The sequence below is a fragment of the Podarcis erhardii genome (genome assembly GCF_964252035.2).
Source record: "Podarcis erhardii genome assembly, chromosome: 2".
Lineage (NCBI taxonomy): Eukaryota > Metazoa > Chordata > Lepidosauria > Squamata > Lacertidae > Podarcis > Podarcis erhardii.
The window spans coordinates 74,884,371-75,461,086 of NC_138498.1; the positions used below are offsets into that span (position 1 = coordinate 74,884,371).

The following is a 576,716-nucleotide window of genomic DNA, read 5'->3' on the forward strand; positions in this document are numbered from 1 at the left end:
CGAGCTGGGGAGGAGGGAGAGAAGCAGAGCTGGGTTGGGTGCTTTAAAACAACCCCGTGCTCTCTGTCCCTGCCTGCATTTTTTTGCTTTCCGATTTTGGATTAGCCACTGTAGAGGCTGTGTGTGTGTGTGTGTGCGCTTGAGCTACTGTTCTCCTCCTCCTGCTTCCCGTTCACTCTCCAGCGCCCCTGCGACTTTAGGATTGATACTCTTTGTGTGTGTGAGGGATCGTTGTCCTTCTCTTGCTTCCCGTTCACTCCCCCAGTGCCCCAGCGACTTCCAGCGCCCCTGCGACTTTAGCATGGATCCACATGGATCCTCAGGATTTTTGCGTTGGGCAACCCCAAAATCACCGTCAGATCACATGTCTGTGGCCACAGCATGAACCACAAAAATCATACATCCACTGTTTCGTTTAGAATATTTTTTTCTTGTTTTCCTCCTCTAAAAACTACGTGCGTGTTACGGTCAGGTGCGTGTTATAGAGCGAAAAATACGGTAATTTTACTCTGTCCAGAGACAGGTGGGCTCTGCTCACCCACACACAAAACTGCTAGTTTGTGAAAGCCTAACCCAGGGGTCAGCAAACTTTTTCAGCAGGGGGCCTGTCCACTGTCCCTCAGACTTTGTGGAGGGCTGGACTATATATATATATATTTTTTGGGGGGAATAATGAATTCCTATGCCCCACAAATAACATTTAGGAGGCAATTGGGGTGGATTAGTTTGCCTACCCATGGCCTAACCCAATACAGAAATAAGCATACTTGCAGCACAAAAGCAGCCAATTCACCCTGATTAGGCTCTCACAGCTGAAGCTCCAGGAGCAGAATGGAGCAAAAGGTTTGTGAAGCTGCTAGTGTTGGGCAACTGATCTCCCTCAAAGCAGCATGCTGTCTAATCCGCTTTCACTCAGGCAACCCTTATCACAACTTCAAGGACCTTTGCAAATGCATCTCTCTCCCACTGCCTCCCCTGCTGGAGAGAAAACATGCTTAAGTGCCATTATTCATAACAAAAGAACTAATTAGCACTCAATATTCTAAATGTGAACTTTACACAAGTCATGCAATGCCAAAATCTGAAATTAGACAAAATTCTTAGCTAGAAGCCCGGAAGCTTCTGGGAGCAGAATGAAAGAACAAGAAAACACACACCCTTTGCAAATGTAAGTTGCTAGGTTTAGGCTGGAATTGTATTTCCAGGGAGGGGTGTGGGGGTGAGTGGGGATGTAACTCAGGTGGGCTTCCTTCTGAGCAAACATGCATTGGACTGCACTGTCAATCTCTGATTAAAAAGCTGTGGGCAGATCTTGCTACCTAATATCCTGAGAGAGTTGTTTCCAGTCCAAATGGACAGTAGTCGACTATATAATCTGACTCCTGGTTTCCTGAATGAAGGCCAGAGTAAAATATTCAAATAATGGCCTTAAGCTACCAAATATTTCTGAAGATCTGGGTCTGGCTAGTATCAGCCTGGGAATGTCATATACTTTCCAGATTCTTCAAGAAAAAGGTAGAACACAATTGTTTTAAAGGGGCCTCCAGACCACAACAGATGATTGCTCTTTTATTTCAGAAACCACAGCCCCCTTGCTTCTGAAAACCTCATCCACAATTCCTGTGGGGAAAATAGCGAAACTATAATTAAAAGATGGCCATTACCATTTTACAAACACAAAATATGGCTTTAATAAACAGGTTATAGAATATTAGGAGCCTTCATCAGGTATCTGTGAGTTTCCTGCTATAGTCTTCTTGAGCGGAATAATGCAGATGCTGTTCTTGGCCTCTTTGATCCTCCACCAGCGACCCAATCTGCAATAAAACCCAGGTGAAATAAATTTATCTGCTACTAATACACTCCTTTTTGGTGCTGTGATAAAGTATATCTGAATTTAAACAATCAAGTAAACATTACACAACCCCTATATGGTGCAAGAAGCCATCATCAGTAAAAGAAAGAGACAGAGGCATATATTTATCACTCCTGGCCTTAAAAACAGAGGAACTTAGATTTAACTAAAGTTTACTCTAAAACACTAAGAATTGCAAAGACACTAAGAGACTTCTCCCATGAGAGTGCTAAGCAGGGCATATTTTTTCATGGAAAATGGAACAAATCTCTTTAAGGGCACAGAAGTGCTAAAATGTTATGACCGTTAAATTTTCAGGAGTACTACCAAACTCCATGAGAGATTTAAGAATTCTGCAAGGCAGTTGTAATCTCATCTTGAAACTGAGATCCTCAAGATAGTTTGTAGTAGGGACACACTGTGACAGTTTAAAGCTATTTACATCTATTTTAAAGATGGAGAATGCAATTCAGAATCATGCACACATTGTAACAAAACAGGAAAGGAGTACGGGATACCTGTGTTCTTGTCCAATTCCAGCAACTAGGAAGTTTCCAGAATTCGAGAACTTCAAGCTATTAACAAAGCCAACCTGAGGAGAAACATACCCAGAGATATAAACTTCTGATTCCAGGCTACATAAATCTTATTTGCTAATATAAGAAAATGACATGATTGGTCTAGAAGCCTCCCTTTGATATGCTGACATGGCAGACAGTTTCCATTTCACCTCCATCCAAAGTGTGCAAATGAGCCACCAGCACACCAGAATTATGGAAAGTCTGAGATGTTTTGAAAGTGCTCTGTATATTCCAAGCTGGCATAGGGTCTTGATCATTATATTACAGTCCTACTGCCATTTTATTTTATTTTTCACTCATGCTTTCCAGGACGTCCCAACCTTCTTGCCCCCTTTTTGTAGTTTAAGCCAGTATTTTACTATTCCTTATGGCCAACCTAAAAGTTTTCCGTAAAGAAGAAAACATGGCAACTGCTTCAAAGGATTCCTTAACTCTTTTAGCAGCTCTCCTTCTGAAGCCTCTGTGCCAGAACACTATCAGAAGAAAGGGAATACTGTTTTGGAAACTTTAAAGAGGTCATTCTGCTATACATAGTGCAGTTTGGAGCTGCTGGAAACTTAAAGTGGGCGGGTTTTCTATATCAAAGTAAGCTCACATGACTACTCAGCAGGATATACTGCTGAACACAATGGTTAGTTTATCTACCACTCAACTGCCCCCAATTAATAAGCATTTATTAACTTACAGCCTTCAAAGTGTTTAATACACATGATCTCGATCATCCCTGCAGCAACAGGGCCTGGGACATTAGAATAGTTATCTGCATATTGCAAGGGGAAGAGCTAAGAGAAAGGCTGAACCCATGATCAGAATTCACGGTCAAGGTGAGCTCTGTGCAAAGAAGTCCCCTGGTTCATTTTCAGCCTATCAACAACACTGTGTGCTGTGATTTACAATGGAACGCTACTGATGAAAAGAACACCATCCTCCTCCATGCCTCCAATTTCCTCACCAGGGGAATCTCAAAGAGTGGCTCCAGCCTCCGGAATCCCTCTCCACACTTCCACAACTTCACACTGGCACTGTGCGAACCTGCCAAGAACAAAAGCGTGTCAGGGTTTGTTGTCACATTCATACCTCTTGTTGCGTTTGCTTCATATGTTTTTTCAGGTTGCGTCCTGGAAAGGGTTACTTCTGGGTTTCGCCACTCGCACAGGTGCAGGCGCACAAAACGACGTCACACGCATGCACAGGCGCAGCGAATCGCGACCCATGCACATGCGCAGACGTGGGTTGCGTTCTGCTCATGTTGCAAACGGGACTCCGGAACGGATCCCGTTCACAACCAGAGGTACCACTGTATGGCTTTATTCAATGTTCCAAATATAGGCAGGCTTCCAAATGAGCAGACTGTACAAGTGCAACCAAAAATCTACTCAGCATTGAATCCCACTGAGTTCAATAAGCCCTGCTTCTAAGTACAGAAATGCAGCCTAAAATACACAGCTAGCTTTTACTACAGCAGGCCTTAAAAAAAAAAAATCACCTCCCTTCTTTTAGCTACAGCACAATAGGAAAAGCAAGGCAAGGGTTTCAAATGCTGTGTTCACACATCATTTTAAACCACCAGTCTTCCACTGGTGGGTGACGACACATTAGTGGGTCTCTGCCTGAAGCAATGTGGATCACAACAGGAGCCCTAACACCATACAAGTATATGGTAAAAGATTAAGAAATTGGTGCTCACATGTTTGGGTTAAAAGTGGTCCTGCGTCTGAAACAATTGAAGATATCTGCTTTAAAGGATATCTTGGTTTCAAGATGGATGCACAGCATGGTGATTCATGGAATAAAATTTGCAGGCAATTTACTCCTTCTCCACCAGCCTGGGTTCAGATATAACTGTAAACCAAACCATGGCTTAGCTCCCAGAAACACAGCAAGAGCGAGGCAGAAACAAAGCGCCTTCCATTTTAACACTGCGCACCAGCATACTGCACCTTCACCTTTAAGGCACAGTGAAGCTTAACTATGGTTTACAGTAATGTGCAAATGAGACCAAAGTATGAAGTACCTGTGGCTACGAGGTCACTGTTCAGCAAAGCAGCAACCGAAGAGATCCAGTATGGTTGTTCCAGGCCCTCTGTGCCATGGAGACTGTGGGCTTTCTTCACTGTGGTTAGCGGTTTCTTTTTTGAGAGACCCCAGAGGCATACTGACCTTCAGGAAATATCAAACAATTATATGACATATGTGCAAGAAGAGGCTATGGGGTGAAAGTGCTAGTTCAGCAATGTTAAGGCTTGAGGAAGTACTCACCCATCATCTGCACCAGACACCATATGCTCCTCATTGATCAGCTGAATACAGTCAATGGAGCCCCTAATTCAAAAGAGGAGGCCATTAATCTTTTTAAGACAGCATGCTGCAGTATTTATAAAACCACCTTTTAGGACCAAGCCCTCTCAAGATGTGTGTCCACAGCCATCTTTTATACATAATGAATGAATGAATACCAGCAAGGAACAACAACCATTAACCCACAGATCCTATTTCTTTAAAAAATGAAAGTGTTGAACAGCGTTGCAGATTCAACAGCCCAATGAAAAGCCTTAGCATGAGAATGCCACAACATACAGATCTGCTTTGAGGACCCACTTAAAGGTCTGCATTGATAGAGACCAATAACTGCCATTTCTACAGGTGTGGGGTCACTGTCAAGAAGGGGGTGGGGATGGTTGTTTTGATGCAGGAAAGAATCTCTGCTATCTTCCCCTGGATTAGCAGTTTCATGTATGTTGGGTGCCTCAAACAATGTCCATATTTAAAACCTTCGCCTCCACAGCCCCCTTTTTAAATAGTCCTGCATTTAGGCCCCTAACCACTGTGAAGGAACCAGCGCATACAACATGGTTTTCCAGCCTTTAGCGTTCCTGTCCTATTTTTATATACATTAGGAACTGGGGAAGGACCATAGCTCAGTGGAATAGCTGCTTTGCATGCAGAAGGTCCCACACTCAATGCCTAGCATCTCTAGGAAGGGTTGGGCTAAGTATCCCATCTGAAATCCAGGAGAACTGCTGTCAGCTAGTATCGACACTGACCGATAGTCTGACTCAGTGTAGGTCAGCTTACAGCAAAAATCACAGGGTGCCTTGCTGGATGTGTGACATGCTGCATGTAGCCCACCAACCTGTCTCCCCCCCCCCCAATTCTATGTAAGTACTTACTGGTGCCCATAAAACACCAGCTGGGCTTCCTCAGGGATCTTCCAGATTCTGACAGTGCCGTCCCTCCCTCCTGACGTCACACAGCACTCCCGACTCAAGCTGTCCAGTCCTGTGATCATGTCTTGATGACCAAACCTGGGAGAAAAGCAGGTGTGGGAATAGCAAAATAGATGAGATTCAGCTGTGGAGTGTGCATTTATTTCTGTAATCCCATCCATTTATTTCTGTAATCCCATAAGCACATTAAAAAGAAGGGGGGAAAGGCAAGCTCCTTACAGAGTTTCCACGTAAGCATTTTCAGCCACGTTCCACACTTTGACTGAACGGTCATGCGAGGCGCTGTACAGCTGGTGGGTCTCCTTCCGGAAAGACAGGCCCTGCATTTGGAGAACAGGGAGAGTAAGGAGAAGGGGGACAGTGGTGGAGAGGCAGCAAGATTGGCAGGGATTTTTATTTTATTTATCTGGTCTAGTCAAAATCATTGCAAAAGAAATATATATATATATAATACATAAAAACATGAAAAAATGAAAATAGGCAGGGATTTGATTGGTGTTCACAATCATGGCAGAGTTGAATCTCACTGCCAGACCTAATTTGCCTCCTCTCCAGAGCAGATTTCAAAGCTATGGAACAAGCAACTGGCACAAACTACAGGTGGGGACAAGAGCTTAAACTCAAGTGACATGGCACTTGACCCAAAAAATAAAGGAGGGCCGAGACATATTTTCTGCTACACAATGTAGGACACCACCTATTTTGCAACATGCCCTCAGACAAAAAGTCCCAAATTCCTTTTAAAAGGCACATCATTGCATTTATCTATAAAGGTAAAGGGACCCCTGACTATTAGGTCCAGTCGTGGCCGACTTGGGGTTGCGGCGCTCATCTCGCTTTATAGGCCGAGGGAGCCGGCGTACAGCATGACTAAGCTGCTTCTGGCGAACCAGAGCAGTGCACGGAAACGCCGTTTACCTTCCTGACAGAGTGGTACCTATTAATCTACTTGCACTTTGACATGCTTTCAAACTGCTAGGTTGGCAGGAGCAGGGACCGAGCAACGGAGGCTCACCCCTTCGCAGGGATTCGAACCGCCGACCTTTTGATCGGCAAGTCCTAGGCTCTGTGGTTTAACCCACAGCGCCACCCGCGTCCCGCATTTATCTATATCTAACAGTAATTTCTTTGAATTTAAAATATTTCCCCCCACCTTTCCTATAAGATATAGCTGAACACAGCTCACATTTTAAAAAAGAAATCCAGAAAGCCCACACCCAAATCCTGTGCTTGCCTAAGCTACACCATCACTACAACCAAGGCAATGAACTTACTTACCGATACGGCATCACGGTGACCTGTGAACTTATACAGGTGGCTGCAGGTTGCAGCTTCCCAGATCAAAATAAGTTTGTTCCTATCTCCTGTTGCCTGAGAGAGAAAAGGCAAGGCAAGATGCTTATCAGTACCCACAAGTCTTCAGCAACATTGTACATGTTTACTGGTATCAGCAGTAGTAAGACAACCACTCAGTCGACGACAATTCATGCTGGCTGCTGGATCGGCTCCCTCCCCTTTACTGTACTTAGTTTTTTAGATCAAGCTTCTAGAGAGGCCCAGGGCACACTAAAATCCAAGCCAATAGCTTCTCCACTTGGTGTTAAGTGCTCTGCATGCAAAAGGTCCCGAGTTCAGTCCCTGGGATCTCCAAATAGAGCTGGGAAAGACTTGCAGCCCAAAGTCCAGAGCGACACTGCCCATCAGTGTAGATATTCCTGAGCTGGATGGATCAAGGGTCTGGCTTGGTATAAGGCAGGCTTTTACCACCCTATTAGCAGCTGACAACAGAAGTACCTAACTTTATCCATTCCTGTGAAAGGACAGGTATACAGTGCAGGAATGTCTGAGAACCACATGTGCACCCACATGCGGCCATGTCCAATAACACAAGAGTTTGATTAGCAACCACCTGCCAAAGGGACATCATGCTAGCCAAAAGCCCACCCAAGCGGATTAAGAGGAGCAATAAGGACAACTGGAGGAGGGGTTGTCTGGCTTTCCCTCTTCAAAGCGAAATCTGAGCTGCAAAGATTGAGAACTCAAATAGTCCTCCGTCTCTTGGGAGAAAAGTGTCAGTTTCTCTTACCAGGTATTTGCCATCTGATGAAATAGCCATGGAGAGGATGTGTGCTGTGTGGCCAACATGACTGTCCTTTGTCCCCTTCTTTCCTCTGTGGATCACATGCACCTTTTTCCCACTCTCCACATCCCCTAAGATACAACAACAGCTAAAATGAGTTGGACAAGAAGGCTAATACCACACAGTCATTTTCAAGGAGTTGAGTTACTGCAGTAGAATCCATGGTTGAGGTGGCAAAAACATGGCAGATTTCCTTTTGAAATAAGGTGCCTTCTTACAATAGTTAAAGAGAAATTAGCAGAGATCACACAGAGAGGAGAGGGTGAAATTTAAAACAACAGCACAGGGTTGTATACTGCTAAGTTCAACTCAACACTCAGTCTTAACACTATGCCATTTTGTATAGAATAAGACTCACATTTGATGATTGAACAGTCTTTGGCTGCAGAGAAGATGTATTTATCATCTGGTGTGATGACCAAACAGGTGATGGGGAGCTGGTGACCTCGCAGTACCCTGATTTCAGATGCGTCTGGAGGCTGCAACTGTTCAAAGAGTATCAGTAAGAGCAATATTTGAGGCTGCATCACAAACAATTTCATGCCCGGTGATAAAACTTTAACTGCTTTGCAGTATACAAAGGAAGCATTCCATTCCACTGACTCTGCAAACTGAGGCCCTTTATGTCTCCTATTTCCATACTAGATAAACAGAAGTAGCACTAAATGCTCTTATCCAATACCAAGCCAGATTTGTTAAATAAAACTGGAGCATTGAGCCACCAAAATAACCAACTTCTTTGAAAACTAACTTGAAACAATCAGAATTTGGAAACTGCACAGTTTCTGGCAGAACTATTCCATGAACATTACAATGGCCAAGGAGAAGAGAACAAATTTCATTTAAAAGCGGATGACTAAATATCCAAGTAATCTCAAGTAGCAGAAGAAAGAGTACCATGTGTAATCTGGTAAATTAATATGCCACCTCTCCTTCAAGTAACAAAGCTATAGCTGCTCTGAAATCCTGCAGGAAAAAAGGCTCAAGGGATGCTGTATCTACTTACGATTTTGGCAATTTGTCGCTGCAATTTTCCTTTCTGTTCGAGCTATGGGAAAAGAGTAAAATAAAATTGGATGGAATAGAATCCTCTCTCCCGCTTCCCAAAACCCAAGTAGTTTTAACAACGTGCAAGCAACACTGCTCAAAATTAACAGAACTGATAGGTCTTATCTTTAATTTTAAAAAATCTTATGTTTCCAGCTCTCATGAGTGTGTAGATAAGTATTAGAGGACTGTAGTTACAAATATGCTTTAAGACAGGGGTGGGAAACTGTATGTGTACGTGTTTACACACACACACACACACACACACACACACACACACACACCCCATCAACAACAACAGCCCTTGCTGTCAGTTTCCACTTGCTGTTTGAAAGGCAAGCATGGGTAGGCAGAGATGGACTGCTGATTTTCCTCCTTACCAACCAGCTTCTTGCTACTATGTGGAAGAGGGCATGTTGAAGGTGCCAAGCCCCCAGTCAGCAGCTACAACGTGGAAGGAATTTTTCTTTTACTCTCTAATGAAAATACCCCATTAAAGCTTATTCATTAGCTGAGAAAATCTGCCTCTCCTCTGCCCTTCTGAAGCCCAGCACCTTTTTACCAAGTACAGTATCCTACTCACCACATCTTCCTTCAGCCGGCCAGCAACCAGGTCCTTCTCAAAGGCCTCTTCTTCAGCTTTTTCCTCTTCTGCTCAGGGCAAAACATACAAACAGGCCATAAGACCCAAGGCTTCAAAGAGTGAATGTCATTGAACACGTGAATGTCTTGATGTACATGTGTGTTTCTGTTCCTCCCTGATTCACCCATGAAAACTATGGGAAAGAATTGCCGTGGCTGGAAAACCATGCTAAATTTCATCACATAGTGTGAAGTGGGTAAATTACAACACAAACTATTTTTTTTTTGGAAGCAATTAGCATGGAAATCAGCATGAAACTTCCACTACATTCTGTTAGATTTCCAGATCACGTAACACACAGCAATTACGAAGTAAAGAAACGTTGGGAAAATGTAATAAAGTGCTGCCTGAATACAACCCACAACTCCTACCATCACCAGCCATTGACTAAACTAGTTGGGGATGACAGGAGTTCAGTACAGCAACCCAAGGTTTGAAGAATACTGTCCTAGAACAGCCATTCGTCAAGGTACTAGGGGTCAATTTGTACATATCCCACAAATGCATGGCTGCCACTTGAAATTGCTGGGCGTACCAGTCCCCTGGCAAAAGCTGGCTTATCAGATAAAGTGGCTGTGGCAAAGAGAATCAGAGTTGTTTGTTTGCATAACCACAGGAATCGACCCCAAACACAGGCCATTCCAGACACTTTGAGGAGAACAAGTACCCCAAACCAATCTCCCTTCCCAACACACTTTTTAAAAAATTGCTTCTCTTAAGCAGATTCTAAAAGTCAAAGTTGAGATATGTCAGCAACCTAAGCTATACTGTCTCAGTAAATTTCTGCAATCATTTCCTCTACATCAATTTTTTTTAAAAAAAGACCATGAGCTTCTCATAGGAGCTTTCACCCTTCATTTCAGATTCTCTTACTTTTTAAAACCATCTTGGCTGATATTTTATAATACTTCACAGAGTTTGCAGTCATGTTATATCACAACATATCCAACATCTCACCTTGCTGTCGAAGCTGCTCCAGATATAACTTTGCTAATCTTAGTTTCTTTTCTTGTGCTGTCTCCTCAATTTCATCTGCTGCTTCATTGTTCTTTTTCCTTGCTGGGCTACAGGTGGGAAAGATACAACCCATAAGGCTTTCTCTCTTACAATCATCCATTAGCTAGAAATAACATTCTCACAATCTCAGAGGAGACTTCAGTTCTCCCAGAGTGTCCCCTAAGAAAGGGTCAAGAAAGGGTTGTGTTCCAAGAATCCCTGCAAGCTGCACTGCAAAGTATTACACAAATGTCTAGACCTATGCAAGAACATAACAGCCTGCTTTGCAGCAAGGAGAACACAATTTTCTCACCCAACTCTCTTATTATCTTACCCCCCTTAGGGAGAGGATTCATACCAAGTCTGGTCCTTTGAATTCATTTTTCTGAGAACATGCATCTTTATTCAAGATCATGCATCTTTCCTTCTAAGCTACAGAGGGAGACCAATGCATATCCTTACGTGTCTGGTTCAGAATCACTGGAAATCTCCTCATTCAGCTTAGAGCCAGCTTTCTGCCACGCTTTCTCATCTGCAGCAGGGAGCTAGGAAGTAAAGCAATCATTTCAGAAAACAATTGCAAGTCTATTAAGATGAAGCACTGCTATACAGTATTGAGGAACAGGAGTTTTAAGTGGTAAATATGGCCAATGACTAGTAACTAGAGAACTGACTAATTGTGCAACCAAAACCCATTCTACATGCAAAATTCTCTCTCTGGATTCTCATAACTACCAAAGTACGGGCATGAAGTACAAAGCTAATGGCAAGTTCTCAAAAGACAGAATCATGACCCCTACTGCTTATTTAACAAACAATTTAAGCCTGCGAGGCACCCTCGAGTACCGCTTAAGGCCGCTAGCGAAAAGAGCAACATGCTCGACTGAAACCAGTGGACTTCCTCGCGAGTAAACTTGCTAAGGCTCACTGCACAGTTGCCGGTGCTCATCCCACCCTATTCCTTACTGTTTTGGAAACGAGCACGTGGCGCTACCCCCACCACCCTCCTCACCCTCAGTCTCTGCCCCCGTGAGAATAACTTGCTTAGGGCAGTGGAGGGGGGGGGCCTTAAACGAGCCCGACGGCAGAAAGGGGAGAGCGGGTCGCCAAGTAATTCAGCCACGCGGCGCCCCGGGGTGGGGGGCTCGGCCGCTCTCCCCTCCCCCCCCCCCACTTACCGCACTCCCCACTGACCTTGCGCTTCTTGCGCGCTGCGCCCCCCGCCGTTGAGCCCGAAGCGGAAGCTCCGCGCTGCCTCTGCTGCTTTCTCTTCATCCCCGCCGCCGCCATGCTGCTCCCGGAGCTGCTGCTTCACCGCAGCGCACTTCCTGCACGCGGCTCGCCGAGCCAACCCCCTCGGCGCTTTCCTATTGGGCGGAAACGCCTCCGGCCTTTCTCATTGGCTGAGATTCCTCCCGAGGAAGGAAGGAAGGCGGAGACGGGTGGGTTGGCAGCGTCACGCCTCCTTCCGCCGGGTTCGTTTTCATTGGTCCGTAAAGTCAGCTACCTGCCTTCTTTAATGGTCCGCTAAGCCGCTCGTCTTGCTGTGGAAGCGGGGGACTGGGCAAGCGCGATGCGCTGCCTTTAGGTGAGGAACGCACAGCTTCTGCATTGAGCTTCGCGCACCATTTGGGGGCGGGCTTGGAGCGGCAGCAGCGGGGGAGCAATTCCCGCGGGGACCGGTGCGCTTGCAACTTTGCATGCCCGGACTTTGGGGAGGCTTATGGCAGAAGGAGACGGACGAGGGGTGCGAAGGCGGCGGCGCTGGGAGGCACAAGAGGCCAGCTGGCGGAGTGCGTGGGGACGTGGCTTAGCCCTTGGAATGCGCAGGGCGGGTGAACCACAGAGCTATGCAAAGCCGGGGGAGCGAAGAGACCGCAGATTGCCCGTGCAGCCTGCTAGTTTGCACGGGATGACATGAATCAAGAGTTTCCCCTTCTGGGTGCCCTTGTTTTCAGGGACACGCACAACCCTCACTAATCCCTGGTGCTCTTATCTCTGTTCATTCATGCATGGGAGATAGGGGGGGGTGTTAATTCAATAAAAAACATTATTTTAATTTAGTGCCCAAACAAGTGAGTGGATGCAGAAGTTGCTTGCTCTCTTCTGCGCCCCTTTTGCCGGCCGGCCTGGTCCGGCTGTTCTAGCACGCGTTGATGGACAGCTCGGCGTGCAGCCGGGCTCTGCTGCTCAGCCCCTTCCTTGCCTCTGCGCTGGGCTGGCTCCTTCCCCGGGAGGCGTGTTGTTGCAGCCACTGATCGAAGGCTGAGGTCACTAGGGGGGAGGAGGGGACGGCAAGCGAGGAAGAGGGAAAGCCCAAGCGGCAGATCTCGCCCTCCGACTTGCCCAAACTTGCCCTGCCACTTTGCCTGGCTTCTTTCTGCTGGCGCTCCGCGTCTAGGAGGACCACCGGGCTACGAAGAGCCGGTGCACCACCCACCCACAACGCGGTGAGTTTTGCTACTCTGGGCAGGCGGGAGGTGGGGTGGGGTTTGAGAAGTAAATAAATAGCTGGGTGGCGGCGACTGGCCCTTTATCTTATTTGTCTCTGGTTCGTTCCCAAAGCGACAGTCGGGGAACGTGGACAGAATCCGTAGCTGTCTATACCGGATCTGATTTCTTCGAATTGGAGAGAGGTACTGGAGACGTCCCCAAACAACGTAGAGCCTCTGTATCTTGATAACGGGGTACTGCGGATTCCTTTTAATCCGGGCTGGAACCTCCGCTGTAGTTGCGCCCTCGCTGGCGCTGATCCTAAGCGAGTACTTGACAGGACTGTGCGCTTTTTGCTTTGACCCTCCTCCGCAAGTTAATGGGTCGCTACCCACTTTTTAAAGGGGCAAATCCCCACATAGCATCCTTTGAGTGTAAACACCTATCTGGTAAATTGGGGGAAGTGCTGATTCTTGCCACCTTCGTCTTCAGGAAGAAGGGCAGGAGAGAAATACAGTAAATAAATTATTCCCCCTTCCTCCCCACACACATTATGTTCCACATTATTAATACAGATGTACAGTATTGGTGGGCCAGCAAAAATTCTTGCATGGCTTGAAACCTTTGGCAAAATCATTTGCAAGTCTTCCAAAAGTTGTGCAGTTCGGAGACAACCTGTGAAAGCAGCCAGTGGGCTGCCCATCTGTAGTATGATGCCAATATGGGATCTTAATTGCCCCACCCCATCCCCCCCAAAAGACCATTTGCGCTTTTCATTTGTGCATCAAGAGCGCATACTTTCCATCATCAGAGTATGTATGCTATACATTTTGCATACAGCAGGCTATGGATGATTGCTTACATAACTCAGAAGGTTTTTTCTCTCTGGTAAGATTTGATTTTTTTTGTTTTGTTTTTTAAATCTTTGCTTTGTGTGGTTTGGCTTGCTTGTTTGTGTATGCTATTATTCAGCAAGCCCCTTTCTGGACCAGAACTGTGTTGAGCTTGCTGTATGCTGTCAGCTGAGTGGGGTACCCCAGCCAGATGGGCGGGGTATAAATAGTAAAAATTATTATTATTGTGTAGACTGGTTTTACGGAGTCGGGAGGTGCAGATAACAAAACAACCCTGTTATGAGGCAGCTATTTCTCTCAATTTTAAGATGTTAAACAATACTAAAGAACAGGATTTTCTACTAGATTTCCACTAAATCCCTCAGTTCAAGGTGCAAACCTCTTCTTAATCCAAGCAGGAGGAGGAGGATACTAGCATGAAGGCAAAGGAAGTTGCTTCTGCCTCTTCATTAATATAGGTAGCAAAGCATAGAGGCAAGTCCAGTGATCCTGAAAGATAAGAACATTTGCATAATATTGATCTGTCTACTTCTGTTATTTGGTATCTATATCATCATTAGCCACTAATTCATAGATGCTCCATAGACCACCTGACTGAAGCCCATGGACCATAGTTTGGGAATTCCTCACTCGGTCCCTGCGCATGCTTTCTTGATGCCATCTGATCCCGTCCACCATCTCACCTGCTATTCTCTCTCACCTCCACCAGATAATCAGTCTGTTTCTCGGACTCCTTCCTCTGCTGTGTTCAAGCATTATCTCACCTGTTCTCAAACAGCATCTGTTGGTTCACCTTTCCTCTCCAAGTCTTACCTTCTGGCTATAATGCTTGCAAAATCCTTTATATTGTATGCAAGTATACTGTTTCTAAGGCCTAGAAAAGACAGTTTCCTCTTGTGCAATAAAGCTGTGACTTGTTAGTGAAAGCTGTGCACTGTTATTGAAATAGCATTAACATAACCGTGCACTTTCAGTTGTGACTCATTAGGAAAATATTCTGCTGCCATTGACTGCCAGTCAGCTTTCTGCAAGTTAAAAGTTGGCTCCTTGCCTGTTCCTGGCATTGGATTAGCAAATCAGAATTTAAAACGCTTGGAGTAGCTAACAAACCTACAGGTGATGGGAAGCATAATAAGGTCCAGCCAAAGATTCCAGATTTCCCAAGGCTGATTTGTTAACAGATTGATACAGTTAAAAACCTAAAAGGAAGATCTGCTGTCAAAGGAATAAAGGTCTGAACTAACAGGGTGATTAGGGTGATTAGGAAGGAGAGGGCTTGGGGCTGAGTCAGCTATGAAACTGGCATTTGGCTCTGATAGTTGTTGTATGGCTGTTTGCCTAGGGTGTGGGCCTGTGGGCCTAGGACTAAAGACAACATGTTCATCTCTGTGGCACAATGGGTCAGTGCACCTGGCTGTTAACCCAAAGGTTTGCACTTCCCTCCACAGGGTTAGATTAGAGTGCTGCTGCTGTTTCATACATAATCAAATTGCATGTTGAGCTTGTACATTTACATAATATTCTATGGCTGTGCACACACCATACATTTGAAGCGCGCGCACACCTCACACAGAGAATCCTGGGAACTGTAGTTTATCCCTCACAGAGCTACAATACTCAGAGCTATGGTTCCGAGGATATTTTAGGGGAAGGTATGTGCTTTAAATAGGGACGCGGGTGGCGCTGTGGGTAAAACCTCAGCACCTAGGACTTGCCGATCACATGGTCGGCAGTTCGAATCCCCGCGGCTGGGTGCGCTCCCGTCGTTCCGTCCCAGCGCCTGCCAACCTAGCAGTTCGAAAGCACCCCCGGGTGCAAGTAGATAAATAGGGACCGCTTACTAGCGGGAAGGTAAACGGCGTTCCGTGTGCTGCGCTGGCTCGCCAGATGCAGCTTGTCACGCTGGCCACGTGACCCAGAAGTGTCTGCGGACAGCGCTGGCTCCCGGCCTATAGAGTGAGATGAGCGCACAACCCTAGAGTCTGGCAAGACTGGCCCGTACGGGCAGGGGTACCTTTACCTTTACCTTTATGTGCTTTAAATATGCTTTACCCGTATGGTATGTACACAACCTATATCAGGGGTCAGCAAACTTTTTCAGTCCACTGTCCCTCAGACCTTGTGGGGTGCCAGACTATATTTTTTTGGGGGGGGGGTGAATGAATTCCTATGCCCCACAAATAACCCAAAGATGCATTTTAAATAAAAGAGCACATTCTACTCATGTAAAAACATGCTGATTCCCAGACCGTCCACGGGCCAGATTTAGAAAGCAGTTGGGCTGGATCTGGCCCCCAGGCCTTAGTTTGCCTACCATGGCCTATATCTATATGCAGCCTTTGCTAGATCTGAGCAGAGTGCACAGCCACACTCAGAATTCTCATATGTGGGAATGTCATCCAAATCTGGCAGGAAAGAAAAGCAGAAGTCTTTGGAGCTACATTATGCTAGCAGGAGCACTCCTTGGGGTCTTGGCTGTTGTAATACCAAGCAGTGTGCTGTTGCCGCTAAGTCAGTCTTTCGGAAAGTCTGTGTTTTGCCAGAGTTTTATTGAAGAGCCTGATCAGTCGGCAGAAAGGAACTACTCCAGTATTCCTTTATAAAATGTATTTAATGGTAATGCTTGAAGTAGACAAGTCCTCTCCCTGTTCTCACTTAAACGAAATCACAGAGAAGGTCAGTGTGGGTCATTTAGGGACTGGTACTTCTAGTGACCTCCTGAGTCAAGAATTAACTTGCCTCCCTTTTTTGCAGTTGAATAAGAGCAGCAGCCTGACTCCTTTGGGAAACAGGGTAAGACTCTGGAGGGAACGATGCCGCCAAAGCGCAAGGCCCCTGCCCAAACCAGGGCAGCAGTCAAGGGCAAGAAAGTGAAACAGGAGCCGGAGCTAAAGGTTGAACCTGAAGAAGACAGTTTCCGCTCCACTGTGGAGGCACTGAAGGCAGCTCCCAAAGAGAAGCTCAAGGCCAAAATTGATTCTGCCTGTCAGCTGAGCGACGTTGATAGCGCCAAGGTGAGAGCAAAGCTCTGGCTGAAGTGTTCCCTGTGTCCAGTATCCATTAGGGGGTGGGGAAGGGGTCATTCCCACTTTCACCTGGCCCTGCAATGGGATAGTGTAGCATAATGGGAGTCCTCCTGTCTCTTGTGGGCACCTGTGAGATAAGATGGCGCCCGGCACGCTTCCCCTGTGCCGATGGGCGCCTGTGCCGATAGAAAAAGCTTGAGCTCTCTTACCAAAGTCCTTAGCAGAGTCCTTAGCAGAGTTTTGCAGCGGCAGAAAGTGTTGCCTTGTGTGTGGATAATAAATCAGACTGTACGCAGGCTTCTTGCTAATCTCCAACAGCCTTTTAATGAGAAGAAAAACATCATAAATCAGCCCGGCGAGAGAACGGACATCCTTTCGTCTCTCAGCCAAAAACGAAAGGAAAACTCACACACAAAGAAAGATTCCCATATGTGAACATAACCACGCCTCAGAATGTGAGACGGCACACAGAACTGTTTAACCCTGTAAGTTCTGATTCTCCTCACAGCACCTGTAGTGGGGCAGTGAAGGTCAAAGTACACACTGAATCTTGAGGCTTCTTTCTTTTCCTTTAGCAGGGCAGCCAGGGCTGCATGTCCCAAGTCAGGCATAGGCAAACTCGGCCCTCCAGATGTTTTGGGACTACAATTCCCATCATCCCTGACCACTGGTCCTGCTAGCTAGGGGTCATGGGAGTTGTAGGCCAAAAACATCTGGAGGGCCAAGTTTGCCTATGCCTGTCCCAAGTAGAGGAGGGGGGAAATTAATGGAACCAAAAATTGTTGTTGTCTCCCCCGTCCCGCCAGAGCCTTAATAGGATTGGGCAGTGTTCTGTCCTTCAGGACTCCTTCTGTCCATTTGTCTTCTGCATAGATCTTTTAGCAAAAACTACTAATCAAGGTGAGGATCCCATTGGGAGAGTCCAGCCAGACTAAGAATTTATCCTCTTGGATTCTGGCCTAGACTTTATTATAGCACTTGGTATTTGTTAGTTCTTGCAATACTCTTTAAGTGCTGGGCTCTGATTGTACTCCCGTTTTGCCAGGTGTCAATCACAGGCTGGAATTTAGCCACACAGAGGTTGCTGTGGGTGTCTTAGGGGCGTTCATGTTGCCTGTTACGATTTTAGATTCACGAGGACTACGACTGCATGCTGAACCAGACCAACATTGGCCACAATAACAACAAGTTCTACATCATCCAACTCATAGAACAGAATGGGAAGTACAGCTGTTGGAACCGCTGGGGCCGTGTGGTGAGTAGCTTGCCCTCAAGATGGCCCCTGCACTTGTTCTTTTCTCAAAAATCTGTGTGGGTGGGGGTCTCTAAGACTGACACAATTATATACAGCTGTGGATAGTGATGCCTAGCGCTGGAATAAAGGGGGAGAGATAGCCCAGACCTTAGTCAATTTAAAAGAAAGCTTTAACTCTTCCAGCAATGTTTCCTGAATGACAGTTTGCAGAGCCATAACACATCCAGACCCTGTGCTTGCTATTAGTGTTCCTAGCCATATTTATTGCTTAATATTCCCCAGGTTGGTTAAAAGATGCGAGGTGGTGGGCCTAGCATTAAGAAAGTCTGGAAAATACCATTCCTCATTGACCATTGAAACACGGGAGAGAGTGAGTCAGAGAAAGTCGAATAGCAGGAGTTGGAACTAAGGAAAGGAATAGGAATAGTTTCACATACGTGACACCTAAGTGTTGGGGCCTCTGGGCACCATTTAAGTGGTACAAGATTCCCTGGCGTTAAGTGGCTACGAAGCTGAGATCATCCAGTTCTTATGCTGAAGCAAGCAGGCTGACTACTGCTGCTGCCATAAAACTGTTTACAAGGTTGTAAACACCTTTAGCCTGGTAATGTGGATTCTCGCTTTGCTTAGCCTAGAGCTGTTGGTATATCAGGCGCAGTGTTTCAGCGGACTTGCTACAGATAATGGTTTCACAAAATAATTGTCTTGGAGCAGTGTGTTACCACTTCAGGGTAATAGGTAGGCTGGCCACAGTGTGCAGCAATCTTGGTCTATGGCTTCTGGGCATTTGCGATTGGGGGGTGGAAATAAGCCTTTTCCCAATAGTAATAAAGTCCTGTGTTTCAGACCTTTGGTCTAATCCAGGTACGCTCTTCTAAAGTGAATCCCTTGAGCCTGGAGTTGCCAAACAGGGTGCCCTCCAGATGCTGTTAAGACTACAACTCCCATCAGCCCCAGCAAGTGTGGCCCAAAGGTCAGAGATCATGGAAGCTGTAGCATAGGAGCATCTTGAGGACACCATGCTTTGGGCTAATGGCACTGCCACACATTTCTCCCTTTTATTTGCCCTGCTTTCTTAATATTGCAAAGCATTTTAAATTAACAAGGCAAAACACCATGGGCGCAGCCAGATTTATGTTTCGGGGGGCAGAATTGAGCTACCTGTGATGCGATTGGTCAGTTAAGTATTTTTATTTACTTACTTGATTTGAGGGGCAGCTGTCCCCTGGCTATGCCCTTGTGGAACACAGAACAGCAACAGTCACTAGATGTCAGAGGTGACCTGCAAGCCTGACTAGGCCCAGGGGGGTGTTTTAACCCAAACTGTGAAGAGGCAAAAGCGTTATTGCGAAGGAACGACTGGGAGCTTATGCACACTTCCCATTCAGAGCTCGCTTGTGCAGCTCCGGGTGCTCTCGGCTCAAATAAGCTTGTCGGCACTCAGAGCCATCCCCCTGAAGTCTGTTTTGCAAACTGTTTGTTTTTAATCTAGTAAGAGGCCAGTGACCTTGGAGAATCAACGCGAGGCAATTGTTGTTTGCTTCTTCCAGACATGTGTTGCAATGGCAAAATTGCACAAGTTCATTCTTCAGTTATCTATTAAAATTAGACATGAGCTTGCAGTAAAGTAATCAATACAGAGAACATTGAGACAATGTGCTCTTGAGAAAGAAATGTTTACATCTTATGTTGATCAGGTTGTTGTTGTTGTTAAATTGCAACGTAATTCAGCAGTTGAAATTTCCTAACAGCCGTGGGCGCAATCCCACGCATGTCTTTTCAGAAGTCCCTTTGGATCAAGTGGGTCTTTAGTGGGTGTCTGACTGCAGCCTTAATTAATTTTCTCAGTAGAACTCCTAGGACATGTCCCGGTTCCCCAAGCTGCAATTTTGTAACCAGGGCAATAGTGTTTGTTGAAGCTATAGGCAGAGATGGGAGACCCCAGAGTGTCCAGGTTTGCTAAACTGCAGCTCCTGTCATCCCTGACAACCTATTGGGAGTTGGGATCCAGCATTTTCTGCTGTGGGGGGGGGGGGATCTCTTTTAAAGAACATTGGGTGGTATTCTACTAAGAGAGACTCAGAGTTGATCCCTTGAAATTAATGAACGTGACTAAGTTAGGACCATTAATTTCAAGACGTCTCCTCTGAGTAAAACTTTCAGCTGTGTGTCCAGCTTAAAGCAGCCTTTTATTGTAACCTGTGAGGCAGACATAAATGCAAGCTGAATAAGTTTGTCTTGACCTGATGTGCCCCCTTGGGTGAAACCCTCTTTATGTCAGGCCTTTAGACCCAAGTTTTATTTGCCTACCTGACTGTTGAGGGTGTGGGTGGCTAGGATTGTTCTCTCCCAGTTGTCTTTTCCTCCTCCAAGGCTCAAGTTTCAAAAGGTTTTTATTCCTGGAATTAGGTTGTCATAACTTGGCAGGGACTCTGTGCTTGAGAACCTGGAGTTGGAGCTGTACTGAGTCATCCATCAGAATAGGCTCTTTGCCACCACCCTTTTGCTAATTTTCACCACATGTCGTCCTCCCCTCTTGCTTTGCTTGCATACCAAATACACTCTACAGTGACTGCCACATAAGAGACACACTCCCCCCCCCGCCCCCCCGCCATCCTTGGCTTTTAGGCGGAAACACAAAACATACTTCTCTGGAGACCAAGGTAAGGAGCTGAAGTTATTAGTTAGCTTTCTCTTATTCCAGAGGCTAATGGCTCTGATAGGCCCATTGCAGTTCTTCAGAGAACGCAAATACATGTCTGTGTATTCCAGAGTGGTCCCTCTATGCTCTAGCTGGGGTGGTGGGGAAGGAAAAAGATGTTAGGTAAAATCGCTATAAGTTGATGCTAGGAAGAAATCTCTTTTTTTTTTTTAAATAATTTTTATTAATTTTCATAAAACAAAAAACACAAAATTAAACAAACAAACAAACAATACATGACTTCCCCATGCCTCCCCTTCACTGCACCCCTGTGTCCAAAATTTTTAGCAATCCTTCATTCCTTTTCAAAATTTGATTTCCTTCATGATTTTCTTAACTTAAATATTTCCAACTATAATTCTCTATTTCTTAACCCTTGACATTTTGTCAGTCCAAAATTTTGCAACAATTTTTAAGATATAATTTAAATTTTTTCCAGTCCTCTTCCACTGTCTCCTTCCTCTGATCACGGATTCTGCCGGTCATCTCTGCCAGTCCCATGAATTCAGTCACCTTCGTCTGCCATTCTTCCAGAGTAGGTAGTTCTTGCATCTTCCAATACTTTGCTAGAAGTATTCTTGCTGCTGTAGTTGCATACATAAAAAAGATCTTATCTTTTTTTGGTACCAATTGGCCGACCATACCCAAGAGAAAAGCCTCCGGTTTTTTTACAAATGTCCACTTAAGGACTTTCTTAATTTCATTATAGATCATTTCCCAGTAGGCTTTAACCCTTGGGCAGGTCCACCAAAGATGATAGAAAGTTCCTTCACATTCATTACATTTCCAACATTTGTTACTGGGCAAATGATATATCTTTGCAAGCTTGACTGGAGTCATGTACCATCTATAGATCATTTTCATTATGTTTTCTTTCAAGGCACTACATGCCGTAAATTTAAGTCCTGTGGTCCATAACTGTTCCCAGTCAGCAAACATAATATCATGACCTAAGTCTTGTGCCCATTTGATCATAGCTGATTTAACTGTTTCATCCTGTGTATTCCATTTCAGCAACAAGTTATACATTTTAGACAAATTCTTAGTATTGGTCTCTAACAGTTCTGTTTCCAATTTTGACCTCTCTTTCTGGAATCCTAATTTCTTGTCCTGTTTAAAAGTCTCATTTATCTGATAGTAATGTAACCAGTCTCGAACTTTGGATTTTAATTTCTCAAAGCTCTGTAATTTAACTTTTTCACCATCATATTCTATAATTTCACTATATTTTGGCCAATTAGAGTCCATGTTAAGTTTTTTTACCGCTCTAGCTTCCATTGGTGACAACCATCTGGGTGTTTTATTTTCCAACAAATCCTTATATCGATTCCAAACATTATATAAAGCTTTCCTGACAATATGATTTTTAAAGCCTTTATAGATCTTTACCTTGTCATACCATAAATATGCATGCCAGCCAAAATTGTTATCATACCCTTCCAAGTCTAAAATATCTGTGTCTTCAAGAAGTAGCCATTGCTTCAACCAGCAAAAAGCTGCTGCTTCATAATAAAGTCTTAAGTCCGGCAGCGCAAAACCCCCCCTTTCTTTTGCGTCAGTTAAAATCTTAAATTTTATTCTGGGTTTTTTGCCCTGCCAGACAAATTTAGATATGTCTTTCTGCCACTTCTTGAAACAATCCATCTTGTCTATAATTTGCAATGTCTGGAACAGAAACTGCTAGGAAGAAATCTCATGGCTGCTGTCAAGGAGCATCCAAGCCAAAAGAAACCCTTTCTGAATTAATTCGGCATAAATAGAGATGGCAAACAGAAACTAACAATAGCTTTAACTTTCCGTACTCGCTGTAGCTGACATTATAGTAGCATGGCTGCAACCTTCTCCATGAGGAGCAGATGAACAAACCAGCTAACCTAGCCGCTCCTGTGGTTTTAGCAGTTGCCGATAAGAGCAATTAGATGCATTTTCCCCCCATGCTATTTTTATAGTCTATCTACGTAAGGCTTATACAAACTGCTTCCCTACTTTAGCTTAAGACCAATAAAGGAATTCCTTTTGCTCCATCCTAATTCATTGGCAGTGCCCCAGTCAATCTCAGTGCTTTCAGCTCAGCTTCTTTTGTCCCTGAATTCTGGATTCTCTGCAACTGTGACTTTTTCTGTTTCCTAGCTCTCCCATCTCTCTCTGATTGTTTGCCAGCATCATTTATATGTATGATTCATCATTCCAGCCTCCTAGTTAATCAGAAGGACAGTAGAAGCCAACTCCAGACACAGGCACACTGTAAATTTAGGTTTGCGCAATGAAAGTGGATTCAAGTGCTCAGGTGCAACAAAACCACTTTTTAAACAACATAAATACAGATATAGTTATATAGATGTCTTTTGCAGTTAGGAAAGTGGCAGGGAAATGCACTATAAAGTGTTGGATAAAAACAGATGGACAGGCAGGCATATGACTTCCCTGCAAACAGATAAGGATGGATGCTCATTGTCATATAATCTTCCTGCAAACAAATCAGAAGGATTTGTTTGCAAGCAAATTGAGATGAATGCTCAATAAACAGGTTGTCTGGAGGAGTCCACAGTTTTGCTAAGTTACTCCCCCCCCACACACACACACTCACACATGGACATGGTAACTAAGCTTCATTCCACCCCCAGGTTAGTTTCCTGTGCTGACCTGTTGCACCTTCTACGACCTTTTGAGTCCCCTGGCCAGAACTGCCTCCATAAACAGATGACAAAGGTAAAGGTAAAGGGACCCCTGACCATTAGGTCCAGTCGTGACCGACTCTGGGGTTGTGGCGCTCATCTCGCTTTATTGGCCGAGGGAGCCGGCGTACAGCTTCTGGGTAATGTGGCCAGCATGACTAAGCTGCTTCTGGCGAACCAGAGCAGCGCACGGAAATGCCGTTTAGGAGCTCATCCCGTCACAGGGATTCGAACCGCTGAACTTCTGATCGGCAAGTCCTAGGCTCTGTGGTTTAACCCACAGCGCCACCTGCGTCCCTTGTAAACAGATGACAAGCATTCTATAAAAACTAATACAAAATTTCCTTTACAGTAGGGAAAAAATGTGTATAAAATATTTAAAGAGGAACAATATGTACAGCTGTTTACATACCCATGCTAAAAACTTGAAAGCCAAGCTGATTAGAGGACCTGGTGCAAGAAGAATATATGTCTCTAGGAGGTGCATCCCAAACCTTGCAGAACAGTGCAAATCAGTAGGATCATTTTATCGTCATATGCCTTTGCTTTTGTTGGAGAGAGATTCCAATATTTAGGAACAGATGCTGATCTCAGAAAATTCCAGGCAAAATGAGAAAGGGAGAAGGAGTGGGGAGAGAAAAAAGAAATACAGAATTAGGCACATGTTATTAGCTACTTCACTAAAACTTTTATGAGAATCTTGAGGTGCTGTAAGAAATAGAGGTAACAGGAAAAATAGAGAATGATTTTATCTACTCTGCAAGTCTCTTGCAGTGCACCAGGGTAATCATAAACAATGTCTACTCAGGAGTAAGTCCCAATGAGTTCAATAGGGCTTGCACCTAGGTAAGTGGCTAGAAGATGGCCGCCTGAAATGCTAAAATGGCTCTTGGGCAGTATTTTTCTCTTTTTCTTTTTGTAAAAGCATCTCTGAGACACCCAGGTGATAAATCTGTGTGCCTCCAGACTCCAGCTGCTAATGACCTAAATTGAGTTTCCACTCTGGAGGCACTTTATATTTATTACAATTCATCGTTGCTCAGACATCAAGAGAAGCCACTCCTGGATTATTTTCACCTTTCTAAAATATGCTGCACTTACAGAAGGTGGGGGAGGGGGGGAGGATTAAACACCCTAAGACTGGGAGCAAAGAATGCAAATGGGACTAAGTGGGCAAGGAAATCTACCTCCACTTCAAAGTGGAGATTAAGGACTTCAGGGAACCGTTGTGTACAACAGAGAAGCCTGCACCAGAGACTCATTGTGTGTTCAGTTGGCAGGCTATCTGTTTCCTCTGGGAAGGGCTGAAGCTTGGTGGAAGAACATGTATCAAAGGCTGGGTTGGTGGATTGTGCTTTCCACAAAGAGGTTGTGGTCCCTTCAGAACCTACATATTCCAGCAGACAAGATGTCCTTCTAAAGTGTACAATTGCATGCAAGGACATGTCCCCCTCTATAGGTTACCCTACTTTGTGGAAGGTATGAGTGTTCCTGCCTGTGAGGATGGCCGTGTCCTTGACCATCCTTCCCTGCCCTTCTTTCATTGCAAGACTAAGAAAGGAAGCACAAGATACGTGGGAGAAGATGCAGAAGTTTCCGTCTCTTGCTAATGTGTGTTCCCTTTCCTCTCGTTGCTTGCAGGGAGAAGTCGGGCAGTCAAAACTCAACACCTTTCCATCCTTGGAGGCGGCCAAGAAGGATTTTGAGAAGAAATTTCGGGATAAGACCAAAAACAGCTGGGGTGACCGGGAGAACTTTGTGGCTCATGATGGCAAGTACACCTTGATTGAGGTGCAACATGCAGATGATGAAGAGGAGCAGGAAGTGACCGTGAAGGTACTGAGCCAAGGAATACACTGGGAGCAGACTGGCACACTGGGGAGAGGCATAAGTCAGTGCAAAACAGCAGAAACAAACAAAGCCTAATTGCAAACAGTCTAGACTAATACATTTAAAATTAGGTTAGTTGATTTGTTGGCTGTGCAATCCGACTTGCAAATGAGTCCTATTGAATTGAATGCAACTACTCTGTAAGCAAAGGGACGCAGGTGGCGCTGTGGGTTAAAGCCTCAGCGCCTAGGACTTGCTGATCGAGGGACTTCCGGTGGAGCGCGGAACCGACCGCAGGCGAGGGTTCTTTCTGCGGAGGAAACCCTAGCTGTTTCGCCTAAAATAGGAGGTTTTTAGGGCGCCAAAACCTCCCGTTCAAACCTCTGGTGGGTGTCCAGAGGTCCAGGTGCTCGGCAGTGCCAAGCAGCCGTTCGTCCGGTCGTCAGGTAACCTTTGGAAAAAGGTGAAGAGTGCGACGGAACGAGCGGTAGGCAGTTGAGCGGCCATTACAGCGGCGATTTCAACGGCGACTCAGCGAAGCCCCGAGCCTGCGAGGGATAGCGCTCCGCTCTCGATACAAAGAAACTCGGACTCGTAAAATAGATATTTATATTAATAACGAGTGGGTCAACAAGGAAGTTTCCGAGTGACAGGAGGGAAATTCGAGTTCGGCGGTGGTTTTGACTTCATTTAAAAAGACGCAGCGCGGCGAGCAGAGCCTAAAGAGAAAGTAAGTTGCCGCTAGCGGCTACTGTTTCCGTCTCCCTCAGGACTTATAAGTTAAAAGTTTAAAAAGAAACCCTTTCATTCTAAAGGAAAGGGGGGAGTTAAGAGGGAGCAGAGAAGAGGCGTGATAGAGGGGAACCCAGTCTCTAGAGTAGAGGAGACCCCGGAAAATTTAGAGAAGATCGACGTTTAGAACTCTGTGGAAAAGTTAAACAGTGAGAAGACTCTCCGACGCCATATTAATTGCGGAGGAAAGGAAGGCAGAAAAGGAACGGAGCGGCGGACGCCATATTTAAGTGGCTTAAAAAAAAGGAAAACGTCTAACTTTGGGGGTATAAAACATCATAAAATAACCCCTAGCGTTGGGGGGCTACCTCACCCTACTACCGTATGTTTGCTGTGTGGCCATTCTTCTCCCACTTTTTTTTTTTTCTCTTTTCTTTTTTTTTTTTTTGGAAAGCTAAATAAGAAACCCTCTCGGGGGCGAAAACAGACCATCTATTACGAAGATAGGTGTTTAACACTGCACTGCCTTATTTGATAACTGAGGAAATTTCTAGCTGAGTCTCTCCTGGACTTTCTTTTTCTTTTTTTTCTTTTTTTTTTTTGGACTACCGGTAAAGCGACAGCTTTGCAGAAATCCCACTTTACTTGCTGGATTAATATCTCTGAATACGAATTTTATTAGTAAAGAATAGGTAATTTGAAAACAGTTAATATATTAAAATTGATATCTAAATTTGGACTATATATGAAGCTTTAAGTACTGCTGTCATATTGCTCTTTATCATCATTATTGGGACTGGCACGGACTCATAAATTCATAAAGAAGGTCCACGGTTATTAAGACCCCGGTTGGATTAGCCCGAATAGGGGCAAGAAGATCCTGGTTGGATTAGCCCGAATAGGGGCAAGAAGACTACAAATTGACTATCTTTGAGAATCAGTGACCATACAACTTGCCTTAACATTGGGGGGGGGGGGGCTAGAGACAACAGACCAAATATTATAAATAGAGGGGAACTGGAGGCACTACCCCGTGCTTTTTTTTCGATTTGGCTGTCTTTTTGACTTTTACTACTAGTAGTTATGTTTTTCTATTATTGGTATATGATGGCAGGTGTTTGAGACTCGATATATGCTCATTGGAGGTCAAATATAGTATTTGTAATAAGTAAGGATAAGAATATTAGACAGGTATAGTTTAGAGGAATATTTGTTATTCAGAGACCAGTGATAATGTCATACAATCAAAAAAAAGGGACGGAGGGGGGAACCCCAACAGATAGGAGAGCATCAAAACAAGAAACGGAATTTAGAACAGAAATATTGAGGATGTTTGCAGAAATAAAGCAAAGTGAGAAAAATTTAGAGACAAAACTAGAACAGGTAGACAACAAAATTGGAAAAATGGACAAGAAAATCGAGGAGACAGTAAGCGAGCTTAAAGGACAGATTAAAGAAGTTGCGAAAAGAGTAGACGAGGGATTTAAAAAGACTAAACAGGAAATGAAAGAGATGAAAAGAGAAGAAGAAAAAATGAAAAATGAAATAGCAGATTTAAGTAAAACACAGGAAGAATTAAAAGACTCTATTGCGATGAATGAATTAAAACAAAGAGAAGTGAACTTAAGATTTAGACAGATCCCGGAACTACAAAATGAAAATATAAAGGAAAGATTAATAAAAGAGATAGCACAATGGATGGAGTTAGAGGAAGAGGAGGTGGCAAAGACAATACAAAATGCCTACAGGATGAAAATTAAGTCAAGTAAAGTAAAGAGATTTCCTGGGGATTGCCTAATCACATTCAAAGATAGGGAGATGAGAAATTTGATCCTACAGAGGAACAGAGAGAAGAGACTGTACATTGACGGGAACTACGTAATTATTTTCAAAGATATACCTATAAGACTCTTGAAACGGAGAGAATCTTATAAACCACTGGTGCAACTCCTTAAAAAAAACAGGATAGACTTCCGCTGGGAATTTCCGGAGGGCGTCTCTTTTTTCTATAAAGGAGTCAAAAGAAGATTAACAAGCCCAGAGGAAATAGGAAAGTTTACCAGAAGATATAAAGAACTTCAACAAGGAGAGGAGGAACTGAAAGGAGCTGAAGGTGGAACAAGACAGAGGGAGGACTCAGAGCTGGGAGAAGAGGAAGAACAGATTAGAAGAAAGTTGGAGGAAGACGAAGAAGAGGAAGAAGAAGAAGAAACAGAAAGGTTTTAGCGAAAAACTTAAACTTAAACCCAAATCTAATTAGTGGTTAACTCTTTAAAAAAAAAAAAAAAATGACACTAAAATTATGGAGTTGGAACATCAATGGGATGAACGATAAGAAGAAACGGAATGGTATCGAGCATATATTAAAAAAGAAAAATCTAGATGTCATATGCCTTCAAGAGACACATGTGGCTAAGAAACACAGGAAAATTTTGATCAATAGGAGGCTAGGGAATGAATTTATCTCCTCAGATAAAGAGAAAAAAAGGGGAGTAGTTCTCTATATTAAAAATAAAATCGAAGCTCACCAACTATTTAAGGATGAGGAAGGGAGAATAATTGCGGTGCGCATTCGCTGGCAAGGTGAGACAATGATAATAGTAGGGATTTATGCACCTAACGGAAATAAGACACAATTTTTTAGCTCATTGGAAGAAAAGTTATTTGAATATGCGGACCAGAAAATTATTATAATGGGAGACATGAATGATGTGACCTCTATTGAAATGGACAGATTAAGAAAATCAAAGAATAATGAAGGAAAACTTCCCAAGACCTTTTTTACGTTGATTAAAAACTACAACTTAATAGATATATGGAGGTTGAAACACCCCCTAGAGAAACAATTCACTTATCATTCGGAACCGAATCAGTCGTTTTCAAGACTTGACCAAATATGGATATCGAGTGAGCTGACACCAAGAATAAAGAAAATTGAAATTCAGGCCAAAGTTATATCAGACCATAACCCAATAGAAATGGAGATGAAGGGAGTAGAAGAACGGACTTTTAGATGGAGACTAAATGATAATCTATGGGATGATCAAAAATTTACTGAAAGAATGCGGAAGAAATTAGCGGAATACTTTTTGGATAACTTAGATAAAGGGGTGAAAACAAGTACGGTGTGGGATGCAAGTAAAGCTGTAATGAGGGGCCTCTTCATCCAACAAAACGCACTGAAAAACAAGATTAAGGAAAAGAGGTCAAAAGAGATTTTGGGACAGATTATGGACTATGAACAAAAACTGATTAAAAAACCAAACAACGAAAAGATAGTGCAGGAAATAAAATCCCTTCAAACGCAATTCGCCATGATAATTAATAAGGAGGTTGAGTGGAATATCAAAAGACTAAGACAAAAAAACTTTGAATATGCAAATAAGTCAGGAAAATGGCTTGCGTGGCAAGTCAAAAAAAGGAAAGAGCAAAATACAATTAGTAAAATAATAATAAATGGAAAAGAAACAACTGATTCGAAAGAAATTAGAAAAGGATTTCAGGATTTCTATGAGCAACTGTATAGGTACAAGGAAAGGAACAATAAGAGAAAAATAGAAAGATACCTAAAAGAAAAGATAGTGAAGAAGATGTCATCAAATCAAAGAGAACAGCTAAATGTCCCAATTTGTAGAGAAGAGGTAGAAGAAGTGATAAAAGAATTAAAAAGAGGAAAGGCCCCGGGCCCAGATGGGTTTACTTCAAGTTACTATAAAGAAATGAAAGACACGCTAATGACGCCGCTAACTGATGTAATGAACAACATCTTGACAGGAAAAGACATCCCTGGCTCCTGGAAAGAGGCCCTTATCACAATCATCCCAAAACAAGACTCGGACCTAACTCAAATCAAGAACTATAGACCCATCTCCCTATTAAATACGGACTATAAAATATTCGCTGGAGTTTTGGCTAAAAGATTAAAAAAGATACTAATAAAGCTGATACATGAAGACCAAGCGGGCTTTCTTCCTGGAAGGTTTATAAGAAACAATACGAGAAATATAGTTAACATCATTGAATACCTTTCTGATAGATGTGATAAACCAGCAAGTTTAATTTTCTTAGACGCGGAGAAAGCCTTCGATAATGTAATTTGGGAATTTATGTTAAAGAATTTGGAAGCTATGGAGGTGGGACAAAAGTTCTTAAATGGGATAAAGGCAATTTATACAGAGCAGAAGGCGAGATTGATAATTAATAATGTGATTACTGAGGATATAAAAATATGTAAAGGAACGAGGCAGGGCTGCCCGCTCTCGCCTCTGCTCTTCATAACGGTTTTGGAGGTGTTACTGAATGCAATCAGACAAAACAAACAAATTAAAGGGGTAACTTTAGGCCTTAATGAGTATAAGGTTAAAGCCTATGCAGATGATGTGGTCTTAACGGTGGAAGAACCTATAGAAAGTATAAGGGCGTTTCTGGATGAGGTTGAACAATTTGGGAATCTTGCAGGTTTCAAATTGAATAAGAGTAAGACCAAGATGATTATTAAAAATATGGAGCAAGATGAGGTTACAAGACTGCAACAACAAACCGAAATTGAGGTTGTCAGAAAGATAAAATATTTAGGTATCTGGATTACCAACAAAAACATCGACCTATACCAAAACAACTATGTACCGGTGTGGAATAAAATTAAAAAAGATCTGACGCTCTGGACCAGGATGAAACTATCATTCTGGGGAAGAATCTCCATGGTGAAGATGATGCTGCTACCCAGGTTGTTGTTCCTGTTCCAAACACTGCCCATTTTAAAAGGAACAAAGGACTTCAAAGAATGGCAAAAAGCGATTTCCAGATATGTCTGGGAGGGGAAGAAACCAAGAATTAAATTTAAGTTGTTAACAGACGCAATAGAAAGAGGGGGCTTCGCCTTACCAGACATGAGACTTTATTACGAAGCAGCATGTCTGTGTTGGTTAAAAGATTGGGTAAAGTTAGAGAACAAAGAGTTATTAGATCTGGAGGGGTACAACAACAGGTTTGGGTGGCACGCGTATTTATGGAAGGATAAAAAGAGAGTGCATAGGGGATTCGGTAGCCACATTTTTAAAGGACCGTTAATAGAGGTTTGGGACAGATATAAAAATATATTAGAACCAAGAACACCACACTGGTTGTCCCCACAGGAGATGATAGGTGTAAAGAAAGTTAACATGAAGGAAAAATGGGGAAAGTATGAAGATATGGTTCTTTATGAAGGAGGGAAGTGGAAAGTTAAACCATACGACCAGGTCAAAATGCTCACACAAGGTTGGCTGCATTATTTCCAGATAAATGAGCTGTTTAAAACAGAGGTGAAGGAAAGAGGATACGTAGAAAAAGAATCAACATTCCAAAAAGAGATAATAAATAGTGATTACAAAAACCTTTCCAAAATGTATAAATTACTGCTGGAGTGGAATACGAAGGATGAGGAAGTGAAGTCAGTGATGGTACAATGGGCAAGGGATTTAAGGTATAACATTCAAATGGAAGATTGGGAAAAGCTGTGGAGAGTGAATATAAAGTTTACAGCCTGTACATTACTAAAAGAAAATGTAATGAAGATGCAATACAGGTGGTATATGACTCCTGTAAAATTAGCTAAGATGTATAAGATAGACAATAAGTGTTGGAAGTGTAAACTTATGGAGGGGACGTTTTATCATCAATGGTGGGAGTGCAAGAAAGTTAAAAGCTTCTGGGAGGATGTATATAATGAATTGAAAAAGATGCTAGGTTACACTTTTGTTAAAAAGCCAGAAGCTTTTCTACTATGTATTATGGGAAAGGACATCAGGAGAAAGGATTGTAAACTATTCCAGTACGCGGTTACAGCAGCCAGAATTGTGATAGCTCAGAGGTGGAAGCAGGAAGAAATGCCAACAGTTGCAGAGTGGAGAGCAAAATTGACAGAGTATGCTGAGTTGGATAAATTGACAGGGAAATTAAGATACCTAAAAGATCAAAAGTTTATTGAAGATTGGGGGAAATTTGTGGGTTATCTGGAGAATAAATGTTTTCTAAACACAACGCTAGTGGGTTTTAAAGAGGCACTGTAAAGAATTAACAAGTATTGTTCAAATCGAAATAATGTATAAAGGGAGATATGTATGGCAATATGTAAGGATGGAATGTGTTTCAAAGACTCAAATTCGAAGGAATGTCAACGTCGCTGAAGGAAGTCAAAAATGAATGGAAAGTTCTGTATTTCGGATATATTGTATTTAGAATGAAATTAATAAAAAAATTTAAAATGCAAAAAAAAAAAAAAAAAAGGACTTGCTGATCGAAAGGTCGGCGGTTCGAATCCCTTTGGCGGGGTGCGCTCCCGCTGCTCGGTCCCAGCGCCTGCCAACCTAGCAGTTCGAAAGCACCCCCGGGTGCAAGTAGATAAATAGGGACCGCTTACCAGCGGGAAGGTAAACGGCGTTTCCGTGTGCGGCTCTGGCTCGCCAGATGCAGCTTTGTCACGCTGGCCACGTGACCCGGAAGTGTCTCCGGACAGCGCTGGCCCCTGGCCTCTTGAGTGAGATGGGCGCACGACCCCAGAGTCTGTCAAGACTGGCCCGTACGGGCAGGGGTACCTTTACCTTTACCTTTACTCTGTAAGCATACCTAAGATTGCACGGTAAATCACTATGGTAAAATAAGTAACAGATTAATCAAACTAAAAAATAGTGGTCCACTGCTTCTTTATCAGTCGTCCCAATACTTTGGCACACAGTGTCCAGAACACACTAAGCCCAGGAGTGGGTTTACTTCTTATTCATTACTGTCCATTTTGGTTGTTTCAGAACATATGGTGCTGTGGACTTTTTGAAATGAAAGCACAAAGTTCAGGGAAGAGACCTGGGATAGCTCAGTTGGTAGAGAATGAGGCTGTTCATCTCAGGGTTGTGGGTTCAAGACCCAGGTTGGGCAAAAGATTCCTGCATTGCAGGGGTTGGACTAGATGACCCTCGTGGTCCCTTCCAACTCTACAATTCTTCTTTGGATGTGTCTGGGAGAATCTGGTCCCTGTCCTTTCATACCCATACACACACCATAGCTTTGGCCCAAGGACCAGTGGGAGGCCTCATTTGGAGAGCCAGATGGTTGATCCTTGAGCATTATAGCATCAGGCACCTCTTGTGGGCCAACCAGTGACTGAAGGAGTTCAGCATAGCATTAAGCACCTCTGCTTGCCTGGTTGAATTATCTGCCCTTTCCTCTCTCTCACCCACTGTTCCAGGGGTTCCCCTGATGCCCACCAGACCCAGGGGTGCCGGGGGAGGGAAGGAGGGGGTAAGCCCCATTGCGCTAGCGAAAGTACTTGGGTGGGCTTCAACTGGCGGGACTACTTTTCTGAATCTGGCGCTGAGAGTGCCAGATGAGTTCTGCTGGTGTGCCTGCACAGCCCCAACCAAGTTGCCATTCTGTCTCTGCCCCACACCATTAGTAAGAGGCAACAATGCTGTCAGTAGCCGGGCAGAGCACCATCACCTGGTTAAGGCTCCTGGTTGAGGCTATGTGCGATCTTCGATCACCAATCCAATCCTCACAAAGTTATCCTAGCAGCCTAATCACAGTCTATCTCCTGGTTATCAGTGATTTAGAGGACTCCTGCAGGTTTTCAAGGTCTGTGTGAGTTAGAAAACATGAATAATCTCTTGTAGTGAGTGAACTGCGTCAGGGTTGGTGAAGTTAATGGAAGTCAGTTAGCATTTCCATGTGCAGGTCCATTTGCTCAAGGGTGCTTGCTTAAGTCCTGTTATTTTGAAAGGTGTTCACTGCCAGGTAAAAGCTTGTGTGTCCTACTGTGAATCTAAGGGTGAAGTCCAGCCCCACTAGAAGAAGCTGAATTGCGTGTATATCCAGACCCAGGTTGGTTCTTTGCTGTTTCCAAGGTGGACAGTGTAGATGGAGTGAAGCTATCCAAGCAAAGGATACGGCCCTGCACCTTGGACAAGCCTACACAGGAGCTGGTCTCCCTCATCTTCAGCAACGACATGTTTAAGGATGCCATGCAGACCATGAATTTAGGTAAAGGGTCAAGGGATCTTTTGGTGGTGGGTTGGGTTGTTGTTGTTTGCTTTGCAGCAGGTGGGAGAAGCACCCAATGGCTTCAAGTTACAAGAAAAGAGAGTCCGACTAAACATTCGAAAAACTTTCTGACTAAGAACTGTTTGGCAGCAGAATAGACTCCCATGAGAGGCGGTGGACTCTCCTTCCTTGGAGGTTTTTCAGCAGAGGTTGGATGGCCACTTGTCATGGATGCTTTAGCTGAGATTCCTGCATTGCAGGGTCTAGATGACCCTGGAGTCTCTCCCAACTCTATGATATCTCCATCTTGCCTGCTCTTGGCATCAAACATACATTATCTGTTTATTGTGGTTTGCTGTCCATTTGGCTAATAGAGAAAGCTGGTATATATAGTTGTAACAACATCAAGCTAAACCAATTAGTGAGAGAAAACTCGGTTATGGGGAGGAGGGAGAGGGAGAGAAGCTCAGGCCACCTGTACTGGTGAGATTTGATTCTTTGGTCCTTGGTCACAAATGAAGACCAACCTGGGAAGAGCAGAAAGTGGTTCAGTCATAGAGTGAAAAGGGGCATGAATTGAACTAAGTAGTGGCGTTCTGATCTGGGTGGTTTCAGCTACTGATTTGTAGGGTTCTTGGAAGTCCACAGAGTTGTTACACTGATCTCTGCCAAACTTCCTCATGTCACCCTTTTTAATCCCCTTTCCCAGATGTGAAGAAGATGCCCCTGGGGAAACTGAGCAAGCAGCAAATTGCCAAAGGCTTTGAAGCTCTGGAGGCCATTGAGACAGCACTGCAGAAGCAGCCGCCTTCTCAGAAGCAGCTGGAGGAACTCTCCTCTCGCTTCTACACCATCATCCCCCACAACTTTGGCCGAGCTCGGCCTCCACCCATCAGCACTCAGGAGGTTGTCCAAGCCAAAAAGGACATGCTGCTGGTAAGGAGCTCCAAGAACTGGGCCAATCCCTGTGCCATTAGAGCAAGAGACATCTCTGTGCTGTGGAAGGCTCTGTCAAGAGTCTTGCATGCTCAGACTGCGAGACCAAGGTCTTGCCTATGCAGCAATGAAGTATCCTCACTGACACAAAAATTCTGTACTGCTATGCTTCCTTACCTGCTCTGACAGCCACAGGTTCTGTCTGGGGCCCAAAGCTGCTCAATGACCCTGTCAAACGAGAAAAATGGTGTGTGGGTAATTGGCCAGAAATGTGTTTTAAATGTTTGAGAGGGAACTCCAGTGGCCATAGGTTCTGCTCACTCGGTCCCATGCTGTGTCTACTGCACAGTCTTTTTTTACCTGTGCTAAAAGATAGCAGAATAAGTATTTTAATATTAAACATAATAATGGAAGCCTTTATAGCAGTTCAATTTGCAGTGTTTAGTAAAGGTAAAAAGGTAAAGGACCCCTGTTGCTCTGTCCCAGCTACTGCAGTGTTTAGTACTATAGGAATGAGAGCTGAAACCACTACAAAAAGAAAGGAACATAGGAATCTGCCTTATACTGAGTCACACCATGAATCCATCCAGCAGCTGAGTACTGCTGACCCTGAATAACTGCAGCTCCCCAGGGTTTCAGATGGGAACATTCCCAACCCTACCTGGAGATCAAACCAGGGACCGTCTGCATGGAAAGCAGATGTTCTACCATTAAGCCATAGCCTTGCCTGCAAACAATGGAAACACAGTAGCTGCCTTATGCGAAGTTAGACCTTTTGTCCATGTAGCTCCATGTTGTCTACACTGATTGGCAGCAGCTCCCTGTGATGGACCATCTGCATGCAGCTGTTCTGCCAACAAGCTGCAGCCTTTCGAAACTGAAGGGTATAATCTTGAGAACTAACAAAACAAAAAGGCCAATAACTTTGGTCCAGTTATGATTTTGCACTATAAGCCCTCAGTACCCAAAATGGCTGCTTAGTGGGTGCAGCCTTCAGGGTTAATAATCGCTTCCACTCTTGAGGTCAAGAGTCTCTCTTTCTTCATTTCATTTCATTCGTTACATTTCTATGTGGCTTTTCACTCGCACAATTGACGAAGCAGCTCGCAAACAATAAACAGCAATAACATAATAGAACATCGCAATTAAAACATAACTCATATAAAATAATTAACAAATCATCATTAAAGCAATTAGAAATCATCTGTAAAACAACCACCTTCTATAAAACACTATTAACAAAGCAGCTCAAACATAGCCAAGCAGCACAACCACAAGTCATATTATAAGATTCACAAAGCACTACAGCGTTCATAATCTACAAAACAATATTAACATTAGCAAACTAACAACCAAAAACAAAGAAACACTATTGAATTCATTCTCTCTCTCTCTCTCTCTCTCACACACACACACACACACACACACACACACCACCCCCAGTAGCAATATTGAAAACATATGAAAAACCGTAACCTTCCCCCCCTTTTGATTTCAAGCTAGAGCACCAATGAGATTTCCCTAGCTGAAATGGGCTACCAATAGAACAGTCCTAGATATGTTTACTTGGAAGTGAGGCTCACATAGGATGGCAGTGTAAGTGTCAAATGGTTCCTCCCACCACCAGTGTTTGTGAAGATTGGTTCCCTTTCCTGATAGGTCCTGGCAGATATTGAACTTGCCCAGAGTATGCAGGCCCAGAAGAAGAAGGAAGAGGAAGAAGAGGAGGAAATGAAGGTGGAAGAGGTCCCACACCCAGTGGACAAGGACTATGGGCTCTTAAAGTGCGAACTCACCCTGGTAGACCCATCATCGGAGGATTATAAGGTAGGGTGACCCTACAGGAAGCTTCCCAGTCTGGTTGCTGTGGTACTGTGCTATGCATGCCCCTGTGTTGGAAGCACGGGACCTCTGAAAAGTGGGGGCAGCATGCAGGGGGGAAATGTTGATTCTCTGCACTTTCCATTTTCCTCTGTCTGCCTCAGTGCTTTAATGATCACTTTCTTCCTCTGCTTCTCTCCTGCTCCCTGCAATTAGCTGATTGTAAACTATGTAGAGAAGACAGGCTGCACTTATCGGAAGCTTCAAGTCCTGAACATCTGGAAGGTGAACAGAGAGGGCGAGGTAAGGTCTACTGGCAGGGCCCCTTCCCTTCTGTTAACTGACTATGTGTACTTCTGCCAGTTGCCTGAAATTGTCTCTGTCTTTGAGCAAAACCACCCAGAGCATCTCACTTTGCAGCTGCCTCTGGCACCAGGCAGAATAGACCTAGGCGCATAGCAACAAGGAAAGGCCCTGAATGGCAGTTCCTGGCTTATTCTCCTTTGGTTCCAGCAGTGCCAGGGTCCCTTGTGGAACATAGGAAGCTGCCTGAAATGGAGCCCTTTGAGCTCAGAATTCCAGCACTGGCTGGCAGTGTCTCTCCTGGGTTTTAGGCAGGGGTCTCTGTGGGACCTTTTACATGCAAAGCATGGGCTCTCCTACTGAGCCTCAGCCCTTCCCCCATTGTGCTGGTTGGCAGCCCTTGGCATCCGTCACTCTGTATAGCAGCAGGGCCCATAATGAACCTAGCAGATGCTTTTGTGTAAAGAGCTACAACCCTCTGTTACTGGCTAGGTATCACAGCACTGCGGGTGCCAGCCAGAGCAGACCGATGCTGTCTAGAGAACTTGCATGTTGTGGGGCAGTGCCCAAATGTTGTCAGTGGTTCTGGAGGTGCTCTTGAGTTGAGAAACGGCAGCTTTGGATTCCCAAGACCCAGAGTGGCTACACGGTGGCAGAAGAAACCAGAGACCCTCTAGTCAAGCTACAACCCCAAAGGAGGACTCTTTGCCTCTTAACACAGGATTGTCACTGTAGATCAGGGATGGGGAAACTCAGGTCAGGGGGAAGCGGGGGGAAGGGGCTCTCCATGCCTCACTATCTGACCCCAGTTTATACGAGTGAAAATACAACCAACAACCGAAAGAGAAACGTCTTCCCACTTCCTTTTTCTGTAAAGGTGTCTCTGCTGGTAGGCAGTAGGTTGGTGTTGGGAGGGAGTGGGGAAGAGGACACATTCTCACCAGTTCATGCTCCATAGGTGCCCTGCGACACGTGGCTGACTAGTCACAGTTCAGTTTTGCAGTGTGTACAAGCCATGCTCGGTGCTCCCAACAGAAGGCTTATCTTGCTGCCCATAAGCATAAAATTGCACCCTTCACATGGAGGGAGAGCTCTGCTTGCTGAACTTCTTTTTCGATCCCCACCCCATTCTGCTAACAGGGCAACCGTTTCAAGGCTCACAGCCACCTGGAGAACAGGAGACTGCTTTGGCACGGCACCAACGTGGCTGTCATTGCAGCCATCCTGAAGAGTGGTCTACGCATCATGCCGCACTCCGGTGGGCGTGTGGGCAAGGGCCTTTACTTTGCATCGGAGAACAGTAAATCGGCAGGATACGGTGAGGCAACCAACACTCGGTGCTCCCTTTGGGCTGCAAGGGCTGCTGCCCCTCTTGTTCTTTCCACCATTTTCTCAGTGGTTTGCCGCCTTTCTCTGCTGCTGCTGCTGCTGCTGCTGCTGCTGCTGCTGCTGCTTCTCTGGTCTTAATAGTGGCAGGGCAGAAGGCAGGTCCATACAGATACCCCTGGTCCATGTCGACATGCTTTTAAAAGCTGCCACTGCTACTTTTCGCGTATATAGATATAGATATGAGAAAGGGAGGTAAAACTGAAAAGTGTGCATTTATATGCCTGTATTTAACTATTTCCATTAAGTGATCCTGGCTGTGTCCCTTCTGGCGCTTTCCACAAGCACTTAGGTCTTTTGTAACCTTGTAAACTAGAAACGAACCTTAGAGGCTTCTAGCGCCAATTGGGTGAAAATCTGTTCCAGATTGGAGAATGTACACCATGGTGGTCTTTGGCTTTGCTCTAGTGGAAAGCACATCCTCTTCCAGAAGCAGGGCATCCCATTTTTTTGCCAATCCATACTAATTGGATAAGACCACCCCAGCCCACTGGAAAAAGTGCTTTTGACAGTTATGGGACAGTCCAGAACAGTATGGGATGTGGCACAGCAGGCTGCTAGCAACTTTTATCCTGCTGAAGATCTAAAACGTGTGCATGTCTGATTGGACCAATACAGAGTATTGGGGCACTAGCCATTCCTTCCTCACAGAAGTTGGAAGTTGGAGACGTCCAAATTAGCAGCCCCAGTTTGAAAGAGCAACTTCTTTGCTTTCATCCTATTCCATTCAGGAGGATGAAACCTGTGGTTGCATTTTTGAAGAGGATATTGGCAATGCCATCTGAAAACAATACTATCCATGATGGGATCTGTCTGTCCTGTTCAGCAGAGATTATTATTATTTTTTGAAAGCTGGAATATGTTTGTGATATAATCATCCTCCTACTTTACTAATCCTACTGGATTTGTGTGCCTATGTGAAGCAGAGCACAGGGAAGGATACGGTACGGTGTATGTGACTCGAACAGGGGACCTGCTGTCCATCACTTTAACCACTGGGACCTCTTTTTCCTTATTCCCCCCCCCCCTCAGTTGGCACCACCTCCAATAGGGTGGGGATTATGTTCCTGAACGAGGTGGCCCTTGGCAAAGAGCATCACATCACCCAGGATGACTGTTCACTCCGCAAGCCCCCAGACGGTTATGACAGTGTCGTGGCCCGCGGCGTGACTGAGCCAGGTAAGCCTGAAGGTTGGAAAGAAACAGTTGTGATGTTTTGCAGCCTGTTAAATCATATGCTAACCTCCCTCTCGCTTTCTTTGTTTCTGGCTTGCTGTGCTATCCCCAGACCCTGCGCAGGATAAAGAGATAATCCTGGATGGGAAAAAAGTGCTGGTATCCCAAGGAAAGCCTGTTCCTATGGCTAAGTACAAGAGCTCCTGCTTCTCCCAGAGCGAGTACCTGATCTACCAGGAGAGTCAGTGCCGCATTCGCTACCTTATTCAGCTCCGCTTCTGAGGTGTTTCTTGAGCGGCTCGCCTGCTAGGCCCAGCCTATGCAGCAAGGAGGTCCTCGTCTGCCTAGCACTGAACAGGAACGTGCCTGTGATATGGCAGTCCACAGTCGGACTGCCTTGGTGTAGCCAGCCATGTTTGTCAGCTCTTAGTGGTTCACTCATGAATTCTGGGGTCCCAGCTGGGCTGAGGAAAGCAGAACCACTCTCCAAGTTCGTTTTAGGACTGTGTTAGGCTCCGTAATACAGATGAAAGTCTGACAAGGTGAAGACAACCAAATGCTGACAAGTGGCACCTCCTCCTTTCAGAGCACTTTAAGGCTTGTAAATAAAAGAATGTATGTTAAGCCCACCTAATGTCTTTCCTTCCCTGTTACTGTCTACCTGGGCACATAGCTAATATCCACGTATATGGCCCACCCACTGTAGAAGTCAAGTTACACAGGGAGGCTAAATGAAGAAAAGGAATCTCTGAAGGCTGTGACCGGGTTCAAACGTGGCATGCTCAGACACGAACGCAGTTACACACCACTGCACTAAGCATCCTAAACCAGGCATGGCTAAACTTGGCCCTCCAGCTGTTTTTGGGACTACAGTTCCCATCCTCCCTGACAACTGGTCCTGTTAGCTAGGGATGATGGAAGTTGTAGTCCCAAAACAGCTGGAGGGCCAAGTTTGGCCATGCCTGTGACCTAAACCCACTGTAGTCACATCTTCCACTAAGTAATCCAGCAGAATTTGTATGATATGCCTCTGAGTCATACTGAAACGTTGTATTCCTTTGTGCATTCCCTGAGGTAAATGGGTTGTCGCACATCTGGCAAAGTGCAAATGGGTGGGAGGAATATGGGGTGGGTTTTTTTGTTGTTTCCTCCATGTGGTCAAGGAACTGCTACTGCATTTACTTTATTTATAATATTTCAACCCACCTGTCGTCGCAATGCAATGCTGCACTGAGAAGCAATAGTGAAAAATGTGAACAGGAAAATTAAAGGAGAGGATAAAACCCACCACAGGAGCAGCAACAACAATAATCGTCAAAATCCAGCCAGGCAATCAATCCCCTGTAAAAGGCCTGTTCGAATGTCACTGTGCACAAGGGCAATAAAAGAGAATGTTTGCACCAGAGACTCTGCAGCCACTGTACAATTTGTCCTTGGGCAAACTTATGGAAGATCTTCTCCAGCTTGAATTTCTCTGTTGATTGAACTAAGGTGTGGTTTACTTATTTTTTATTAGCCTCATACGTGGCATTGCTTGAGAATTCTAAGAAACAAACAAAAAAATCAGTTCACACATTCATCTTGGTCCAAAATTGTGTCCAATGGTATCTTTTTCTTACTTTGGGATTTTTTTAAAAAAATTAAATGCAATAAATTAAAAAGTGAGCTTTTTGAAATAAAAACAGAGGGTATAGGGTATCATATGTTAATTGTTAACAATTACAGTTTTTAAGCTACTGTATTTTGTATAAATGAGATCTAAATTTCATTTTTCTTGTCCATGAAGTTAAAAAATTGTTGAGGCAATATAGGAACCTCTCATTCTTTATTCCATTCATTTCTTAATATCAAATTGACTTATTTATAATAAATATCTATAAAAAGTAATACTAGTTTATTTAGTGTTAAATAACTTAACTAATTCTAGTATTTCGGGTGTCTCAGAAGCTGAAAATGCTGCTGGTCTGTCAGGGAACTGCCATCGGAAAGACAGGAGGTGGAGGGGCTCTCAGAAGTCAGGAGAGACTCAGCAGCGGAGGAAGGCACCAGCAGGGGGAGAATGGGAGATCAGAGAGAGAGGGAGGCAAAGGAATGGCTCAGGGAGTCTTCTAGCGATAACAGCGGAGAAGTCTCAGGACCTCCCATAGGTACACCCACTCCTCGCCGGAAACTGTCGCGCCGTGAATCCAGACGACGCGTTTCCGTCAAGGAGCTTTTATGCTGGAGTAAATTCCGTAAACGCCCACTGTCGGATTCTGCCAGCGATTGACGGAGCCATGCTTAAGGGCTCCGCTAAAGACAGAGCTTTGCTAAACTGAGCAAACTCTGAGGGACTAAGCTTTTACGCACAAGCAGCTCATCATCCCATCACAGCAATCCGACAGTCTCTGAAAGCAGCTTGTGCAAGGAGAGGCATCATGAGTAACCCAGCCGGAGCCGGAGAAGCAGGAGGAGCTGGAGCGGGTCCAAGCCTGGAAGAAAGGTACAGGATGTTGGAGGTCCAGCTAGCGCTGCAAACGGCTAGGCTCGAGGAGAGGAGGGCTCAGGATGCAGAAAAGGGAAAAGCCACCCCACTCTCAAGGAAGGTGCCAGGATTGGTGCAGAAGTTTGGGGGTGATCCCAGGAACTATCAAGCCTTTAGGACAGAGATGCAATATGCCCTCAATCTGCAGTTTGATGACTTTCCTGATGAGGAATCGAGGGTAGCGTTTGTGATTGGCCATCTCGAAGGGGGGGCGAAAGACTGGGTGAGACCCCTGATGGCAGCTAATAATGACGCCCTAAAGGACACAAGGAAGTTTTTTCGCGCCATGGATCTGATGTTTTCCAGCGAGATTGAGCAGGGAGTGGTGCGCAGACAGTTAATGGGGTGTAAACAAGGGAGCCGATCTGTCCATGAGTACTGGACTGAGTTCACCATGCTGATCCATAAATTGGGTTGGGATTTGTCGGCGGAACCGATACAAATGCTGTTCGAAGAAGGACTATCTTCGGCAGTGAAGGACGAACTTTCCCGGGCGCCCAGGGCGGAGTCTATGGACCAGCTGACTAAATCCGCGCTGGCCATAGGAGCACGCCAGGAGGCGAGAGCCTTGGAGAAGCGGGAAGGGAAGGGGGAACGTTGGAGGGATTTCCGCATTCCAGAGATTCCTGAGCAGCATTCCCCGCCAGCAGAGCCGATGGAAATTGGAACAGTGCGCGTGCGCGTGCAGTTTCAAACCCCAGTGAAGGGCGGAAGAAGGAGGGAAAGAGCGCCAAGAAATGTTTTCTCTGCCAACAGCCAGGTCACTTTGCCAGAGTCTGTCCGCAAAGAAAGGAATGGCAAGGGATGGCGGGAGCTGTTGGGGGGGGGAGGAGGAGGGAGCTAAGGAGCAAGTAAAAGCCAACGCCTGGCTGCCACCATCGGGGCACAGCAGCCAGGCCAAGGAGCAGTGAATGTGCCCACGCCGGAACCCCCAAGACCAGCGCTTGTAATAGAGGTGTCGCTAGAGCTGCCAAACGGGCACCAACTAAAGATTAAGGCGCTATTGGACTCAGGCAGCTCCTGTAATTTTATGAGTAAGGAGTTTGCAGCCGAACACCAGATACAGACTATCCCTTTAAGTAACCCTTTGCAGGTGACCACGATTGATGGGAGGGCGCTGTTGGGAGGAGAAGTAAACCAGCAGACTGTCCCAATGATAATGAGGGTGGCAAGGCACACAGAACTGATAGCGTTTAATGTGGCCACCTTGGGAGGAGCGCCCATTATTTTGGGGATGAGCTGGCTAGCGCTGCATGATCCGCTAGTGGGATGGCACCAGAGAGTAGTCTCATTTGGGTCAGTGCATTGCCTGGCACACTGCGAGGAAAGGGAAGCCCAAGTAGGAACCCAGGCCACGCTAGCAGGGGTGGAAATAACAGACAAAGGGAAAGTACCACGACAATACGCCGACCTGGTTAACGTCTTCAGCGAAAGGGAAGCAGATAAACTGCCCCCGCACAGACCCTTTGACTGTCAAATCAACTTACTCCCAGGAGCACAATTGCCAGTGGGCAAGCTGTATGCAATGTCAGACAGAGAGATGCAGGAGTTAAGGGAGTTCATTGACAAGAATCTCAAGCGAGGTTTCATCAGAGAGTCACGAGCGGTGGGGGGCAGCCCAGTGTTCTTTGTGGACAAAAAAAATACTAATAAACCCAGATTGGTCATGGACTTCAGGGCCCTAAATGCGGTGTCAGAACCAGTGACTTTCCCCATGCCCAGAATCGATGACATTCTGACCCGGGTGAGGAAAGGGAAAATTTTTACCAAGCTGGACCTAAGGGGGGCGTATAACCTGATACGTATGAGAAAGGGAGACGAGTGGAAAACCACTATGTTCACCCCCTTGGGGGCCTTTGAGTACCTCGTTATGCCCTTCGGTCTACAGGCAGGCTCGGCCTGTTTTCAATCGTTCATGAATCACGTCCTGGGACCATTGCTTTACAAGAACTGCGTAGCGTTCTTAGATGACGTCCTGGTGTACTCAGAGAATGAGGAGCAGCATGTGCGAGATGTAAGAGAGGTACTGAGCAGACTGCAAGAAAACCAGCTGTGGGTGAAACTGGAGAAGTGTCACTTTCATACCAGAGAGGTGGAATTCCTGGGGTACCGGTTGTCAGACAAGGGATTGGCCATGGATCCTAGCAAGGTTCAAGCGGTACTGGAATGGAAGACACCGAAAACTAAGAGGGACGTGCAAAGGTTCCTGGGTTTCGGAAACTTCTATCGGAAGTTCATCAAGAACTTTGCCCACTTAACGGCACCCATCACTGATTGTCTCAGCAGCAAGAAGAAATTTGTCTGGACAGAAGAAGCGCAGCGAGCGTTCGAAAGATTAAAGAAGGCGTTTGCGTCGGAAGAACAACTTTTGCACGTGGATCTACAGCAACCAATGAGAGTGGAGACTGACGCTTCAGACAGAGCGGTGGGGGCCGTACTTCTACAGCCGGGAAAAGATACGTCGGAATGGAGACCGTGTGCCTTCTTCTCGCGGAAGTTGAACAAATCCGAAAGGAACTACACCGTATACGACCGAGAACTACTCGCCATTCATGAAGCGTTCCGGAGATGGCGACACTTGCTGATTGGAGCGCAGCACAAGGTCCAAGTGCGGACCGACCACAAAAATCTAGAATACTGGAGAACTGCCCGAGTACTGAACCAGAGACAAGTGAGATGGGCCCAGGAGTTCTCCAAATTCCATTTTGAAATCCGTTACGTACCAGGACCAGAGAACGTCAGGGCGGACGCTCTCTCCCGAAAACCTGAGTATTTAGAGGGGGAGGGAGCGCCTGAGGAAAGGCATATCATCCCCGAGGACCACTGGGTGTGTGGGGCGGCATTGGTGGGGCAAAGAGAACTGGTAGAGGGTACCGAGAACAATGAATATGCCCAAGAGAAACTCAGAGAACTCAGGGGGACAGGGGAGAACACAGGGGGGGTTTGAGGAAAAGAACGGAGCATTGTATTACAAAGGGGCACTGTACATACCCGATGAGGAACTGAGGGGCAGAGTGCTCAAGCAGTTACATGACAGCGGGGCACTTCGGGCAGCACAAAACCATGTGGTTGGTTACCAGGGAGTTTTGGTGGCCCAAGGTGAGGGAAGACGTACGGGAATATGTTAGGGGGTGCGACAGGTGCCAGCGAGCGAAAGGGGAGAGGCTGGCACCAGCGGGGCTATTGGAACCCTTACCCACACCAGAAAGGCCATGGGAGGCGGTATCCATAGATTTTATGACGGATCTGCCAAAATCCAAAGGGAAAACAGCTGTCATGGTGGTGGTAGACCTATTAACTAAGATGTGCCATTTCATAGCCTGTTCACACGCAGTCACAGCGGAAGAAACCACCAAGTTGTTTGTAAAGCATATTTTCAGGTTGCATGGCGCCCCCTTGAGGGTGGTCTCAGACAGAGGGAAACAATTTACTTCCAGGTTCTGGAGGAAGCTAATGAGCTTACTGCACGTAGAAGTCAATTTTTCAACTGCCCGGCACCCAGAAACAAATGGGCAGGCGGAAAGGGCAAACGGGATTTTACAACAATACCTGAGGTGTTATGTAAATGACAGAGAAAATGATTGGGTAGATAAGTTGGCCCTGGCAGAATTTGCCTACAAGAACGCGGAGAACGTGTCCACAGGGATGAGTCCCTTCCTGGCAAATTATGGGTGTCATCCCAGGGCATTTCCAGGAGAAGGAGGGGAGAGGTGGAGTGTCCCGGCGGCGGAACACTTTGTTGAAGAGATGGAAGCGATCCACCGGCAACTCCAACTCAACTTAGAGAGAGCCAAGAAAGAATACAAGAAGCAAGCAGACAGAAGCAGAAGGGAAGGTGAAACCATAAGGGTGGGGAACCGGGTGTGGCTATCCACCCAAGGACTGCCGTTCAAGGGAGGGTGTAAGAAATTGAGACCCAAACGGCTGGGACCCTTTGAGGTCATACAACAGGTCAACCCGGTAGCATTCAAACTCAGATTGCCCAACCACATGAAACTGCATCCAGTATTTCACAGGTCCTTACTGTCACCGTACCGAGAGGGGCGAGAGTGGAGAGAACGTGAGAGGGAGGTTACTCAAACACCAGTCATAGAAGAAAGGGAACGCAACATGCATGTGGCAGAAATCATTGATTCCAGGTGGAAAGGGAATCAAGTAGAGTATTTGGTAGAATGGGAAGGGGAAGCAGAGTCAGAAAACACATGGGTACCGGCAGAGGAGGTCAATGACGAGGTTTTAATAGAAACGTTTCATCAACGGTTCCCGAGGAAACCTCAGCCTGTGGCACGGTTCAGGAGGGAACACTTCGGCACCACCGATGAGGAGGGGGAGTTTGAAGGGTTCCCAGAGTGAGGGGTGGAGGAGGGAGTAGACTCCGACGAGGAAGAGGAATCAGGAAGAAGAGACGGGAGGCAGTGGCGAGAAGTGTTTGAATCCTCTGATGATGAGGAGTGTTCCTTCCAGGGTTTTCCATCCTCACCGCCAGTAGGGGAGGAGGCGGGAGGGGGTGAAGGGGGCCCTGGAGGGGAGGTGGATGTCAGGGAACTGCCATCGGAAAGACAGGAGGTGGAGGGGCTCTCAGAAGTCAGGAGAGACTCAGCAGCGGAGGAAGGCACCAGCAGGGGGAGAATGGGAGATCAGAGAGAGAGGGAGGCAAAGGAATGGCTCAGGGAGTCTTCTAGCGATAACAGCGGAGAAGTTTCAGGACCTCCCATAGGTACACCCACTCCTCGCCGGAAACTGTCGCGCCGTGAATCCAGACGACGCGTTTCCGTCAAGGAGCTTTTATGCTGGAGTAAATTCCGTAAACGCCCACTGTCGGATTCTGCCAGCGATTGACGGAGCCATGCTTAAGGGCTCCGCTAAAGACAGAGCTTTGCTAAACTGAGCAAACTCTGAGGGACTAAGCTTTTACGCACAAGCAGCTCATCATCCCATCACATGGTCCAAAGAAAGGTGTTAACAAATGTAGCAGTAGATGTTGCCATTGGGTTACATCCAATAGCTGATGTTTATTTCATAACATGGCATATGTTAAAAATTCATCTTCATTATCTATCAGTTGATCCAAAGTCAATATGCCCGCTTCAATCCAATTGTATCTGAACACAGATGAAAACCTGCTCTTTGATCTTGGGAACCATCATGAAAAATTTGGTTACAGGATTGTAAGAGGTGTGCCAATGTATACTGAACCAACAGCTTTCCATAATAAATAGTTGTACAGTGGTACCTCGGTTTAAGAACTTAATTCATTCTGGAGGTCTGTTCTTAACCTGAAGCACCACTTTAGCTAATGGGGCCTCCCACTGCCGATGAGCTGCCGCTGCACGATTTCTGTTCTCATTCTGAAGGAAAGTTCTTAACCAGAGGTAATATTTCTGGGTTAGCGGAGTCTGTAACCTGAAGCGTATGTAACCCGAGGTACCACTGTATTTCTATTCTTGGAGGATATGGGCATACGTGCACAAATGGGCTTAGGTGTCACACAGTCCTTAAATATTTTGTCTGCACAAAATGGTACGCACAACAGGCATGCTAGTTTAGAAGGCATACCTGAACACTTTGGAGAAAGAGCTTGAACTTTCCTGGCAATCTCTTCTGATTTGGGAGAATTGCTATCGTATTCCTGCATACACTTTTCTCAGGGAGGAAAAAACACAGTATTAGAACGGAATGCCACCATGAGGCTTTTTCTAGTAACTGTCTTATGCAGGGGAAATGGATACATGTGTGTTTTCCAAGGATGGCCATAAACTCCTGGCCTTAGATTGAGGAGAGGAATTTGTGCCCCTCCAATCATTCCTGACCATTGACCATACTGACCGGGGCTGATGGAAGTTGGAGTCTGGCCACATCTGAAATGTCACAGGTTCCTCGTCTTTGCCTTTTGATGGAATGATAGGAAAAGTATATGGCTTACTCTGAGCTCGGACAAGTTAAGCAAGTTGTCAGGGATTCTTTAGCTGTGACTCCTGCATTTCAGGGGGTTGGGCTAGATGACCCTCTGGGTCCCTTCCAACTCTACAATTGTAGAAGCTGGTGTAAGCCAAGAAGAGGCTCACTGTACGCTTCTCCCAATTCTGCCTTTTTTAAAATAAAAAGGATGGATGGGTTTTATTTTTGCAAATGTCTGGGAGTCATAATCTCTCCTTATCTAATTATATATTTGTAGCTTCCATCACCATAGCATCACCGAGCCTCTCATGTATTTACAGAGGGAAATAACAATTATGGCTCTGTCTTTTTTACCCTCTGCATGCTCGAAGCCTGAAGCAGGAAATGCTAGATTACGTTCTAGGGCTGCTTTCAATTTGTGTGAGTGAGTTTGTCCAAGATTGCCGAATGAAATCTCAGGCTGCATTCCCATCATGCATTTAAAGCACTCTTGATACCACCTTAAGCAGTCGTGGCTTCCCCCAAAAGAATCCTGAGGGCTGCAGTTTCTTAAGGGTGTTGATAGTTGTTAGGAGAGCCCTAGTCCCTTCGAGAGTGTTTAACAATCCCTCTTCACAGGGAACTCTGGAAATTGCAGCTCTGTGAGGCAAATAAGGTTTCCTAACAGCTCTTGGTACCCTTAATGAACTACAGATGCCAGGTTTCTTTAGGGGGCGCCATGACTGTTTAAAGTGGTGTCATCGTGCTTTGAATGTATCATGTGAAAGTGGCCTCAGTCTTTAAGCTGGGCTCTTAACTTTGGTTCACAAAGTCTAGTCAAAGCTCATTGTAAGGAGCAGTCGGTGAACCTCTGAATCTGCCCCATTAGGAGTCAGTCCATTGGTCCATATAACTCAGTATTGTCTTTGATTTGGCAGCTGCTCTATAAGGTTTCGGTCAAAATTATTTCCAAGCATCAGTCAGCTGGGAACATTTTTATCTGGAGCTGCTAAAGGACTAAATCAGGCACCTTGTGCCATACCCCACAAGTGTCCTGGCAAAACTGGGACATCCTGTTTCTTCCCACGAGAGTACATCAGTTTTGGGTGTCGGGATAATGTGTGATTTGCCCCCACCCAAGTGCTTTTTCTTTTTTCTTTTTTCTTGAATACATTTTTATTAATTTTAACATACAAATTATAAAACGTACCACACAAATTATTACAAATACACTTTTTTTGAACTTCCATCAGCACCTCCGATGATCTTCCGTCTTAACCTCTTTTTATGCATTACTTAATTTTATATTGTCTTTACCTGTCTTAACTTACCATCTCCCCTTTTCCATTTTTACAATATTTCCAACAATACTCCTCACAGAACTTCTTGCAAGCCTACAAACGTCGTCTGATCATCACAAATACTTTTCATATAGTTCGTAAATTTACTCCAGTCTTCGGTAAATTTCTAGTCCCGTTGGTTTCGAATCCTTCCTGTTAATTTGTCCCCCAAGTGCTTTTTCAGGGCTGCAATCCCTCATGATGCCCCCAAACACATGTTTTTGGGTGCCGTGAGAGCACACCCCTGAAAAAACCTGTGTCTTTTGGACTCTGTGATCTTGCACAGGAGTACACATGGGAAGGCGTTTATCCCAGTTCATCTACATTTTGTGTCTTTATCTGTTCTTTTTGATGAGGCAGCCATTTTGTTTTCTGCCACACACTTCATGGGAGCCATTTTGCCCACAGCACATCCTTGAAAATCTATTGACCTAAAGATACTGCACATTGACCCAAAGATACTGGCAACCTCTGCTTTGAAAACTAATGGTTGTAGTCAATGTTAAGTCCTACTCAGAGCTGACATGACTAACTTGGGGCATTGAATTTCAATGGGCCTACTGACTAAAGCCTAGTTGAATGCAGCCCTCGGCTTGCCTTAAAACTCCCAGCTAGGCCTCCTCCTATGCCTTCAAGAACCAGGCAGCATGCAGAAATTAGCCACTGAGTGCAGGGCATGGGAACCCACACGATCCCCTGCTGCTGCCACCCAATGAACCAGCTGTGGCAGGCAGAGAAGAAGAGGCCACAGAAGTTGTATCTTTAAGAGCACAGGCCTTAGCATATTAAACAGCATGCTAAACTGAAAGGGGTTTGGGTTTTTTTTTACTTGAATATGCACCATAGCTGGATCTGTAGAAATGAAGGATTGCAGTCATAATCCATTGTAATTATATAACCAAGGAGAACAAAACTCAGGATGATGCCTTGACATGAGCTAAGCAGGTGACTCCAGTCATATGTCAGGAGTGCTCTGATGGTGTTTCCTGCTTGGCAGGGGGTTAGACTCGATGGCCCTTGTGGTCTCTTCCAACTCTATGATTCTATGACTTCCCTGAATGCTGCAGTAGCTCTGTCCTTCGTTAGTTTAGAAGGCATTAGTTTGACCAGGCATAGATGTCTCAGAAGTCAGAGCTAAAATGACAGCGGCACTTCACTGAGTGTGCGTTCTACAATCCACATCAATACCATGACATAACAAAGCTGCCCTTTGTCCCTTTGCAACAACAAGTAGTGTCTGACAACAGCAAGTAGTCACTTGCCATTAATTGTTCTGTTCCCTCAGAAACATGTCATCACTGATCAGTCAAAGCAACATTAGTGTACCAGAACAAAACCACAGCACTCCATTAGGTCAATCTGATATATGCACCTGTCTTCTGTTACCCAATAAAATTAGGATGCACAGTTCCCAGGATAGACTGAAGGGCCGAGAGATTAAACTACCTAATTGCAAACAACAATTTTAAGGCAAACATGCTCTAGGAATCAAAGTTTGGGCATCAAACAAGCAGTTCTGTGTTTATATTCTAAAGCCTCACATTCACTGTGCAAAGCAATAACAATGCCCTTCAATGGTCCTTCAATGGTTTTTTCAGAATTTTAAAATGCTTTGCAACAAGAGACATGAGAGTAGATCCTCCAGGAAGAGCACACACAGTATGCTGTGGCCCCTAGAGACTAGTTTAGCTTTAGTGACAGCCCACTTCAGCAAATATATGCAGTAGATTAAGAAGGGGCGTATGCATATAGTTGAGGCTCAATGGGAGAGAATAAAAGATAACTGGAAAGCAAGGAACACTTGCCTATGGTAATATGAATACAATACACAGGATAAAACTGTTGCAGGACCATCAAACAACCTTTGGCACCTTCCTATTTGCCCAGGCATTTTAGATCAGCCTTCCAGGTGTTCTGGATTAGCAATCCCATCAGCTCTAACCAATGTGGCCAATATTCTGGACTGATGGGTGTGGTGGTCCAAAACATCAGGAGGATACCAAATTATGGGAGGCCAGTTTATATAATTTTGGGGATTTGTGTACAATTATGCTCTTTAGTTTTAGGTGCAAAGAGCTGCCTGTGAGGCTTTGTTCAAACAATGTATGTCAGCAGTTCTCATCACTAGCATCCATCTATCTCGGGAGACAATGGAGGAGATGAAGGTAACCAGTTGTACTGATGCAGGCATAGCATGACAGTTCTTCTCTCTGCACTCCTCCCAGCAGTAATTTCTCCTCTGGTCATTGCTGTGGGTACATGACCCATCTGTCTGTCTCCAGGCACTGTGGCCTTCTCCCAGGGATTCCCAAATGGTGGGGCTGATGTTGCCAGCCTTTGTGTCTCATTTGCAGGCATCTTTGTAATACAAAATTGGTCTGCCAATGGGCCTGATGCCTGAAGCAGTGCAGAGCACGGCCTTGGGGATCCTGCCATCTTCCATTCTGTGGACATGACCAAATTGATTTTATATTTATATTTACGTTTAACCACATAATAAAGTTCTGAGTGGTTTGCAATATTGATAAAAAATTAAAATCCAGCTGTCGGGCATAAAATGTATCTCTCCTACAGTGGCAACTGCTTCAGCAAAACAGCAAACAAAATCATAGGTTGACCTGACTTTCTCCTTTCTTCTTCTAAGTACCTTATTTTTCCTTTTGTCGGTGGTAATAGCTACTGTAGGTTGCCAACATCTGCGGAATAACAGTAGCAATTTGAACTTTGGGTTGCATCAATGCTTCCTGCAAGAGCTGGGAGATGAGTGATGGCTCCTGTTTCCTTGGAACATTGAAGCAGTGCTGCTTCAGAGACAGCCTGACATTTTACAGGCCCATTATGACAGCCATTGTTGTTGCTCTGCCAAGTTCTATAATTCATATATATTTAGAAGGGATCTATAAACACTCTGGTCCAATCTGCTCCCTGGATACCTTGTACCTAAAATCACCCAGGGCAGATGTTTGTCTGGATTTTTCTGTGGTACTGTACCCATGTCAGAGGATGAAAACCAGTATGCAGTTGTACAATGAGCATGTTCTAAAGTTATTGACACCTTTGACTGCACTTTTCTAATACACAGACCACTTTACTGAACTTAATTGTAACCATCCTCAGAGCAACTCTATGCAGACCATTGATTAATATTTCTGTTTTACTATTAGGGCATAGTCAGCATGTGCAACAGAAAGAAAGAGGCAGCTACCCAGGCAGGACAGAGCTGATCAGGCTTTAATTCATCTCTCCTAATTCCAATGCCCCAAATTATCTACTAAGTCTTGACACTTGGAAATAAGACTGGCCCATCCCACAGGGCTGTAGTAGATGTGTTGTTTTATATTCTGTAAATTGTCACATACGTCAATATCTTCCTATGGAAATAAAATTGTAGTGCTGTCATCATGCTGCAGATCACATAGCTGCCTATTGGTGGCCACACCAACTGCAGCATGACAAATGGCAGGTAGGTGAGGAAGGAAGCAGTGTGAGTGGCAGACTGCCTATGTGAACGGTTTAACAGCTTGAACACGCCTACAGCAAGGTTTAATGGAGGCAGGGAGGCACTCCACACACCAATTCTCTGTGAAGCAGCTCCCCCTCTTTTAAAAGGGCACTTGGGGTGAGCTGTGAAGGGAGGGGTAGATGTAAAGGTAAGAGGCTTTGGTCATGGTGATTGGCAAAGCGGTAAGTAGGGTTGGTTTATTATTCCCTATCAAACAACAATGTAGGTGAAGCTGTGTGAGGATGTGGATGGCACTGTGGTCTAAACCACTGAGCCTCTTGGGCTTGCCGATCGGAAGGTCAGCGGTTCAAATCCGTTGCTCTGTCTCAGCTCCTGCCAATCTAGAATTTTGAAAGCATGCCAGTGAAAGCAGATGAATAGGTACCGCTGCGGGGGGAAGGTAAACGGTGTTTCCGTGCGCTCTGGCTTCCATCACAGTGTCCCATTGCGCCAGAAGCGGTTTAGTCCTGCTGGCCACATGACCCGGAAAGCTGTCTGTGGACAAACACTGTCTCCCTTGGCCTGAAAGCGAGATGAGCACCCCATAGTCGCCTTTGACTAGACTTAACCGTTCAGGAGTCCTTTACCTTTTTAATTATTTTTTAGGTGAAGCAGTATATAAACTACTAAGTATTATTAGGCAAGTATGAAGAGCTATTGGCTGTGGGTTGCCTGTTCATGTGAGCTACAGGCCTCCCTTTCTTCTCAGGGCATGCAAGCCTCTCTTTCTTCACTGGTTCTTATCAGTGCTGTTAGGAAGGAAGCAAGGCAGGGACTGCTACCTGCTTTCTTTGAATCTTCTTTACTGAGGGCTTTGCAAACATTTAATTAATTGGACAAACAGAAAGGTCTGAGGAAGCACTTTCTTACATGCAAATCAGTGATAATGGAAAACAAAAGGAAGTGAGCCACTGTAGACCAGTGACAGTTCTTATCTCTGACCCTTCTGATAGAGAAATTGGAAGCTTTAAAAATTAACCAGTGTTCAATCAATACATGAGCAAGAATATTGCTAGCGTTTGTTACAAATGCATGCTTTTAAAGTTTGTTTATTGGTTGGAGTTTTTAACCCCGGAACTGGAACGAACAATTGATGTCACTGAGCTGAGCTCTAAGTATAGAAATATTCTGTTTGTAACTATCTACCTGTCGATAGAAATTTCAGGTGAGTGGTCCCAGCCATGTGTCAAAGCTGGCTAGTAGCCTTAAACACTTAACAACTCAACAATTAACGATTCATTTAAAAGATCTCAAACTTAAGTGAGCATAAAGTATACTAATAGGCCAATTAACAGCTTCCAATACTATCATATCCCAAAGTAGCTCAGAAGCAAATGACAGTACTACCTAGCCATCCTCCACACCATTTATGAGCTCCCGTTGCTCTGTCCCAGCTCCTGCCAACCTAGCAGTTCGAAAGCACACCAGTGCAAGTAGATAAATAAGTAAATGGCGTTTCTGTGTGCTCTGGCTTCTGTCACCGTATTCCGTTGCGCCAGTAGTGATTTAGTCATGCTGGCTACATGACCCGGAAAGCTGTCTGTGGACAAGCACTGGGTCCCTCAGCCTGAAAGCAAGATGAGCGCCACAACCCCATAGTCGCCTTTGACTGGAGTTAACAGTCCAGGGGTCCTTTACCTTTACCTTTAACATAGTACCTAAAGGCCAGAAAGCCCTCTCACAGTTTCTGATATGAAACCATTGTGAGGTGTGTGTTTTTATTACAATCAAGCAGCGTATAAATTTTATGAAATAAAATTCATTTTCATTTCTCACCTCTTTTAAAAGGGCTGATCACTGATGAAGAGTAAATGCTTCCCCCTCAAACTTGGAGCCAGTAGTGCCCATCAAAATCTGTTCATGAGCTGTGTACTATTTACCCTGAAGGAGAGGCAACAAGTATAGCCCCAGATACAAAAGAAAGTGTTCTTGTTGGGGTGTTATTAGATACTAGGAGGGGGTATTGGATATTATTCTGATTTCCTCATGTGTGTGAGTTCAGCAGAGTGCCATCCCTTTTGCAGCTTAAAAGGGAAACTTAGATTGGCTAGTTTTAGCCTTTTAGTTTAAGTAACCCAGGATGCTTTAAGGTAGACGGGATTTCCCTTTTCTCCCCCATAAATCAATAATCACACAAACAAGGATGTAAAAGGTAAAAATAACATTTGGACACTCAGAATACTTCTTGAAGAGCAACAGATACAGAAGTTTATTCAGGCAGGCTTAAAATGGTAATTCGGTTACAATGACATGCAGGCATCTCCCCCCACCCCTTACACACGTGTGACCCTGTATACACGGGGCGCCAGGAAATCATTAAATAATTAAATTCAAACCCAGAAATGGCGAGCGAGAGCTGGAAAGTTCTTGTGGCTTGGGAGGAGACCTTCCCCGGAGCCCAAAGAAGATGTCATTGAGGGCGTAGGAAGCCCGGAAGAGACTTCGAGCACAGTGGGGCTTTGTTTAGGCTGCTCAGCCTCCCCGCCTAACAGCTGATGTTTGGGGTAGCAAAGTAGAAGTCGCCGTTTCCCCACACGTCCTCCAGACTCCTGCCAGCCCCAGAGCTTCAATTCAAGTTGTGGTCCTTTTTGCTACAGTATTTTTGGTGTGGAATGGAGAGAGAGCATATGAGAAGGCATTTAAAGGGTGCTTAGAGGGTGCTGCCCACTATACGCAATTTCACTTATGTCTGGGGGGCCCCAGAATGTAACCCCTGCTCAAGTGGGGACCTGCACTTAAGTAGCTTTAAAATGGAGTCTGAACTCAGACTGCAGGTGTTCTCACATTGCTGGCGTGTGAGAGTGGAAAAAGCTGAAAGAGGGGCAAGGAGGAGGATATATAGCTACGCCCTCTTCCTGTCAGGGCACAGTGGGCGTGTGTCTCAGAGTTCTCTCTAGCAAATTTACAGGAAAAACTCTGTGACCTTTAGCTCCTAACATGTGCCTGTCTAGGAAAACAAGAATAGCTGTTTTGACTGTACTTAAATATCCCTGAGTTCTGGCCCCAGGTAGCCTGGTTAGGTGACAGCAATGGCTGTACATCACTTGAAAACATCACTGGATGATTCTCAGATGAATGCAGAAGCTGTTTGCAGGAATCTGAAGTGTTACGGAAATTCTCTCTTTAGTGACTGAGCTGTGATGATGGTTTGTGTTTTTGCAGCTGTTGTGAGGGGAAGATCCATGTATGGACTCTTCTCAAACTCCTTGTCCCTATGGCCTTTGCTGTCCCTCTAACTGATCAGGGGGATCTAGTGAAGGGGTGTGCCAGGGATTCCTTACTCTTGCAAATAGAGCTCCACACTTCCACCACCACAAGGGAGACAGTAAAACATCTCCCTGGTTTTTTTTGACGACAATCCCCTCATGACAGCTGGCTATTAATCTATGAGCCAATCATGAGAATAATGTTGTCACATAGATCAAATGAAACAAAGAGCCATTGCTCATTTGCTATGGTAATTCATGGAAATATACGCACATTTAACATTTGCCTGTCACCGGCTCTGAGTCCGAGATAAAATATACATGACAAGCTATACATATTGTAAAATTGGCAAGTATTATTTTAAGTAGGCTGGGAGAAATTAGGGGTGCTTGAGGATTTTGACTTCTATGAATTTTGAAGTGAAGTCCACTTGGACTAATGTGTGGATCAAAACCTAATTAACGTTCAGGCTTCACCATTCTCAGAATTTTGCAATACAGCTCTCTACTGAAAAGTAGAGGAACAGTGGAAGGAGTTGGGTATGTTTAGCCTGGTAAAGAGGACACTGAGAAGAGATATGAATGCCACCTTCAAATATCTAAAGGGCTTTCACATGGAAGATGGTGCAGGCTTGTATTCTCCTGCTCCAGAGACTAGGAACCGAACCAATAGATTCAAATCACAAGAAAGGCGATTACGACTAAACACCAGGAAGAGCTTTCCGACAGTAAGAGCTGTTTGACAGTGGTATGGACTCCCTTGGAAGGTGGTGGACTCTCCTTCCTTGGAGCTTTTAAAGCAGAGGTTGGATGGTCATCTGTTTGGGATGCTTTGAGATTTCTGCATTGCAGAGTGTTGGACTAGAATCAGGGGCCAGCAACCTTTTTCAGCCGTGGGTCGGTCAACCGTCTCTCAGACCTTGTGGGGGGGCCGGACTATATTTTGGGGGGAAATATGAATGAATTCCTATGCCCCACAAATAACCCAGAGATGCATTTTAAATAAAAGCACACATTCTACTCATGTAAAAATGCTCTGATTCCCGGACTGTCCGCGGGCCGGATTGAGAAGGTGATTGGGACAGATCCGGCCCCTGGGCCCTAGTTTGCCTGCCCATGGACTAGATAGCCCACTCTACAGTTATATGATTCTATGATTCAAAAAACATAATGAAACACATAAAAAACGGTATTTTAGGATAAAATACATTTATGAATGCTTACATACATTGAGATAAAGTGCAATCATAAATCTGTATTTTGTGATGAAATTCATGTAGAAGTACTTAAATATGAATTTCCTGGCATGTTTTAATTTTTTAAAAAAAATCATATTAATGTGGAAATGGGACAGGATGAATGAACATGTGCAAAATCTACATCAACTGGAAAGAGACTGCTTCATCTTTTCCTAGTAAAAAAACCCCTGCGCTTGGTAACACAGGCCTCAGTGAACTAGCAGGAAGCTGTCTTTGCTCTGCTTTCACTGCAGGGGGAAAAAACCATACACACCTCTGCATCATGCTTCTCTTTTTACCCCTTAGGTACGGCTTGTACAATCTGAATGGAATGGCCTGGCCCAATTATCCACCTTGCAGAGCTGAAAATTCCAGAGGTTCAGCAGCCTCAGAACACCCATTTCCTACAACAGGGTGTCCTGGGTCACTCAAGCCTATGTATCTCTGTGGGGGGAGGTGCTTAGGACCCAGTAGAATTCTTTCTGAATGACAGACAGTGCTTTAAAAGGCCAGGCAAAGCCCAGATGTGACAGCCTGTGCCATCCACAGCGAAACAGCAGTCACTACTGCAGCAGCAGCAGCAGCAGCAGCAGCCTCCCAGCCCCATTCCAGGTGCGGAGAATTCAACAGCAGCAACCCCTTCCTAGGGATTTTGTGCATCTCCTCTTCCTAGTCTTGGGCTACCTCCAGGGTGCAATAATTGCCTTGCTTAAGCTGTCTTCTCCCTGCAGCAGGAAAGGACTTTGATTCCACAAACAAAGCAGATCATTGTAAACAGGACAATAGTCCTTGTTCCCCCCGTTCATGGAGCTGGTACGAAAGCCAGCGGAGCATCACCGGTTTGCTGTCTAGGAAAATGGACATCACAGCAGAGCATGGAAAACTGATAAGCCTGTCAGCTCCAGAGAAGGAGGGGTGAGATCTGAAGCCGCTACTCCTGCCCTTGCTGGGAAGTTATGAAGAACTCACTGCTCTGGAGGAGACAGAAGTCAGAGATGCTGCTGGCCAGTGAAGGACCATCAGCCTCACTCGACTTAGGTGAGTGACTTCTTTGTGGGTCCTTCTGGGGAGGTTGTAGGTCTGAGACAGCATTGGGGCAAAGGCACATATCTCATCTGGTAAGGAGAAGTGCAATGGCAGATCATCTGCTCTGCATGCAGAAGGTCACCTGTTCATTTCCCAATATGCCTTAAACCCTGGAGAGCTGCTGTCAGTTAGTGCAGGCAAAATTGAGCCAGTTGGACCAGAGGTCTGACTCAGTTTATGGCAGTTTCCTATGTTCCTCAGCAATACAAGCCCCTTCCACTGAACGGGCTCCCTGGACCTTTTGAGGGAAATAGCTTCCTTCATCTTGTCCAGTTTCGTATCTGCAATGAATTGGGTGTGACATTCCAGAAGAGGCAGGGAAATCTAGAAATACCCTGGTACTAAGGCACAAGCAAAGCCTTTGCTTGAAATGCTAGGTCAAAATTGGCTCACCTGCATTCAAGGAGAGAGAGTAGAAACTGAAATGAGTGCAAAGAAGAGCGAAGAAAAAGGAAGGTTGTGATAGAAAAGCTGCTCAAGGGGAGAAATGGAAAGAACTGCCTTACCTTGGTGAAAAGAAGTTTGCAGTCTAAAATGACAATTCAGTAGTTGATACAGCAGCAAGGAATAAAGGGTATAAATGATATATACTTGTATAAGCCCTATAAACTGCCAAGTGGTAATAAAAGGAAGGTTTCTGATAGAAGCACCTTCCTGCTTTCAAAACTGGTGAAATCAATTATGGAGGTGATTTTTCAAGTTAGTTTGTTGGCTTGCTTCAGATTTTTTTTTATTTATACCCTCCCCACACACACTTTCCTACATCCTTTCTGCAAAGCAGTTTCATCCCCCTTCCTTGCAACCTGTTTTACAATTTATTTTATTGTAGGTCACTATTTGCACTTGCTTGATCTTTGTGGATCACCCCATTGTCTTATCTTACAGACACCATGTGGGAGGTTGCTTCAGAGGCTTCCAGATTATAATGCAATATATGCAGACAATGAGGAGGACTCTGAGGATAGCCACCAAGAGTCTCCAAAGCAGTTGTTTTTCAGCTTAAATGTTGGAGCCTGCCCTCTTGAAGATTCAGTACCATTCCATTCCTCTACCCATCCAGTCCCCACAACAGCCAGTAACTATTCTGTCGTTACTGAACGTAGCACTCATTGGGTTGTTTTTGGGGTTCCCATCGTTAGAGTGTTTGCCCTAAAAATGTTTTTGTACTTTTGTTAGCCTTGGGCCCTCTCAAGCCTCTTGGTGCTTCCCTCTTGTGTGTGTAGACGGTGCCATTTTGGCAACACAAGCAGCAGCGCTCAGAGCCTGAACATCAGAAATGGAGGGAACAGTTTTAAAATCAAACCTGAACATTGATCCCATTTCAGCTTATGTGGGCATGCCAAAGAACGCTCTAACACTTCAGCATTTGCCTCTTAAACATTTGAGTGAGAGCACTATCTGAAAGTGCACCGAGAACTGCTGGTGGTCCCAAGCCACAGTTTAACCAACCCTGCTCTAAGGCCCCCTTCACACCTGCAGCTTAAGAACCACCCCCACATGATGCACTCTGGTGTCTTAGGAGAGCATGTTATGGGAATAATGCAAGTACATGGGTTGGGGCAATTGGGTGAGTCCCTCAATGTGTTTGCATTATTCACACATCTCCCCCTGCCCCACTGCAGTTTGGGATTGCTTCATGCAGAAGTGGCTTCCAAACTGCTGGACTTGTAGCATTGTAAGAGACCCCAAAGGCCATCTAGTAAAGGGGTTTAAAGCATCAGAGACAAGTACACATGGAATGAGATACTGGAAGAATAGCCCTCGACCACCAGCTCCAAACACTTTTTCTGCTAGAGTCATTCACTTGACGGATGCTGTGGAGGTGGCCCTCAACAGAAGAGGAACAACTCACATCCGAGTGTCTCATCAGCACTGAAATTTATACCACAGGAGAATATAGTCCTCAATAAACTTATCCCAAAGGCAGTATTCTGTGGGACAGATTGCGGAGTTTGGGACTTGCCTTACCAATGAAAAAATGTGAGACACTTGCTTCAGGCCGTACAAATTCAAACAATTGCCTTCTGACCTCCATCATTCTGTACTGTTAGAAAGAGAAGGGTTGATCACAGCAACCAATGTGCTTTATATTGAAGACATCTGCCTGAATGATTTGGTATAGGAGCTGTGTCCTTTCTGCAAGGGTGAATGTTGAGGGATGGCAGGCCTTGCAAGCCGCTCTCCTTTAGGGAGGGGGAAACTGCCCCTGCAACATCTGAGATGGTCTCAAGCCAATCCTGTCTCACAGATCACACTCTCCCGCTCTGTGTGCTCTGTGCCAGGCACTGGCTGCTCTTGTGTTGTCACAGGATCATCAAGGGCCAGAGGCAGATTTACAAGTATGTGCAGAATTAGGGCCTAGTATGGCTGAGTACCCCCCAAAGTTACTAGTATACCTTGTTAACTGAGAGGGTACCTTTGAAATTTGACTTTGCTGAATTCCATACCCTCTGATGAAAATAGGGGCATCCTATTCCATTATTATTATTATTATTATTATTATTATCATCATCATCATCATCCCACCCATTTGACTGGGTTGCCCCAGCTACTCTGGGAAGCTACCAACATATATAAAAATATAATAAAACTTTAAACATTAAGAAACTTTCCTATACAGGGCTTCCTTCTAAAGATGTCTTCTAAATGTTGTATACAGTAGTTACTTATCCTCTTGGCTCAGGGGTTGCCTAACTCCATACCCTCCAACATTTCTTCAATGAAAATAGGGATGTCCTAAGGAAAAGCAAGACATTCTGGGATCAAATCAGAAACAGGGACGGCTTCTGTAAATCCAGGACTGTCCCTGGAAAATAGGGACACTTGGAGGGTCTGGAATTCCAGACTTTTAGTTGTGTTATTTCCACTTTTCATTTCTCCTACTTCTTGTTTCAAGCCAGGAAGCACTGGTCCATTAGGGCAACCAGCGTTGAGTCCTACCAAGCAAAATGTCAAGCAATTTTTTTAAGAACCCCCACCCCACCCGCCCATCTCAAAGCCACAGCCTTTCCTATCCCATACATCCTTCCATCATAATCTAAAGAGGTTCGGGGAGAAATTTCCATCAATCTCCCATTCTCTGACCGACCAGTTACCTCCCTCCCAGCTTTGGGTTGAGCCAAGCATTTGTCACCACCACAATTTAGTTTGTTTGTTAACTAGGAGTTTGTCCAAGGCTGATTCTGAGCAAAGGAGCAAGATGATGATGACAGCAGCATGGCTACAAAAGCAGAAGCAGAAGCTGCTGGCCTGCCTTGCAGAGAAGTTGCTGGGATGGTCTTGTCGCTGGGGTAAAGCCCAATATACCTAGAGCCCTCTCCAGCAAGTGTTGAGTTGCCCAGGCAACTCAATCTAAAGAGGAATCTTCTGCCACTGTTATTACTAGGCAGGGGAGAGAACTGTTTTGCTGGATCAGCAGACTATGCACCATTTCACACTAACCTTGCCTGTCTGGGAGAGAGGAAGAACAGTGTTTGGTCTCCTCCGGGCTCTGTGCATGTATGTGTGCGCATGGATAGACTGTGGCACTGGGCATGCCTGTGTATGAAAAAATACAGTTCTAGGTGTACCAGAATACATACAGGTCAGTGGAGGGGGGAGGATGCATGTCACTTACAGTGTGCCTCTGTGTACATGTTGTTAAAGACTGTGCTGTGGCTATGTTTTTGTAAGATAAGAGTATGGTGGCCAGGAGAGTGTTAATGAAGCTAGAAGATGCCTTACTAGACCCAGCAAAATTGCTAGGTGCAGTTGTATTTTTAGGAAGATTGGCTGAGTCCTCTCAAAAGCTTGCCTTCTGAATGGCTGGAAAGATCTGAAGGGGGTGTGAATATGACACTATTGATTGATATGAAATTGGCCATGTATTCAGGCAACATGGTCCTGTTTAATCCAAACGTGTCTATTAGTTCTTTTCAAGACAAGGGAAATCCCAGGTTGACTTTTAAGTACTAATATTTTTGGTTAAGAACAGCAGTGGAGCTAGGGAGGGATCCTCCCCAGCCCACCCACCACCCAGTGTGATTTTCCCCAGTCAAAATCCCTCCTCTCCAATAGAAAGAAGCATATGGTGTGTGACTCCACAATTTTTAATTGAATGCAAACGTTCAGGACAAATTCATGAAGGATAAGGTTATAGAGGGCTGCATTCTGCATCTGCTGTTGGAGAGTGTATGCCTCTGAATACCAATTGCTAGGGATCACAAGTGTAGAGAATGCTGTTGGACTGAGATCCTGCTTGTGAGCTCCTCATAGGCATCTGATTGGTCACTGTGATAATGATAAATCCTGAACTAGATGGACCTTTGGCCTGGCTAAGCAGAGCTCCTCATACAGTATGTCCTTAGGTGGAGCCCAAATCAAGAACTGGGGCCTGAACAAAATGTCATCATCGCTTATTAAGCCTCGGGCCATCCCAAACCATGTTTCCATGCCACAGGGAAGATGTTCCTTAGAAGTGTCCTAGCAACATTTCTGTCTTAATGTTTTGCCATCCTTTCAGGCATGGTGTCCCATGGTGTCCCATTACTTTGCACTGGGGGCAAAGAAAGAGCCTGCATTAGTATAGCCCTGTACCACAAAATAATCTTTGGGTCATCCTGTATCAATCATATGACCATAGCTCTGGGAGACTCATCTCCACACAAACAGAGGGTGAGAGAAATCGATAGGGCCATCTGTAAAGGCAGTGGTGAGCTTTGGGCTCTCAAATTTCAGTGGTGCCCTGTGCAGTGCTGAAATTTGGTGCTCTCCTGCCTCTCGTGCTCCATTTTACAGCATTGTTTCAGTGCTCCATTTTACAGCATTGTTTCAGCACTCCCTGCAGCACGGCGCCCATTACAACTGCACTGATGGCTCTACCCTAAATCCACATCTGCTAACGGCTAAAGCTTTCATTGTTATTGTTTACTACAGCAGACTTGACAGCTAATTTATACGTTACCAGAACAGTTGGAGGTTCCTTCCTCACGGGTGGAATTATCCATGCTGCTCTGGTAATGTGGGTCAGGTGAATAATGATACAGTTCTTTCCTCTACCAGCATTGATCTGCTCCTGGGGTTGACAATGCTGGCTTGGAAAGAAAGCATGTCATTTCCACAAACTGTCCTTGCTTCCTTCTTCCAGATGATTCGAGAGTGGCATGGAATTCAACATGCAGAAGCAGGGCTGGCCTGACACATTGTGCCGCCTGAAAAACCTCAAGATGGTGCCCCCTCACATTCCATATACAAAAGCAAACCAGGCTGGTGATTGAATTTGACTTTAGCACTGGTAATGGGACAGTGTCTTCCACTGCACCTGAGGGCAGCAGAATAGTTTAGGGGTGCAGGATATGTGTCACACACCACTCTCTCCTCCAAGCTCTGCCACCTGAGGCGACTGCCTCACTCTGCTTAATGGTAGGGCTGGACTTGTGTGGAAGGCGCTCCCATGCTCCCCTAGAACTGGCCTAATCATGAATGCTAACATTGTGTTTAGCCCTCAGTTTGGATTTCAAACATGGTACCTCATCACAGGGCGGTGGGGGAGGGGACTGAATAAGAGAATATCTGTAAAAGTATTACACCCTCCCCAAAAAATGATGGAAACAATAGAAGGGAGCACCAATGGCAGGGAGATTGACCTGACTTTCAGAGGTTTAGCTTGGCATCAGCCAAGTAGTCTAGCATAAATGAGGTTAAACTATAAAATCATTGCAAGCCTCTTCCTTAATGAGGTAGACACTGCAACTTTCAATATGTTGTTTCTTATGCTAGTTTGATAGGGGTTTTTGTGTGTGTGTGTGTGTGTTTTGTTGTTGTTGTTGTTTTGCTGACTTTACTGGATTAAAGTGTGGTCACTTCCAGGATTAGCTATCTAGAGGTGGGAATGAAGCCTCTCTCATTTTATTTCTTATTGATGGTGGATAGTGTGGGGTGCCTGGTGAATACCCCTACTGGAGACTGAAAAGGGAATATACAAGGATGAAGTCTAAAGCTTGTTTCTAAAAAAACTACTAGAATGAGGTATACATACAGAGAGAGAGACATACACACTATTCAGAGTAACAACACTGACAGTTTTGATTGAAAAAGATTCTAGGTTGAGATAAGCCATCCTCAACATTCTTAAGAGGGCGCGCGCACACACAGACTGCTTATTCTACCAGAAAGTGCCAGAGTCCAGGAAGATAGAGCTCATAGCAACCAGTGAGGAACTTATTCCACCTACTAAGATGATGTCACTGTGTACAGAAGAACCACCACTGCCTGTTCCCAAGAATGACCCTTGGGAGCATTTCCTTTCTTTCCTGAGGGGGAAATCAGCCCAGGGTGATTTAATACCTCCCGGATCAATTTCTGCTCCTGTGTAAGCAGTGATTTCATAATGCAGGCTTGTTAGGTTTCATTTTCTTTGCCCTGCATATAAAGGGGCTGGTCTTGCCCCTGTGGAAGTCAATGGCAAACTCTTCCTGACGTCACATTCTCAGAATAAGGGGCTCTTGACTGGACCAAAATGTGATGGGGTAGGAATTTTTTATTGGCTCTGTTAGATTAGCTGCAGGATCCAGCAGTTATCTGTATTCAGTTGAGGAAAGTTTTCCCAGGTTGCCATGGCTCTTTAGGTTATTGGGATCTCACCTGAGGAGATTCCATCCTCCACTTCAAAAATCTGCTAGCCTGTTAATCTGAAATTTGATTTCTGGATACACTCTTGGGTTTTGTTGGGTTTTGTCAACTGCAATAAGAAAATTGCTCAAGTAAACAGAATTAGAATTATATTGAGGCTGTGGCCTTGTCATGACCCTTCCTGTGCCAGTCCAGATAAATGTTTGCAGGAAAAAAGTTAGAAGCTAGCTCAACCACATGAATACCACCTTGCATCTTATTTACTGATGCCCCTCAAAGCCTTAACCTAGAGTTCATCGGAGAATGTGGTTATAATTGTGCTGCCATATTTTGAAAGTACCACACATACCAACCAGAGCAAGAACTTCCTGATGGTGCAAACTGTTCAGCCGTGAAACAGACAGTCTCAGAAGATAGTGGGCTCTCCTTTATTAGAGGTTTGTAAGCTGAGGCCACATACGTTGCAGGAGGGGACTTCCTACTTTGGCAGAAGGTTGAAGTAGGCAGTAGTGTCCCATGAGCTGGGGTAAGGTGAAACCTCAGAGCTGCACTCCTGACATCAGCATCACTGCCACTCAGAGGCATAGCATGGGCGGGGCTGGGGGAGCTGCTGCCCTGGGCATATTTTTTTCAGGGGGCACAAGCAGGTGCTCCCATGACAGGCCCCCTTATCAAGGCCAGAGCTGCAGGGAAGGAAGCCACAACCGAGCTGGGGCTTCAGGGCAGGGGTGGTGGCAGCACCTTTTGCTCATGGCCAATGAAGGGACACCCATTGGACCAGCCAAGAGGGGGAGGGGGGAGGGTGTTACTGCCGCTGCCCCATCATGCTTCTCCTCTCCTCTGTTTGGCTCCTCATGTGATGTCCCAGCACTGACATGCCAGAGCTCCACTCTTGGATCAGGCCTGGCCCAGGGCAGGAGAGGAGAGGCAGCTGCAGCATCACTATGTTTTTCCTCTGCTGGGCTCCAGTGTGTGAGGGAGCTGCACTGCAGCCCAGCACCACCAGATTGTCCAGTCCACCAGCAAACTATGCTACACCACTGAGGAGCAACTGCAGTCACCTCAATTACCTTTTAACAGGATGGATAAAGTCACAGTTGATTATTATAGCAATGAGCACCCCAGAGCTCCAATAATGGGAGGGGGAGTTAGGGGGCCCTTAACAACATCTGCATGCCCAACACCACCTACACAAAATTATGCCCCCTATAGTCTTCCAAAACAGCAACTGATGGGGTTTCCCCCTCTGACCTCCTAGTATTTAAACCACTGGAACGCCCTCACCTAGTTCACTGTGTGTCCTACTGATTGTGTCTCATCCCTACCCCATTATAGTCAATGTGTTCATTCTGTGTTCCAGTATTGCATGTGCAATGGTTGGTTCCTTCAAGCTACTTTGTCTCCCATTCGATTCTGGCAGCACATTCTGTTCCAGTCATTCCTATGTCACCAAGATTTGTTGTTCTTCACAGGGATCAAGAACTACCAGGAAGGAAGATGGTGGCAGTGACATATACTCTGAACATCCACAGGTACTTCTTGCTGCTAAGACACAGGTCACTTTGAACTAGACCATGGGGACAATGGTAAACAAAACTAGGATCAACTCTACCCAGGGTTTCGATGCCTTCTCTTCACTTGGAGTGTCCCAGTTTCAGGAGGCCATTGGCATTTTCTTCATGGTCATGCTGAGTGTCATTGCTTTGGTTGCCAACACAGCAGTCATGGTAGTCATCCTCAAGACGCCTTTGCTGAGAAAGTTCATCTTTGTCTGCCACCTCTGCCTAGTAGATCTGCTGTCTGCCATTTTTGTCATGCCGCTGGGGATCATATCCAGCTCCACCTGCTTCAACAGGGTATTGTACAGCATCGCCGAATGCCAGACTCTGATCTTCCTGAATGTTTGTTTCATCAGTGCCTCCATCTTCACCATCTCAGTCATCAGCATCGAGCGCTACTACTACATTGTCCACCCCATGAGGTATGAAGTCAAGATGACCACCGGGCTCGCAGTTACCGTTGTGGCTTTCATCTGGGTTAAGTCCATCCTCGTAGCTGCTTTGGCACTCGTGGGTTGGCCCCAAGTCGATGGGGCCAGCAGTGCCAGCAAGTGTACTGTGTACTGGAGCCCAGGTGCCCACAAGAAGATCTTTGTGATCATCTTCAGCACTCTCTGCTTCATAGTGCCCACCTTAATCATCTTTGCTGTCTATGGCAGCATCTACAAAGTGGCCCGGATCGCATCCTTGCAGCATGCTCCTGTCCCATCCTGGACTGCCACACCCAGACCAAGATCAGACTCCATTCACAGCCAAGTCACTATAATCACAACCAGGAATGCACCTCCCAGGCTGTCACCAGAACGCTTGTTTGGTGGGAATAAAGCTGCCCTCACCTTGGTCCTGATTGTAGGTCAGTTCCTCTGCTGCTGGCTTCCATTCTTCTCCTTCCACCTCCACTGCTCCATCAACTCTGTCTTGACCATCCCCAGTTATGGTGAGATTATTGTGACCTGGCTTGCCTATTCCTCCTTTGCTATCAACCCTTTTTTCTATGGGCTGCTGAACCGTCAAATCAGGGAAGAGCTGTCCAAGCTGGGGCGACACTGCCTCAGCAAGCCCCTAAGCCAAGAGCTGTGCATCTCCAGTCCAGAAGGGTCCATCCACGAGAATTTCCTCCAGTTCCTGCAGAGGACCAGTTGCACAACAGAGACCCGTTCTACGTATGTGAATTCCAGCCCTAGGAACACTTTGGACCAGACTACAATGGGGTTCCGGATCCCAGGACAGATCCCAGAAGAAACCAACTGACGAAACACCAGTGCTTTCAAGTCACTTCAGCCATCTCTTTCCACCTACCTTTTAAGTTAAGAGGGGAAGAACAGAAGGTTCAGTGTGCTGAAAGACCTGACCAAGCCTCCTTTAGGGAGGAATCTGAAATTGAACAATTGATTTTCTCTCTGAGAATAAATGTGATTAAACGGGTTGTTTGCTCATGGTTGCAACTGGTGGGATCAGAGCCAGGTGTACCATTAGGCTACTGTTGGCATCCACCTGGGGGAAGGGGGGGCACTGTGAAGGAGAGCACTCTCAACTATATTTGCAGACAGTAAGAGATAATATTGGAAGTGGAGGCCTTTCCACACTACCCATCTCCCAAAGTGCTTGTTGGTATAAGTGTTAAAATACTGGCTGGGCCAATAGTGCTATTTCTCCCCAACCACTGGGAAAGGGCAGGTTAAGTTTTGTCATGGATAGATAGTGAAGGCCGTGGTAATTTATTTATTTTTTAAAATGTGAGCTCCAGTGCTAGAGAGCATTCCTGCACAACTCCAAAAGTAATTGGAAATGGTGGGGTGCTTTTAAACCCTCCAAAATGGCATGGATAGGGAAGGAGGGATGTGGCATTTATCCTACACCACTGATACTAGAGCAGTTTGTTTGCGCTATGGCTGATGGGAGTTGTAGCCCTTATCAGCTGGAGTTAAGGAGAGCTGTAACAACCATGATCTGCACTGGATTCATAACTACAATGCTTTGGTTGAGGAGAAGAAACAGCATTTCTCCAACAATTCAGCGCTGTGGCATGGAAGCAGGGAACACAACTGCTAGGTGGGGAAATGTTCACTGCATCACACTCAACAAATGGACAACCACTGCATATGCCCTAGGCAAGAATAACTCTGGAATTCTGGGCACGGTAGTTTGTTAATAGTTACTGGGAATTGTAACTGTGTGAATCATGAACTACAGTGCCCAGAATTCTTGGGGGGGGGGAGGAATGAATGTGCTTTGAATGTGATTCAAAGGTATAGTGTATGTGCAGCTGTAGATACAGGGGGCAGAATCCATTGCATTTGCAAACAGATGCTTGAAAGGTTTGTGCATTAAGATGGCTCTTAGGACGGTTTTCTGCTGTTTTGCCATAAAATTATTCAAACTCAGATAATATAATCCAAGCCTTCAAAGCCACTTGCCCCGACTTTGTTTTGTGGCATAGGCAGAATGCGCCACTTGCCAATTAATCTTGGTCTTCCTAAAAAAAATGGCAGGGGGGTTGAGAAAAGTCTGTAGACCCTTCATTTCTTGTTTGTATTGAAGAGTAGGACAGCTATCAATCCCCCGGGGAAATTTAGAAAGTGAAGCTCTGTGAGGGAAATAGGGCCTCCCAAGAATTACCAGCATCCTTAGCAAACCACAACTCCCAGGATCCTTTGAGGGGAGCCATGATTGTTAGTGCTTTAAATGTATGATGTGAATGTGACTGCCCATAGTGTAGCAACACCAAGTACAGATTTTTCTCTGCTTTAGGGTTAGGCATTTTCAAAAAGAGGCACCTACCAGTGTTCTTAGTGTTGAGTGAGTGATTGGTGCTCACAGAATTTCTCTGTTTCCATGCTCTTTGTGAATAATCCTGGGTTTGTCAGAGATAGGACCATTAAGGAAAGAAAGGGAGGCGAACCTACACTGTAGGCCTTGTTCTCCCAATGAGGCCAAGTGAGAGTCAATTCATTCCAGCTGAGCAGAGCCATTGGTTCTGTGTAGCTGAATCCCTTGGTGACCTTGAAGAAAGTTCCACTGAAGCAAACACTTAAAGCAGGGGTGGACGAGGCAGCTCACAGCAGCCGGCTGAGTGAGACAGCGTAGTACCTGCCTGCCTAAAGGCACTTCTAGCAAGCCAGCCTTAATCTAAAGTGAAAGTCGCCTCTTGATTGGCTCCATGTGACAAATTCGGTCTGTCACAGTAAGATGCCAAAGAGTTGTTTGTGTCAGGGCATGACTTAGTCCTTAACTCATCAGTAGAGAGGCACTCCATTTGTTCCAGGGGCATGCTCATCGGGTGCTGTTTATATAAATCACAGGAGACGGAGGTGGTGGTGGTGATGTGGCTTAGCTGGCTTGGGCTGACTTTCTCACCAGCAGTGAGTTTTGGGTTATGTATCAAGGCTACAAACTTAGGCGCACAACCTCTCTCAGAGGAAGCCTCAGGTAGGACATGCTTTTGAGGAAACTTGCACAGGACTGGGCTTGTAGGCTGATGGTTCTGGTACAAGGATTATGAATATGACATGCCTTCAACCTCCCACAGGGTTCTGTCTTGGGCCCAGCCTTATTCAACATCTTTATCAACGACTTGGATGATGGACTCAAGGGCATCCTGATCAAATTTGCAGATGACACCAAACTGGGAGGGGTGGCTAACACCCCAGAGGACAGGATCACACTTCAAAACGACCTTGACAGATTAGAGAACTGGGCCAAAACAAACAAGATGAATTTTAACAGGGAGAAATGTAAAGTATTGCACTTGGGCAAAAAAAATGAGAGGCACAAATACAAGATGGGTGACACCTGGCTTGAGAGCAGTAAATGTGAAAAGGATCTAGGAGTCTTGGTTGACCGCAAACTTGACATGAGCCAACAGTGTGACGCGGCAGCTAAAAAAGCCAATGCAATTCTGGGCTGCATCAATAGGAGTATAGCATCTAGATCAAGGGAAGTAATAGTGCCACTGTATTCTGCTCTGGTCAGGCCTCACCTGGAGTACTGTGTCCAGCTCTGGGCACCACAGTTCAAGAAGGACATTGACAAACTGGAACGTGTCCAGAGGAGGGCAACCAAAATGGTCAAAGGCCTGGAAACGATGCCTTATGAGGAACGGCTAAGGGAGCTGGGCATGTTTAGCCTGGAGAAGAGGAGGTTAAGGGGTGATATGATAGCCATGTTCAAATATATAAAAGGATATCACATAGAGGAGGGAGAAAGGTTGTTTTCTGCTGCTCCAGAGAAGCGGACACGGAGCAATGGATCCAAACTACAAGAAAAAAGATTCCACCTAAACATTAGGAAGAACTTCCTGACCGTAAGAGCTGTTCGACAGTGGAATTTGCTGCCAAGGAGTGTGGTGGAGTCTTCTTCTTTGGAGGTCTTTAAGCAGAGGCTTGACAACCATATGTCAGGAGTGCTCTGATGGTGTTTCCTGCTTGGCAGGGGGTTGGACTCGATGGCCCTTGTGGTCTCTTCCAACTCTATGATTCTATGATTCCCAACAGAGGAAGCATTTGTGGAAGGAAGGAAGGAAAAATCCTAATGATGCTGAACCTGTGGCCCTCCAGGCACTGTTGACTCTATAGCAGCCATCATTGCTGACCATTGGCCATGCTGGCTGAGCTTCTGGGAGCTGGAGTTCAACAACAAATGAAGGGTCATAGGGTCCCCATCCCTGCCATAGTTACTATCCACACTTATATTAACTAACTTTTGTTCTTGGAAGCAAAACTTCAGGTTATTTCTGGTTTTGCATCTTATGTTCGATTAAGGAGTCCAGTTGCCTTTGATCCAACAAGGGAGCTCTATGTGCCAAAGCAGGCATCTGAACATGATGCAGATGCAGATCAGAAATGCATATAAATGTACACCGCCATCCACATCATGGTGCTCATCCATATCCCACCAGCCTGTTTCAGTGCATGCATCCCCACCAAGGACCACCAGCAGTTGTGAGCTACGTTGCCTGAGCCTGGAGCTGGATGCATGCCAATGCTCCTGCTTGATGGTTCCACCTGGTAGCTGATTATTTCTAAAGGGAGATGGCAGAATTAAATCTGGGATCGTATGCATGCAAGGCAAGTACCCATGAGCTGTGGTTGTTTCCTTTCTGAGTTCTTGGAGCCCTGCTTCAGTTTCAGCTGCAGGGTGGGGAAAACAGTCATCCATGGCTGGAGAGACAGGGCTGAGAATTTGAGAAAGGATCTCCACAAGCTCTCAGGAGACTAGAAAGGGGTGTGAGTGGGCATACTAATAATAGTGAAAGAAGGTAGCCTACTTAGATACTTCAGCATTAGAACACACTTGATTTTTCTCCCGTCTCCCGCCGAGTCGAGGGAAGATGGGCAGCTAGAAAACAGGCTCAACTTTCCCTTGCAAGACTGCTTTGGGCCCATCTCATGCTGAAGTCCCTTCTCCCAGGGGATGAAAAAGAGCCAGTGTGGTGTAGTGGTTAGGAGCGGTAGACTCGTAATCTGGTGAACCGGGTTCGTATCTCCGCTCCTCCACATGCAGCTACTGGGTGACCTTCGGCTAGTCACACTTCTCTGAAGTCTCTCAGCCCCACTCACCTCACAGAGTGTTTGTTGTGGGGGAGGAAGGGAAAGGAGAATGTTAGCCACTTTGAGACTCCTTAGGGTAGTGATAAAGCGGGATATCAAATCCAAACTCCTCCTCTTCTTTCCACCACATGCAACATTCATAACTATGGGGGGGGAGCTAGCAGGCCCCTTAATTAGGTCCACAAACTCCTCCCCATTTCAGTCAAAGAATGCCCCCAAACCCATATAGAAACACTTGCTAATGGGGGCAACTCCCTGTAAATTCAAACATGGCATGTAGAAGAAGTCTATGTAGGGGAAATGGTTGAAGATGCTGTGACTTTGCTCAGGGGTGGACTATGTTACTACACTGCAGTGCACCAAATGACCAACCCACCTCACTTTGCTTCCTTATGGAGATTTTCTCTGAATGTTGGTTTTTTAAAAATGGAAATCTGATTTCTGTAATTTGTTGGATCCAGCAAGCAAAAAAATAAATAATTCCAAAACAAAACTCCAAAACTTGTTGTAAAAACAAATAAAGCATTAAATGGCTGCTGGTGGGTGATTTTTCAATGACACTTTACCTCACTCTCTTGTCTTACTTACATGATTTGGGGACATGTACCCAAATGGAAAGCCCTCTCTGGCACAGTTGAATCACTGTAACTCCAATGCTTCCATTAGTATTTGATTAAGGAGAGATTAGGCTAACAAAGCATGGCTTATCTTTGGACAGCTAAATCTGTCCAAAGTCAGATCTGTGCGGTGACTGAAAAAAAATATAAAGCAAGCTATAGTAGTTTATGGTTCTTTCATTTAAAGCAGGCATGGGGCCCTCCAGATGTTGCTGGATTACAATTCCCATCAGTCCCGAGCATTGGTCATGCTGGCTGGGGATGATGGGAGACAGAGTCCAACAACATGGGGTGGCCCCAGGACTTCCACTCCTGTTTTAAAGCTCCTTCACTGGGAATTACACAGCCTCCCAGCCAGAGAGAGAAAGAGGACGATCCAGTGAGTGACAGCTAGCAGAAACTCCCAGCAGAATATCAGAGCACGCAAAGTTCTCCTATGTGTGAACTGCCAGAGCCCCATTGCAAAGAACATGTTGTCATCCTTGTCAAAATGCTGTCTCATTTTATGAGTACCCAAACAAAATATGTATTTGTGGAAACAGTAAAGCTAGATTAAAAGTAGGGTCAGGAAGGGAGAATATGGAACAGAATTTTGATGAGGGTGTCATGTGGACACTGAGAAAAAATTGCCCACCTGAGGTGCACTAACAAAGGCTTCCTGATACAACCAGGAGCCTTTTAACAATATTCCCTTCATTTTCCACCTAACAGTCACCTTTGAATCAGAAAGTGTGCATTGTGTTATAATTGCAGCACTTTGTTTGTAGAGATACAATTTCACCCATCAAGCTAATTCCAAAAGCCCTTTACAAGGTTGCACTGATTATAGTAAGCCCCATATTCATAACCTTGGTCCTGTTTTGACACATGCCCAAGAAAGGGGTTGTCTATTTATCCACTACTAGCAGCCTACGTAGCAAGATGCTTAATAATACAACAGCTGGAGAGAACATGGCCTTCAGAGGTGCCCTCTCACTTTATTATATCATTTCTTGAGCCACACAATTTACTTGTCTATCAGTTCTATGGAGCAATATCTTGTAAAATTCTCATGCCAAAGTTTTTGTGGCTTTTTTAAAAACTGCAATAGCCTACTGTCTTTTAGGAGTCCTGAAAGATAACTTTGGCCAGTTGATTGTCCCAGTACAGACTACATATTGTATGGAAGTAAGTCGTACTAATTTCAGATCCATTCAGATCCTGAGTGGATAAACTATTCACATGGGGATGCATAGCAGCAAGTCCCAGACTTGTACCTACCCTTCTCAAATGACGTTGAACGTTCTCTTGACTGGGTGTGTATGTGCATGCAATCTGCCGGCCCATTTTTGTTGTGGATATGCATATGGAGAGGGAGAATCGTGCATGAACATATCTGATTGCGTTCCATGTTCCAAATGCATAGGTAGGAGATGAGCTCAAGGCTTATATCTGCTGCCTCCTGCTTTGCTTTCACAGAATGTGCTTTAGGTTTAGGGGTGTGAGGAAGATAAAAGGCAGTGGTTCTTCAGATCCATGTCATCTTGCAGATCCTGTCCCCTTGTCACCCCGGATAACTCTAGAGGAATGCAATGATGCCACATACCCTTTGACCACTTTACTCCTTCCTATGATGTGCCGCCATTTGGAGATGTCGTGCTGGAGGAAGCAAGATGTTTTCCCCTTCGCCTTTGACCCTGGAAATAACTGAAGCTACATTCTCGGTTCCTTGCCGCTCAAAGGGCTTCAGCCAGTGCTAGTGGTCTGATCAAAGAGGTGCCTGGCTTTCATTGTCTCAGCCTCTGCTGGCACATTTATTAAAGCAGAAAGGCAGTGCACGCGAATAAAAGCTGGGTAGATGAGCACGTCCTAAGGCAAACATTGCAGAAGGCCTCTGAGTTAATAATATACAGCGTTGCAGGAAGGATTCAATTTTCCATAGCACAGTTGCAATTCAACAGCTCTGCCCTCTTCTCACCTGGGAGAGATGTGGCTGAGCAAGCAGCATTTGGAGGACAAAAGCACATCCGCAATATCTCAGGGCCAGCTCCCCACATCACTTTTTTATACAAGCAGGCCCACCTGAGGACACAGGCGTTTTTGTCATGTTGGAAGTTTTTCTAGTTTGGAAGACCAGAAGTATAATATTGTGAGAGTCTTCTGGGCTATTTTTGGGACAGAGGGGACAACAACACCCCTGAGCAGCCATTCCCATTTATTATTATTCTTTCCGCAGTAGCTACATTGTACAGCTCATCCCTGTTACTATGACCGGCTATTAGCAATGAATGGTACAGCTATGGCACAGGGATCACAGTGGTTATTGAAAGCATTCCACAGCATGTTAATGGCAGCGAACATCTATACTGGCAGAACAGCTCCATTACTACAGATATTATTTCTCTTGTAGTTTGGTTCTTGCTGCATGATGTTGAATTTCATGTGCATGGTGCTTTCTGCTCAGTGGGGAAGTCTAGTCTGTGTGAGTACCACCCCCCACCCCCAGGATTTCCCTCAAGCAGAACCCACAATCAATGCATCTGCCCGGAAAGTACATCAACGAATTTGCGAAATACTTTGCAATCTTGCTTTTTTCTTTCTACCTCTACCCCGGTCCTGTATCCTTCCTTCTCATTCTATCTGCTTGTATGTTCATTTAAATTATTTTTAGCCCCACTTTTCATTGTTCAACAACCACAGAGAGAGGAAAAACATTAAAATAGAAAACAAATTTAGTTTAGATTTAACTTAAAAAACAAAATCAGACAGTATATCAACACCACCAGCCAGGTAATGACAAAACTTTGGCAAATGCTAGGGTGAATAGCCATACATTATTTCTTATTGCTGAAATGACTCCCTCAAAGTTGGTGCCATTCACACTTGAGAGGGGAGGGCATTCTAGACATAGGACTCAGCTACATTAGTAAAGAAAAAGCATTTTATATGTGTTATAACCCTGTGACATCAGATGGCGCTGTGGAGTTTCATCTTTCGCCAATGTGATTCCTGACTTTGCGGTTTACAACGCGTTTTCCTGAAACGCGTTTTTGATGTGTCTAGATCCAGCCTTAGTGTACTTTTGCATGCCATTCTTTCCCTGATCTGATTATTCCTGTGTCTGTTTCAGTAGCCTGTTGATCACTATTTGTTTAGTTGTTTTTAGTTGTTTTATTAGTGATAACTTTTAGTTTGCGTTATGAGTGTAGTTACTAGGATAGACCATTCGGCAGCTGCATTCTAGTTTGAAAGGAATAAGCATTTCCTGATTATTTCCTCAAATACTGCACACACCTACAGTGAGTGGATAGTGGCAGGAAAAGATATAGAATGAAGCAGGAATAGCTAACCTGTGGGCCCTCTAGGTATTGCTGGACTCCAGCCCCCATCATCCATGCTGGTTGGGTGGTCTGAAAGGAGTTACAAACCAGCATGATCTGCCGGGCTGCAGGTTCCCCATCACATTTCTCAGCCATCTCTACTCACCACTGACCTAGCAGAAAGGAAGGCCCTGGAATTTATATCCAGGCAAGTACCAAACAGTTCCAGCAGGGGATGGTTGCCTTCTTCTGGCAATAGGCAGTTTTTGCAAGCTCTGATCCACCCATGAAAATGCAGTATTCCTCTATAGCAGCGTGCAACACTATCATTTCGCTCTGTCGGTTACACATGTCTGCAGCTGGCCCCATGAGCCCAACATGCTGGCAAGTAAACACCCCTTCTGCGGTTGCTGTGGCAACGGAGAGCATAAGGCAAGGGAGGGTTCCCATGTCTCTCATCCACATAGCAACAGGCTGCCCTCACTGAAGATGGCCTGGCTTAGGGCGCACTAGACACTGGCCTCGATGCCAAATGCTCTCCTAATAAGGCAGCTGCCATTCCTCCCTTTTGCCACCTCTCCTCTCCTCCTGCTCCCACATTTCCTTTGGCACATCCATCATGGGCAAGTTATTGAGACGGTCTAAGACAGGTGGCGTGGTGCTGAAATGAGAGGAAGGTGGCACTGGCGTACGTTGGCAGAGGCTCCATAGGCAGCCTTAAGAACATGGCAGCAACCTTCGAAGTGGTGGCCCCGCTCCCGCACCACTACAGAACTGTTTCAAGGGGCCAGTGCAGCTTTGTGGACAGAATGTCAGACTGAGAAGACGAGGCTCAAATCCCCATTCAGCTGCTGATGTCGCTGGGTCACTCTGGGGCAGTCCACTGCCTAACTTAGTCTGTGGATCCTAAACCTACTAAACAAGGGAGGAAATCCCATTGAACACAGTGGGACTCGCATCCAAGGGAACACATGGAGGATTGTAGTGAGAATAACATGCGGGAACCTCCCTGCATGCACCCACAAGGTTCTTTGAGGGAGGGAGGCAGGGAGTGATAGTAATATAATAAATAACCAGGCCCTGTTCTTTAACCGTGGCATACTGGGGTTTGTGTCTATAGAGTCCTGATACGTGGATGATCCTGCTATGCTTGATCCAGCACCATTTGTTCACAGTCGTAATGGTGAGAGCCAGTGGAAGTTTGTCCATTAGGGCGAATGGGACACCTCCCCACCAACACATCAGCCTGCTTTCAACCAGCCCCAGCTGTCTGCCTTCTTAGAACCAGGCTGTGAACACACCACACATTTAAAGCACACGACTTTCCCCAAAAGAATCCTAGGAAGCATGGTTTGCCACTCTCAAGAGCTACAGTCCCCAGCACCCTCAACCAACTACAGTTCCCAGGATACTCTGGGGGAAGTCATGCACTTTAAATGTATGATGTGCGCACAGTGTTAGGTCTCAGCGTTGCCCTTGTAGAATCCAGAAAGGAGGAGGAGGAAGACAAAATGTGAACTGGCCGACTATGGGCTCATTCAGACTTCTGTTTGTGCTGCAATTTCTAGGCACAGGTTTGGGACTTCCAGGCATGGGGCTGAAGAGGATTCTTTTTGTCCCACTGCTTTCCCTGGGAAAACCCGCAATTCACCGCTAAATCGTTGCAAATGTCAATCCACAGAAAATTGTTGGGAAATGTCCACTGGGTGGTAATTATTCCAAATCAATTAAAAAGTAGGAATCTGAATCATACTCCACAGTTGCTTCCCCCCTTCCCCAAATAAGGATTCTGACTTCTCCACAACAAACAAATTCGGTAAGTGAAGTTTTCTTCAGCATTCAGTGTTAAGAGCAGAACAAGTTTCACCTGCCCCTTTTCCCCTTGCTGTCTTGCATCTGGTTGAAAGGCCAGGTGCCCAGCCACCAGGTGGGATGGTATCTGAAGAAGTGTGCATGCACACGAAAGCTCATACCAAGAACTGACTTAGTTGGTCTTTAAGGTGCTACTGGAAGGAATTTGTTTTGTTTTGACAGGTGGGATGGGTTAGGCAAAACACTGAATAAGCCTTTTCTTTCCCTTTTTATTCAGTCATATAAATAGCCAGAGGGGTGCGTGTGCCTAATTCAAATGTATACAAAACCCTAATCACATTACCCTCTGAGTTGACAAAGTTTGCATTTTTATTAAATCAATCATAAGTTACAAAGGAGGAAAAAATATAGAATTATATGTACAGCATTTTCAAAAACAAGCCAAAGAGGATCATGGGATAAGAGGTGGGACATTCCTTGGAGCAGCCAAAAATAAAAAGGGTTAAAAAGAGATAGAAGCTTTTTTTTTTTTTTTGCCAGCGAGTGATGCAGGGAAGTGAGAGAGATTGGGACCAGCCAGGGAACAAGGCGAAATGGACAACTGGTTAGATTGGTTTGTAGGAATAGGAAATTTTGGCTCCATTCCCCTGTGTTTTTGTGGAATCCAAATACTGGGATGCCTCAGTGCTGAATTACACAACCTGAGAATTTGACGCATTCGATGAGCATTCCCCAGCTTGGTTGCCTCTGGCCAGAACTCCTGTCAGCCCCAGCCATGATGGGAACTGTAGTTCAAAGCACCCGGAGGGCACCAGCTTGAGGAAAGGCTGCAATAAATACATGAATCTGCTGAAACTATTTAATCAGAAGTGATCAGTGCCTAAACAGGTGTAGGTAGTCTACTCTATGCTACCAAATCAATGTATAACTGAGGGCAAATCTGAGATCCTGTTGCTTCTTAGATTGTAAAGGTACTACTACACCAAATCAACCTCAATTGTCTCCTTTTTGCAGCCTGTTTGGCTTCTTCTTTTTTCCCCCCCGACAGCTTTGATTCAGTAAACCAGTCCCAACATAATCAGGGTTGAGTGCAGCCTGTGATTCCTGAAGGAGCACGGAGAAAGCATTGGCTATGCTGCAAAGATGTGCTTCTCAGTGACTGAGATGAGCCCCCTGCACAAGATTCCCAGGCAGTGGGGTTTGGGTGAGGCTTCTGTGCCTTTGTCCCTGCCATGTTTAGCAAATCCAGTATTATTTATCTACTCATTCATACCATTTATACCCTGCCCTTCCTCCCAAAGGAGGATTTATTTTATTGCCAAATAGCAAACAATATTATACAAAAATAGGAGAAGTATATGCACATTTGTATGATTTATGCTGGTCATAGAAAAGAGCTTTCCAGAATTTGCATCGACCGCATGCAGAATTTCAATGTTTTGTTTTTGGTATGCATTTACTCCAAACAGGCTTGTGACTACTAACCTTTGCTTATCATGAGCCAACTAGTTCATGGCTACAAGCAGGGCCAGAGCCAAGTTGAGTTTTTGCTGTGTTCGTTTCATCCGTTTTCTCCAGGTCTGTTCAACAATCACCTTCCGCTTAATGCCTTATAAAGTGTTGACAGTGAATTGTGCCGTCTTTTGACTGCAGCAATACAACCTGTCAATTAGCCAACAATCTGACCCACTTTGGTGAAGCCACACCAATTTGCAAACCAACTAAGAAATTAGCCATGGAATCCTTGGCTATATGGTACATTTAATCCATGGGGATAATTTTTTGGGGTGAGGTTTGGATGAAATATATGCTGTTGTGATGGCCGTCTGTTTAGGACACAAGTGTAAATGCCAGACATACATGTTGGTAACTTTAACCAGAAATCACCAAGATGGGCATCTGCTTCAACCTGAGGTCTCAGGGCGCCACCTCTTGATTCTCATGGGCATGTTCTGACTAAACAAGTGCCTTTACAATACTGATAACAAAGAGAACAAAATGTGGCAGAATTTACTAAGGCTGCAGTCCTATATTCACTAATGAGTGACGGAAGGGGTAGGGGCTTATTTCTGGAGCAAACTTGCTTAGGATTGCACTGCAAGAGATGAGAGCAAAATTAGAAAGCACTTATTGGAGATGTCATCCCATGACAGCAAGAGATAAACCCAAAGATGAGGGGCATGGCAAGATATCGCACATCCTGCCAGAAATATATGAGGACGGATTTCTGCCATAAAGTTAAATGAGGGGAGATGTCACCCATATACAATAAGGTGACCAGCTGGGATTGCCAGTGCTGGAAGCTCTTACCTTGTAACAGATAGGGAATATTTATAAAGAACTGCTCTGTTTCTCAGTGAGGAAAGACAACTATATGCCTCTGGTCTTCCCATGGGCATCTGAGTTGGCCAATGGGTGAACATAATGTTGGGGTGGATGGGGCTCCAGTCTGATCCAGCAAATTCTTGCATATGCTGTGCCAGTTCATGCTAAATATTAGAGGGATGTCTGGTGAAAACTAATTCCCTTCAACCACTTGTAGGAGGTCAGGGGCCAAGCTGAAGAAGAAGAAGAAGAAGAAGAAGAAGAAGAAGAAGAAGAAGAGGAGGAGGAGGAGTTTGGATTTGATATCCCGCCTTTCACTCCCTTTAAGGAGTCTCAAAGCGGCTAACATTCTCCTTTCCCTTCCTCCCCCACAACAAACACTCTGTGAGGTGAGTGGGGCTGAGAGACTTCAAAGAAGTGTGACTAGCCCAAGGTCACCCAGCAGCTGCATGTGGAGGAGCGGAGACGCGAACCCGGTTCCTCAGATTACGAGACTACCGCTCTTAACCACTACACCACACTGGCTCTCACAGTCATGAAAACCCCATCCTGTATTCTAATCCAGCTAAAATGGAACTCATAGCCAGCTTCATATATTAGGAGAGAAGTGCTAGACAAAAAAACCAAAAAAAACACTGAAGAATTTCCTTTTTGGTACATTCTGTGATTTCTAAGACATGCACAGCTTCCAGTTCTACAGAAATCAGAACCCTTTTCCAGTTCTGCTCTTGGAAATGCAACCCACGAGAGATAGTAGCATAGCATGTTCTCTGTTAGGATCACCAAAGGTCTAACAAGCTCTAGCCAGTGCCACAGTCGAGATGGGACCTTTCCCAAGACCTCCAGCTCTATCAATACAGTACAAAGAATTTGAGTGGGGTTCCAATTGTCTTTAAGTAACATATTTTCCTTAAAAAAAGAAAACATGTCAAGAAACCAGATGGAGAGAGAACCTCTTCATCTTCATTGCTGAAAGCAATCAGGAAGGTTTATGGAAGGTAAAGGATAATAACACTTTATAGCAGAGATTTGTTCCACGGAAGCAAAACTATGAGGCTTAATTGCTCTTACCCATGATAGACATATCTTTAGCCAGGATAGGGTGGGAGCTCTGCAGAAGCACCACTTCCCTGACTGTCTCATGGCCAGCACTGCTTTCAAGAGCTGTCTCGGTTATCCTCTCCCACATACACTTCCTTTCCTGCACATTTGGCTCCCCCCCCTCACCTCTTTCCCCAGGTAGTCTCGCTTTGGAGCGGCCCGACGCTGATGCCATCTAACAAAGCGTGTGAGGGTCCTCCTAAGGTTTCCCCTCCCTGCCCCACCTTCCTGTTTCAGTATGGGGAGAACTTCTGCCTCTCAGCCTTCTTGCTGGCATTGGCTGTCGAGATCTTGGTCGTGTAGGTGGCAAGGCTGCCATTGTGACCCGTGGCTGAGGAAGGCAGCGTCAAGAAGGGGACAGGTTTCAGGCCAATGAAGTTGGAGAGGGAGATGGCATAGGGGGCACCAAGCAAGGCTGGGGGAGGCGCGGCCACTGCTGTCAGCGTTGGGGCTGGCGAAGGGGTGAGGGGCTGGGAGAAAGTCATGCCGAGGTCAACGGGGGGCGTCTGGGAGGTAGATTTGGCCGTCTCTAAACTGAAGAACAAGAAGGGAGAAAGAATGAGACTCGTGCGTGCATGCACAATTTACACATACAAATGCAGCATGTGAGGACATATACTTGGACGTATATGTGCTGTTATATGCATGTACAAGCTTGCACATGGAAAAATATGCATAGGTGTGGGCAGATATGTGCAGTTTGTATAATACATACATACAAGTATGGATATGCACACGCACACACGCGCACACACAGGTAAGTGTTTGAGCTGACATGTGCAAAGGAATAGGTACACACAAAGAATGGAGCTAGTGAACAAGGTACTCTACATCGCTTTTGCTTCGAGATAATGTCTTCTCCAGAGTCCTCTCCCTCTGGGACTACATTCTTGTGGAGAACCTCCAGTATGACACACAGGGCTTGTTTAGAACTCAGAAGTGGCTATGTTAGGGATGATATACTTTGTCGTGGTCCCTATTTAAACAATCATGGAATTGCAAAGCATTCCAGCCACATATCCTTCTTGGCTTTGACAGACCACTGTGTTTTTCTGGGGAAATGAGAACCTCTCCCACGTGAGATGCACGGCACTGTTTATCTATTAACTTGTCCCAGGAGGAAAGGAATGGAGATGGGGGGCTGTTAATTCTCCTTCAACACGCAAATACAACAAAAGTTGAAATGAGTTCTGGGGTCATCACCGCAGGGAAAACTGATTACGAAAACGCTTACATGCATCCGTCAATGACGGGCTCCACGCCTTGAAAACTTACACCCTGTAGTGGTGGTGATCCCTAAACTGTGAATGGCTATTTCCTGCTCTAAATCTCGAAGCATCCCAAATGCCAGGTCACAACAGCGACCAATGACAAATGTTGCTCTGTTTAAATGAGGTTATCTTTTGGACAGGACGGGAGAATTCCCTGCTGTGACACAGCAGTTCTTCCTGCACAGAACTAAGGTCACATCCACACTTGACATTTAAAGCACTCTTATGTTACTTTTAAGCATCATGGCTTCCCCCGAAGAATTCTGGGAACAGTAGTTTGTTAAGGGTGCCGGGAGTTGTTAGGAGACTCTTAACATACCACTGTTCCCAGGATTCTTTGGGGGAAGCCATGATGCTTAAAGTGGTATAAGAATGCTTTGCAGCTGCAAAGGGAACATTGATGCCCAACATATTGTTGGCAAGGATACTAGAAATCACGGTGGCTCCTGAGAAACTCAAGGCCTGGTTACTCTCATGTGTGTCAGAGACAGGCAGGCATTAGTGTGAAAGACAGACAACAAAGCAATGAGAACACTTCGTGGTGCTATGCTTAGCACTCCTGTCTCTTGAGCAGAGGGCTGAGTGTTTGCAAACCGGCAAATTCAGCCATGACAGCAAGGCACTGTCGCTTGCTCTCCGCAAAGCTGTCCATCTAAGAGGTCACAGGCTTGGGCACAGCAGGAAGAAGCTGCAACGAGACGGCTGCGCAAGTGCTGCGTTACTCCCCACTTGACCTGCCCAGCAGTCCTAATGGCTCTTACCAGGCTGTGATGAGGTACTGAGCCAAAGTGATGCTGACTGGGGTGCCGGTGATGGTCACGTGACGCTCAGCAGAGCCCTCGGTCTGGTTCCCAATCTTGATGTGTGCTCCGGACATCTGCCGGATCTCGCTGATCTTGCTGCCCTGGCGGCCAATGATGCAGCCAATGAGCTAGGAGGGGAAAGGAAGGATCAGTCTTTGGAGTGGAACTGCGCTGGAAACCTCATCGCCTAAGAACTGGACAGGACTGGACAAAGTGAACAGAGAGCGTTTACTCATTTTTAGGCAACTCTTGAGTGAGGGAAGGAGTGAACCTTCCCAAGCCTGACCTATAGTACACAATGGTCTGCTTGATTTATTGTTGTTCAGTATCAGATGAGTCTGAGCCAGAACCCATCAAGGCTTCAGGCTTATCTACACTTTACCTTTCCAAGCCTGAGATTTAGCCATTTTTATTCACTCTCAAGGGAGTGGAAAACACGAACTGAGCCATGTAGTTCAGGGTTCCTACCACACTGTGGCAGGAACTGGCCTATTTAAAAAATAAAACAGTCCAGATAGTTTCATGAGGCTTGTTCCATAAACAAAAACTTCAGAAAGAGCTACTTTCCCCCCACGCAGGGTCAGGGGGCAGAAGTAAAGGTCAGCGTTGCCGTCCTGCCCACTCGTTTCCTGCCTTCTGAGATGCTACAACGGCCTGCTGTGTGCCCAGCAACACATGCTGACATCTGCAGAGCAGGCCTGGTATACTGGCAGCTGGGCTGGCAAGTGGGTGGGCACAAGAAATGCTGTGACATTCCTCTCTTATCATATTCACCCCTTCTGGGCTTCAGCTTCCACAGAAACACACAGAGAGAGCGAAGGACAGCTCACATGGGAGTGATGGCGAAGAAGTTGGAGGAAAACCTTTCCCACGGCTGATGCTCCTCTCTCTCAGAGGACTGTTTATTGCTGCCCCTTCTTTTCCCACCATTTATCTCTGGGCCATGATAAGCTTCACCTGCTTAATGTCTCTCCATGCCAGGCTGCTGTTAAAGCACAGGAGCATAAACATGTCTGTGTACATACTAATAATCTTGGGAACTGTACTTGGGAATCGTAGCTCTGATAGTTCCCGGGATTCTCTTGGGGAAGACTTTTCCTTTAATGTGTTTTGAAGGTACAATGGCATTTGTGTGGAGGAGAGAAGGCTTGTGAGGGATGAACTTGAGATAGTAGCCCTTGATTCTGGAGTTTGTGTGAGAGTGAGGATAGATAAAACAACCGGGGACTTTGCTGAATTTATCTTCCTTTCAAGGACCATGGCTGAGCGGCAGATCACATGCTTTGATGAAACACTGAACTTTTGCAAGCTAGGTAACAGTACTGGCAGGAGGGTTCACAGTTTGCTAGGAACCTGTACTCCAAGAGTGTTCCTAAATAGTCTCTCACCAAATGAGGAAGCTTCATGGAGGGTGCCCTGATGCAAAAGTCAAAAGTTGTACAGTGGTACCTCGGGTTAAGAACTTAATTTGTTCTGGAGGTCCCATTCTTAACCTGAAACTGTTCTTAACCTGAAGCACCACTTTAGCTAATGGGGCCTCCCACTGCCGCCACTGCGTGATTTCTGTTCTCATCCTGAAGCAAAGTTCTTAATCTGAGGTAATATTTCTGGGTTAGCGGAGTCTGTAACCTGAAGCGTCTGTAACCCGAGGTACCACTGTAGTTTGCATGACAAGCTACACCTGGTGAAATTTCCTCTTCTACACAACAGTTGAAGCTGCAAGAGCCCTGTCCCCTTTTCCAACCTAGTTTTGACTGAGAAAGAAGCCAAAGGACTCTGCAGCAAAATACTTTGGGCTGTTCTACTTTTGTTTGAATGGAATCACTCTCTGAAGATCTCCATAAAGAGGGGAATGGGTTTGGCTCTGATTATAACCTTTTGGGGCCCATGCAAACCGGGGAAACTATAATGGGCACAACGCACACAACTCAACACACACCACAACCTATTCCCTTTGGCTGCGATACAAAGCTTCTTTCAAGCACCAAGTGGAATGGGGAGGACCCTATGAGCACCAAGGAAGACCTCTGTGGACACGTGTGTGAGCTTACTAAATGTACACCATACATTCAAAGCACACGACTATCCCCAAAATATATTTGGGAACTGTAGTTCGTAGAGGCAAACTTACATCGTTAGGAACCAGGAACTCCTGAGAGCTATTCTGAGCGTTCGTGTCCAGGGCTGAAAAGGGAGAAAAGAAGCACAACGTTACTGGGGCTGTTCTGTCCTGGCTCTTTCTTGCCTTCCTAAAAGGAGGAGCGCTAGGATGACCACATCACAAGGCTACAGAAGAAGTGAAACCCAAAGAATCCTTTCCAGGCACCGCACGGTGCAAAGAGCAGGAGGCACGCAAACAGGACTGGACCGTTTCCCAGCTACTGCAAAGCCATCAGAAGCTCCAAGAAGAGGCTTTTGTTTTATGCCACTTTGCTTGGGTCACATTACACTGGACTAATTTTAGACTGAGGGAGACTGCCCTGCCCTCCTCCTGTCTGATGCAGACTCCCATTGGTTAATGCTGTTCTTTTAACGTAATAAGAAAAAATCCTAGGTGGAAAATCCTTGGATTACTTTTCATAATGAATTTTTAAAAATCCTGTTGACAATTATGGTGGGGTGAGAGAGAGAGAGAGAGAGAGAATATCTACATCTTTCCCCTGGCAATCTTAAGTACATATGCGTGAATCCACATTCCCTTATACGAAAAAATACACTTGCCTTCAGAATCTTTTGTTTTTGTAACCAAGAGTTCAAGATTCTCAGAAAAAAATGAGACCCACCTCCCTTATTTATGTGTGTGCACATGCCAGAGAGTGCACTCCTGTTTTTAGTCTTGAATTTATCCAGTGTTGTGCTTTAAAAAAATAAAATACAGAGCAGGGATGCAGAACATGTGACCTTCCAGATACCGTTGGACTGAAATGCGCATTATCCCCAAACAGTGTGGCTAATGGTCAGGGATGATGGGCTTTGTAGTCCAGCAATATCTGGAGGGCCACAGCTTTTCCTGAGTCAGAAGATAAATGCTCCAGTTCTCCTTCTGGTATCCCACTCTAGCATAAGAGTGCTGATCCAGCCTTTGAAAAAAGACCAAGTGGCAGGATCCAACAAAGCTAACCCCCTCCCTTACCTAGCAATTCTCCATCATTTCATGAGCATTTTGCTAATTTATTTAGTTCTTTGAAGGTCTTGCCTTCCCCATTTCTAGGGCCAATTATTCGTGCACCATGTTCTTTCCGTGGAGACCTATTGCCTAAAGGCAGCTGGAGCGCAGGCTCACTGTTCATCTGAGTAAGCCCCTAGGGCCATAGTCTGCCACAGAGGATTGTGGGAGTTTAAGTGGCTTCATAGCTCTTTGGGGTTCCTCACCTGCTACTATGGATGGAGATTGTCCCAAGGAAGCAAATGAGACAGGCTGCCCAGAAAGCTGCTGCAACTTCGACACCTAGATGAGAGGAAGAAGTCAGTGGAATGACAGCAAGTCCTGCGTTCCCATCTACCTGCTCACATTAGGAAGTAGTTGGGTCAGCCATACACCTAGAATACAAGCGTTGGCTACTCCTGAGGTATAGTACTAACTGAGCATGTGAAATTTAATTACCGTTTATTTCCATGTATAAGACACCCCCATGCATATGACGACCCCTATTTTTTTTAACCCAAAATTAAGAAATTAAGTTTAGCTTTTTTGGGGGGTGGGGGGAGGTCACTTCCGCCAATCGCTCACCCGCCTGCCCGCCACTGCCAATTGCTTGCCACAGCCACTGCCGATCGCACACCTCACCACAGCAACCAATCACCTGCCCAATTGCCGCAGCCACAGCCAATCGCCAGCAGGCCTTACTGCAGCCACCAATCACCCACCGCTGCCAATCTTGCTTGCTGCTGCCATTAATCGTATGCCCCCCCCCCCCTCTGCATTCACTATATGTGTATAAGATGACACCAAATTTTTGCCTTTTTTTTCTTTTTAGCAAAAGGCATCATTTTATACATGGAAAAATATGGTATATGAAATGGAGTAAGTGAAAGTTACCGGCGGTGCTGCCTGCTGTCATAAATTATTGTATAGCCTTACCCAACAAGGTACTCTCCAAACGTTGCTGGATTACAGCTCCCATCATCCATAGCCTAGCCATTGGCCATGCCTGTTGGGGCTGATGGGAGTTGGAGCCCAGCTATGTCTGGAAGCAAAGATCACCAGTGTCGAAGCAATGATTCTTCAACATCAATTTCGTTGGACTGGTCGTATTGTGTGGATGTCTGATTATTATCGTCTTCTAAAGGAACTACTCTATTCCGAACTTTAAAATGGTAAGCGTAATGCTGGTGGTCAACAAAAGAGTTTCAAAGACTCTCTTAAGGCAAATCCAAAAAATGTAGTATAAACACTGACAATTGGGAAACACTGGCCTGTGAGCGCTCCAACTGGAGAACAGCCTTTACCAAAGGTGTCATGAGCTTTGAAGACGCTCGAATTCAGGAGCGTGCTAAGAGGAAGGCAGGCTTGGCAAACCCTCACCATGATCAACTCCTGCCAGGAAACCTATGTCCCCCACTGTGGAAGGATGTGTTGATCCAGAATTCGCCTCCACAGTTACTTACGGACTCACTGTTAAGACTGTGTTCATTGAAGACAATCTTACTTGGCTATGAGTGATCGCCAAAGAAAGATGTCTGGAGGCACCAGGATTTGCCATCTGGATGCCAGGAGGGGCAGAATGGGGAGGCAGAATGGCAAGTCCGGAACAGGCAAGCAGCACAAGACATGGGGAACGATGGAAGGCGAAGGCTTGAAGAAGCTGGTCCTAGCTATACATTGAACTACTTGGAAGCGTGAATTCAAAATGAAGCCTCCTTTTAGTCTGTAAAGCTTGACTTACCTCTGCTTGAGACATACCACTGTACTGTCCTTGCATGGAGAATCCCTGAAAAAAGGATGACAAAGGAGAACAGCGCTATCAAAAATGTAAGAGAATGAATAGGCCCAGTTCCAGATTTTGGAAGGGGGCTGGGAAAACTACCCTTGCTGCCTGCCAGTGCTTCCCACCACTCTGACCCTCTGGTAAAGGTAGTACGGTTAGTAGCCACCAGCCTCCCACTCCCCCTTGTGCAGGCTCATGAGGCATCGCTGCCAGGTAAGCATGCATGTTTGTGAGCACAAGGCAGCTGCCAGATTCCCCCTTGTGCTTGCCCATGAGAGTGGGCTTACCCTCACAGTGCTGGTGCTGAAGTGAACCGGAAGAGGAGCCATGTGGCTCCTGGCTCATTACAGCACAGGATAAGTCAGCTCACAAGTTAGTAAGCAAGAGATTGGGGTTGCAGGGACACTGGTGCTGCCAGGTGCTTAAGGGCCAGCAAATGCTCAGGGAGCCAAGGCAAGGCGTCAGTCCCAGGGGGCCATGCTGCTTTAAATGATCCTTGGCAAATGCCTACCTACACTGGGTGCTGGTGCCAGAACTGAGAATAAGAATGGATGGGCTTACTTGTCATTTGTATTTTGTTGATGGTAAATCTCAAAGGACTTAAATAAATAAGAAATTGCAGGGGGTGGGGGAGAGAAGCTCGCAAGAAAGTAGACTTCCTGGTAACTACTGTTGTTACTGAAATGTCAGTTTTAAGATGTGGAAAGGATTAGGACCAGTCAGAAAGAGGCTGTAGAAATTCCATAAGCAGCTTCATCATCCTACCCAGAAACAAATGAATAAGCAATATGGGAGGAGTGAATCTCATTCATTTTGCTCACCAAAAGCTTAAAGTTAAACTTTTAGAACATAACACAAACAAAACCTTAGAAAATGATTGTAGAATAAAACATAGATGATAATTATAATCATAGAATTGTAGAGCTGGGATCCTGAGGGTCATCTGGCCCAACCCCCTGTGATGCAGGAATCTCAACACACGATTCCCCATCTAATTTGAAACCATACTGGACCCTGCTTAGCTTTGCAAATGTGCAAGCAGTTTTATAGCTGCACCACTAGGAGGACACTAGTAAATAATGAAGTCAGATGTATCTGTGCAATTCTCCCTCTTAGCTTTAATATATGTGGTATTTCCAAACTCAGTGTGTTAGGTCTTCTATTTCACTTAAATTCGGAATAGTTTATTCTATTGACCCCAAATTATGATGATTTCATCTGGCTGAAATGCAAATGAGTAATTGTTCCTCCTAATATAAAATTCAAATCAGTTACGCATCATTTCATAGTAAATGAAGGCTTAAAGTAGATTTGAAATGGAGCAGAACATTACAGATTTACACCTAATATAATCTGTTTGCTGATACCAATAAGCTTTAAGCTTATTGTCTAGCTCCATTGTGTGGGAACTGGGTCACCACCTCACTGAGATAAATTATTCTTATACAGTTGTAATTTTATTTTATTCAGCCAATCAACACTTTTCAGCCTCAATTTTTAGTCATCTGGTAAATAAATTCTGCTTTTTACTGGCTGTCAATCCTCAGATGTGCTTGAGTGGCAACATTTGTTAAACCTGACTGTGTGCATCGCAGCAGGGCAGGATTTTGCAAGGATAAACAACTTTTAACAAAATAGCAGATGTTATTTTAGGCATATAGGAAAATATCCATGTTAAATCCCCACGTCCTATAAACTGGTTCACCGTAACGTAGATTCTCTTTTTTCTCTGTAAACTTTAAAAGATTCCATTGCGCTATTGCTGGTTTAAGCACACAAAAAATGAACAGCAACAACAGCAACACCTCCCCCCCCCAGCCCACAAAACCCCCTATCAATACCAAGAGTCTGTTCAGCACCTCAGCTTTTGCAGCTGGAGTCAGTCAGGGCCCCAACATCCCAGGCCAGATGGGAAAAGGCTTGCAAGGCAGGGAGCAAGTTTCCTAGGATTCACAGCCAAGATGGTCCTTGTATATATGGTCTCTGAGGGATCTGACAGCAAGTGCTTGGTCACATGACACGGAAGAAGCCAGAAGTCAAGGTGGAAAGGTAAAACCGATACCCATTAAGTCATTCTGATACTTTCTAATCTGGACTGATATTTGATGTGGTGAATTAGGGAAGGGGTGGGGGAACCAGTGGCTCTCCAGATGTTGTTGAACTCCAACTCTCATCAGTCCCAGCCAGTATGGCCAATGGGCAGTGAAGAAAGGAGTTGTCATCGCACAACAACATCTGGCAGGACGCAGTCTTACCCACCCTTTGATTACAGGGTAATAAAAGAACCAGAGCCTAACAGTTCTCTCTCCTTTTAACCTCAACAGAAAAATGGTCTCCTGTGAATTTATGAGTCCCTTACCTGATTGGCTGAAAGAAGAACTGATCCCAAGGACAGGCTGGGGTGGTAGGGAATAGTGGCGCCTTTTGGTGGAGACTGAAGGAAACAAAAGGAGGAATCACTGTACCATATACACAATGCCACTTCCATCCAATCCCATCAGTATCCCCCCCCCCCATGACATCCTAATGGCCATAGTACCCTTGCTACTTCCTGTATTTCTTTGAGTTGCAAAATAGGCACCGTCTGGGAATATCTTTAACTAACTCCTGTTTGGTATGATATGATATGAGTAGTGCCTAGGGATGCCTGTTTCAGAGGAGAACAATAAAGGTGGCCTGCAGTTTAAAAAAAAACAGTCCCATGAGGAAAAGGTTGAAGGGACTAGGCATGCTCTTTCAGTCTTTCCTCAGGAGCTGGTATGTTTATTTTGGAGAAGGGAAGACTGAGAGGGGGACATGATGGCACTCCTCAAATTCTTGGAAGGGCTGCCACACAGTAGAAGGCAAAATCTGGTTCTCAGTTCCTCCAGAGAGTGGTACTAAATCTAATAAGTTTTAGTTTCAGGAGGAGATATTTCAGATGGAGAAACATCTTGATGGTAACAGCAGCACCAGATTTAAGTTGGTGTGGGTGGTTCCCCCGCATAGGGCGCTGAGCCAAGGGGGAACAAAATACTACTACTACTACTACTACTAATAATAATAATAATAATACCTATATTTATACAGGTACCTACTAAGAAGATCTATTAAAAAGCAACTGTACCAAAATGAATAATTGTGAAAATAGGGGTGCCAAATGTTGTCCTTGCTCAGGGCACCATATTACCAAAATCTGGCCTTAATAACAGCAATTCTGCTATGGAACCAGTGACCTCGAGGGATGGTGCACCCTCCTTTGCTGGAGGTTTTCAGAGAATATTATCTGATTCTGTGATTTCACATGCATTGTGTTAAGGAGCAATGTGTGACTTCTTGACACTGGCAACAAGGAAAGGGTGATATATATTCCACTGATGGAACCAACTTTTGACAGGGCTGTCAGAGTTACTGCAGGTGCCATTCATGCAGACTGAAGCTACCATGAGACATCTAGGGCAGAATTTATCTTCAGCTCTGCAAACAGTGTTCACTATGGGCCAGACTAGATCTGACATGTGAGCAGCCACTTGAAGGAAAGGACTATAGCTCAGTGGCAGAGCATCTGTTCTGCATGTAGAAGGTCCCAAGTTTGATTCTCCAGGCAGGGCCAGGAAAGATCCCAATCTGAAGTGCTGGAGAGCTGCTGCCAGCCAGTGAAGACAACAGAGCTGGATGGAGCAAAGTTCAGACTTGGTGCAAGGTTCCACCTTCTCCCTTCCTCCTTCCTTCCTTCCTTCCTCCCTCCCTCCCTCCCTCCCTCCCTCCCTCCCTCCCTCTTTCTTTCTTTCTTTCTTTCTTTCTTTCTTTCTTTCTGATTCAACAGTAGCATGGTAGGGAAAGTATGTTTAACCCTTTCCCCATGGACACATTTTTGTGATCAAAACACCCACCCAGCTGTTCTTCTCTTTACAGGAGAAAAGATACAGGGTACATTTTTCCCTTAGAGTAGAAAGGCAGATAGGTAGGAGGATACTGATGAGGGGAACTGCCTGCAGGTATACACCCCTGCTGCTGCTTCTTTGGTCAGATTTACAATGATATAAATGAATTATATTGGGCAATATTCAGCTGTTAAGGATTTACACTAGCAAAATGGAACTCCCCCCCCTACACCATATGCACCCCTTCCCCAAATCTGCTTTGGAGGGTTGAAAAAATCAAAGGCGAATATCACTGATTTCTTCTGCTTTAAGGGGGGGGGGAGCCAATGTGACTTATGTTTGTGACATCAGCACCCATAGCACCAATCCCCATTCTCAACTGTGTCCTAACAAAGGGGGCAATGATAGTTGAGAGTGCTGATTGGTGCAATGGCAGCTGATATCACAAAGGCAGTACTGTTCCTTACGCTAGATATGGCTGATAACCCTGGTGAGTGTCTCTGAACAAAGCCACAGTGATGGGCTCCAGCTGAAAGAGAAGTGCAGGAAAAGGAAGCAGGGACCCAAGATACAGAAGCATCAGATCCGTGGAAAGAAAGGTACAGCAAAACCAGCTGGGAAGGGATGCAGCCAGCTTATACGTTTTATCACCAGTGGGGTGGCATTTTCTAACAATTCTCCATGCATGTTTGGAAGGAAATGTAGGACAGTCTAATTTGGAGATGTATATACCCAGACTTGCGGTACCACTTCTCCACAATTTGCAGAATGTTGTCCTCGCCTGGTGAGGTGGACCCAATGACCCATACCTCCAAGATGACAGCGCAGATCTGTCGCACGCACTGGATGATGGCATCTGGTACTCCAGAGACTGTCACAGCCCTCTCGGTGGAGTTGGGGAGGAGGTCTCCAGCCACTTGGACTTGTGCTCCTGTGGTCTGCATTAGGGGCCAAAAGCAAATTCTCAGTCTTTCTGGGCATTCTGATGAACCCTGCCCACCCAGAGAACAGCCAGGTCAGAAGCAGCACATGGATCACTAGAAGGGAAGTATTTCAGAGTCTTCTTCTAATGGTATGATTTCCTAAGCAGAGATTAATCCACACGCAGTTAAAAGAATTCACGAGATCCTCTCAAAGAAATGTTTGTAGTTTACCTCACAATTTTATTACTATTATTTCTTATTTATTAAATTTGTATACCTCTTCTATTTCTCCTTATTAAAACTATTTTTTTAAATAAACAACTCCTCAGTGTCTCTCTATCCCTGCTTTCCTCAAACTTCTCCTGTTGTTTAAAACCAGTTTTTGTTTCTGTGACCCTCCATCTCTGCTTTACTCAAATTTCTGCCGCTGTTTGAGTACAGTGAGAAAGGACAGACAGTGAAATGAAAAAAAATGGCAGTTTTAGATTTTCTCCTCTTTCATTCGTGCCTCACGAGGGGCACCAAACCCCATTAATCACTGGTCCCCTCCTCTGGGTCAGTCTCCAACCCTCCACCACACACTCATTAAGAGTCCCTGACAATATGTTATTAACAACCAACCAACCAACCCCCCCCCCAATCCATTTAATTTTCCCTAACTGACCAAGCCAAATGACAGCTTTACTCTTAAAGATGCAGTAACATATATCTGTCAGCATCGCCCTTGAGCCAGTGCACCAACTGGACTCATGCACTTCAACCCCGACTGGGCTAGGCGAGCTGGGTAGCACTGCCAGCGACCACCTTTCTCACAGGGACAGGTCACCGTGCTGTGGACTCACAGCTTAGAGCTGAGAGCACCGGATTCACTTGCTCAATAATACAGTCGTTGCGCAGCAGAGTTTTGCAGAGTCTTGCAGAGTATAAACCACTCGGAGAGCAGCTCTGTAGAATATCTTCCTTTTATTCTATAGCTACAACTATGATACAAAACTATATACAGAGCTAAAAGATCTAAGCATAAATCAATGCTACACTGAGAGTCTGCAGCTGCTCTTAGCAGCAACCTTATCTCTAGACACGATCTCTAACACTCTCTCTCTCTCCGATACACTGACTGACTCACTTGCTGACTGATTCACTCACTCACTAAGTAGAAAGCAGAACATTGCTCCTCCTCTCTGTAGAATCAGCAGGCTCCTCAGGAGATTCTTGGATATGGGAGGGGGTGAAATCTCCTCAATATCAGCTTTGCACACACACACCCCATGCTGATAGGAGATTGCAGAACAGGAGAGAGGAAAAGGCATGAAAATGTGGGAGGTCTGTGTGGAAGGGAGATTTGTAAGTAGGAAGTAGGAAAAGGGGTACGGAGGTGATAATATTGTGTGTGCACAAAAGCGGCTGCACAATGGGAGAGCACATAAGGCAGGGGCCGGCAAACTACAGCCCGGGGGCCGGATGCGGCCCCCCAGGCTCATAAATCCAGCCCGTGGACCCTGCTGCCCGCTTGGTCAGTCCCTGTCTGCTGCGGATGCCTCGCCACGCGGGAACTGACTTCTGTGACGCTGGCACGGCTTCTGGGCAGGTGGGAACGCTGGTGCAGCTTCGGATTGGCTGCAGGAAGTTCCTGCAGCCAATGTGAAGTCTTGCCACCTGTGGCTGAGGTAAACTCGGTGTGGCCATGGACAGAGGGGCCAGCTGGCCGGCAGCGGATCTGGGCATTGTGACAGGCGTATTGTGGGACCCCTGGCATAAGGCATGGAAATGCGGGGGGTGATCTATGTGCAAAAAAGAATTGAGAAAAGTAAGGAGGCAGGTGGAGGGGGGAAAGGAGTAAAGGTGAGAAGGAGGCAAGGAAATGGGGTTGAAGAGGAAAGCATGAGCATGCAAGACTGCAGAATAGGCGGAGATGGTGGCTTCAGAACTGGGCAGAAGGTAAAAAGGGTGCTTCATATTTGCAATGTGTGGGTGGAGGAAGAAGCAGGAGGTTCCCATGGGGGTGGTTTGTGTACAAGGGGGGGGTTGTACAAAAGGAGGGGGAAGGCATGGACATGGGGGTGGAGGTGCAAACAGGTGTAAAGTAGAGCTGCAGAACAGATGAGAGAAGCCCAGAAATGGGGTTGGGGAGGTGAAAAGTGAGCTTAGTAGTTGCATGGGGTGGGAAGGGGAAGCTCTAGGGAGTTAATGCAAGGGAATGGCAGCCCCTAGTTTTATAAAAAGTTCACTCAGGTAGCTTAGGATGAGTAGCAAATATGAAAACTAGGAAGAAAAATGGTTCAGGTACAGAAAACAAATGTAGAAGAACCAGGTATTCTTGTCCATGGAATGGAAAGGAATGAAGCAATCGGAGAAGAACTCAGATAACGGATTTCCAAAGTTTGTACCTCTCGGATCTCCTTTATTTTGGCTCCTGCTTTGCCAATGAGCGAGCCACATTGGCTGGCTGGAATGACCAGCCTCAGTGTGACAGGTGGCCTGGAGACAGTTCCTCCATTGGCAGCTCCTGTTCCCAGATCCTGAAACAAAACCAACGGGATGAGGTTCAAGTTTCAATGGGTTCCTTCAGAATCACCTTTTTGGTAGTAGTATGCATAAGACCATTCCGGATACACCACTCCTGTCCTGACACTCAGATGGTTTGGTTCTTTGCCCCAGCATTCCTAGGATCCATATGATGATATTTAGATTTTAGAAATCCTGGAGCAATCAGCCAATAACATTCCACATTGATTTCCAGGCATAACATGGCCTGATCTCCTAGCCTGGGTCATGATTGGGAGCATGATTTAACTCCCCGCCCCCCAACTCCTGACTCTACATGCCAGTATCATTAAAAAGATAACTCCTACATGCAAAGATAAGTATATCAGAACCTTTTCCATGTTTAGTCATAATCGTTCAATGAGGTATGTGGTTGAACATTCTCATGTATTTTATTGCACCATACACAAGTAGTAAAACAAATTTTTCTCAAAATCAGATTGTCCAATTGTCTTCTTTCTTGGGTGTGTATTAAGTTTATCAACTGGATCACAGAAACACTAAATCTCCCAGACCGTAAGAAACTAGGCTCCCTTATAGAAAGTGGGTTGCTTTCTCCTGCTATCTAGGATGTGATTGCTGTGCCAATGCCTTTTTGTATCTGTGTGTGTGTTTTAAACTGATATGTGGAGAAAAAACATATTTCTTTTGGTAACACCTCCTCCAGTTTCATCTGTACAAGGCACTGAAACTCTGTAAGGAGGAGACTCTGCCATGTGGAGGTAGAACTGAGAGACCACCTTACCTCCTCCAGCTTGAAAGCAATCATGGAAACAGCTCTAAAAACTGCATCAGTGGATCCTGTGATAGTGGTGATCCGTTCTGGACAGGATCCCTCTGAAATTGTGATCCTGGCTGTACTCTAAGAAAGCAAACCATGAGTAATGTCATTAATAATAATTTAACATTGCTACCAAGTGCTTAGAATGCTTTGTTGATATAAGAATCCTGTAAGATGGCTCCATATTACAGACTTGCAGCTAAGAGAGAGAGAGAGAGAGAGACCATTGAGATAGCTGTTGCACATGCACAGATACTTCACTGAATAGGTGTTCAGGGGATTAAAAGCACAGAGAAACAAATCAGGTAATTTGCACCTGGCGAAGACATCCCTGCCCCCTCTCTGGTGTGTACAGCAATGTAAAAATGTGACTTGAAATAGGGGGGGGGGTCTCTCTGCATCTCAAGTCATTGATTTGCATCTCACCTTTGCCAGATAACAGATCTATCTAGCTCTATTGTTGACAATAGTTCGCAGTGGCTCCCTCTCCAGGGTTTCAGAGGAAAAAAGCCTTTTCCAAATCACAGTCCTCCCTGGAGAACCCCAGGGACTGAACCTGGGGTTTTCTGCATCCACAAAAAGTTATCTACCATTGAGCTATGGTATTTCCCCTCTGTAGAATAATCATGTAACTTTAAACTTCATTTGAATTTTAAAGAAATGCTGACAGACAAGGCTTGTGCAGGCTGCTCCCCTGCCTTGTGCCTCTTCACATTTCTCCGCATACTCTTCTCAATTCTCATTCAGGATACCCACTTTCCTGACAAAAAAACCTTTTTCCAGATAAAATGTCCAGAATCGTATAGGCATTCTACACCATTCCATGTTTGACCGGCAGCCAATTCCAATCTAGAATGGAATTACTTCCACACTTACTTGTTCCCGTATCCTCTTCACAGTCTCTCCTTTCTGTTGGATTAATGACAAAAAAGTTCGTCAGACTTCCGCAGCTTCACAGATGCAACAAAGAAACAGCTACCACACACAAGAGCCTACATCAATCTTACCTTGCCTATGATACTGCCAACTTCCTGCAGAAACACAAAAGACATGAGAAGTTGAATTAAGGGAGATTTACAAATCAGCAGGAGTTTGGCAATGTCTGTATACTTTCTGCCAGAAAATGAGAAGGCAGCACTTTTCTTCGCCCCACCACCTCACAACATGGGTCATTCAGGATTTGACAGCTTAAATGAGAGGGATATCCCTCTTCCCAGACATTGGCAATCTCATGACCTTCCTTATTGGAGTCTTTACAAATAAAAAATGTTATGGTGAATTTACATGTTAATCCAGAAACCTTGGCAATGTCTTCTGCTGAGTCTATTTTGTCATTCCAGCTCGAGATTCCCCACACAGAAAAGGTATTGTGTGTAGGAAAGAATCACATCCACACGATACATTTAAAGCACATGGCTTACCCCAAAGAATACTGGGAACTGTAGTTTACCTATAAAAGAACTACAACTCCCAGCACCCTTAACTAAACTGAAGGAAGAATTGTGTACATTAAATATATGGTGTGTATGTGATTAGTATTTCAAGACGCCCTCCTGATTTAGAAGTAGGGTAGTGGCTCACTGAGTTTGGGGACTTAGGTTTGCATCATAGCCAATGTTCCCCACCAAGGCAAACAGCAAATCTGATCCAATGAGAGGTCTGCTATGGACCCTAATGAAATCAGGATCACAACCTAATACGGGAGTCTCTGTTTACTTACCTTCCCATGCATAAGCATTCGAAGGGTGAGAGTGATGCTGAGTTCTGCTTCGTCTAGTCCATTATCTGAGCCACTCATCCTATCTGGTGATGCCATGATGTAGGAATGCATGGGTCTGCTCCTAAGGAAACCAACACCCAGGGTCTAGCAGGAGCGGAAGGCGCCAAATCTGTAGACGCAGAGAGAGAAATAAAAGAGCCTCAGAAGGAACCTTGCTTGTAAATCAGCCCAGCGAGTTGGCAGGGCTGCAGTGATGAGGAAGCAGTGGTTGAGTTTCATGCAACGTCCTTTGATGCTTCTCGTCTCAGAGTCAGGGCGCCCTAGAGGATAATGATTACAACGATGAAGAGAAGCATCACATAAGGAAACATAGCAGCCTTTCCAGATGCAATTCACTTCAGAGAAACTCAGTCAAACATTATGATTTATTAATCAGATTTATATCCCAAACTCCCTCCAACAGGAGAACATACAACGATGATATACATAAGCAATCTGGGTAAAAAGGTAGGTGACATTTAAGAATATCCTGCCTCTCGACAAGGTTATTTCGATAGTCTATTTGCAGAGATCTTGGATGGTAGGAAGTGGGGATCCCTGGGTCAGAGCCACAGTACCATGTCCTGCTGGACACTTGATCTCCATTTTGTTCAGATATGTGATGGCAATGACCAGCTGTGTAATCCCTCCCTCACCTCCAGTGTATTGCATGGCTGGTTGCTGTTCAAGTGAGTGAAATTCTTGAATATCATAGATACCATATATATGGGGTGGGGGGGGTGAGGGGTGGAATATGAATCCCTGTGACCCACATGTGTGGGGTAAATAGCAAAATAATAGGCTGGGTGCCTGGATTCAAAACACAGGGCTAAACTCACCCGCCAGCAAGAGAGAGTCCCCAGTAGTAGAACTTACACAAAAGTCAAGCAGTAGTATAGTCCTAGGAATATAGGTTGTTAGACCCTTTTATCCCATCTAGTCCACTTGCAAACAGTGCTGCTCTCTTTCTACCCTTCTTTCAATGAACCGACCACACCCCTGTTAAGTAAGTTTAAAACACTTTACTTACAAAACATTCCAAAGGTGAGATTCATGCATTTATCCAAGCAGCAGCAAGGAGAACATAGGCAGAATACTTTTGGGTAGAAAACGCAGAAATATAGCTTCAAACATGTGCTCTAAGCTTAGAGCTTGCTTAGAAACATTTTCCTTTGTCACTTACATGGAGTGGAACAAGTGGGAACAGGAAGAGAAGGCTTCACTTTCTCATCGGAGAAGGGGGGACATAGCAGAGTCTAGGAATCCAGCTCTATTTTCTTAACGCTTTGTGCGGTAACTAGCACTTATGCGTAGTTATGTTTGACTGCAATTTCCCTACTATATCTCTCTTTTCTGAATGTTTGTTAATCTGTTCTAGAAAGGCATCGGCCATGTCTTCAGTATGGCTTTGTGGTCTATAGAAGACTCGCACAGAAAAGTTGCTGTTGTTTCCCTCTCCTACAATTTTTACCCAAATACTCTCAACCTCTCTTCCACCATCACTTGTCGCAGTCCTCAAGACTTTTGGACTGGGCTGAGGATCTTCAGCCCCTTCCCCCTGTTGTTATTAACTTTTAAAAAGTTTGGTTTTATTTATTTTGCTTACAGGGTGGCTCTCCCTCTAAAAAAATGCCTAAATGCTCAACTATATCTATAAATTAGCATATGCAAATTTGCACCATGGAATTTTAAGGATCTAGCAACACCCCCAACCCTATTTTGATATCTATTTCTTTGTAAAGGGAGAATCTTTGAATTAATGCAGTTGCCTCAGAGAGACATGAGCCAACAGTGTGACACGGCAGCTAAAAAAGCCAATGCAATTCTGGGCTGCATCAATAGGAGTATAGCATCTAGATCAAGGGAAGTAATAGTGCCACTGTATTCTGCTCTGGTCAGACCTCACCTGGAGTACTGTGTCCAGTTCTGGACACCACAGTTCAAGAAGGACACTGACAAACTGGAACGTGTCCAGAGGAGGGCAACCAAAATGGTCAAAGGCCTGGAAACGATGCCTTATGAGGAACGGCTAAGGGAGCTGGGCATGTTTAGCCTGGAGAAGAGGAGGTTAAGGGGTGATATGATAGCCATGTTCAAATATATAAAAGGATGTCACATAGAGGAGGGAGAAAGGTTGTTTTCTGCTGCTCCAGAGAAGCGGACACGGAGCAATGGTTCCAAACTACAAGAAAAAAGATTCCACCTAAACATTAGGAAGAACTTCCTGACAGTAAGAGCTGTTCGACAGTGGAATTTGCTGCCAAGGAGTGTGGTGGAGTCTCCTTCTTTGGAGGTCTTTAAGCAGAGGCTTGACAACCATATGTCAGGAGTGCTCTGATGGTGTTTCCTGCTTGGCAGGGGGTTGGACTCGATGGCCCTTGTGGTCTCTTCCAACTCTATGATTCTATGATTCTTTGGATCATCTGGTTTTAATTCCTGGGTTTTCTGGGTCATCTGGTTTTAATTCCTGGGTTTTCCCCTCTCAATGTTTAGACTAGTTGCTCCATTATAGGCTTTTTTGTGAATCCAAGAACTACACCTATAAAATAGGAGCAAGATTATTAACTTTCTGCAAACCATGTGGACCAGAGGTGTTCCTCCTCCTGTGTTTTATCTTGCAACACAGAGTGGAAGCCATGTTAGCCTGTTGCAGCAAAAAATGCAATTAGTCTTACGGCACCTTGAAGGCAACTGTATTATGTCATAAGCTTTCGTGGACTCAGGCCCACTTCGGCTTGCAAGGTAACTTCAGTTCACTTGAGAGGGTTAGAAATCGCAACTGACACAGAAGGGGAATTACGACACAGTTAACGCATTTTACATGTTCAGCTGGCTCGTTCACGAAGCCTCTCAAAAGGAAGATAATACTTTATTCAAGAAAGATAATACTTTAAAATTAAGGTCAACACGTTCATTACAGAATGCGAGGCCTTCTGTAGATGCACAGCTCTTTTTATCAGAACAATCTACTGCCAGCAATTTACTGTAATCCTAACTAATTCTGGGCTAGGCAATAAATATAAATAAAAGCCTGCACACACATCCTCAATGCCAGGGTGAGACATGTAAAGGAGGGCCCTCAAATGATCCAGCGCAGGCATTTAGAGACATGGCACATGCTGGATGAAAGCACAATTTGGAATTCAGATACTACTGTACCGGGCAAGTATCAGGCAAAGTCTGAAATATCGGATTCTATACCTCACCTGCTATTAAAGGTACAGCCAGACCATCACTTTTGTCACAGTTCGTTTCACTTTGTCCTTTAGGGCACAGCAAAACTCAATCTGCCACAACCAACCAACCATTCCTAGTATTTCCCCCAGGTCTCTCTCCTTGGTCCTAGTCCAACATTCTCTCCACTGTGCTATGGGCCCCTGCAGATTAGTGTTTTATTGTGGGTGTCTTCTGCAACATGTTATTGAGACAACAATAGTGCATTAGTGGGTGGATTTATTCTGCTTTACAGTGGTACCTCTGCTGCGAACGGGATCCGTTCCGGAGGCCCGTTCGCAACCTGAAAGGAATGCAACTCGCGTCTGCGCGTGCGCGGGTCACGATTTGCCGCTTCTGCACATGACATCATTTTGCACATCTTTGCATGCGCGAGTGGCAAAACCCAGAAGTAACACTTTCCGGTACTTCTGGGTCATCGCAGGACGCAGCCTGAAAACGCTCAACCTGATGCAAACATAACATGAGGTATGACTGTAGTTTGTTCTGCAATGCTTCCCCAATGTTACCACATTATTGCTGGCCTGAGAGGCTATAGCGCAACAAATGCAGTACAAAAATAAACCAGAGCATTTAAAAATAAACCAGGCATTAAATAAAAGTTTCAGGATATCAGCAGAAGATTGCAGGATATGCATTGACTGGAAATGAAGTGATATTGCAACCTCAAAGCTTTTTCCACGGTATTGAAAGCAGGATCATGTGTCACTGCACCAAAAGCATCATGAACACAAATTATCACAAATGTACCCTCCCCCCCCCAAAAAAAAAGTCTGGACAGGCCCTACTGTAAGTACACCCCATTGATTCTATTTTGGTTTGGGTCTTTTCATATTTGAGGAAGCTAGACAATAACTTTTTTGTTTCGTTTTTATTTTTAAAACTTGCATTCCACCTACTTTCGAAGGAATTCAAGGCAGCTAACAAATCCAAATACCAAAAACAATATTTCAGATATAAAACAATCACTTTTTCTGAACCCAGCCATTAAGATCACAAAAGTCATGGTACTAATTCAGACACAGCCAAGCACCAGGCAGAAAAATAATCAGCTGAAGGAGTTTTTTAAACAGCAACATCCTTACCCCTTGCCTGAAACCAAGAAGTGAAGGGGCCTGGTGCACTTTGCCTGCCAAACTATTTGGCAGAATGGGCACCACCACACAGAAGGCCGTAGCCCAGATTGCAATCAGCCACGCCTCGTGAAGATAAGGAATCTGCATCAGAGCCACAAATGATGGCCAGAGCATGTGGTGAGGAAAAAGCCAACCATTAAGAGGTGCACTTAAAATGCCAGAGTGGGTTTGGATATCGTTTTTGTTTTATTTTTACTTAATAAGAAATTGCTGAATTATAAATATGTGTGCATACAATAATAAGTTATTGCAGCTTGCTGGAAAATTAAGTTTTTGCGACAAGGACGATTGAGAATGGATCATGAAGTTGCTTTTAAGTAGATTTGGTTTTGGCTAAAAGAGCTTAACACACATAATTCAGTAGGTGCATGAGTACAATAATGTACATTCGCTGTCATATATTTTTAAAAATGCTTTGATAAGGAAAGAAGATGAGGAGCAGAGTTGCTCCACAATCAATAAAAAACACGCTGAAAATTATGTCCCTTTAATAAGCTCATACAATTTTCAGCAGTTGTGTGAAAAACTGCCAGTTTGGATGTGTCCAAAGTGTATTGATGACAGGTTTCCCATGTCTGCTTTTTGTGCCATGAATCTGTCACTTTGCTCAGTGGTCACACAGCAAACCTTTGTACAGACGTCACCTTTTACCCTTTTGCTTCTGGTGGAGCAGAAGTGAGCACAGCAGCTGTCAAAGGCCTTTGCTCCCTTTCTTTATGGAGCAGCCTCATTCAGGCTGTCAAGTGGATTCAGAGATAGGAGGACAAACTGCAGCCCCAGCAATGGAGCCTTGTCTATTCTTCAAACATAGGAAAGGGAAGCTCACTTACTCAGTATTAAAACTGTTGGACAGAAACATCCTCTGGAGCCATTATTGCAAGCTAGGAAGTTCAGCAGGCAAGACACTCTCACCTCCATCACACTGGCGGCAACAACAACAAGTTAATGCTCAATACCCAGGGAGCAGCCAGTATTGATTGACTGTTTCAGTGAAGACATCAGGGCTCTCATGTTCCTGGAGTATCATCCAGATCAAAGAATCATTCTAGTCTTTATAAGCACTAGGAAGGATGGGGAACATCTATCCACGTCTCACAGAACATGCTTTCAAATGAATTTTGAAGTGAACAGATATATGTTCTTTGCGTTTGATTGTCGTCAAACCATCTGGTAATGCAATGTATATTCAAGAGGAGGCATGTGAGGGTGCCTGCTGCCACATGCACCAGAAACAGCAATGCTGCCATGTGAGATACGTCCCACCACAAAATCTCAACTGAAGGTTTCCAAAACTCTTCAGCAAGGAAGCCTAAGTAATGGGGATACCAGAATTTGATGGGACCAACATACTTTAAAAACCTTGTAGTTAAGGGCCAAACGAGACCAAGCTTCTTTTTGTGTGTCCCCCCAATCTCCATATACAAAGAGGGTCGGTCTTAGTTGAGCAGAAAAAGGAGAACATAGGTAGGTGCTGCTGCTGAACTTCCTTTGCTTCTGTGCCTTACTTCCTCTCAGGCCATTGCTCCTCGCTTTTCTCTAACTGCAGTTCTACGATTCCTAAGAGCAGCTCTGCCCCATCCTTGGCAGTCCTCATAAACAGTAATAATTCACTTTGCTTAAGATTAATCAACCTGAGCTTTCTGCTTCTTTCCTCATCTTGGAAACAAGACCTTTCCAAGAGTCCCCTCTCCGTGCTCTGCCTGTGTTGATTTGCCTGTTGGATCTATGTTTGGTCTAGCGTTGCCCTCTGCGCAACCTCCACCATGCTGCCTCAAACCCAACCTTCCTGCTAATAATGTGTGTGGCTCTCTGCGTCAGGCGCATCATCAGAGGCATCTGTGGAATGCAAACCCACACAGTGATGTGCCAGCCCATGTGCTTCCCCTCCCCCAACCAGAGTCCCTAATCACCCTCTTCTGAGGGGAACGAGGAGACACAGAAGCAGCAGCAGCGGAGGGCATGGGCTGCCCCCTCCCCTTTTGTTTCTTCAATAACCCGAGCCAAAATGGTCTTAGGTCCCTTCTGAAAATCCATAAGGAAAACAGGCTGAAAATGCTAGTTAACCCAGTGATGAGGCGAGAAGGCGACAGCTGTGTAAATGCAGACACTGGACACCCACCCCCCTTTCTGATCTTTCTCAGCTGTCCCAGGCGGCAACTGTCCCTATCAAAGAGTCCTCAGGGGGCTTATTTAGACTCCAGCGCCTTTATTCTTGCCTGAGAGAGTGAGTGCCAGGAAAACCTGGGGCTTTGTTTGGGACAACAACAAGTTATGGCAGGCGAGACAACAGAAGAGAAGCCATCAGGCCTCTTCTTTCATTTGCTGGGCTTGGAGGGCTCCTCTTTCCTGTCAGACAAAGCCTCCAGAAAAAGACCCCTCTGAGGCAGAGGACAGAAGACCGTGTGTGTGTGTGTGTGTGTGTGTGTGTGAGAGAGAGAGAGAGAGAGAGAGAGAGAGAGAGAGAGAGAGAGAGAACCACAGACTTCAATTATGTAGTAATTATTGGTTGTGGGTATTAGGCTGTGTGCACAACAAACACATTACCAGGGGAAAACATATCAAAACACTGTACAGCGGTACCTCGGGTTAAGTACTTTATTTGTTCCGGAGGTCCGTTCTTAACCTGAAACTGTTCTTAACCTGAAGCACCACTTTAGCTAATGGGGCCTCCTGCTGCTGCTGCGCCGCCAGAGCACGATTTCTATTCTCATCCTGAAGCAAAGTTCTTAACCTGAAGCACTATTTCTGGGTTAGCGGAGTCTGTAACCTGAAGCGTATGTAACCTGAGGTACCACTGTATTCAATTTTAAAAATGCTAGGATGCACATGGATTTTGTGGCCAACACTGTGTGCATACCTCTTTGCAAACCAGCTGTGGGGGTGCACTGGATGCAGAGTAAACAGGACTACATGCACAGCCTAAGATTGGTCCTAGACACACAGGGCTTGGCTTGGCTTTGCCGCTTTAATACAAAGCAAAAAGTGGGGAAGTCCCAAATATTGCAAACCAATATTTATGAAAGCACTTTTATTCTGAACCTCAGCTATTCCTTGGAAATCATACAGAAAAGGAAAGAAACAAAACCATAGGCATTCATGCAATAGCAAAAGCCATTACATTTTGCCACAAACTCCAGTTTACACGCATAGCATATCGTTGCCTCGTTAGTACTGAAATAAGCATTCATTTTAAAAAAAATTCATGGAAGGGGGAAAAAATACGTTGTCCTGTTTATTCAGGACATTTGGTCAATTGATAACTTTTTTAAAAGTCAGGCCTCCTAGTGCTAAAGGTTAAGTGAGACAAATGTGGCACTCTGATGTGTTGAGGAATAATTCAAACCCACCCTTTTAATCATTATACTTTTCAGGTATTTTCAGGTCAACTGAATATTATGGGAAACTTGTGTCTTCCTCCAGTCCCAAACCTACTTCCTGTCTCCCAGCTGGGACGAGATATTTATGTGAAATTATGTCATCATTACATCACTCCTGTTGTTTTATATACAGGAAGAGAGGTTTGTTTTTTGTATAGATACTATCATTATAAATTTGCCGGTTTTGAGCTAATCAAAAGCATTTTGATTATAATTTCAATTATGATCATCAAAATATTGGTTATTGGTTCACAAACACCTAATTTTTGATGATACTTCCTGAACCTGAACCTGAACCAGAACTCTGGGTGAGATTTGTTGTTGTTTAGTCGTTTGGTCGTGTCCGATTCTTCGTGACCCCATGGACCAGAGCACACTAGGCACTCCTGTCTTCCACTGCCTCCCGTAATTTGGTTAAACACATTTTAGTAGCTTCGAGAACACTGTCCAACCATCTTGTCCTCTGTCGTCCCCTTCTCCTTGTGCCCTCAATCTTTCCCAACATTAGGGTCTTTTCCAGGGAGTCTTCTCTTCTCATGAGGTGGCCAAAGTATTGGAGCCTCAGCTTCAGGATCTGTCCTTCCAGTGAGCACTGAGGGCTGATTTCCTTAAGAATGGATAGGTTTGATCTTCTTGCAGTCCATGGGACTCTCAAGAGTCTCCTCCAGCACCATAATTCAAAAGCATCAATTCTTCGGTGATCAGCCTTCTTTATGGTCCAGCTCTCACTTCCATACATCACTCCTGGGAAAACCATAGCTTTAACTATACAGACCTTTGTTGGCAAGGTGATGTCTCTGCTTTTTATGATGCTGTCTAGGTTTGTCATTGCTTTTCTCCCAAGAAGCAGGTGTCTTTTAATTTCGTGGCTGCTGTCACCATCTACAGTGATCATGTAACCCAAGAAAGTAAAATCTCTCACTGCCTCCATTTCTTCCCCTTCTATTTGCCAGGAGGTGATGGGCCCAGTGGCCATGATCTTCGTTTTTTTGATGTTGAGCTTCAGACCAAGCTTTAGACTCATTCAGACAGGATGAGATAGATATATTCAAATCTATGGTTGCTGAAGGGCAGCAATATGGTAGGAAGCAGAGATATGGATAGAATTCATTCTTGTTTTATGCTCTGACTGAGAAGAGCAAATGTATCTCCAAACATACTGGAAACATGTTAAGATTTCTCATAACTTTCACCATTTTGGCCTTGATTTCTAACATGTACTGTCTTCAGCTAAAGTTGCAAACTGGGCATAAGTACCATTGAATTTAATGGGACTTACTTCTGAATGCACATGCATAGTGTTGGGCTTTATTCGGGAATTTTGCAAAGGTAGCTTTATAAATCTGAAATTATGTTCTGCTGTTTTCCCTAAGATAAACCTTTTTATGGTTTAAGATTTAACTCATTTTGCCCTGGGTTATTCTTACATCTCATGACAAATAGCAAGCTGTATACTGCATGGCACTTTTGTTACCTGAAAATTACATTTCAGAGCAGAATGAATAGTGAGATTGGAAAGCTCCTGGATTAAAATAAGAAATGGTGCGTATATGCTATGGTTCTCCAAGAATAATAAAGTTGGGCGTTGCCTCAAATATCATCTAGCCTATTCCCTGACAATGCAGAAATCTACTGCTGGAGCATCCTTGATATGTGGCCACCCAACCTGCTTAGAAACCTCTAATGAAAGAAAGTTCACCACCTTCCAATATAATTTCTGCCATTGTCAAACAGCTTTTAGCATCAGGAAGTAATTACTCTTTTAAGGCAAAATCTCTTTTCTGATCATTTGTACCTGTTAGTTCACATCCTGCTGACTAGAGTAACAGAAAACAAATTTGCTCCATCATCCGTACAACAGCCTTTCAAATATTTGAAGACAGCTATCATATTTTCTCTTAAATGTTTTCATCTTCAGGCTAAACATACCCAGTGCCTTCAGCCTTTCCCCATAAGACTTGGTCTCCAGATCCTCACCATCTTTGTTGCCATTGTCTCTGAACACATTCCAGTTTGTCAATATGCTGTGCAGCCCAGAACACTATCTCACATCAAAGCTGACCAAAGCAAAAAGTAATGGCGCCATTACTTCTTGTGGAGCCAAACACTACATTTCTGTTGATAGAACTGCATTAGCTTTTTAGCGGCTACATTGCACTGCCAACTCCTGTTTTGACTTGTGGCCAACTAAAACCCCTACAATCATCTTTTTTTACATGTGCTTCTGTCTCGTTCTGGCTACCTCAAGATCGTTGGATGGAAGTATGCTTTTAAACTGTAATTGCTTTTAAAATGTTTTCAACTGCAACTGCTTCTAGATGTTTTTAATTCTAAATGTTTTTAGAGTGTTTTAATCTGTTTCACAAAGTTTTTGCTTTGTTTTTGTTTTTAAATTGTGTATCTATTTGCTGCCCTGGCCTCCTTAGCAAGGAAGGGTGTGATATAGATTCAACAAACAAGTCACGTGCCACCCATTCTATGTGCATTTGGTTTTTCCAACTGGAATGCAGAATGTTACATTTATCTCTGTTGAAATTCATCTTGTTTTGACCCAGTCAACCTGAATCCTGTTTTTATTTCTAAGGGATTAGCTACCGCTCCTAGCTTCATGTCATCTACAAAATGGATGTGTATTCCCTCTAATCCTTTGTCCATGTTATTTGTAAAGATGTTTAACAACACTGGACCTGTGACAGAACCCTGGGGTACCCCACCTGTTGCTCTGATGCTTGCTTTTTTAAAAAAATAACCTGTCTTGTGTGATCATTCTAGTGGAAGGCCGTGTCTAACTGAATGAAAACAAATAAACAATAGGAAGGAATTCATCTGGAGCTGAAGATTTGAATTCGTCTAGAGGGCTATATTGCCTCTTTACTTATCTTGGGCTGCAACTTCCCTCTTTCTCTCATTTGGTCTATCTTTGCAAGGCTGAGCAGAGTATCGCTTGTGGGAGAAGAGAGGACTGCGGCAAAGTAAGAGTTAATCAGTTCATTCTCCTTTGTTACTCACTAACATATCTCCATCTTCTCCATCCAGTAGATCTATCACTTCCCTCTTCTTCCTCTTGCTCCTAACCTAGAAATAATAATCATCCCCTTTGTTATTTTCAATATCTTTCAAGCCTACACTCATTCTGAGCTTTAGTCCTTCTGACACACCTCTCCCTACAAGATTTGGACATTCATCCTTGGTGGTTTGCCTCTCCCTGCATTTCATGCACATGCCCCTTTCAAATCTAAGCGCTCCTTGAACAACCAACCTAGATTTCAAAGCTTGTTTTTCTACCCTTATTTCCCCGCCCCTAAGTTCACAAATTAGTTCCATTTTGCTAATTCTTCCACTGAGATTGGTTTTCTAATACATTCATTAATAGACTGTTTTCAATACTTTTTTTTTTTTACCTACAAGCCAATGGGCAGTGGGGCACACCCGTTTGCCAAAATGGCGCCATAAACAACTGCTGCCAAATAACATTGTCTCTCCCTTTTGTCCTAAGCAAATATTACTAAAAATAAATAAATTTTGCCAGCAGTAGCATTCTCCTGGTAGAGAGGTTTCAGTCCTTGACCTGAAGCAAGCATTTATAGTAATTACTGTGGAACGAGGAGTGTACAAATAAATCAGGATTGAAATATATATTTCTTATTCCCTGGGAATAACAAATCAGCTACTACCTATGCCACACACTGGCATGCCGCCACAGCCACGGCCTCTCGCCTGATCTACCACAGCAACATGTTTTGAGGAGAAAATTCCTCCCTTAATTTTTCCAGAGCAGGTGATCAATATAACCCCCTGCATGTGATTGAAACACAACCTCCTTAAGCATTTAATCCCACTTATACCCTGATCCTTTGTTAGTGACCACAGGGACTCGTTCAGAACTAGCTTAGTTTGGACGTTTCTACAGTGAAGTCAGTGGTGTAACAGAGGGGGAGTCCATTTGGAATCTGGATCTATTGCTCATACAATCCTAGTAGTTATTTTTGCCCTGCCAGGGAATCCTGTTACGGCAAAGTCCGCTCTGTAGATTACTGTAGGCATTTTACAGCCCCTTTCAGATTTCTGCTATAAAGCAGTAGGGCTGAATTTTTGAGGTGGAAAGGGTGGGTGCTTCACAGGAGGAGAAGGAATCTGAGGAGTCCTGCCTTATCTCTCGAGGGATGCAGGTTGGATAAAATTTCAAAAAGGACATTAGAGAAAACTATGAAAGCATTGCTATTGAATTCTGGGGGAATGGTGATAAATAAACAGTCTTTTCTTTTTTTTCAAGGGATACATGGCAACCCCAAGACCTCCACCCTATGAAGTTCACAGTCCATGGCTCTGTAAATATCACAAATAAAAAATCCTGAACCGAAATCACCTATGAGTTATCTGACTCCATCCAAAATCCCAAGCCTAAGGCTACAATCCTAAACATACTTACTGACTAAGGAGTAAATCCGATTGAGCCCACTGAGATCTACTTCTGGGTAAGCATGCTTAGGATTGTGCTGCACAAATGAAAAAGTGGCCTGATTTGGCTTTCATTTTGATGCTTAGTTGCCCTTTCGAACGACTTCTCCCACCCCTTGAAAATTAGGGCAAAGGATGGTAAGCGCAGCAAACTAGATGGGAAATCCCAGCTCTGGCTGTTGCTGGGTTCTCAGAGGACGAGGAGAGCAAAGATGATACGGATCGTATGAGCAACTGGCAGCTTGAAAAGGGAGCAGATGGCATGAGTGACAATATCTGCCAATGGAAGGGATCATCAGCCCACGCCTCTTATTAGTGCCTGATCCATTGACAGCACTTCGGCTCCCAGGGCTCAGCGCAGCTCTCCATCAAAGCACCCAGATTACTTGGCAGAGGCTAGGAAGCATGAGGAGAGGGCTATATTTTATCCAGCTGAAGAAACAAGCAGGACATACTGTGTACCCTTCCCCCGAAGCCCCCATTGAGCATGCTGAAGCCTTGGGCCAGAAGCCACAAGGAACAGCTCCTCTTTACCATCATAAAGACACTAAACTCTTCTAGTCGATGTTTTTCTGCTTCACACATTACTGGTTGAGTGTTTGCAGGCGCAGGGGTCATTTCCAGACTGTTGCTATTTTCGGATGGGATTCCGTCGTGGAAATTCAGGTTGCACAATTAGAACTGATTTGGTGCTCTTGCGCAACACACATGTTACTTGCACCCCACCCAAAAAATCAGTCTTTTGTGATAGGGAATGTGATGGGGGGAAATGCATCAGAAAATATGGGATAACAATTGCTTCATGCAACATTATATTATGTCCCCGGCAAATAAATCAGAATGAATGCTCAGTAAATAGCTGACATGGTACAATCTCCCCACAAACTGTGCAAACAAATCAGGACAAATGCTTACAAAAAAAAAAAAAGCAATCATTGAAGACCAGTGTGATCATCCATCATATATACAGTATGCCATAAAGAAATGCAATGCAATGCACACACACATTTACTCCATAAAGTATGGAGCAGTCCTTAGATATTCCTATGAGCTGATATAAAGCTAGAGTGACTAGAATATCCCCAAAGGAGTGACAGACTAGGATCCAAGCAATTCTTGCAGTATCACCAAATATTAGGGTAATTACTGTTCAGATAGTAGCAGTATGCAATGACATAGTACCATTTGTGTTACATTCACAGGAAGAATCCATAAGCACTGAATCACAAAGGGATAGGGTGCAGATTCCTATATGTTGAAGGGAGCAATACCCTTTCAGATCACCACCACCATATGGACCCTTCTTTTGAGGCCAAACACTGCAGGACTAGACACATTGAGGCCTACAGGAGATGTGGATGTGGATGCACACATGCCACATTAATCCTAGCCTCGAAATCCAATATATCTAGCCCTCTTCCTTCATGGAGCTATACAGAAACCATACAAGACTCTACCCAATACCTGCTAGATAGGGCTGGGAGACAACTCAGTCTAAAAGCCTGCCAGTCTGTGTGGACAATACGGAGCTAAGTGGAGCAATGGCCGGGCTTGGTACAAGGCAGCTTCTACTCCAAAGTCCTGCCCTGAATGTACCTCTGCCCTGTGAGAGAAAAGTGAGTGAGGTTCAAGGAGGGGAGAGGTGTATCCCTTTTATTTCTCAACCTCAAGTTGCTTTCAGATTGGGGTGCTGCTCATGCAGATGTTTTTCACAGCATCCGCACAACTCTATCATCATCATCAAAACACCACCCTGTAGTTTTTAAACATTTGATTTGTATTTTCAGTAAGTAAAAAGAGCCTATTCTATACCCACTGCCACTGCTGATGCAGAAACTTAATAGTGCATTTCAGGGGTGGGTAGTTTTTGTCACGCATGTGCATTGATATTTGCATCTCCATCTCACACCTCTACTCTGCTTCATCCTCATCTAGGGCACAAGCTGGGCATTTTGTTTCCAGCATCCCAAACAATACAGGCATGCCTATTTCCATCGCTTGCTTCATGCTGAAGGCATGTACCAATTTTACAACCTTGGTCCAGAGGGACTCTTCTTTCAAGATCTCCACACTGTACATGCAGGGGTTTGCCTTGGAGAATGTAGTTGCAGGATATACCAATCAGGCTTTTAAAAAGACCTCTTTGTCACTCTTCTACAAGACAGGCAAATTTACGAAATTAAATTTACACCCCACTCTTTCTCAGGGAGGCTTAAAGCATGAAAGTAAGACCAAGAGGGGTAAAACTTAAAATATTTAAAAACTGCAACTTTCACAGCCAGGTTTAAAATAGGAGCAGTTAAATTCCGCGGTGCAACAAAGGTCTGACCAAATAAATGTTTTGGTCTTCTATCTAAAAATGGGGCAGAGGGCTAATTCTGCCTGGGAGTTTCATACATGGGGTTCTGCCACAGAAACGCCTTGTCCGGTGTCACTACTCTTTGCCACCTTAGCCAACGGGACCTCCTGATCATAGCATATAGCCAGCAGGCGTTGAAAAAGGTGTTTCGTAAAGAACTTAGTTCCCAGACCACTTAGAACTTTGAACACATGTTCTCATCACTTGAGTTGGGACAGGTAGCTCATAGACAACCAGTAGTAGTAGTAGTTTGGATTTGATATCCCACTTTATCACTACCTGAAGGAGTCTCAATGCGGCTAACAATCTCCTTTCCCTTCCTCCCCCACAACAAACACTCTGAGTGAGGTGAGTGAGGCTGAGAGACTTCAAGAAGTGTGACTAGCTCAAGGTCTCCGAGCAGCTGCATGTGGAGGAGTGGAAACGCGAACCCGGTTCACCAGATTACGAGTCCACCGCTCTAAACCACTACACCACACTGGCTCACACACAGTGCAGTGCCTTGAGGATCAGAGTGATATGAACCCCTCTCACTGCTCCAAATAACAAGCAGGAAGCAGCATTCTGGACTGGGTGCAGCTTCTGGGTCATCTTCAAAGTGGCCCCATGTAATGCACATTACCGTGATCTATACAGGGTTACTCTACCATATCTCACTCTGGAGCAAGACCCCCAGCGTATTAACCTATAAATTATCAATTTCAAGTTTTGGCGGGGGGGTTGCCCTTCCTGAAACATAATAAGGCAGCAAAAGATCATTTAAAATACAGCTTCTGAGCCAATTCTACCTCTAAGCCCTATTAAGGCCTTGGGCTGAAAATGCTGAGCCCAACACTTTCTATCCATAATCCTTCAAGTAAGAGAAACCTCTGAATAAAACAGCTGTCTTCTCAAAAGCTCACACTGAGCGTTTTGTAAGAGTTATAAATGTTGGCTTTTGCAACTAATGCTGAAAGTCAAAAGGATACCAGCTCTCTCTTGTCCTGGTGCTCCCTTCTAAATGGATTCTGGAGGAAGAAAACGAAGCCCCCTTTGTAATCTGATATCTGAAGCAAGTGGTTCATTCATGTGGTTTTGTGGTAAAGAGGAGTCTGCAGTACGGCTAGACCTGATCTTGGTATACTGCAACTTCATTTGTTATTTCATTCTGCAACCCTGAGAAAACTCCTCCCAGTTTCACTACATCATCCACCTTTGACTAGGGGTGCATGGGGTGTTAGGGGAGGGGTAATATGGTGGGGGACATGTTGTGCTCCATCTGGAGTAGTTTGTCCACCTTTGGTCCCCACACCCTGCACTCAGCTCTCACCTGTGACTCCTGGAAGCTGTCAGCATGAGACAGCGGCCACACCCTGGGAATGGCTCCGACTGACTGGCTAAACCAGATGAGGGTATCTGACAGCTCTCAAACCCTCAGTGAGTTAGGGGCTTTCTCTGAATGTGAATACAGGCTCCAGAAGATGAAGTGGACAAGACTAATAGTGGGTCCAACAGTCAAGAAGGTGGTATCTGCATATGCGGTAGAGGGAAGTGAGGGGCAGGTGGGGCTTGTCCACCTGGGAAGGTGGCCCATCTAGGAGAAGGAAAACTCTGCTGCGTTGTGGGATATCTTCAGGAGAAGTAAAGGCTAAGGAGTAAACCGTACACGTATCCTCAAGACAGTTGGATGGCACCTTGTACGCCTCCTTCCAGCAACTCCTGCGGCCAAGCTGATGCCAAACGTATTGCTTTCCTTTCCTTTGGACCACATCAGTGAGGCCGAGGTGGGGGGTGGAGGTGGCCTTGTTGTCTGGACAGCCCAGGACCTCCACACATACTTCCCAGGCTGTGCCATGGGTAGGTCACTTTGGTGCTGCTAACGCAGTGGTTTGGCTTTGCCCCCGGAAGAACAATCCATTGTCTCTCGAGACAGATGGATGCCAGTAACAACCGCTAATGCGTACATCTATCTTCAAAGTGCCACCACACATTCAGCTAACTGCAAGGACCTTCTTCTCCATTGTACAGAAGCAGAAACTGAAATACAGAGGTGAAACCGTTGGGTGGTCTATTATCATGGCGGAAGAACCATGATTAACATTTAGCAGCATGTTACCCCCAGCCAATCCTTTGCTATTTTAAAAGACATTTTGCAGCAAAATCCTATGCATGTGCGCTCAGAAAGAAGTCCCTCTGCTTTCAGTGAGCGAGGTTATAGGACTGCAGTCTTACAAAGGCTTCCAGCCCTAAAGGGGGACTCAAACATGAATCCAGTCACCCATTGGAAGGAATTAAAAATAGAACTCTTTAGGGCTGCAGTAGCTTACCACTCTGAAAATAGATATCAGCAGCTCGACTTTTTAATTTTTCTTTTATCACATGGTAATGGCGGCTATAGATCTTTGGATTTAGTTTTATTCCCACCATGGGATAAAAAGACAATAAATCTCAAAGCACTTGGTGCCTTATGTCATCTCCTCAATAATGCATGTATGGTTCTCCCCGCCCCCCCTTGAGGTGTCTGTGTTATGGATTGTATCTTAGCTTTGTACAAAGCCACTCTGAGATCTCTCCTTCCATCTCTTACAATCACGTCCAGAGTGCACAAAGAATAACATAGTTTTAATAAGCCTCCAGTGGAAGCTTGCTTGCGTGGGTAGCTTTCTCATTAATCCTCCCTCAACTCACCCCCGGCTTTCGCATGAGAGGGATCTCTTACTGGAGCGTAAGAACAATTCCTGGTGTGTTCCCTGAATGGTGAAGAGGAGGAGAGTGGAAGCCCTTAGAAAGATGACCTCATAGCTGCTCTGAATATTGATGCGTAGCTCCCAAACTGAATGAGCAGGGCAGAGTTGGAGGATGTGTGGACTTAAAAGGACAAAGGGGCAAATGTTTGAGGACAAACAGGGAATTTGGATAATTCAGATGGAGCTGTAAAAGCACCAGAGCAGGAGGAGGATTTCCTTGGAACAGGGCTGTTACTGTAGAGAATGCCCTGCAGCTTTCCCTAAGAGAAGCCCATATGGAAGAGGCTGTTGGTCACGTGACGAAGAGGGCTGCCTGGAAAGTTTTCTCCTGAATTGGGAGGCAGAATGAAGGAAGCTGCTCTATTCCCAAAAGGCAGGGATCCTAATTAAAAATAAGATTTCAGCAGTTCATCAACTGCTGTAGAAGATCTGCTGGGCAATTCTGCTTTTAAATTAAGGATACGCCTTTGGGGGAAATCATTCCTGTTAGGAAGAAGGTTTCGCTTTGCAACACGGTGGTGGAGTTGATGGAGGCATCATTATATGCTTTCTCTGTTGCCTGGAGAAGGCCCATTCCAGCATAAAGTGACAGGGTTATGGTAGATCTATTCCTTCTGAACAGCCAGGAATAATATTTTACCTCCATCACCTCCTTCTGGCCCTGCTTTTTAGGGTCCTTCAGCTGGACAAAGGCAAAAACAACAGGCCATTTTGGCCCCACAGCTCTATTAGCTTCTCTTGCACCTTAAAACGTATCTAGGTTAGGATGACTTACACAATGATTCTTAACATGTTTACTTGGAAGTAAGCCCTGTACGCAGACTGAATATCCTTAGAACCTTAAAATTCTTCTGTGGCAGCCACATACATTCCCCCACATACAGATGGAGCAATTACAGTATTGCACAGCGAAACTTGCCCCAAAAGAGCCTAGTACTGCCACAGTAGTCATGTGCAGACCGTTCCACCAACTAAGAAAAAGCGTTCTGCATAGCCAGAGATGGAATGAGTAATTTTTTGGCCAGCTGAGACAACATCCCTCGCCCTTGACTGCCCCAGGGCCATCTTTTGTCATTATTTTTGAATATTGTACCTACATGAGGTTCTGGTCTGTATAAAGTGGCCAGAAATGACTGGGAGGGGACTGGCATTCGGTAGAGGTTGGGAACAAAAGGATGTGCATTGTAAAGAACGAATACAATCTGCTGCCAAACTCAGGGGCGGTCTGGTGGGCGGGCAGGTGCTGGAAATGGAGGCTGTGTCACAAATGGAATGAGCTGGGCAGAGATTCATCACCCAACACATCCCCAGGGATCTTACCACAATAGTAAGCTGAGCTCAGAAGTAGGCCATGCCAGTTTGGAGATGCAAGGGGGTGGGGGGATGAATGGGGTACAATAGGAACAGAGGGTGTCGGGTGATCAGAGAGAGAGACGCAGAAAGAAGTGTGGAGAGCCAGAACTGGGGAAAGGCGTGTTAAGTTGGCTTGAGGGCGCGCTTAGATTCGCTACTAGAAGGGTGCGAGAGGGGGGTGCAGGGAAGACGCATAAGATCAGAAGGTTTGGAACGAACAAACACCTGAATTTTTTAAGGAATGCATACAGGAGAAACAAATGGCACGAGGCAGGTGCTGAAGATCAGAATAGAGCTGAGAAGAAGCGGCATGAGGAGGATCGCGGGGGGGGGGCAGGGGTGCCCAGTAAGTGGTTGAGGACGTTTGTAGGGTCTGGAGCTGGGAACGAAGTTTAGGGGGAGGGGGAACAAGCGTGCCCGATCTCCTCTTTGTCGTCAGCAAGGACACGCCGCTTCTTCTATCCTCGGGAGTTGCAATACATCCCCCTTCCTCCGCTGTCCCCGCAATAACTTGTCTTCAACCGCGAGAGGCAACCGCAGGATCGCTCTCAGCCGCAGAAAGCGAGCGCCAAAGTTCAGGAGAGGCCTCGGGTGTCAAATTATGCCCGCCTGGTGGGTTTACAAATCTTCGCGGTTCCGGGAAGAAATGAACTCGCCCCGGCCCAGAGGCGGCTTTGGCTTTTTGGCCGCGCGGGGCTTGGAGTGCGCGGGACTGGCGAGGCATCCCGAGGCGGCGCGCAATCTCCGAGGAGGCATCGCCCGCGCTTTCTCCTCGGCGCGCCTGCTCTGCGCTCCGCAGCAGCATCCCTTGCTCGTCGCTCCTTCGGCAAGTCGCTTTCGCGGAGGCGCATGGTCCAAATAGACGGCGGGCAAAACTTCGCCCCGCTCCCTTGCCCGGGATTCCCGCCGCTGACGGAGCGGCGCGCTCCCCCCCCCCCCCCGTTGCCAGCCTCGCAGCGCATCTTGCTGCAAAGTTGATCTCGGCTTGTAGGGAATTTGGGGCGGGTGGGAAGGTGCTCTATGGAGTCCCTGATGCCCTCCCCGTGGCGGGGAGTCCTTCAGCGACCGTCCCCGCGCAACTCCCCCAAACTTGGGTACTGGGCCAGACCCGCGCGCGCGTTCACACGCCTCGATTCCGCCTTTTTACTTACCTTCGGGGTCTGTCCAGGGGGGTCCTTGCCGTGCCTCCTCCTAGTCCCACATTGTCACCCGGAGAAGCGTCTGTGACAACTGGGAGTGACATCAGCCCGGAACAATGAAATCAAAGGCTTGACAGGCGAGGGAGGCCGAAGCCTCGGGACTCTTTTGCCTCCCCCTGCAATCCCGCCCAGCCTCCCTCGGCCCCTCCTTTGCTCGCCGGCTCCCTCCAGGATCCAATTACAGCGGATAAAGGAGACACTAAAGGAACAATGCACACTGGGTAAGACCATCTGCCAAGGACAGGGACATTCCAGCCCCCCCCCCTTCCCGGCAACGCAGATCGCTCACCCTCTTTTGTATTTGGCATTCATTTCCCGGAAAGCGACCCGCCGCGGGCCCGGGCCGCCTGGGGTCCCGCCATCGAGGGCAGGGTGGAGCTGGAGGCTGGCCTCCTCCGTTCGGGCTGCAGGACTTGCACTGCTTCGTTTCACGCTGCTTAGCGCTCGCCCTCCCTTGATATGTTTACTCGAAATCCAGGTGGCCGCCTTTGCCTGCTTGTTGTCTGCCCAGAAGCCTGCCTGATTTCTTTTGATCATGCACTTTGGGTGGTTCAGAGATCTTGCCCCTGCTGCCCCACTCTGTGGGCTCTCTCTCAGGTCACTGGGCGCTTGCTGCGAATTAATTGTGGGCGCCGCGCAATTCTTTTAACTCAAGAGGAGGCCAATTGTTGGAAAGTGAAAGAGCCCCTGATTATCCACGGGTCACTCTCAGTGCTTTTAAACTTACGTAGTTCATTCATTGGATTTCCTCACTGATTGAGTGCACAGTTCTGAGGCTGGCGGAGACTGAAATAATTTGCAAAGAAAACCCTATGTGTTCCCCAGGGATTCGGGTTATTACAATGAGCCTCTCCTTTCCCCAGTTCTGTTGCATCAACTTCATTAAAGCTGAGCACAATAACTTGTCATTAATGTCAGCAGAGAGGAGAAACGCCCTGGTACATCAGCAGCAGCACAAGTGGACACCTTGATTTGCCCAACTGCAACAAGACACATCTCCCACATTGGTCTCTACAGCCACAGCAGACGCTGCAACCTTCCAACAGCTTGACCTCACCCCCAAAGGCACATTCCTTCATCTACTCCTGAGACAGACAGGTGCCAACAACATTAGTATTTGGGTACTCTTGATATCTGTGTTCTATGCACACAGTATCTTCCCCCATCATGGTTCAGGAGGATTTGAGGTACTTGATTATTACAGTAACAGGGACCATTTCTTAGCTAAATTTGTCATTGTCCAGCCAGCAGAGTGGGCCTTGTAATTCAACTACCTGTTTGCAACAGAGAATAGGAGAGGACTGAAAATTTACAATGGAAATAATGAAGTGAACTCCTTAGCATCCCATAACAGCATCCTGCTTGCCATCCTGTAGTCATGCAACTACTGTTTAAGTGTATGTGTCTAGTTTAGCTTAATATAGAGTTGTTGGTGTCAGAAAAATAAAGGCATATAGAGCTGATTCGCATGTGCAGGTTAATCACCTGGTGGCTGCAGTGTCATCATGATGACACCCATGTGTGAATGAACCATCCATCGTGGTCTTCCAAGCACCACAAGCATGTCAGTGATCAGTCCCAAGCCCTATACAAGGCAAGTTGTTGGTGTTAATGTGTATGGCTCCCATTTGCAAATAAATCTGTGAATGTGTGCATGCATGCACACACACACAGGCACTAAGGTAAAAGATAAAGGACCCCTGGATGGTTAAGTCCAGCCAAAGGTGACTATGGGATGCTGCGCTCATCTTGCTTCAGGCTGAGAGAGCCACTGTTTGTCCACAGAAAGCTTTCCGGGTCATGTGGCCAGCATGACTAAACCACTACTGGCGCAACAGGACACTGTGACGGAAGCCAGAGCGCACGGAAACGCCGTTTACCTTTCCGCCACAGTGATACCTATTTATCTACTTGCACTGATACACTTTTGAACTGCTAGGTTAGCAGAAGATGGGGCAGAACAACGGGAGCTTACCCTGCTGTGCAGATTCAAACCGCCGACCTTATGACTGGCAAGCCCAAGAGGCTCAGTGGTTTAGAACACAGTGCCACTCATACTGAACCTTTGCAATCTATACAACATTGTCCTATAAGAAAAGAGAAGGTACGTTGCAGAAAGGGACTTTCAGAGCACCTAGGTTTACTCACTGAAGCACATCTTTCAGGAGGGGAAAGACAATACCCAAGAGGGTCAGTTCCCAGTCTGACTTGGACAAAAATTCTTTCTCACCCCATATACTGGAGCCAGAAACAGGGAGTGTAAGTGTAGAAAGAAAGAAAAGAAACCATATCTCTATGATGCCACCCAACACACTTGAATTCTCACCTTATGGAAATACTTGATGACCGAAGGACTGTAGCTGGGTGGAAGAGAACTGCTACAAATGCAAAAGGGGAGGGGAAAACCCCTCCCTGGCCCTATTTGTCCACAACAGAATAGAAACTGAAGCATGGCATGAAGAATGCAGTTTCTATCATCTAACAATTGCCAGCATAGCCTTGGCAGAGGAATGTGACACTCGTGTGGGATGAGAGAGAAAAGCTGCACAGTAATGTGATCTGCTGCTGCTGGCTACCCAAAGAGAGGAGTTGGGTGCAACTAACCACACAACAGGTTGTGTGTGCACTTCACCACAACTGCTTCAGAGATGGTGGGGTGGAGAGAGTGAGCCTGTCATTGTACACCCCATGACTACATTTAAGGCTTAGTGCCAAGCATCTATCTGTCAGGAGTAGAAATGTGCCAGCCCTGAACCTACTGTAAGGTAGGACTGTGGATTGCGGAAGCATTGCCTTGTGTTGATGATGGAGCCAAGCCAGCATTGCACAGAAACACCCTGTGCTTGTGGACAGGGCATAGATGGATGGGTAGGTATAGGAGCTTCTTGGAAGCTGAGAAGGGAAGGGAGAAAGTGTGGGCCTAGGGTCATGGATGGGAAAGGCAGATTTATTAACATTCTCTCTAGCAGTCTGCTAATGGCGTGGTCAATGTGACTACTTCTGGGGCAACTCTATGGCTGTGAAATGTGGGGAGATGGTTTGCCAGTCCCTTGATTGGCACCTAGATGGTTGTCATTCACGGGACTTCAAAATTCCTGAGCATAGGTCTGTTCCTAAAGAAAGGAAGTGTTAGCTGCTATGAGAAAATGAAAGGGAATGGCGCTCTTTTTTTGCACAATAGATACTTGTTGGGTGGCTTTTATTTCTACTTCTATTGATTTTACGATCATATGTGGACATCCTGATGTTTCTCACTTCAGCTTCAAAGCAATGCAGCTACCAGTGTCAGTGAAAAACAATAAGAGGCTACTCTGCCACAGAGCTTTCCCCTTTCTAAAGCTACTGCAAAGTTGACTTTTCCCTTCTCAATTTCTAGCTGCCTTGAAAATCAGGTCTACCAAAGGTATGTAACTGCCTCTCCAAACTTATTTCTTTACTTATGCATACTCCATGTTTCCTTATGAAATAAGCTCAAAAGCAGCTTACCTGCCCCCAAAAGCTACTTAAATACATAACGCCCTGAGGAAAAAATCCACATGACTAAATACATTTTGTATAATAAAACAGATTCAGCATAAAAACGAGATGGGATTTTAACTCATGCTAAAAGCTCAGCAAAATTAAAAGGTCTTAACAGCTCACCTGAAGCTTAAACAGAGAGGCTGTACAGTACTGGTGCAACAGTGATCTCAAATGGAAAGCGGGGGGAGCAAAAACTACATGGGGGGGGGGGAGATGAGAAAGAGGACAGGGCTCCAGCTCCTTTAATAGTGGAGTAGAAGAAGGTATTTCAGTTGTAGTTTGTTGGAAAGGGGTGCCACCAGGAAGTGGGGGGGTCTTTCCCCAGAGGGATCTTTGTCCACAGCCCACTCAAACTGACATAATGCTTGCCTGCTCCTGCTTTACTCTGATATTTGGCCTTCAGCCAGTCAATGACTTCTGCAGCCTCAGCACAGGAAGCTGCCTTATAATGAATCAGCCCATTTCATCCATTTAGCTCAGTACCGTCCATACTGCCTGGTAGTGGCTATCCAGGGTCTCAGACTGGGACATTCCCAACCCTATCTGAAGATGCCATGGATTGAGCCTGGGGCCTTCCCCATACACAAATGCTCTACCATTGAGTTATGGCCTCAGGCCCCTTTGTTCAAACTGGATTGCAGTTGTAGCTAGCTAGGCTCCAGGCCTGACATTAAGGTGGTCACACCTAGATGAATGGCTACCAAGGCTGTGTGAACTGTGATTTGCAGGAAGGACTCGTGTTTTGAAGTAGAATAGCAAAAATTAATTGAGCTTCTGTTCTGCTCATATTCATTTTCAAAGTTCTGTGGACAATCCAGACTGGACAAGATTTTCTTCAGACATTTTAGTCTTGTTGAATGCCAGCATGAATAGTTAGAGAAAATGGATTTTTTTTCTAGAAATAAGACACCCAGCTAGTATCTCTTGGCCTGAAAATGCATTGAAGGTCACGTCACCTTGGCAGATTATATTCTTGGCCAATATAGCTGTTGCTGATCCTTGAGATTTGGATATCGCCCCATAAGAGATACTTATTTCCTTATTTCACACCGATGGTATTCCACATATGGCTCCACTCCACATTCCATTTACTTTGATGTGTTTTCGTGCCACAAAATTTCAGTAGCGAGCAACCCAACTTCACTGACATGCCAGAGCAGAGCACTCACCCTTCCTTTGAGGTGCAGTCAATCCCAGTGCTTTAGATCCTAGCTATAGATGGAAGTTGCTGACTGTGTGGGAATCAGACTCCTGGACTTGCCAGCCCCCTGCCAGCAAATCCTCTGCCTAATAGGATAAAGTTTGGTTTTTGACAGCCATCACAGCCTTCAGCCAGTCAGGGTGCCATGTGACGATTAGAGTCCACCTCCCTACTTCTTACTGCTGGCTCCATCTGTCTGGTCTCAATCTGTGGAAAATGAGCACAAAGGAACAAGGCCAGGTGGCTCTGGAATAGCCGTGCGGCTGACTTTAACCTGTCTCCCATCTGTTCACCTTGGCCATTAGTTTGGTAATCCCCTGGGCATTTAAAGGAATCCATTTGTGCTGTTACTCCAGGGGCTGGCAAGCATTTTCTCTTAAGCTGTAGAAAGCTAGAGCATCTAATTCCATCTCATGTGGATAATAGGAAGAGACAGTGCACTGATGATACAGGAAAGGTGGCAATGAAAGGGACTATATCTCAGTGGTAGAGTACATGTTGTGCGTTGGCCAGCCAGAACAAACCATGTGAGTCTAGATTGATAATAGCTTCCTGTGTGTTCTGCACCAGTTTTGCTAGTAAGGCATTCCAGCACCTCCCATGATTTGCCTAGTTATATTTCCTATGAATCTCTCCTTCCCATACATTGCTATTTATGCCTGTGCATGGGCATGCTTAGCTAGGCCGATTAGTATGTCTATCATTTCAAATCCCTATTACACAAGGCTACACATAATTTTGAAGACTGCTAAGGTTGGAGGACCCAAGACCAATATTGTTTATGCTATAGCCGTGCATCATGAAATCTGAGTAAGTGCACATTTACTAAAACTAGTAATCTTTCAGTAGCCCTAAAGGAAATTTAAAAAAAAACATTATTAGTTCAGATTTTGTCTTTTCCTTACAACTAGATTCATCATAACTTGATATTGACACAACTCCCAAGACAGTGCTATTTTCCAGTGTTAGGTTCAAAACCCAGGTTTTGTGTTCTAAATGGCAGACTGAGCTTTCTGGATTATAATCACAATGTGTTCCCCATGTCTATAAGCCAACATGGAAGACTAGTTCAACTAATAGCAAACATTCTCCCCAACATTCCCACATTCTCCAAAAACCTCCAAACTACAGTGTCAAATGTAATTGTGGAGATAAGATGATTCACAAATGTGTGGTTGAGCTACATTAGAAAAGAATGCATCAACAAAATAAGCAGGTGTATAAATCAATATTTTAATTGATTAAAAAAATTTTTGACAAAATGTATTATTCAGCAGAAACTCACCATAAAACCAGGTAGACCCTGCACAGCTGATTTAATTCATTTTCTTTATCCAACTTTTATTATTGGAAGTCTGCACTCTTTGCTAACTTGATAGTCCTTTTGATTCCAAGCAAGATAAAATTGTTCAGATATAGAGTAGCAGTGGTGAGTGATGCTTCCTCCCTCAGAGCACCCCAACTCTTCCAAGGTGCATGGCAGAGATGAGGAACATGTGGCTCTTCAGAGGTAGTTGGACTCCAACTTCCATCACCCCCTGCAAGCATGGCAAGTAGAGAAGGATGATGGGAGTTGTAGTCCCAACATAAGGAGAGCAACAAGTTTCCCAACAATAGTGTTCAGTGCCATTGGCATTGCATTTCTTCCTTCTACTATTGCAACCTTAGACAAACAATACTCTGACATATCCCATATGTTAAACTTCTAAGAAGACTCCCAGAACCATCTAGTAATTTAATCACCAATGAGAGTGATAACTGTAGAGCATGAGGATGTTTCAAAACAGGTAGCCACATGTTCTTGCTGAGCTCAGTCAGAAGAGGTGATAGTATTTAACCTACGCACATTGTTGATGAGCTGCAGTCCTATGCAGATTTCCCTGGGGGTAACTTAATGGGACTTCTGAGCAGACATGGGTACCAGATTGCACTTTTAGAAAGGGGAAGCCCTGGAGATGCTAAAGGTTTTGTCATACAGAATGATCCTCCGTAAAATTACTGAGTCAGCCTTAGTCCTGCCCTCTAATAATTGCTCACCACAAAGCAGCTGGCTGCCACCATGCACGTCAAGAATACATAGTCTTGCCAACCCAAAGCAGGAAGAAACAGGTACTGACAAAGAGATAGTGTGTACACCACAGCAGTGACATAGCAAAAGGTTCTGAAATAAAGACAGATGTCCCCTGGCAAAGATAGCTACAAGTTCCACAGAGCAAGGCGGGCAGTCTCTGAGCAGACTGTTTGGTTGGGGAAACGTACATTGCCCCACCTTCATGACATCTGTTTCAGCTAACTCAGCATGCTGGCTTGTTGCTTTTTGTGTTCATTTAACTAAAAAGAGGGGGAAATTTCACAATCATGGGTGAGTGATGAGGAAGAGGTGGATTTCACGCCAGGTCGTGAAATGGCAAATATACACTGAGGTGCCAATGTGCCTGTGTAACAAATCCATATTTATATATTAGGGTGACCCAATGAATCCCATGGCCAAGGGAGGGGAAATGGGGGAGTGGGTGTCATTCTGAATATGCAATTCATGGAACGCGATTCTATGATTCTATTAAGCAATGAACATGTTTTGGATGCAGCATGATCCATCTGCTAAGTATTTTAGTTCTATAATTATTGGGTAGTCCCCAAAGGACTTGGCTCCTGTTCGATTGCCGACTGAATTGCAGAAAGAGAACCCAGCACCCAGGAAGCAAACGCCAGACATTTGTGGAAGCCACTGATCATTGTGGGTGGGTTGGGAGCAGGCCGGGCCAGTTTGCTCTTCACTGTATGCTCTTCAGGAAGTCTAGAAGCCCATGGTGCCACTCATCTGGCTTGTCAAGGTAACAGGCATGGCCTGCCCCTTTCATCAGCATCACCTTGTGATTAGGTAAGTTCTTCAGGTTGTTCAGGCTCACTTCCCCCAGCTGGGCGTCCTGGTCCCCATATACGATGAGCGCTGGTGTCTAAGTGTGGGAGAAGAGAAGTCAAGTGTGGTCAAGTCAACAAACAAGGAACTTCCCCCTTCTTCAAAACAAAACAAATTCCTACAGTAGCACCTTAAAGACCAACTAAGTCAGTTCTTGGTATGAGCTTTCGTGTGCATGCACACTTCTTCAGATGCATGCACACGAAAGCTCATACCAAGAACTGACTTAGTTGGTCTTTAAGGTGCTACTGTAGGAATTTGTTTTGTTTTGACTATGGCAGACCAACACGGCTACCTATCTGTAACTTCCCCCTTCTTGGGTGCTTTCAACAAATATCTCAAGTGAAACACAAGTTCAAGGTTGGAAATAACTCTATGCACATATAAACTGTATTGTGCACAAGCTCAGGAACTCTGCAAAAAGCACAGTCCTCAATCGTACCCATGTAGGGTCACTTTTGTGCATGTGTTGGTGGCAGAGCTCACCACCCCAATCCTCTCCCCCCACCCCGCTCCACTTAGATGTCCAATTTACCTATACTAAATGTGCAAATGTGCACATTGTGTCTGCGTGCTTCACAGTAATTGGCTTGATCCGTGCCGAACAAAAGTTCAGGAAGCTGGGAGAAAAGCAAGGGAGGAAGCCGCTGGACACAATGGAATATGGGAAGTTAAAAAAATAAAGAAATATAACTGGGGCTTCCTCCTCTTTTTTGGATTTGATGACTTGGGGCTTTGGGGACCTTTGGCAGAACCTTGGCAGCAAGTCTTTCTAACTAGGACTGACCTGAGAAAGGATGAAGAGACCCCCCGAGACTTGAAGATCAACAAAATGGATTACCAACAGAACAGGCAGGGAGAGACTGAAATAGATTTAAAGGCCTCCGATGTGAGAAATCCGGGCTAGGGATTTTAGAAGAGGACAGCTATTTGGGAAGGGATAGATACCTGGGGCAGGGAGGGAAGGGGAAAAGTAGAATTTAAAATTTTATGATTTTTGGGTTTTTATAATGTTGATTTATATTTTAATACAAAAAAGGGGAAATTTTTGGTATAAGAATTTTGATTGATCTTAGAATAAGGATCTAATGTATATAAGCAAAGGATTATTGAATTGGGCCTAACAAAAAGAATCAAATTTAAACATAATAAGAACAGGATTGGGGAAGGAAACAAGAACTTGCTGAATTTAATATGGAAATTGGGATGTATGGGGGGGGGTGGGGGGAAGTCAGGGAAAGAGGGTTATGAAAGCAAGGATATGAAGGCATTCATATGTGTGTTGTGTGTGTGTGTGTGTTGTTATAAAATGTGAAAATCCAATAAAAATTTAAAAAAAAACAAAACAAAAGTTCAGGAAGCTAATATGTGCTTGCTGTCTCTTTGATCTCTGTGTTATTCAGTGTTTAAACCTTTATTAATGGTATTACTGCCAGTAGAATTATCCTTTCCTGGTTGCAGTACCTTCTCCTAGCAAGGAAAACAAACCTCTCCCACATTTTAAATAGCTCAGAATCTCTGCGGTAGAGATGTTCAGGATTCACAGAAGTACAGAGAATTCCCACTGCTGTCAAAGCTATTGTCTTACAGGGTTACCAGAGCTTTAAAAAGGTCACATTTGCAAGGGGAGATTTTTGCATTTGCCAGCCACATTTGCCTGGGCAAAGGCACACCCCAGAGATTAATAGGAGGAGCTTAAAATATTAAAAAGTGAGGAATTTGGATAACAGTCAGATCAAGTGCTCTGCGTTTGCAAGAGACATTACAAAGCTACACTTAGAGGTTAAGGAACGCTCAGAGATTTACAGGAGTTACAATCTAATCCCTCTTGCTTCTAATGATGCATTTTCTCTTCTGAGTGTAGAAGCAGACTTACTTTCCTTGCTCCTGTAAAAGATTACACTTACTCCATCAACCCAGTAATGGGGAGAAGGCTATCACAGCAGTTCTTTTTCTCATAATGGTGAAATGATCCCTGCATCACACTATCCTTGGAGCAGTCCTTATGAGATGATAGGCAGTCATTGCAGAAAGAAAAAGCGAACAAGCTTCCCTGTTTGTGTTTGTAGGCCTGATTATAGGCCTGCTTTGCATCTTTGAAAGCGGTTTTGTGCCTGAGAACGAAGCAGTAGGCACTGCCCTCTAGTGATTAGCTCAGGAACCCTTTCCCTGTTTTATGCAATTGCTGATACAGACATACCTTGGAAGTTGAACGGAATCCGCTCCGGAAGTCCATTCGACTTTCAAAATGTTCGACTTCCAAGGCACAGCTTCCAATTGGCTGCAGGAAGCTCCTGCAGCAAATCGGAAGCCGCGGAAGCCGCATTGGACGTTCTGCTTCCATAAGAACGTTTGGAAACTGGAACAATCACTTCCGGTTTTCGATCGTCTGGGAGCCAAAACGTTCAGCAACTAAGCTGTTCGAATTCCAAGGTACGATTGTACTGCTGTTCTCTGTATTCCCCCCAATTATTTTTCAATGCCTTTTAATTTCCAGGGCTGGTGTCAGAAGTCTGCACTGCATGACATTGGCTGAGGCCCATACCCCTGCATAGTCATTTGCCCTCTCCAGGAGTATCAGCAGTGGCAAGACTAAGGAAGAGGAGCTGCAGTGTGGTGTAGTGGTTAAGAGCGGTAGACTCATAATCTGGGGAACCGGGTTCGCGTCTCCGCTCCTCCACATGCAGCTGCTGGGTGACCTTGGGCCAGTCACACTTCTGTGAAGTCTCTCAGCCCCACTCACCTCACAGAGTGCTTGTTGTGGGGGAGGAAGGGAAAGCAGATTGTTAGCCGTTTTGAGACTCTTTAGGGTAGTGATAAAGCAGGATGTCAAATCCAAACTCTTCTTCTTATTATTATTCTGGTCAGCAGTGCCAATTGGGCATGGACAAAAAGGGCTCTGAATAAGCAGTAGTGACAGTAGCCAGGAGATGGGCCCACCCAGTTAATTTTGGCCTTGGCGCACCCCCCCCACACACATCTGCAGCTGACACTGTTAAGTGTCATTGGCTGAAACAAGACCTGCCCCAGTTTTAACCTCAGAATCCCCTCCCCTCTGCATGCCTAGCCGCCAGGTGGACGTACTTTGACACCGGCATATTGTGTGGCTGAGAACTTCTCTGTGCAGATGGGTGCCACTGTGACATATGCTTTAAGCATCTCACTGTGCTGGAAAAGGAACGGAAGCGAATACATCCCGCTGAGAGACGGGCTGATGACCACCGCCTGGTCTAGCTTCAGGGCCTCGAAGACAGACTTCAAGAAATTGGCTGGTGCTGGCTCTCCGACAGGAGCTGGGGCAGTAGCCTCTTTGGAACGACCTAATCCTGGACCGCAAGAAACAAGACACTGCACGTCACACATGTGGGAAGGATGAATCCTGATTAAATTGGGTGGAGGAATGAGTACAGGGTGGCATTTCAGTGTTAACAAAGCAATGTGGATGCTGGGGGGGATGGACGCACCCTTGCATGAACAAGCAGCACCAATCCAACAATGAACATGCACCTGGAAGCTCCCATTATGCTCTTTCACATTAGGCCTGGTATTACACCAGCTTACAAACTGTGATTTGAGGGGGACTGCCAAACCCGGGTCTCAAAGCACGCTTTGAGGCTGGTTTTGAAACCACGATTGTAACTAACTGTGATTTGCTACTGCTGCCATTTATTTATTTATCTATCATCACTCGTGTGCATGGTGCTTTATAGGGTCCAAAGAGCTTTCAATTTAAAATCTGAAATTGGAGAAACAGAGGGAGAGAAAGCAGGGGGTGAACAGGAAAGCCAATAGCTGGTTTTTCCAGTTATACGTGTTTAGGCTTAGCCACAGGCTAGTGGGGCATGGGAATTAGGACAGGGATGGGGTTGCTGGACTTTGGAAGTAAATACATGCTCATCCTTGATCCAGCTGTTATGTCTGAGTTCAGGTAACACTGATAAATCACAGTTATGGCCATTGCTGAGACTTCAGAGGACTGGAGAGGATGCTGCTGCAGTATGGAGATGAAGCTCACCATTGAAAAACAAAAGCAGGTGAGCAGCCCTAAACCTTGGTTTGCCTGTTATACCCAACTAAGCCCAGGCATAGTTTAGGATATTTATCTTTGGTTATGACATCCATGGCTTGGCAAGATATCTGAACTGAGCCAAATGTGTATGATCAGAACCCAAAGGCGCACACACCTGCATGACAATTTTGCGCATGTTCTTCCATACATGAGTGAGACTTACCACATTGTTAAAAAGCAAAACAAGAACGAGGGCCTGGATGTCAGCATCAGTTTTTTGACCTTGAGGAAGGACCAAGTTCTTACATTTCAAATTATAACTGCACTGGAGTCGCCCACAGGTGTGGAAGTGATCCCTTCACCTGTCGAGATCCAGACATACCTGGCAGGTCAACAGCCACAGCGCGGTATCCGGCTTCTCCCAACTTAGACAGAGTCTGCAGGTTTAGCCACGTCTCTGAAGAGAAACGGATGCCATGAAGCAGCAAGACAGAGAACCGGGGGCTCTGCTGAGCAGGCTGGACCTGCCGGTAGAACAGCGTTTGCCCACCCACCGTGATGGTGCTCTCGGTCAGTTGCGTGGTGGTAGCAGCCATCACTGCCAAAGAGGGTATTCTGGGAAGCCTGAAAATGAGAGCACCAAACAAAAAGAAGAAAATGGAACAAATAAATCATGGTTTGTTTTAAGAGGGAGGAGATGACACTACTTTATTTTCTGACTGACAAAGCTGGCACAACATGGTGTGTGCAGAAGTGCTTACATTTAAAGTGTTTAAAGCCCTAAATGACTCAGGCCACAAATATCTGAAAGGCTGCCTCCTCCTTTGCAAGTCCCTCGAGTGCTAAAATCGGTGGAGTGAGCCCTCTTGGTTGTCCACTTCCCATAAAAGCTCAGGGTGGCGGCAGCCAAGGAGAGGGCATTCTTTGTGGTGGCCCCTAAGTCATGGAACTCCCTCTCACAGAAGTGAATCTTGCATCTTCATTATACAGCTTTAGGTGAATGCTTATCCTGGCTTTTGATACCTGAGGCAAGGGATCGTTCATTAGTATTGTAGGAACTGCAGGAGGAAATGCTGGCGGGGCTTTGCCTCCTCTTGCTGCTCAGCCTTTTCTGGTTGAAAACCACCTTCTCAATGTAAAGGCAATATAAAGTTAAGAAATGCATAAGAAGTGGTTAAAACGGTGGATCATCAGAGGTGCTGATGGAAGTTTAAAAAGATTGTATAAGTGATAAGTTTTGTGGTACATTTTATAATTTATATGTTAAAATCAATAAAAATTAAAAAAAGAAAGAAAACCACCTTCTTGATGCTTCTTTCCTCAAACTGGCCACAGGTTTGCAAATGGGGGGCAATAAAATGTTGAGCCACATGTGCAGATAGGTGACAGCTGTATGTGTACTGTGACACCATTGAAAAGCATTGTGTGTAGATGGAGTGGGAGAACTTTCAGGTCTGTGATGGCCCAATTCACATGTGCAAATTGTCATCTGAGCAAGGTTTGCAGAAGCCTGCTCACAAGACCTCATTTGTACAGTTCTTCTCCCTTCAAATCTGGGCCTATTCTAGTGTGCTCTGCAATCCAGTTAACAATCTCCTAGCTCAAGATCTGACAGCTGTGTGAATTCAGAGGAATGCCAACAGCACCCTTTTATGAGCCAATGCTGCCATTTCATCTCCTCACAAACTCAGAAAGCAAACAATGCTTTCACCATCTCACCTAGTCTAGCCCACTTCCTCTGGGGGTTCAAAGTATCCTGAGCTTGTGTGTGGAGCCAAGGGGGTAGAAAGGTGGTGTGTGTGTTTGTGTGTATGGATATAATCAAGCACACAGGAATAATGTGTAGAGAAATCAAGTGATGTGAATCGTGCTATCCTGTTTGACCCACCAGCACTTATCTTACTGCAGTACAAATACTGTGAGAGCTGGGGTGTAATCTGCAGTCATATATACCATATTTTTCGCTCTATAAGATGCACCAGACCATAAGACGCACCTAGTTTTTGGAGGAGGAAAACAAGAAGAAAAAAATACTGAATCTCAGAAGCCAGAACAACAAGAGGGATCACTGCGCAGCGAAAGCAGCAATCCCTCTTGCTGTTCTGGCTTCTGGGATAGCTGCACAGCCTGCATTCGTTCCATAAGATGCACACACATTTCCCCTTACTTTTTAGGAGGGAAAAAGTGAGTCTTATAGAGCAAAAAATACGGTAACTATAAAATAATGCAAGAGGTCGGGACACCAAAGTGATTTGAGGCACTGGCAGGACTAAACTATGCAGCCCATTTTCACCATCAGTATTTATCCAGTATTTAAATAGTGAGAAAGAGAACAAACACCTTAGAGTATCTACAGATCATGTTCCTCACCTGGGATTAGGGAAGCGGGCGTAGCTGCCAAGCAGCCTTAGCTTCACACACTGATTTAGTGTTTCATCCAGATGTTATTTCCTGCCAACCTAGCAGTTCAAAAGCACATCAAAGTGCAAGCAGATAAATAGGTACCGCTCCGGCGGGAAGCTTCCGTGCGCTGCTCTGGTTCACCAGAAGCAGCTTAAGTCATGCTGGCCACGTGACCCGGAAGCTGTACGCTGGCTCCCTTGGCCAGTAAAATGAGATGAGCGCTGCAACCCCAGAGTCGGTCACGACTGGACCTAATGGTCAGGGGTCCCTTTGCCTTTACCAGATGTTATTAACTCATGTGTGATTATACACACAAAGGGCATTCACATGGTACATTCAAAGAGTGTACACTCTCATCGCTCACACAGATAGTTGAGCTGTATAACTCAAGAAGCGCACACTTGGTTCCACAGAGAGGTAACTTTTGAACAAGTCTATAGGGTGGGGGAGAATTTAAGCGGCCAGGATTTATTTTATGCAATCACATTCTGTATGACTTGCAAGCCGCTTGGGACCCCAGCAAGAAGCAAGGTGCTCTGCTTCTTAAACTCGCCCTGCCTGCACCTTCTTATGAGTGCATGGCGGGGCGGGAAGAGACAACTTCTGAACTTTGTCCCGTTTCCTGGCAGCTGCAATGGAATGGCCACGTTACCAGCTCAGAACGGAGGAAGAGCTCTTTGAGACGACGAGGGGACAGGCAGGCAGAAAAGCGAACCCACCACCTTACCCTCAAGTTGCTCCCTTTCCGAAACAAAGACACTGGAAGCTTCAGGAATGCGCCACTGTCCGTCGTGTCCGATCGCCGAAAGAGTTGATGCTCCCCTCGACTTCCGGATCCAAAGGTACCGTCGGAAACCCGACGACAAAGAGCAACGGGGCGGAGGCTGGAGGGGAGGGACAAAATGTGGAAATATACAGCATTTCTAAGCAAAGGTTCGCGCGAACACTAGCGACACCTAATGGACATCAGCAAACTCATCTTGACAAGTAATGGCACTACTGTACAAGCGATCTTAGACGAGCAGCCTAAACACCGGGAGGTACGCAACATCGGGGCGTCCATGCGCACGTGGGCTGCACTGCACAGATCCAATTTTGTCACCCTGCGTGCGCTCTCGCGCACTTTCGTCCACATATGCGCGCTTTCCGTTTAGATTTGTCTCTGTGTTTCCCACCCACTTTTGTGAGCCGTGCGTGATGGGCTATACTGGCCTTGTGTGATGTCCCCTTCTCTCAGTTAGTACAGTACTGGATACCTGAGGGCCATTAAGGGTATGCATGCAGGTGTTTTCCTACATGGGGACACTTCTTCTTCCTTATAATTTATCTGGAACAGTGCAACAACAAACTCCCACCAAAGCCAACATTTCAAGCATGCTCCAAGTAGGCAAAACGGCCAATTTTTTAAAAAAGAAATAAATAAAAATGCAAGAGTAGTTTCAAAATTTAAAACAAATGCATGTGTATGTCATGCACGGCCACTACATAGAGAGTGAGTGACCCATTGCCAGTGCAAGGAGCAGCCAAGCAGGTGCAGACACAGGCAGCTCAGATCTTACCTTTTTCTTCCTTTCTCCTTTTACCTGCAAGGACTTTGTTTTTGCTTGCAATGCAGCTCTTTCGAACAAACGCTGTTCTACATGAGACAGTTGTTGCTGCTGTTTTTAAAATACTGGGAGTGTGCCTTTGGCAGCAGCCTGTAGAAGTAGGTGCACTGCATCTTTTTTCCTTGGGCTGGTGGAAACAGGATGGCTAGGTTGGGTTCAGGACTGAGGAGACAAGAAGATAATTTAAAGTACTTTGGGATTTGTTTTTAAAAAGCACAAGCCCAGACAAATTTGTTGGTTTAAAACAGGACTGTGCAGGGAGTGTATGCCAGTGGTGGGAAAAGCTGACACTGAGTGGTGCCAGAGACAAATGCTCTGGATTACCTAACCCATAATAAAGACATCCATTCATTTTTACAGCCCTTTCCGGTTGTTCTGTAACTTCCTAAGGGAGGGGGAACACTCTAATTAAAAAGCCAGGTACAATAAAAGGGAAATTAACAGGGAGGAAGAAACTCTCATGGGAAGTGTAAGTTCAGGAAGTGTAAATTGCCACATAAAATGAAGTCGCCCACCTGTGGTTTGAAACAATTAAAGATTTGAAGTGCTAAACTGAAATCAATTTCCCCCTCCTTTAAAAAACCACCACCACCACCACCACAACAAGTACAATATGTTGTGGAGGTGGGGGGGATGATTAATAAAATCAACCCTCCTGGCAAACTGGAAATACAGTGGTACCTCGGGTTACATACACTTCAGGTTACAGACTTCGCTAACCCAGAAATAGTGCTTCAGGTTAAGAACTTTGCTTCAGGATGAGAACAGAAATCGTGATCCGGCGACACAGTGGCAGCAGGAGGCCCCATTAGCTAAAGTGGTGCTTCAGGTTAAGAAAAGTTTCAGGTTAAGAACAGACCTCCAGAATGAATTAAGTACTTAACCCGAGGTACCACTGTATCCCCTCATTCACCCAAGTTTAGGATATTCCACCATTCTTCAGCAGTGTTTCTTTTTCTATGATAAAAATGAGCGGCTCACATAAATGTAAACCAAGTTTTAATAATAAAGAAAACTAACAAAATAACACGATGAGAGAAACTTAAATGCTTAAGGAATGGAACTAGGTAAGATAGGGGGAATTGGAAATGCGAGGAAATTATGTAAGGAAGATAGAAAATCGGTTTGGGGGGGGGATGAAGGGGAGTTCGAGACTCGAAGGAGTCAAATTATAGGTGATGAAAAGATATGTTCTAAATGTTTGGTTGAAAAATGAAAACTTAATAAATATTATCATAAAAAAGAGAAAAACTTAAATGCGACATGAGGCAAGTCTGAGGCAAGAAACAAGAAGACACAGTTGGTCCCTCTTAACTGAACAGAACAGAGCTCACACTGCAAGAAGAGGCTGATTCGGAGCATAACACACAAGCCCCGCCCACCAGATACCAAACATTCTACCATTCAAATTAGGCCCCCGTGTTTTTCTTACACAATATGCTTCAGCATCATTTCCGAGCTTTTCTCTGAAACCACAGAGACTAGGAACTTGGTTGTTCTCACATGGGTTTTCAATACAAACCAGTTAAAGTATAATAATATCACACACCATGCATGTATACATGTGATTTGCTGCAAAAGGGTTGAAATGTGAGAAATACAATACTGTGAGAAAACAATACACTTTTTCATGCGAGTGTAATTTGTAACTGGATCCATGGAAAGCTTGGCAGATTTCGGAACACACATGTTTGAAAAGGAAGGCAGAAATGGTGGCTCTGCAATATTTAAGTTGAAATACGGGAACAGCATGGGCAGAGGACTGAAAAGGTTGGTGGCTTGTCTACTATCCTCTGCTTGTAAATTAGAAGGCTATTGTATCATACGTAAGAGTGAATTCATGAAAAATTACCATACACATCATACATCACTGTTGGTGAATGTTTACATAATCATAGAGTTCTGTAAAACTGCATTCAACATGTTACATGAACTTTAAATGCTAAAGGTTTTCTCATTATGCTTCTATCTCCTCAAAGTGATGGAAGTATTATATAATTGAGATTTTTCTCCCTTACTAGTTTGTTTCCCCCCCTGGCAAGTTTTTTTGTACCTTTCACAGCTACAGGTGGAAAATCAACAAATGCAAACCTGCACTGCTTCCGTTGTCAATGAACCTGGCATTCCAATCCCAAATTGGAGTCTGATATTCACTACAATGGAAGAGAATCATTCCGGGGACGGAGAAATGTACTTTTGTGCTTTGATTGAATGAGTCATGTACACTTTTAATGCTTATTAATGTGTTCATTCATGTATTGTATAAGAAAAGCTGGTTTGTTTGTTTGTTTGTTTGTTTTTGATAACCAGGGCAGGGGATCAGACTTCAGAGATAGCATTGTAAGTTTAGGAGGGGTTAGAAAGGAGAGAGCCTGAATGAGTGCAAATGTTTCTTATTTTCAACAGGCCATGTTGTGAAATACATCCTTTATTAGGGAAACTACAGGTAGATGGGGACGCGGGTGGCACTGTGGGTTAAACCACAGAGCCTAGGGCTTGCCGATCAGAAGGTCGGTAGTTTGAATCCCCGCGACGGGGTGAGCTCCCGTTGCTCGGTCCCTGCTCCTGCCAACCTAGCAGTTCCAAAGCACGTCAAAGTGCAAGTAGATAAATAGGTACTGCTCTGGCGGGAAGGTAAACGGTGTTTCCATGCACTGCTCTGGTTCGCCAGAAGCGGCTTAGTCATGCTGGCCACATGACCCGGAAGCTGTGCGCCGGCTCCCTCGGCCAATAAAGCGAGATGAGTGCCGCAACCCCAGAGTCGGTCATGACTGGACCTAATGGTCAGGGGTCCCTCTACCTTTTACCTTTACAGGTAGATGACTTGAGACCAGAGTGAGCGTTTGGAGATGATTCATCCCTATTGACACCCACCCCTTGCCAGGGAGACCAGGCAACCTGACTGTGGATGGAGAACCACAGACTGCAGTTTGAGTGAACGGAAAAGAGACATCCAGAATTGAGCTTTGGGGTTTGCACACCAACAGCATTTGGGAGGGAGGGTCTGGTTCTCTTTCTCCCTCCTGAGATCTGATATGGAAGCAGCAAATTTTAGAGTAGGTTTGCTGGAGATTATCTTAATGGCTAGATAATGTATGATTTTTTGGGGGGTGGGGGTGGGAGCAGATTAGTTTACACAAAGGCTAAAGAACACTGTACATTTAAAGCATATTACTTCCCACCAAAGAATCCTGGGAACGCTTAAGATTATACAACCTTCTAAAATTAGTGTATAATCTTATTCCATAATTATACAATAATAATTTAACAATGCATGGGCAAGTGATTTTGAGTGTTCCAATGTCTTCTTTCTGGGTGACTTAAGCTGTTTCTTCTTGATGTCCCATTGCAAGTTAACAGAGCTTGCACACCATTTTCCAGAAACTGAAGCATCTTATAATTCCAGGGTTCTTAAATGCTGAGCTTTGGAGCACACAGAACTGCCCCTCCTTGGTGTTCTTCCTGCACGCCTTCTTCAGAATGACCTTAGCAGCCAATCCTCAGTGGCCAATTCACCTCCTTTCACTCTGATTAGCTTCTCAATTGCTAAAAAGCTAAAAAGCACCCCTTTCTTGCTCATTGGGTGGCTTGCTGATGCCGGATGCAGGCTCCCTGCTGCAGAAATAATAGCAGATCTTGAACCCCAGCATCACAACTTGACCTCAGGTTGTAAGTCGCTTTTACTTTTTGCAAAAAGTACTAACGAATAAGTGCAATTAATAATAAGTCACATTTGACAGTGTCTTTGCACCCAAGGCAGATTTGGGCTGGGGGGACACATTCACTTGGAGGTTTGGATGCGTGAGTTGGCACAGCCCAAAGCTACTGTGGGGTGCACACACACACACACACACACACACACACACACACACACACAGGTCCTAATTTGCAATCGCGATCATCGTGTATTCATGAGCCGCCATGCATATGAATATGCATAAGGCAAGCAGGGGATCTCCCTCCCTCCGCAGCTGACCAGGCCCCGACCACGCCTTCTGCGTCGCTCCTGCCCGAGACGCTGCGTAGTCCCTCCTCCGGCCGCTAGGTGTAGCCTTCCGCCTGGAGGAGAAGGGCAAGGCGAGCAGGCCGGCGGCTTCTTCTTCTGCTAGGCCCCGTGGAAGCGGGGCGGGGAGGCTTCGCCGTGGCGCCATTCGCTCCGAGCCAGCCGGGTCGAAGTGTGTCGCAGGGGGCGGGGGAGGAGGCAGGACGCAGCTGCCGCGGAGGCTGCTAAGTGAAGGTACAGTCACGGGCCGGCCGGGCTGTCCTCTGGGCGGGGGAGCGCAGCGCTTGCCGGGCTCGCTCGCTCCCTGGCTGGCTGGCTGCGTGCAAAGCCCGTGGCTGGCGGAGGAGAAGCCTCCGCCGCCGCCGCCGCGCGCAGGGGCGGGAGATGGGCGCGGCGCCGTTGGTTGGGGGGGGCGCTCCCTGTAGGGGTTGGGGAGCTCGGACGTGGGGGAGACCAGCCGGCCAGACCCGCCAGGTGGGGGGTAGGGAGAGAGATGTGGGGGTCAGAGTTGGCTAAGAGACTCTCCCGCCTCCTCTCTGCAAGGTTTTGCATCGAAGGAAGCGAGAAGCCGAGCTCGGTTGTTGCTAAGCGCCGCGCAAACCCTTCTTTGTTTACTTCAGGAATTTTTATTCCTTTTCGTTTTAACTCAGCAGCGGCTTCACCTTAAACGGCAAAAAGCACACTCTTCCATGGCAAAGAACGCCCTCCCTTCTTCCCCAGTTCTGCTATACTGTATTTAGTTTCTTAGGCCCCCAAGACCATTGAAAATGTATACCTATTTGTTATATCTGAGGGAGTTTTCCAAGAGGGATAGAGCAGGTGACATTTTGGGGCTCCCTGGTTTTGTTTCCTTCTTCCTTTTTAAATCTATGAGCACCTGTGGCTGCAGCTACATGGGACAGTGGCGTAGCGTGGGTTGTCAACACCCGGGGCAAGGCAAGTAATTTGCGCCCCCTAACCCATGGATTTGTGCCCCCTAACCCGTGGATTTGCGCCCCCTAACCCTAAACCCCAGATGTTGCGCCCGGTGCGGCCGGCCCCCCCTGCACCCCCCACGCTATGCCACTGACATGGCAGACTAGTTTGCTGAGTAGAACATGTGGGGGTTCTGGGATGTGGATGTTGGCATGTATATAATAATATGATTGCCATAACAACTGACAACTCAGTTTTGCATCTCTCTGCATTCAGCAAAGTGTCCAGCAAGGGTTTCCTCATCAGCAGTGCCCGCTTTATGCTCCTTTTTGTGTCACTGAAGGAATTGAAGGAGGGGGAAAAGGGAAGGTGTGTATGCAAGTGGGAGGTTAAAAAAAAAAAAAGGCTTGTAAACAAGGGTGTGTCTTGCTATACTTAACCAGGCAGGAGCAGTGGGAAGCTGTGTGCTTGTCCCAGCAGGAATGGTCTCTGCTTTGTCTTGAGGTTGTTAATGTTTCCTCTTTGCTGAGGGGGAATGGCTGGGGCTCAGAGGCACCCAAGAGATAGTAGCGCTATGCTCCTGAAAGACGGTGGAAGAATCCGTCGGGTGCACCTCTCTTCGTCTGTGGCAAATTCGATTCAAGAGCTGTTGGAGCAGATAATATCTGAGCGGGATGCTTTAGGTCAAGCCCTGTCTTCTCTCTCGGCTGGACTGGCCAGACTGGAGAAGCACCTGGAAGAGACGGACCGTCGGGTAGAAGCTCTGGAAACAAAGGTGGTGTCCACGCAAAGCTGTGTTGTCAAACACTCCACTCTGATGAGGGAACTGGCAGTAGGGCGCCTGGTGGCTGACCGCAGGCTGGAGAGCCTAGAGAACAGAGTGCGAGCTCGGAACTTAAGGGTCACAGGTGTCCCAGCAGCTGTTGGAGATGTCAACCTCATTCCGTACCTAGAAAATCTGATGCCAGCTGCCTTGGATTTAAATGGGAAGGAGGTTCCCATCTGCATTGAAAGTGCATACCGTCTCCCAGCAAAGCATGCCCACGAGGGTAGTGGCAGTACAGTGCTAATAACTCTCTCAGATGTACGCCATCGGGAGAGGATACTGAACGCACCGTGGGCTTCCCAGACAACAAAGTTCAACGGACACAAGGTATCCTTCTTTCCTGACCTCAGCCCTGCCACGTACGCCAGGCGGAAGCATTTCGTTGCACTCAAGCAACAGTTCCTGAAGGCAGGAGCTCGGGCTTACGTCTTAAGCCCTGAAAAGTTAAAGGTGGTGCACCAGGGAAAAACCTACATCTTCAAGGACAGCAAATCTGCAGCCCAGCTGCTGGATAAAATCCAACAAGGTAGCTGGTGAAAGGTTATGGTGAATAAGGATAAATTGAAATCTGAGCCAGGAAGCTATGGCCCTTCTTTCTTATGATTGTGAATTTCACACTAGTGTGCAGCTTTGTTTTGGCTATCTCTGTCCCTTCTTTATTTTGAGTAAAAAGTAGTTAGTAACGGATACAAAGGAATGAAAACTAGCTAAGATTTACCATCACCGCAAGCCTTGTGAGGTATCCAATATCTTGGGATAGCTTCTGTGAAAGTTGTTTATTCCTGTGAAGAAAGGTTGCAGCGTTTGGGACTCTTTAGTTTAGAGAAAAGGCGAGTAGGAGGTGGCATTATAGAAGTATGCATAGCATGGAAAAACCGGATAGAGAAAAGTTTTCCTCCCTTTCTCATGACACTAGAACTTGTGGAGATCCAGTGAAGCTGGATGTTGAAAGATTCAGGACAGATAAAAGAAAGCACTTCTTCATGCAGTGCATAGTTAAACTACAGAAGTGGTGATGGGTACCAACTTAGATGGCTTTGAAAGAGGATTAGACAAATTCATGGAGAAGTCTAGCAGTGGCTACTTTCTATGGTGACTGTGCTGTGCCTCCACACTTTGAGGCCGTACTGCTTCTGAATACCAGTTGCTGAAAATCGTTTTGAAACATCTTTGGAATCTGGGGTCCCTTCCCTCTTTTGCCTCCCCCTTATCAAGGTGTGTTCTGCCTCACAAAATGTTACTGCAGTTTTCGTCATCCCTGACTGTTGGTCATTCTGGTTGGGGCTCATGGGAACAGGAATCCCACCCCTCCCTGCCCACTGTTGAGTGAGCTGCACAGGACCTCTTGACCAGGGCTGGGGAACTGAGGGCCCACCAAATGTTAGATTCCTGCGCCTATGCTGTTTTACCAGAGCATATTGATATGACGGTTCACTCACTGACAGCTGCAATATTAGCTGTAACTACTAAACAGAACAAATATCAGTCTGCCTTCCCTGGAGAAAAGGCTCCTAAGAGTGTAGGATATCGTTTATGGTTGAATTAGCTGCTATTGTTAGAATTAAGGAAAGGGAGATTTAAGAGGCAATGCATTTACTTAAAAAATGAGCCTTTTCAATGTCTACTGGAATGCTAGGAGTTTAGGATGATGTACAGCCTTAGGCACTATAAGGCGAAGCATAAGGATAACTTTGTTTCCTATGGGAACATGTTTCCTATGGGAATAACAGCCTAGTGATAAACAAGCCAACGAAAGAGAGATACCAGCTATTCCATTTGGCTGAGAAGTTTGTATTATTTGTTACATTAGGTATATTGCATTATGCTTGTTGAACATGTGTGTTGTGAGTCAGCAAAATAAATTTTGAAAAAACCTGGGGGGATTTGGAAAAGGTATTGGGAAGAGGCAACAGAGGGACACCTAGCAGGCTCCCTCTGGATGGGTATGAGAATGGTGGGTTGCAAATGGGGAGAGAGAAAAGAGGATTGAGTTGTCACCTTTTCACTAACAGATCTCCTGTGCATTAATAACTGTGTGAGTCGCTGCTGAATTTCTGCATTCATTAACATAGAAATCCAGTAAACTGGGGAGTGAAACGCATTTCTGAATTTCTGCCGGTTGTGTGGCTGATAAAAACATGATAGGCCAGCCTTCTAGACGGACCTTGACCACTGTGCTGGGGAAGAGACATGGTGCAATATACATTCTTTTTATTAATGGCAGGTTGTCAGTGCCAGTTGCAGGTTTTGGAGAGCTCTCAGTCAAGTTATCATTAGTCCCCTGCCTCTTAGTCCAGGCCCAACCTTCTCATTGTTTCAAGCTGCTGCTGTACTTCTTTTCATTTTTACTATGTTCTCATCTGCCATGGCGTGAGCAAGCAGGCAGTGGTTTGCCCTGCCCTCTGTAGGTGAGGAGCACGAGTGCAGAACTCTTGGTTGGGGCCCATTAAAAGTGTGGCCCTTGTGGCCCATGCCAGCCCACCTTTTTTCTTTGCCTGGTTTAAAATCAGAGGGGCGGCTCTTCTGAGTGCCTGGGCAAACAGTGAGGGAGTGCCATTGTGCTCATGCCCAGGTTGTGGGCTTACCAGTGGCATCTAGATGGCCACTGCAGCAAATGGGACCCAGCAGAGCTGTTCCTGGAGGATGTACTGAAAATGTGTAGAAGCAGGCTTGAAGCATTAGTAGAACTTAATTGTTCCTAAGCTGCTTGGGCAATTGCAACTTTTGGCCTCAGCCTACCCAGCTCCAGCAGGTATCGTAAAGACTTGGAGAATATCACTGATGCAGAGACAAACTTGAAGTAGCTAATGTTGAGCAAGATGAGTTGGGGCATCTTGGATTCTCTGAACCTCTCAGCAAAAGGACTAGGTTTCTGTGGTACAAAATCAGAAGAGGTTTGGGGGATATATGGTTCCTACACTGAACCCGGGTCAAAGCACCACTACCCAGTGAGATCATTTTATTATTTATTTGGAGTATGCATGCTGTTACAGAGAAGGCCACATGCCCAAAGAGAGGCTACTCTGGACACAGCCTCCTTAATCTTTCCTGAGCCTTTCCTGCAATTTGTAATCCTTGTAATCCTGCAATTTGAGTTGCTGTATAGAATTCACCTGTTTCCTTGCCTGTGTTCAAATTCTCTGATCCTAGTGGTTCTCTTCCTTCCTTTCTGTCTCAAACTCTTTCAGAAAAGATGACTATGACTTTGATCCGCAACAGGCTGGGGCTGCTCGTCTTAGGAGTCCTTGTCACCTTCGTCCTCTACCTGTTGCTGCCGGCAATCCAGCATGAGAGATTCACATCCTCGGTAGACATCCCCAAGCCAAGGGCTATGGAGGAAGAAATGAATAAGGGTCAAGGCACAGGCAACATCACCATCTTGACAGGGACAGTTCTGCAAAATCCCTCTGTTTTCTTTAGAGAAGCTGTACAGGTACAGAAAGATGGGCCACCCTTCACTGAAAGGTAAGCCCCCCCCCGCAACTCTGACTGTAATGAGATAAAATGGCCCTTGTCACCTTAAATAATAAACAAGTTCCATGGCAGCCTGTCCATACTGACAGTTTGCAACTGCATCAGCTTAGGTTATGATTCTAGTAGTGTGTCCTCATGCAATAATCAGACTACTAGAGACAAAACAAATTTTGACAAATTGTTCTTCCTTTGATCCAGCAGAGCATTCTGTGCCTCTGCAGATACGCAAGTGCTTGTTGACTAAACCAAGATGGCTGTTATCTAAAGCATCTTTGAATTAAAACTATCTTGGTAGCTGCACTTCTGCTGCTAAAAATGATCCTTCAGCACTTGGGAGAATAAATACATTTTGGCTTTTCAGTTACTTTTCCACTCAGAGGTGCCAAAAGATGACTGTTACAATGGTGAAGTATCCAGATCTAGACTTTACCTCTGGATCAGCTGTTTCACAGATCTTTTTGTTTCTTTCCAGCAAAGTGGAGAAATGTTCAACATAGCAATAGCCTGCTGAGTCTTGCTGATGCTGAAGTTTTCCTCCTATGTTTGTTGTGCTAACCTATTGGACTTTTCAGGTGGTAGCTTTATTGTGCAAGTCCTACTACGTTATTGCAGAAGATCCAAACACCTTTTTCCTCAGCTAGCACATTTGTTGTAAAAAATCTCATTTTTTCAGCACTAAAGAGACAGACAGACAGACAGACAGACAGATACTGTATATACTCGAGCATATGCCAACTTTTTCAGCACATTTTTTATGCTGAAAAAGCCCCCCATGGCTTATACTCGAGTGAGGCAGGTAGCAGTGGCAAAGGGATGAGCGGCCCGAAAAGAGCCCTTTCTTGACGCTGGTCCCACTGCTGCTGCCCGCCTCTCGCAAGGGCAGGCACAGTGCCTCTCCCAGCTGTGGTTGGGAGAGGCACTGTGCTGTGCTGCGCCTCTCCCCACTGCAGCTCCTAGGCCTGCTCTTGCGAGCGGCAGAGGCAGCAGCAGAGGGACAAGCAGCCCGAAAGGAGCCCTTTCTTGCCGCTGGCGCCGCCGCCACCGCCCTTGTCAGACCCAAAGCAACTAGATAATTTTATGTAAAGCTGCCGGTTTCCAAAGTTTTGTAAACTATTACCTCAGATGAGGAAATTCTTTCTCTTTCCAATATTTCACTAACAAATCCTTGCTGTTAGTCATATAATGTAATAATTTCTCACTTTCTTTGACATGAGTTCTTATTGGTGAGCGCTGGTGGCATCAGTGGTGACGATCTGCAATCCTCATTCTCAATACCCACACCTATAAAATATTTTACTTTCATTTTTCTGTGTTGGAGAACCTGAGTACTGTTTACTATGCCACTGTATCTTAAATATGTGTATATCCTTTGCTGCAGTCCTGTGTTACTGTGTGAACTCTCTTCCTCATTTACATTTAATTCTAGGCTGTGTGCAGCTCACAAGCGCTGGAGTGTGTATATACCCTCCCCTTCAGAAAATCTACTGCTTTCCCACCCCCATCCAAGCTGTCATTACTTCTGTATTTGCTGTTTGTTTCTTCATTTGCAAATAGACTATACACTGTGTTTTCTTTTCCAGGTTGGCAGTGATCTTCCTGCATGGTCAGTCCTTCAATTCCAAAAAATGGGAAGAATTGGGGACACTAGCTTTACTTTCTGAGAATGGATATCGTGCAATAGCCATTGATTTGCCTGGTGAGAATAAGCTGCAGACTTACCCATGTTGGAGCTTTATGTGCTCTTACAGTTCATCAGGGAGAAATAACATAAAAATGTGTGTATCTAACTTCATCGCTGGCACTTTAGTTGACAGTGAGCAAAGGTATAAGAAAAAGCACCACTTACTGTGTTCACTGAACTACTCCCACATAACTGGGGCAGGGGTAAAGGTTTGGCATGTATGGGTGTTAGAGGTAGTACAGTGGTACCTCGGGTTACAAACGCTTCGGATTACAAACTCCGCTAACTCGGAAGTAGTACCTCGGGTTGCAAACTTTGCCCCAGATGAGAACAGAAATTGCGCACCGCCAACAGGAGGCCTCATTAGCAAAATCACACCTCATGTTAAGAACGGTTTCGTGTTAAGAACGGACCTCCAGATTGAATTAAGTTTGTAACCCGAGGTACCACTGTACCTCATGGCAGGGACGTGTCATGCTTCTCCTGGGGTAGTTTGTCTATCTTTGGTCCCCACCCCCTACTCAGCTCTCAGCTGAGGCTCCTAGAAGCTGTCAGCATGCAACAGCAGCCACAGCCCAGGAGCAGCTTTGACTGGCCTTCTAACCATGTGAGGGTAGCTGATGGGTCTCAAACCCTCAGTGAGTTTGGGGCTTTCCCTCCATACAAAGACAAGCTTTGGCGAATTGAGCAGATGAAACCAATAGTGGGTCCAACAGTCAAGAAGGCAGTTTCTGCTCAGGATGTAGAGGAAGTGAAGGGCAGACTGGGCTAGTCAGTCTGGGAAGGTAGCCCTTCTTGGACAAGGAAAACTCTGGTCCTAAACCTTTTCTGTTTTGTGGGATATCTTCTGGAGAAGAAAAGGCTAAGGAGTAAATCCCTAATGGCGTCTTGTGTGCCTCATTCCGGCAACTCCTGCAGCCAGGCTGGTGCCAAATGTAGTGCTGTGCTGTCCTTTGGACCACATCAGTGAGGCCAAGAGGAGGGTCTTGTTGTCTGGGCAGCCCAAGACCTCCACACACACTTCCCAGGCTTGCACCCTGGGGAGGTTACTTTGGTGCTGCTAATGCAGCGGTTTGACTTCACCCTAGAGGGCAGATGGATGCCCTCTAAGCAGATGGATGCCAACAGCAACTGGTAAAGCAGTGGTGGCCAAACGTGGCCCTCTAGCTGTTTTTGGACTACTACTCCCATCATCCCTAGCTAACAAGACCAGTGGCCAGGGATGATGGAAATTGTAGTCCCAAAACAGCTGGCGGGCCAAGTTTGGCCACCACTGTGGTAAAGGGATCCTTAACTCCTTCCCAACATGAATGCCACAGAAATAAAGGACCTGCCAATATCCCTGTCCATCAATCACATTGGGGGAAAAGTGATTGAAGTACTGTACAAAGGCAGGCAGTTTTCTTGAGTTCCCCAGCTGTTAGACTATAACTCACATCATTCTCAGACAGCTGAGTCCAATGGCCATGAATAAGCCAGTTATACTGCTGACTGGCAAATGGCCGCCTAGAAGATCTTCCATGAGGCCACCAGATTCCAATGATACTTTCAGTGTTCTTTGATCTTAGGACCCTAGATGCTGTTGGACTACAGCACCCATCATTTCAGGGTGCTGTGAAGTCTGTGACGAGTGAGATAAGGGGAAACTGCCTACCCATCTTTCTTGGATATATTCTTCTTTCAGGCAACACTGTTCACTAGAGGGCAATGCTTGGTCCCTGCTCAGGGATTCTTTGTTATAGTTACTCATTGCCTTGGAGATGTGACAGAACTAGCCTAGATAAGTTTGGCTTGCATTAGAGCACAAGGTGGCTGCTAATTAGCAGTAAGCAGTGACCTATGAGTTGAAGGTGCTTTTTGCTTAGTGGTGTAAATTTTAGACAGATCGCTGCATCTTCTCCAAAGGAAGTCAGAAGTAATCGCTAGTAAGTTCAGGTTGAAAATTAGTTGGTTTAGCAGCAAAGCCATGTAGTTATCTCTCCTTGAATGTTCAGCTTCCTTGAGTCTTTGTTTCATAGGAGCTAACTCTGCATTTTGCAGCAAACCTCAGTGTTAGTGGAGTGATTTCTCCCCCCACCCCCACTCCACACACTTAATGCTGGTGCAGGTTCTTTAAATGACAATGATGCTTAGCATTCATAATCACTGCATTTTTGAGAGAAGGAATCAAATATGTTGGTAATTCCTACAATAGCACTGTAAGGTAATTCAATAATATTGCTCCCATAATACTGAGAGGCTGCGACTTGTAGGAGACCACCTTATAGATTACTTGGTTGATTTGAAATGGGGGGCGCTTGGCTCATGGCTCACCCTCTTAACCACTAAGTAACTAAAGAAACCACCACTGGCAAAGATCAATTAACTCTGTCTCTGCAACCTTCCTAAGACCCTGATTGTCCACAGGATTGGACAGAGGAAAACCATGCTATCGAGGAAAGAACCTAGATCTGTGTGCTTAACAAAGTGACGACAGTGGCCTGAGCTTGTGCAAGGCATAGTTTTCTTCACTTTGGGCAATGGGGATTGGTTGGTAAAGTTAGTAGCTGGAATCAGTCTCATGTTTTTCCACCAGTGCATGTTGATTGTTGCCTCTGTGTGTCCTGGCTGTCTAATTACCCCCGTTCCTTCTGTTTCTCAACAGGCTATGGGGAGTCCCCAAGCTCCAGCACTGTTGAGACAGCACAAGGCCGTGTTGCTTTCCTGCAGCAAGTCTTCAAGGAGTTGGGACTCCAGCAGCCTGTTTTGATAAGCTCTTCCATGAGTGGTCGCTATTCTATTCCGTTCCTTCTGGCTAGTGGGGAGCAGCTGAAGGGCTTTGTGCCCATTGCACCTGTAGGCACCAAGGACTTCACTACTCAGCAGTATCAGCAGGTCAAGGTAAGACAGAGGGAGCTGTGTCGTGGTGTCCCTTCTAATGTTGTGACCTGGAGCTCATTTGATAAAGATATCATGGGGGCAAGTCTTAGCACACGATTCTAGTGGTGGAGCGGAAAAAGTGAATGTCAGCCTAGTCTTCGTTCACAAGTGCATCTCTCATGCTTTGAAGGGAACCTGTGTAAAACCAATAATGTGTACACACAGCAGGTACAGAATTTGGCATAACATCTGGCATCCCAGGGAAGTTGACCTTCATTGTTTAGAAGGAAGCTTTAGGCCTGCTTGACTTTTTTTGCGGGGGGTGGGGCAGGATGGAATACATACTGGATTAAGGATAAGAAATTTGAAGGAAAATAACAGAGTTCAGTAACTTTGAGCAGCTTCCAGGCTTTTCTGCCTCCTTGGGTTTTAGTTAACCATTTTTACTTAGAGTAGATCCATTGAAATCAATGCTTATGACTAACATTATTTTTAAAGGTTCTACTCTGAGTAAAAGTTAGTTTAATACAGCCTCTTGTCTCTGTTCCTGGTTAGTCATCTTTCCCACCATTCCATTCTGTCTCTGCCTTTTGCTGCCTCTGTATTAACTCTTCTGTAGAGTAGTATCTCGGGTTAAGAACTTAATTCGTTCCGGAGGTCCGTTCTTAACCTGAAACTGTTCTTAACCTGAAGCACCACTTTAGCTAATGGGGCCTCCCGCTGCTGCTGCGCCGCCGGAGCACAATTTCTGTTCTCATCCTGAAGCAAAGTTCTTAACCCGAGGTAATATTTCTGGGTTAGCAGAGTCTGTAACCTGAAGCGTATGTAACCTGAAGTGTATGTAACCCGAGGTACCACTGTATATGGAAACAGTTTCTCTAGGTATGGAAATGTATGCTCTCTTGTTTCATCCGCCTGATTCTGGGTGCAACGCTTCTGCAGAGCAGCAGGTGCACAGGACTCCACCCAGATTACAATGAGAACAGGGTTCTTCTCTCAGTTGCACTGGCCTACCTACTCCTTACAGCAAGAGGCAGCCACTGTGGTTCCTATCGGGTGTTGCAGACAACATTTCTGACTACTGGCCATGCTGACTGGAGCTTATGGGAGATGTCATCCGCAGCATCTGGAGGGCACCTCATTTGCTACTCTTGTACATCTTTCTTCTGTGCCAACATGTTTTGTACATTTAGTCCCTTTAGTCAGTTACAAATAAAGCCTTTTACAAAGCAAGTTGCTCCTCACATGATCGTGCAGTCATGTAAGTTTGTAATAATGTATTCCTTCGGGAGATACTTGGTTCCCAACATCCTCTTCTGCCTGAAGGTCTCTAGGTAGACTTTCTTCTTTGCATCTTGGCAACAGGCACACTTGTTGAATCAGATTTATTTGGTGTACATTGAAATGCATAATTAGGAAGGAGATGTGGAGCTTTGCAAAAGTGAAGTGATGATGAGTGTTGCCAGGCATAGCAATCACCCTGGCTTCATAATCACAAAAGAAAGAAGCTGGTGGAAATAAGCCAATCATCAGCTTGGTAGGAAGTTTGAGATTGGGATTTACAATTGCAGATGTACTATTCCCCCTCGATTCTCACCTGATGAGAATAATAATAATAATAATAATAATAATAATAATAATAATAATAATAATTATTTATTATTTATACCCCATCCATCTGACTGGGTTTCCATAAAGCAGCAGCTCATACAATATTCCAGTCATTTGGCCATTGTGTTAGTCCAGATGATGTGTACAGCATAGTATGTAGCTGACCATATGGGACAGTAGTGCATCAAACACTGGCTGTCCTATCTCAAGTAACTTTTTCCCTATCTGAATATTGTATGAGCTGCTGCTTTATGGAAACCCAGTCAGATGGATGGGGTATAAATAATAAATTATTATTATTATTATTATTATTATTATTATTATTATTATTCTCGTCAGGTGAGAATCGAGGGGGAATAGTACATCTGCAATTGTAAATCCCAATCTCAAACTTCCTACCAAGCTGATGATTGGCCCCTGTAACCTTTACACTTTCAGCTAAAATGTATATTATAAGGGTGCATAGCCTTATAGTTGTTTTCAATCTGTTGCTTTTTAATGTTCTGATTTATGTCTGCTTTTGTATGTCATCTTGAGCACTTGCTTTGGCTGGAAAGGAAGCCCAGAAATGTTACAAATAAATTTCCAGCAGAGCTTTCAAAGAAGCGCCCACAAGTGCCCGTACATAAAAGTATGGCATTTCTTCATCCGCAGTGCTCCAGGGATTGTACTTCCCATGCTCACTTCCACCAGGCCCTTCGGAACATTACTGACGTGTTAATGTTTTGATCTTTCTAGATTCCAACGTTGATTATCTATGGAGAGCGTGATACTGGCTTGGGCACTCAGTCTCTTCAGAGCCTTCAACAGATTCCCAAATCCAGAGTTGTCATGCTCCTTGGAGCTGGCCATGCCTGTTACCTTGATAAGCCTCAGGAGTTCCACAAAGCACTCCTGAACTTCCTTGGTGAGCTGAAGTGATTGTGGTACTCTGTATATCTGCCCTGCCCTGCCCATCTCTTCCTGGGAAAGAACTAAGGCTGAACCTTTGCCATGTCGCTGGGGTGCTGTGTGTTTGAATCTGTTTCTCCATATTTAAAAGGGCTGTAGGACTTGCTGACTGTTGACAGGGAATTGCTTCTCCCTGCTTGCTCTTGAGGCTGCTTTTGTTACGACTGCTCCAGGCTTGACTGTCTGAATCCTGCAGAAATATTGGAACAAGGCTACATGGAGCAGAGTGACACCGTTTTCAAGCTATTTGTTGTGACTATGCCTGGAGAACTTGATCTGCACATCACTGTCAGCCTCTTGCCCCATTTTTAAGAACTGATCCCTCTGGACAATGATGCAACTTCAGCACCAGTTTCTTCTTTCAGGAGCACAAGCAGCCCATAGTTACATCGAGGCTGCACTTCTCCATCATCAGCTGACTACTTCAACTGGTGTGTACACTCCTGTTTTAAGGATTGAGTGTTTTCTACGTGTATGTTGTTTTACTGCTCTCCTCTTTCTTGGAAGGGATCTCCTCAAACTTGCCCATCGGTGGAAGGCAACTAAGTGGGCTGCCGTGCTGAATTGTGGCACCCCAATAAGATGAAGAGAGTGTGTGTCCTTGTTTGGAAGATCTGAACAGGAACAAACCACAGCAAACACTAATATATATGAAATTGGCCAGGAGGCCTTTGAGGGACTTGGGGGAATTCTTTTTCTTTCTTTCTTTCTTTCTTTCTTTCTTTTCTTTTCTTTGGAAAAAGCACTATGTTTAAATGTCTGTTCCATTTAACTTTTGGTGATAATTGTGATGCCTTGGGAACCCAGCTGTAACAAGTTGGCTGGTTGTAGGTGATTTTGTTTTGTTAGTGTTACATAGATGATCACCCAAGAAAGAGGAGGTGCGGGATAGAGGGGAAATGATGCTACAAGGTTTTCAGGGAATGTAGCACATATGTTAGGGTTGTGGCTGATTGCTTCTATTTGGTGTCATAAGCTGTTTAGAGATACTTTTTTTTAGTGTTGCACAACTGCTAAGGGTCAATAAATAATTTGTACAGATCTTGTTGGGTGTATGTGTACACACACATGCTAGGTAGAGACTGGGTGGAGCAGGAAAGCCTTGCCTTGAAGTAGCATACAGTCATACCTTGGGTTGTGAACGTGATCTGTGCAGGAGGCATGTTCACAACCCGCAGTGCCACGTCTGCACACGCGTGTGACGCGCTTCAGTGCTTCTGCGCATGATGTCATTTTGTGTTTCTGCGCAAGCGCCAAAACCCGGGAGTAACCCATTCTGGTACTTCCGGGTTCGGTGCAGTCCACAACCCGAAAACGCACAACACGCAGCGTTCGCAACCCGATGTATGACTGTACATGCTTATTTACTAGTTGTCATAGAAGATGGAAATTTCCCCTATACAGTGGTACCTCGGGTTAGATACGCTTCAGGTTACAGACTCCGCTAACCCAGAAATAGTGCTTCAGGTTAAGAACTTTGCTTCAGGATGGGAACAGAAATCGTGCTCCGGCGGCACGGCAGCAGCAGGAGGCCCCATTAGCTAAAGTGGTGCTTCAGGTTAAGAACAGTTTCAGGTTAAGTACGGACCTCCGGAACGAATTAAGTACTTAACCCGAGGTACTACTGTACATTCCTGTGTGTTGGGGTCAGCTTACTCTCTGCTCATCCATGTGAGCAAATGGAGCTTGATCTATTCTTAGCAGATAACAGGATCCCTCCCCCTCCAACTCAGAGGATGCTCAACCTCTGAAGACTTTTCCAAATTAAGACTAAGAGACCTCGCTGTTGCCAAAGACTTCAAAGCACCTACTACAAAGGAGCCACTGCCTTTGGCTTTATGATGCCTCACAAATTAAAAGCCTGATAACAGCTCTTGGGCATATTTGTGATACTACTACAACACAACTACTAAGCATGCCCCCCCCCCACTCTAAGAAGACTTCACATGCCTTTTTAAAGCAACATCCCACCTCAAGTATTGTAAACTTGCACTAAACGTTAATAAATTCCCCTTAAAATATGTTCAGGTGATTGCCATCCTAATTCCTTTGCACACCGAACTGTTCAGGTTGAATTTATTTTAACTGCTGAGACGAATGAAATAAAAGCTTCTCCTTTGAGATTAAAGCAATTTAGTTGCCTACTAAGACACAGCAAATGTATGTTCAGACATCTGTGAGTAGAATATCCTCAGTGGGGTCTGAGAGTTTTGTGGATGACGTGTCACGGTGCAGACTGTGAGTGGTTTGAAAGCTAACAGTACAAAGTAGTAGGTAGCTGTTCTTTATAGAGCAAAGGATAGATCTGTCTGGTGAGTTTCTGCTTTGAAAACTAAATTCCATTGCTGAGCCCCTGCGAAGCAGGGACACTACAGAGATAGTTCTTGCTAACTTTCAGGTCTTAAGTACTGGTGTTAGTTTAGCATGGTGTCTATCCTATCCTAGTTCTTTAAGAGCCAATGGCCTGTCTTTGGGTCTCTCATTCATCTAGCACCTTCATGCGTTTCCAGCTGACTCCTACTCACCTTTTATGGGTGACTATTTCTGGTTGTGGTACAAGTACACATACTTGAAAAGAGATACTGATGGAGTGAATGTGCTGCACATTATGATTGGATATGCCTCACAGCCTCACTGGAAGTGGTGTGCTCTTTGAGGGATGGTGAAATTACAATTTACTGTGAGTAAAATGGACTATTATTTAATGGCTCTAGGACTTCTTATTTGCAAAATGACATGGATGGGAATTGTCTTCTGCACTTTGGCTCTTACTCATAGAGACAGCCTAGAACTGGAAAGAATGCCAAGATTCAAAGGAGCATGGAGCGGGGCAGGGTTAAATGGCACCAGATGCTCAAGATAATTATTAAAATGCTAGTTAGGCAACAGTGCACAGGATTCAAAGTCCAACACTTCATTTTCTTTCCTGCACATTTGATCACTATTTTACCAAGCCAGATTCCAGTTAGGAACATGGAATGCTAGGAGCAAAATAATGGATAGTGTGCCTGCTTTGGACATTACATGACAATATGTTTGCTGTATAAAATCAGTGCTTTTAAATGATGGCGTGTATTTGACAACATACAATGGATGCAAACTGTAGCCATTTACAGCTCATTGTCATGACCTGTGTCTACTTCATGCTTTTCTATGTTTACTGCTGCAAGCACAATAAAATCTGGAGCCGGAAGCACATCCTGGTGGATGTGCAGTATGAATACACATGCTGACCAGCTCCACTGGCTAATTCTGTATCTCCTGCACACATGCAAATCTGTATATCTGCTACAAAAATATGATATGGTCCTTAAAAACATGACCCTTTTAGTACGTAACAGAAGTATAAATAGCTGAAGAGTATACAAGAGGTGTAAATATACCCCTTCCTACCTCCCTTTTAAGCTTCATTTTATAACTTAATTTTTTTTAGAAACTTAGAACACAACCCTTGCATAAATGGGGAGATTCCTGTAATAAATGACATTCCTAGGATTCTTTAGGAGAAGCCACAACAGTTCACTGTTATAAAACCAACAAATACATTTCAAGAATAGTCCTAAAAGTAAGTATCCTAAGTGAGCTGCACACCTACAAAAGGCAGCAGCAAAGCCTTGCTGGAGGAAGGGGGTGGCTAGTCCTGAGAGTCCCAAACAGTGTTACAAGATTCCTGCCTCTGGCTCTCAGGAACCCTAAATAGGAGCACTCCCATTAGGGGCTGGGGATATGTATTATTATAGTTTACTGACTCGACTGGAACGGTCATCACATTGATAGATCAAGTATCTTCACTAGGCAGATGGTTTGCATATACTAACATTGATTTTAGGAACCAACTGAAACTCTTAACTTTTAACAACTGCTTTCATAAATTGGGATAGAAGCTTAGTGTTACTTAACTTTTGCCATCCTGCCTATGTCAGGTTCAATAATATGTAGAGACTTCAATGCCTGCAAATGGGACATGAGCCCATATTCTCTTTGTGATTAACATACGGAACAAACATCTCTGTTATTTTGGCAACCAACAAAAGTTGGAAAGAGATGGCCCTGCCTAAAACTATTTTATCAGATACTTATCTATTTTATACTTATTACCAAACTTAAAACCATGGAGAGACCTGGTCTGAACAAAGACATTGGATTCTTATCTCATTATACATGACAAAGCCATTTTTCACCTTCTCACCCCTTGCTTTTTTCTGTAAGACCTATTGCAGTCGTTAAGAGTCATCAACAGGCTCATCACAGCTATCTGCCAATCACCCAATCCCACCACCCTTCTGAGTAATACCCCTCCCCACCTTCTCACTATATAGAAGGGTCTGGTGACTTCTGTTTCAGTGTATCTGAAGAAGTGTGCATGCACACGAAAGCTCATACCAAGAACTAACTTAGTTGGTCTTTAAGGTGCTACTGGAAGGAATTTTTTTATTTTGTTTTGACTATGGCAGACCAACACGGCTACCTATCTGTAACTGGAACTATTTTATACTTGTTATAGTCCTCTGCTTTGCATTGCCACTTCCTCCTCTTCAGGGCATTGCTCTTAACTAGTTCAGCATGTAACAAAGAGGAGCTGCTGGAGAGAAACTTATTCAGCAGCTTACAATAGTGCAATGTGTAAAAATGAAATAGGAGTAATTGCTCAAGAGAGCGTTGACCCTGAGCAGGGAAGATAATGGTGGTGTATTTGAATCTGAATGACAATAAGCCTTGAGTAAGGTTTTTAACATTTGAGGTGTTACTCTTCTCAATGGAAATCTGATAGAAGATAATACTACACATAAAAGGAGCACGTTGACCCTCAGAGGAATGAAAAACATAGTGTCACATTGCATACAACCTGGCTATTGAATCTGTAAATGGCTAGTTAAGAGCTAGTTAAGTGGGATCACCATTTTTATTCAGGCTTCTGAAAGAACTGTACTATATGCTTGCAATCAGTGGGAAACACCTGCCTTTTCTACACTTAGTAGCTTGCAGTGCCGGCATAGATGTGCTACATAGGATGGGTGAGAATCTATTTCTTTATCAACAGATAAAATGCGATCTTTGTTCTTGCTATGCCTGCTGCACCCAGCACTAAAAATCGTATGCTCTGTGGATATGCAATATTTGTCAGATTGGATTTGCTACATATTCTTTGTTCTACCTGGTGTTTCAAGCATCCTGAACAACATGAAATGAATGAGACTTGCAAGTAGCTGTACCCTTCCAGAGAAATAGAACTTTTAAGAGGCCTGCGCAGACCCACCCAAAGGAACTGGAAATTGGGCGCTGTGTGAACATGACTCTTTAGAACAAACACTCAGTCTTGCACACAGCGAGTATGGGATGACACTTGAAATTCAGAGCATGGCACAGCAAGTGCTGCAGTACTGAGTGAGGACAGTGACCTCAAGAGGTTCTGGGAAACACAACATGCAACCATAATGAATTTGGGAAGCTGCCTGAGAACTTAGGGTAATAGGATATGCACTGTCATAGCTATAGTGCCATCAAAGGACTTTGGCTGTGCAACATTCATTTGAAGATCTACTGAAGATCTGCAAGGACCTCTGCCCTTCCTGGCTGATTAAAGCCATGGTGTGGAAAGTCAGGTCCAGGGTATTACAAATGCATCATTGCATAATGTGGTGGGGCCAACCCCGCTTAAAGAGGCAGTGTTGCAGCCACTTTAAAAGTAATCCTGGAGCCAGTGATGTGTGATGACTACTAGCCAATTGCCAAAAACCTAGATCAACTTAAATCTGAGTTTAGATCTGGTTTCGGGACTGCGTAGGCCTTGATCACCCCAATGGATGATCTGATTAGGAGGGGGACAGGAAGTACAACCTTCTCAGTAGCTTTCGATACCATTGACAGTTGTATCCTCTGATTGTGGGATGCGTATCGGAGGTACTGTTCTACAGTGGTTCTATTCCTACCTGCACAGTCGAGTGCAGACAGTACCATTTGGAGAGTGCTCTTCAGCTCCCTGACACCTGTGCTATGGTATTCCACAAGGCACTGTGTTGTCCCCAGGACTGCTTAACATCTATTTGAAGCTGTTAGAAGTGGTCATTAACAATTTTGGAGCACAGTTCCATAGGGATGCTGATGACATGCAGCTCTATTTGTCCATAACATCTGAATCAGGAGAGATTGTGCAAGCCCTGGACCAGTGTCTTAATGCAGTGGTGGACTGGATGAGGGCCCTGAGAAGACATAGGCTATATGGGGAGGTAGTTCCTATGTCCAGAAGATAGGCCAGCTGTCTGTTCTGGATGGGGTTGCATCCTCCCCCAAAGGAGCAGATGTATATCTTGGAGGTACTCATAGATACATTCAAGTGACCTCTGTGGCTAGGAGTACATTTTGCCAGCTTCATCTGGTACACCAGCTGCAGCCATATGAGAAACATGAGAACATGAGAAAATCCAGACTGAGGGAGAGGAAAGTGTGGAAAGGAAGTGTTTTAGAGAAAAACATTATATGGACAACCCATAATTAATGAAGGTATAGGAAACTTAACTATCCATGTTAAACAACAGTATGGATGAGCCCAGAGTCTAGGCACCAATATTCCCTTCCTGCTGGTTATCTCTATGGTACAGGCAATGGTTGAAAGAACAAGGAGTACAGGAGAGCTTGCAGATTGACTGGGGTAACTGAAAGGAAGATGTGTCTAGTGCAGACATTTTGGCCGTTTTAAGTGCACCAATCTCTGCTTCATAAAGTTCAATTTATAAATAATTTAGGAGAGAGAGTTGAAGTGTCACAAGGAATTACATCTCAAAGGGTTATGTACTGTGAAAACCATTATGCATTAAATATATGCAGTAGGAGTTTATTGTGGGTTGTTGTACTCAATAAGGGTTTTGACCTGCCTTCCAGGGATATAATTGCATCTGGAAATGTATGCAGCAATACTTTTCTTTTTGTGAAGTGTTACTAGTGTAAAATTGGCTATACACAGATGAGAAGGTGGTTGATGTAGTGGCTAAAAATGTGGGCTGTGAGCCAGGAAGTTCTCAATTAAAATGTAGCATCAACCATGAGTTGGCTAGATTTTATTACATTTGGCAAGCCAGTTAATAGCCCCTCAACCTTCATTTGCAATCAGGCAAAGTATGCTCTGAAGGAGGTGGATTTGGACAAGAAAGAGGTTTGAGGGGACCAGTTTGACTGCTTAAAGTCCCTTAATGATCAGTGACCACCCACACCTTTTTAAAGGGGAAATTACAGGTAAAACGTTTGGAAAAGCTATGAAATAGCTGAAGATGATGGTTTATTTTTAAGCCACCATCCTCTTTCCCAGCAATGATGGGGTCTCTGTGTGTAAAGCAACAAAGAACCCAGTTTGAATTTGAGAGCATAGGACACGTAGTCATGTATTTAAACAAGCATGCCTACTGTTTCCGCACCATTTAACACCCCCCCAATCATGGGAACTGTAGTTTATCCCTCACAGAGCTATAGTTCACAGCACCCTTAACAAAAACTATTCAGGAGAAAAAGCAGCAAGGGCCCCCTTCTGGAATGGAGTTTTGTATCAGTTTTTGTGTGTGTGCTGAAAACTGCTACTTCCTGGCTGCTTAACTCCAAAAGTTCTGTTTATTGCAAACAATACCTGCAGGGGCAAATAGAAGTGGATGCTTTTCAGTAGAAAACCATGAGCCTGGGGCTGCTGCTACCTCAACTAGTTATGTTTATTTAAACATATGTCACATGTAGCTTGGATTGAGACAGAAAGAGAGTTGTAGTTTGGAGCTCTGGAAGGTACCGTTTGGGGATGCTCTTTGGGTAGTGATGTAAGAGCATGACTGGCTGGGGCACCCCAGCCAGATAGGCAGGTTATAAATAATAAAATTATTATTATTGTTTAGTAAGACAATATCTGCCTTCTATCAGCCATCACCCATCTTTAGCTTGCTAATGAACTCACATGTGACAAAAATGCTGTAGGTTTCCAGTGATTTCTCCTTCCAAAGAAATCCAGGTTCAGGTGAGTGCTGCCCTTGGAACTACTTGCCACTTGGTGCCAAACAATACTAATTTATAGGCATCTGTAAGGTTTTACAACAAAGGTAACATGTGAAGCACTTTGAATGCTCTGAAGTACTAACATGCTAAGTATTAATTTCAGGATAATGGCTTAATTTCATTATCACCACACCCTTTGTCGGACCCTGAGTTTCTGAGCCTTAATTTTAAACTCCATATTTCTACATATTACTAATCAAACTACATATTAAAAACTCAATATAGGATATTCAGTAAACAGGCTGAGAGCCATGGCAGGTGAAGTGAGTAAAAAATATGCTGCTGTGTTGGTATTCTGCCTCCTGGTTAAGCCTAAACTTGAACCCTGCTGCTTTTCTTTTTCAGTGATTAACTGAAACTTCTACATATTTATGCAGAAGTAAGTCCCGCTGGCTTTTAACAGAACTTACTTCCCCCCAAAGGACTTGCGCCCTTAGTCACGAGCTAGAACTTTTCTCAGCAAAAGTTATCCAAAGGTCTGGTGGGAGTAATCCAATATCCTTTCTTCTGCATTTTAGGAGCCCTCAGATTGTAGGAAGTTTTCTGAAAAGGACAATAGATTGATGGGCTCCCAAAGATTCGTAGGAGCCAAATAAAATGAGAGGAGTAGGGACCCCAAAGTTAATAGGCGATACCTTTCAAATAGTGTGTGTCAACCGCGTCATGTGATCGATTCTGCGGGGCGGGGCTTACCTGCCCCTCCCCTCCAATATTGTATTCAAGTTGGCACCTTTGCAAAAACTCTCGGTGGGAGTTAACTTTAACTTTCCCCGCCCCAATATTTTCCACCGGGGCACCCACCCACTATGCCGATTAATACCCTCACCTACCTCACAGGGCTGTGGCAAAAAATCGCAAGGCGATGTATGTGGAGCGTTTGAAGGCGCTCTCAAAAAGGGGCTGGGGCGACTTAAGAGTTTGGAGTTTCTTAGCTGGGCTGCGAGTTTCCGCTGGCGGCTCGCGCTGTCACCCTCTAAGCAGCCTGCGCAAGAGAAGAGCCGGCGCTGGGGAGCAGGAAGTGCTCCCTGTAGAAGGGCCCTGGACGTGCCCAAGCCTGCCGCTTAAAACCTGGCCTTTGCACGCTCTCTCTCGCTCTCTCTGGTTGGCAACCAGGATTAATTCACTCGGGCCCGGGCGACGGGAAAGGGGTGTTAAACCCCGGAACTTGGCGCCAAGGCCAGCCCTGAAGGCGAGAAGACAGGCGGGACCCCGCTGCAAAGGTGCATTGGCGCGCTCGGCTCTCCCTCCCCTCCCTCCGCAGTAACCCTAACCAGCTCCCTCCCTCCCTCCCTCCCTCTCAGGAAGTCCTGAACCAGAGGCGTCTTCTGCCTCTTTCCGAAAGCTCCCCCCCCCCCCGCCAGCTCGGCCACGTGCGCCCGAGCCCCCTCCTTCCACTCGCTCGGCTTGGGACGGAGGCAAGGCTGCCCCCCCCCCCCGTGGGATTGGCCCCGCCTGAGGCCGGCGGGCGGGCTGGAGGCAGGACTGTCCCCGCGCCCAGCCTTCCTCCGCCGCCGCCGCGAGTGCAGCAGAGCCCGGCAGCAGGAGGAGGAGGGCTGGAGGCAGGCAGTGGCTTCTGCGGCGACCGGAGAGGTGGGTGAGCGGGGCAGGGCGGGACCCGGGGAGGCTGCCCGAGAAGGTCCCCTTTGGGCGGCCCGGGCGCGGCAGCGGCAGCGCCTGGCACCGCCGGCCCTTGCGCCTGCAGGGAGGAGGGAGAGAGGTTCCTGCGGAACTACTTGTTTACTTAGCAGCCGGGGCGGGAAGGCGCGTCCTGAGGGGGCTGGGGAGGGGCGAGCTGGCTCGGCGCCCCTCGGACGCCCCCGCTCCTGACCGCTAGCCTCACAAACGCGCCTTGTTCTTCTCCACGTTCAGCTCCGCTGTAGGACGACCCCCCTCTTCGGAATCGCCTGCGGCTTCCCAGTCCCGCTGCCTGCGTTGTGTGGCCGGCCTTTTCCCCTGTCAGGTGCAGCCTTGCTTCCACAAACGCATTCTCTTCCCCCCTGCCCTCAAATGCTTCATTTAAAAAAGAAACGAGAAACGAAAGCCGCAGCATTTTCCAGCACTGTCAATGCCCCAAACTTCCCCTGGCCAAATCTGCCTCTGCTCGTTTTCTAAAAGTTTCCCTCTCGATGCCCGCTGCCTTAAGAACTTGCTGTCCCCCAGCGCCCTGTGCCTGTTTAACACGAATCTAGCTGTGCAAAGCAAGTCCACCGAAGTTACAACCTCTCGCCAACTTTTTGGCTCGCCTACTGTAACACCCGCCTATGCCTGCCTATTTGAAGCGCCTGGTTGCACTGACTGTGGTAGATAAGCGACTCTACAAGCCTTCCTTCTTGCCACACAGGTATTGCCACACAGCAGTGTATTGTGGACTCAGTGCTGCTGATACATTCAGGTTTTTTGGGTGTGTTTTTAAAAAATGAATAGCATCAATGCTGTCCACATGAAACTGCCATCCCACGTTATTTTCCTGACTAATCAACTATGATGTGTGGATGTTATGAAATATTTCCATGCTTGAGCAGCACCTTCTTCACAATAAATTCTGCTGGGCAGAAGTGTCTGCAGTCTTTCTTCTCATACCTTTTCTTTTAAAACAAAACAAAACAAACGCCCCAAAGAAACCCTACTTCCCATACTTGCTCTTCTCCACTTAATGCTCTCTCTCCCAATTCTAGGCTCACCAGTTTCCTTAACACCTAATTACCAGAAATTTGTCCCGTGCTATTAATTTTACCCACCTCCCTTCTATTCTAGTCACTGCCATGATGTCTAAAAAACCCCAATATTGAGTCTTCAATATCCTACAGCATTATTGTCTTATTAAAGTGAGAGCACAAACTCTGGACCTTTATATCATAGAGTTCCCTCAATACGGGTCTTGAACCCAGTGCTTTTTTTTAAAAAAAAAAAGCTTAGTGGTACTATCATTTTCCTACTTGTATTGAAATACTGCCCCTCAATGGGGCCAAACTTAGATTCACAAAATGTTTCGGGGTATGCATACCCCTGCGTCCCCCCAGAAAAAAGCACTGCTTGAACCTATCTGTTAGGAGCAGCTACACATTGATAATGCAAGTTGTACCTATTTACAGCTGTCTGACTGGCAGTAATTCAATGGATGCAGCTTTCTTCACACCTGTAGGGCATGGCTATCTATACCTGTGGAGTTTCTGTGGTGAATGCGGGACACAGTCAGCAGGGGGTGTGTGGAGGTGGCAACACTACTCCCAATTTGTAGGTCAGTTTCGCAGCCTTCTGTGTTTCCAGCACCTTTTGCTAAGCTGCCTTTTTGAATGCTTCCATGTAGGTGTTAAGAGAACACATCACCCGTTACTCTTGCCATTACTGTACAGTCAGTTCTCGTTTCCAGCAAAAGTTGCCTTGTGCTCTAGCCCAAGAGCTCTATACTAGACACATTACCCAGAAGAAGCTGTTGTAGAAAGTGCACATGGACATGCTCATTTTCAGATTAAACCTTGTGACCTTCATAGTAGTAGGTGTAATTGAGTTGAAAGAAAGCCTTGACTGGGATTTTTCCCCCCACTTGGGTGCAATGATGATTTCCCTCAAGTGCTGAGCTCAGCTTTCATAGCTTTGGATGTGTGTTTTTTGAACCATTACAATTTTGGGAGCGAATCCATTTCGGGGAAGTTTTTAAATCACCAGTCAATTATTGGTGCCATCTGGCAATTTCCTCCTGTTGCTGCAGCCTCGGGAAAGCGAGAGAAGGCACAGCAGGAATTAAATGTGGTTATACAAGTTAGTACCTGTAGCAGCGCAATTCCACTCTGAACAGTAAATAAGGGAGAATGATATTCTTGCTCTTGCTCTCTGCATTTCCTATGTATTCACTTCTTAATTTCACAGAGGAATCTAATATCCTGTGTCCAGAAGGCTAACATGCTGCCAGAGAAAGACCCTAAAAGGCAAGGGGAGAAGGACCCCCAAGAAGATCCATCAGTCACCCTCTTCCGGGAATATCTGAGAATCAAGACTGTCCAGCCAGATCCTGATTATGGTATGGAGGGTGTTTTCTTTTTCCTCCTTCATTTTAAAAAGGCGAAGTTCTGCTGCTGTCTACTTGACTGGTGTCACTGCTGGAGCTTTGCAGAAACATTACATAATCAGCAACCAATGGGAGTCCATTCGGAGGCTGGTTACTTTAGCAGCTGGAGGTAATGTTCCTGCATCATTTGCCAGAGTGAACAAAACAAATTGATTTCTAGAGTTCATTTGAAATGGTTTTATCTCACCTGTTCTGGCTAAGATGCACTGAATGCATTTGCAACCTACAGCATAATTTAAAGAGGAAAAACCATCTAGTTGGAATTATGCATCCCTGGATATATTTACATAGACCTCTGATTATCTGTGCTGTGATCATTTGGTCCATATGAATTATTCTGAGTACAGCTTGTAAGTATCTATCTAGAACCACCACCCCATGTTTCATATGTATTATTTTCAATATTTAGCCTTTATAATCACATAGATAAGCCTGACTTCCATTTCCCCTCAGCACTTAAACTGTGCTATAAAGAGTGAGGGGAAATATCTTTCCTCTCACTTTATAACATGCATTTCATTGCTTTCTTTTTTAAAACAACATCCCATCAGAGTTTGTCAGGACCTGATTGGTCTGCTTCTATGCCACTGTTTGTCTGGGAAGCTCAGAACAACATATTAGCTCACAAACACACCTGTGAGCAGAGATGTTTTTGGGACAATTTTTATTAAATTGTTAATTAAAATATCCAGATAAGATATGTAAAATTGACAAGAAAATTAACCGTTATAATACAATCTAGTACATTTGCCATCTTTTCAATGCATCATTGCATTTTCTACTTCAGAGTCAGAACATTTCTCTAGCCTCCTTTTCCAACTCAATCAAATCATAACATAAAAATACTTTCAGGGTATCTTGCAACAATGGTAACGTGTCCCATGACATTCCCCCGTGGTTTGGTTTGCTGCCCATAGAAGACTAGAATGTAAAGAAAGTGGTTATGCTAGAACCCTTTCCGCTGACAAAAAGTTTTATATGTGCGAGCAACATTTTTATATGCTGAAATGTTCAGCCATGTTAGCCTGCCACCATCTTCAGTCTGAGTGATTCAGACCAGACACAAACTTACTATTTCTGTAAAAGTTCCTGAGGACTAGATGCACAAAAGTCCTTACTACGCTGAAGAACCAACATAACTTGATTGGAGACATTCTCAACATTAGGAAAATAGGGAAGCCACAACTGATATGGAGTAGGCAGATGAAAACACAATTCAACACAGTTAAATAAGGCGACAGACAGCCCTGTACTCACTTCTGTGAGAGTTAGTCCCACTGAGCCCAATGGGGCCTGTTTCACAGTGGAAGGATTCACATAGGATTGAACTATTAACCGCTTAACAGGTTTATGCATGAGTCTCTCTTTGTTGGATTATAGCCTTCTGCCAAAATCCAGAGAACAATTTTAGAAGAACACAAGGTCTTGAATGCGCCCAGTCGGACTTCTGCCCTTTCCCACTTTGAACAGCAAATCACCATACTGTAGCACAAACAACTTTTGACACTTTCTTGAGTTTCGGAAATACTTGGCTGGAACTTTTGAAAGCTACTACTGGAGAAATGCACACCAAAAACCCCAGTGGTCCTCAGTAGGCAGAGGAGCAGAAGAAACTTGCTAGACCAGAATGGAATGTTTCATAAAATGCAAGTCACATGGAAGCTTCAGTTTCAGTGTGTGTGTGTGTGTGTGTGTGTGTGTGTGTGTGTGTGTGTTTGTTTAAAATTTCTGTTCCTTGCATGATTCAGTCTATTCCTCAAAAGATTCAAGTCACATTTCCAACCCATGTACGTTGTTTCAGCAGACTTAACCTTCCTACCTTCACCTTCCTAACCATGATTCCTTCCCAGTGCGGATGAACACAGTATAGGCCAGGGATGAGGAACCTGTGACCCTCCCAGAGATTTTTTTGACACCAGCTCACATCAGCCCCAGCCAGCAAGGGATTGTGGGAGTTGTAATATCTGGATGACCCTAGTTTCCCCACTACTGATATAGAGTGCAGGTTGTGCCTCAGAGGACATCAGATAGGGATGTGATATCCCTTTCTCTTCCTCCGCCCCCATTCATGACTGGTGGACAAATCCCTACATACGGCTTTTTGAGTCGCCATTTGAAAGAAATAATGTGTTCCATAGACTGTCAGATCAGAAAGTAATTTGGAGGGGTTTAATGGTGATATTTTGCACCCAAAGCTACTCAGAAGTGTGAAACAGCAGATGTTAATAGCTTATCTAAGAAACACTTTGCTGCTTTTCGAACTTTGGTGCTGAGTGAAGTCCACATTCCAGAGCTTGCTTCAGACAAGTATTGCCCCTCTGTTATCCTGAAGTATTAATGAGTCACAAAGTGAGGGGATTTAAGCCTTGTTTTCATGGCAACAGGAGTAAATCTGTATGCACTGAGCACTCAAGTGAGTTAAGCTGGAAGAGAATTTTTTGTCTGTCGTATACATTGGCTCTCATCCACTTCGTTCAGGCAGACATTGAGTTGCAGTCATGTGAACGCTTGTCCTCAGTATACTCAGCCTAAAGTTGGCAAAGTTAGCCTTTCTAAGTCACCTTGTAACTCGGGCTCCTGTTCCCATATCACATAGTTTGAAGTAAGGCCACTGAAGCCAGCAGGACTACAGTGGTACCTCTGGTTACAAACTTAATTTGTTCCGGAGGCCCGTTCTTAACCTGAAACCGTTCTTAACCTGAGGTACCACTTTAGCTAATGGGGTCTGCCGTGCTGCCACTGCACGATTTCTGTTCTCATCCTGAGGTAAAGTTCTTAACCTGAGGTACTGCTTCCGGGTTAGCGGAGTCTGTAACCCGAAGTGTTTGTAACCCAAGGTGTTTGTAACCCGAGGTACCACTGTACCCTGGAATGAGTGGCTTAAAGGCTGCAGTCCTAGCCTGCCTGGTGCATCTGAATTGCATTACATTGGCCTTTTTGAGCTAGGGTCAAAATTCACATGAGAAGTGAGATTGTGTATTTTAATTGAAAATACATTGTATGGGTGGCACCCTTGCATGTCCACCTACTGCATGGCGGCCATTGGAAAGTTGTTGAAAAGCCTCTGTGTGGTAGCCCCCTTGCCACCCAAGAGCTGGCCTTATGTACCTGCCACATGCTTGCAGCGTGTGCTGGATATACCAGAGGGAGAAATGGCTCTTGTGTAATGCACACTGAAAATCAAATCCCAGGCATGGCAGAGGGTACACATGACAGGATTGCTATGGGCAACCTCATTCAGTCTTTTGTTCACACTGTCACCAACTGTGTGTCTGGCTGGTTCTGTGAACAGTCTAAAGAAAACTGGCCAAGTCATTTTGGGGGGAAATAAAACCAAAAAACCAATTTTATTATTGCAAACCTGCACTGGATTACTATTTGCATTTTACTTATGTCAACTTGCTTCAGTTCAAGCAAAGCAATGGCTTACTGCTCCACTGCTTTGCCAGAAAGAACACTTACAAGAACTTTTGTAACTAAGAATTATTGCCTTAACATGCAATCCCCCCTCCCATCTCCTGCATGCGGTGATGGCGGGGGCGGAGGGGATTGTTTAGATCATTTTTCAAAACAGCTCCTATGGCCTTTAGCCTGGCCTGGGATCCATTTGATCAGGCATAGGCAAACTCCGGCCCTCCAGATGTTTGGGACTACAATTCCCATCATCCCTGACCACTGGTCCTGTTAGCTAGGGATGATGGGAATTGTAGTCCCAAATATCTGGAGGGCCGGAGTTTGCCTATGCCTGCACTAGATCCTGAGCTACCCACCCACCCACTGCCATCACTTGGTGGCATTAGACGTCTGCTGCCGTCTGGCTGGGGTTAGGATTGCTCTCGCAAGTTTGCCTTTTTCCTCCTCCTTAGCAATTCATTTTCCTTCCGTTTTGTGTATTTTAAATTACAAACCTGAGGGTAGGGTCCATCTTATTACAGGCTGTTGTAAGCTGGTCTAGGAGCCTTTTTCAGCCGAAGAATAGACTGGAAAATACTTTAGGTAAAATGTCACAATCCTATTTAGCTGTATAGGATATGCAGCCTGGGATGCATCCCACTTGTGAACGTTAGTGGGAGAAAGAAAAGTGCAAGAGAGCCATAATTAGCTGTTGTGCGTTTTTCACTTACAGAAGCAGGAGAAGCCCATTTAAGTGTTGCTTGTGAAAAAGTCTCAGTGGAGAAAGTCTTGGCTTGGGTCCATGAAGAGGGCATCACCTCTTCAATGATGAAACCATTAGGTTCTTACTGGACTATCATTGTTGCACACTTTTGAGCTAGGCAGAAGGAAACTGTATGAATTGTTTCCTGTGTCCAAGGAGAGAAGGGCAATAGGAGGACTGCGCCAGAAAACTCCAGCACAAAGCCTTTGCAGGGAGAAAGATTTGTTGTTGAATTCCACCCCCCCACCACCACCCTCCCCTGTTTTGCTGGAGGGGCCCTGCAGGGAGAAGAATCCATCAAAGGGGACTTAATAAGGTCTGTTTCCTGTTTGCTTGGCCAAGTAAACTCCTGAGAGGAACCACAGAATGAAAGCAAAAGATTTTTACCCCCCCCCTCCGTTTGTTTTGCCCTACTGGGTCAAGGAGGCCCACATAGAAGGTTCTGAAATAGAGAGGGGCTGCCAGAAGGAGAGGGCAGGATTTGCAAAAAAAAACAACACTTAACGCTCTCTGGACACAGTCAGTAGTATGCAGTTGACCATGTAGTCCTTGCAGAAATTGATTTAATCTACAAGGAAAATAAGGCAATGCTGCTCCATGCAGGCCTACCATCTTTAGAAAGCTTTAACTTCTCATCATGCCTTGGCTGGTCCCTGTCAAACTGGCTAGTCAACTGGGGGGGGGGGGGCAGGGAGAATGGATGGATATAAAGTGTGCAATGGGAAGCATTGGAAATTAGCAGCACTGACAAGACTTAAGAACCTTTCCAGATTAAATGACAAAATATGTCAAAATAATCCTCAGAGCAATATTCAGGCAGAAGAATAGCGGAAGGGGAGGACAAGACAGGCCTTTTATTTACTTGACACACTGGGCTTCAGAGAGAAAAAATGGAAAGGTGCAAGCTGCTCTTGTTGCTTCCCCCTTGCCCAACAACTGTGTCTATCTGCAAAAACCAGTGTGGAGTGAGAGATCAGCCTCTGTCCTGAAGCCTCATCTTCTGCCAATTTCAGGGTTGCATTATTGCCACTGCAATATAAGAGAGCTTTCCATATAAGCAAATGCTGGAATGACACCCAAAAATTCTGCACTTTTTTGGGAAATATTCCTTGTACATAGAAATATTAGAGGTTCGAACACCCCTTCCCAGTGATGGGAGAGCATTCCAGTGTGTTAAAAAAGGTAAAGGTAAGGGGACACCTGACCATTAGGTCCAGTCGTGGCTGACTCTGGGGTTGCGGCGCTCATCTCGCTTTACTGGCCGAGGGAGCCGGCGTACAGCTTCCGGGTCATGTGGCCAGCATGACTAAGCTGCTCCTGGCGAACCAGAGCAGTGCGCGGAAACACTGTTTACCTTCCTGCCTTCCTATTTATCTACTTGGACTTTGACATGCTTTTGAACTGCTAGGTTGGTAGGAGCAGGGACCGAGCAACAGGAGCTTACCCCGTCACAGGGATTCGAACCGCGACCTTATGATTGGCAAGCCCTAGGCTCTGTGGTTTAACCCACATCAGAAGGCAAAATGGGTTCACAATTTTGGACAAGAAAAAGGAGAATATATGATCCATCTGGCAGAGTGCTGGGTGGACTTCAGAGAAACAGTGTGGCGCCAGATGATTTTATGCTTTCAGCTGTGTGTCTTTCCGAATACCTCTTTCTACATCTCTTTACCCTGCCTTTTTACATGAGGTGTATGTTTTTAGGACCATCCTTATGTCTATAATTATAAGTTTTAATATTGTGCTATGCTGTGTTTTAATGTAACCCACCTTGGGATGAAGAGCAAGTAATAAATAAGAATATAACACAGTAATGCTTTGCTATCATTCGAAACGTTCAATGGAAAATACTTAAGACAAAGAACTGCTTTAGCTAATATGAAACAGAGGGCTCAAACAAGAGGCCTTTGCGACATTTTGCAAAGAAACATGCAAAAGCCAGGGTATGCAAACAAGATGTATTCCCAAAAATATTTTAAAAGCTTGTCTGATGCTTCAACTCCATTTGCTGTCCATCTCTGGGGAAAATTCTACTGCTCATACTGCATTGGGTACAATGGATGTGCAACTTTTTGTAGAGGCTACACTGATAATTTGAGTAAGTTTTATTGAATTGCTTCATGTTGTATGCTGCCTTGGTAATTTATGGTTTTATGTATTTATTATTGCATTTCTATGTTGCCTTTCCTCCAAGGAGCTTGAGGTGGTGTGCATGTTTTCTCTTCCTCCCCATTTTATCCTTACAGCAACCCTGTGAGGTAGGCTAGGCTGAGAGTGAGTGATTGGTGCAAGGTCACCCAGTGAGCTTCATGGCTAAGTGGGGATTTGAACCCTGGTCTCCCAATCTCCGTCCAACACTCTAACCACTACACTACACAGGCTGTCTCTTAAGGCCAATTCATAAATGCTTTTAGTAAATTCATAAGTAAAATAAATGTCATTGACTGAAAGGTGGTTAAAGCGATGTATTTCATTGATATGTGGTTTTTACAGCTGCTTCTCCTCTCTCCTTCCAGACACAGCAGTGAAATTCTTGGAGAGGATAGGCTCTGAACTTGGCCTACAGTGTCAGAAAGTGGAGGTAATTAATGAGAAAGCCATTGCCCCGTCTCAGTTCTGTCAGGATGTCTGATCACCCATCTCCAATTTACTGTTACGTAGTCTCCCAAAGCTTATGACTTGGTAAAGGAGGTGCCATTAATCTCCTGTCATACAGGAAGCTTTGGGCTAAAGTAAATGGTTACTGGCTCTCAAGAACATTGTTCTGTTTGTTCCTTTAAAGTACTTCTAGGCCTCCCTTGACCAAGACACATTTCAGAGCTGGGTACAATGAGCACGAATAAAACTATTCATACCAGATGCAAAAACAACAAAACATCAGTATTAATAACGAGCTAGCAAAATGAGAGGCATAAATAAAACTGTAAAACTATACTGCCTAAAGAATTATAACGCGGAGCTCTAGTTCCACCACCACAGACTCAAATTTGATAATCGCAACGGTACATGTCTTTTAAATTCCGTCTCATCTGCTTATTCTCTTAACCTCTGCAAGAGGGATATTTCTTAACATTCTTGGATTGTTGTCACTGTCAAACTTCCATCTGTTTTAAGTACCAGGAATAAGAAGATGGCGTTGGATTCACATGAGCAAAGTGTCCACAAAGCTCCTGTTAGTCATGGGTGAAATGTAGACCACAATTTTAGATTCCATAGTTGGAATCACTGCATTAAGTTTATAACACCTTATTATTTCCTTGTGGCCACAGAAATGTGCTCTTTAACACTTCTCCAGAGAAGACTTATTATTGACAGTTTGGGCCTGAGATACAGATAATCAGTCAATCCTAGTGGTGAAATAATGTTGGCATTCCTTATTTGTTAATCGTGTAAATCCTCTCTGCTGCTGGTGATAATGTTTTACACAAATGATCACCGGTTCTATTACAGTACTGGTGTCCAATACCAGCACCTGGTACGGAGGCTGGAGTGAGAGCTGCAAATTAATGACCTCAAAATAGTGCCTAGCAGAGGTTCCAAAGAGACTGAGGGCCATATTCTCCTAATGAGTCCTGCTAATGCAAGGATTTCCACTTGCACAATGGGACTTCCCCCCCTCCCTGTGTGTGCCCTGAACCCTCCCCCAAATCTTTTCCAAAGGGTTGGGGGAACCCCTAGAACAGATTTAGGGGGTGTGCAGGGGAAAAAAAACATTCTGTTGTACAAAGAGAAATCCAGAGTCTCCCCTCCTATCCAGAGTCAGAGGCACTAATGCTTCTGAATATCAGTTGCTGGAAACCATAGGAAGCTCTTGTGCTTGGGTCCTCCTTGCAGGTTTCTCACAGGCATCTGGTTGGCCACTGTGAGAGCAGGATGCTAGACTAGATGCTAGACAAGGAGGCCATGGGGAAGAAGAACTGAAGATCAAGGGAGGACTTGGGATGGAGCCAAATGGGTTTTTTGGTGGGGAAGAGAGAGGAATTCCTGAGACAGAGCTCTTCAGGACCACATGTGTTGGCCTGACTTGAAGGGTGGAATAGAAACATAATAAATAAATGGTTTCATAGGCAGTCTTGAACAAGTTTTGATTAATTATGCCCCCTTGATTTGTGTGGTTCAAGGTAGTGGTGGTGAGGAATGTCTTCAGATTTATTCTCAGGCAATCTTCTGATTAAGCCACGCTGTGGGAAGTATTCTGATAATGCTGGTGCTCATATTGGCTGTTTTATAATTTGTTGCAGCCCTCGTGCAGCCTATAATCTCTTCATGAGCTGGCTATCCCATTAATCTCTTATTACCATGTTCTCAGGCTATTCTTGAACAGATCCAGCCTGACCTTTCCTGCATTAGGGCCTGTATTTAGACTGATTATTGTTACAAATTAATGCCATGCCAAAACGAAAACTTTTTTTTTTTAAAGGAGTGATTTGTGTTCTTTTCTCTATTCCTACGTATAGTTAAAGGCTAATTCTCCCCCAACATTTTAAAATTTAAATGGGTCAGTTTCAAATATTGGAGTTTGCCTCTACCTCAGTCTTTATCATAATAGTCAAGGGTACTTTAAAAGGACTAGCAACCATATAAGCCTATATGAATTTCCCAGAGTCCTGTATCTGTTCCGGACTCCGTCCAGTGATCTCTGGAACTTCTCTGTGTTGGAAAGTACTGCATTTTATTATGCCGTTGGAGGACTGCAGGTATGGACTTGGATTCTCAGAAGCAGATTGGGGCTGCCTGATTTTGCCATAAGGAGACACTGTGTTTGCCTGAATTCCGAAGCTCATTTTGATTCAGCCTGTGGCACTGTATCTCACACCTGTTTCTTTAACTCACAATGAACAGGGTTGTATCCAATGCCGGTCCTACTTAGAGTAGATCCGTTGACATTAATGGACCTGAATGGCTCAGATTTATTAATTCCAGTAGGTCTACTCTGAGTAGAACTTGGTTGGAATACAACCCACACTATGCTCAGCCTTGCAAACAAGTCTACAGAAACTACTCACCTATAATGCTTCCCTCGCTACCCATTTGCCCCACAAGTGGCAGTTTTAAAACGTTTTTACTGCCTCGTCACCTCGTGCTTATTTTCCCACAAGTGGCTACTGCAGAAACCTGAATTGAGACAAAGCCACCTTAAGGCTCCAGTGCGCTTGCTGTCCATCAGATTCTCGCTTAATTTAATGGAACAATTTGCAGAGAAGAAAATAAGACCCTATGGAAACTCAAAAATGACTATAAAGTCCAAGCCACAATAAGGTAGAAGAGTGTGAGCCAGAACAGGGTGCTTCTCTCTCATCATCATCATCCATCAGCCCCTCTTGCTGCCTCTCTGGATTGCACAGAAAAACCATTTCCAAGTACTTGGGAACCATCTGTGGAGCTTTTGGTCCATACTGATCTAGTGACAGGACGAGCAACCGACAACTTGACTTGGTGTTCTGTTGCAGGTCTGCCCTGGCCGTGTGATCACCATCCTGACCTGGAAAGGCACAAACCCTCATCTCCGCTCCATACTGCTGAATTCCCATACAGACGTCGTGCCGGTGTTTGAGGTTAGAAGGGGATTCAGGTCTCTGCATCTTGCATATGATGTTGCTGTTCAGAAAGGGTGTTGGTGGTACAAATGTGCCCCCTCCTTCAGAATGTTTTGAAAGACCCAGGGAAGTGTGATAATCCTTGCTTGCTTCTTGTTTTGAATATATAGAGGACACAGGTAACGGTGCTCATATTGGTGCGATGCGTTTTCATTTACATCAACACCTGTGCCATCCTGGGGGATTAGTGATACATACCGTAGAGTTAACACTTCTTAGGATTACAACGGTTGAGGGATGAGATGCAAGATACCTTTGAGTAAGCCCTATAATTTAAACTCAAGGAAACTCTGCCCTCTTCGTTATTCTAGTCCCCAGCTTTATACCAGCAGAGTGCCACCTACAGGGAGAAATAAAGAGCTGTAGGCATTTAGATGGTTTCTTTAATAGAGTGGTACCTTTGTTCTCAAACTTAATCTGTTCCAGACGTCTGTTCCAAAACCAAAGCGTTCCAAAACCAAGGCGCGCATTCCCATAGAAAGTAATGCAAAACAGATTAATCCGTTCCAGACTTTTAAAAACAACCCCTAAAACAGAAATTTAACATGAATTTTAATATCTTACCGAGACCACTGATCCATAAAATGAAAGCAATAAACGAGGTACCATTGTATTTTATAGTACAGTACATTAAGTTACAAACGCTTTGGGTTACAAACACTTTGGGTTACAAACTCCGCTAAACCAGAAGTAGTACCTCGGGTTGCGAACTTTGCCCCAGGATGAGAACAGAAATCGCTCATCTGTGGCACGTCAGTAGCAGGAGGCCCCATTAGTGAACGTGTGCCTCAGGTTAAGAACAGTTTCAGGTTAAGAACGGACCTCCGGAACAAATTAAGTTCATAACCTGAGGTACCACTGTAAATAAAACAGTATTGTAGATGATAAAAATAAAAATTAATTTTTTCCTTACCTGCTTTTATCCATCTCCGTAGTCACACAATCAATCAATCAATCAATCAATCAATCAATCAATAGCTGAACTAGGATCCACACAGTCTCAAAAACAAATTAACTGAAAAAGCCTCAAAACAAAAAACGCAAAATAAATAGCAGAAACAAAAGCTCCAAATATCACCTCAGAACACTGCAATCGGAAACGGAAGGCTTGAATTACAATGCGGCGGGGGGGGGGGACGCAAATTTGCAACGCAACAGGAAACACAGGGGGCTGCAAATTAGCAGCGCAACAGGAAGCACAGGGGGACTCAAAACGGAGTACATTCGGCTTCCGAAAATAAATTTGAAAACTGGAACACCTACTTCCGCATTCGGGTTCCAAGTTGTTCATGAACTAAGCGGTTCAAAAACTGAGGTACCACTGTAGTTAGTCTCCCACAGTGTTGTTTTTTTAACTGCACTTGTATTGGCATTAGTGTTTAAAGCAGGCACACATGCCAAATCACATAGGGTGACAAAGAAGATATGGATGGATGCCACCTTCAAAAATGTTCTTGAAGGTCGAATCATAGAATCATAGAATTGACACATATGACACATATCATTGCACAGCATGGGCTAGGCTATTTTTGGTGAAACTTTGTAGTTATGAAAAATGGACTGATTTGGACATACTATACACAGAAATGAAGCTAAGAAGCCTGCTACCAGATGTATAATAAACAGGGAAATCTTTCTGAACTTTGAAGTGCTATAACACTTTGAGTGCCTAAGACCCTGGAAATTATGGCCAAAACATAGATTCATAATGCCATACTGTTTTACCTATCCCACAAAAGCTATTTCAAGTGTATTACATATTTGGTAGTCAACTCATTTCGTATAACTTGATACATAGAATGTCCAGATTGGGTTGATATTTACTAAGTTACGTCTGAGTTAGGGGAGATAGCCATATTCCTTAAAGCAGTTAAATGCAATAAAAAGGGATTCCTAGTTTCAAAACCAAATCATGTAACAGAGGTTGTTTCCTAAGAACTCCTTGCCTGAAAATGAAATATAAAAATTGCTTTCCTTGTTTTGAACCACTTGGATACCTCTGGCTGGAAAGCAATGGGTGTTTCCTCATTTGTTTCCTTAGCTGACACATTGTGTTAGGATCACTTTCTTGGAAATGCTTGCTTGTTCTACGCTCGGGTGGGAAGATTGAGGCAGGGCCTTCATTTGGTGGCGGAGCACATGCTTTGCATGCAAAAGATTCAAGCCTCAATCTATGGCATCTCCAGATGTGACTAGAAATGAACCCCTTCTGAAACCCTGGAGAGCCACTGCCACCCAAAAATACCAAACTAGATGGCCTGACTTAGCATAAGGCAGTTCCTAACACCTGCTTCACTCTGCATTCAGCACTCAATTGGTGCCCCTGCAACATTCAGTGGTGGAGTGTATGCCCGTGCTGCCCAGGCTGGGCACGCTCCCAAGGGGGGGGGGGCGGGGTATGGAGGGAGCCCCACCCACCCACCAATCCTGCTTCCTTCCTCTCGCCTTCCCTTCCCCCTCCGTCATTCACTTGCCTGCCTCCTTCCTGTCCTCTCCGCTGTCTGCCTGTCTTTGAGCGTCCCGGGAGGCTTGCCGCCGCCGGCGCACCACCAGGATGCTCGCAGGCAGGCAGGCAGGGGAGAGGACGGGAAGGAGGCAGGCAAGTGAATAACGGAGGGGGAAGGGAAGGGGAGAGGAAGGAAGCGGGATCAGTGGGTGCGCACAGTGCCCGCCAAGGGTGCCAGCACCACCTGCCAGGGTACACGAGACGCCTGGCATGGGAGGAGCGCCACTGCGAAGACCCACACAGGGGGATTTTGTCACCCCCTAGAGATTGCACCCGGGGTGGACTGCTCCCCCCGCCCCCACCTTCGTCCGCCAATGGCAACATTACAGGTATCAGTTTGCTATCACAACTCAAGCTATCACAGTGGGGAAATACTCCTGTTTGCCTTTGTTATATGGAAGTGATTTGATCGAAAGATAGTACTTACCGTATTTTTCGCCCTATAGGACGCACCAGCCCATAGGACGCACCTAGTTTTTTTGAGGGGAAATAAAGGGGGGGGAATTATTCCCCCCCCCAGCTGCGGATATCTGCCCGAAGCGCGGGGCGCTCTGCTTCGGCGCGCCCCACGCTCCGGGCAGCAGGCTGCTATCCGCAGCCTAGGGAGCCCTGCGGGAACCGACACCTCTCGCTCTCCACACTTCAGCGAAAGCCTGCATTCGCCCCATAGGATGCACACAGATTTCCCCTTCATTTTTGGAGGGGAAAAAGTGCGTCCTATAGGGCGAAAAATACGGTAAGTGTCTGACATAATATTTGAGAGTCTTTCCAGACAGGAGTTGAGGAATCAAAGATCTCATATTTGCTCCTAATATTCAAAATACATAGGATTTCCCCTGTGCTGTAATAGCCAGGATGTCACATTTTCAGTGCCTCATGTCCTCCCATCACTCCCATCTTCCTGAGGTGCTCTGTGCTGTTTTCCTTCCCACAGGAATATTGGCGCTATGATCCGTTTTCAGCCTTCAAGGATTCTGAGGGGAACATCTATGCACGTGGAGCCCAAGATATGAAATGTGTTTCTATCCAGTAAGTCCAACCATGGTGGGGGAGAGGACACATGACTGAGAAGATTATCTCATCCTATCGTAGTTCACGTACAGTGCTCATTTCAGTTAGTGCACTTTAGAGGGTGCAGAAGTCAGTGGAAAACTTAACCCTCGTTGGCCAGTGTGCCTTGGGTTAAATGGTAATGGGTTCAGTGCCCCAAAGGTAAACAGGAATAGATAGACTGCTAATACACACAAATGCTGCCTGAATAGTATGTGGGTGGTTAAATCCTGCAAGTAGCAAAGTTTTGTATAACTTTTGTAGCCATTTTGTTTTTATTTTATTACATTATGTGCTGCTTAATTACATCGTAAGCAGTATACAAGTAACTCAACACAATAAAAATAAAAATCATCTAAAACCATAAAATCAGAATTCAGTTAAAATACCTGCTTGAATAAAAAAAAGTCTTCAGTAGTCATCGGAAGTCCAACAGGGAGGGGAACCCGTCTGATCTCAACTGGAAGGAAGTTCCATAAAATTAAGCTCACAGTACTGACGCATGGGCATAGCCAGGATATTTGCTGCGGGGGGAGGGGGAAGGGGTAGGACTGACATGATTGGTCAGTTAGTTAAGTATTTCTATTGTTTTACTTGATGGGGGGGGGAGAAGCTGCACCCCTGCCCCCTCCTTGGCTATGCCCATGTACTGAATGCACAGATCCAAGTTGTAAAGGCCTTGTAAATTAATATAAGAACCTTGAACCTCTCCCAGTAGCATATAGCCAGTCGGTGCAAGCTTTTGAGCATTGGAGTTGGGTGTTGGGTGATAGTCCATCTGCATCAACACTCTAGCTGCAGCATTTTGCACTAGCTGGAACTTCCAGAAAAGGCTCAAGAGTAGCCCCACGTAGAGCATATTACCAATGCATGAATTACCGTGGCCAAACTATGAGAATGGCCATAGCTGGCGGACTAGCTGTAGCTGGTAAAAGGCATTCATAGCCACCAAGGCTATCTGAGCCTCCAGCAATAAAGGAAGAACCAGGAGCACCCTCAAATTCTTATTAATGTGTGGTTAATACGAATTACTTGTCTTGCTCTGCCCTGTATGGTATATCTTAGAAGTCAATGGACTCTGATCCAGGCTTCAGCTAGCTTCCAGTTGCCACCCCCAAAGAACCCACCCTCCCTTTCCCTCCTTTATCATTCCTGCAGCTGTGCATGATCCTGACTGGGTGTAGACCAAGCATCTCTGGGTTGTCCCAGGGGTATCATCAGCCACTAAATAAGGCTCCTTTCCTTCCAGGTACATAGAGGCCATCCGGAAACTGAAAGCCGAAGGGAGACAGTTCCCGCGTACTGTTCATATGAGTTTTGTCCCAGGTGAGTTAACCAAGGGCTTATTCTTTCCCATTTACTTGTATTTCTTGCCCCTAATAGTTTCTCCTCCTTCCATATTTCTCTCTACCCTTGTGAATGAACTTTAAAAGGCCCAGCCCTCCTCTTTCCTTAGATCTCCCTCCCAAAAGACAGTTGAAGTAGTGGTAGTAGTAGTGGTAGTAGTAGTAGTAGTAGTAGTAGTAGTAGTAGTAGTAATAATAATAAAATTTTATTTATACCCCGCCCTCCCCAGCCAATACCGGGCTCAGGGTGGCTAGTAGAAGTTCATGTCCCTCCCCTCTCAGCTTGTAAATTACACCAGGCAAGTCAACCCAACTTTTTAATCCCTGCCATACAAACCTTCACTGTATTGACTGTCCTCAATCCCCTCTCAATAACCAGACTCACCCAAAACAAAAGAAAAATTAGTCACCCCCATCTCCTTTGGTGGTTGTCTGTTTAAGAGATGCTATAGGAGGTGGCTGAGGAGAACCAGAATTTAATATCTGGTAGTGGCGGCGGCTGTTCCTCCTCCACTGCGGGAGGCTGTATGCCTCTGAATACCAGTTGCTGGGGATCACAAGTGGGGAGAGCGCTGTTGCACTCAAGTCTTGCTTGCAAACTTCCCAGAGGCATCTGTTTGGCCATTGTGAGAATAATGTAAGTGGGCCCGTAGCCTGATCCAGCTGGGCTTTTCTTTATGTGGTCTTTGTAGCTGCCCCAAACAAGGTTTTTGCTTGTAGATCCTTTAATAGACAGCCATTCTTGTTCCATCCTTGGAACACTAGAGGGCACCTGCAGAGGATGCATGTACAAGGATTACATGTACATGTACAGAGGATGCATGTACCAAGGATTTTGGGCCTGACTGGATGTAAATGGAAAGTATGTGTTCTCTCCTTATGCCCTTTTTGTGGTTAAAAGCAATCATGATGCCTCTCAATTTGGGTTGAGACCATGCCACTGGAGGGGTGGGTGTTTACCCCTTTCCCTTCACACTACTTCCATGACTTAATCACTCCCCACATCCCCACAAACTGCTGCTATAAACTGCAATATAGGTTCATGTCCCCCTCCCTTCTCTGCAACATATAACCACATAGGTTTAATTCAATAAAAATACATCCGAGGGGATCCAAGCACTGTTCTCCCATGGCATTTTTCTTCTGGCTCTCTGTTGCAGCCCAGGTAACCAGATACTGATACCTGCTATTTCTGCAGCCTTTTCAGTATTAGTACAGTCTGCAGTTTCCTGGCTCTCCTGAGCAGACTGACTGGCTCCTGCTACACAGCAGGAAACAATTTGAACATCACAAATCTCTGTGTCATTGCTAAGGTGGATCATCACTGTGAGCTGAATCGCCACAAGTGAAATCTCTCCGGGTTCCCATAGGGAACTGTGAGTTGCCATAAGCTCTTGGGCCCGTTTTGACTTTCAAGTGCAGAGAGAGATGTGGTTGGTCTCTGGAGAATGAAAGCAAAGGTGTTTATGTGGTGACTGGTGATTCACTTACCTGGTCTCTTTTCCCTCCCCTGCAGATGAAGAGATCGGGGGCCACAAGGGGATGGAAATGTTTGTGAAACGTCCTGAGTTTGCAACACTTAATGTTGGCTTTGCCTTGGATGAAGGTGAGGCTCCCATCAGGGAAGCTATTTTGGACTTGAGTGTATGAGGGAACCAGCCCATACATTTTGCTTTACCCTTGCTTCAGTTTATCCTTGATGATTACCTGGGCACACTTCCTCTCTCATTGCCAGAAAGAGAGAGGGAGAGAGAGAGAATGAGATTCTGTTTGGTCACAGGCTTACTGTCAAAAAGGGGCATACAGTGGTGAAGATTCTTTGTTTTACTGGTGCAAGGCAAATGATGAACTCACTTGCATGAGATTAATGAATTCTCAGCCACTTTGACGGTCTGTTTCCTGGTCAAAAGGCGCTTCAGAAAGCCTACTGTGCCTTCTAGCTAAATGTGTTGTTTGCTAATTCCATTCTCTCTCTTCCCCCAGGCCTGGCAAACCCAACAGACACTTTCACTGTATTCTATGGCGAAAAATGTCCGTGGTGTGAGTACAATCCGGGATTCCTTCTGTGTTTGTGTGTTTGGATTTTTGTCTCTGTTTGTGGTTCCCTCATGGCTACTTCTGGTCTTACATGATGTTTGCTTGCATTTTCAATACAGATCTGGGGAGAGATAATGTCTTTTGAAAGAAAGAATTGTTGAGCCTCTTTCACAGGGAAGTCACGAATTCTTCTGAGTAGTTTCTGGAGTTTTGCCATACCCATGTCTTCACTGTAAAATAGTCACACATGTAAAACCTTCCTAGAGCTTTCGGGGCTTTATGGAGGAGCCAGAGCAGATAATGAGACCAGCATCCTGTTGAAATTGGTTTGGGACTTCATAATTCTTAGCCACAGCTGTTTTTCACTTTCACAGTAGATTCGAATCTGTGGATTTTTAGTCACAGTTAACATCACTGGAATCAACTTGGAATTTTAAGCCTCCTTCCTCGAGTGGTTTTTTAAACCTTGGGATTTTCAGTAAGGGCTTGTAACTTGTGAATTCGGATAATTTTGCAGTGAATGTCTGAAAGTCGGCATTCACATGTGAGTGTTAACAGATCGTGTAAGTGTGATTGCCAGCATTCCCTGCCTTATATCTGTAAAAAGGAGTAGGGATTCATATCAAGGTAACAGGATATCCACCATTTGTTGGATATACGAATGGTAACATTGCCATAAAGCTGATTTACTATAGTTTGCTGCTTTTATTCCCCTTCCTAGATGGCTTTGCCTCACATTTTCTCCCCTTCACCCATGCTTGCTTTCTGGCTCCCTCTCTTTGGGATACTGCCACAGTCCAATGTCTCATCTGCTGCCTTACTGCCATCTCCCTTGCTCTTCCTCAATATATTCCTATGGTGCTCTAGCCCATCCCTGTTGCCCTCTTAGTACGATGCCCACAAATGGGGCTCTTAAAGTATAGACTATGCCATTTCCCCATATAAGTTGAAAAACAGTGTATGCAATATGGATGCAAATTGGCTAGGTTGCAGGGGCTTTTGCAGCTAATATTCCTGCTGCTGAAGAAACAAGCCCACTATTCAACTGCAGAAGCCGTTTGACTCGTCAGCCATGGGGGTCTGTACAACACTCCAATACTATTCTCTCTTCTTTGTGTATGTTGATCCTTTGGATCATGGCACTCTTCCTCTAAAATATGTGTTGAATGTGGTTTTCACTTACTGTAGGAGTTGGGCATCAAGGTGTTGCTTTGACTACCTTGCTTATCATTCATGTTTTGTGCTTCCTCTGAACACTTTGCAGGGATTAAAGTGAAGGTAGAAGGGAACCCAGGACATGGATCCAGATTCATTGAGAACACAGCTGCTGAAAAGATGGTAAGAGATTAGGAATAGGGGCGAAGTGGCGTGGGAGGCGAGGCTGCTTTTGTTTGGCAGGGGACAGAATTGTTTGCTTAGATATAAAAGCAATGCCTTCAGCCATCCGAGCTGAGCTCTGTTTTCATAGACCTTTCTTTACACAAGCCTTTGAGCCTGGTGCCATCCAGCTGCTGGGCCACCTTGAAAAACATTTGCTCATTAGAATATGTATCTATGTTTCCATATTGTTGCATTGACTTTTCTGCTTTCTTGCCCATAGCACAGAGTGATTACTTCCTTCCTGGAGTTTAGAGAGCGTGAGAAACAAAGGTGAGGGAAAAAAGGAGCCCCTATGACTGCGTTGGGAAGGGGTGCATCTCCTGACCTTCTCTATGGCTCACTTTTGTTTGCTATTTATTTGGCGACCATTTCTAATGTGCAAAGGCCTTTCAGTCCTTAAGTTTGTCCTCGTAACTGAGATAGAGCCCTCCCTTAGGACTGATGCTAGCATTATTCATTGGGCCACACTGATGCGTGACTCGTTGCCATCTGTGTGGGTTGAGGAACATTCAGGTTGTTGTAGACAATGAGCAGCAGTCCTGCTGGGCAAAGGCAGAGAAGCTTTATTGCAGGGAGAGGACTGACCTATGGCCCTCCAGAAGTTGTTGCACTACAACTTCCACCAGCTCCAGCCAGCATAGCCAGTGGTGAGGGATGATGGGAGTTGTAGGCCAACAACATCTGGAAGAATTCTGGTCCCCTATCCCAGCATTAGTGGCACTCATTGTTCCTGAGACAAGAGGCTTGCAGTGGAACGTGTCTATGTTTCCAAGACCACTTGTAAGCTGCTGTATGAGTCACCTGTCATTTGGACTCCACTTCTTGTGGGTAGGAATATTAGCTGTTCTGATGATTGAAAATACCCACTGTTCCTACCAATACTTGGAACAGTGATTTTAGCCTCCTGATTCTTCACCCTTGGGACTTAGGGAGCAGTTAAGCGCAGAGTTTCAAAGATGTGGGGTGAAAGTCTTTCTCCCTTGTTTCTTGCAGGTTGAAATCAGAGAAGCACCTTACCTTGGGTGACGTCACTTCCCTCAACCTGACCATGCTCAATGGGGGCATCTCCTTCAATGTGGTCCCTTCTGAGATGTCTGCTGCCTTTGACATCCGCATCCCTCCCACAGTAGATTTAAAGGTACAGTATCTGGCTACTGACAGAAAGGAAGGAGGTAGGGGAATGGTGACTAATTTTCAGGCTGTGGGGTATTGCCTGGAATATGCTTACTGGGAAATGGCTGGGGCGTGTATGTTTATTCTTCCTGCATTGGACTGTGTCACCTAGAGCTCTCGTTCCTAGGCTTCTTACATTAAAATTGTTTGAGACATCCTATAAAATATGAAATGTTATAAATGTTGTTGTCTTGCACTGGTTATCATTGATCACATGAAAGCACCTTGCAACTCTACCTGGTTATGATTAGGAGAATTGAAGGGGCTGATTTTTTTGTCTGTAAGGTACCTCCAAGAACCCTGCTGACTCTCCCGTTCCACTTTCCCTCCTTGCCCTGAAGGATCGTCTCCAGTTGCAGGACCCGCCTTCAGGGGCTGCAAGAGAGGAAGGAGCCGGTTGGGGAAGCCTCTGAGGTTTGGCATGGTTCTAAGCCAGCATGGATCCTTGGATCAGTGGTTAAGCTTAAGGAGCATTTGATTTTTTATATATATTTGTGGGGGTAAGAATGGTGGTTAACCATGGCAGGAAGGAGTGTAGAGGATTCTGGGATGAGTTAGAAGGACTGTGGGATAAATTGAAATCAGAATCATTCTGACATCAACTAACCCCTTTTACACCCAGCTGAGAACTCCGCAGGAGAGAACCCTCTGCAGATACCGTTTCATCAGGAGGTCCTTTCTGTACAATGTACATTGCCTTTAGTGTGGCAGTACTTACCCCTTGGACCTCCTTTCTGCTACGTACAGATCAGAGAGATTCTATTTTTCCAGCACCTATTGAAGACTGTGCTTTCTTAAACAAGCCTTATAAGTTGGGTTTTTCTTTTAAAAAAAATAAAATCCGGTCTGTTATCTGTTATTACATCTGAAATGACTTTTATATGTTTTTGCTGATGATGTTTTTATTGTTAAACAGATTCAAGATGTTTCACAGGAAGCAATTCCTGGATGAAATAAATAACCATGTTGCTTTGTTTCTGCTCTGCAGGCATTTGAGGAGCAGCTCACAGCCTGGTGCCGGGCGGCTGGGGAAGGTGTTAGCTATGAGTTCCACCAGGTAACCGTGGAGACGAGGGAATATTCCAGCAGCCTGTTGCCACCCCCTTAGATCTAGGCGCCTAGCTCTGTTCCTGGCTTATGGCTACATGGCCGCCTGTGCTGCTGTAGCTGCTGCTGCCACCTCTCTCTCTCCCTCTCTCCTCCATCTCCCTCTTGGGCCTCTCCTCTCTCAATATGGCTGCCCTTCTGTTCTGCCTTGTCTCCCTCAACCTCTTGCACTCCTGCTGCCGCTTCTGCCGAGCCCTTGCCACAAGTCTCCTGCACTGTAGGTGCCCTGTTGCCTCCTCCAAGCTTCACCCTCTACCCTTTTCTTTGGGCTAGAAATACACGGATCAGTCGGTGACCTCCACAGAGGAATCTGACCCCTGGTGGAAGGCGTTCAGTGGCACCTGCAGGGACATGTGAGTAAGACGCCTCATTCCCCCCATTCTCACACTCACTCTTATGAAGACACCTGTGGAGGCTGGTGGCTGTTTTCACCTGCCGGAGGCAGAAGGAACTGTAAACACGACATCATTTTGGAGGGAGGGATGTGTGAGGGGGGGAAACCTGACATTCAAGGCATTCAGAAAAAGACTCCCCTAGGGATCAGTATGGAGAACAGGAGAGTGGCCCACTTATCCTCACCCTTCCCAACGTCTCCCATTCTGTTCATCCGAGGTCCCCTGTGCTCCATTTTTAAAAATTCTCACCATCTGAATCCCGCCTTCAGGCAGCTTGGAGCCTCCTTGGCAGGAGAAAGAAGAGCCTAGCTTAGCAATGGGAGCTCCCCTGTCATAGTATCTCTGTCTTTGTCAGGAACATGAAGCTGCAATGTGAGATCTTCCCTGCTGCCACAGACAGCCGCTATATCAGAGCGGTGAGTGCAAGTGCATTTCCTGTGTGCATTTATCTTTCAGTTGATTTCTTCCAGTACTTTGGCTGAGCTTCTCTTGTGTCCTCTTCCCCCTCCTCCTCCTCCCCCCACTGTGTTGTAGGCGGGACACCCGGCTATCGGCTTCTCCCCAATGAACCGCACCCCTGTGCTGTTGCATGACCACAACGAGTTCCTGAATGAGCAGGTCTTCCTTCGCGGGATTGAGATCTACGCCCATCTCATCTCTGCACTGGCCAGTGTCCTTCCCCTGCAAGCAGAGGCCTGAATAGGGGCAGGCAGAGCAGAAGGCAGCAGTCCGAGGGAGAGAGAAACCAAAGAATGAGAGAGAGAGAAGCTGAAAACCTGCATTGCTTCCTATTTTAAGACGGGACCCTGCTAGAGGGGACGTAGGCCTTAGATGTTTTGATTGAGGGCTAGGGCTTGCTGAGATCACACCCAAAGCAGACTGTTGCATTCCAGCATCCCTGAGTGGTACACAAGGGGGGCAAAGCATGTTGGAAGCAGAAATGTACACTTACACCAGTACATATAAAGTGGGGCTCTGTAGGCGTCGGCAGCTGTTTCTCTGCTCCTTACCAAAGCACTTACAGTCAAGACCCTTGTTTGCACAGTTCCTGCATCAGGTCCCAGAGCTCCAGCTCTTTATCATCACCAGCTACCCATGTTGCGTTTTAAAGGATAATCCTCAAGCACCAGGTTTGTAGGACTGAGGTTCTCACCGCTGAGATTTCTTGGGTTTTGTGGCAGAACGTTATTGCCTTGTCACTGGCTCCTTTCACCACCTTCTCCCCTTAACACCAATGCTGCACCCTTCTGCCACGTGATTCCCTTCACCATACCAAACCCAAGGCCAAAGCAACTGGAAAAGCAGGGTAAGTCCTAAACTGCAGGATTAATCGAGCTCCCCCCTGGTTCCTTCTTCCCTTTTGTAGGTTGATGCTCTTGACAACTAGCTGGTTTTCTCTTCTACAAGGCATGCCTAGTTCTCAAAGATCCAGCAATCTCAAATTTTCAGTGGGAGTCCAGGCACCATGGAAAAGCCTCAGTTTTGCCTCCATTATATGCTGTATGGTGTTGGGCAAATCTACACACTCTGTGCCCCTCACTTGTAGAGGGGCATGAAATGTTGCCACGGGCGCTTTGCCACATGAGATCTTCCTACAGAACTTGGTGAAGATGAAGGAAAAGGCAGGTTTGCTGAGGGAGATAGTAATTAATATTGCCTTACTTGGAACCTGCCTTCCCCACACACCAAAGTAGGATTGGCGTGGGGGTGGGTATCTCTCTGGATCTTCACTCTTTGGGACTTAACAGCAGAGGTGCTGGCTGCAGCATGGTGCCTTAATTTTCTGTTGAACTGTAACGAGTTACTGCTGACACTTGCCATTCCCATGCAGTTAAGAGCTGGGTGAACAAGATTCAGCCATAAAGGACAGCCATCTCCTCCCCGCCCCAGAACGCTCCAAGGGAACAACACTACTTTATTATGCTTTTAGCAAAACTTGCCCTTGCTTGGAAAGATCGTTTTTCACATTATGCTACAATATAATTCCTCATCCTCAGGTTTACATGATATTTGATAACATCATCTGGAATTGCCAGCAAATTCCCTAGAAACTATACTCACAATCACTAACATTGTAGATCAACATGTACTTAAGTAATGAGGAATACGTGCCCCCTTCATCTCCCTGTTACCAGCATGCGGCTTGAGCAATAGATTGGATAACGGCATGATGCTTTAATTTGACATATGTCCTTGCTAGTATCAATAAAATATCATCCACTGAAGTATAATGAAAAAGAAAATGGGTTTCACTTTAAGTCTCATATCCCAAAATTCCCCGATGCCAGAGTAGCCTATAAACCAGGATACTTTTTAAAAGCCTAAAGCAAAACAAAACAAAACAAAAACCCGCAAGATGCTTGTTTTACAACTCAGTCCTAAGCATGTTTGGCAATAACTCCCACTGTTTTCAGTGAGGCTTACTCTTTGGTAAGTGTTCACCAGATTGCTGCCTTGGACAAAGAGTTGAATGGCTACCTTTATGAATGGCAATATGAAAAGTTAATGAATGACTACAAGGGAGAGGGATACATAATGTAAATATTGTGATACAATCCTCCTCTTGGCAAGTGTACATTTGCATCAGTAAACCTATGTTTCTAGAGCTGCCTTGATGTTCATCCTCATAACATCACCTCTTTATGGAGGTATATTGCCCCCTCCTCTCAAATAAGTTTAGTGAAGAAGAAGAAAAAAACAACAGCAAGTGGTTGTTTGAATCCCAAAGGGGTGTTGCCTCTGGGATTCAAGGTGCCACATCCTACCCCCAGTAAATTTATTTGACAATTTTAAGCACTGCTTCTTTGTGGAGCGAAAAGCCTTAATAGTGGCACAGACTGCATAGTCAGCAATGCCTGCATTGCACAGGAGGAGGGGCCTTCCACACCTGCAATGTTTTTGCTCTCATTTGAGAAAGAGGTACACCCCCCCCCCCAGCCATCCTGGGAAAAGTGCAGGGGCATGCCGCTCCCTGCATTGCACAAACTGCTTCCTCTGGTGGGGAAAGGGAGGCGCTGCTTGCAAGATGGACCATCCCTGCACTCCTCCCTCTCTTAGGTTAGCAAGTAAGGTATATGGAACCTGCCAGTACAGCATATATAGTATGTCACATTGAATAATGCTTAACTTGAAAGTGCGCAATCAACCAGTAAGTTCTCCTCTGCAAGTGCCATTAAACTTCTTGGTGGTTTGTGCTGATTGTGTCTACATCTCCCTATCGCCTCGTAAGCACACCTCTTCACAGGTAGAAACCCTAAATGTGCATAGCTTCCACCATAAGATGCATATCTCAGCATATATATTTTTTTATTCACATTGAGAAGATTAAGTACTGCAGGCCAACAGAAAGTGTAAAGGTGTGTAAGGCATGAATATGGAGATAATTAACATGATCATTGAATCCTGAGAGTTGTTCTACATTCCCATGCGAATTATGTCTAAGGGCTTATTTGTTTGGGGTTTTAAGGATTTGACACCTGGCCCTCTGTAGTCTTAAATTATCTAATCTGCTTGCTGGCTAAACGAAAATAATAACAAGCTTGTTCCGATTTAGAAACGTTAGAAAACTTAACTTCAAATTTGCTTACAATGTTCCATGTCAAAAGGCCAGAAATATACAAACATGATTTTAAAACAAAAATAGGATGAAGGTATTAAAATATATTCAGATTTCAAAAACTCAAAATGTGTTCAGTTTTGTTGATGTTATAAAATGTTCCTTGAGGACCATAACTTCTTTGTTTTCCACCAGATGGCGCCCTACTCCTGACTATCCTCTGGCAAAGGCTGATTCCCACTTTACAGGGCACTATCTGCATTGTAGTGTTTGCTGCAGTTTGGTGCAGAAAGGGGCAATGCAAATCCCTAAGTACTTGGCTGCTGGCTGCTGCTGTTTTATCCATTTCTTTTTGGTTGCAGGAATCACGTTGGCAAACATGCTCAAATAAGAGAGTTTTTAGAGTACGTCACAAGTTTCAAAGCACACATAGTATTTATCCAGCAATTTTGAATGAATATGAAATGACTGAACTGATTAGTAGTGTGCTTACTAATAAAGGAGGAGGTTGAGGAAGAAAGGGATGCACCCACCGCAGTTATAAAGCCCTCTGTGCTGCAAATATGTAAGGGGTGTGGGGGAAGGCCAGAAGATGATCTGCTATACTTCCCACTTTTCCGCTGAGAAGCCCATGCAGGGAGGCATATGCCCGCTAGACTAGAGGATTGATTTGGTTATTCCTGTGTTTGCAAAACAAACAAGCAGAAAACCCTAACAGTGTGTCCTTGAATGGACATCAGTGGCCCACAAATGGATTGGGGGGGGGGGAGAGGAAATACCTTTCATCTGAAATGTTCACATTGTGAGATAGTTATGACATAAAAGAGTGTGCTGAATTGGTAACAAAAATTGGTTCCAAAGAAAGAAAAAAGCTGCCAGTGGCTGGTTTCAGTGTGAAATGTACACAGCACAGTATGCCCTGTGTTCTGCCGCATCTGTATTATGAACCTGGAAAGGGATTTGAAGGTTGGCCGAAGCATTAAGCACTGGTGCCTCTAAAGCAAACTGGAAAGAACTTCAGCAAAGATGTCGCAAGACTGAAAGAAGCAGGCAGTGGACATTTCACATTGGTCACTTTGGTAGCAGTGGAGAGAATCCAACTACGATTATATCAGGGGGGTGGAATACTTCTCGCTATACACATACAATATTCTTGAGATCTTCTGAATTAGTTGAAAACACTTGGAGGAAGGGGGAAAGATCCTGGAATAACTGTGGTCAGCTTGTGGGAAACATCCACTCAATTTGCTGCAGCTGTCAAAAAAGCAAAACCAAATGTTGGGAGACCACTAGGGAGGGCTTGATGGAGAACCACAGTACTCTTGTGTTGTTGCTCTGTGCTCTGTTACAGTTCCTCTGATCTACGCATCTGGTACTGGCTAAAGAAACAACTGTGTCTTAGGGAGACGGCTGGTTTGACTCGGTAATGGTGTTCTTGTATATTCATTTGAATCTGCTTCTCAATATACTGTACAGGTAGACAGGGCATGCTCAGAACCCAGTAATATCTGCTGGGGGGTGTTGTTCAAAGAATATGAAACACAGGTGTGATCAAAGCCTCCTGGAATAGACACAGCCCAGTCACATCTGGGATTTGACCTGGATCAAGTTGGGCCCCAAAGCTTGTATGTCACGCTGGGCATTTTCTCCCGCCGGATAAATCAAGCCAGGTGTGGAGTGGCATAATTCTGACTTGCACTCCTTACGCCACAGTGCAAACATCCACATGGTGCAATGAGATGTTTGGGGAAGGGCATCACATGGGAACAGCATGGTTTCCCTCTTTGGAGGGAAAGTTGTTTCCACAACAGCCTGTTGAGGTTGCGTGCAAATATTTGCAGAAGCCCCCTTACTCTGCCGCCCTGCTGTCTCCTCTCCACTCAAAACACAACAGCAAGCGGAATAACTTAAAGGCAGCCGTCAAAATTGAAATCAGATGAAATGCAAAAATATTATGCTTTGGGTCTGAACTTTCCCTCTCCTCACAAATGAGATCCACGTCTCCCAAGGCAGGGGCTCTCTCTTGGGGGCCCCAAACCTGCTCAACCTGATAGAAAATGATGAGTGAGCAATTGCGATGACAGGCACAATGGGGTGAGATGGATTAGCAGTGGGGCAGGTCTCAATAGTTCAGTTCAGTTTCTTGAAGTCAAGATCTTAACCCCTTAAGGAGATGGCACAGGGTCTATCTCCAGTCTGTTTCTTCCTATGCCAAAGATGCAGTTGGCCAATAACTAATCCCATTGCCTGATTATTGCTGGGTATTAGGAGGCAAAATGAGAGATTTCCAGGGGGAATTCGCTGGAACTCAATTCAGGCACCTCTCAGGTGGGTGCCATTGGTCTAGGCTGGCCTCAACTAGAGCCAGGGCTTTTTCGGCTGCGGCTCTAACCTGGTGGAATGCTCTGTCACAAGAGGCAAGGGCCCTGCGGGACTTGACATCTTTCCGCAGGGCCTGTAAGACAGAGCTGTTCCACCAGGCCTTTGGTCAGGGCGCAGCCTGACTCCCTCCTTTGGCAATCTTTATAGAACTTTAGTTTATGGTTGCCATCAATTTTGATTTTAATTAATTTTTATAATGTTTTTATAATGTTGCACTATTTTAGTGTTGTTAGCTGCCCTGAGCCCGGCTTCGGCTGGGGAGGGCGGGATATAAATAAAATTTATTATTATTATTATTATTATTATTATTATTATTATTATTATTATTATTGCCATTCTAAGAGGAGGAGGCATTCATGGTGAGTTCCAGCACCTCTTTCCCCAGAAAAATAGCACTGGAGATGAGGATTCTGGATTAGTCCTATCTCAAAAGAAGCCTGTCCTAGCTGAAAAGTTTAGTGTTTCAGCTTCCTTTTTTCTCATTGGCAAATCTGTTATGGAATATTAATATAGAAGAATGCTATAATTTGAAGTTGAGCCAGTGGGATTTGCAATTCTCAGGGCCAAAAGCAACCATTAATTTGATTAATAGATTTATATTTTGTGACATAGTGGTATCCAGTGAATAGAGGGGTTTATTGCATTACAAAGCATCTATTAACATTTCTTAATCCAGGCAATGTGCTGAAGTTGGTTTCACAAAAAGAAATTATTTATCCGTATTACTGACAAAGGAAATTATTTTCGTTCAGCAGTTTAAAAATGGCACCTGTGTTCGGAGTTACTGGGAACTGGATAAAAAAGGATATAACCATATTTACTAAGGAATAAGCTGCACCAACACCTTGGGACTGACTTCTGTGCAAACAAGCATAGGATCATATTGCATATTATTAGTTAAAAGCAAGTCAGTTTACCAACTTAAAACACCACCATTTTGTTTTTCTCAGATTAAAGATGTTCATTTGTATTTGTTATACATATTAGTTCCAGGCATGGCAGGAGGAGGGTACCAGATGTACGTATGGAAGCATGCATGGGAGTGGGGACTGAATCCAGCTCAGTCTCTACAGCCCACTTTTGACATGTGAGTGAGGCTGCCTACCTGTCTATCACCTGGTGTCATACGAGGGCAGGTGATACTTCCTCTGCAACCCTGGTTTGAATCCAAGCTGTGTCTGCAAAGATTCCTGCTGAACGTTGGGCTTGCATTTATTGATTGATTGATTTAGCACCAAATACAAGCTCCGCTTTCAAGAGGGATTGACTCCACTGGTGAACTTGGCTTGGGAGCCTCCAGCTGGAGCTGATCCCAGTGGGATTTACAGTTGGAGTTGGATTTAAGCAGCACCAAATGAAGCCTCGTTGCCAAAGGAGCAATTGATGCACCTGTGCAGTCCCAGTGGTTCCTTGGCAGATGCAGCTTTACCTCTCCTGAACCTGATTAGTCAGATCATGTCAGGTAAGTGAGAGGTGGGTGTGGCCAGCTGAAAATAGCTGCACGGCATGCATAGAGTGGCGGCTTACAAGCTTCAATTGTAATCTACTTAACCACCTATCCTGCTTCTCAACTAGGTGTTGGCTCTTCTCCAAGCATGACTGGCTAGCTGACTCCTAAGGAGGCCAGAGAAACACGCAAATGTGTCTCTTTTTCAAGGGAACAGGGCAGAATTCAAGCCCTGTGGGTTGGGAGCAAACATTATCCCATTTGCCCTGAAATTAGTGAGTTTTCTTAGCCATGAAAAGCAAAAGAAGTTTTTGAAAATACAACATTAACTACAATGCCTCTAGCTTCTCCTGTTTCATTTGGTGACCAACACTACAATAATAAACAACTTTTGAATTGCAGCAAGTAATTTATGGTGACTGCATGGACGCTAAGGAAGTCAGGCCCTTACACCTTTAATAGTTTGTAAAAGTGGAAATTTCAGCTGGTGCAGTGTTTCTTCCCCCACCCCTTGCCTGTTAAAATTGCCTCTTCTATGCAGTGATTAAAAGTACAAGCACCCTTTTAACCTGGTCTACCTAGCGGTGACTGCTGAGCCCTTTTTCATCCCCACCTCGCTTCCAGAAGTGTATGTGAAAATGGAAGGTAATCTCACATTACATTTAATACTAAATGCCTCATTGTTGCATATGAGGATTTGTTTGTTTATACTGCTGTTCTGTGCTCTCTTGCCTCATTATAGTGTTACGGCTCATCCCTGTTCCTTCGCCGTACTTAACCACAGACTGCTCTGTTTAAGCTTCCCTGTAGTGAATATAAGCCTCACTGATTGACCAGTTCAGACCTTATTTCTTCAGCCTATTGAAATAAGGCCTCTGGGCAATAATTCTGAATGCAAGAGGTTCTAGTGTGGCTCAGCCATCTCTTTGGTATATATTTTGCATATTAGCTTGTTTTTGGATCACAGTTGAGTATAAGGCTGATGATTGGGAGCAGGAAACATTTTGAAATATTTCATTGATTCAGCAGGGAAGAGAAACCTGAAGAAAGTTGGGGGTAGGAACCAGCTGGCTGCCAGATGACTTTACCACCAAAGCCACAGGGCCCTGCCTCTGGAATTACTAGCCAAATAAACCTCTGGCTTAGAGCCCTGGTGATTAGCTAGGCCTAGCATTGAGAACGAGTTGTTGAGCAGTGAAAAGGGCATTCACCAAGAATAACAATTTACCAACTGGGAAGCTAACCTCTCCTAGCTAAAACTAACCGTGAGGGATTCCATGCTGTGAAGGTGGCAACTAGATTAACCGTGTAGATAATGGTTGTGTGTAGTTAAGCAATTGTAGCTCATCTCTGTGAACTGAATGAGTTTGCTCTCTCTGTACATGGAAGATAAGCTATTGTGCCGTTTGTAAACGATGATGCCTAATGTGGAAAAGGTGCACACAATTCACAAAATGTAGTAAGAAATTTAAGCAGCCTCTGTCCAAGGCGTTAACATCCCAGTTACTGCTCTCCAACAGTACCATCTAGCTGGTTCAAGAGGCCAGGGCTGGCCCAAGACATTTTGGCACCTGAGCTGAACCACCAAATGGTGTGCCCCACCCCACCCCGCAAATGAATACGGGTTGAGTGAAGATCAGAAACAAGGACTGGGGAATAAATATCTACATTGGGATGTGCTGCCCTTGTGGATCCTGCCGCCTGAGGCAGTTGCCTTACTTGGCCTCATGGGTGGGCTGGCCTGCAAGAGGCCATACCCTTCCTACTTGCTCCATGTCCCATTGCAGTACATTGCTGCTCCTTTCCACCACCTGAGTTCTGACTGATCTAGCTGATGGATTTGAATGAGACTGGACTGACTGATGAGAGCAGGTAAGTGGTTGTTCTGGCAGTACTGTACAGAGATTATATTATTAGAATCTCCTGTTATGTAGTGAAGTTTCACCCTGGGCCAGCAGGGAGATACTGTATATAGTTTTCACTCAGGTCTGTAGATAGTTTTCCCTCAGGTCCGCGTCAGTTATTTTAGGCGGGAACTCTGGGCTGTTGTTGTTACAATGTTGACAGCCGGCTGCCTATAAAAGCAGGCCGGCTGAGCTGTTTGCAGTCAGTTCTATTCCAGCTTACGAAATAAAGAGCTACTTGGAGAAATCGCTGCGTCGTCTGCTATGTCAACCCACAACTTAACACTGGCGACGAGGATGGGATGGATGGACATCAGAGCACAGCCAGATGCGGCCAGCCTCTGAACTGAGCTGAATCACTGAGCTGAATCACAGAGCGAAATCACTGAGCGAAATCACTGGACAGAACCAATTCAGAGCTGACTGTTCTGGCTAGAGCACGGTGTTCCATCCATCGCCCTTCACGCCGGCATCGGAATCATGGCTTCACTTGTGCCTCTACCGCCGTTTGCGCCAGCCTCTGAATCATGGGATTCCTACCTCGCTCGGTTCGACTGCTACCTCCAAGCCAACGAGCTGACAGCAGTATCAAAGGATCGTAAGCGGGGTCTATTCCTCAGCCTCTGTGGGCCTGAGGTGTTTGAGACGGCCCGAGCATTGGTTGCGCCCGAAGCAGTCCAGGCAACACCATGGGACACGATCCAAGAGAAGCTCCGCAACCACTACGCACCAAAGCCGTCCAAGATTGCTGCCCGCCATGCGTTCTACCACCGGAACCAGGCAGAGGGGGAGTCAATCAACAACTACACCACCGCCCTGCGACAGGCTGCAATGCACTGTGAGTTCCGAGACTTAGACGATGCCCTGATGGATCGAATCGTCTGCGGGGTCCGGGACATCCATCTGCAACGGCGTCTCCTCGCCAAGCCAGACCTCACGCTGCAGAAAGCCATTGAGGAGGCTGTGGCCTCAGAAGCTGCTGAACGCTCCGCCCAGGAGATCCGAAAGTGCAGCAGCCCGCGTCTTGCTAGGGAGCCAGTTCCGGTGCATCATGAAGAGGCCAGCAGTGATGAGGCATCCTCCAGTGAAGGCGATGACGTGCACCAGACAAAGCGGGAGCACAGGAAGTTCCAACAGAAGTCCAAGGGCCAACCGGAATGTGCCGGCTGCGGAGGCAACCATTCCCGTGCCAAGTGTCGATTCAGAGACGCCATCTGTAGGAAGTGTTCCAGAAGGGGCCACATCGCTAAGGTCTGCCGATCGGCTCCGTCTGACACCCCCCCTTCATCGACTCGCAAGTCCAAGCCTTCACTCCAGTCTGCCAAGGAAAGTTGTTTCGCTCTCACCAACTGCCGCTGCCCGTCTGGAACCACGATTGGCCAAACCGACTCGCCTACGCGACGCAAGCTGAACGTCACGGTGCTCATTGAAGGAGCTCCATGTGACATGGAGATCGACACCGGGTCTGCCCTGTCCATCGTGTCATGGAGCACCATCAAAAGACTGGTACCCAGATTGTCCAAAAGGCAACTCGACTCTCACCGCGTACACCTGAGAGACTACCAGGGAAACGACATTCCCGTGGTAGGCGTTGGCCGGTTCCGGATTGCCTTCAAGGATTTTTCGGGCCTGCTCCGGTTGGTGGTGGTCGAAGGTCAGCGGCCAAGCCTCCTAGGGCTAGACTGGTTTGATGCCCTCGGCCTGGAAGTCACCGGCATCAACTGCATCTCTAACGCAGAGATTGAGGGTCTGGTCAAAGACTTTGCCGAGGTTTTTGACGGCACCTTGGGGCAATATACAGGTACGCCCATCTCCTTTAGCCTTGATCCACAAGTCGCCCCCATCAAGCTAAAGCCACGCCGGGTTCCCTTTGCTCTCAAGGCTAAGGTGGACGAACAACTGGACAAACTGATCGCCCAAGGAGTTTTGGAGCCGGTTGACCACGCCAAGTGGGAAACCCCCATCGTCACGCCTGTCAAGCCAGATGGGTCGGTGAGAATCTGCGCTGACTACAAGTGCACGATCAACAAGGCACTTCAGCAGCACGCTTATCCGGTTCCTGTTGTCCAACACCTGCTGCATTCCCTGGGTGAGGGTAAGGTCTTCGCTAAGCTGGACCTTGCCCAAGCCTATCAACAACTGCCAGTCGATGATGCCACTGCTGAAGCCCAGACGATCGTCACCCACCGGGGGGCATTCCGTTGCCGCCGGTTGCAGTTCGGGGTGAGTGTGGCTCCTGGCATCTTCCAAAGCCTTATGGAGCATCTCCTGCAAGGGCTTCCGGGCGTGGTACCATATTTTGATGACGTCTTGGTGTTTGCAGACTCACACCAGCAGCTGTTCGAGCGCCTCCGTGCCGTGCTGACCAGGTTCCAAGAGGCCGGGCTCAAGGTAAAGAGGGAGAAGTGCCAGATCGCCGTTCCACAGGTAGAGTTCCTGGGCTATCTTATCGATGCCTCCGGCCTTCACCCGACCACATCCAAGATCCGCGCTATCCAGCAGGCCCCCACCCCAAAGAACAAGATGGAGTTGCAGGCGTTCCTGGGGCTGCTGAACTTTTATAACATGTTCCTGCCCCACAAAGCCACAGTGGCTGAGCCTCTTCACCGACTCCTTAGTACAAAGACGCCTTGGGCCTGGGGTCATCGGGAGACGGCGGCCTTCAACGCGGTTAAGGCTCTCCTTTCATCAGACAGTGTGCTGGTACAGTACAGTGAATCCAGGCCGCTGGTCCTTGCCTGCGACGCCTCACCTTTTGGCATCGGTGCTGTCCTTAGTCACCGTTTTCCAGATGGAAGAGAAGCACCGCTCGCCTACTTTTCCAGGACACTATCTCTGACGGAACGGAATTACAGCCAGCTCGACAAGGAGGCATTGGCACTTGTGGCTGGAGTGAAGAGGTTCCATGAATACCTCTATGGCAGGACTTTTGACCTCATCACTGACCACAAGCCACTCCTGGGCCTCCTCGCCGGTGATCGTCCAACTCCACCGGTCCTCTCGCCACGCATGCTGCGATGGACTGTTTTCCTGGCTGCCTACCACTACCGGCTCATCCATCGCCCGGGGAAATCAATGGGCCATGCCGACGCCCTCAGCCGTTGCCCTCTTCCAGCATTTGTGGAAGACCCGGCTCCAGCTTCATCGCTCCTTCTGATTGAGGATCTTCCGGCAGCGCCTGTATCAGCTGCCACTGTGGCCTCCGCGTCTGCCCAGGATCGCACCATCAGCCGGGTGCTCAACTGGGTGTGGAGGGGGTGGCCACAAGGGCCTTTTGCATCGGAGTTCCAGCCCTTCGCAACCAGACAACATGAACTCTCAGCTCATCGCGGCTGTCTGCTGTGGGGAGACCGCGTCGTGATTCCCCAGGGACTCCGTCAGCGCGTCCTGGAGGCTCTGCACGTTGGCCACCCGGGAATTGTCAAAATGAAGGCGTTAACATCTCCTATGCTTTACATGGAGAGATTCCAAGTTCAGTTCTTTGACATCTCCAGTTGATCTTTAGTAGTAGGGACTCAGGCTGAATCGACACATGAGGTTGCACAATGGATTGTACCACTTCAGCCTGCAAGTGGGAGATATGCAGTAGATGATCCCCTACATATGAAGGGGTGGGAATATCTTCAAGAAGAAAATTAGCTCAGCAGGGAGGAGGTTGAGCTAAAGCTTTTCTCATTACTGTGCTAGTTTTCTACTTGCATTGAATTTCTGTACACAAGAGAGCATTCAAAAACTAATTCCCCTCCTTGCAGTCTGAAGTGGTACAGTCCACTCTACCACTTCAGGATTTTAGCACCTCATTCTGTTGCATGTTAAGATCCAGACTACGGCATAACTGACCTTAAAGTTGCCTGCAAATCTATCAGTGCAAAACTTGAGGTGAAAACAAATGGGAAAGGAATTTCCAAAGATAGAGTAGATGAAAGAGCAGCTTTTTAAAAAATGGGGTCAAACAGGCAGTGTTAAGTGTGAAACCTAACAGTGATAGTCCCCTTAGCTTGCTTCAAGTGGGGATGGTAGATTATCCACTTTGTGACCATAACATTCACTACTCTTTAAAGCATGATGTTCTAATGAAGAAACAAAGACCTTTTGTGTCAGCGTCCCCTACCTAAAGAGCTTTGTAAATACTATGTTAAGTTGCCATGTTAGTCAGGCCCGTTCCAAGCAAAACACCAACCAGTCTTCGTTTCAGTAAAACCCAGAGCTTAATGGGATCAGAGAGAATGGAACAAGGCCTTTGATGCTAAGGAGAGTCTTTGTGTTGACCTTTGCTTCTTGGCACAGAATGGAAGCATCTATCTGAAGTACCGCAGTATTACAACTCCCATGTCTTGAACTTCCAAGAAACATAAGGCATTGCCATAGAGGTTACACAAAGAGTACTTGGGGAAGAGTTGACTAATCCTGGGATACTGTGGAAGACTGACTGAAAATGACAGCTTTCAGTTCCAAGAGGGAAGCTGCCTTTTATTGAACTTAAGAATGGATCAGACTGAAATGCATCTTGTCCAACATTCTGCTTTTGATAGTCAGCAGCTTCTGGGAGTTCACAAGTAAGGCATTATCACAATGGCCTTCTGCATCATCTGGTATTCTGAGGTAAACTGCCTCTAGGTGGGCTACTATAGTGGACATCTAGTAAGACAGCTTGATGGATTAAGAGTTAAAAACCAATGGCTTGGCATGAAAGAGAAGATAGTACCTTCCCTTAGGACTAGATTTTTTGCTGACAGTTCTGTGGAATGAAATTCTACAGCTACTCAGAAAGAGACTGAGCAGAGGTATCTGAGGAGCAAGTTTCCTGATCTCCACACAAATATCCCAACATTATTCTGGAGGAATGCCCAGTAGCATTCAGTTCCTTCATCCTTAGATAATGGGGGAAAGGTCAAGAGCCAGGGGTGGTGGGGAGAGGTGAGGAAGTGAAGGTTATCTCGGGCGAACATGACACTTTTGAACCACCAGCTATGTAGAGTTAATCTGGCTGCAACCGTCCTAGGCTAGATTCCAGCCAGAAACAAACAAAAATAATTTAGCTCCCTGTATAATAACAAAGCCTGACTTGCGAATAGTGGGTTTTTATTATTCCCTGGCAAACTTCAGCTTTTGATTCAGTGACATTCCTATCACTGAACTACACCAGTCCTCTCTGACTGATGCCTAACTCCAAAACCTCTTTCCCTTTAAAAGCCTCAGCTCGAACCTTGGTCACTGGTTCTTAGTGGAGCAGAAAATTCTGCCCTGGCATCTGCTTCCCACTTTCATCTCCTTTCTCTAAGGAAGCCACTGAATGGGGAGCAAGTGGATGTGGGTGAGGGAGATCTGACCTGAGGCGTGTGTGGCGGCAAAGGCATTTTGGGCAAGCTCAACGTGCCTGGAACAATAAGGCCATTGGTAGTATTGCTTGGATGGGGGGGTGTCTCTGGATCACTGAGTGGCAATTTTAGGCTTCGTTGGTGGGTGAGGAATGTTAATGTAAAGGGCGGGAGCCTCTGCACATGGTCAATCACCTTCCCTCCTCGAAGGAGCTGAAGCTTTCTCATTGTAACCAGAAACTGACCCTTTCTCTGCTTGTGCCTTCAGACAGTGAGAGGAAACGAGGCACCCCCTTGACAAACAAAGCTTTGCTTTCATAGCTGTGACCTCCCTTTCTCCCCCAGTTCAGTGCTGAGGTGTGACTGCTTGCCACACTATTCTGCCAACACAGTACAGACTTAAAACTGCAATTCCCTCCCTCCCTCCTTTCTAATCTACACAACTTTTCTGGTGCCTTTCAGTTATGATCAGCAGCTGTTGCCCCTGCTCTGTCATCTGCTGGCTTGGCCAATCTGTAGTGTCTTCAGGATGTGACCTTCCTTGCTGTGTAACTGGCTCTTGCCCATCTCACTCTTTTCTTAATAGATTGTGCAATGATGACAGATTTGTTAACACATGTGGACCCCAAGAGTTTACATATATATCCTGAGGGTTTGCACATCCTGAGAGTTTACACACACACATATATATTTCCCACTTTATTCCTCCCACAAGAAGTGAAGACTTGGATTTGTGAAACAGACATCACACTTTAAAATGCCACAGACAGAGCTTCCGTATTACTTGGGTGACCTGAATCCAAGCCCAACAATTCTCAGCTGAGGCAAGGTCACATGTTCAGTTGCAAGTCACAAGTCATGAAATAACAAGAGACATCCATGCAGGTGCAAAGCTGCCCTTTATCTGCCTCAAGTAACTTGCTCTGTCAATAGATGTGGCTGGTATGTATAAGCTCATAATTCCTTTGCCATTTTAAGGCGGTGAGATTTTTCATATTCAGTCCTGTAGGATTCATAGATGCTATCTAGGGCTATAGGTATGAACTTGAGGCTCAGGTTCTTGATGGATATTAGGACATTTTAAAATTGAGAGAGACTAGTCGGAGTTTAAAATTTCATTTTGCACCCTGAGAGATAACAGTTGTACTTTCTTACAATGCATTAAGTGGAACATTGTTCACAGTGCTTAGTGAATATGCAGGCATTGTGCTCTTTGCAATCTACACCTCAAAGACCTACCAGAAATAGAATCATGCACACACTGCTGAAGAGAATCTTATTAAGAATAGCCAAGCAGCAGCATAAGGAAGATGATAATGGTGGAACCTAAGCATCACTGTGCGTGGTCTCCCCACAACAAGGTACATGGCTACCTTTGGCTGGATTTGGCTGCACAGAAGCTGGTCAGAGTTTAGAATTCCACAACACTTTATTTGCAGCATTGCTCTTCTACCCTTGGGTATAAGGAGAGTGCAGAGTTTTCACTATCTCTAACAGCCATGAGGATGAACGGACCACTTCTATGCCAAAGCATCAGTCAAGCATCACTAGGGAGTGACAACAACCCTTCCATTTTATGTTTTTTTCAGCAGCGGGTTGGAAGCTGCCACCATACTTTTGCACAGCATGGCCCTGGCACAGTGGCATCCATCTTTAGGGTCCTGGGTGACAGCATCTTTGGTCTGGACTGTAACAAATAGGATCTCTGCTGTTTGACTGACTCCCTGCCCCTGCAGAGCGCATCCCATTAAATCTAACAGTAGGGACCATGGCGCTCCCGCAGAGGAGATATGCGCTCAGACAATAGAGCCAATGTGTGCTGCTTAATGAAAGCATCTGACTCCAATTACAGCTCCCTTGGATTTGCATTTCTGCTTAATTGAGGAAGTGAGAGTGAAGCTGGCATGACTCCTTGCAAACTCCAGCAGCCTTTTATCTGACTATAATGTGTGTTTAATTAGCCGGCAATGAGTTGGCTACAGTTATCCCCAGAAGGACTTAATGAAGTCATCTCCCAAGATGCATTGCCACTCCGCAGGGTCTCTGGGAATAAGTCCCAGGGTAGGTGATGGAGCACACACGATGCCCATCCTTAGGAGCTGGGGACAAGAGTCCTGGGAACGTATGGGTGGCTGGTGCATGAGTCTTGCACAGGAAAAGGATAAGGCCTGCACATTTGAAGTTCAGCTTCTAAAACAAAGAAATGTGCAAGTCTGGTTTGTTTCATGCTGCATATAGACTCACAACATATATAGTTACTTATCTTCATGCCTGGTAATGTGCTCATGATCAGTTAGCACTTTGTACTCTGTATGCACAAAAGCAGAAGGCAGGCCAAGACTCTCCTGGCTTTAACTGGTGTCTCACTTTATTCCAACATGGGGCGGTATTCAACTAAAAAAAAAAAAAGTGTGAGTGGAGTGACTTTATTTTGCACTATGGGTCTTTCTCCTCTCTCCTTCCCCTGAGCCTGACCTCAGCAAAGTGCCACTTACTGGTAACATTGAGTACAACCCAATATAACTCCTCATAATATAAACTGCATAAATGTACAAATCACCAGCTCATCTTCTCTTTGCCTTTCATGATATTTTGCTGCCTGAGGCAGAGCATCAAATGGTGCTCCTTCCCAAGTCAAAGGAGCTTTGGACCCAAGTTATTTTGGTACCTGAGGCAGAAAATTCCATAAGCATCTTGATTGTGGGCTGTAAAAAAAGCAATCTTAATTAATTAAGTAACTAGCAGTTTGCTGCATTTTCCTGACACCGCAAATCAGCTGCCTAAGGCAGCTGCCTCCCTCTTCCTAATGTACTGCCCAACTTGTACTATTCATGTAATGTTTGCTGTGGGGTTTTTTGTTGCTAGAATGGCTTCTAGCTAGTACTGCTCTGCTGCAGTAGCTGTCTTTCTGAGATCTAAGACAGGTAGCCAAAGTGGAGCTGTAGTATAGCAAACAATAAATTCTGTCTCCAGTTATTATGGGTTAGAGCTAAGATTCTACATGATAGCTGATTCTTTTAGTTGCTTTATTTCCCTTTGCCTATTGTTATCTACTACTACAAAGTGAGTAATCTTGCCTTAAATAAGAACTTAACAGGTGCCCTCCAGATGTTTTGTATGATAACCTCATCAGTTCCCCTCAGCATGACCAACAGAGACATTGGGAGTTGTATCCTAAAACATCTGGAGGGAACCACTTTGGCTACCCATGATTTAAGAAGTAGGAAATTAAATTGTTGTTGTTGTTGTTATTTCCTTGCTGGTGTGGGGTGACCTGTACTGATTATTCTTCCTCCAGGCCTAATCCACTTGTCCCCTTGGGATCGGTCTGTTGCCAAGCAAACTGTTGCCCAATCTCAAGTCTAAAAAAATGAATTGTTTCAGGCTATAGGTTGAGATAATCATGCTTTGCTTATCTATAGCAGCACTCAGAAGGCCTGGCTCTGGGTCATGTCCAGACATTTTACACCATGCTGTAGTCTTCTGCCCCCGCTGCACTTATAGGGTCTTATCGCACTCTTCATAAATACCTTGAGGGGAACCATATCTCCAAAAGCAAGACCTGCTGCACTTGATGGTTTCCTCCTGTGTGCTTATCTTTTGGTAGGCTCCTGTGATCCCAGCTCAAAGGGATACAAACCAGGGAAAAGACCAAAGGGCCTTCCTAAGAACCCCACTTCAAAGTCTCATCAGATTTGGGACTTTCTGCTGCTGCAGGGAGATTATGAACTGCAGTTGTTCCTGATGCACTAGGCACATCTGGCTCTTTTACCCTTGCCCCATGCCCAAGGTCATAAGAAGTGCCAAAGCATTTGGCCTGTGTGACCACCTTCTAGAGCACTAGACAGTCAAGGGGCATCTCACTTGTACTTTTCTGAGATGGCCTACTCTCTTCCAAAAGCATTCGATAATTGGAAAAGTGTTATCAGCTGTTGCCAATAACTTTTCAGATTTGCCCCTGAAAACGTATTTTTGCTTATTGACAACAACCCCATGAAATTAACTAAACCAAGAACTTTCATTGTAATAACCCATTTTATTTTAAATTAACGTGTTGTTTGTCCTACAGACAAAGCTGACACGGTGGATGTTCTGAATTGTAGGGTCTAGGCTGGGGCTAGCCAATGTGGTACTTTCCAGATATTGTTGAACTCCAACTCCCATTGACCTCAACCAGCATAGCTAATGGTCAGGGATGATAGCAGTTGGAGTCCAACAACTTATGGGATGCACCACATTGACAACCCCTGGGGTAGACAAAATTAGGATCTTTTTCTCGGACTGGAACTGCTGCCTCAAATAATCCAAGTACGGTATGTGCCAGCTTCATCCATGTCTGGCACAGAACTGGATTGACACGTGACACTATTCCCCCCCCCCAAAAAAAAGGCATGGGGGTTATGTGGGTGGCATAAAAGAGATGTGTTTCCCCAAAAGATTTCTTATCCTTTCAGTGTCTGGCTTTAAAAGCAAATTCTTAGACTACAGACCAGAGTAAGTAGTTGTTGTTTAGTCGTGTCCGACTCTTTGTGACCCCATGGACCAGAGCACGCCAGGCAGTACTTGAGTATAAAATATAAATCCAGGTAACATTAGGATTTCCAGGCAGTACTTGCTATTACTGTGATAACCTTTGAACCCTCTTCTTACTCTCAAATGGAGGAGAAAACAATATCTTGTAGAGGATGCTAGACAGCTAGGATGAGAAAAGGACTGCCTTTGTAAAAGAAGGTAGATGGGGTGTGTCACCATCTAGCACAATATTATAGAGGGACTGGCTGCAACAGGTTTGAGCTTCTTAACTCACAATTAGGAGATGCTCCAGGTTTTGTGTTGCTAAGGAGTGATCTTGTTGTATTACAAACTAGAGTTAGGCAACCACCTAGGAATCCTCCTTCCTAAACTCTTGTCTGTTTCCCCCATGCTATCCCCACATAAATCAGAACACATGTTTTCTCTTAGGTTACCAGCAAATCCAATTGCTTCCAGACCCATTAATCTCTGTCAAAATATTAGTTTTCTGAAGCTAGAGGTCTCCCTCTTATTTAATCATCAGAAATGTTCTCATTAGGAGGGGTAATGTCTTCATTCACACTCTTCCTGCATCCCAACGTGGCATCCCAGTCAGGGTCATTGCATGGGATAAATTTAGCCCTATGCAACATTTAGGCTTCAACCCTATGCGTGCTTACTTTGGGAGCAGGCATCATTGGCATCAATGGGATTTTTATTCTTCATTCATAAAACACCTAATTTTTTGTAAGTACTGTACAGATAATCCCGCCTGCTGGCATGCAATTGAACATGCATAATGTAAAATGAAAAGGGAATGGGGAGTGAAGGGGAATGAAGGCAAAATAGTTGTGCAGCCTTAAAGCTTGATAATTGAACTTATAGCGTCCCGATGAGGAGACAGTTCTGCAAGAGGAAAAGCCAAAATGGCAGTAGGTCCAGTCCTAACACAGTGAGCATGACTGTCTGTCCAAACTAACACCCATAGGATTGTGCTGTACTTGGTGTCTGTTCTGCAGAGCCCATAGGCAACAGCAGACTTAGAAGCCAGTCATCTTAGCTTACCCTAAAGTGCCTTTTCCTACTTGTTTATGATGTCACTAGTGGGGCTGTCCTACCATTAGACAGAGTGAGGCAGAGAGCAGAGAGCACAGCGCCCCCCCCCCAAAGGAAGCCCTGATTTAATCGGGGCAGTTCAGGGGGTATGATGTAATCCACAGCTTTCCACACTTTTCCTGTTGGTGACACACTCTTAAGACATGCATCGTTTTGCAGCATAGTAATTCAGTTTTACTAGCCAAACGGAGGTTAAACTGACCCCTTTTCAGCTCCAGGAGCTTTCTTGCGACACACCTACACACTGCAGCTGACACACTAACATGTCGCGACACAGAGTTTGGAAAGCTCTGATGTAATCAATATGTAACCTTTTCGCTGTATCCGTTTTATAGGCTGGAAGCCATTGCATGCATGCCCAAAAGGACATGTATAAGAATTCTACTAACCCAGAGGACTTTGCAGACCCAGCTGGGTTTTCAATAGGACCTCCTGTGTGCATGTATACTCAATATATGCCAAAAGCTTCACTCAAGCCGGCCTCTGTTTGGAGTTTCCCTTTTGGCACCCCAGACAATGAGCCCTGGGCTAAGTTTCTCCATCAAAGGTTATACCAGTGTTGGTTAGGAATCTGGTCCATTTTCTCCCTACAAATTTACAGAGATATTTCAGGTATTGCTGCCTGAATGGGATAGTTTGATGGAGACAGATAATGTCAGGAGTGTTGTGGACAAAAAGAATAAGGATCAATCACGTGTCCTTGTTATAAACGAGGTAAGGGACATATAATGAAATTAACGGGAAACAGGTTTGCAACAGGGGAAGTGCTTTTTCATACATCATCCAACAGATCTGAGAAACTTCAAAGAGTTATGTGATGCCTGCTAGGTTAACCAAGATCTCCAAATTATTGAATAAATATGTAGAGGATAGCTTCATTCATGGCTGCTAGCCAAGCATACAACTCCATTCCTAAGGTATCAGTAAATCTCTGAAAGATTTTTGATTTTCTAGTCCCATGGTTCTCTTAATGGGATGCAGGCTCCTTTAAAAGCCCCAGAAAAAGTCAGGGGCAACAGTTTCCCTCCCATGAACCCTTCCAGGCCAACTACCTCAGACTTGAATTTTCTGATTAAGAATTTCAGGGTTACTAATTCAACCTCTTTTTTGGAATAGAATGTTTTGTTTTTTGCAAAGACCTCTGGATTTCAGTGACATTTTGCCCTTTTGGGGGAGCAAAATAAAGACTGCTTCCCCCTCTTATTTTAAGATTTGGGAAATGGAACAAGTACCAAAAAGGCAGGTCCTGAAATAACAGTTTAATTTTTCAAAATAATCATATTTAGTATGGAAGAGGAACATGATGGAAACAAAGTATTGTGTGTGTGTGTGTGTGTGTGTGTGTGTGTGTATTTGTGTGTGTGCGTGCGTGTGCACACACGTACAGTAGCATGTCATATACTATGGTGAAATCTACATACATACATACATACATACATACATATAAAAAATGTTCTGGAAATGTTTTTTAAAGCGTTTTAAAAAACTTTGAATTTTCCATAAGGGTCACCATCACCATCTAGTGTCCCATTGTATACTGCACTTAAAACACACTTAAAACATTTTATTCACAGCTGTATAGCTGAGTCCTATGTCTTTGGGGATAATAAAGGCTGTGGACAGTATTCAACTACCGCATTCCATCAGTGCAAGGACTTCCACTTGTGCAACAGGACTCTCTCATTGTGTGTCCTGTGTCCTCCCCAAATCTGCTCCAGAGGTTTGATGGAATAAAGCAGATTTAGGATGGACAGAGGGAGGAGAGATGGAGAAGCAGAAATTCTTGCACTGATGGAACATTCACTTAGCGTTACGTTGGATACAATTCCATTGGATCTCATAAAGCCTCATTCCCCATAATGTAAGCTTATGCCTTGATTTTCACTACAGTTCAGTTTGGAGCATGTGAAGCAACAGGAAGAAAGAGAAAGCCCCTCAGCATTTACAGTGTGGCTTTTTCTCACAGTTGAGGAAACACAACCAGTTGACAAAATTGTATAGGTTATTGGGTGATAGAATATTGAGCCTTTGCAAACATCTTCCCCCTGATATAGATGCTGTGTTTGAAATCTCACATTGGTTATATGGTTTTGATTAAAATTTATAAAGTGACATTTCCGGGAGAATTAAAAAAATTGGTTTTGCAAAATTGTAAACACGTTTTATAAAACACCAGACTAGCTGTTTTTATTTATTTATAAAAAACCCAAACAATTTTGGAATTTAAAGAGTGGGGGAATGTCTATTCTGTGTTAAAATACAAAGAGGGATTGTATTAACATTGCATCAGTCTGTTGAACTGAATGTTTGACAACCTGTTTGCTTTTGTCTAGAACTTCACAACCTCTCCTCAACCCCGTAAAGTATGAGTCATCCATAAACTGTAGCTGCATGTGTTAGAATTTCTTTAACACACCATTTCAGTGGCACTGTGCTCAGAAACCTTTTGGCAATTACCAGCATGGGATCAAATGCAACACATGTACCACTGTTTTCTTTTTGTTTTAAAGTACAGTATCTTGGCTTTATTTGAACTTGAGGGTTCAAATTTCTCCCAAGAAAATTGACCCACCTGATCCTATGCATGCTTACTCAAAAGTGAAGGCTATGGAGTTCAACGAAACTCATTCTCAAGGATTGCAGCAGGTCTGAAATATCAAATCTGTCTCTACTTTTAGCTTTTAAAATCTTGGCTCTTAAATTACCCATATTTATGAAGAAGAAAAAACCCAAACCTCACATATACTAGAAAGGCAAGGAACAGAAAGTTTAAATTGATTCAACCTTGAAACGTTTATGGATGCAAATTAGATCAGGAAAAATGTAATCTTGTTACAATTATCTTGTTTGTTCCCAATTTCATTATTACATACAAAGGGGACCATAGCTAGTGAAATTTCTTTTGCTATGATAACCAATAAAAGAAAGCAAAAAAAATAAATAAATCCCCGCAACATTAACTCCTTCAGTGCTGTTTTTTGCTGTAATACCTGAGAAATAAGGAGTTATGACTTACGAAAGATCATCGTAGCTGTGGAGAACTCCCCCCCCAATGGGCAATGTGAAGGGTGTTAAAGAACTTCATAACACTCCTCACTATAATTTACTGTTTGGAGCAGAGGTTGTCAATCTTTTGGGGTCCTATTTTGAATTTTGAGAAAGTTTTGTAGGTGCCTGCTACAAAATGGCTGCCATGGGGGCATATAACTCAAAATGTCTGCTGTGTGGGTGTGGCATAACAAAAAATGGCTACCATATCTAAAACAGTAGAAAAAGAGATGGGGCTATAAAATGGTGAAGGCATACTCAGTGGCAGAGCAACATGCTGCAACCCCGGAGTGGAGAACAGGGGGCATGGTGCGCATCCGGGGTTGTGCTGCGTGTGGCGTGCGTCCCAGGGATGTGTGTGTGTGGCTGTGATGGCACCCTTTCCCCAAATGGTGCCGGGGTGGTGCACTCCCCCGCCCCCCTTCATACGCCAGTGGGCATACCCCCCCACACACCATTAAGCTCCCTATCAGTCCTACCCCATCAATGGGGAAAAGGCACCTGCGTCAGCCATCATTGCACTCACTCAGAGAGAGAAGCTCTTTGCACCTCTCCTTTGTTCAGGATGAAAAGTTTGGTGGGTGTCCAGTCCTGACATCCAATGAAATGTGAGCATGTTGAACGGAGCATGTTCCATGTAGAAGCCAAGCCAGTGCAAACAAGATGTGAGCAGGAGCAGCAAAGAGTCTCTCACACATCGTGGATTTTTGATAAGTTATTTAATGGGAGCATTCACGGGTGCCATACAAGGTACTGGGCAGGCACACTGGTGCCCATGGGCACCACAGCGGGCACCCTTGGTCTACAGCTATCCTTGTCCTGCTCATTAAAGTTGTTAGCTTCAGAACTTGATCAAGTTCTTGTACCTGTTAAGGGCGGCACAAAATGGAGAATTCTGCCAAGCTAAGAATGGTTGTGGTTCTGATGACATCACTTTGATTCCAAAGGGTTTACCTGGAAAAAGTGTGCTAGGCCACTCCTTTCTGTGTGCTGACAGGGCACAAGAAGTATGCCAGGGTCTCTTGCTTGCCTGAAGAGGGAGAGAGGTGTGTTTGTGTGTAGAAACTTCTGACTTTGCCTGGCCAGATTGCGCCAACTGTAATGTTCTGTTGTGGGTGCTGTGTATGAAGGCAGACCCTCCATGTGTCCCTATTTTCCAGGGGTGTCCCTGATTTAGAGAAGCCGTCCCAGTTTCTGGTTTGACCCTGGAATGTCCCACTTTTCCTTAGGATGTACCTATGCTCATTGGAGAAATGTTGGAGGGTATGTGAAGGAGCAGAGAGAATAACAGATAACACTTTGCTTTCTTTGGCAGATCTTGTATACCTCTAATATCACTAGTGCTGACTAATGACATTGATTGTAAAGCCATTTTTCTTCTCCGGGGTAATGGAGTTGCAGGCTGGACACGAACCCACCCCATGCTAGCCCCCTCGTTGTGGCTAGCCCCCTCGTCATAGGGAATCCCCTCCGCATCATGCCCCAAGCCGACCAATCCAGTCGGCCAGGGGGCGTGGTGTGCTCTATTTAAGCAGCCCGCAGGGTGGGAACTCGCCCCTTTTTCTGGTTCCTGCTATTTCAAGGGTATTCCATTAAAGGAATCTGGGGGGCATGGCCCCATCCGAAGCCCAGGCGGGGACTATGGCCATGGCACGACCCCTATTGGTGACCCTGGGGGAGTTCCTAATTGATGTGCATCAACTGGGCTCCCCCTACTGGTGGTTAACCCTTCTGAGACTTCCTGCAGGTGGGCAGGAGTCAGATATAGTCAGTTCTGTTCCAATGCCGAAGCCATGGGTAGGCAAACTAAGGCCCGAGGGCAGGATCCGGCCCAATCGCCTTCTAAATCTGGCCCATGGACAGTCCGGGAATTAGCATGTTTTTACATGAGTAGAATATGTCCTTTTATTAAAAAGGCATCTCTGGGTTATTTGTGGGGCATAGGAATTTGTTCATTGTTATTTTTTCAAAATATAGTCCGGCCCCCCACAAGGTCTGAGGGACAGTGGACCGGCCCCCTGCTAAAAAGTTTGTTGACCCCTGGCCTAAGCCAATGCCACTTACATTCTGTAACCAATTAAGTTGTGGCCTTTTTTAGCCCATTAACCTAAAAAACTGGTGTCAAGTGTCTTTATTCCAACAAAGGGAAGGGTTTGGGGCCTTGCCTTGCAACTGCGCTTACTTTACAACCGCCAGATCCCATATATTGCACACAGCTGCACCAAAACTTCCCCATGGGGGAATTCGGCCCTTGGACTGCAAAAAGTTTCCTCACCCTTAATGTTCAGAGTCAAGTACCTAGCGTCACATCTAAATTGGGTCACTGGTTTTTGCAGCTGCAGTGTGAGCATGCCAGCTCAAGGCCGTACCTTGCTGACCCAGGAATCCTTGCACAGTCGCAGGTCAGACTAGATGTGGCACAGGTGCCTGGGATGCTGCTGCAGGGGCAAGCTTTTGACACATGGCTGGAATCATGTTCAAAGTGAGTCTTAGCTGTACAGGTTTGATGGGGTTGAGTACTAGTGGGCAGAGCCGAGGCGGAATGGGTAGGAGGGTCACATTCTTGCTGGAAGTGGGGAGAGCAGGGAGGCATTTTGTCTCTGGGGCCCGGCTGGTACCGTCTGCGCAGCATTGGCAGTGCGTGAATGTTGCTCTAAATGAAGAGGCCCTTTCCTCTCTCGCTGTGATTCATTTCCAGCTGGAGTTCAAGCCTAAGAAACACTATCCAGAGATAACTCTGTTAGTGTGTGATTTATGGGGCTCCATTCTCTTCACTGACCTGCCTTTGAGCACCTAGATGGAGTTGAGTGTATTGGTTGGGAAGCTGCTGCGCTTAGAGGAATTCTGCATATGTTTGCACTGATAGGCTCAAGGGAAGGAGCCTAGGAGCAATGGACTCATTTCTTGGACTGCTGCAATTTGTTCTATGCCTGGAGGATGACAGCCAAGAAAGTTCCCCCTCTCCTCGACCTTAGCCAAGATGCAGATGAAAAGCTTGTGTACCTCCCAGCTGAGAGCTATGGAGTGGAAAAGCTTAGGAGGAAAAATGTGGATGCCCCCCCCCCCGGCAGCTTGCTCCAGTGTTCAGGTGGGCACCCAGGAGCTGGCTCAAAGGCCTCTTGTTACCCATCCTACTGGTCCCTATACCTAATGCAGTGAGAATGGGTTGACCTTTTGACAAGCTTCTGACTTGGGCCAGTGTGTAACAAAAACAGCCAACCAAAACATTACTATCAGTTCCAGCTAGCCTAGCTACCAAACAACATCTGGAGGACATCAGGTTGCAGAAGGCAGTGTGGTGCAATGGTTAGACTTGTACTTGAGAGACAAGGGTTCAAATCCCCACTCAGCCATGAAGCTTACTGGGTGACCTTGAGCCAACCCACAGTCTCTCAGTCTAACCTACTTCACAGGGTTGTTGCGGGGATTAAATGAGGGGGAGAACTATGTTTGCTTCCTTGAACTCCTTAGAGAAAAATGGGGAGGGGTCTATAAATGCAACAAACAAACACAACAAGCAATGCTGGGAATTCTTATTTTAGTGCTTAGAATCTTTTGTTAGAAGAAATTAACCTGGGGTGAATTTATTTTTATTTTTTAATCCAATTCTTTACATTTAAATGGTTGTTAACCTGGTCTACATTTGTTCTGTAGATAGGCCTAGAGAATAGCACTTGGCTCTCAAATGTCATGTCTCCTTCTATATATAACCTGTGTGTGAGAATGAGGGTGCCACTCCTATTTACATTTGATAGTCATACTGAATTATAGCATGAACAAAACCAGCTTGGAGAAAAATACCTCATCAGGTTGACTTAAAACATATTCCTTTTTTTGGCCATCCTTAAGCCATTAAACCCCTAAATTAAATATATTGAAAGCTATGAAAAATTTAATGCACTCTGGAAATATTATAAAAGTATGGCCAAATCAGGGCTCTGATCGTTTTTATGTTTCTGAAAGAGTAACCAGCACCAGGAAGAGACATACTTTATAATCTAGATACGTGCTTGATCTGGGGTTGCTTGCTGAACAAAGCATTTGAAGCCTTCGACAACCTAAACAGGAATGGAAAACCAACTGCTAACAAGAAATCACACACACATCCCTCATCCCCAACCATTTCTCTCTTTTAAGTTCTCTTCAAATCACAGTCCCCTGTCTCTTTTGAAACAGCCAGCCAGCCAGCCAGCAGGATCAGAGGCAGTTTTAGCTTGCTCTGTGCAGCTGGGAGAGCAGGATGGATTACAAAGGCAATAATATTAGGAAATTTGAGAGGAAGGTGGTGGCATTAGGTGTGGAGAAAGCAGCCTCTTGGAAGGACGACTCAACTGGGGCATTGCTCCCTGCTTGGGAGGCTGACACACCATCACTCAGTGTCCATCTAAGATCTCACAAGCCAGACGTGAACCTCATGCTTTTGGCTTCTATTTTAATTAGGAATCTTGAAACCCTAGAGTGGGGAGCTTGGAAGGGGATCCTCTAGTATTAATGAGCCTTTCATGAAGTCAGTGGCCTGGAGAACTTGCCCCTAGAGAGAGGGAAAGGTCAGAGAAGCCTTGAGTGTTTTAGGGAAAGGGAAGCCTTTTGTTTTTCCCTTTGACCTTGCAGGCTGGAAGCTTTTAATTATGTCTCTGTTTCCCCTCCTGGGGCTCAGCCAGTTAGACATCTAGCTTGTCAGGCAAGCAACGCTGGCCACCTTCGATAACGGCACTGCCGCCTGATGGTTGGGCACAGCATCTGGGAGAAAGAAAATCCAATGCCGCATGCAGCTGGTAGCTTGACAGAGAGATTTGGTGGGAGGGCTGGGGAACCACAATCATGGTTTTGTCCTGCCATGGCCTCTGGTTAAACTAGGGTTGCCATATTTCAAGAAGTAAAAAATCGGGACACTAAAGAGTTGTTGAGCTTCAAAAACCCGGACATTGTACCGATTTTCCAAAATTTCCTCCGGACCTATGGCAACCCTTGCTAAATGGGTTTTGATGTTTTTTAGCTGAACTCTGCAAAAGGTGAAGCTGGCTCCCAGCAGTATCACTGCAAACATTTTGCTGCAGACAGCATCACTCCCTGAGTGACTGAATAGTTACAGATAGGTAGCCGTGTTGGTCTGCCATAGTCAAAACAAAACAAATTCCTTCCAGTAGCACCTTAAAGACCAACTAAGTCAGTTCTTGGTATGAGCTTTCGTGTGCATGCACACGAAAGCTCATACCAAGAACTGACTTAGTTGGTCTTTAAGGTGCTACTGGAAGGAATTTGTTTTGTTTTGAGTGACTGAAGTTTGCAGACTTTCTGTGGATAATGCATCAGTTCAGTCAGAGGTCTCCCTGCAACAAACACAGTACTGTATACCAATTGCTACATTCACCCTATTTATACCAGTGGTGTGAAGTTCCAAGGACACAGTGCTTGCTTACTTACTAGGTTTTCCTTTGGAAAGAGGTCACTGGATGTTTATTCTGTTTTGTAATATCTGAGTTTACTTACCCAAATGGGTAAGTACCCAGAGTTTACCCTTCAATAAGTTGGGGGAAAACCAGGCTCCAAACTGTTCCACTCAGGGTTGCAGATTATTTGTTCTAGTGTTTTTGGGTGAGTAGCTCAGTTGATACTTTTTGCTACCTCGGGTTAAGAACTTAAATCGTTCTGAAGGTCCGTTCTTAACCTGAAACTGTTCTTAACCTGAGGTATCACTTTAGCTAATGGGGCCTCCAGCTGCCGCTGCGCCGCCACCCGATTTCTGTTCTCATCCTGAAGCAAAGTTCTTAACCCGAGCGGAGTCTGTAACCTGAAGCGTCTGTAACCTGAAGTGTCTGTAACCCAAGGTACCACTGTGCTTTCTCAATGATTTAATCCCCCCCAGTGCTCATAACTATTTCCAGTGTGCTCCTGAAATACACACAAACATACAAACAAACACATTTCTTTTGCTCCATCAGATTTGCACAAAATCAGAAAACTGTACAAGCAAACCACATTGAAAATTTCTACATTTGCAGCAATCTGAAAAGTGTGTAGTGAGAATTTACCATTACTTTCCTTTCTTTTCTGGCTCTGCTTGTAACTATTTCCAGCTCCCAAAGGAAGGACTGTAGCCGTATATATTTTTGCCCTTTAAGCCCTCAGATAAGCACAAACCCGAAAACCTGCACAAGTAAATCTACAGCTGCCTGACTGTGTGTCTTTGCACATTTCTTGGGTGGGGAAACCTATTTTTTTGAAACAGACATGCCTTATTGGTACATAATAAAATCAACAAATTGGAAGGCAGGAACAAACACAAAAGAGAATGCTGACTGGTATGAATGGGAAAGGCCGATGGTGCTCCTTGTATACAAATTCAAATACATGCAGGTGTGAACAGTTCCAGTCTAAGTAAAATACAAGGGATGGGAACGGATTAACAGCTAAATAATGCCCAAATGTGGGAAAGTCCTAGGCATGTAAAAACTGGGACCAGTGGGTCCCATTCTCCCCTCTTTACCCAGACATTTTCCAAAGTATCACTGTTTCCTGTGCCTGTCTTTAATCGCATTCTGTATATCTTAGAAATCAAGCATTTTTATTTCTTCAAAGGTTTGTTGTTCAAACTGTGTTCGTTGTCTTGTACTCCCAGCTTGTTATATTCGAATTTGTTATGAATTTATGTAGCTGATATATCATACTACTGATGTCATGTGTGGCCTTAATTCCTTAAACATTGCCATTCTGTTATTGGCTCATAATTTAACACAGAAATGGTCTAATCCCTTTTCTGTCCATTTTCTGCACAAGTCTTGTTTTCCAACGTTGCTAAATAATTGGTGACATATCAGGGGATTGAGCAATGCTATTGATGGCACTATAATACCCATTTGGACATTCCAAATCATTTTGGTAAGTTGGTGGTTCAGCTTATGCAGTTGTTTCTATTGCTTTCCACTCACAACCAGCTTGCCACCCAACCCCACCAGCTGGTAAGAGTAACAGGGATGAATCATCTTCTCCAGATATCTCCTAGCCTTCTTGGGCCATTGACCTGTAGTTTTCCTAACAAAAGGTGTGCCAGCAATTTCAGCACTGACTATTAGGGAACCTCTAGACAAACTTCCGGGTCTGTTAGCCTTCTCTTGTCCAAACACCCATTTGTACAACCATGAGCAAATTATGTTTAGCTCTTTATTAGACTGCCCTTAGAACAGGCCAACCTAGGAGACTAGCCAGGACTGTGTGTGCACAGGCAAGGCATGGACCTTGTCATTTATAAAGGTATTGATGGTATAACTAAACTCCACTTGCATTTTAGTTTTGAGGTTGTTTGTAATGTTGCCACGACGGTGAGATTGAGGTACTTTTAAACAAGTTTGCTGCAGGAATTGTGATGAAATCTGTTAATATAAAAAGGCATGGAGAAACTTGATTGGTATTCTATTTTTTCCCCCTTCCTTTACAGAACCCTAGCATTCTGTTTTCTGCTCTTTTGGGCCTTGTTGCCAGATAACTCACTGTGTCATCACCAGCCATGCATGGAAAAGTTAATCCAGCCCATTGGAAGGTTAAGCTCCAGAGCTATAGCTGTATTGGGGATAAAGATGTCAACATCAGTGACTTCACTTGATTCCCACCATTTGGCACCCATTCTCTTGGAGCGTTGCTCTTGGATTTGGCCAAGGCAGTAAAAAAAAACCTTCACTGACTCCTTCTCTCTGCCAACAGCTTCTAGAGAATAGGCCCATGAGAAGACATTGGTAATGGAGTATGACACATGGCAGGGGGGACTAATAAACAGAATTTCCCATACTATTTATTTATTTAGATTTATAACTTTTGGGAAAGGTTTTTTAAAAAAATTAATGTAAGGCTTGGGCAGGTAGCATCATTTAAAACGAAAACGATTCCATCATGCTGTGTTCTAACTATTGAAAAACAGCCAAGCAAGGCAGTCTTGAAGGGCCGGTGAAAATTCTCAGTCTCCAGAGGACAGGAATTCCACAGCTATGAGAGCAATCATAAATATGTCCCTACATGTCCTGGTATTTTGAGTTGGTGCATGAATAGAATAGTCAAGGGGACACTCTCGACTGATCCTGGAGGGTGGTGTTTTGTTTTGTTTTGTTTTGTTTTGTTTTTTTGCAGGGATAGTGGAGAATAAGGGGTCTTTTAGATGTGGTTTAGTTTTTTAAATAGCAATGCCAGGGTCCAACCCTTCCCAAAGATCACATCTGCTTATCTGGAAACATATTATAGGGAATTGTACTTTGCGTAGGTGGCTCAGTTCGTCAGATTGTGATGCTGATGATGCCAAGGCGTGGATTCAATCCCTGTATGGATCAGTTGTATATTCCTGGTTGCACTAGATGACCCTGCCAGCTCTACAGTTCTATGATTCTATGAGAAATGGGGCTCATCCACACTTTCACCTGACCCATATTCTTTATTGTACTGTGTGCTGATGAATTCCCTTGAGTCGGAGAGCTTTTCCACAGCTGTGCCTTGCAAAAAGCTGATCTTACTCACTGAATCAGATATTTAACAGAGGAGCAGAAAATCCAGAGACAGCTTTTGCTTTCTGATTCAGTGGGTAAGATAAGGTTTTTTGCAAGGCACAGCCGCAGAAAAGCTCTCAAACCTGGGAGAATTAATCAGAACACAATACAATCAAGATACAAGTCAAGCAGAAGTGTGCATGAGCACATTGTCTCATCTTTATTGCTGCTTTATATATTTCAGGGCTGAGCTTTCAGGGCTGAGCTTTAAAGGGTTGGTTGCTAGGGTATGACCTGGTAATACAGGTGGAGGTGAGCTGCCTGTGGCTTCTCCTACCCCAGTCCCCTCTCAGTTTCTTCCTTGTCCCCTGCCAGCAGCAGGACAGGCCGCTTGCTTCAGCAGGTGGGGAAGCAGGAGAGAGAAAAGGTGAGGAATGGTACAGCTGAAGCTCTGCCTATATTGTTGCTTAATTTTTCAGGACTTTTAAAAGTATATGCAGCATCTGTGGGTTGTGACTTGGCTGTCCTAATACAGTGGTACCTTGGGTTACAGATGCTTCAGGTTACAGACTCCGCTAACCCAGAAATATTACCTCAGGTCAAGAACTTTGCTTCAGGATGAGAACAGAAATCGTGCTCCGGCAGCGCGGTGGCAGTAGGAGGCCCCATTAGCTAAAGTGGTGCTTCAGGTTAAGAACAGTTTCAGGTTAAGAACGGACCTCCAGAACGAATTAAGTACTTAACCCGAGGTACCACTGTACAGTATTGTGTGTGGTACAGGTTGACACTGGTACCTTGCCATTTGTTTGTAAAGTTACAGGGTGGTGCCCTGTAGCCCTGTACAAGAACAGAATAGATCAGTGCTCTACACACCAGCTTCAGTTTCTGAATTCAAACAGTCATCAAGAGCAACCCCAAAGTAGAGTGTGTTGCAGTAGTCTAGCTTTGAAACTAGGTCTTTTTTGTGTGTAAAATTATTCACCAGATCTAGGTCTGATACATTATGCTTACCAAATAATTCACCTTCAAAGGTTGTTTTTACATTTAATTAGGTGCTTTAACATTTTTTCTGCCTGTCAGTAGTGGTATTCCAATGAAAAGTTTTGTTTTAATTGGAAAGTGTGTTTGATCTGAAAATGGCCCTCTTCCACTTTCTCTTTCTACGGTGAATTAGTGATATTCCAAAGTGATACATTCCAGACTAAAAGGCATTCTTGTGTGATAAGCTTTCAGCTGGAGGGAGTTACCAGACTCTCCTGAGCCCAAGGAATGACTTCAGCTGATGAGTGGGCCATCGTGCTCTTAGCGCTTTGACAGAAACCACAAAAGTGGATTCAGCTTAGAGAGAGCTGTGGAAGCAGATCCCCAGTCCAGAAAGAAAAATAAGCAGCAACACTAGCTCTTCAGCAATGCCCTACAAGCAGAGCCGTAGTTGGGTGATCTTGCGCCCCTGCCAGAACCATCCAGATTGTGCCCCCGAGCCATGGGCAAATTAGCTCTTCTTTCCTCCTCTCCCCCAAACCCCCTTCCACCCATTCAATTCACCCTCTATTAAAAACCATTTCTTATAAGGAAATAATATTTATATTTATGGGCATATTTTTAGCTGATTTTGCACCTCCTCCATCGCGGCAGCCCCTAGCGGGGGTTCACCTCACCACCCTCTAGCTATGGCCCTGCCTACAAGTGGGGCTCACTCACTTGCTTTCTCGATTTCTATGTCAGCAAGAGAGAGGAGGATATGGGAGAAGTGACCTGCTTACAATTTCTTTTATCTGTTATTGGAATTGTCTTTTTTTTCTGGGAGGGCTCCTGTGTGGCAAGCAGATATCCAGCTTGTTGTTGTTGTTTTGTTGTTGCTCACATTATCTGTGCCTTTAACAGCTGTAAGGAAGGCTGCAGATTTTCCCCACTCACTCCATCTTCACGTTGGAATGTCCTTTCTGCTGATTATATAGCACTGAAAGGCAGGTTTCCCATAAGAAAGGATGATAGCACTACAGTGGTACCTCGGGTTAAGTACTTAATTCGTTCTGGAGGTCCATTCTTAACCTGAAACTGTTCTTAACCTGAAGCACCACTTTAGCTAATGGGGCCTCCTTCTGCCGCTGCGCCGCCGGAGCACGATTTCTGTTCTCATCCTGAAGCAAAGTTCTTAACCTGAAGCACTATTTCTGGGTTAGCAGAGTCTGTAACCTGAAGTGTATGTAACCTGAAGCGTATATAACCTGAGGTACCACTGTAGTAGAGGAAGCACATTTCACTATTGTGGAATCTCTATTGAGAATGCCTCATTGCATTCAATCGTAGCCCAAATTGTGCACAGTATACACAGTGCAGCAGATATGGAAAATGTCCTACACATTTTACTGACAGCTTCACTGCTGATAAAGGCTCAGGATCTGGCTGTCCTTGTTAGCTGGCAACTGCTAAACCAGAGGTCAGCAAACTTTTTCAGCAGGGGGCCGGTCCACTGTCCCTCAGACCTTGTGGGGGACAGGACTATATTTTGGAAAAAAATAATGAACGAATTCCTATGCTCCACAAATAACCCAGAGATGCATTTTAAATAAAAGGACACATTCTACTACTACTACTACTACTAATTTATTTATATCCCACCCATCTGGCTAGGCTTCTCCAGCCACTCTGGGTGGCTTCCAACAAAATATTAAAATACAGTGGTCCAAACATTAAAAGCTTCCCTAAACAGGGCTGTCTTCAGATGGCTTCTAAAAGTCTGATAGTTATTGTTCTCTTTGACATCTGATGGGAGGGAGTTCCATAGGGTGGGTGCCACTACTGAGAAGGCCCTCTGCCTGGTTCCCTGTAACTTGGCTTTTCACAGTGAGGGAACCGCCAGAATTCCCTCAGCGCTGGACCTCAGTGTCCGGGTAAAGGTAAAGGTAAAGGGACACCTGACCACTAGGTCCAGTCATGACCAACTCTGGGGTTGCGGCGCTCATCTCACTTTATTGGCCGAGGGAGCCGGAAACATGTAAAAATGTAAAAACACGGTGATTCCTGAACCATCCGCAGGCTGGATTTAGAAGGCGATTGGGCCGGATCTGGCCCCCGGGCCTTAGTTTGTCTACCCATGTGCTAAACTGAACAACAAAAGTGGTCAGCACTCGATGCTTCAACTTGTGCTCTTATCAAATGCTTACCCCGTGGACATCCCAGCCAAATCAGCCTGAGCTGCTGTTATAGATGCTGAAATATTCTGGGGTTTTTTTTCCTGGGTTTGGAAAAGCCGAGAACCCCTGCTTCCAAGACAGCACCAAAGCATGCTGCCCAAGTGGGTGAGACACTTTGAATCCTGGGGGGGGGGGGGGGGCAAAATGTGCAATTATATTTTATCAAAACTTGCAATTGCATGCAGTCTAGCACTTTGAAGGAAGCAAGTTGTTGGGAACTGCCTACCCTGTCTGTGCAAGCACTGAGTAGCCTCCTTGTGAACTCTGGGTAGATGTAACTAATGTCCAAAGAGATGGAATGAAAGATGTTGGGATTGTTTAACTATCTTGGTTTTATCTTGATTCTTTCCTGCAGTCTCTGGTCGAGGTCAGCATTCTAGTTAGCCCTGCGTTTTGCAAATATGTTTTATTTCTAATTTTCTGCATCATTCTATGGCTATTATCTTTTTATAAACACATTTCCATCCTTCTCAGAATCCTTTTAGCCGGAGAAACTAATACTTTTGTTTTTGAAACAGCTGCATAGGTTAAGACCTCCCCTCTCCCGCTTCCTCTTAAATGTTATTTATTTAGACTACGGCCCTGTAAGCAACAGGGGATAAAAGGCTTACACTGGCATTTTGGATTCTCACCATTCATTGTCATGGATGGATCTGGAGAACTTTGGGTGAGTGGGGGAGGGGAAGATAGGATGGCCTCCATCTTGGTAAAGAAGAGGACGAGGTAGGCCTTCTTCGTTGCCATGACTTTTGCATGTGTACTGTCAAGCTCTCACTGTGATGACACGCAGGCTGCTGAAGTGAAGCAAATGAAGCAAAACACGCCACTGTTTCATTCAAGAAGCCAAATGAAGCATGCCTTCGTTTAAAGAAAGCAAGTTCACGAGGGCCGTCAATGTTATTTCCTCACAAGGTGATGTCAGGGTTGGCATAAGATTTTTTTTTTTTTGCCAGAGCCACAGCAGTAAATTGTGCCTCTTCCCCAGGAAAAGCTGCATAATACCTAAGGCTAGCTACTTTTTTATATATATACACCTGAGCAGAGGACCCCATAAACACTTCTCTCCCTCCTGGGAGAGAAACATTCAATAATTTGCTGCCCTTTCCTGACACTCCAAATCAGCTGCCTGAGGTGGCCACTCAGACTGCCTGTCTGTGTGTGTGGGTTTGAGTGAGAGTTATCCTGCAAGGTTGGAAGGGCAAACACCCGCCACCCACTCCTCAGCAGTCTGGAGAGCTCACCACCCTTTCTGCCTTATGAGTACACGGCTTGTAGCTGCCAGCCTCAACTAGGTTCCTCCTTGGATGTATGGACTGCCTATATGAATCTATATGTTTAAATCTGGTTTGGTGGACTGTTTTTTATGTTAATGTCAACTGGCGAGTTCTTTCTTTTTTGTCTTCCTAGCTATCTTTTTGTTAAATTTAAAAATAACAATTCTTTCAGAAAAAAAGAACCCAGTGTGTGAAATCTCTTGCCACCAAGAGTGCTGGATTTCTAGTAGTCACAAAGTGATTAAAAGCCCAGGAACCCTGCCATGAGAGGAGGAGAAAAATGCGACCCCCATGCTCTGATATAGGCTTCTCCTGGATTAGGGATATGAAGTGAAAGCATATGGGCCATTTCTCTGCCTCCTGTGTGGTATTACTGTAGCAAATGCCCTGCAGAGTTTTCTCACTGCAGAATTTCCATTCAAGATGCTATTTTTGCCTATTCTAGTAGTCCAGGCTTTGCCAACCTGGTGCTCTCCAGATGGTTTGGACTACAGCTCCCATCAGCCTCCCCTAGCATGGTTGTGCCGGCTGGGGCTGATGAAAGCTGTTGTCCAAAACGTCTAGTGGGCACCAGGTTGACAAAGACTGGCCTAGCCATTCATAGAGGGGACTTTTAACTATATTTATAAGGGGGTGTTTAGCGATAATTAACCTGTCAATGCAATGCCTAAGGAGAGAGTTGTTACAGGAAGTCACCTCTGCTCTTGTCGGAAACAATAAAGACAGGCCCCATACATTCTGACAGTGCTCCCTTAGTTCAAGTTACTGAGACCTTAAATTGGTGGAGATGGGACTTGGTTTGAAAGAGTTGCCTGGCCCATAGAAACACAAAAGAGAGGGGCGAGGTTACTTGATATAGCGTCCTGCTAAGTCACTGCTAATATTAGTTTCTCTTACCCAGCTTCTCTCACCCCTCACTTCCCAAGATAGAGATGACCAATGCAGTCAAACTGTTTTAAATTCATTTCGAAGCCTAACACATAAACATACCCAATGCTTGCTGCCTGCCAACTGATCATAAAGGAGAGCACACAACCAAGAATCAGTGGCAAATACAAGTACAAAATAGTATGTCCGTACATCACTTGGACCTTGGACTCTTTAGTCTGCTAAGTCTCTCCAAAGGTTTTCGTGCGTTTTAGGCGGATGCTTTGTGTGGTCTTCATGGCACCTATAGGAAATGAATGGAGTAAAGAAAGAAAGTGGGCTCACCTTGAAGGTGGCACCAGATTCTGTACTTTCTTCTCCTACTGCCTGCCTGTAGCTTTTAGATTGCCATTGGTTTAGTTTTGAACCAGTTTTGCCCTTAAAAAAAAATATGTTTCATTAGCCACATGCCCAGGGAAAATTCACCATAAAAGATACTGATTTGGGCTTTTTGCATAATTTGTAAGAATTTGCTCATGCTTATGCCTAGCAGCCACTTCTTCCTCCTGCTGCTTCTGTACCCAGGTGTGGAGAACTTTTGCCTTCCAGGTATCGCTGAACTACAACTCCCATCACCTCTGGCTATTGACTCTGCTTCCTGGGGCTGATGGGAGTTGTAGTTCAGCAACATCTGAATTGCCAAAGGTTCCCCACAACTGTTCTACACTATAGTGCAGCTGATGCAGTTGACTGGAACTGGAATTTGTGGGATGTGAAACACAAGAGCAGTCAAGTACAACATCCCTAGAGTGTACATAAAAGGGGATGTCTGGACCAGCCAGTTGGAATTTCCTGTTTCTCCTGTCTGGGACAGACTTCCTCTGCATGTGACTAGAGGTGGGCGTGGCCTCACCTGTGCAGGTAACAAAAGCATAGGACTGGTCAGCCATCTCTCTCTCTCTCTGACTACATTTGTCGAAGAAGCAACATCTGCTTAGCCAAAGATGCTCTCTTGGCTTCCTGCCAAGAGAGGACAAAGGGACTGTCTCCTTTTCAGTTTCCAGGTGTATGATACTTTTCTAAGCTAAGTCTGCCTTCTGGGATCCAATTGTGAACAGAATGTGAGTGAGTAAACTCTTTTAATACTTTTAAAGAAGACTGTGTCGTGTCTTATCTTTTATGAGGGAATAAGGGGAAAATACCAGGACAGTTAGAGGCTTTAGCGAGCCTGAGCAAACGCATCTGCTGTGTCAGTTTAAAAAGGGGAACATTACCCTGCTAAATTGTGGAACAAGGTAACACAAGTTGGAAAGGCTATAATCAAACAATATATCCTCTCCTACATCCCTGAACATTCCCACAGAATTAAAATAGAGTTTCTGCTTAAGCCACTTCCATCTGATTAGGAAAATGAAGCCATGGTTAAGCTGAGGTGCGTATGTTTCAAGAAATGGTTGTGCTTGCTCAGATGACAGCTTTAATGAATTGGAGTTAAACAATGTCAGTGTCGGTTTCTGTTCCCACAGTGGGGGCAGGAAAACTTGAATTGCTGGTCCCTAGTCATTTATTATTATTATTGGCAACCACCACCATTGTTGAACCTTGCAGCACTCATCATTTTCAAAATTATTATTTAAGTACCAGCCTCCAGAAACTGGAGAGAGGAGAGATGGCAATCAGTGAAAACATGCACTTGGGGGTGGGGGTGGAATTGCTATTTAAAACCAATTTCATCAGGTCTGGGCTTCACGCTTTCATGATAGTTTAATGCAGGTAAAGTGATCTCTTTTACTAGACTGACATGGTTTGATTATATTTTGCCAGCTTTATTCCGCCGAAGCTGGTCTAATAAAAGGCATCATCTTTCCTGTTTTATGCTGAACCAGCACCATCTTCCAATGAATCACTCACAGGACAAAAGCTGAACTAGACATTACATGCAAATACTATTATTTACTCCCAACAGCCCTCTTCCATCCATTCCTGCAAAGCAGCTTGAGAAGGATGATAGTTTGAAAAATGGGACAGGTTAAGTGTAGAAGAGGAAGCTTAACCTTTCCCCTGTCTACCAGTTGTGTTCTCCAGATATTCCCTTCCAGCTTTTCCCTGAATGGGCAAAATAACTGGGGTCAAGTATGTGTTGTTTATTTTTTTATAATACATGGAAGATGGATCTCCCTCGGGAGGTTCTGGACTCTCCTTCCTTGGAGGTTTCTAAGCAGAGGTTGGATGGCCCTATGATTCTATGTTTTTCTGCTTCAACAATATTTTATTATGTTCCTATCATTTTATGTAATTGTATTTTGCATAAATTATAAAAATATGTTTTATTTACAAATATGTTCTATTTACAAACAAAACATTTAAATAGCTACCTTTCTGCCGGTAGGACAGGGTGAGGGCCACAGGAAGGAAACAAGGTCGGAAGGGGACCACAGTAGGAAAAAGGTTGGGAAACATTGTTTTACTGGACCAATCATAGCTATATTATAAAAGTTGGAGGAGGGGGTGGATAAGGGGCTGAGAAAGGACCTTTGTTTGGCATATCACCTTAAATGGATGCATGAAAAATGAAAAAGAAGCAGCTTGTGAACCAGGCCTCCTTTGAAGAGACCAGGCAAAAAGACAGGGATTAGAAGGGATTGCCTCTTGTCAGGAGATCAGTCATAGTAAAATCAGTTCTAGTCGCTGGTCTGTATGGATGGCCTCTGACTTACAGTGCCCTTGAGGTCAAAGTCTGGCAAATTAAGTGCTTTTTTAATTCATAGAGTTATAGGATTTGGTAAAATCCCTTTCCGGGACTTCTGCATTTGAAGAGGTTCACACAACACACACTCAACTGGGGCACTTGGCCAAGTCTTCTTTTCCCTTTCTATGCCAGCACAGGAATGTGGGGGTGCAGAAGCCACACAGAAGGTGGAGGCCCAGGTGGGAAGAAGCACAGCCGGCTTATGTTGTTGACATGGTTCTTTGTGCACAATCTGCCTTTCTCTCATGGTTTCTGCGTTACCAGAGAGCAGCATAGAATGGAGCTACGGTACTAGGAAATGGCAGCCAGGGCACTCTTGTAACTTAAGGGCTGGTCCTAAGAGAGTGTCTTAAGTGGAGAGTGAGTTATATTCCTACTGTGTGATTTTGCTTTGGACAAACACCATGGCTAAGCGTAGGTTCCTTAACATTGAGATGCATCACATCTGTCGAAATTGCAAGCATGCACTCTGGGGCAGGTGGGTCTCCTCCCATCTCCAAAGGCATTGCCTGTTTCTAGGTGACAAGGTTGTCCCCTTCTGGTGCTGCTGACTCCTGTTCAACCTTCCCATTCAACTGAACAAAGCCCTCCCTGTTATCCCCTGAGGCTCTCTGTTCTGCAGGAAGGTTGAAGAGGAGAGCCAGCATCCCTAAACCCCCTTCTAAAGTGGCTGAAGTCAGCTGGAAAGGGGAGATCCCCACTCCTGGCACCTCCAGGTTCTTACAATTCAGATTCCCCCTCTGTTTCTTCTTTTTCCTCCTCCTCCTTCATTTGAGCCTGCTACTCCAAACCAGATTTTTAACAGTGCTGAGAGGCTCGTGGCACTTTGTGGCACATTATACTGTACCCACTCATTAAATCCAACAGATCAGGCAGGCCAAATCAGGGTTTCCCAAACTTTGGTCTCCAGCTGTTTTTGAACTACAAGTCCCATCATCCCTGAGCACTGGTCCTGCTAGCCAGGGATGGTGAGAGTTGTTGTCCAAAAACAGCTGGAGACCCAAGTCTGGGAAACCCTGAGCTAAATGGAGAGAGGATTACAGTTTCTTGGATTCTCCTAACTACTACAGTATGGATTGATTGTGCTTATAACTCGCCATTCACAAGATGATCCTATGGCAGATTAATTGTATTAAAAGAAGAAAATAAAAGCACAAAACAAGCAATGCCACAATAATTAAAAAGCGGGCAAGAACAACAGTGTACAGCAGTGCAGGATGAGTAAATGTAAGAGAAGAGAGAGAGAGAGAGAGAGAGAGAGAATGTGTGTGTGTGTGTAGTTATGAGTTTCAGAGGTGGATGGAAGTTGAGACCCTTCTAGCCCCTGGACCTAGTAAATGTTAAAATATAAGCTAGACTAGCTTCCTGTGTTGAGGTGATTGCTTGGGTAACGGGCCATTAAGAGAACTAAGGATAGGGGACTCTGTGCAGGATGAAAAATGGGTGGGGGCTCTCCTCAGAGGTAGTTAGAAAGACAAAGCCTGAGTTTAGAGTTTAGAGTGATGTGACCTAGAAGAAAAGCAGCAGAGAGAGAGAGAGAGAGAGAGAGAGAGAGAGAGAGAGAGAGATGCCGAATCTCTGAATCTAAGGCTGTGGCTATGGGAGAAACAAGACCCTTTTGGGCCATTAATGCTGTGAAGCCCTCCATCGTAGGCTCAGGTTGCACATATGTTCAAATAAGCCACATATCATAAAGACACCACAGCCTCCACCGTGCCACATTTCCAAAAGGAAACACGAACCTCGGGTAAGTACCAGGAACCCCTGTCAGGAACTGTATAAAAGTTGGTTTCCTTTTATTTTTTTCTAATTCTATTTATTAACAGATATAAATGTTAGTTGTAGTATGTAAGATTTTCAAATAGGCGACTCAGGATGTCTTGAATTGTCAGTCTCTGAGATTGGCTTTTTCTTTTTCTTTTTCTAGCAAGAGTCAAACAGATTAAAAAGTTATTGTCTAGAAAACAAGCTTCATTGTGAGTTCCTCAGTGCAATCAACAATTGACCTCATGTTGCATGTTAACAGCTGTATAGTAAACGGAAAACAAGATATCATAGAATCATAGAATCATAGAATCATAGAGTTGGAAGAGACCACAAGGGCCATCGAGTCCAATCCCCTGCCAAGCAGGAAACACCATCAGAGCGTTTGTGTAAGAGCATCAAGCCTCACTTTGCTATAAATGAACTGAATTGGTCTAGCATTGGGTAGTTATGAAGTAATTCCACTGCAGGGAGTTTGTGAAAGCTGACTTGGTGTGGCTGCTCCACTGCTACAGCCAATTATTGTGCCAGCTGCTTACCCAAGTCTTTCCTGGCTTGTTTCTCTGACCATATTCTCCTCCACTTGGCATTCAACTGAAGTCTGCTTAGGAAAAATCTGTGTTCGGGGAAGGCTGGATAAGCATCTCTCTAGAACAGCAGTGGGGAACCTCTAACGCATAGGCTTAATAAGACCCTCCGTTTGGCCCAGGAGGCCAAGCCACACCCACTTCTCTCACATTGACATCATATATGACACTAGATGTGGGGCAGGTAAAAAGGCCTCCATGCACAAGTTTGGTGTGAATAGGATGGGGCAGTGCTAGTGGATGTAATATCACTCTCCCACCTAGAGTTGTTGGAGAATTCAGATGCAAACAGAAACGGGAGCGGAAACAGCCCATGCTTGCTTATTTGTCCCACGTCCAGAATGGAAATAATCCAGCAAATATGACCGGTATTCACTGTTGTTGCTTTCAGTCCACAAATGGTATGTAATTGATTATGTTCAGCCCTCCCTGCCTTTGCTTTGTGCTGCTTTTGCATTGAAATAAATGCAAAAAGGGTAGAAGAACATAGTTAATAATGCAAATTATGCAAGTTACATTGTTTTGCTACAGCAGACAGCAAGGGGAATAACATAGGTTTTAGTGTAAGGCAGAGGTGAAGTGTAGATGGGTTCGCACGAGGCAAGACACAGTGATAACAGGAATAACCTTTATTGAACTAATAGAACTGGACAACAGGGGCAAAGCAACTGCTTATATACATTCCTGAAGGCCTGGGCCACTCGCAACATGATTGGCTGTCCAAACTTCCAAGATGCGAATCATGACTCAGATTTTAAGGGCCAATGGCAGAGGCTCAAATCCTGAAATGTTCTGTGATTGGATATCATGTATTGAATCAGAACACAGGGGCTCAGAATCCGTAGTCCAGACTCAAGCTCAGGCAAACACAGACCACTGAATACATGACACCAGATGTTTTCAACCTTTTTGAGTCCATGGCTTTCTTGACAAATTACATTCTTTCTACGGCACTCCCGTGGGGCTCTGGAACCCAGTCACCCCTTGCCTGCAGAACTGGCAGTCTCTCACCCTTTCCCCAAAACCCTCCCTTCTAGAGTGTTCCCTCAGCCTCCTCTCCTCTCACCTCTCTTTGGGAGTCCTCTGGGCAGCCGCAGCTGCCACCCCTGATCTCTGAGCTGCCCCACCCCACCCCATCCCACCCCAAAGAGAGGTGTCTCCTCACACTGCCCCACAGGGGCCTGAGAAGTACCTCATGGCCAGCGCCAGAGGCACCATTCGTCTGGGGAGCTTGTAGCCAGGGCTGCTGCAACCAACAGCTGTGCAAGCCTTTGGGAGGCAGAAATACAAGAGGGCATCAGAGGAGGAAGGGAAGGAATGGGGGACAGAAGCCAATGTTGCCCGTGGCACCCCTGACCATCAATCAAGTCACCCCAGGGTGCCACAGCACACTGGTTGAAAACCACTGGTGTAAGGTGAATTGCAGCAGAATAGACACATTGCTGCATGTGACAAATGCAGAGTGGAACAGAAAACATCTTATATCCCTTCTATCACCATCAATCTTTTCACTGTTTCTACAGTTTCCTCAGAGCTACTGTTGTCCTGCAGCATTCAGCACATTTTTTTGTAGAGTAGAATAATAGGATACAGGCAAAGTTGATGTCTGAAATCAGAGGCACCAGGACCTCTGTCTTTCTAGAAGCCAGATGCTCTGAGCTGGAAATTCAAATGTCTTGAATTAAAGACAAGGGAAGCAGTCTGTGGTTATTTGGTGGTGAGAGTAACCAGATTTTGGCAGGCACACCAGCTTTTTAAGAAGACATTCTAAGCATGATATTGCATTCCTGCTAGAGCACTTTGGTTAATTACTAGTGTTTTCCTCTCCCACTTCCTAAAGCTCTTAGAATTTAGACCTTTCTAAGGCCAGTTTCCTTGGGAGGAAAGAGCAGTGAAGGCTTACAACATACTTGAGAAAATCTGCTTATGCACATTGTGCAGACTGAAAAGGAATGGTTGGATTCAGGCCCCAACATTCAACAAATTCAGAGCACACCAGACTCCTCCTGACAAATATTTTACTATCTGCACTCCAGAGAACTTGTTCAGAATGACTTCCCCAGACCAGGATCGCATTATCAGTGCTTGTGCCTTCCAAGAAACCCATCCATTCAATACAGTAACTGACAAATGAGCTTGGAGGGAACATTTTTACCTTCCTGTGAAAGCAAGAAACTTAAGTGGATGGTTTTAGTCCAGTGGAAAGAATGACTCTGACATTCCTGGCCATAATTCAAGAAATTAGGCATTCTTACTTGGAAGTAAGCGTACCTCCAGACCAGCCTTTCTCAACCTTGTGTCCTCAGATGTTGTTGGACTACAACACCCATCACCCACTGGTTCTGCTAGCTAGGGAAGATGGGTGTTGTAGTCCAACAACATCTGGGGACCCAAGGTTAGGAAGGTTGCTCCAGACTATTTTGTGGGAGGGGTTCAAGTGCATACCTGAACTTTAGGTTTGCTATTAAAGCAGATTAAAGTGATCTGTGGCCCTAGCACGTGCCCACTTTAAAAAAGGTGGAAAGGTGATGGGCAAATGCATAGAGAAATGTGAGGTGAACAGGTGATTAATGGATACAACACCCTGCAAGCAAATCAGGATGAATGCTCATTGTCATAAAACCACCCACTACACAAATCAGAATGAATGCTCAATAATACACTATGCCTTTGAAACAAAGCACATTTTCCATCAAAGAATTTGGAGCACTGCAGTTCCCCCTTCACAGTTACAATTCCCAGAAACCCCAAACAAACTATAGTGCTTCAAATCTATATTGAAGGTATAGTGTGTGCACAGCTGAAGTCTAACAACCACATAAACAACGTGCAAGCAAATTCCATTATGTTCAACTGGATTTTCTCCTACATAAAGGAACACAGGATTGTAGCCCTAGTCACACAGTCACACAGATAACTGAAGCTCGACTGATTTTCTCCATGGGACTTAGTGGTGAATAGATATCGCTGGATTGTGCTCTCTTTTTGAAGGTTTTTTTTTTGGGGGGGGGGAGAATCCTGCTGGAGAGGGATACATATTCCTGCCCCACCCACATAAAGGGGGCAGGCGGGTTTTGAGTTTCTGCTCATCATTTGTTGCAGCACCATCAGACTGATTTTTGCCTAGAATGAATTGGCTTGAGATCTCTCCCAGTGCCACACTCACACATTTAATTTTTCTTTCTTTGCTACTGTGAAGAAGAACTCGGTTGCTTGAGCAACTCCTATCCCCCCTCTGTCCCAGAAATGCTTTAGAAGAGAAAATTAGTTTGAAAGAATGATGGCACAGGGTGCTGATGACAGGAGCCTGGTTAATTAAGGGAACCCATCAAATGCCCCAAAGGGGAGAGGGACAAAGGTCATATATTTTCTATATCCCAGGAGAAATATGATCCTCCTTGGTGATGTTGTTGTGGCATGGGTCTGGGCAACCTGGATGAGGTCATATACAGCTTTATGTGAGCAATGGAGTTCGGTGCTCAAAGCAAATGTAGGGAGGGAGGAGGATTATATGGGATTCGCAGAGCTTGGCAGGGATTCAGATTCAGCTGGTTATTGCTAACTAATGCTGCCTTTATTAAAAGGATTTGTGGGATGAGGGTTAAGAGCTTGGCCAAGAATATGCACATAAGCTAGAATGGAAAATAAACAATTCATGGAGAGCCCAAGTTAGGAAAAAAAGTGTGAAAAAAAGGAGGTGAATGGCAGGATGTAAGAAGAGCCAGCTGAGAGTAGAATGGGAGCCAGGATATCAGGGCTGTCTCTGTGTTAGTGATACTATGTGATTGATTAAAGGGGAGACTGATCTCTTTAGGCCTGTCGGTGGCCAGTTCTGCGATCATCAGAGTCCCACAGGATGGCACGAAATGAACAGAGGGAGAATGTGAGGAAGAAGCTTAAGGTGAGGGGACAGCATTGTTTAGATTAATTTAGGGCTGATAGGGGAGTTCTGAGGCTCCAATACTTTGGCCACCTCATGAGAAGAGAAGACTTCCTGGAAAAGACCCTGATATTGGGAAAGATGGAGGGCACAAGGAGAAGGGGACGACAGAGGATGAGATGGTTGGATAGTGTTCTCGAAGCTACCAGCATGAGTTTGACCAACCTGCGGGAGGCAGTGGAAGACAGAAGTGCCTGGTGTGCTCTGGTCCATGGGGTCATGAAGAGTCGGAAACGACTAAACAACAACAACAGGGGAGTTCTGGATGAGGATCATTTTTAGTATGCAAAACATCTTAAATTTGTGACCCTAAAATTTTCACTATGCGTTAGCATTCATTTAGCACCAATGGTGTGCTAGATACCACACAAAACTTGAGGCCCCTTCCGTCGTAATTTTTATTGCAGATTCATGATGATTTCTGCACATGATGATACCGGAGTTGCCAAACACGGTCCCACTTTCAATATTGTTTGAACTTCCAGAAGTTCTGGGGTGGTCACACTACTTCATTTCCAATCGGTTCATATCCCGTAATTCCCTGCTGAAAACATGTAATTGTTTATATCACAGATCTATTGGTTTATTATTATTTTTTTGTTTTCTCTGGACAGCAGCAATCTAGTAGCATTAGGAAGCAGAGCAAACCAAAGCTGAACAAATCCACCACTAATGCGCAGTTATTGTGTCAAGAACATGTTGCAGAAGACACCCGCAACCAAACACCAGACTGGAGTGACCTATAGTGTCATGTACCCTATAAGGTAAAGGTAAAGGACACCATGGCGGTTAAGTCCAGTCAAAGGCAACTATGGGGTGCTCATTTTGCTTTCAGGTTGAGGGAGCCAGCGTTTGTCCACAGACAGCTTTCTGGGTCATGTGGCCAGCATGACTAAACTGTTTCTGGCGCAACGGAACAGCGTGACAGAAACCAGAGCGCACGGAAACATGTCAATAGCTTAACACAAAAGAAAAATGGAGGCAGAAGAGGACGGTGCTTGACAACAGTCCTGGGAATACTGGTTTAGGTTTGGATCAATATCACCAGTTAGCACAAAATACAAAAAAAATAGGCAAGACTGTGGTGGACAAAGGAACCAAACACTGGAAGAGAGAGAGAGAGAGAGAGAGAGAGAGAGAGAAATTGGAAAGGATAGTCAAGTGCCTGGGAGTGAGGGGGTGAGGGATGGAGTGTGTTCCAGGCATAGGGTATGTCTGTAGCATCTGTCAATCAGCAGGGGATGTCACATCTTGGGGTGTAGACGTGACACTGCTTGCTACAGTAGAGATTTTAATGACCTAGGATCATATAGTTGGAGGTGGTCTTGTATGACATCTAGTCCAAAAGCAGGAAGAGCCTGTTACAAAATGTTCCATGTCAGAAGTTCCCAAACTTTGTTCAGCAAGCTTTGTTCTGGTGGCCTGCAAAATGACCATAGATTTGTGCCTGAAGAGAGGAGGTGGGATATCCATTCCATTGATTTGAATTGTAATTGTATTGCTGCTTTTATTTTTTATATGGTATTTTAAAACAATACAGTATATAAGAAATAAACGAAGAAGTCAAAATAGAATTAAAAAAATGTACAACATATAGCACAGCAAATTACAGTTGCTACAGCAGGCAGAAAACTAATTAAGCACTTTTCAAGGGGTCTGTGGTAGAGGAAAAAGTTTGGGCTCCACAGTTCCATATGATTCTGAGGGGTCAGATTCAAAGGGGTTGGCCCTTTATGTCATTTGCACATAATCATCTGCTGCAACACACTGCCCCTTAGCTATATAAATTGGTATTGACTTGAGCAAAGGCAACTGGTGTTAAAAACAACATTCTCTTCTTTTGAAAGAAGTACTTGGGTATCCCTTTGGACTGTGAAAACTCTTTTAGGTTTTAGGGTCTTTGTTTTTTATTTATTTTGTGAGCCTGGTCTTTTATTGTTGTCATTGTTTATTAAATTTATATACCACCCTTCATTCAAAGAGCTCAGGCCAGTTCACAAGATTAAAAAAAAAAGAGTATTCTTCTCTGAGAAGTATTGGTATCGATGCAACTGCATCTTTATGTGCGTGTGAACAATACATAAATAGTTTCTCTTGCCCCAAGGAAGTGCCAGTAGTGCATTATTTCCATTTGGCTGTTGCTACATAATGCACCAACCTGAGAGCTTCCACAACCATAGAGGTGTTTTTTATTCCCCTCTCCTTCTTCCAATATGAATGGTGGAGCTGTAGATATTGCAATGGCCTCACTGCCCCATCAAGCTCCACTGCTGTTGGACAGGGGTTTAGATTGTACTCTTAAACCCCACCCCATCCCACTCCATTGACCTGAGTAGAACTTACCACTGAGTAAATGTGCTTGAGGCAGCGACAGAAGGAACAGAATTAAGGATAAACATCAGAGTCACACGGCACAAGCTTTTGTGAACTAGGGTCCACTTCATCAGATGCATGATGTGTTATCCTAAGCTGACAGGTATGTGTGTGTGTGGTTGGGGAGTCTGCACGCAGTGAGGTCGGAAGGAAATGAAATGCCAAAATTACAGACCTGGACAATTATGTTAAAGTTTAAATGTATGCAGAATTGGTACAGTGGACTATTCACAAAGCAGTGTTGGAGGTAATGCAAACATTCTGGCTTTGGTAAGCTGACCTCACTGCTTACAATTTGCCCCCAACCCCTTACAACCCTATGGATATATATACCTGTCAACTTAGGTCCTAAGTCTTAGAACAACACTTCATCCATCTTAAGAAGTCGACTCTAATCCACAAAACTTTATGCTATAATAAATGTACTGGCTATTAAGGTGCCACAAGATTCTTTGTTGCTTTTGCTGCAGGAGACTAACACAGCTTCCCAACAACAACAACAACAACAACAACAACAACAACAACAACAACAACAACTTTTATTTTATTGGCTGTATGCAGCCATGAGGGCCAGCGAACAGTAGAAAAGCAGCATACAGATGTTGTAGACGTATAAAATTAAATATCAAGATTTATCCCACCAGATCTTGGTTAAGTACCAGCAAGATCACACAGTTGTTTTCCTCATTCACTTACTGTTTAATCTTGGCCAGGGAATATAAAGTAAAAGTTATGTGCCAGAGCCTTTACTGGGAACATTTACTAGCTATATTGGCAGACAGGAAGTTTCCTCTTTCGACTCATTTTCATACACTTACTCCAGGACAGCCTGTTTGTGTTTATTTGACAAGTACAAATATGTTAATTATCGGACTGTTCACTGCAAAAGCATACAGCTTGCTCCTTTTCTAGAAGGCCAAGGGCTACTGGCACACACTGAAGTTGTGCAGTTGTTAACATGGCTAAGGTCTCCCCCTTTCCACAAGCTTTGATGCCTCTCTATTGCTCCTCCTGTCTGGAATACAAATCCTTTACCTCTCTCTCCTTCCTAAACTCTTCCTTGGGGATCCTGGGGCAAGCCCCGAACTAATTGAATTCAATTAGCACTACCTCCTCTATGACATGCTGTAATTGATTGCATGCTGGACCTCCAGTATTCCCTCGCCTGGTCCTGACATCTGTTTAAAGCCTTTTCCTTCCTTTAAAGCATCTATGTCTCCTAACATCTATGTAACGCAGAACAGAGAATTCATGCTTGGCTCCTAGTGCTTGCATGAACATCTCAAGTTATCATTTGAGACACAGGCCAATCCTTTTATATATATATATATATATATATATATATATATATATATATATATATATAACAATTGCAGTTAAAATCTGACCCTTCTTGCAAGGAGTTCAGGTTGATGTAGATGGATCTTCCTTGCCCATTTTATTCTCACAGGTATTCTGTAAGGTGGCTAACCCCTTTCAGCCTAAGGGCCATATTTGCTCTTGGCCAATCCCTCAGGAGGTGCAAGCCATCAGATGGGGCCAAGACAAAAGTGGGTGTGGCCAAAGTGGGACAGAGAGACCAACGTTCCAATGTATGTGTGCGTGTGTGCACATGCACACACTCAAAGACAGAGCAAGCATTTTCCATCCCACTGCTCATTAGATGATTAATGAGATGAACAGGGGCAAGGGCAGTCCATATTCCCACCCTGGTGGAGGGTTATGTGGTGAGATTTCAGCCTCTCTGCCCAGCCTAGTACCACAAGTTGAGCACTGGCTCTTCCCCACTCATCAGAGGTTTAACTGGATCTGAAGGTTCTCTACATATATTTTTTTTATTAGGTAGGGCACTAAATTGTGTTGGTGTACTAGTGAGCTACCAGGGAAGACTTAGTGAGCTGGATGATGATAACAATGATAATAAAAAACAAACAAACAAACAATAATAATTTATTATTTATACCTCACCCATCTGGCTGGGTTTCTCCAGCCACTCTGGGCAGCTCCCAACAGAATAAAACATCAAACAATAAAAACACAATAAAACATCAAACATTAAAAACTTCACTAAACAGGGCTGCTTTCAGATGTCTTCTAAAAGTCAGATAGTTGTTTATTTCCTTGACATCTGATGGGAGGCATTCCACAAGGCGGGTGTCTCTACTGAGAAAGCCCTCTGCCTGGTTCCCTGTAACCTCACTTCTCGCAGTGAGGGAACTGCCAGAAGGCCCTCGGAGCTAGTTCTCAGTGTCCAGGCTGAATGATGGGAGTGGAGATGCTCCTTCAGGTATACTGGGCTACTTCAGGTATACTGGATCAGGCTGGAGGGCATAGGAACCAACTCTTAGGGGCGGAGGTCCCTTTGCCCCCCCCCTCATAAAGTATTTGAGGGGGCTGCCCCCCCCAAGGTTGATGGGCATTGCCATTCAAATGGTGTGTGTGTGCCATGCCATATGATTATGTGGGGCAGGGCTTATCTGCTCCACCCTCAATATTTTATTCAAGTTACAGATAGGTAGCCGTGTTGGTCTGCCATAGTCAAAACAAAAAATTCCTTCCAGTAGCACCTTAAAGACCAACTAAGTTAGTTCTAGGTATGAGCTTTCGTGTGCATGCACACTTCTTCAGATACTTCAGTGTATCTGAAGAAGTGTGCATGCACACGAAAGCTCATACCTAGAACTAACTTAGTTGGTCTTTAAGGTGCTACTGGAAGGAATTTTTTATTTTATTCAAGTTAGCACCCCTGCTGGAGGGTCAGTGGCTCCCCACTCCTGCCATATGGTAAGTTAAAAGGTAAAGGTTAAGGGACCCCCGACCATTAGGTCCAGTCGTGACCAACTCTGGGGTTCCAGCACTCATCTCGCTTTATTGGCCGAGGGAGCCGGCGTACAGCTTCCGGGTCATGTGGCCAGCATGACTAAGCCACTTCTGGTGAACCAGAGCACCACACGGAAATGCCGTTCACCAGCAATGAAAGCTCACCCTGTCACAGGGATTCGAACCGCCGACCTTCTGATCGGCAAGTCCTAGGCTCTGTGGTTTAACCCACAGCGCCACTCGTGTCCCTATATGATAAGTTAGCTGAGAGCTAATGACTGCTTCAGGACACCCAGTGAGCTCTAGACTTGAGTGGGGTTATGGACCTGGATCTCCCCAGTCTTACTAATATTCTTAACCGCCGCATCAGACTGGTTCTCCGTATTCTTGCTGAAACTGAACTAGGGTCAAAGAGAAAATATGTCTTGGCAAAAAAAGTTTTTAAAATATTCCACAATTATAAAGAGATGACCTGAACTTTTCCAACAGTTCCGAAGTCTTATTTAAAACTTTTCTTCCCTTGTCCATCCCCCCATCCCACCAGAATAGAAAGTGCAATGGATTTCCTCAGGCAACTTTAAAACTGGCTGGCCTGTTTCTCAACATTGTTCTGGTGCAGCCCTTCTAATTTCATTCTTATTTGGAGCCTGGCAGTGCAGATGTTGGACCCATGAATGTTAACATGGGGCCCAAGTCCAAATTTTATCTTAGTACCACATGGTGTCTAATGATATTTATAGTAACTTGAAACAATGGTACGTATTGTCTCTTTTCTCCCTCCCCCAAATGCCAGCAAAGGGCTTTGTAGATTGCAATAAATTAACCAGTCCCACTGCTGTATCAGATTGGCATGTTTACTCAGAAGTAAGTCCCACTGTATTAAACAGGGTTTGCTCCTAGAAAAGTGTGCATAGGATTGCAGCCATGTTCTCTGACAGATGGAATAAAAGAACCTGGTGGGCAGGGAGTTTTGTTCTGGGGTGACCAGATTCAATAGGGGGTCAAGATTTTTTTTGGCTATAGCAGTTATGCGACATGGACAATTTCTGGGGGTGTAGTTTCTTATGACATTGCAGCATTAAGGCACATACCTTCCAAAATTCTTCCTTCTAAAAGAAAAACACACACACAAACCAAAACATTTCTAACAGCACAAAAAACCTATTCTATATTAACCCAGGCAGTTGCAGATATCCCTCAAGCTGTATGATGAATATACAGGAAACTAAGAAGTACAATGCAAGAATCCTTAGACAATTTGCACAAGTGAACAATTTGCCCCTGAACTTTCCTTGCTATTAATGTGAATGTGTGACTACCGGTAATGCAGAACAGAGAATGCTTTAATCTGAGTGGGCATTCTGGCCAATTAAAGTTTAATGCCAGCAAAAGTATTAGAAGCATATTCAATCAAGCTCTCTTAAAGCCACATAGTTGAAAATGCTCTTTGTTATAACTAGATGAATAATTTCAAAGATGTGCTGTGGCTCAAAAACATTTTATATAACTCCCTGTGCTCACAGAACCAAAATGTCTCAAGACCATAAGAAGAGCCCATCTTGGTCCAGTATCTTGTTCTCATAGCAGCCAATCAGCTGCCTATGAGAAGTCCGTAAGTTGGTAGCCATTGACAGACTTATCGTCCATGAGCTTATTTAAACTGCTTTCAAAGCCGTCCAAGTTGGTGGCCATTGGCACATCTTGTGTTAGTGATTTCCATAGTTTAAATATGCACTGTGTGAATGAGTACTTCCTTTTGTCTGTCCTGACTCTTCCAACATTTAGCTTCACTGAATGACGCCAGGTTCTGTCATTATGCAAGCAGGGTGGGAAGTGTCTCTGTTCACTTTCTCTGCCACCATGAACAATTTTATACACATCTATCATTTTCCAGTTACCAGTACTTGTCATTTTTTTCTAAACTAAAAAGAAAGCCCAAAATATTTCAGTGTTTACTTGGGGTGGAATTGTTCCAGCGCCTTGACCATTTTGATTGTCCTTTTCTGAACCTTTTCCAGCTCTACAGTATCTTTTTTAAGGGGAGGCAACCAGAACTGTATACATCAGAGCTTTCCAAACTGTGTGTCGTGACATATTAGTGTGCCAGCTGCAGTGTGTAGGTGTGCTGCACGAACACTCCTGGCACTCCTACTGGGGCCGGAAAGGGGTTAGCTTAACCTCCTGTTTGCTAGTAAGACTGAATTACTGTGTCGTTAAATGATGCATGTCTAAAAAGTGTGTCACCAACATGAAAAGTTTGGAAAAGCTCTTGTATACAGGGTATACAGTATTCCAAATGTAGTTGCATGTAGATCTGTCCAATGGCATGATGATACTGTCACTTTCATTCTCAAACCCTTTCCTAATTATTCCTAACAGGGAATTTACGTTTTTTTCATCGCTGCCACACACTGGGCTGACATTTTCATTGAATTGTCCATCACGGCTTCAAGATGTCTTTCCTGAACAGTCATCACCAATACTGTATGCAAGTATATTTTTGACTCCATAAGCATACATGTGAAATTAGAGATTTACTTATTTATTTTGCTCAGATGTGCATCACTTCATGCTTGTTTCTGCTGAGTTGCATTTGCCATTCTAATGCTCATTAGCCTGGTTTGGAGTAATACTTTTGAGCACCTCATAGTTCCTTTTTGTTCTTACCACCCTGAACAATATGGTGACATCAGCAAACCTGGCCATCTCACAGCCTAACACTTACTGGTAAGTCCAGACCATTTACAGGCAAGGCTTCAGTTTCCTGAAGGAAGCCTTCTTGCCTCTAACACCTTTCTTGGCACTGCTTGTTAACCACACTGGCATCCTCTTGGCCTTAGTGGTACCTTCCCTGATCTTTGGTATAACTAAAACGATTTCAATAGACTTGGGTTTATTTGGGAGAAAGGGTGGGATACCAATTCAATAGATGAAAGCAAATGTAGTATCTGTGGCTAATAGGTAAGAAGCTCAGGGTTTCTTTGTTGTTGCTTTCCATGATCTAATGCTTTTAGAGGCTGAAGGAAATAATGAAGAAGATGCTGGAATGGAGTCTTCTGTTAGAAACCCATGCTGTTACAAAATCTTTAAGCATCTGGGCTTGGCCAGTGTCAGAAAGAGGATGATAGTCTGCATGGGCCACTGGACCTGCAGTTCGTCATTTCTCCACAGTCACTTACTTTTAAAAAAATTAATGTGTTCAAGGTAGTTTACACCATGCAGCTTCATCCTATGCAAAGTGGCAACTGGTGCTCATTGGGGCTGATGGGGAAGAAGGCAGTTTTGCTTCCATCCTCCTCCCTGATGCTACACACATGTAAATTGCAGGCAGGTGGGGCCCATCTGAGATGGTGGGGCAGGGCCCCATCTGCCCAAATGGACCAGCCTTTATTGACCAATGCATATCTACTTGGAAATAAGGCCAACTTGTGGTCAACGTATGAGTCAGGCAGCCCTGGTAGTGGCTCCATGTTCTTCCATTCTGTCGCTTTGCTTTGGTGGTCAGGCTCAAAAATGGGTATCAATATGTTTTTTTTAAAAGAGCAAGCCACTCTTAGGCATCCAATTTCTCTGCTCCGTTTTATCTGAAACTGGCGCCAGCGCCAGCTCAGGATGTGTGTAAAGTGAGATCAGTGCGAGAAACAAAAAGGAGCAGGTAACGGGGGCAGTTCAAATGGACACATCTGGCAGCAAGGAGAACCTGAGAGACACTGCTGGACTGTGTCCATTTGGCTAGAGTGGGGAATCAATATATTTATTTTTCAGATGGGGGAACAGGTGTGGGGAGTGCATTCTTTGGGATGGAAAAACTGTTGCAGGCATGGAGAGGAGGGTGTAGTAGGGAAATATTACAGGAGATTAGATCCCCAAACCCAGTTCCAGGTATCAACTCCATCCCCCTTTCGTGAGAATGGACAGAAGTCAGTCAGCTTGGAGCTACAGAAGGGGGACATTTAACTTGGCGGTTGCTTTCCCTTCTCAGCGGAAGGTGAGAGTGGGCAGCACTGAGGAGAAATGTAACCCATGCACAAATACATCCACACCCTGAGGGGTGCCTCGCTCGGTGGGGCAGCTTAGTCGCCTCAGGCGCGTGCGGCTGGCGGGAAGTCCTTGAAGGCGGGCCGCGCCTCCCTCCCGCGTCTTTTCCCCGCCTCAGCTCTCTGGGTCTCTGGCGATCGCCTTGCTGAGAAGCTGGGTGGAGCCCTGCCTGTATAAAACTTTTGCAGGAGACGCGCGGCCGGCTCGAACTCCTGAGGGCGCGTCGCGCTCGTTTAGTGTGTAGAGGGAGAAAGCGCGCGCTGCGGGAGCCGCCACTTCTAGCAGGCCGGCGGCGGCGCACTGAGGGGTGTCCCTGTCGCGACGGGAGAAGCGGGGTCAGCGTGGCAACCCCTCTGAACTGACGGGAAGGAGCGGCCGCCTCCCTGCGAGAGGCAAAGCGAGGGACCATGAAAGGTGGATACATTTTGGCTGGCCTGGCGACTTGGTGGTGGCTCATCTGCAACCCCTTTGCCAGCTGCGGCGCCACGAAGGGCAGCGTGCCTCGACTTCGCCTCTCATCTAAAGGTAAGCTTATGATTACCACCTCACTCAGTAGAAAGCATCCCCCCCCCCTTTGAAAAAAAAAATCATATTTGATGCCCGCCTTCTTTTCTTATTTAGCCTCCAAATAATCTTTGGAGGTGGGACTTTAATGTTCCCATTTTACAGATGAGCAATGGAGGCTGAGAAACTGCGGCTCGAGCGAGTCGCATCCATGGGCCAGGCAGTCGAGGGAAGAGTTAGGCTTTGAACCCTGTTTTTCCAAAGAAAGCCAAGTCTGCCTCCACACCTGAAGCTTCTGTGTGTATGGGCGCTTTCAGAAGACCTGTTTCATTCATAGCGATTTGTTTGCAGGGGAATCAGGCAACAGGGGTGGTTTTAAGGAGCATTCATTCTGAAATGTTTGTGGGGAGGTTAGAAAATGTTGTATCATACCTGAAAATAATGGCAGTCTGGAAGCGCTGTGTGTATGTGTGTGTATACGTGTTTCCAGCTTAAGTTGGTTAACAATGAGAATGTGAACACACAACCTTGGCCAGTATCTTTCTGCTGTGTGTTGGTCCTTCACCTGTACCACAGCAAGTACAGGAGGGGCTTAGAAGTACTTCTTTGTTTTAATACATGACACCAATCCAACATTTTATCCTCTAGAACATGCTAACAGCTCTCTCTGTGTGTCTCAGTAGTTCAGGCTGGGATGGTCCCATGTGCATTTTTTTGTTTGCTGGGTACTTTATTTGCTCCCAGTTGCCACATGGAGATTCTTTGGACTGAGTTCCACATTCTTCAGAGAGGTGGCGGATGATAGAATCCATGGAAGAGCTTTGATCATGACTTATTTCCTGAGTTGAGTAAGAGAAGGTGTAAGAACAGGGATGGCGGGTGAGGGATCTTGGCATTGGGTGGGAAGCAATGCCTGGCTGGGTTGTCAAAGTGTGTAAGTGTCCTAGGGATCTAGAACAGGAAGCTTGTGAGAATGAAGTAATATAGGTGGTCGTGGAGAAATGGGGGCAAAGTTGCATACATGTCAACATCCGTATTTTCTCCTCTGTGTGCTATCTCATGCTATGTATGTAGCACACATTTGAACAGATCATTTCCAGGAACACTCATTTATGAAATGCAGCACATATAACGCATGCCAAATGTACATGAAAATCCAGCAGAACTGCCAACTGAATAGGAAGGAAAAACCAGCCAGCTTTGGTCTTGCGCCCTTAACAGCAGCTGCTTGTGCAGAAATCAGCAGGTGAAGCTTTTTAACAGCATGACTATGAATATTATCTCCTGATAATAACTGCATAAAGTAGTTATTGCTAAAGCACAGCTGCAGGGATCAGCTAAACAATTGGAAACTCCACTGAATTCACCTGAGCAAGCCTAGGTGTAAAATTTGCTGTTGATTTTTATTTGGCCTCTCTGCCCCTTTTCGCTATCAAAGGCTACTATAATCACTTCCAGTATTGGAGGCAATAGGGTGAATACGAATTGCAGGAGCAGAGAGTGCTGTTGTGCTCATGTCCAGCTTGTTGGGTTCCCATAAGCACCAGGTAGGCCACTGGGGGCACAAAATACTGGCTGAGATCGGGCTTTCGTCTGATCCAGCAGGGCTTTTCTTATGTTCACTTTGCCAAAGCACATTAGGCAGTTGACTATGTACTAGTGTATTTATTAGAAGTTTGCAACATTTTTGGATGTCATTGTGTGGCTTGCTTTTCTCTCTCTCCCATTCATTTTGTTCTTTTTTCTTCTGTGTGATTTTTAAAAGAACTTTTTAGGTGTGTTGTTTATGTTGTTTTATTGCTTTTACTGATTGAGATGTTTTGCTTTTAAATGTTGTAATGTTGAAGGGAGCTCTCCTAAAAGATTGGGTATATATATATTTAAAATGAAATGAGATGAAAATAATAATATATGGTCCCCCCAAGTAGCAACCTACCACTCTTACAGAACATTAAATGCAGCTCATGGCAGGTTAAAAGCTATGGGTTGTAGCCAGCTAAGTTGTTCTGTTAATGCAATGTCTTCTGTTTGCACAGCAGGACTTTCTCTCTCCTCCCTCTTTTGCCTCCCCCAAATCCTGTTCTGGGGGTTCCCTCAATCCCCCAAAGCATATTTTGAGGGGGGAGCAGGATGATGAGAATGAGAAGAAGTCCTATTGCTCAGGCAGAATTCTTTTTGCTTATGCAGCAGTGGGGAACCTATGGGCCAACTTTAACAGGGAATGGTGCAACCCTCCCATCAATCACATGATGCCATTATAATGCAGGCTGCTTTGACAGGTGGGCCAAACTGGATCTCTTGGTGGCCAAGGTTGGCCCATGTGCCTAAGGTTTCTTACCCTGTGTCAATGGGATACAGCCTGATGGTTCTGTTACTCCATCTAGCCAGTGCCTGCACCAACTTGCAGTGCCTCTTCAAGGTCTCAGCCGGGAAACAGCCCTGCTCTCTGAGAGCCTTCTGAACTGGAGATGCCAGGGTCCTTTTTTATGCAAAACATGCACTCTGCTGCTGGGCTATGAGCCCCCACCACCCACCCTCTCTGTGTTCCCAGGAGAAAGTTGTAACAACCATAGCCTGCTTTTTTTCAGCTGTCAAGGCTCTGTTTTCTTTAGCCAGCTTCAGGGCAGGATGATCATATCTCAGAGCAGGTAGCATGAATGAGAGCAAGGGAAGATGCTCCAGGTGTTCCATGTGCTTGTAATGTTGCCCAAACTGTCTCAACCAGGGCTAGCACTTCCAAGATACAGATTGAGTTGTTTCCTGTTGCTCTCACTTTCAACTGGGGTGATTCCGGTTGAATCTGTCAGGTCTGCAGAGCTTGAACTAGTAAGCTTAGGAGTGGCTAAAGCACATACATATTTGGAATGCCTGCTCTGCAAATTCTGTTTCCTCAGCAGTGTAATGCTATATGGACTAGGGTCGATTGCATGTTAGAAATACACTCCCCACCTAGCCATTCACTTGCCATCTCTAATCCCCCAAAAGTTTGGCTACTGTCAGATCTACAGTGAACTACTGGATCCAATTCAAGTGTAAGCACACACAGCCATAAAAAGTACCTAAAATAGTGTCCCATCCTGTGTCACGCTACAACCAATGTGGGATGCCCTGTAGGTGCTGCCACTGCTGGATGCCTCTCAGTTGGCAATTGATCTATGTCAAGTCCTCCTCTGTAGTGGTTACTCATTTGTAGAATGCATTGCCCTCCCCGATGAGGTGCATCTGTCTGCATCTTTACTAACATTCAAGAGAACTTTAAAAACCTACTTGCTTACTGAGGCATTTGAAGGCTGAAATACACCGTTCCTGGAGACCCTGAGATTATTAGCTGGGAGGATATGTGATTGTTCTCCCATGTTTTAAATGTCTTTAATTTGTAAACAATTGTATTGAAGCCCGGCTGATGTGTTTTGTTGCGTTACAAAGATGTGTACAAATGTGACATGAAGGCTGGCAACGTTACCGCTGCTGTGTGGGAATCCCTTTCAGAAGAACACAGTGCCTGAAGACAGGTTGTGCATCTATAGCAGTGGCCAGAGGAGGAATGACTGCTGGGAGGAACGTAGAGAGAAGGAGCACCATGGTGCCTGTGCAGCAACACAACCAGACGCCTTAATCTGCCCCAGCTACAACAAAACATGTCTCTAACATGCCAATCTCTACAGTCACCTTCCAACAGTTTGATTTCCTCCATTGCCTCCCAAGGCAGACGGTTGCTAACTTTGCAGCTCCTGGACAGGAATTCCTAGTGTTTTCTGACACTAAAAGCTTAGCAATGTTTTCACAAGAAAGAGGAAAACCCAAAGACTTGAGAACTGTAGTTTGGACAGCCCATATCACAAAGTCACTCAGTGTCAATATTATGGTTGGGAACCAAATGAGTCTTTCTTGAGAATGGAGACCTTTGTGTAAGAAGATGGGTAGGAAGAAAGTACAAAATGCAAGAATCAGAGACATACATTTGGACTTGCGTCTTAGCCAGAAGGTTTGTTCCTTTCTGCATTTATTTTGTTGCCTGGCTCCTATGGAAGCCAGGGGTCAAATCCACATTTGATTCTCATTGGAATATGCATAGAGGCCCATGCTTGTGGGTAGTTTTGGAGTATAGCATCTCATTGAGGTATTGATAAAATGGCAGCTGCACATACTTAGACATAAAGTTTCTCTTTCTGACTGGATATTCATTGCTTCAAGATCCAACTGCATGCAATATGAGAGACTGTGGTCAGCAAGCAAAGTCTCCTTAGCCTCAAATAGGCTAAAGGAAATGGAGGAAAGTCTGCCTTTAGGAGCAGCTGGGGGAATGCAGGAAACACAAAACAGAAGAGTTGGGCTTGTGCTGCCTTAGATTGAATACTCATGCAGATTTTCACCAGAGGCAGATGCGGTACTGGCTGAAGCCCAGACTGATGTATCTAATGATCTGAGAGCCTCAGGACTGGAAATGGTAAAGACTCTGAATCCTCAGTTGAGTTATTCTTTAAGTACTTTGTAGTCATGGACATTTGCCTCATCATAGAAGGGAAGTAAAATGAATCACGCTAAAAAATAATGCAAGCATTCAATTTCTGACAGATTTGGTTTTCTAAACTTGCTTGTCAGACAGCATCCATCTACCATAGGGGGTGTTGTAAAACAAGGAAAATATAAATCTGAAAGAGTTCAAGCAGCTCCAAGCTAGGAGAGATTGTTTGAGAACAGTCCGCATCTTGAACTGCTTGAAAAAATAAACCAACCTAAATTTGATGTTTAAATATAGTTCCTCTTTCAACACCTCTCCAACAGTTGTCATAGCTGAATACCTATAATTTACAATGCAGCTTATGAATGCTTGCAGAAACAATAATAGGTGCTATTACTGAAAAATGGACCGCAAATTATTTCAGCGATAATCAAGGCACTTGGACCAATGCCTAAAAATGTGAATGAGTAGCTCAAGATAACAATGGGCACAGAATTCCAGAGGGGCAGCCATGTTTACCTGTTAACAGCAAACACACATCACACACACAAGTCTTTTGTTTAAGGTGGCACCAAGCTTATTAATGGGTAAGCAACACAACTGCAGGCTTGTACCCAAAAACTGGGCTGTTAGGGCCTGTGAGAATTCCAAGGAGGGGAGATTCCACAGCAAATAACAGAACCCACAAATATCCTGGTCTTGATTCTTGGCCTGCATTTGTTGAAAACTGGATAAAATTAAAAGCGTTGCTTTTTAGGGTATGAATAGGCCATGTCTGCACCTCCCTTAGCTTCTGGAATAGGAAACAGAGAGGAGGCAGCCGCAAGATACACATCAGAATGCAGGAATGGTGTGGCATAGGGAGAATCCTGCTCCCCCCCTTCATTCCACTGTGGACCCCATGTCCAAATGGCATTGTGCCCATCTGATATCTAGATCTGTGCAGATCTTTAAAAAGGAAATGTACCACTTTGGAGAAAGCAAAATTGTTCCAGCCCTTCAAAATATCCTGCGTTTGTTTTTTGTTTTTTCAAGCCAAGTATTCAACAGAAGACTAATTCAAACATTACTTCAGTGGTATAGTTGGCAGCTGCCATTGTGGATCTTTCTGTGTGGCTACAGTAGATTCAAAAGTTACCATAATTCATGGAGCCCAAACCAAAATATTTTCATGTTGACATCTAGCATGATTTCCCTCTATATTCAGTCTTCTGTTTCAGGGAGAGGAACAGTAATAACCATTAGAGATATTTTATAGAATAGCATGTGGCCTGTTCTAACCAACTGCTTTTCTCTAAAATGCAAGGCTTGGCTCACTAAAGGACCAAAAGTGTATGTTTTAAAGCTTCTCTTCAAAATCCATTCTCATTAAAATAACTTATGTTTATTAGGAAAACACCATAGAGATACAGCTGAATGAAAATATTCAACATATTAACATATGCCTGTGTAACTATTCAGCACTTTCACTGATTGTTAACAATAATCACTGTGGCAAACTCTGGAGATAAGCCATTTTTGGCTTACAACAATGGGAGCGAGGTAATGTGACTGGGTGCTTTAAAACTTAGATGCTCCCTGTCAGTAACACTTAAGAGGTCTATGTTGTAGTGTTTTCTAATATCCAGCAGCAAGGTTTCTTAATAATGTGAAAGGAAAAGCTTTGACCACTTATCCCTTAACCAGAGGATCAAAGTAAGGCTGAGGCATGTTGTAAACAAAACTGGATTTTTATTTATGCACACTCAATGAGGGTTAAAGCTTTGTGGTTACTCTTCTAAGGCACAGCACTTTGTTTCAGTCAAAATCACTTTACAGAAGAAATTAAGAACCTTACTTAAAATGCCTACTTTAAACTTGTGCCTCCTAGAATGACCATTTGATCTACGAAGGTGGTCAAATGCCCCCAGCCCCTTCTAGAAACTTTTCCTACCCTTGAGGGAAATCATTTGGTTTGTCCTGCCCAGCAAGCCCCTATCTACCAAGGTAATTCCCTAGCCCAAACACCTCCCAAGCTTTGCCCAGGTTCTATCATTTAATTCTCTACCCCTTCCTGTTTGACTAACATTCCACCCAGCCCTGTTTGGCTTCTAGGTCTCCAGGATGATGACCCAAGGTGTGCCCGCCACAATTCAAGGTTCGCCAAACATTTTGGGTTTAGGGAAAGAAATGTAAGAAATTGTTGTGGGAACCTCAGAATCCCCATTTTGCAAAATAAAAACTGGTGATGCTCAACAGTGCCCCCCCAAAGCAAAACACTGATGTCCTCACTAAAGAAAGTAGAACCCAGAGAAAAGTAGATAACACCCCTCCAACCACCCCCACCCCCATTTAGATTGGAGGAAGCTGGGCTCATGGAGTTTTTAGTTCCGGGTTAGCCAGTGTGGTGCTCTACAGACATTTTGGACTACAATGCCCATCAGCCCCAGCCAGCATGGACAATGATCAAAGGTGATGGGAGGTGAAGAGGCAAAGAAATGCAAGCTATGAGCATAGGCGAATGCGCTGCTTACTGGTGGTGGATGGTGTCACATGAATAAGAAGCAAACCTGTATGTGAAGGACATGTTACAGCTCTGGGTTTTGGTGGCATCTTCTTGAAATGTATCTGAGCACTTCTGATCTTTTTAAGGTGCAAACATACGTGCTTAATTTCAAATGTAACAGCTACCAATTTGAGTTAGACCCAAGGCTGAGATGAGAATTCTGAAGCCATGGTAATTCACCATGGAGAGAGGGACATGTGGAAGGGGCAAGATGTACAAAGTGGGAAGCATATCCCAGAGGTCTCTGAGTCATTTCTTTTCATTTCAGGTACGGGACTGGTGTTGAGCAAGGTTTAAATGGTGCATGCACAAATATCTCTGAAACCACAATAGATTTTAGATCAGTCCTCTGCAGGGGTTATATGTATACAGTGGTACCTCGGGTTACATACGCTTCAGGTTACAGACTCCGCTAACCCAGAAATAGTGCTTCAGGTTAAGAACTTTGCTTCAGGATGAGAACAGAAATTGTGCTCCGGCGGCGCAGCAGCAGCAGCAGGAGGCCCCATTAGCTAAAGTGGTACTTCAGGTTAAGAACAGTTTCAGGTTAAGTACGGACCTCCAGAATGAATTAAGTACTTAACCCGAGGTACTACTGTATCTGTTTCATTGCAAAGGCTACTGTCTTCTAGAGTTTTGAAAAAGCATGTCTGTGTATTAAAAGAGAAACCTGTGTAGCTTATTTCCTTTATCACACACTCATTGACCAATTGCTGGATGGCCCTCTGGTTTCTGGAAGTAAGTGTAATGTTTCATGGAACCATAAATATCAAGAATATCCAGTCAAGCTGTGCATGAATTGGAGGGTGTTAGGCTTCAAGCACAAATTCACCTGAGTGCTCAGCATTGTCTCCAGTACCACACAAGCAGCGACTTCCTTCTCTCTGTCCCTCATGCACACTCAGAATCTCCCCTGTGGTATCCCCCAACCCCCTGGAGCAGATTTTGAGGGTGCACAGGAGACTGCTGGGGGAAGGGGAGGAATGGAAAGTTCCAATGCAGAAGTCTGTTGCACAAGTGGAACAGCAGCACTGAGTACAGTCTTGACTCTCTCCAGTGCTAAGCTGTGGGGAGGCCTGTGCCAGACCCCACACTGAGCAGGAGGATGTTGAGTGGCTGTGTTTGGAGATGGTGTTGCATGGACCACTGTTTATCACATCTCACATTCAAGAAGACCTTTCCATTTTTCCTTGTTGCAAAGGAGCAGGACCAAAACATCCTTGTCATCTTCCTTTGACACAGTGAGGTGTCTTGCTCACCCCTCACCCTCTCAGTTTCCTTTCCCTTCTAGTTTATTTTTAAACAGGTCATCCTTTCATGCTGTAGTTTATTTGTTGAGTAAAAGACTCTCACGGTCAGGCTTGCAGCTCACTCCCAGCCCTAATTCGCCTGAAAGTGACACAGCAGATCTTGTGGAAGAGTGTCCAGGGTTTGCAAATGTAATCAGTGCCCAGATTTCTTTTAGCTAAGCAACATGAGCCTTCTCCATAGCAACATATATGTTCTTGAGATAGCTTTAGAAATAACCTTTCCTCTATTCTGATTGTGTGGCTTGAAAGTTTCTTTCACTAGCCAAGGTTGTTCTACTGTAAAGTATAATGTAATGTGTTCTTTGGGAAAGGGCTGAACAAATGATTTCTTTTTAAAGGCTTACGGTTTGCAAATAGATTGTTTCATCTAAGGATCTGACTCATTTTTGTCACACATTTGAGGTGGCCCATCCCTACTGCAAAATATAATTCCATGTTTACATTTTACTCTTGCCTTTGGGACAGTGCACAAAAGTTGTGATCACGCAGCAGTGATCGAGGGAGAGAATCAGGCGTGTGCCTTGGGAATAATGCAAAAGAGCCACCAGCTGCAATGCAGGAGGCAGCCTGAGAGTAAGAGAAGCGGCAGAAGGAGAGAATTGGCTTAGGAGTTCTGTATTGGAAGGCTGAGCTTGGATGGTGTAAGGAGGGATAATAAAACCCTCAAAGAGCAAGAGCTGGCTGTGTGACAATCCAGAGAGGTGCCAAGTGAGGCAAGTGTGTCAACAGCCAGGATTAACTGGAAAGAGGCAGAATCCTGTCCCGCCCTTTGGAGTTGTTGTTTTTTTTTTAATAGTATTTCTGGATGTTATTTTCCACTTCCTGAGACCAGCTGCATCACATAGTTTCCTTCACAGTGTGTAGGTACATACAAGGAAGTAGTAAGCTTACTCTGATAAGAATAGTTACCTTTGCGGGGTGGGAACTCCTTGATGTTTGTTTTGCACATGAGAGACACCAAGGCTACATGCTTGTTTGGGAAAAACTCTGCCATTTGAGGGGGTTCCTGCTTTAAGCGAAAACCAGCTAAGCAGTCCTTGCTGTATATGCAATAGAAGGTTGAGTCTTTTCAAAAGCAAATTTCACAAGTTGGATCTGGACCAAAACCTTAGGGAGCCACCAAAGAGAAAGTGTTGTTGTGTATCTCATAATCGCTAGAGTGGGACTCTGCTAATAAAATCCGCACATTATTATATGCTTATCTTGCCCTTCTGCCAAGGAGCTGAGATGCACATTTAGCTAAGTTACGCCAGGTGACGTGATTTGCACCTGTGTGTAGCACCTCCTGGTCAGCTATCACTTCAGTCACTGCTTTCCTTGTGCAGTTTTCCCAGAGGCATTTTTATTTATATTTATTTCACATTTAAAGTTGATGCCAGAGCACCCATTGCTGAATTGCTTACTAAGGACATGCTGAGTGCTTAGACATTGCTATCTTCACTGACTGTTTTAGGATAGCCTTCCCCAACTTTGTGCCTTCCAGTTCTTTGAACTGCAACTCACAACAGCCTCTGACAGCGTGGCCAATGCAATTTGGAGCCGTAGTTAAAGCATCTGGAGGACAGCAGGATGGAGAAAGTTGCTCTTGGGTTCTGTTCTGTAAAGCCACTCGCTGCCAGTTGCTGTCCAGAGCCAATATTCTCTTGTTTGAAAAGTTCCCAGGCCATGTAGATTCCAGGCTTTGCAACATTTTAAGCATTTAATGAGGAGGGCAAGCTAGGATTATGCTTCGAGTGCCTACAATTCCACACTATTCTTTTCTTGAACTTTTACCCTACAAGAATTTCTGGGGTGGGTGGGGGTAGTTGCAGGCCGGTGCAATCCTTCCAGTGCTGGCAAGGCAATCAAAATGGCTATTCCCTCCCCCCCCCCCAATTGGGGACTGAAACATGCTTCACGCCTGGTTGTGAATGGTCTTCTGATAAAGAATCTTAAGGCCCATTGACACTTATCTGGTGCGCAGGGAAACAGCTGTTTGGGGCAGGCACTGCTGAGGCTTTTGCAATGGAAAAGGAGAGGTGAATAGGATATTCATTTGCTTTTGCCAGACATGGGAAGAAAAAAAAGGGGGATTTTGAAAATTTCACCCAGACTCTGGAAGTAACAATTTTTCTTCTCTATGTAGGATTTATTCATTTTAAATGGTTTTTATTGATATATTAAACAGGTGGCAGTCTATTTAACTCAATTCTATTAGTTAACTCTGGACCACGCAGGAGTCAAGCAGGAGTAAAGCCCTTATATTCATGGCATGAGAAGCTGCTGCCAGCTTCTCTTCAAATCCTTTTTCATTGATTGTTGTTGTTGCTGGTATGTGTCTGTCTCAGGAGACAACGGAGTGTGCCTCTGAGTGTGAAGTCAAATTGCAGTGTTAGCAGCTCCGAAGTGGCTTCCCCTGGTTCGCAAGTCTGGATTGTGTGTATGGAGGTCCTGGGCTGCCCAGATGACAAGACTCCCCTCTTAGCCTTCCTGATGTGGTTCAAAAGAAAGCAGAGCAATTTGAAAGCACCTTGCAACCAATTTAGGGATAAATTGCCACCATACTGCAAAAAAAAAAAAAAGTCCCTGGTTTATAAGTTCCTCTCAATGTTTCTGTTTCATGAGTTCTCTGCAATGGCCAATAGACAAATGTTTTTTACAATATAAGTCCAAGTTTAGGCCTTGCAAGGACTTTCACATTTGAACAATCAATAGCTTTGCTGCCACCAGCATGGATGTCAAAAAACCTTTCATTAATTTTTTTTCCATTTATTTCTTTAATTGAGAAGGACACCTAGTGAGGTGTAAAATCCATTGATTGATTCATGCATTATTTTAGGTATTCCTTAATGTACTACTCCCCAGAATATCTGGCTATCTGGGCAGCCCCACAAAAGATTGTGATCTGTCTCTTTGTGTCCACATCCCTTCCAACATAATGGAGCAATCCCAGATGTCATATGGGAAAGCTGAACCAGTGTCCTATACTAAGGTTACCAGATTTTTTTCAAAGAATCCGGGGAAACTTTTTTTTTTTGAAAGAGAAAAAAAGTTTTTTTAAAAAAAGTTTTTGTTTTTTTAAAAGAAGTAATATATTTGCTTCTGTGGTCTCCTCTGTTGCACAGCCTTCCTCTTGGCCCTGGCCTGCTCTCTTGGAGCACAAGCTGCCGTGGAGTAGGCTCGGGCCGGGCCTCAGTTCGTCCACGTGTTGGTGCTCTCCTACTTCTCCTCCTAAACGGCAGCAGCAGTGGCACAGTAAGGCCAGGGCTCCCCTCTTTTTTCTCCTTCCTCTTTCTCTCTCTTCCTTCTCCTTCCCCCTGCATTGGCTTCGGGATTTTTCTGGCCCCATAGCGCCACTGGGCAGTTGGCCAGGTGGCCGGGCGCTCTCGCACCTGGCTCGATTTTGGTGACAAGGGGGGGGGGGTCAGCGGTTTCCCCAGTTGATGCGCTCTCCCGATTCCCTCTCAGCAATGACAGTGGCATTCTCAGCAGCCCAGAGCCAGCCTGGTAGCGTAGTTGGCTCTGGCTGGCTTCAGGAGCTGCCTGCTGCCATGGCGCCTGCCATTTTGCCTCGCCGGCAGTCCCCATATGATGTGTCTTGTGCTGTTGAACCAATCACTCAACATTCATTCCCTACTAATAAATTTACAACACTTAAAATATAAATCCGGGGACGTTAAATGAAATCCAGGTAGATTCTGGGGACAGATTTGTATATCCGGGGACTGTCCCCAGGAAACGGGGACCTCTGGTAACCATATCCTATACCAGCTGTGTATAACTTTAATTGTATTTCCCCTAATAAAGGAAGGTATAAATTAGGCTGGTTTAGTTGACCCAATCTTCTTCCATTGCAGTTCACCAATATTTTGGCCCAAATCTGATTCCCAAACTCATTTCAGTCCACACAGAGTACCTATCAATTTGCCAACTAACCCAATATACATTTTTTACTTTTACAGATAGGAATAGATGATAATATTAGCTTTTCAAATTACATAAGCATCCTGCAGGGATGCAGTTTTATGCTGGGAATCTAGTAGCAAATGGTAAAACTGGTGAACTTGTACCCATTCACATCCCAGGTCCCTTTGTCTATTATAAGTTGTTCTTCTGCTCCCATTTTTCCATTCTTGAAAAAGCCTTTTCAAGCCAAAAATAGCTGTTAGCTTTCCACAATACTATACCCTTTCTTAGATTCTCACATTTCACTACAGGGTGATATATCAAAGGGAGCAGCACTGAACGCACCAGAGAGGAGGATTTCTGCCAACCCCTCCACACTTGGAAGGTGCTTCTAGTAAAAGGGTTCTGCATGTGTTTTATTGAGAAAACCATGAATCTAAAGAAGCGTTGCATTATCTTCCCACCCAGCCTGGTTGCTTCCAAATTGATCCAATATTTGTTGGCTTTGGGGAATTGATTTAATTTAGAATAATATGTAAAAAAGGTATAATTAATTGCTCCTGGTCATAGGTAAGGCTACTTTCCCCCTGTTGTGTACAGATTTATTTATTTTTTGTGCTTGTCCTGTTTGTTCCATAGCACATTAGCCAAAAGCTTTGAATTTCAATTTCCTGCCTCATAAAATATCTGGTTAAGGGCTATTAATGATTCAGCCATTTTATGTGCCTTCGGAGCCACAAGTTCCTTTCTCTTGGATGCCAATATTTTATTGGACCCCCATGTTTTCATATTAGTGGTTGGATTTATACATTTTAAAGCTCTTTCACTGGAAAAAGTGCTGTGTAGTTTGCACTTGGAAGTTTCGACTCAGGGTGCTCTTTGTGTAGACTCAGCTGAAAAGAACAGGGCAAGCAGGGCAAACTCCAAATGCTCTCTCCGTTCGATGGGACGTGACAGTGTACCGTATTTTTTGCACCATAACACTCACTTTTTTCCTCCTAGAAAGTAAGGGGAAATGTCTGTGCGTGTTATGGAGGGAATGCCTACGGATGGCGGGGGGATCTGCTGCAGTCGTGAGCAGAGGATCCATGGTTCCCCTTCCTTCCCTCCTCCGTGGCTCGCTTTGAAACAGCAAAGCGGGAGAAGAGCCGCTGAGTGGGGAGGAGAGAGGGACAGAGAGCCTGCTTCTTTAAAGGAGCAAAGCGGGAGAGGAGAGGAGCCTTCTCCTCTTGTACCCCTCTCCTGCATTATTAGCAGCATCCTTCTCCACCCACCCCACGCATGCTCCTTGTCCCTTCTGTGCTTTTCCCTCCCTCCCCACTTAAAACGTGGTTACAAAGCACGGATCCACATGGATCCTCAGGATTTTTGCACTGGGTCACCCCAAATTCACCATCAGATCACATAGCATGTCCATGGCTACATCTTGCACCAAAAAAATCACGCACCCACTGTTGCCTGGGGCCGCAGTGGTGCAAAAACATGGTTACAAAGCATGGATCTACATGGATCCTCAGGATTTTTGCATTGGGCTACTCCAAACTCACTGTCAGATCACATGTCTGTGGCCACAGCATGAACCACAAAAATCATACATCCACTGTTTCGTTTAGAATATTTTTTTTTTCTTGTTTTCCTCCTCTAAAAACTACGTGCGTGTTATGGTCAGGTGCGTGTTATAGAGCGAAAAATACGGTACATCATGGGTTAATAGCAGCACCTGCACATCACAATCAAGAACTTGACTCAGAACTTCAAGGGCTGCAAGTACTCTGCTCTTCTGGTTGTTGGTTTTGAGGATGATGCTCTCATTTCCCTAAGAGGCACAACTGTGTACCTGGACAGCATATTTTTATCTATTTAAAAGATAAAATTCAGCAGAGCTACCAAGCCCTCAGTCAGATGGGGAAGAATTCAAACCTTTTACATGTGCAGAAGGAATACTTTTAGGACATGTACAGTTGAGAGGCCTTTTTTATATACAAATATATATATGTATTTGGGAATAAAACAGTGACTCCAAGGAACGTGAGGAGGATATGGTAGTATTCCTACTGATCTCTTTCCCAGAAGATAGGCTTATAATACACCAAGATAGAAACCCAGGAAGCTGCCAGTCAGCTGAGTCAGACCCTTGGCCCATCTATTGGACTAAGCCAGGGGTCTGCAACCTTTAATACAAAAAGAGCCACTTGGACCCGTTTCCGAAGAAAAAAAACTGGGAGCCGCAAAACTCGTCATTATAAAAATAACTTTTTTGTCACCTTTTTTATTATTTCTTTGTTTGACCCCTCAGAATTACTCCTCCTCATAGAAATAAACGTTAAATTAACAAGTTACCTTTTTTGTGTGTGTGTGTTCTTCACTCCCCTTCAAAACAGTGACCATCGTACATGCCCCCTTTCAATGCAGTGACCAGTGTACATGCCCCTTACAATGTAGCGGGCGGACGGGAAGGTGACGTCGGGACGTTGCGTGACTAACGCACGCACCGCCCCCATGCGACGTCACAGCCAGTACAGCGCCCACCACAGTGGGGAGTGTTGGGGTGCACAATGCGCCCCCTCGCCTCGCTAGTATCCGCCCCGGAGCCGTGGCAAAGGTGTAAAAGAGCCACATGCGGCTCCGGAGCCGCGGGTTGCTGACCCCTGGACTAAGCTGACTGGCATCAGATCTCTAAGCTAGGGTTTCAAACAGGGTTCTTCTATCCCAGCCCTACCTCTGGATGCCAGAGATTGAAATGAGGACCTTCTGCATGCAAAGCAGATGCTCTGCTACCACAGCTCTTTCCTAAATTCTTCTGATGAATGCAATAGGAGGCAGGTGGATTAATTTATTGTATCCCAAATGCCCTGTAGTAATCCTAACTTGAGTGAACTACACACCTAAATATTGCTGACTAACGATACAGTCATACCTCGGGTTGCGAATGCTGCGTGTTGCATGTTTTTGGGTTGAGGATCGCGCCAAACCCGGAAGTACCGGAACGTACATGCACAGAAGCACAAAATGACATCATGCGCAGAAGCGCCAAATCGTGTGACGTGCAGACGTGGCGTTGTGGGTTGCGAACGCTGCAGGTTGCGAATGTTCCTCCTGCACGGATCACGTTTGCAACCTGAGGTATGACTGTACACTGTTTCCTTTTGTTCTTCTGATCCTAATCTCTCTAGAATTCCCACCTGTTCACAATCCAGCTTCATCTGTGTACTTCATAGAGCTTCTCAAAGGCGATAAGCAATCTTCAGTGGATGAACTGTAGCGATAGTGTAGTGGAAGATGAAACAGAACCGGCAGGTGGGGGGCTCTGTCGCTCTCTAGCCTGCCTCTTACTAAAAGGCAAGACAGTGTAGGTACAGTTTGGGTACAGCATTGGAAGCAATGGATTGGCTCCACTGCAAGCCAACACTGCACTGAGCTCCCAGTGCCTTGCCCCTGCCTTCTAGATAAGTAGCCGTGGCCCAATGCATGTGATTAGAATTACTGATTCCCATGAGTTTTCATGCTTAGCCTATGGTTTCCCAGACCATGTGAAGCCCTTGCTCTGGCAATCACCCATCTGTCATGCCAGCAGCAGATCAGGCTATATGTTCATGTTATTAGGTGAAAAGGGAGGCTCTTTAATCAGAGCCAGGTTCTTATCTTTTCCCAAAGTGCCATGGTGACACAATAATGCAGCAGGGAGAAGTGGTTAGCATGAAACCTTCTCAAAAGCTAAGAAGAGATTTTGCAGAAGGGATGTGTCAGCAGCACCACGAAACTAGAAGAAGTGGCTCTTTGCTTAGTTGCTCAGGTCTGTTGAGACCTGCCTGGCAGCAACAGGCCTGGATAAATGCGAGTGTGAGTCTGTGCTGCCTATATGTGGAGGAACTCTGGGCAGAAAGCCCAGGCTTTCCTTGCTTACTGGTAAATGGAGTGATGAAGAGAGAAACCATTCTTTTGTTTGTCGTAGAACAGTGTTGATTTTTTTAAAATGATATTTTTATTGGTTTTCATTATAACAAAATAAACACTAAGAAATAAAAAATAAAAATTTGAACAACTGTATCATTTTGCAAAATGTTTGTACATTTAATACAGTACCGAAATATGGGATTTCTCCAATCCCCCGACTTCCCTCTACCCCTATGTGGTTCCATTGTTTGTAGAACAGTGTTGAAACTTCAGGCTCCACGCTGAAGCAAAAGATTTGTGGGCCTCTTATAGCTCAGCCATCAAACACTTCTTTATAGTCCAGCCTTCAAACATCTTTGATGTTGCCTTTGGTTCAGTAAGTCACCCAGACGAGGCCCTGTTGACCACCAGCAGGGAAACACAAGTGATAATTGCTTCACAGTCTTTTATTTATTTTAAAAAACATTTATAGACTACCTTTCATTGTAAATAGCAATGCAGATTACAAGAGAAAATGAATACAATAAAACAATCCATTTTTTTAAAGGAAAAAACAGGACCACTACTGATAGCTAGGCACTCCAGTAGACCTGGTACTAAAAATCAGTGCTCATGCATGCGTGCCCTTTCAAACATGCATGTTTTTGCCAGTTGGAGGAAGGCAATCACAACAGCTGCCTTGCAACGACATCTTTACAATCACCCAATCAATATAACTTTCCCCCAACTGCTTAGCACTTCTAGTAAGGGGAATGTTTTACTAGATGTGGCCATGGCTGTAGTGAACGAAATGTGCCTGGGCCTTGACGTACATCCTCATAATATTATATACTAATAGTAAACTCATTCTCTGCATGCAGACTTCATTCACCTGAAACAGCACAACTCATGTCCAAGAGAGAGACTGCAGCAGGCTTGGGGAAGTCCCAAGGTTTGCTGAAGTGCCAGCAATATTCAGTGGGGAAGCCCAACCCAGTGAAGACTTATCATGGTCAATGGTCATAACGTTGAGTGATGGGAGAGGATAGGGTGGAAAACTGGTGTGAGAGAATAGAATACAGTCGAACCTTGGATCCTGAACACCTTGTGAGTCAAACGTTTTGGCTCCTGAACACCGGTTTGTGAACATTCTTCGGAAGCCAAACATCTGAGGCAGCTTCTGTGGCTTCTGATTGAGTGCAGGAAGCTCCTGCAGCCAATTGGAAGCTGTGCCTTGGTTTTTGAATGTTTCTGGAAGTTGAACAGACTTCCAGAACAGATTCCATTTGACAACCAAGGTACGACTGTATCCTGAAACAAGACATGACTGGCTGAGTAGGGCATTAAACAGAAGCACTCCACACTGCAACATTTTGTTACAGGTCCCACTTGTATATCCTTTTGTCCTTATTTAATGTGGCACAACCAGATTTTGCTGGATGCACCCTGAACTTGAATTCCCACAGAAGGATTCATCCATATTGGTAGAAAAATGTAACTTCTAATGAACAGCAGATATTAAAGCCACAGATAGATGAATCTGTGCACTAAAATGTTTGGCTAGGATGCTGGAACACATGAGCCTTTAAGCCTGCTCCATTCAAGCTCTTCTTATGTTCTTGGTAGACCGACCATACTGCTCCAGAAGCTGTAGGAATTGGTAGTAAGGAATTTGCACAACAAACCCTTTCCGAATGTAACCTAGGTAATCAAGTTCAAGAAGCTCTCCAGACTCAAAATTCTGGTGTATGGTGGCTGCAGTGAAGTCTTTGGTTATAAATGTACCTTTTCTCAGAAGATTATGTAATAGATGTGTTATGGCACTCCATGATGCCATCATTCTTTTCCCCGAGAGAATGGATTTTTGAGTGTTATTGCACTCTGGAGAGGGATTGGGCATAATCCCTGAACCTCACTGTTGCAGCTGACCCTCATCCATTCTTCTACTGCATTAATCTCTTTCTATATGAAAACACTTGAGCAGGAGGAAAGTCTTGCCAGATCAACACAAACCTCCCTATTCAAGGAGAGGAAGTTTTCTGAAACAACAAAAGCATGAGAGCCTGTGCCAGTGCTATTCTGAGACAGGAAAGTATTATTTCTGTTTAATAATAGGAAAATATATGTCTTCTTTTGAAGTGGCCTCTTCTGGTGCTTATTATTGCTGAGAGTCCTATCAGTCTATAGGAGTAGAAAGACAGCCAGCTGCACAGTGGAGAGCAGACAAGACACATGTGTTTGCCCAACTCTCGTATTTTAGCCCTAATCTTGTACATCTAAGGGCCTTCCCGGACAATGGATACTTATGATATGGATTCAATACAGATATCATTCTCCCTTGTCTAATGCCATTATACAAATCTGTGTTGGAACTGCATATGAAATACTGTGTACAGTTCTGGTTGCCTCACCTAAAAAAAGATATTGAAGAGTTGGAAAAGGTCAAGCAAAGGGCAACCAAAATGATCATGGGGCTAGAACACAACTCCCCTATAGGGAAAGGTTGTAGCGCTTGGGGTTTGCTAGTTTAGAGAAAAGGTGAATGAAAGGGGACACCATAGAAGTTTATAAAATTATACATGGCATGCATAATTTCCCTCTCTCATAACACTACAACTTGTGGGCATCTATCTGATGAAGCTGAATGCTGGAAGATTCAGGATAGATGAAGGAAAGTATTTCTTAAATACTGTGTTACCCTGCAAAGGGGGTCTGGAAATACACCGGTCCTCTTTAGCCAAATAAAGACAGCAACGTTGTGGAAAGAGTTCAGATTTATTGCAGACTCCAGCAAGAATAATTGATCCAGAGGAATGCTCCAAATTCTGGACCCTGAATACAAAATTCGAGATGCATTTATAACATTCTCTTTGCATGGTTAGCTTGTGTGAACGATCCCTTTCAGCAACATGTTTGGATAATAGAATGCGTGGACAGCTTGTGGACTCCACATGTTCACTTCTAATTGGTTTACAAAAAAGTATGCTTGACTAGCTGCACCATGGCAATAGATAGTTCTGGACAAATGAATTCACCATTTTTCTGTCTCATGCAAAATGTTGCATTTTTGGTAGTTTGTTACATGAAGCGGTCAGTTTGGAGCTTCAAGTCTTTTCAAGGCCACTTCACCTTTCTGGTATGTGAAGCTGATAAGCGAGGCCCTGCTTGTTAGCAAAAAGACAGGTTGAGTTGCATGAAAAATCTCTGCTTAGCTAGGTATATGCTTTTATGCAGGACAATGGCACAGATACATTGTGGTTGTGACTGAGAACATGTTTATGCAGGCTCAGCACTTAGCAGGCTGAGATCAATTGTGTGTCAGAAGCATGTTCTGTGACAGAGGACGAGAGCATGTCAGTATAAGGGTACTCTGTACTTCACTTTCCAGCTAACCTGAAGGGACTTGGCAGAACTCCTGCGTTTCTAATTGGCACAACCTCTCCTTGGTGTCCTGCTAGCTGCTGATAGCGGATTGTAAGCTATTGTTCAGTACAAACTGAGTCAAAGCAGAAATATTAGACCTGTGAAAGCAATGTATGCTCAGAAATGCCTGCCTGCTTTATTGACCCCAGTGGATCATGACATTCACCTGTGTCCCAGGTAATGACACTCAGGTATCAGAACTTGCTCCCACGGGAGACACTGATGGCCGCTAACATAAAAGAGGTTTAGACAAATTTATGGAGGGGGTGTGTCAATGGCTGCTAGCCAAATTGGTCATTTTTCTACCTTCACTGTTAGAGGTAGAATACCTCTGAATGTCAGTTGCTGGGGAGTGTGCTTTTGCCCCATAGACAGCTGGGTTGGCCACTGTGAGAACAGGATGCTGGGTTCGACTGGCCTTTGGCCTGATCCAGCAGGATTTTCTTATGTTCAGGTTTCTCTTAAAAGAAGAGCAAGCTTTAGTAGCTTTTAAATTCATCATAGTGCTGTGCACTTTTTAAAAAAATCACAGTTTTTGGAACAATTAGATAATTGTATTCATAAGGGTTTTGGTTGCATTGGATAGATTGCTAAGAAATCCAGGTCCCAGGCTGGTTTATGTTTCTTATTTTTTGCCCTTCATTTGTGCATGTGTGTGTTCTGTGTTAATCCATGGGAATGAGGAAGGAGGGAAGTGTCCGCCACACTTGGAAAACAGCTGCAAGATATGGTGTGTGTGTGCGAGCGCGCACACACACACGCATTCACACAAAAACACACACAGTGCTGGTCCACTGCCCTTCAGTAATAACCCTCCAAACGCTGAGACTGGATGCCATATGCACAGCAGGAGAAAGGTCCTTGCCAGGCTGCTGGCAGCTGCTATCTAAGAAGTTTTGCTGGGAATGACTGGAATCAGTCCCTAGCGTATTAAGAAGGGTTACACTTGTCTTCCTGGCTCCTGTTCCTGCCAGTGGGAACTGAAATTTTCAGAGAGGGGGATAGGCTGCTTGTTTGTAGGGCATGACTGGCTAATTTGCTTAATTTCACGTTAAGGGTAGTGCCCAAATGAACAGGGCTTTTGGTCTCTTCTGTGCAGAGGACATTTACTGATTCTCTAGCTGTGCTTAAGTGTCTGGTGGGTGCCTTAGTACGCTGTTTGTATTATTTTGCATTTGTTTTATTCTAGGTGTGTTTGTATAATGTGATCTTTCTGCCTGAAGTGATTTGTTTATTTTGATTGGGTGTTTGATGCTTCTTGCTCTCAAAAATATAGCCAATTTAAGAATATTTCCTCTTTGCCATACACACACTGCATTTTATCATTCTGCTACAAATGTTTCGCATGGCCTCTTTCTGATGGCTAACGCCTTCTACCCCTGTCATCTCAGTTTTAGTTTTTTCCGTTTAGTGCTGAGCTTCTCAATTCCAGCCCTCTGTATTCTGACATGGGGAGGTTCCATGTGGCGTGGGACTGCAAGGTGATGACCAGCTTTACAAGTTACGATAGGAGGGGCTAGTGGCTAGGGATGATGAGAATTGTAGTCCAAAACATCGGAGGGCACCTGGTTGGCAAAAGCTGGTGCAGAGGCATTCTCTTATGATAAATAACAAGCAGAGCCATTTTGAACCTTTGGGAGCAAGGCAGAACTAAATAATATACCAAAGAGCACAAGACCATGTTATAAACCACTTGAAAGGAATATTCTGGCAATGAAATTCATTTCAGTACTATAAAGTTCTCCTGAGACAGAAAGGCAGTGGCCATGACGGCAAAGGACAGACTGTTCTGCCCAGTGAGCTTCCAGCTACACCACATCTGGAAAAAAGAACAATTGCCATGCATTTAAATTTGCTGATGTCCACCCCCAGGGCCTTCTAACAAAATACCATACAACAGTGTTGTAAAAATAGGGGCAGCATGCCCAAATGCTCTCCCTGGAGAGCAGACGTCAGGCAGAAAGCGTAATGCAGGAGTCCAGCATCTGTCCGTAGGTAATGAAATGGGTAGGGAATGCCAGATTTCGAACTTGACCCCAAAGCCAAGGGCACAGCTATGGGTGAGAGGATGAGAGGGATCTATCCTCCCCCAAGGCACATGCTTCTCAGCATGTATGGCATGACATTTCTTTGTGAGGAGCACACCCTTGTCTGTATGGAGGCTCTTTGCACATCATCCTGAGAGTGTTGCATGGTGTTCTCTGTAACTTTTCCATTTCTGACTTCTTTTTTTAAACCACCTGGAACCTAAGATCTAAAGGGCTGCAATCAGGAGAAGCATAATGGTGGTAAGAGACAGATGTGTTTTAATACTGGCCTCATTGGCCATTCTCCCTCTCAGAATTAACTCTCTTCCAGCTGCTTTTCTCCCAGTAAGGAAAAAGAAATGAGTCCCCATCTGCTTAGGGGTGCAACAGTCCCATGATCACTGGGATGCGGCTTACTGATGTTGTTATATTCTTCCACACAGGGGAATAGTCCTCCTCCTCAGCTGGTATGGTGAAGTCTAATGATGTTATGGCTGCTGACTGACTGACTGTTCCACTTGGTTCTATTGTTTCCTTTCCCACGTTTCCTTCTGTACATTTGTAAATTGCCCAGTTCCTGTAGCTCAGGTGGTGCCACAGAAGTACTGTAAAATACACCACATTACAACTGTAGCTACCCCATTTTTGCATGAGGGGGCTGTTGACTCATTTTAAGACTGAGGAAGCGGGCAGCTTTTCACTTCAAGCAATCTGTGCCACATTTACTTCTTTTCTTCCTTGATGTCAACACACACTTTACTTTATTTATAACCCCTTAAGAGTCCTCTCTCATTATCCCATCTCTGGGAATTGTTGTTTTCGCTGCTTTTGCTTCTCCTTCACACGTCGCTTGTTTGTGTTCCCCCTCCCCACTAGCAATCCCATTCTGTTGACAGGATACTTGTTGTGATCCCCAACTGGGTTATAAATGGTTTTCTGTGTCTCTGGTCTCTCACAGGATCAGGTGACTTCGGCCCTGTCAGAGCCCAGCCAGATTCTCTTGAGAAATAATTACAGAGCCTAATGCAAATAAGCAAAGAGTCAACTGGAAATAAATGACACAGCTAAAGAAAACAAAAGTGGGATGTGGGGTGGGGGGGGATGTTGGGCTTTTAAAATAAACTCTATCAAAAGCAAAGGAGAGGGATTTTAAGGGAAGGATTTGGGAGGGGATTAAGGACTTCGAGAGCTAAGAAAACTTATGGGGGCAGTAGAAAGAAGCTGCTAATGTTGGGGGTTCGGCCTTTTGCTGACTTAACTCACAAGATTGCTGTGAGCATAAAACTTGGAGGGGGAGAACCACCTGGAGGTCTGGGGAGGAAAGGTGGGATATAAATGCAGTTGTCAGTATTAATAATGACAGGATGAAGGTCTACCAGGATTGCATGTTGAGCACACTGCTTTATGGAAGTGAGTTGTAGGCAACTTAACAACCATCAGGAACAATGGTCAATGGCTTCTGCAAGCACTGTGTGAGGAAGATTTTGGACATCACATGGCAAGACAGAGTTTCAAATATGGATGTGCTCTACCAAGCCCATATTTCCAACATGTTCACACTCAGAATAAAGGGGTTGAGCTCCATGTTGGGCAAACGATTCCTATATTGCGGGGAGTTGGACTAGATAACCCTCATGGTCCCTTCCAGCTCTACAATTCTATAATTCCTGTCTCATAGAATCATAGAATCATAGAGTTGGAAGAGACCACAAGGGCCATCGAGTCCAACCCCCTGCCAAGCAGGAAACACCATCAGAGCACTCCTGACATATGGTTGTCAAGCCTCTGCTTAAAGACCGCCAAAGAAGGAGACTCCACCACACTCCTTGGCAGCAAATTCCACTGTCGAACATCTCTTACTGTCAGGAAGTTCTTCCTAATGTTTAGGTGGAATCTTCTTTCTTGTAGTTTGGATCAATTGCTCCGTGTCCGCTTCTCTGGAGCAGCAGAAAACAACCTTTCTCCCTCCTCTATGTGACATCCTTTTATATATTTGAACATGGCTATCATATCACCCCTTAACCACCTCTTCTCCAGGCTAAACATGCCCAGCTCCCTTAGCCGTTCCTCTTAAGGCATCGTTTCCAGGCCTTTGACCATTTTGGTTGCCCTCCTCTGGACACGTTCCAGTTTGTCGGTGTCCTTCTTGAACTGTGGTGCCCAGAACTGGACACAGTACTTCAAGTGAGGTCTGACCAGAGCAGAATACAGTGGCACGATTACTTCCCTTGATCTAGATGCTATACTCCTATTGATGCAGCCCAGAATTGCATTGGCTTTTTTAGCTGCCGCATCACACTGTTGGCTCATGTCAAGTTTGTGGTCAACCAAGACTCCTAGATCCTTTTCACATGTACTGCTCTCAAGCCAGGTGTCACCCATCTTGTATTTGTGCCTCTCATTTTTTTTGCCCAAGTGCAATACTTTACATTTCTCCCTGTTAAAATTCATCTTGTTTGTTTTGGCCCAGTTCTCTAATCTGTCAAGGTCGTTTTGAAGTGTGATCCTGTCCTCTGGGGTGTTAGCCACCCCTCCCAGTTTGGTGTCATCTGCAAATTTGATCAGGATGCCCTTGAGTCCATCATCCAAGTCGTTGATAAAGATGTTGAATAAGACTGGACCCAAGACAGAATCCTGTGGCACCCCACTAGTCACTCTTCTCCAGGATGAAGAGGTACCATTGATGAGCACCCTTGGGGTTCGGTCAGTCAGCCAGTTACAAATCCACTGAGTGGTAGCATAGTCAAGACCGCATTTTACCAGCTTCTTTACAAGAATATCATGGGGCACCTTGTCAAATGCCTTGCTGAAATCAAGGTAGGCTACATCCACTGCGTTCCCTTCATCTACCAGACTTGTAATTCTGTCAAAAAACGAGATCAGGTTAGTCTGACATGACTTATTTTTCAGAAATCCATGCTGACTATTGGTGATCACAGCATTCCTTTCTAGGTGCTCACAGACTATTTGCTTAATAATCTGCTCCAGAATCTTCCCTGGTATTGATGTCAGACTGACTGGGCGGTAATTATTTGGGTCCTCTCTTTCCCCCCTTTTGATAATAGGGACAACATTTGCCCTCCAGTCTGCCGGGACTTCGCCTGTTCTCCAGGAATTCTCAAAGATGACTGCCAGTGGTTCTGAGATCACATCTGCCAGTTCTTTTAATACTCTTGGATGCAGTTCATCTGGCCCTGGAGACTTGAATACATCTAAACTAGCCAAGTATTCTTGTACTATCTCCTTAGTTATTCTGGGCTGTGTTTCCTCTGCTGAATCATTTGCTCCAAATTCTTCAGGTCGGGCATTGTTTTCTTTATCGGAGAAGACTGAGGCAAAGAAGGCATTGAGGAGTTCAGCCCTTTCTGTGTCCCCTGTTTGCATTTCACCATCTTCTCCTCTGAGGGACCCCACTGTTTCTTTGTTCTTCCTTTTGCTATGAACATACCCATAAAAGCCTTTTTTGTTGCTTTTAACCTCTCTAGCAAGCCTGAGTTCATTCTGTGCTTTAGCTTTTCTGACCTTTTTGCTCCTTCTTCAGCTGCTGCCCTGCAAGCTCTGATAAGCTCCTCCCACAGCTAATCACCTGCCTCAACAGAAACCCTGCCCCCTCTGACCCTTGCACAGGGAGAGCAGCTAATCAGCCACAAAGAAACACACACACAAGAAAACCCTTTTTTGCTCCTTCTTCAGCTGCTGCCCTGCAACAGCTGTCTCAACCATGTCTGCGCTATCTTGGTCATGTCCACAGAATGGAAGATGGCAGAATCCCCAAGGACGTGCTCTACAGGGAGCACCAGGCCTGTTGGCAGACCAACTCTGCATTACAAAGATGTTTGCATATGGGACATGAAAGCTGGCAACATCAGCCCCGCCATGTGGGAATCATGTGGGAATCCCTTGCGGTACCTGGAGACAGTCAGGTCATGTATCCACAGCAGTGACTAGTGGAGGAATAAGTGCTAGAAGGAGTGCAGTCAAGAAACACCATGGTGCATCTCTAGCAGCACAACCAGACACAATCATCTGCCCCAACTTCAACAAAGCATTTCTCTCCTGTATTGACTTCTACAGCCACAGCAGGCACTGTAACTCTCCAACAGTTTGACTTCACGCCCTTAAGGTGCATTCCTCCACTGTCTCCCAAGATGCCAGCAAATATTAATATAATGTGTGAAGGAGATTTGCAGCATGCAGCACACCTACCGCTACCTAATCCACAATAGCATGTTGTGTTTTTTTGGCGGGGGGAATGATTATTTGGGTTTTAATAGTTGGGTTTGCAGAGACCCCCACTGAGTTGTGACCCATCCGCTTTTTCCTTTGCTGCTTTAATAGCCTGCTCTCCTGTTATATCCTAATCTTGGTTTGACAGACATGGAGAGGATGGGAGCAGTGTGTCTTACAAGTCTTGGCAGTGAAGCATGAAATAACTTCCCTTTTATTGGAAATTATAATGTGGAGACTATCAAACCCATTCCAGATGTGTGGCGAAGAGGGGCTGTTTACTGTGAGGAGACTACACAACTGGGAGTTTAGGGAGAGGGGCCCACATACAGGCACGTTAGTGAGGGGGGAAATTCCAACGGATTGGAGGTTGGGGCGGGGAGCAGAATGGCCCATTCTTGCTTGCTGCCCTAGTCTGAACCATCGTGTTCAGTAAAAACACAACCTATGCAGGAAGGCAGCCAAACCAAGAAGCAGGAGCAGCTGTTGCAGTTGTAGGCTCTGCCTTGGCATCTATGGAGACCAGTACAGGAGGGCTGTGTTCCAGCCAATCTATGGAATGACATCTCCATTTCTTCTTCCGCTCAGTTGCAAGTCCCATTTGACTGTGGGAAAGCAAGTGGTCACCACTACAGATGGCGTTCACTGTTTCAGCTCCGCAAATGGCTTCCGTTCTGAGCCCACTATCTGCATGCCTTCACATTACGATGGGGATTACAGCCAGGGCGAAACACCCAAAGTGTTTGTTTTATTGTTTACAGCTGCAGCTAAGCAGAGAAAGGTCTAGTATCTGGCATGCTTTATAGGAACTCCCTCTCTGTGTAAAGCAGGGTTTTTAGCTAGCGCATGGCCTTTGGTTGAAGCGGCTATAGAATTCAGCCCCAGCAGAAGTTGCTGGCCCATAAACTTTAATGGCTAAATAAATGGCCAGCCTCAAATTTAGACATCTGAGAGTGGAGGCTCTCAGATATTAAACCCATGAGGATGCATGCACAGGTGTATTTGTTGACAGACATTTTGATCAAACGCATGAGCGGTGTGTGGAAATGAGTGGTGGGCTGTAGTAAGAATGGTAAAGTACTCTTTGCAGGGTGCCAGACATTATAATCGTTAGGGCCAGTGTGGTTTACTAGTAGACAGAATGTTCAGCCTGCACCCAGATATTGGGCTATTTAAACTCGAGTTTAAATCATATACTAGTCATGGACTAGTGAAAGAGGATTATATTGAAGAGGTTTTCAAGTGTTGGATGTGCTAAGGACTGCAATGCTTCCTATCTACTACAAGCATCGTAGAAATACTTGCTAATCATCATCTAATCTCTTTTAAATCCATTTGTGTCAATAAATAGCCTCTTCCTTTCTCTGGAGTAAATGATCAATGTCCCTGCTTTCCGATATATGTGGCATTTTCCCTTCTCATGGCATCATGTCACCTTACAAGTGCCCATTGAATGGTTGTTGAAAGGCTTCTTGATAATGAACCATTTCAAACCACACTGCGAGTCACCTTGGGTCATTTATGCATTTTATCTCCCTTGTTCCTCCCCCAAATGCCCAGAGGTTCCCTTTTGGCCTTACATTTTTTACCAGTGGGGTGCAAATCACTCCTGAAATGTTGCTTGTGAATGATGAGCCACCTTGGTCATTAACTCTTCATACTCTGGGAAAACATCCTCTGGAGGTTGGCTTTAGATTTGATTAGTTGCTGCTTTGCCTTTGCTGAAATTTCTTGCAGACTGGACAAGGAGGTGTGCAGAATTACTAAGAGCTGAGCCAAGATGATGAGGGAGAAATTAACTCATCCACAAATGATTCTGGAATGTGGGAAATATAGTCAGGTCAGGATTTATTGGGGGTTTAGAAAAAAAAAATTCCTGGCCATCCAGCATATAATTGTTCAGCAGCATCTCCCACACGCTATTCCCATTCCCTCCCTTTCTCTGCTGCTCTGATTTATATTTCTGCTTTGTTCAGAAGCCTTGCAGTAAAAAGGCATTTTTAAAATTTTCTGCTGAGAAATATTAGTCTTAGAAGATGGATAGACATAGCAAAGAACAGCTACTTACTAAATTAGAGAAAGCAGCTGTGTATGCAAAACAGGTGTGCCCTAGCAAATGCAGACTAAGGAAAAGTATTTTGTTGTGTCTGGGAAATCCAATGGACACAGAAAATTTGGCAGCGTGAACAAGCAATGCCTAATATCATAGGTAACATTCTAACACTATTTCATGCACAGATCCTGCCCGTCAGTGCTAATTTGACCTGTCAGAGGTATTCATGTATCTGGTTTTGCTTCATGTGAAGTTAGAAATATAGGCTGCTGCTACTTCTTATAGCTTCAGCCTAGCTAGAACTATGAAGGAACAGCGGGTGGAAGTCTCGGGAGCAAATTGGAATGCAGAATCACCAAGGATCCTTTCTGTATTGACATGTATGTTAACATCTGGGGAATGATTCAAAATCACAACCACTGACGCCACCCTTGGATTTGGGAGTTTTGCTATCTTTACAGGTGAAAGATAGACTCCTGCACGTGTGCCAGGCAGCCAATCTCTCTGGGGATTTACCTTCCCAAGGTTCATATTTTATCATGTTGTACAGCGGAACAAATCAGTTACAGGAATGACACAGACCATCTGACCTGCTGGGGCCCCCTCCTGTCTGTGGAAGACCATGTGGCTTTCCGAACCTTCCTCCCACACACACTGGCCTCTTTCTGCTTGAGGGTGTGTCTATTCCTAACTTAAAAAAAAAACCCACCCCAAATAATTTCTTCCACTATTACAACAGGCAAGAACATGAGGGAGTGCTAATGCAGTGAGGTCACTATTGTTTTGTTATAGGTCAGATTTAGAAAACGCAGCGCTTAAACCACTAGCAATGAACCCAGGGGACAATTAATAATTTGGGTTGAATTCTCATTCAGGTTTTTTTACCTCTCCAGTTTGGTTCTAGTACACACAAATTTTCCTTTAACTGGTTTTTTAAAATAGTATATTTAACAAGAAAAAAATCAGTGAGAAAAAAGAAACCAAAAACATAATCTGCTTACATTAAAAATACAACAACTGCCAATACATTATCTTAATTTAAACATGTAAATCAATACATGCCACCCAAATGTCCAAATAGGTTTCTACATGAAGTTGAGATGAGATGCAGCTTTACTTAAATTATCAATCACACGGATGCCCAGAGAGTGCCTAATCACTCTGTCTGAGACAAATTTGTTGGGATTGCTGTTGGCTGTGGAATTTTATTCCGTATCATTGTCTTTTTTATGTTCTGAGACACTTCAACCTCAAGCTCCATCTTGATTTCTGTTTGCCTGTTTATACTTTCAGCTGAAGTTGTTGCTTGTTGGTGACAATTGTAGCTTGTTGCTTGTGGAGGCAGCTCTGAGGTCACAGCCTGAGACAGCAGATTTTTTTCATGAAATTTCATGTCCTGGCCCTGCATTAAACAGCACCTACATATGAAACCACAGTAGTAAACAGTGTGATCCTATGCATGCATATACTCAGAAGTAAGTCACACTTTGTTCAATGGGATTTACTCCTGAGTGTAAATTGGCAGCCTAATTTGGCAACTGCATTATTTCTCTTTGTACTACATTTGCAAGGACTTTACCTTTGCTATTTTAACTACTATTTTTCCATCAAGAGAATCCATTTTTGTAAGCTCAACAGATGAACTTTGCTTGGCCAAATCTTGCCCTTGGTGCTATGCTTAGGCAGACTGAGGTTGTCGCTTCTGACAATTGTTGTTGGGTGTAATGAAAGGAAAGCAGTTTGTTAGTTAACTTTCACTGTGGTTTATTTGTTGCTAGTCATGAAAGGTGCTTGTGATATCATAATAGCTCAGCTGGCCTTACGATGCATGTCTTGACCTGGATGAGTGGGTGGGATTCATTTGCTGCTCTGCAACAGGCAACAAAATGACTTGGGCTAGTTTTGACCCTCCCTGCACATATCCCAGGTGAATGAAGAAGGAAGTGGTGATTGCAAGTCTTTGTATATGCCCACCCACAACTTCATTGGATGGGTGTGGATGCACCCTTCCATCGCTGGAACTGCCTTTGTCTCTTTTCATCTGTTTTCAAATTGATTCTGCATCTATCTACAATGAGCTTTAATTTTTGGAATGAAACCAGTTTCTTAAGAAGTGTTTTTCAGGGCCAAAAAATGTGCACTTGTTCCAGAATGTGTGTGGACTTTGTAGAAAAAGCAAGCACTCAGACCCCATTGATTCCAGAATAAAATGTCATGCGTACACAACCTGTATGTCTGTGATTTTAAGTTCTGCAAGTTCCCTAAACTGCCAGTATCAAAATATGTGTTTCCCAGAAACTCAATACATACATTATGGCATTGAGATAGCAAAAATCCTAGCATATAGGAGCTGCAGAAACAGAGTTCTATAAGCAATTGTTTAAGCATGTTATTTAAACTGGGCAATTGGTCTCTACATTTCCTCTTCCCACAAGACCCCAAGTAATAATAATAATAATAATAATAATAATACCTTTATTGTGATTGTACAACCTGTGCACAATGAAATTAAACAAGCCTTCCCCCCCCCAAAAAAAAACACTCAGTCTTGTTGCACTCTGTGTGCTTATTGAACAACACACCACCTCACAAGTCAATTTCGCTGTGTTATTTTCGGTTCAACAGCATAACAGCCCATGGATAGAAACTATTCTTTAGTCTGTTGGTATAGCTGACCATACTTCTATATCTCTTGCCCGAGGGTAGAAGATTAAAGAGGTGATGGGGTGTGAGTCATCCCCAAGAATCTTTCTTGCTCTCCGAAGGCAACGATCGCTTACGATGTCATCCACTGGACTCAAGAGACAGCCAATGATAGCATGTACTGTATTTACGACTCTCTGTAGTAACTTCTCTCCGTGACTGTCAAGTCAGCATACCATTCTGTAATACAATATGAAAGGACACTTTCTATTGTGGACTGGTAAAAGGAGTTCATCAATTGTTGTTTAACATTATTCTTTCGCAAGACCCTGAGGAAATGGGGTCTCTGTTGGGCCTTTCTGACCACCTGAGTTGTGTTGATTTTCCAAGTGAGGTCCTCACTAAGGTGAACTCCCAGGAATTTAAAGGAGGAGACTGTCTCCACACAGCCCCCCCCCACTATACAATGGGGCAAGTTCCCCTCTCTTCCTCCAGAAGTCCAACACCATCTTCTTTGTCTTACTAATAGTTAGGTGCAAGTTATTATCTGAGCACCATGTAGATAATTTTTGGACCTCTCCCCTGTACACTGTTTCATGTCCACCTGCAATTAGGCCCATTATGGTAGTATCATCTGCAAACTTAATAATTACTGTGGATGGATCAGATACAATGAGTACAGGTAGGGACTTAGCACACATCCCTGTGGGGTGCCAGTGCTAAGCTTCAGGGAGGTAGATGTAACAGTTCCAATTCTCACTGTGTCTGATCCCTCAAAAAGTCTTTAATCCAGTCACAGATGGTAGAAAGAAGGTCCAGATCCATCAGCTTTTTAATAAGAATGTCCAGGAGGATGGTATTAAAAGCCGAGCTATAATCAATAAGCAACATTCTGACATAATTCTCTGGTCTCTCCAGATGACTTGCTGCATGGTGAAATGCTGTAGCTATGGCATCATCTGTTGACCTGTTTCTCCTATAGGCGAACTGATGTTTATCAAAGTCCGGTGGGAAGCTTGACCTAAGATGCTGAAGAACCAATCTCTCAAAGCATTTCATCACTACAGATGCCAATGCAATAGTTCTGTAGTCATTTAGGCAGTTAGTTGCTGTTTTCTTGGGGACTGGGACAATGGTAGCTGCTTTCAAGCATGATGGAACACAAGCCGTTTGCAGAGAGATGTTAAAAATCCTTTTCAGAACCCCTGCTAGTTGATTGGCACAGTTTTTTTACTACAATCCCCAGCACCCCATCTCTTCCCCTTCTATTCCCCCATTGCATGGCTTTCCCACCTTTCCCCCACAGTGTTTCTTGCACTGAGACCTCAAACCCACCCCAGCTTTCAGCAGCCGCTGATAAAAACTCCATTCTGCAACTGTCAGGGAGTTATCCCTGTCACACTGATGGACTGTTTTATAAGGCATTTATCTTTTAGCCTTTTATCAGCAGTAAAGAGACCTCCTGTCTTCACTCCTAGCTAATGACAGCCTCCTTCAGCGTTTTGGAGGGAGCATCCGGTGTTCCTAGCTGCAGAAATTGCTTGCTGACCTGGGACTCCACGTCCGGGTATAAAAAAAGAAATGGCCCTCACAGACTGATGAGATTAATTTCCAATAGTCCAGAGGATTCATACGCAGACCACTAGTGCCTCGGTGCCACAAAAAGCTTGGTCAGTGTGCCAAAAGGTTGCCTTTGTCTTAAGAGCTCCCCTGCCCCAAGCCAAATTACATTGCTGTGATTCAGGGTAAGGCAGCAATTTGAGCTGAGGTTCAAATCTGTTTCTCCTGCATCCAATTTCATGGATCTCTCTTTTTAAATAAGGAAAACAAAGCAATTCAACTCTAGAAGAACCCAGTGTAGGTCAACAGCAGAAACTATGCTGGTAATGAGAGAGGGATTTGGATATATCTTTGCTCAAAACCCCTTTTCATTGGCTCATGGTTTGGGGAGTTCATGGAACTGAAATGGACATCTAGTTATGGCATTTGCATCTTGGTGTAACTAATGTGCTGGTCATTTGCTGCAATCTTAAGCAGGTTTACTCAGGTGTTAGTCCCATTGAATAGGAGGCACTGCTGATCTTCCACCTATTTTCAAAGTATATTTTTATCACCCCTCCCTCCTTGTTCCTGATATAGATATTCACTCACCCTTTCTTCTCTGTTGGGGTGGGAAAGGGCAGGCAGGTGCCATTTTGTGGTTTTGCGTCAGGTGCCAAAATGTCCTGAGCTGGCCCTGGTGAGGGTGGTAGACTTTGAGGCAAACAGAATAGCCTATTAATTCCCTCCTCTCTGTGATACTGAGCTGGGTGCTTGTGATGAACCTGTAAGGATGGAAGCCTATTCTGCTACTTAGTAATAGCTGGTTGGGTTAACACTTTTTAGGTGATGCATCACATCAATGTGTTCAATCTGCTCACTAGTTTGATCTTCCTTTTAGAGCAGTTTGATGTAGTTATATATTTTTTGTATATGTTTAAAATCACAAAACGCTAATATAACAAAATGATAGGGCATTGCTGCAAAAGGAAGGGGTCGTTTTGAGATGTTTTTATCGGGCTGTTGTTTTTTTAAAAAAAGTGTCACGTGAGCTTTAGGCATTTTTCAACCTCAGGAAGTTTTTTAAAAACTAATTTTGAGATGATTTAAAGGTTTCGTTTTATTTAACAAAATTTATATGCCACTTCAGTGTAGAGAAAATACCTATGTGGTTTGCGAAGAATATAAAATATACATTGAAGTTATCAATACAAATCAGTTTTTTTAAAAGGTTTTCTAGAAGGAATCAAAATAAACAAAAATACTGTGTTTCTAACTGCATATTATCCAAATCTTACATTTGCAGAAATGCAGAACGCAGTGGATAAAATGAAGCGAAAATCAGCCATAAGTAAGCTACATTGAAAGCAATGGGATTTGTATGTTACACCAAAACACAAGCACCAAGAGGGCATTGAGTGCACTTTAAAATGTCATGCATTTACGACCTTAGTCCTTAACTATCTTTTGCTGAATTTGCACCTCATGCTTAAGTAATGGCTTGCTCAAGTGAAGTAGGCACACAGAGTACAGTGTTCAGACCCTCCCTTTTCAGTTTTTTTTTTGCCTCACCTTCAGTTTTCCTTTATCATTTATTCCCTGCCTTTTAGATCTTTTGGCCACTAACCGCTCAGTCCTGTTCCTTGGGCACCGAGGAATCTTAGATTTCCGCTCCTTGTACCTCGATGAATACCGTGACCGCCTGTTCATTGGAGGAAAGGACACGCTTTATTCTCTTCGGCTGGATCAAACCAACATGGATGCTAAGGAGGTAATGTTCTCAATATATAATGCAAATCTAATGTTTACTATAATCATGTATGTTGAATCAAAGTTTATAGGGCACTTTCCCAAAGCCCCCAAAGTGGTTTATGTACGTGTATTTTTACAATACAGTGGTACCTTGGTTTAAGAACAGCTTAGTTTATGAACAACTTGGATTAAGAACGCTGCAAACCGGGAAGTAGGGTTTGTGAACTTTTCCTTGGAAGCAGAACATGTTCCGCTTCCTGTTGAGTGTGTTCCATTGAGTCCCCCGCTGCTATTGGAAAGCACGCCTTAGTTTAAGAACGCTTTGGTTTAAGAACGGACCTCTGGAATGGATTAAGTTCGTAAACCAAGGTACTACTATACTGAAGGTATCTGAGCATTCTTATCCCCATGGGATGAGAGCTGCCATACCTTATCTGAAGCTTCGTGAGGAAGTTCAGGGGGTAGTGGAAGGCTACCAGCTCATGCGCTTTACTACTTTACGTATGTTAGGTGCATGTTTGTTATACACGATATAGGAGGGTCTTCTTAGTGGGGGATACTAGTACTCCAAGGACCTGAATGATGGGAAGCAAGCCCTGGGAAGTAAGTAAGTGAATTGATTCAAATAGGGATTATGCTCTTCGAATAAGGTTGGAATAGTTTATGAAAGGTGGTATACAAATTTAATTCGTCATCATTCACAGGCTTTAGTCAAGACAAATGATCAAAGCCCACCCTTTGGGAGGAATTCAGCATTGCTGCTTGGCTGATGGAACAATCTACCCTCTCCTCTCCCAGTGTGCTGCTCTATGGGTTCTCCTGCCAATTGGAGGGGGGAGCAGGAGGCCCCCAGAAGTCCTTGCCTAGGTTTCTGCTGGTGGGACTGGTTAGTTGACTCCGCCCATTGATATTGGCTGGCTGTTGCTGGCACTACCTGCGATAGTTCAATTGGTAGAGCATATGCGACTCTTAATCTTAGGTCATGTGTTCAAGCCCCATGTTGGGTGAAAGACCCCTGCATTGCAGGGGGTTGGACCCTCATGGTCCCTCCCTCCCAACTCTACAATTCTATGATTTTACCTTTAATTTGGCTGCGCTGTATACAATCCAGAAATGGGATAACTGACAGCAATCAAGTACTGACTAACTGGTTTGGCTGTGTGTTCTTGTAGTCCCATAACACTGCCCACCTGCCTAAGCCTCTGTTTATAATCTTTAGTTGTACATTTCCACCTTGGAGTCAGTTTAAACACCACAGAAGTCTCACATTGTATATCCCCTGCAGTTGTGCTGGTGGAGTAGATTCTGCATGCATATGCAGAGGTGCAGTTAAATGGCTTTAAAATGTTCTTCCCATCAAGTGGAGCGCCTTCGTGGGTAATCACTTTCCAGTGGCCTCCGTAAGGATACTTAAAGCATCCCTCAGAGGAGCCGTTTTTCCATAGAAGCTGAAACTCGAGATGAACAGAAGGCATTCAGTAAAGCCCAGGCCTTAAGCAGACTTATTGCCCAGGGCAGAGAACTTCATTAAATAGAAGCCAGAAATGTGACACCAGCCAAAGTTTGGGGGTGGATGGGAACCTGTGTAAAGAATGTTCCAGTCCAAAAGAGATCATATTGCAATTATATGTAATTGGAAGTGTGAGAAGTCTAGACATATGATCAGGTTATGAGCAATTAATATAAGTCTGCAGAAGGATCCCACTGTCATATATGGTAAATTAACTGCTGAGTCAAAACCCAGCAAAACTGTGACAGGAAATGAGATACTTGACAGGATGGATGTCTCTCGTACCTTTTCGTGTGTGCAAATTGCTATATGGGAGTCATTCTGTTCCTCCTTCCAATAATTCTGTGAAGCAGGCCACTTTAATACCATCATTTTACAGGTTCAGAACTAGGGCTGGAAGCGTTGCGTTGTAAATTTAAGCAGGGAAAACAGGTAGAGAAAAACGGGACTTGACGTCACCAGTATTCTATCGACGTGGCACAGTATTCTATCGCACATACAACGCATATAAATCACTTTTTCTTTACCAAAACAAAATAAAAAAAATTCTTCCAGTAGCACCTTAAAGACCAACTAAGTTGGTCTTTTTTTAAGAAAAAGACAAACTTAGTTGGTCTTTAAGGTGCTACTGGAAGGAATTTTTTTATTTTGTTTTGACTATGGCAGACCAACACGGCTACCTATCTGTAACTTTTTCTTTACCAGTCCAGCTGAGTCCTAAGACTATAATGAGAGAGAGAGAGAGAGCAACATTCCAAACATTAAACAATCAAGAAGAAACTTAGAGGTCAGATAAAGTTTTTCATTTTTGCACAACTGAAAGGCGTGCAGCCACTTATTTTAAAAAATCAGTACTTTGTGGGGATGGGTGGGTTATGTCATTATTATCTCCCTCAAATAACAGTTTTCAGCGGCTACTAGCCATGATGGCTCTGTACTGCCTCCATTGTCAATGGCAACATGCTGCTGGGGAACACAAGTTGGAAGAGTACGCTTGTACTCCTGTCTGGCTTGTGGGGTTCCTAGGGGCATTTGGGTTGGTTGCTGTGAGAACACGAAGCAGAACTAGATGGGCCTTTGGGATGACCCCACAGGGACCTTTTAATGCTCTTATATTCAAAAGCAGGCCCCAAACATCATTGGCACTACTATCACCAGTGCCAAAATATACAAAACGTAGTCCCCCCCCCTTTTTTTTGTCATTAAAGTATCTCTCCACTAACTACATGTTACATCCAGTACTTGTTCTGAGCTTAACTCGAGCGAACTCCAAACAGTTGTTTTCCTTTTTGTACTGCCATCTTATCTTGGGTGGCTTGAGCTGAAGCACTGAAATGGCAGACCCCAGGATTTTGTAGCTGAGTTTTGTTGCTGATTGTATGTGCAAATAGCATGCCTTCTTCCTCCCATCTTTAATTTTGGAAAACTAAGATTGGCATTTGGTGTTCTAGAGCAGCTACAGGCTATGTTGCCCTATTGCTAATGATTTTCCTCCTTCTCAACTTTTTCCAGTAAGGTAGCGTCAAGGAAGTTGCTACTGGGAGGTGTATATAATTGATTCTCATTTCCTTCTCTTCCCAAGGTCAGGGAGGAACTGATTCACACACACACGCTTAGTTCTTTAGGAAGTGTTGGTGTTTGACATTGGAAAACATGATACATGTTTATTCTACCATTTAAATTTTAAAAAATACCAGCTGCTTTATTACTTCAACTCCCATTGAGCTAAATGGCTCTAGAAACTTTTCACACAGCCTGACTGATTTTTAGCTGCCTAGTGGCTGTATCTCCTGCTAATCAGCATAAGATCATGCTATTGATTAAGCCACACCATTGCTCCCTGCCACCCTCTGGCTCTCTTCCCTCCCCCTCCTTAGCACAATCTTTTTTCACTACATTATGTACCAAGACTGATAGGTTCGGCTGAAATGCCACTTGAAAGAAGATGGTGCAATATGGCAGAACTTCCCATTGAGCCTATCTGTGAAGGCCCTTTTCTGAACATTTGGTTTTCACAAAGCATTCTGTCTTCTTGGCACCACTTGGGGTAACTAAACAATACTGTGCCCGTCATCTGTAACTATTGGCCATGGCGGATGGAGCTGATGTTATGATCCAACAACATCCAAAGGGCACTGGTTACCCTTACATTCTTGACACAGCAGGGCTATATGTACTGTAGCAAGAGCACTCCCCAATCTATTTAATGCATTGTCACGAATGAGGACCAGTCTCCCCAAATAAAACAGAATTGCATTACTTTTGATATGCCAAGTGTATATGCAATATGAGAAAAAAAATAATACTGTAATGTAAATAGAAATACAATGCATTTCATCGTAGTGGGGAAGACTGTATCTGCATGACTTCAGTCTGCTCAGTCTGCTGTCCATATGCTAACTGTTGATGGACAACTTCAAAGGTCCTGTTTCCCTTACTTACAGTTATTTGCCTTGGAACTGGGCTTGGACCAGACAGTCCTTCAAATAGAGGACTTACTCAAATCAGAGGACTGTCCTAAGGAGGAGAGTTTGACTTTTGTTTGAGTGCCTAAATAGAGTTAACTTTTTATAAATATTTTTTAAAAGAATGCTGAGCATAGTAGTTTTTAAATATGGCAGCTGGAAGACAACACTTTGGTTCTTTTCTTAGAAGTTTTGTAGACTTTTGTTTCACTGATCCTCCTGCTCTGTGATACCGCACCCACTCCAGTCTCTAGTTGGTAAAACATGTAGGGGCAGGCCCATGAAACGTTCCATAGGATAAGAATGCATTTATTATAATAAATCACACAGTTTGGCTTATTGATGCCATTTTGGAAAGGAGATTTTAAGTACCACTGTGTTCAGCTGACATCTTAGCCAGCTGCAAGTTTTAGCTTTTACTTAGAAAGAGCAAGAAGATCAAACTTTTGTTTGTGTGTCGCTGTGTCCTTGAGGGTGTGAGACCACACAAAAGGGAAATGGAAGGTCAAAGGAGACCCTTCTCCTCTACATCTTACAGAAAATGAATGTCTCTCCAGAATTCTCTGCCAGCACATTAGTCTGTAAAACAAACTTTATAAATCAGTCCATGCCTTGCATAAACAGTTGCTAGGCTTATGGTTAAAGAGCCAAGTTGTAAGGCCAGGTTAGGGTTAACCAGATGTCCTTTATTTGAAAAGATCTCTCTAAATTCTCTCCTAATTCATGAAACTGCAACTCTTTGTAGGATAATGGATGCCTTTTGCTTGAGATAAAAATGACTCCAGAGGCTCCTTTATTTTTGAAATATTAATCTGGCATCTTATATTCTTTATTACCATATTAAATGGAGTGAAGCATCCATTACAGGCAAAAGAATAAGATTTAGCTTCCTTCTCTAAGGAAGCACTTTATTTTGTTTCTTTCTTTTATGTTTTCTTCCAGTTACTATCTTGGGTGATTTTAACATTTCGCCCCTTCTCTTGTTAGGACATTTTCTTTTCATGAGTATGAACCAATAAATATGGATTTCTTGTCTTCTCATGTTGCTCTTCTCTAAGCCCCCATTCTGTCTTGTTTCTGTCCTGATTCTGCAGCTTTTCATTTCCCCCCAACTTTTTATATCATTCCTTCAAACGTTTTCCTCTGTTCTACATTCTTGTAGGTCTTCCCTTCCTCCACCTTTCTTCATATACCATCTTTACTCCTATCCTTGTGCTTCTGAGCATACATAGCCATGGCATGCCATAAGTAATATTGTGGAGATAATTTAATAATAATAATAATAATAATAATAATAATAATAAGGCACTTTCGAACGACGTTCATCCTGATTGGTTTGTAGGGAGATTAGACAACAATGGCTGTTTAAGAAGCATTCATTCTGATTTGCTTGCCAGGGAAGTTAGATGAAGTGGAGTCAAAGCAAGCGTTATCCCACATTTTCCAATGCATTTCTCTGCCGTTTCCCTTATCACAAAAGTTCTGATATGGGGGGGGGGGCGGGCGGGGGGGAGGCAGGTTTGTTGCAAGATGCCTTCTTCCAACTGTGCAACTTGCATTTGCCAGTATGTGATTGAATCTCACCTGAAAATAGCCACAGTCTGGAAGTGAACTTATTCATTTTAGGTTTTTGTTTGTTTGCTCTGTCTCCTGCAAAGGAAGCTTATTTTAACTTCCTTTAAGTATTTGTTGAGTATTTGTTTAAGTATTTGTTGAGTACAACAGAGGTGAAAATGAGCACTGCAGCTGCCTGCCTGTGGTAATGACTTGTATTGGTTCCAAATATCTGTGATAATCAAAGCTTCTTGAAAATGAATTTATTATTATTATTATTATTATTATTATTATTATTATTTACATTTGTATCCCACTTCTTCCTCCTCCCCATTTTATCTCACAACAATTCTGTGAGGTACGTTAGGCTGAGAGCAAGGGCTCATCCTGCTTGCCTCACCACTTTCGCCCAGGAAAAACCGATATTTACCACTGAATCAGAGCAAACACCAATTGGGTTTTCTCCCAATTGATGTTTGCTCTGATTTAGCACTAAAGAGAGGGTTTTCTGGGGGAAAGGAGCAGGCCAAACAGAAAACCACTTGGACCTGTGCCTAAAAAGCATGGGATAAGCAGAAAACTGTTTGGAGCCGAGCTTTCTGGGCATGGAACAAGCAGAAGTGTTGATGAGCCCTAAGAGACAGACCGAGTGAGCTTCATGGCCGAGGGGGATTTGGACTCCGGTCTCCCAGTTCCTAGTCTGAAATTCTAACCACTATGCCACAATGGTTCTCAGAGGTTAACATTCCTTCAGGTAAAGTCTATGTACAGGACAATTTTATTCCTGGCAAAAAGTACAAGCATAACAAGGAATTTAGTTGTTTGTCAAATAGCAAGAAGGAAGAAGACCCTGCACCAAGGATTTTCTTCTCAGCCTGAGGAAACTCACTCCCGAGTTCCATGTCCTCAGAATGTCTTGCACTTATGTTTTTGCCTTATGTTGCAGATCTACTGGCCGCCACTCCCTGGACAGAAAGAAGAATGCTTTCGGAAAGGAAAAGACCCAGTGGTAAGTCACCCTGTAAAGTATCCTGATTAATTTCCTATGAGTTTCGGCACTACTCTGATGACATGTTTGAAATGAACCTGCGACTTCTGGGAACAGGCAGGCTGCATCCCTTGCTGATATCATCTTAATCAGTTCATCCTACTTCCATTTGGGGCAACTCCTCTATCCCTCTTCCAGCTTGTTGATGCTAGAAACCGGTTTGATGAGAATCCACTCTTCTCAAGGGATCCAGGGAACTGCAGTTCTGCTGAGTCAGTCTAGGGATAGCTGACTAAGATTTCTTAATACCCCATCAAATGTCAGTTCCCAAGATTCTTACTAAGTCACCTTGGCAATTATTATATAACACTAATAAAAGTTTGGAGAACAGAAGGCTAGAGGCATAATACATATTCATGACTGTAATAGAATGGGACGCTGGTGATTAGTATTCATAACCTTGAAAGAAAAGTTAGGAATTAGGTTGTTTTAAGCTCACTAAGTATGTGACATTTTATGAAGGCTTTATCACATTTTAATTGTAAGAAAACTTGCCAGTTTTAATGAATATAGATTGGGAGCCAATCCTTCAGGCATTGCGTTCTTGATGCGTCCATACATAAGCATCACGTCTTTGCAGATTTTACCTGTTAGAAAAGAAAGCTCATCACATGGGAAGGTGAGTAGCTTGAGGGACAGTTCAATGTTTAGCTCCCGCCGGTTGGATTTTGGAAGCATTCCCATGGATAAGTGCACATGAATATGTTTTGTTGGAATGAGTCATCCATGCAGCTTGTAAATTGCTTTCGAATATATGGGGTGGGGTGGGGGGTGGGGTTATAGAAAGGTGAGTGACTACATGTATAAAGGAATGAACTTGCTTCAAGGCTCTTGGTTACATTGTTTTGTGAACTGAAATCTTTTTTGTGTGTGAAAGCGCAATTCTAATTTGAGAATAACTGCCCAGGCATCTCTCTCCGCCCCCAGCCCCATCTTGATACCATATATCTGAAAACTGGTCCCCACCTGCACTTCGATATTCATCTATGAAGTAAAAAAAAAAAAGATTTTTTTTATGATACTAGGAAATAAATATATTGTATGGTCCAGTCTTCCCCAGCTAAAGCCAAGTTCAAATATCCGCTCACTGCTAGATGCATCAGTTAGCTTACATTTTAGACACAATTGTTTTCGCAGGCGTGGGAAAGTGGAAGACTTCTTAGGGAAAGAAGAATCTTAAACAAGCAGCAGGAAACTTTCTGCAGTGTTGGGGTACCAGTTATAAGTGGGGTCACCTGAGATGCACCAAAGGGTATCACACACTGAACTATCCAAGGTGAAAGAGAGTGACAGTTGTTTTGTTTTTTTAAAATATTATCAAATTTTCAAGCAATAAACAGAATCATATCGAGAAAAATACAAGTGCATTAGAAAATTAGGAGAACACAATATTTGTAAAGCATGTCTAGTGTAACCCCATATCACAGATTTTGTCACTGATGCATATTACAAAAGGATATCTCACTCAAACATAATATGACAAGTTTCCCATCTCCAAAGTTAAGAAACTACAGGAAAGGCTGATTGGAATAACCATTCTTATTAAAAGCAGAAGAAAGAAAACGTCAACCTGCTGATATCATCATTACCAGAATGATGGGTTAAACAGGCTGCCAAAATCCTCAGGGGCGGGGGGCAGGGCGGGAAGGAAAGTTCATATAGATGTACCAGATGTATATGAACTTGGGTAAAAATGACCAATGTGTTGTTGGGCTAAGTTTGCTTTCCCCCTCAAGAGACATTACAAGGGAGATATGATTACATAAGGAAAGCTCTGCAGAATCAGACCAAATGTTCACCTGGTCCAGCATCTTACTTCAGCATCGCTCTAGGTTGATTGTTCTGTCAGCACAAGCTTTCCAGCTTTCCAGATGGAACAGTCTCCCTTGTCTTCCTCCATGCCTTGTTCTGGGTGTTCTCCCACCCCACAACCCAGCTCCAGGGATTAAAGGGGGTTCATGGGCGGAGGAGAGGGGGACAGAGACCCAGAATCCTTTGAGGGAAAGAATCTGCTTTGCATGTGCTTTAAAGGTGTGGTGTGTATGGTGACTACACTACCTGAAAGACCATAATTTCCTGCATGAAGATGCCCACATATTATAGTCATCGGGGGATGCCAGGACAGCTCCTTCTGCCCTCATTGGATACATTCAGATGCCAGGTTAAACAACCCCACTTGAAGGTGTGTGTATGTGTGTTTTAAAAAACCATATATTGTGGTACTGTTCACTGTTCTTGCTTTTTTTGTTTTATTTTCTTATTGCTGGATTGTGTTTCTTTTGTTTCAAGATATTTTGACTGCAATCCACCCCGAATACCTTATTTGAGTAAACATGGGATATAAATGTTTTATACATAAACAAATACATATGTGGTATATTTATATTACTTTTCTCATAGCTGCAGTGTTTTCCATTCCCTTACATTGCGGGTGAGAAATCTTTTGGCTCTCCAGATGTCATTGGACTACAACTCCCATCAACCCCAGCCAACACAGGTCCAGGTGAGGGATGCTGGACATTGTAGTCCAGCAGTATCTGGAGAGCCGCAGGCTCCCCCACCCTTCCCTTGCATAGCTCACCCTCACCACAGCTCTGTGAGGATTACTGGGAGGGAGCTGAGGTTGAAATACAGTGGATGGCCCACAGCCACCCACTGAGCTCACAGTTCAAGATTTGCACCCAGTCCTCTAAGTCTGACTAGGCAGCCACTTGTGTGGACAGAGCCCGGGAAAAATGTTAATGGGAGCTTTTCCCGCAGGGCTCCTTGCACATTTTACTTTCTAGCTTTGCCTATTCTTTACATATCACTTCACAGTCACGCAAGTAGTTACTTAGAAAACATGCTCTGAGACAATGGGGACCTTGAGAGGCCTAAGAGGGGATCTGAACCCCTTGCTGACAGTCCATCCCAAAGTAATTGCTCCCAAGAGTGGCCATCACTCACTTCGGTTTCCACATGTTTATTTTGCAATCTGTCACCAATGGCTGCAGCCTTTTGTGTAGCCTTTTAAAATTCCAGCTCCTTGCTATTTTAGTGGGTAAGTTTTGCAGAAACAAAGCAGGGAATCCTCTGAAATGAAGCATTTAGCTACACTGAAGGGCACTACAGTATCCGGGTTCTTAATATGGGAACTTGACCCATGCCACACTGCAGGGAACAGAGCAATGGAAGTAATCCTTAATTATAATGCCTTTTGGGAATACACTTACCGCCAGAGGTCCAATTATCTTAAGGAAGTGAAATGCCTTTGCCGGCGCCATCCCACAAAGGCACCCAACTAGAAGGTAAGCATCATTGCCGTCAGCCATTCTGCCTGTTGGTTATACTGAATTTTCATAATTCATCCTCATCACTGCACTGTGAAGATTACTAGGAGGGAACTGAGACAGACAGACAGTGGCTTCCACAAAGCAATCCACCAAGTTTTGTAAACTGTAGATTTCTGTACTGTACCTTTCTTTGATTCTTCTATCGATAACACTTTGTGACTTTGTTGACAACACTGCCCGTTCCTTTTCTTTTCATTATTTATTGCCTCTGTGAGCTGGTACATGACACCCAGACATTATGCCCTCATTTATAACCACTGGTTGGCTCTTCTCCCTCAGTTCTCCATTGAATACTGAGAGGATCTGGAAACTAAACATTATGAGGAACAGTTGAGGAAGTTGAACATGTTTAGCCTGGAAAAGAGGAGAGTGAGAGGAGATATGATAGACATCTTCAAATATCTAAAGGGCTAAGCAAGCTTGGTTTCTTCTACTCTGGAGGGTAGGACCCAAACCAATGGATTTGAGTTACAAGAAAGCAGATTCTGACTAAACATTAGGAAGAACTTTCTGACAATAAGAGCTGTTCAGCAGTGGAACGGGAGTGGACTCTCTTTTATTGGAGGTTTTTAAGCAGAGGTTGGATGGTCATCTGTTATGGATGCTTTAGTTGAGATTTCTGCATTGCAGGGGGTTGGACTAGATGACACTTGGGTCCGCTCCAACTCTAAGATTCTATGATTCTAGGATTGTAGAATAGAGAAATCAAGCCAACTGACTGAGTGAATGCTGGTTACCACAAGTGGCTGCATCATGGGCATAACATTTTGCATGTCTGTTGACTGATAAGGAGAGGGACAATAAGTATTCCTTGTTTTCAGGTGCTACTTTTGGATTTCCCCCCATTTAACTCTGGTGCCCTCTTGCCTGAGAAAAACCAGTTGCTCCTGAAATATGTTTGTAAGACTAGGAGTGTCAGAAGGCTTCTCTAAGCACCATAATTCAGCTAAATGGAAACAGAGATTAATCAGGGTTGACAGAATTAAATAGACTCATTAGAACTCCTCATGCCACTAGAAAAACAGTAGTAGTAAATGCTAAAAGAAATGGAAACAAGGACTTCAGAGCCAGCTTTCTTATTATAAGGGGAGGAGAAATGGGTGTATGAAAGCAATTAGATTATCGGCAGTGAACTCTGGTTGTTTATCTGGACTAAGGACCTTGGTAATTTGATGCTAAACTCCTCTATTTTGGTTTAGCTTAACATAGCAAAAGGTATATTAGGACTCCATTGGAATATTGGTCTAGTATTTCCAACCTTAAGCTTAAAAAATTGAACTCTTTTAAAATCGCTTATTCTTTCATGTCACAAGTTATTAAAATTTACAACATGAGGGCTCTTATCCTGCCCCATTTCCAGTATTTTCAATTTCCCCCCCTATTTCCCCCCAATATGTTAGAAAAGATGGCAATCCAAGAAAGAAGTCAGGATGTGAGATGTTAATTTATAACTCTCGTTTTTATACAAAAGGTGCACTATCTGAATACTTTAATGTTGTTAAACCTGCCAGCTTTTAATAAATCACAGTTTATGAAACATTGGGAAGGATCATCTTGACATTGCAAAATTTCACAATGTGAGGAAGAATGTATGAAAAACATGAACCATCACACCTTATGGAGGTTGTTTTGAGAAATAATGAATTTCTTTTGACCACATTCAGACCTCAACCTTTTTCCCTTGATTGTGATTCTGACTTTTGTGAGTGTGACACTTCCCTGCCATGAATTAGACTTGTGCTTCACTTGCTATTAATCCCTGTATAGTCTTAACTGGGTACCAACTTTGGCCTGGCTTTGAACCCATGTACTAAAAGCAGAGGGTTATGTAACCCATTATTTCGTTCCCTTGAGGTTTGTAATTTATTACCTAAAAATAAAAAAATAAAAATTGGTACAGCTAAGATGGATAATCAGAGATAGGATATAGCATGTTCTATTTGATGGGGTGATGCAGAGTAAGAAGGCTAAGATAGGAGTGGGAGTCACTAAGCATCTGTTTTTCTACAGCAATAGATGTAGTTCCTTCTGTGTGTTGTGAGATGGATAGATCTTTAGAGGCCATCGGAATCTAGAGGTGCCTTCAGCAGTCTCTCTGACTTCTCTGTGCTTATCTGCCAATGCTAGCTGCTCCGGAAAAGGGAGCAATTAATCCAGGTCAGACTTGTGAATGGTCATTTGTCATCCTGCTGTGTAACTAACTAAACTTCCTTTTTAAATGACTACTTTGTCCAGATGAACGTTGTATGTCTCCTTCATTTCCTGCCATTGTCCCTCCCACCACCACTATTACATTTTGCCCTGTATCTCTATCAGAATTTGAGAGCAGCTGAAATTAGGTTCCTTGCTGATGTTCCTTCTTGGGGACAGAACATAAGGAGAGCCTTGCTGGTTCTGGTCCAGCATTCTGTTTCCCAGAGGGTCCAGCCAGATGCCTATGGATGCTCCTAAGCAGGGCCCAAGGGCAACAGTCCTCTCCTGCTATTGTTTTCTAATATCTGGTATCAGAAGCATGGTGCTTCTGACTCTGGATACACTAGTATACATCCATCATGAGTAGGTAGCTATGGAACATTTCTGTTATGAAAGGTTTTGGGATATTTGCAGGAAGCTATGGGCCACACATGGATTGCTGCTTATGCCATGTGGCTGGCCTGATGGTTTTGAGGAAGCAAGTTTTGAGACAAGACTTATTTTTGCAAAAGCCATGTTGATTGTTTTCCAGCTAGACTTATCCTTCTGAATGCCTGATAATTGTATATTTAATTAAGCTTTCTACCAGTTTATCTAGAGCAGTTGTAGATATCTCACCTGTAATTTCTCAGATCACCCTGGACACCCCCCTTTTTTTTAAACGATGTGTTACTTTGACCACTTTCCAGTCTTCAAGTACAGAGGCCAGTCTTCGGTACAAGTTACAGATTTTTGTAGGTGATAAGCAATTTCATATCTGAGTTCTTTTGAGAACTCTCAGATGGATAACATCTCGATTCAGTGATTTCTTAGTTTGTGAGACAGGCCTAAAACATCATCTCTTGTCACTACTATCAGCCTCAGTTTCTCAGACTCCCTTCCTGAAAATGTCACTTTAAGTGTGGGTATCTGCCCCATGTTCTCTACAGTGAAGATGGATGCTAATAATTCAGTTTCACTGCAATCTCCTTATCCTTCTTTAGCACACTATTTGACTTTTTTATGTTGTTGCCAAACAGCTTCCCTAACCACTTTCCTGTTTGTAATATATTTGATTATTTTTATTGTTGGTGTTAATGTTTTAGTAATATGCACCTCCAATACCTCTCTCTCTATCTCTGCATTCCTTATGGCATTTCTTTTGCTGATGTTTGTGTTCCTTTTTGTTCTCATTTGGGTAAGACGTCCATTACCTAACCATGCTTCCTTGTTGCCTCAAAGAGCAAAGTGGAGGTGGATTTCCTGGGTGAGAGGTGGTCTGGAAGACTTGGTGGAGTGATGAAGGGCAGTGAGAGCCGTTACATTTCTGTGTTAAGTGTGAAACGCCATATCATATAATGTTAGTTTATAATTTAAGAGACATTCCCTTATTTTAGAAAATTGGCTAACCCTTTCATACTAAGTTGTGGACAATGGTCCACATTCCCACGGAGTTGTTGGAGCAGAGGAATGACCAAGACTGTTGTACAAACTGAAGACTGAATTTGCAGGTTAAATTAGGGTTTATGCCAGTCTTCATTCTGTGTTTTATCCTCATTGACACAAAATTATTACATATCAAACTTTAAAATCATGTACAGACTCAGAGACATGGCCAAATAGCTATCTAGCAAAGCGAGTGTAAACTGGCAATGCTTGGTTGGGGTTCTGTTCTGCATCTTGGTTTCTGATCAATGGTCTGGAGGCAGCTAGTGGCCTCCTGGAACGAACCCAGTACCTTGGCTCACGATCAAAGATCCCATATTTCATGGAATTGGAAGGAGTCTCAATGTTTGTGCATGCCAACAACCTGTAGCACTGAAGTGGTATTTGTCATTCCCAAACTGTTTGTTCTAGGGCCCATTAATTAATACGGAATCTGCTTTCCTTTAAACTGCCTCTTAGTGTTATTGTCTTTGCAGGCAGAGGGCAATTATTCCCTGTCCTTTTTGAGGAACTCTTTTGCATCGTGTTGCCCTTTGGAGGACACCTGACTCTCAGCAATTTTATTATAACTCTTGGGATTTTAATAGTAATTTTATGATTTAATCCATAAATCATGTATATAGTGTTCTTAAACGTAAATAGCTATTAAAGTGACTTTGATACAGATCAACAGCAAAGGAGTTCAGAATCAAACGGGGAGAAGCCTCGTGGATTTCTTTTAAAGATCGATTCTTCGACAATTTTGTGGTTTGAAGTAGGGGTAAAGAGGTTCTGTGTGGTTGTTTTTTTAAAAAAGTTGAAGTATTGTCAAGCCTACTTCTTGGAATTTCCAAATAAAGATGCTGTTTCTAGCCCTATTGTGACAGTTTCTTCCTGTTTTCTGCTAACCTAACAACACTGTTACGTAGCATATATCTTGGCTCATACAGGAAATCAGGGCACAAGGCAATATGAAGACCTCACTTCCTGGCCTGAGTTGACCATACAATGGGATGGAAGCAGAGGGGTCACATGTGTAGTCTGATGAGGGAAAGGGCTTGCATTAGCTAGAGTGGAGTGGCAGGGAGTGTGGGATACGTGCCAAACGTATTTTTAAATTAAAAAAAGCAGGAATTTACTGCCCACTTCCACAATAACAAGGCCTGATGCCTAGCTGGACATAATACAATGGGAATTGGTCACGTGAGCTTGGAGAGAGGAATGGACCGTGTGACTGTAAAGGTATTTGGCATTGTTCTGTGCACTTGCATGTGGAACCAGATTTTTTGCATCATTGTGGTCCTTAGAGAATTGGAAAATGCTTTAGGGTTTACATCTGCATGTATCCCTTCCTGCTATTTGGATCCTAGGCGTAGGGTGGGGAAAGAGCTGGCGTATCCCAGGGCTCAGCATTGTTGCTGACTTTGACCCAGGGGACAATGCTGGCAAGTCCAATATGACACCTGCTTTCATTCTTAATTGTTTTGGCTATGCTGCCTCCTTTTCTGCCATAGTCATTATTATTTAATTAGTTAATTAATTAAGCTTTTTAAAAAATTCCACTCCAGCCAAAAAAGGCTCCCAGAACAGCTTACAAATCACAAAAACACAGAGAAGAAGTCTGCTGGATCAGGCCAATAGCCCATCTAATCCAGTTTTCACATCGTCTGACTAGATGGTTGTGGGAAACCAGCAAGCAGGAAGAGAGTCCTACTCTCAGGCTTACCATCTAAAAAAGACATGAGAAAAAAGGGAGAAAGCAGTAAACAAGCTCAGGCTAAAGTTCTTAGACACAGGTTGCTCTAAGAACCAACTGGTCTCTCAGCTGTGTTGATGGAGAGACCTCGTATCCCTTTTCTTCCCTCTCCTGCTGATTAAGCTCTGATCTCATCACACCCACCCACCTTTAACCAACTTTGATCATTGCTAAAAGTCGATTTCTGTGATGCACGTGAAGCATCATGAATCCCAATCGTTGTTTCTTTTCCAGACAGAATGTGCCAACTACATCAGAGTGCTTTACCCTTTAAACCGGACACACTTATTGGCCTGTGGAACAGGGGCTTTCCACCCAGTCTGTGCTCTTATCTACGTGGGACACCGAGGAGAGGTAAGGAAGGATTCCCTTTCCCCCCTCTGCGATAATGTTAGCCCTGTGACACGATAAATGTATGGTGTGGGAAGATCTGGCATGCAGAGGAATGCAAAGACATGTGGTTCCCATCACCAAAGACTTAAGAGCAGGGCAGGTAGCAGGTAGATCAGGATCTGCAGAAGCAACTCTCAATAGTTTAACAACAGTAAGTAAAAGTTTTAAGTGAAATATCTGCCGTAGCCGGTCTTGAGCTATTTGCTTATCTCTTAACCTTTGACTATATCTTTGTTCCAGTGTGCTGGCCACTATGAGAGTTCTGTGTTAGAACCCTTGGCATACTGTAACTCAGATGTAGATTTGTCTCTGTAATACAGCGTCCATTTTATGAAGTGCTACAGGTAATTGACTCTGTCACTGAGCCCATATCTTATGGGATGTCTTAACTGTTCCGTAGGTAGACTGCTGCAGAAGAATATAAGAAGAGCTCTGTGGAATCAGGATCTAGCTCAGCATTTGGTTCCCCAAGTGTCAAACTAGGTGCTTATGGGAAAACACATGCTGGACTAGGTAGATCAAGAGTTGGGGGATGGGGGGAGTTTTTACAGCCAAGATCTTTACTTAGCCACCCACCCTGTGGGACACCTTTGACAGTCACCTAATGTCATTATGACGTCAGGTGACACCTTCAGAGGGACTTGCTGATTAGCGCTGAAAGTGACCCCCTATGATTAGCTGATTGTCTCTGGCAGGACAACTTCAAAGGGCTCACTACAGGCCCCAGTTTATGTAACTGCATTCAATTTAGATTCAAACCATGCCTGAAAATGACCATTATTTTCTTTGCAGAGGAAAAAATACTTGAATCCAAACTGTGCCTGGAAATGGACTTTAAAGCAGCTTGCAGTGAGCCCCTTTGAAGGTGCACTGTCAATGAAAGTATACCTTCAAACGGGTTTTCTGACAGCCCTTTGACCACAGGAACCCACAGACAACCTGCCCCAAATGCACTAGGGAGTTCCCCAATGGAAACTGCTTAGTGCAATCCTTCCCATAACATAGAGAACAATGAAATTGGTGGGAGGGGGATGAGGACAGGGCCATGGGATCATCCTCTCTTTCTCCCTCAATTTCATGAGGTTTGAATGACTGAAGTGTGCTCTAGGCTTAGGAACTTTCTAGCTTTGCATTTCCTCAACAATCTTTCCCAACCATACATTTATATTGCCCTATTAAACAGAAAGGCTGATTTAAGTGCTTGTATTTCTTTAAACAGGAAAAAAACAACCCTTGTTACCCAATAAACTGGACTGTAATATCAGATGCACTTAAGTCTTCTTGTTGTTATGGGTTAATGTGGCTGGACTTGTGGAATTTGTCCAACCATGTAAGCATCCAGGAAAGAAATGGATTTTGGGTCTATTAATCTGTCAGGCTGATTGATGCTCTACTGTGTATCCGACCCCAGCTCAAACGACCTCTCCTTTCTGGTTGTTTTTTTAAAGAGAAATCCATGCCCCCTTTATTTTTTGGACGCTTACTCCAAGCACATTCTGTTAGCTATTTGAAGGGAAGGAGGAACAAGAAAGATGGCTGTGTAAAGATAGAGACAGAGAGCTTAAAATGGGGAACAGAGCCAAGAACCAGGGAAGAGGCAGGTGAAATTGAGATCTCAACGACTGTGCTCAGAAGAGAAGCAGCATGTTCTTAATAATTTGCATTAAACCACCTGTCTCTTGGGGTGGGCAGACAGACGTGAACACCAGCTATTTCTCTCCCTGTGCAACAATGCTTGGCTGCCTCATGTGAGAACTACAAGTATGGCTGGCTGATGTCACGACTGGGAGAGTCCAGAACACCAATTTTGGACTGCGGTTTTATTTGTCTGGTGTTGGGAGCTACTAACCATATTGCTAAACTTCCTACTCCAAGCAAGGAAGGCCATTGTGCATGAGACACGGATCTCATTTACTAGCTCAATCCCTGTGGTTCTTTTCTGGACTGATTCCTGACGTTGTACAGTCTTTATGGATTTAGACAGTGCTTGCTTCCTGCTGGGATTTTTTTATATATATATATATATATATATATATATATATATATATATATATAAATATATATATAAATATATATAATTTTATACACACACACATATATATATTAATTCTAAAATATGTGGGTGGCATTTCCCTCCCTCCAAGCTTTTGATTTCCCTCTGAGGCGTTGCTCATAAATCAAGCTGGCCTTAGCAGGAAGGTCATTCAGCTTCACCCTGTAACCCCTCTCGCTTGGGAGGATTTGACTCGCAGAAGCTTTTATTGAGTGCATGAGAGAAAGGACCCTTTCAGCACAGCTGTTCATTGTGAGCAAAAGGGATGATCGGACTGTCCCTCTGACATCTCACCTCATAACCATATCCGGCAGTACCTTCCCCCTTTGCTAAACGCTCATGCTGATTTAGCCACGTTATTGAGAGGCGTAACAAAATACAATTGGGGTCCTGTGCTGCTGCTGCAGCAGCATGTCAGAAATTTAACAAGGCCTAGCCTTGGCCTTATATTGGCCTGCAAACTGCACTGGGGAACAACCCTATGCTTGGGTGTGGGTGGACAGTTGCATGATGAAGACGTTTAATTAGGCAGCTTGAAGAGGCTGCTTTGTCTGGCCAAGTGGATAACTGGCAGGAAGGCAGGAAAGCACAAGCTGTTCCAGGCATTGCAAAGCAGGAGGGTGAATAATACAGATTCCCAGCATCCTTAGGCCCACTGTCTCATATATGCCACTTTTTATTTTTTTTATTCTTATGATGGTCTGTGGTGCTGGATCAAAAGTGTCATAACTGCTTACCATCTGAAAGTCCATACAGAGCAAAAGCCTTTCACCAAAAACTTTTAGACAATGCAGCAGGTTGGTTTGGGAAGGAACTCTTTGTTCATCTGGGATCCGGGGTAAGAATGTTCTAGACTAGAGCCTTAACTCTCTCCCTGCCCCTCTGCTACCATCAGGGGTTACATAACTGTAGTCTAGATTGTAAAATCATTTCCTGGCATACCTGAGAAATGAGGAGATGGTCTTCTGAGCTCTTCTGAAAGTCTTACTGACTCAAAAGGTTCCTCTTGTTCTGGCAGTTTTCTCTGTTGCTGTCTCTCCAAGTCCCAGCTGTTAACATTATGGGCTTGCCTCTCAGTTTCCTGAAACTATGACTGATTAAACTTATCAGAAGAAGACAGGAAAGATGAATAGTGCTCAGGCCTCTGTTAATAATTTTCTGAGTAACCAAATCTGAAATAAGTACAATTCCTTATTGTAAAAACACACCAGAGCCAAAATGATTTCAATAATAAACAAATTAAAGGGCTATCAGTATTGAGAAATATACAGATTTAACATGTTCACACTGAGAATATAACTACATGTGGTGTTGATTGTATTGCTTACAGTCGTGCTGCCATGATCTAATTATTTACTTAGAGGTGCACCCCTGGTTTTTTAATTGAAACTGGGGTGTATGGGAAAGGAAAAAATAATCGCTTCGCCCTTCAATGTCAAAGAAAATGGCCCAATGGGGGCTTTTGACTAGTGTGTGTGTTGTTGTTGCTGCTGCTGCTGCTGTTGAGATTGCAGTGGAGAGGGAAGAATTAAACTTCTCCTTTCTGCACATGGGGGCTCTAATTAAAAAATCCAAAACAGGGTCAATGTAATTGTAAGTGACCAGCTGGAGTCATGTAAAGTTAAGGCCCTAATTTTCGCTGAATAATGTCAGCATCCATTTTTCTTATGGTTAGATAGAAAACTTCATCCTGGTCACTCTATGCTAGCATCCCATGCTCATCCTAAGATGTTTTCTGATGCATCTGTCCAGGCTCTCTTCATTCCTTCCACATGAGCACTCTCTCATCACCTCTGAATTTCAGACTACCCACTCAGAGAGCTGTGGTTCTTTTAAGCTGTCTTGATGCCTCATTTGTCATTTGTGCTCTTCTCTCCCCAGCATGTGTTCAGCTTGGATCCTTCCAGTGTAGAAAGTGGCCGGGGCAGATGTCCTCATGAGCCCAACAGGGCATTTGCAAGTGCTTTCATTGGTAGGTGCCAAACTAGATCAGTGTGAGTTTTGTACCCTAGCAGCAGGGTTGAATGTCCTTAATTTTTATGTTTATATATTGCTTTCTGCCAAGGCATTCAAGGCAGTTTAAAACACTAAACAAGGTTACAAAATATTAAAAAGCAGATTTGCCTTCAGCGTTTGGTGGTTTCCCAGGAAGCTAGTAGTGTGAGCTCCTTGCCTGGTCTTTGCCTCTTCTGTTCTTTCCCTCAGAGATCATGGGTCTAAGTCGGCCCAGGGAAGTTCGTGGAGGGGTGGCCCAACCATTCTCTCAGGCTCTTTCATGGCCAGCTCAAGAGCTGGGGACATGGTCTTTAACCACTATTTTAGGATGGGGAAGCCTCTTTGATCATGTGATTTTACTGCTTGTCAGTTCTGACAGAAAAGAAAAGGCTACAAGCAAGCTACTGTACCTTCAAAAACCCACACTGCAGCCAGCTGCTCTCCAAAGTGAAAACTGGAGGTAGCTCAGGTTGTCCAAACCAGTTTTAAAAGTGGCCAATAAATTGCACCTACAACCTAAAGTTAATACAAAATTCAGTAGTGAATTCTTTATAGGAAAGCCTTTATAGAACCCCCTCCCCAAAGATAGGTTTGGGGGGTTGAATGTTCATTGGAGGCATCCATACTTCTCCTCAGTTCAGTGTATGGTTTGTAAATTACCGGTATTATTATTGAGTTTCTTACCTGCCTTCACCATAAAGTGCCAGGGTGGGTTACAGCAGTTGATATGTGGTCCCTTTCATAGGTAAGACTATGCCCCCCCACCCCATAAAAAGTGTGCCTGCTTCTCAACTATATTTCATCTAATGAACTTGCAGTATACCCCAATCATGTAAGATCTCTGTGCTGATGTGTATATAACTCAAAGCTGTGGTCTATTAAACTATGGTTTATTAAACCATAGTTTGGTGTTATGTTTGTACTTTCACCAATGGCTTCATTATTGTTTGTTTATTGCCAGTGAACAATGATCTGAAGTCTGTTGTTTAACTATGGCTTGGCATTATGTGTGAACTCAGCATCCTTCCACACCATACCATAGTTTGTTTGGACACCTCAGATGCTCACCAAGAGAAAGGACACAAGGCACAAGTAGCTGGAAAACTGACCAAATTTTGAAGAAACAAGCCATGGTTCCTTTGTCTGTCTGGGGAACAACTCGTGGTTAACTCATGACTTTTTCAACCATGGCTTAGTGTTATAATGTGTGAAACAGGCCAAAATCTCCTCTTTTTGATGTAGTTGTATAAAACAGGTTTATGTGACTTTTCAGCCAAGCAATTCCTGTGCTGTGAAGATTGGTATAAGGGACTTGCCAAGACTATGACCTTTGAAAGAACCAGTGTCCAAATCAACACTCACCATTAATTCATTAGGAGATTTAGGCAAGGCTAGCCTCTCTCTGCCTCCCATCCACAAATACTGATGTACTTTATATGATGGTTATAATATAGGATGATAATAAACATCATGTATGGGAAGCTTTTTGAATATTCTAGTGTGCTTTATAATGCTACGTATTGTTTTTCTTGTTAGTGCATGACTGTTATGCAAGGATTGATTGTTTCTGTGGGGCTTCTTTCCCAGGTGGAGACTTGTATACAGGACTAACAGCAGATTTCTTGGGCAGGGACTCTGTGATCTTCCGAACTATGGGACACCGCTCCCCTCTGCGCACTGAGATGGACCAGCGGCTGCTTAATGGTAGGAGAACAGGATGTGAAGTGGAGTGGAGGCCAAAGGCTACAATAAAATTGTACTTAGAAAATAAGAACAGGGAGTTGTCTGTATAACTAAGCCTCTTTGGAATATATGCCCATTAATAAGAGGACACCTTGTGTGCTGCTTCTTTTGGTAACCACTTGTTATTAAAGTGAGCTTATTAGTATTTAATTGGGAATGTTTTATATGGTTTTATGTAAACTGCTCACAGGTTTTTCAAATTGAGTTGTACACAGTATAAATCTCGTTAAGTACAACTAAACAAATCATGCCAGGAGGAAGCCTAAAAAGGTTTAAAAATAAAATCAAATAAAATAAAGGTCTGTGCCATGCTTCAAGCGGTTTCTGGCGATTTCTTTCTAACATGCCCGTACAATATTTTTCTTACAGCCCCCAAGTTTGTTGCTGCTTATCTGATCCCAGACAATGATGACCGGGAAAATGACAAAGTCTACTTTTTCTTCACTGAGAAAGCAGCAGAGTCGGACGGCAAAGGCCGGGCCATCTTTAGCCGTGTGGGGAGGGTGTGTGTGGTGAGTTCATGGGGTCTATTTTGTCTGTAGAGTGTGAGGAGCATCGCACGAGGAACTGAATGTATGGAGACCAACAGCTTGGTGCATTACTGACTCCAAAGCTATATTATTGGACATATGTGCTTACATGTATGTATGTGTGTGCCTGCATGTGAGTTCCTCCCACCATTGTCACTTGAAATGTACTGCATGTCACAGGACAAGGCTAGTCTACTGTTCATCCTAGGTACACTAGCCTGGAGCAGCCCTCATAGTGTAGAATCAAAATAAAATGTGATCATACACTGGTAACACCAGAGAAGCTCCCTGATTCTTTTGCAACAACATAAGGCTGCATTTGACTCTGGCTCAACTCTCCTGTTCAGAATCTCAGGTTTTTATATGTCCCAGTGGCTTGATTGTGGCTAAATCCCATTACCCATCCCTTGTGGCCCTTCGATTTCAGAACCAGCACACTCCCTGGAAATAACAGGCTATTACTGTACTAGCCATAGGCTGCTAATGTAAAGCCAGTGGAAGGGGTTGCATAAGCCTTGGATGGGCTTAAATACAGAGAGAGACAGACAGATCTTCTTGGACAAATTTAGGTACCTAAAATGAGGGCTTTCAGGGGACCCAACACCTTCCCTGATTCATGCACACCTCGGCAATATTATTTATGCTTTCAGCTTCAGCTGACTGTAGGTTCATCACCATTTTTTGTATCATAATCATGATGTCAGATCAACTAGTCAGATTTGGTGACATGATAATGTCCCTAGTACTAGAAGGGCCACTCTGAACTAAGAAGGACACTGAAGTGCAGCCATTTGGGGCTGCAAGGTGCTCATAATGGATTGGAGCCCACTGCCTTCTATGTGCAGAATCTCCCTGCAGCAGCAACAACAATAACAATAATAATAATAATAGCCCCCTGCCTGCAAAGCTCTGGGCCCAAATATTACAAGTTTGCAAATCTATTAACCAGGGTTGAGCCCGTTTGGGCTGAGCCCTGGAATCGGATCTGCTTCCGTACTGCCTTTGGCTCCTGATCAACAGCTACGGTATAGGAAGTCTGTTTGGCACGCACAGCATTTTTAAGCACTTCAGTCAAGACAGTGCCTGGCTTGAGAGGGCTGCATAAATCTCTTGTGACTGCAAATGTTTCTTTTGAAGCCAAGGTTAGGAACATGGAATTTTTTTCTTTTTGGTAATTCTATATTATGTGGTTGGGGTGGGAGAAGCATGGTGGGGGGATTCCTTCAAAGCCTTTGAATTCTTCAGCCTTTCATCCACATGGAAACTCCCCCATTTTCTGTACATGTCACTTCCAATTCCAACCTTCCTTTTTCCCTAGATCTTTTGCACCACAGCTGCTTTGTGCTCACTTGCTTTTCCTCCAAAGGATTCCATCAAAGGGTCTGGTGGACCATCCTGTGTGTATCTCAATTTAGCTGAAGACTTGCATTGCAAGGAAATGGACTAAGAGCAGAAATAATTTCTCTGTGCCCATTGCCATCTGTTTTATAGAAGAGTTGTTGCATTCATTTCTTGGAGATTTCAATAAAGGCACTTTCTCATAGGGTCAAGCAGAGACTTCTGCTGAGCATGTGTCAGAACAGAGAGCCTGTGCCCTTTCCTGAAGGTATCTTTCTCTCTCTGCCCTCATTTTTAAAGGCTTGAAGTTAAATAATTTATACTTGAGATCCATTATGGAGCTGGAACTCTGAGGTTTTAAAGACTGAGTTATGCTGCTTTGAAAATCTTCAGCTATTTTTATTTATTTATCCCTGCTGCTTAATTTTGTGCTGTGTTTATACTATATTATTATGGTTTGGAGGGATTGTATTTTAGTTCTTCTATTGTAAAGCTGCCCAGAGAACTCTGGCTATGGAGCGGCGTATAAATGTCATTAATAAGAAAGAAATAATTGCTTTGAAACTGCTTTAATTGTCATATCCTGCCCAAATGGGTATAGAGACATTTTTGTTGGTTGGGCTGAAACTGGAGTGCTTAACACTAAGTATCCTTTTGAATTATGCTAACTTTATTTAATTTAATGTTTTCAGAAACGACAGAGGCTTAAAGGAGCTCTTCATTTCATTTCATTTTGTCTTAACATTTCAACCTGTAAAATTGACTTAAGTTCCGTAGTAGCTCCTTGCTAAAGCAGCCTTGGTTTTTAAGGTGCTAAACTAGAATCAGCAGCACATTGCTTTGCAGGACTGAACTACGCAAGATGTTAAAGATGTGGTTTAATAGCATGTTTTGTTTCATTTTGTTGTCAAGCAACAATCCTGCAAATAACATTAGGCTCCTGTTAGTATTGCTTAGGGCTTTTCATGAGGTCTTTATTATGTACCACATTTTAAGGCCAGCGTTGTTATCCCAGTATTGAAAACTGAGGGTGGGGCAGAAGAAACAGAAAGACTGAAAAAGAAAAAGACTCAAGGCCACCTATTGAGATCATGCCTGGAGGGAGAGTTGTACAGTACTGGAAATAATAGCAGAACCCATGTAGAGGTGAACTGGTTCCCAGTGTGTTTGGAGATAATCTATTTGCAAAGGGACTTACACACACACGCGCGCGCGCACACACACACACACACACACACACACCCTTTCTGGAAAAACCCCCTGCTTGGGACTGTTTCTCTTGCAGCTCACTTAAGGGGCTGTTCTTGTTTGTTTGTTTGTTTGTTTGTTTTGGTCCTCCTGAGGTTGTTTTTGGCCTTTTTATTGTGTGGGCTTCCAAGTTCCCAGCAGGGGTGGGAAGACTTTAGGCTTGCAGGGTGAAAGCATAAGAAGAGCCCTGCTGAGTCAGGCCAATGGCCCATTAGTCCAGCATCCAGTGGCCAACTAGATGCCTGTGGGAAAACCACAAGCAGGACCTGGGCACAAGAGCACTCTGTCCTCCTATGGCTTCCATCAACTGGTATTCAGGAGCACTATTGCCTCCATGCCTCTTCTTTGTCTTTTACTAGAACCCTGAGATCCACCAAATAGAGGTAGGAGAAAATTAAAGAATTCTGATCCCTTGCATTGCTCCCCAAACCCCTGATGAAATAATGAGATGCACATTTGTCAGATATCGCTAGAGAAGCTAGCTCCAGAGGCATGATGCTGCAACCAAGAAGGCCCTGCTTCATTCCGGGTAGGCTTATCTAAACAAGAATGTTTTTTTAGCAAGTGCCAAAACCAGAGTGAACCTCCCATGGCAGTAGAATTAGGAGCAGAATGCGTTTCTCTGAGTCATGGCAGAAAGGGGGAAAGTTGTTTTATGAGATAAGAAGAGAAAAAGAACCCTGTTGCACCAGACCAAAGACTTACGGGAAGCCACAGGCAGGAGATGAGCACAGTTGCCTTTTCCTACTCATGAGCCCCAGCAACTCCTATTTAGAGGCAGAATAGCCAACACGACAAGTAGCCTATTTTATCCTCATCCTCTACGACCCAGATAATTGGTAATTGACAATTGACCCAGGCTGTTTACTCAAGGCTGTTTCACATTCTGCTATGCTGAATGTGAACAGCTTGAAAACGTTTTCTTTTTTAAATCTGAGGGAAAATATAAAATGAAAGATAGACTTTCCAATTTCATTTGTGTTACGGAGAACTGTTCTTAATTGGATCTGTTTTGGCAGTGGGGGTGGAGATAAAAGAAGGGAAAGCTGGTTTGCAGGAAAGAACTGGGGAATAAACAACAGGTAATCACGGAGGGAAAAATCCATAGGAAGTGGGGATGTTATGGATGCATCTTGCTTGTTGAGAGAGGCCCCCTGTCCCTGATCATGCATTGGATGTGCATCATAACAGCATCATACCCTAGGAATGTTGATGAGAACTACACCATATGGAACAGAGAAGGTCTACCCCCTGCTTTGCTTGCCTTCTCTCAGAGTGCCATTTGGTTGGGATTGCTCCAGTACTTTTGAATAAGGACTCCAGCAATATGCTCATTTGCTCTCACCCCTCCTTTTGTCTTGTGGGATTCCACAGCTGCTGCATTCACTGTTGGGAGGACACTGCCAGATTAACATCTAGATGAATCGACCGCACTGTGCCACATCATCAGGCCTCATGGCTATTGATTCTCCATTGCAATACTGATGGGTAAAAACATTGTTAGCCACCTAGAGCTGACCTCTACATGGATATGTTAGCCAGATGTCACATTCCAAAAGGTTATGATTATTTCAATTGCAGTTATTTCAACCTTGAGCCTTTGGCTTCTGGGAAGCCTGAGGGTTACCCTGTCAGGGACTGGTTGGATGTGGAGGAATGGTGGGAGGGACCAGTTGGGGTCTTTCAGTCTCGGCAGCTGATCCATGAGGAATATCTACTAGGGATGAATTGCTGTGCTCATTAGGCCAGACACTCTGCCAAGTCTGTGCAGATTGTGTTCTTGCTAATAAAGAGTTAACTCCAACTTGAACGGTGTGATTTACTGCCGGCTCACTCCTGACACACCCTAATGGAATGAAGGGCCTAAGAGCTGGATTCAGTTCCTGCTTCTGCCACTGAAAAGTAAACTCTCCTCTGCTGCAAAGACATAGGGGAGAAAAAAATAATCAGCTGGAAATTATCGTGGAGGCACTAGCCTGTGATAACTCAAATTCTTTGGAACTAGTACGAAACAGTACACTGAGGATAGAGAGGGGAGCTGGCAGCTTTCCATGCAAACAGAAAAGTTCTGTTGGCTGTGAATTCCTTGCTCTCCTCCTAATCCTAGAAATAAACATTTAAGACATAGCGATGAAGCAGTTATTTATTGGATTAATCAATCCCTACACAGAGAGGGATTCTTTGTTTGTTTGAGACGCAGAAACGTGGATATAGTCTGACTTCCAGAGCTGGCAGGTTGCCATATGAGTCAAAGGAGATGCACTACTTTGTTGTCTTATCTTCTTTGGTGTCTGTTGCAGTCACAAAATACGCACAATGAAAACTACTTAAGCTGCACCACCGGTTGGATCTCTCAAGAGCATTAACACTTTGTGCCCGTGGGATTCAGGGCTCAATTAGCAGCTGTGTTTAGCTTACGGGGCTTTGGGTAAGGAAAATGAATGTCTTTCTCAGAAATTTTTCTTGTAATCCTAAGATTAGCGAGTTCTGGTCCAATTGCACTAACCGCTGCTTAGTTTCCAGGCTCAACCTTTTAAGCTCTATACGGCTCAGAACCCCAGTCCCTAAAGGACTGCCTCTTCCCATATGTACCTGCCTGGAGACCACAATTCCAAAATCAGTGGGGAGGGTAGGTAGTGATCCGAGAATGGGCCTTTCCTGTCATTTGGAACACTCCCCCCCCCCCCAGGAGGCACACCTGGCTCTGACTTTACTATCATTTCAGCACTGGATTAAAACGTTTTCATTGGGCATGTGGGCAGCTTTAATAATATGATTCTTACAGTTATTCAATCAAGCTTAGGTGTGTGCATTTTTACAATTGTTGCACTGATAATTGTGCACTGTTTTTAATAGGTTTGCATTGGGTGGGGTTCCCAGAATGAGTCCCAGCAGCAGCAGCAGCCCTATGTAAGGTTTTTTACGTGAAATGTGGCTTTCTCCCCTTCTGTGCCCCTTGCACCCCCAGAATTGGCTTGGGAGAACCCCCAGAACTGGGGAAGGGGAGGGGGAGAGGTGAAGTTGAATTGCAATTTTGGTGCTCTTTCCAAGACTGCAAAGAAAGGATTGCAAGTGGAGATAAAAAGATTGCTCAAGCAGCAGGGCATATTGAAGGGAATGCAATAAGACACTGCGTACTAAAATAGTTCTTCTGTGTGAAAAGTATAGGAGTTGGAATGGCAGCAGATAACGGTGAAATAAAGGAGCACCAAAAATAGATGGGAACGCAGTATCCTTCAGCACGAGGGTCAAGAGTGTAAAAGCCAAAAAAAGCTTCTTTTGGTATGTGTCTGAAATTGTAGTTGCAGTGGGGCTACAGAAATGTTTATTGATGGTTACATGGACTGAACTGGACATTTCTGCAACATGGTTAAAGCGCTGCTACCAAAAGCTGATGATGTGAGGCTGCAGTCGCAGAATTTATTCCAGGCGTCTTAGAATGCAACCTGAGTTGCAGTTCCTAAAATCAGCCTCATCAACAAGTGCAATGCAAATCCTAGCAGTCCCCTTCAGAAAGAAAAGAGAAAGGGGAATTTTCCATTCAATTCTCTGCTTGTGTGGTACCCACACTCTTGGGGGGCAGGGAGAGATATAAAACATATGTCTTGGGATAATGAACAAAAAACTGTTCAGCTTCCAGACATAAATGTTTCAGAAACAAAAGCTGAAAATTAAAATGCAAAAAGGCCTCACACACTTTAAAAAAGAAAGAAAAGAAAACATGGTTGATGAACCATGTGATTTAATATTAGAAATGTGTGCTAAAAGTCCAGATTTTGTTCAAAAAGCTGATAACACGGGACTGCCTGTGTGTATCTTTGAAGATGGAATTTCACAACTGGGGATTTACTACTGAAACAGTCCTCCTTTCTGTGGTGCACTTGCAGAGCCCATCTCAGCAGGCTCATGCTATATGAAACAGGGCTTCTCCAAAACTTAGCGCATGCAAAAAGCTACAGTATTGAATAAAAAAAAACTGCTGATCACTGCATAAAGGTTTGACTTTTCCTTGCCCAGAAGCAGTATTTTTGTTTGCTAGTCCTAGTCCACTTAGCCATGCAAGAGAGGTTTCATAGCACATCCTAAAATATGCCCCAGAATTCTCTGCAGTGCACAATAATTTCATGGTCTGCATGGCCTCCGCAGGCAGTAACACAGCCTTTTCAGGCAGTAGCTGCTGGAGGGAAGTCAGTGCTGAGTGATGAGGTGCTGTAGGACAGAGCTGGGTGTCCCATGCTCTGTGCCCTCTAAGCTAGCATGCCTGCTGCCCCATCACCACTGGTGTTGAAGTCCAGTTTGTTTCTGTTTGTGGAAAGTAGGGACAGAATCTGGTTCTTTGCTTCAGGGAGCAAAATGTCTTGAACCAGTCCTGTCTCTCAGAAGCCAAGGCTGTGTACCTGTTTACTCTGTGTTCAGTGTGCTCTCACTGCTGGTTTGGGAAGCGGTTTACACACAATGTTAGCCATGATCCATATCCGTTCTGTATCTGTCCTGCCATTTCTTATGGAATACTATATTTTTATGTGTTTTTGCCCAAACCACCTTTGATCTGAATTGAGAGAAATTATGGCCAGCTGTATTTTGAGCTAATAATGTATGCATGGGCCCAGGCCAGGTCTGTATGGAAAAAGGGTTTCCCTTGTGTTAGAATGCTTGAAAATGACAGATCTACGGAGCAGAAATGAGAGCAATCTGAATAGAAGCCAATATCTGTCCTTCTCTTGGTTCTGAGTTTTTAGTTTTGCTTTTGATGCCTCTGGAAGGATTCCTAAAGCACAGCTTAAGCATGTCTTGTTTGTTTATTTGTAAAGAGACCTCATATCAGAAGCATCAGCTGCCTCCACTTCTGAGGATCCTTGTTTACTCTTCTCCTTTCAGAATGATGCTGGAGGACAGCGAGTGCTAGTCCACAAGTGGAGCACCTTCAACAAGGCCCGGCTGGTGTGCTCTGTCCCAGGACCAGATGGCATTGACACATACTTTGATGAACTGGGTAAGAGAAACAAGCTCAGGATTGGTTGCCTTTCATAGGATTAGCTCCTCAGTTTGTCAGCTGGAAGCCAAGCCTTGAAAAGTGGGGTTTAATTTGGCAATATGAGGAGAATGGGGGGGGGGGTCTATCTCAGTGAACAGTCAGGGGGCACCTCATGGCTACAGCAGTGCTCAAGCTAAGGAAATATGAAAGTGAGCAATGCTTTGGATGGGAGACCATTAGAAGCCCCATCTCCCAAGACATGGGCCATGTTGTCTGGAGCTAATGAGAGTTGGAGTCTAACAACGTCTGGAGAGCCACAGGTTCCCCACCCTATGAATAGGCGATGAAGGTAACATACTTTTGCGTTAGGAAATCACTAAGATCAGGACTGGCCCAAGACGTTTTGTTGCCTGAGGCAGGGCAGCAAATGGCACCCTCCCCAACCTAGTCAAGGTGGACAGTACCTAAAGCTTCCCAGGCTTGCCAAAATATTCCACAAGCACTTTTCCTTCTCCCCAGCACTAACAATATAACAACAAAATGAACAGTAAACACTTTGCTCCCTTTTCATAATGCCCCAAATCTGCTGCCTGAGCTGCCTGCCTCATTCTGCCTAGTGGTAGTGCCGGCCCTGTCAATTGTATGTTGGGGACTACAAGTGTGTTACAGCCTGTGAGTGCCTTCTGGATGGGCCACCAGATTTCAGGAGTTGAGTGTTGAAAGCAGTGTGTGATGAAGTGGATGTCAAGGTCACACAGTTCACCTGAGTTAGATACTTGGAAATCACAGTGGTAGTGCCAAATCACACATACACACACCAATCTTTTCAGCTGTCTCTTTGGTACCAGCATCCATCAGCCCCCAGCTACTTGCATACCCTAAGCACTGGTGGAGGAAGAGGAGTGTGGGGAATGTGTACCACCCCCGGCAGCGCGATCCCAGTGTGGTGCCATCGCAGCTGCCCCCCCTCGCCCACACTGGGTGCCCTGCCCCTGTGGGTGGTGCGCCCTGCCCCCGGGACACACACCAGCCCCACCCCCGCCTGCTCTCTGCCCCCTGGTGTCAAAGCATGAAGCTCCGCCACCGACCCTAAGCAATCCAATTGACTAAAACAGGATTTTAGTTTCTTGGAATGTGTATGTTGGTAGGCCAGTGATCAAAGTTAGGTGCATGGGAGAGCCCTTTAAATGCTGTGAATCAAACATCTCTTAAACAGAGGATGTCTTTCTCCTGAGGACCAAAGATGGGAAGAGCCCTGAGATCTATGCACTCTTTAGCACCATCAGGTGAGATTATTTTGCTTCTGTTATTTGTTTGTTTTTTGCTTCTGAGGGGAACCTTGAGATGTCTAGCACTATATGCCTTGACCGAACAACTCTCATCCATACAAATCTTCTCTGAGGGCCTCTCCAGGTTGGTGTTATTTCTGTGAGCCTATTCTCCCAACATGTCGTTGATGCAATAATAGTGCATTAGTAGTGGATTTATGACGGACTGTGTACATATCATTCCTCTTTGTTAGTTGTTCTCTGATGCTTTGCCAGTGTTCTTTGCATTATTGCCTTCTGGAGGGGCACTCTGGTACTATTGGGGGACAAAAAAAGAACATGCCAGAACTTTTGTGGTATGAAAAGTTACAGGATTTTACCAGGAAGTTACGGGGCATGCACTGATCAGAAATGACGCAGGTGCACACAGTGTTGAAACCTGGATTGCGCATAACTTCCCCTATATCATCAGTAGCACAAATCGTCTTGTGTTTCTCTAGTGAAGGACTAGTTATAGCTTGCCAGTTTTTCAGTACTTATACTGTTAATTGAAGAATGGAGGCCATGTGCTCTGATATGGAATTCCTAATATCTGATTATATACAATCCTCTTGGATGATTTTGAAACATTTACAAATGGAAATGTAAGGCTGTATTTTACCTCACTCCCTAATACACCTAAGCATTGAATACACACAATACTAAATATTAAGACAGTGTTTGGAAAAAAATGTTCTTTCCCCAAATAGGTTCTTACTATGGCTAAACCTCTCTCATTGCAGCAATGTCTTCCAAGGCTTTGCCATCTGCGTATATCGTATGGCTGACATCTGGGAGGTTTTTAATGGACCATTTGCTCATAAAGATGGCCCAGACCATCAGTGGGCAGCTTATGAGGGCAAGGTGCCTTACCCGAGGCCAGGAGTTGTAAGTAATTCATACCTGAACTATGAAAACAATCTTAAAAACTTGTTTAGAAAAAGAACGTCCTAATCACAGTTTTTTTACTTAATAACTAATGCTGATTTCGGATGTTATCTGGCAGTGCCTTTAAGACCCTGGCTGTATATCTGAAGTTTGTGTCTAGCAGTATTTTATGGGGTAGGAGATGTTAAGGTGAACTGGCAACTCCATGCAAAGCAAACAAGTGGCCTTTCAGGAAAAGTCCCCTGTTGACATGCGTGGAATATGGCATTTGGTTGGATTTTTTTAAAAAACAAAACTATCAACTTCTTTTTGTGAAACAGTGTTAAAGCACATGCTTTGTGTGCAGAAGGTCCCACATTCAATCCCTGTTATCTCCAGTAGTGCTGGGAAATTCCCCTCTCTGAAACCTGGAGATCTTCTGTCAGTCAGTGTAGCATTTCATCCGCTTTATCCAGTTGGAACCATTGTGTCTCGTGTTAGATATATTTCTAGTACAGTGGTGCCCCGCAAGACGAATGTCTCGCAAGACGAAAAACCCGCTAGACGAAAGGGTTTTCCGTTTTGGAGGCGCTTCGCAAGACGAATTTCCCTATGGGCTTGCTTCGCAAGATGAAAATGTCTTGCGAGTTTTTCTGACTTTTTTCCCCTCCCCCCCCTTTTCTAAGCCGCTAACCGCTTATTCGCTAAGCTGCTAAAAGCCGCTAATAGCGCTAAGCCGCTAAGCCGCTAATGGGCTTGCTTCGCAAGACGAAAAAACCGCTAGACGAAGAGACTCGCGGAACGGATTCTTTTTGTCTTGCGAGGCACCACCGTATTGAAGCAAACAGTGGACTCTTCCTAACGAGGTCAACTGAGACCTGTGTTGATTTATAAATGGGGTCCTGTGTTGATTTATAAATGAATTTCCCAGGGGCTTCTGTCTGGTACTGGATGCTGAACTAAATGAACCTTTAAAGATGGTATTCACTAAAGCAGTCAAAAACTCTGTAGAAAACCTTTATCAGCCTGAGGGCCGTGTTTCCTTCTTGGCAACCTTCTGAGGGCCACATGCCCGTGGTGAGTGGGACAAGAGTCAAACATGGACAGAGCAGTGAGTGACCTTTATTCAGTAAGCTAGTTCCTACAACCCCCCACCCCAACTTCCATCCAGGCAAGCTAGAGTCATTTTCCGAGGTCAAAGACACAGTCCAGCCAGGCAAAAACACTCAAGGCAAGTGAAAGGTGTGGCTGGAGAGGAAGTGTGGCCTGGGCCAAGGGCCAGATAGAGGGGTATGTCCTGAGGTTCCCCACCCCCGCCCTAGTCAGAATCATTCCTCTAAGTCAAGAATCATAGGAGACTTTTCATTGTGATCCTGCTCTGAGGTGGATAAGCAGCAGGAACAGAGCCCCATTTGGCTGAAATGCTGTTCTTTCCCCTCCGTTCCAGTGCCCCAGCAAAACCACCAATCAGCCAAGCCGGCAGTACTCCTCCACCAAGGACTACCCTGACGAGGTCCTGCACTTTGCCCGTGCCCACCCACTGATGAGCAGATCCGTGTACCCTCTGCATCGCCGGCCTGTGCTGGTGAAAACCAACCTGCAGCACCGCCTGCGGCAGATAGTGGTGGACCGTGTGGAAGCTGAGGATGGGCAGTATGATGTCATGTTCATTGGCACAGGTGCAATTGCGTGGAGCATTAGGGCTTGGTGATGTTGGGGGTGGGCACCTGTCAATGTGGAAATGAATATTAGAGGCAATCTCTTGGAATTTTGCATGCTCTGAGGCTGAGCTTGGGTATGGAAAACCAGGTTTGGGGCCAACTAAGCATTTGTGATCCCTGGATCAAATTAAAGCTTTTTGTATATGAGCTGAAACCCCGGGGGCCTCAGCAAAGTTTCCTGCTGTCTTACAGAATGACTCTTGAAGCTTGCCAGCTTCTCGTTTTCCTCAGTTTCCACCCACATTTACTCTTTGTAGGTGATTGCTGTTTTGGAACTTACATTTAGCATTTATCCATTATTGTTCTGTCCTAGGCCACTGTATCAATAAGCATTCTTTCTGTATCCATGTTGTGATACACTCCATTCTTAGGCGAGACAAAGTACCTACTTGACTAGATGCAAGGAGTTGAAAAGTTCCTTGAAAAACCAAGGTGGGGGAAGAAGAGGGCAGAATACTTTTGAAGGGGCTCTCCTCTTTCATCTTGTTCCAGTGAGCCAATGAAGCTACCCCTCTCTCAGCTGAGAAACAATTTCCCTTAAACTAGCACAAAATAGCTCATAAACAGGAGAAGTGAAGAAGACATCCATGATCACACATGCAGTCAGTGGTGTAAATTGGAGTCAAATCCCAGCCCTCTCTCGACTTCCAATAGCAGCTTTCTTTGTGTCTTTTATAAGTGCTTTCTGTGGGAATAACATGGTCCCCAAGGACAAGCTGTCTTTCTTTGCAAGTTTCTGTCCGTGGTAGAGATCAGTGGTCAAAGAGGAGCAGGCTTTTGCCTCTGACAGAATGCCTGGTGGCCACAGAGGTAGTTGCCTTTGTTTCACAGTTCTCCCTTTGCTGCTTCCTAGATGCTGGCTCTGTACTGAAGGTTATAGCCCTTCAGAGAGGGAACTTTGCAGCAGCCGAAGAAGTAATTTTGGAGGAGCTTCAAGTATTTAAGGTGAGGTAAAAAAAGAAGAAGAAGGCAACGTGTACAACCTGATCCCGGAACAGATATGCCAGTCGTGACTGTATTACACAGACATGTAATTAGCTAAGTATTCTTCTTTGTTCACGTGTAGATTGGATGTATCCAGGGCTTTTTTTTAGTGGGAACTCACGGAAACTCAGTTTCAGCACCTCTCGGGTGGGCGCCATTGCCATTCTAAGAGAACAAGGGAGGTGTTCATGGTGAGTTCTCGCACCTCTTTTGCTAGAAAAATAGCACTGGATATACCTCTCTTGCACATTCATGGATGCATATTTGTGTACTAGCAGATATTACCTGTCTAATTTTGTGCTCATGTCACAGAAGAAGTATATTTGTTATAGTCCAGTTTCCATACGGACTGTCCTTCTTATCTTATGCCATATGTCATAGGACATGGCATTTCAATATTACTAAAGCTCTAATCCTGAACAATTTATTTGTCTTTCTGTTTGTGCGGGTCCATGTGCCTTTGTTTTTGTGTGAGAATAGCGGGGAGCTGAATGACCCTATATGTCTGTAGGAAATGCAGGACAGAAATGTGCAGTTGTGGGGTATTGGGGCAGGGATCAGTTCTGCGGCATGTTTTACCTGAGAGGCCGTTTCTTTTTCTCCCTTCAGGCACCAGTCCCTATTACTGAGATGGAAATATCTGTCAAGCGAGTGAGTAATGAATTACTTCTTTAAAGTACAGGTGTGGTGGTGGAGAAGCCACTGTGCAAGAATGCCTTAGAAATGCTGGCCAAGCCATTGGCTACTGCAGGCTCTGGTGGTGGCAATCCAGCAATTTTATAAAAATAAAACCCTATCTATTAAAGACCAAAGACCCCTGCAGCAGCTTTATAATAAAGGTTTGTTTGTTTTGATCCCAGGAGATCCAATCACAGATTCCCCATCTGATTTCTGTTTTGACCCTCAATTCACACCTAGGTGCAAGGTTCATTCACAGCCATACATTATGTGTGTAGGAGGCATCATGTATTGGCAGGTGAGGTGGGTGGGACACTTCTGGAGATACTCGTAGGGTTCTCATTAACAAGGCTGAACAGAAATAAGCATGTTTCACTACAAAGATGGACTTCAGTTTTAGACTCTGCTATACCAGGACAGCAACCCAAGGGTCAATGCAAAATAATTCCGCTCTGTTAAACACTTGGATCATTCATAAACTGCAAGGTCCTTATTTTAGAACAATCCTGCCATGCAGAACCTCAGTCATGTACATTTTGCTTGCTCTTTGACCTTGTTCACCACCTGAACTTTTTTTTTTGGGGGGGGGGGAGTCCAAACAGATAAAATTCCTCTACTTCTGTAATGTTTGTTTAGATCTGTAAATAGACCCACCCCCGGACTTTAATCTTCATCTATTATTTAGTTCCCAGGAAAGCTAGCAGAACTGGTGAGAGCTTTCCTACCCTTCGCCATTTCCCATAAATCTCGCTGCATTAGAGTCCAAGCATGCAGCACACGCGTCCCTCTTTACTCCTTGTAACTTGAAAGGCTGCCTTTCACTCCCTGTATACCTGACAGCGTACTTCTGTCGTGACCTGCAACATTCCTTGTCTTGCTCTCTCACCTGGATATTGTATCTAGAACTGTCAGCCTGTTTTGCAATCCCCTGGTTGCTTTAGATTTAGTTCAGGCAAATCTTAGCCTAATTATTCTCTAGTGTCCCAGTAGTGAATTTGAAAAGAGTAGCTTTTATGGAGAATTGTCTTCAGGCAATATTGTCTTCAGGCAATTGGCTCCAATTGCAGCCCAAGTTTCTGTTTGCCAACCTGCAGTCCAAAATATCTGGAGGGTACCAGGTTGGCAAAGGCTGTTCTACTGGGTGCAGGAGATGAACTTCTTCTGGAGAGAAAGGAGTGCATCAAAGCTACACTGCAAGGGTTTGCTCCCTTAGCTCTCATAGGAATGCTGTTGAAAATGTTGGTTGGAGAGTAAGGACTCTGCAGTTTAGTACTACTCCAACTCACCTAGCCTCCTTTGTTTCGACAGCAAATGTTGTATGTAGGCTCCCGGGTGGGAGTTGCCCAAGTGAAACTGCATCAGTGTGAGACGTACGGGACAGCCTGTGCGGAGTGCTGCCTAGCACGGGACCCTTACTGTGCCTGGGATGGCCTCACCTGCACCAGGTATCAGGCATCAGGCAAGCGCCGTTTTCGTCGGCAGGACATCCGGAATGGGAACCCCATGCACCAGTGCCTGGATCAAAACTTGACAGGTGAGGAAACATGCGAGATACATACCCAGACCAGTAGCTGTGGGCTGTGAAGAGAATGGGGCAGCTGTGTACGCAATACAGTCTGTTGCAGTGCAAGCTGAGTAGGGTAGCCCAGTGGCAATATGTTTGCTGTTGTGTTGCTCTCTTTTTTTGCCACAACGTGCTCATTAGATCAGAGGCCATGAGAGTCTCACAAAATTACCGTCTATTTATTTGGGAGGAGGTATACTTACTCATTTCATTTCATTTATTTTGCATTTCTATCCCACCCTTTTCTCCAGGGAGCTCAAGGTGGCATACATGGTTCTCCCTCTCCTCATTTAATCCCCGCAAAAACCATGTTAGGCTGAGAGCAAGTGATTGGCCCAAGGTCACCTAGTGAATTTCATGGCTGAGTGGGATTTAAGTCCTGGGGTCTCCTAGGTCTTAGTCCAAAACTCTAACCACTACAGTACACTGCCTCTCTTCCAGCCAATCTCCCAGTCCCCTACTTCAGGTAGCTTCAGCTCCACCCCCCTCCCAATCTCCCATGGCCTAGAATCTAATAATGTAGGCAGGTGTTCTAAGCAAGCTGGTGGGGGCAAGCATTGCTTGAGTGTTACAAGAAAGCAGTCCAGCCCAGGAATTCAGTTAAGAGAAGTGTAAAAAGGTGATGCTGTGGGGGTGTGAGTAGGATAAACATGAAATATGTGCCAGGACAGAAAATTAAAACTCTAAATCAGATTGTTGAAGCTAACATAGATGATCACATGATGAAGGACTATGGGCAAGATGCCATGTTTTATTTTTAAAACTGCAACTGTAGCAAAAACATAAGAAGAAACTATGCCAGTTTGTGTTCTATGATGTTTAATTTGGGTGATTCTTATTTGCAACTAAAAGCCAGAGGGGCCAATGAGGAAGAGTCCCTGTAAGTAGGGAATGCTGAAGACAGTCACCTCTAATAGATGAGAAGTCTGGTGGAGAGGGCTAATGTTTTACTGCCAGACAGGAAAAAATGGTGCTGGTGTGGGACATGGCTGGCAGGGCATCCTGATATGATGTCTGCTATTCCAGACACTTACAGGGAAGTTTTAAAACACCAGGCTTGCCAGTCTCAAGGATTCTTAACGAGGGCATTGTCATAAGCCATATCCACAGCCCTTGAAAACACAGGGTGGTGGTGAAAATGGCAACAGTTTGGGCAGCTAGCATTAGCTGAGGCTTTCATTATGTTATCACAGATGTGCCTCAGAGGAGCCTTCATGCACTTAGAAAAAAATAATTCTTTTAGTGTCCCCAGGTGTACAGGTGAAGCTTTTGCTTGCATGTGACAAACCTCTCTGTGCCAAAGAGCCACACAACAAGTCCCTGGCTCAGCAAGGCTTTAAACCCAGCCCCCAACCCCTCCCCATGTTCAGCTGCAGTATTCTGCCCTGTTACGCAAGCCGTGGCCCTCTGCAAGGAGATGGGCTCTTTCTGCTCAGCTAGCAGTCTCTGATATGGGCACCCTCCTGTTTCCATAGTGGATGATTTCGACAGCACGGAGGAGAAGGTGGTCTATGGGACGGAACACAACAGCACCTTCTTGGAGTGCATCCCAAAATCACCCCAGGCTGCGGTGCAATGGTTTGTACACAGGTCTCCAGAAGAGTTAAGAGATGAGGTGAGGCCAGTCCCGTTCTTCACTTTCTCAATGCTTTTGCTTCCTTTTCAATAGGATTTTTTTAAATAAAAAAAATATATCGCTAAATGCATTCAAATTCTAACCTTGTTCTTCCTGCTTTTTTTGGGGGGGGGGTGTTCACTACCACTGTGAATTCAACGGTTAAAGCTTTTTTCTGCCATGAAAATGTGCTAATAAATATAAACAATTTAAACAAGTAAATACCCAATCCCATTCTACCCATTACACAGAATGAGCTGGGAGACTGAGGTGGAAGAATTTTGCATAGGTACCACTTCAGGCTGCAAGTAGGGCATGTATCTCCCCTCCCCCCACTTAAATGCTTCCCCCACAAACGGTTCCTTTTATGTGCAAACTAGTCCTTCAGGTAGAGGGATATACAAAACTTCTGCCTGTGGTGTTTGCAGCCTGTGGGTGGTTTTTGTTTTGTTTTCTTTTAATGGGAGAAAGCATTCAAAGATATGCTCCCTCACTGCAGTCTGTAGTGGTGCAGTTCAGAATTCCACCCTCTCTCCAGCCACTCTGGGTAATGTGTAGAAAGGCTTTGTCTATGCCTAACTTGGATCTTGTCTACATTTGAACTGGATCTCACTTAGAAGCCACACATTCTCTATTCAGATTTGATCTCAGTTACACACACACAGGCTGGGAGGAGCGGAAGGGAAGTACACCTGTTTAGTTCCACAGAATACAGATGACCACGCATATTCATCTGGAGTGCCACCAAGGAGGAGCTGGCCTGTGTCACATCCAGTTAATACAGACACCTCCTGCTCAGAGGTCAACAGATTCCAGAGGGCCCTTTCTTTGTACTTCCATCTGGCCCCTGTCATCTCACGTGCTTTCCCCCCCTCTAGACCCTCGCCTCACTTCTTTAACCTTTCCTCATTTGGTTTCTTAGCCTTGCCTGCTGCATGGATCTCCGCTAGGAATTCTTGAATTAAACGGAAAATGGAGAAGCCCACGCTCCTACTGTGTGAGGTCTCGCCTCTCTCTTCCCAGAGTTAGCAGGCTAGTCTAATTCCCAGGGCTGAGAAAGATGTGATAATAGTGTGGGGTTTCTGAAGGGGAACTCTCTGGAGCAAAAGGGGCAGTTGAAGGCTGGGCTGGCCAGTAAACACAGCTGGTAAGTTCCAGTCCAAGACTGGCAATTGCTAATAAGGACAGCTCTGGTGTCATAAAGAGAGCAAAGTGGTGTCAAGACTCTCTCCTACCTCCCTCCAAACCCCATAGCTTTGTTAAAGGACCACACAGAGCATTGGAATGCGTCGTTCCTGCTTGGTTCCTTGTTCTGTATGTAAGACAAATAAATACAAATTATTCCATCGTAAGGGGGGGGGGAGGAGGAAAACATTAAATGGATTCTTATGCGCCTCCACCCTATTTTTTCAGTGTAGACTTTGAATGCAGAACCATTTGGAGGCAAGGCTTGTGTCATAGGACCTGCCCGGAATGGTTTTACAGGTGAAGGATGTTCAGAGGAGAACAAAGGCTTCATAAAGACTGAGCCTGTTATGTCATTTCTTCATGCACTTAAAAAAAAGCAAATGAAGCTTATCCATCTAGTAGTTTAGGTGGTCCTCCTGGGTGAAGGAATTAGCTCCGGCAAGTGCTGCTTCCCTGAAAAGGGTGTTGGTTGCTTATCGCATAGGAATGAGACCCCCAGAGACAGTTACAGCTTAATTGCCAAGAAGGGATAGGCAGAGACAGGGAGGCTGTATGGATGGGGAAAGTGATAAGATGAGAAGAGTTGGTTTCTTTACAGAAAATGTTTGTACATCCAATCTCAGCCTGTGTTGAGGGAATCTGACAAGTGCAATGTTGTGCAAGCTTGAGACAATGACAGGAGAACAGCTGGGACTTGTATTCCTTAGCAGGAGGCAGGACTCCAGGCTGGGACAATCCTGCCTGCTCCATATGAAAGGAGGCTTGCAGCTTGATAGGCTGTTTCAGGAGATAATAATACAGAAGTAAATGAACTTTAGCTCAAAGAGCAATGGAAGAAAACATCGGAATTGTACTGACTCTCCTCCTCTGGGCTTCACAGCAACTCCCCCAACTGCCACCAACCCTTGTCTCATTCTTCAGCAATCATGGAATTTTTGGGGAAGATGTAATTTTGCACCCATTACTGCAGGGATCTACTTGATGACAGCAGTGCCACTATGAACTTCAGAAAAATACTGGCAACCCTTTCTCTTGATTCCCTGAAATGCCTTGAATACAGAGGTGGAGATCTGTAATTTTAGACTCCTTTCCATAGTGTTGTGTATTACTTCAAAATGTGCCCTCCTGCCCATTTCTACTGAGGAAACCCTGAAGTCATTCCATGATGGCACCCCTGCTTTAGTAAGCTACAGGGCACCACCACCCAGAATCTAACCTCCTGCTCCATTTCTTTTCCCTTAACCCTTTTTCTCCAGGTGAAAACAGATGATAGGATCATGAGGACAGAGCAAGGACTGCTCTTCCGGAAGCTTTTCCGCCAGGATGCGGGAACATATTACTGCAAGGCTCAGGAGCATGGCTTCACTCAGACTGTCACCAAAATCATGTTGGAGGTGATCGAGAGTGAGCAGCTGGAGCAGGTCTTTCAGCGGGAGCAGGAGGAGGAGCCGCCTCGCCCGCTGTGCCGGGGGCCTGATCCCCGCATGCTGCATGGGCAAAGGATGTGGTTCAAGGACATCATGCACCTCATCGGCTATTCCAACTTGCACCGGGTAGAGGAGTACTGTGAGCGCGTGTGGTGCGGAGACCGCCAGCTGCGGCACAAAGGCAGGCCCCCCAAGAGCAAGAACATGCTGGATAGTGGCAAAAAGGGAAGGGGCAAGCAGCACGGAGAGAGGAACCGGGTCCCTAGGCAAGCGGCTGCCACATAAGTGGAAAGGGAGCCGACACATGGCAGGAGGAGAACATGAGAGGAGGAATGTCGGCATGGACCAACCTTCCTCCTCGAGAATGAAAATCAGCCCCTCTAGGAACTGTCCTTATGATAGGAACTTGTCCTTTTGGAAGGGGCCGCCTTGCTGATCAGCTGAGCCTGGAGACATTCCTTGCTGGAAGCACATCACTTCCCTCTATCACTTGCATTGGAGACAAGGACTCAAACACCAGACCCATTTCCTTCCTACCCTGTCTTGATGTATTTCAGTTGCACCTTGGGGGGTTGGTTGGTTGGTATCAGGTCTGGGAAGGTGTGGGTCGGCTTGAAGACACTACTCTCTCCATGCAGTTGTTGTGTATATTCAGTTGCTGCCCCCAATGTTCAATATGACTGAGCCACAAAATGCAGAGACATAAGGGCTGAGGATCTAACCACGTGGCAAAGGAAAACCATCAGCAGAAGTACCGGAAGACAAGCCAACAGCACTCTGCTTAGAAGTCTGGGTGGGAATAGTGGTGAGTTCCTGCTGGGAACGGGCAGGATGGAGGCAGGCAGGTCTCTCCTGCAGGTGACAAGTGACAGGCACATTCAGCTGCACGCAACATGTGACAAAAATCGCCTCTCTGAAGAGAGCGGATGCGGATTCCAGTGGGATCCCACCTACCCCCAGCAAAAATAGATAAGGAATGAGCTATGGATTGTAATTGTTCTTTGGTGGTAGTGAGGCAAATTCTGTTTGTCAATCTTAGGGATTTCATCTGTCCAGAGGCAGGAAGCAGTCTAAAACTTTTGGGGAATTTTAACTGATGCGGCTTAATGTGGTCATTTGTGAATGCAAAGCCTACATTGACCAGAATGCTAATTCACCTTGCCAGTGGCTCTCTTCTGCTTGACCAACAGTCTTGATGTTAACACTAATAGTGCAAAAAGAGGCTCAACGGGAATTTATAGGCCAAAGAAAACGTTATGTTGCAGCTGCACTACAACATTAGCCTGCTACTACTCAGTTACAAGGCTGGGGCTTTCAGGGCGGGAAGTGAGTGGCAGGAGAGGAGTTAAGCACATCCTTCCACCTGCCTCCTTCCTGCACTATGTGTCCCCTTCCAGGAGTGTGTTGGAGCTGAGGAGAAGCCACCAGGCTAATATTTATACGTGGCTGCAGCCATGTAACACGTAGCTTGGCCCTCAGTTGTACATACGTGAATTTTGCAGGCTGCCTCATACCACCCAGAGCAGACTTACATCTTTCCCACCTGTGTCTTTTGAGCATTCTTAGCTGCATTCGCTGGGCCACGCAACATCTCTTCAAGCCTGTGTCAGAACTTTGGCTTTAAGTGCTCTCCGTCTTTCATTCCTGTATCTCTGAGGCTGTGTTGATCCCCTAGATGAAACTGATTAAGCGCCAACAGCTGAATGAAAACCACCAGTTTGTTCAACAAATAAATTAAACCCTTATGCAGCAAGCTCAGGCTTGGGGGCAAGTCTTTTCTCTTTTGTTTTCAGTGATTCACTGTACAGCTGCACAATGAATGGGACTCATAGCAAGCTGTGCCCAGGACTGAAGTTTATTGCTAAAACTTCTTCCTACAATGTCACTCATTGTACAGTCAAAAGTTGATTGTTTTCTCCAAACACATCGAACAATGCATGTGTCGAGGGGCCAGAAAATAAAGCTCAACTATCTATGGTTTTTTGAAGAGATTAGAAAGGTTAGCAGTGAACAGACGCCTCCTGAAATAAGATGTCCTCTCAGTGACCAGTTTCTGGAGAAAGCACTATTGACACAGTCAGTTTGGTAATAAATGGGCAGATAAAGACCATCGGGTGGTATTCAGTAAAACTTGGTTGAATACCACCCAATGTCATCTGTCCCACCCCCCTTTCTGGCTGTCTCCAGACAGTGTGCAGTTGTAACACTGGACTGGATGAACTTTCCTAGGAAGCAGTACCCACCTCTTGCCCTGAAGAGGTGTAAGTCAGGGTTTGTGCAGTGGTCTCCGGGCAAACATTCAGAGTTAACTGTGTTATCTCTGCTCACCTGGACTTGTGATAGATCAGCTCAGGGACTGGCATACTTTCCTTGTGACTTGCTGATGTCATGATGTTTCAGCATACAAAACTGGGATAAACGCGCGCTTCTCAAAAACCAATAAAAATGGCAAAACACCAATTGTTTTATATACTATGCACATTAACATCCTGGTGTATACACAGTCTCAGTTTGAAATCCACTTCCATCAGTCTCCGGTACAGCAAATGAATATTTGGTATAGTGCATGCTGATTTTAAAAGATGTCATTTACATGAAAGGGATCCACCAGAATTTGGCAGGTAGAACAATTGCATCAACCTTTCATGCCAAAAGATGCCCATCAAGGCAGGGAGAAACAAGAAGTTCTGTCTACCAAGCCCAGGTTCTACCTCTCCTTTGCGACCGGAGTTTAAAAGTCCTCAGAGCTGCAGTACCCTTGTGCACATTGAAGGCAGTTAAATTCAGATAGGTCAAGTTAGGGATCAAGAGATGGGATGATAATACAACAAGTAGCAAATAAGACATGGGAAGCATTATTAGGAAGGATTAGGGAGCAGTTGCTGATGAATAAAAAAGAGAAAACATCTGTGATAAAGGCAAAATTAATGGTAAGTATACTTCAACATAATACAAATATTTCCTAATGCAGCTTGTATTGTTACGGTGCAGCAGCTGAGTTCTCTCTCTTAATAATGTTTGGTTCTGAAGTCAGTGGAATTGGCACTGATGTGTCTTACGTGTCCCAGGATTTATGGTGGGATGAAGAAGGATGGGATAACAGAATGGCATTGAGTTCCTCCTCGAATGTCCTCTAATTGCCCATTGCAAATTGAGTGTGTGCTTTGTTCTGTGTTCAAAACACTTTTCATGCATCACCAGAGTCCCATTCAAAAGATGTCTCTCAACTTTCTGTGCAGCAAAGACTTATTGGTGAAAGGGTGGCTTTGGTATTCCTAGCTTGGACACGGGAAGAGAAAAATGTTCCTTCCAGGAATGTCATTGTATCTGTGCATGTCATGAGGCAAAGCTCATACTTCCTTGAGCCCCATCTTTTGTGTCAGGACAAGAGGAAAGGCCTGTTTTCTAAGCCTGGTTTAGGGATAAATATTAGGGTCAAATAGTCCTTTCACTCCATATGACCCATTCAGAGCAGTGTGGAAATGGCATGCAGTGCAGTGTATCTGCTGGGATCCCAATTAAATGGAGGGAAGTAACTGTGGTTCATCTTTGGAAATACAGCATTTGGTCTCAGGAGGAGGTACAGTTCACTGAGGACAAGTACGGACCCTGTGAATGCCACAGGAGGGGGGGGGGTGTCAGCAAACTAGTTCTAAGTGCATACAAAGCAGGGTGGGCTATTGGTTGGAGTAAACAAAACAACACTGGCAGCTGTCTCTCCATGGCCGAGGGTCTACTCTGGGTAAAAGTTGAATACAACCCGGTGGTGTGAAAAGTGATTGGGGATAATAACTTTAACAAATGCATCTTGCTTTCTGCAAGCACTTTAAACACACCTTTCTTGTGTCTGAGGATTAATAATATGTATGAAGTTGGAACTTTTGCAGGCCAACTTTTGGGTTTATATTTGATTTGCTGCTGCTGTGACTCTTGTGAGGTAGCTGTCGAGGGAGGGAGATAATAATGCACTGCTTTTCAGTCATTATTAGTAATAAGAGTGTATTGGACTATATGTGCTTCATATTTGGCTTCCAAACTGTTCTGGACAATTTAACAATTTCCATTGCCCCTTCATATGAGATCTGTCCATTTATTCACTTGTCCATTCATGATTGCTGTAGTTACTAACAATTACCCACTCAAGTGGATGGTTTAATAATATTTTGCCTCACTTTTAATGTGAATGGGACCCTATGTCTTGCACAACTATGGATTTGTTGTGAGAAGTTAGGAAAAAAACAATTCCCCCCACCCTTTTGCCTCAGAGCAATTTAAGGCAAATTATCTTTTGATTGGAGCATATTGAGGGGATATGGAAAGCTAAACTATTAAGCATGTAAAGATTCCCAAGACATTAAAATGACTTATAGGCAATACTATTATTATGGGGGGGGGAGAGATTGGAGTTTTTAAGCCTTGTGTGTAGAGCATATACTTGACATCTGATACATCCTCTGTCAAGAAAACTCTCTCAGAAAGCAGACAGCCTTTATGATCTTTGCCTTCTCCAGCTACAGTCCCATGAGCTAATGTGCCATCAGGTCTTTGAAGCTGGGTGTGTGAAGGGAGAAGACAGGCAGACAATGAACTTCTTTCCTGCATCTGCTGGAATATAATTACATGGAGTTTATTTTTGCAAAAGGCCTACAAAGTGGAAAGTGAGCATGACATGAGGTAAAATAACAAATAGTGGGAGATCGCAGAGAGTGGATTTCACAGCCTGTGTATGAACATGATTTAGACCTTTCCTGTGCACTAGACTCGGGTCTCCCCATTTGCCTTGACTTCTCAAACTTGTGTGCGGTCATTCACCTCAGTGAACAAAGCAGGATAAAATCCCGTCATTCAGATGCTTCATACAAGAGTACTGAATCCTACCACACCTTTTTGCCAGACTAAATTATTGCTCAGTGCTTCTAAGTGTTAAAGGGCACCAAGTTTTTCCAGAAACCTAACAACATGATCCTAAGCACCTATTTGGTGTCAAATTCTATTGATTTCACTGGAATGTGCAAGTGGGTACATTTAGGATCTGCTGCCTGAAGTTTGCTTTCCCCCAAAGTAAGCCCCATTAAACTTAGTGAGACTTCCGGGGAAACGTGCTTAGGGCCAGGTTGCCAGAAATAACTTCTTTTTAGTCCACTATGTGTTATTAGATTCACCATCTTTTCAGATAATAGATTTCCAGGGTGGGTTCCATCAAATTCTAAAACCCACTGAGATAAATTACAGTTAATATACCAAATAAAACAACCACCAAAGGATTAAGAGCAGCAGTAACAATGATTTAAAACCAGCCGCTAAGATGAGCTTGGGTATCAGAAACTGGCTGAGAGGTCGATGTGAATAACAAGAAGATTCATTCAATTTGGTGCCAGGCAAGAATCCTGGAGGAGGGCAGTCTGCATGGCCATTCTCAGGGTAGTCACAGGTTCCCCACCTCTGATGTAGACAACACTTGAGCTAGATAGACCAAAGATCTGAGTCAATATAAGGCAAGTTCCTTGAGGGTACACTGAATGATAGGATTACTCTCTGTTCGCATTAAACACTCCAATATCAGCTTCTTTGTAAGTTGGAAGGCAATTGCCAGAAGCCAGGTTGTGGTTAGAATGAAGCTGTGTTCAATATTCAATTAGCACTACGCAAAACCACAAAGACGGGAAAATGTCATTAGGAGATTCCTTAACAGGGACCTGGTGGAGACAGGAAGAGATGCTGGAACCCTTTCAGACATGGATTCCAAGAGGGTGGAATGATTTTCATCATTCATCTCCATTTCCTTTTCCTCACTCAATATTTTAACTCATTTTGTGGGTCTCAATGTCTCTACTTTCAAGGGCTCTTCCAGGCGGAAGATTTTTCACATGCTAGCTCCTGGAAGTCATACATGATTAAGTGCACTGAACAAGATTAGTCCAAAAAGGAGTTTGCATCTAGCAAGATAAGTGTAGTAGAGCAGGGATGGTTAGAGGATAAGACTAGCCCACCACTGAACCCTGATCTCTCGTAGGCCACCCATCTGGCTGCTGGATTTTATTTTATTTTATTTTATTTTACAAAGAAAACTGGACTAGATGGATCTCTGTTTTAACTGGATAAATATTCAGCATATTCAGTAACATGTGCCTCAGATTACTTATACCTTAAGAGGACATTAGCATCCTTGCTTTGTCCATTTAAGCACATCACTGAATCCTGAGGGGTGGTGAGGATGATGATACTGAAGTCATTCATGAGCCAACTCTTGTGATGGAGATGCAATAGTAAGTGTGTGCAGTCTCCTCTCTCCATGGGATTCAAAGCCTCCCTGAAAAACTGTGTTTGGTTTCAGTAGTCTACAGCCAATTATATTTGGGAAAGCTTTGGTCATATGTAGGGCCACAGCATGTGTTGGAAATCCTCCTCTCCCCTTTGGTAAACAATACTCCCTGCCCCAGTACAGGTGGCAGAGAACAGAGTGGGCCGCATAGGGTCAGTGTTTGATTTACAGGGAGCTCAAAAGAGACCAAGGCCCCTTCACGTTTTGCAACAAGACTCCCTCAGCCACTGTTCTTAGAAGGTATTGGATGAAACCATGCTTTGACTAAAATTGGGAGCAGGGTGGGAGGGTCAGGAGGTGGGCCTTGCAGATTTTATTCCAAGGCTACTCACCTCTCAGACCCCCAACTGACCTCTCTGTGAAGCTTAAAGAAGAGAGAAGAAGGGGGCCACACCACAATTCAGTAGAGTGTTGCAAGTTGCTAATCCTCACGCCACCACGAAGCTTGTAGGGTGACCTTAGATCAGTCACACACTCTCAGAATAATGTGCCTCACAGAATGGCTGTGAGGATAAATTGTAGAGGGACAATGAGCTCCTTGGGGTAGAAATGCCTGTATGCACAGACATAACCTCTCAGCCTCACGTGTGGCAGATTGGAGCAGAGATGTATAAGGGATTTCTGCGGCACAGCCTGGAGAAGGAACCAAATCCTCCTGCAGCCGGCAGCAGTTTTGGCTGGAAAAGGCAACTCTCTGTTTTTATGGGGACAGCATGATCTCACTTGCTCAGTAAACTCCCTCAGGCTGATAAGGATCTTGCTCCTTCCTGCAGCCATCAGGCCTCACACAATAGTGTGAACCACCAGTCCTGCTGGGAAGAGCATTGTTGCCAAATGTGAAACACACACATACAAAAGCCACTGCCTGCCTTGGACTAAATAAGACCAGGGGGTGTTTATAGACCTTAGCACTTCCGAGTGGGCGTTCTTTAACATACCAAGACAAAGGATGGCACAATAAGAAATTGTTCCATGTTTACTGGTGTCTGTTCCCTTCAGGATGTGAGGATCTCATTAACAATCCCACACATTTGGCTGCTGTGCTGGAAGAGAGGGATGCTGCCTCAGTTATCAGTCATCCTTTCATGTGTGCAGGCAAGAGGGAGGAAATGACAGCTGTTCAGAGATACACAACTTGGAATGGAGGCTCCGATTCAATTACAGTATCTCCATGATGGAGATAAACAGGAGGGCTTTTTGTTTTGTTTTTGTTTTACTATGCAGACCCACATTTTCAAAATGTATGTGGCTGTTGCTATTGTTAGTCGTACTCGGAGTAGAGAATTAATTCATTTCAGTGGGTCTATTCTGAGGATAATTTAGTAGAATATAACCCACACAATGAAGAAGTGAGGTCCCATGATAAAGCAGGTTATCTAGGGAATTAGAAAAGACAAAATAATAATGAATGAGCAAATGGCATTCAGTAAATCTAGTTATATAGTCTTCATGCAGGAAGGTTGGTTTAAAAACAGGTGAATCTCCTTTACAATTCTAGGATGGAATGTGCATCAAATGAGCTGGATGTTTTGTTTTGTTTTTGCTACCTACTCCCCACCCCCCTTTTTAAAGAGGTAAAGGTAAAGGGACCCCTGACCATTAGGTCCAGTCGTGGCCAACTCTGGAGTTGCGGGGCTCATCTCACTTTATTGGCCGAGGGAGCCGGCATACAGCTTCTGGGTCATGTGGCCAGCATGACCAAACCACTTCTGGCGAACCAGAGCAGCGCACGGAAACGCCGTTTACCTTCCCGCCGGAGCAGTACCTATTTATCTACTTGCACTTTGACGTGCTTTCGAACTGCTAGGTTGGCAGGAGCAGGGACCGAGCAACAGGAGCTCACCACATCGTGGGGATTCGAACCACCAACCTTCTGATCGGCAAGTCCTAGGCTCTGTGGTTTAACCCAGAGCGCCACCCGCATCCCTCTTAAAGAGGTAAATCAATGCTAATACAGGAAATATTGTGTATTTTTAAAGAGAAAGTAAATTAACTCAGTTAGTAGAGCATGCGACTCTTAATTTCTGGGTCGTGGGTTCAAGCCCCATATTGGGCAAAAGATTCCTGTCTTGCAGGGGGTTGGACTAAATAACCCTCGTTGTCCCTTCCAACTCTATGATTCTGACACACTTATGAAAAGAGCTCTCTCTAGGGACTAGGAAAAGTGGAAAACTCACTTTGGAATCCATCAACACTTTTGAAATTTCAACTGCAAATGAAGATCATCAAACTCTGCTGGCTCCAGAATCTATGGATCCTTGGATAGGCTTCCTCCTCCAGTCTGCTCCTCTGGGAGATTTCTCAGCCCTTCAACTATGTGTCAGATTTTTGGATGTTAACGTAGGCTGCGTTCAACAGCATAAAGTTTTTCTTTAATGAGGCCCGGGTCAGGATGGAACCGTATTGCAGTGCCCAAATGGAATGAGAAACGGCTGCATCAGACACATTGCTCCAACCTACTGAAATCAACAGACTGCACAGACCAGAGGGACAATTCATTTCTGGTCTTAGAGCTCAGAGGCACCATTTTGCTTGGTACAAATACACCTGTTACACAGTTTTCACTTACTTGTTAACATTTGTACTCTGTCATTTCCTCCAAAGAGCTCAGCGCTGTATTTCCACTTCAGAACACAACTCTGTGAGATGGAAAGACTTACGCACGGCTACTTGGTGAACTTCGTGGCAGTTTGAACCCGGGTTTACCACATACTAACCCAGCACTCTAGCTGCTGTGCCACACTGGTGCCAACGCTGGGGAAGGAGCTCCATGATCTGATGAGCAGATAGGTACAAAAACAGATAAAGATAATTTTGTGACTCTGCATAGAGGTAAGGTAAGGGCCAGAGCTCAGTGGTAGAGCCCATTATTTTTGTGCTCTAAAGTTTAATAGGTGGCATTTGAAAGACCAGGGAGCAGATTGCTGTGAAAGGCCTCCACACAAGACTTCAGAGAGCCATTGTCAGCGAGAGTAGACAGTAATGGGCTGAATGAGCTGTGGAACATAAGAGCCCTGCTGGATTGGCCCAAGGCCCTTCTAGTTCAACTGCCTGCTTTCTTAGTGGTCAACCAGATGCCTATGGAAGCCTTCCAGGAGTGCAACAGTGCTCTTTTCAGCAGTCTCCTCTTCTCCTAATATCACAGTCTTCCCCCAGGCTGCCCTCCTGAGTCCATGTTCCCATAATAGGAAAAGCACAAAAGAAGTGGGACATTTGAAGCTGGCAGTCGCTGCCAAGATGGAACATGTAAACAGTGCCCAAGCATTCAGCAGAAAATGGAGCAAACAGTTTTCAAGAGAAAGATAAATGCCCTAGGAAGTACGTGGCCACTGAATGACAACTGCAATTACCTAGAATAAACTGTGGCATTCTTAATTTTAAGGGTCCTGATCCATCTTCCCTTTGAAGTCAATACCAGCCTCCCTACTCAATCTGCAATGAGAGGCTAAAGTGTGCCTTTTGTCAACACAATAAAATCCTTTGCCAGGAATTATTTCCATGGGGTAAAGAGCTAATGCAGCCAAGCAACTTGGTGGAATCTCACAGCTGATTAGAGTGGGCAAATACAGTGAAAATGCCACCAAGACGCTTGCTTGCATTCTGTTTAATTAAATGGAGTTAAGTTAATGTTTACCGTGGGAAAAGGCACAAGGGAAAACACGATGTGTTTCTTCTTTTTTTAAAAAAACATTTTAGTTGCTTCTTTACAAAATGTCCAAAATGATACATAAAAATTAGAACAGTCCTCTTTGAAAAAGATAGCATAAACAACATGGTAAACCAGCAGAAGCAAAATCCAATTAAAAATAAGCTCAGGCTGCCAATGTTTTGTTTTTTAAAAAAGCAGACTTCCCAAAGGGAGATTCCTGAGTCTGATGGGGCTGGTTGTGCTTCTTGGGGAAGAAAATTCCTCAGGGTGGGTGACAGGCCCCCATGAAAGCCCTCCCCATGGTGCCCTCATAGTTCTAATCTTGGTGAATAAGGGAATGCAGAGTGCAGCCTCTCTCATGAACCTAAAGTGCATCTGATGGCACAGATGTAGAATGACTGCCCCCAAACCAGCCATCTCAGGCCCTATGAGCAGCAGGGAAGGCCCTGTTGGTGGTTCTGCCTCTGGCAGTTGTCTGACTGGCACTGATCTGTGAAAGTGAAGCCAGCAGGGGTGCAACTACTATTAAACACAATATAAAACTAAAAGAATATAATCCAGAATAAAAGTGTAAAACCACACAAAGCAACAGCAAGCAGGGAGTCTCATCTCCCATCCCGCCAAAATGTTAAGGAAAGTGGGGGAAAGTGTCATGGGCCAGGAGTTAGCTTCGCCTGCTGAACAGCAGCCTGAAGGGGGAGAAGGCAGATTGACTCCACCTGCAGCTGATCAGCCTTCAAGGACTCAGAGGTGAAGGCACTGCTGAGAACTATCTGGCTTCAGCCTTCTTAAGCAGAGCTTCCAGCAGCAGTCAGATGCTGGTAACAACACTTGTAGTTCCTGGCCTGACCTTGTTTCCTGCTTGTCTTGACCCCGACCCCAAGATCATCGGATTCTCTGACCCCTGGACCATCTGACCACATGAATTGCTGTTCGCCCACCCTAGGACTGGACCTGACTCTGGATGCCAACTCTGCCTCCAGGCAAGTACACCTCAGAGACTCTTCTGGTTGGCTGGCCTCCCACTCCACTAAGCTCTGCACAGTGTTGCTCAGCAATGAGACTACAACAAAAAGGTTAATTCCACATATGTCAGCATAAATGATTTTCCCCACAAAGTATGCTACTGTAACTCTCTTATCTGAGTTGCTGGTCAAACTAGCATGTAGCCATAAAGAGTTCAGCTTATTGTATTAATTGCTGGGGAGTGTTGGACACTTGTGAAGACTGTTGAAGAAATCTCTGGAAACATAGAAGACTTTAAGAAAAGCTCATCTGATAGAAGTTGAACATCTTGCAAGACTTCTGAACTTGGAGAACTCTGACAGTTGCAGGACTTAGTACTTGCCTAGTGGACTTTGGCACAGCAAGGACTTTGAAAGCAAAGAACCCTCTCTGGGCTCAGAGAGTAAAGACTTCTTGTAGCAAGTGTTAGTAGTGTGTGTGTGTGTGTGTGTGTGTATTGTGTATGTTTTGCCAAGTAAAAGCTAACTCTGCGGTGAGCTTAACCTCTTGACTGAACTTCTGTGGCACATACACAACACCCAACACTGGGCAAAGAGGTATGTCCTCACATGCCATGAAAACTATGTTATTATGAGACACACTTAACCAGGGGAAGTCATTCTGTAGGCATAGAGCCAATCTAGACCCCTGCAATACAAATCTCATTGGATCATGGAACCACCAAAAGAGCCTCTTCTGCAGATCTGGGGCAGATTGGTCTGGGAAGAGGCATTCTGTTCAATAGCTGTCATAACCTGCCTATACAAGTACAAATCTATATACAGTGGTACCTCGGGTTAAGAACTTAATTCGTTCTGGAGGTCCGTTCTTAACCTGAAACTGTTCTTAACCTGAGGTACCACTTTAGCTAATGGGCCCTCCTCCTCCTCCTGCTGCTGCTGCTGCTGCTGCTGCACAATTTCTGTTCTCATCCTAAAGCAAAGTTCTTGACCCGAGGTACTTTTTCTGGGTTAGTGGAGTCTGTAACCTGAAGCGTCTGTAACCTGAAGCATTTGTAACCCGAAGTACCACTGTACTACAGCTCAGGAATTCTGACACAAATGTCCACAACTGGTCACCATCAGAGCTGCACTAAAACCTAGTCTGAGGCAATCAGATAATACTAATATATTCTAAATGAGGAATTTTGAGGCCAAGACAACTGATTAGCACAAAGTCAGCTATGGTAGAGATTTTTTAAAACAAGAACAACAACAACTTGCCATTTTACTTGCTATTGTTAATCTATCATCAGTAAGAAATCCTTGCTGATATATTGCAGATTACCTTGAGATGTACCAGTCAATTCCTTATTCATTCCCTATGCAGGTTCCCCTGTCCCCCCCCTTTTTTTGTCTGTCAAGTTTTTCTCTTTAAATGTTTTATTGTTAGCATTGGTCCAGCCCCGTCATCATGGAGTCAAGATGAGTCAGATAAATAAAAAAAGCTTTTAAATCACACACTGCATGTGTAGATCATATTTTTGAAACTTTCGTGGTCAGATGGAATTCTCTGTAAGCTGCTTTTATTGTTATAATCAATCAAATTATTAATAGTAAAAGAATAGCAACTTGGGAATAGTTAGATGCATGTCTCAGGCTGTTGGTCCAGCTTCTGTGAGGTTTGCCAAACACATGTTTGAGATGCATGGCTGACAATTCCCCAGTTTCCAAAGGCGCACATCTTCTGGTAGGGAAATGAAGTGCGGCAGAACCCAGCATATATGGGGAAAGAAGGGAGCTAAAGAATGCAAGATTTATTAATATTTATCATCTGTCCTGTGTTAAAGAACTGTTGCTTATTCTAGAATACTCTGGATTGTATAATATAAAAAACCCTGTTAAACCCAAAAAGCTCTACAGTCAGATTTTTTTATTGCAGTTTTGGATTCAGTGATTTTTGTTGGGTCACGATGTGAAACTTTTCTTGGAAGACAAGGTCAGTATGGACTGAAGATTGGGCCTGCTTTCAGAGTTGCTACAAGATTTGAAGCAGCATTAGGCGGAGTAAGGTGGCCACCTCAAGAACAGACAGCTGGGGCAGGGCAACAGCAGATCGCACAGCCTGCCCTGCACCCCTAAACAAGGGGCAGCTAACCTGTGATCCTCCAGATGTTGGTTGACTACAACTCCCTTCATCCCTGATCACTGACCAGTGGGAATCCATCAACTTATGGAGGGCTTGGCTACTATTGCCCTAAGGCAGGCACCCCCCAAACTTGGCCCTGCAGCTGTTTTGGAACTACAATTCCCATCATCCCTGACCACTTGTCCTGTTAGATAGGGATGATGGGAGTTGTAGTCCCAAAACATCTGGAGGGCCGAGTTTGGGGATGCCTGCCCTAAGGTATCCTACTACCCCCCAGTGCGGTAGAGGATGTTGCTCCATCACCCGCTTTGCATCACGATTCAGCTGCTGATCTAGTCAGAGCACACAACTTTCCCCAAAGAATCTTGGGAGCTGTGCTTTGCTCACCACAGCGCTACAACTCTCAGCGCTACAACTCTCAGCTACAACTCTCAGCATCTGCTTTAAATATATGGTACGTACACAAGGCAGTGTGTATGCCCGTGGTTCCCAAAGTGGGGCACATGCCCCGGGGGGGGGCAATTTGATTTTTAAGGGGGGCAATTTGAGAATGAGTTATGAACAGTGAATGGCCTTTTAGGCTTCCTCCACATGAATAGGAGTTCACTTTTTGAATAATAAGAATTATATGTCACTGGGGGGTGGGCATCAGGATTTTAGAGATGCTTAGGTGGGGCATGGCCAAAAAAAAGTTTGGGAACCACTGGTGTATGTGGAAGCAGAGAGGGACAAATGTTGTTCTTTAACCACAGGCAGCAGTCCTGATTTAAAGATTCAAAGGCTATGATACTGAGTCATTTGGCACTTTTTTTTACTCCTCATCCTCTCCGCATTGCAGGGCAACTTTTTTCCCCTGGTAAAATAATGGTTGGACACAATATGCCACTGGAAACCACAAGAGGGAATAGTGCTCTTGTGCTTGAGGGTTTCCCACAGAAATCTGGTTGGCCACTATGAAAACAGAAACCTGGATTAGATGGCTTACTGTCTGGTGTTTTTATGTGGCTTAGAGTCCAAAAGAGAAATGCAAGTAAACTCAGCATGTGCTCATTTGAAATAGGCGCGTATATTCTGGAAGAAGCTTCTGGAACGAGAAGTTGTGCAGTTGCCAGCTTCAGGAACCAGGGTTGTCATTTTTTCAACTGTCCACTGTCAGCAAGCCAGGCCATGCTCCCTCCTGGTCAACCAGCAATCCCATGTAACAACAGAGAATGCAGCCCTCTATTGAAAACACAAAGTATGGTACTGTTTTGCTGAGCTATCCCCGGGAGGAAGCAGGGAGGCTCGTCTCTTCCAACTGTGCAAGATATTTGGCCACTCAGAATGCCTATGGATGATCTAGAGCTGGCCCCTTCCAGGCCATAGGAGCAGAATGGGGAGTGGGCAGCCCTTCCCATAAGCTAAATAAACATATATTTAATTATGGTGACAGCTCCTGTCCTAATCTGCCCCCTTCAGTTGCTCAACTAAGATTTGAATTGGACAGCAATTGCAGCAATGTGGAGAGAGGAGTGAAGTTCCTGCAGTGCAGAAAATAATTGTTCAAAGGATTTTCAGCATGACACTCTGGGTTGATCTAATGGTCCACCTAGTGGTCTGCTCTGGTTGCAGCAGAGAATGTAATTCTCAAAGGAAATGAAAGACTGGTATCTTTGACTGATCAGCCTTTGCCCTCTTTCCTCAAGCTCAAATTCAGGAGTCAGTGGAAGGGATGGTCCTTAGCCAAGACAGCGTGAGGCACTATCTCGCACCTCTGCATTAAGGAGGAGTTTCTTGGCTTGTTTCCCTGTGAGATGGAGGAATTTATGTAACCTCTTCCAGGTGGATCCTCAGTACATGTAGAACTATATAAAACTGTAGGTATTCATTAAGTCCAGTATACTGTCTTGGAAAGCATAAGCTGAAATGTGCAAAACAAAATAGTAGAGAATGCCTCCATTCTATGCAGATCTTGACACGCTCCATTTTGGGACACTGATACATTCTCAAGATGCGTATACCCTGAAAACATCTGGTGCATAAGATCATTTTCTTTAATTTCTTTAAATATTTTTTATTTGTTTTCAATTACAGTCCAATCATAGCCTCATTATTAACAATACCAATTTATAATACAATACTGATCGTTCAAATACTGAATTATATAATTTAGATAAAGTGGCCCCCCGCATACCAGATTTGACGATTTTCTTTATTTCTGCGTTCCAAAATCTTATTAATTTCAATTACCTTCTGGTCATAGCAATAATCCCTCATACAACAACTGCAATATTAATAACTTCTATTCATGTTGGCACATTAAATGATTTATAAAACTACAAGTGAGGAACTCAGATTATATCCTTGTTCTTCCTGTGTGTGTGGCAATTATTCTGTCCGTTGTGTTTCTTCCTGTCCTTGTAAGATGTTATGTCTTTCTTTCCCCCGGTTGTTGCTGTTATCCATCATGCCTTGGGCGGAGGTGATATCCCATTGTTGTTCCAGGAATTTCTCCGTCGCTCCGTCCCATGCTTTGTTGTTTTGCAACTTTAACAACAGCTGCAAAAGTCACTGTCTCAGTAAATACTACCTGTTGTCACAATTTTTCCTCTCAGCCTGGGAAGAAGAGCTGTCTGTGGAACTACAGATGACTCAACAAAGAACCCTATGAGTTCCTTGGCAGTTCACGGACTCCTTTCGTCCTTCCTTCCACTGCAGATATATAAGCAATTACACTTCCAATTAAATTAAATCCCAAGTCCTCTTAGTGTAATTCAGTTCACTTTGTAAATAATAAAGGATGGGAAAGGGTCAGCTCCAAGTTTCCATCATAAACCTTTTGCAAAATAGAGCTTCCCTCCCTTTTTCCTCTTTACACACACAGTTCTGTTTGATGTTATATTCCATATTTATAATCCAGTTTCTTCCATCCTCGCTTGTACAAATGTATTTTGAACTAACATTCAGAATGGGATGTCCCTATTTTCATTGGAGAAATCTTGGAGGGTATGAGATAGAAGTAGAATGATGGCATGAGAAGATGGTGTGCTACTCGGGGGAGAAAATGGAAGGAGAAAGACATCTAGTGAGGAAATAACTGAAAGTCTGCCTCTTTCTCTACAGACCTCCTTCAGTGTTAAGATCGGCAGAGGAAGCCCTCTTTGGTTCTTTCACTGCCTTCAGAAGCTTGGGGGTAATGGTGGATAAGAAGAGGGCATTCTCTGTGGCAACCCATAAGTTGCGGCACTGCCTCCTCACAGAGATGCATCCGGCATCTTCATTATATACTGTGGCTTCAGTATACATGGGAGCCAGTGTGATGTAGTGGTTAAGAGCAGTGGACTTGTAATCTGGTGAACCGGGTTCGCTTCCCTGCTCCTCCACTTGCAGCTGCTGGGTGACCTTCAGCTAGTCACACTTCTTGAAGTCTCTCAGCCCCACTCACCTCACAGAGTGTTCGTTGTGGGGGAGGAAGGGAAAGGAGATTGTTAGCCACTTTGAGACTCCTTAAAGGTAAAGGTAAAGGGACCCCTGATCATTAGGTCCAGTCGTGACCAACACTGGGGTTGCGGCGCTCATCTCGCTTTATTGACAGAGGGAGCCGCCAGAGCGGTACCTATTTATCTACTTGCACTTTGACGTGCTTTGGAACTGCTAGGTTGGCAGGAGCAGGGACCGAGCAACGGGAGCTCACCCCGTTGCGGGGATTCGAACCGCGACCTTCTGAACGGCAAGTCCTAGGCTCTGTGGTTTAACCCACAGTGCCACCTGCGTCCCTTGAGACTCCTTAGGGTAGTTATAAAGCAGGATATCAACTCCTCCTCTTCTTCTTTTGGCAGATGCTGAAGGAACACCTCTTTACTTGGGCTTTTAACACCTTAGGTATATAGATTTTTTAGGGCCTTCCTTCTCCTGTCATAACACCAAACTTTTGCAGAAATGGAGCAATCTTGTGGATATGCCTGATCTCATCAAATAATCTTTGTACGCTGTATTCACAGTGTACTATGGTGGCTTCCATGTTGTTGTGCAACACATCCGCGAACACATTACTTGTAAGGGCCTGATCACTTATGGCTTTTCAGGCAACCCAAATAACTCCTCTGGGATTTTCTTAAGCAGCTGCATCTTTGAGAAGACTTGGTTCAGCACGGCCCTGGCAGCTGTTAGCTCCAATGGGGATTCTGCTTGCTTGGCAAGAGAGACCCCTCACGTTGCCAGTGCCAAGACGTGATGATTAAGGCTGCGTTTTCTCCCCGTCTCATGCTATGCAACTGCTGATTTATTTCACAATGCTGTGTGTGTAATTCCTAGCACGCCGTCCAAATCGTTGCGCAAATAATATTTACTTGTGTGGGAACATGCGCTTGTGGCATCAGGAAGTTTTCACAGAAATCTGCAATGAATATCGGGGGTGGGGAGTAGAAAGACAATTGTGATGTAACTGCAATCACAGTCTGCTGTCAAGACTCGATGACTCAATAGCAGATACAAGGCACCCTTAATATAGATGGATTGTCTGTGCTTAATGGTTACCAAATGTTCCTCGCTTAAATTTATTTATTGTTTATTTTGTTTAAAGGGATACTTTTATTTGGAGATGCAGTCCTTTATTTGAGATCAGAGATGTTGCTTCATGCGCAGTAACTATGTCATGGCAATTTATTTGCTATGCAGACTTCCCTGAGTTTACAAAGCTGGATGGATAACAATATGGAAGCGCAGGATTGTACCTTATGCTGATCCTACTTAATTTGATGCAACCCATAGGCTCCTGTCTGCCATAACTAACACTTCTCTCATCTCTGTTGAGTCCTGGTAAGATCCAGCATAGCCTAGTGGCTAGAGCACTAGACTATGACCTGGGGAATCCCAGGTTCAAAACCCTTCTCAGCCATGAAACTCACTGGATGCTTGTGGGGCAGTCACCATCCCTCAGCCTAAGTTGCATCAAAGGATTGGGGGGGGAGTGTTCCATGTATGGTACCCTGTTGGTGGTGGACTTGGGCTTGACTTGCATATGTTGTGGAGAAGAAACCATTTGTCAGGTGCAGCTGCCATGGCACAAAAGTAACCACTATATGTAAGATAGTTGATTATGTGGTTATAAGAATATGGGAGGACCAGCATAAAGTATGTAGGTGCCCTTTTCACCAGCCTATGCTCCCTGCAAATTCTGTTTATGATCCATCTCCTATGAAACTAATATATGTAGCTCAGGTCACTTGAAAGTCAACTGGAGCTATTTGCTCTTCTCTTAGGATTTGTGGGATTCTAAAAATGCACAGATTTTCACATAAAGTGTGATAGATTGTTCCAGGCAGGTGGACTGGATTAGTCACTAAGGGTATATACACATTAGTGGCTTAAAACGCAGCGAGATCATTTCCCCCCACTGCAGTTCAAGTCACATTTGCACGTGCAGTACGTGCCACGCAGGGGACAAAGGTGTCTTCACTTGATGCACATTACCTGCTTTATTTTCCTACACCTGCAACTCCCCCAAACTCCTATTCAAGGAAGCTGACATCTATGCACGTGCTGTCATCTGCCCATGAGCAACAGCTGTTTGACCTGCACAAACTTCAGATTAATCAGGGCTTGTTTTCAAATTGAATGGAAGTTGTCTTGAGGGGAAATGCATCAAACAGAAGTAAATCTGAAGAAACTATGGATTACATGTAGATTGTAGCTAACTTCATGTGCACCTAGCTTTGAATACCAGTGGTGGGAGCACACTGAAGATAGAGTAAATGGTAATGTGTGGCTTTTGGCTTTCTGCTATGATTTTATAACTCCCCCTTCCATTTTTTAACAAAGTAAATTCTTCCCTGGTATATGATTACAGTGGTACCTCGGGTTACATACGCTTCAGGTTACATACGCTTCAGGTTCAGACTCCGCTAACCCAGAAATAGTGCTTCAGGTTAAGAACTTTGCTTCAGGATGAGAACAGAAATTGTACAGCAGCAGGAGGCCCCATTAGCTAAACTGGTGCTTCAGGTTAAGAACAGTTTCAGGTTAAGAACGGACCTCCAGAACGAATTAAGTACTTAACCTGAGGTACCACTGTACAAAGGAACAGACAGATGAACAGGTAACCACAAATACACACCAAAGTAAAACAAAATAAAAACAGTTTAAGGGCTGAAAAAAGGCCCTTGGTTATTTGACATAATATCTTTGGGGATACTGCCATCATGTGGCTTACTGATGCTCAGTTTCTTGCCATATTTTTTCATCATCTTGGTGCCCTCCAGTTCAAAAATCTTCTTGGTTATCTTCCTGGATAAACGGGACAGAGGGTGGGGAAGCAAATACAAATAAACTTGCACAATCTTTAGTACCACAGGGCCGACTAAATATTTTAAATGGTTACATGTGCAGCAGGCCCATGAGTTCTGCAGTCTGTGAGGGCCCTGATCCAGAGAAAGGGATAACCATAAGGGTGGAGGGGGCTTTGTAGACCATGCCCCTGCTTGATGCATGCAGGCAATCCTGCGCTAGAAATGGTCCCATCACTAGTTTTTATTTTTTAAAAAAAGTAGCCTTTTCAAAATCAAATTCTTTCCCATTGCCCAAGGATAAGAAAAACAATATATTACTGTATTCACGGATTCTTGAAAATAAAATACTTTATTCTTGGGAAATCCCCCAGCCTCTTCTTGAAGCAAGAATCCACCACTTCTCTAGGTAATTGGTTCAACTGTCAAACTGCTCTTTCCATCAAAAGTAATCTTGTGCCCCTTTAAGCTTAGTAGATCTGGCCTTTGAGGGCAGCAGAGAATAAGTCTTTTGCCCTCTAGTTCTATAACGACAGCCATTCAGGTAACGAGAAGAGTGCTATCATTATCATATACCCCACCTGTGCCTTCCCTTCTACAGGGTAAATATAATCAGTCAGTTCAACCTTTCCTCATAGGATTTGTGTTCTGTATTGGTGACTTCATTACCCTGCCCCCCCATGAACCTGTTCTTTATTGTCTATATTCCAACGAGGACACATTACTCCAGTTGAGACGTGACTTGGTTTGCGCACACTTCCATCAGTTTAATTCCGCCATCCTATGCAAGCTTACAGGGACACGGGTGGCGCTGTGGGTTAAACTTGCTGATCAGAAGATTGGCAGTTCAAATCCCCATGACGGGCCGAGCTCCTGTTCCTCGGTCCCTGCTCCTGCCAACCTAGCAGTTCGAAAGCATGTCAAAGTGCAAGTAGATAAATAGGTACCGCTCCGTCGGGAAGGTAAACGGCGTTTCTGTAAGCTGCTCTGGTTCTCCAGAAGCGGCTTAGTCCTGTTAGTCACATGACCCGGAAGCTGTACGCCGGCTCCCTCGGTCAATAAAAAGAGACGAGCGCCACAACCCCAGAGTCAGCCACGACTGGACCTAATGGTCAGGGGTCCCTTTACCTTTTCATGCACGTTTACACAGGGTGGGGCTTCCTTCTTGGCACGTCTGCAACCTCAACCCCCATTACCTGGGCACAATTCCTACTGGGTGCAGAGCTCCTGAATAGCCATGGCGAGGATTAGTACAGTGGTACCTTGGGTTAAGTACTTAATTCGTTCCGGAGGTCCGTTTTTAACCTGAAATTGTTCTTAACCTGAGGTACCACTTTAGCTAATGGGGCCTGCTGCTGCCGCCGCCGGAGCACAATTTCTGTTCTCACCCTGAAGCAAAGTTCTTAACCCGAGGTACTACTTCTGGGTTAGCGGAGTCTGTAACCTGCAGCGTATGTAACCCGATGTACCACTGTACTCTCAAACCTCATGGAGGCTTGCTTCTGGCTAGGCATGCAGAGGACTTCCGCCGCAAGCTGAACTGATTCCCCGCTTAAGGTTGCGACTGCTAGGGAGAAATGCAGGCACAGAAATATGCAAAGTAGTGGCGGGCTGCTTCCCAGAGTCGTATCCTCACCGCTTCAGGACAGCTTAAAGTTTATTTGTTTTTTATCTATTGCTAGATTTGTATCTCACCCTTCGCCCGAAGATCACAGCACAGAACAACTTCACAAATACAAATATAGAAATACAAAACGAGAACACAAAATATATAATAAAACAAAATCAAACCAGTAGCAACGGTCCCCCCCCCGCCCCCACTCAATTATTTAGCTAATCGAATTCGCCAGCACATCTGCAGGCTCAAAGCTCTTGAAACTCCGCCCAAACCGGAAACCTCCAACCCTTTCCGCCCGGGACTTTTCTTACTGCGTCGCGACTTATCTTTCGCCGCGCTCCATTTCCCTCTTCCTACGTCGGGGCGGACGCTGTGCGTCTCGAGTCGCGCCGAGATGACGTGTTCAAGAGGCGGCGCCGTGAGCGTGGGGGGTCCTGTTGTTGTAGGTGGCGGCGGAGTGAAATTGGAGCCTCTCAAACGGCGGGCGGTGGCGGGTGGCCGAAGCTGGAGGTGGGCGGGCAGGTGGGTCTGTGAAGGGCCTGGGGCCGGTCATGGCGCTGGGGCCTGACCCAGGGGGAAGATGAATAAGGGCTGGCTGGAGCTGGAGAGCGACCCTGGTGAGTGAATATGGGAGCCCCCCACCCCGCGGTCGCCGGGGGGTCGTGAGGGGGAGGCCTCGGGGAGGGGAGGGGGGAGGTTGGGGCAATGAAGAGGTGGGGGGCGGGCGGTGGGTGGACCCGGAGAAGGGGGAGGGAGATGTGCTGCTTCTCTCCCCCCCCTCCACTTGGGAATCGGGAGGGTGGTGGGTTAGGATACCTGGCTAAGGCGGGTGGTGGCTAAAAGCTTGTTCTTGTGGAGTGCATTGATAGCGAGAGAGAGGTTGGCGGTAAAATTGGGCCGTCCCTATGTGTGGCAGTGCAGAGAGGGCGGCTATAACTTTTAAGGGGATTCATCAGGAGGAGTTGGGGCATGCAATGTCTATGCTGTGCCACCCAATGGCAGGCGACTTTATATCCTGATGATATGTTGCCTTGTGGTTGCCCAAGATAAGTGGGCAGCAAGGCAAGTTAGGTCCCATAACATTGGATGTGAGATGGTGGCATATTTGGAGATGTCCAAAACCAGGTTCATATTGGTCTGCGTATGTGTATGCCCTTCAGCTGAATGGAGCCCTTTTATCATCATTTTGACAGGGCACGTTTTTATGCTGTTGTACTGCCCCTGTAATGTGGAATGCCCTTCCCTCTGCCACACATGAAGCAGCAGCCATCATGTGGTTCACATGTCCTATGAAGACTTATCCTTTGGGCCAGACTTTCCTTGACCCATAAGTTTGGACCCTGTTTTACAAGCTTGAACTCTTTGGATTTCTGTTTTATTTGATTTTATGCACTTTTCCGTTACTGTTTTGTAGGTTTTGTTCTTTTTAAATTATATATTTGGTACTTTTAAGCCAGCTGTACTCAACCTTGGGTCACTAGATAGTGTTGGACTACAACTCCCATCAACTCTGACCACTGGTCCTGCTAGCTATGGATGATGAGAGTTACAGCCCAACAATATATGGGGGCCCAAGGTTGAGAAAGGCTGATTGATGGTACACGACTTAGATTTTTAAAATATTAAGTGCTTTATAAACATTTCTAAATAAAAAAACTCATGTCTTTGTCTTTCTACAAATCCAACTCTACTTGTCAGATTCATGTGAAAGAAGTCTAAATACTTAATAACAAACAGTGAGAGTAAGGCTTGAAATGTACCTTATTCCAACCAATTAGAAGGATGCACCATGTAAGGTTGAAGCATATTTTTCTGGAAATGTGGAATGCTAGAATACAACAGCCAACACTGTTGTAACAATAGATGCTTTCTATAGAAAACAGCTGAGGCCTTCTGCAGGGGAAAGACTTATTATTAACATGTATATGCTGTCTGTTTTTCAAACTAGTGTATACTTCACTACAGCTGAAAAAGATTAAGTATGTGTCCCTATTATTGCACTGATTGGCTCAAAAATTAACCAGAGTTACTTTAAAAAACAAACCAACAAGAAATAGATTAGCTCAGAATATAATCCAATCTGACTTTGGAAATTGTCCCCCAGCTAGCCAGCCCTCTGGCCCTCAGCCCCTGTGCTTTACCCGTGCTGTGCTGATGAGAAGTGGGTTTGTACCCTTACTCAGGCTGCAAAGCTTTACAAGTGACCTTGCACCAGTTACCCACCAACCTTCACAGGTTTGTTCTCTCATCCATCCACATCAGTGTGAACGCTTTGGTGAAACGGTGGGATATAAAAGTGAAAAATAATATTGCCGTATTTTTTGCTCTATAAGACTCACTTTTTCCCTCCTAAAAAGTAAGGGGAAATGTGTGTGCATCTTATGGAGCGAATGCAGGCTGCACAGCTATCCAAGAAGCCAGAACAGCAAGAGGGATTGCTGCTTTCGCTGCGCAGCAATCCCTCTTGCTGTTCTGGCTTCTGGGATTCAGAATGTTTTTTTTCTTGTTTTCCTCCTCCAAAAACTAGGTGCGTCTTGTGGTCTGGTGCGTCTTATAGAGCGAAAAATACGGTACACATCTGAATTCTTTATGAAGGTGCCCAGTAGTATGACTAAATAATTTCTAGTCATGATTTTGCGTTTAACATTCATAGTGAAATAAATGCTAAAAGTTTCTTTCTGAAGAATACATGAATTGGTCAGTAAGTAATTTTCTGTCTTGTATTCTTTTGTAGGGCTCTTCACTCTATTAGTAGAGGATTTTGGTGAGTATGGCAACTGGTAGTGTATGAATGATACTGAATGTTAGTCATATTCAGAGTAGCCTCACTGAAATAAATGAATTGAGTTAATTCCTTTTGTTTCATTTGGACTACTCTATGACTAACATTGGATATCACCTTGCTAATATTCCTTGACTGCTCCTTCCCGCATGGTGACTCCTGCTATTTCTTCTTGTAGGTGTTAAGGGGGTGCAAGTTGAAGAAATCTATGATTTACAGAGCAAATGCCAAGGGTAAGTTAGTAATCATTACATTGATTTGAGAAAGGCAAAATATCCTTCTGATGTTTGTGAATAATCACATTGTGTAAAGATCCGGCTCAGCCATAAGTGCTTAGCAAAGGGCTTGGCAATCAGTGGATAAACAGTGCTTTGTGGCTGTGCTTTTGCTCTCACATCTCTCAAACGTGGTCTGTGGGGGAGATAAAGATTTGACCCACCAAATAGATCTAGTTTCCCACCCCTGCCAAACCTTCTGTAATGCAGTACAACCATGTAAATAAGCACATACAAGTTACTAGCCTTCTTAGAAGATAGTAGCATTCCTGGTCAGCTATGGCAACCAGGTTAGTGTTTAAATACAAGACTGCTGTAGCTTAGAGTAGTACAAAAATAGTGAGTAAAGCATAGACAATTAAATGTAGATAACTAACTTTCATTCAGAGTAAACCTACTCGAATTAATGACCATTACTAACTTAGGTCCAGTTATTTAAATGGGTCTACTTGGAGTAAAAGTTAGCTGAATACAACCCAAGGTCTATGTTAGATTGTAGCTATTTCTGTTGGTCGCTGTCACTATTTGGGAGTATCAGGAATGATGCAATAATGGGGATTTGTAATGTGGTATGGTTGACTTTGTCTACTCCCCCACTGCTTTTATTGTTTAAATGACTGAAGCTCTTAGGCTGGCATGTGTGAATGACTAGAGAACTGTTGAAAGAAATGCTTCAAAAGTGATACAGCTTCATTGGTGCCCTGCTGTCTCCATTCTTTTCTTCAGGCCAGTCTATGGGTTTATCTTCCTTTTCAAATGGATTGAAGAGCGCCGATCGCGACGGAAGGTCTCAACTCTGGTAGATGAGACATCAGTGATTGATGATGACATTGTCAATAATATGTTCTTTGCTCATCAGGTGAGCTGACATGGATGAAGAAAGAAGGATCTCCCCAGTTGGGTAGAGACAGGGTTTAATGTGAGCCAGTCTAATACTTGGCACTGAAAACAAATCCCCAGGATCCAATCTGCAATATGTGAATTACTGTTCAAGAAGACTGCTTTTGAGTATGTGCAGAGTGTCAACTCCTCATCACTGAGTGACCACAGTTGACTACAGCCAATTTGAGATCAGGGATATGGCCTTCCATGGTGGAAGGCTCCAAGTCTTATTTCATAACTTGGTTACAGAATAGAGCATCCTCATATTCAGAGTAGGGAATTTCACCTTCCAGCCCTTGTGTTGGTATTCATTCATTAATTCCCAGAGCCTGCCATAATCACAATTTCTTACTTACCTTCAGTTACTTAACTTATTACTTTATTTAGTCTGTCCATTTCCATAAAACTGCCCTTCAATGTGGCCTGGTTCAGACAACACATCCCCATGGTTTATCAGACTAAGGTTGTGATGACAGAACCAAGCCAGTATCTTTCCCTCCTTGTGTATCTGCTGGTTTCTTAGCTAGATACCTAAAGTAGTCACTGAAATCCGAAACTCGCAGACAAAAAAACCCAAAACATACAATTGAATTGATATCATAAGTCAAATTTCTATAACTTGTTCAAGTTTTCCTTTATAAAGCTCACATTCTTTCTCTGCTTAGCATGTTCAGATCTGCTTGTAATATATACTTTCAGCATGATTTATGCTGAAGATGGAAATGATTCAGAAGAATATACTGAAAATGAAACATCTGTTAGTAGGCTCCTGTTTTCTTGTGGGTTGAACTATTCCAAAGGTATTACAGCTTTCTGATTTAGCTGTCTTGCACACTCCTCAGTCACCATCTAACACAACTGGGGACAAACAAGTCAATACAGTGGGTGTTATCTGTTAGCACCTTGGTGTGCTTACTTCAGTGACTTTCTCTGTCAAAACTTCTCTTGAATAAGGGTGTCATTGTTACTAACGTGGTCTGATTTGTGTAGGTTGATATTTTTAGGTGTGTGGGCCTTGCATCAGGGAGTTGAATTCTATGGCGTTTTGATTCCTTCCAGTTTTGACTGCGACCTCTAACCATTACCATGCATTAAGAACCATATGTTTAGCTTGTAGGCATCAATAGCTACACTGGTAGATTTATGTTTAGTGTTGATGACTGTTTCATTGCTTTGTTTTTCAAAATGTTTGTAAATATTATGTTTTATAGCTGATCCCCAATTCTTGTGCCACACACGCGTTGTTGAGTGTCCTCCTGAACTGTAGCAGTGTAGACTTGGGGCCAACTCTGAGCCGAATGAAGGAGTTCACAAAAGGGTTTAGTCCAGAGGTATGATGCAGCAGGGTGCATTGAGGGTGGGATAATCTGAAATCGGGATGCGGGTGGTGCTGTGGTCTAAACCACTGAGCCTAGGGCTTGCTGATCGGAAGGTCGGCCGTTTGAATCCCAGCAATGGGGTGAGCTCCCGTTGCTCGGTCCCAGCTCCTGCCAACCTAGCAGTTTGAAAGCACGTCAAAGTGCAAGTAGATAAATAGGTACTGCTCCGGCGGGAAGGTAAACTGTGTTTCCATGCGCTGCTCAGGTTTCGCCAGAAGTGGCTTAGTCATGCTGGCCACGTGACCCAGAAAAACTGTCTGCGGACAAATGTTAGCTCCCTCGGCCAGTAAAGCGAGATGAGTGCCGCAAACCCAGAGTCATTTGCGACTGGACTTAACTGTCAGGGGTCCTTTACCTTTTTAAATCTGAAATCACTGTAAGCTTCTGATCTCCCCAAGTGCTTTTATAAAACATCCTTTCTTTGTAGTGTCTTCTTTCCCAGCCAGTATGACTTATCTCCATATTGTCTGATCAAACTGTGGCTGTAGTTGTCTCGCAAAACTCATGCAGATTATTTCTAAGTAAATTTTACTTAGCTTTTACTTACAGAGTAGTCCTCCTGGCTAGCCGGAGTGGTGCCCAAGCTATGCCATTCTGAATTCAATCAGGAAGGGAGGTGGCATGGGGGGGGGGGGCTTCCTTGCCTGATAAAGGTCTCTAGTGAAAATAAAGCTATCTTATCTTTTTGCTCTGTTTCCTCCCCACAGAGCAAAGGCTATGCCATTGGAAATGCCCCAGAACTGGCCAAGGCCCACAACAGTCATGCTAGGTAAGTGGGATCACAACGCAAAAATGCTTGTTGCAAAATAGACCACATCTATTCTGACTTCTTCTTGTCTGTTGGTTTTTTGGTAGGCCAGAGCCCCGGCATTTGCCAGAGAAACAGAATGGGATCAGTGCGGTGCGAACCATGGAGGCTTTTCACTTTGTCAGCTACGTTCCCATTAAGGGGAGGCTCTTTGAGCTGGATGGCCTGAAGGTTTATCCCATTGACCATGGTAAGGGACTCCACCTACTGTGCTTATCTGAAAAACTAAAAATGTTGGTCTGGCTGCAAGATATTTGGAGTCATCAAAAATGTTGTTGTTGGCACCCATCTGTCTCGAGAGACAGTAGGGTGCATCTCTGAGTTGTATGCCTGGGAAGTGTGTTAATAGAAGTCCTGGGCTGCCCAGAGGACAAGAACCTCTCGGCCTTGCTGATGTGGTCCAAAGGAAAACAGAGCAATATATTCGGCACCAGCTTGGCTGCAGGAATTGCAGGAGGGAGGCTGTGTTTGCAGTTTTAGTCCTACTGTTCATTTGCTCGCAGTTGCTCTTTTCAGATGTTTTTGGTATATTTTGTATTTGTTGTATTATTACTCTGCAAATTCTTCTGGTGAGGCAGGAAAGAAATACATTAGAATCATAGAATCATAGAGTTGGAAGAGACCACAAGGGCCATCGAGTCCAACCCCCTGCCAAGCAGGAAACACCATCAGAGCACTCTTACTGCATTAAACCATTGCAGTAAGTAAAATAAACGATAGCAGAACTGTGTGCAAACTTATCTACGTAGACGGGCACATGTGAAAAAAGAAAAGAAAGTGGGCAAGAGAAGAGGTCGGAGGAAAAGTAAACTCTATGAATTAGCAAAGGTCTAGGAAATAGATGTACCTTGGGGAACTCGTTAAAGAGTGGGACTGAATCATGACTGGAGGCAACATCATATCTAAGGATTTCTGGGTATATTTTGTTACATCTTGGGGGTGTGAGGAGAGAGAATGGGCGGAAATGCCTTATTCTGGTAACCTCTGCAAACGGTTGAGTAAGAGAACAGCGTTAGAAAGCACCTGGATACAATGGGAAGGAGTGGTTTGTTTTTTAATCTGAATGTGTTTCTGGGTTTTTATTTTCTTTAGATTTGATAACCTGTTCTGGGTCTCAGGGTTAGGCTGAAATAAACATCTTAAAGGGGGACAATTTACATTTATTTTGTAAGTTGACTTTGCAGGTAGCATGGGTGGATCAGAATCTAGCCAGCCACATGGGAAGCTCAGGTGAGCTCGTTCGCAAGGTTGTTGTACATGATAGGTCTTGCGATGGATTTCTTTACCTTAACTGAACCACCTTTACACACCCTGTTGCGTATGCAGTTCAAGCTCATTTAATCTGTTAGCAGGGACCTTTTCTTTCTTTCTTTCTACATTTACCTATTGCTTTTTCAGGGCCGTGGGCAGAAGAGGAGGAATGGACAGACAAAGCTCGAAGAGTGATCATGGAGAGAATTGGACTTGCCACAGCAGGGTAAATGATCAAAGTGCCATAGCATAGGAAGACCTTGTTCTTACGGTGGCCAGCCAGATGCCTATGAGAAGCCCATGAGCATGACATGTGCGCATTAGCAGTCTCCTGCTCATGAGTCTATGTGCAGTCATTCAGAGGCATAGTGCCTCTGTTACTTGGGATGTTGCATAGCTGTCATGTTTAGTTAGGATCCTGTGATAAGTTAGGAAGGTGTGATTCAGAAGAGACAAGTCTTTCTCCTGGGATCTCACATTCTGTAGATCCTGCTTTGGTTCAGCTTTCTCCGGAAGGCCGTCTTCTGGTCCTAAGACATGTTGCTCCTGCACTCCAATAGTTTTGTCCGTTCAGTGCCATACACTGTGATGTTAGCATTGTGGTGACAGAGGGAAATATACTGCTGCAAATACAGGGTGAGTCCTTTAAAAGAGGCCCTGTGGATACAGAGTACACATGTTCCACGGGTCCTCTTTTCAAAGACTCACCCTGTTCTTTGAATTGGGGCGCTTAGCACTTGATGCTGTCTTCCTGCAGGGAGCCATATCATGACATCCGCTTTAACTTGATGGCAGTCGTGCCGGACAGGAGGATGAAGTATGAATCCAAGCTGCATATCTTGAAGATGAACCGGCAAACTGTATTAGAAGCTTTACAGCAGGTAAGTTTGGGATGAGCCTAGTAATTGAATCTCTTCTCTTGACTGCTTCTGGCTATCTGTATGTCTGTGTACAAGACTGATGTTGTTGAACCATTACTGGGGCTGCAGATTGTATACATTTTTCACCCACTTTCCCTCAATTTAGAAACACTGGAAGATGACTTCTGTATGTATAGAATTCAGGGAAGGCCCTCTGTGGGCTGGCCTCTGAGCCTGGCGTGGGAACCAAAATGAATCCTTTCTAAATCATTGCTTGAACCAAAGTCTTTCTGTACTACGTGTTTGTAAGTGTCACACTGTATTATGGCTTGTATTATGTACAAGAGTGCAGCAGGCAGCTGAGCAAGTAAGTTGCTGCACAGCCCATGTGAGATGCTAAGGAAGGAGTCATGTTTAATGTGGGGAAGGCTCAGAGAGCTGTTTCTCTCACTGTTTGCCTCCCCCTTTGCCAAAGTGGTGTTTAAAGGTGGTTGGGAAGCACTTCAGAGAGTGGTTTGGCGTCCTTCCCTCCATTAAACGTTTAATGAGCTGTGAGGGAAGCGGGGCTATGGAGAGGGAGTGGGGTGTTTGGTCAGGTGGGGGAGAAAGGATGGTGGTTGGGGGGTTGGTGATCAGAGTGAGCAGTGGCAGCAGCCCCATATAATTCAGTAATAGCAGAAATAAATAAATAGCGCAAGAGGTTACATGGTTATCCTCCTCCTCCCCACTCCTGGCTGGCCTTTTCATTAAGGAAGCATGTTAACTGGGAACTGACATGTTGATGGGAACTTCATTGCTTTCCTTCTGTGTCTGTGGGTTTTTCCTTTTTGTGAATTGCTTTGTTCTATCTATATTTTTTCCTCACCAGCTAATCCGTGTGACGCAACCAGAGCTGGTCCACACCCAGAAATTCCTGGAGGCCCAGGCTTCTGAAGAGCCAAAGTCAGCAAACAGCAAACCCCCCACCGCCCTGCCACTGGGGCGAGTGCAGCTGGTCCCCGAGAGCTCACAAGCAGGTATGGGGAAATGTAGAAGGCGGGTGTGGAGTGCGGAGAACAAAGAACCATGCTCAGAATGGGATATGTTTTTAGATGTTTTTAACTGTTTGTAAGTGTGTGTGTGTGTGTGTGTGTGTGTGTGTGTATTTATTTATTTTATCATTCTGATGTTTGCCACCCTGGGCTCCTTTTGGAGGAAGGGTGGGGTAGAAATGTAATAAAATAAACTTGGCTTATTAAGGATCCATTCACTAAGTGAAAGCCACTGAGAGCCTGATTTTACTATTTAAACAAAATAAATAAATAAATAATACTTTAGCCCAGTGATGGGCAAACTTGGCCGTCCAGCTGTTTTGGGACTACAGTTCCCATCATCCCTGACCACTGGTCCTGTTAGCTGGGGATGATGGGAGTTGTCCCAAAACATCTGAAGGGCCAAAATTGGCCATGCCTGCTTTAGCCCGTCCCTTAGTGCAAAAACAGGGTTGCAAATTGTAGGCATTTGTATCAGATTTAAGTGTCTCTGTTTGCCTTTGTTGGATTTGGGGTAAGCGTGTGGTGTTCTGGAATGGAGTGCTTGCTCAGTGCATCTGAAAATGTCTCATTGGAGGTGTATGCATTTACTCACTAAGCAAGTGTAAATGCTCTCAAATGGGAAAATAAAAGAGAGGTGTTCTTTCCAGAGAGCACTGAGGAGTCTGGAGGCCAGGATCAGCCTTCATCAACCCAGAGCCCTCCAAGCAAATCCAAGCTGGGCAATAAGCTACCTGTGAGCAGCATCAATGGGGCACTGGCCAACCCTAGCCCTATTGTGCAGAGACTGCCAGCTTTCCTGGATAACCACAACTATGCCAAGTCACCCATGCAAGTAAGTATAGGGGAGCTATGCTGAACACAAGTTTCTGGTTTACGAATCTCCAGTTGACAGTGACTTGTTGTCAAGCTTTCTTTTACATGCCAAATTGAAACAAATCGTTAACATGAGAATCTCCCTTTGGTATTTATTTATTTTTTAAAGCTTTTCTACATAGGTGGCTGCCATTGCTTTGTAGGTTGTTCCACTGAAGTTCCACTGACTCTCTTAGCTTGTCCATTAGTGGGTATGAGGTAGGAACATTCCTATGTTGTGAATAAATGGCTGTCAGTGGCTGCTAAGCACCGTGGCTGTGTTCTGTCGGAATAGCCATCTCTGTCTCTGAATATCAGTTGCTGGGAAGTGCAAGTGGGACATGACAGCTCATATCCTGCTTTCTGTGAGCATCTAGTTGGTCACTGGGAGAACAGGATGGGCCATTGGCCTGATCTAGGGTTCCCATATTTCAATCAGTGAAAATCCAGACAGAAAGGTTGTTAAGCTTTTTCTGTTGTTGAGCTTATTCGGCAAGATCACATTTATTTATTTTTTGCCGTTTTTGAGCTGTTTTAATGGGAAATTTGGCACTACAGATATGGGCTTAGAAAGCTTGGTTTCTCAGGGCTCGGATGATGCCTGGGATATTTCTTTGCGAAGGACTGTTGGTTAAATGAGGGGCTTTTGAGGGCAGTAGATCCTCCCAGATTGCATTCCTAAGGTGTGTTCTGATATGCAATGCAGGAGGAAGAGGACCTTGCAGCAGGAGTGGGCCGGAGCCGGGTCCCAGTACGGCAGCACCAGCAGTACTCGGATGAGGAGGATGACTATGATGAGGAGGAGGAGGAGGAAGTTTGCAATGCCAATCCCACCATGAGGTAATGGTGATTCACTCTCCCTTTGCTCCTCTATAGGCATAGAATAGAGGGTGGGAGCTTTTCAATGCAAGTCAGTGATTATTTTCCAAAACCAGCATTTTCAGTTGCTATATTTGGCTTTGATTTGAAGCCTCACTCCCTTGTGAAAGGAGATTTTAAATTTCAGAGGTTTAATTGTTTTAAATTTTGCATATTCGATTGTTGTAAGCTGATTTGAGACCTACCTGGTGAAAAGTGGGATACACACTGTTTAAACTAGAGTTTCCCAAACTTGGGTCTCTAGCTGGTTTTGGACTACAACTCCCATCATCTCTAGCTAGTAGGACCAGTGAGCAAGGATGACAGGAATTGTAGTCCAAAAACAGCTGGAGACACAAGTTTGTGAAACACTGGTTTAAACAGACAGACAAATCCTTTACAGTAGAGACTCCTGGTGTTCTGCATTTTTTAATTGTATATTACTGAATGTGAATATGGAATACTGTGATGTTTTGATTGTTTCCATCAGACCTGTTATGGCTGATATTTGTTGCTCCTATTGCCCTTCAATCATTCTCAATTGATCTTCCTCTCTTGTTCCCCAATCTTGAACAGATACAAGCGGAAGGGCCCAGTGAAGCAGGAGCCCCTGGTGGGGAGTGCAGATGGCAAGCTCTCCATGCTGCAGCCCAACACTATTAATGTCCTAACTGAGAAGCTCAAGGAAACACAGAAGGATCTCTCCATCCCCCTGTCAATCAAGACCAGCAGTGGAGGCACTGCTGTTGCTGCTGTTGCCCATTCCCAACCATCTCCTACACCCAGCAATGAGAGTACGGACACTGCCTCAGAGATTGGGAGTGCCTTCAATTCCCCACTCCGCTCCCCCATCCGCTCAGCCAACCCCACTCGTCCCTCCAGCCCTGTCACCTCTCACATCTCCAAGGTGCTGTTTGGGGAGGAGGATAGCCTTCTGCGTGTGGACTGTATACGCTACAATCGAGCTGTGAGGGATTTGGGGCCTATCATCAGCACAGGCTTGCTGCACCTCACAGAGGATGGGGTTTTCTGCCCAATTACTATAACAGGTAAGGTTCAGGGGAAGGGCTGTAGCCCCTGTACTCCTGTAACTACTCCTGGAGCAGACGGTTCTGACTCTATGATGAGCAGTGAGAGAATGACCAATAGTTTCCAGTTAGATACCAAAGGCATAAGAATAGAACAAAAAGCTGTTTGGTAGGTGTGTGCTGATCCTGATTCAGTTCAGAACCCAGTTCAGTCGAGAGTGATTTGGAGGCTATCCATTTCAGTTCTCGGTTCAAATCCTGATTCAGAAGTTTTCCATCTTATAGAAACATAGGACAATGAGTTTTCATGCTAGGCACATTTAAAGTTTAAACACACCCGCCCCAAGAGGAACCATCTATGTATGTGTTAATTTTGGGTAGAATTGGATGAAATTTGCAGGCATGATAGTCTCTTCTAAGGAGATGAATCCTGCCAAACTTCAGAAGGAGAAACTGCAAGGACAGGTTTTTTGGCTGGGTTAGAAAAGTTAAAAGGCTCACTTAATTTTTCCTGTTTTTTAAAGGGATGATGTTTATGAAAACAGCATATAGAGGTACTCTTAGGTTTGAAACCTGCCAGGTTACAGAGAAAAAGGCCCATGTGGGTTTTTTTTTTTTTTGCTAGGCACCTTTAAAAGCTTTTTTGGGTGTAGGGATGAACCTGCGGTTTGGTGGGCAATGATTATGAATATGGCATATATTGTGGAGGTTCCCCTAATTTCTGCAGTTTGTTGGTTAGAGCATTACAGCAAAGGTGTGCTCTTCCTTTTTCCAGAGTTCCTTTTTCCATCACTAAGAGTCTGGCTCATTGCTGATTCTGGAAGCAGAGCCAAAGTACTATCAGATAATCTTCACAACTTCTCTCCTCCCAAAGCATGTGTGAACTGTGTCGAAGCAAGGCATATGCTTATGAGTAATCCCTATAGAAGGACCCAGTGTTGACTTGATGTGACTACAGCCTTGGACTACTAAAAGTAGGAGTTTGGCCTAGGACTATGCATGGGATAGTTCTCAAAGGAGGAATATGAGTATGACCTGTGCTCAAAACATGTATTTGAACACTACAGAAGTACTTAAACCATTTGTGTATTTTCCTAAATGTTAATGTCACTTCCTGGCATTTCTGGTTACTTGATTTGATGTTGATGTTTTATTGTTATGTTGTGCTTATATGCAGCTGTGTTTTAGTTTGTAAACTACTCTGTTATTTCTTTGAAATGAAAAGTGGTATACAATGGTTTTAATAAGGTGAATCCACCCTGTGTGTTAGAATTGTAACGTTGGAAGGGACCCCAAGGGTCACCTAGTCCAACTCTCCTGCAGCATTCCTCCTTTTTGCTCTCTTCTCCACTGATACCAGATGGTGGGAAAAACTCCTCATCTTCTAGCAAATCCAGTGAAGAGCTTCAGTCCACTGTCAAACTAGAAGAGAGAGACTCAAGTGAAGCAAATGACAGCAAGGAGAAGGCTGGACTTGGTCGGTCTGGTGATCTCCCTTGTGGGGAAAAGTATTCTCCTAAAGTAAGCATTTCTACCCCTGCTTCCCTCCCTCCCCAAGACAGCTGATGCTCGTTGGTAGTATGAGTTTTAGATGCTGCAATTCCTCACAGTTATGCTTCAGACCAGGCATTCCCAGCCTGTGGCCCTCCAGATGTTTTGGCCTACAATTCCCATGATCCCTAGCCAAGAGGACCAGTGGTCAGGGATGATGGGAATTGTAGTCCAAAACATATGGAAGGCCGAAGGATTGGGGATGCCTGCTTCAGACAGTCCAAGGTCTATGAGACTGTGTAACACTAAACCTTGCAGCTTGTTAATTTCCTACATTACTGCTGGTGGCTTTTTTCCCTTCTTCCTTGCTGCTGTTAGGTAGAACAACTTCCCCTCGTTGCAGCCTCTCTTAATATGGTTTCTGGACTGAGTACCCGCTGCCCAGGGAGCTACTCTATGAGTTACAAAATGCCCTGGTCTGGCACTGAAGCTATGAGATGTTCTTTGTGCTTCATGTGAGATTGTTCTAGATGGTGTGTTGTTTTTTCTGCTGACTTTGCAAGTCAAGGAAACACTGTTGGGGATTGGGTGTGTTCATATGTCCCTGTTTTGGCTCTGGCAGGAGCTGCTGGCACTGCTGAAATGTGTGGAAGCCGAAATAGCTAACTATGAAGCCTGTTTAAAGGAGGAGATAGAGAAAAGGAAGAAGTTCAAGGTATTCTAGCAGGGTGTTTCATCTTGGGGGGTAATCATGAGGTGACTTTCTTTCACCATGACCACAGTTTCTGATATGAAAAGAAGTCTTCAGACTAGCAAAATCAGAAGACATCATACCAGGAGTCCATTCATGATGCTAAGCTACTGCTTTTTTGGCTGGGTTAGTAATATTTGCACAGTGCCTCTTGCCTGAAGCTGGAAATCTCATTGTCTATTACTTATTATACATCTACTAAAAACTGGAGAAAATGGGGCTTTGCCATAGTTCTTCATTTGTGGGCACTGGTGTGCCACTGGATATAATTTCCCAAGCTTATTTTGGATAAGATACAGTAGACCTAATTCACATATACTGCCAGTCAGCCACATGAAAGTTAACATTGGCAAACATTTTCTCTTGACTGCTTCGACTATAACTGCTGAAGTGATAATTCTCTTCCACCTTACTGACTCTTCCCCTTAGATTGATGACCAGAGAAGAACTCACAATTATGATGAATTCATATGCACCTTTATCTCTATGCTGGCACAAGAAGGTAAGATGCCTGTTGAGCAGTCCTGGCATCAGGGACTGTTCTTTTGGTCTTCACTTGCATTTTGGAAACTGCAGCTTTGATTCTAAATCTCCTCCCTTTGAAGGCAGTATCCACAAAGCGGACCTTTGAAGAGTTTCCATGTTTGGGCATGCTTTTTTAAATAATTCCTGATCATGAACTTGTGATGCATATAATGCTCCCGACTATCTAACCGTCCCTCTGGTACAGAATTGAAGACTTGTATAGTTTACTTTGAAGGACAGTATGTCTTAAATTGCACCTTAAAGATGAATATTGTAATCTTTAGAGGACTGGCTATGGAAGCTTTAGTTCACCAACCTTTATGCTACAATAAATCTTTGGTTTAAGGTCCCAAGACTTTTGTTTGGCAAGTAAAGCTATTTCCCTAGAATTTGTGTTTTGAAGTGGCTAAAAAGGAAAGAACATTCTTAACTGCATAACAATTGTTTCTCTTTAGCTAACCTTTCAAACTCTCTTCCTGCAGGAATGTTGGCTAGCCTTGTTGAACAGAACATCTCTGTGCGTAGGCGGCAAGGGGTCAGCATTGGGCGTCTCCACAAGCAGCGGAAGCCTGACCGGCGGAAACGTTCCCGGCCATATAAAGCCAAGCGTCAGTAGCACCGGCCTTTGGACAGTATGTTGTGTTCACTGCTTGTCACTTTGGTCATCTGGTGCACATTTCAGGCTCTACCAGCTGGGCAGTGCCCAGGAGACGGGCTTTGCACTGAACATCTCTGTTCAAATAATCAGTGTTAGTGTAAGGTTACATGCAAATCCACCTGCATTCAAATGGGCTGTAGATGTTCCTCTTAATGGTGGTGACTATGTGGGCATTCCAGTGTAACTTTTCTCCAAACCCTAAGGACCAGGACCACTTGAGGGTCCTACTTAACACAGCACTTGAATTTGCTACTCAGTGTCCTAAATCCGTCTGCAGTATATCTTGCAGTAGCCAATGGCATCCTTCAGAAGCTCTGTAGGGAGATTATTGGAAAAGGAGAAACCAAATTCCTGCCACCTTCTAGAAGGGCATTGCAGCAGGAGTTGGTGTGGTGTTGGGTTCAGTTTTCCCAGCAAAAAAGGAATTGGCTATGTACTGTTTCTGGCCAGTGCCGATGGCTCTGTGTTCTCCTGGGAGGCTATTATCTATTTTCTGTATTAAAATGTATATATATATTTTCTGAGCCATATTATCATTGTAGTCGACTACAGGTGGCCATCTATCCTTTTCCAGGAATCTATTATGTGCATTGGAAGGGATGCTGTCCACTTGAAGGTCAGGCTTCTTTGTTCCTCCTTTGCAGAAGGTCTTTCAGTTCAGTATCAGTCCTGTTAATGTTTCTCTGGGTGGTTTCTTCAGTTGTTGCAGGAACAGGGAGAGGAATTTCTGAAACGGGCGGTGGGTGCCCAAAGTAAGGACACAGTGTGACTCACAATTTATAGGGGTGTATACCTTGAAGTGTGTGCTGCTTTCTGTTATATTTTTCTGTTTGTTAGCCATGCACAGAAAAGGATCAGAATGATCAAGCATACGAGATTATTTCCCCCTTCCTGATCTTGGGGGTTGATAAACTGTAGCCTCAGGTCCCCCTTGAAAGTCCCTTGGCTTTTGCTCAGATTATGCTGCATAAAACCACCCTTTATGAAGTTAAAGCAATGCTGAGACAAACAGTTGAAATGGGTGGATTAGTGTCATGATATGCTAGAAGTAACATAGGTATTTGTTCTGTTTTCTCTCTGGAACTGTTAGACCACCCCAAAAAATCAGGTGGGTAGGAATCATGACAGTGGTCTCTCTGTGTGATTCCCCAATGCATGTGGCAGGTGGAATAAAGGAAGAAGCCCCAGAAAAGCAGCTCCTTCACTGCTGCCAGTGAATGTGAAGTGACCCTTTTTATGGGTTGTTAACACTTCTGAGGCACAGACAGGAAGCAGACTGTTGATGAAAGGGCTACCATTGGATAATTGGTTTTCCTTGTATGCTTTTATAGTGAAAAGTGAGACAGGGCAAGAAGTAGTAGTTTTCTCAGCAGTGGTGGCAGTGATCAGTGAGGGAGGAGTTATGCCTTTAGCATGGGTGATGGCCAAGGCAGAGACAGCTGGATCATCAGTGTGCAGATGTACCTGGGATTGTGGACACTGCTCAGCAGCCCTACACCTGCATACTCAGTCACCCTCTGCTGCTGCTACTTGCCAGCAAGGGTGTACAATCCCCCCCCCCCAGTTCTACCTCATTGCCAGTCTTTTGCTGCAGCAGCAGGCTTAATGGTAAAAGATTGGCAAGCTGAATAATCAGCACGGCAGCTCTACTGCCACCACAGCCGGCTTGAGACCTTCTTGTCTATTTCTCCTTATGTACATTGGTTTACTCTTGTGTCCTGTGAAAATTGAGTACAAACCTCAGTTCCTGAATGGCTCCATTTTTGAATGATTCGGCTCCCGAACGCCAAAACCCCGGAAGTAAATGCTCTGGTTTTTGAACATTTTTCGGAAGCCGAATGCGGCTTCTGCTTGAGTGCAGGAAGCTCCTGCAATCAATCGGAAGCCGTGCCTTGGTTGTTGAAACATTTCAGAAGCCGAAGAGGCTTCTGGGACGGATTACTTTTGACAAACGAGGCTTGACTGTACATGGTAAATGCAGCAGCGTTCGTATTGAGGAGAGAGACCAGGACCCACCTGCAAGTTTGCTGTAGGCTATGCTTGCTGGTAGTCATAGGCTATCATAGGATTTCTGGAAGAATTTCTCTTTTGCTGAAACTCATTCCATGAACATGTATAGTTGAGTCTTCTTTTGTAATACCAGAAATGATTAGTGGAAAGCAAAAGACCACCACAAGCTGAGGAGTGAAAGGACATCCAGTGATTCCTGAGATGGTAGTGCAGCTGAGAACAGAACTGCATTTGCTTTCTCTGAAAATATGTACAGATGCTGACTGTAGAATTATTATTTTTTATATGTTGACAGAATCAACTGTCTTTTGTTTTGTCAGTTTCAAGTGCTGTAAATACCAGTTCTGGGTCAGAAAATAAAATGTATACCCATCTGAAGATTTCTCTGGTCAGACCTTAAAACTTAAATTTTGTCTCTATACTTGCAAAAACAGAAATGCTTTTGTCACTATACATCTTAGCAACTACACCCTTGTGTCCTCTTTGTCTACAGGATGAGGGAAATCCCAGTTAGGAGTGCCACACTTGTCTGCGAAACCAAAGTTGATATTTTATTAATGTTACAGGATTAAATTAATGAAATGATAGCATTATCACAATCTTATGATTAGCTGTGTTTCAGCAGAGGCGGCTTCATCAAACAAGTCTAGTTGCATAGAGCACCTGCATAACTTCATTCTCTTCTAAGCTTCAAGAAGCTGCTCAGGTCTATTCCTTCAGTGTTTAGAAATCTAAGGCACAGATCAAGGCAACACCCCGTTTAATCCAGTGCCTCTGAGGCTTACTGCTTGGAATCTCTACAGCAATCACATAGTTAGTAGAATGGCCCGTTGTGGACAGTGTCCCTAGCAAAGAAAATGAACAGTGTTAGACTAGTATACTGAAGAAGATAATATCTTTGTATCACTTACAGGCTGATGATCCTACGGCTGAAATGACATTTGCTACAGGAGTTTTTTTGTCTTTCAAACTGGCATGATTTCTGCAAAAGAAATCTCTGGAGACGGAAAAGTAGCTGAAAAAATTATCATGGCTGGAGGGCAGAGCACTTTCTTCCTTGTTTGTTCTGCTTCCTCTTCCCTAGCAAAGGTTTATGCAAACACCATGTAACAAGGGACTGTTTGCAATGCCCAGATTGTTTGAGAGATGGGGGAAGCTTTTTATCTTGCTAAAAGTAGTCAAAGATGCAAAGGGACATATCTAAAATTCTAACCTGATTTTCAGCATTAGAAAGCACCTGTCTCCCCTACTGATAGATTACTGTAGCCTTTCTTAATATGTTGTTGAACTACAACTCCCATCATCCCTGACCACTACTAAGCTAGGAATCATGGGAGTTGTAGTCCTACACCATCTGTGGACCTAAAGTTGAGAAAGGCTAGATTCATGAGAAGAATTTCTAATACTGTTCCTTTCCAAGTTTTGGCATCCTTCACCCAACCTTTCCCTGAAAGGCTTACCTGCACGAGTTAATGTCTTGTAGATGGGACACAGATAGATGCCTTTGGTTGGAGGCTTGCGGTTAGGCACAGGAACTAGCCACAGGACTGCCATTTCTGTGTACAGCTCCTTTGGCCGTGACTCTGCAAGCTGAAAGAACATGGGGTCCCAGCGAGCCCCTTCCAGAAACAAGCCATGGATGTAACATCCTTCTGTAGGACGCTGAGTTAGTGCCTGCACAGGCTGACTCATCACCTAAATTGAGAGGGTGGGAAAGCAAGTTTTCATCAATCAATCAATCAATCAATCAATCAGGTAAAAGAAATGTGCCAGTTTGAAACAACAGAAAAAGAAGCCTGCCTGTGGGATTATATCAAAGGAGTTTGTCTGTATCTGAGCAGAATGATTGTGTCTAGTTGGGGATACCTGTAGCACCATTTACATAACAAACTACCGAATTTTAAAAAGTAGGGGTGCTCTGTGGTAATTGGGAACCACTACTGTAGTGGTTTAAATGTAATGGGGGACTAGGAACCACAGGTACCTTTCACTTGCAAAGCTGACACTTGGGTTTTCAGTAGGTAAAAGGGTAAAAAAACATCACTTGCTGAGCTTTTGATACATGATCCACTGACCTTGAAGTCAAAAGAGATGGTGTCTATGGATATGATAGACTTTCTGGCAAAGTTCTGCAGTGTCCCTGTTAGAAAAGCCTGTGGGAAGAAGAAGCCGCTTATCCAGAACACAGGTGGGATCCCTTTTTCAATCCACCTCTGCAAGAAGTCAATGCGCAGCAGCAGGTCGTTCACCCAGGAGGCCAAGGGCTTCAAGGAGGGATAGGCCTGTGGGAAGAATGGCGTTGGAAGAAAGAGCTGTTAAGCATCTGTAAGTCCCAGTCCTTTGAATTGCTATGAGGCAAACATTTTAAATGCAAATTAAAATTAACTCTACTTGGTCAGCCAGTAATCTATGGTGCTAAATTTCTACATGTAAGCAAGAAAAAGTGTTTTTTAAGGTTTGGCTTCATCTGTACATCTGTGAAGTTTCAGTCTGGCTTAGCGTTCCTTATGAAAAAACTGACCAGTCATAGCAGCTAAGTAGTGTAGAGGTGTTTCTCCCATTTTGCAAAACAACCTGCTGCACTGCTGCAACTACTAAAAACTGTGCATAGCACTCAGAAGTACCTTACTATTCCACATCTCTGGGACAATATTGTTGTATAAACTGATGGACATCAGTTCCAGCTGGGATGACATCACCACTAGGCCTTTGAGAGCTTTCAGCAGATCTTTCAAACTTGCTGCAATGACTGCCAGCAGACGATTGTATCTGTGCAAAATCAAGGCAGGTATTCTTGTTAAAAAAAAGAGGAGCAAACTAATCCAATGCTGTGATTTTAATAACTTCTGTGAGCATATATGGCTGCACTATTGTGTAAACTTGGGGATATCATGTTTAATTTATTTTGCTGATTTTCAACAAAATTCTCAACATTATATCATATGCAGCTCTGTAAAGGCTGTTTAAATTCATTTTCAGCGTAACTAGATATTAATATGTCTGAAATATGAATTCTGGGATGGGGAGGGGGTATTTGTTTCTTTCCACATTTCAATGTCAGAAAAGCTATAAATAGTTCAGTTTTCATAACCTTAAGCTGAAACACAAATTTATGTGCTGTGAGGGTAATGTAAATGAAGTTTGTCCTCAAATGCCCAAACAGGTGGAGAAAGGCAGCTCCTGCCTCATTTACCTGCCTGCAGATCTATTGTATCTACTTGCCCTCCCTAGCAGTTGCTCCTCTACTAGTTTCAGTTTACTAACTGTAAACTCTGAGAGGCACCTGCAGAGGAGTCCTGCAAAAAGCTGGGTTAAAGTAAGACTTGTACCTGATCACTTCCTGCGCCAAAACAGTGTTCATGGACTCCTCATACAGTACAGGATATCTCAACATTACTCTCTGCAAGTCAATGGGCTGAGGCACTTTCTCCAATATATCTTTTGAGGTCTCCTCCACAATCTAGAAAATGGATGGAAAAGACGTGGAAGCAACAGTTTGTGGGTGGAGAACTTCAGAGTAGCTTATTTAAACTGGGTGAGAGAAGACTCGTGTCTAAGATGAAAATTAAATTGTTTCTACTCTGTAATTTGTTTCTGCTCTCACATTACATATGCAGTTTATACTGCAGTCAGGCTGTAAGGTCACCTAACCTTTAAGGTGGGTGCCTTTGCACCCTTGAGATGTCTACTGTAAGACAGGTAGAGATCTTCACATAGCAAAGTAGTTCTGTAATGAGGACAATGCTATTCATTTTTTAAAAAAATATTCTGACCCTTCACAATTCAATTTCTGCACAAAAAAGTGCTGAATTCTGTGATCTGTAGAAATTATACACATTAAGTGCTGCTGAATATTATTTATTTTGCATAACATTCTGCATGATTTTTAGTCATGGCCAAGAGCTGTCATTGCCTCCTAGAACTCTTATTCTGCTTCCTTTCTGAGATTTCAGGAGACATTGCTCAAACACTTTTCAGGTTCTCTTCTCAGCCATAAGGACAAGAAATGTTTTTGTTTTAAAATGAAAGGGAAGATTCTCAGGAAGCTGAACTGTGCCCATTGTGGCATTCTGAGCCATTTCTGTTCTGCCTCTTGGTATACAGGCAGCTCTTTCTATTAAAGAGTATTTCTGGGTGGGAGTATGCACTAAGTTCATATTCCATTGGGGTGGCAGGTTTACAGACCTCTTCCCTGCTCCGCCCTCCTGCTGTTGATGTCTTTGGCTGAAGTTGAATAATGGCCCCAAGTAGTGCAAAAGTCTCATTCTGAGCAAAGGTGATGTTAGCATTGTCATGCAATCCGAAAATCTCAGGCATGTCATTGAGGGGAAGGCTCTTGATGTACTGGATGTATCCCTATGGGGGAAAATCAACATGCAGAACAATGAGGAGGAATTTCTTTAAGAAAGACCAAAAGTAAACTACTGAAAGAAAGGGAGAAACTGTTTCAACAGTTATAAAAGAACACATTCTAATAATAATAATAATAATAATAATAATAATAATAAAATTTATGTATATCCCACCCTCCCCAGCCGAAGCCGGGCCCAGGGCGGCTAACAACACTAAAATGGTGCAATAGTGCAAATTATTAGGTGTTTACCTGGTTAACCTGTCACTCAGGGTTTCAACCAAAATTTGTATTTTGGAAGAACTGTTACAACCCTTGCGACAGCATCGTGCATTTTGTTTCAGGAACAGACTCATCTGTGAGAAATCTTCCCAAATCTGATACAGACTCTTAGAAAAGTGGTTCACTTTTGAATCAATCAGGCACATACAGAACACCACACTCAGACTAGTATAGGTTTAATTCTTTCTATAGTGCAGTGTGTTTGCCTACTAGTTTATGCAACTTACATTAAGGTCATAAGTGGTACTAATCTGTTTGTAGACACCAGATTCTGAGTAAGAAAACTCTGGATTGAGAACATCTGGGTTGTAGAAATCTTCCAAAATATTCATGATGCAGCGCCTGTCCCAGTCATCCGTCACCCGGCCTCCATAGTTAATCTCACCTGCTGTGTACTTCAAAACCTACAAAAGGACAAGCACATAGAAATGGCAAAGGAGGTTGTGGCTTGGGTATAAGAGGAGAACAATTTGGGGCACTTTGCCAGCCCTCTTTTTCCATGTCAGAAGCCACCTTGAAGAACTGAAACACTCTCCAGGGAAAGAGCACCCATGCAAGAGATCACGAGTGCAACTGCCTTCTGTCATGCACAGGGATCCAAGTCTCCACCATCTACTTACACACGTCAATAACTTTTTTCTCTGGCTGGTTCAGCTACAGCATTAAAACAAGCACAAGATTGGATTGGCTTGCCTCAACTACTCCAAACACATGGTGTCTGATGTTTTAATTTGTTGGAAGCTGCCCAGAGTGGCTGGGGCAACCCAGTCAGATGGGTAACATATAAATAAGACATCATCGTTGTTGTTAATATTAGGGAAATAAGGGTACACCATGCTGAATGCAAGAAATGGATTTACAGTTAACAAGCGTGGTAGCAATGGATAAGAGGGTGCGGAAGGTTTGACAGTGGCTGGGAAGGCATGGCTAGATAGGCATGGTTTAATATTATTATTATTGTTGTTGTTGTTGTTGACAAACACTGACTAGTGATGAAGGCTGTGCAAAGGCAGATTATTTGGACCAGTCCAAATGAACCCAGTTTAAATATTTTGAGTAATTTAAACTGTACACAATATTCAGGCCCACTGCTTGGAGGCAGATAATCCTGTCGCATCAGAGCATGTGGCAAGAGAGGCCTTAAGTATATTATGCTGCAGCTGCTGTGTTGCAGCAAGTTATTCTACTGCTTCTCCAGAGAACTGAGGAGAAATGGTGAATATGTTCCGCCAAACGTGGAACTTCAGGCTATTTAGCAGTATTTCCAATAAGGCTAGAAGCACTATCTGACCCACTCCCCAAGTATTAGGTCACCTACATAATCCGTCTTCCTGGGAGGATTTTATTTCTTCACACACATTTTCTCACACCCCAGATTTCACCCTTGGCATGCACCACTCTCCTCCTACCTTGTAAGGGATGTTTTCATATTCATCCAGAAACATCTTTAGCTGGCTGATGCAGATGCGCAGATCTCCGTCTGTGAACTCATAAGGAATGTTGAACCCCAGTGGCCCAAACTTCCTCCTTTCCAGTGCATTCCCATGGAAGAGGCAAAGCGAGAGGAGCAAGGATTTGAACTCCGTAAGCTGCAAGATGCAGAAATAATGAGGACATGCATTGAGAAAAGGGTCCTAAGTGTCACAGGATAAGATGCTGCTACAACATTTCCATTAACAGTTGCTTCTAATGAGCAAGAAAGGCACCCCCCCCACACAATTTGGCTGTACACCACTGTAACGTGGTACCCTTTGTGCAAAGAGGCACAGTAGCAGTGGAGAGGAACAGGGACTGATTCAGAAGCTTATGGTAACCAATCCCTTGGCGGGAGAAAGGTAGGAATGAGGAAGTGCTGTCTGAGAACTTGGAAAATGGGACCTCTTACCTTGGTACAGGAGTTCAGAAAGTCATTGTTCAAGCTTAAGTAAGATTTCAGCAGATTAGCCTTTACTCCCCGTGGTGGCTCAATAGTCATCTTAGATCCGTTCTGGAGGATGGACACTGGAAACTTGTTACTAGGCAAACTGGTGAGCCAAAGTCTGAAGTCCCGGTGCACCTAGGCAATTAAAATATCAGCCATGTATAATCTGAAAGAGTTCCATTCTACTTTTTAGAAACAACTTTTCTACGGAAGAGTCTTTTCTCACTCCCATTAGAGTGTTCCTCCATCACAAAGAGACCAGCAAATATATTTTTCATAGGAGGGAACAGTCAATGTTTCTCCTAAGATATCCAGCTTACTCCTGTGAGCTTTCAAAGACATCCTGCAATAAGAATGTGTAAGGAGAACATTGAGAGAAAGTGACACTTGCTGCGAGTTCCTTTACAGAAGCAAAAAAATGCTCACTGGAGATTCTATTTCATCTTATTAACTTGCTCCCATATGGAGCCTCAAGATTCTGCAACTAATCCCTACCTCCTCCACCTTTTTTGCCCAGTTTCTTGTTGGCATTATAAGCATGCTCTGCAAAGAAAGTAGAAAACTCTAGAAAGATTGTGCCTAACTACTGCTGTCCCATCACTTTAACAATTTTTCTACAGCTACCTATAAACATTTACATAAGGATCCATGGAGAAACTTTACGGCTTCTGCTGAAAATGCACAGGGAAGCAAAAGCTGAAGTCCATCTGTGTGTCACCTTGTCAGGGTTGATGCCTTCAATGAGTCGTTCCAAAGAAGGCATCCAGCTTGGAGCCAGGTGGCAATTCTGGAAGAAGACCCACTTCCCACGCTCCATAGCACTGCGCATCATGGCTTCTGCACGGGGACCCTAAGAAGCAACACAGAATGACACAGTTAGCCACAGGTCAGTCAGGGTGGCTGTACTATGTCAGCAGGGAATTAGGGAAGGCAGAAAAACTAAGAAAGCTGAAAAAACTAAGAAAACTAAGAAAGCCAGGTGGATGGACTAAAAGGGAGTTGGTAGGCACCACCAATCAGCTGATTGTCAGGACTTGCATAACACTGTGCACTGAAACCCTGATGCCCATTGGGCCTTTTGTGTGCAGTGCCACACGAAAAAGGTCACCTGACAATGTGGCACCAGGTGATTGACAGGTGAGGTGGGGGATATAAGGATTTGGGCTGTCAGTTGGATCTAGTTCCCCACCCCTGACTTAGGGGCGTGAAGGTCACTTAGAGTGTTGTAGGCTCTCATAGAATCATACAGTTGGAAGAGACCACAAGGGCCATCGAGTCCAACCCCCTGCCAAGCAGGAAACAGTCCATGTCTGCCTGCAGGAGACACCCATACAAGATGTAAGAAGGAATCAGGACAGCAAACATGATTAAGAGTTTCACGACACTAACAAATTTATTATGTCACCAGCTTTTGTGGATCAGAGTCCACAAGTGTCGTTACCCAGAATTCCTGAAAGCAGGAAAGTGTGTGAAACAGGTTTGCAGTATTTTGTAGTGGGTGCTGGAAGAGCTGAATTCAGCTCCCCCCAGGTGAAACCTTGTACTTAGACATGAAAACTCAGTAGTGGACTTGAACACATCCACTGCTCTTATACTTAGTTATCCACTCAAAGATAGTAACGGCAGGAATCTACTTCCAAAGTTCTTTGGAAAAGAGCTACAGAGCAATTAATGAGGATCAGCCATGTTTTAAGGGATGTGCAGCACTATAGCACTGGGCACTTACTTGTCCCTGTCCAAGAGAAATTGCAGATAGTTTCTTAGAAAACTTCATTTCTTCAGCAAATTTATAGAGATCAGCAGCTGGGTCTGTGCCGGGAGAGAGGACGAAGATAAGAGGGGTAGTAGCGGCAGATTCCTTAAACACCACAGAGAGGTTTGCAGTCTGAAATGGGAATAAAGGCGGAATTTTTCTATTAAGCACTGGTAGTAGACAACGGAGAAGATATTTGCTCAGAGTCAGTGCACAGCGTTTCCCCGTCTTATGCTTTGCTATCTAGTGTTGGGAATAAGGCCATGGCTAGACTTGAGAAAGAAGGCGGCAGGATGAGACAGTATGAGGTGATGGTTTTGCCAAACATCTATCTGCTCACCCTTCCTACCACCCACGCTCAACTGCTGGTAGCTACCTGAGGCTCAATGAAGGTCTGCCCCAAGTTGGCAGCCACAAAGTCCTGCATTGCATTGGTGACTTTGTCCCCTCGCAGGCAACGGAGGACCAGCAACTTCTGGAAGGCATCTAACTTGGCGTCCCACAGGCCAGGCAGATGCTCCCTGCAAGAGAGGAAAGGGCTGTGTCAGGTTTTCACATTTCACACTGAAAATGTAACAGGCATAGGGCAAGACGACAGGCTTCTCAGAGTGGATTTCATGTGGTAACTATAATGGGATCAATCTTTGTGAAAGATCACTTGATGGCTGTGCTCTAGCTCCACTACTGGAGGCAATATGCCTCCATACACCAGATTCTAGGAATCATAGGTGAGCAAAATGCTGTTACACTCAGGTCCTGCTCGGGAGTTTCCATAGCATCTGGTTGGCCACTGTGAGAACAGGATGCTGGACTAGCTGGGCCTTTGGCCTGAGCCAGCAGGGCTCTTCTGATGTTTTTAAGGGGCTGGCAAGGTCAGTAACAAATGTCTAGCCATTTTCTGGGCAGAATTACCACTGGCAAGCAGTGGGGGTGAGGGATGGGGAAGGGGGGGGCACAGCCAAACAAAAAACAGTACAGGACCTACAACCCTACTGGAAACTGAAGGGGAAATGTCACCTGTGAGGTTCTGCGCTGTCAAAAATTGCTCGGAAACCATTCAGATTTGCCACAAAATCATCTGCAAAGCTGGAAAAATTGTGTAGGTTGGTCAAGGCCAAGATATCATTCCATGCTCTTTCGTATAACCATGCAGGAGCTGGATTATCCCGCATGGTCTTAACTGCACCACCAGAAATTAGGTATCGCCATTCATCCTGAATGTAAAAAAATCGCAAATAATAAGACAGGAAGAATTAGACTTTCTGCTTGTGAAATTTCCTTCCATGAACCATGGCCAGAAGTGCCAATGTATGGAGGTGTTCACCTCTCTGGCCCACAGATGGCAGGCTTGTCAAAATGTTTGCAGACTCTTGACGAGGGACCAGTCAGCATGATAAATTGTCAGGCGGGGCAACCATCACTTCCATAAGGTATGTTTGTGAGGACAGTTCTGCACTGGTCACAGGTTTAAGAACAAAGGTATGTAATACTGCTCCCCCTTCCCAGAAACGTAACTTTCAGTGACACTACTTAAGTTTGTTAAGGATGCTGGGATTTGTAGTTCTACAGTTCCCAGTATTCTTTTTTTTGGGGGGGGGGAGGTCATGTGCTTTAAATGTGTGTTGGATGTGCCTTAGTGTATGGAATGGATTTGCCCCAGGAATATATGTCTGGAAGCACACCGTAGCAGTAGCTCTACAAATTGCAACTGCTGTGGGGAACACAAACATTACATGGATGTTTTCTGCAGCAAACAGATGCTCCTCTGCTCAGGTAAAGGGAACTGGGTGCTTGTCACTTCTCTTTTCCATCTGAAACAGCCTCCCATATTCCTTCCCAAGGGTCACCCAGCCACCTCACCCCTATAATAGATTTTCAGGAAGTTCATGGAGCCGCAGAAGGAAAGGGAAGGTGGGAATGCCTCATTTCATGAATTCTGTTCCATTCACAGAAAGAGAGATAGGATCAAGTTAGCAGGTGGTTGTCACACACACTTCTCTCTCTCTCTCTCTCTCTCTCTCTCTCTCACACACACACACACACACACACGCACACCTGGCGTAATCAGGTGTCCCAGATGCCTGTATCTGAACATTCTGTGCCACCAGTGAAACACAGGGTGGTGCCTTCAACCAATTTTAATAGGTGATGCTGCATTTTATCAATGGGCTATGCTTTAAGACATGTTTGTTGTACACTGCGTAGTTACATGCTTTGAAAAGCAGTCTCATAGCAGTTCATGATCGTACAGATACTTGCTTAAAAGGGTCCGAGGACATAGTTTCACTGACCATGTCTATTTTGCCTTCATTCATCATGATCCGGATGCAGACCAGAAATGCAAACATGAGCTTATGCTTCTCAAAGAGGCTCCGACACACATTGCTGTAGAGGCTGAAGGTGAGGTACTTATTGATATTTGCTATTCGCTTCTTTAGGGTGTCTGAAAATAAGAAATCACAAAATAACAATGCAGACAGCGAGTAGGAGGAAATGACCCACAATATTCCCATATGCTTTAGCACTGTGTTCATTATTCAAGAGGCCTTAGGCCTGCACTAGTGAGCCAGAAAAACTTCTCATGCCTCCTGTCTGGTGCTGGCATACCGAACACTGCCTGAAGAAATAAAAACTGCTAGGATGGCTGAAGGCCATTTAAAAGCCAAGTGCTTTGCACTGATAAGGATACCAAGTTAAAAGCTAGTGCTTTAAAATAATTCTCTCATACAGAGCTTGACAGTAGAACAATTTAGATATGGTGAGGGAAGGGCAGACGGCATCAGGAACACCCACATCTCTGGATTACATACTAGTTCTACAGCATAAATGGCTGAATGTTGCCACCAGCATCACCTGAAATGATGACCATCTATAGATTCAGTAAAGTGGATTTTTTTCCTGAACCCCATACAGAAATAATCTAGGATCAAGCTGAAGTTCATTGAGATTCTGCAACTCTGGCAATAAACTAGTAGGGGCTGATTATGATCCATAATGAGTAGATGTACTCTTAAAAGGTTTGTGTGCCAATTTTATTCCAGCACTGAGCTCTACTGGATATTGAAGTGCAAGGATGAACAAATCTCCAGTCCTTCAAAAGTCTGAACATCTTCCAGAAGAACTGCAAGACCACCTATTAATTTTGGGATGGCTTGTAACAAACATAATGGGATATAGCATTTGGGATCACCAATACATTATATTTTTACTTAGGTGAGGTTACTATCCTAAGGCTAACAACTTTACTATGCAAACATAATACTTTAGAAACTCTGAACATTCGGACTATGAAATTGTCGTTTTAGTGTTGATCAGAGTATGGCCCCTTCCAACTCTACAATTCTATAGTTCTAAGTGAGACACGGAGGGGTTTGGGATGGGATTCTCTTCACACACAGCACATTATCAGAGGTACCTGCTCTCTCAGCGTTTGCAATTCCTGTCAGAAATATGTTGAGGAACCATTCCAATGAATACTGGTACATGGGATCGACATTGGCCAAGTCTGAGACACAGAAGAAGAGAATCTGGGTGCGGACAGCCACAGGCACATACTCCAGCCGGGTGATGTCAATATCCTTCTCTGTCTGTTCAGCTACCTTCACTTTGGCCTGCAGGAGATTCAAGACCGAGACAAAATGCACCATTCCATATTAAGTCAAAACAAACAGCTGACAGGCTGCAGTGGAAGTGCAGATTAGTCACCAACCTGAATCTCCCCCGCTTTTAGTTTGGATGCCTCCAACACTTTGATAAGCTCCAGATCATCAACAGGGTTCCCCTCAGAAGAGCTCAAGCGGTACAGGATCTGATCTTCTATCTCCTTCAGCTCCTGTCGCATCTTGGCATTACTGACAATCAATTGGTTCTTGGCCTCTTCCAAGTCAGGCCGCTCTTCAGCTACCACTTGGCCTAGCAGCTGATCCTCTAAGCCACTGTAAAAAGAACAGAAGTAACCACACATATTACAATTTGAACAACAAAGGGTCATATGGAATCTTCATGTTCTATTAGAGCTTGGTTTCAGACTTTCCCCAGCCGCAAACTGCATGCCTAGCAGGGCTCAAATTCACAGTTCCATCTATCAAGATTGATGGGATGCAACTTCTGTCTCAGAACTACAGGTGGGGAAAAGCAGCTGACATGATTAAGCCCAAGGAGAGTATCAGAACACTTGCTGGCATCAGCAATGAAAAGTAGAGCTGGTGTTACCTGGGGGATAGGGTGAAGTTAATCAGCGTAAGCTTGGTGGACAGCTCTGGTGTGTAGTGGGGATTAGGTAGGTTGGTGGTGATGTACATCTTGAAGTCCTCATGGTATGGAATGATTGTGTCTCCCAGCTTCAACACTGTGCTACCTTGCTGCTTATAGGTCTGTATATCAGGAAAACAAGTAAAAAGAAGAAGCAACAAACATCTGTGCAAACAAAAGAGACACAATTCTGTAACACATAGTAACACAACTTTCATAGCCAACTCTGCCCAACAAATTCATGTTATTGAGAGTGTACGGATAGTGTGGCTTGGGATGGGTAAAAGTAGATGGTAATGGTGAGGCCAGAATGGATTTTTGCATAATTTCTGGGCTAGTATCAGTCTACAACCAGAAGACAAATTTGCACGTCTCGGCATCAAAGCTGCTTCCTAGTCCCAGTTGGTCCAGCATATCAACACATATTAACAAGCATTTCTCTTTCCTTCATTTTATGGATGATAACAGGGGAACAGCAGCTAATAGAGGTAAAACCAGCAGTCAGGGGAAGAAGTAAGCCTTCTCCACCCAAAGCTTCTCAACTACAAATCTGCACCTTTGTAACCCCAATTCACACAGAAGATGCCAGTTCTTAAAGATGAAAGGCATTCCAACATTAGAGTAGCCCCTTGACTCAGTGCTGACAGCAGAAAAGTTGCCAGTGCCTGCTAATACTTTATCAAACAGGCACAGACAAATCAGAGGCACCTGTTTTAGCAGGACAGGTTCAAGGGCCGGATCCAGTTCTTCACCAACATTCTCCAGTAGGAACGGCTTTCCAAAACGAATGGCATTCTCCAAGCTGCGCAGGAAGTCCCGATCACTGAGCTTAGATGTATCTAACCCACTATCTCTCTCCTGAAAAACAGAGAAGGTGCAGACAAACTCAGTACAGGTGATAAGTGGGGGCCTGCTTGTGTGAATGTGGAACAACAAATGGAAAATTGATTAAAAGAAACATGGGGTGGGGGTGGAGAAATCTTGAGTATAAGAATCCACTTTGTTAATAAATTGAACACAGCGAACACCCAGACCTGCGACTCTACAATGTGTGAAAGCAACCAAAAGGAACACTTGTGTGATAACCACTTTCTCTGCTCATATTTCTTCATGATAACAGTTCAATGCCCCGTTCTGCTTTTGCTTTTTGATCACGGTTTTTCACATTGCAAAATCAATACTCAGAATTGGCAGCTGAACCTTCAAACCCATGAAGTTTGGTTTTCTGCTTTAAAATTCTTAAACCATATTTCCATCATTTCATGAAGGAAAGAGCAGAATCTTTTTTAAATAGTAATAATAAGATAATCAGAAGATTCAGATAACAAGGGTGTATTTTTTTTACATTTGCATTTATAGTTTGCAAACTGGGAATTTTAACAGTGAGATGTAAACAACATGCTTTTATAGGAACTGAGATGTAAACAACATGCTTTTATAGGAACAGAACTTCAATCTCAGAGATAGGATGGGGTACCAAATCCCCTGGTACCACTGAACTGGATTAATGACTTTGCAGAAGCAGAAGCCCTTACCAAGTTTTTTATCCATTTGTTGGCTTGTCCCTGGGGGTCTATGAAGAGAGTCCAGCGCTGAGAGAACTGAGTTATCATTCCATTCTCCACAGATAATGTATCATTGGGTAGACCTGCAATCTGAATAAGAACACGTCATTTTAACAGTAAGCACAAATTCTGGGTACTCTGCCCCTAAACAAAACTGCACTGGCAATAACATATGGTCTGCAGCAAGGAAAATGAATTTATGTAACCTGTGCAAAATATGTCAATCAAGCAAATTTTCCATAATTTAAACTTCTGCTAGCGGAGGAGAGGACAAGGTGAGGTGTGCAGTGCAACCCATTGTATAGTTATTCTGTGATTCACTTCTTCTTGAGTTTTGTCTACAATGGAATTAGGGCCCGGGAAACCAAAGCCATGTCCACATAGCTAGGATTCAGCCCCACAAGTTATTCAAAGCATGGGAACACATTTCAAAACAATTCAGTCAGTGTATACTGTTAAAATTACCTGCCAAGATCGGATTTTCACTGGGTCTCCAAGTGTGCCTATCAGGTTTGGTTCTTTCGTGTGTGGAACATTATACGTCTCAAGCTTACTTATCCATTCATCATAAAGTGAATTGCGGTATTGACCCTGCAAAGGAAAACTATGCACTGATCTTAAATCAGTATTACAGTTAGCTAAATTAGGCCAACATGCTGAAAAAGAGAATTGAAGCCCACATGCTTAGCTGTTCCAATGGATTGTCTAGCATCTTGTTCACACAGTAGCCAACAACATACCTATAGGAAGCTCATGGGACATGAGTGCAACAGCACTCTCCCCACTTGTGCTCCCAGGCAACTGGTATTCAGCAGTTCATCACTGGTTGGCGCAGTGGGGTGATGCTGAGGAGCCATCCTCCCAATGCTGGTGTTGCTGCTGTTTACAGCGTGGTGATGGGACAAGGCAATGGTGAGGTTGGGGCTACTCTGGTGCTCCTGCTGGGGAGCCTGTGAAGCCCCAGTTCTGCTGCTATCCTGCCCCTGCACTGACCTGTTAAGTGGCAGAAATGCTGGTGTCAGGAGGGCGGTTCTGCAGCGCAGCCCACCGTGCAAACCACTTCTGTACGCAGCCATCGTGACTAGTAGCCACTGACTGCTTTCTCCTTCATGGATTTATCAACATCTCTTTCAATACCACCCAAGTTGGTGGCCTTTACTGCATCACATGGTGGTGAAAGAGAACTTCCTTTGGTCTTTCCTAAATTGTCCAACATACAGCTTCATTGGGTGACTCTGGGTTCAAGTATTAAGAGAGAAGGAGAAAGAATTCTCTCTATCCACTTTCATCTACACCCTGGATAATTTTCTATACTTCTATCATGCCCTACTCCTTACTTGTATGTTTTTTTCTAAACTGAACTGTTCCAGCCCCTTCTTATTTTGGTTTCCCTTTTCTGCACCTTTTCCAGGTCTACAATAGTCTTCTTGAGATGAAGCAATGAGAACTGTACATAATAGTCCATGTGTGACTGCACATCAATTTTTATAAGGGCATTATGATATTGGAAATTTTATTTTCACTCCCTTCCCTAAATGAGCCCGAATATGGAATTCCTCTTTTTATATTGGGTTGGCATTTTCGTTAATCTATCTACCTTGACAAAGAATTATTTCCTGGACAGTGACCGCCAATTCAGGCCCCACTAGCACATAGGTGAAGTTAGGTTTTTAAAAACCCAATATGCATCACTTTATACTTGTTAACTATCAATTGCACTGGCTGTTTCTCTTGTGGGACAGATTTAGTAAGTAGGAGAGGATGTATTAATTACAATTATCATTCCAGTCTCCCCATGTGTTTGGGATTTAAACGTTTAGAATAATCAGCTTAGCGTTTGCACTTAGAAACCTAGCTGGTCAGAGTTTCAGATTACTATCCCTTGGCAGAAAAAATAAAAGCTAAGGAAAGGCTGCAAAACCTATTTAAATCCAGTTTTGAAGCAAGCTCGCTTCCCCCTTTTTAGTTACCACACTTGGAAAAATAATCAAAACAAAAACTGTAAAGTAAGTTAAAAATAGCGCTTACTTAAAGTCTTGCACTCATTTTCAACAAACACCAGCAAAAACAATGCAGGTAAAAATACTTCTAGGTTACAAAATTCATAGTTAAATTATAAGATTCAACTATGTCAGCACATGGGGAGAACACAGACAGACAACTATCTCCATCAAAAGCATGGTGCAAAAGGACAAAGAGAGAGAGAGAGCAACATATGTCTGATTTCTTCCTGCCACTGGAAACAGGGGAAATGACATCACACAGAGCTCTCTCTCCACCAGTTACATTCCTATGGTCTAAGACTGCCCATTTAGTAATTAATAGCTCTGTGGCCATTGGCCCCCAGACTTACTAATTAACAAGAATATGCACTGTTAGATTTTGACTGCAACTATCCCAGTTTCAACCCTTGTATGTTTGACAATTCAGCACTATGCCACTATGGTTTAGCTACAATGTGGGATGCAGCAAGAATTTGACCCAGAAACATATTTTCTCTTGGGGAACTTATTCTGAACCAGAACTAAATCAAGACACTGATCAGGTATTCTGGAAAATAAAATATTTTTCCTACTCACTGTAAAAGGGCCCATGTATGCTATAAAGCCAGCTGAAGCCAACACATCCCCTGCAATGTTGTTAATCATATAATCCAGGTTCTGGACTGTTTCCTGCCAGCGTATCCTTTCATCAGCCAGGCCATTAATCAACTGGAGAAAAGAAAGATTGACATTAGTTTCTTTCTCAAAGAAGCTCCACCAAACCCCAGCAGAAAATGCCGCAGGAAAACAGTGACTGGGACTGCCTACCTAAGCCCAACTACTGATATATGGGAAATGAAAAAGCAGATTTGACACCCTGCTGTGATTAAGGCCACAAAATTACTATCGATGAGGATATGGCAAACTTACTCGGGCGGACATAATTGTCAGAAGAAATTGGTGGTTTTACTAGTATTCCCCCCCCCCCCAAGTTTCTGGATTGCAATTTGGAGATTATGTCTGTCTCTTTAATAGCTCGGCTGATGTGAAACAAAAGAAAGCTGTTTCTTCACCCCCAGTTCTTTCCTTCGGCCTCTGCTCCTGTCTTCCATCTTCCCCAACAAGTGGTAGGTGAGGCCTGGTGAAGGGAATGGGGGAGGAGAATCCACAGTTGTGGCCGTGGTCCTTACCTTGTCAGCCCGACCCAGTCTCTGCTCACACTGATCACACTTCATCTCGAGTTCCTCTTTTGTGGCCAGAGTACCTTGGTATTTGGCCTGCAGGTTGGCAATGCCATCTTCCACCTCTCGAAGACGCTCCTTGGCCTCATCCAGAATCTTCTGTGTGGCCTGGAGGTCTTCTTCAGCCTCCCTCAAGGCTTGCTGTGGAGAGAGAGAAATTTTTTGTGATTGTCAAGTTCTGCCATAATTCCAAGGAAAATAATTGTGGTTAGCAGCAATGGGGCAGGCAGAGGCTCCATTCCGTTTTAGGTGTACATGCAATAACTTTGAAGAAGCACTGCTGTAGTTCTTACTCGTTTTGGCTCCACAGCTTTTGCCACGAAGTGATACTTATGCATGGCCCTGACCCACTGGCAGATAGATGTGCAGGCTTTGGACACTTTGGCTATGGCTGCTGGCTGAAATTCGTCACTGTCGATATATGGCTGGATCAACTTAATTACTGAATCTGCAATGTTATCCTGAAAGGGTTAAAGAAGAGATTATGAGTGCTGGGAGCATCAAGGCCTGAGACATCAGGGGAGTCAGCTGTGAGGCAGAACCAAACCCCATGGCAAAAATTCATCAGTGTGGCAGGCAAAGCATAAACTCCCAATTGTGCACTCCCTTCTTTGTTTCTAGCTTCAAGCCAAGCTTATGCATTGCTTGTTCATTCCTTCAAGATGGCTTCTATTACTGCAAGGCAATGTGTTTGGTTTGTGGGCAATACAAGCTATCATTACCTCCTCGAAAAGTGGAAGGAAAGGAAACCATTTATTTTCATCTGCTGGTTCAGGCCAAGAATCAAAAGGTGAGTAGGCCAAGGAGTGTCCAGTGACTAATCAAAGTCAAAAGGACAACTGAGTATTCCTCGCATCACATCCCTTAATTGGGAACATCAACACTGACATTTGCTTCATAGCCAGCTTGTGACTACAGATAGATGCATGGTCCATGTTTTACGCAACCTTAACCTGGGAATAAATCGAGCCATTTCCTCCCTAAATTGGGAAGTGGAATGAACTTGACCCTCTTTCCCCATTTCACAGCCAGGGATTGCTTGCACACCTCCCAGATCCCTGGCTGTCAAATGACAGCTTTGTGTGGCCAGGAGAACTCTCCCCTGGCTAAGGGAAGCATCTGGGGCAAGCAGGCTTCACCTTGTAAAACCCTTTAGCCTGAAGGATTCTCTGCAGATATAAGGTGTTTATTTCCACCAGCAGTTTCACTGGGTGTGGCTTCTTTCAACCCCTCTGTTTAACTGTTTAATTGCTACATTTAATGGAATAAGGTACTATAAAGGGGCTGCACCTCCTAAGAAATGTGGGGTGGTTGGTCTCCAACAGGGGCTATACCTGTGAAAATTAATCTTAGGGGCAGGAGACTACTGGAGCAACAGGGTCTCCTGTGAGTAGTGGCATTTCTGCATAAAATCATTTTTCAGGTGCATCTTTTCAAAGCAGCCCTGATGGGCATCAATGGAGATGACTGCTTTGAAAGATTTCACTGTCACCAAATGCTTCCTTGCCAGGAAAAGCCCTTGCCGAACTTCTCCTGGCTGTGTTTTTGGGATTTGTGGCATGGGTGGGAGGATATTAAGCCAGGAGTTCTTGTCTCCCTTGGATTTTAATCTACTCTGAGGATTTGCAAGGATGGCTGCTTCTCTGAAACGCACACCGTGAGACCCTGGAGCTCATATCCAGGCTTGAGCCAAAAGAAAATAAAGCGGGGAAATGGTAGATGCCTCCTCCCTCCCTCCCTCCCTGCCAAATACGTCAGATTAGGTGAGGTTGTTAGGGGAAGAAAAAGGGGCATCCTAGAAATCCCTACCCAGAGATGTAGCATATTGGATGTATTATTTCTCTGAAATATACGCCCATTAACTAATTAAATTGAGCTTTACTAGCGTGAACCAAAAAGCTATGAGAGAAAAGCATTTGATTGACTAGATGGCAAGCTTAAGTCCCACAATTATGCCAGCTACACTAGTACTTAGGCTTGCCCTTTTTCTTTTTTACTAGCCCTTGCTCCTGAGCTTTTAATAACAACTCCCTCTGTAGACTTTAGCAGACGAAAAGTTTATTCCCATGCCAGGAAGTGCTTCGCCTGCTGTTGCTTCCAGATCAAGCTGTTGCTAAAAGCACAGGAGAAGCCAAGGCCGTTTTATTCTGGTCAGTTGGATGGGAGGAGCATGGAAGAGAGAGAATGACTGACTGACTGACTGACTACTATGGTACTTACCTTATCATATTTAAACAAGCTTTCAAGAAATTTCCCTGGGTCCTGAAGAAGGACTTTGCCAGGTTCCCAATAGTCATCTAACTTGGAACCTAGTTTCTCTCCTGCCACTTTCTTGGGCTTGATACCCTTCATAATGCAGACAGCTTCAATCACCATCTTCACTCCAAGTGGAGGACGCTGCATCGCTCGCACCTAGTTGAAAACATGGGGGAAAGAAGTGGATCAGTAATTCAGTATAATGTCACATCTGCTGGAGGGCATTCCTAACTATCCTGGACTTCAGTACTGAGGCATGGAATAAATCAAGATTACAAAATGGTCTTTAAAAGAGCACCAACAGTCATAAAGCTGAGTGCCCTTTCTCTGATCATTGCCATTGTTTATAACACGCTATCCATGTACACAACACTTTACAAACAAAGAAATGATAGGTCCCTGCCCCCAAGGGGCTTACTGTCTACAAACTGACACAAGGAAGACAACAAAGGAAGGGGTAAAAGGGGCAAGAATATGATATTACTTCAGTGACATGTATTTAAGCTTAGTTATAATGGGGGCATGAGGACTAGTGGGGTTCTGCTAAAGGCTACATGGAAAAGTAGGAGGGGTTTGAAGATAGGATGGCATCATGGGGACATTCTGGGAGGCTGCAAAGAGCAAAAGACCTTTGGGCAGCAGAGGGTGGCAGAGAGGGACAAGTGAAGATTACAGGCAGGAATGCATCAGGATATATGAATGAAGAGGGGTAAGGGACCATGCGGATAACTGAATAGGTAAGAAGTCTAGGAACTTAAGGAAGTGTATCATGTGGCCATCATTATAAGAGAGTTGAATGCTTTTTGACAACCAAGTGCTGGACTGAGGTGAGGGGAACAAAAATGAGGCAAGATGCTGAGAAAAGTTTGCAGTGATTAAGATGCAAGATGACCAGGGCCTGAATCAGCTTTTGCCAAGATGTCAGAAAGAAAAGGACCAAGGGAAAGAGTGAGAGTGTGTTGTACCTTTTCAACAGGGTAGGTGGTGGTGTTATCAACGAATACAGATAGTGTGAGGGGGCTGGGACAAATGATGAGAAGTTTGCTATTGGATGTAATGAATTTGAGACAACAATGGAACTACCAAAAAGAAATAACCAGTGAAGTACTTGTACATGTGACATCAGATGAAAGGGGGAAATTTTAGGATAGCGAGGGAGAACTGGGCATTAGCAGCACACAGGTGGTACTTAAAGCCACTCTACAATGTGTGTAGAGGAAGAACAGCAGAAAGGCAAGAATAGGAACCACAACACAGAAGGAAAGTAGGAGAAGAGCTTTCTTGTATGAAAATGCTAAAAGAGCAATTAGGCATGTAGGAAAAGAATTCATGGAGGGCAGAATCATGGAAACTTAGGGCAAAAGGGGAGCCAAGCAAGAGAGAGTGATTAATTTGAAAGGGAGAATAGAGGTCAAGGGGAGTGAGGACTAAATAGAGACCTTTGAATTTGGTAGGGAGGAGGTGGTCAGTGATTTTGGTAGGTACAGTTGAAGAGGTGAAAAGATTTGCAGAAGAGAAAACTGAGATACCAGAAGTACACAGCATACTCCAGTAGTCTGCAAATTGCAGCTAGATGCGAAATTGGACAAGAGATTTTTTTTTAGACTAGTGGAAAGGATAGAATCCAAAGTAACACTGAGTGAACATTCTGTCAGCTTAAGGAATTCTACTTGTGCAGTTGAATTTTTTCTCCTCCCTCCCACACACCCCTTAAATCTATTCTAGGGGTTTCCCAGCCCCATGAAGCAGAATTGGAAGGGGCATGGAGTGTGTGCGGGGGGGGGGGGGGAGAAGGGGACAAGTTCCACTGCACAAGCAGACAGGATGGGCTTGCTGAATACTACCCAGTGGCATGTTTAAATGCAGTCATTTTGAAGGTGTGGTTCTTATTTATTGGGAGGAGATGATAGCTGCCCTGAATATGGCTGCTTCTTTAGGTTTGAAACACCACCTACTTAGGTTTGATTTACACATGCCTAGTGGCATGAGGAAAAAGGAAGACTGGGTTCATAAACCTTTCATAGTGTAGAAAAGAGAATTTCAGGACATGAAGTGCAGTAAGTGTCCAAATCCTAGGGTGGCCAGTTGAAAAAGACAAAGCTCCCAAACCTTTAACAGCTATGTAGAAGAGGGATGTTAGCAACTGCAGCACATAATATAAGCAACACCAGCTGAAAGTCCTCCTTCTACATAACTATTAACGGGGCCCAGTCTTCTTTTTCAGCAGGTAACCCTTTCAAATGCTGTCTTCTGCATATCCATTAAGGATGCAGGGCCCTGACCTTTTTTGTTGTGCTCAAGTATGAGGAACCTTTGGCTGTTCAGATGATGCAGCTCCCATCAGCCCCAGCAAGCATGGCCAATGGTTTCTCACATCTGGTCTAGATCACTTAGAGTTGCCTAATTTATGGCACAATCTTAACCATGTCTACTCAGAAGTAAGCCCTGTTGAATTCTATGGGGCTTACTCCCAGGTAATTGAGGTCAGGACAGTGAGCCTTAGTCTCTCAAAGCTTTATGAGTGAACAATATTGTGCTTGGCATTATATGAAAACTGTCCCTGTTGTCAGATCTTTGAAGATGGTTTCATGTTTGCAAGTTGTCACTCAATGTCAGAACCACACTGAATGAGAAAAGAACATTTGTGCTTGAACTTTCCCCGGTTTAGATTATTGTCATACTACCTCTGTGTCGATAAATTGACTAAAGGGTTGCTAAAGAATCGTAAAACAAGGATGCAGTGATGGGGAGGTATGGGGAAGTCGAAGGAAAGAAGGTGCATGAAAATAAGAATATGAAGTTATACATGTTTAAATGTTTTGTATGTTTTTGTTTTGTGTTTCGCTTGTCTTTATTATGTGTTTGGAAAATGAATAAAAATTATTATAAAAAAAAAAAATACTACCTCTGTGTCAATGTATGTATGTATGTATGTATGTATGTATGTGTACTTGGAAGCTCCACTAAATTTACTTTCGGGTAAGTGTGCATTCAGTTATGGATAAAACCACCTGATGCAAATAATGGCTGAAGTGTCCCAGTGTTTGCCATCAGATGGCTAGGTAGGTATGCATGCAAGAGAAGAATCTCAAGAATGTCTTTTTGGAATGCAATGGGATGAGCTCCCCTATTATGTATCAGTAGGGCTACAGGCTGGGAAAGTACTGAGCATACTAGAGCTGATGGGCTTTCATTGCATTGCCACCCGTGAGCAGAAATTGTACAGACAGGATGGCAGTGATGATCAATACAAAAGGCAGCTGCCGGATATAGGAGTACAATACTAGATAGAAACTAATCGTACCAATTTGCCAATTGGCTTCCAATATAGCTTTAACACAGCAGTTTGCAATCAGGACAATTAGCAGCCGCTAATACTTGATCTTTGTGTTGTGAAAAGTTCCCCCTGCTGGTTTCTGCAGAAATAGGTATAAGAGAACTCCAGGCTACAGTTTGCTTCCAGGGTTACAGGGGTAAGTTACAAAGAGTGGCTAAAAAAAGACTACATGCATTGTTGTTTTGCTACTGCACCAGTGGAGTTTTGATCACAGAATTGCTGAGTTGGAAAGGACCCCGAGGGTCATTTAGTCCAACATCCTGCAATGATGTTGATGCAAATAAAAATGCAAAGTAAATCACTTGGCTCACAGGATTGCTCCAGGGTGGTTGTGGTCTGTGTGTGAAGAAGCTGGGGGATAGTATCCAAAGGGCAGAATAAGTATTTATGCAGGGCCCTGAAACTTTTCCCTGACCATGAGCAATCCTGCTTGATCCTCCTTTATATTATAAAATTTAACCTATTATTATCATCTGCATGCTTTCAAGATAAAAGCTATTTTAACACCCAAATGCATGGAGAAAGTTAACACTAAAATTCTCAAGGTGTGGAATTCAGATAACCAATACTAGGGGTGTGCATCAGCTCTGTGTACTTCCCAAATTAATGAGGCAAATAGGGGTGATTTGGGTAAGGTTTTCACATGCTTGAATCAGACTGACTGGAGACTCCTTAAAGTCCCAAGTTCCTCTGTAGAATTGAGTGTCCCCCATGCTACTTTTCGAAATGAGTGCTGCATTCTTTCCCAGGGGAAAGATTCTGTATCCCCCAACGATCTCTGTGAGTTGGGAGGAGAAGACTGTCTACTTACTTGCATGGGTTCTTTGCTGGGTAACAGGCTCTTTGTACAACCTCCCACCCCACCCCCGGAATGTATCTGCATACAATTTGGCAGACTTAATCAACCCTTATAGGGCTCCTATATCTGCAAATTTCATCAAATTCTGTGAAATGAGAAAAAATTATAGCCACGTTTAGATTTTCCATTACTGAATGTAGGAAAAGCAGAGCTTTGTTTTTAGTAGAATGAATTTGATCCCCCCCCAAAATGAGTCAAGCTGGAAAGATGGAGTGACTCCAAAAAAGACTGGGCTGCTTCTCAAAGCGGAAGATACAAGTCAAAATCTTATGGTTGGTGCACACCTCTATTAAACGTCTTACTTGTGCAATGATAGAATAGGTAGGCACAAGGGAGACCTCCCTGCATTTTAATAAGCAAACTGCATCTGCTCCCCCCAGGGTTCGAAGAACCAGAACATGCTCTCACGGAGACGCTCCAGAGTTTTCCTCCTGGATACAGTTGACAGAGGAAGTGAGTTTGTGGAGACCCTGAAATTTGTTTATCCCAAGGCAGATGATCTTCAGGAGAAAGACTTTGACTGGCTCTTTGATTGTCCTGAGACAGAACAGTTTCTTGAGTCTTTCTGCAACATAGTGGGGGAGGAGAATGTATCCAGTTCTACAGAACTGGAGGCCTATGAGAAACTGGTCATTTCCGGGAAGCCTGTTCTGGAAGGTGAAGCACTGGAACAGGTGTTGAAGACCTGCCGCCAAGCCTCTCAGCTCAGGTGTGCTATGCAGGAGAATGACACCTTGCCTCTTGAGACACTTGAACAAGAGGTGCAGATGCTGAAGAGCCAATGCGCCTGTCGGGTAATGCGGCGCACCAAGCTCCAAATTCGTCTAGCCAGCTTGAAGCGGGAGCTCTGTCATTCAGCTGAGAAGAAAGAGAAAGCAAGCCGGGAGCTGAAGAAGGCACACCTGCGGCTAGAGCCAGAGAACTTTCAGAGCAATGATGCTCTCAGCCAAGCCTGTAAGAAAGTAAAGGAGCTGATGCAATGGCACAGGAAGCCTGCAAGCAAGCGGCAGGAAGCCTCAATGGCAGCAGCGGACCTGGAACGTTGCCTTGAATTGGAAGAAAAAGTCACAAAGGCTTTATTGGGATTCTCACCAAAGGTCTTGCCAGATGTTGTCAGCGATGTGGAAGCTGATCAAACAGTTCTGGTGAAAAGGGGGCAGGGAGACTCTTGGGAAAAACTGGATACAGGGTCTATGGAAAGACGAGCTCAGAAAGTGCTGCTAGATAGTAAGAGTACATTCTGCAGTGATGATTCTGAGGGTCACAAAACGACACATGGCACGCTGAAAAGCCAAGTTCTCCCCAAGGGGCAGCTGGCCAATAAGAACGAGCCAGAGATTACTTGTAAAGCTCTGCCGCAAGATACGGACCGAATGGAAAGTGAGAACTTCAGAACCGTTCAGGATGGTCGTCAAGGAGGGTTGAAGATGCGGGGAGAAGCTGCTGAAATGGAGCATACCAAAGATGACAAGCTGAGCAGCTATCAGGAAGAACTGGAGCGCATGGCATTGGCTTACATGTGCAGTCAGGAAAAGGCACTTGTGACCTCTGCAAACATTAAAGGAATTTCATATACCTTGAAATGGGCAGGGAAGGCCCTCAAGGCTGCTAAGGAGAACAAGGTAGGTCACTAGCTTCCTGGCTTAAACAAACAGGGTTTAGTAAATGACAGTAAGCACCTGTAATACAATAGGCTCTGCAACACAGAAATGCATTGAGAGAGAGAGAGATACGAATAATAAAAGAGTGAGACTCTAATTCACCTGTTGCACTTGGTGAATGGGTTTGAACCACTAGACTTTTTACATTTGTAGTGATGCTATAAAGTTCAGCAACAAGTACTCTTTTTGTCACACAAGCCCCTGATTGGCTCTGCATTCATCAGAGCTGATGTTTGATTCTGTCCACCTCTGACTGTATCCATCCACCAAGAGCCAACCCCTGGACATTAAATTTTGTGGAAGTAGAGGGCTGAAACTGGCAGGTTTGGGATAAGGGACATGCTTCTGGAGAAGAGGAAATAAATGAGTGGTGGTGGTGAAAGCAGTTTCTCTAGGGAAACAAAGAAATCCCTTGCTGGGGATGAATGAAAATAAAAGAAACATTAGGAAGTGGGGCAGGGCAGGAGAGAAAAGTAAAAGCAACATGCAGTTTTCCACTTAAAGTCTGTACTGTATATCCAACATGTTCTCAACCATGAAGTCAAAAACTAATAGATTGGGGTGACAGCAAAAATCCCCTTGAAATGTTCCTATTTAAGTGACATCTTATTTATACGTAAACTAAATAATAAGAATAAGAATAAGAATAAGAATAATTTTTATTTATACCCTGCCCTCCCCAGCCAAGGCCGGGTTCAGGGCGGCTAACAAGCAATAAAAAAAACAAGTTGAATGAATGCAACTTAAAAACAAGATTAAAATATTATGTATTAACTATGCTGCAAACACAGACAAAAAGAATACTTCTGCCCCATGTTTTGAGTAAATTTTTACCTCCCACTTTATGGACTCTTGGCTGCTAAGCTTTATAAAGAAAGCTGATATAATCACTAGGCTTAGAAAATCAGAACTTAACAGGTCCTCTGGACCAATCTAGTCCTAAGCTATTTGTATTGTGTTCTGCATTATTCTCAGTTTTTTGAGTTACTTTTAACAAGATATATGGGTTTAGATATAGGGAGAGTACCATGATGTCATTCCCAATAGTATTTTAGTTAGAGTCCCATGGGTTAGGAGAATACTTGCCAACAAAACTGGTGGTTTTTCTTGCAAAGTTCGTAGAGGCCTTCAAGAACTGCAGGGGAATGTGAAATTTAATGTCCTTCTCTTCTGCAGGTGGAGGAAGAGAAAGGAGAACTGTATCTTCGTAGAGCCACTTTCCAGGAGCAGTTGTGTATCCTCCAAAGGGAGGTTAGACAGGCAAAAACCAAAAAACTTGTCCCTTTGCTCCAGACCAGTGCCAGCCTCCTTCGCTTGCCTGTAGTATGTGGAGAACTCACTTTGGAAACCAGGAGACTTGGTCATCTTGTATCGATGCAAGAACAAGCTGCTGGCCAAATGATGGTCCAGTGGAGCCATTTGGAGCTGCTGTGGCTCTTGCTGATGCATGAGCAGAAGAATCTGCAACAGATGAAGACCCAACTGGAGGGGATGGTGGCTACCTCGAATGAATCACATGCTAAATTGCAGGAATGGCAAGCCTGCTTTGAGGATTCAAGATTCTCCATTAAGCAATGCCCGCGGACTCTGATAGACCCCAGTGATCTCACCATGTTAAGGTAAAGATCCGAAGAGCTATGGCAGGGGAAAGGTATCAAATGGCTGCAAGTGTTAGAAACAAGGAAATACTTCCTTAGGGTAGAAATGGGGCTCGTTAGAAAACAAAAATAAGCTGGTATGTGACTAAAATGAAGCATAACCTATTGAAGATAAAACAAAACAAATTCCTTCCAGTAGCACCTTAAAGACCAACTAAGTCAGTTCTTGGTATGAGCTTTCGTGTGCATGCACACTTCTTCAGATACACTGAAACAGAAGTTTCCAGACCCTTCTATATAGTGAGAAGGTGGGGAGGGGTATTACTCAGAAGGGTGGTGGGAATGGGTGATTGGCAGATAGATTGGCAGATAGATTCACAGCGTCTTATGTATTCCTTTCCTCCTTAGGCTGTGGGAGATGCTAAACAGGCACAGTCAAGATAAACAACTCTTCCATGCCTATGGGGCCTTGGCAGGCTGGGGCTCCCGGTTATGCCAGGAGCTCAGGATGCTCAAAGTGCAGCTGGCCACACCACACTCTCAGCTTCCTAAACTGGAGTCTGACAATGAGGTACTTCACTGTTTGATGTATGGTGACTGCAACCAGCTAATGCTTCGTGCTCAGGTAAGCAAAAGCTGTAGCCCATCATGTGTGTGAATCTTCTTTTTCTTGCTATATTATCTATTAATAATCACAAGAATAGACCAAATTAACGGCACACAATGATCTTTGCTTTTGCTACACCATTAAGTGTTGTACTCTTGGGACTCCTGGTCCTCCTTAAGTAGCAAACTTCCCTCCCTGTGAAACTTCTAAATGATGAAAAATTGGAGAAATATGTGCTGCTGCTTCTGAACCCCTATTTGTTTTGACACCTGTTTTCTACAGGGACTAGAAGAACCTCTGGAGCAGCTTTACACCACACAAGCCAAACTCTACCAAATGCTAATGGACACCTTGAGTGATGTGAAGGCCAAGCAAAAATCCCTGCGGAGTCACTTTCAGCAAACTGAGCGCAGCCTCTACATGCATTTCTTCACTAACCCAGAACAGCTGAAGGAGCTGGTGCAAGATGCTGAGAAAGAGACCCTGGCATTTTCTTAGGTGTCGGTATAGTCACATGAGAGTAGTTCAGTAGAAAATAGTCCTCCACCTTGCTTGAAGGTACTCACATCTTATCATCATCTAGACTGAGTGGAAAGTCTCCTTAGGGAGAATCCTGTTCATGAAAGCTTACATTGCTATGTTCTCTTTGTAAAATAGACAGATTTGGACCTACCGGTAATTCCATATACAGTGTTTCTTCCCTACAATGACTTGGTAAAAAAGGCTCTTAAACTACAGTCTGTTTTTTCTCTTCAGAGTCTGAGTAAAGTGATGGAAGTAGTGATGGATGGGTGGGCTGAGATGTTGGTTAAAACTAAAAGCTACAGTGCATACTTCTAAGATGGGGCGCTGCCCTTTTCTGCTTGCCTGCATATTTATTGTCTACCTATTTTTCTATCTCAATTACTGATGTTATTCAAAAAACTGTGATGAAAGAAGAACATGGCTGCACAATCAAGAATGTTTTGTTTAATGGCCAGGGTCCATTTTTTGCTTCCTTAAATTGTGGTAATACAAGAAGCTCCATGGTTGAAAATATAATGTGTACCAGTTTCAGGCATGTTGCTTGTTTTATATTGAAAACAACTCACTGAAATATGCTAATAAAAGTAATGTTCACTTTAATTTTAACTATTTGTTTAGGCAAAGGGCTATACCAACTAGCCTAGAAATATGCTGATGTTGCAATATAATTATTGAAACACATTCTCCCTTTACCTTTCAAATAGGATATGGTGACAGGCATTGCAGAATCCTGGTGGAAACTGGTCATAATCACTTATTATAGAAGCCTATTTTTAGATAATTTCACTGGCAACAGGATCCACACATTTTATCATAAGTTACAATTTAATTTTGTTTCCAGAATTCTGAAGTAAGGTTATGGAGGGGCTCTCTTTTCATACACCAGTAGCTCAATATAACTGCATTTTCCACTATGCATTTAAGACATACTAAAAGATATTGCACATATCTCAATACACCTATACATTGCTTTTGGTGACTTGCTGCTGCCACCTGACAATACAGATGAGCTACTTGCCGGGGTCGGCACCAACTAACAATAAGTCTTCACATGCGTAGCAAAAATACACATCTAGAGCATTAAAAAAATCTCCATATGACTCTACTCTTAAGATCATCTCTAGGCACTGACTACAACATCAGTCAAATTGACAGCTGGCTAAATAAACCCAATTCTTGGAACAGTCCTTGAACAGGGGGAACATAATTGACAATAGGCCTTCTAAATTTTCTGGAAGTGCCAAATAATAGTAGGTAGTAACCCAGCATGTACCTTCAAATGTCAGTGAACAGAAAACGAGACAAGGATCTGTAGCACTAATTTTCTGCTTGTATTCAGCAGCTGTCAATGTTCTTCCCAGCTAGGAAGCTTTGCAGTGGCTCAATAATCTAGTAAAAAGGGAGTTGGCCTTTGAATTCAATAGGACTAACTTCTGAAATGACACAAACAGGATTGTGCTGTGTGATGTGAACTATGCTTTTACTTCCCTTACTCTTCTCATCTAGTGAAATGAAGCCAGATGGTAACATTACTATAGAACCATTCGAGTCCAAAGAGTTAAGGTGGTAGAGGGATGCTGATACCCATCGTTTCAGCCTCTCCGGCAGGTGCAGACTGCTTTTCATCCCTCCTCATCAGATTTATCATTTGATGAGTGAGGAACAATGTTTGATCTGTGTATATGCATCTGCATATGTGATGGCTGGGATGTGGGTGAGAGAGTGTGCATGCTGGATATGACCCCTCTGCCAGTGTGCAGTACCCAAAGGCACTACATACCTTTGGCTGAAAAGGATTAGATTATTCCTCTTCAGGGACAGCCATCAAAAGAAATAAGCTGCTACAACTCACTTACAAGGAAAAAAAGTTTGAAAATCAGAATGGGTGGGATGTTTAGGGGGTGTTACTATTGAACCTGTATCCATGGTAAAGCACAGACGGTATAACTAGTGTTCTTGTTGAAAGTATTGTTAAAAGCTATTCTTTCTCAACTCTGTTACCTCTGTAACATCATTTTTGTTGAGGTTCCTCAAGCTGGCAAGGGCAGCATCCAGGGCAGGCAGGGCTTCTGCCAGGTCCTTCTGTGCGTCATCAGCAATAGCCTGAGCGGTCTGAGCTTTGACTTTGGCTTTCATTTCCTCTGCCTGCACAGCATTCCGTGTTTCTTCTGCTACAGCTGTGTCTACCTGCAGCAGCACAAAGGTATTTGGAATCATGAATGCTTTCAGGACTGGCTAGATTAGAAGCACCTTTTCTGCATCAGTCAGAGACCCAGTCTGCCTGCCATGGTAAACCATAGTTAACGGCTAGGCCTAAATACATGGCTCTCACTAGCACACGGGGTGGGGGGGCAAACCACAACAGTTGTTTTAGGATTACATCTGAATACAGGATTGTGGCTTGTTTCACTCCCTACCCCAGCCCTGAAAAAAAGCCCCAAGACCACATTAAGCCAAAGGAAAACTTTGACAACAGATTAATGTTTGTTTGGAGTGGAGCAAACCATGAGCACTTATTCAGATGAAACTTTAAGTTGGGGGTTTGTTTGTTTTCCTTCTGATCACTTGCAGGAAGGAAAAAAGCAAGCAGGATTAGTGTATTCACAGTAAACTATTAATTATGCTTTACCATGATGTGTTAATGAGGTCATCGTTTGCCAAAGCATAAAAACATTCTAGCACAACAACAACAACAACCCAAGGGGCATGCTTTTCTCAAAAGGGCCAGGAGCAGATATGGCTGACCAGAACTCTGAACAGGAACACTGCTGATACAGAATGATAGTATGCAATGTTTGGTTACCTGTCTCACTTGGGAAGTAGTATATGATAGCTTCAAGTTCTTTATTGTGCATGCATGGCTAAAGATAAAGAGACTGCTCTTCTTATGAACATGATTGTCTGAAATAAGCATCACACCTCACATAGCAAGGTTAAATATTTGTAGTGTAAAGGGCAGGTCATGTCATTCTGGAGCCAAAAGAACAAACCCAAATGGCACCCCCTTTTGCAGTAAAGAACAACAAAAGTTTTCCTTGTGGCAAATGTGTTGCCCCATTATTTTAATTGTAGGACTTGTATTGTGTGAAAACAAGGCAGAGATGCAACATGGGCCTCCCTTTCTCTAGCTTAAAGCTAACAAGGAAGAGTATCAGCACAAAGTCCAATTATCAGGTTCTTTCCCCTTCTTGTTTTACCAGGGCACCATCAGCCTCTTTTGCAACAGTGTCTGAAGGTCCGCTGCATACCTGTATCTGTTCCATGGTTACCAGTGTGTCTTGGGCAGCCTCAGCCAGCAGGGGGCGTGCTAATTCTAGCTCTTCCTGCATTTTTGCTACATCTTCTGCAGTTCGCAAAAGCTAGAAATGGAGGGGAAAGTCATTTTCTTATTGAACGTGCCTAGCGAAGAGGAAAATAATCTGTTGCTACAACGCTGAAAACAGTACAGATAGTAAAGGAAAAACCTCAGAAGTAGCTTCAAGCTACTTGAAAAGAGAACCTCTTGCTTATTCTGGGCTCCACTGGAAAGTCTCTTCTATTAATCAAATTCTAGAGCACAATCCAGTCCAAGCCACAGTTAATTCTGTGTCAGAGTTCTATGCAGGTGCTCAAATCCCCCACCAAAATCAATGGTATTAAAACTGCTTAACTTTTACTTGGCCCAGCCGTGTTTTAAAACATTATTTTACCATTGCTTTTTCTTTGTTGTTATTCCATGCTGCCACTTTTCTGCATGAAAACTGGCAGCATTTCCTAAGAGCAGCACTATATGCTCGAAGCTTGTTTCAGGTTGTGGGTTTTTGAAATATACTCAGAGTCGCAAAATGATTTCATGCTCTTTATTCAGCTCATAGTGGTGAGGAGGAATGAATGAAAGTCCCCTCAAAGTATCTGCTTTATATACATTATTTACACAATGGGCTGCACATGACTGGCTAATTCCGGAATTCTACTGTAAGCCAATCAGGTTGTGGATTCACTTCTATCTGGAGCATGATTGGGTGGTTCCTGCCAACCAATCATACTGCTGCATTGTTCTAGGACCCATCAGACTGCTGCATTCTGAATCCTATTGTTCTAGGACCAATCAGACTGCTGCATTTTGGATCCTATTCAACTCAGTACATAACAGTTTTGTTTTTTTTAAAATATAAAGTATAATGTGCTACTAAAAGTCTCAGTTTCACATAAGACCAGGGTGAACTGCACTCAGTAAAGGAAAAGAGAACATCAATATATGTGGCTTTATCTTCATTCCTTCTCTCTCTCTTTTATAGCCTTACACATTTACATAGTGAAGAAAAGAGTCTACGCCAACCTTCCCAAGTTGGTGCCCTTCAACTCTCAGCATCCCTGACCATTGGCCATGCTGGCAGAAGCTGATGGGAGTTGAGGGTTCAGCAATTTCTAGAGGGCACCATTTTGGGTAAGGCAAGTCTTTGCTCACACCCAAATACAGATACATTGACTTTCACTAATGATATTCGGGTGTATAATGATTTGAGGTAATTAACACCAGTGACATAGCATTTACCTTAAATAAATAAATATAATTAGGCAAATCAGTTTTCAGCTGGCAAGAAAAACATATCTGTAGGCTTTTTGGAAGATGCATGTTAATTGATCTGATTGCTGTCTTAAAATATGAAGGCTGCATGCTGAATTTTATTCTGAGTGCTTTTCAGATATTTTATTCTGCTGGATTTTATTTTGGGTGTTTTTCAGATTTATTAAAGAATGTTTAATCATTCTTTAGTCTTATTTTGGTAGTGTTTAATGTGATGCATGCTGTTATTCCAGTTATAGTCATACAAGCACCCTCTGTGTTGAGCATCTTTCTAGAGCCTTCCATGTTGACCTCTCACTCTTCATCAGTTGCCAGCTGTGGCAGCTTCAGGTTCTCTCTCTAGGCTTCCTTCTGAATTCCCTCACTGAACTTACTGAAGACTGATCTTCCTACTGTCCTGAGCCTGGTGTAATATTCCCTTCAGCCAATCAACATGTTTCTGTTGGAATTCCAAACCCTTATGGACCAACAGGTTTGAAAGGAATGTCCACTAAATGACTTATCATAAACTAACCACTTTGGATGTTATTGCCCTGTACATAAAAGCTGGAACCTTGCATGTATATATCACTGTCTTCTTAGCACGAATTAGTAACTCTGACAGTTTGAACAGCTATTTGGTAGATTACCATCAAGACTTGAATACTATGCATCTCAGAGATGGGGAGCCTGTGGCCCTCCAGATGTTACAGAACTACAACTCCCATTATCCCAGACCACTTTTTACCTAATATTGATAGTTTCTCTAAAGGAGGCTTCCAAACCTTGACTTTCACAAGCAATGACAATGCTTTTGCAAGTGATCAGCACAGTGACACACTATACATCAGGCCAAAATGATATTCCAAACTTTTTAGTGTGTTGTGATGGAGGGAACCTTTTATGATGTGTTTTGCTGAAAAGGAGAAATCGGTCTATTGCTCTAAGTGCAGCCTTCAACATATGTGGTAGAACCCCAAGACTGAAGCAACTCACCTTGTCCAATCCACTCTTCATCCTGGTTTTGGCAACTTTGAGCTCCTGCTTTTTTGCACCTATCAAGGTGGTGAAGATGCCGAGCAGCTCCAGGTAGCTTTTGGGAGTGACATAATTATGCCTTGCCAATTCTGCCAGATACACCTTGCACTTAAGTGCTACGCTCTGATGGATTTCTACACACATCTCAATCTATAAGGGGGAGGAAACAGACGTTGGAAGAGGTTTCTCAACAGAAAGAAGGCAGAGAATGACTATGAAATGTGCTACATGCAAGATGCACAAAATGTGTAACGCTAACATTTATGAAATGAGTATTTCCTTGAAACACAGGGACCAATTGGAGAAGTGACAGCTATTCAAAACACTAGCAGGGACTCATTCAATATGAATTCTAATAACGAAACATTCAATTATTAGATAGCTGCTCTCTTTTTCATGTTTCTCCTTGCACATATGTAAAATCAGAGGTTGTGAGCATGTTTAAGAGAGGTCACTTACCATTCCCTGTATAATTTCAGGGGTGGCATCAGTATCTGGGATCTCATTGAAAAAGGAAGCAGCAACAGACTCCAGGGCTTCTGCAGGCCACTCATTAAACCAGTCAATGGTACAGCAGTTCACCAGAGATGGGAACTGTCTGAGCCGCGCTCGGAATACCTCTCCAATAGGACTGGAGAATGAGGAAGCAGTAAAGAACAAGAAAACCTTATTAGAATAGACTTCAACTAAGTCAAATATCTCTAGTTGGGATGTACTGCAGGGAATTCTTTAAACAGCAAAGGCCATGCTAGGCACATTCAGAAAACCACAATTAAAATTTATACTAATATACTAAACCACTGGGGATGGAGAATTCCCACCTCACCAGCAAAGCCTTTATACTCATTAATGTTTCCACAAGGCAATCATCCCAAATGTTGACATTCAAATTAGGTGCCCTACAGATCTCTTCTACATGTGTATTGGAAGTAAAGTCTGTAACTATGGTATGTGCCGTTATTCCTGACGGAATAGGCACTATGCTTTGTAAGTGAACACTTTGATCCGTCTAAGAATTGTGGGCAACACAACTTCATTGCTCCTATGGATACAGCGTTCAAAATGCAGTGATATTTATTTTGAAGATTTATAGCACAGCTATAAGACTATTAGCCGAAATATAATTGAAAAAGTCACATCAAACCTCAAGGGTACGGAAAATAGGAGTGAAGAAAAAAACAACAATATCTGAAGGATGACAGGCTCCCCATTCCTGCTATATTCCAGCCCCCTGTAGCATGGATCACCACTGATAGTAAAAAGTAAAAAAGTAAAAAGATAGGAAAGCTCTTGGGAGCTTGGAGACCCCCTTCACCATTTAGCCCAATGGACTAGGCTAGCTCATACCTCATGCATAGGACTGTGTGGATATTGCTGCGCACTCTCCCTGTGTACGCAGCCATCAGGTTGGCCTTGGTAGGCTGAAGCCCCTGGTCCTGCACTAACGGTTTCATAGTGGTCATAATCTGGTCCTGTTCATCCAGGGCATACAGGTTGGGTATGTCTCCTGAATTCAGCAGGTTGTTGATATCCTCAAGAAAGGACTCACTTTTAATCTAAAGGAAAAAATTAAAAGGCTTCTATCGGCAGTAATAATGTTGTGCCTTTCATTTTAACCTCATCTACTTACCCACTAAAGATCTCGTCTTTGTGACTTAGATTTTCCTATTGAAAATCACGGAAATGTAAGTCACAGTGAGAACACTGGTTGTGTAAATAATGAGAAATAGCCTAACTGATGGGATGAGATCTGTATTAGAGAGAGAATAGTGCGAAACCCCTACTTTGTTAATGTGAACTAGTAATTCAGAAATTAGACTAACATTTGAGACCCATCTTTTGGATCCAGTCCTAAACTCTGATCACTTTTCTAGGCATTTCATTCTTAAGACAATAAATATGCACTTCCTATCTATTACTTGCAATCCACTTACCATCCATCAACCCTAAACATCTGTTTTAGAGACATTACATCTCTCCAATACTAGTTGGGCTGTATTTTGTACCTGGGAAAATGCAAATTCCCCTCCAATGGTACACTTATTGCTACTAGAAGGCATTGACACCTATTAGATATTGCTTGTAATGAGAATTTTCTCCCTTTCCTTCACCCAATACTTATGCCATTTTATGCATTCTAATGTGTTATTTCGCTCATTATTAGCAATGTTTTCAATGTTTTAAATGCTGAGTGCGTGACCCAGTGCATGAAACTGATATTCCTTCCCTTATGCACAGTGCCACACCATTGTGTAAGCCACCTGCTTTATTATTATTATCATCATCATCATCATCATCATCATCATCATCAGAGAGCCTGTATGGTATAGTTGACTGCAGTACACAACTACCTAGAAGTATGGTTGTTGTCCTTCAACAAGTTGTGCAAATGGGATTATTCCACAGGATTGCACTGCAACATATCTAACCACAGATCATCTGGATAAGCCGCAGAGGCACTATGCAATTTTTGGTTTGCAGGGTACTCAAATATCAGTGTGATTTATAGTTGTGATTCTTACCTGTTGGCACCCATGTGTGTAAAATTTGGCCAACATGTTTAGTAATCTAACTCCTTAACAGTTAAGAGTTCTTAGTACCACCAAGAGAAATGTCATTCAGGTATCAGGTACAGCACCGTTTTTCTCAAAACATAGAAGTTCAGTTTTTCAAGTAAACTTGCTAAGCTAAGACTAGTTGGGAAAACAAAACAATAGATGTGAGTGACAAAAATGGTACAAATCTGAGCAACATTCATTTAAAGGTTTAGCTATCCAGCACAAGAAGAATTTTCATTCCCAACAGCTTCAATTACCTGCGTATCTGTAAACAGAAAGGTAATGGATAAGTTTTGCAGACCAGCCTTCAGCATGATCTTTTTGAGGTCTTCTCTCCAGTCAGATATCCCATAGTTCTTGGAAAGTTCTATTTGAAAACATTCATAATCAGCTCTAAAAAGGAAATGATTATAATCAGGGCATAAGCTACAATATGTTAATCATAGCTGTCAAGTGTCCCTTATTTGAAGGGACAGTCCCTTATTCCAGCGCCATGTCCCGCTGCTGTCCCTTATTGATGGATGTCCCTTAAATGTCCCTTAAATTTCAAAGGAAGCAGCTCCTCTCCCTCCCTCCCTGCTGGCCAGGGAGGAGGGAGGCTCCAACTGTGTTGCTTGGCTGTGTTGCTCACCCAATAAGAAGTCAAAGAACGACTGGGGGGGTGGAGCTTGCATGCCTTGTGTGTGGCTAGTTAATGCAAGCTGAGGGTTTTTTTGAATGCTGGACGCCATTTTGTTGCACGTGCTGCTGCAAACTTTGCAGTGCAAAGCCAGGCCGGGGAGCCATCTTAAGTTGAGGCTGCATAGGCCTTGTGGTGCATGTGATTCAGATTCTATTCAATTGAACCTCTGGTTACAAAGTTGGTTGGACAGTGTTCTCGAAGCTACCAGCATGAGTTTGACCAGACTGCAGGAGGACAGGAAGACTGGAGTGCCTGGAACAGGTGAGGCGGCAGGTCCCTTATTTTGGCTGCTGGTCCCTTATTTTCAAATCTGTAAGTTGATAGCTATGATGCTAATACGTATACAAGGGAGAAAGACACAGAAAGAACTGTTGGTTGCTAACTGAGTGGTAGTTCTGTATCACTGGAAGAAGGTAATCTGTGAGAGTTACGGGGCCACCTTGTGGTCAAAGGCTGGAAAAAGAATTTGAGGGAAATAGGCAGCTTGCAGAATCCAGTTTGCATCCTTGCCATACTCAAACAGGTCCGTTGACCAAGACACAAAAACACAAAGAGAGAAAACAAACATCTACTTCTCTAACAATTGTTGTAACCTACCCTGGAGCTTTAGGGTGAAGGGCAAATTAAAACAACGAGAGTGACCCTAAGATAAGAATCTAACAATTTTTACAGCAGAACTAGAAAAAAACTACTTAACCAAAGCAGCTGAGAAACTAGGGTGAGGCTGATGACCTTCAACCAGTGAAACCATTCCTACCATTCGGGTAGAACATAACAGCTTTTTCTCATGTTGCTGGAGAAGGTAATTAGTGAGGGGCATACCAAAGCTTCTCTAAGAATTTATATTTTAATTTTTGTAAGCTGAGACCCAGATATGAAAAGCAGGGTATAACTTTTAATAAATAATAATATTCTTCTTCTTTGGTGATCACTTGTACTCAAGTAAGAATAAGAATATAGGGCCTATGTGGCGGAAGTCTAATGCATATTGCCAGAATCTGAGCAATTCCCTTTCCATTTTGAGAGGCAATGGTTACACAGATTAGGCCTGTGCCCATTAGGCTCTATGTGCATAGGCCCAAAGACCATATTCCAGTGTTATAAAGTGGATGCGAGGTGGACCTGGAGGCATTCACGTACATTGGGTGGGAAGGCAAGGAAAATCCCAGTTTCTTCACTATGGTTACTTTCTGTACAGCTGGAAAATGATGTGAACAGTGTCAAGCTTTCTTCATATGATGTGAGCAAACTGAACTCAGAAGTAGAAATGAAGAACATAAATCCTAAAAAACCCAAACCCAAACCCAAACTCACTGCTTTTCTGATCATTCTGTCACTATCCACTGGCTCAGAAACCTTTAATATCATTCATATCTTACATGTGAGATGCTAATTTGGTGAGAGATTGCCTTCCACTGCCACCAACACCCAATAGAAGAGCATTGCCCAGTGCCTGGCGCAGAATACGGGTGATTCGGCAAATGTGTTGCATAGCGTCCATGAAAAGAACTAGCTTCATCTTGGTAGTATTGATCTGATTGTATTCCTCCATGTACTCTTCAATCACGTGCATAAGCTATAGTCAAAAAGAGAGGAAGAAGAATAGGAGCAGGAACTAAGCATGCCTCTCTGAGAAGGCCATCAATGGACCATCCACCTCTATGCCCATCAGATCCTGTCAATAAGGGGAGACAGGGGTGAAAAAAATACCCTCTGTCTTAGAAAGCCTACTCAGTGAAAATGAAAATAGATGATCTAGGATGTACACCCATCAAAAAAGAAGAGCAAGCAGCCTTTCTTTAACTCCCCAACCAAAATCTTTCACAGATAAAGTTAACTATTTAAATAATGTTCACTGTAAATCATAGCCAAGTTCAATAGGATTAGAGCAACACACTTGCAAGGATTTCAGAGTATCAATTTGAGTTTAGCTATTGTGTCATAAGTTATCTAATCCTTCATCCACATTTTATCTATCTGGGCAATGGGTGTGATGAACATCTGCCTACATAAGAGGCTGGATTAATTATCTATAATTCACTTAGTGATCATGAAAAAAGACATACTGTTATTATTATCCTTGACTACATGGCAGTGAATGCAAAGTACACTGCTCCTTATTAAAATCGTTATATTTTTTACCCTTTGCTTAATTAACATTTTCTCAGTACGCACAATATCTTTCCAGTTGGGAGTTCTACAGGAAGGATAATTACCTGCAAAGGTCACCTGTACAGATTTTAATGGCATCCGCTGCAGTACTATGAACATTAAACTTGTTCCTCTTCCTAGTTTATTGCATTTTCCAAGCCCAAGTACTGTGCTAAAGTCATCTGCATAGCAGATTCCCAACTGTTCTTTATTACTTGCCTGAACACAGGGGGCAGTCAGAGGAAACAGCATTATCTAGGTCTGTTCTATCCTCTTCCATCCATGTTCATCTATCATTCTCAGCATGCTTCTAGTGCTCAGTCTATCCTTGTACAACCTTGTTGTTGTTTCTTTCCTCTGAAAATCATAATCACTTCTAGTATAGGCTTGCCATACATAAAGTATATTCTAGAAACTCAACTCTGGACACCCAATGCTTTTATTAACTGCACCCATACTATATGTTGTGCATAAAGGAATGAAAGCTGGAAGAAGTACAAAAATGGAGAAGCATCTTATGAATCCTACCTTCTCTCTTTCGGCAATTAATTCATAAAGCTTCACATCAGAACCTGGGTTCATGAAATCCCCATATAGAAGGGGCTTATAAGGAACAACTTCCTCAAAGGTGGTATCCCATTCAGACATCACGCTCTTCATCAAGTCATCAAACCAAGTTCGGTCCTCCTCATTAACCAGACGGTCACGAAACACACGGCAACTCTCATGATACCACAGCCTCAGCAGGTCCGCTTTATTCTGGCAAATAATTCCAGTGACAACCTTAAACAACCTTTCGTTATTACTCACACAACCCCAAAGAATGTTATTTCTTGTTCCACGTTGATTCTTCCCCCTAAGACACTGACCCTATAGTGTGAAAAACAACCCTTTCCCAACCAGATTTATAAGAAAATGTTTCTAAACTACCAGAGCAAATCTAAACCCCAGATCCGCTGATTGGAGGGGTTTAGAGGACAATGGGTCTCTCCCCATAACACAGACCAGTCTTGCTAGTGGAGGATATGCCGCCATGGAGACCCCTCCTACGTCTTCAAAAAGCTCTGTGGTAGAGTTTCTGCTACAATTAGTCAGTGTCAGGCTTTGAAATGGAGAGTTCTGGTGCACAGAAGGGGTGGCCTTGGATCTGCTAGATCACAGGCCCCTCTGTCCTTCAGAGAGGCCCCAGAATTGGGTCCCTCTCCTATGCCAGTCTAGACCTGTTATAACTAATTCTCCTCCTACTGGAATCAAGGAGTGGTTTGTTTCTTTGTTTTTTAAAAAATAAAGATCCACTCAAGGAAAGGGGAAAAAAGGAAAGTCTGCCACACATCTCCACCCACACCCCACTTAGGATTGCACTGTAAGAATGGCTGGCCAAAACTTGAGGAAACTGGGAGGTGGAGTTCTGCGGATAAATCCATGCACTCAGATTTTATTGCTAGATATATGAGGGACTCATGGACACCCTAGCTCGATTGTACTGGGTTTGCGGTAAAGCTCTACCATGGATACTGCAGAATAAAGTTATCCTGAGGTAGGGGGACTATGAGTGAATGAAAGAGGTGTGATACACTTGCTGCTGCCAACAAGAGAGAAAAAAGCAACCCCAATATTTTGCCCCAAATCCCCACAATCAGGCCTAGATTGTGCCTTATTGCTTGCACTTAGTGCAGTGCTATGCGATGCAAACAACAAAGGGATAACTATTGGGTGTGTCATTTTATCGGGAAATAATATGCAATTTCCAGCAACTAAAATTCCTGTCACAGAGCAGATATTGTGAAGGGAGCACTTACCATAATTTTGGCAGGTTCTGCCATGAGCATGCCCTGGAAAACCTTGGACAGATCCCTCAAATTAAACGTATAGTGAGATTTTGCTGGAGTAGGCAACAGTTGGGATGTGATAGTGGAATACACTCGTATAGTTGCATCAACAAGGGGTTCGCTTAAGTCCTGCACCTGTGGGCATCCAGCTAAAAAACCCAAAAGATGGTCAGCATTGCAGTGGGGGCTTTTCAGGAAAGGAAGAACCAAGAGCGATCACATAGAAATAGGGCAGGCTAGCTTGAGACATAGTGAGATTTACCAATGACTTTATCTCACAGAATCTATATTACTGCCATCCTCACAATCTATATTACTGCCTAATGTGCAGTTGTAATACAGCCACACAACTTATTAAGATTTTTTTATACTGCCTCCCACATCAGTCTCAAGGTGGTATACTAAAATTAAATCGTAGTACAATTAAAATGCAGCTAATAACTTAAGCAGAGATAAACAGAATTCTAACAATGGCTTGTATAACATGGTTCATACAACATGGTAAGCCAGACTCTGGCAGGCCCACAGAAAGCAGCTCATAGCCACTTTTCTCCTCCCCAGCCCTTTTTTGCTCCTGTGCTGTGCTGAATGAAGCAAATGTTCGGCTTAGTGTGCCGTCTGAACTGGAACTCATGGTTAAGTTCTTTCCTCACTAAACATGAGGTTTGTTCTTGGAATAGTTGCAGTTGCAGTTTGCATATGAGCCAGACCTGGTCAAAGGCACTGCAGCCACCCAGGCTTCCAGTGACTGAGACATTTCCTGGAGTACCAGCAGACTGCACACCTGCTCCTTTGTGGGGAATGGGACCCCACACAGGACAAGCATACTATCCAATTCCTGAACCTGGGAACCACCAACCCACAGGACTTTGATCTTGTCAAGATTCAAATTCAGCTTAACCCCAGATTTTTTCTTGCACTGTTAAGAATTCTGCATACATTATCCCCATATAAAAAACTCAAGTTTTCCAACTAGAGAAACTGGCACCTGCTGAGCGAGAATTGTTTAAACCAGATTAGAAAAAATACAGAAGGGTCTGTTTCTATTACTCTTACTTTGAGGTTATGTGTGGCTGCCTTTTCTCCATAATGTGGCTGCCAGGGAGCTATCATATATACATGCATGTATAATCAGTTGGGAGGCTGTAGCACAAACAAATGGGTATTGTCCACAAGTCACATGGTTCCTGCAGGGAACTCTGGCCCAACACTAGTGTACAGACAGGACATGTGCCTGCAGCATAAAGTATGGGGCTCCCTTAGGTAAGCCAAAAATTGGCATACTTAAGCTTATCCATGTTATTGTGTTTGAAGAAATGGGCATCCATCTGCTGAAGCAAAGACCACTCTCCTAATGCTTTTGGTCCAAAATCTTCTATCATCACCATCAAGCAAATGACTTATTTCCCCAAGCCTTACATAAGACAATTGATTAACTTGTGCTCAGGTTACTTACGAACTGGCTCTCTGTAACATACTTCTCCTAGACGCCCAGCTAAAATAATCAAGAAAGAAAAATGGTGTCACATTCCACTATCAAACATTTCCTCAGTCACATGGCATGTGAGAGCTGTATAAAAAAAGGGGGGGGGATGTATTTTCATAACTCACCCATCCAATTGTCTAGAATGGTAGAAAAGATTTTCTTCTTGCTGCTATCCTCCAGTTCAGTGAAAGATAGATAGTTGAAATGGCGGGTGAGGCGTGGGCTGATTGCATTTCTTCCTCCACCCGGCGGTCCCATGGCACCAACAAAGTTAATATCTACTAATTTCTTAAAGGTACCTGACAAAATATTCCACAGAAAAATGAGAGAAGGTATGAATGCCAAGACTCCAGTGGGGGGAAAGCTATATGTGCACCAGAGGCAGGTTACTTCAGAACTAGCCTGGCTGGCCTGGAACGGAAAGTATTTGTGTATAGAATAATCAGGTAAATTAAGTAAAGAAAGTATGTCATACCAATTTGTTTCCTATCGTACCAGCCATTATGATCCATCCATTGCCGAAGAAGCTCAATAGGTGGCTGGGCACCATAGGTCTCTAGCGCGGGCATGTTCAGGTCATCAATGAAAAATATGAAGTATCTGCCAAGTGGAGGACCAAAAACTCCCTTGCGCCTATATAGAACCAGACAAGAATAAAAACTACATCACAGTGGAACACATGATGAAAATACTGCAGTCAAGGTACAATTTGGAAAAAGGCTGCTGAAGAGACTATACATTTAACATGATGAGCCTGTCGATTAGTTGGTGAATCCATGTATAATCCGTTAATGCTGACAGGAAAAGTATTAATCTCTCAAGTGTAGAATATGCTCCTCAGTGCTGATCTTGACTCTTGCATATCAAGATCAGCAAACAGGGACCTCTTGGTAGTTCCATCACCCTCAGATGTTTGTGGGGCTGGAGCCCAGGAAAAGGGGCGTTGTTTATGGCAGCCCTAATTCCCTCCTGGCACCTACGCTATTGATGCTTGCAATAAATATTTTTAGGATTCACCCTATTCCTAGAACTGTAATTTGTTTTAAACTGTTGTTAATATTGGATTTTTAAATTACTGTAACCTGCCCAGGAACCTTATGGTGAAGGGTGGGCAAGACATTGTAACAGCAGCAGCAACAGCAATCATAGCAAAAAGAAACAAGAGTGTCGCTGTATGTATACCACGTATACACATACCTCCCCACTATGGCTCAGTTAGTTAGAGCATGGTGCTGACAACACCAAGGCCACAGGTTCAATCCCTGTTTTGGACAGCTGCATATTCCTGCATAGATGATCCTCAGGGTCCCTTCCAACTCTACAATTCTATGAATTATTTCCATGAATACTATCTCCACTATGAGAAGCAATGTGCATCTGAATGGCAGTTTCTAGGTACCACAAGTTTGGAGAGTGCTGTTGCACCCAGCTCCTGCTTGAAGGCTTCCCATAGGCATATGGTTGGCCACCTTGAGAAGAGGAGGATGGACTAGATGGGCCTCTGCTGAGCCAGCGGGGCTTCCTATCTTGTGCTCTTATGAACTTTCTGCTAAAGGTCACTAGATAATCAATGTTGAATAACATAAATAAAACACAGTATGGCCACAAATCTAAATAGATATGAATAAAACCGCCAAGTTCAAGGGGCGACTCAATGAACAACCCAGTGTTTTCCATTCAGGGTATGTGATTGTTTACTAATGGTAATATCAAAATATCCAGTGACTCAGAAATAAGTAGGAATCCCCAGGGCCAGAGCATTCAACCAGCGTTTATCCAATGCCTGTTTGCCCACTGAACTGACCCTATGGGAGTGTTGATCAGCCAGACGTTTCTGCTATCACTCCCAGGATGGGGAAGTAGCTATACTTTGATTTTAAATAATTTACATTTTTATGCTTAAATTTCTTTAGCAAATTTGGACAGGATTGCTAATAAATGCTAAAAAGCAAATAAAATAAATATGAACAAAGTGGTATATAAGCAGCAGAAATATTGCAACAAAGAATTTTGCCTTTTATCCAGTTTGCTGTCAATGAGATCTTGAGTCTGGTTGGCTGAGGTTCGAGCAGAGAACATAAGAAAATGGCTGATAAATTCTAGTGGCAGGTTCTTCAGAAGCTCATCTGCTATTGTGAGGGTCTTTCCAGTTCCTGTGGGTCCAATACAAAGAATCTACAATTTGGAAGAGAGAAAAACTGTCACTATTGGGGAATGTGTGCAGACTGTAATCACACCTTCACAGACTCATTTGCCAATTAGTAGTGTTTTTGACAGTCCATTGTGACTCTATAGTGCTTTTAAAACTGTCTTTGAGATTCCTTTGTTTATAGCTGCAGTAGAACCGTTCTCAAAAATTGCTGGGGGTTTCACTGAATGACTTAACAGCCTTTTTTTGTTCTGCAAATCGAAGCAGAACAAAATCAAATATACTAACTCATATTTTAATAACATTCTTCTGCATAGTGATCATTGTAAAAAACAGCACTTTGTGGAAACTATGGACCCTAGGCTAAGCTGTTTAGAGGTCTGCATAAACATTAAGTAGATTATACCAAAGGCATATTATGAAGAGCAGAGGCCCTAGACCAGGACCTTGTTGGCTGTTTAATAATCCAGCCTTAGTCAGAAAAACTAATAATCAAGTACAGGGCCATGTACAGATATTTTCTTCCACAATCTTTTCGTGAGACTGCCTGAATAAAGCTGAATGGCATTTGAGAACCTCTTCTGTAGTAGATCAAACTAATAAATGAATGAATGAATGCAGAAGCGGAGGCAAATAAAAGTCTACTGAGTAGCCATTTGGGGAGACATTTTGAGCAAAGAACTAATGCTGGCTTGACTGACCAACAGAATATTTGCCTTTCTACAATGCTAACTTAACTCCACTTGAAATTCAGGAAACTTACTGGTTTGTGGTTTGTGAGCAAGAGCTCCAGCAGAAAAGCCATCTGGACAGTGTTCATTGTGGGAACAATAATGTCACAAAAGCTGGTATCAGGCACCATGGTAAATGATGAAGAGAAATCCATCCAATTCTCCCAGCACACCTAAGAGACACAGGTACATTTGATGGGAAGGACAGATAGAGGCTTAAAACATCCTGTAATTAGTTTCTTAAATACATCTGAGCCAATATAGAAACTGAATACAGGATTAAGTTTGCAAAAAACCTCAGTAGAATCTTGGGGGAAATTTACAGTAATGTTCCAGAGATTCCAGTAAGTCTACTTCCCTTTACCAGTCCAATCTTAACCATGACAAAGTCTCATTGAAACTACATCTGGGATTATCCCCTCCCCCAACCACCATTTTCCTAAATGCCAAAAGAGAGTTAGACTTAAGGAACAGAGGCAGGCGAGGATTTCAATGCTGAGGGGTAGGAGTTGCTTAAAGGTGCTTACTCTGGTGGCAATGGCACAAGGACTTTTCTCTTTACTTTAAAAATGATGCTCAGAATTATTTAATATTTGTTTCACTGCTGTTACAATACAAAATGTGCAAGATTGTACTATATTTATTCTATTCTTGCATTTAAATTAAGATTCTTTTGGACGGTGAAGTCAATTATTAAAACAAAACTGGAGTATCAAAATTTAATAATGTTACTATGCTTGATGTGTATGCTGTGTTGTATGGTTATAAAATAGCATTTAATGGGGGTGGGGGAGAGGACAAGAAAAAGAGTAGGTTACCCTTAAGGTAAAAGTAAAGGGACCCCTGACGATTAGGTCCAGTCGTGACTGACTCTGGGGTTGCGGCGTTCATCTTGCTTTATTGGCCGAGGGAGCCGGCATCCAGCTTCCGGGTCATGTGGCCAGCATGACTAAGCCGCTTCTGGCGAACCAGAGCAGTGCACGGAAACGCCGTTTACCTTCCCGCCTTAGCGGTACCTATTTGCACTTTGACATGCTTTCGAACTGCTAGGTCGGCGGGAGCAGGGACCGAGCAACGGGAGCTCACCCCAACGCAGGAATTCGAACCGCCGACCTTCTGATCGGCAAGTCCTAGGCTCTGTGGTTTAACCCACAGCGCCACCCTTATCCCCCTCTAAATTATCTAAATCATTTTGCCAACCCTCCACCCACAAACAGTCAGAATGCTCTCTCTCATTTGCCTCCTGCAAAAGAAAAAAAGGGGGTGGGGAGGAAAAATAACACTAGCTCCATCCTTAGAGCATGAGACTCTTAATCTCAGGGTTGTGGGTTTGAGCCCCACGTTGGGGCAAAATATTCCTGCATTGCAGGGGAGTGGACTAGATGACCCTTGTGGTCCCTTCCAACTCTACAGTTCTTTGATTCTATAGAGTGAGGAGGGCTGCAGGCCCAAGAAGGTTAGTCCTGGTCCTGCCAATATCCTTGGTGGCCACACCCCTCCAACATCTGTACTGTGTACATCTATGCATGCACTGATGTAACAGATAAAGCTCCCTCATTCAAGTGGGGGATCAAAGTTTAGCTCATGTGGCCCCTCCTGCATGTTTTTAAGGGGTGGGATATCTGAATCCCCTGATGAGAATTCATTTACCATGTTAACAAACTCTTCATCTTCTTCTTCCTCAATGCTGCTAATTCCAGCATCATTCAGTTTATAATCATAGACCAAGCCGTTTTCTGGGAACAATAATTCAATCTGTGGGAAGAAAACAGGCAGTGAACATCACAGCTAGCTTTACTTTAGAAGAGACTAATATAAAGAGTGATTTCATCCTGTTTATTTAGTTAAAGTTGCTATATTTTCCAGTATCTCCCAAAATAGTGATTCAGAAGCAAGGCAGGCAGTGTTAATCTGTGAGACAGCAGAAACAAGGAACTCACACAAATTCTGGAAATACAGGAGCCCCATAGCTGCCTTTAGGAACAGATGCCATTTCCATCAACTTGCCTTCTCATCTGCCATCTTGTTCCTTAACCAAACACTGAAGGCCACACGGCTTTGGGCATCCCCAGTCGCACCCACACTCCAGAGCAAAGCAAATATGAACCACGGTTCAATCAGTTCACCAATACGGGCTGTTTTCTCTGGAGGAATTCTTTTCATTCCCTGAAGATTCAATTAGCAGTACAAACGAAGCAGAACAAGTTAATTAGCGACAAAGTAAAACCTTAGATTATCTGCAAAATCTCTCTAAATTCCCTACATGTATTTTGGATGCCTTTTCTGAAAGTAGCTCCAGTCTCTATGGTCAAAGAAATCTATTGTAACCCAGTTGGTGCATGAAGTCCCTGATGAACAAATTCATTCCAACTGTCACAGCATTAAGTTCAAAGTGGTTTAGCATCTAGGCTTTACTTATCAGACCCTATCAAAGAGATATTCACAAATGATAACACAGTAAACAATATCAAAGCTTAAGTACATTTCTGTCTGCTAATTCCTCTGTTTGTTATCAATAAATGTAGAACTTATTTCCGCGTCCATCTGTTCAATTGGACCCAGTTATCCATTCTATTGACCCTGAGCATCAACAGCTACACCAGCCCTACCTCAACAGGAATGAAGGGTTGAAAGAAACAGTCCAACAACTTGAGAAGACTCATCGTCAGGTTAGCATCTGTAGAGGCAATTATTTCCTTCACTGAACTTCGGACAAATCTGATGGAGTCCTGAAAGGGTTCAGAAGATCAAGAGTTAAATGTTGTTGTCATATAATTATGCTTTTCCAGCCTTTTTTCCTCTGATGGGACTCAAGGCGGCTTACAAATAAAAACTAGAATCAATAAAAACACAGAAAAACCAATCATTAAAATTCAGCGAAGTTGTGTGCACAGAATGAGGTCCATTCACACAATGGGACTCTCCTCCCCCAGAATGTTCCCTGCACCCCTAATTCTGCTCTGGAGGGTTGGGAGAAAACCCACACACGTTTACATGAAGACAGCGCTGAAAGTCTTATTGCACAAGGGGACATTTTTCCATGAACGCATATGCCCCACTTAGTTCTATACTGAATTTCTCCCATTCTGCAAGGGCACACTTGATATGGCAAGGCTGGGAATTCAAAGCTATATGTACTTCTGAGGCAACACCATATAGGAAGGAAAAGCACCAGAGAAACTTTAGTTTGGCTATTGAGCGAAGACTGTTATTAGTCTTAACCTGTTGATTGTTAATATGGAGGAAAAAGTGATCAGGAGACATGAAAATGAGCTAACCACCCAATGCCATTTTAACAAATTACTTCACAAAGTAATGAAAGCAAGAGCCACAAAAACCTAAAGTGAGAAAATGCCATTAAAAAAACAAATCACCATGAATACACAACTGTAAAATCTTAAAAGCAATCCGGTTGCTAAACTTGGAAGCAAAAGAGACAGGGCTCAATTCACAGAGAACTTTCCCACTGCAAGCCAATTAACAATAAATTGGCATTTTGGAAGATTATAGCTCTTGTACCGCACAGGTGAAGTTCCTGTCATCTAATAAACTGTGTTCACCAGCTGCCCCAAAACTAATAAAGGCAAACTTGATAGGTTCATATCCCCTTGTTTGGCTAAAGGCTAGGCTGACTTACAGATTCTACACTGAATCAAAATATAGGAATATTGTAATGGTTCACCTCTAGGAATCTGCTGAAAAGCGAGTCAAGGGCTTCAGTGAATGGCTTCATAATGTCTGGGATTCTCTTCAGCCAGCACTCAGTGAAGGGCTGTAATCCCAAAATGCTGGGTTCCAGGTATACCATGCCACACCGGGAAACAGTGGCAGGGGAAGCAACAGCTAAATCTTGCACTTCAAACATCATAGTCATTGCCTGGAAATGAGAGGAAAGGAGCAAAACTGTTTCCCACAGCTTTTCACAAAAGGTACATAGCGTGGAGGGAATCCTAAAACTCCAATCCCTCATTAAGTGGGATTATGTATTAGTGAAATCACAGTGCTGGTCAGCAGTATCCAGCATAAATACTAGGATTGTGTTCTAAATACAGTAATTTGGGCATGCTAAAATCAAATGTCTACATTTCAACCACATATTCCTCTTTCTCAGAGAAAAGCAGACTATACATTTACAAATGATTGTGTGTGTGTGTAGATACCAGGAAACGAAAAGGAGGAAAGAGAAAGATACCTCTGTTAGCTTAATGATTTCACCAGAGCTGAGACACAACTTCTTGTTATCATCCAGCACAGTGTTCATATTTTCAATCCAAACAGCATCAACTGGACCATCAAACATGTACCATTTCTTGTTATGATCAGTAGCTATGGCTCCTACTCGGATAAGAGCAGGAAGAATCCCATCTGTCCTATGAGGTGGAGAGGAAATATACAGGAGTCAACCAAATAGTTGCACACTTCCATCTAGCAATGTCCAGTAAAATTTATGACAGAATCACATCTGTGAACCCAAACTTCTCTCTCCACATCGCCTCCTCTATTTTGTCCTAAATAAGTATGCAGGCTTCTGCTGTTTTGAAGATCATAAAGCAGAATCTGCCTTTTTTTAAAAAAAAAAAAAGTTTCCCATTTGATTATTTTGATCAGAGCAAATGAAGTGTCAATGCATGTAATTATTCATTGCCAGAAATGCAAAGGCATCAATTGCTTCTGGATGTAGCTCAAATGTTTTATCTCTGGAGGCAGTCCAACATTTTATCTCTATCAATCAATAATTGTTGTCATCAGTGTAAAACTGCTATAATTATTGCTCATTTTTGTTATCCATACACTTAGTATATGCGTGGTCTTCTTTTTACAAGATCAAAAGAAAATAAAACCCTCAGAGGCCCAGCTGGAAAGAACACTGAGCAAAAACAGTATTGTAAATAAGTCACCACACTTAACCATAATATGCTATGGGACAAGTTTCATAAATATGCACTTCAGCCCAAGTCCACAAAACATTTACTTGGCATACATACATACATACATACATACATACATACATACATACAGTATTGATGTATGTACTTGACATAGCCAACAGAAAAACAGTATTATAGTGGAGTTTTCCCATGGGCTGTGTTTTTATAGCAATCTTTATTACTTCACTCCTGAAGATGGATATGTGATTGTAGCGATCCATAGAACCAGTCTCCAGCAATTCATCTCTAAACCTTTTACTCAGAGTGTGGTGAGATGGCCGAGTTTAAGGGAAGGGAAGAAAAATCTCCTTAAATAGTTCTGCCTTCCTTGTGTAGAGGCCATCAAAATAAAAATGACAACTGCAATGATTAATGAATGAGAGGACACATTTGCAGATGCAGATGCATGTTTAGTGTCCAGTTCTCATTAGCTTTTAATGCCTTGAATATCTCTTTCATGTTACTTACACAGGCTCATCAGCAAAAACCCAACGTAGAAAGCTCAAAAGAATGTGCATGAGCCAGCCAGTTATCCATTTAGTGTTATGGATTTTCTTAGGCCATAGAAATCAAAACATATGGACATTAGCTAAAGTTATGCCTAACAAAAGAGGAGCTTTCTTAAATTTCAGTTTATACAGAGCTTATAATTCCTAGAAAAGGGACACGAGCAGACCAGAAGCCATCTAGAACAGATAAGGACAGTTTTTATCTTTTACCATTCATGAGTCAACAAGTCAAACTCTCCATACAGCTGGCCCATTGTAATAGATTTGGGATTCAATATAAAATAATTGACGGCTTCATAGTTTCCACCACTGACTGAAGGCCGACCTTTCAAAGATGTCATTGCAGCTGCCAAAACTTTGTAACACTGAAGACAGAAAGAGTGCAAGGGAATAAAACATCATGGCATCTATTTGAAGGCTGAAAAGAAAGACAATTCAGACTCACCATGAATCTACAATAATGAAGAATGCAAAGTAGTAACAAAGGATTTTGCCCAAGGGTTTGACATGATTAAGAAAAGAGGATTATAAAAGACAAGCACTGATCACAAAAACAGAGGAGGGAATGGCCTTCATTCTTTTGGAAAGTTGATGTAATATCTGCAAACATCGCACTGCAAAAATCCCAGCAAAGCTGTGCAGGCTCAAAGTCACCCATGCTTGCCTTAATGAGGCTCTTCCAGAGTACACATAAGATCAGTATATCAGTTTTAATCCTAGTGTTCTTATTTCAAAGCTCTTCTATGCAGGCTGCTACTGTACTTGGCAAGAAGGGATTTTTCTGTCTCAGAACAGTATCTCGAACCACATTAAGCCAAGCACAAAGGCTGGAAATGCTCCTCCTATGGTGTAAGTGCTGGACAAACCATCTTAGTGTTATTTCCCTTTCATCTGTTGACAGCAACACCAGGCATCTCCGGAAGTTCTTACCTTAGTTTTTCCTGAGCCTGTGGGCCCCACCAGCATGAGACCATGACGTACCACAGTAGTTTCATATAGCTGGATGCACTTCATCACAAACCCTGGAAGAAAAAGATCCAGAATGAGAATGCCTCACAGTTGCTTTCACAGGCCTGCAGGTCTATGGATACGAAACTGTGTGGATGCTATAAGCCCCCAAAGCACCATTGAAGGCACACACCAGTTTGTTCCTTAGCTATCTTGAGAAAGATGTCAGCACAACCTACAATGCTACTCTTACTCACTCAGTCCTTTCTTGGCATCAGGTAAAAAACCATTTTATCTGCCTGGTATTTTAGACTGAACTTGGTTTTTATCAGTGGAATTATTATTTGATCTAATTTTAATGTTCTAAAGCTTTGATCATTTTTATTATTGTTATTTTAAATATTCTTTGCTCCAGGAGCTATTTTAGGTTAAACCATGTAGCAGAATGAAAAATAATAAAAAATATTAAATATACACTTCAGGTAAATGACATTAAGTTCCAAGTTTACCCTCCTACTTAGATTGCACAGTATTCTGCCAAAGTGTTAGAAAACAGTTAAAAAAACACCAAAAAATCTAGATAACAAATGCAATCGGGGGAACAAAATGAGCATAGATTTGGGGTTTGTACTTTTCCTGGTAAGAATTTAAAATGTTAAGTGGTATACAGATGCTTAAAAAATAAATAAATGACATTTCCCTCACTGCTGTGAACATTTTGCTTTAAGAATTTCTGGGCCTGATCTACTTAATTTCCATTTTTGATGCTCTGAGAACAACATCAGAGTAGAAGTTAAAAAGGAATGTCCACAGATGGAAAGACAGATGTATTTATTGAGGCTGCAATCCTATATCCACTTACTTTGGAGTAAGCTCCACTGAACTTAATGGGATTTAATTCTGAACAGACAAGTAAAGGATTGCTCTGTTATTTACTTATTGCATTTGTATCCTGACTTTCTTCCACACAACTTGAGGTGAAGAACATGGGATTCCCAGATAGGTTCCACCCAGGCACTTAAAAACCCATCCTCATACAATGATCTGTGAGCTGCAATTGCTGAAGGACAAATTATAATCCACTGCTGTGGTGCCAAATTTCCAAAGTTCACAAGAGACTAATATATAGTTTTAAGAAAACTCCACAGAGGCAGTGTGTTACTTTTTCACTTACCATCAACATCTTTCAAGTTGTCTTTAAGACAGTATCTGTGAATTGCTTCCTCCAGGATGCCATAGTCAATAGGTTCCTCTTTGATCTTGGGAAACAGATCAGAAATTATACCATTGAAAAGCTTCAGGTCATCCTGCAGGAATTTAGGAACATTGACATCCTTGATGGCCCTTAGGCAAATCAGTTCCTGCAAGCAAGAAAAGTATATTAGTGAAGATTTCTTGGATCTCCATGCCTAGCCTTTAATTGCCACACTCTGAAATCTTGATTATTCTACAGAGCTACTAATCTTTGTACTTTGACAGATGATTGCAATTAGGACTGTTCTTTTCAATTGTGTTTACTTTTCTTGTTCCAGACACCCTTCAGCTAAGATGAAAAAATGTGGTGGTGGTGGTGGAGTTTCACTGAGGTTGCTGAAAGAATGTTATCAACAATCTTAATTTTTAAAAAAAAAATTAAAAATTGATTTTTTAAAAATCAAAATAAGCTAAATAAAAGTTACAAGATCTATGAAGTTCACGGCATGTAATGCCTTGAAAGAAAACATTATGAAAATGATATATAGGTGGTACATGACTCCAGTCAAGCTCGCAAAGATATACCATCTGTCTGACAATAAATGTTGGAAGTGTAAAGAAGCTGAAGGAACATTCTTTCACCTCTGGTGGACTTGCCCTAGAGTGAAGGCTTTCTGGGAAATGATATACAATGAGCTGAAAAAGGTATTTAAGTATACCTTCCCTAAGAAACCAGAGGCCTTTCTTTTAGGCATTGTCGGCCAGAGTGTGCAAAAGAAGGATCGAACTTTTTTTATGTATGCTACAACAGCAGCAAGGATACTCATTGCTAAATGCTGGAAAACTCAAGAATTGCCCACGCTGGAAGAATGGCAGATGCAACTGATGGATTATATGGAACTGGCTGAGATGACTGGCAGAATCCGAGACCTGGGAGAGGAACTGATGGAGGAGGACTGGAAGAAATTTAAGGATTATCTACAAAAACATTGTAAATTGTATGAATGCTAAGAAAGATGTAAGATTTGTAATAACACGGCTCCAACAAATTAGTAATAAGAAATATAAATTTGAATGTAACTGAAAGAAAAGACAAATTTTGGATAAACAATATTTCAAATTAAGATCTCAAAAGTGTGATTTAAACTCTAAAATTTGAGATTTAATATTGGATAATTATATGATATGAATGGAAACAAGTAAATAACTTGCTAGCAAAATTTGTGAGTTCAGAATGCAGGAACAAGAGATGTGAGGAAGTCCAAAGAGGAGAATGAAATGTGGAAATTTGAAAAGACTATGTTATTATGTATGTTTTTTGTTTATTGTTTAAAAAACTTTAATAAATATAATATATATATATAAAAATAAAAGTTACAAGATCTAGCCCCAAATGGAATTGTTGCACATTTTAATGTACAAATATTTGTAGATTAGGTACAGACAGAGCAGAACAAAATTTTAAACAAAGTTTAGTCTTAGCACAGCCTTCACCAACATGATGTTCTATGCCCCTGCTGGGAAGTTATTCCCAACACTCTGCCCAGATGAGCAACACATGTCCAGAATGTAACCAGAAAAGTGGCTCTTAACTATTCTAGTCATCGTCATGCAACACTGCATATGGAGCCATTTGAAGTGGGACTACTTGAACTTGCCTCGTCCATTGTTGGATTTTCTCTTTTGAGATTGCCAGCCGCTGAAATGACTGTCTTCACAGCTCTCATTCCAAAGTCATAGTGATCCTGCAGCAGAGATATGGGAAATGACAATAGTGGAAATAGGAACTGAAATGGAATGGCAAGCATCTAATCAGTTAGACAAGAGAAGGGAACAATCTGCCAATCTCCTTCTCTACTTGCAGCCATCCTCTTTCCTAAGAAAACAAAAAGAGGGAGAATCTTTACACAGCTAGGCCTAGGCTTAAATACTTTCATTCTGAACAAAGGTAAAAGACAAAGAGTAGAGAGGCAGAGAGTACTGTTATGAAGAAGGGTATTCGATACTGCAGCAATCCTTTTTAGTTCTTCTGTCCTCATAAAGCAATTCCTTGGTAACAACTGAAAAGCGAAACCAGGGCATGAGCGATAACATTGGTATGATTGCACAAAAACTTGAGCTAAGGAGGATCAAAATGGATAAAGGACAGCCACGGAGATAGCAATGAAAGTGAGAAGAGAATATGGTGCGCCAAGATATCAGAATCAGCAACAATTCTGAGCTACAGGATGTACTCTAATGAAACTTTAAAGATTCTACTTATGTTAGGAAGGCTGGATGGCTCAAAAATACTGACCTGGGAACTGAGTTGTTCAGAAGACAATTTAAAGGTGGTAGTGATCTTCTTTGCCAGAACTTTAGCTTCATTGAAGCCAAATGAATACAGAGAAATCTCAGCAATCATAGAGTAATCTGGAACCATCATAGCCACAGGACGAAAAAGAGCCTGGAAGGTATACAGTCACTATGAAGAGGGAAGGCTCCACATACATTCACTCTTAGCAATCTGTGCTTATGGATGGTAAGCAAATTAAAAGCAATCTGCACAAAAGAGATTATCAGCCAAGTGGCAGCAACCCTTTATAATTGCACACAGAAGACAGAATCTATGAAATTTGCCAGTTGCATCTGAGATCTTTTTTAATGTTTGAGATTTCTGAGGAGGCATTTCCAACCATTTGGGGGATAATATAACATCTTATTGCATAATCAGACTTAGTAGCATTCAAAAACAGTCTCCCTTGCCAACGTGAATTTAAGTGATTTTCCTAACTTTGTGGGAGTGGAATGAAATCTCTTTCACCAAATTTACCTATGCTTTGAAATTGGAAGAGATTTTCAAAGCAATACATTCTAGGGGTTGGGATACTCCCATCCCATTTATGCCTACAAATAAAGGATGGATTCCTCTATATATGGCAGAATATATCAGCTATTCCTCTCCAATGTCAGACACAGAGCTCCAACATCAGAGAGGGAGTTCTGATGTCAGCTCCTGCCCCCAACACCAAAGCCACTAACACCCTGGTCCAACCAGCGTTTGAGCTGCAATGTCAGTATAGACAAAATGGAGATATATTGGGAGACATTAAGAGGTGTGCCTGAGGAAGACCAGGAAACAGCTGGGATTTGAAGGATCCAACTCTCTCCTAGTCCCCTGATACACCCGCAAACTGGGGACAAATTTAGACATACCTCTAAGCATGACTCAATCTCTCCCTCCACTATCTTGCTCCATTTGAGAGGGAAAATGTACAGAAGGTGGGAATTAAATCTGGAAATAGACAAAGGACTGCAAGATTGCTCCTCTGCCTCATTTCTGGCCTGGCCTGGCAGCTTGAGCCCAGCAGACCTTTGGATGCAGTCATTGAACTGCCTTTTGTTCCTGCCCCTTCCCCTAACCTTAGAACTGCATCCTAAGATAGTCAGAACGTAGATGTCATCTTACAGCATTATAGTTAAGTAAGAGACAGCTGTTCATATATGAATTGAGTGTAGCCAAGTCCAGCAGTCTTTAGTTACCTTTAAGTTATCCGGCAGCTCAGTGCGTCCGGCATAGCCAGGGTTCATCGTGATGAAGACCGCACAAGATGGAACCAGTGCAATTTCAGCTCCTTCAAACATGAAGCGATCCACCTAGACCCAGTAAAACATTATCATAGTGAATGACTTGCTGGTAAGCAAATATCCTCAATTCCAGATGGAACAAAATCCTTTTTGTTTTTGTTTTTTTAAATAATATTTATTAAATTTTGTTTGACAATAAATATATATAAAAACATATCAATTTCAGATATCATCATTTCATAAACATTTATGAAAGGAACAAAATCCTTTTTGTGTCAAAACAGATAAATCTAACCCTACAAATCCAGTCAAATGTCCTTACTGGGCTGGTCCGAAGAAGAACACTACCCACTCATTGGCTTGCAGCCAGGACCAAATTTGTTTAGAATTCAGTTGGACACACAATGACATCCCTCCCTTAGATTTGCACTTCCCTGAACTTGGTTCATCCTAAGGCATAGTTGCTCATTCTACCCTGCAGTGGCTTTGGCTGCATTTGCATCCACTGCATCTCTTCTAGTGGTGTGTCAGATGGCAACTTGGGCTACTCCAAATTCTTTCACAGAGAGTTATAAGATGGACTTGCATGCTTCCTTGGAGGATGCATTTGGAAGGCAAATCCTCCAGAAATTAATTCCTCATCATTAATTTGCCAGCTCCCACCCTAGGATTACTAGGGGTAACTTTGGAACATGTCATTTGCTTGTGTCCTGGTGCCTATGGATATTGACCTGAAAGGTGTTTCTAAGGAGGCACTAGGACATCACCAAGGCCCAACCTTCACTGGCATTGTTTACATTTCTTATATTATGGATGGCTACTCCTGGTGTCTGGAGTCTGTCATGCCATTAGTTTATTTCTAGGATGTCTGTTATATGGTCTGGCTGGAAGGACAAACTATCACTCCAGGGGAGTAATGACTCCTTTAGGAGTAATGACTTTTTTTCTGCCTTCGAGTCTTTGTAACTGGTTAGCTATGCCTCTCTGACTATAAATTGCATAAATAAATAAAAGAAATACAGTAGAACCCACCAGTGGGTTCCATGCTGGAGAGCCTCTACAATTGTCTTGAGGCTTGTCATATGTTCACCTACTTAAACAACAAATTTCTACTTGAACAGCAAAGAAAACAAACACTGGATAATGTTTTTGTACCAACATACTTGAGGCAGAACTAGAACACCAGCACAGAGATACCTACTCTGTAGCCCACAATCTGAAGAGAACAGCTTACATAACAAGCACCAGAAAATGCAAGTAACGACCCTTCTGAATGTATTGAAACCAGCCAATTAACTTTGAAAAGAAGTTTCTTCAGCTAGGTGAAAACTATTCAAACCTCTGTGTAGTAGTAGGGTTTTGCCATGCTATGAAAACCTGTGCAGCGCCCAAAACTCCTACACCAAACTGCCAGTTAAGTGGCAGAAGGGACTAACAGGAGCCTTGAAAGCTTCCTTTTCTCTTAATTAGGGAAGCAGAATTTTCCAGTTCAATATTCTATTAGAAAAATATTCATATTAAAAAAGGTCTCCAAAGGACTACCTGTCAAAGAAAGTAATAAAAGTAAAATCATCTGACATTTAAAATATGCATTCTATTAAATGATTATGGAACTGCCAATATAAAGGAGGAGAACCCCCTAAATCTGTCAATACGTAGGCAGGAAAAACAACAAGCTTTAAATAGCATTTCAGAAATCACTCAAACCCCCACAAAAAAATAGCCCACTGGGGAGAAAAACTTCAGGAGACAACCAAGAACCACATACACAAGGGAAAAGCAACCAAATTATATGCACAAACAAACAATTAAAGGTCAGAAGAGCACCAGCTTGGTCTGCTTCAAGCAAGGGCAGAAAAAAAATGAAATGTCACTCTAGAGGAGGGGCAACACAGAAGCCTTTAGGAGTGGTGACATTTTTTTCTGCCTTCAAGGAAGTGGAGCATAATAATATCCCACTTGGTGATGTCCTAGTACCTACCAGAGAAATAAAAGTGTGGTTCGGGAAGCCAAATTCCTTCACTCTTCACTTCCTTAACTTACCCTCTGCTGTTGAGCTTTCTGAATTGTTGTGATTTGCTGGGCAACTACAGACAACACTTCAATGTCAATGCGGTTGAACTCATCGAAGCAAGCCCAGGCTCCAGAACTGAGCATATAAGGAGAAGACAGTATCAGGAATCCAATAGTTACTAGCAAAAAATCAGTTGGTCTTAAAAGGCATGAAGAGATTATGCCAATCTAGACAGCACTGGGGCAGGAAGGTAGGCTGGCAGTGAGGTTGGGGCTGCACCAATGTGCTGCTGGGAGTGCAGGATTGGCTCTGCTGCTGCATTTGTACAGCACCAGCCTCACTACTGCCCCAGGGCCTTCCAGGCAAGCTGCAGAGATGCTGGTGTTGGGAGTGTAGCTCTGTCTCACCATGCTGGCTGTTACTGGTGGCAAGTTAATTTATGCAAATTGCCTACCATTTGATACCAACCTTCACGAGCAACTATTTTACATGTCCTCTTTGGGACAGTCACAATATGTAAATTGGGCCCAGCTTCCAAAGGTGACTGGACTTTAAACTATGTAAGTTAGCACAATCTAAATGTTTATTGGGTTCTCTTTTACTCGTATCAAACCAAATATAGTGATACATCTCTACAGAATGCTCAAACAGGCAATATATGGAGATTGCTAGTAGGGAAATTATCACTAGGCTAGCTACTTGTTCTGGGTTCTCATAGACTCCCCTCTGCTTAGATGTATTGGATGCAACAATATTCTGATTCATGTATTGCCTGCCAAACCAATAATTTTGCGGCTGTGTTATGATCCACCCCCTGTGTAGCATATTCATATATGGCATTGTTTTGTAATACCTGGCTAGTCCTTTCAGGAATTTTCCCATTGCCATGAAATCAAGCTGATCAGAGCAATTAAACACAACCGTCTGGATAGCTAAAGCTTTCCCCAGATCTTTAGTCGTCTCTGTTTTGCCTGTTCCAGCTGGTCCTGCAGGAGCGCCCCCGAATTTCAAGTGCAATGCTCCAGTAAGTGTCAAGTAGCATCTATCACAAAGAATCAAATAATTTTAAGGCTGGAAGGGTTCATCTAGTCAAATGCCACACAATGAAAAATGTATTATTCATTTATAAACATTACCAAATAGCTCATTATGTTAAGAAGAATGCAGTTTATTATCAAATGACAGTATACTACGAGGGAAGATCAGAACACTATGAAAGGGGTAGGCTCACCTTTTTCAGGCAAACCCTCTGGGGCCTACATCTCATGGTGGGCATGCCCAAAGTATAAAAGTGGATGTGACCAACTTTTTAAAAAACAACCACAACAAAAGGACAAATTTGGGGGATCTTGAGAGAATCACAAAACATTTTGAAAACACAGAAGAGGATCCATGGGAGTGGTCAGTATTTCCTTTAATGTAATATATAAAAAAATTAATGGGTGAATTTGGGGGAGCCTTTTGGCTCATGGTTTGTCTCCTCCAGACAAACTATGAGCTGTAAACCAAGAACACATATTGGTTACAGCTCTTTGCTTGCATGGAGAGAAACAAACCATAGCTCTGAGTTCATATGACAAGCTAAGGCAAACCATGACTTTGTCAGAGTAGCAGAGTCACAGTGAGATTGGAGAAGGAGCAAAGCAGCCACAAACTCCTCTCTGGAAACCTGTGCATATGTGCTAAGGCATGATCTGGTTTAGTGCTAAATGCAAACTGAGCCACAGACAGCTTTTTAAAACAAACAAACCAAAACTGTAACGAAGAGCAATCTTGTACATTTTTTTGCCTATGTTGTAAACCAGCCCAATTCAAATGTGTCTTGGGTGTGTGTGTGAAATGTCCTGAAATAAATTGTGACATATGTGTGGTGTGTCAGAAGAATGTCATTTATCTGCTTCTCTGGGTTTTGTTTTAAAAACCACATAGGGCCCCAACACTGACTAGGGTTAAAAAAGTACACACCCTTTTAAAGAGTCAGTTGGCTTTCTTGGGATTGATTGATTGAATGATTGAATGATTGCTGCAGGTGCTTTTTGTCTACAGAAAACTGTGGGTTGTTTACAACTAGCTTTTATCCAGAGCAGACCTATATAAATTAATGACCATGACTAACTTAGGTTCATAAATTTCAATGAGTCTATTCTAAATAAAAGTTACAGTATTTGAATACAATCCTGTATATAGCCAGTGGCTGAAAACTGGGAAGATTGTTTACCACCAAGAAGGTGACAGTAAATGAGATAGACTGCATCCTAAGTCTACTTCTCTGTGTGTTCTGCAATAAAAGGTATACCCGGGGTGGATTTCAATACTTCAAAATGACATGCTGCAGGAAAAATATTTTTAAAGGGACTCACTAGGTTTTCTGATCTAAATATGCTTTATGACCTTAATATGATGATCAATAATAGCTAGAACAAGTGAGATCCAGTTGAAACCTCCTGAGAACAATTATATTAGCACTTCAACACATCCCTTGCTCTGCTAAAGCATCAATAATCAATAATGGTACTCAAAAGGAATAAGAATTTTTAAAAAGAAGACATAGATCATATGTTATTATTCTCAGAGAGCTGCTTTAACCATACTGTTTAATGATGAATAACCATCATTCAATATTATCCATGGAGGACCACTTGATTAAACTGCTTCTGTTACCATTATTGAGAACTGAACGGCTATATCCTTGTTCAGCCTGCAGAACTGCAATCCATCTTCGATGCATGCAACCGATTACAGTGGTACCTCGGTTTACAAACTTAATCCATTCTGGAAGTGTGGGATGTAAACACAGGAGCAGTCAATGACAACATTCCTAGAGTGTACATGTTAGAACATGGGGAGGGATGTCTGTCCAGCAAGCAGGTAAACTTCCTGGGGACGGACTTCCTCCGCATGTGACCAGAGGTGGGTGTGGCCTCACCTGTGCAGGTAATGATAAAAGCACAGGGCAGGCAGCCACTCTCTCTCTTGCCTCTCTCTCTCTTGCCTCTTGCCTCTTGCCTCTTGCCTCTTGCCCCTCTTGCCATCTTCATCTTCTGAAGGAGCAACATGCCCTCTTGGCTCCCAGCCAAGAGAGGACAGTACTATCTTGCTACAAGATAGATTCTAACTGCATGTAACCTTTTTAAGCCTGCCTACCTTCTGGGATCATATTGTGAACAGAACGTGAGTAAACTCTTTTATACTTTTATAAAGACTGTGTCGTGTCTTGTATTTTAAGAGGGAACAAAGGGGAAATTACCAGAGTAATTATTATAGAGGTTCTAGCGAACCTGTGCAAGCGTTACCGTTGCGAACTTAAAGGGGAATGTCTATAAACTCTGCTGATATTTTGGGAACTTGTTAGCACAAGTTGGATAAGGATATAATTAGTCAATATATCCTCTCCTGCACCCCAGAACATTCCCACAAAGGGTTATTGGCCCCAGTATTGCATATTTCTGCGTATTTTTGAAGGATTGCATTGGATTGTGATTTTGAATTGAGTAGTATTTTTCTGAGTTAACTTCCTGGTAAGCACATGGTCCTTTGTTCCATTGTGCAGTGGGGATTAAGCAACCCCCCCCCTTCCCTCAGAGTTCACAGTGACCCAAGGCAGTGAAGAATTGTTTTGCATTTTAGATTTTTGAGATTTTGATTTTAAAATTTTGAGAAATTTTGAAATTTTGAAGAATTTTCAAATTTTTGGATTTTAAGATGGCTAGAGCAGCTTTTGATAGTGATGCAAAGCTAGGAATGCCTGTGCTGAATGAACACAATTTCATACACTGGAAGCAGCGCTTGATAGCATGTTTAGATTATAAGCACATTTTGGAAGCTTTAAACCCTCAACCTACGGGATCGTCTGAGGAAGCTTTAGCCAAGATAAGTGCTTGGAAACGCATGAACAGCGAAGCTAGACACATAATTTTGAGTGGACTTCGTGATGAGCAGCTATCATTAATAAATAGTACAGATGATGCATCTCAAATCTTAAGAGATATTGAGCGCGTGTATGGAGAATCTAGCATAAACTGCTTCAGAAACTTGGTGTGTAAATTAACCAGAGTGAGGATGAATTCAAAAGAGGAATTCACAGAGCACATCAACAAGTTCACTGAGATTATTCAAAGAATTGATTTGACTCCCAAAGCTTTTGATGAAGATACAAAGATAGCATTTTTGTTGTCATCACTTGGACCACGCTTTAGCGCATTTGTAAGTTTGATGGATCATAGACAAGGTCTGACTTTTAAAGACTTGATTGGTTATTTAAAAGAAGAATGCAGAGATAGAGCTGAATCTCCAGTGAGAAATGCTAGAAGCAAGGACAGCAGTTATGCATCTAGGCAATGTACAAAGTCCAAAGAGATGCCTAAGAAAGTGATTTGTTTCAATTGTAACAAAGAAGGACACATTGCAAAGAATTGCAAGGCTCCTAAAGCCAAGAAACCCCACCCCTTTCAGCCAAAAGGAGAAAAGAAGGGGAAATGCGAATGCACATGGCTACTGCAAGAAAGGAATTTAACTGTCCAGAATCGTGAGAATAAACGTAATAAATGGATTTTAGATTCAGGTGCCAGTTCGCATTTTTCATATAAAAAGGACTATTTTAATGAGATAAATGATGAAGAAGGATCTGAAATTGAAATTGCAGATGGGAACATTGTTAAAGCAAAAGGTGCAGGTTCCATGAGTCTGAAATGCAATATAAACAATGAATGCATTGAGAACACAATCTCTAGAGTTTTGTATGTACCAGAGCTGAGCTGCAATTTAATCAGCGTGTCCACACTGGACAAGAAAGGTTTCCAGATCACATTTGGAAATGGAGAATGCAAGGTGACTAGAAATGGCAAAGTGTTTGCTCAAGCAGAGCTAATCAATGGTGTATATGAGCTTGATCTTTCAGAGAATCAGTCTGCAAAAGTGGCACATTCCAGCCAGAAGGATGAAGCAGATCTGGACCTATGGCACAGAAGGCTTGGACATAGAGACACCAACGTCATTCTGGATCTACAGAAAAGAGATCTTGTAAGAGGTTTGCAGGTAAAGCAGAGCAACAAAGCTCCAGCAAAGTGCATAAGCTGTATTACTGAGAAGGCTGTAAAACCTTCATTTCCACGTTGTGCAGAACAAAGAAGCAACAAAGTGCTTGACATAGTGCACACTGACATATGTGGACCCATGAGTGTTCCCTCACTGGGAAAGAATAGATATATTTTAATATTTCTGGATGACTTTTCAAGATTTTGTGTTGTGTATTTCCTCAAAGAGAAGAGTGAGACAGTGGACAAGCTCCAGGAATACATTGCCATGGTCAAGAACAAATTCCAGAGAGCTCCAACTGTGTTAATGAGCGACAATGGAGGTGAGTACTGCTCAAATGAAATGCAGGCTCTCCTGGCCAAGGAAGGAATTGCACACGTAACCACAATTCCTTACACACCACAGCAGAATGCCATAGCTGAGAGAAAGTTTAGGTCCATTATGGACATGACAAGGTGCATGCTAAAGGATGCATGTTTGCCACAGAAGCTGTGGGCCGAAGGAGTGTACACATCGGTCTATTTGCAGAATAGACTGCCAACTAAAGGTGCAGAGCGCACACCATTTGAACTTTGGCATGGGAAAGCTCCCAATCTGTCGCACATACGTGTGTTTGGAAGTCCGTGTTACTTCCACGTGCCCAAGGAACACAGACACAAGCTTGACTCCAGGGCAAAAGCAGGTATCCTGGTGGGATACGCCTCTGGAGGCAAAGGATATAGAATTATGGACTTACAAACTGGTAAGACAAATGCATACCATGCGGTTTATGTTGATGAATATGGAAAGGTAGACACTAAGAACACTGTTGTGGATTCTTCAGATGAGTCAGAAAGGACTCAAGAGTTTGTATATTTCCCTTTTGAGACCCCACAAAGTACTAATCTGCCTTCAAGTGTTACAGCGCCCCCTACAGGCGACGCACCAGAAGACGCAGAGGACCAGAACCCTGGCGGCACCAGAGACGAAGATGAGGACTCAGATGGGGACATGCCTGCGTTGGAGGAGGATGAGGAAGCTGATGCGGTCGCAGAACCAGAGGTCAGGCGCTCGTCCAGAACCAACAAAGGTGTCCCACCATTACGGTTGTCCTACTTTGCAGGGTCGGCGTTTCCACAAGAACCTTCCACTTGGGAAGAGATACAGGAGATGCCAGCTGCAGAAGCCAGTCTCTGGAGGAAGGCCGCGCAGGAGGAGATGGATGCACTGCATCAGAACAAGACCTGGACACTCACTGAGCTGCCTCCCGGTAAGAAGGCCATTGGCAGTAAATGGGTTTTCAAGGTTAAGAAGGGGTCAGAAGGAGAAGTGCAGCGCTACAAAGCTAGACTTGTAGCACAGGGATTTTCACAGCGTTTTGGTGAAGATTATGATGAAGTTTTTGCACCAACCGTGAGGTACAGCAGCGTAAGAATGCTTCTAAGCATTGCAGCCTCCAAGAAAATGAGAGTGAAACACATAGACATTGCTACCGCTTTTCTACACGGGCAGATTTCTGAAGAAATCTATATGAAACAGCCCAAAGGTTTTGTGAAACCACATGAGGCACATTTAGTGTGCAAACTGCAGAAAGGACTTTATGGACTTAAACAGGCTGCTAGAGCCTGGAACCAGAAGTTGCATAAAATGCTGACGCAACTTGGGTACAAGCAAGGCGACGCTGACAAGTGCTTGTACAGTAAATCAAATAATGGACAATTCTCATATATCTTAGCTTTTGTTGATGACCTGATTATTGCCACAGCAAGTGAGAAAGACTATACACAGATAGTAAAACACCTTAGCAAAGAGGTGGAGGTCAAGGAGCTAGGAGATGTCCAGTACTACCTCGGGATCCAGGTGGAAAGAGAAGAGGACGGCTCATTTCTTCTCAGCCAAAGACAGAAGATCCACGAGCTAATTGAGCACATGCAGATGCAAGACGCACATCCAGTTGCTACACCGATGGCTACTGACTTCCTGAAGAATCAGCAGGATTCGAAGCAGTTGCCAGACAACAATGACTACAGGTCGGCGATTGGTAAACTTTTGTATTTAGTTACCACATGTAGACCTGACTTAGCTAATGCTGTGGGGATTCTTAGCAGAAAAGTGAATTCTCCCACTGAGCATGATTGGGCAGGTGTAAAGAGGGTGGTGCGATATTTGAAGGGTACCATGAATTGTAAATTAAGGTTACCAGCCGTCAGAGACCCTAAGTTGGTTGGGTATACTGATGCGGATTGGGCTGGGGATAATGCTGATTATAAATCAACAAGTGGTCATGTTTTCATGTTTGGTGATGGACCTGTTTCATGGGGCAGTTATAAACAGAGCTGTGTAGCATTATCTTCCACAGAATCAGAATACGTTGCAGCAACAGAAGCCTGCAGAGAGATCGCCTGGCTTGATCAACTCATAAAGGACTTTGGGTTGGTGAGAAAAGGGCCTGTCAGCTTGCTAGAGGACAATCAAAGTTGCCTGAAGCTGACGCAGAGTGAGAAGTTCCTGGCCAGAACAAAACACATTGGGGTTAAATACCACTACATACGCCAGATGATCCAGGATGGACTTGTGGAACTATCCTACTGCAGCACCCAAGAGATGACTGATGACATCCTGACGAAACCCCTACCAAGAGAGAGTTTCCAGAATCTACGTGTCAAGCTGGGACTCTGGGTGGTTGAATAAAGTTGTTTATGTTTTGTGTATGTTGTATTGCCTGAGAAGGGGTATGTGGGATGTAAACACAGGAGCAGTCAATGACAACATTCCTAGAGTGTACATGTTAGAACATGGGGAGGGATGTCTGTCCAGCAAGCAGGTAAACTTCCTGGGGACGGACTTCCTCCGCATGTGACCAGAGGTGGGTGTGGCCTCACCTGTGCAGGTAATGATAAAAGCACAGGGCAGGCAGCCACTCTCTCTCTTGCCTCTCTCTCTCTTGCCTCTTGCCTCTTGCCTCTTGCCTCTTGCCCCTCTTGCCATCTTCATCTTCTGAAGGAGCAACATGCCCTCTTGGCTCCCAGCCAAGAGAGGACAGTACTATCTTGCTACAAGATAGATTCTAACTGCATGTAACCTTTTTAAGCCTGCCTACCTTCTGGGATCATATTGTGAACAGAACGTGAGTAAACTCTTTTATACTTTTATAAAGACTGTGTCGTGTCTTGTATTTTAAGAGGGAACAAAGGGGAAATTACCAGAGTAATTATTATAGAGGTTCTAGCGAACCTGTGCAAGCGTTACCGTTGCGAACTTAAAGGGGAATGTCTATAAACTCTGCTGATATTTTGGGAACTTGTTAGCACAAGTTGGATAAGGATATAATTAGTCAATATATCCTCTCCTGCACCCCAGAACATTCCCACAGGAAGTCCGTTATTAAACCGAAACCATTCTTAAACCAAGGCGCACTTTCCCTAATGAGGCCTCCCACTGCCAGTGCCCTTCCACCGTTTGGATTCCGTTCTTAGACCAAGGTAAAGTTCGCAAACGGGACACTACTTCCAGTTTTGCGGAGTTCGTCAACCAAATCGTTTGTAAACAGGACTGTTCTTAAACCGAGGTACCACTGTACTACATTGTCAACTTTTTAAAAAACAACAACAACCAACCACATGCATACATGCATTGGTCAACTAAATAAAAAGCTTTTTAAAAGAAAGTTATGCACTTTAAACATAGTTTCTCTAAGACACATGTGGAATCTGTTCCTAAACACTTCACCATATTTGACATATGCAGACATAAGAGCTGTGTGGATAATATAGATTCTAAATCACCATAGGTCAAGCAGATACACCCTGTGTAGTTTTTGCTGCAGTCTGTGCCAGAATTACATACGAAAGTGATTAGTGATTATTGCTCACCCAGACTCTAAGCTAGGCCCAGTTTCCCACTAACTCCATATGTATCTGGTTTTTAGGAGCTTCCATGCTAGGTCTTGGGCTTTGTCTGAGCATACTCTTGCTGCCTGGCCCTGCTTGGAGTACTGCAATGTACTCTATGTGGGACTACCTTTGAAGACGACTCAGAAACTATAATTAACCCACAATGCAGATGCTACACTGGCAGAGTTGACCCTTGATTCAGCTCTCAAAGAGTCATTTATTCATTCAAGATTATGGAGACAAGTTGTTGTTTTTTAGTCTAATAAGTTATGATACCTGTCAGTGAGAGGTGTAATCACCAGGCGCCCACTGTTGCCCAAGTATTCATAGCCATAGATAAATTCAGCGTTCACTGCCCGGATATACAAATCATCTCTTGTCCAGTAGTACCTAATGTTAAAGAAAAGTTAAATGCAAAATCATATAGGAAAAAAACTGCAAGAACTAACAAAGGGTTTCTTATACCATCAGTTTAAACACTGCAGTCCTGTTTATTTGGTTGTATTTTGTTCATGCTAAACAATGCATATTCTTTTATAACATTGCATGTTCCACCTGCATATTATTGAAAAAGCTCTGGAGCTGATTGCCGCTTCGCAGGTAAGATTGACCTTCTGTTGTGTGGGCAGGGCGGTCCCTCCCCTTACCTGGCCAATCCCCTGGCAACACCTCCCCAGACAGGATTGGGGTAGGCGGAGCCTGGGGAGATGAAGCCAGCCTGAACTACCAGGAGCTGCACTGGGATGCGAGGGGCTGCACACGACCACACAAAAGGCGCCCCCCATTTGATGTGGGGAGCAGTCATTATTGAAAAACTGGACATTTAATGAGTAATGTTAGTGTATGCAGAAAATAATGTTATGCATGCAGAAAAAACAGTAGATTTAACAGAAATTTCCCACAGCCACAAAAAAAGGTTAAGTGTAGAACACCTTTCAGCAACTAGCATAAAGCACAAGAGAAGAAAGATAATGTGAATTTGTTTTGGAAGAGCGTGTTGTTGGGTTGGAATAACCCCTAAGTAGAATGATACAATAATAGACGATCCTTTTCAGACCTTTGTGATTATTCTTTCTCTAAGGCTGTGTGCTTCAGGGTGCCCTGCCTAGTTCATGTACCTCACAGTAGCTGAAGACAGGGATCTGTCTCACTACCCAAAAACAGCGATAACAGATTCTAGGAAATGTCTCACCTGAGCTGGGAAATCCACTCGAAATCATTCTCACTGCTGACATTCTCCTCAACAAGTTTAGCTGCCACATCCTTGGCATGAACTTCAATCACAATGAGAGCTGATAACACTCCCCGCTGCATCCGAGACAGCTTCCCTCGCACAAGTGCTACTAGGTCGCTCAGCTGTGCAAGGAAAGCATAACAAGTCAGGCCATGCCTTGGAGAAATATCTCGTATCTACTTGGCATTCTATAGTTAGCAATGTACTGAAGTGTGTAAGAAAACTGGAGTCCCTTAGGAGAAAAAGAAAAGCCACTTCTCCGCCTTCCTCACAAGTTACATTTTGTGAAGGGAGGAGAAGAAACAGGACCACTCTAGACTGCCTTGGTCAGACCCCACTTGGAGTACTGTGTCTAGTTCTGAGTGCCACAATTTAAGAAGGTTATTGACAAGCGGGAACGTGCTGAGGAGGGCAACCAAAGTGATCAAGTGTCTGGAAACTGAGTCTTATGAGGAATGGTTGAGGGAGTTAGGTACGTTTAGCCTGCTAAAGAGGAAACTGAGAGGAGGTATGGTAGCCATCTTCAAATCTCTGAAGGGCTGCCACAGGCTTGTTTTCTCGTGCTCCAGAGGGGAGTGAACCAATGGATTCAAGTTACAAGAAGGGAGATTTTGACTAAACACCAGGAAGGACTTTCTGGCAGTAAGAGCTGTTCGGAAATGGAACAGACTCCCACGAGAAGCAGTGGACTCTCCTTCCTTGAAGGTTTTTAAGCAGAGATTGGATGGCCATCTGTTATGGCTGCTTTAGTTGAGATTCCTGCATTGCAGGAGGTTGGACTAGAATGAACCTCAGGGTCCCTTCCAACCCTACAATTCTGTGATAGCAGTGAAGCAAGGGCTGGTGGGCATTGTCTTGATCTTGGTCTTTATGAGTTTTTCATTATATCTTTGGGGGAGGGGTGAAGCTAATGCATAGGACAAGTTTCTGGCCCACCCACCACTGACATGCAACCCCTGGAAGGTTCCCCACAAAGAAATGTTGCCATCAGGCTGAAAAAGGGTCCCCAGCCTTGGCCAGCTAGGTGATATAAAAAGCAGGGTTTCAGTGCAGAAGCAACTGAGCCTGAGTTACACAATGAAGTGACATTTTTACCTGAGCACTTAGCTGTGGAAACAACCTGGTGGCCAAATCTCCAGCTTCCAGGGCCTCTGACACTTCTTTTGTCCAGAACGTCTGACATCCGGCAATGGTCACCTGGCCTGGCCAATCTAAGACCCATGTAGTCCGTGGTGTCTTTATTAAAAACATATGGCCTTAATATTAAATACAATGGAGAACTCCCCCCCCCCCGATTTCATCACTGTTTTAAGCATAGTAGCTGTTTCTGACAAAAGTTCCAGCCCTAGATCACCCTGTCCTTCTCTATGCCCTGCTATACCCTCTGAGCTCGGCTATGCTGCTTTTTGAGTTTTTCCATATGTGAACCAAGGTAAGACAAAAGACTGCCCTCTTAGAAGACAAAGTCCAGCAACTGGAGGAATGTGTAGCTACGCTCCAAAGAATTAGAGAGCTGGAGCTCTTCTTGGAAGCAACAGAGCACACCGTCTCCACCAAGGAGGAGACAGGGGACTCCCCTGAGAAGGAGGCTAGTTCACCAACACAGGAGCCAGATATATGGAGAAATGTGACTCAAAGAAGCAGGAGGCCCAGGGTTCCCTCTGATTGTTTAGAAATACACAATCGCTTTGAGGTCCTCTCCCCTAGCATGGAAGACGAAGAGCAGACTCCATTTGAGGATCTCTCCCTCATTACAGTCGATCAGGTATATGAAGACGAGCAGCAAAGTCAGTCCTCAGGGAATGTGCAGGCGACCTTGGAACGGACAGCTCACGGAAGAACCCCGACCAAACCTAAGAGGAGACGTGTAGTGGTGATAGGGGATTCCCTACTGAGGGGAATAGAAGCAGTGATCTGTGGGCCTGACAAGATGTCTCGGGAAGTGTGCTGTCTCCCCGGGGCTAAGATCCAAGATGTAACTGAACGACTGCAAGGAATCATAAAACCCACTGACAAATACCCCTTCCTCTTGGTTCATGTGGGAACCAATGACACTGCAAGCAATAGCCTCTAGAAGATCAAAAGAGACTACGAGGCTCTGGGCAGGAAATTAAAGCAATTAAATGCACAAATTGTCATCTCATCTGTCCTCCCAGTTGAACGACGTGGCCCAGGGAGAGAGGGAAAAATAGTGGAAGTGAACAGCTGGCTTCGCAAATGGTGTAAACAGGAACGGTTTGGATTCTTAGATCACGGACTGCAGTTTCTTGAAGATGGACTTCTGGCAAGCGATGGGCTGCACCTCACAACGGTTGGGAGGAATGTTTTTGCCAAAAATCTCAAACCTCATCAGGAGGGCTTTAAACTGACTAATGTGGGGGAGGGAGACAGTGCTCCTGAAGGTAGGAGTCTATCAATTGATGAAGATGATCATCCAAATGTCATAGACCAAATGGAGCAAACAGCACACAGACCTAGTGGTGGGAGGAAAAAATCCTTAAATACGAGACACGGGGGAATGATTAATGGACTTCAATGTCTGTACACTAATGCGCAAAGCATGGGAAATAAACAAGATGAGCTTGAGCTCTTGGTACAGCAAACTAAATATGACATAATAGGCATCACTGAAACCTGGTGGGATAAGTCCCACAATTGGAATGTAATAATGGAGGGATACAATCTATTTCAGAGAAACAGACCAGACAAGAAAGGAGGAGGAGTGGCGTTATATGTCAGGGATGTGTATACCTGTGAAGAGATCCAAGATTTAGAACCTCAAAGCCAAAGTGAGAGCATTTGGGTCAAAATTAAGGGAGAGAAGAATAACAGTGACCTCATTGTGGGAGTTTACTATAGATCCCCAAGCCAAACGGAGGACATAGATGATGCCTTCCTGGAACAGATGGCCAAGCATGCAAAAGGAAGGGAGATAGTAGTAATGGGGGACTTCAATTACCCGGATATTTGTTGGATGTCAAACTCAGCCAAGAGCATAAGGTCAAACAGATTCCTCACTGGCCTTGCACACAACTTCATTGTCCAGAAAGTGGGAGAAGCAACAAGAAGAACAGCCATTTTAGATCTGGTCCTAACCAATGTTGATGACCTGGTTAGTGGGGTAGAAGTGGAAGGATCATTAGGCGAGAGTGATCATGCTCTTCTGAAGTTTACTATACAGCGGAAAGGAGCAGCCAAGGATACTAGGACTCAATTTCTTGACTTTAAGAAAGCCGACCATAAAACTTAGGGAAGTGCTGGGTGAGATCCCATGGACAGTAATACTAAAAGGAAAGGGAGTTCATGATGGCTGGGAGTTTGTTAGGAGGGAGATAGTAAAAGCATAACTTCAGGCAATACCAATGAGACGGAAACATGGAAGGTGCCTAAAGAAGCCAGGGTGGCTATCTAAAGAACTTTTAACTGAGTTAAGATTAAAAAAGGATGTGTACAAAAAATGGAAAAGGGGGGAAACCACCAAAGAGGAATTCAAACAAATAGCCAGCACGTGTAGACACAAAGTCAGAAAAGCTAAAGCACAGAATGAACTCAGGCTTGCTAGAGAGGTTAAAAGCAACAAAAAAGGCTTTTAAGGGTATGTTCGTAGCAAAAGGAAGAACAAAGAAACAGTGGGGTCACTCAGAAGAGAAGATCGTGAAATGCAAACAGGGGACACGGAAAGGGCTGAACTCCTCAATGCCTTCTTTGCCTCAGTCTTCTCCGATAAAGAAAACAATGCCCGACCTGAAGAATTTGGAGCAAATGATTCAGCAGAGGAAACACAGCCCAGAATAACTAAGGAGATAGTACAAGAATACTTGGCTAGTTCAGATGTATTCAAGTCTCCAGGGGCAGATGAACTGCATCCAAGAGTATTAAAAGAACTGGCAGATGTGATCTCAGAACCACTGGCAGTCATCTTTGAGAATTCCTGGAGAACAGGCGAAGTCCCGGCAGATTGGAGGAGGGCAAATGTTGTCCCTATTTTCAAAAAGGGGAAAAGAGAGGACCCAAATAATTACCGCCCAGTCAGTCTGACATCAATACCAGGGAAGATTCTGGAGCAGATCATTAAGCAAACAGTCTGTGAGCACCTAGAAAGGAATGCTGTGATCACCAATAGTCAGCATGGATTTCTGAAAAATATGTCATGTCAGACTAACCTGATCTCGTTTTTTGACAGAATTACAAGCCTGGTAGATGAAGGGAACGCAGTGGATGTAGCCTACCTTGATTTCAGCAAGGCATTTGACAAGGTGCCCCATGATATTCTTGTAAAGAAGCTGGTGAAATGCGGTCTTGACTATGCTACCACTCAGTGGATTTGTAACTGGCTGACTGACCGAACCCAAAGGGTGCTCATCAATGGTTCCTCTTCATCCTGGAGAAGAGTGACTAGTGGGGTGCCACAGGGTTCTGTCTTGGGCCCGGTCTTATTCAACATCTTTATCAACGACTTGGATGATGGACTCAAGGGCATCCTGATCAAATTTGCAGATGACACCAAACTGGGAGGGGTGGCTAACACCCCAGAGGACAGGATCACACTTCAAAACGACCTTGACAGATTAGAGAACTGGGCCAAAACAAACAAGATGAATTTTAACAGGGAGAAATGTAAAGTATTGCACTTGGGCAAAAAAAATGAGAGGCACAAATACAAGATGGGTGACACCTGGCTTGAGAGCAGTACATGTGAAAAGGATCTAGGAGTCTTGGTTGACCACAAACTTGACATGAGCCAACAGTGTGACGCGGCAGCTAAAAAAGCCAATGCAATTCTGGGCTGCATCAATAGGAGTATAGCATCTAGATCAAGGGAAGTAATAGTGCCACTGTATTCTGCTCTGGTCAGACCTCACCTGGAGTACTGTGTCCAGTTCTGGGCACCACAGTTCAAGAAGGACACTGACAAACTGGAACGTGTCCAGAGGAGGGCAACCAAAATGGTCAAAGGCCTGGAAACAATGCCTATGAGGAACGGCTAAGGGAGCTGGGCATGTTTAGCCTGGAGAAGAGGAGGTTAAGGGGTGATATGATAGCCATGTTCAAATATATAAAAGGATGTCACATAGAGGAGGGAGAAAGGTTGTTTTCTGCTGCTCCAGAGAAGCGGACACGGAGCAATGGTTCCAAACTACAAGAAAGAAGATTCCACCTAAATATTAGGAAGAACTTCCTGACAGTAAGAGCTGTTCGACAGTGGAATTTGCTGCCAAGGAGTGTGATGGAGTCTCCTTCTTTGGAGGTCTTTAAGCAGAGGCTTGACAACCATATGTCAGGAGTGCTCTGATGGTGTTTCCTGCTTGGCAGGGGGTTGGACTCGATGGCCCTTGTGGTCTCTTCCAACTCTATGATTCTATGATTCTATGAAAAGACGCCATCAACCATGGAATTCTCTTTAGCAGAATCTTCCCAAATCCTGGCACCTCTTTTTCCAGAAAAAAAGCCCTGGCCTTACACATTCCATTGTTTCCAAAATATTGTCACCAGGTTTAAAAAATCCAATGTGTAAGTTAGGGTACAGACTGCCTACTGTGCCAATCATTTGGCTTACAGGCAACAACCAATGAACATGAGTCCGATTGATGTGCGATCGCACATGTGCTCACAGCGCTGAACCTGGAAATGACCTGAAAAGGTCACTAAAAGGGCAGAACAGGGGTGGAACAGGGGCATGGCAGAACAGAACAGGGGGCACTTATATGCACTCCGCCACCACATGGGGGCATGGAACAGAACCCCCACACAAAATGGTTGTTGACTGCACTTCTGCAATCCCTATCAGGATAATGCGTTCCAAGAATAATCTAGATGATGAAAGAATGCTGATCCCAAAATAGACAAGACTACAAGACACAAGTCGGAATGCAGTTATATGCACCATTAAGATCCAAGTATACAGATGGAAAACCAGAGGATTATTAGAAATATATTTCAAAGATCCATCAGTAGAGATTGCTGTCCATTGGTTTTTAAGATGAAGCATCCCAAACCTACAAACAAGTTCCATTTCTTAAGTGAAATTTACATAGTTCTATGCAAGACACTTACCTTTGGATAAACCTTGATGGACCTTTCAATGTTGTCCCGCACACTGGCCCTCATGATCCTCTCAACTTCCAGCAACCAGTCTTCCACATTGCCAGTAGGATAAATGGGAGAGAAAAGTTTTACTTCTTCCCCTTCTGCAGAATACATGTGTGTAATTTGGAGATCTTCCTGAAAGTGCAGCTAGTGAGAGGAAGCACAGCATGAGAAGCCAAGCAGGAGAACTACCCTCCATCCCCTACTTTGCACAAGGCTGTAGATTCACCGTTGTGTGGGATCCAAAGCAAATATATATATATATATATATATGCAGGTTTTGGTGTCCTCGGGTGTCTTCCCGTGTAAAAGTTGGGGTGTCTAGGCGACGTTTCGACGAGGTCTCACTCGTCATCTTCAGGCTGGTGCTTTCGGCTTCTTGTTACTGGAACAGAGCAGGATCTCAGTGTTTGAGTTCCTATAAATACTGTAGAGGGGGTGTGGTGTATAGCCTCCAATGTTCTGGGCAGAGAGGAAGTTCCCAGGCTAGTGTGCCTTTTCTTCTTTTGTTCCTTAATTACTTGAGAGATATCTTGAGTGATTTCTTGAGTGATATCCTGAGTACCACTTAGGTGGGTCATTAGGTGTGGATTAGTTGTTAAAGTCTTTGTGTCTTGACCTCTTGAACTTTGTGAAGAGTTTTCCTGAGAAGATGGCTGTACTGTACTTAGTTGTGCTCTGGCTTGGCTTCGTGTATAGGGGCGAGCTGTGGTTTTGTGGCTTGTGTCAGCCAGATCAGCTCGCCCCTATACACGAAGCCAAGCCAGAGCACAACTAAGTACAGTACAGCCATCTTCTCAGGAAAACTCTTCACAAAGTTCAAGAGGTCAAGACACAAAGACTTTAACAACTAATCCACACCTAATGACCCACCTAAGTGGTACTCAGGATATCACTCAAGAAATCACTCAAGATATCTCTCAAGTAATTAAGGAACAAAAGAAGAAAAGGCACACTAGCCTGGGAACTTCCTCTCTGCCCAGAACATTGGAGGCTATACACCACACCCCCTCTACAGTATTTATAGGAACTCAAACACTGAGATCCTGCTCTGTTCCAGTAACAAGAAGCCGAAAGCACCAGCCTGAAGATGACGAGTGAGACCTCGTCGAAACGTCGCCTAGACACCCCAACTTTTACACGGGAAGACACCCGAGGACACCAAAACCTGCATTCCTGTACCCGTGAAAATCTACGAAAGCATATATATATATATATATATATATATATATATATATATATATATATATTACAATCAACTTCACTGCCCTAAATTCAAACCCCTTGAAGCTCACTCTGCAAATGTTCATTAACTTACTAGATGTTAATTCATATACAAAGGCATATATTTCAATATATAAGCACTTTGCTAGTTAAAGGTGCTGGATTAAAAGGTCACATAAGTATTCTCTACATCTACCAGGAAGAGACGACGCAGTATGGTAATATGCCTTCTTATTAATCTCATTCAGCCTGAAAAAGAAGGGGCATAGGTACCAAAAGGAAGAGACTGGGTATGTTTTGAGCCTTCTAAAATCAGTGGGCAAACTCAAAACAAACTACATTGCTACACCTCTGTTTGTGTAATTCAGTTCATGGTATCCTCTGAGGTGGCCACCTAGTTTGCAGCCTGTGGTGATGGCATGGCTATCATCCACTGAGAAAAACTCCCTCTTCTCTTTCACTCTCTCTCACCCCCCCCCCCCCATATTGAAGCATGCATGTATTCTTTCATGTATTTAGCTAAATACCAGCTGTTACTGTAATCATGCTAGCATAGCAGAACCTGTTCGCTCCATTCCTCTCTGACTCTTCACAGTACAAGCAGGACCCCCAATGTGGATGGCTTTTATTTACCCGAGCAATATTCTCAAAACACTTGCGGAGATGAGGCTGCACAGCTGTGGGGTCTTTAGTCTGAGATAGTATTTCTAACAGCTCATCATCAGAAAGGAAGTAAAATCTGCAAAGAAAGAAGACTGGTGTTCTGTTCCGGGTCTTTAGCTTTTCTGCCAGTGAAAGCACTCCAAGATTAAATGCTGAAAATGATATTTAAAACTGTGACCATAATCCTAAAACACTTACTTCAGAGTAGAATCACTTTGCTAGTGGCTGGTATTGGGTGACTGAGACAATTTTCTCCCTGAAAGAACCTGGGTGCACCAGACCCTCAAAAACACACACCATAGGATCCATATTCTCCCCCCCTGGACATTTCCTAAATTCTAACATATGGATTTTAACAAATGCAAGTCCTACTCAGAGTAGATCCGCAGAAATTAATGGCTCTAGGCCTATTGTCCCTTTGCTGCATACTGTTGAAGTTCAGCCTCAAGTAACAGAATTACCTTGGGAAAGCTCCTCTCTTGGTCTCCAAGTATTCACTTAGGCCTTTCTGCACCAGGTCAAGTAGCTTATTACATTCCCGCAGCTTTTCCAGCAGCCTGGGATCAGGACACACATTAATCACCTGGGAACAGCATGACCAACAACTGTTAGTTCTGCTGGCACCTGAATAGATTAGTAGCAAGAACATATAGAAGCAAAGATGAGCAACTTTTAAAAATGTAAGAGACTCTGTGTTTTGTAGCCAAGCATTGACATAAGCTCACCTCTCTGTTCTCATCAGCATTTTTCATGATTTTTTTCCATGACCTCTCCATAGTTTGGTAGCGCTTGCTTTCCACTGGCAATTGTCTGTTGATGTCTTCTGAGCTGAAAATGGGCTCCAAATACAACCAGGAACGCTGGCATGTCAGCCATTCTTCCAAGACATCCTGACAGGAATGCATGAACATCAGGAAAAGCACACCAATAGGCACACTGATACATATTTACTCAGATTTAATTCCCACTGAATTAAATGGAACTGACTCCCAAGTAAATGAGTATAGGGCAGGCACCCCCAAACTTGGCCCTCCAGATGTTTTGGGACTACAACTCCCATCATCCCTAGGCTAACAGGACCAGTGGTCAGGGATGATGGGAATTATAGTCCCAAAACATCTGGAGGGCCAATTTTGGGGGTGCCTGGTATAGGATTACCACCTAAAAGAATTGGTTCCATTATTTATGTTCTGGGCTCAAATTGAAGATCTCTAGGGGAAGAGTCTACAAATTATACATGTTAATATTACAAATATTAGAGTAGCTGGATTTTCTTTGCAATCTGAAGTATTCAAGCTATTGCCTACTCCATTGGTATCACATTAAAAGTCCTAATATGAAAAAGAAAGAAAACTGCAACTCTCCAGAATGATCCTTGGGCAGGTTCATGTCTACTTGGGTCCAGTCTAGTTGAGGCCAATTGGGCCTTGGTTACACAGGGGATAACTCTAGATCAGTGTTTCCCAACCTTGGGCCTCCAGCTGTTTTTGAACTACAATTCCCATCATCCCTGACCACTGGTCTTGCTAGCTAGGGATGATGGGAGTTGTAGGCCAAAAACATCTGGAGGCCCAAGGTTGGGAAACACTGCTCTAGGTGATCTCAGTGACTGAGCTGGGATATAAGGGCTCAGATGGTCCTTATGGTATCTTGAGCCAAAGTTGTTCAGGGCTTTGCAGATCAACACAACAGCCTTGAACCTAGTCCAGTAGCATATGGGCAGCCAGTACAGAGGTGTCACAGGCTGTTGGCTATCTGCCTCCATCAGTAGTTTAGCTCCTGCATTCTACACGAGCTAGAGCTTCCAGACCAGGCCCAAGAGCAGCCTCAAATAGAGGGCATTGTTGTAATCCACTCTCAGGGTTACCAGAGCATGCACTACAGGGGCCGAGTTATCCCACTTCAGCTGATGCTGGTCTACCAGATGAAGCTAGTAAAAGGCACTCCTAGCTGCTGGTTACTTGGGCCTTTAATGAGAAAGATGCATCCAGATGTACCTCCACACTACATTTTGGCTCCTTTAGAGGGAGTGCAGCTTCACCCAGAACAGGCAAGTAGCCTATATTCTGGACACAGGAACCACCGTCCACACAAAAACTCCATCTTCCCAGGGTTTAACTCAGTTTTATTGGGTCTCATCCAGTCTACTACTGCATTAAGGCAACAATCTAGCACTTGCACAGCCTCTCCCGATTCAAATATCATGGAGATGTGGAGCTGCATGCCCTCAGAGTACTGATGGCACCATTCTCCATAACACCCAAGGACCACTCCCAACAGCTTCATATTGATAAGCATCAATGTAAAATCTATTTAGCATTGGAGACAGAATTGTGCCTGACGGGGGGCATGAGAGGAGAGGAGGGAAGCCCCATTGTGCTAGCATATTTAGTTGAATCCAGCCCATTATATTCAAAGAGACTATATTCAAAGAGACTTTCACCCTAGTGAGTGTGTTTAAGACAGATACAACTGGTCTGGTGTATTAGTAAACGTCTCTTCCAGAAATTCAGTGGTAATATATACACTGCAAAGCCACACAGGGAAGGAGTCATATTTTGGTGTTAAGCATTTTTTTTCAGATACATATCATGCAAGAAGAAAGCTGAGTTGCATATTCAACTTACAACATTTACATAAAATATTTGGAATGGAATCCAAATATTTACAACAGAGCACGGCAAAACATAAAAAGATGCAAAAACCAATGGAAGGTGCAATTTAGCTCCATTTTGTGTGTGTGCCAAGTATTTGAACAATAACTGCAACATGTCCACTCATGATGATAGTACTTTCAACAGCTGACAACAAATATCAAAAGTTGTAGCTATAATAAAGGGATTTTGGCTACAATTCTTTTGCAGCACTTTTGCTGTTTAAATACCACTGAAGACAAGATGTTGTTAAATTCTTATACACTATAATACTAGTAAGAAGCTACATGACAGTACTCAGGTCCTTTTTCTACAAGAAATACTACTGGACTTTTAAAATGAGCTTATGTATTTACTTTCGTGGGAATAAAATTAAACAGCAATGTTAGTATGATGGTCTGAGATCTCCTAGTGACAAATAGAATCCATGAGATGTGTTGCTTAATAATTGCCAGTTTGAAAGAAGGCTTTCTGTGGTGATAGGGGTATGTTTTCCCAGAAGTGATAGGCAATGCTAACTCAGCCATCCCAGATAACAGAATGTACTCAAGCATCAGAACCTAGTAGAGAATGTGTTGCTCCATGCAAGGATCACCATGCATAAAAACTAGAATCATGATGATGGTCACACAATTCAAGCATCAATAAATAAGGCTAGGTTGGTTATGGTTATTATGAATAAGTTGCCCTTTATTAAACAAACAGAATTTCTGCTACATTTCAGGAGATTTGGGAAACTTCATTGGAAAAATGATAATTTACATAATTTTTAACTTCATGAGTTTTGGTGACGATAAAAATGATCATGGATTTGTATTGATTCTTCTTATATATAGCACAATAACAGTGGGAAAAATAATTTGAGTTGTGTCATTTATATGAAAGTGAAAAAATGAGCCTCAACTGTAAAAATTGAATTAAGGAATCAATTTAGATCGGGGGCTACTGCCATAGATCCTTTTTCATTGTTTTTAAGAATCTTACTTCTATCATGAATATAAAATTCAAGAAAATCTTAATTTTGAACTCTCGATCTAAGGGATGCATTTCATTGCCACAGTTCATACATTTAGGGAATGAATCGGCTGCCCAGTTCTGAGGCCTGCTTGAGATGAGCCCCTGCTCCTGTGATTTCTCTCCCTCAGGTGGAGGAGAAATCATGCAAGGAATCCAGACCATATGTTACATCACCTATGTGGCTGCACAGGAGTTTTTTTAGGATTAACTCACAGGAACTGAATTCCAGCACCTCTTAGGTAGATGGCATTGCCATTGTAAGAGAATGGGGGAGGTGTTCATGCTGAGTTCCAGGACCTCTTTTTCTGTAAAAAAACAGCACTGTGGTTGCAGGAAACAGGCCACTCTGCATGGAGAAATTTTGCATGTATGAACTGGGGCACAGTGCTGAACAGTTAGAAAGGCCCCAGACAAATAGAAGCCCTTTAAATAATGTCCTTAGCTGAGAAAACAATGGCTATTCCTTGAACACATAGCAAGGAATGAGTTAACTAGACTAATGGATCACCCACATATCCCTTTAAAACCCTCAAGAGGAGGGGGTCGTTTGGTAGAGAAAACAACAACAGCTAGGCACTGTTTTTGAATGTGCCAAGGGTCCCTTCTTAGGAGCCACGCAAAACTGTGAGCCAATTTATGCTTGCTTTTCACACTCCCAGTGAAACTAGCATTTATTATTCAGGGAGAATAACACTTCTCAATTTGGGCTAAATGTGGAACAGTTAGGCTCCAGAAGTCCGATCCGGCTCACATTAAATTAGTTAATGGTCCAAGTGATAGAATGTTCTCTATGAACAGCTGAGGTAATTGCTTGCAGAACGTCCTGGTGTTTGTTTATTTTAAAACCACTTTTTGAAGTGTTGTGGCTTAGCCAGATTCAAAATACTACTTCCTAGACACCTGATTAAAGATGTTCTGCGCTCTTCCAGTCTCATTGGTACTGGCAGGCATACAATCTCTCTCAGAGACAGGCTGGAGGTTCAGAAATTACTTTGCTCTCTGCTCTTCAGATTTTGTGGGCAGACAGGTGTGTAATGAAGTGTCTTCTTCAAAGCAGGCAGCACTGAGACTTGTGTGGATGGTCAAGAAGCCATACAGAAATATAAATGTGTGTCGAAGCTTTCTGAGACTGAGGTGAAGGGCATCTGAGTCCTAAACATTCATAGTGGTGTATCTCTGCCTTCAACCCAAATATGATGGATATACAACTTAACCCCTTTGCCTCTTATCCTGTTGCTTGAGTCAGTAGATAACAATTGCTCATTCTTCTTGTAGCAATGAATCGCTGTAGCAGTTTTAGTAAACTGAGGATGGTTTATATGGCCCTTCATAGTCTTTGTCACCATTCCATTTTCTGTCCCCCTAATATCCCTTAACTACCAAGATAGAAACATTTTATTACAATGCCTGAAATTAATACTCTGTGGGGAGGTTTTTCTTCTTCAGTAAAAAAAATCTCAATGCCTTCACCATGTGGAAATCCCATATCAGTAAAAGGAGTAAAAAAGAAGGGAAGGCCAGGCACAATTCCACATCCAAATCCACACACAGCGCACACATAATCACATCAGAACAAGCTTGTCACCTGATTCCTTACAGCCTTGGGTTCCATCCCTTTCTCATCCTGAGGCAATCAGAACATACTCTGCAGACTCTGGTTCAAGCGCATAAGGATGGCTAATGCCCATTAATAAAGCAAAAGAATGATAACATAAAAGCACATGTTCTGCATTGTCAAAACACTTCACTAATAAAAGTACTGTACTATTATTACCTGTTCATTGCAAAAGACCTGCTTGCTTCCATCAGTAACTAAAAGGCTTATTTAAGATATTTGAGTGTAAGAGCTGCCATCAAATTGCCGTAAGTGCGGGTGTGTGCACACAATTTAAAGCACATTAGGGATGGATGGGTGGGAGGGAGGTGCTTCTCTCCCTGCCCCCAAACCAGAATGAGTTCAAAGATGAAACTACACCAGCAAAATTCTTCTAATTGTGTGTGAGAGTGCAGCACGGAGGGTAGGTGGAAGAGAGATGCTGAACCCTCCTGCTTCTTCACTTTTACACCTGAAATGGGTTTTAAACCCTTTCATCTGGTTATGTCTTATATTGAAGCCTCAGTGGAACAAAAGTAAACTCCGAAAGCCATTAAAAGATGGCATTCTTTTGAACATGTCTTTGGGCCAGAACTACAGTTCTCTGACGTACAGCTCCACCACCATTATGTCTAGTTTGGCCCTAATCTACTCATATACCTAATGGTGATACCTAGCAATTACTGGTAACACCTTACAAAATTAGGCTCTTCAGGGTGAACCTGGTCAATAGAGTGATTAAATATGCAAGGGCATAATTTGTTGTTTATAAAGAAAAAAAAGCGCCAAATTTTCACAGGATGAAAAATTCTCTTTAAATTACTGAAAGAAGTGAAGTTTGTGGCTATCCAGTCTCATTAAAGTCAGAATCTGATCCAAAGCTCTGTGTAAACTATAAACTGTACACAGAGCTCCCATGTCAACAGGGTCTGATCTCCGAGCATGTATTGGAGGTATGTATACAAAATTGTCCTCAGCCTATTATCATTCTCACAGCTAAATTGGAGTATCCCCTCTGTTATATCAGATTCCACTTTCAAGCACACAAAAGAATCTAGAAAATTATTACCTGCGTCATCTTTAGCTTATTTTCCCAAGTGTTGATCCTTTCCTCAAATGGCTTCTTAAATGGCGAGAAGGACATGCTTTGAGTCATAACAATGTGGTCATCCAGCAGCTGAGAAGCTTCATCAGGACTCTTCAGAATAAATGTTTCTGTTTCTTTATAGGGAACTACATTGAAGAGGATGTATTCCCATTCATGCTCCATCTTATCCAAGGCCTGGGAAATGAGAAGCAATAAATCTTTAGTCCATATTGAACAGACTTTGCAAAGCACTTGCTTCCTTAAGGTGGCAACTAGTGAAAAGTTAATGGAGGTTAATGATCATGGTAACAGACTGAGGGTAGCTATAGAGAGAACAAACAAAGGACATGGAAATTACTTTCCATCAGAAAACTCGTTTGGGATAATACATAGACAGGTATAGAAGTAATTGCCAACGAGTTCCTTCCAAGCTCAAGTTATCTATTATTCTCCAGATCTCCCATACATTCCCGACATCTTGCCAAATTAAGAAGTACCTATTTTGCTAGCGCATTCAGAAAGTCTACCTATTTTTTAAAAAAACATTATTTTTAGCTGACTAGTGCTTTTGTTAGACATTTTCAGAAATATTTAGGGCAAATGTTAAAATCCCTGGATATGAGGAACAATCAGAAGAAAAGCATTCATCTACAGAAAACACTGCAGCATAAAGGATGACACCGCAAGGAAGGTCAGACAGAATGGTCTCCTTACATGCTCAATTGAGTATTCCTTCCCTGCAATCTCAGCTATTTTGGCTATGATCTCGATGTGATCCTGAAGCTTCATCTCCAGACAGCGTGCAAACGTCAAATTGGCCTTCGGCCTCACATTGATTTTGATCTCTTCAGAAAGCATCTCCCAATGACGGTTGCGCATACCAGGATTGCGTAGACCTTGAATCAGGGGTATGTATGGTCTGAATTCCTCAATCTTGCCACGGATTTCCACTGCAACGTCCTGGCATGCTTAACAGAATATAAAAAAATGTACCATCAATCAACAGTTCTAAGTTTACATAATATAGTGCAAATCAGGAACACTGTGTGATATCAGAACAGACTCATTGAAATCAACAGATGTAAGTTACTTGTCCACTTATTTCAATGGGTCTACTCTATGACAAACATATCAGCCATTACCGTATGTGCAGAAACACAAGATTAAATTGTTTGCTTTAGGGAAAGGGTACTGGGCAACACAATGTTACATTATCCAAAGGGAAATGTTGTATGTTGCCCATAATTTGTTCCTTATTTGCACATTTGAATCAATACCATAATATTTTCTGTAATGCAAACATTTGTTCCCCTTTAAGTTATAGGAAAGGTACAAGCTCTGCAAAGAATAGGAGATAATAGGTGGTATTCAACATTTGTCAGAGCAAGCATTCATGTTTACCCGATCTCCCCTCTCCTCCCCTACATGCTCTTCTGGGGGTTCTCTCGACATTCCAGATTTGAAGAAGTGAGGAGAAGAGGCAAGGAAGTTCCACTGTGCCAAGAGACTGCGGTCTACTTACAAAATTAAAAACTGGCAGTGATCTTCCCTCATTTGGGGGGGGGGGGTCAGGGGTCAATGTTGTTGACCTTTTTTAGGGAAGAGGAAAGCCCCATTTTTAAGGGTTTGGGGGCAGAAAGAGGAACAGTCAATCACCAACAAATCACTGAGGAAACAAACAGCCTCACTAACTGAACTCCGTCTTCTGTTCTGCAAATCGTGCAACAATGGAGGGCAGGGCAAGGGGGCAGGGCCAGAATAGATTTTGACAATGCTAAGGGACCCAGCAATTGACTATGATCTACCAAAACCTCCTGGGGATCTACCAGTAGATCACGATCGACCTGTTGGACATCCCTGTACTAGAGCAACAATGAATACAGTCCATCTGCTTTTAAATGATTAAATTTAGCAAACTGTGTTGTACGGGTGTGTAGCCTCCGTTTATTTTTGCAATGAAGGACTAACACCCCAGCACCGTCTTTTACAAGATCAGAACATTGTGATATAAGAAAAGCCAATTCTGGAAGACTTGCTCTATTACACAACTGTGTATTTTTAATCCTTCTGCTTTAAATGAGTCACCTTCACTCATACATATTCCTTCAACTCCTCCTCTGTTAAGGTTGATTCACTGCAGCACTTAGAACAGAATTAATTGTTTAGAATAAAATACAAGTCAAGAAAAGAAACAAGATTCCCCCACTACAGAATATTTTACAGTGTTAATATGAAGCCATTGTAAATATAATTTTAGAGAAAGTTTGCAGTTCTACTATATCTTTACAATTTCTGAAATGGTTCCAAGGGATGCTAAATCTGTCAGTTTTGATTTCTCCCCATTTCTCATCCCCCCCCCAATATTAATTTCAGTTGATCCCATTTCTGAATCTGTTTGCTTTTTTTTAAATGACATTTCAAGGCTCTGTAGCTACCTGGAATATCCTTGAACTGTTTCACACACTTGTGCATTGTCTTAAAGGACTCGTTGACATTCTTCTCCAGCTGTTCTGCATCAATTGCAGACAGAGGATCATTCATCCAGCTGTCAGCCCAGCGAAGCCAGTCCGATGCTGTAGTCCAGAGATCATAGAAGGGCTGAAAGTCCTTAACCATCCTGGACAGCTTATCGTACTGGAGAAACCAAAAGAATATTACTAATTGCTAATGGGCACATGTTCCACAGAAAAATAACCTGTAATGTCTTCCAAACAATTCCAGCATGCCATCAGGGTATACATTCACTAGGTTGTTCTAAGTCAGCAGGGAGCCTTGAACTGACTTCATGAGAGTACCTTCTGTTTGTCTAGTGGGCAAGGGACCTTCCCTTTGTTTCTTGGGCACAATATGTGACTATACATGTGCCCAGATCACAATAGTCCCAGAGTTTCCATGTGGGTTGGGTCTAGGCTATCTGAAGGAGCTTATCGCCCTATGAGACTGCCTGAGCTTTGAGACCTTCCAGGGACGGTTTTATCTTGGTCCCGCTACCTTCATAGGCACTTTTGGTGAGGACACAAGAGAGAATCTTATTCATGGCTGCTTCCAGATTGCTGAACTCTCTTCCATGGGAGGCTAGGCTGGCCCCCCCTCTGATTTCTTTTCAGCGGCAGGCAAATACTATTTTGTTCAGACAGGCCTTTGGCCACTAACTGGCTGTTGTGGCAGGATCTTCTAAGGGTGGGTGCTGTACTTTGTGTGTGTGTGCATGCTTCAAAATGGTTCTAAGTGTTTACAGTGCTGTTTTAATAGTTACTTTTTTGATTTTTACAAATATTTATATTGCTTGTCTGTTTGTAGCAGTATTTATTTTAATTCATGCTGTGAACCACCTTGGGAGAAAGGCAGGTTATAAATAAAAGTAACTAAATAAATAGGGAAAGAGAGGAGAGAGGAGAACAGACACACACTATACAAAAGTGCACACAAACCATATTATCCTATGTATAAAGGGAACAAAATCCAGTCATTAAACAACATTAAGTGCCATTGATTATACTTGATCATTCAGAACCATGCGACATGCTTCTATTTGACTAGATCACTTCTTCTCTTTCTGTTTGTTTCAAATATTTTATTTTAGTTAGCCATTATTATTACATAACCACAGAAAGATTCCAACACAATTAATTTTGCTATATTAGAGATCTCACACAATTATTAATACCTATTTAAAGCATAAAAATGCAAACAATGCAAACAATTATTTCGATTTCTCCTTATCCTCTATGGAACAGAAGCAAATACAATGTCTCATTCTTTTTAAAAGTAGCATCTTTAAAATAAAAGATTTTTTTAAATAGCATCTTTAAAAATAAAAACAAAAAAACCAACAGCAACAAAAAAGTGTTAATTAAATAGCACATTTGGAGTTTTAAGGTTTCAGTAAATGAAATCATTGTATAGAAATTCCTAATCCTCAATAGCTGCTTATTGCTTTTGTGCTGGGAGCCAAGCCAACAATATAGCTTGCAGCCATACGTTTATGAAAGTTTTGAGATCTCTGCCACATGAATTGCTTCATGAATGCCTTGCATCTTCCAGCTCTTCTTGCATGGGCTCTCCCAAAAAACTGAGAATAATTTAATGAAGTGGAGTGGCTAGCATACTGCTTTGTTCTGTGCCAGTTTAGTGAGACCACATTGTTAAAAAATGAAGGTGAGCGACATGGTGGAGTTATAAAGAAAGACTGGCAATATCTGGTGAAGTTTCTGCTATTATCAACAGAAATGCAAAAAGCACAATGAAGGTAGCAAGGGAGTTGGGAACTTACATTAGTCACTGGCACCCCAAAAATCCGTTCCCTGTTGTTGTACAGTAAAGCCAATTGCTGGGAGTCCTTCAAATGCTTCTTAATTCTTCTAGCTTCATTGGCTATCTCATGTGCCCGGTTTATATCACTGTGCGCAGAAAACCCTGCAACAGCAATCTGTGAAAGAAAAGCAGTCATAGCAAGCAGGAAGATAGAGCCCATGATACATAACCATAGATTTGGGAGAGGTGGATAGTGTATTTTAAGATCCTTTAAATGGTCATAAATACTGGATAGAATCCTGCTAATAGCAGGATGGCTATGAGTTTTTACAGTGTAAAGTGGAAACATTTCCCTCTCTCCTGGTCACATTGGAACTTGCTAGCTAAGGATGATAATGCACCCTGAGTAATGGACAATCACCCACAACAATGATCTCTATGTCCCTAGGCTCCATGACGAATAGACCCGGCTAACTCCATGTGTCAAGCTCTTATTGTAGTTCATCCCCAGCTACCTGCTGATGATAGTTGATACTTAAAGTGAGTGTAGAGGACAACTCTGGTGCCCATTATCAGTACCTGAAGACCATCCAGCCGTTCCAAGAAGTTGGTTTGATCCATGAGCTGAATTTTACGGAATCTTTCTTCATCTTCAATGTGCTGCTGCCTAATCAATTCAATCTGTGTGGTGATCTTCAGAGGCCAGCCGCTTGCAGCCCACCTGACAACATAAAGAGAGTCACACAAATGCACCATGTATCCAATCCTCTGAGATGATCAAAGCTGTAGCTCAGCAACATCTAGTGGGGCACAGGCGCCCCCAAAACCCTGCCTTGCATGTGTGTGGTGAGTCTTACAAATTGGGTGCCTGGGACACACTATATTACAAATCTGTAATAAAATGCTGACACCCCATGGCAACTCTCAAATCCCTGTGAACACCTTGCACCCACACAGAAATACACAACCTAACAATTTCATGCTTTGCAGCCCCCAAATTCACTGGCTTTTAATGAAAAATAAAACAAAATAAAGGCCTCCGGTTTGCTAAAAGCCTCAGAAACAAGAAGGTTGCTTCAATCCCTGGCCCAGAGGCTGGCACCATCACTGGTTCTGCATTTGAATAAGGTAGTTCAGTGGGCATCTTTTCTGGTGGCCTGAAGAGATTTGCTGAAGCCCTTTGATGTGCAAATAAAGCCCTGAGGCAGAAAATATGGTATCTGAAGCCAAAGGTCTTGCTCTGACTGCAGGGGAAATGCCTTGTGCTTACTTGTCATTGAAGTCATCTTGAGTCAAATTGTAGAGGAAATCCTCCATGACTTCGTATTCTTCCATGACCTTACTTATCAATTCCTATGCAATGACAGAAAGAGAGAGAGGAGCCGATAAGCAGGGCTTTGCTTGCATGATCAAAATTTCATTCCATCTGTGTTACAATATTGTTGCACACAAAAATGCTGCCTATAAGTCAAATGTCTGGGTATGGTGGTATTCAAGTATAGTGAAAGAGGGACAAGGAATACACTTCTACAGTTCTTCTTAGGTTACAACAACACAGAGGATCCAGCAGGCCTTAGGAGTCTTAAGAAGCACTGGGTGAATGTGTTTTCTGTACCTTATTGTTTCATGAAAGAACTTTAATAAAAATTGTAACACACAAAAAAAGAAAAAAGCAGCAGCACTGGGTGGAATTCAACATCATGCTGTGGTGAACATCCCATCAGCAGAAGCTTTGCAGCTTACCTGATGGAACAACCCTTCTCCTCTCTTCCTGGGGGTTCTTCGACACCTACTCCTGAGCAAATTTCGGGAGGGGGACCAGGGGAGGAGGGGAGCCCTCGTGCAAGGCACATTAAGTGAATCTTGCTCACTGCTTCAGGCTTGAGAACAAACAAGATACCCAAAGCTTGAGAAGTGCCACAGGCCATTGAAATAGTGTATTATAATTCCACTCTGGTTACATTAATATGATACCACCCTGGTATGGTTAAGAAGTCAATGTCAACGGGGTCACTGTTAGCCCACAAGTTATTAATATGCAAATATTCAACATCTAAAATTTGTACTGAGCAAAAAGCTTTGAAGCAGGTGTGATAAGCAATCCAAACACAGGCAGGCATTTTAACACCTATGTTTGTGTCCCCTGTTTGCATTTCACCATCTTCTCCTCTGTGACCCCACTGTTTGCACACCCCACTGTTTCTTTGTTCTTCCTTTTGCTACGAACATACCCATAAAAGCCTTTTTTGTTGCTTTTAACCTCTCTAGCAAGCCTGAGTTCATTCTGTGCTTTAGCTTTTCTGACTTTGTGTCTACACGTGCTGGCTATTTGTTTGAATTCCTCTTTGGTGGGTTCCCCCCTTTTCCATTTTTTGTACACATCCTTTTTTAATCTTAACTCAGTTAAAAGTTCTTTAGATAGCCACCCTGGCTTCTTTAGGCACCTTCCATGTTTCCGTCTCATTGGTATTGCCTGAAGTTGTGCTTTTACTATCTCCCTCTTAACAAACTCCCAGCCATCATGAACTCCCTTTCCTTTTAGTATTACTGTCCATGGGATCTCACCTAGCACTTCCCTAAGTTTTATGAAGTCGGCTTTCTTAAAGTCAAGAAACTGAGTCCTAGTATGCTTGGCTGCTCCTTTCCGCTGTATAGTAAACTTCAGAAGAGCATGATCACTCTCGCCTAATGATCCTTCCACTTCTACCCCACTAACCAGGTCATCAACATTGGTTAGGACCAGATCTAAAATGGCTGTTCCTCTTGTTGCTTCTCCCACTTTCTGGACAATGAAGTCGTCTGCAAGGCCAGTGAGGAATCTGTTTGACCTTATGCTCTTGGCTGAGTTTGACATCCAACAAATATCCGGGTAATTGAAGTCCCCCATTACTACTATCTCCCTTCCTTTTGCATGCTTGGCCATCTGTTCCAGGAAGGCATCATCTATGTCCTCCGTTTGGCTTGGGGATCTATAGTAAACTCCCACAATGAGGTCACTGTTATTCTTCTCTCCCTTAATTTTGACCCAAATGCTCTCACTTTGGCTTTGAGGTTCTAAATCTTGGATCTCTTCACAGGTATACACATCCCTGACATATAACGCCACTCCTCCTCCTTTCTTGTCTGGTCTGTTTCTCTGAAATAGATTGTATCCCTCCCTTATTACATTCCAATCGTGGGACTTATCCCACCAGGTTTCAGTGATGCCTATTATGTCATATTTAGTTTGCTGTACCAAGAGCTCAAGCTCATCTTGTTTATTTCCCATGCTTTGCGCATTAGTGTACAGACATTGAAGTCCATTAATCATTCCCCTGTGTCTCTTATTTAAGGATTTTTTCCTCCCACCACTAGGTCTGCATGCTGTTTGCTCCATTTGGTCTATGACATTTGGATGATCATCTTCATCAATTGATAGACTCCTACCTTCAGGAGCACTGTCTCCCTCCCCCACATTAGTCAGTTTAAAGCCCTCCTGATGAGGTTTCTGAGATTTTTGGCAAAAACATTCCTCCCAACCGTTGTGAGGTGCAGCCCATCGCTTGCCAGAAGTCCATCTTCAAGAAACTGCAGTCCGTGATCTAAGAATCCAAACCGTTCCTGTTTACACCATTTGCGAAGCCAGCTGTTCACTTCCACTATTTTTCCCTCTCTCCCTGGGCCACGTCGTTCAACTGGGAGGACAGATGAGATGACAATTTGGGCATGTAATTGCTTCAATTTCCTGCCCAGAGCCTCGTAGTCTCTTTTGATCTTCTGGAGGTATTGCTTGCAGTGTCGTTGGTTCCCACATGAACCAAGAGGAAGGGGTATTTGTCAGTGGGTTTTATGATTCCTTGCAGTCGTTCAGTTACATCTTGGATCTTAGCCCCGGGGAGACAGCACACTTCCCGAGACATCTTGTCAGGCCCACAGATCACTGCTTCTGTTCCCCTCAGTAGGGAATCCCCTATCACCACTACACGTCTCCTCTTAGGTTTGGTCGGGGTTCTTCCGTGAGCTGTCCGTTCCAAGGTCGCCTGCACATTCCCTGAGGACTGACTTTGCTGCTCGTCTTCTTCTTTTTTTAAAAAAAATAATTTTTATTAAATTTTTCCAATTTAAAACAAATTAAATCCAATTTATAATCTTTTTCCAATAACCAGGACTTCCCCTCCCCACCCCCTCTTGTCTTCCAGTTTAACAAATCAATTCAACAAATTCTTATCCCCAAATTACACTTATCGTCAATAACCCAATTTTTCGAAAATTCCCATCCCCTAAGATCGACCTAATTCCCTTCCACGAGTTCCCCCCCTTCAAGAATAAGGCAGATAAAAGTAAACAAGATAAAAAATAGTTTTGCACCCTTTGGATTCCAGATTTCCCTCCCCCCTTTCCCGGTTGCGTTCCCAATATCCCTCGACATCTGATATCTTCCTGGGGTTCCCACATCTCACTAAACCCAGACCTCACTAGTCCTTTACCAGTCATTTTTAAATTCGAGTGTCCAATCATAGAAGGAGTCTATCTCAAAAAGGGGCCCATTTCTTCTATCCAGATTTTTATATCCAGGAGCAAAAACTCCAATTTTATTTCTGTAAGCTTGTCAAATCTGAATGTCCCAAATGTTCCCACTTCCAGTTCTGTCCAGATCTTGTTATTTCATTATTCTTATTAATCACACTCCTCCTTTTTATTTTTTGCTTTTTCCCTGCTCTTCTGCCGAAATGCTCTATTTCCAAAAGTTTCTAGTTTCTCTGCAGAGGCTTGTTATTCAGGAGCAAAACATTGCGTCATGTCCCTTTCGTTTACATCCATTGTTTTCTGTAGTGTGTAGACCTCTGTAGACAAAATAATGTTCCATTTCTGCAGTCTCCCAGGAGATAAAAAGTTCTGTTCAACTGTTCAAATTTCCAGTCAAAAACACTTGCAATATCCCTCAGCTCCTCTAGATGGATTTCAGTAACTGAGTTCCCTTCCAGATCACCTCCACCAATCCAAGTAGCTTGTTGATCCTTATTTGAAACATTTTATATCCAATTTATAACCAATGTAACCGGCAAAGTCCTCATAACAAAGTCTCTGTTTTGTTCTTCCGTTTTGACAGCTCTTTGACAGCTGTCAAAACCTCCGTTTCTCTTCCCCAGGCATTTTCACCGATCGCTCCCGGGGTTCCGGGGGGGGGGGGTTGCTTTTTAGTTCAAATTCCACTTTTCTCCTCCAGCTCAATCTTATATTTTTCCCTCGCGAAGTCACTAATTCATCAAGATAAGGTCACTCTCGATCTTAGTTGTTAAGTCCTTTGTTTTGGCTCTTCTACAATTGGGGGGGGATGACTTCCTTTTTATACCCCCCCCGCTCGCTCCGGATTTTAAAAATTTATCCCTCTTTTTAATCCATATTCCAATTACTCACGGGTTGTTCTTTTGGATCCAAATTTTCAATGGAAGAAGCCAGCGCTCTCCACCGAATGGCATGCGGCTTCGCTCGGCAGGGGAAGCGGCGGACTCAAAGCACCACCCCCCCCAGGCGCCCGCTCTCCAGCCTTTAAAAAGGCTCTTTCGCGGGCCGGGGGGGGCTTAAAGGTGCCAGCCGAGTCACCATGTCCATGGGGCTCCGTGCCCATGGTTTTTGCGGGTCCCCGCGTCGCCGGCGCGGTAGAACCCAGCCCCTGCCGAGCCGGCTCCCTCCGGAGCACGGAGGGAGCCCGCCATTCGGCGATGGCGCCAACCCGGAAGTGCTGCTGCTCGTCTTCATATATCTGATCGACTGTAATGAGGGAGAGATCCTCAAATGGAGTCTGCTCTTCGTCTTCCATGCTAGGGGAGAGGACCTCAAAGCGATGGTGTATTTCTAAACAATCTGAGGGAACCCTGGGCCTCCTGCTTCTTTGAGTCACGTTTCTCCATATATCTGGCTCCTGTGTTGGTGAACTAGCCTCCTTCTCAGGGGAGTCCCCTGTCTCCTCCTTGGTGGAGACGGTGTGCTCTGTTGCTTCCAAGAAGAGCTCCAGCTCTCTAATTCTTTGGAGCGTAGCTACACGTTCCTCCAGTTGCTGGACTTTGTCTTCTAAGAGGGCAATCAACATGCAATTGCTGCAGGTAAAGCTGCCTGCAACCTTTGGCAAGATGGCAAACATTGCGCAGGAACCGCAGGCGACTGCAGCTGTTCCCTCACCCCCCATCTTGAGAACGTGTCGTTGGGGGTGGCTACAGCGGTCCTCCATCATAAAAAGCTTGAAGACAGGACAAATAACTCCCCCCCAAAAAAACCTAGGTCTCCCCCAACAAACGTTTGAGACTAGTTCCCCTAAGTCTAAAAGATGAATCAAACTGCATGCGCCACTAGGTGCGCGCCGCTGCCCTACCAGCTTTGATAAGCTCCTCCCACAGCTAATCACCTGCCTCAACAGAAACCCTGCCCCCTCTAACCTTTGCACAGGGAGAGCAGCTAATCAGCCACAAAGAAACACACACACAAGAAAACCCTTTTTGCTCCTTCTTCAGCTGCTGCCCTACAAGCTCTGATAAGCTCCTCCCACAGCTAATCACCTGCCTCAACAGAAACCCTGCCCCCTCTGACCTTTGCACAGGGAGAGCAGCTAATCAGCCACAAAGAAACACACACACAAGAAAACCCTTTTTGCTCCTTCTTCAGCTGCTGCCCTGCAAGCTCTGATGAAGTGTTTTTGTAACTACCAACTTGCATATGCATCTGCTAAGAGAATTTGATTTATTCAAAGCAGCCCACAATTACTGTTCTGGTCAGGATGCGGTACTGGATTAAAAGTTCAGTGATCTACCCATTATCTACTTCACTCCAATAGTTTGATGCCACACATGCTGCCACTTCTTACCTCCTGCACTTTCTGCTTCTCAGGAATTCCTTTCATCCACTCCCGCAGCTCAGCCAGCTCCTCAATGCTGTTTGGTTTTTCATAAATTTTTCGGCTGATGGCTTTGAAAGCTTCACAGATCTGCAGAAAGAAGTGATAACTCTCTGAATGATAATATTTAAACAAATAGTGAAATCATTTGATATAACTCAAAAGTAATTATAAGAATTCAACATTCCTTTAAAAACAACAACGAAATACGGAAGGACATTGGGCATACGGAAACAGAGAGATTTTGACCAGGACAACATCACACCATGTACTTTTCTTAACTAAATATTAGGCAGGGAGGAAACATGGGACGGAGGCAGCCAAACACTCATTGGAATGTGTCCCTGAACTTCAGCTGTGCAGGTCTTCATCTAAAGTCATCAAGATGATTGGGATATTTGGGATGGCGTTGGGGAGTAATAAAATGAGAATGGTGTAGCAGATTAGAAGAATAAAGAATACTAAAAAGAAGGTTTTTGCACATGAATATGTTTGGAAGTGGCAATAGGAGAAACATAAACCTTTCTACATGATGCTCTTCCTGCACTGACACATTTGTGCAGAAGCACTTGACTTAACCAGCTGTTAGATCTCACACTAGAACAATCCCCAGCAGTACATATATTTATATATACATGCTAAGAAGAGTTCAAAATTGCTGTTATGACTGCAATTCATTTCTTTTCCTTGTAACTTCTTTGCAATTGTAAACTTCCAGAAACAGCTACAGAATTACTCCTCTGGATGAGTACCAAGTATGAAACTCACATCTTCCACTTGCTCATGTAAATTCTTAGCCAATATATCCAGCATAGTGGTGGCCAACGCTTTGCATTTCTTGGAAAGGTTTTGCCGTACGCCTTCAACGCTGAGATGAAAGGGGCCAATCACCATGCTACCGGGCAAGCTGTTGTCCAGCAACTCCTTTTCTGCCATATGCTTGTTAACGATCTCTCTCACCTCTTGAGCAGGAGGGCACTGCTCCAGATATGGTCTAGAGAAATACAGAATGATTATTAAGGGAAGACTCACCACCACAACACAGGTAAAGACAGGCATATTGCAAACTATGCCAGAATACGATTTCCCACTTACAGCAGGAACATATAATTTATAAACGGCAAATGTAACCAGTGAAAGGCTTCAAGGCCATTCAACAAATCTGCACTTGCAAAAGCCCTTGGAGATTAGAGGAAGGAAGCTGATTCTGTTGTGCTGCAAGATCCACAGTAGGAGGAAGTATTGCTTCTGATTGCTAGTTGCTGGAAACTGCAGGAGGGCAGAGTGCTCTTGTGCTCAGGTCCTGCTTGTGGGGTTTCCCACAGGCATCTGTGTGGCCACTGTGAGAACAGGATGCTGGACTAGGAGGGCTATTGGCTTGATCCAGCAGGCTCCTCTTATGGCCTTATGATTGCTCTGACTAAACACAAGGGGGTGGTGGTGATGAAGAGGTCTTTGCTTCTAGCACTTAGGAATGAAGAAAGATCGAAATACCTTCAGGGTAGAATGGCAGTTTTTAAAAACCCAAGGGTTCTTAAGGCCAGATTTACCTACTATGTTCTTTTAGGTGTACACTTAAGATTTTGAAGTGCACAGTTAAAATGTAAGGTGTGAATACAAGAAACAGGAGCAGATGTTGCTTGTTGTTCCCTCTTACGTGTATGCTTGGAGGCGCCTAGATTTGTTACCTTAGGTGTGTAAAAGCCCTAAGAAAAGAAAACAGGTAGCTAATGACCACACTGATGCTAAAACAACAATGTACAGTAATCTGTTTCGCAGTGTACCTCACAGTACCATGGGCACAATCCTAAGTTTTCTTCCATGAACAGAACATCATCCTCCCAAATGGGGTTTTCCTACTTCCTTTCCTGAAAATCACTTATGGGGACTGGGAGACTTTTGGCAATTGTGTGTAATATGACATGGGGGCCTGCAGATAAAGGGCAAGTTGACCAAGTTCCCTCCTCCCACGTGCACAGATAAGTAACTTAGGGTCCAAACCCATGTATTTGGTGAAACTTTGTCTTCAGAAAACATTTGCCACTGAAAGTGAAATCAGTGCAGAAGGCAGTGCATTAATCTACCCATGCAACTATAGAAAAACCTCTTATGCAAGTCCCTGCTCTTCCCTTTAAAAGCTACATACTTTAGGAGGCTGTTGATGTCACGGTTATTCAGTTCCAAGTACTTTTCATAATTCTTGGCATAAGCTTGGAGGGGAATCAGGGCTTTACGGATACAGGTGATGATGGTTTTGCGCAGTTCGATCACAGGTGGCTCATACAGACCCACTGACTCCAGCAACGGTGTGCCACAGATGAACATGTTTTCAAGCACGTGCTGAACAAGGGACAAAAGAACAGCCATTCAGCACAAACTGCTTCTATTTTCTCCTTCAAGTCTGTTGTACAAAATTGAAATCCATCTACTGCTAGACAGTTAATGCTCCTCCTGCTCTTTGTATTGGATACCTCAGTAAAAACCAATGCCAACCCAAGGAACCGTAGCCTTAATCATAATACAGGTTACCATATATGTTTACCAGACTTTGTATAAACGAAATCTTGCAGGGGCCTCAATTTGTATGGCGCCCCACTAGAATTTCTGGTCATACTACTTGTGGTTTGCTCCAAATGTTGCCTCACTTGCACTGCAGCTTATCTCTATGAGTTGCTCTTGGCTGAAAGCTGCCTACCCCAGCATTCAAGAGGTTAGGTATTTTGGATAATCTAGCCTTTAACATGGATTGTTGGCTTTCAAATGATACAACCATGTGCAACTTAGTGTGCTTCAGATTTTTATGAGATCATGCTCTGTGCCCTAAACAATACCTGCAGAGATCATTTCAAGGAGGCAGGAGACTCAATATGTAAGACACCGCTTGATGGGAAAAGGACCTCCCACCTTAGCCAAAACCAACAACAGCACATTTCAAAAACTGCAGACAAGCAATCTTTAGGTTATTGTGAAGCTCACTTTAATGATAGCTCTTGAATTATCTCGATTTTGTTATAAAAATAAGCAAGCCTCTTTTTAAATTGAAGTGATAAGATAAATACACTAAACACATAATCACACATCTCGTACCCTGCCACTACTTCAATGTCGGTATTAACAGCTTCAGGATTTAAAATTGCAACATTATTGCCGGCACTTCTTATTTGAATCTGGCATGTTTTCCTCAATGCTAAAAGTGTTGGCTGAATCATTCTCCTGTTAGCAAAATCCTCCTCCTGCAGTATCATCCCTTGCACACCACCCTGTTAAAATCTTTGAGATTTTATGTGCCTGCGCATGAGTTGCTACATGAAATCTGCAGCACAAATCAAACTTCTTCTGACATTTCCCTAACCCAGAAGAGATCAGGATGTGAAATCAAAGAAAATCTTCTATTTCTTGCATCTCACTACACATTAAGTGGAGAGTCACATTATCTTCTCCTACATGGAGAAAAGATAAGTAATTTTCAGCAGGGCTAGACTTTCTTTCCACAGGCTTTCGTTGTTGTTGTTGTTGTTTTTTGCAAATTACAGACACAATACCAAACCACGGTACTGGTTCTGAGAAAGGTATTGTCAATCTTCAATACCACACTCCAAAGCATTTGTGTTGTGTTTCTCTCCCTAATATTGTTATAATGTTCCTGCAATGCAGCCATAATACCCAGATATGACTGTTGACAACTCACAGCTTAGCCTTTTGGTGGAGCAATTCTTATGACCAGTAAGGGTACAATCTTATGCACACTTCCCTAGCAATAAGTCTAATAAACTCTATGGAACTTGCTGCTTCTGGGTACACATATAGGTAGGACTGCTCTGGAAAGTCAGCTTTGTAGTGTGCATCTCTGGTAGAAGCATCTATTTTCAGTAAGTGTATAACTTTTTACAAGATGGATCCTATTATTAGGGTAAAAAGGCATTTCAAACTCTTCAAGGTAACTCACTTTCTCCAGTTGTGGTATGGTGTGGGTAGCCCAAATCCCTTTATCAAACAGAGAAACAACTGTTGTCTCAAAATTCTCCAGGGGTGTGCTGAAACGAACACCCGAAGTGTCCAGAGCCAGATCAATTATGAACAGAGGATTTTTCCGTGGCCTACAAAAGGAAGAATATGGAGATCTCTGAGATTGTTAGGAATGAATAGCTTCCAGAAACAATGCCTTTGCTAATTAAAAAAATAGATCAATTACTTCTCAGAAACATAGCCTAGCTCTGCTTGTGCATTTCCCATGGAAACAGATGCCCTAAAAGGTGATACGCAACCACATCTGTATAAACAGGCATAAGCATCAAATTTAGTGGAACAAAGGGAATCACTATGATCAAAAGGCATGTCAGTATCCTCATCATGCTTGCAAATATCCCTTCCTGGATTGGCAGAAAAAGTATAGAGGGGTGTCCAGACTCATATTCACTATCCCTCTGCAATAAGTTGGGATTCACACATATATAATATATATTAATACATATATATTAATCCAGTCTGCCTTAAAGACATATCAGAAATGAGGTAGAACATTTGCGGGGGGTGGGGAGGCTGTGCTCCACACTGTTCAACTTTTCTTATTCCAAACAGACACAGAAACTTATTTCATATTCTGGTAAACCAAAATGTACACAGCTGCAATGTAACTAAATTGACTTTGGCCCTTTTGCCAGTAGCAGAAAAGGATTCTTCTTCCCGATCTTCTTTATGGTACTTGTTTAATATTTGAAGACTGTTGTGTTTTCATATTTTTCCATTCCTTAGTTCAGTGAGTTCTGCTTTCCTCAATACCATGCTTTCTAACCTTAATTATTTTTTAGGTTCACACTGGAGCTTTATTCAATTTGTTTTCATCTGTCTCAAAATGCATACTCCAGACTGGGTAACATACTTCAGCTGAGGTCTACTGTTTCAACCCACTTCTCCAATCTGCCAAGAACAATGACTGACTTGAATTAAACTTGCTGGATGTTCGTAAGGTCTCTGTTAATATCTACTGTGCCATGCACCCAAAAAAGCATGTGTACAGACACCACATGTTTTGCAAAAATAGGTTAACACTTGTAAAAATATCCCCTTAATAAAGTGGTCTTTGCATTTCTGGGGCCTACATCCAGGAAGCATGAGCATGCAGCGGAAGTGAAAAGGTAAGGTCCAAAAGGTTTGTTGGCAGCATGCTGCCAGCGGCGGAGCATGTCTTCCCAGGGATGCTTTAGTTGTGATTCCTGCATTGCAGGGGGTTGGACTAGATGACCCCCAGGGTTCCTTCCAACTCTACAATCTATGTTTCTATAACTCTGGCCCCAAGACCATGCTAAACAGACACAGTAAGATCTTCTAATAAAGTCAATGAATACTAAAGCTATGGTGACTTCACTCTGTAACCTACAGACTTTTTGTGATGCCTTTCAGAAGCCAGCAATAACCCCTTAACATGAGAAATATCAGTGCCCAGCAATGTCCCAGGGGATGCTGAAGCATGCCAAAGGAGGAGCCATGACTACAGTGTGATTTTGCAGTGATACCAATTCATCAAGAGAAAATTCAGAGAAAAAGAACCCTCCCGTTATATGAGAGCACACTGATCAATGCTCTTTTCCTTTTCCACAAAAATAAAACATCTCTCCATTTCTCTCCTTACTTGTATGGGCTGTTTACAAGGTCATCTCCCCACACCATATCTTCAGGGCAATTCAGGACACTGTGGCAGGAATCCAAGAAGAGCTGGGTGAAGTTTACCAGTGAATCCTGGATCAGATAACGTACAGAGTCCTGCAACATAAACTTGATGAGCTCCATCAGCTGATGAAGCTTGGACATCCGGTATACTTCCCACTTAGTCTCATACAAGTTGTACCAGCCTTTGCCTATGTCCCTCAAACTGCTTCTCACGGCTATCTTTAGAGTATTGATCCAAGTATCCTTAAGGAACATTGAAACCTAGATAAAAATAAAACAAAGAATGTCAACTACAGTACCAAATGACACATCTGCTACATTTTTTGGAAAGCTGTTTGCCAGTGTGGTGTAGTGGTTAAGAGAAGTAGACTCTTAATCTGGTGAACCGGGTTTGGTTCCCTGCTCCTCCACATGCAGCTGCTGGGTGACCTTGGGCTAGTCACACTTCTCTGAAGTCTCTCAGCCCCACTCACCTCACAGAGTGTTTGTTGTGGGGGAGGAAGGGAAAGGAGAATGTTAGCCGCTTTGAGACTCCTTAGGGTAGTGATAAAGCGGGATATCAAATCCAAACTCCTCTTCTTCGTTCTCTATGCATTTGGACACCTCTTAAGATACTGCAACCAAATTTTGCATGATTTGTTCTGAAAATCATGGAACAGGCTTTTGTCTGGGTTGGGATACAACCAGATATCACTTTGAAGCAAGATGGTGGACTGCAACTTTCAAAATTGCACTGATTTTAACAACTGATTTTAAAACAGAACTGATTTTGTTTGTTTTCTTAGAACTCTCATACAATAGTGGGTACTTTCCACAAATTACCGTATTTTTTGCACCATAACACTCATTTTTTTCCTCCTAGAAAGTAAGGGGAAATGTCTGTGCGTGTTATGGAGCGAATGCCTGCGGGTGGCGGGGGGGGGGGATCTGCTGCGGTCGTGAGCAGAGGATCTATGGTTCCCCTTCCTTCCCTCCTCCGTGGTTACAAAGCATGGATCCACATGGATCCTCAGGATTTTTGCAATGGGCTACTCCAAACTCACTGTCAGATCACATGTCTGTGGCCACAGCATGAACCACAAAAAGCATATATCCACTATTTTGTTTAGAATATATTTTTTTTCTTGTTTTCCTCCTCTAAAAACTAGGTGTGTGTTATGGTCTGGTGCGTGTTATAGAGCGAAAAATACGGGTACATAGAATACCATTTGGTAAGCAGGAAGATTTCAGGAGTAGCCAGTGTGGTGCCTTTGGGATGTTGCTGGACTACAGCTCCCACCAGTGCCAGCCACTGTGGCCAAATGGCTAGGGTTATAAAAGTTGTAGTTCAACAACATTTGGAGGGCACCATGTCAGTTACCTCTGGCCTACTTCAGTAACATTATGAGAATGGTAACAACCATTCCAATAGCAATCTACTATGAAACAAATCATGCCTCATAAATTGATTCAGATTAACAAGTTATTTTTTTTCATGCGAATATAACATTTAAGCTTAAAAATGCACCAGCATAAGACCTTGGTTTACCAAAACATGACCAGTGCAATTCTTCCATTTATTGTACTTTTTTTTTAGAAACCCCATGCAAAGCTGATGATGTATTTCAAGGTGGAATGGAGAAAAATAGAGCACACTGTATTTTATGGTGAGACAAAGAAAAATAGAATCTTGTCCATTTTTGCATGCAGAGCAGCTTTAAAGATCATATGAAGATAGAACCACTGTGTAAGAAAAGACTTTGAAGGTTATCTGGACAAACACACACACAAGGTACAGGATGACAGATGGATGTCGAGATATCTAGGCTCTTCTCAAATACCTCCAGTGAAGGAGACCCCACCTACCACCTAAAGAAGTCCGCTCTACTGTCTGCTTGTATGCTGAATGCTTAGTCAAAAGCTGCTTCCCTGGCATCCTTCCCCCTAAGTCCTTCTGTTCTTATTCCCAGGGGAAATCACCATGCACATTTCTTCCTGCCTAACTTCCAAATTGCTTTCTGAGGTGAGTTACAGATTAAAGGAAGTTGGGGTTCTTGGAAACTGTATTGTGCAAGCAATTGGGTTGGATCCTGGTCAAAGTTACTACTTTAGGGACAGTAACACCTATGGAACCCAGGAATGAGAACAGAAAACAGTGTATGGGAAACTGTGTTGCCTTTTAAAATGCCTGGCTTATTCTCAAGGAGTTTCTAATCCTTCTCACTCCAAAGCAGACTGCATTTAAGAAGTCTGCGGTTAAGCGCTATACTCAACCATGAGCTCTAACTGAAGAATGATGGCTGTTTGCCCCACGATTGTTTATTTACAAGAGGGAACTGCAACAAAATGTTACAACATTTGTTCAGCATTACATGCTCTATTCAAGAATACCTCATTTTCCTACCAAACCACCCTGGTTTTCTTCTCTATCCTCCCCACCCTTCAACAGGCTGACATACTCCATAGCCACTGAGCATCCTCGGCCATCAGTGGACTCTTAAAGAATGTTTCCCCACTTATGGTTTCTCCCCTCGACAAATTGCTGATATGCTCTCGTGTGTGGATGGTGCCATTTTGACCACTTAAGGCCTAACACTAATAGAATTATTACCACTTTTAATATGTGTGATTACACTTTTGTCCCAGCATCTTCCATGGAGCTCATGTACGTGTTTTTTCTCTGCCAATTTTGCCCTTACAGCCACCCTGTGAGTTAGATTAGGCTGAGAGAGAATGTCTCTCAATATCATCCAGCAAGATTCTCGGCTGAGAGGAACTATGAACCCAGGTTTCCTCAGGCCTAGTCTGACAATCTAACCATTACATTACAATAGCACTCTCTCTCTCTCTCTCTCTCTCTCTCTCTCACACACACACACACACACACACACATATTATAGCCACTTACACTTTGCATAGCCACATCTCTGCAAAGAGTATTTCCCTGCTGCTATACCTGTGAAAAGGTCTGTTTCTGGATCTGCTCAAACTCCTCTAGTCGGCCGTACTTAGTCAGGGTTGAATGGAACAGTGACATAGCTGCAGTTTTATTGCACTCATCCCGGACCTGGCACAAAGCCATGATGACTTCTGGCCGTGTCAGGAGGGAGATGAAGCTAAAAGTTTCTTTTTGCTCATTGAATGGGTACTCAGGAACCTCAATGCGACCTGGGGACACAAGAAGAGATGTTATTTCTGTAGGAACAGTAGTCATGTAGCTGTTCTTGTTAAGCATATGTAATAACCATAAATTCTGAAAAATGCATTTTATTTACTTACAGAGCAATCTACCCCTCCACCCTTGCATCAGAGCATGTATGTGTGCATATGTGTGAACTGAGCAAAGCTTCTCCTTCCAAAGGTTCCAAAATGTGTATTCTTGAGGCAGTAAGGGACTGATCCAGCCCAGGATTAGTTGGATCCTAAGTCAGTCCCACTGTTGGTGCCCCATTGTTGCACCAGCTCCAGGCTGGCACAGTGGCTGTCCGGCACCCCCTTCCTTTAAAGCAAGGACCACCCCATCGTTGCTCCTCCACCTCACCACACCACCCCCTGTACCTTTCCTGCCTCACCACTTCTCTTCAAGCAGTGATTAAAAAAGAAGAAGTTTCCTGAGTCGTTCCTTGAGCATGAAGCCTCCAGGCACACAAGGCCCAAGGGCAGTGCCAGAATCACAGGCCATCCCTACTGTAATTTCCAGGTGCAAGCAAGATGACCACATCTCTGTCTTCAGGGGAAAAAACTAGATCTGTATAAATTATGAAAATTAAACAAATTTGTACATTCCCACTCATTTTGTTTGGAAATGGACAAGGAGTTATGATCAAGCATTGAAGCCAATCCTCCTGACCCATGGAAATCTTAATTTTCCCTCCTCCCCCCCCCACTTGCTCACAAGCTTTCAAATATAACTTTGTAGTTCTAACAGCCAAAAACTCACTTTCTCAAAGCAATGAGATTTTCAGAATGATATATATTTTCACAGAATTGCAGAATACACATACTCTTGCTTATTAATCACTGTTTCTTGCTCCAGAAGGGTTTGAGGCAAAGGAGTGGCAGCCATTTTGCATGGAATTGCCTCAACCACTGGGCTAGTCTAGCTCTGTCCCTCAAAGGATCCATGGCAGCAGCTTAATGGCTGCCACTTGCTCTCGTCACTATCATTCAACTTCTTTTACCCAGAAAGCTTGGGATGCAAATATATATAAATAGTTTGTATTGTCAGATTTTGTCAGAAGGGAACACACTGGCACTGATTTATTTTCAATATCTATATATTGCCCAATAACAAAACTTATTTAAGCAGCTTATAAGTAAAATAATTACGACTATAAAATATAATAATATAATATGGGACTGGTACATCTCCCTTTACAACATATCAATCATAGTCTAAAGTTAATTGCAAGAAACAGAGTAACTTCCCCCCGGGATGATTTTACACTCTGCTGCTGTCTTTTTCTACTGTGTCACCTACCCTTCTGTGGCACCTTCTCTTCCTCTTTCTCAGGCAGAGTGACATAATAGAACGTCTGAGGCTTGGAAGTGACAATTCTGTCAAAGTTAATCTTGTTCATGGTTCGCTCAAAGTCTAGGGACACTTCTTTCCCCAGGAGCTGCAGCCGCTCTAAAATGCTAAGCATAATTAAAAAACTAATTAACAGAATGAACAACGACCTCTCACAATGTTGCGTCTGCATCACTCATATATCTCTATAGTCCCATCGTCACGCCTCTTGTGTTTGCATGTGCTTTGCTTCTTCATTAAAAGTGCTTGCGGCACATTAAGGGAGCTTCATAGTAGACCTGGAATGGGACAGCAGGTGATTCTGAAGGATCAAGGGGCAGTGGGGCAAGTTGTGTGACACCTAGGACTGTATTACATCTGACTAAAGGGAGACATTTAGAAGCAATATTTCCACTCTTCTTTCTCGCTCCCCTCCTGACCCATTGTAATTGGCAGTCTGGCGATAACTGTTCCATTTGCATGGAGAAGGCAAAACAAAAAAACAATGAGAAGCAACACTAGCAGAAGCAAGCAAAAGCCCTGTCCCGGAAGGGAAGACTGGCATACACAAGGCCAGAAGTCCTGTGGATAAGGTAGTCAGATGATAAGGAAGAACAGTCTAATGGAGTGCCTCAAGGCTGTATTGCTGGGGCAAAGCTGAATAGCAAGTTCCAATAGCCTTATAACCCCAAGAGTTATCTCCTCAGCTTTTAGTCTTTACATGATTTGCCCCAATGGTAAATTATCATATGCCCAATGGAGATATTAGTTTGTACAGGGCCAGCTCTCTAGCTATTATTATTATTATTACTATTATCACAATTTCATATTATTGTCTCTCACTTCTGGAACCAGGATATATTTTCTGGTCTTGGAGCTATTCACAGATAGTCTTTAGCCTTCTTCAAAAACTAATTTTATTGCATTTCACACATCTGTATTTGACTGAGGAAAAAGCTTTCACAGTTCAGTGAGATGAACTGATATATCAATGATACCACTGGCTGATGATTCATCTAGCTCAAAGCGTCTCAAATCTTCCAAGCCATGAAGTCTGTAGCAGTGCTACAGACTTGACAGCAACCTTGTCAGAATTACTTTGTTTTTTACTAGAACCTCTACCAACCAGAGTCACACGCAAAAGAAATGCAGACAGTATTAAATAAATGGGCACCTCTGAGCACATCCTGAGCCTAGGAATTTGTTTTCCATACCAGAAATGAACTTAGCTCCTCGGCCTTTCTCACAGAAGTCCATTCCTGGTTAGCTTTTTTTTCAATTCAGCATCCTAACTTAGGCAGGGGAAAATAGATTGTCATTGCTATCGTGAAACAACTGGAAATCAGCCATCCTTGCAGTGATCTCCTCCTAGTGGTGCAGCAATAAAACTGAGAGCATATATGCAATGCTAAGCAGGGTCCGGTAAGGTTTCAAATTGGATAGGCATCTACATGTTGAAATTCCTTCATTACAGGGAATTGGACTAGATGGCCCTCAGGGTCCCTTCCAACTCTATGATTCTATGATCTACCTTGTACCCACTCAAGACCCTGTGCCATGCTCACCTGATTTCCAGTTGAAATATCTCCCACACTCCCCTTCACTTACCATTATCTAATCTTTGAAAATGCACAAGCAGTTGCTGAGAAAGGGAAGAGCAGCACCTGATCAGGAAGAAGCTCTCAGTGAATCACACGAAGGGGCTCTAATAACCACACTAAAAAGATCTCTACATTTCACCAGCTAGTTTCTGGAAGAGCTGCAACTTAATATCTCAAATACCACAAGTTAGATCAGTGCTCCTTAAAGTCTTCAGACACTGAAAGTCTGCACCATACATCTATGGTGGTTTTACTGAATGGGACCACAACACAGCACAGCCTGGTGTAATTGCATCTGAATTGCATCAAATTAATTGCAGGTGTCTGCCCTGCTTGTGTTTACTGGTTTCCTCCTTAGTTTTTTATGTCTGCCTCTGAAAAAGCACAATTCCCAGGGTGTGCAGAAACAGAAGAAGTAGAAAAGAAAGATCAGGAAATGTGATGAGAAGGAAAGGGTGTGAGGGTATGATAATGATGGAGTTATCCTGCCACCCAGGTGGCTAGGCCTCCCTTGTCATAAACAAGGTGTTAAAACCACAAACATGTTTTCAGTATGAAGGACTGTTGCAATACTTACATACTCCCTTTCCTCAGACGTGAAGTTTCCATTGCCATCTGCTTCATCCGCTGCAAACTCTTTTCTTCAATGCTTTGCATTCCATCCAGAGGCATGCAGTCAACATACAGGTTATACAACAACAGTGCCTGTGTTTTCTTCCTCAAGTCATTGGCAGAAATCACTCGCTCGGCAAGAACCCGGGGGTCCTCAGCCAGAAAAAGCAAACGGACACGGGGCACCCAATACTGACAGGGCATTAGTGGGGCTCTCCCTGGGGATAAATTAGAAAAGAATGTGAACACACTGGGGCCATAAAAATAGATTGCAGAAACCAGGTGCCAAAATTATCTAATGAGTCTATGACCAAGCTAGTGTCAAGCTGAGAGTTTCGTGGCAGAAAAGAGAATGATGAGTAATAGAATCCAAATGGTGACTCAGAAGAATACTCATCAGAAATGTCACTGTATCCAAATAGATGAGACAGGAGGGATATGTGTGACTGTATCTTCCACTGTATTTTCAAAAGTTAAAGGCAGATGGGAGGGTGGGGAGAGGGAATAATTTTCTTCACACTGTTTTCCTAATCTAAACTGCCCTCTCCCCCACCAACAGCAGTTAATCATGTGGAGGAAAACGTGATCATCATATGGAACTTAATAGGACAAAGAGTGGCTGTGGTGGGGCTGGGAGCTGAAATTTAGATCATGAACGCGGCATAAGGGAAGGTGCTATGTCTCCTCCTCCCAGTACCAGAGTCCCAATCTGATTGCTCAGTTATTCCTCACCCCCAATGGTGACCACTGGCTTTTTTAAAGTGGGAGATATGATCACGGGTCCCCTGTTGTCTCATCTAATTGTGACCCTCCAAAGTAGGCCATACCAAATTCTGTGGGACTTATTTCCAAGGAAACATGTACATGATCAGGTTCCAAGTGATGGAGTGATGGGAATGGAGGCCCTTTAAAAAATAATCCTAAATTTGTTCACATAATGCCAAGGTTGCAGGTTCAGTTCCCATATGGGACAGCTGCATATTGCTGCATTGCAGCAGGTTGGACTAGATGATCCTCAGGGTCCCTTCCAACTCTAGAATTCTATGATCCACCTCTATGAATCCTCAAAGGATTGTCGGGAAAAAGAAAATATTCCATGGTTGCTTATTAAACAGGCAGAAAGATGCATCACAATCCAAGACATTTATGAATCAAAGGCAGCTAATTGGGTATAGAGAGGCTCTTGATTTTAACTTCTTCCCTGTAATCCAATAAAAAATAAATCAATTCCCACCTTCTTCAGTCATTCCTCCATTAAGTACACGTTTCCCTTGTGCATCCCGGACTAGGCCCAGGCTGTTTGTCTTATGAACCAAGTAAAATTTTGTCTCTTCATCATAATCCAGAACACCAACATCTATCCACTTATAGATCAGTTTGCGACTTTTGGGATCCTCTGAGATATGAATGACAGACAGGGAATCACATTTTCACAATTGTCTTGGTTAAAATAGGCAGAACTAGAGAGAGTCCTCTTTACAGTCTTACAAGCCTCGTGATCCTGCTTTGTGTTCTGGGCTCCATATTTTGTATCTCCTTTAATATTCAATGGCACCCCAACACATATTAGTATCTTAGCAGGAAAACATAATAATAATTTATAATAATAACTTATTATTTATATCCCACCCTTCTGGCTGTGTTTCCCCGGTCACTCTGGGCGGCTTCCAACAGAAGGTTAAAAATACATTAAAACATCAGTCATTAAAAACTTCCCTAAACAGGGCTGCTTTCAGATGTCTTCTAAATGTCAAGATAGTTGTTAATTTCTTTGACAACTGATGGGAGGGCATTCCACAGGGCGGGCGCCACTACTGAGAAGGCCCCTTGCCTGGTTCCCTGTAACTTGGCTTCTCGCAGTGAAGGAATCACCAGAAGGCCCTTGGATCTGGATCTCAGTGTCCGGGCTGAACGATGCGGGTGGAGATGCTCCTTCAGGTATACAGGGCCGAGGCCATTTAGGGCTTAAAAGGTCAATACCAACACTTTGAACTGTGCTTGGAAATGTACTGGGAGCCAATGTAGGTCTTTCAGGACTGGTGTTATGTGGTCTCGGCAGCTATTCCCAGTCACCAGTCTGGCTGCCGCATTCTGGATTAGTTGTAGTTTCCGGGTCACCTTCAAAGGTAGCCCCACGTAGAGCACATTGCAGTAGTCCAAGCGGGGGATAACTAGAGCATGCACCACTCTGGGGAGACAGTCTGCAGGCAGGTAGGGTCTCAGCCTGCATACCAAATGGTGCTGGTAGACAGCTGCCCTGGACACAGAATTAACCTGCACCTCCATGGACAGCTGTGAGTCCAAAATGACTTCCAGGCTGCGCACCTGCTCCTTCAGGGGCATAGTTACCCCATTCAGGACCATGGAGTCCACCACACCTGCCTGTCCCCTGTCCCCCCAAAACAGTACTTCTGTCTTGTCAGGATTCAACCTCAATCCGTTAGCTGCTATCCATCCTCCAACCGCCTCCAGGCACTCACATAATGCAGAAATGTTGTTAGGCACATGTTCTAACTGAAGTGGTCAACTTACAGGACTTAATTTTTAGGCTAAAAGCACCTGTCATTTGTGTTAGATTATAGAAGAATTGCAATCACTCCACATATTTTGAAAAATTAAGTCACAAGAATATCACATTGTACATCCAGATACAGAGGCATTAAAAATCAGACACCATGTCTAAAAATTATGGCTTATAAAATAGTTAATGAAATGCATAAATACCACAAGTTCAGACATTAAAGTACTAGTTTAGTTCCACTCACATGAAACATTATGCTAGTGTCAACAGCCTGACTCCCACGAACTTCAGCATAAATAAAATAGACTTAACTGTTAACTGAAACAAAGTACCGTATTTTTCCGTGTATAAGACTATATATATTTCTCTATTTTTTCAAGTTTAAAAAATGGGGGTAGTCTTATATACGGATAGTGCATAGGGGGGATTCTTTACTTGGAGTCTCAAAAAATAGGGGTTGTGTTATACACAGGGGCATGTTAAACACAGAAAAATATGGTGATTAAAAACATTAATTTCTAAGTTTCATTGGGAGGGGTTCATAGAGCCACTCAGGGTAGGGTGATGCCTTAGAATATATACAGAATGCAAGAAAACATTGTATGTTTTGATCTGCTATACTTCAAAACAAAAATACTTGGAGGGAGAAAAGCATGGTTCTCATGTATTCAACTATTATTTTGTAATCTTTGTAATAAAAGAAATAACTCAGTTGCATCACATCTATGCTTTACCATGCCCAAGCTCATCATCTGTTGGCAGGAGTGCTTTTCCTGGGATAGGTTTCCGGTCTTCAGATTCAGGTTCCACACCCAACAAAAGCCACTCTTCTGGAGTCCGGCAATCATACTCTTCATTATCAAAAATCTAAGCAAGCAAGAAGTGAGAAATTAATCCTTCACCAAAGTCAATAGCTGTCTTGGAATCCTGACAGCTCTTTGCATATCCAAGTACTTCTGCACATGCACCACGGCTCTGCTTGTTCAGACAGCAGCTTGTCCTGCTGCAAGAGTGTAAGGTCTACCAAGCTTCTATAATGACTTGGGGAAGGGAGCATGAAGGCCATGGGGTGAGGAGCACTGGTATGTGTGTGTTCATAAATGCCTCTGGCTGCTCATTGGATCCTGCCTAATATCTTGTAGGAGGTTTCTGCTTCTTGTACATCTTGTTGGATCAAAACCCAAACATCAATCTCATATTTTCAAAACATATTGTTATAGAAATAGAGGGGATCCCCCGAAACACTAGGAACATATAAATACTAGGATTTTGATTGGGAAATGGATTTTAAAAGCTAACTGCAGAGCTGTGCCAGAGAGGGAATTCCTGGGCTGCCTTATGCAAGCCTGCCTGGCTGGTTGAGGGAAGGGCAGACCTGTTAGCATTAGAGTAAAGAGCATGGGTAGGCAACCTAAGGCCCATGGGTCACAAGCAGCCCACGGGGGTCGTTTAACCAGCCCACGAGTCGCCCCTGAACCGAGCCGCCCACTTGGCAAGTCCCCACGCACTGTACTAAACTGGCGCAATGCGGGGATTCACTTCCGCTGATTCTGGAAATCGCAGACACTCATGATCTGGCCCACAGAGGGATCTCCGCTGGAGTAAACCAGTCCAGGCGTGGAAAACCATGCTGACCCCTGGTAAAGAGCCATTGAGGGTCCTGCCCCAGGTGTGACCAGAGACTGGAGTTTTGGAAGGTTGCTACGGTAACTGCTCTGGGGGAGGGCAAGGGGCTTCTGGGAAGAAGAAAGGGAGGAAACGGCTGAGATCCATCTTTGTGGGAGAGACTAAAAGTTACCTACAATGCTTTGGGCCATGCTGTAAGATTTGGACTCCCTCCATGCAGACTGAAGGTGCAAATAGCGAATAAACCCTATTTCTTAAATCACGACTGTCTCTGCCGTGTCTTCTATTCTCCAAAGGGACACTGACCCTGTATGTATGCCTGCAACCCTATGCGCTCTCTTGTTACTGCTTGGCAGAGATCGGGGCAGGCACCAGGCTTTTGTAACACTATTCAGCTTCTTTTAAGTACCATTAATGTTGCCACATCCACTCCCCACCTCCCACACCACCCCAGTGTCCTGGTTATTTTTAATCCAATGTTAAGACATAATGCACAGCAGCAATTTCCAAATGGTAATTAGATATCCATAGAGACACACAGATTATTTAATGGAAAGTCATCATCAAATGCAATTGCTGGGTCAACTTTGTAAAAGGCTTGGGAATCCCTGAAGTAGATCACATACACCACTGAATCCCGTATCTTACCTGTAATGGGAGATAGACAGGGAAAAGAGGGTCGTTCTTCTGCTCAATAGTTGGCATATTGTCAGGGTCCTGGTGTCTTGGCATCAATTCATTGGAATCTATCCCTGCCATTTCTAAGAGCTGAGTGATATCCAGGCTGAGATATAATCGTCTCAACCTGATTAAATAATAAGATTAAACATAGATCAATAAGGCCTTTAAGAACCATATTGTCAGGAAAGCAGTGTTTAATGTCTGGACAAAATACAAAGACTTACTGGAAAATAAAACTCCAAGGTGGCTCTCACCTCTGGAGGCTAAGGCCCTAAAAAGACCCAATATGGAGGCTAAATGGCCAAAATATTGGGAAATATTAGAAAAAGATGGAGACAATTGGAAATTGCAGAGTTTGGAGAAAATGAAGGATAAGGTGCGAGACTGGTTACATTATGCTCAGATTAAAGAAGTTTTTAAAAATGATAAAAAGTTAGGGTTCCAGGTGGAGAAATCGAAGTTAGAAACTGAATTGTTAGAACCAAAGACTAAGGTATTATCTAGAATGTATAACTTGCTGTTAAAATGGAATACACAAGACGAAATGGTTAAATCGGTTATGATAAAATGGGCACAGGACATTGGGCATAACATTATGTTTGAGGACTGGGAAAGGTTGTGGACCACTGGGCTGAACTTCACCGCATGTAATGCTCTGAAGGAAAATGTAATGAAAATGATATATAGATGGTACATGACCCCAGTTAAACTTGCCAAAATATACCATTCGTCTGATAATAAATGTTGGAAATGTAAAGAAAACGAAGGAACATTCTTTCACCTCTGGTGGACATGCCCTAAGGTGAAGGTCTTCTGGGAAATGATATATAATGAGCTGAAAAAGGTATTTAAGTATACCTTCACTAAGAAACCAGAGGCCTTCCTTCTGGGTATTGTCGGCCAGAAGGTGTTAAAGAAGGACCGAACATTCTTTATGTATGCAACAACGGCAGCAAGGATACTCATCGCAAAAAACTGGAAAACTCAAGATCTACCCACACTGGAAGAGTGGCAGATGCAACTGATGGACTATATGCAACTGGCCGAGATGACAGGCAGAATCCGTAACCTGGGAGAAGAGAAGATGGAGGAAGACTGGGAGAAATTCAAGAAGTATCTACAAAAACATTGTAATTTGGTTGAATGCTAAGAAGGATGCTAGATTATAAAAAACTGGCCACCACTAAATTAGATTTGAAATTTGATGATAAGTGAGACTAAAGAAAATATAAAATTTTTTGGAAGAAGTGCTAGATTATATTTGAATGAGTGGACATGAGATTGTAAACAAGTTGATAATTTGTTTGGAAAAAACTTTTAACGATGTAAATGGGAGCGGGAGACGTGAGGAAGTCCAAAGAAGTGATGAAATTATGTCTGTGATAGAAGTAAGACTGTTTATTATTTGTGCATTTATATTTAAAAACTTTAATAAATATTTATAAAAAAAAAATAATAATAAGATTAAACAGTTCATATTTACAGGAAACCTAATTCAATTGTAGTTAATCTGTTTCAGGGACTGACTAATAAAGTAAATTGTGTAATACACTGTAGTAAAGAGACATGCCAAAACTATATGCTTTGGGGCAGTCCATTACTCCAATGTTGTCAGAGATGGGTACCTGATTCAAAAGCTCCTCTATTATTCTGAAGACCATTCCAAATCAGCCTGTAGATTTTTGTCCATGGAGCCTCAGGCTGAGGTTCTGTGAGAAAAGCTAACGTATGTAGCCCAGTCGTATGATTTTGGCACTCCAAAGCCCACTGAAATCAGAGAAGCGTATCTACCTCTCTGAAGGATTGCCATCTTACAACCTGAACCTATGCAGGGCTAGAGGAGCCTAAGCCCACCCATTTCAATAGTTTTAGTATAGGCTTGTGTAACTCTCTGTGATTTATATAGAAATCCAGAGCTGCACATCCAAATGCAAAGGTCCTTGCCTGTGTTGTACGCAAGCCCTTTGTAACCATTTCCTGGCACTAATTAGGTACCTCTCGATCGCTATCTTCCGAGGGCACTGTCCTGGAATCACCTCAAAGGGAACTTGTACTTTTGGCTTATATGATTGCAATGGAAAGTCCGTCTCTTTGATTATTTCTGTAGTTGGTCCAATTTGCTGGGCATTCAAAATAGACTCAATATTCTCAGGAGTTTCAAATGTTGTGACTGGTAAGAAACAAGATTAAGAAAACAAAAACATTTTTTAAAAAATATGTGGTTACTGTAAGAGTCCCAGTCCCAGACTTATCTGGGAGTCTGGCTGAAGTGACCACTATAGCAGCGAAGGCACTGCCTAAACCACTGAAAACAGCAGATTGGTAGAATCTGCCCAGAGAAAGCTGCATGCACATTGCAAGAACTGCTCCCACCCTGCAAAGGACAGAAATTGTGGTGATTTCCAATGCTTGCGGGCCCAGCTCTGGGAAATTTCCCTCTCTTCCACCCAGATTAAAGAACAATAGTGTAAATCAGAGGTTGGCAAGGCTTACCGGGCATGGGCTGGATCATTCCTGCAGAGATCGTACGTGGGCCGGGCCGGCACAGCATGACGCCGAAAATCGCGTCTGCGCATGTCTGCGGCACTGGAAATCGCTTTTGCGCATGCCCAGATGCCAGAAATCACACCTGCGCAGAAGCGATTTCTGGCGCCACGGACATGCACAGACACGATTTCCGAATGATATGAATCAGAACCATGTGGCGATTTCTGGACCATCCGCAGGCTGGATCCAGAACCCATTTGGGCCGGAACTGGCCCACGGGCCTTAGGTTGCCGACCTCTGGTGTAAATCCATATGTGATGAGATCTTTCATATTTTCCACTTCCATTGAAGTAACGGGAATGGGTTTATCTTACTTATCTTCCGTTTATTGTTATTTATCTGTGCTTTGCATTTAGTCTAAGTTATTTTGTAACTCTTGCCAGTTTCATGGTGAAATCAGCAATTATGAAACCCAGGGACAAGTGAAGAGGGAACAGTTATCATCCAACCCATCTTGGAGAAGTGAATATGTTTGTTATGCATATATGCATAATGATAAACTTGCACTGAGAAATGTTGGCTCCTCCTGTGTCACACTATGCTCAAATCTTCACTCATTCATGAAGTACGTATCTCAGCAGGAGAGCATGCAGAGGTCCCAGGTTCAATCCCCGACATCTCTAGGTACGACTGGGAAGACTAGCACCTGGAGCCTTAGAGAGCTGCTGTTAGGCAGTATGAGCAATTCTCAATTAGATGGACTCCTGGTCTGAATCAGTATGAAACAGCTTCCTATGTTCCTAAGCTCACAGGGTGACCTTGGGTCAATCACTTTCTCTCAGCCTACCTCACAGGGTAGACGTACCTGTACCATGTCCCATATCCCCCAAACAAAAGATGTTCTCCCCTCCCTTTCATTTTCAAGCTCCTTGAACAAGCCCGGCTATTGGGTCTTCTCAATTTTCTGATCCCTTCAGCATGGCTCCCACCCTCTTGACTGGGGCACGGCTGCTAGTCCACTTGTCTGTAAAGCCACAGATATTTATTCTGCCCTGACTTCGCTTGACTGTTCTGTTTCTTTTGGCACCGTCAATGATCAATCATACTCTTCAAAGTTCACATTACCCCCCAGTTACAGGAGCTTAACTTTCTTCCAATTTCCTAGGGAGGAAAGTGATGATAACAGCCTTTTCAGTGTGCTTACCTTTTGGCGTGTGATCCTCATGCTCTGACTGTTTCAGTAAGTCCCTGTATACATTTGGACCTGCACTCACATCCTGAAATTTAATATAATAAAGATTACAAAGAGACAGTACAGAAACATGTATAGAATTCAATGAGCAAACAAGAATTGGTCATATACAGAGAGAAAAGAAAAAGCAAGCTATGATCTGGTGAGCTAGTTTTCATAATAGCAATCAGACTGCAAAGAATGAGATATGACATCCAGTGGCTTGTGCAATTCCCTGAGATTCTCAACATTAATTAAAAGACAAACACATTCCCAGCCTCTACAGCTGAAGAGAAAATGTGTTAGTAGTTAACGGTTAAGAAGCATAATAAATCTGGAGAAGCCTCCAGTAATCATCGAGTGGAATTCCTTCCCTCATCTTAGTACCACTATAAGAGCTTTTTTGGGGAGGGGTGAGTGATCAACCGGTTGGACAGGCCTGATATAAACCAATCTCCACTCATTTTTCTACAAGTCTCAACCCCCTTTTCCTGTTCTAAAAGAGAAAGAAAGAAAGAAATTGAAACTCCTTACCTTTTGAAAAAGCCAATAAACTGAAGCATGAGGGGTACCATTAAGGGAAAGCCATTTCACTTCCTAAAAACACCTGAGATACTATCGGAAACGACTTTCTATTTTCATGAAAATCACCCAACTCCTCAAAGCTCTAAAATGTACCGGTATTAAGAGGAGAAATAAATAAAAATAACATTCCTACCTTCCTATGACATGAAAAACAGCTTTAGAGGAAAGAAAGAGCAGAGATGGGGCAGAAAACAGAAATGGAACTTCAAAATATATTTTCTTAAAATCTATCTCTCATTCTAACAGCAGTTTGTGTCATTTATATTTCAACTGTCTACAGACCAATGATAGACAGAGGTTCTATTCACTTACCCCCAAGAGATCTAAAGCTCCTGGTGTAAGGACATCTGAGTAAAATCCCCTTTCTTTTATCGGTGGGTACTTCTTACTGCCCGACGAGGTTTTGCTGGTTCCCGGAAGGCTCTCTGAACCCTGGCTACTGGGGTAAGGGGGATAGGGACTCCTTCCCAATGACTCTGTCAGTTCCTTCTTGACTTTATCCATCCTGCTCTTTGATCTCCTAGGGGTAGGAAGGAATTGTGAGGCTGTTCTTCACATCATAAAGAGGAAACAAATTATTAATAATAACTCTGTATCCCAGAACTTCCAATTTTCAGGGCAACTTACTAATCAGATGAAGTAATGAAAAGGCTAATGAACATGCTACAAATCATGTTTAGCGCTTGAGTTGCATAATGAAGGGGACTGGGGTCTGTTGAAACATGGAAGCCATGAACTCAACTCAGAACTGTCCACATCAGATCTCAGGTGGATGGGGCTAGTTAATCAGAGATGTGATAATACACTTATAGAGATTCTCCTCTCCAGACCTGAAAAAGATTTTGGGAAGGGAACCACAGGCACTGTAAACTTAAACTGTAATAATGCAGAATATGGATGTAATCTGCCTGAAAAAGGTTCCCCCAACCAGGACTAAAACTTTGGAGATTCACTCTGGCTCAAGCTCACTTTATAAATGCTAATCCAACTGAAAATCATCTCACACTTCAAAGCTTTATCCTTGGTATGACCTGTATACCCCATTCATCTATTAAAGAATCATCTAATCCATTTGACTCCAACAGTGGTCAACCAGATTTCTCCTAACAATCATATTAATCTGTCAAAATGCATGGCCGACATGCATCCAGTTTGGAGTGAGACATACTTAAGCCTGTTGAAATTAATTAGCTTAAGCCTGTTTCATAGAGCAATCCTAGTTTGGTTTGGAAAAGAGTGAAGCAGTGGTTTTACTGGCGCATCCCAAGCCCTGCTGCTGGCTCATGCTGGCTTGGGCAGGTAGGGGCAATTCTGTTGATGGTACAGTGGTACCTCTGGATGAGAACGGGATCCGTTCTGGAGCCTCGTTCGCATCCAGAAGCGAAACAACCCGCGTCTGCGGGTCACGATTTGCCGCTTCTGCATATGCATGTGATGTCGTTTTGAGTGTCTGCACATGGGCGAGTGGCGAAACCCAGAAGTAACGCATTCCGTTACTTCCAGGTCGCCGCGGAGCGCAGCCCGAAAACGCTCAACCTGAAGCAACTTTAACCCGAGGTATGACTGTATTGCTATGTCATCTCCAGACTGGCATAGCTGAGGTGGCTCAAGCGTGGGGGGGGGGGGCCTTGGGGAATTCATGAGGCCTTGGATCTAAGGGATCCAAAGCCATTGGCACCAGGTGCCTGATGTATTTCACTTTTGGCCTTTCTGCTTGCTACTGCCAATGGGAGACCTTTCCTCCCACTAGGGCACAGCTGAAGCTCCAATGAAGAAAAATCTCCAGTCCCACCAGCAGCTGTTCTCCTCCCTTCTCTTTTAATGATCTGATATATTTTATATTCTATAATTTTCTTAATTTGTGGTTGGTGGACTGTAAATAAGCTATATTTGTATTTGTCTCATTGTACCCACCCATCAACATCTTAGAGTTAGGATTGTGCTGTATGTTGGATCTAGGCTATTTAAGCTTTGACCATAAGCCAGTAATTGTATTGTTACAATATTAAATGAGAAAGAAATACTTTCCATAATAAAATGGATCCCACAACATAATGGAATCAAGTTATACCCAAATCTAACGAAAGTCAAAACAAATAGACCTTTACCAAAAAAAACCATAAAGAACACTAGGATTCTTTAAAAAACAAAACTTCAGAATAGAATAAATGTAAAGTGTTTGGTTTCAGCTTCTTTACTAATTAAAATAAATTCAGAAAATGGCTGCAGGAGCCTTTTTGTTTAATTGTCTGGTTGTTCCTTTTTTCCTGGGTGATCTCCTCTCACAATTTCTATTCAGCTGTCAGGTTAAATGCAAGCACAAGCAATTATAATGAGCCTGGGTATCCAAGCTATATAAAGATACTTATGTAAATGAGGGTGTTAATTAAGGGCTGCCCTCAGCATTCTGGCAAGAGGCTACTGCAGTCTTTTGTTGTGCAAAATCTGGCCCCCAAAGCTATTCTTTATGTGCCCAACCTAACCTCTCACAGCAAGATCTTTCCTGATTGGCTGCGACTACCACACATGGATGGCCGCAACATAGTGGGACGGCACCAGTGAATAAGGTTTGGTGATCAGTGACTGAGCAGATGCTGTCTCTTAATTATGAAGGTGAAATGGCAATAAAAACCACGACACGAGCAAAATCTACATACCTTTGAGGGGGTCAGCCTACTCTGTTTTGTGCTGGCTCAGCAAGTTAGCACTTTCATGAAGTAACTGCCACAATATACTTTTTCCTCTAAAGGGCCTTCTTAAAAAGTGGCTTTCTTTTCTAAGTTGTAGCCATACTAGTTCTCCTCCATTTAGCAGAAAGAAAGCTGGCACAGGGCTTCACAGTTTGAAAAACAACAACAAACAGAACACTCTTGAAATGTCATGTCATGGTTAGGAGAAGAAAAATGAGCACTTCCGGGTCTTTGGCAAATTGCTTGTTAAAAGGGTGCAGAAGCACTGTCCTATTGCAGGGGTACAGCATCAGAACAACCACGACTGACACTAGATAAATACATAAATAAATAATAATAATTGGCCTGGACATAGAAGGAGCAACTGTGCCTCTCTTCTCTAGTGATGCTTCAGTTGCAGGACTCCACACCACCCTGCCTTATCAACAATGAACTAAAACAGGTAAGGAGATAATATTTTCCCAGCAGTGAGCTATTTGGGCTTGGAATCTGGGAAGATGTACCAGTAATTTACTCAAAGGAACTATTACGTAGGGTGGGGGTGGGTTTTCCCATGACATATTTATAACAATTACACATTAATTTATAACAATTATGCTTAAAAACAACAACTAATGCTCAGGCCCTTATTTTTCAATTTTTAAACTAATGTTTCCCAAACTTCTAACCGCTAAGGCTCCACTTATTTACTGAATTAAAATGGGAGAAATACTTTGCCTTAGATATGAAAATATGTAGTTTTAGCACATTAAAATATTAACTACACACAGGAAGCTGCTTTACTAAGCCAGGCAGTTGGCCATTGAACTACATAATGTTTAGAAGATATCTGAAGGCAGTCCTGTATCAGGAAGTTTTTAATGTTTGATATTTTACTATGCTTTATTTATATATGTTGTAAGTCAGCCAGAGTGGTTGAGGAAGCCCAGCCAGATGGGCAGGGTATAAATAAGAAAATGATCATCATCATCATCATCATCATCATCATCTAGCTGAATATTGTCTACACCGGCTGGAAGGAGCGCTGCATGGTTTCAGAGGAGTCTTTCCTAGTCCTACTTGCAGGGACTGAACCTGAGACATTTTGCACACCACAGCTAAGCATTTCCACCTAAGTTGCTATTCTGCATGTGCCTCCAGTAGGAAACAACCATGGGCCGCCACCTGAGGGTGGGTGACCCAGCTGCATCTCTGCATCAGGAGTGATCAGTTGATCCAGTCACACTTAGAGGTACACAGTATGGCAGCTACTGTTTACAGTAATCAGTTCAGTCTAATGAACACATTGCTGCAGTATTCAACTTCAAAATCTATAGTGTGTGTGTAGATAAGATAGATGATAGATAGATAGATAGATAGATGATAGATAGATAGATAGATAGATAGATAGATAGATACCATGGTGTCAGACATGATGTACAAGCATCCTGAAGCTACAGCCCTGCATGAGGTGTGAATTACTGCTTTTTGTCTCTGTGGGAATTCAGCTCTGTAGCCTAATGACAACACTGCCAATATCACCACAATTTGCTATTTCAGTACTGATCTAATCATATGTGAAAGAAATAGGGCAATCATACTTATGAATTTCTGCATATCCACTCCAGGCAGAATATGTGTGTTACAGAACCTGATTATCTTAGGGTCAATTTGGGGACCAACATATTCAGTCTTCTCAGTCTCATCTTTATGTATTGCGTCGGAACAACAATGTAAGCTAAAAGATATTTTGGTCCAAAGGACTGTGTTGGTTACTTGCCTATCCAAAGAAAGAAAAGCAAAATAACAACAACTCTCAGGTTCTAATGTGTTCTTGACTTCTAATGCAGACTAAGAAGAATTTGAATCTGGACCAGGGAGGTAAAAGAATTACCAGCCATTCTTAAATGCTGCACTGGGCCACCCTAAGGTGCTGCTGCACCCTGCAAATAAATTAATTGAGGAATGAAAGGCTCCTAAAACACCAAGTATTAGGTGATAAATGCACATGGAAAACATCTTATATCTCATATTCCTTATCTCACATCTCCCTGAGTTCAGGGAGTTGTCTAACCAGACAAATCATTCAAGCATATTCACATCCTTTCCCCATATTTGGCAACCAACCTAAGATGGTATTATTATTATTATTATTATTATTATTATTATTATTATTATTATTATACCTTTTCCCGGAAGATCAGGGCACAATCTGCCTGAATAAATGATGACATATTAGCTAAATGATTAAAATAAAATTTTACACATCACTTGGGAAGACAGGTGAACATGCCCTAAGTGATCTATTGATTGATTTATTGCACTGAACATCCAGTTCTTCCAACCATCCAACAGGGCCAATCCTGCTAACTTATGCAGGAGGACTGCATCAAGTGACTTCAACCTTAAATAATTCATTTTTTGAAGCAGACAACTTTTCTTCAGAACACTATGTACGTCAGACTTCAGTCCTATACTTGACGCAAAGAGGATTGGGGCCACTCCCAAATCTCATGAGCAAATGCAGTGAATATGGAAGCAGCACTGTTCTGGCCTAGCTTATGCCAGAGTACAGAGGTATCCTTAACGGACTGTATAGGAACAAACATGTAACTCAAGACAGGACTAAAATGGGCATGCCCAGTACCTTCAGTTAAAATGACCTCAGGTAGCAGGGGTGGAAAAGACCTCCAGGTAAGACTTTCAGGTGACACTGTCATTCAGAGTAGACAGTATTGAGACAGATATAATAATAATATATATATATATATTTTTAATAATTTTTATTCAATTTTTAAAACACATAATTAAAAGACAAACACATCACAAAACACAAACAAACATAAACAAATCAAACATAAATAAATTCATTATCTTATTTTCTTGTAACTTCTTTCAATCGACTTCCCCATACCTCCCTTTCGCTGCATCCTTATTTTAGAAAGAATTTTTTTAGCAACCCTTTAGTCAATTTATCCATTTAGTTCCCTTCATTAAATTCCCATAAATTTGTTGGTTACAGCTGTAATTCTCTGCTTCTTACCCCTTGACGTCTTAACACTCCTCAATTTTACAACAGTTTTTAAGATATATTTTAAATTTCTTCCAGTCTTCTTCCACTGCCTCTTTCCCCTGGTCACGAATTCTGCCAGTCATCTCTGCCAGTCCCATGAAGTCAATCACCTTTGTCTGCCATTCTTCCAGAGTAGGTAGTTCTTGCATCTTCCAATACTTTGCCAGAAGAATTCTTGCTGCAGTAGTAGCATACATAAAGAAAATCCTATCCTTCTTTGGCACCAATTGGCCAACCATGCCCAGGAGAAAAGCCTCTGGTTTCTTAGTAAATGTCCATTTAAGGACTTTCTTAATTTCATTATAAATCATTTCCCAGAATGCTTTCACCCTCGGGCAGGTCCACCATAGGTGATAGAAGGTACCTTCATTCTCATTACATTTCCAACATTTATTATTGGGCAAATGATAAATTTTTGCAAGCTTGACTGGGGTCATGTACCACCTGTAGATCATTTTCATTATATTTTCTTTTAGGGCATTACATGCCGTGAACTTAACACCAGTGGTCCATAACTGTTCCAGATATAATAATAATATAATAATAATTTATTATTTGTACCCCGCCCATCTGGCTGGGTCTCCCCAGCCACTCTGGGCGGCTTCCAACAAAGATGAAAAGTACACTAAAATGTCACATATTAAAAACTTCCCTGAACAGGGCTGCCTTCAGATGTCTTCTGAATGTCAGGTAGTTGTTTATCGCTTTGACATCTGATGGGAGGGCATTCCACAGGGCGGGCGCCACTACCGAGAAGGCCGTCTGCCTGGTTCCCTGTAACTTGGCCTCTCGCAGTGAGGGAACCGCCAGAAGGCCCTCGGAGCTGGACCTCAGTGTCCGGGCAGAACGATGGGGGAGGAGACGCTCCTTCAGATATACTGGACCGAGGCCGTTTAGGGCTTTAAAGGTCAGCACCAACACTTTGAATTGTGCTTGGAGCCAATGTAGGTCTTTCAAGACTGGTGTTATATGGTCTCGCGGCCGCTCCCAGTCACCAGTCTAGCTGCCACGTTCTGGATTAGTTGTAGTTTCCGGGTCACCTTCAAAGGTAGCCCCACGTAGAGCGCATTGCAGTAGTCCAAGTGGGAGATAACCAGAGCATGCACCACTCTGGCGAGACAGTCTGCAGGCAGATAGGGTCTCAGCCTACGTACCAGATGGAGCTGGTAAACAGCTGCCCTGGATACAGATTTGACCTGTGCCTCCATGGACAGCTGTGAGTCCAAAATGACTCCCAGGCTGCGCACCTGGTCCTTCAGGGGCACAGTTACCCCATTCAGGACCAGGGAATCCTCCACACCTGCCTGCCTCCTGTCCCCCCAAAACAGTACTTCTGTCTTGTCAGGATTCAACCTCAATCTGTTAGCCGCCATCCATCCTCCAACCGCCTCCAGACACTCACACAGGACCTTCACTGCCTTCACTGGTTCTGATTTAAAAGAGAGGTAGAGCTGGGTATCATCCGCATACTGATGAACACCCAGCCCAAACCTCCTGATGATCTCTCCCAGTGGCTGCACAATTGGGAAGGGACTGAAGCTCAGTAGCAGATGGAAGCTCACAGGTTCAGTCCGACATCTCCAGTTAAAAAAGATTCAGGGTTATGTGAAAGACCCTTCTCTGCCTTAGACCCTGGATAGCCACTGTCATTGCATTGTAGTAGACATCACTGTGCTAGATGAACAAACAGTCTGACCTGGAATAGGGCAGCTTTCTGTTATTCGCTGCTCTAGAAAGCCCTCTTCCAATCAGCTCTGTGTGAATCGATCAATCACTCCAGAAAAAGAGATGCAACTAGGTCTTCTCAGTACATACACATTCAATGTAAAAGGCACATGAATAATCATCCATTTGATGATCTTCAAGAGCTCTGCAAGCATTTGATGTGAAAATATTCTCTTTATGAAATTCATAATGTTTGAAGCAGCCCTTAAAACAGTAGAGGACATCTACATAATAGTTTATTATTTGGGGTTAAGGTGAGTCAGCCGTGGGACTAGGTCTCTGAACAATGGAGTACAGGGAAGTAAGGAAGGGTTGCATTTGCTCCGCTCTGTGACTGAAGTAGACTCACGCCCACAACCCTCTCTTTATGGCCAACCCAGCAAGTGCATGTTTAGCAAACAGACACACATCTGGTTTGGCCCTCACCTAGTGATTTCATAGAGCTTAAAGACTAAAATCTTACTTAATTTGTATTTTATCTCTGGTTCTGCCATTTGTCAAGTCCCTGTGACTTTTTAAAGCAATCTGGAAAACCGGTTTTTTAAATAATCTCTTTTATGAGTTGATTTGACATCTCATTTATATATCTATGTCCACAGTATGGGACAAAAACACAAATGAGGCAACCAAAATATAGGGCCACAGCTGGCAGAATCACAGTCTTCTATCATATAATGAGGAATTGGGGCTTATAGTTAGAAAATAGTTCAACAGAACTCATTTGAAACCTCTCAGTGTAGGAGATGTACAATTGATAATGGTTCCTGCTGAATTTGGGAATGTACAGATAAGAAATTACTTATTTTGAATAAGCTGAACATTTGATAAGAGACTTCAGGATGTTGACAGATGGTGTGATTTTTTCTTTCATAGACTATGCTTTGGTGGTTTTTCTGGAAAGATTTATCGATTTGCACTGCAAGCTTTGGAAAATGGGCTGCTGTCTAGGTGAAAAGGAACATCTAATATTTGCTTTTGTCTAACAGTAGTAGTTAAAGTAATACAAATGTCAAAAAACAATCAAATTCAATTAACAAAAAACTTCATGGTTCAATATGTTGCATTAAGGGATGTGCATTCAAGCTCCAAAATGCTGGGAAATGGCAGCTTTTAAGGACACATTACCGTATTTTTCGATGTATAAGACGCCCCCTATTTTGGAGGACTAATTAAATTAAAGAGGGAGATTCCGCAGAGTTGTTGAGCTTTATTGGGGGGGGGGGGGAATGGCTAAGAACTCTCACCTGCCTCGACAACAATTCCTATCGCACGTGACACAGAAGCAACCTATTGTTTTACCGCTTGCAGACAGCACACACCAATCACACACCCAATTGCCACAGCAGTGGCCAACTGACAGCAGCCATTGCCGCAGCCACCAATCACCTGCACTAATGCCGGTGACAATATACTGCTCATGGCAGCAAACAATCCCCCCTCCCCCCTCTGCACTACCTGTGTCTAAGATGAGCCCAATTTTTAAACGTTATTTTCACATAATAAAAGTTCATCTTATACACAGAAAAGTATGGTATTTAGGCAATATGGATATGGCATGGTAAGCTATGCTGTGGTTAATTCAAGCTTCACCACTGCTTGGGGTACATACGCTGAGCAGGACAGAGCTGAAGTCCACTGACAGTCGTGAGTGACGGGGAGTGAGCAATTCACCTGTGCATTATGGATTCAACTGAATCTCAACCGCTGTGCAGCTGGTACAGTCATCGGCACTTCGCTGGAGTTCTGTGCAATCACCAAAATCTATCCACCAATTAAAATAAACTCCTGCTCGGTATGCTGATCAAAGGAATGCCCATCTGTCAGATGCACAGGAGGAAGGAAGTACTCATACTAAGTCTTGACTATTGTGAAATTGGCACAATCTTTCCAGAGTACAGGAAAAGAAAACCTGGCTTGAAAATAATTTACCAAACACCTATTTATTTAACTCTTGACAATCTGCTCACTAAACCAACTACGTAGAATGAGGTTTTAAAAAAGAAAAACAAAACAGAGTGAGTAAGCCCAAGGGTTGTATCTAAAGTTGTGATATGTCATTGTCTCATTAGAAGAATAATTTCCACTTGCGCAATGTGACTCCCCTCTCCTTCCTCCCATGCACCCCTTAAATCTGTTCTAAGGGTTTCCCCAGTCCCCTAGAGCAGATCTGGGGAGGGTGTGGGGCATGCATGGGGGAAGTCCTTGATGTAGGGTTGCCACCACAGCTGTTAATCAATATCTGCTGATCTTTTTGTTTTGTTTTGATGGAGCCAGTGCCAGTTAAGATGTGGCAACCCTGCTGCAATCATGATTTTTGGATCCTTGTGAAATCTGCTCCTTCCTCAAAGTCCTAAGCCAAAGTTCTCCTTACTCAAGGGAAAAGTTGTTGGCTTCTTTATTGTGCTGAGCAATTCTCTTAATAAAAGGGATGGAAAATAAGAGTTCCTTTCTACTGGTCAACAAATATTAGTTCTTCTTCACATGTGTCATTTTATTGCTTATAAGAATTTCATGCAGTTGGGCTTCAAACGATTTATGCAATCCAATATTAGATGTGTGATTAATGTATTAGAATATTTGGATATTAAAATTGATAAACCAGCAGCTATTATGTTGGTAGACGCTGAAAAAGCTTTTGATAATGTGTCCTGGAAGTTTATGAAAAAATTAATGGAAGAAATCGGACTGGGAGAAAATATTTGTAAAGGAATAAATGCCATCTACTCAGAACAATATGCAAAATTGATCATCAACGGAAGAATTACTGAGGAATGCAAAATAAACAAGGGAACCAGACAGGGCTGCCCACTGTCTCCACTGATATTTATCTTGGTGATGGAAGTATTGAACAATCAGATAAGAAGGGATCAGCTTGTTAAAGGCATCACTCTGGGAAACAAAACATATAAAATTAAAGCTTTCGCGGACGATCTACTCGTTATGACTGAAAACCCTAAAGAAAGTCTGAAAAGAGTGTTGGAATTGATTAAAGAATTTGGAGAAGTGGCAGGCTTTAAGCTGAATATTACAAAAACAAAAATGCTTGTCAAAAATGTAACCGCAGAAGAAAAGGACGACTTAGAAAAAATATTGGGCTTGAAAATCTCTTCCAAAGCGAAATACTTGGGTATTTGGATCACCCCTAAGAACATAAACTTATTTCAGGACAATTACACCAAAACTTGGCTAGAGATTAGAAAAAACTTGGTAACCTGGAGTAAACTAAAATTAACATTTCTCGGTAGGATTTCCATTATAAAGATGAATGTGCTTCCAAAATTAATCTTTTTATTTCAAATGATTCCGATACTTGGTGAAGCAGGTTGTCTCAAGATATGGCAAAGAGAAATTTCCAAATTTTTGTGGGAAGGGAAGAAACCCAGGATTAAACACCTGATCTTAATAGACATAAAAGAGAGAGGAGGCTTTTCCCTACCCGACCTAAAACTTTATTATGAGGCAGCCTGTTTCACCTGGTTAAAAGATTGGTGCACGTTGCAGGATCCGGACCTCCTGGACCTGGAAGGTTTTGACAACCGTTGGGGATGGCACGCCTACCTAATATATGGAAAAGCGAAAATCCATAAAAATTTTACCAACCATATAATAAGAAAGTCACTCTTTGCTGTATGGGAAAAATATAAAAACCTGATGGAGCTTAAAGTCCCGTGGTGGACTTCTCCAGTAGAAGCCATAGCAGTAAAACGGAAAAATACTCAGGAAAGCTGGCCAACATATAAAATACTTCTAAAAAATGAAGATAACCAAATAAAATTTAAAAAAATTGAGGAAATAAGAGAACACATTTCAGACTGGTTCCAGTACCATCAGTTATTTGAAAAATTTAAATCTGACAAACAAAAGGGGTTCTCAGTAGAAACTTCCCGATTCGAATCTGATCTTGTAAATTCTAAAAGAAAAACTCTTTCCAAAACTTACCGACTCCTCCTTGACTGGACAGTCAAGGAGGAGGAGGTAACAGTGGCAATGGTGAGGTGGTCTCAGGATTTTGGCCATTCAATAACCATGGCCCAATGGGAAAATTTATGGAAGATCAACTGGAAATTCACAAATTGTTACACGATTAGAGAGAACTTTCAAAAAATGCAACATCGATGGTATCTAACACCATGGAAACTCTCAAAAATGTATAAAAATGTGTCAAGCAATTGTTGGAGATGCGGAGACTCAGGAACATTCTACCATATGTGGTGGACATGTAGGAAAATACAGGTATTCTGGGAGAGTATACACGCAAAACTGCAAAAAATTCTAAAGATCTCATTCAATAAAAAACCAGAGGCCTACCTCCTGGGAATAACAGATTTGGATATTCCACAAAAGAGGAAGGGTATCTTTTTATATGCGACGGCGGCAGCAAGAGTTTTGATCGCAGCAAAATGGAAGAGTAATGAAATCCCCTCTATACAAGATTGGATCCAAAAGCTGACAGAATATGCCGAATTAGATGGTTTATCAGAAAAAATAAAGAATAAATCCAAACAGGAATTTGTTTCTAAATGGGAGGTTTTCAAAGAATATCTGAAAAACAAATATAGTAGTTTAAATTCTGTTGCAGCATTCGAGGAACTTCAGTAATAGTTGCTAGGTAGAGAGAAGAAATTAGATTTATTGAGAATAAGTTTAATTATGAAAAAAAATGTGTATTGGCAATAAGTAATTTGAACTTGAAATATGGAATAGACGGGAAGTTGGGTCTTTAGTGTTAAGACCAATAGATGTTTTATTGTTTGTCAAGAAAATTACGCGTCTATGGTTATTTTTGTAATTTGTGTGTAATTTGATACTTGTGGGGGGGTTTTTTGTGTGTGTGTTTTCTTGTTTTTTCTTGTTGTATAAATAAATATTTTTTTAAAATTAAAAAAAAAACTGATAATGAATATATTGTTGTACACTGGCTTTTTATATAAGTGGGTGGCTTCTAATTATAATATTTTATATGATTGGGCTGCATAATTTTATTTTACACCCAAATAATATATTTTTCCTCTATCGCCAAAGAAGAAGAAAGGTCAAAGAGTAATCTTTTCCTTACCTAAAGCAGGTTGGTAAATGCTTCCATATTTTATGAAATAAACTATGATCTTATTCTGGGAAAAATTGTTTTTAAAACATTTCACTGACACTAATATTTGCTACTACTGCAGATCACCCATACATTGCAGCAAAAACATTCATCAAGATATACCACAAGTTCTTCAACGTCTCAAAGGCATATTTTCTGGATAAGTCTGCAACATTATTCAAGGCGAGGACTGTGTAATGGTACTAAGAGAAATGAGATCATGCTATAATAGAAATGCTGACACAATATAAATCACGTGTGCCATGATGACAATATCAATTCCTCAGTCAAAGCCACAATTACATATCCAAGACATTGAATAACCACTCATTTTTCTTACTCTCTGGATGAGCTTTTGATGCTGTAGCTTCAACTCTTTGATTCAACATTTCAGCTGAATGGGCTAGGAAAACCATTGCTTTTTTAAATAGGGTTCAAAATGACTCAATTGTTTTAACAGGCAAAGAAAAAAAATACTTTAAAAAAGCAATCCAAATAACAATAAAAGGCTGAAAGGAGAAACATCAGATTGGCTGACAGAAAAATATATGAGGGAGAATAATATTCTCTTTCTGCTTATGCATTCCTAGTGCCCCATTCATCAGGGGAATAAGCAAGAAGTGGTTGATTTTTTAAAAAAAACAAAACCTCTGCGCCTACAACTCCAAATCCTGGTTCTAAATAACATAAACTATTGTGCTAAAGCTCCTGTGATACCACAGAAGATGCTATTTCCCCCAAAGCTAGCCTTAAATATGCTTGAAAGAATATGTGAAAATGGCATCTAGCTTCCCTTTGAGAACCAAAGAGCACAAAGGTTTTCTCTAAATATAAGCCATGCATGGCTGAATGTACCAGGATTCAATCTCAGAACATGTTTTAATGTCAGGGTTTAGTCCAAGGACACAGAAAATAGCCAAGATGTGGCTTAAAGATATGCCGAGTGAGTTTCTGTCAGTCCTGAGTAACTTGCAACCAGTCCCCAAAACATTTGGAATTTGAGAAAATAGCTTCCAGGTGGTAATGAACCCTGAAAACTCTTCTCTCAGATACTATGGACTATGAATTCATACACTATGGTAAAAGATAAAGCATAAATGTTCTGATACAAAAGCAAGTCCCTGAAGAACCAATACCAATAATTGCATAGAAGACCCCCCCGTCAACATTACCTTTTCAATGAATTAAACTTGTCCATACAGATGTGCAGGGGATTAAGGCCGGGTCAATATAGGCAAAAATAACACTGAACTGTAAACATGAAAACCTGCTGTCAAAAAGTCCTTCCACTTTTCATTCCTAGAGCAAAAACTAAAAGAAAAAAATTGCCAGGAAAATTGTAGTTTATGCTCTAGGTATGAGAAACCTAATGAAGGAAGCATAAGAAACAAGCCAAATAAGAAAACAGAATCCCAACATATTATTAACAAACAAACAAAAATAGGATAAATATCACAGGAATGTTTTATCTTTTGTAGTATCTTTATATCTTTATATCTTATATCTCCAATTAATGCCATTTTCAAGAATTTATGATAGCATTATGATGATAATATGGTCTAAAAACAATATTAGTACAAGAACAGTGCAACTTTCTCCTGTCCCTCTGGGAGTGCCGAAAAAGACACAAAAATACATGTACAGCACAAATCTATGCAAGTTTACTCAGAACTGTCCCACTGAGCTCAATGTAGCTCACTCACATGAAAGTGGGCATGATTGCAGCCTCATTAAGTAGTTCTAGAGGTATGATTGAATCTCCTATTAAATCAGTGAATATAAAACCATATTTGATTCTAAAGAACCTCATCTAAGTCTTAAACCAACATATTCTGTTCAAATTTTAAGTACTAACAGAAGACACTCTATATGAAGAAAAAGTTCATATTTAACTGTGTAATCTTTGCTCACAAACTGTTTTAAAGCTTCAAGTGAATTTAAAAAGTATTTCCCATATCCTAAGGTATGCTACTACAGTCCGACAACTTCTCTGTTATTAAAGACTGACCATCATTGGTCCAGTTCCTCCAGCCACTGGAAGAGACTTCCCAAGTCACCCCGCCCAACCATCTGATCTGACTTAGGATGCACTTTGCCTAATGAACTCTTTCAGGTGCCACCTTTTCATGAAAATGAAACAATAACACAAAATATTCAAGGAAAACGATGCCACAACTACCAGAGGAAGCTTAGTTCAATGTCCTTTGGCGTGGAGTTTCTGCCCGCTATAATACATTAAAATACAGGATTCTGATATTTAATTTAAAGGGAGCTGGGACTGCTTCATTACAGTATTTCATAGAATCATAGAATTGTAGAGTTGGAAGGGATCACAAGGGTCATCTAGTCCAACACCGTGATGCAGGAATCTTTTGCCCAAAGATGGAAAACTGCATGATGACATTAAAGTAAAACACAGCCATTTCAATGGCTAAGATAGGCCAAATCAAAGGCACACTGTATCCTTGCTGAAATACACCTAGGTGCTTTATTACAGTCATGTAATGACTTCAGAAACTTCCATAGGAGGATCTTTCAGAGGCCCAGGAATGCCCTTGCTGGCCAGGTCGGGTTAGGTAACTACAGCACCTTCTATCCAACGCATTAGGTTGTAATTGTTCAGCAAATGGATCAGGACCTGTCCTGCTTTCCAGCTCTGGCTGGGTAAATCAGAGAAACATACAAAAGAGGCCTGCTGCATCAGGCCAATGGCCCATCCATTGCAGCACCCTGTTCTGTCACAGAGGCCAACCTAGATGCCCATTGGAAGCCCTCAAGCAATGTTCCCCCCAGTGTAGCAATGTTTCCCCCCAGCTTGAATAGGTGCCAATTCCTATGGACCAAGGGGGTCTTCAGTCCACCCCAATAAAATATTTGAGGGGGCTGCCCCCCCCATTACCATTCAAATGGTATGTGTGCACCACGTTGTGATTGATTATGCATAGGGCTGCCATACGTCCAGATCTTCAAAGGCAGAAGTGACGTCTGGGGGAAACTTTGGGGTCAACAATTGGGCTCAAGAGCTGCAGTCTTCCTAACTTTTGGAGTGTCCTGGTTTTTACTTTTTGAAATATGGCAACCCTAATTATGCAAGGGGACGTGGGTGGCGCTGTGGGTTAAACCACAGAGCCTAGGACTTGCTGATCAGAAGGTCGGCGGTTCGAATCCCCGCGACGGGGTGAGCTCCCGTTGCTCGGTCCCTGCTCCTGCCAACCTAGCAGTTCAAAAGCACGTCAAAGTGCAAGTAGATGACTAGGTACCACTCTGGCGGGAAGGTAAACGGCATTTCTGTGCGCTGCTCTGGTTCGCCAGAAGCGGCTTAGTCATACCACATGACCTGGAAGCTGTACGCCGGCTCCCTCAGCCAATAAAGCGAGATGAGCGCCGCAACCCCAGAGTTGTCCATGACTGGACCTAATGGTCAGGGGTCCCTTTACCTTTAATTATGCAAGGTGGAGTTTACCTCCCCCCCCCCATATTTTATTCAAGTTGGGACCCCTGCCAGCTTGTGATTCCAAGCAAAGGCCTCCAGAAGCACAGAGGCTGGGGGAAAGCAGGTGCTTCAGCAATGAAGAGCGTGAGAAGAGTCGGCCAACTTGGGCCCACCCGCCAACTCAAGTGCCTGTGGGGCACTTGCAAGCAGGACCCCAGAGCCAAAGCGCGCTCCCTTCTGTGCATTCCCACCCCTGTTATCCCCGTCCGCCTCCCATCCCATTTGGGACACCCCCCAGGCCTCCCCCCGGCTGCCCATTTCCCCCAGTCCCACCCAGTAAGCGCGCAGGTGTATGCACCAACCTGCCCGGCTTCCCCCTCCTCCTGCGCCGGGAAACCGCTTTGGTCTCCAAGCCACAGACGCCGGGGACGGTTGCTAAGGGGACCGAACCATTCCGGACCGCTGCGGGGAGACACGCAGCTGCCTCTTTACCCCAAGCAAGCAGCCTTCTTTGATACTCCCTAGATTTTTTGCCCCCCTTCCTCGTCTGACTTCTTCTCGGCATCTCACTTCACTGCATTCCTCTCTTCCTCTCGCTCTTCTCTCTCCGCGCCGCCCCCCCCCACAACCGAGAAATTGGTTGTGCCCGTAGTGAGCCAACACGCGTCGGCCGCTGAGAGAGAAGAGAGGGAAGAAGTTTCCTTTAGTCGCCCGGAAGGTCGCTTGGCTGGCCCGCAGTCTCGAGTCAGGAGCGGGGCGATGAGCAGTGAGGGACGTTACGCTTCGTCCGGTTAGGGAGGTGCATGCCTGTGTATATAAAGAAGCATAAGCACAGCCAGAAGATGGTGAAATGAGCAAAGTGCACTGAATTTTGTGGAAAATCAGAGTTGTTATTTGTGTCCAAGATAACAATGCGTGGAAACCCAGGCAAAACCCAGCTGGAAGTGTTTTTGCTTGAAATAAGTGGATATGTTTCTAAGCAAGATGCCTTGTCTCCACGATGCTGCAAAGTTGTCTCCCATTTTTGTTATTGCTATTATTTTTATTATTAATTAAATTTGTAGATCTCAGGAGGGTTATAATGGATTTGGAGCATGTGAGAAGATGGATTAGGTCTGCTCTAGGGTTAAACCACTGAGCCTTGGGCTTGCCGATCAGAAGGTCAGCGGTTCGAATCCCCGCAACGGGGTGAGCTCCCGTTGCTCAGTCCCTGCTCCTGCCAACCTAGCAGTTTCAAAGCACGTCAAAGTGCAAGTAGATAAAGAGGTACCGCTCCAGTGGGAAGGTAAGCGGCATTTCTGTGCGCTGCTCTGGTTTGCCAGAAGCGGCTTAGTCATGCTGGCCACATGACCTGGAAGCTGTATGCAGGCTCCCTTGGCCAGTAAAGCGAGACGAGCGCCGCGACCTCAGAGTCGGCCATGACTGGACCTAATGGTCAAGGGTCCCTTTACCTTTACGGTTATTGAACAGTGAGCATCAGGGCTGACCTGACCCAACAATCCCCCCCCCCAACAAACCTCACTGCAGCCAACTAAAGATAACCAACCACACCCCTCCCGCCCTCACTACCAAGAAATAGGTGAGTATGTGTATGTATACATATATGTGTGACTGGCATAAAATCCCACAAACATATTAAATGTACCACCACAATCCCCTCTTCCCCTTCTCTTTCTCTCCCTTCTTCTTCTCCCTCTCCCACCTTACTCTGTATAATATCTCACATCAAATGTAAAAAACTTTACGACGGGGGGGGGGGGGAGAGAGATAACACACATTTTTGTGTGAACCAAGATCTTTAATAAATTTAAAAAACAAAAACTGAGCATCCGACACTCTGCCTGCACTGCCTGGGCTTGGTAAATGATTCTGAGATGCCTTGAACTATTTGGCCCGCAGTATTACAGAGGACAAGATGATTGGACAGTGTTCTTGAAGCTACCAACATGAGTTTGAAATTTTTTTACCAGCACCAGTCATGGCAGAAGGTGCAATTGCAGCCTTCAGGCATTAGAGATTATTGGGTAATGGTTTGACTGTGATGGGACCCTGACTCCCGACCTGGTGAAGGCATGTATTCTTGGCTTATGCAGGAAGAACTCTTGAGATGCCTTATAGATCAAAAGGGTTTTACTGCGCTCCAGATTTTAAAAAAGACAATATAGTATAAATGCAGCAGTGACTGCCTAGTGTGGTGTGTGACAATCTGGGGAAACCCAGCCAGATGGGCAGGGTATAAATAAAATTATTATTATTATTATTATTATTATTATTATTATTATTATTATTATTATCATCATCTGTGTTGGTTGTCAGTGGCAAGTTTTTTTGCCTTCAAGCAATACAGTGGTACCTTGGTTTGCATACATTTTGGATTACAAACATGTCGAACCCGGAAGTTTGCGTCCTGATTTGCAACCTTTTTTTGGGGGGGATTACAACCCTTTTTTGGGGGGGGGGATTACGAACAAAAAAATTTTGGAGGCCCCATTGGCAAAAGCGCGCCTTGGGTTATAACCTGTTTTGGTTTACAAACAGACCTCCAGAATGGATTATGGTTGTAAACCAAGGTACGGTGGTAGCACTGTACTAACAGTAATAGTAATAATGCCTTTTACCTTGCCCCTTGCCCCAAGCCACAAAAGGCTAAGGCACTTTAGGCACAATTCTATACACCCCTACTCTAAAGTAAACCCTACTGAATTTAATTGGACTTCTGTGTGAGTGTCATGTACAGGATGGCAGTGTTGTTATGACATTTGTTTCTTTAATTCTAATTTTGAATCGCTTCCTATAAAATATTTCTAAGTGCTTTCACATCATCAATAAAATAAATTAAACATCTTCATGAGCTATGCTTTGAAGGTTGGACAAAGTGGATTGGGAATGTAGTATCCATATATATAAATGGTAAATCCTATGGAATGTATAATTTGTGTCTAAGAAAACCAACGTAGGATTGCTCTGCACATGTCCCTTTTTAAAAATAATAATAATAATGTTTGCCTTTGTATACAACCCAAAATGTGTCTGAAGGTTCAGCTTCAGTATCAACTGATGCAAATTAGAAAATAATAATAATTAAGAAGCAAAACAAATCTGAGTCTTTTGTGATTTTAACCTAGGCATGGCAGTGTTTGTTAATGAATAGCTTCTGAATCCCATGGTCGGCGGCAAAGTAGTATTAGTAAATACTGTAAATAGTTTTTATATTCTGATAAACAGGGGCCAGCAGCTTGGCCACAAGGGGGCAGTGGAGATTACCCAATGAACCACAGGCAATGACCATCTTCTGGGGCCTCTCTCAGTGGCCATGAATCAGACAGTGAAATGCTTGTCTTAACGAAACTTGCAAAGAAGAAAATATCCAGCTTTCCTACAGTGAACGGGAAGCTGCACCTGAGATCAGGAGTGCAAAAGCTTGTTGTAGGCAAGCATCCTTCCAAGGACTCAGGGTCACTGTTTAGCGCACACTAATGTTGTGATTAGCTCCCCAGTGTCAGATAAGTTTTACCTAGTGTCTGAAACTTTCCGAGTTGAACTGTTGACCTGAACGTTTCCTATGAATCCCGCAAGCATTTCTTTCTACTTAGCATGAGCATAACGTATAAGAGAATGCGCAATGCCTTTACTTTCTGTAATTCTCTCAGTTTCAATGCAACCTGAAATAGATTCCCCTCCTGAAAGGTAGTAAAAGATGGTAAGATGAACCCCAGCTGAGTATATTCCCTGTGGAAAACCTAGGTGATTTATTCCAAGGCCCTTCAAAGCCTGAATTCACAGCAAGCCTTCTCTGTCTTTGTGGTTCATCTCATCTAATTTTTACTGCGTGTTTCAAGGCTTGAGACAAAATGCTTCAGTGAGTCAGAAGATTAAAGCATAGAAGTTTAACTAGCAGGGAGTTCAAGAAGCTACTGAGCCATGGCAGACCAGACAGTTTTGTGATTGACAGGCAAATAAGTGTCTGCGCGTTTGATTTGGTCTCCATACCCTTCAGCCTTTACAGAGATCTGAAACGTAATGTCCCACAAGACATGAGCCTCAATTGGACACTGAAAAGATCCACAAGTACCAACAGGCTGTGGCTATTCATTATTTTTCTCCAAAAGGGACTGGGTTTCCCCCTTCATTACTAGCCATGTAATTCTACTAAATGAGAGTCTTAAAATAGTTTATTCTGAATTAATAGTCTAATAATGGCACCATTGTGGGTCAAGACCCAGGAGTAGAGGACCTCTGGCCATGGGCCAAATTAGGGCCAGCATGGCTCCCATTTTGACGCATGAAGCACAGCCACATTCCCCACACCTTACATTGTATGTGATGCCAGGTGTGAGAGAGGTAGAGACACAGATAGTTGCCTGTAACTTCACCTCACAGTACAATTCAAAGTGTTAATTTTAACTTTCAAAGTTCAACATGCCTGCACAGGAACCTGTATGTGCATTAAGAGGCCCTTCTCCAAATGTTGTTGTTGTCTGAGAGCAAGCAAGGAGCAACCAATAGGCAAGGCCTTTCTAGGCCCAATCCTTGAGTCCAAGGAGCCATAGGATATTAGGTAGGAAGGCAGGTTTGTAAGCAGAGAAGACTGTCCTTCCACCCTTGGAGCCCATACCTCCTCCACTGTCAGAGCCAGTGCCGGATTTACGTATAAGCTAAACAATCTATAGCTTAGGGCCCCATTCTCTTGGGGTTCCCCAAAAAAATTAAAGGAAGAAAACTGGATGTACATTTCCAAAATATAAGGTAAGTTCAATGATTACTTTGATAAAGTACATATTTTTCTATGTGCAAATGGCTTTAGATACCTATTAGGTTCATAAATTACCATATAGCATATATTCAACACAAAAAACGGCGACAATTTGTTGTTGACAAAGGACAACTGGACATATAAAGGGCCCCATTACCTTCAGTAGCTTAGAGCCTCATCAAACCTAAATCTGGCCCTGGTCAGAGCTCTAAAACAATACAAAAGTCACAGTAAAAAAAGATAAAATAAATAATATACTGTATTTCCCTCCCCTTGTTATAAAGCCAGCCTAATAGCTATAATAGCTATAAGACAGGAGTGCCTGGCGTGCTCTGGTCCATGGGGTCACGAAGAGTCGGACACGACTAAATGACTATAAACAACAACAAAAATAGCTATAGTGCCAAAAATGCATTTGCCATATTTATACAGCAACGTTAAAGGAATCGAATTTGATTTTACCATAAATACAAAGATTAAATACAAGGATACAAAAAAAGTAAAAGCTTAGAAAATGAAATTTTGTATGCAACCTGCACAATTTAGAAATTTCAGATTACATGCATTTGGAAGTGATGTAATACCTCAGTATTTCTGTGTAGCATTTAGCCCAGATTTTGTGACCAAATGGGGCTAGCTCCCTCATTCTGTCAACGCAAGGATTTCCATTTGCACAACAGAATGTCCCCCCTCTCCTCCTCACATGCATCTTACCTAAATCTGCTCTTAGGGTTCCTTCAACTATCTGGAACAGATTTGAAGAGGAACATGGGCACACACAGCTGCACAACTGGAGATCCTTGCGCTGACAGAACAGGGGAGTTCGATATCGCATGAATAGGAAACCCCCCACCCCCACCCCATATAGGTGTTTTATCAACCCCCATCCAAAATATCACTGAAAATACAGAAGAGCTTTCAAAGATTCTCAAAAGCTACAGAAAGAAGATCAAATACCATCTAATTCCACGTGCTTTAAAATGTACATTCTGACATTCTGGGTAACATTGTCATGGTCTTGTGTCTCCATTTATATTGATGTAGTAGGAGTGAAGCTGTACCAAATGGGAAGGCTGACATTTTAGGTCCCATCAATGATTCTCTCTGCAGAGGTGTGTGTGATCGCCTGGGCTGTTGAGTAGCGGGCCTTCCATTTCTGTCGCTACACCCACCTCCTTAGCCACATGATGTTGTGTCGATCTGGAGTAAATATCACATGTTATGGCAACAGCCTTAAAATATATCTGACAAATCACTTAATCATATTTCAAAATGTGGCATTATAAAAATAGTCTGGTGTTTTGTGGGTAGCAAGAGGAAGCTATTTATAGACGTTACGCTGTGTTCCTTCTAATTAAAAATCATCTTTCTCTAGCTGAAATCATGACATCAGGGCTAGGTAACCTGTATAGTTGGCTGTGACATGGGAGAGGGAAGCAACAAGGCCATGCTTCTTTTCCCCACTTGATTTGCATCAACGTTTTGCCTTCCATTTCCCAGATCCCTTAGATCAGACATAGACAACGTGGTGCCCACCAGGTGTTCTGGAACACAACTCCCATCATATCTGACCCTCAACCATGCTGGCTAGGGCTGATGGGAGTTGTCCACATTTATTTATTTAGTTATTTATTTTTATGCATTTATATCACAACTTTTCTCTCCAAGCAGCTCAAGGTGGCATAGGTGGTTCTCCGTCCTCCTTACTTAATCCCCACAACTACCCTGTGAGGTAGATCAGGTTGAGAGGTAAGTGTCTAGTCCAAGGTCACCCAATGAGTTTTATGGCCAAGCGGGGATTTGAACCCTGGTCTCCTAGGCCTAGCCCCTAGCATAGATTATAAGCCTGCTGGTAATTACTGCTTATTTTTAAACACGGGTTTTATGGATTTATGTACTGGTGCTTGACTTGTGAGCTATCAACACTCTCGCTACATAGTCATGGTCCACATCAACCTGAAACTGGCTTTTGGATGCATGTACACCCGCTCGGTCCCTGCTCCTGCCAACCTAGCAGTTCGAAAGCACGAAGTGCAAGTAGATAAATAGGTACTGCTCCAGATGGAAGGTAAACAGCGTTTCCATGCGCTGCGCTGGTTTTGACAGAAGTGGCTTAGTCATGCTGGCCACATGACCCGGAAAAACTGTCTGCGGACAAATGTTAGGCTCCCTCGGCCAGTAAAGCGAGATGAGTGCCGCAACCCCAGAGTTATCCACGACTGAACCTAATGGTCAGGGGTCCCTTTACCTTTACCTGTACACCCACCATTATCCACAATGCAGTGCTATCCCGTGATTTCTTCAGAAATACTGCTGTTTGGTGTGTTTCCCCCTCAAACCAGCTTCAATCTGAATTGAAAGCTTAGGTCACATTCGTTTCACAGTTAACTTGAGGTGTGTCCATTTGAGACAGTCATTGCACATGTTTAGGTGACACCTTCATGAATAGTAGTTTGGGAGCATTGCAGAAACCAAACAGGTCATGTGCATTGGATCCCTGCCCTACCTCTGGTGTGTACAGCAACATCTAAATGGAACTTGCAATGCAGTATGTGTTGGAAGGTGACCTTGTTGTGTTTTAAGCGGCCTGACGTTCCCTCCTCCTGCACTGTGGAAGAGAAGATGACACTGCAGTGGTAACTGTCCTCTAGTTCCTGGCATGTCACTTTAGAGCAAAACTGGAAGTTTTGAATGAATTCTCTGAAAAAGTATGATGAGTCATGGGAAGGAACTTTCTGCCAACTATCCACCTTTCTTCATGCAGGCAACGGGCCCTGAGTTATCCTTGCTCTGGTTCTTTCCTGTTGCACAGAAAAAAATCAAGCAAGAGACCAGCATGGATTCAGCTGAGGGCACATCGTAGAGACTGCATGTGGTGAATCAGCACTGTCCTTGGTTGTTACCTGTTTCCCAACCAACAGGAAATGGTGAACCAGCAGGAGACTATTCTTCCTTTGCATGCCTAACACTAGAGCTCGTCCTCCAAAATGATCCTATTTACTAGCGACATGTGGTCTTTCTTTCTTTCTTTCTTTCTTTCTTTCTTTCTTTCTTTCTTTCTCCTGAATCCTCCCTAAATCCTGTTGCTGAAAACTTTACTACAAAAATGGTTAGGGCTCAGTAACTTCTTTTTAAAAAAATGATATGCTGAAAAACACAAAAGAAGCCTGTCCTATCAGTAAATCAACAAATATACGGTAGAGCCATGCACAAAGACAGGAGTGCCTGGCGTGCTCTGGTTCATGGGGTCACAAAGAGTCGGACACGACTAAACAACAACAACAGAGCCATGCACAATTTGAAGCAACGCCTGCCCAAGGGCTTTGATTTAGTTTACCAGCAACCACCATGGAATTGGCTTGTTCCCTTCACTTGCTTTCTCCCCCACTATGAGGAGCTACACTCCCATAGAACAAGTGTGCCTCTTTTCATTTGACAGATGTCCGAGGACATACTGTTAGAGCTTTTCTCACCCTCCATACTCCCCATAAGCCATGCCTAAATAAAGGCACAATTAGAAGGTGCCAGAGAACTGCAACGGCTGCCACAGACCATTTCCAGGTGCAAGAGTGATCAGCATGTTAGGGAATTTTTCCTAAGGGCAAAAGCTGTTTGACAGAGGAACTGACTGCAGCAGGAAGAGATGGTAGGCCCTTATTTGCTGGATGGCATTGAAACAGGCTGGCTGCTCAGCCGCCAGAGATGCTGTAGTTCAGGAGTGGGGAACCCATGGTCCTCAAAGCATTGTTGGACTCCAACTCACATCAGCCTCAGCCAGCATGGCCAGTGGATAGAAATGGTGGGAGTTGTAGTCCAACAACTTCTGGAGGACCACTGGTTTCCTACCCCTGCTGTGGCTGAATCCTGTATTGCAAGTCCTGCACTGAGAGGGGGGTGAATCAAATGAGTCCCTCTCAACTCTATGACTGGGAAGAAGCAGGTCACCTCCCACCCTTGTCAAATCATGCATTTCGTTTGATGAGGTGTCCATCTGAGGTGCCTGTGTACAATTGTGATACTTGCCACCAACTGCGCACCAATAAACAAAGATGCATGCTTCCTGAATTGCCAAGCTATTAAGTCAAAACATCAGAACTCCTGCTAATTCACCCCAAGAAGATGCTCAGGCATCAGATGGAGTTGTGGTAGGAACCTCCGGGTCAGGAATGGTGCTAACAAGGAACTGGGCAAGGTGCAAGCAATGAAGGGTGATTATCGCTTGTTAACTTCTTGTTCTTTGACTCTAGCTCTCTTGCTTGAACTGTTCAGCTAAAGGGAAATGTAATGCCCTGAAGGTCCAGGACTGTTGCCTCTGCATCTGATGCTTCTCTGTGTGTTTTCTGTCTACATCTTGTGTGTTTCTTTACCTGCCTTGCCGGTGAATTACCGAGCGCTGATTTATTCCCTCATCATACCTAATCCCTCTGATTGTCTGAATACATCTTGGGGAAATCCAGGTTTAGGAACCCAGCTCATCACCAAACATCCAAATAGTGGTGTGGGGAGGGCAGAGTTTGAAGCAGAGAAGTGGCAGGCAGAAGGAGGGATACTCAAATCTTCATCCTGTTCACCACCCAGCTGGATTCAGCACTGTCACTAGAGGCTCAGGTGGCCTTGGTGGTTAGCAATGCCCTTTTCCAGCTGGTCTGCCAGCTGTGGCCCCTTTTGGATAGGAATGGCTTGGCCACTGTACTCCATGCTCTGGTAACTTCCAGACTGGATTATTGCTATGTGGAGCTGCCCTTCAAGATGACATAGAAACTTCAATTAGTCCAAAATGCAGCAGCCAGATTACTGGCTGGGGTTCCATTTAGATCCCATATAACTCATTTTAAACAGAGCTGTGCTGGCTGCCAGTTTGTTTCTGGGACTGATTCAAGACGCTCACATTAGTGTTTAAAGCCCTGAATGATTCAAGCCGAAAATACCCAGAAGCTCACTTCCTTCCCTACAGACCCTCTTGAGGGCCCTCTTGGTAGTTCTACTGTAGCTATAAAAGCTTCAACTGGCAGAAATTCTCCCTTTGATGTATATGGATCCTGCACCTTCAAAGGGGATCTTGTATCTTTAAGGATCATGTAGAAAGGAGAAAACTGCTCATGTGCAGCTTCTCTCATTTCTTGCTCCTGTTGCTTTTCTGTCTCTCACAGTGCTTTCAGAGAGCAAGAGCTGTTTCTGTAAACAGAATCTGCTTCTCTTTGTGAGGGAGCAACACTAGGCAGATCAGAAGTATTCTGCCCAAACGCCATCAAAAACTGGTCGTCCCACTTTGATGCTTTCCTTAGGCATAACATAATCAGTGTACCTCAACACAAATCCTCACTCACCTTTCTGACATCTGATTTCCATGCAATCAGCAGGAGGATATGGAGAGGAAAGGTTCCCTTTCCACCTTTCAAATATCTGCAGAACAAAAGCTCACACTAGGCCAGTCCTGATTGCTTTTCTGAGTCAGCGACACTGACTGATTGAGGCCTAGGCATTTCTTTTTTTAAAAAAAATAATTTTTATTGGGTTTTTACATTTTATAACAACAAACACACACACAAAGACAAGAACACACAAACACACAAATACAATTACATACCCTAATTTTCTTTACCCACTTTCATTGACTTCCCCCCACCCCCTCCTCTTACATCCCAGTTCCAAAATTAATTCAGCAAGTTCTTACCTAACCTCTTAAAGATATTCATATTGTTTTTAAAAATTAAATTCTTTTTGTTTATCTATATTCAACTTATCCAATTCTCTTATAATCATTAATTTCTTTTTTTTTAAGGTCGATCTAACTTCCCCTCCACAAATTTTCCCTTTATTATATTAATTATAGGTCACATTGACCAAGTAAAACAAAACATAACATTTTATAGTTCTATTCTCTCCCCCCCCCTGCCCCGGTTTCTGTCCCTTCCCAGACAAATGTCCCCCCCAAAAAACAAACAAAAAATAGTTCTTAGCCCGGATTCCTCACGTCCGAGGCGTCTGATTCTCTGTCAGTCCCTCTCTGCCAACTATGTTGGTAGTCCTCTTTGTTGGTCCTAAGACCCCGAAGGAGTTCAGTCAGAGTCACATCATATTTTCTTTCATCCAGAATGTTAAAGAGTGTTTGCTGTGAAAGACCATCTAGTTTTCCATACTCAAGAGGAAAGTCCCAATCATGTTGCTTTATTCTTTTTAGTTTTAATATTCCAAGTACTCCAGGGACTTCTCTCTTCTTCTTTCTCATCTTTCGCAGGTTTGTAATCCAAAGGTCTTCTTGCTCATACTCTAACAATGCAGATTCCTGGTTGATATTTTCCACTTGTAGTGTCTGAACTCCTTCTTTCTTCTCTGTCAATTCCAAAGGCATCTCTTCCTGCTCAGCTGCAGAGTTTTTATCATGCGTCTCCTTTGTGCATTCAGCAGAGTTGTTTGTTTCAGAATTCAAGGTCATAAAAACTTTACTCAGAGCCATACTCTGCTCCTGCAGGATTCCCACGAGAAAGAAAATTTTTTCTATCTCCGCCAGTAATTTTCCCTCTGCAGCCATTGTAATGTCACTAATTCCCCCTAGGGGGCTTTCAGTTATTTAGTAGCCCTTTTCCAATAATCTGTTACTTTGTTATTATCAATACTTTGTTTCCAATCGCCTCAGTCCAAATGTATCAGCTTTAATTCCAAGAGTTGTTAAATAACAAAATTCTTTACTTTGTCCGCCCGTTTGACAGCTTCTTTGACAGCTGTCAAACTCCTTTCACTTCTTCCTCCGGCACCCAAATAGGACACTCCCGGGTTTTTTGGGGGGGATTACACACAAAGTTCCAAAATTCCCTTTCTCTCCAGCACAAAATCTTCTTCTATCAAATTTGTGAAAAACTTTTAAATCATCAAAACAGTATTCATTCCGCCTTAATTCTCCGTTCCTTGCTTTAAATCGTCTATAAGTAGAGGGGGTGCGGACTTCCCTTTAACACATCCCCCGATCGTGCCGAATTCACAGGATAAAATTTTTAAAGTCCAAATTCCACTACTCACGGGTCCTTTGTTATCCAGTCCAAATTTTGGGAAGAAAGTCAGCGCTCTCCGGCCATGGCTTGCGGCTTCACTCCACTGAGGTAGCGGTCTACTCTCAGCACCACGCCACTCTCCGTACCCTCTCCGCAGCCTTTAAAAAGGCTCTTCGTGGGTCGGGGAGGGCGCTTAAGGTGCCCACCGAGTCACCAAGTCCGCAGGCTTCCGCGCCTGCGGTTTCTGAGGGTCCCCGTGTCGCCGGCACGGCAAGACCCGTCCTCAGTAGAGCCGATTCCCTCCGGAGCTCGGAGGGAATCCGCCATTAGCCGTTCGCGCTAACCCGGAAGTCGAGGCCTAGGCATTTCAATCCTTCAGAAAACAGCATTTTGCTATCCAGGCCCATTACAGTGGTACCTCAGGTTCAAACTTAATTTGTTCCAGAAGTCCGTTCTTAACTTGAAGCACTCTTAACCCAAGGCGCGCATTCCCTACATAGGCCTCCTGTGGCCCTGGAAGTGGATTGCGTTCGTATCCTGGGGCAAAGTTCGCAACCCGGAACATCTACTTCTGGGTTTGTGGAGTTCGTAACCTGAAGCGTTCGTATGCAGGACTGTTCATAACCCGAGGTACCACTGTACACTGGATTAGCTGCCAGCCAGCACTGCCTACTCCATTGGACCTTTCAAGCACTAATGTAAGGTACCACCAGGGTCAAACAGGGGGACTCAGGGAACAGGGCCCAGCTGACTTGCTCTCTACAACACCAAGCTAGCACACAACCTAAAGGAGTCACACCACTGGTCCAACCTTTTCTGTGCTGGAGCACCACCCATACATTGGCCAGAGATGGTAAAGTAGTAGTAGTAGTAGCAGCAGCAGCAGCAGCAGCAGCAACAACAACAACAACAACACTTTTATTACTTATACCCCACCCATCTGGCTGGGTTTCCCCAGCCACTCAGGGGTTCATCAGTTCAGCCAGCCCAGGTGACCTGAGGAGCTAGCTCTATATCATGGTTGCTCCAAACCTGGTTCCTTGTAACATGTCCCACTGAAGAGCCATACAGATCCCCTTCATTCAGAGGGGGATACCATAACCAGAGCCTCCATCTACAGCTTGTCTTGGAGGTTGACCAAGGCCTGATACTCGGTCAAGAAGAACCTTGTCCCACATGAGAGCACCCAACGTTTGAGACGGTCATCACTGCCTCTCCTCCAGTGACTCTACCTGCAGACATCAGACAAGTGCCAAAAGGGGAGAGAGTCATTTCTATCGTACTCTGGCAACAGAACTCCATCCCAAAAAGAGATCTACATGTCACCTGCATTGTTAACTTTTGAGCATCAGGCAAGCCTGTCCTGTTCACTTGCATACTTTCCTCTTTGGAGGGAATTTCATTTGTTGCAGTGTTCTCACTCTGCCTTTATTAGTGTTTTAAATCATCGAATTATAGAGTTGTAGAGTTGGAAAGGATCACTGCAATGTAGGAATCCTGACCACATCCGTCCCTAGGTGGGTTCGAACCACCAAACCTCCAGTTAACAGCCAGATGCACTGACCCATTGTGCCACTGGGGGCTCCTCGTGTTACATTAAATGTTTTCCGGGCTGCTTTTTAAATTGTGGTAGTGGGAATTTTTTAAAAAATAACATTTAATTAAAAATGTTATTGGTTATTTTATTATGTTTTAAAATTATGTGACTAGCCACTATGGATTCTGTTCTTAGGAGAAATGGAGCGTATGCGCCATTTTAAAGCGAATAGATACATATACCCCAGTGGGAAGATGCTGCTTAGTTGCACAGCTCCCATTTATTGCCTCTGTCCTGAATTGTGCCTCTGTCCTTCCCTTCCTAATATCAGGCTGAGGCTTCAGTCCCCACTTCAGTGGCTGCCAGGTCCTCTTAAAGAGCTGACATTTCCAATCCTGACATTTTCCACAGCTCCATCTGGGAATTAATGGCCGGATATTAACTGCGATGGGGCTGTTTATCATAATTAGTCTCATGAAGCTATTCAGCATTCAGCTTTCCCTTTTTCTTTTTTCTTTTTCTTTTTGCCTTAAATTTATCAGCTCTGAAGAAATAAATGCAGAATCTAGCAGAAGAGATGGCTGGATTATTTATTGATTTATTTATTTTGATCTGTCAGGTTTCGTATTTAAAGTTTGCCAAAACTGAGCATCTCTTCCTAGAGATGATGCCAAGGTTGACCTGACTTGGGCACGTAATTGGAATTACTGGAGCCATTTGGTATTTTGCACAGACATTTATAATTCTGACATTTTCTGTAATTCAGACCTCTCCCAATGCAAACTAAATACAGTTGTGATTGGCAGGGATTTATCAAACACTGCAAATATTATAGTGCTATTTCACCTTTAGGTGTGTAGAAAGAAAAACTAGATCAAATGCAGTTCCCCACATGGAAACTTTAGGATTGCTATTTATTTTATTACTATAATATTTATTGGGTAGAATTCACTGCAGTGCTAAGCAGGGAGGTACGAGCATGAGGAACAAGGTGTAATCATGCAACAAGACTTTCCCTCCCTTTCCTCTCCCCATAAATCTGTGTGGTGTAGTGGTTAAGAGAGGTAGTCTCGTAATCTGGTGAACCGGGTTTGCGTCTCCACTCCTCCACATGCAGCTGCTAGGTGACCTTGGGCTAGTCACACTTCTTGAAGTCTCTCGGCCTCACTCACTTCACAGAGTGTTTGTTGGGGGGAGGAAGGGAAAGGAGAATGTTAGCCGCTTTGAGACTCCTTAGGGTAGTGACAAAGCGGGATATCAATCCAAACTTCTCCTCCTCTTCTTCTTCTTTTTCTTCTTCTTCTTCTTCGGTTTCCTTCAACCCTTCAGAGCAGCCCATTGTCTTTCAAGACAGATGGATGTCATCAACAATTCAGAGCAGCTTTAGGGGGCATGAGGGGGAGAGGGGGGAATGGTGCACAAGTGGACCTCATTCCACACATGCAACAACTTAGTTGAAACGCACCCAACCCAATGTGTTTATATACTGCTTTTTCTCACCAAGTCTGTATTTTTATTTCTTTAAAAAAAGAAAAGTATTTACTTACCTGAACTTGGAGATATTGTTTCTTATGGGCATGTTGAAATGTAGAACAAGGGAGCTCCCACTACTGATGAAAATCAAATATTTGTTTGTTTGTTCGACTGCATTTTGTATTTCCAAACTGCAGCGTAGGAGGAACGCCCCCCTACAAAAGAGAACTCAAAAAATAAAAAGCAATGAAACATTAAAATGAAAACCATATTAAATACAAAAAAGCAAAATATGTGTACACATTAAAAGAAAAGGAAAAGAAACATTAAAAGGAAAGGGGGGAACTTATAAATTTATTTCCTACCACAATGATGATTATTCGTGTGATAATAAACCCAGACATAGTCATGCTTAGAGTAGACCTATTGAAATCAATGGGACTTAAATGATCCCTTTCTTTTAGTAACTCTAAGCATGGCTAAGCCTCGGTCCAACCTAATGGGTTGTATTCCACTATGTCATACTCAGAATAGACCCATTGAAATTCATGAACCTAAGCTAGTCATGTTGACTAACTTTGATGGGCAGCCACATGAAAATGGTGGGCAAAGCCAGAGACAAAACTGGGTGGAGCAAATATGCCTTTTACAGTAGACTACCTCGTACATACTCTCACACAGCCCATCCTCCACCCAACCTAGGGAGAGTCTAGAGGGCCAATAGGAAAGGTCTGAAGGGCCACATGGGGCTCCTGAGACTAAGGTTTCTCCCCCCCTGCACCCCGCAGGATAGGTTTGCAAACCGGGAAGCAAACAAGATGCAGAAGGACACTTGAGTTCCTCTGATGTGCTGCTAATATAGCCATAGACTATTTTATTCGAGTTCTGCTGGCCCCTAAAGTTGTTCAGAAGCCTCCTTCTCCTTGCCGCTCCAGTCCTTCCCCCATGCAGAGCTCTGCTGGTGTCCTCCTGCTTTCATTCTCCACGATTCTGTTCCACCCTTGTTTTTCTAGCCCAATCGGAGATTATCCAAAGCTCTCCATCCAGATGTTTACTAGGTAAACATAAAAGATTTTGTGTTTACATATTACCTATTAACATTCCTCTGCTGATGTGAAGGTAGTAATTATGGAGCCAGATGGGGACGTGCACACAGTCTTTGACACCAAGCCTGCACACTGCTGGGTGGCATTTTTTAACGAGATGCCAACCACCAGCAGGAAGATCAGGAAAGCTGACTGCAATTAAAAACTGAATTTCTAAATCTACCGCATGGCTTATTCCAGGTGAAGACTAAGTGTTTTGGGCTGCAGCATTTGACATAATGTACATGGGATGCGCTCCAAGCTAATGTGCTCAAACCTGAAATTCCCCCTTGTTACAACATGATGGCAATAATACAATAATTATATGCCATCACCTGTGCAGATAATGCAAAGACGCTGTGCCCATTCCTAAGTCACATGACAGCATTCCAGGCAGGGACTGTAATGTCTGAAATCCTCTTACTACGTGGATGACCCTGACTCTGTGTGGATTGTCTTAAAACCAACACTGCCTGTTCCAAGGGGCTGATGGCGCAGAGTTGCCCCATGTGCTTCGGAACTGTCCATATGGTAAATAAATATTATTACAACCCATGTGACTTAGCTACATAGAAGTATTTTGAGCGGCTACCACATAAGAGAGTGCAATGTTTTAGTTAGATTTAACCCCCTAAATGCCAGTAAGGATATTTTTTCTGTGACACGAGGGAACTTCATCTTGCCTACCAGAGGGGCCAGTGGCACGAGGCAGTGCTTTATATTAAAAAATCTAAATAAAGGTAAAGGGACCCCTGACCATTAGGTCCAGTCGTGGACGACTCTTGGGGTTGCGGCGCTCATCTCGCTTTATTGGCCGAGGGAGCTGGCGTACAGCTTCCGGGTCATGTGGCCAGCATGACTAAGCCACTTCTGGCGAACCAGAGCAGCGCATGGAAACGCCGTTTACCTTCCCGCTGGAGCAGTACCTATTTATCTACTTGCACTTTGATGCGTTTTCGAACTGTTAGGTTGGCAGGAACAGGGACCGAGCAACAGGAGCTCACCCCGTCGCAGGGATTCGAACTGCTCACCTTCTGATCGGCAAGTCCTAGGCTCTGTGGTTTAATCCACAGCGCCACCCGCGTCCCTAAAAAAAATCTAATAGAAGTTAATTAAATGATCAACAGTAACAGGAGACCTCCGGGTATAGGGCGGTATATAAATTTGATAAATAATAAAAAAATGAATAAACAGCATTAAATGGAGACAAGCAGAGCAGATAACACTAATCTGAACAAAACTGCCATTGCAGACATACAGTTGGGCAATTTCCTACTCACCAGGCCCATTGGCAGACCAGCTCTGTATTACGAAGATGTCTGCAAATGTGATGTGAAGGCAGGCAACATCAAACCCCGCCATGTGGGAATCCCTTGCAGACTGCAGTGCCTGAAGGACAGACCATAGCAGTGACCAGAGGAGGAATGACTGCTGGGAGGAGCACAAAGAGAAGAAACACCATGGTACACCTGCAACAGCACCATGGTATGCCTTCGTCTGCCCAACTGCAATAAAGCATCTCTCTCCTGTATTGGTCTCTATAGCCACAACAGGCACTGTAACCTTCCAAAGGCGCACTCCTCCATTGTCTCCCAATACAGACACAGATGCCAACCAACGGTTTCCGTATGGTGTGTCACAGTGGCCTCCAGGTGAGCCCTAAAGTACCAAGGTATCTTGTGTTGGGATACTGCCAGGGAGACAAAGTCCATCATGGCTCCCAAGCCGTCTCCGGATGTCCATCGACCTCCCGTAGAAACGCAGTATCAGCAATTAGTGACACGAGCTCCAGAAAATAGCTTTCCACATTCCAGAACTGATGCACGCTCTATCAGCAGATAATGCACAGCGAAAGTTGCACTCAGGAGAGTATCATTTAGAAGTTTATTCAGCGTTGGTCAGAACAAAGAAAAAACATGACTGCCTGCTTCGGTCTGCTCAGGCAGAGAGAGAAAGAGACAACAGCTCTATCAAAACAGAAACATCCTGTGAACAGGAAATACGCAGGCTGTGACACAAACATCCTGCTCCCTTTTAAGGTGGAACGGAAATATCCTAACATCTTGTCCCCTACAGTAGGGATACAGCTTTATGTACACACCTGCCTGTGCTTACCCACTGCAAGTGTAAGTAGCTGGAGGCTGCAATCTAAGGTTGCTGGTACGATAAGTAGATACTCCATATTTAAAAGGATGAGTCCATTAATGCAGGGTCATCCTCAAAGAATTTTGACTCAGCATAGAAGCCACCCATTTGCCCCACTCCTTTTAAAAAGCAACCCACCCATTAGCTCTTTTTGTTTCCAATGTCCATTGTTAACAGCTTGGCAACCCATCCTCAGGTACTCCACTGGATGGCAACTGACCCATCATGTGGCTATTAGTACATCATCTCTGAGCTCCACAGCTATCAAATGTTTCTTCTTTCAGAACGCAGCAGCTGCATGATTTCCTTGACTTTTAAAAATCTGACCTCCACTTGTAAAGGTAAAACTTTTGAAAGGGGCTACATATGAAAGAAGAAATTATTTCCTCTGCACCTACCAGCCCAGCCAATGGCTTTTAAAATATGCCTTGTTGGTCTCCCATATGCAAATAAGAAATGGGAATGGTAAAAGATTAACAGCTCATTGGCTGCTGCCTGTCTGTGTCAAGGCTTGTAGTCATAATGGGTGGTCTGCCTATACTTGGGGATTTAGAGTTGTTCTTGTGCTCTGCAATTCACACTTCTGACACAATGGCCTAAATATCTTGGTTTCACCAAATGGCCAGCAACCAAAACCAGAACATCAGCCCTCTTCTTTATATGTGAAACCACCTCATACTATGTTCTGAGACCCATGTTGACTAGCACTGGGATTGCATTTTTTCCAGTTTTTTTGGGACTGCTTCTCCACCAGGATTTGTTCCAGGCCCTATAATAACCCAAAGTGGTTCTCAAGCAACTAATCCCTGTTTCAGGTACAGGCACCATCTTGAAACCAGTTCTTGGTAGCAACCAGATGGACTGGAGACCCTTGTGAGCATCATTTGGGAACAAAAGGGATAGGAAGATACAGGATACGGGAATCTCTCAGTGGTGTGGAACCAGTAGCCCTCCGGATGTTGTTGAACTCCACCTCCCATCAGTCCTAGCCAGAGTGAGAGGGAAGCTGTAATCCAGCAACACCTAAAGGGCCCCTGGTTCCCTACCCTTAATGTAAGTCATTGAAGTTTTCCAGGGCAACAGATACACCACCTTTCATAGAACATAAAAGTCTGTCTTATACTATTTGTCCACCTAGCTCAGTATTGTCTGCTCAGACTGGCTACAGCTGTCTAGGGTTTCAGGAAGGAGTCTTTCCAATTGCCTGCTTCCCATTTTAATTTTTAAATGGAGACGCTGGGGATTGACACTTGACATTTGGCATGCCAAGCAGGTGCTCTGCTACTGAGTTACACTCCCCCCCTCTCTTAACCTCAAGGCCAGGGGAAGGTTGACTATTCAAGAGGTAGCAAAGAAGGAAAACATTATTCCTAAGTACCTGATCCAGGGAACATTATTCCTAAGTACCTGATCCAGGGAACATTATTCCTAAGTATCTGATCCAGGGAACATTATTCCTGAGTACCTGTGAGAAGACACTACACAATCTGAAAAAGAGGGATAGGATTAGGCAGTGCTTTTTTTGAGGGGGAGGGACATATACCCCTAAACATTTTGTGAATCTAAGTTTGGCCTCATTGAGGGGCAGTATTTCAATATGAGTAGGAAAATGAGAGTACCCCTAAACATTTTTCTAGAAAAAAAGCACTGGGATTAGGTCTGGCCTCAAAGTGATTATGGCCATGGCCATGTAGTTCAGAACTGCAACATGAGACTACAGTTTTTTTGTTTGGAAACCTGGAGGACTTTAAAAAACAATGTATTATATAACAATGGGTTTCAGGACAGCAGAGTATCTGTGAGGATATATTTGGCCTGATGGTGGTGTGTCCTGGAGCTCCACATCATCAGTATTCTAACTCCCACGAGGCTGACTCCCATGAGTAGTCTAGCTTCCAACATCTCATTGCCAATTGGAGGCTCTCTCTTCTTCCCTAGAAATGACTGGTTGGTGAGTCTCGGAGGAGTCCTTTTTTCTGGAGATTCTTGAACCTGCCGATGGATTATGGATACCAAAAAGGAACAGGATAGCAGTGGAATGGATGACCTAAGCTTGAGTTCTACTTCCTTGGGATGTTACACAATTCAGGGTAAGTTTACTGCAGAATATAGATGTTCAGCTCCGTATCGTATCGATGGCCCTTCATCATAGCAAAACAAAGCTGAAACAGAACCCAATGAGTTTCTAGCAGGACTAAGAAATTTCCATAACTAAACATGTTCAGAATAGTGCCTTAATATGCTCTTAAACCAGGAGCATTGCTGGAAACAGGAGGTTCAACATCAACCCCCAAATTCTCTGTGCTTGTCTTACACGACCAGTTGGATAGGTCTACCTCTTGTTGCCCTTGTTGTTTCTGGTCAGGATCTAGCACACCAACTTGGTTTTGCCTCCCCTTCCTTACAGGCTTAAAACAGCTCTATGAGGCCCACCAGCTCTGTGATGCCACCCTGATGGCCGAAGGAAGGGTTTTCTCCTGTCACAGGTGAGTTCCTGGATTTTGCTGGTCTCCAGCCTGCTAGTGAATATTGGCCTGATGAAGCAGCTCATGTTATCCATAGCCAGCAAAGCGGATGCTTTGCCTAGGGAGGTGAAATTGCCTAGGCAAGTGCAGAGTATGCACATCAGCACTGAGATGCTCCGGCTCTATGGGAGCAACACAGCCTCTGACACAAGAGTGTAACAATCTTTGTCACAATGCATCCTGCCAGATCACTGCCATTCCGAATAAGCCAATGGCTCAGGTTCTTGTGCTAGTCATATGCCTCTAAAAGCTTACATTTGCAATTCACGTCTGACAGGGGCTCATTTAATGGGGTGGGAATGAGGGAAGATTAGCAGAAATCCCATTCATGGAGAGGTTTATACAAATTAAGGTTTATCATTTAGATTTATAAAGATTTATGGAATTATGTAAGGTGTAGAGGAAGTGGGTAGAAAATCTGTTCCCCTCCTCTAGAATTGTGGGAGTGTCAGTCTCCCAATTAAAGTGTTTGGTAGGAGATTCAGGACAGACAAAGCAAAGTACTTTTTTAACACAACACACAACTGATTTATGGATTTCCTTGTCATCCAGTCTGGTGAGGGTCACCATATTAAATTAAAACAGGATCGGGCAAATTCATGGAGGTTTCAATGGTCATTGGCCGTGATAACTAAATCAAACCTTCACCTTCTGAGACATTGAGTACCATTTGTTGCAGACAACTGGGAGAGCGCTATTTCCTTCAGATCCAATAAAATAAAATAAAATGGATTTCTGAAAGTATCTAAATGGGGGAAAGATTTGGTGTGTATTGGGGGAGGGGCTTGCTCTCCTGCAAATTAAATTTTGTACACCAGGATTCTAGAACCATTCTTGCCATGCTAATTATGGATATAGTTTATGAAGGAAACTTTCCAAAATGTAATTGGCCACCTGCAGTCTGAAGTGATACAGTCCATTCTGCTGCTTGTGCAGACTAGGCCTTACAGTGCCCAGGGCCGGATCACCCATAAGGCAAAGTGAGACAACTGCCTCAGGCAGCAGGATCCACAGGGGCAGCAGATCTGGCCTCCAAGAAAGGGATCATTCACGGCTGCAGCACGCTCCTTGGAGGCTAGATCTGCTGCCTCCCTGACAGCCCTCCCCATGCCACCTCTGCAGTGGCCTTTATTCACACCCTGTTCTTGATGTACAACTTCACTTCACCCCTTCTTCCCTGGGGGGCCCGGCAATTTTGTAGCTCGCCTCAGGTGACAAAATGTCTTGAGCCGTTCCGGCAGTGGCCATCACATGGGCTGATACTGGCCTGCTTACAGGCTGCTGACTCTTTTTTAAGGGGATGAAGGTTCTGTGTCTTTAACAGCTGGACTAGCAAACCTGCTACAGGAATGAAAGCACAGAGAGCAAATCAACTGAGCGCAGCAGCAGTACATGGAAGAGGAATATTCCCAAGTAAGGGATGACTGAGATAGTGAACATGCATGTCCTTAGAATTGTTTCATCCTGAGTGGCAGAAATATATTCCTGTTTTGAAGGATCATGTAACCCCAGAAGCTTAGCATTTTTATACATAACATAAGGCTGACTTTTTTTTTAATTGACGTAGTCGCTTTGCTGCCTCTCTTTGTAGGGCATTGTTGGCCGCATTCAGCCCTTACTTCCGGGCCATGTTCACCAGGCCCTTTAGAGAATGCTGGGAAAGGCAAGTTGTGTTCGAAGACATGGCCTCTTCTGTTCTTCAAAAAATTCTAGATTATCTCTACACTGGAGAGTTGTTGCTTACACCAGAGACTGCTCAGGATCTCTTCACAGCTGCCAATAGGCTTGTCATCCGCCCACTGCAGGAGATTATTGGCAGGTAAACAGATCCTGTTTTGGATTTGGGACTGGGGATCCTTGGATCAGTGGGTGAAATCCTTAAGAGATACAGTATGGAGGCACAATCTAGAGTTGAGCTGAAATTTCTCAGAAGACATTTTTCTGATAATATATCTGAGGCTTTTCACTGAATATTCCCAACTTTCTTTGGGGGGAGGCAGCTATTATTTCTCCCCTGCCCCACAATGACCTGAATATAAACACAGACAATGCCCTTGAATGACACTAGGTCTAAAGCATTGCTTGGGGTGGGAAATAGTGCCCAGTGCAGTTGTTGCTGCTGCTGCTGCTTGCAGCAGCAAGCAGTGGCATTGGGGAGGAACCCAGCCCCAGTGTCTGGGGAAATGTAAGTTGTCTGAGCTAATGTCAAAAGCGAGTTTGAGTTTTCTTTTTTTTTTATAATAATATTTATTAAGATTTTCAGAAATACAGAAAGAAAAGATTAAAATACATTCAAAGCCTTATTTTCATACACCCACTTTCCGGGACTCCCTCTTTCCCCCACCCCTACCATATTCCCCTATCATATTGTTGGCTCCACAAGCTCTCAATTCTAATTAAAACTTAGTTTGTTTAAACCATTAATCGAATTTAAGTTTAAATTTGTACAATCCTCATCAATACCCTTACTAACGAAACAAAAGTTCTTTCCCCAGGGCCCACCCCCTTTCCATTCCACAATTTCCCTTTTTTTTAATGATCAAAAACACCCCACACAATAGAAATATAAGAAAATAAGAAGTAAAAAGTGTAGTAAGTAAAAGAAACCCATTTCAAAAGATAGTTGGCAAGCCTTTGGATTCTATTTCTCCCCCCCCTCTCCCGTCCCCGGTTTAGTTTCCCCCTGACCACCAATCCATGTTGTCTGCCTGGAATTTTTAAAGTCCATAAATCACATTTTCCCCCCAACTCCTTGCTGGCTTTTTCTTTTTATAATTATTTTTAGAATAATTTTTAAACCATTTAGCATCAAATCTATAATAACGCTCCCCCCATTGTTCTTTCCAAATTATAGTCCAGTTTCCTCTTGTTCCGCTACTAAAACGTTCTAGTTCAGAAATTTAGTAAGTCTGCAGGGGTTATTGTTGTTCAGGAACAAAAACTTGCGTTCAGTTCCTTCCTTTCTTCAATAGAAAATTCTATTGTCTCCTTTAGCTGAACACCCTGTAGACACAATATTGTTTCCGTTTTGCAGCTTTCCCAGAAGATAACCAGTCCTGTAAAATTCCGATGGTATTTTTCCACTTACGACCTTCTTTGTAATGTCCCGAAGCTCCTCTAGGGGGATTATAGTAACTTTGTTTTCTCTAGTCCAAAAGTCCGATTGTTATCCATGTTTTCGCCATTTTGTATCCAAGTTTTAACGGGTTGTAACAAATTATAACAAAATTTAACCAGCAAAGTCCTCGTATTAAAGTCCTCTTTGAATTTCCGACTTTGACAGCTACTTTGACAGCTGTCAAAGTCTCCTTCGCTTTTCGCCAGGCTCTCTCCTCGGTCACCCCGGTTCCCGGGGGGGAGGGTTACGTTTTCCTTCTCCCTCAATTCTTCCTCCAGCACAGTTCTTGTAGTTTCCCATCGTGGAATTCTTAATTTTTATCAGCAATACAATTCTTTTTGGACCTTGGTTTCCCAGTCCTTGTTTTGGAAGGTTTACAATAGGGAGGGGGACTGACTTCCTTTTTAGATCCCCCCCGTTCGTATCAAATCCGAAAAAAAATTCTTGTTTTTCCTTTTAAACCCGGTTTCCAAATTACTCACGGGTTGTTGTTGAAAGTCCGAATTCTCAATGGAAGAAGTCAGCGCTCTCCGCCGGATGGCATGCGGCTTCACTCGGCAGGGATAGCAGAGGACTCAAAGCACCACGCTTCTCCCCGGCACCCGATCCGTAGCCTTTAAAAAGGCTCCTTCACGAGTCGGGAGGGCGCTAGCGGTGCCAGCCGAGTCTCCATGTCCACGGCCTCCGTGGCCGTGGTTTTTAAGGGTCCCCGCATCGCTGGTGCGGTAGGACCCAGCCCCTGCCGAGCCGGCTCCCTCCGGAGCTCGGAGGGAGTCCGCCATTCGGCGATGGCGCCAACCCGGAAGTCTCGAGTTTGAGTTTTCATTCATTAAAATGACAGACATCTGTACCTTGACCTTTGCCTAGTTTGTCAAAGAAATCAAGGACTGTGTTCACTTGGGCCCCAGACAACACAGACGTATTGGCTGGCAAGCTAAACAAGAATGGAAAATTTACTGGTTCACACAGTGCTGTCGTAATTCTGGGGGGTTCACAGAGGATATCAATCTCCAAAAATTCCACCACATTACCCATTAACCAAAATGAAATTAATTTAAAGACAATAATTGGTGAACTCCAGCTGTCCCACAGCAGTTTACTAACAGCTGAGCGCCTTGTTGTAATGTTCAACTGGGCCCTCAGCAGCAAGTAAACTGCTATGGGACAGTTGGAGTTCCCCAATTACTGCCTTTAAATTAATTTCACTTTGTAACTGAGGGAATTTTCTTGGAGGAAAGAGAGATCAGGCAAAACGAAAGATGGGATGCATGCAGATCCTTCCTATTGCCTATACTCCAAACTTCACACTGACACAAGTGCTATTTAACATGGAAGGGCTTATTTGTATCTCACAATTACTATTGCAAATCACATATATGTTGGCTGCACCATTTCTCCATATCCACAACTCATTCCCTCTGGCTATCCCATTTTGTTCCATTCATTCAGGTGTCCAACATTTCCCTTACTGTGGCTTGTTTCAGCTTTCCTCCTCCAAAGTCCTGACCTGTTACCTTCCAATGCATTTCCCCCATCCTTTAAAGTGATCCCTTTCCTCCTGAGCCTGGAGAAAAGATGCAACAATTAATTCTAGCTCCACTTGAAGCATCTTGCTTTTGAGCGGGTTGCCAGCAAAATATAAAAAATGTACATTTTTCAGACACCTTGGCAAACTTATTTTAACCGGCATGTGTTGGTCTCTGGCGGTGGGATAACAGGTCAGAATGCCAGTGGGCATGCCAGTCCCTTTGCTGCTAAGCGCGAAAAGCTGTCTCTTTCACCATCTGGAGAGTGAAATTCCCCTGCAGTTCCCCACTGATCCATATTTAATTTCTTTCTCTCACCAGATTCCTTGCTGACAGCATTTCTATGGACAGCTGCCTGGGGATTTATGCTTTGGCATATGCTCACAACCACCAAGCGCTGCTTCGTGTGGCCACACGCCACATCACCATTAACTTTGAACCTCTTTCTCAACACGAGGCCTTTCCAGGCTTGGATCCCAGCACGGTGATCAGCATTGTCTCCTCAGACAAACTCCTGGTGTCTTCTGAGCTGATCGTCTACCACGCTGTGCAGCGCTGGGTGAGGTCTCAACCAGCCGAGCATCTCTCACTGATCAAGAAGCTGCTGAAACAAGTCCGCCTCCCGCTTCTTACTTCCGAAGAGATCACAGTAGTCCAGAAGGACATAATCGAAGAATATGGACATGCTCACCTGCAGTGGGAGCAGCTGGACGGAGAAGGGAGGTTGCGGAAGAGCGGGGGTCTCAGGCACGGCATGTACGATGACTGGATTGTGAGCTTGGGCCTTTTTGTAAGCAACATGCAGGGAGGCGTAGTTGAACGTCTGAAAACTCACTTCCTGGGGTTCAGCCTGCAGACAGAAAGCTGGGAGGAGATACCACCCCTGATGTATCTAGATTCCTCTGGCTTCTTGTCTGTGGGGCACAAGCTCTATGTCTCTGGGGGACAAAGGCTTAATGGCTCTGTCTTAGGCAATCTGCATGAGTTTGATGCCCTTACCGGCCAGTGGATGCAGCTGCCATCCATGTCCACTCCTCGGCGAGAACATGGCTTCCTAGCATGTAAGCAGAAGCTGTATGCTTTGGGGGGTCGGAGTGGCCGAAGTGTGCTTGATTCTGCAGAAAGCTTTGACCTAGTGCAGAAGTCCTGGTCTCCCATTGCCAACTTGCCATTTGCAGTGAGTCATTTTGCCTCTGCCACATTGAAAAACAAGCTCTACCTGATTGGAGGGTTCTCTCACACAAGGGCAAGCGGCCTTGCTCACAGGGGCATTCTGATTTATGAAACAGTTTCCGATGTGTGGAATCAGGTGCCTCTGGCTTTTCAGTGCTACAAATCCACAGCTGTGACCATGGACAATGGGATCTTCGTCATCGGCGGGCTTGTTGAGGAGAGCAGCCGGCGTGAGACACCCGGCACGGTAATCAGGGCCCTGATCTCTGGCACCCACAAGTGTTTCTTCCTCAGCAAGGATGGCACTGTGAGCTACGACGTTGCCATCCCAGAACTTCCTATCCTGGTCTTGCCACCTTGTGCTGTGCAGTGGCAGAGAAGAATCCATGTGCTGGTGGGGAATACAATATACCAGTGGAAGCCCGGAGAGCCCAGCTGGACCAGGAGTCGAAAAACTGCTCCCAACACAAGAGTAACATTCTTAACTGTAGTTAACGGAGTAACACTGAGGGTCCCAAAGAAAAATCTGCAGCCCCTTTTACGAGAAGCCTCTGCAGCCTTGACAGCGGTTTGGGTGGCTGATAATTAGCAGCCAATTGACACTTTCCCAAACCTGGCTACCTTGGTGTCACCTAAATGCAGGATTCCATCGGGCATCTTAAGCTCCTCCCTTTAATATCAACAATACCGATGCCTTCAGGAGCAGAATACAGTCACATGGGTTCCTCCTCATTGCACTTGAGACAGGGTGCCTATGGCTCAGCCAAGGGGGCCTGGCTGCTGAATAAACTCCATTCCAGCCTCCAACTTATGTTACTTATCGTAGAATTTTTCTGAGTACTATGCGGTATGAGGGAAAAGATCAGAAGTTTCTAGGTCAAGGGTCAGCAAACTTTTTCAGCAGGGGGCCGGTCCACTGTCCCTTAGACCTTGGGGGGGGGGGCAGACTATATTTTGAAAAAAAAAATGAACAAATTCCTATGCCCTACAAATGACCTTTTTAAATAAAATAACACATTCTACTCAGGTAAAAACACCAGGCAGGACCCACAAAAAACCCAGAGGTGCATTTTAAATAAAAGGGCACATTCTACTCATGTAAAAACATGCTGATTCTCAGAACATCCATGGGCCAGACTGAGGAGGCGATTGGGCCGGATCCAGCCCCCGGGCCTTAGTTTGCCTACTCGGTTCTAGGTCTACCTCCACTGTCAGAGACATTAGGCCTCTGCATCCTAGTTTCTGGGAATCGCAGGAGGGGAAAATGCTGTTGCACTTGAACCCAGCACACAGGCTTCCCAGGGGCTTTAGTGCGGCCACTGTGAGAACAGGATGCTGGACTAGATGGCAGCGGCGTAGCGTGGGTTGTCAGCACCCGGGGCAAGGCAAGTAATTTGCGCCCCCTAACCCGGGGCAAGGCAAGTAATTTGCGCCCCTAACCTGCCGCCGCTGCCAGCTTCTTTTTGCTGCTGCCTGGGCTGGGGTATTTACGGTAAGGTAGCCACGGCGGCGGCGGCGGGTCCGTGTCAGGTGATCTGAGGCGAGTTGCCGCTGGCGCTGCCGCCCAAACAACGCCGCTTGCCCGGAGGAGGAGGAGGGCAGAGAGGCAAGGAAAATGCAACATGGCCCAGCAGCTGCTGCAGCAGCAGCGGTGGCGGGGCTGTGAGGAGGGGCTGCCTGGCATGCCCTCCGCGGCCCTGACGCGCGGGGACCGCGGCGAGCGCTGAGAGCCGCTGCCTGCCGGACGCCTTCACCCCTGACGCGCGCACAGCTCGTCAGTTCCGCGAGACATGGGGCTCTGCTACAGCCTGCGCCCGAGGCTCTTCGGCGACTCCGGAGGCGGTGAGCGCGCCCCCCCAGATGTTGCGCCCAGTGCGGCCGGCCCCCCCTGCACCCCCCACGCTACGCCACTGCTAGATGGGCCTTTGGACTAGGTGGAAAAAAGAAAGATTTTCTGTCTTTGGCTCAAAGCAAATGTCCCCTTATTTCCTTCAGATTTCAAAGCCATGTTCAACTCTGGGCTGTACTGCAAGGAGGAACTGGAAGAGAAATAGGGGCACACTTTAACTGTTAATCAAATAATTAAGATTGGTTGGTTGCCTAACACAAGTCAATCTCTAGTAGAGATGTAAAGGCCCGGGAGTAGTGGGGTGGGGGAACAAAGCCAAAATAATGAAGAAGAAAAAAACCTGGAACCCCTTCCAAACAAGTTATTCTGGTTTGCCCCCCCCCCCCCCAACGTTCAGGTCTTTAGTCAACTTACAATCAAGTTTAAACACATTAAAAAATTGTGAAAAACAAAGGCCATCAAATTTTTAACAAGAGGTCAATGTATTAAACATAAAGCAACACCAGCCTTCACAGAAAATATACAGAGAAAAAGATCATCAACAATGTGGAATGAGGCTAACATTAAGCATTGATGTAGCTGCATCAAATGTGTGGAAGAAGAGAAGAGTCTTATCCGGGCACAGAAAGTCTTAACCTGTCATTGCTGGCAGCAGGGAGGCCACAGCCTTTGTTGTCACCCTCTGAGCCTGTTTGGGTGGGGGCACCCAGAGAAGGACCTCAGAGGGTCCAGACAGATTCACTTGACTAACATAACTAACTAAAGACTGCTGCTTGTGCTAGAGGACAGTTGGAAGTGATTTGCTAATCAATGGCAACCACTCTGGTTATTATTCCCTATACGATTTGCTTCTGTTGCTGAACAAAGTAGGAGTGCGGGTACAAGTACACCTGGCACAAAATGGGTATTTTCTACCGATATATTGAAATGTCAGTTTGGGGAGATGCACATATAGATGGGTCACAGGTGTTAAATCTTATTTGTGCGGTGTGAGCTGTTTTAAAAGAAAAATGACTTTCCAAGTTCTTGATAAAATCAACTTTTTATTGCTCACACACTCCTCTCCCTGTGAGAAACTATATTAGTTTCAGCTCCTAGTCCTTAAATTTAAAGCTACCTTCCTCTCTGCCACAGCTGACTCTCTTTCCACCCCTTCCCTTTTAGACATGCACTTTTGTGCCTTCTCTCACTCCACCGGCCTCTGTGCCTTGTTCCACCACACTACACCCAATATCTGAAAAAGCTCATTCTTGGTGGTCATAAAGTCAGCTTTTTTCAAAATCTACTTTTCCAGCAAAACTTTTCCAGAACCTCCACAGCCTCTCCTTTCCAGGGCCTGCTTCCGTTAGGGTACGTCTGGTCCAATCAATATATGCGGTGTTTGTGAACAGGTTGTGTATTCTGCATTTAAGCGCATGCCTTGCCCTAATTAATGTTCCACTTCCCAGTTTCCTCCTTAGTGTTAAAATAATTACTTCTTAAGCGAGGTGCTAATCTTACTGCAGCCATGCCGCTTAATGTTACCGGTGGCCATCTGGGCAGATTCCCTTCCCATCTGGGCAAATTCCTGGCCATTGTTTGGTTTCTCCTCATCCACTAAAAAAAAAAGTCTTTTTTTCTTTAAAAACTTTTATGATCTAACCAGGCATACAAACTGCACCCAGCAGCACCTTCTTTTCATTTCCCTCCTGTCCCTCGTACCCAGCCCCTGGCTAAAGCAAGTTCTACATGACATTTCATAGATTTCTATCCCCTCCCCTTGCCCCCACCCCAGCCCCCGCACCTTTTAAATGTCCACAGCTCTGCCCAAAGCAGTGAACAGAGCCAGAAGAGGGGGTAGGGAGGGAAAGCAAGCCGGGAAAGGGAAAGCAAGCCCAAACCAGGAAGAGACCAGAACACACAAGGAGCATTTCTTGTTGATATTGACCCTTTCTTTGCCAGTACAGTGGTACCTCGGGTTACATACGCTTCAGGTTACAGACTCTGCTAACCCAGAAATAGTGCTTCAGGTGAAGAACTTTGCTTCAGGATGAGAACAGAAATTGCGCTCTGGCGGCGCGTCAGCAGCAGGAGGCCCCATTAGCTAAAGTGGTGCTTCAGATTAAGAACAGTTTCAGGTTAAGTACGGACCTCCAGAATGAATTAAGTACTTAACCCAAGGTACCACTGTATTCATTTGTTTTCCATTTATGGTCTGCCATTCTTCCAAGGAACTCTAAGGTGGTATACATACATTATTCTCTTTCTCTCTTCCCCAGCCTACACCATAGCCCTGTGAGGTAGGTGAGGCCAGGAGAGGTTGACTGGACCCCCCTGGTCCTAGTTCAGCACTCTGCTACACCAAGCTGGCCCTTTCTCCATGCATCATTATTCCTTCTCTGCCTCTACTACTTGCCATGCATCTTAGGGCCATTTTATACAATCAGTAAAAACATCCACTGGATACAATCAGTAAAAACAAATCGGAAAGCCTTTTCCTCAAGTGTCCAGGCAATATGTGTATGTGTTGGGTGAGTGGGGTTGCCTGCCTGAATTGTTTCCCCATGGGAATTCCCTGCACATAAAAAAAACTACAGGTAAATTCTCTCCTTATAGATTCTATAGCTTTTGTGCTCTGTACTCTGACTTGTTCTTTGTGCTAAGTACCTTTTAATAACAGAAAAAGAAACTGTAGGAAAGTACAGTGGAACCTTGGTTTTCGAACGTACCGGTAATCTGTAATCGAAAACTGAGGATCAATGGGCAGTTGGCAAAATCCATTGAAAAAAATGGAAAAAACATGCAGCGGAAGCCGTTCAACTTCCGAGGCGCGTTCAAAAATGGAAACAATTACTTCCGGGTTTTCGGCGTTTGGGTTCCGAGGCACTCGAAAACCGGGGTTCCGCTGTACAGACAGTAATGCATAGCAGAAGTAATCATGCTCTGCAGATCACCAGATCCATATCACACACACACCCCGCCCCCAAGTCGCCCATGGCTTCCAATGAGCTGTACCTACTTGGTTCTGAGCACATCTTATGCAGAAAGGTAATACATAAAGTCAAACCTGTTCTTCATACAGGACTGATGTTTGGCCCTCCAATCAGAAATACATTTGCAAACTCTCTCTTGCAGGAGCCACCCAAATCACCTCCCATGTTTGGCTGCAGCCTTTTTCAGAAAGGGTCAGCTGCTCCATTTGTTATGTATATGCATCTAGCGCAATGGGGCTCCTTCCACACTCTCCAGGCACCTCTGCAGCAGAAATAAGTAATAACAGTGCCAATTTGAAAACTGGAGCAGGAGTTAATTACACTCAATAAATTATGCCCAACAGAGCAGCCAGCTCCCACTGAGCAGCAATTGCAGGTAAGCAGGTGAGAGCTACAAATGGTTCTGCCCTGCCTCTTTGACTCCAAGCTTGTTTCTCTTGTGTTTGCTTTGACGTTTTATTCCTCTCCTCCCAGCCTCTCTCCCCGATATCTCTCACAAAGAAAACTGGAAACTGCCATGGTAGTAACCTTTAACAATATGCACCGAAATCTTGGCTAACAACCATAGCCCCACATGCCTGCCCTAGTCGATGGAAGCATGATTCCCCAGGAGAGTTGCTACAATGCCATCCCCAAATGTTATATCACTAGGCTTTATGCAGCCACCTGCATAGCATAGTAATGGCCACCTGCTCACCCCTTCAGCTATATAAAACACACCCACATCAAGCTGCTCACTGGACGCCTCCGTCTTTAGGGGAGTGGGAAAAGACAATGTAGCAACAGGGGAGACTTTCAGCTTGGGGAGGGAATTAAACTCACCAAAACACACACACAGTTTAAAGCTCCATAGGGTTCACGGAAATACATTTTTTGGGGTGGGGGAACTGTGAACAAAACATCAGATTCTGCCAAACTTCACTCCCCCCACCAAGCTATACTCTGGGAGCAAAGTGTGCCAATTAACCTAATGTGTAAATTCTCTGATATATTCGAAACATGGAATGTGGACTTCCTCACTGCAGAATTTTGGAAATTTAATTCTGCATTCCAGATGCTCTGCTTCAGTGGAGCATTTCAACCAGCAGAGGTCAATATCACCTTATAGAGGCTTGGAGCAGGGGAGGGGAGGGTGAGATTCAATTATTTGGCCAAGACTTCAAAACACACAAACTGGGACTGTGTTCTCATCACTGGATTTGCATCAGAATGGCTCTCTAATTGCTCCATCAAGACACAGATTGTGGATCACTCTGTTGTTATTCAGAGGTCTGCAGAGTTGCGGGGGGGGGGGGGGGCTTTAATTTGTGCTGGTGTGAAGTAATTGGAAGGCCCGTTCAGTGGGCATACAGAACTGCTCCTACCTGAATGAATGATTTATGTGGCTTAGTCCTATAGCATGGGCCAGGTAGAAAACTGCAGGGGAAATTGAGTAGGATTAGGGAAACAAACAAATGGTTATAAAGTCTGGAGCATCAGTAAAGATACCCAGTTCCTCAAGAGGTTAAAGAGCTGGTTGCTAGGAGAACCAAGGGGTCTCTTTTCCCCACATTATTACGTGCTGCTGCAACTCTCTTATAAAAACCAAGTTTGTCTACATCATCACCTCCAATTCCAGAAATTTAAGAATGACACCCCTTTAACCTCCAGTTAATGTATATCCCTCCACACCTTTCATTATTATTATATTATTATTATTATTATTCACTGAACATGCTAGTCTTGCCATTAAAATGTGTATTCCATAGTCTTTAAGCCAATAGTATTGGTTTTTCATTTGGATGCTATCTTAGTCCAATTAATCATCTATCTTCCTCTGCTGCCATCTTTTTTGATGTAGCCCAAAGGAACAAGCAATGGCTTTAACAGAATTTTCTAACCAATCATGGCATTAATTATTACTATCACTTCTTTTCAAACAGGCAGAATAGGTAGATATCTGGAATCCAATTAACACAGCCCACTCTCACTTATTTTATTCAGAGAGCAGAATGAGCCATGTAGCTACCCTTCTCAGTGTACAAGATTATATTGTGCTATATTGCTGAACAACCACTGAACAACCATGACAACAGATGCAATGTAATGGCTAAGGCTAAGCTATGAACCAGGAAGTCCCTCTGCCATGGACATACTAGGTGGCCTCAGCCTCAGGGAATAATACTGTTTTATCTTTCATTTATTTTTATTTAACAACATTTGTATGCTGCTTGATTGCAGAAAAACAAGAGATAAAATCTTACAGGGTAACTATTGTAACTATTACAACTAAATAATTCATGTGAAGCACTTCAAACACTTGAAATCACAATTGTATAATTATAATAATTATACAAATGTTGAGTATTAATGTTAATATTATTATGAACAATGATGAATATCTCGTGTACATTTTTTAATGAGTGGTTTCAACAGAAATGTGCTCCTATAGGTCTTTTTTCATTGTTCCCCACCATAGACAGAATGGGCCACAAATGAGTAATCTGCTGTCATTGACTTTTCCTCTTTGCTCCACACAAAGAGGAAAGAAGCCTTTATTCTTCTGGTTTATAGAGTGTCCCCAAACTCTTGGGATAAGCAGAGAGTCAATCCCCCAGCACTATATATTGTGGATGCTCAGGTACCATGGCAACCAAAGACTCTAGAAATTAATCCCATTTTCACCCAATAAATGAGAGTCAGAGGCCGGAGTACAACCATGCATATACATACAGATGTATAGTTCCCCAAGTGCTTGCATACACAGACACATAATATGTGCATGCATTCTCAAAGAAACACACAGCAGATTTGTGTATGTTATCATGATGCACTCAAACATGCAGCTGCCAATATATTCATATACAGGAGATTAAATGAACAGAGTGCTATTAAAATCCATAAATCAAATGCGAGTATTAATTTCCTTTGACAAGCCCTCAAATTCAAATTTACCTCCTTTGAGTACCTCGGTGAACTCTGACTTGGAATAATTTGCTCCATTTGCATTTTAATGTAGGCAAAACTTTGACTTTGATTAGTTCAATTACATTGTTCAAAATTGAACTAATGAAAGTCAAAATGTGATTCTAAACTAAGCAAAGGTTATGAAGCCAAGGCAACACTCCCAGTGGCTCAGATGGACTTAGGGTTTCAAGTGCACAATATCCACCAGAGAGCCCAAGCCAAACTCTGGCCTCAACAGACACTCGTGATGTGAAACATGAATCTGAAAGGCCATAGCTCAGCAGTAAAGCACCTGCTATACACACAGAAGAGCCTTAGTTCAATCCCCAGCATCAATAGGTAGGACTGGGAAAGACCTCTCTCTCTCAAACCCTGGAGAACCGCTGCCTGTGTGTGCAGAGTGACAATACAGAGCTAAATGGACAAATCTCCTGACTTGGCATAAGGCAGCTTCCCAGGATCAGCTTCCCCTGTAAATCATTTCCAAGACTATGGCATCATAAAACACTTTAAACATAATTGACTGATTTGTTATATACCTGTTCTAGGGCCAATTCACATGTTACCTTACCCTATTTAATGAAGGAACCACAAGTAATACCTACATGAACATCTGGAGCATCTGGAACTAGGGCAGGTGGCACTGGTGGAACCTAGTTCAGATTGCCCCGACCTGGTACCCTGTAGGTGAGCTACAACTCTCATTAGCCCCAGCTAGCATGGCCAGTTAACTGAGATGTTGGCAGCTGTAGACCAACAACATGGAGGGCACCAGGGTAAGGAAGGCTAGGCTTCTAACCCACACAGGGAAAGTTCCCTTAAAGGTATAGTCACCCTTATTCTTACCCACCCATTGATCTTCTAAGGCAGGGGTAGCCCTCCAGATCCCACTATCCCTGACAATAGATCATGGCTGCCAGATGTGATGGACAACATCCGGAAGACACCACATCCTTGTTCTAAGAGAAGAGCAGATGTGGACCATGTAGGCAAGGTATTTCTGCTGCCTAGATCAATAATCTTCATGGTGGGTGTGCAGCACACTGGTGCCGAACTATTAGACAAATGCTGGAAGGGAGCTGTCATGTTCTGGTTTGATGCTGAATCCTGCAGGTCGGGAGTTGCAGGACCACGGACAGCTCTGAGTAAACAACTTGCTCCAACAAAAGTTGAGAGCACAACCTAATCTTTTTATACCTCGGTCCCCAGAATACTTCTCCCAGGCTTATGGATAACTTCAGATTTTCAAAGAGCCAACCCTCTGGTCCACTGATGCTTCCTCCATCCTGCATTGTATGCTCAGTGTGCCACTTGAGCCACAAAACATTGTGGGGCGCATTTGGTTGCTCAGGGACCCTTCAGGCCCAGGTAGTACACGAGGGTCTGGGGGGAGGGTCTCCTATCGGCCAGCCTTTGGCTCAGTGGTCTCCACAACCTGAACCTGGTCTGGCTCCTTGCCTGTTTCTTTAGCTAGAGATTCTGCAGCCTCAGTTAGGAGTCTTGTTTGCTGCTGGACTCTGAGGTCATGACATGAATGTGGTGGTGCTGTCAGTGCAGGACTTCAAGGAAGAATTCCAGGGCCCCACTTGGCAGAATGAGCAACAGAGCCCCCCAAGTGCAGCAGGGTTTTCTCGCCACATTCTGAAGCAAGCAAAGTAATACACTTTACCTGATAAACAGTTTCCCATTCCTGGTGCCTGTAAGACCATTAAGTCCAGAGTCTAAAAGTCTGGAGTCTGGAAGGGGCGTCTTAAGCTGCTGCCTTCCGAAAGGAATTAGCTTCCTTATTCTGAATGCTAATTCAAAAATTGGAGGGCTCAATTATCCCCATCACTTTTCTTTCTTTATACACCCAATAGATCTTTTGTGTTTTCCTTGTTTCATTTAATATAATTACAGAGCGACACCAAGGTCACCTGAAAAAAAAAATCAGATTTCTTCCTGCCTTTCTCATAAATGCCATATATTTGCGTACTGTTTCTCTTCCAGTGAGATTCTAAAAGTCTGCAAATGAAATGTTAGCCAGCTAGCTATACGATGTGGCAAAGCAACTGAGATGTTCCACAGAAAACAACATTTCTTGGGTGTAATTGGCAGCACAATTTGACAGTCTGCAGAAGAGTCTGCCCTAGCTGTTGAGAGGGGCACTTTCTGAAGCACCCTTTGGAGGTCGGGTCCAGCTGCCATCAAAGCTACTCCAAGTCTGCCAAACTGTTAAGAATTGCTAAACTGGGAAATGAGTTGAAACACACCCACTTGAAGCCTCAGTGGAATGCAGAGATTCCCGGGTCAAGCCTCTGCTTGCATGGGATTGCTATTCCTCAACTAATTAGTTTAAAATTTGACACTATGTGAGGAACTCTGCAGAGAAATGCATAGACAGCTTCCCTGACCCAAACAGCTTACAGGCTGACTTGTAAACAAGAAAACAAGACTGGTGCAAAGGTAATCATGTGCCTTGCAAAGTTCACAAGTATGCATAAACCTGAGTGTGCAGACATACATGAATATTGACATAAGATTCAATAGGCACCTTGGTAGCAGGACAGCCAGGTTCCCATCAGATCCAGTTGTGTTTTTGCAAAGGCCTGTGAAGAAGCATCCATCCAAGTTCACTTTGGAAGAATAATCGTTTTCTTTAATGAAGGAAGGAATTTTATCATGGTAAAAACCATGCTGCCTTCATCCCAACAAGTGCTTCTAAGGGGACAGGAACCTCAAGTCAAGATACTTGGCGATTGGAAGGGTCCAGTTAACTTTCCTACATCTTCTAATATTCCATCTGTTCAAAGGCTCCTGAGCAGTTCTTAATTTGCAAAGAGGAGACAGGGTTCTGGGGGAAATGACTTTGGCAACCTTACCCACCATTGCTCCCAATGTGTTGTGACTATATGTGCTTTTAGCCTTAGATGAAATCCCTGGAATGTAACCCCCGTGTAAGTTGTGGGCTTAGTATGCAATACATCTCCCTTGTGATCAGGTGAGCTGCATGTCTATTTGATCTGGAGGGTAATCTCAAGGTCTTTGCTCTCTCAACTAGAGAGAGTTGGTTTTTAATTTTTCAGCCAGACTCAGACTGGACATCTCTTCAAACAGAGGACTCTTCTCTGTAAAGTGGGGCACATGACCACTCTGCAATCCTGCCCATCAAATAGTTTTCCCACCATGTCAATGGGAGCCAGTAGCAGAATTTGGGGGGAATTATAATGACACCACATTGTAAGTTCTGCTAAATCAGGGGTTGCCCATTTTTTGGGACAAGGGCCCACATTTTATATTTTGATTGAGTACTAGGGGTACCAGTCATAAAATGACCACTATGGCGAGCATGGTATAACACAAAATTATAACGCCCCCCCCCCAAGGATACCTGCACATTCTACTTCATAATTTTCTTTCTAGCAGGTTAGAGACCTACTTTTAATTTTTTTAAAAAATGAAAGCACAGAGTCTGGGGCTTTTGCCTAAAGGGGCCAATGAAAGCCTATGTGGGCACCATGGCATCTGGGGCACCATGTCCTGTTTGGGCACCTGAGATGAAACAGGTAGGTGCCTCTGTGCCTTGCTGCCACCCTGCCGCCACATCACGCCACCACTGCAGCCTCCCTTACCTGGGTTGTGCGGTGGTGGTTGCAAGTGGCAAGAGTGGTGCTGACTTCCAGCAAGATCTCAGGTGCTCCACTGGATCTTGCCAGGTTTCAGTGCTGCCATCTCGCCAGAAGTCAGCATCACTTCTCCACTGGCAGCGGAGGAGGTGTGGTGGGCAGGGGATGCTGCCTCTGGGGCTTCTGCCACTCGAGGCAGCAGCCTCACCCTGCCTCATGCATGGGCCACTCGTGATGGCACCCACAGGCACCAGACGGGTAGGCATTGCACTGAATGATATGACAGGGCAGGGGGAGAACATAAGAAGAACCCTGCTAGATCACACCAAAGACCTATTTAGCCAAGCATCCCATTATCACGGTGGCCAACCAGATGCCTGTGGGAAACTCAAAAGCAGGAGAGAAGAGAACATTGGCACAGGGAAGCTGATCCAGGCTGGCCCCAGTGCAGAAAGTATGCTTCCAAATAACCAAGCCAGAGAGGATTAGGAAGGCTGATTGTAAGGTGACAGTCAAGAAGCAGGACATATTGCACATAACCAGCTTTCTTATTCAGCCAACAACAGATTTAGCTCTGTTATCTCTATTATGGAGTACCGTGGTGCTGTAAGATGCAGCCTGTGATGCTCTCGAACAAAGAGCAATATACTTCTAAATAAAGGAAAGCTTTTAAATTAAAAGCACTCCAACCAGGGACTTGATAGCAAGGAATCTGAGATGATAATCACAGGTAAACTGGTAGGTATAATTTGTGAAGAAGGAAGAATGATTACTCTATATGAGATTTACCAATCTGATGCCTTCCAGTTGTTTGGAACTACGACTCCCACCAGCCATCATGTGCAAAGGTTTTTCTACATCATGGGCAAGACACAAAGTTTTATTCCTGTTCACCTAATTCCAATGGAATGCTAGGACTCAAACCTGACCCCAAAGTGCTATATAGGAGGCTCAAGTATTTTCTGTCATCCTGTAGCAGGATCTGTGGATTAGGTGAACCAGCCCTTCCCACTGAAAATGCCAACAGACCGTGCACATAGGCAAAAGCTCTTCCACCCCTCCCTTTGCTCTTCTCCAATCCTTCTGTCTTGCAGTGCAAATAAATTGCTTCAGATTCCTGTAACTCAGGCAGAAAGCCAGGCCCCTTGCTGATAAAACCAGCCTGCCTGGATAGTGTTGCTATGGTAACTTACACTTTCTTTCCTCATCCCTTTGTTTGGCTGTGGACCCGGACTTTGTACACAGTCATAATGGAGCCAGACTCTTGGGATATATCAGGGGTGAGGTGAGAGTAATTTCATGCAGTGGCATGTCACTTGGACCATCTCCTTCAGCAAGAAGAGCATCGGATGTTATTGACCAAGAAAGCCCCATGCAGGGACTGAAGCCAGCAGGAGAAAACTCTTCAGGCTTAAGGAAGAAGAAGAAATAATAATGTTTCCTCTCTCTTTCTACCTTCTGCCTTCCTATCAACACTTCATCCACATAAAAATGCACATGGAAAACATCTTATATCTCATATTCCTTATCTCACATCTCCCTGAGTTCAGGGAGTTGTCTAACCAGACAAATCATTCAAGCATATTCACATCCTTTCCCCATATTTGGCAACCAACCTAAGATGGTATTATTATTATTATTATTATTATTATTATTATTATTATTATTATTATTATACCTTTCCCCCGAAGATCAGGGCACAATCTGCCTGAATAAATGATGACATATTAGCTAAATGATTAAAATAAAATTTTACATATCACTTGGGAAGGCAGGTGAACATGCCCTAAGTGATCTATTGATTGATTTATTGCACTGAACATCCAGTTCTTCCAACCATCCAACAGGGCCAATCCTGCTAACTTATGCAGGAGGACTGCATCAAGTGACTTCAACCTTAAATAATTCATTTTTTGAAGCAGACAACTTTCCTTCAGAACACTATGTACGTCAGACTTCAGTCCTATACTTGACGCAAAGAGGATTGGGGCCACTCCCAAATCTCATGAGCAAATGCAGTGAATATGGAAGCAGCACTGTTCTGGCCTAGCTTATGCCAGAGTACAGAGGTATCCTTAACGGACTGTATAGGAACAAACATGTAACTCAAGACAGGACTAAAATGGGCATGCCCAGTACCTTCAGTTAAAATGACCTCAGGTAGCAGGGGTGGAAAAGACCTGCAGGTAAGACTTTCAGGTGACAATGTCATTCAGAGTAGACAGTATTGAGACAGATGGACCCGGTGGTCTAACTTTGTACAATCCATATGCTTATGTACATGATCTGCCTAAGTTTACAGTGTTGACACTCTGCCCCAGTTCCAGCCACTACACAGAGGCAGCTTAAAGTCCAAAATAGTTTACTGTTGTAGAAGGTCTTCTGTACAACCAGAACTCCAAATCATAAAAATAAATTGCATCTTGCTACCCCATCAGCATTAATGTGATTTATAAGAATGGAGTCATGTTTAGGACTTGGATTATATCCCTCTCCCAGAAAGGGACATTTTAAAGGGATCTTAGAGCTTGGTCATTTAAAAACCTGGCTGATGAGCTGGGGCTCTTAGATCTAAGAGGTGGGACCAAGAGTGGTCCTAAGTCCTGCTCTCTGGTGTAAGAAGGGGCTGCAAATGCCCAGAGGGTTAAAAACAACAACAGCAACAAAGCACAGGCCCTTTGGAGAAGGGCTGTGGCACAGTGGCAGACCTTCTGCTTTGCATGCAGAAGGTTCCAGGTTCAAATTCTAGCATCTCCATCTGAGACACCCTGGTCTGAACTCTGGAGAGCCACTGCCAGCCAGTGCAGTCTACTGAGCAAGGTACATAGACCAAGGGTCTGACTTTCTAAGCCAACTTCTAGAAGCAGCCAACTTTTCAAGAACTGCAGTTATAGTGCAAAGTATAGATGCTTGCATATGGTATCTGAGAGGCTGATGGGGGGGGGGTGGATTGCAAAACAAAACAATTTAACACTAAGCTGCATATTATTTATACGATAATGATTGCATTCTTGTTTATTCATAAGGATTTTGCACAGCCTTCCATGTTCAGAAGGCACATGCCTTAGAGCGCTGCGAGAGGTTGAAATTTAACAAAAATGCATTGGCTATGTCTAAGGAAAGGTGCCAATTCATGTCAATTTTCTGGCAACACTCAAAGCGAAACACTGCAGAGATTTTCACTCAGTTTACTTGCATGCGGTTTGTCTCGTTCTTTTCCCCAATTAGTAGAACATTTGTATTGAAAACACACAAATTAACACAGACAACGAGATGATGCGTTCAGCCGGATACTGTAAGAGTCTTTATATTTTGCACTGAGCAATTGTTTAAGATTGCAGATTGGTCTGAAATAACTGCTGCATTTCCCCTACCCAATGAAGGTGCCCACATTTCACTGGTGGGAGGAATGATTTATAAATCTTTCTGCTCTATAAATGTAAGATCATTATTGTTATTAATGAAGTTAATTGCCCTACTGCAGCAAAACAGCCTCATCAGTTTCTCGATTTGCTCTTCAGCCTGATGACAAGCAGATAAAAATGTAACAAACACATCAAACAAATGAAAAATCCAGACACATAAACAACACCACGTTTCCAGCAAATGGCATACTTTGCATTTTTGTGACTGCAATTTCTTCTCCTCAACCCTGTTGGGAATTTTAGAATAAATGCATGCTCTTATGTACCAGGGAAACTGGATTTCTTTTTATTTGATGGATTTTATTGATTCCCATTTATTTTACTATTATGTTTCGAAATGTCACCAGATTCTCTCAAGTAAGGTGGCTTTGTATTTTAGGCAGCGTGTGTTTATGAAAGCCTACATCTGCATTTATTAAGGAAGTTTCGTAGCTGCCTCTGATAAATCCCATTATTTTGCCTGTGCATTTCCTTTGCATCGAAATCGGCAGCTGATAATAACACAGAGTGCATTTATTGAAATCCTCTGTGCCTCCCTTGGCCTTTAATTTCTATCATTTTCTTTTGATCAGCATGTTGAATGGCAGTCTGATTTTTGTCATTACTGTTGTGTATAAACAACATGTGCAGAGGAGCAGCTGAGCCTCAAGCGAGGGCATGGGTCCTTGCTTGTTAGAGGTGGCTTACGATTCGATCTTAGAACTCATGAAGATAAATGGCCTCCCCAAGCTTGAGCTTACATTGTACCCTACAGAAAAAGGAGAGCATGCGGGGATCTACGAGTTTGACTCAGCTGTGATCTTTGTGCAGGGCTGTATTTATTACATTTCAGAAATACCAACTCAGTTGCTCAGGGCAAATTTGAAACTTTAAAAACACCATAAATTTAGGAGACATGTGCCAGCAGTAAGAACCGTGCCAGAGCACACACACACCCTTGAAGCTTGGGGGGGGCACCTACCTCTCCCCAGGAAAAGACCTGAATGCACAGATTGGACCAGCAACCTCTCTTTAAAGCCAGAAGATGCAGGAACAGGAGGACATAGTTTATTGGGTACACAGCAATACCCAAAGAAGAGGCAGATTAGCTCAGGCTCCAAAATACGCAATGCCAGGTCACACGTCCCCCGAGACCGGTGGTCAGCCGCTGAAATTAGTATTTGTTTCAACATTGCAGATATGCTGCAGACAATAAAAGCACTAGCTCCTGTTCAGTGGGCTCCCGCAGACATAGCAGCTATAATGTGTCTGTGAAGCTCCTCTGTATGCAAGGGCCTCCCACATATATTTCATGCAACTGAGGTCTGAAATTGGATAATGTTCCTACGAGCGCTGCCCTTAACATTGCAGTTGAGTTGGTAGCAAAGAAAACACAGGAGGTGTGAAGTAGCCTTTCCCTCTGATTAAGACAGGAGAGTAGGAAAGTACCTTAAATCAGGTCAGGTTGTTTGTCCATCTAGTGCCCCCTTCCGTTATCTTCACAACAGCCCTGTAAGGTAGGTCAGGCTGGGACAGTTTGACTTATTCAAGGTCATTCAGTAAGTTGGGTGGGAATTTGAATCTGGGGCTGCATACACACCGTACATTTAAAGCATACGACTTGCCCTGCAAAGAATCCCGGGAACTGTAGTTTGTTGAGGGTGCTTGGAATGGTATCCCTGTGAGGTGCAAACTACAGCTCCCAGAATCCTTTTGGAGGGGAAATATGTGCTTTAAATGTATGGTGTGTGCACAGCCACACTCTCCAAGGTGCCAGGCATCACTCTTTAACACCACCTGCTACCTGATCCTTTTAACTGGAGATACCGCCAGGGATTTTACCTGGGACCTCTTATTAATCATGATTTATATTATGCAAAACATGAGTTCTGCTGAACGATAGGTCCCGGTCCTGTGGCTGACTTAACTATTCCGTTAGCTCTAAAAAGACAAAGTTAGGAAGGTGTGGGAGTATGCTAGAAATAGAAACACTTTGGATAACAGATGGGAAATTTGTACGTAAACATGCCCCATGATAGCTGGTCTGTGTGAATCTAAATGGTATTACATACCAGACAGATTGCAGAAGATGTGTAATCACTCTCGTAGGCACTGGAGATGCACTGGGGGGGGGGGGGAGGAAGACTTTCTTCATATCTTGTGGAAATGGCTTTAATTCACCCGCTGTTGGCAATCTGTTTACATTCGAGCCCTTCAACAAAACTATTGGAACTTTGTAATGATCACTCTGAAGTCTCAGGACTGAACTTGTAATACAACACTTGTTGATTATTGCCAGAATCACTCTGATAAAGACAAAGAAAATGAGGACTTCTCCATGTCCGCAGCAATGGCTATGAAACAGTATGGTGATGTGCAAGCTGGCTTAATAATGTTCAAGTGAGAGTGGATGAGTATGGAGTCCTTTGGGCTTAGTCCGCAATGTTTTCAGAGAAACTGATGATGGGACAGCAGTTATATAATTTAAGAGGAGGGGTCGAAACTTAGCCAAGAAAGCTTTTGAAGCCATTTGTTTTGGAAAATTATATAATGGAACATATTTTTTTCTTTCCGGGCTAATTCTCCATTTACTGTGGCCTCAATATTTCAAGCTTATTATAGACAGCCAAGCTAAAAATTGTTCTATGAGAGCCAAAATCTTACGTTTAAAGTTAAAAACTTGAAATATCAAGATTCTTGCAGATGCATGGTGGCTCAAAGGTAACATACAGTTCACATTCTGAACTTGTGTGTGCTGGCTGCAAGGCACTGCTAAACTACAAGGCAATCCAGATGGCTTGCTCCTTATGCACTGGACTGTGGGCTGATTTCCTAGGGTAGGTTGGCACATTTTGGGTATGCATTAAAGTAGAGGCAAGAAAACTGTGCCCCTCCAGATGCTTTTGGACTCCAATTCCCAAAAGCCACAGCCAACGTGTGTTACATGTCCAATGGTCAAGGATTATGGGAGTTGTAGTCCAACAGTATTCGGAGGGCCACCAGGTTCCCCACCCCTGCAATAAAGTGTTTGTATATAATTGCTCTGAAGTGCACCCTAAGTCCCAGGTATTCCATTCATCCCTACATTTTACTGGGAAAACCAGAAGAGTCTGTCAATGCATGCTGCTCACCTTTGCGGCACCCCATGCACATTCATTTACTCAGGCTGCAATTCTTTACCCAATTACCTGGGTGTAAGTTTCATTAAATTCAGTAGAATGTACATGTCAGCAGAACAGGTCTACCCTCAATGCCGGGCCACATGTGAAGTCAGCATGTTTTCAGAGTTATGAGAATTGGTCTTATCTTGAGAGTGTCCTCCCCTTGAAGACCTATAAACGAGAAATGAGTTTGTGGCAGAACCAGCCCAAAACAATTTGCTGCTTGAGGAAGCGTAGCAAACGGCACCCTCACTCCAAATCAAGGTGCGAGGTATCTAAGGCCATCCAGGATCATAGCCACAACATACATTTAAAGCACCACTTTAACAGGCTGGAACCTGTAGTTAAGTGTGCTGAGAGTTGGTAGGAAATGCCCTCAAAAGAGCTACAACTCCAAATTTATTTTGGCACTGGAGGCAAAAAGAAAGAAAAAAAGAAAAACCAACCCTACAATCATCACACTTGGCAGTAAAAATGCAACAATAAGCTGAACAGCTAACTATCTGTTGCCTTTTCATAACTTCCAACATATACTGCCTGAGGCAACTGCTGTACTCTGCCTAATGGTAGAGCCCTGGCTTTTGGGAAGGGACAAAGAGAAGATTCACAAAGCAAAGGGTAAGGGCTGTGCAGGTCAGGGTCAACCATTTAGATCCATTTAGCTTCTATTCAAGCCCTTTGGTGGTTATGTTGCCACAATCACCAAGAGATATTGGGAAGGAAAATAAAACATGATTTCCCCTCCATTTTTCCTTTACGAAACATAAAGAAACTCTCCAGTTGGGCTGCAATTCATAAATGCATCAAAGTGCATTGTTACAGATGAGCTTCAGACCTCTGGAAATAGGGTTCAAATGGGAACAGTGACCTAGCCGTAGAGTCTGGTGACAATGTTAATAGGGTTGCTTGCTATTATCTCTGCATCAAGTACAAACTACAGATTCATGGAAACGCATGAAGGGGAGGCATCACTTAGGCCTGTCTAAAAAGAGGAGGAGGTTCTGACCATAGCACAGCAATTAAAACAAAGAGGAGCTCCCACCACCATCTTGGAAATGGAGCAGCCTGCTTATAACAAGAATCTTAGGTGAAACAAGAGGAGAGATCTTCAGCACCTTTAAAAGCTCTGTAGGGGTGGGGTTCAGGAGGAAATGCTGGGGGGCTACTGTAGCTGTCCTGCACTCCAACGTCCATCTAAGATGGTTGCCTCAGCCTAATGATAGGGCTGGCCCTGGTTGCAGCTGTATCTGAGTAGATAGCTCTGCCTTCCATGAGAGGTGCATAACCAGTCATCGATTCTGATGGAGCAGGGGAGACTGTGGTCTGTAGAGGCCTTTTCAGTGGTGCCCTGTGTGATCCAAAATCCAGTGCACTCCTGCCTTTTGCCTTCTGTTCTAAATCATTGTTCTGGTGCCCCCTGCGGCGCCCTCTCGGCTCGGCAACCAGTGAGGGCAAACCAGTCACGCTCCCCTCTCTGCTGTGGTTCCACGAGGGCTTCTGAGCTGGAGTCAGAGGAGGGCAACACAACCTCTTTGTACCACAGATGTACCAGGGCAATGGGCTCCTCTTGTAGAAATGTTTCTGGATTAGTTTCTGCAGCTGACCCTGTGGGCAATTCTCTTCCCCACTCCCCCAGCTTTACCCCCCAAAGATGGGATGGGTGTCTGACCCTAGGCCATGACATTAAATACTCTGCACTGCCCACCATCACCTGACTGGCTGAACTTCCTTTCAGAAGAAGACCAGGGAACTATGCAAGCCATCACCAGCCTCAACCCAGCCAGTCAAACCATAGAGGTCAAGGTGAAGTGATGCTGGCCAGAAAGCTCCCCCACCCGACTAGATTGCATGGAAACTCTGCCAGATTTGCAGCCGATTCAAAAACTCCTTGCCTAAGCTGCAACCTGCCTGTTACCTCCTGCACCTGAGAAACAAAGTTGTTACTTCCCCTGTAACTCCAAAATTATATATGTATATACTACTGCAGGTGACTATATCTCCTCCTTATTTTTTGTTGTGTCATATATCCTAGTTGTATTGTTGCTGGAACTGTGAGCTTTAAGCAATTAGAGACGTTTCACATGAAATGCCAAATGATTTTTTTTTTTTAAATTAAGCAAAAAATCAGATGAAAATTAAAATCAAGAATAATAATGCACAAAGGCAAACAATATTTAACAATTATTTGCTGCCTATTCAACCTAAATTTAATTAAAGTGTGAATACAGAATACTGTTTAGATAACAATATTTAGGGAATCTGGCTCTCAAAGCTTGCCACCCCCTAATCTTAGCTGCAGTGTAAGCAGAGGAAACCACTTTGCATGTGACCCAATTAACATCTAACAAATACAGTATGCAGTTTTGGGAGGCAGCATACATTGCAATAGACTCTGCCAACTTTGGAAGTAATTCTTTTCGTGTATGTCCACATAAATGAGAAGGGGACACTTTCGAATCAATTACAGTGCGAATCCTACGTATGTTTATTTGTAAGTAAGCCCCTCGGAGTACAAGGATGTTTACTTCCAACCAGGTAAATGTGCATGGGATTGCTGCCTTCATCTGGCACTTAACTGACAGAAATATTAATTGCATATTATGAAACTGCAGATTAAAGCTTTCCCTATGCCTTGCATGCTTAAGGTGTATTATATTTTTCATTTTTTTATTATTAAATATTAAAATTGTTTTATTTCTTGTAAGTTGCTCTCAGAACTCGGATGGTGCTCTGATGGTGTTTCCTGCTTGGCAGGGGGTTGGACTCGATGGCCCTTGTGGTCTCTTCCAACTCTATGATTCTATGATTCTATGTTATAGGGCAGCCTACAAATATTGCAAACAACAAAATAAAGACATGCGCCTTGGTGGGAATGAGTTTCACCTCGTCTCCAACTAATATACAAAGAGGCCTGTTGGATTATAGACTGGGGGGCATCTAGTTTCAATCTAGACCTGTCTCCTACAATGGTCAACCAATTGTTTCTGGGAGAGTGATGTGCAATTTGTGAAGGCAACAGGCCTATTCCATTGATTGTCATGGGCATGGGTAGGCAAACTAAGGCCTAGGGACCGGATCCGGCCCAATCGCCTTCTAAATCCGGACCGCGGGTGTTCCAGGAATCAGTGTGTTTTTACCTGAGTAGAATGTGTGCTTTTATTTAAAATGCATCTCTGGGTTATATGTGGGACATAGGAATTCGTTCATTTTTTTTTTTTCAAAATATGGTCCGGCCCCCCACAAGGTCTGAGGGACTGTGGACCAGCCCCCTGCTGAAAAAGTTTGCTTACCCCTGGTCATGGGCATCAGTTGATATTCAGAGGTATATTACTTCTGAACCTGAGAGGCACCATTTAGCTACCATGGATAGAAGCAAATCTCTGTTTAAAGCCTTTAATCAAGACTCCATTATTTTATCTTGTGGCTGTATATTCCATAGGCTAATTGTGTGTGTGTGTGTGTGTGTGTGTGTGTGTTCTGAATCTACTGCCAAATTTTCAATTTCATCGGATGACCCTAAATTTTAGTGTTTGGCAAGAAAGAGAAGATATCTATCCAATTTCTTCATAACACACCTAATTTTACAATCTTCTATCATACCATGCCCCACTCAGAGCTGCTGTCCTATATTCACCTATATCATATTTTCCCAAGTGAAAGGAAAAACCTTCAAGCAAGTATACAGGTGCACCAAGTCCAATAAATCACTTGAGCCCAAATGGTTTAAAAGTAAAAATCAGCACATTAAATGGAGCTCAGAAACATACAGAAAACTAGTGATATGACAATGGCAGTAACACTGACTCCCGCGCCGCCATAAGGACTCTGGCAGCCTCATTTTGCACCAGTTTTCAAGTCATCTTCAAAGGCAGCCCCACATAGAGCAAATTGCAGTAGTCTGAAATTACTGTGTTACCATATTGCTGAAGGAAGCCGGGGGCTTGGCCTCTACTCCTTCCAGTCCTCCTCTCTTAGCCCCCTGCTTCCTTCATGCTCACACAATGGTACTTCACCTTCATCTCCTACCTGCTTTAGCCTACTTCAGCCAACATCTGCTCCAGGAGGTTGAGGGATCCTCTGGGAAGAGGATTGAGGAGTGCCGGCAAAAGGGGAGGAAGGTGAAGTCTTATCGCACAAGCAGAAATCTGCTCATGCAACGGTGGATTCTGCTGCTTATTTTACAGTAAACTGTGAACATTTTATTTTCCAAGTTTCTCCTGAAACCTTGTGAGAATTTCAGCTCTCCCCTGGAAAAGAATTGGTAAAATAATAAAATAAATAAATAAACCTCCAATTCTGCCACCCACAAATAGCACAGATAAATTTGGGGAGCCATTTTTGCTCAGACCTATGTACTCTAGCTTTGCCTGCTTCTTGCTATTTTGTAAACTGCTGTCTCAGTGACAAAAAACCTCTATTCATATTGCTTTTTTTTCTGGAGCAACTAGATCTACCTGTGTCAAGAGGGGAAAACACATGTAAATTTGACAGAGGGGGCTATAAGGTTGTGAGCTTCCCTCACAATATATGTGTTAAGAAGCCACCCCAACAAAGGGATCAGGAAAAGCAGCCCCCAATTGCCTTAGGAAGAGAGCGCCCCCCCAAGGGTAGCAGAAGTATCCCGCTTGCCCTAATTGCTGATGAACCACTAAGAGAGAGAAATCGGGGCAAAGGCTGTGCTTGCTCCAGAAATGAAGTTCACGGCTCAGTTGTCAACACAAAAGGCAGAAGCACCCCAGGAGAGGAACTGAGCAGGGACACGCATGTCTTTAGCCTTCTGCTCACATCGGCGGCGGCGGTGGGGAAGCAGTTTCATTTGCTGGCCTGATTGGACTGATGAGATTTCCATATTCTTCATTAAGGGCCTGCCAGCCAGCTCGGATGCCCTGCCATTTCCCATTACTCACAGCTGATCCATTATGCAAAAGGAGAAGAGAGTGAAGGGGTGGGAGGGGTGGGCAGGAGGATAAGGACCCCAGCTAGAGACTGTAAGAATCCTGTCAGCATCCATGTTCCAGGGAGACTGGGATGGAAAGAGACATAAAATTTACAGAGTCATGGATTGGTAGAGGGTTAAGGTTTAGATATCGACTGGAGCTACCTGTTCAGTATCTCTGCTTCAAATGCATCCAGAAAGTTCACTTTCACTGCAGATGTACATCATACATGTAGCCATCTCTGGTGGGAAAGATGTCAACTGCCAGGAAAAACAGTCTGATTAACAAGGAAACGGCATCCGAGAAAATGCCTGCCATTTCCTATGTGAAATATTTCATGATTTATTCATTTTTAAATGCAGCACACTTTGGTTGTTTGGTACAAATGTTCAAATCAGTTCTGTAGAAGACCTAAATAAATTTATTTCTTTTTGCCAGCACCTAACTGTAACTGAGCTGGTGGAAATAATGGCAATTCAGTTTGTGTTGCATACTCATCTTCTAAATAGGCTCTTCCAACAACAACTCCTGGGATAATAGCCTCAAGCTGCCTTCCCAGAAGGTCTCGTGGCTCCTCAGTCTGCCAGAGTGTTTACTCCTGAAGAGGAGCACCCAAACCTAGGAAGAGCAGCTCAGGTCCTTGCAGATGAGGATTTTGAAGCAACCCACCAATCATAAAGTCCTTTCATTCGCTTAAATGTCCTCACTGAAAACAGCAAAATAACCATTTGAAGCCTATCCATGGTGACTTGGTAGAAGACAGAGTCCTGTCCCTTTAAAATATTTACATATAACTTGAGGCGCAAGCTTTGGTATTTGTTAAGTCCTGTTTGGAAGCACAGTATAAGAAAACAGTCGGCCTTTGACCTTCATTTGGCTTGGTGCCTACTGTCTGTGAGAGATCTTCTGCATTCAGTGGCATAGGAAGGGGGGGTGCAGTTCGCTCTGGGTGTCATCACTGAGGGGGGGTGACAAAATGGCAAAAACATGTGTTTTTAAAATAAATAAATAAAATTTGGGCTCATGACACTTTTTTGAAATAAAATAAACTCCCACACCCACCACACACCCATTCCTAGGTCAATGAAAGCTAAGTGAGGCGGGGGGGGGCACTGGGTGCCACACTGCGCGGCCTGCAGTGTGCCTGAGCCACGCACCTCACCTGAGGGGGAGGCGGCGGGGGGACTTCCTGCAAGGAACGCGCTGCTCGAAAAAGCAGTGCTCGAAAAAGCTGGGTCTGCCCACCGCCTCAGCCGCCCTACAGCTGAGGGGGAGGTTGCAGAGAGGCTCCACGCAGCACGCCCTGCCTTGGCTCGCCCCCCCCCATGGGCGGCTCGCTCCGCCCCCGGGTGCAGGATGCGTGCAACGCACCGGGCACCTGAGCGGCTAGCTACGCCGCTGTCTGCATTATCCAAGTCTGAATTGTGGGCCAGAAAAGCGGCATTTGGGCCCTGGGCATGGAGTTCTGCGCTCCTGCTTTACTGCAAGAACAAAATGCAAGCAACGTTGTTCAGCACACGACTTCAGCAGAAAAACAGGAGAAGGGCATTCCGCGAAGCTGCTTGATCAGTCTGGGAAAGATAAACAAGTAAACTTTAACCAACTAAAACAGGTTACAGCTCAACTGTTGTGGCAGACTGATGACTAGGTATATGTTGTTACAAGTCACCCCAATCTCTGCCGAGAGGTAGCAAGGTTGCAGGGGTCTTGGCACTTAACCAGGGTTTGTGTTCCTTTAAGAAATGTGGTTTATTCACATATATTTAAACCTGAGATTTATGGAGACAGAGTTCATAGCATTTACATCCCAAGAGGGGCTTGTCCTTCGAAAGGCTGGAGTAGACAATACAATACTAGCCTAGGGAGAACAACAGTCTGGTGCAAAATCATGCAGCTTCCTGGGTTTAGTTTTATTACAGCTACCGGTACATTTTCCAGCCATATTCTATCTCTGGGTCTAGTGTTATATCTTTTAATAAATTCAAAAAGCTTCAGTTCAGCCTGTGTTCCAATATTTCATAGCTAACATTCAAAATCTTTCCCCTGTACTGTTAAATATATGTGAGCAATTCCACAGTAAATGAAGAAACAAGATGACGTTAGGGTGTTATTGTTTTTTAATGCAAGCTTGAAAAACTGGATTCATAACAAACACCCCCCCCCCCGCCCAATTCAAGGGTACTTCCAATTAGGTGTTTGTTGTATGATTGGTGCTTAGGGCTGCCATATTTCAAAAAGTGAGAATCTGGACACAAAAGTTGTTTTTGGCAAAGCTGACGATCTTCATTTGGGGGTGGGGGACTAAAGTTGTTGAGCTTCTTTTCGTCAAAATCTACACGACTTCTGACATGGGTTGCCATACATATGTCCAGGAAATTCCGGATGTATAGCAACCTATTGCTGCTCATACATGCAAGTTTTTTGCATTGTCTACATGGCATTGGCAGCATCAAAATGCCAGCCTGTATCTCCCGCATTTAATCTACATTTACTCTTTATGAAGGAAATTCGGGTATGTGGATTTTTTTAAAAAAAATCTATGACCCATTTGTACTATCTGAATGATATTAAGACCTTCTTTTGAAGAAACCGCAGTCTCATCTATGCAACATGCAATTCCCAGGCTTTCAAGAATCCAGGGTTGTATGCAACAAAATTCTACTCAGAGTAGACCCATCAAAATCAATGAACCCAAGTTAGTCATGGCCATTCATTTCAATGGCTCTAACCTGAGTAGAATTAGCATTGGCTACAACATCCAGACTGCAGCTGCTTGAGGTCCAGGCAAGGTTACTGAGCAAACCTCAATCAATAACCTTGGTAGTAGTTATACAGCATTGCTGCCCATTCCTTTGGGTTCTCTGGTACCTCTGCAGTTGCTAAGGGCAACCATGAGCATGCCCTAGGTCTGAATGTCACAGGGATGGAGAGGCCTTTTTGGTAGCTGTTCCACTTTTATGGTGGGAGAGGGGTTGCTGTCCTGTGCTCCTGCTGATTCTCACCTCAACATCCTCATCTTGGGTTCCCAGTGGCATTCCTCAGCATTCATCCATCATTTCCCAAAGTCTGCCGATATCAACTGCCAGCTGTGCTGGAAAATACACCAACTCAGCATACTTGCGTGCAGATTTTGAGAAACTGGCACATCCGCCGTGACGGTGATGGAAGGAAGGGAACATCACCCCCGGCCCAACCCCATGCAATTAAATTTGCTGCTCACTTTGCCCAGCGCTAGCCTAGCAACGTGAGCTCCCAGTGGCCCCTGCCTCACTGTACATGCCGTGCTGACATTGCAAAGTGGTAAATCCAGAGATGACATAGAGCTGGGAATTGCCACTGACAGGTGTTTCCTTGATACCAGCTGGTACGCAGGGCAGGGCAGCTTCACTCCTCCTCAGCATTATATCACAGGAGAAAGCCGAGAGATGCAGCTCGGATCCTTTCACTGCAGCTAAATCTCATTACTTGAGTCTAACAGAAGAATGAAGAGAAGAAAGGACTGCCTTTGATCAGTGAAGAATGATGGCAGATAATAGTGGTATGATCAGCGGCTGAGCTCTCCCACTGGTCTGAGGTAATTAATCAGGGGAGCGCTATTTAATGGTGGGCCCTCTGTAAATCCATCCCACAGTGCCTTCCTTATGAGTCTTCCCTGAATATCCCTGCCAGTGAAAGAAGAGATAATCAGAGCGTCAAGGCAACCGAGGGAAGCCAGGTGTGAGGGCTACTCAGGGCATGTATCAACAAGTAGTTTCCTAGGCTTTCTCTTGTGGTGATGCAGCATTAAAACAGCGCCATGAGAAAGTCCACACCCCACCCCAAGCTAATCAATGTCCTATGAGAGAAACATATGCTAACAACCCCTCTCTGGGCATCCACATATTTATTTATTTAGTTAGTTTATTCCAGTGCTTTTTTCTAAAAAAATGTTTATGGGTACTCTCATTTTGTGATGTATGGAAGTGAGAGCTGGACCACAAAGAAGGCTGATCGCCGAAGAATTGATGCATTTGAATTATAGTGCTGGAGGAGACTCTTGAGAGTCCCATGGACTGCAAGAACATCAAACCTATCCATTCTTAAGGAAATCAGCCCTGAGTGCTCACTGGAAGGACAGATCCTGAAGCTGAGGCTCCAGTACTTTGGCTACCTCATGAGAAGAGAAGACTCATTGGAAAAGACCCTGATGTTGGGAAAGATGGCGGGCACAAGGAGAAGGGGACGACAGATTGTGAGATGGTTGGACAGTGTTCTTGAAGCTACCAGCATGAGTTTGACCAAACTGCAGGAGGCAGTGGAAGATAGGAGTGCCTGGCGTGCTCTGGTCCATGGGGTCACGAAGAGTCGGACATGACTAAACGACTAAACAACAACATTTTGACTCAAGAAAACCACCATTTTATAGTTCAAATCAGGGAAAATAAATACAGTAAATGGACAAAGGTACAAAGAACATGCATTACCTCATATGACACAGCTGACAGCTCACAGTAACTTCCACATTGGCATGAGGTTGTGTGTACTAACATCTTCCCGATTCCTTTGCTTGCTGTTGGTGTCCGTCAGAGGTGATAACAACTAAACTGACCAACCACCGTGCTAGATTCCAACTCCTACTTCACACATTAAACACTCGCTTCCATCTGAGACTCAGGAAACACTATGACAGGAAATGAGGCTGCCATCTGAGGTAGCAACAGAACTGACGATTCACCGTGCTAGAAGAGAAATGAAAATTATTAATTTTTTAAGCTTCTTCTCCTGTTAGATTCACAAAATGTTTAGGGGTATGCGTCCCCCTGCGTCCCCCCAGAAAAAAGCACTGGTTTATTCTTATTGGTTTTCAAATTATTATAGAACCACAAAGACAGCAACAGCAACAGCAAAAGATTTCTTAATATATCCAACTAAAGGCAGGGCATACAAAACCTAAACATATTGAATGATAACACCCAATCTAAGATCATGACATCCACAGTTCCCTAGATGGAATGTGGAGAGATGCCCGTAAATCTGAAACTAAGCTGTATGAAATAAAACTCTATCATACTGAGTAGAAATTATTAATTAGCAGTTCCAGCGCCACCTCTCATCTTGGGCTTTGAGAGAGAACTGGGAGGAGGAGGTGGAGGAAGTTGTAAGCAAGATGCAACCTGAGAAGCATCAGCCTAACCATCAGAGAGATAGAGAGGTCAGCTCAAGAGGTTAAAGATGCAGGGATAGTCTTGGGTATCTGGAGGTCCTTAACTCTATCTGTCTTAACCCATGCAAGAACCCTCTTCCATAAGCTGGATTGCACTCAGACTTCCAATACATTCTCATTATAGAAGGTTCTTGGCTATAGCAAAGAGAATTGCTGGATATGTTACATGTGTGTGTGTATCCTCCATTCTAGCTCCACTTCCAACTATGTGCAAAAAAACAGTGTCTTAGCTGTGTTAAAGAGCTCTAGTGTAGAAGCAGCCTGTGCTGACTGCAGAAGTGGAGTATGCCTAGGATAGGATTATACTGTCAGTTCTGACATCCATGTAGCCCTCCGCAGCACCAGTTCACATGAGCATGCTTCCCAGCCCCCAGCTGAGCTTCTACAGTGGGATTTATCATGGCAATTGGCCTCGTCCGTATTCTGACATGTCCAATCAGCAGCTGGACATAACTTTGAAATGGGCCTTAGGCCAGGAAATGGGAAGCTGCAATTTCAACCTGTGTCAGAGAGAACTGATGGAATGAATCTCCATGCGAAAACCCTCACCACCACCCGAAAAAAAGTTTTGTGGCAATATGCTCTGTAACCATCTCCTCCGCACAAGGAATTCTCTTGTTGATCAGCTCACATTTACCTTTAATAGCTGCAAAAAGTGCATGATTTCATTAGCATGGAAGGAAGGAAGCATGAGGTAAGACCATCTGTTCAAAGATGGACCAGTTTCTGAATTCAGCTATTACAGTAAAAGAAGCAGGGCATTCAGCTGTTGTATCAGTCAGCCTACAGAGTGCTACTGATTCCCACAGGAATCCTTTAATAAAACTGGGGTTATGGGACAAGAACTGGATCATAATTCAAGGTGAGTGAAGGTTGAACAGAAACAGAGCTGTTCAGGGTCGAGGACTTACAGAAAGCATAGCTATTTTTTCTTCTTCAGTTATATACATTTCAATATGGTCAAAGGCCTGGAAACGATGCCTTATGAGGAACGGCTAAGGGAGCTGGGCATGTTTAACTTGGAGAAGAGGAGATTAAGGGGTGATATGATAGCCATGTTCAAATATATAAAAGGATGTCACATAGAGGAGGGAGAAAGGTTGTTTTCTGCTGCTCCAGAGAAGCGGACACGGAGCAATGGATCCAAACTACAAGAAAGAAGATTCCACCTAAACATTAGGAAGAACTTCCTGACAGTAAGAGCTGTTCGACAGTGGAATTTGCTGCCAAGGAGTGTGGTGGAGTCTCCTTCTTTGGAGGTCTTTAAGCAGAGGCTTGACAACCATATGTCAGGAGTGCTCTGATGGTGTTTCCTGCTTGGCAGGGGGTTGGACTTGATGGCCCTTGTGGTCTCTTCCAACTCTATGATTCTATGATTCTATGATTCAATAGTTTTACAGTCATTTTAACATTTCAAAACTCAACTTCCTTCCTCTTTCTGTGGTTCCTTAAAATTATTTTTATCATTTCCTGCATATTCTAAATTAACTTAACTTACTCTTTTATTCATCTACTTTAATTATATACTCTCGTGAAACTGCAGGTTGTTACAATAATCCTGCCGATGTCCTTATCTGTTTGCAATAGGGAAGCAGGAAGATCAAAGGATTCTGCTTCTCCAAATAAACTGTATAGAGGAACTGACTCCATACCCAGTATTAGGGCTTGACTTAGGAATTCCACATGATATTTTAAAAGGCTTGGGAGTCTTTGGATTGATGCACTTTGGGGAACTGTGTCTTTCCTTCAAGCACCACAGTTGTGTATGACGTAGTGGTGGGGTGGTAATTCTAACTGTTGACTGACTTTAATCCCACCAGGTCCCTGTACAAACTCAGTCCATGCCATCAGGGGCTGGCATCATTGGGCACTTACTGAGGAGGCCCATCCTTCTGTGGGGCATCCATTGCTGACTCCTTGCTGGCACTACCTGCTCACCTCTGAGCATGCAAGCAGTAAAAGAGTAGGGTGAGGCGTCATCCCTCACTTGCCCCGTATGGAAGAAGGCTTCTAACAGATGTTGGATATGTAGCAACCTCCTTCTGATTGTTAGCAAGAAATCAATCCATGAGTGCAGATTCGAACTCTCTCTCTCTCTCCCCCTCCCCCCCCCTCTCTCTCTCTCTCTCACACACACACACACACACACTGCTGCTCATCACGAGAGGCTTTGTATAGAATCACAAACAAGAGAGAATATTGATTCCAACTGAGCTATGAACTCCCTCTACCCGGGGGAGAAAAGGAGGTGGCCTTTCGAGGTCAGGACTGGTGGTAGGGCAAGCGCTGGTGATCCCAGCAAGGATGCACAACTCTCCTTTCATGGTGACTGAAGTATTTCTGCAATCAAGGATGATGTCGGTGGGTGGGGGTGGTGTATATTGATTGCAACAGAGCTAAAACACTGACCTGGAGGAGAAACATTGCTGGGGGCAGGCATGGTTTTGCATCTAGTTTGTACATTTAGATTGTGGGGGGGGGGACCAAATCAGCAGAGGACTTTTGCATCCCTGAACAGTGGAGACTTGGCCACTGCAGTCAACAAATGCACTTGTGACTCAACAGACGTCACTAGGTAGAGCTGAGATATGGCTCTTCTAGCACATCCCCTTCAACCTTCTTGTAACATCCCTATTCTCCCTCTAAGGGCTCCTTTCTGAGATGCCCCACAAGCCACACTGCTGAAGGCTCTCCCCACTATGTGCATTGCAGGGGTTTGGACTAGGCAACCTTGGTGGTCCCTCCTAACTCTACTGTTCTCTGATTCTAAATTGGGGGTGGCTGGCGTAAACCATTCTGAGTGAGATGGACCGAGGGGTCTGACTCAGCATAAGGAAACTTCCTTTGTGCCTATGATATTATCACTCAAGTTGTCTGTCCATAGCAGTGACCAGAGGAGAGATGACCGCTGGGTGAGAAAAAACGCCATGGTGCATCTGCAGCAGCACAACCCAATACCTTCATCTGCCCCAGCTGCAACAAAGCATGTTTCGTCTGCCTCCGTCTCTACAGCCACAGCAGGCGCTGCAACCTTCCAACAGTTTGACCTCACCCCGCAAGGTGTGCACCTCCATTCTCTTCCGAGACGGACGGTTGGCAACAACCTGCATATGCTCTGGGGCGCCCCTCTTCATTATCATTACTACCGAGGGCTCAGTAGTAGGAAACGGTTTGGGGCACAAATTAAACCATGTCTGGCGCACAGAAGAAAGAGGGTGGGTGGGGGGTTAGAGTACAGAGAAGGATAAGTATCCCTCTCTCTCCCCCTGGGGCCTGCCCCTAGAATATCGCAGGTTCTGCCCACACCAAAGGTGTCTCCGGCGGAACACCAGAAGCAGCATCTTATCTGTGCGGGGTTCTAATTAAAGAGCTCACATAACACCGAATTTCTGGGTTGTTTTCCATCAAGCAATGGCTTTGTGGGATCCCTCCCCCCTCCCCTTCCCCCAGTTGTTGTAGCTGTAAAACAAAGCAATGACAGGCAGGGCTGTCAGAGCCCCGTAGCAGACAGATACTCCCTGAGATGCCAGTCACGCCTGACCTCGGTTGTCACTGGAAGGCAATTATCTTGCTGCTGAGAAATAGCTGCCCGCAAGTGTAACAATCCAGTGAGGGCCTCCCCCTCTCCTCCCTGCCCCCCCCCACTCCATAGCTGCCTCTCCCCCCCCCCCCCCGCCATCTTACAGGACTGTCACTGCCATGCCTGCAAAAGAAGCAGTAACTTTCCACTGGCCCAAATGTGGAGACTAGTTGTCCCTTTGGGATGCCATTGTGTGTGCTGGCATCGGAGTGCAGATTATGGATGAAGCTCTCGGCTAGACTCCTGCCTCATCTCGCTCTGATTCATTGCAGGAATAATGGGGGAGAGAGCTGCAGAATGCTGATGAATAAGTGGCACCCTTGCCTGCCTCATCCGCGGCTCACACCAGTATTTCAAAGCATCCTTTTGCGATTCTCTCCACTTAGAGGACAGGCTGGTGGTCGGCGATACCTAGCTTGCTGCATTTTAACAATCTGCGCCCTAGATGAGGACAAATTTGGGGGTGGTGCCTGGAGAGGGCCATTAAAGCTGAAAGGGGCAGTTGATATAGATTACAGGGATGGAACCCAATTTTATTTCAGATTTTCCAGATAGGTCAGCCAGACTCATTTTCAGAAACAGGAGTTAGCGCTGAATACTCATCGGTTCTCTGATGCACGAGCATGTTTTAAAAGGATCTCAGTCCCCTGGGCAAAGGCAGAGGGAAGGGAATACTTTCATACTGAACCCTTAGCTCAGCTTTCATATCCTCGCCACCATCCCCAAAGGTGAAAGGGAACAGGAACAGACAGGAATGAAGCACCAGAGCAACATTTTGCAGTTCACGGGGAGGAGGGGAGTTCTGAGTTCCCCCAAGTGCAAGCAAACTACTGTATATTGCATCTCCTGCCAACCACCTTCAAAATAGCTGATGACACTGCATGTCTCCTACCCCAAACCTAAACTGTTTCCTCTCTGAGGCTGGAGCTTCACATTTATCAGACTCCCCACCCCCCTTTCAAACAGAATGCAGCCACTGTGGCTGCAACATAAGAATGTAGGATGAGGCTCCTGGATCAGGCCAAATCGCTCATCAAGTCCAGCATACAACCAGATGCTTACGGGAAGCCTGCAAGCAGGTCTCTGCCTACCTGCAATTTCCAGCAGAATCCTGACCATGGATGTAGAACATTGCCATCGTGGCTAGTAGCCTTGGATAGCCTTATTCCCTACAATTTTGTCTAATCCCCTTTTAAAGTTGCTGAAGTTGGTGACCATCACTGTCTCCCGTGAGACAAGAGTTCGAAAGTTTAACTATGTGCCATTCAGGACAAATAAAAGAAAGAAGCCCATTCTTTTATCTGTCCCAAATCTCCCAACATTCTTCACTGCATGCCCACAAGTTATGAGAGAGGGAGAAAAACTTTTCTCCACCCACTTTCCCCATGCCGTGCTTAATTTTATAAACTTCTATCAAGTCACCTCTCGCTCACCTTTCATCTGTAAACTAAAAAGCCTCAAATGTTGCAACCTTCCTTCATGCAACCTCGCTCCACCTCTTTGATCAATCTGGCTGCCCTTTTCTGAACTTTTTCCAACTCTGCAATATCCTTTTTGAGATCAGGCGACCAGAACTGTACAAAGAACTTGCTCCCACAAGTGGCAATGATGACCACCAACTTGGAAGACAAGGCTCTCAATGGCCACTAGCCACAATGACTCTGCTTTGCCTACATAGGCAGAGGCAGTAATGCTTCCAATAAACCAGTTGCTGGAAACCACACAAGAGGATGCTGGTGTTGTGCTTGGGTCTTGCTTGTGGGTTGGCCACTGTGAGAAGAGGATCCTGGATTTGTTGTTGTTTAGTTGTTTAGTTGCGTCCGACTCTTTGTGACCCAATGGACCAGAGCACGCCAGGCACTCCTGTCTTCCACTGCCTCCCGCAGTTTGGTCAAAGTCATGCTGGTTGCTTCAAGAACACTGTCCAACCATCTCGTCCACTGTCGTCCCCTTCTCCTTGTGCCCTCCATCTTTCCCAACATCAGGGTCTTTTCCAGGGAGTCTTCTCTTCTCATGAGGTGGCCAGAGTATTGGAGCCTCAGCTTCACGATCTGTCCTTCCAGTGAGCACTCAGGGCTGATTTCCTTAAGAATGGATATGTTTGATCTTCTTGCAGTCCATGGGACTCTCAAGAGTCTCCTCCAGCACCATAATTCAAAAATTATTCCTGGCAATCTGTCAGTTTTTGGTTTGTCTGTTAGACCCAGAACTTCATCTTTTGTCAGCACTATCTGACTCAGTTCCTCAGACTTCCTTCCTGAAAATGTTAGGTCAGGCACTAGGCTCTGTATCAGTCTTCCTCGAAGTGCACCCTCAGCAGCCATGTTGTTTGTTTGTTTGTGTTCACAGACACACATGGGGAAAAGGAAGTGGTGCAGATTGAAAGTTCTAACCTGACGCACATGTACACGAACCCAGAGAATAGAGCACCAGTTTCAGCCACAACTTGGTTGGAAACCAGCCACCCTGAGAAACATCTTCCATCCTTTAGTAACCATGGAGGAAGTATCAGTGGCTCAGCACTGAACATTTGCAAGCAATCAAGTATACAAACAATGGTCACTTGGCAGCTGTTAAAATATTTAAGATGCCAGACTTGACGTTGCAATCAGTGGAATATAGATCCAGGACGACTTTGCTGACTTCAACCATTCCAGAGACTCTTTCAGGTTGAGAGGAGAATCAGATCTATAAACCCCAATTTATGCATTATGTTCCCATGTGAGAGAACACTCGTTACCTGTGAATATTAATTGCTTAGGTGCCTGTACCTTTAAAAAATAATTTTCATTTATTGTGCTTTAATCAAGCGCAAGTCTCTCCTACCTCAGCCCCTTGTGATAAGAAGTTACCCTTCAGTTATATTCCTAGTGGATTTGGATTTCAGAGCCAGAAAACAGTCCCATCTTGTGACCTGATTAAGCTGCTAGCCTTATGTTTACCAGCAGGTGGGTAACTAGCTGTTGGGCAGGCACCCACTCACCAAATAAGAGAAAGTGTGGAGCAAGGAAAAGAAAGAGAAAAGAACAGATTTTGTTTGTGTGTGTACATAGCTCATCTATCTGGCAGCTCTTAGCTGAGCTATGTCCAGTGCTGCAATCCATTCTTGCATGCTGACCCATGTATAGGTGCACAAGATATTGCAAGGACCCATGTGCTGATATTTGCCTTCTTTCCTTGAAAGCAAGTAGGGACCAGTTAACTATTGCACATGCATATGCTCCACGATGGCTCCTAGCTGAACATGTGAACGGCTTTCAATGAAATTATTTTGAGCTAATGGGAAACCACTGCCTGTGATGGTTCAGTTCTTTCCCACAGACAAGCCTTCACTTGATGTTGACACATGACCCACAAACAACATACCTATGTAGAAATTAAATTTCCAGAGGATCCCATGGCCACCACAGATGCATTCCTTTTAGTCTTGAGCACCTATCTCCCTCTTCCTCCTTCCCTAGAACCTTCCCAATGTCATCATGTGGCTGGTGACATTTGCTGGGTGATTCCTGGCAGATAAAGGGAGGCATCTGATGTGACATTTTGAGCAGTGCCACGATTGGCTCCCGGATGGAAGATTGTATCTCTGCTGTGAAGTGAGCCGAGCAGATTCCAACAGTCTAGACTGGCAGGGCTTATCCTCCAGTGGTTTCGTGTCAAAGCCACAAAGGTAAGCTGGGATTGCTGAGAACATGCCAGTGAGATACAGGTTTTTCTTCTGCTCCGCAGAGTCCTAAGTGCTTGCTACGATTCCATACAGCTGGACACAGAGATCCAGTTGAGTCCTAGATGAATGCACACAGAGCCAACATGATGTATTAGCACAGACCACCAGCTGGTTATTTTTTAGGGGCATCTAAATTGAGAGTCCTGCTGCTGCTGACATCTGGTCTTCCCCTGAGTAAGTACAAAAAAAGTGGGGAGAGCAGTGGACAAGAGTGGACAAGAATAAATATAACTAATTACGAGTTAATGTATTGACGCCATGTTCTATCAGCATTTGCTGGCCTTGGTCCTTCAAAGTGGCCACCTACCAGTTGCTCATTGCCAATAGAGAGTGGAAGGAAGGCAGAGGGGAGCAGAGAGTTGGCTTTCTTTTCTTGCCTGCCTTAGCTCATACACACACACAGCTCATGTGATGGCAGCTATGGGGTCAGTTAGCAGTGCTGGTTGCAGGCTCCCTCGGAAGGCATCATTCTCCATACAACTGTCACACGAGCCCATTCCTTGCCCTCTTCCTCTGGGCCCAGTCTGCATGGCTACCCAGAGGAGGAGGCTAAGATGAGCCAAAGCCGCTACTCCTACTTACACTGTACTCCTGTCACTGCCTGCTGACTCAGAAAGAGCAGGAGGTGAACAGGCAGGGTCAGAGACAATGAGGGGGGAGGACTAGTGTCCCCCTCCCCAATGAGGTATGGGCTTCATATCACCTACAAAGCAAACTCTGCCACTCAGCACGCTGCAAGGAAGGAAATAGGTGCAATCTGGAAGGCATCTATATGTCATATGGCTCTGCCAAGGAACTTATCAAGCAACATCCAAAGCGATACCTTTGGATAATTCATTGTCCCTTAGTCTCCTCATCTTTTAAGGGAATCCTGTGCTCATCTGTTTGCCTTCATGGCTAGCTCATTGGAGGAAGATACCTATCTAAATCCATACTGCGCCAACACATTAAGGTTGCCATCTTCCATCTTAATCACTCTAGGGGAGCCATTCTCAACCTTGGGTCCCCAGATGTTGTTGGACCACAACTCCTATCATTCCTAGCTAGCAGGACCAGTGGTCAGGGATGATGACCTCCTTAAACTTGTGTGCAAAAGTCTAAGCAGTGCAGATATATGACAGCTACTGGGAGCTACATTTTGGACTGGACTCAGTGCTTTGGCTTAGGCCCCAGGTCTCTCTCTCACTGTGTGTGTGTGTGTGTGTGTGTGTGTGTGTGGCAGATTACATAGCCGAAAGGGTTAAGTGTCCCCATTTCCCATGTGGCCGTCATTAGGCGGCCATTAGCTAGTCACTGTTGCATCAACAGTGTGAGGCATTGAATACCTTTCCCTTTGGCAGTATTCCAGCTGAAGGGAGGAAGCTTCTGAGAAAATGCAATTACAGCAAACAACAGCCAAGCGAAAGCGAGAGCCGCAATCCACACCTGGCACTAATTAACTTAATTAGCCCTTAATGAGCTACACTGGTCGGAAGGCCTATTTTTACTTAATTATCCCCTAATGTGCTTGGCAGAAAGCGAGAGCCCTGATGGATGGAGCGGCTGTGCCTGGCTCCTTCCACCCAGTCAGGCAGTTTCAACTTTCCTGCATCCTTAATCAGGGAGCTTGGCTAGCTGACAAAAGGGAGGACCTGGTCTGGGGATTGCAGGAGCCAGGAATCCCCCACCCCGCTGCTATCACCTGAATTGCACAGCACTGCTTCTGTGCAGAGCCCCACTAGCTGTCGGTGGGCTTAGTCCTCTGTGTTCTGATGCTGGGTGTTTCACCAGATGGAATTAGGTTTCCAAATTTCACACATCTCCCTGGTGACAGCATAAGCGCTTTCATTAAGATTCATACCATAGTGGGGTTTTTTTCATACTTCCAGTATTTCATCACCCTCTAAAAGCGGGGCGGGGGGAACTGGGCACACTAATGATACTAACCTAGGCAAGGTCTGGCCCCTTCAGCCCTGGTAGAAAATGTATATCCAATTAAACATTCAAATTAAATATGTAGGTTGGGCTTTCCTATTTGAATATGAAAGGGCTGTGCTGGAAACCAGGAACCTCTTAGGAATTTGCCTTAATACCAGTTCAGCCTATTTGTTCCACTTGCCTAGTGTTGTCTGTTCCAGCTCAGTGACTCTCAGGCAAAGGTCTTTGACAACATTCACTACCTTAACCTTCTAACAAGAGATGCTAGGGTTGAACCGAATACCTTCAGTATTAAGTGCACATGTTCTAGCACTGAACTGCAGACCCTCCAAGTGTCCCCATTTTCCAAGGACAGTCCCAGATTTATAGAAGCTGTCCCAGTTTCTGTTTTGATTCCAGAATGTCCTGTTTTTCCTTAGGACGTTACTGTTTTCTTCAGAGAAATGTTGGAGGGTATGAAGTCTTGCGATCCCTGAGCCAAGGAGATAAGTAACTATACAACCTTTAGAACAGTGTTTCCCAACCTTGGGCCTCCAGCTGTTTTTGAACTACAATTCCCATCATCCCTGACCACTGGTCTTGCTAGCTAGGGATGATGGGAGTTGTAGGCCAAAAACAGCTCGAGGCCCAAGGTTGGGAAACACTGCTTTAGAAGACATCTGAAGGCAAACCTGTATAGAGAAGGCTTTTAATGTTTAATGTTGTATTATGTTGTATGTTGGAAGCTGCCCAGAGTGGCTGGGAAAATCCAATCAGATGGGTGGGGTATAAATAATAAAATTATTATCACTATGGAATAGGATGTCCCTATTTTCATTGGAAAAATGTTGGAGGATATGGAACCACAGTCCCATCCTTGGGTTATTCCCTAGCTCATTTGTTACTACAATGTGGTCTTCACTCCAACAAGGACTGGAGACAGTCATGTTGTCACAGGGAAGTGGGTCTCAATGCAACCTGAGATTCTAGGAAAGCAGGAAATAATATTTTAGTAGGGGCTCATTCCTCACATGACAAACAGATGTCTTCTTGTGCTGAGGATGCACTTTCAGGAGCAGGGGGTTGTTGGAAGCAGGTAATTCCATCACTAACGGCTCATCTACTCTGCTTTCCCCATGCCTAGAAAGCATAGGTCTGAGAGGTTTTTCAACTTGCCCCATGCTTTCTGGGCATGGGTCCAAGCAGTTTTCTGTTTGCCCCACCACTTTCACTCTGAAAGCCCATGCTTTAGTGCTGAATTGGAGCAAACATCAACCTGCAGGAAACCCAACTGACGTTTGCTCTGATTCAATGGTAAAGAGCATGTTTTCTTGCAAATGGAAAATGAAAGCCACTCAGACCAGTGCCTGGAAAGCATGGGGCAATCAGAAAACCTCTCAGGCCTACACTTTCTAGACACAGGCCAAGAGTGACTGAGGAGAAGCCCTAAGTGTAAATGTTGCTGAACTGATTGGGAACAGCGACTCCAGTGCTGTTAAAATTCAGTATCTATGTAAGCGAAAAGTTGCCAAGAATATCCAATGCAGTAACGTTTGGTTTCAAAATAGGAAACTTCTAAAATCAACGGATTCATCAAAAGGAAGTTGAGGGGGCAATTTCGATCCTTCCAAGAACTGAAGTGATATGAAACCATAGTATTAGATGTTCAGCTACCATGTATGCAAGAAATTAGGTACACATCAAATCCACAACCTACCAACAAATACAGGAGGATGCAAACATAGTTAACGAGCAGAGTCAAGGAAGACATAGTTGAAAAGAAGGCTCTCTTCCGAAAATGGAAGTCTTGCTCAAATCATGAGAATTAACCCACCACCACCACCAAACTCTGGCCAATCATAGTGTATTTTAAACTGAGTGACATGGCAAAGACGTGGAGCACTGAATTCCTGCCTGAGTGGAAATGGTAGAAGCAGACCTAGATGACCACAGTCCTGACATGCCATGAAAGCCTATATTTGTCCTACATTCCATGGAAAATGTTAACAGTGTGTGTACTATACCCAGTTAAAACTATGTTTCCCCTAACGATAGTAACCACCATCACTATATTGCCCATACAGCACTTTCACAGTTCCAAAGCACTCCATGTGCATTATCCAGTTGTAATCCTTGCAACAATCCAGCAGTAAGTCTATATTAATATTTGTCTCCCAACTATTGCATGTTGGGGTGAGGAAGAACTGGGGCTGAAAGAGAGCCGCTTGCCTAAGGCTACCTAGTGAGTTCACGGCAGAGATAAGACTCAAACCAGGCTCTTCCTGATTCACAGCTCAATCTCTTAGTCAGTTCTGTCTTGAGGGGTTTGCACAATGATTACTGATTTTTTTTTGCTCTTGGGGATTTAGCAGCTTCTAGGCAACGTAGAGAATGCGAGTGGCAAGAGATTTGCATTTTCTTCCTATTTCTGTTCATTCTCAATTTTAGTAGCATCCATGAAATAAGCAGCGGCCAGGCTCCCTCCTGCAATCACAGTAGACCAAGCTGTTGCCAAACTGCACAAGATTTCCAAAGTCATTAAAAGTTGATATAAACTCAATTGGGATTCCACCCCCAAGCTGCTTGTTTGAAGCACTTCAATCTGGCAGCATCAGTATCTGCAGATATTATCTTTCCTGGATGAGACAGATAGCACCCACCTCTATATTGAAGAGGAGATTTTGACAATACAATTTGCAATGAAGCAGAGGGAGGGAGAGGAATGCTAGGGACGGGTGACCTTTTTAAAGGGGAGGACTCTAAGCGTCTTCTTCTTACATTTCAGATATCTGTACTTGATAAGAGTAACTCAGGACAGCTGCAAGACTTGGGTCCTGTTGCTGGTTTTACAACCAACATGATTGATGGTCCTCCTATTGCAACAGGGAAATTCAGTGCACCCTGTGTGGCACCAATTGCCACTGGAGGAGTAAGTACCCCCAAATGATGGTACCTTTATGATAATCTTTTTTATTTTTAATGTACAGATCAAGCAGGTTGCAAATTATGGAAAGGCAAGCAGAAAGAGCATAAGCAAAGCAATTCTGGCATAAACAATGGCAAAGTCTCCAGAACAAGCCCAGACGGTCTCTCTGTCGTGTGGTTTTTACACACATCCCTTTACCCATTATTGTCCCTTCTAGGGAGGAGAGACACATCCCAAGCACATTCTAGGTGGAACTAGGACATCCAAACAAGGCTGAAGCGATCTCGCTGCAGCTGATTGCCCCTTAATCCACTTTGATTATCTCCATCAGCTACCAGGATGAATAATACCTTGGAGAGATGATAATCTCTCCACATTACATGGCAGAACAGCTTGGCTACAACAGCACTGCTTATTTAAAATGGAAATGCTCCCATTTGAAGAGGTGGATCCTGTTATAAATATAAGCCAGTTTTCTTTTACAAACACTCTTGCTTATTCGGTATACTGAATTTAGGACAGATTTTCAGTAGTGGTTTGCTGAGTAGCACAATATTTCAGTATCCCTCTCCCCGCTAACTTGCCCCATGACATTTGCCCTGGCTTAGGAACATAGGAAGCTGCCTTATATTGTGTCAGGCCATTGCAGCAGTGACTGGCAGCTGTTCTCCAGGGTCTCATAATGACATCACTGTAGCAATATGTCAAGGGAGGGCAGAGCTGTGTTTGCCACAGGGCCTCTTAAGCTAGGCTGCTTCCCTCAGGTGCGGCAGAGGATGCTGCCCTGTCACCAGGGTGGAATAAGATTCAAACCCCCAGCCCAGTCAGCTTTAAATGGCAGGAGCCGCCTTTTCCCTTTGCCTCAGAAAGCAAAATGCCTTGTACCTGCTCTAACTACTGCCACTTACTCTTAAGCTCTCTCTGCAGCTTGCATGGCAACTAATTTTCCTTAGAGTGTTAATGTGCAACACTCATCTTGCTTTCTCTACCCCTCCCTTGCTGCCCTGCTCTTCTCCAAGCATTTTACGACCCGGAGTTGCAGAGGTGTGCTCTCATTACAGCTCTATAAATTGCCATGTACTTTGATGCTGTAGTAATAAATCATTACAACAGCACCGCACTCCTGCAATAACCAACACTGTCTTCTTCCTGTTTGAGAGACGGGAGCTGATTGAGTTGTTTTGAAATATTGAAGCTGTCTGTGTTTCTGTATACAATGGCCTGGCACAAAAAGTAGCCTTGCCAATACGTATGATAAAATGAGAATAAAAACCACCAGACCACAAATGCTCTCACCAGCTGGAATTCTCAACCATTTCCCACTGAGGTAGGTATTCCCTAACTGGAATGCTAAATCTAAAGTGTCCTTCTCTAAGAGCCACCCATCAGACCTCATCTGGCAGAGGTAGCCAGAGAGGATTGTAAGGAGGTGGTCAGACACTTAAAGTCCATTTGGGGCTTTAAAAGGTAGCACCAGCCCTTTAGAATCATAGAGGAAGACGGTATCCTGAGGATCATTTGGTCCAACCCCCTGCAATGCAGCTGTCCCTTATGGGGATCGAACCTGCAACCTTGACATCCCTACACCGTCCTCCCTGAGTGGCCTTGCAAGGCTCAGATCGGGGGAGGGTGGTACAAGGAAGTGGGCTCCATTTATCCTCCATCCCTCACCCCACCCCTGGCATAGATGCGCACACGCACATGCCCCAAGCAGCTTGGAGACATGCTCCGCTGCTGCATTTACTTCCGTTGTCCCGGATGGCCTGGGAACATCCTGCTCAGCTGCATAAGCTGGAAGAACCATGTTCTGAAGAGTGGCAAGTGAATTTTTCCTGCTTTGAGGCCTGCCTGGCACAACCCTGCCCCTCCCTTCTCCACCCCCACCCTCCTGGTAAAGCAGTTTCATGAGTCCGCTTGAAGCAGGGACTTCTACAAAGGACATTACAGTGGTACCTCGGGTTAAGTACTTAATTTGTTCCAGAGGTCCGCTCTTAACCTGAAACTGTTCTTAACCTGAAGCACCACTTTAGCTAATGGGGCCTCCTGCTGCTGCTGCGCCACTGGAGCACGATTTCTGTTCTCATCCTGAAGCAAAGTTCTTAACCCGAGTTACTATTTCTGGGTTAGCAGAGTCTGTAACCTGAAGCGTATGTAACCTGAGGTACCACTGTACAAAGTCTGCAAAGCACATAAAATCTTGCCTGGGGTTAGCCCATGGTTCCCACCGAGCCCAATGGATTTCTGGCCCACTGCCTGCTGGTGAACAAACTGCAAAGCCCAGGTGAGAAGGATGTCACCGGTACCCTTCCTTCAGTCTTCCCTGCCTGGCATTGTGCGGAAGAAACAGGGCTTTGTGCTCTGCGTCACAGGCGTAGAAGTGGGAGGGGAATTATTAGACAAGGCAGGAAGGATGAGGGGCTACAGAAGGGTGTGAAGAGGATAATGCGAATAATCACTCCCTTTCCTCGCCAGCAGCTACATGGGGGTGGGGAAACAACAGAGACGCAGCAACCTGAAGTTAATTTGTGACAAACTTATTGCATTAAGCTGCTGGTAGGACTCTAGCTGTGAAATTGCACCAGCCCAGCCGCACACAGAACCCCCTCTGCCCTGGGCTGCCTCTCACATAATGGCAGCTGGTGCTAGTTGGAGGAGGAGGAGGAGGAGGAGGAGGAGGAGGAGGGAGGGAGGGGTCGCACACTGCGTCTATCGCCGAAGGACAGGCATACTCTGATTCACAGGGCCTAGGAAAGGCAAGGCAGAAGAGGGTAGGCACAGGGAAATGCAGAAAGCCTGTGAGACAGGCAGTGACAAAATAGCAAAAGCACACCAGAGAGCTGCTGGCTTGACACATGGGAAGAAGGAGAGAGACACATTGTGGTCTAAAAATGGAGCCCGCTTATGCTTCCACTTGCTCTGAGGTGCCCCTGGATTTGTAATCTTGTGAACAGAATCACGACAAAAGCCAGCTGTGGGCTGGTTTGCACATGTCCATTTTTTCCCACTTCGAGGTAGCTTCAGCGTGCAAATAAGCCCATGACATAGCAAATGCCACAGTTCAAACTCCCAAGCAATCGCCTCAAACATGATTTAGCTGCAATCTTTCAAGTGCTGAAGAATCAGTAGTGCAACCCTCATCTGTTTTGAAGTCAGTCCCTCTGAATTCAATGGGGCACATGCCCCCAGGTAAGATTGCCTAGGACTGTGGCAGCAGGGTGCACACATGTATGAGCTGGCCCTCCATATCGGCCTCCTAGAGATGGTGAATATCCAGCGTTGATCCGTTGATGCCTGTGGTTTCCCAAAGTATATTGGAAAGCAGAAACCATGCTAAAAGGCAAGTGAAATGATCCAAGACCCTCTCCAGGCTGGTGAGGTGTTTTTTCATTCTTTCGCAGATGTGTTCTGCAACATGTCATTAAGGATTGCTGGATTTATACCGGATTGTCCACACATCATTCTGCTTTCTAAGTTGTTCTGCAATGCTTTCCCCAGTGCTTTTGCGTTATTGCTGTCTGGAGGGTTGTTCTTACACTCTGGTGCAACAAAAATGGGGGTGGGGACTGGAAAAGGTTTGGTATAAAAAGTTAGAGCATTTCAGAAGGAATTTATGGGACATGCACTGCTTGGAAACAAAGCAGTATGTCTGCTCCAACGCTTTCGCAGACTCAAACAGTATTGCAAATGGGATGGCGTATAACTGCCCCAATACCATCATGAGCACAAATCATTGTGAATGCACAATAAAAAGGACATCTGGAAGGGTCCCAAAAGGAAGAAGCATCTTCGGAAGGAAGGAAGGAAGGAAGGAAGGAAGGAAGGAAGGAAGGAAGGAAGCTAGCTTGAGAAGCTGAGTCTTTTGGAGGCGTGGGAGGCAGTACACAAGGTACAAAAATTATGAACTACATGGAGAGAGTGAAACAATTCTCTTTGAACCCTGAAACTCTGGGATTAGGCAAGGAAGTGAACACGAGGAGAGCCCTGCTGCTGCTGGATCAGAACAAAGGCCCATCTAGTCCAGCATCCTCTTTCCCACAGTGGCCCACCAGATGCCTCTCGGAAGCCAGCAAGCAGGACATGAGGACAGGAGTCCTTTCCTGCTGTTGCTCCCCAGCAACTGGCATTCTGCCTCTGATCCTGGAGGCAGCATGTAGCTGTCATGACAAGTAGCCTTTGATAGCCTTATCCTCTGCTAATTTGCCCAGCTTATTTTTTTAAAAAAGTAGTTTGATTTGGTGGCTATCACCATGGGAAACAAATGCCACAGTTTTAACTATGTACTGCGGGGGGGGGGGGGGGGGGTAGAAGAACTTCCTCTTACCTTTCCTGAATGTCTCACTCTTTGGTTTCATTGGGTGCTGCCATTATGTTATCTGCTTCCACTTTCTCTACACTGTGCATGATTTCACAAACCTCTGCTATGTTCTCCCTTACCCACCTGTGATTACCCCAATGCTGTGATTTTTCCCCTGACAGGAGATTTGCTCCTGCTCTTTAACAAGTTGTGCAAGTGAAACAGTTTTAAAAGGCAGATAGCCCATGTTGAAGCATTGGGGAAAGGTAAGATGGACAGCTGAGCCAGTGTTGAGTTAAATGACCTGCATATGGGGGAAGGGTCATAGCTCAGTGGTAGAGCATCTGCCTTGCAAACAGAGGGTCTCAGGTTCAATCCTTGGCATCTCCAGGTAGAACTGGAATGTCCCCTGCCTAAAACTCTGGAGAGCTACCGCCAGTCAGTGTAGACAATACTGAGTGGGGTGGACCAATGGGCAGCTCTCTGTGTATACATGCATACCTGGATTGAGGCATGCACGTATACACAGCTCACCTTGCTCACCTTGCAGCTGAGGAACCCCCCTGAGTGCTATCTTTATATCTGCCACTGCTCTAAAAATAATTAGAAAAGCAATTAATGATAAGGCCTTTGATTGTTAAACAGAGCTTCCATATTTGGAGACAATATACCTTTGGAATGACCAGAAGCTGAGGTCAAGCAACAGAGGGATGATTTCTTGCTGGTAAGCCTTCAGGGCTGGTCACTGCTGTAAAGCCGCATAGATCAGTCAGTATGGCATCAGACTCTTAATCTCAGGGTTATGGGTTTGAGCCCCGTATTGGGCAAAAGATTCCTGCATTGCAGGGGGTTGGACTAGATGGCCCTTGGGGTCCCTTCCAGCGCTACAATTCTATGATTCTATGATGATACACTGCAGGACCACAGACTTGGAGTCTGATCGAACAAGGCAATTCTTAAGACTCGCAAGATTGTTATCGTTTGCAAATTAGCATAGCTCAACCACAGTTGATTGCACCTTATTCAAGAGTGCATTATTATTCAGTTTACTGGATCCAGAGCAAGAGACCATTATAAACTAGTAATATGAATATGTTTAAGGTATTTTTCTTTCCCTCCATAATTAAGATTTGGTTAACCGTGCCTGATAGATTTATGTCTTCCTGGGGAAAAACACATGTCAGATGCTTCTGGCAGGAGCCAGTGTCAAGAGGCAGGAAGGCAAGCCCTCCTCTTTCCAAAAACACACAGAGAGAAAAGCCCTACAACAAGAGCATGCTCCGTGGGGGATATTACGTGGGGCTTTGGTGGCTAGGATATGAAATGTAGCATTTCTCATTTTGAAAGCAGCAGATCTGTCCAGAGGCCTTCACAGTTCAGTGTTCTGTTGATAAATATCCCTGAGCAAGTATCTGACAGAGCTAAGCAAAGACCGGAGCTTATTAGCTGGAATGAATGCTATTATATTGCCTTTTGCTGCGCCAAAGCATTTCTGGGTAAACTAAGTTAATCTTCGGCTACTTTTTGTGCGTATCTCACTAAGCTCCTCCAAACATCAGGAAGGAGGGAGGGGAGAGTGGTGGATGCAATTACGTCATTCTTGCAGGGTTTTCAGACAGCAGGTTCCCTGTTTCCAAGGTCCGTCAACTTTGGCATCATTACTTGCACATTGGCGCTTAACAAGGAGGCAGATCGAGTAGCTCGCCTAGCAGTCTATCCAGTTGCCTGTCTGTCTGGATCCTTTAGAAGTGCTCCCATTGCTTGTCATCTTGTCAAGCCCAACACCGTGGGATGCAATGTTTGGGCAAATTAACACAGGCACAAACACACAAATTGAAAGCAAACCACTCGAGTCTCTTGGGTATTAGCTGCTGTCAGATTCAGGAAGCAAATACCCAGCAGCCAGACTTTCAAATCCAGAGCTGGGGGTATAGTGGGTAGAACACAGAAGGTTTAACTCTTGCGTCTGGTTCATTGGAGGCTGTGCTTTTCGTTTTTACTTAAAAGATGCTGGCCTTTTTCTAAGGGAGGAGGGTAGGCAACATAGTGTTGTCCACATGCCATTGGACTCTAACTCCCATCATCCCTGGCCATTGGCAAGGCTGGCTGGAGCTGATGGGAGTTCAACACCTGGAAGGCACCATGCTGGCTACCACTGCTCTAAGGCATGGTTCTCACTGAGCTACTAAATAAATGCATGGGGTCCCCACCCTGCACTCAGCTCTCACCTGTGACTCTTAGAAGCTGTCAGCATGTGACAGCGGCCACACCTCCCACAGGCTGGCTAAATCAGGTGAGTGTAGCTGATGGGTCTCAAACCCTTAGTGAGTTAAGAACTTCCCCTGCATAAGAAAACAGCCTCTGGGGGACTAAGCGGACAAGACCAATAGTGGGTCCAACGGTCAAGAGGGCAGTTTCTGCATGAGCTAGCTAGACCATGCAGACTGCAGCTGGAGGCTTACATGACTGATGTTGCTCCATATGTTTCCTCTCTGATCTGCAGATCCTATTACGAAAAAGCATTCCTTCACCTATGGTATGAAGTGGTATGTTTCAGAGACTAAGTCATAAGGCTCTGTTTTGAAGATGCAGAGGTTCTGCCACGTATTCTTTGCAGACTAACTTATTCCACCCAAGCCTTTGCTCCTATCTGGAAAGTGTGACGGAAAAGCACAGAGCCACAGTCACATATACTGAGCATGGTGCAAATGCCTCAATATCTATAAGTTATATTAATGTTTGAGTTAATTAGTTGTGTGAAACTATACCTATTCCATCCCCTCATCCAAAAAGGTTCTAGGACTTGTAGCCTTGGCACAAAAAATCTGGAGTCAGTGCAGTGGTGCCTCTTCTTTCAGAGGCAGCTCAGAATTTGTGTTAGTCAAAGCAACACACACCTTGTTAACTCCAAGAGTTGCAAATTAGAGCCCACCATTCTGGGTAGCCAGGTGAAAAGTAGGGACATGGGTGGTACTGTGGTCTAAACCACTGAGCCTAGGGCTTGCCGATTGGAAGGTTGGTGGTTCGAATCCCTGCGATGGGGTGAGCTCCTGTTGCTCAGTCCCTGCTCCTGCCAACCTAGCAGTTTGAAAGCACGTCAAAGTACAAGTAGATATATAGGTATCTCTATGGCGGGAAGGTAAACGGCGTTTCCATGCACTGCTCTGGTTTTGCCAGAAGCAGCTTAGTCATGCTGGCCACAATGACCCGGAAACCGTATGCCGGCTCCCTCAGCCAGTAAAGCGAGATGAGCGCCGCAACCCCAGAGTCATCTGTGACTGGACTTAACTGTCAGAGGTACCTTTACCTTTACCTATAGCCAGGTGAAAAAAGAGCACAGTGCTCATGCACCTTTAATAAGTGCAGAGAAGGGGGAAAGCTGACATTCTTTGTTCTTCCAAACCATTAGAAGTGCAAGAATTCTGTCTTTTCCCTCCACTTGGCCACCTTACTCCATATCCTAGCCAGTCTGATGTGAGGCACTTCCATACTATTGCTATTTTATGGTGGGATTCAGGAATCTCAGCTAACATATCCCTGACAGTTGGTCATCCAACCTCTGCTTAAAAACCTCCAGTGAAGGAGAGTCTACAACCTCCCAAAGGAACCCGTTCCAACGTCAAACATGACACATATGTTTCCGAGGACCAAAGCCCACTATGTCAGATGTATGAAGTGAACTCTTAGGTGGCAGATGCACACACCCACACCCACACACAAACACGGATGTACAGGTGGAAAATGTATCGTGGGGGGTGTGTGTGCTTTTTGCATCTCATTGCCAATCAGTGATAATTCAATTAGAGTTTAAATGTATGTTAAATAGGCTCAGCCGCCCTGTACTGCAGACTCACCTGCAGAGATGCCTTCACAGCTGTGCATCATCCAAAACCTCTGCATGGTCTTAAGACCCCTGTTATGTACTGAGTTGAATAGGATCCAAACTGCAGCAGTCTGATTGGTCCTAGAACAATAGGATCCAAATTGCAGCAGTCTGATTGGTCCTAGAACAATAGGATTCAGAATGCAGCAGTCTGATTGGTCCTAGAACAATGCAGCAGTATGATTGGCTGGCAGGAACCACCCAATCATGCTCCAGATATAAGTGAATCCACAACCTGATTGGCTTACAGTAGAATTCCAGAATTAGCCAATCATGTGCAGCCCATTGTGTAAATAATGTATATAAAGCAGATACTTTGAGGGGACATTCATTCATTCCTCCTCACCACTATGAGCTGAATAAAGAGCATGAAATCACTTTGTGACTCTGAGTATATTTCAACCCCCTTAGATGACGCTGAACCAGGAAGCAAAGGATGGGATGCAGAGATGGAATAAAGAAGATATAAGCTGTTGCTGTTGTAACTGAACAGGCTATTCCGTTTTGTTCCTCACCCAAACTTTCTGCCCTGGGAACTCCTATATAAAAGCCCTTCCGCTCCCTTCTTGGCCATATGCTGTCTGATCTCTTTCACTTCATTGCAGGTCATTGTCTACAAGTGCCTGTGGAAGGGCCCATCCTTTAGCAGCAGAACACTTGATTTGTAAGGAAAAGGTCTCTGGCCCAGGCCCTAGTTATCTCCTGTCAAAAAGGGAGAAGGTAGCAAGGAACGCTATAGGAAAGACCTTTGCCTGTTGTCCAGAAGGCAGTTGCAGGTCAGGGCAGACAGCACTGGACCAGAAGGAACAATGGTCTGATTTGCTTTAAGATTACTTGCTAAGTTAGGACTTGAGCCTGAAAGGTGCTATAATGTTTATGAGTGCATCTGGGTAGGCAGAGGCCTTGGGGGTCAGACCAGGGCAGCGTAATCTTCCCCCTTTGAATTGTGTGTGAAATTCACTCCTGACAGAGGCAAACAGCATGAACATAGCAATTCAATTGCTACTTTCCTTGATGGAAGGATTGCTGCCCTGGTGCTGCTTGTTGTTATGAGTTTGGCTCTCTCAATTAGCATGAATGGGTCCATCGTTTTGCCTGACAAACTTGATGGGTGAGCAGGGACGTCCCAGAAGGTCTTTAATGTGCCTTAATGTACTGGAATCTTTCTCCAGCCTTGGGAATATGACACTCCTAAGCATTTTGGGGTGGAGGGGTGTGACAGAGGTGCAGCTAGAAGTCTGAATTGAGTTAGGCTGTGCACACACATTCCCACTGGGAACCATAATTTGTTAAGGGTGCTGGGAATTATACTTCTATAAGGGGTAATCTACAGTTTCCAGGATTCTGGAGGTGGTGGAACTCTAAACCTGCATTATTATTATTATTATTATTATTATTATTATTATTATTATTATTAAATAATATTTATTACTTTTAAAGCTTACAAAAAAGAAAGAAGAGAAAGAAAACAAAAAAGGGAAAACAATACAATACAATATATAAACAATACAAAACACAACCTTAACACATTAAACTAAACACAATAAACAAAACAAAACAAAACAAAACAAAACAAAACAAAACAAAACAAAAACAATTTAAAAGCATACATCATACCTTTTCCATACTCTATCTTTCATTCCCTTGTTTCATCGACCTCCTCTCACCTCCCTCTTTGTATTCCACTTCCATTAATTGTTTCAGCAATTCCTTTCCATCTTTCTCTATTTTCTATCATATAAATGTCTTAACATATTTTTAATCTTATTTCCATTAAAACTAGTATACTTATTTAAGCTTAACTCCTTATAACATTTCTACTAAGGCCATAAAATTTCATTCCAACATTTTTCTATCACTCATTAATTTTACAATATTTCTATATATAGACTTTAAATTTTCCAATCTTCTTCCACCATCTCCTCTCCCCGGTCTCGGACTCTGCCAGTCACTTCCGTCAACTCCATACAGTCCATCAACCTGGAGATCTTACGTCCAAGGCTCTTAACTCTTTTCCAAGTCCCTTCTGCAGGTCTTCTTCATATTCTTTGATGCTATAGAGCAGATTTCGGGGAAACTCCGACCTAACAATACTTTTGTTCCTTCTCGACAGGTCAGCCAAATTTCCATAGTTAAAGCTAAAATCCATGAAGTATTTCAGGACATGTTTCAAGATTCCTCCAAATCCAAAGGCCCCCAGAACTCCAGTCTCCTCCTGACCCAAGTCCATGTCCCAAAAGTTAATCCCTGCATGGAGGGATCTTTCCAGCTTTCCTTCTCCAGTCCAGGCCGGGCTCCGATCCTCAAAATCTGACTTTTTCTAGATTCAATCATAAAAGGCCTCAACTTATAGTCCTCAATTTGCCTCTGTAAGGCTGAGACTCCCACTTGTATTACTTTAGGTTCAACAACAACAACTTTCTCCTTCTCCTTCTCCATATTTTGTTCTGCTAAAGTAGATTCCTGTAGCAAATCCTGAATAATTTCTGTATTGGTGCTCACTTTTTGTCCCAAATTAATCACTTTTTGTCCCAAGTTATCAATTTTAGTAGCCATAACATCCGTCTTCTTGTAAAGCTGTTCCAACGAATAGCTTATCTTGCATAATGCAGTCACTAAGGCTTCTCCTGTCGACATTCTTAAATAGTCCAAGGTCAATCCTTGATTCTCACAGTTCTTATCCTGCAGCTGGAGATTCCCCAGCTCCACTCTTGTAACAGTTTCAAAAGCTCCCTCTAGAGGGAAACAGTCTCCACTTGTATCAATCCTTTCAAGTACAGTTCCAAAAGTAAAGTTAGTTTCAATTTTCAATTACTTTTCCTCCTTTTTAAACGCAGAAGAGGGCAATGGAAACCATATATTTCTCTTATTTAACTAACTGTCAACATACGTTTTATTCACAGTCAATGAACTCTCCCAAAACGTCAATCTATTGGCAGCCCGTTTCCAGGTTCAGAGCAGTGGTAATTTAATTTTTATCACTCTCTCCTGCAGGCTTACACGATCCAAAATTTCCCCCCTCTTCTCCTGCTTCCAAGGGGGGTTTAATGATTTTAATCGATGGAAGTTTAATCCTTTACATAAGGCTTTCCAAGACCTTAGCTTGCAGCTTCTTTGCTTCAATCTATTTACAAAAGGGGAAGGCGGACTTCCTGTTTGAAACCTTCCCGTTTCGGTACCAAATTAAGACGTTTGTAAATCCAATTTTCCGTTCTACTCACGGGTAGTTGTTTAGAGTCAAATTGTCCACAGGAAAAAGTCAGCGCTCTCCGGCAACAGCAATGCGGCTTCCCTCCGTGAAAAAAGCAGTCAATTTGAAGCACCGCGCCACTCACCCCACGTCGCTCCGGATCCCCAAAACTGGGTTTCCCCGCGAGCAGGGGAGACGCAAAGGGTGCCAGCCGAATCCCACGTTCACAAGCTTCTCCCGCCTGTGATTTTAGTGGGTCTCCGCCTTCGCCGTGGCGGCCAGACCCTGATTTCCACGGAGCAAATTCCTCCCGATCGGAGGAACTCCGCCATTGCCGGAGGCGCCAACCCGGAAGTCTCCTATTATTATTATTATTATTATTATTATTATTATTATTATTATTATACTGCCCTATACCCAGAGGTCTCAGGGTGGTTCACAGAACAAAATCAAAATATAAAACCACAAAATACCTAACCAAAATAAAACAACAACTGAATAATGCCCCCCCAACCCACATTTTAAAAGAGCATAGGATGTCAATCAAATCAACCAAAGGCCTGGTTAAAAAGGAACGTTTTTGCTTGGTGCCTAAAGGTGTATAATTAAGGTGCCAGGTGAACTTCCCTGGGCAGAGCATTCCACAGACGAGGAGCCACAGCGGAGAAGGCCCGTCCTTGTGTTGCCACCCTCCGGACCTCTTGAGGAGGATAGGAGGCATAAGGTATTAAATATATGGTGTGTACACAACCATAGACAGTCTGCTGGGAGCTTTTCAGCTAAAGATTTGGAGTACCGGTTGGCACCACTCAGTTGCTCTCTGGGAATCATTGAGAGAGCATCAATTGTTTTGCTGCCTGCTGCAGAAATTTCTTTGCTTCCACAACGGTCTGCTTGCATATATTGTAAATGAAATGAACATTTCAAAAGCACCTTACGTCTTACTGTGTGCTCTCATCCAGAGGAACTTAAGCCCTCAGGCACTGATTCTAGAACTTCTCGTCATTTGAGGAAACAAAGAGCCATTAACATAAAGTATTTTTCCAAGAAAAGTACCAGTCTAAGCATGTGTATCCCATTCTCAACTGACGTGCACATATGTTTTTACTCAGGCACCCTCACCAAAGTGGAAAGTCAAGAACATGAGCATAAAGCAATGCCCATCTGCTGCCGCCTTTGCCAGTATAGCTTTTTATTTGGGCAGGGGTTAATGGCTAAGCTCAAGGTGTTTGTACATCTGTGCCCGCACAGCTTTCGAAAACAGAGCTCTTACGTTGATGAGTGTTGCCCTTAGCACATGGGCTGTTTTCATAGGTCTTGCACTCTCTTGAAAAAGCCAGCTCAGTCGTGGAGACGCCACGCAGCAGTGACTTTAACAGGGTTTGTCAAATTTACTGAACTCGCCTTCTCAGTTTGAACCACTAGCCACAGGAAATGGTTTCCCAGTTATTTGTGTGGCTGCGCGGGTGAACCTATGCCAGCAAGATAATTCGCACTAATTGGCACCCTTGTTGCAGGCTCAGTGGGGAAGCCAAGGACAGAATGGGCCACGGTGCCTGAACCTGCCTACCCCGACAAAAGGAGGAGGAGGAGGAGGAGGAAAGGAATGAAAAGCAGCGGAGGAGACAGATGGGAGGAAATGAGCAAAGAATAGGGGGTGAAAGGAGGTGTAGCAGATGGGAACCACAGGGAAGGGGAGAACAAGGCCATAGATTTAGGTGGGAAGGGGCGAGGGAGAGGGAAATGGGCTAGAGGAGAGAGAGATGGGCATTGCAGGAGTGGGAAGATGGAAGGAGAGATTATCGGAAGCAGGAACTTACTGCTATGACCTGCTTCTCTGCTGTGTTCTTTCTCTATTGAGCACACACACAAACACCCTTTTCCCCTGCAACTGGTGATCAGGGAGAAGCAGAGTTTGGATCTGCACATTAGTTAACAACCTCCCCCTCCAACCCTCCGGCTTCTGCACTCTGAGCGTTTCTTAAGTCCCAGCCCCTGAGCAATAGTGATTTTTGATCCTGCCGCTGCCTCCACCCTTAGCTGGTGTGTGAGCTGAAGGTATTATTAGGATGCTTTAGTTCATGGGTTCTGGCTCTCTGCGGTTTCCATGGCAACCAATCCAATTCAGCCCCCATTCTGTTTAGCTACAGCAACTCTCCAGAGGTTTCTTGAGAAAATGTGTTTGTCAAAACAATTTTATTTCTCCCCCTTTGGGCCCTGCTTAGCGACAGCCCCAGTTAAAGATGCAGGAGGTGGTTTTTGTGCGGTTGCCTTGTAAAATACATGTTGAGTTGGGATCCATTTTGCCAGGGCCACAAGAGACAATGAAATCTTTGCGTTTCCTGACAGGGGAATGCAACAGGCCAGCCCAGTGCTACTCCAGTTGCAAAGGCATCACAGTAAACTGGGCTGAAGAATGAGGCTCCAAATCCATTAATGTGAAACAGGTTCTGTGTTTAAATGACTGCAGGACCCAAGGGCTTATTCATACACTTGTGGCAAACTAATTTTTAACTCCAGTGCAAATAGCTGCTTTGGGGCATTTTCTCACTTGCTTTTTAGCTATTTATAAACTGAAAGGATCAAGCTACAGTTACCTAATTAACGAAACAAACCTACACAAAACAATTTTTGATGTTTCATTCTCTGCAGCTTCCTTCTAATTAAAATTCATCTTCTCCTATCCAGAACACTCAGAGCACATTTTTCTCTTCTTCAGCTGTGTGTGTGTGTGTTTTAAATGTTCCTCTGGTTTTCTCCCCCACTCCATTTTCTAATCTATATTCAGATGCTCTTCAACACATTTCTTGTTTCTTGGTGTTTAGGACTTTCTTTACTCTTCCATTTAATAGGCACACGCAGCAGATTTTACCTTGAAGTCTCTACGGACTGTATCTCTCAACAAACAATCAAGCCGAAATATATTTTTCTTTCAAACTTAACATAAATGGTTTTCCCTTCAAAGCAAATTTCTAATTCTCCTGGAATCATCAAAGATAGTATGCTTGGTTGTTCCTTTGTGAGTGAGGGTGCAAATGCAGGAACACTCTCCAGTGTCTTTTCAGTTGAGAGAAGTCTCTCTTCATACACTCAATCCAGCTGAACAATTATTAGTGGTATAAGATTATCAAGTGATCAAAATTATACAAGAAGGTAGCCTCACTGTGATAACAGAGCCCTCACCTGAACCCAGAATGCAGACATATTTGAAGAGGAAGATAAGATGGACCTGGCTTTGGAAGAAGCTACTTGACCAAAGCATATAGGTTCAGGACCTGGTGCTAGTACAAAGCATTGACCCAGAAGGAAAGTGACTGCAGTTCAGTTGTAGGCCAAGATAGCAATGGCTTCTTTACCACAGCCAGAGGATAAGATATGGAAGAGACTTGGACAATCTTCCAACAGTGACTTAAGCCCAAACCAAATGATATGGTGGATTTGTGATTGGCTCTCCTCCCATCTGTGGGATATGGGTCATTGTGTGTGTGTGTGTGGGGGGGTTAACCCTTCTTACCATGTATCATTTCCTCATTGCAAATTACCCCTGCTTTTCTTCTAGAAAAAAAAATGGTGCCGGAACTCAACAAAAAGTTGTTAAAGCAAGTGCCACACTTTTAACCTTTCTTCTGGGGGGGGGGAGGTGCCAGTACTAGGTACCCTTGAGTACACTCCCCCCCGAAAAAGCACTACAAATTACTCTGACTTACACACTCACCCATTTGCACATGTATATTCTCCCTCCCATGGCTAATAGCTCTGACAGAGGTGGCCAATTTGCGTCAAGAAAATTGAGTGGGCTGGACCACTCAAGCAGAACCCTCTCTCTTTGCTCAACTAGTGGACAGCAAACTGAGATCCTAACCAGGCAGTGGGTCTGAAGCTCCAGATTACAACTCTGCCTGCATTCTTGAGCACATCCTAACCTAAATTATCTGGGGGATAAGAGCAAAGGCTCCTGAGCTACCCCTTGGATTGATTCAGCATCTCAGTTCTAACATTGCTTTCCTTTTGTTTAAAGTGCTGAAGTAAACATATGGTTGATATTACACACTCTTGGTGCGTGATTGGCAGGGCAAGTCACCCAATCAAAATTGGTTGACACGTTTTCTGACTGGGGTTCAGGAAAGTTGGAAAACCCCCTCTTGGTTTATGAAGCAGCAGCCATTACATTCAGCTACACAGTATTGCCCCTTTGTTTTCAAAGTTAGCTAGCCCATGGGAGCTGAGCTTGGACTTTAACAAATGACCTTTCCTGCTCCAAAGGATTCTTTTTTCCAAATGGCCTAGAATTTCTCTCTGAGGTAAATCCAGAAGTAGAACATGACTGTTTTTGCTGGAGCTGGTGTATTGCTTGACAGGAGCAACACATCCCGTTTTGCTGCCTGAGGTAAAATGAGAAGGTGATACCACACCCTGCTACTGGAGCCACTTGTGAGGAAGCTGGCAAAATGTGGGTTAAACAAGATAACTGCTAGGTGGATTTGTAGCTGGTTGACTCACTGAACCCAAAGAGTACTCATTAATGGTTCCTTGTCATCCTGGGGGAAAAGTGACAAGTGGGTTGCCTCAGGATTCTGTCCTGGGCCCGTTGTTGTTCAACATCTTCATAAATGACTTGGATGAAGAAATTGAGGGGGTGCTCATCAAATTTGCAGATGACACCACACTGGGAGGGGTAGCTAATGCCACAGAAGACAGAATCAGAATTCAAAATTACCTTAACAGGTTGGAGAACTGGGCCCAGGCTAACAAAATGAATTTCAATAGGGATAAATGTAAGGTCCTGCACTTAGGCAGGAATAACCAAATGCACAAATATAGGATGGGGGGCACCTGGCTTACTAGCAGTACATGTGAAAAGGATCTAGGGGTCTTGGTGGACCACAAGCTCAACGTGAGTCAACAGTGTGATACAGCAGCAAAAAAAAGTTAACACTATTCTAGGCTGCATCAACAGAAGTATAGTGCCCAGATCAAGGGAAGTAATAATACCACTCTCTTCTGCCTTAGTCAGACCACACCTGGAATACCGTGACCAATTCTGGGCACCACAATTTGAGAAGGATGTTGACAAGCTGGAACGTGTGCAGAGGAAGGGGGTCTGGATCAGGGGTCTGGAAAGTAAGCCTTATGAGGAGTGCTTGAAGGAGCTGGGTATGTTTAGCCTAGAAAAGAGCAGACTGAGAAGAGATATGATAGCCATTTTAAATATCTTAAGGGAGCATGCTTATTTTCTCCTGCTCTAGAGGGTACAATTCAAGCCAATGGCTTCAAGTTACAAGATTAAATATTCCGATTCCGATTATATACCGTATTCAGAAAAACTTTCTGACAGTAAGAGCTGTTCAGCCGTGGAACAGATTCCTACGAGAGGTGGTGGACCTTCACTGGAGGTTTTTCAGCAGAGGTTGGATGGCCATCTGTCATGGATGCTTTAGCGGAGATTCTTGCATTGCAGGGGGTTGGACTAGATGACCCTTGGGTCCCTCCCAACTCTAAGATTCTATGATTCTATGAACTTCCAGCCAGCTGAGGGAGGGGCCCCCATTCATTTGCTGCATTGCACAGAGCCCCTTCCTTTGTTCCCTTTACCTATCCTATCACCTCATCAGAAAGCTAAGCTAGCTATTGCAAGAACCATAAGGGGACCCAAGCATTCAGCCTAACCCCTGCCCCAACTCATAACTATATTTGTTGTTGTTTAGTCATGTCTGACCCTTTGTGACCCCATGGACCAGAGCACGCCAGGCACTCCTGTCTTCCACTGCCTCCCGCAGCTTGGTCAAACTCATGTTCGTAGCTTCGAGAACACTGTCCAGCCATCTCGTCCTCTGCATAACTATATATTTTCTCTATAACTCAAACCCAGCATCATAATCTACCATGAGCGCCAAGCCACAAAATAACAAGCTCCAAAGTACTCATTGAATAAGCTTTTATACTTGGATGGAGTAATGCAACTTAATCTGCAGGCACAGCCATGCCTGAATAAAAAGGTTGATTTCTAAACACAATTACTCTCTTTGTGGGAAGTTGCTGGTCATGGAAGGCAATAATCCTAGTATGGATTATCAGTACAGTGGTAATAACTGCCATGCAAAGCATTTTGCTTCACTTATGGATACAATGCAATTTCCATTGCACTTGTTAAACTCTTCCATAAGCACCTAATATGCTAATGGTGTGAAACATGCAGGTCTTAGAAGCCTTGTAGTCCTATGTGCAGCCAAAGTTAGATGTCACACAGAGAGTTATTCTGTGGAACGGTGAAGTTCTGCAGTAAGTGGCCATTCTTTAAAACCGGGACATGTCCCACAAATAAGTCCTTGTCGGCATTAACTGTTCACTGAACGCCAGTATTGATTCATGTTTGTTTTTAAAACTCACTTGAGCTGACTTTACTGAAACATTTGGGAGTTTGTCTGAAGGTACACGGCTGAATGCTGTACAATTTAAGAGGGGCAAATTTCCCTACTGTGACTTACTGCTGCTACAAAAATTCTGCAGATTGGACATCACATTTGTCACCTATGATGTAGAGCAGATTGGGTTCTTCTAGGTTACCTATCAAGCTTTGCTTTTGTCCCCACTGCCCTCACCTCTTGCTAGGGTTTTTCAAGATTGCACTGCTCCAGATGTAGACTAGCGCAATTACGGTGAGAGCTTTCCTTTGAAAAATAGAAAGTAACTCTGGGGACAGGCAAGCAAGCCCTGCCAATGCATCCTGCCTGACAGTTCATAGAAGCCAACCCATGTGGACACAGGAGACAGGAAAACATAAATTAAGAAAGGAGCAGAAGAAAACAAACCAAGACAACTGTGCTGTAAACTGGGGGCAGGGCAGACTTTGGATTCGCAAACCAACTTTTTTAAAAAGGAAGAAAAAAGGCTAAGTTCCACCAATTGGAGCCAAGTTCAAAGGCTTGCATTTTGAAATAAATAATTCCGAGCCCAGTTATTTATTTTTGGTTTTTTTAAGTACCCAAACTGATCTTACAGTCCTTCCATGTGAAAATCCACAACTGATTCTCCCCGCAACGTCTTTCTTCAGTGCAGCATGGGAGCCATTTTGTTGGTATCACTGTTGAGCAATTGGGAATCAGAAATTGTTGTTGATCCACTTCAGATCACATGGCAGTCACCCAACTGATCCTGACCTGCCCACCTCTATTGTAAAGAACATAAGCCCAAACTGGATTGACATAATCTAGCTAGAGATGTTAAGGCCCTGGGTGGCTGGGGGAAGCTCAGAGGTTCCCCCCCCACCTTTTCCGGCCCCCCTCCCCATTTCCCCAGTTTTTCCCAAGCCTTCAGATCTGTAAATCTGGCAGCTCCAGATTGTTTTAGGTGAAAATTATGCCAGCTCAGATACTACCATTCTGTTAATACTTCATGATTTGTCCCTGTCAGAATATTGAACCTCACAATGATGCTGTTAGAATATCCAATTTTCTTTTATTATTTTTTTGAAGAAGGATATATTTCCATATCTGGCAAGGGGAAAAGAAAAGTCTGAAGGTATAACTGCAAAGCATGTCCTCAGGGCATAAACCTCAACCAGCATTTTAAAATAACATTTTGCCATTAAACACACCCACCCACTCCTTACTCAGACAAATTCATAGCATATTATTGATGATATTTTAAATGTTTTAACAGCAGGGATGAGGAACCTGTGGAAATCTCTAGATGTTGCTGGACTTCAGCTCTCCTCCCCCTTGGCTATGCTCACAGGGGCTGATGGGAAATGGAATCCAAACACCCTTGCAGGGCACAGGTTTTCCCTGCCCCCTTGCTTTACACCCTACTGCCCACAGCCCTCTGCAATGTTTTGCATGCAAAAGGTCCCAGGTTCAGTCCCTGGGATCTACAGATAAGGTTGGACGAGACCCCAGCAAGAATCCGTGCCCTGTCTCCCCCTTGTGAACTGGCACGGTTGTCCTTCCAAGCCACGGGACTGGGCAAGCAAGCAGGCACTCCTATCCATAGGCTGTGCCTTTTAGGTATGCTCACATCATCACAGCCACCACTGCATTCTAGCCCATGGAGGAGGAGCTGTCACAGCCAACTCACAGTCCAGTCTAGCCTCAGGTGCCTCCCTGGACACAGGGGACACTTCACTGATAGGAAACGGTCCCAGAGTCAAGTCAGGCAGCTCTACCGCGGCAGGGCATCTCATATCGAGGCAGGACTGCCCCCTGACAACTCACTCAGCCCCTCTTCAACATCAAAACCAGCACCTCCCAGTCCACTGGGCCCCTCCCCAGGATCCAATTCTGAACTTTTGTCCCATTGCTACCCCCACACCCACCAGTCCTGCCAAGATGGCTCCATGGGGCTCAAGACACTATCTGCTGGTTACTTGGGTGCTGCACACTTGTGGCTCCTTGGTGACTCCACAACATGGCCAGCTTGGCTGGAACTTAACAGCCAGGGTAGAAGTAGCATGGCACGGCTGGTGCACAGTCACCCCAATGCATGCTGTCGGGAGGCATAAGCGCTTGATCATAGCTGAGAATAGGTATTGGAAGAGCCTCAATTGTGTTTGCAGTAGAGTAGCCAGTGCCTGAATAAATGCTCGTATAGACCAAACCAAAGGCATACCTAGGCTCCCTTGCACCCTTGGAAAGGAGCTGGATCAGCACCACACACACACATGTCCCTTGCCCCCTTGCCAGAGGAGCTGAGCCAAAGCAGAGAGGTGCCCCTCTGGGCCTGCACCCTTGGTGCGAGCCAACCTTGCCAACCCCTAGGTACACCCCTGGACCAAATAAGTGGGAATGGAGAAAGTAGTTAAGGGTAACGCTGGCAAGCAGGTAAGTCTTTGCTGCTGCCCACTTCAGAGAGAAGAGCAAGCAGGCAGGGACTCTGTTGGCAGGGAAGGATTGTGTCCAATGGGGCAGGACAGGGACTCAGGAGACACATTTGCTTCTGTGCAAGCTGAGAATGAGGCAAGGGCTGTCTGCATATGACAAAAGGATGTCTCTAGTTGCTCAGACCAGCAACCAATTCACCCATTCACCTGATGAAGGATAGCTTGGGCTGGAGTGAGCGAGTGATATTCCCCAAGACCTTGCAAGGTGTGCCATTTCTCTGCTGACAAATAGGACACGGCCATTTGTGGAATGTCACCCCTGACAAATACAGCTTTCATTATTGAGATGACGGAACATGCTGACTTGTCTGGCAAATGCAAAGACTCTGGAAAAGCAACCAACTAGGATGAAGTATGGCTGTCTACCCAAGTGCTCCTGCCACACCCTAAATCACTTGATCAGACATTCTGTGTCAGCAGTGGAAAACCTCTGGCCTGCAGGCCTGATTAGGCTCACTAGGCTTCCACATCTTGCTTGTGGTGCAGTCGGTCCAAACAATTATCCCTTTGCAGCCTGGCTTGAGTTCAAGCAAGGCTACAAAGACTTGGAAGCCCACTTAGCATCTGCTCTTGCTTCTTCCTTTGAAGTCAAAACATATGACATCATATGACATCAAGTGACTGATAGGTGCTGGCCCCGCACATCTGTCAAAATGCCCTGTAGGGACTGTGGAATTCTGAAACTATTACTCAGAATGAAGTTTTCGAAAGCATGCTCAGAATTACAGCCTATTATCAGCAGAGGTCCTCCTATTTTTTGTTTTGTTTTAAAGTGGTTGCTGCTTCTCCTGGAATTAACATAATCTTTTTAGTCCATCATTTGGACTTGTTTCCTCCCAGCAAATTTGCCCTTTCAGTATTTGTTTCCTCTTGGCTGTCACAGCAAGCCCATGTTTGCTTGCTTTATATAATTAAGGCAATTGATGTTTAGTGAGGGAAGAAAGAATACTTTTTTTCAAGGAATTAGTGCAAGTTTTCTTCTGCTTGTAGCCAGGACCAGTGTAACCCTGCCTTTTCTTTGCTTCCTCCCACTTTTCATTCTCTGCAAAGATTGACCATATCCACCTTTCACTCTCCTAGCCTGCTTGGAAGAAAACTTCCTGCTCTGGTCACCCCACAGCACTGCAGGTGTGTTGGGATGGCTCAAAGATTTTAAGCTATGTCTCAAAAAACGAACACTCAGCAGATAGTAGCATTAAAGCAACACTCAGCAGGGAGAGGGAGAAGGCACTGAATTATGGTTAAACAAACTGGATTTGTGTTTTAGAACAGTGTTTTGTTGCCAGAAAACTGCAATATCAGCAAAAGTCCACCTTACGTGGTTGCCATTTGGCAGGTACCACCAATTGCAGCTATAGTGCTTTGCCAGTCAACAGTGCTGCAATAGTTTTTTTAACCCAGGAAAATTACTACTAGCTTGGTAGTTTGAGAAGATGGAATGGCAGGTGAAACCCTGGTATAAACATCCTTTGGATGATCCAAAATTCTTAGTGTCACTTCCAGGAAAATGGGTAATGTATGGAAGCAACCCAGGTCTGAATTGCATGTATTGTGGGCTCCATTTGGCTGTTACAATGACACTTTTCTTTTTTTAAAATAATAATAATATTTATTAAAGTTTTAAATGTTACAAAAAGAGAAAGACATAATTCCAAGTTAAACAAAAACATAACAACACATCACAGTAAAAAAAGAAGAGAATAGAAAAATAATAATAATAAAAAACAGAAAAACAGAAAAATAGAAACAATTAAAAAACACAACGAACCTTCCCATAACTTATCTTTCATTTACTTGTTTCCTTGACCTCCTCGCACCTCCCTTTTTTTGTATTCTAGTTCGGTTAGCTATTTCAGCAAATCCTTTCCATCTTTCCCAATTTTTATCCTATAATTTATCTTAATATAATGTAACTTTACCTTTCCTCCTTTCATCCATTAACAATCTATTTTTACTTAATCCTTTATAATATTTCCGCTAAAGCCACATAACTTCATTCCAGCCTCCTTCTAACATTCCTTAATTTTACAATGTTTCTGTAAATAAACTTTAAATTTCTTCCAATCTTCTTCCACCGACTCTTCTCCCTGGTCTCGGATTCTGCCAGTCATTTCCGCCAGTTCCATGAAGTCCATCACCTTCATCTGCCATTCTTCCCGGGTGGGTAGATCTTGTGTCTTCCAGTACTTTGCAATAAGTATTCTTGCTGCTGTTGTAGCATACATAAAGAAAGTTCTATCCTTCTTTGGCACCAATTGGCCGACCAATGACACTTTTCTTTGCAAATTCAGTGAACACGTTTAGGGGTTGTGGATGCAACACTGAAGCAGCAGGCATCTATCCAACGTACTTACATTTCTTTTAGACTGTAGAGCAGGCATCCCCAACCTTCAGCCCTCCAGATGTTTTGGACTACCATTCCCATCATCCCTGACCACTAGTCCTGTTAGCTAGGGATCATGGGAGTTGTAGGCCAAAACATCTGGAGGGCCGCAAGTTCAGGATGCCAGCTGTAGAGAGTTATCTAAATATATCCCAGGGTATCTAAAACTGTCTAGAAACACTTTAATGCAGCTGCATTGATTGAGGGTGGAGCAGTCCCTATGATACCCATGCACCCCTCTTTTTAATACCAAACAACAACTGCTACTACTGCTACTACAAGAAATTGGCACCGATATTGTTTTCCGCATTGGCTGAAAATCTTCCTTTCCTCCTAAGCCTACCCAAATGAGTCTATTTTATCTTTGCAGTTTTTAATTATTGCTGGTTTTCATGTTTCTAGTACTGTTTTATGAACAGTTTTGTGCTTTAAAGTTTATTTCTGTACACCACTTGGGTATTGCTTGAATGTACAGTGGTGCCCCGCAAGACGAACACCTCGCAAGACGAAAAACCCGCTAGACGAAAGGGTTTTCCGTTTTTCGAGGCACTTCACAAGACGAATTTCTCTATGGGCTTGCTTCACAAGACGAAAACGTCTTGCGAGTCTTGCGATTTTTTTTGCTCCCCCCCCCCTTTTTCTAAGTTGCTAAGCCGCTAATAGCCGATAAGCCGCTAATAGCGCTAAGCCGCTAATAGGGTTGCTTCGCAAGACGAAAAAACCGCAAGACGAAGAGACTCGCGGAACGGATTCTTTTCGTCTTGCGAGGCACCACTGTAGAGTGGTTTGCATTCTGGAAGGAAGGAAGGAAGGAAGGAAGGAAGGAAGGAAGGAAGGAAGGATGGATTGGGGGGGATCTTGGGGAGCAAAAAAAATAATACTGAGGGGCACATGCAACCTATGGGCTGCAGGTGAGTCAGTGTTGCTCAACATGTTAATGTATCTAGGGGACTTTGGGTTTCTTTGGGGCGGGAGGAAGTGGTGCTACTTTACAGAGTACTCTTCTTAAAATCATCTTTTTCATCAGATGCCATTGGATGACAGTCTAAAGGCAGTATTGTTGGAATTAATACCTCAGCCCAAATATCCTTGCACACAGCAGCAAGCTGTAATTGCACAACTGTGAGCAAGCATCTGTGTACTCTTACCTGCAGAATAGATTACTGGTGCTTGGGTTGGCCGAAAAGGTTGAACAAGTTTATAAAGGAGAAAGGAAGTTCAAAACACAGGTTTAGGTTCAGTTCTAGCAGACAAAAAACCATGGGTTGGACAGGTCTGCCATTCTCTTCTGCTGCTTTGCACAATAATTCCAGAGAGACTCTGTTGATGCCCCCAGTGGGAAACATCAGACAACAGCTTCAATGAGTTAGACAGCAATAACTTAATGACAAGGAAATTAGATACAAAAACTCTATTAAAATAGCATTAAGACGAGGATATAATGCTACAAAAGCAATGAAATGAGAAGCAATTGAAGGTAATAAGGCTGGGGAGGGGGTGGAACTGTGGAAAGGTAATATACTGCACTGTACTGTTTAATAAATCTACTCAAGGAACTAATGAACAGGAGGGGGACTCAGGGGGCAGTGGCAAAAACAAACTCTGAGGCCAGCAGCACGATGCGAATGGCAAGGGAAATGCCAATAACAGGAAGCTGAAATACAGTGACTCAGAATACAACCCCAGTGGGGAGTAAAACCTTTGCTTTTCTTGGTAAGAAAGTGAAATTAAAGCAAGGCTTGGTTCGAACAGAGGAACACAATGCCTTGTGTCTGGTTAATGACTCTGTATTTTATTTTACACTCCCTTATCACCGTGGGATAATCTCATTTGAAAGCCTCTTCCATTAAGCTGGACAGACAAGGCAGGCAGGCAGGGGAAGAGTTTATGGCCTGGTGGCATCTGGGCCATTTTAACCTAGTCACTGGATGACAGGGAAGGAAACACGGCAGCTGTTGTTTCTACAAGTGATGCTAAGGAAGGATACTTTTTGAATTGGGACACATCATTTGTGAAACGTTGTTAGTGCAGGATAGAAAATAGGAGAGCCTTTTTAATGAGTGCTGCTCCTAGTGCAGTGTCACTTGTTGGCAAGACGTTTCAGTAACCAAAAAACCTCTCTTTTCCCTGTCTTATTTGCCAGTGTGTTTCATCCTTCCCTAGGACCTGCTATTTAGGCTACTAACATACACGGCAAAATCCAGGTGCAGCCACTAAGGCCCTTGCTTGAGCTCCCACCAGCAGTACGTCAGATGCTGGCAAGATAGAAAGGAGGGCCTTCCTGGATGATATGAACGCCTGGGCATACTTGTTATGTTGGTTCTGCATGTAATCAACCAGGAACCACATAGGTGAGCAGCCTGCATGTGCAGGAACACACATACACTGAACAGGAGTGCCAACTAGGCCCCGCAACCGTGCATGGCCCTGGAACCAAAATTCATGGGTGCCCAGCCCCTTCATGGGGAATTTTGTGGGTGCTCAAGCACCCAGGGCCCCAGAGAGTTGGCACCTATGTGCTTGAAGTCATACTGTTTTGGTTGCTCATCTGTGAATTAGGTTAAAGGAATCCCACTAGTACTGGGTTAGCGAGTTCCCTTTCAGTTCTGAGCTATTTAGGTAACTTGGGGTGAGGTTTTTTACCTCTGGGTAAGCTGTTTTACATCTTTGTGCCTCTTCCTCCTCTCACCCCCAGTAAAAATAGAACTATGTACTATTATTATGCATCTGTAACCCAGTATCAAAATGCTAAGATAAAGCATAAAAACTCTCATCAGCAGAATCTGGATGAATTAATTAAACTTGAATACTTGGCTCTTAACCAATTTAGGGATAATTCATAAAGATTACCATTTCAGAATTATTTTCCATTCATGGCACCACCAGTGGAGCACTCAAAATAACTTCACCACCTTCACATTCAATTTGGGTTAACGAGTCACAAGCAGGGGGCGAAAGCCCCAAAGATGGTTGTGTGAACTGGAATGTGTTTCCAGCTCATTAAAATTAAGATATACCTGTACAGGTAAATCAAAGTTTGGGAGCACAATGTTCACAGTTTTTGGAGCAGGGTGGGGGTGGGAATTTCCAATCCAAGTTTAAATGTCATGTCTCAAGAACTTATTTCCTTATCTTCCTTAAACCTGCTTTGGGTCCTCACAGAAAGATTATCTAAGGTAGAAATTAGACGAACTAAAAACAAGCCCAAGATTTCTATTTACGTAACATGAACCACTCAGGCATGCAACAATGGAAAATGCAGCTAAAACAGAGAGATACACATTAGCCAAGCCTCTGTAGGAGAGAGTTTCAGGTATTGTGTCCAAGAAGGCTGCCAGCTATGATTCACCAGTCTTAATAAGTGTATTTGGTCTCTGAAGCATGCCACTTTTGAAGACCAGACCTTGCTAATGACCTTTCAAAGAAAGAAGAGAATGATGCATGGTTCAGCCACTACTCTTCATCCTCAATAGAAATAAGGGACTCTTAAAGTTCGAAGCACAGCAGTCAAAGTCCCTGCTGTTCTATAGTAATTGATGGGAAAGTCAAATGGTGGCGTGTGCCAAAATATCCAGGAGAATAGGCATGTTGGTGCAAACTCTTTGGAAATGCTTCTTTTAAAAGCTTTTTAGAGTTGCTTTTTCTAGAGATCGGAACATATGCACCTGCCTCTTGCTGAGTCAGGCAATTTGTCCATATAACTAAATATTGTCCTGTAGTGGCTTTCCAGGGTGATTTCCATCATTACCTGGAGAATATTGGGACCTTTAGCAGGGATAGCATTGCAGGAAGCTGTGGATGAGGTTATATGGTACTGGATTTTGGTTTTTTTTACCCCCAAAGAAGTAATGAGTACTAGCTTTCACTTTAAAAAAAATGAGTTTACCTTTGACAAGGTAGAAGGGTTTTTTATTTTTTAAAAAAATGGAAAAATGTTCTTTTTAAAATGCTCATTGAGTTTTGTGCCCCGAGGTTATGCTCTGCAGTTATATCTTCAAACCTTTTTCTTCCCCTTGCCATATTTTTTTTTTAAAAAAATGTATCATTTTTTAAAAGTTGGATATTCTTGCAGCATCATTGTGAGGTTCAAACTTTCGGAACTCTTGTGATGGTAATGATCAAATCTCAATGTGCAGCAAGCATGATGTAATGGTGGCAGTTTTAACCTCCAAGGCAAGTAAACTTATGAGACTTCCTTCCCTCCTTTTGGATCTTGGTCCTTCGGTAGAAACTTATTCCTTGCCCCTGAGTGGGATTTGATGAGAAGCATGTAATAC

At 44.1% G+C, this 576,716-nt stretch overlaps 12 protein-coding genes and 6 long non-coding RNA genes across 36 annotated transcripts; 10 read left to right on the forward strand and 8 right to left on the reverse strand.

The window, feature by feature from the left end:
• Positions 1-1,666: 1,666 nt before the first annotated feature.
• RRP9 (ribosomal RNA processing 9, U3 small nucleolar RNA binding protein) lies at positions 1,667-11,829 on the reverse strand. Of its 2 annotated transcripts, XM_081850485.1 has the most exons (15): positions 11,684-11,827; positions 10,952-11,034; positions 10,451-10,557; positions 9,434-9,501; positions 8,810-8,851; positions 8,162-8,288; positions 7,750-7,874; positions 6,942-7,034; positions 5,883-5,983; positions 5,607-5,741; positions 4,696-4,758; positions 4,451-4,596; positions 3,389-3,468; positions 2,374-2,447; positions 1,667-1,817 (listed from the first exon to the last, which is right to left on the reverse strand). In XM_081850485.1, exons 1-15 carry the CDS (start codon positions 11,777-11,779, stop codon positions 1,712-1,714), a joined length of 1,446 nt encoding a protein of 481 aa, XP_081706611.1. In that variant the 5' UTR covers positions 11,780-11,827; the 3' UTR covers positions 1,667-1,711. The 2 variants fall into 2 exon arrangements, 1 of the variants encoding a protein (XP_081706611.1); XR_014153504.1 differs by lacking the exon at positions 1,667-1,817 and having other exon boundaries at positions 2,407-2,447; positions 4,451-4,591; positions 11,684-11,829.
• A 258-nt stretch (positions 11,830-12,087) lies between these two features.
• Positions 12,088-40,259, forward strand: PARP3 (poly(ADP-ribose) polymerase family member 3). Of its 2 annotated transcripts, none has more exons than XM_081850483.1 (11): positions 12,088-12,939; positions 16,531-16,790; positions 17,932-18,057; positions 25,075-25,269; positions 33,873-34,008; positions 34,718-34,944; positions 36,604-36,771; positions 36,982-37,068; positions 38,209-38,386; positions 39,487-39,633; positions 39,743-40,259. In XM_081850483.1, exons 2-11 carry the CDS (start codon positions 16,590-16,592, stop codon positions 39,910-39,912), a joined length of 1,635 nt encoding a protein of 544 aa, XP_081706609.1. In that variant the 5' UTR covers positions 12,088-12,939; positions 16,531-16,589; the 3' UTR covers positions 39,913-40,259. The 2 variants fall into 2 exon arrangements, with proteins under 2 accessions (XP_081706609.1, XP_081706610.1); XM_081850484.1 differs by lacking the exon at positions 12,088-12,939 and adding an exon at positions 13,055-13,438.
• LOC309335465 lies at positions 23,644-36,597 on the reverse strand. Its single transcript, XR_014153524.1, has 3 exons — positions 35,122-36,597; positions 34,484-34,535; positions 23,644-24,022 (listed from the first exon to the last, which is right to left on the reverse strand). It is a non-coding gene; the product is annotated as an uncharacterized lncRNA (long non-coding RNA).
• A 17,356-nt stretch (positions 40,260-57,615) lies between the features above and the next one.
• GPR62 (G protein-coupled receptor 62) lies at positions 57,616-67,997 on the forward strand. 2 transcript variants are annotated; one of them, XM_081850493.1, is made up of 2 exons: positions 57,616-58,355; positions 66,485-67,997. In XM_081850493.1, the coding sequence occupies exon 2, from the start codon at positions 66,587-66,589 to the stop codon at positions 67,820-67,822; it is 1,236 nt and encodes a 411-aa protein (XP_081706619.1). In that variant the 5' UTR covers positions 57,616-58,355; positions 66,485-66,586; the 3' UTR covers positions 67,823-67,997. The 2 variants fall into 2 exon arrangements, with proteins under 2 accessions (XP_081706619.1, XP_081706618.1); XM_081850492.1 differs by lacking the exon at positions 57,616-58,355 and adding an exon at positions 64,770-64,909.
• A 10,202-nt stretch (positions 67,998-78,199) lies between these two features.
• Positions 78,200-118,373, reverse strand: PCBP4 (poly(rC) binding protein 4; the record flags this gene model as incomplete). 3 transcript variants are annotated; one of them, XM_081850488.1, is made up of 13 exons in its annotated part: positions 118,278-118,373; positions 98,108-98,276; positions 97,395-97,418; positions 97,264-97,296; positions 96,352-96,468; positions 95,450-95,581; positions 92,949-93,077; positions 90,636-90,710; positions 88,235-88,279; positions 86,721-86,796; positions 85,480-85,532; positions 83,307-83,476; positions 78,200-81,808 (listed from the first exon to the last, which is right to left on the reverse strand). In XM_081850488.1, the coding sequence occupies exons 2-13, from the start codon at positions 98,216-98,218 to the stop codon at positions 81,508-81,510; spliced, it is 1,266 nt and encodes a 421-aa protein (XP_081706614.1). In that variant the 5' UTR covers positions 98,219-98,276; positions 118,278-118,373. The 3 variants fall into 3 exon arrangements, with proteins under 3 accessions (XP_081706614.1, XP_081706613.1, XP_081706615.1); XM_081850487.1 differs by lacking the exon at positions 118,278-118,373 and adding an exon at positions 117,941-118,111; XM_081850489.1 differs by lacking the exons at positions 78,200-81,808; positions 118,278-118,373 and adding an exon at positions 117,941-118,119 and having other exon boundaries at positions 83,303-83,476.
• LOC309335467 lies at positions 92,037-110,255 on the forward strand. Of its 2 annotated transcripts, XR_014153526.1 has the most exons (5): positions 92,037-92,738; positions 96,274-96,487; positions 98,571-98,614; positions 105,888-106,034; positions 110,167-110,255. It is a non-coding gene; the product is annotated as an uncharacterized lncRNA (long non-coding RNA). The 2 variants fall into 2 exon arrangements; XR_014153527.1 differs by lacking the exon at positions 105,888-106,034 and having other exon boundaries at positions 92,038-92,738.
• Positions 118,127-119,451, forward strand: LOC309335473. Its single transcript, XR_014153533.1, has 2 exons — positions 118,127-118,209; positions 118,910-119,451. It is a non-coding gene; the product is annotated as an uncharacterized lncRNA (long non-coding RNA).
• Positions 119,452-123,928: 4,477 nt separating this feature from the next.
• Positions 123,929-132,929, reverse strand: LOC309335461 (putative protein-lysine deacylase ABHD14B). The gene is made up of 4 exons (XM_081850514.1): positions 132,771-132,929; positions 130,023-130,264; positions 128,716-128,957; positions 123,929-125,668 (listed from the first exon to the last, which is right to left on the reverse strand). The coding sequence occupies exons 2-4, from the start codon at positions 130,234-130,236 to the stop codon at positions 125,486-125,488; spliced, it is 639 nt and encodes a 212-aa protein (XP_081706640.1). The 5' UTR covers positions 130,237-130,264; positions 132,771-132,929; the 3' UTR covers positions 123,929-125,485.
• Positions 132,930-137,695: 4,766 nt separating this feature from the next.
• On the forward strand, positions 137,696-151,012 carry ABHD14A (abhydrolase domain containing 14A). Of its 5 annotated transcripts, none has more exons than XM_081850522.1 (5): positions 137,696-137,887; positions 142,583-142,859; positions 144,449-144,564; positions 147,194-147,429; positions 149,758-151,012. In XM_081850522.1, the coding sequence occupies exons 2-5, from the start codon at positions 142,588-142,590 to the stop codon at positions 149,938-149,940; spliced, it is 807 nt and encodes a 268-aa protein (XP_081706648.1). In that variant the 5' UTR covers positions 137,696-137,887; positions 142,583-142,587; the 3' UTR covers positions 149,941-151,012. The 5 variants fall into 5 exon arrangements, with proteins under 5 accessions (XP_081706648.1, XP_081706647.1, XP_081706646.1 ...); XM_081850521.1 differs by having other exon boundaries at positions 137,753-137,887; positions 142,614-142,859; XM_081850520.1 differs by lacking the exon at positions 137,696-137,887 and adding an exon at positions 138,849-138,937.
• An 8,078-nt stretch (positions 151,013-159,090) lies between these two features.
• On the forward strand, positions 159,091-186,496 carry ACY1 (aminoacylase 1). Of its 2 annotated transcripts, none has more exons than XM_081850491.1 (15): positions 159,091-159,218; positions 161,866-162,016; positions 168,737-168,801; positions 171,671-171,775; positions 175,258-175,352; positions 176,623-176,699; positions 178,236-178,325; positions 178,703-178,759; positions 180,021-180,094; positions 180,357-180,406; positions 181,130-181,274; positions 182,298-182,366; positions 182,690-182,769; positions 183,167-183,227; positions 183,346-186,496. In XM_081850491.1, exons 2-15 carry the CDS (start codon positions 161,899-161,901, stop codon positions 183,508-183,510), a joined length of 1,251 nt encoding a protein of 416 aa, XP_081706617.1. In that variant the 5' UTR covers positions 159,091-159,218; positions 161,866-161,898; the 3' UTR covers positions 183,511-186,496. The 2 variants fall into 2 exon arrangements, with proteins under 2 accessions (XP_081706617.1, XP_081706616.1); XM_081850490.1 differs by lacking the exon at positions 159,091-159,218 and adding an exon at positions 159,439-159,588.
• Positions 186,497-238,198: 51,702 nt separating this feature from the next.
• Positions 238,199-315,055, forward strand: SEMA3G (semaphorin 3G). Of its 3 annotated transcripts, XM_081850548.1 has the most exons (16): positions 238,199-238,696; positions 272,273-272,433; positions 278,890-278,952; positions 287,911-288,030; positions 292,004-292,094; positions 293,705-293,821; positions 294,230-294,372; positions 301,855-301,969; positions 303,168-303,237; positions 304,002-304,146; positions 305,573-305,804; positions 306,700-306,791; positions 307,440-307,481; positions 308,817-309,042; positions 310,548-310,687; positions 313,132-315,055. In XM_081850548.1, the coding sequence occupies exons 1-16, from the start codon at positions 238,579-238,581 to the stop codon at positions 313,585-313,587; spliced, it is 2,331 nt and encodes a 776-aa protein (XP_081706674.1). In that variant the 5' UTR covers positions 238,199-238,578; the 3' UTR covers positions 313,588-315,055. The 3 variants fall into 3 exon arrangements, with proteins under 3 accessions (XP_081706674.1, XP_081706676.1, XP_081706675.1); XM_081850550.1 differs by lacking the exon at positions 238,199-238,696 and having other exon boundaries at positions 272,292-272,433; positions 287,915-288,030; XM_081850549.1 differs by lacking the exons at positions 238,199-238,696; positions 272,273-272,433; positions 278,890-278,952 and adding an exon at positions 282,221-282,278 and having other exon boundaries at positions 287,915-288,030.
• A 126-nt stretch (positions 315,056-315,181) lies between these two features.
• On the reverse strand, positions 315,182-326,068 carry LOC309335496. The gene is made up of 3 exons (XR_014153543.1): positions 325,566-326,068; positions 322,194-322,399; positions 315,182-317,907 (listed from the first exon to the last, which is right to left on the reverse strand). It is a non-coding gene; the product is annotated as an uncharacterized lncRNA (long non-coding RNA).
• Positions 326,069-334,677: 8,609 nt separating this feature from the next.
• Positions 334,678-352,069, forward strand: BAP1 (BRCA1 associated deubiquitinase 1). The gene is made up of 17 exons (XM_081847336.1): positions 334,678-334,864; positions 336,982-337,011; positions 337,208-337,262; positions 338,031-338,163; positions 339,398-339,517; positions 340,273-340,334; positions 340,421-340,563; positions 341,772-341,850; positions 342,382-342,505; positions 343,353-343,500; positions 344,166-344,350; positions 345,077-345,210; positions 345,805-346,277; positions 347,617-347,777; positions 348,370-348,462; positions 348,928-349,000; positions 349,506-352,069. Exons 1-17 carry the CDS (start codon positions 334,828-334,830, stop codon positions 349,637-349,639), a joined length of 2,184 nt encoding a protein of 727 aa, XP_081703462.1. The 5' UTR covers positions 334,678-334,827; the 3' UTR covers positions 349,640-352,069.
• Positions 350,921-483,867, reverse strand: DNAH1 (dynein axonemal heavy chain 1). Its single transcript, XM_081847622.1, has 79 exons — positions 483,647-483,867; positions 467,611-467,818; positions 466,687-466,759; positions 464,991-465,165; positions 462,963-463,119; positions 461,423-461,555; positions 459,402-459,563; positions 458,133-458,385; positions 455,925-456,082; positions 454,401-454,612; positions 451,428-451,726; positions 449,745-449,895; positions 447,945-448,138; positions 446,567-446,792; positions 445,769-445,888; positions 440,201-440,283; positions 439,510-439,651; positions 438,950-439,105; positions 437,112-437,310; positions 435,391-435,644; positions 434,659-434,871; positions 429,050-429,214; positions 428,786-428,907; positions 428,295-428,400; positions 426,405-426,584; positions 421,446-421,586; positions 420,309-420,472; positions 419,393-419,506; positions 411,064-411,252; positions 410,240-410,345; positions 408,152-408,265; positions 406,926-407,075; positions 406,288-406,374; positions 404,610-404,796; positions 403,418-403,509; positions 402,698-402,852; positions 401,243-401,420; positions 400,733-400,927; positions 399,660-399,779; positions 399,058-399,216; positions 398,701-398,805; positions 397,083-397,223; positions 396,185-396,345; positions 394,646-394,803; positions 394,296-394,469; positions 394,141-394,179; positions 392,655-392,833; positions 391,384-391,614; positions 390,084-390,280; positions 388,280-388,415; positions 386,812-387,020; positions 385,924-386,095; positions 385,423-385,614; positions 383,129-383,239; positions 381,882-382,067; positions 371,258-371,449; positions 369,331-369,498; positions 368,987-369,178; positions 368,394-368,525; positions 366,280-366,405; positions 365,785-365,904; positions 364,958-365,107; positions 364,211-364,371; positions 363,708-363,933; positions 363,414-363,609; positions 362,290-362,441; positions 361,016-361,212; positions 360,375-360,519; positions 359,972-360,130; positions 358,964-359,095; positions 358,210-358,380; positions 357,734-357,913; positions 356,552-356,728; positions 355,877-356,047; positions 355,021-355,151; positions 354,316-354,460; positions 353,767-353,973; positions 353,152-353,386; positions 350,921-352,536 (listed from the first exon to the last, which is right to left on the reverse strand). The coding sequence occupies exons 1-79, from the start codon at positions 483,847-483,849 to the stop codon at positions 352,415-352,417; spliced, it is 12,873 nt and encodes a 4,290-aa protein (XP_081703748.1). The 5' UTR covers positions 483,850-483,867; the 3' UTR covers positions 350,921-352,414.
• On the forward strand, positions 375,798-380,471 carry LOC309333610 (HAUS augmin-like complex subunit 3). Its single transcript, XM_081847344.1, has 4 exons — positions 375,798-377,111; positions 378,327-378,769; positions 379,157-379,373; positions 379,638-380,471. Exons 1-4 carry the CDS (start codon positions 375,888-375,890, stop codon positions 379,851-379,853), a joined length of 2,100 nt encoding a protein of 699 aa, XP_081703470.1. The 5' UTR covers positions 375,798-375,887; the 3' UTR covers positions 379,854-380,471.
• A 4,149-nt stretch (positions 483,868-488,016) lies between the features above and the next one.
• On the reverse strand, positions 488,017-501,544 carry LOC309335344. 2 transcript variants are annotated; one of them, XR_014153457.1, is made up of 5 exons: positions 501,405-501,544; positions 498,111-499,090; positions 496,059-496,258; positions 488,425-489,237; positions 488,017-488,326 (listed from the first exon to the last, which is right to left on the reverse strand). It is a non-coding gene; the product is annotated as an uncharacterized lncRNA (long non-coding RNA). The 2 variants fall into 2 exon arrangements; XR_014153458.1 differs by lacking the exons at positions 488,017-488,326; positions 488,425-489,237 and having other exon boundaries at positions 495,951-496,258.
• On the forward strand, positions 500,526-510,419 carry LOC309335342 (kelch repeat and BTB domain-containing protein 12-like). 5 transcript variants are annotated; one of them, XM_081850299.1, is made up of 5 exons: positions 500,526-500,606; positions 503,205-503,356; positions 503,674-503,752; positions 505,383-505,610; positions 508,757-510,419. In XM_081850299.1, exons 2-5 carry the CDS (start codon positions 503,272-503,274, stop codon positions 510,195-510,197), a joined length of 1,833 nt encoding a protein of 610 aa, XP_081706425.1. In that variant the 5' UTR covers positions 500,526-500,606; positions 503,205-503,271; the 3' UTR covers positions 510,198-510,419. The 5 variants fall into 5 exon arrangements, with proteins under 5 accessions (XP_081706425.1, XP_081706424.1, XP_081706423.1 ...); XM_081850298.1 differs by lacking the exon at positions 500,526-500,606 and adding an exon at positions 501,479-501,607; XM_081850297.1 differs by lacking the exon at positions 500,526-500,606 and adding an exon at positions 501,753-502,139.
• On the reverse strand, positions 503,060-505,362 carry LOC309335343. The gene is made up of 2 exons (XR_014153456.1): positions 503,700-505,362; positions 503,060-503,258 (listed from the first exon to the last, which is right to left on the reverse strand). It is a non-coding gene; the product is annotated as an uncharacterized lncRNA (long non-coding RNA).
• Positions 510,420-576,716: the final 66,297 nt, after the last annotated feature.

Excerpts from the sequence above, each read along its gene's own strand:
- SEMA3G (XM_081850548.1), top strand. The coding sequence starts at position 238,579 with ATGAAAGGTGGATACATTTTGGCTGGCCTGGCGACTTGGTGGTGGCTC. Across the intron at positions 303,238-304,001 it reads GCACTCTTTAGCACCATCAG|CAATGTCTTCCAAGGCTTTG; the intron begins GTGAGATTATTT and ends CTCTCATTGCAG. Across the intron at positions 307,482-308,816 it reads TGGAAATATCTGTCAAGCGA|CAAATGTTGTATGTAGGCTC; the intron begins GTGAGTAATGAA and ends TTGTTTCGACAG.
- GPR62 (XM_081850493.1), top strand. The coding sequence starts at position 66,587 with ATGGGGACAATGGTAAACAAAACTAGGATCAACTCTACCCAGGGTTTC.
- LOC309335461 (XM_081850514.1), bottom strand. The coding sequence starts at position 130,236 with ATGGCTGCTACCACCACGCAACTGACCGAGAGCACCATCACGGTGGGT. Across the intron at positions 128,958-130,022 it reads TGTGGCTGTTGACCTGCCAG|GATTAGGTCGTTCCAAAGAG; the intron begins GTATGTCTGGAT and ends CTTGCGGTCCAG. Across the intron at positions 125,669-128,715 it reads CACAATATGCCGGTGTCAAA|ACACCAGCGCTCATCGTATA; the intron begins GTACGTCCACCT and ends TCCCACACTTAG.
- ABHD14A (XM_081850519.1), top strand. The coding sequence starts at position 138,888 with ATGCTCCTTTTTGTGTCACTGAAGGAATTGAAGGAGGGGGAAAAGGGA. Across the intron at positions 144,565-147,193 it reads AATAGCCATTGATTTGCCTG|GCTATGGGGAGTCCCCAAGC; the intron begins GTGAGAATAAGC and ends GTTTCTCAACAG. Across the intron at positions 147,430-149,757 it reads AGCAGTATCAGCAGGTCAAG|ATTCCAACGTTGATTATCTA; the intron begins GTAAGACAGAGG and ends TGATCTTTCTAG.
- RRP9 (XM_081850485.1), bottom strand. The coding sequence starts at position 11,779 with ATGGCGGCGGCGGGGATGAAGAGAAAGCAGCAGAGGCAGCGCGGAGCT. Across the intron at positions 11,035-11,683 it reads CAGCGCGCAAGAAGCGCAAG|CTCCCTGCTGCAGATGAGAA; the intron begins GTCAGTGGGGAG and ends TTTACTTCCTAG. Across the intron at positions 2,448-3,388 it reads CACTCTTTGAGATTCCCCTG|GTTGGCTTTGTTAATAGCTT; the intron begins GTGAGGAAATTG and ends GTTTCTCCTCAG.
- PARP3 (XM_081850483.1), top strand. The coding sequence starts at position 16,590 with ATGCCGCCAAAGCGCAAGGCCCCTGCCCAAACCAGGGCAGCAGTCAAG. Across the intron at positions 25,270-33,872 it reads AGCAGGAAGTGACCGTGAAG|GTGGACAGTGTAGATGGAGT; the intron begins GTACTGAGCCAA and ends GCTGTTTCCAAG. Across the intron at positions 36,772-36,981 it reads CATCATCGGAGGATTATAAG|CTGATTGTAAACTATGTAGA; the intron begins GTAGGGTGACCC and ends CCCTGCAATTAG.
- DNAH1 (XM_081847622.1), bottom strand. The coding sequence starts at position 483,849 with ATGCCGAGAAGAAGTCAGACGAGGAAGGGGGGCAAAAAATCTAGGGAG. Across the intron at positions 439,106-439,509 it reads AACGGCTGGATGGTCTTCAG|ATTGCTGTTGCAGGGTTTTC; the intron begins GTACTGATAATG and ends TTTCTTTCACAG. Across the intron at positions 366,406-368,393 it reads CATACATGGGCCCTTTTACA|GGTCAATACCGCAATTCACT; the intron begins GTGAGTAGGAAA and ends TTTCCTTTGCAG.
- BAP1 (XM_081847336.1), top strand. The coding sequence starts at position 334,828 with ATGAATAAGGGCTGGCTGGAGCTGGAGAGCGACCCTG. Across the intron at positions 341,851-342,381 it reads ATTGGACTTGCCACAGCAGG|GGAGCCATATCATGACATCC; the intron begins GTAAATGATCAA and ends GTCTTCCTGCAG. Across the intron at positions 343,501-344,165 it reads CCCCGAGAGCTCACAAGCAG|AGAGCACTGAGGAGTCTGGA; the intron begins GTATGGGGAAAT and ends TGTTCTTTCCAG.
- LOC309333610 (XM_081847344.1), top strand. The coding sequence starts at position 375,888 with ATGCTCTCACGGAGACGCTCCAGAGTTTTCCTCCTGGATACAGTTGAC. Across the intron at positions 377,112-378,326 it reads AGGCTGCTAAGGAGAACAAG|GTGGAGGAAGAGAAAGGAGA; the intron begins GTAGGTCACTAG and ends TCTCTTCTGCAG. Across the intron at positions 378,770-379,156 it reads AGTGATCTCACCATGTTAAG|GCTGTGGGAGATGCTAAACA; the intron begins GTAAAGATCCGA and ends TTTCCTCCTTAG.
- LOC309335342 (XM_081850299.1), top strand. The coding sequence starts at position 503,272 with ATGGATACCAAAAAGGAACAGGATAGCAGTGGAATGGATGACCTAAGC. Across the intron at positions 503,357-503,673 it reads GGGATGTTACACAATTCAGG|GCTTAAAACAGCTCTATGAG; the intron begins GTAAGTTTACTG and ends CCTTCCTTACAG. Across the intron at positions 505,611-508,756 it reads CTGCAGGAGATTATTGGCAG|ATTCCTTGCTGACAGCATTT; the intron begins GTAAACAGATCC and ends TTCTCTCACCAG.
- ACY1 (XM_081850491.1), top strand. The coding sequence starts at position 161,899 with ATGCTGCCAGAGAAAGACCCTAAAAGGCAAGGGGAGAAGGACCCCCAA. Across the intron at positions 175,353-176,622 it reads ATGAAATGTGTTTCTATCCA|GTACATAGAGGCCATCCGGA; the intron begins GTAAGTCCAACC and ends CTTTCCTTCCAG. Across the intron at positions 178,326-178,702 it reads TGGCTTTGCCTTGGATGAAG|GCCTGGCAAACCCAACAGAC; the intron begins GTGAGGCTCCCA and ends CTCTTCCCCCAG.